A 576716-nucleotide genomic window follows, 5' to 3' on the forward strand; every position below is an offset into this window, starting at 1 on the left:
GAGAAGAGTGAAAGTGAGAGGCTGTTTTGCTCAGTGGCCTTGTCATAAGGAAGAAATAAAAAATGGTGACCAAAGGAAGCAGGTGCGGGAGAAAGAAGCAGATGATGGCCAGTTGCTAGCACATCTGATTGGAGGCGTTTGGGGACCAGATCAGTCCTGCAGGCTGGATGTTTGACACCCCTGCATTAAAGCATCTCAACAGGATGGTGTGGTCCACAGTATCAAAGGCTGCAGATAAATTCAAAATGAACGACAAAGAAGCACAGCCCTTGTCCACATCTAGAGGGAAATGATCACAACTGCATATGTTACTATTTGAACAAAGAATACATCCTTATTCTCCTAAAAAAATACATTTGTGCAGAGAATCTTGGACCTTGCTCTCAATGAATGTGTCGATCTCTTTTTGATCTGTAGCACTTCTGGTTGCAGGTGGGCTTATATGATCTAATATTTCAGTGTAGGATGGGAAAAGCTACCGCATGTGGTAAAAAAAACTGCTACGTGAAGGACAGTATTCAGTAATGTGAGGTTCCACTTGCAATTGAGATAAGCCTAGGCACAGATTTTTGCCACCTCATTAAACATTATACTATTGTGAGTGAACTGAACGCATATGTGGCTCTGATTTCAATAATTACTATGCCTGTAAAAAGTGATGCTAACAACATGGTAGATGCCTCCAAGCATTTATAGTTATATCTGTAGAGAGCTCTATTTATGCTACAGTTCTCCACAAACATGCATACCCAGCAACAATTGACATGCATGATGCCAATAAAGGTTGTATGATATGATGTGTGTGAGATGCATGGTGTGGAGCCCTTTCACAGTATACGGACAGTTCAAAAGAACATCTGAAACACAGAGACCATGTAGTACATTGCATCATAGTAGATGTGGGAGACTTTGAGTTACATTTTCCTTTCAGCCAAGGACTCATTTGATGGTCAAGTGTATTGGATCATGGTGAAAGCAGGAGACTTTGATTTAAATTTTCTGCTCATCCAAGGACTCTTTCGATAGTTGTAGAGAAGCTATGAACTCTCAGCCTTGATTTACAGCGGCAAAATAAATAAATAAATACAAGGCTCATAAAACACTTTTCACATTTTAAAAGTGCCATAGAATATTAGCTGGTGCCTGATTTTTTCACACTTCCCAATGCATGTGTATTTGATTCAAAGAGAAGCAAACCAATTTAACCATTTTGTGTTTTGATTGTAATTGAATAACCTGAATGTTCAGTTTTTACTGTGGATTGAAAGTTATTTTGGTCTGTCAAAATGGATTTGCGGGAGGTAAAAACTAAATCAGGTTCTACTTATTCAAAAAGTATCTGTTCCTAAATATAGACTATAGTATGAACTGGTACCAGTGCCTTTGACAAATATATTTGTGTGGAATTCTTAAGTAATTTCAGACTAGGAAAACTTGCTTTTTTAATGTTTTGTTTAGGAAAAAAAAGAATGAGGTATATTAATTTAGGCCATGAACTGAGAGTATCAGGATACCACAGTAAGGAAAAGAGATATTGAAAATAATTTTATAGTAGGGACAGCTTGCAATTCAATAAACCAAGTTTACATTGATTATATATCCTGTTATATGCATTTTTCAGATTGCTGTGTCCCCTAGATTTTTTTAAAGTTCAGTGTTCGTGCCAGAAAAGAGGGAAGCAACAGCAGCGGCAATGACAGTGGTGGGGGGGGGGGCAGAGTGCAGTGCTGGCTTCCAGTGCTGCAAAGGCAGGGGGAGGGCGGCAGCGGGGGGGGGGGGGGTAAGGTGATCATGGCGGGGGGATCCATCGCCTAGTTCACCGACTCCCATGCACCAACACTGACCCCCACCCTTACAAGTGAAACTAAACACTATTGGATGGGCATGGGACAATCCATGGCTGCCAACGTGATTTTGAATGAGAATTTAGTGGGTTAAACATTTCCATGAGCTCTCAACTGTGCTTGTGGCATAGCAGCAGCATGCAGTCTTGTCTCCCCACATCTTTTCAAGTACCAAAATAGCCTCCTGTGACAATTTTGGGACTTGAGGTGCAGTGTGGAGACAGGATCACATGATGCCACTCTGCCTTGGGGGATCGCAACCTCACAGCAATTTTTAAACATCTAAATTCTCATCTAAAATGCTGGCAGCAGTTATGGTTATTCTGTGTCATCTGTAATATGTAGTCTGGCTCTGAGTTTTACTGTTTTTTTGTAAATTTAATTGATTATTTAGCCAGTCATCAATACAGAATCCTTCTATTTATCCAGTCATCAGCCCAGAGTCCTTCTTCCTTTCATCCATTTGTTTGTTAACTGCTCTGACACTAACCATGAAATTAAATGTTGCCTTCTGTTTTGGGATAGATCGATCAAAATTAAACATGTAACATTTCTGATAAAATTGGAGCCATGAAAAATTAAGTTCTCTCCCTCTCAGAAAACTAATGCAAATGTAGGGAGAAACTGGATTTTAGTATTTAATTATTTAGCATGTATTTATCCCAATTTTTCCCCAACAGGAATCCAAAGCAGCTTACAAAGAATTCTAATACAATGTAAATATATTTAAACAAAACAGTACAGAAAAGCAAACAAACACACTGTCCGGATGTTGGACCTTTGGGCCCTCTCTGGAATTCAAGCACATCCCTCCAGCCTGGGAGAGTGGACCTCAACTACAACGATCCAGCCAATGAGTCAACCACTGATCCTTCCAGTGGTGCTGGGGAGATCTGCTGGGAGACGCTATACTGAGAAGGCACCCGCCTTGCACAACAACCTGGGACTCACCCTGCTACTCAGGGAGCCTAATAAAGTACCAGGGAGGTTGATGGGAGGGGTGGCGACTGCTCAGACGGGAATTTAAGGGATGAGAGCCAGCCACACCTGGAAGTAAGAGCTCGGTGCCTCCTGTGGTTGAGATACACGGAGAGAGGAACAATCAAGATGAGATAAGAGCCAGGGTCAGACGGAGACAAGGGTGCTTCCTACCCCAACCCTCACTAGTCTGGTCTGAGGTGCAGCTTCTCAATCCTTAACCACATCCTGGAGCCGTCTCCCAGCCCCTCCTATACCCTGCGACCCGAGGAACCAGACACACACATGGAGTGCAACCTTATAAAACCTGGTTTTTTCTGCTTGAACAACATGAAATATTTCATTTGTAACCTTGTTTAGCATGTACTATTTTACTGTTAACATATTTATGAAATTTAAAAGTGTTATGGTTCCACCTGAAGCAGAGCCAGCTTGACCGATTCCACACTTAACACTTGCCTCCCTTCTGTGCATGGCTCCTCACAGCAGCAATTTTTGTCCTGGATTCTGCGTGGGCATCTCTGGAGTGGGACTGCATGTTCCCTGCTTGCTCCTTGCCCCACACAACCTCAAGAGCTGAGAACAAGACTGGGACAAAGACTAATGCAGAGTTTTCCATCTCTGTCCATTGAAGTCAGTAGACTCCAAAGGATGTAACTCTGAACAGCAGAAATTTCTGCAAACTGCTTCACCCTGTGCTTCCTTGGTTACATGTATGGTTTTGCCATATGAGAGGTAAAAAGGTAAAGGTAGTCCCCTGTGCAAGCGCCAGTTGTTTTCACAGCAAACTTTTTACTGGGTGGTTTGCCATTGTCTTCCCCAGTCACCTGTACTTTCCCCCCAGCAAGCTGGGTACTCATTTTACTGACCTCAGAAGGATGGAAGGCTGAATCAATCTTGAGCCAGCTGCCTAAACCCAGTTTCCGCTGGGATCGAACTCAGGTCATGAGCAGAGAGCTTGGACTGCAGTACTGCAGCTTACAACTCTGCGCCACGGGACTCTTAAGATGAGAGGTAGGAAAAACCCAAAGTTGAAAACAGAAAATGCACATTTTTTTGTTATACAAGACATTTTTCTTGGGCAGAAACAGTCTTAAACAGTCACACTACCACCCACATAGATAGATTGGGTGTCTGTTGGCCTGTTGTAGCAGAACAAAGTTCGAGCCCAGCGGTGCCTTTAAGACGAACTAAGTTTTATATAAAACCAAGGTATAAGCCTCCATGTGCAAGCATACTTCTTCAACCTTGAATAAAACTTTGTTGGTCTTAAAGGTGCCACTAGACTCAGACTTTGTTCTACTAGCACCCTAAGCATATTTAGATCCCAGGCTGAACACTGTTCAATCGTATATTATGATACCTGTTAATTAAGGGGGGAAAGGTTACATTTAGACAGTCAAGATAGACTTGAAAATATTAACATAGTACTTGAAAATACTAGTATTGCCTCTGTTTCCCAGTTTATGGGGGGTCTCTCCTTTATGGAGAGAAGGGCAGAGGTTGACTAGGGGGTTCAGGTCAAGAGTACAGCAGATTTAGTGTCCTGCCACCTACCAGCTAGCTCAGAATCAACACAGGAGGGCAAACAGCAATCTGCACAAAAAGAAGCCCTTGAAGAGGCCTATGTCCCAGTCCCGCATCAGCTATGAAGTACATGCAATTCTGGATTCTGACCTGTGCAGTTTGAAAACCACTGTGTTAAACTCTACATGGCAAGTTGTTATGGTTGCCTTTAGGGAAGTCAGCCTCCATGTAGGACTGAAGGATCCCCCAGTTCTTCTCCAGAATACAGCAATCAGTTCCCTTGGAGAAAACAGATCTTCAGAGGATGGACTCTGTGGCATTATGCCCCACTGAAGTCCCAGTCCTCCCCAGGCTTCATCCCTAAATCTCCAGGAGTTTCCAACCTGGATTGGCAACCCTAGTTGGTTTTCACATGATGTTTGGTGATCCTAGTCCTATCACACATAAAAGCTCCCAGCAGCCCTGCATACAGACTGTACTGGGTTCAGTTTCTGCCATTGCCCACAAAAGGATCTGAAAACCATTATCTGCATAAGAATTGGGGGAGCCACTGCCATGTGGAGCAGATAATGCCATCAGCCATTGGTCTGATTAAAAATAAAGCAGCTTCCCATGTTCATATATAGAAATATCACTTTGGGAAATCTTGTATAGCTAGGGAAATCTAGTTATAGCTATGATAAGAAAAGGCATGCAAGCCTCTCAAATTGGGAAGATGTGTATTTAAAGGGAAATGAAGTGTCTGTTTTATAGAATGGCTATTAAATAAGGGTGAACTATAGTTTCACTAATATATTGCTTAGCAGGATTTAAGCCTTTAAACCAGTTTTAACTGCCTTTATTTCTTTCATTATGGGCATTTTCGCACAGAGCTTACCCCGGAGCGACGTCCCTCTTCACTGTGCAGCGTCTCCGTGGATTTCGCACCAACTGCTCCGCAGAACCAGGAAGAGCCGTGAAGTGCTGAGCCTTTTGCGTCGCAAATGTAAACCGCTAAAAACTAGTTTACGTTAGTGACGCAAAAGCCGCGGCTCTTCCTGGTTCGGCGGAGCAGTTGGTGCGAAATCCACGCAGACGCTGCGCGGTGAAGAGGGACGTCGCTCCGGGGTAAGCTCTGTGCGAAAACGCCCTATGTTTATTTTTTTCTTCAGATCTCCTTAAAAAAGACTCCAATTTTTGCATCCAATATATCATGTTTACTGGCATTTCTAGTGAAATCTGCCGTATATCTAGCTGCTTAATTTGCTCAAAAGATCTAGCCAATTGAAATGATTTGTTTTTCCTGAATCCCATACAGATCAAGTTTTAAAAGATGTGCTTGTCTTTCCGTTTTTCATGGAAATGTTGTTTATTTCCACCTCAACCCCCTTAACAAATCTTATTTCCCTTTGAGTACAATGAATATAAAGAGGGGTATGAAAGATCCAGTGAGGAGCTTTAACATCTTGACATGATAGTTTTGTTTGTGATGTAAATAAGTGCTGAAGACGACACTGTGCAAATGCATAGATAAGAAAAGTTGACTTCTGGAAGTAAAACGATAGCGATGACTCTAATGATTTCAGATTGAAGGCAGAACAGATTGTTTCGATGCTGAAGGCTGTTGAATTGGGATGTTGGAAGGAGAATCTGTTTGACTCAAAAAATGAAAGAAGGTATTCCTTGTGGTGCCATACTACCAAGATGAAATCACACAATGATGACAGTGAATTAAATCTGCAAGATTAAATAATTTTGTGTGTGTGTGTGTAATCCTTGTGTTGTTATAAGTAATATGTCCACTACATTATACTATGTCCCTTCATATTGTGTTTCGTCTTCGCCACCCCCATCCCTATTTTGTTGTTTCCATTTATTCTATTATGGGTCTTTAAAATACTTTCTAAAGCCAGATGCATTATCATTGGTGCAACCTGAACTTCCCTCCTTGGTTTTCTATACCTATATTTTTGAGTAGTGAATCAGTCCTGGAATTACGACAAGTTAAATACAAGGTGGTGCCATTACACACTATTTGACATTTGTATGTGGAATACTTTACATAGTTAAAGCTTTCCCCCTACAATGTCTGTCCTATCATCAGTGCCTTGTGTAGGCTGCTATTAGTAAAAATAGGAGTTTATGGCTAAGAGAACAGCACCTTGCCTAAATTTGTCACTGAAAGGAGAATAGATTGAAAAAAGGAAATTTTCAGATCTCAGTTGATATTCACAACCATTCTGGGTCAAAATATCTTTTTGCATGAGATCCATGATCAGATCTTCTGATTTCCAGTTCGGAATATCAAAATGTAAGGAGATCTGATTATGTGTGGTTATGGCTCAACAGCCACCAGCGAGCCTGCAGCAGACATGGACTACTGCACCCTTCTTAAATTTTCGTTCGCGAAGTCAAGCCAAGAGAGAGAGAAGAGTATAATACTGCTTTCCATGAAGAAAATTCCTTGTTCAATAACTGGATCTCTAGTTAAAGGGTGAGGTAATAAGTGATGTGAAAAATCTCCACCTGATAACTTCTGCCAGGTGATTTGCTGTTGCCTGCCTCTGTGTAGTGACTCTGTTATTATTTGGTGATCTCCCATCCAAATGCTAATCAGAACTAACTCTGCTTAGCTTCTGAGATCTGATGAGATCCAGTTATCCTGGGAAGTGATCTGTCTAGAGATGTAACATTTCTAGAAGTCTTAGGAGGGGGGAAACTTTTTTTAAAACAAATTATGTGGATGGAAATGTTGGTGGGAAGTGAAATATATGTCATAGTTACTTTCTTATGAAGTATCTTATAAATTATAAACTTAATTATTAGGCTGCTCTGTGAGTTTGGATTAGATGGCCACTGGTCTGATCCAGCAAGGCTCTTCTTATTTTTAAATATAAAATGCATTATTAGCATATAAAGTTGTACTGTTTAGTATGTTTAACAGTATAAATGCCTTTTGTTTTCTAAATTTACAATTGTAAATATGCCCAATACTAATGAGATAAAACACTGCAGAGTGCTGTACTCTGTACTACCTTAGCACATACATCTATGGTTCCCTTTTATACAGGCTCTTTGGTGTATGAAGGCAAATGGATTCATATTCATTAAGGTTTCACATACCTTAAAGGATAAAATGTCCCATCTCCTGATTAATGAAACTTTAATCCAGTTTTCCAAAACCTGTTTTGCTTCTGTGGGTTGCTTTGTTGTTATTGTTGCATTTTATCCTTAAGGTATGTGAAACTTCTTTTTAAAGTTTGTCTTAAAAAACCAAACTGGGTAAAGGGGCCTTATGAAAGGACCTTAAGTTTTGCTATCTGCAAAGTAGTTAAAAATTCAAGATTCAAGATGAAAAGAGAAAATATAATAATAAAAATGTATTATTTGGACATAAATAGTTTTGTACAGGATGTATCCACATGGAATTTTTTCTGTATTGGCTTCCAGTGCCGCATTGTGTGTGGGGTCATCCACATAATGTTGTTGTCTAATGAACATTCTTTCTCAACCCTGGTTTGGTGTGATATATCTGATCAGAACACAGTCCAAGTGCATTAACAAGCATCTGGAGGAGAAGGAGTGCATTTTAGAAGTCATGTCCACAACAGCACTGTACTCCTTATATTGTACAGCAGGTCCACATTCTAAGGAATGCCCAGGAAAGGAAAGTAATGTCAGATTATGGTCCTGCAAACACAATGGCTTGGGAGTGTGGGAGCCACTGTAGAGACCATTGATCAGAGTGTTGGACAACCTACCTTCTCATGGAAACTGTGCTGTTTCAGCTTTCAATTACATTTTATTGCTCATAGTCTGACCATAATTATCTGGTTTGATATAAGATAGATTTTCCATGTACCCATGGTGACAGAAAGTCCAAGGAGCTGGGGGAGCTCAAGGCTTCACACAGGGAGAGGGTCTTGAGGTGACTGTGCAGCCATAGTTGTTATAAGATGAATAGCATATTTAATGATCAAATTAGTTTTTGTAATGTATAAAAGACTGAACTTTTCCAATAATGTATTATGTTCCATTATGTTATATTAATTGTAAGCAGGATTTGTTCACTTTAAATGAAAAATATGGCCAAATATATGTTCTAAATGCTTGTAGTGTACACAGGAATTATCATTATCGAAAGTAGTTGTCTTACATAAAAATCTGTATGCTTCACAGCCTGGGGGGAGTAAAATCTTGTCTTAAGAAGCATTCCACTCATCCCTAATCAGAAAAAAAAAATTCAGTGGTCCCATAAGAAAAGCCATGTTGGATCAGGCCAATGGGCCAACACTCTGCCATACAGTGCCCCCCCCAAAAAAAAACCCCAGGTGCCATCAGATGGTCTATTAATGGGGCCAGGACACTAGAAACCCTTCCACTGTTGCCCCCCCCAGCACCAGAAATACAGAGCATCACTACCCCAGACAGAGAGTTCCATCTATACCCTGTGGCTAACAGCCACTGATGGACCTCTGCTCCATATGTTTGTCCATTCCCCTCTTGAATCCATCTATGTATGTAGCTGCCACCACCTCCTATGGCTGTGAACTCCATGTGTTAATCAATCTTTGGGTGAAGAAGTACTTCATCTTATCCATTCTAACCAGACTGCTCAGCAATTTCATTGCGTATCCATGAGTTCTTGTATTGTGAGAAAGGGAAAAAAGTACTTTTTTCCGCTGAAAAACTTGGGGGAAAGAGTCCTTGGGCAAAAACAAGGAGGGTGTTTCCCCTCTCACATCTCTGAGGATCAAACTAGATGAGATGCCATCCCTAGGCAGGCCAGTAGCCAGAATTTCTAAGGTTGGGAGGCATGAATAATTTTTGGGAAGCACTTAATATGAATCTGTAATGATGGTCATTAATCCCTTGCCCGAGGAAGGATTCTGGAAACAGGAGAAAAGTCAGCATTCCTGTTGCAATATTATTTCATGGAATTAAGAAACGAGGATTACACATCCTTCTATGACTGAATTTGGACATCAGGATTGGAGGCTTTCAATAGGAGCCATATGGACATTGAGTTCACTGATGTTTGTTAGCACAATATCCTGATTTGTTTGTTAAATGGGATTGAGTGTTTAGGATATTCTATGGACTGCTTGAGTTATAATTATTACAGTAAAGTTTGTTGTAATTTTCAATAATTATCCATAGTAATTGTCACAATAATTATTTGTTATAGTTCCCATTGGTAGCAGCAGGACTCTGGTGGGCTGGGTGGAAAGCCCATTGTTGACTCAGGGGTATGCAAGGATTTTTTGTTGCATTGTGTGTGAGTATGTGTATGCACACACACGGGCCTGTTCTGTGCCTGCCTGGAAGTAGCCAATGCTAAAAGGTAAAGGTAGTCCCCTGTGCAAGCACCAGTCGTTTCCGACTCTGGGGTGACATCATATCACAACGTTTTCATGGCAGACTTTTTGCAGCATGGTTTGCCATTGCCTTCCCCAGTCATTACGCTTCCCCCCCCCCAGCAAGCTGGGTACTCATTTTACCGACATTGGAAGGATGGAAAGCTGAGTCATCCTCAAGCCAACTACCTGAAAACCCTGCTTCCACTGGGGATCGAACTCTGGTCATGAGCAGAGAGCTCAGACTGCATTACTGCAGCTTTACCACTCTGCGCCCCGGGGCTGTCTATCCAATGCTACTTACGGCTATAACCAATAAAAGTTGTGGTCATTTTTATCCCTCATTTATTCCAAACATTATGTTTTTGTGTTTTATTGGGACTAGAAGGCTGGTAGGATCCCTAGCCGCATTGTACTTCACAGATAGGTAATGGGGTAATGGGGCTGCAAGTTTCTTGTTGGGAACTAATTCCTTAAAATTTCAATGCAACTCTGGGATGAACCTGTTTGCCTGCCTGCCTGGTCTAGTTTGGCCCAGAATCTAACTCTGTTTCATGTCCCCCTGTAGCTTATAGCTTGACCCTATGCCAATTCTGTGTCAGATATATTTCTTGTTTTCTTCTTAAATTTTCACCCTTCTGTCAAGCTGTCATTTATTTTAAAAAGAAAAAAAAATACTTTATGAGAAGACACATGATTGTGAGTTTAAACGAGCAATTAACTGTGTGATGCCAGTATGTTTTGTGTTGGAACTACACACCCTGGCCAAAGATAACATATACATTGTTTCTCTTTCTCTCTCATTCTCTTTCAGATCTGCCTTGACTGAAGCGTGACATAAAATGTTACAGCAGCTTTGTTTCTCAAAATGGTTAGCAATAGGGATTGCAATTTCTGTTGTCTTCATGGATTGTTTGGCCCAGAATGATGATGGTAAGTTTGTTTCTATGCTCTACCTAATTTTGTTAGAAGTCATGTAAGGGGAGGGGGAGGACTATCCAAACTGTTGCGAATGCACATAGTAGTATTCTTACTTTCTAGGACAATCTCTGGCCTAATTTCTTCCTTGCCTAGGATGCTGCACCAAAAGTACAGCCTGACAAATAGCTCTGGGAAGATGCTGGAAATTCTGACTTTTTAGACATATGAGAAGAATCCAGAGAATGACTACAGATCAGTTAACAAAAAATGTAGATCTCATAATACATTAGAACTCCTGTTTGAGGTTGTTATAGGAGCAGTCTGTTGCACCTCATAAATATAGTATATGCCAATGTAGACCAAAAACAGCAACAACAACTTTCACACATAAAATTTGTTCATCTGGGGAGGAATGAACTGAAGATATTCACAATGTCGGTATTGCTTTGTTGGCAAATCTAGATGTAACTTCTTTTTGGTTAGTAAATGTTAGTAAAAGTTTGGGCTATTCTGTAGAATCAGGAATAATGTCTGTATCTGTTTGGCTGGAGGTTTAGTTTCTCTTAAATTCACTGAGGCTTGTCCAGAGGTACAGAGTAGTACAGGGTAGATTCAGAACATATCCTTCTACTGATCACACACAAAAAAATGTCTAATATAACAAGAGAAATTACTATTTGGAACATATTCGTCTACAAATGACAGCATATATATCTATAGTGTTATTTAACTTGTAGTAATTCATTCAATATCTCATGAAGGAATTCTAATCTGAGAAGTCTGTTCACTTGCCCAAAACACAGGTCTGTCTTCTGATTTAAATAAGAAAAGGAAAAAAAACTCTCTAAAGAACACATTTGGCTCACCTATCTGTATCGTGGAATAGATATTGGGTTGGATCCAGTGAACAGCATGAGTGCACAGAATGGATTTCTGCCCAGCAGCCTTAAAAAAGTTACTTCTGATGCCTGGGGAGTTGCTAGGAATGTGGAATATGGCAAAAGCTTCTCCAGTAAGAAAGGATAATCAGCAGATCTCAGCTTGTTCCTGCACCATTTATGGAGAAGCTTATGTAAGAGTGCTTTCTGCTGGCTTGCCCTCAGAAAGCAGCCCACTGCATTGCATCACACTCAGTTGGGACTGCTGACTCTCAACTGCAGCTATTCAGAGGTGCTGGAGGGAAAGGGAGAAGTGATTCTTTATATAGTTCATTTGATCAACATACTGAGATGCACTACTTAGAATAATCATTGTACATGTCTAGATGTGTCCCTTTTTTCTCAGATGCTCTGATAAACGTTATTCTTTGTGGCATTTTCTGTGCTTTTGTTGATCATATAGACAGTGATTCTAGGAATGCTGTTTAAACACCCCCAAATGACCAAGTCAACAGATGCCATCAAGAGGGTTTTGCTCTTGATGGCACTGGTTTATGTATAGTTGCTTTAATGATCGGTGTGGTTTTGTAAAGGTGTACATGTTTTGTAAAGAAGCTGTCATTCACTAGGCTGGAGAATAGATGAAACAATAGGCAAATCACAACTTTGAAAAATTTTGATGTAACACTTCCTGAAACATCAAAGTTTGAATTTGTTGCTTATTATCATAAGTGTTAGAGTAAGCTATTGTACAGGTTGAGTGAATTCTTCAGGGGTTCCAGAGACTTGCTTTCTAATTCCATTGTGAAAGACTGGATCCAGATGGATGCAATTCTAACTGAGCAGATGACAGCAAATTAATAGCAAGAAAGTGTTCAGAATTTCAAATAAGGTGCAATTTAAAGACTGACTGTAGAATAATATGAATTACCATTTTGCTTAGTTTGCAAGCTTGCAGGATACAGAATTCGTAATCTCTACTTAATTACTTGTACTGTGAAATATGGTAGGAAATTTTGAATTTCTGTTTGTGAGAAAAGAAATCCTGATTGCATTAATAGAAATGCCAAGCCAATAGAAGTCAGATGGGATGTATTCCAGATTTTCAGTTCCTTCAACTTGCTTTCAGGACCCGAAAGACACTGGTCTAAGGGCCAAAAAGGGGGGTCTAAAATAGAGGACACAATTTGCTCCGCATATAAAGTCATCCTTAACCGCATATATCAGCTTTTAAGTTCCAGATAAATTGCTGAATGAATGTTTCCTTCCATGCTTATTCCATGATTCAGAACTTCCCTTTTAACTTGGACTTTGCTCTGGGCAAAGCAGTTTTGGGTGCCATTTTTAAATAAGAAATCTCATCTTTCACATCTTGTTGGGTTTGTCCAGGACTATACTAAGGGGCTCATGCATAAACTATTACATGTAGTTATAGGTCAACGATTCTATTCCTAAGAGCCAAGGGCAAGAACTGTAAGCTACCTGTTTGTTCAGGGCCATGTAAACACCAAGCGGTGCTTTAGAAGAAGACATTTTTTTCTTCTTCCATTTTGAATATCTGTTACCAGTGTCTTGACTTCAGTGTTTTATTATTTTTACAGTATCAGTGATATCACAGATACTAATCATGTACATAGCTTGTTTTTGAATGAGACCTGGGTTGTGAAATCTCTGATTAATACTACGTATGCCAGCAGACCCACAAAACCAGCCATACAGATTCATCTCGCCAGCTTTACAGTTTGAGGTGAACTGTTTTTACTGCTTGGTTTCACCTGTTGAGTGGGATAGTTGAAGGTATTGCTATGACATGTGTTCTTCAAGCATACTTGTTCCCAAGCCTGGCATCTCAAGTAGCCATCTGCTAATATGTTTGGCCCAGTAGTTGATATTGTTCATGCTTAAGTTTCTAGGCTAAGAAGAATAGTTTGGTTTTAGGATGCTTATCTTCACTCAGAAGTGCTGTAAATTCTTCAATAGTTCTACATCGGGGGTTTTAACCACTCTTTTTTCTTTATTTCCTCCTCTTGAGCTGTGACTTCAGCATAGAGCATCCTGAAGTCCTTTCTAAAACTGCAGCAAATAAGCAACACCGTGTTCCACTATAGCCATCCTATGTTCCTACTTGTAAAAGTTTTGTAAGCAGCTCCAGTTCTTGTCAAGCTCACTCCCAAAGACAGAGAGAATAATCCTAGCAGAAGACTGTTGAAGTGATACTGTTTGATAGGTTACAACTTGCTGTTTTGATAGGGGGGTTTTTAACTGCTGAAGAATGTGTTTATAATTTTAGCTAGTTGTTTTTATACTATAGATTTTTAAAAATTATATATGTAGAGAACTCTGTTGCCTGTAGCTGTGCACAATTGGGGGGGGGGGGAGTGTATCCAACCTTAAATGATTGCCTGATAGTGAAGAGCCAGTGTGGTATCAACTAAGATTGAATTCATGCACTTCCACAAAATCTTGCTGGGTAACCCTGTACTCATCATATGATCTCAGGGTCAAATGGCACTGTCAGTTTTTTAACAAGCTGATGGAAACAGCACGGTGGGGGAGTTATTTTCCCTTTTTTGCTATAAACAGAATATCCCATGTGGAATAGCAAAAACAGGAATCATGTTTCCCTGCAGGAAAATGGCTCAGGAGGGAACGCAGAAGGCCTTCTTCCCCTGCAGTAGTGTTCTAACTTCTAAGCCCATTTGGGCTCTTTCTTTTTTAAATGCCATTCTCCACAGCTGGTGCTGTGTGACTGTGGACAGCCCAAGTTGGGTCTGGGCCACCCAGGGAACCTGGATCCAGCATTAAAAATCCAAACAAGTAGTTTGTCCCTCAGCCTTACCTACCTTCTAGGGTTGCTATGTAGGGGGGGGGAGGGCGGGAAAGCAAGAAGGGAGAGCAATGTAAGTCATGTTGGGTCCCCATTGTGTATAAATAAATAAATAAATAAAAGAACAGGGACACTACACATGATATTTCCTCTTCCCATGAATTCATAGTATCATTGTTTTTCATCAATAACTTCTGAAAAGTTCCAAAATACTTCAACCAGTTCACATCAAAATGTCATCATTCACAATTATCCGGTCTCAGTTCTTAAGGTATTTAATATTACAGAAGTGATGCTACCTATTGATTAAGCTCTTCAGCAAAAGGTGCTCTAAATACCCCCATTTTTAGAGATGTGGTAGACCGTGAATAGTGACAGGGCCTCTTCTGTAATGTTGCCCTGCCTGTGGAATAAGACAGTGACTAAAGACATGACCTTTTCAGTCGAAACCATTCATATGGAATGTTCTGAAGGTTTAGACTCCAAGTGAAAACTCTGTCCTGCTACCCAAGTGCTGCTTCTTTTTATTCTCAGGTTGATAGCCAAGTGCTAATTTTATTATTTTGCTGTTTTCTTTTTTAAATCATGAGATTGTGTTATCTGCTGCTGTTTCATTTTTCATTTTTTATTTTAATATGCTCATCACTGATAGTTTTAATGACTTTAGGGACCTGGGCAAAAGTCAGAGATGAGAACTCCAGAATCACTGGGTACAGTGGGTGGCAAAACTGGTCATCCCTTTCTGTCTTGTCTTCACCTCTGCACTTGGACTTCTTGTCTGCACCTCTTGCACCACAGCAGTGGTGATAACTTCAGGGCAGTTGGCAATCAGTTCTAAAGTGGTTGGAGGTCTTCAACACCATCCTATTGCACTTCTTTTGTTTACTTATTTAAAGTATTTTTATGGCACCTTTCCACCCAATCATGGCCCAACAAGGTAGCAAGCATAAAAACATTTAAACATGTAAAACATCAAAACTCAATTAAAATGCATAAACAAACATTACTAGAAGTGTGGCCAGAAAACATTACTGGAGGCATGACAGACAAAACAAAAAAAAATTCTTTACCTGCTGGCAAAAGACTCCAGGGCCACCAGGGCCCTTCAGGACCTAATGCAATTCTGCAAGGCCTGCAAGGCAGAGATATTCCACCAGGCTTTTGGTTGAGGCCAGCAAATGTTTCATCATGACTGGAACCCTCCTCTCTTATTCCATCTCTCTCACTTCAGCTTCCACGTCTTCTTGCCCATGAGATGGCAAGATGGTCTGGTGCTGGTTTTAAGTGTAAATTAGGGACACCATCTAGAGACTATTTAGGTATAGGTAATACTGTTTTATTGATTTTAGCAATGTTACCTTAGCCTTTTTTGTACATCACCCAGAGCCCTGTGTATTTGGGGACTGGGCAATTCACAAACATAAACTATAAATTAATAAATATTAGCACCTTGAATTAAGATACTGTGACTCAGTAGTGGAGCACCCACTTGGCATGCAGATGGTCCTAGGTTCAAGCCCCAGCATCTCCAGTTAAAAGGATCAGATGATATGAAAGATACCTGCCTAAAACCCTGGAGAGCCACTGTCAGCCTGAGTATGCAGTACTGACCTTTATGGACCGACAGTCTAATTCAGTATAAGGCCACTTCATGGGTGAGCCCAGAAGCAAATTGGAAACCAGTGAAAGTGGAACAAGACTGGAGTGATATGGTCCCTATGAATCTATCCAATCAACACCCTGGCTGCAACATTCTGTACCAGCTGTAGCTTTCAGACAGTCTTCAAGAGCACCAACAGAATCCCAGTCTTGTCTCCCACTGAAACAGCTGACAGTCAGCTGTAGGAAGGATAGGGCCCTACTTCAGGTGCCCTAATGCTGATTATCTATCACTGATTACCTATCACTGCCTGACTAGTGCCCTTCACCATTTGTGCCTGCTGCAGTGGGAAAAAAACTGGTGACAGCTCAGTTTTCAGCCCGCCCTCACATTACAGTGGCCATTGCAGGTGTCCTGGTTGATGCCTGAGTAGTTTTTGTTTTACCAAGGTGTTCTTTTGCATTGTGTTGGGAATGCTGTGGGGGAGAAAACAGTGCTATGATTTCCACTCAAGCAAGGTGTTGAAATGAGCAATTGCAGATTCCTAGACAGACTTCTAACAGTTGCTGAATTATATGCATTATGCCAGGTAAGAGCAAAGTGGATCAGGGAGCTTGCCTGGTTTCTTCTTTCTGCAACAACCTGTGCCTCTGTTCCCCCTACCTGTGGCAGCCCTGGGTGTAACCTTACATACGCAAATCCACCTCAGACCCAAGAAGGGATATTTTGATGACAACAGGTATGGGTGTCTGATAAACCCAGCTTGAGTCTGAGCTGGTAAGGCAAGGTAGAAATAAATACATTTTAAAAAATAAAAAGGACAGATCATGTATGAAAAGGAATTGAACACAGTGTTCCCTCATTATGTGCTCAAATCCACCTTGGATTGCAGGAAGGGTGCGTATAAAGTAGCAGACAGTAAGGATTGTATCTAAGCCTGGAGAATGCAAGCTGTGTTTACTAGCATAATGTGTCCTGAAAGACGTGTGAGTCATATGTTATCTTTTATATGATAACTAATTGTTCCTGGCAATGTGTGAACAGCTTCCCTTTTTTCAGCCTGTGGGTGGGCTGACATCTGGGCAAGAGAAGAAATTTCATTTTGAGTTGTCTGTCCAGGGGACCATGAAAACAACTAATTATCACGGTGATGTTCTCTCTCTCTCTCTGCCTCTCTCTCTCTTGTGCAGGCCCTATCCAGCATAAGAGAAGGCTTCTTCAAATCTTTTTTTTTTCTCAGATCCACAACAATTTAAATTTTTTTGGTGTATCCAGATTTTGTTTCCAGGGCATTGTTCTGAAAACCTGAAGGCCAACCAGTTAAATGAGTTTCTCAGGAATGAAGCTGACATGCATCTATGTTAATATACCATTGGTATGGATCTTCAGGTGCAGAACTGAAAGTCTATGTTAGCGGAAAGTAATTTTGAAAGCTGCCTGAAGACAAAACAGCAGCAGGTTTTTTAATTGGCAGCTTGCACTCTGATCTGGATCATTGTGATGTGAGACATTAAATCTTTTCAGGTATTGCAGATAAAGGCCGTGAGGGATGGACTGTGAACATGCACATATTTGTACTGTCATCAGAGTTCATCTACCATTTTCTTGTGCAGCCTCACATTGGGACTGTGCTTGTGCAGGCTGGCCATGGAACATTTTCTCTCTAGCTCAAAAACTCCAAAGAGCGGCACCCCATCCTTTTTAAGAGCCAACACATGTGCAGGATTCCCACCTAACATGTCACATGCTTTGTTGGCAGGCACCCCCTTTCCTTAGTTCATTTTCACTGCTGCAAGGATAGGAAGTTTTCTAGTGTACTCTGTTGATTTTCTTCATCATCATTATGGATGAAAGAAGACTTCATTTAGTACATCAATGACGAATTTTTAGTCCTTCATGAGTCTGTTTTGCAGGATGCAAGCCCCATCATCCAGGCTCTTCTTGTTTGTTGTGCTTGTGGTCCCTCATCATTGCATCCAAGGCCCATAGAGTTGCTATGCAGAGTGGATTAAGAGTCATGCAGAGTCATATTTGCTCTTCAAGATAGAGTAAATCCAATTTTCAACTCAGGATCGCTTTAGAATTTTAAACATTACTAATTTAGGAGTAGATTCAAATGTTCAGTGAAAACACGTGGTATTTATAATATATAAAAGTCTTATGTGCTGGCACTTTCCGACTCTCCCATTGACCGTTGTGTGTACCACATCAGCCATTGGCCTGTGAGCTGCCGGTTAAGAGAACTTGTGTGCCATTAGCGGGTCTGCTCTTTTCCATCGCCCACCGGGACAGATGAGGATTGGCCACTGGGGAAACTGCTATGCAGTAGCTGTTGCTAGGCAACCAATTTTGCTTCTGTTAATAAAAAGCAACCAACCTTGGTTTTCCTAGGTAGAGGCTGCAGGGAGGGGGGAGGAGATGGAAAACTGCAGTCAGATCAGTTCCCCTACAGAAAATGACCACCTTGGGTGGGTAGGAAGACATCAAAGTTGGGTGAGTGGGTGGTAAGACAGCAAGGGTGGGAGGCATTCACCCAAAGCCTCTTTCTAGAGCCCGTTGTATTTTCCATCACAATGGACCTTATTTCTAGTACTTAATTATAACTTTCCTGAATGAAAAGCTAGTCTATCAGAGAACAGAATAAAGTTTGAGTCCAGTGGCACCTTTAAAACTAAGAAAGTTTTATTCTGGATATATATGCCACCAGGCATATGATTGAGGTAGTGAAGTTTTCATTTAATCTGGCCTCCCTCAGCCCCCCTCCTTTGCCGTTTATTAATTGTACCAGCTTCACAAACACACAGGAGGCACAACCTCACTGGTAAAAACTGCTATTAGTGCCTGTCACCATCTTATTTTATTTTTGACTATTTTTACTAATTGTTTTTTTTTTAACAGTGACAAACAAGTCTATTGCTGATTCCCACAAACATCACAAGATTGGGGTGAGAAAGTCCCAGTTGAGTTGCCATTTACAAGGTGTATAAATGAGAAAGGCTTCTAGGTGGTTGTTAACCCCTGTGATGTGAATGGTGACCTTGTTGCAGATTGCTCATTTCCAAATAAGTGAGTAAGAGGAAATACTGCAGTATTTGTTTATGTAGCCTGTGTTTGTGCAGTTGCCCATGGCTATTTGGATATGTTTTCCTGGCCAGAGCTTCTTTTTTTTTGTAGAAAAAGCCCAGCAGGAACTCATTTGCATATTAGGCTGCACCCCCTGCTGCCAAGCCAGCCGGAACTGCATTTCTGTGCATTCCTGCTCAAAATAAGCCCTGACAAATAATTATGCAATGCTAACAGTACACTGCTTTAAGTTCTAGCACACTGATTCAGAACCATTCGTCTCAGATGGCTCAAGTCCCACTGAATCGCATTTGTCCAATGTGGGTGCCCCAGCCCAAGGAGGAGGTGTCTGAAATGGGGGAGTTGGATGACAGGGGAGAGTAGATTGGTAGTGAGGCAAATTCTATTTCATATCCCTTTTTCATTAACTGATTGCTCATTGATTTTGTGAAATGTCTTGCCAAGTGTGGTGGTAAAGATGGTGGTTCTCTGTTGGTTGCTATAACAAGCATGGGCTGTAATTGTGAAAAGTCCTGTTTAATAGTTTGATAGGCTTTGGGTGACTGTGGTCTAGCTTTGCCCCTTGGAGTGGGGAACTTTCTCCTTTGTCAGGTGGGTTGTTGGCTGATAGGTATAAACAGTGGTCTACTTTGGTACAAAGGGTGACGCATGAGCTGGCCTCTTCCTCTCTAGAAGTAGAGTAATAAGGCCTGTAATAGGACATAGGCCTAATAATACAGAACACCCCCTAAAGTCTTAGCAGTAAAGGTTTTTTATTTTTGCATCTTGTTAAGGATTTCATCATTGTTGGTATTGAAAATGTCTGTGTCTTCAAAGGGTAGATATCTGATCATAGCATGAATTCTAGAGTAAGTGTCATGGATCTGAGCCAGGAGTGTCTGTGGACTGTGATTGCTGTGATGAGATTGCAAGCTGCACAGTTAGTCGAAAGCTTGGATGCAGAAATCTGCCACTTGGACAGCTTCAATGCTTCTAAGGCTAGGAGTTTTGCCAATTTGTGTTTGTCATCAGGCAGTATTTTCAAGTAGGGAGCCATGTCATCCCAAAGAAAAAGATGGTAATGGACCATGATGGATTGGTAGTTGATGATCTTGAAACTAAGAGCAGCATAGGCATAGATTTTTCTGCCTATCCTGTCTAATTTGTGCCCTTCTTTATCAGTAAGGGTGAAAGTTAAGTGCCCTTATTTTTTCCTTGAATGTGACCTGCTACCAGAGAGTTAGCTGTGGGGTGTTGAGGGACATCTGAATCATCTGTCAAATAGAGTCCTGCTTCTGCTCAGTTGGAACCAAAGTGACATACGGATTTCAGTCCTGGTTATGCTGCCATGCTGGAGGTCTCAGCACGATGATTGGAATAGTGTCAAATACAAATCAGTTGGAACCAGTTGGGGTAGTGCCTCTGAACAGTAAGATTAGGGAGGTTGACAACAAGAAGTAGGAGGTTCCAAGTCCTGTACTTCTCCTTTTGAGGCAGAACAGGATGAGAGCAGTGAGCAATGCAATGGAGAATGAATTCTTGGAACAGGTGCTGATTTGAATGGGGCTCGGTTCTTATGATGATGGTGGGAAGGGGTGGATGATGACTTGGGAGGCTTCTCCCAGGTCTTATGCTTGTTTGGCGCCTTCTTCATTGGTGGTTCCAAGGAGGAACAGAGATTGTGGTCTTCCTTGTATTTTTTTTTGTTTGGGGATGGAGTATTGTTTTATCGTTTGTTGTGAGCCGCCCTGAGCCATTTTATGGGAAGGGCGGGATATAAGTCATAGAATAAATAAATAAATAAATAAATAAATAAATAAATAACTGGATTGGTCTTGAAACCATTGAAGCCAAGCCAGCTCAGATCCAACTGTTAGTGATGAAAGGTAGCAGATTTTTTATTTCTCTCAAGCAGTACCAGATAGGGCTCCTTTCACCCCCGCCCCACAGAGTGCTGCTTTTTAAAGCAGGAAGCCCTGTCATCCTTTGTATTGGGAGTGAATTAGCAGCAAGCACAACAGTGTGTTACATTGTGCTGTTTGCTGAGGTGTAAAAAGCACTAGTCATGGTCATCTGAGTGGGGGATTTTTGATCAATAGGACCTGCACATATTATAGAGTGCTTTTTGTGCCATTTGAGGGCAAATGGTTTCTGCAGGATAGAGATTAAGGTAGAATTGTTGGCAATCAATTGATGATAATTTGATGGATGGAGCATCTTGTTTTCGAGCCTCTCTCAACAGCAGGAAAGGAGAGAACTGAGGGAAGAACACTCCACCCTCTCTTTATCATGCTGGAAAGGTGGGAAACTGCATGGGGGAGGGCAATAGAGTGCTTCTAAGCAGTTTTTAAAAATTGCTCAACAGCAGACCTGTGCATCCCCAATACCCATGTGAGACTGCACAGCTGCCACAACAATGAACCAACAAACCATTAAAAGAGTACAAAAGTTCCTCAATGTCCCATAAGGAATATGAAGGTTGTGCTGTGTTCTGCTGGGAGTGCAGGGGGGGGCAGTAAGCCATGCACCCTGTGTTGGGCTGCTGGAGCCTGTCAACTAGAGTTCTGGAGTTCTATGGGTGGGGTTTTGTGAGCAGAAGGACCTCAGTAAGGTATAATGCCTTAGAACCCACCTTCCAAAAGCACCCCATTTTCTCCAGGGCAGCTGATCTCTGTTATTTGGAGGTCAGTTGTAATTCCATGAGATCTTCAGGCTCCACCCAGAAGTTGGAAAGTCTACTGTAAACTGCACAACCATGCATATCTCATGATGCTAGGAACTCCCTGCTGGAAATAGGAAGATAATCCCATTTTCTTATGATAACAGATGGGTCAGAAATTGATGGCAGTGTATATGAAGAGTTAGCAGAGGCCTAGAGGGCTTTTTGATTTGCAATTTGTATTTCTTTTTAAAAGAAGGCCTGAGTTTAAATCTTGAGAGTAATTTACTTAGGACTTGTTCATGTGCTTATAATCAAGTCCCACGTCATTTTCATACACAGTATAACTGATAATCTCTGGTACTGTTTGTTTGTATAAATGTTGCTGATGCCAGATAGAAAGTGGAAGAGACATGTGATGCAGTGCACACTGTAGCCAGCACAGCTTTACAGAGAGAAGCAAGAAAACAGTGATTTTAGCATGTGTGATTTTTGTAAGAGCTTTGAATGACCCCAAAGAATGCTGTTATTATGACTGTCCTCATTATTGCTCTGTAGTCGCCATGTAGGCTAAAGATGATAAAAATGCATGTACTTCCTCAGCTTCCTGCCATATTTCTACTTATTAGAGATTTCGCCTCATTAGTTTTAAGAATGCAGGCAACCTTGTCCATAATGCAAGTCAGTGGTTTTGGTGTATATTAAATATACATGTTTAATTTAATTTAATTTAATGAGATTTCTAACTATATTTGATGTATTAAATATTACTGATTTTGTCTCTCTGTGTGTGGATTTGATAAGTTTTGCCTGGAATGTGTTTTATTCTGAAGTCTTCCTAGGTTGATAGAATCTAAACGTTTTAGATGGGGATTTTTATCAAACCGGCAGTGTTGGTAGACTAAAGTGGCGGCATTTTGCATTTGACCAAGCTCTGTGTTCTTTGACAATCAAAACTTGCTTCCAAACACTTACCTTCACAGCTGGCCTAATAAAATCTCTCATCTGAAATATTTTGGATCCCATCTGCCTTTTCATTGGGATTTCTGGACAGCCTCTTTTGTAAACTGTTCTCTCTGTACTGACAGAGAGATTAAACAAATGGTCAGATCTGCTGCTCAGATGATTATTTGCACAACATTTTTATGAATAAGTGAAGGCACTAGAGAGATCGAGGGAGAAACATGAAATTATGCATTTGCTAGCGGCATCAAGTTCGGGTGAGCTCCATATGAACCAGCAGATGGCCAAAGTTTTTATATCTGCCATATCCTATTGCCTTATGTTAGTTTTGTTTAATCACTGGTATTTAGGACCAGTATTGAAGCCACAGGAAAGCCTGGTGTGGAAGTGGAATAGTAATGCTATTTTGCTTGCTATCTCTCATTTGCAAGGTAATATTTTCCGCAAACCAGTATTACAATAAGCAAGTGCATTAGTCTTTGTATTAGTGAAATAAAACAAACAAACAAAATGCAGCCCCTTTAACTGATGCTAAAAACAGCCTAAGTGTCAGAGCCATCCAAACTGGAAAATACCAAATTATACATATTTGCTAGAGACAAATCTGCTAGTTATAGTAAAAGTGCAATTCAAAACATGTATAATCAATGGGAAGACAATGTTAAAGTAATATCTTTAAAGTCATAACTTCCCCCCCCCCCTTTAAATGCATGATCATCCAAAATGGATTGGTGAGTGTTCTAAGACATGTGTAGGTTATTCCTGATGCTTGAATGGGCTTTGGGCTTCTCAAACATTTGTCTTCCCTTTCATAGTATGGCGTTTTATTTTGCAAACTTTTCCCCCAAAGCAGTCTATTACAGGGGTGGCCAACGGTAGCTCTCCAGATGTTTTGCCTACAACATCAGCCCCAGCCATTGGCCATGCTGGCTGGGGCTGATGGGAGTTGTAGGCAAAAACATCTGGAGAGCTACCATTGGCCACCCCTGGTCTATTACATGGCATTGGAGCAATAGCATACTTCTCACTGGAACAGATTAGCAACTGCCCACTGGTGTCTGTATCCCAGACCTGCAGTGGCTCTTCCCCACTGAGGGTTTTGTGGCCAGCCCTGACTGCCTGCATGAGTAGAGGTGAGACATACAGCTGCTGGTAGATTTGGGGAGTTTTGTTCAGGCAGCTCCTAATCAAACAAAAGGCTGAGTGATTCACATACTGGGTGGATTGATTTCTTAAATAAATGTTAGTTTGGTGAAGGAATGTCTATCAGCATATATAGACCTTCATAAACTTCTCATCAATTTTTATTTGTTGATACTTCCAAGGTTTCAAGGCCAAGCTGAAATGAGCTGTGCTCAAGATAAATATATAACTCTACAAGTATAAATATTGAAGTGTTTAATGCCTTTATTAAAATCTACCATTTTTTTTAATCTTCAGATTAAATAGTTTAAACCAATGTTTGTGTATGAGTGGCTAGCTTACAACATCATATGAACAAGTGATTTATAGAACAGATGTAGCCATATATTCCTTACTACTTAATAGTTTTAAATTTATTTCAGTAGGAGGTATTAGTCAGAATGGGTTATTTTATGTTCTCTAATACCTTTGTTGAATGATTAAGACTTTGTTTACATATCCATTTATCGCTGAATGACCACTGTCCACAATCTGTGTGTGTTTTTAAGGAAGTCATTGAAAGTATAGTGACTGCTGTTTGCTGAATCTGGCTTGCCTTCCATTAGGGCCCATGCCCATGCTGCCTGAATAAATTACTGGGGAAAGTTGAGGAATTTTCCTTCTAGTCATCTTTCTAAGCCAGGGATGTTGAACTCATTTGTTATGAGGGCCGGATCTGACATAAATGAAATGTTGTCGGGCCAGGCCATGTGTGTCATAAAATGTATGGTGATTCCCCAGCAGCCTTGTCTCGATCGTGCATTCCTTTTTCCTACAGTGCTTCTGCCCAATTTTGCACACATTGCCACAGAACTGTGACTTGCCCTGCCCAGCTGTTGTGAGGATAGAATGGTAGAGGGGAGAACGTTGTAAGATGCTTTTTGTTCCTACTGCAGAGAAAAATGAGATAGAAATGGAGTAAATAACCTGTGAATAGTACATAGACTGTGTGTAATATTCACTCTTTGGTTTCTTCTGTTCCACATCTCTGAGATTTCCTTGTACCAGTGGTTTTTTTCAATCCAGTGTTCACTTTGTCCCACTTTTTAGCCATGCTATTAAACAACTTCTTTTTCTTCTCCTATAGAGTTCAGGACCTCCTGTGTGAAGGTTTCCTGATGTGAAGCCCTTAGTCTGACTTAGTTCAGTTCCTTTAGCCTTTCCCACTCTCTCAAGCCTGATTCTCCCTATCTTCTGGTTCTTCTTTCTCATTCAATTTCTTACCCTGTATCACTCTTTCAACTTCTGTATTTCTGGGCTCCCTGCTCTTAGGACATATTTGCAGTTCCATTTACTTTTCAGTAGCTAACACTGATACACCAGCTGTGCCCAGTACAGGAAAGGTGAAACCTGGCTGCCACCATTATTCACTGTGTCATTTGTACATGAATTCTAGCTGAGCATCTTCCACATGGAATACCCCTTTAAAATTCTTTTGTTGGAGTCAATGATATTCTACCACCAGTTTCTCTGGGTTTCAGTTTTTAATATCTGATTTGTGTTGACTAGTTGCATAGATGCCCAGTTTGGTCAGTGTAAGTGGTAGAAGAGCAATATCAGGACATTGAACATATTGAACATATGAAGCTGCCTTATACTGAATCAGACCCTTGGTCCATCAAAGTCAGTATTGTCTTCTCAGACTGGCAGCGGCTCTCCAGGGTCTCAAGCTGAGGTTTTTCACACCTATTTGCCTGGACCCTTTTTTGGAGATGCCAGGGATTGAACCTGGGATCTTCTGCTTACCAAGCAGATGCTCTACCACTGAACCACCGTCCCTCCCCTTGATATTGTATATTACACTAGAGAATGTACAAGTGAATGATTTCTTGACAGTAAGGCTGGTGCTTGTTGGATTTTACTATAGTGACTTTGGAGAAAATATATAGTAGGAATTGTTGCAGTGTCTAGTTTCTGTGTTTGTTTATCTAATGTGGGGAGTATTTTTGCTGCCAAGTATTGGGGGGTGGGTCATGCCTATGGTCCCCACTTCCATACTCCATGCATTCAGAGCCCCTTTTAAGATCTGAGCAGACAACCTGCATGGAGGTTAGGAATAGGGACAGACAGAATGATTCCATTCGATCACTGGATAGTCCTTGATTCTAAGTACGTAAATGGGGATTGTATTGCTACTCTGTGTAGAATCTGATGTTCATTTTATTTTCCCCATTACAGTAAAATATTTGTACATAATAGAAATATTTGATATAACCAATTGTGTAAAGTATACCATGGAACAGAGTAAATCTCCCCCCCCCCCCTTTATTCCTCTCTGTAAAGGAGGAGAAAAATGTACTTGTATAGCTTATTCCTTAGATATGTCACACACTCGGATTTCAACCCAGAAGAACGCATACAATTCATCTCTGCTTATTCCATTGAACTGGCAAATCAAATAAGTCATGCTCTGTTTAGAGATTTGAACGGGGGGAGGGGGGAGAAAAAAATGGATTTAAAACAATGGGATTTTTTTGTTCTTACAGAGAGAGAGGCCTTTTTCTGTCATTTCAATGGGGTGATAATGTGGGAAAACCTGAAAAAGCTCATATGAAATAGTTGTTTAGAATGAGTGAAATGCTTTTAAAGACACGGTAGGTATGCTGTACACATAGACAGATCTTAAATCCAAGGTGGATTTCTGTACCTAGAAGGATACCTGATCCCCAAGAGCAGGCCTTCCATTTCTTTTCAGCTGCTTCTTAACTTATGTTGTCCTTTTGACCAGACTTGTGGGTGACCTTGTAGTTGACCTTTTCGCCTCTGCCTCAAACCACAGCCACACATATAGCGGTAGACTGGATAACAAGTAGCTTATTGATCTACTTTGCTGGAAGGAGGGGAGAAAGATCAAGAGGAGGTAGGGTAGAAAAATGCACCAAAACTTCAGCTCTGAAAGTTCCATTTGGAACTGAGCTCTCTCTAACTAGATAACAAAAATTAAAGTACATGTGCTAAAACAGCATAAGATGAAACTTGCAGGTCCCCCCCGCAGTATTGAGTCTAATTGCTTATAGAAAACTGAGCCATGTATAACTTCTAAATTCTAGAAATATGTCAAATGTTGCAATTTTATGTTATAAACAGTGCATTATATGTTGTTAAAGCAGTAAAATGAGCATAGATGTGATAGGACAATAGGTACTACAAAAATTTTGATTCTTCTAAGATTTTTTATTTTTTCCGGGGGGCGGGGGGAGGGCAGTGTTTGTTTCCTCCAGTGTCTTAAAATGTTTTGGAATTTTTAAACATTTCTAGCTCTGTTACAATGTGAGTTACCCACATCCCAGTCTATTTAAACTCTATCAGAACACTTTCAGATTTATGGATATTTTCACTTTTAAGAAATCTTACTTATTCTAGAATTAGGCAGTAGGTAAATTTGAAGACTGGCAGTGAAATCCTAAAAAGGTCTACTCATAATCCAGCTGAAGTTTCCTCCATGGGGCTTACTCCCAGGAATGTGTGTTTAGGATTGCAGTGCGAATGTGGTGTTGAGTATTTGAAAAAAGTACAGAAAGATGTCTTGTAATGAGGCTGCCCATTGGACTATCAAGGCTAGTATTGTCTACTCTGACTGACAGTGGCTGTCTGGGGGCTCAAATACAAGTCTTCCACCTTATCTGTTACATGTGCCTTTTTAGCAGAGATGTCAAATTGTAAACCCGGCACTTTTGGCCTACACTCAGATGTTTTATTACTAAGCCATGTCTCTACTCCGATCTAAGTATCCTTGGAGCAGGATTGAACCAGCAACTTAAGGATTTTTTTATTTTGAAGCAGTACCCTTGTAGTTCTCTGCTCTACCCAGTAAACTACCAAAGAAACAGTAAGCAGTGGTTTGAAAAACTATATCATTTCTATGAATCCATATGAAGTTTGTGGAGTCTCAAGAACCACATACCTTCATGAACCTTCGCATTTAACAATTTGATTTGTGGTTCTTGTGGTTTATGGGGTGGTAGAACACTCTCTGTGGGCTAGAGATTATTATTATTATTATTATTATTATTTATTATTTATTACATTTTACTTATATCCCGCCCTCTCCACAAGCGGACTCAGGGCAGCTCACAGATTCCAAATTTACAGAGAGTTTCCAGCTGACTCTCCTCTATCTGTCCTCCAAGTTTGGTGAGGAGTGGATTTGGGGGGGGGGGCAAGTTACAGCCCCCCAAGCAGGTGCTCCGGGAAAATGCTTTCTTAATCATTAGTGTGTCAAATAGATCCCCTGTAAGCTAGAGGCATCAAACTCACAAAGGACCTCCCTGTGATACCCTTCTACCTGCCCACCAAGTTTAGTGAGGATTGGCTGGGGGATGGGCAAGGACCTCGCTGGCTGATCTCCTCTGCTTGGTTTTAGCAGAGGGACAGATGCCTCAGAGCCCTTAGTAACCACCAAAACTGTTAACAGTACTGAGTAATGACTTCCAGTTGCTTCCCTCTCTGCCTCTAACAGGTAACTCTCTCTGCCTGACTGCCAACTGCCAAGTAACAACAGCTGTGTGAGAAATGTGGGTATATATCAATTTTGCTCACATAGAGCAGAATGGAGAGCTCTCTTGTTGGCAGCTGAAGCTGCCTATCAAGCTTTGGAGGGCCACTATTAGTGTTTCCAGGGCTGCAGAAGTCCTACCCCCCCCCTTGCCTTGACAGTTAATCAGTGCCAGTCGGTCTGGCTCACGAACCAGCACCACAAGTCTCATGAACCTCTGTGAAAAATAGGACAGGTTGTTGAAGGTTATTCATGGAAGATGCGATCTCATGAACTGAGACTCATGAACCACAAGCTGGTCATTGTTCATGATAAAATTAGGTTTGTGCACATACCTATTAGCTACTAGAAGAGGCCATCACAGTTTGTGTCCTGACAAACTGAAGTTGCTTCTCAAGCCATGCCTGGTTGCTCAGCAGACTTATTTGGGTTTTGTTTTTAGCTTTTTTGGTTGCCTGCCTGGTACTGAAGGGACATGCTTGTTACGAAATCCCTTGCGGGTCACAGTTTATGATTTGTGAATTGCATTGAGCTTACATCACAAAACATACAACTCTGGACAAAAATTACTGTAGGTTCTTTTGAAATGAATGTGCAATTATGAAAATGTTTAAATTGTCCCTTTCCCCATATAACATGAATTACCAAACCTGGCCCATTATTTTTCTCTGCTACTAAAGGCAGGTATGGAAAACTGATTTTTTTTCCCCCCAGCAGTGTTTGAAAGGCAGTAATTGGAGTGACAGATGAAAACCAAATATGTTTTTCATTCAAGCTTCTGAAATCTAGGGGCATCTAAAAATGAACTGGACAGGAAAAGGATCAGTTAAAAGTTAAACTCTGCAAGACAGCTTTGCCAAAGGCATCCAGTTATGCCCTGTATTCCATAATCTGAGTTGTACTAGCTTTACTGGGGAGTATGAGCCAGTATTGGAAATTCTTTGTGAAGGTAGATAACTACTACCAGCAATACCAGTGAGTTCCCAAAGCATTGTGCATAATTTGACTCTGAGGTATTCTTGAGCTACTCTGCAATTTAAACTGGAAAAAAATTTACAAAATACAGTGGCTTATATACAAAGCAATTCCAGAAGGCTATTATGATAGAAATGAACTCATTCAGTTGAGATCACTGGTTCAGACTTAGTAGATTCATCTTTGTGAGATGGAATTTGCTTGTAGATGACAGAAATCCAAGGGGTATTTTGGTGAAGCCAGAAGCGTTCTCAAAGCTGTTTTGGAAACATAGCCCAAGAGTTAAACATTTTTATCTGAAGTGTATATCTGCTAGCTCTATAAAGTTTTCCCCTTAGGAAAATACTTATACTCCTATGGTCCAAGAAACCATAGAGCCATTATATCTGTACCTTAATAGTTTCTAACATTGCTCAGACTGTACTTGCAACTAAATGATATTCGCCCAGAAAGTTAAGGACCTACTGTTGTGATAGATCTGTTTTTTCTCGGATCATGGTGGTACTTGTTTTTTCTTCTTATAAAAAGTTGAATTTAGAAAGCTAGCAAAGCACTGAGCTGTGTTGGAAAGTCCCCATGTAAACTGCAAGACTGTGGGTGGCCTTAGGCAAAATGTACATTGTTTCTTAGCCCCTTTTCCTTGGCACTATTGTAATGGGATGAGAATATTGGCTCACCTTATGTTGTTGTGATATGGTTTGCTGAACCATGAAATGCGTTAAGCTATTAGGGGAGAAAGCATCAAACATCGTTTTTATTTTAATATTTCTAACTTGTTGCCATCTCTGGTGCCTGTTGATGGTGTACATGAGAAAATATGTACACTTTCATTCCTTACCAGGTTTTTAAATTTTTTTATTTGTTATTTGTCTTTTAAAATTGGACTCTGCACAGTGATGGCTCCAGTAAACTCTGTACTGTTCATTAAAACAGGTGAATATTTAGGTTGAGTGTGTATCTATGCTTCATAAATAGCCCCATTGGCTTATTAAGGTCAAGTGGGTATTTCCAGCAAAGTGGAATGCTGTGACCTGAAATAAATAACAGAGTTCAACATTTATTATATAATTTAAGCAATATAAGACTCCAAGTATGTACTTAAAACTATACTTGATATGCTTAAGGTGTTTTTCACTTTAAAGGATATAATAGTGTCTTTTCACCACTGGCTCATGATGCCACAAACAGTTTGGTATGATTCAAATGACAATCCTAGGATGTAACCAGAGGCCACAGAGCTCCTGTATCTTTAATAGATGGTAGAAGATATGGTTTTTATGCATGCAGTTATCAGACGAACTACACCTGTAAAATGCCATGTTCTAAGCAATTAATTAAATAACAGGAGCACTGTACTCTATTGCTACTGCTCCCTGAAGTGTTTCTCCCCCCCCCCCCCCCCCCCCAGTTTTCATGAAGGTTTTATTCGTCAAGGTTAAAATTTTACCCTGGAGGAAGATAACAAGGCCAGTACATAAAGTCCATGCATACGCTTGCTTCTTACCAGTAAACCTTTCATAAGCTTCAAAGTAAGTTCAGGGTTTGTGCAAGGTGAAGAGTGATGATTCAGTGAGGTATATATGTATTTATTTATACAATGAGCCACCTTGAAAATTCTGCTTAGTTCCCATAACACATAATCTGTCGTCTACGACTAGGGTCTGTAGACTACTGGATATCATCATGCACATATGCTGCTGCTGTGGGGGAGGATGTGGGTGGGCAGAAGAGCTGCCGCCGCTAATGCTGTAGGGGAAGGAAGTGGACAGTCAGTCAGGAGAGCCACCACTACTGCTGGAGGGGAATAAGCAGGTGGGTAGGTGGCTGGGAGAGTGATGGGGTCCAGAAAAAGAGAGTGATGGCATTGCAGGGGGGGGGGCCAAAATGAGGAAGAGAGGGAGGGGGGCAGAAAGTGAGAGAGAGATGGGAAGGGGCAAAAATAGATAGTGGTGATGACCAGCATGGGCAAGAAAGTAAATTAAGAAAAGTAAGACAGTTTTGCCCAGGCTGACAGATGTTTGCATAAGAATTATTGAGGGCTGACTGACATATTAGAGAGTTCATGTAACCACCACAAAGTCAGATGCATGCCTGAAGTTCTGTACTGGGAATTTAATTCCCAAGTGTGTGGTACCCAGTCTGCATCAGGACCATGACATCCAGAGAGAAGGAACAAGCCTGCACCCACCTACTCCACATCATTTTCCTTATTTGAGACAACCCCAGGGAGACCCCATTGGTCTCACTAGGGAAGCTTACTTTGATGCCCACGCTGAGTCTTCTCATCAAGTAGCAATTCCCCAGGATCATTTCAGTTTGAAAACTGGCATGGGGAGGAAGGCTGAAGACCCTGTGCGGTGGGGTCCCAATCCTTCTCAAGTCCTATGTGCCTTGGAACTTCTAGTGCAGACCTCCAGGCACATGTCTGTTGACAGTTTGACCGATTCCCCACTCACCTTGTTCCGGTCTCGTTGCTCTTTTCCCCATAGCGCTTCCCCTGAATTTTGCACAAGCTGCCCCGGGGCAGCGAGTTGCCCTGCATCTTTTCAAGTTCCCTCTGTGGCAGGCAGAACCAGTTTTCAAGGATCCTGCCTGCTGCAGAGGGAAAGAGAACTTGAGCCGGAGCAACTCGCTGCCCTATGGGGGTTTGTGCAAAATCTAGCAGAAGCAGCACAGGAAAAGGAGCAACGAGACCAGAACAAGGCAAGTGGGGAATTGTTCTCTTTGTGTCCACTACCAGACCTTTTAATGTAGGAAAGCAAAAGAAAAAAAATATTCTGAAGTTTCTTTTCATTATTGGGACATTTTTGAGGAGGGGAGTGGTTGTGGCAAGTCACTCTGCCGAAGCAGATTTTTGTCATTTGGATAATAGTAAGGCATAACAAATCAATGTACTTGTTCTGTTGAGCGTGTCCGATGCTGCTCAGTGGGGTAGCTTTGCATATTTACATGGCTTTGAGACCAAAGTGATGCCAGTCACCAGAATTAGTTCTAGCAGTGACCAGGAGGAAAAGAAGTAGTAGATGCTCATTCTTTTTCCTGCCAAGCTCAAGAACACAACTTGTAGAAAAGCTTGAACAATTAGGAAAACATAATTGAATGTAGCTAATCAGTGAGATATGGGAGCTTGCCTCGGGGATGCTGCAGAAATAAACTGCTTTGCTTTTCCTATCCACAATGTTATCTCTTAGGCTAATATCTCTGGTGTATATAGAGGCTCAGAACAGTAATTGTACACCTCCAGGAACCCAGTACTTTTGTTGTTGTTTTAAAGAATGTTTAAGACTTAAAATAAAGGGTGGGGCATTCTGTTTTGCTTGAGTTTAGTTTTGTCAACATCTGTGATATTGCCTGAGATTTTTTTTCAAACACAGAAAAGTAAAGAAACAGAATGCCATCTTTGAATCTCATGTTTTCAGTTTGTCAGGGGCAAGATATGGCAAAAGCTGGATTGGGGGAGAAGTACAAATTCAGCATGGAATTTAGGAACAGGACAAAAGAAAGCCAAAGACTCAGACAGCAGGTTCCAAGCATTCTAAGTGGGAGCCATTGATGACTAGCATTCCAGTAGTCACTTCTGTTTTCCTTTTAGAGAGATTTTTGGGAAGCCATTACAAAAGTAGAGATGCCAGCCTCCAGGGGGGACTTGTGGATCCCCTGGAATTACAGTTTATCACCAGACTACAGAGATCAGTTCCCCTGAAGAAAATGGAATGTTTTGGGGGGTGGTCTACCCCAAAGAGGTCCCTGTCATCCATAGGCTCAATCTCTAAATCTCCAGGAGTTTTCCAACCTGGATCTGGCAACCCTAACCCCCCCCATCCCCTGCCATTGGACAGGAGGGACTTGGGAACCCTATGACAAAGAAGCTCAGAGAGCTGAACTATGCAGGATACAACTGGAATCCTAGGGATAGTTTCCTGAGAGTAAACTCCATTGAGTAACATGGGACTAAAACCAGTTTAGGATTGTTCTCATAAACAGCTACTGATCACCACCGCACTTATGTTGGCGGCATTTCAGAACAGGAAATATTGTTCGGGAAAGTCTTGGGGGGTGTTTGTTTTTGGTTTGTTTTTAAGGCTATTTCTACCTGGGAGCTTATTCATGGAACTCCCATCATCACATCTGATTTGACCAGAGTCAGAGTGAAGCCAAAAACATCTAATCCCCTTTAAAGCTGTCTAGGCCTGTGGCCATAATTACATCCTCTGGCATCAAATTGTACACATTGCACACAGAATTCTGGTATATTGAGAGAGGAAGAAGAAGTTCTCATTAGGATAAGGCAGATGTTGCCAGATACCTTTAGAAATGGAGATACTTACCTGGTAGAACTTATTGATACAGACATTCCATTGCAGAATTGGGGGGGGGGAGAGATAAACTAACCTGGAGGATGCCTGTTGCATCCAGTTTGCAAGTTGTTCTGACCTTTAGCCCAAGCTAAGCCCACGTTTCATAGTAACAGATGTATTAAGAATTAACAGCCTAGCTCATAGGGGTGGGGGCGGGGAGCAGAGCTAGTGATTACAACTCCACCCTTGATGGAAATCTCTTCCCAGGCACTTCCTCCTTAGGCATCTTGCCCACCTTTGAGGTATCTTATGGCTCTTGGGAAATGCCTGTGAGCTGTGAACTTATGTCTGACTCATGTTCAAATGAAATAAATGGGGGACCCAGTTTCTGTAGAAGGTCATACACAGGACAGAGTATTTCAGTACTGAGAAAAGTCAGAGCACATTCACATTGTTTCCAGCTGTATACACCTGAAACATAATTTATTTTCAAAAGTCATGAATGAATAAAAGTGATAAATGGCTACAGCCATTATGTTGAAAAGTGGAAGACTGGTGTATGAAGAAAAAAAATCTGCTTGCACCCCCCCCCCCCCCACCATCTCATCATTCTTAGAACACAACACCTGGGGCTCTTTCACGGCAACACATGTTGGTTGATACAAAATTCATAAGCACCCTTTACTTATGCCAGATTGGATTGTGTGCTGTATCTGATGGATTATCATTGTGTCAGGTGTTCTGCCTGTAACTAGCTAGTGGAAAAAATTGAGAAGATCAGACAGTGTAGCAATGCAGCATTTGGCAGTAATGATAAGTAATTAACAAGATTTGCATGGTAAATGCAGAGCAGAAGAAATGCAGCAAATTGTTTTGTAAAGATCGTAGTCTACATGCTGCAAAGGATGGCAAAACAGTGAAGATTTTCAAGGAATAATAGTTGAATATTGGTTTTACTCACCTGAGATGCCCGCTTCTTTTATTGGTGTATCCCTACTGCTAATGTGCTCCATTGTCTTGCACTTCCCTTGTTCCAAGGAAACTTGGATAGGTAAGAAAGGTAAAAAAAAAAAAAAGGGGGGGGGGGAGGAGACCTCTGTGAGAAACCAAAGAAAGTATGTAGTACTAGAGACCACACAAAAGAAAAGGCTATATACTGGACTGTGTGCAAACCAAATATTAATATATACAGTGCAAGAAGTACAATGTGATGTGTGAAAACAGTTCCTATATACAGTACAAAATACAGTAAAGTGTGAGCATTCAGATGTTTATATTGAGAAGCCCACAAATTTAGATGAAACTCATATCTTTTAATACCTACAATCAGAAAACGAAACCTAGAAACAAATGTGGCCCAAATCTGAAATTCTTTACTTTAGTGATATGAAATAGTTATCAAATCTTGTGTTTTGTATCAGCATCAAAGCTAACCCAATAATGTCTCACTGAATCTCTCAATTCAGCAAAGGATAATATTCTTAAAATATCATTAATACAATAGTGCAATACTATACTTCTACAATAAAACCAGCAATATGCCATAATCTTACCAATTTTAAGAACAAAATCAACAATACAAATAGCCAGTGATCATTTGTCTGGAACAATGAGATGGAGAGGTTTTGTGATTCTTGACTCTTTCAGCAGAAACAGAGAAAGAGTGGAAAAAGCAAAGGAGAATGCACTCAAGCCCCCCCCCCCCGGGAGAATGCAGGGGAACAGAGTTCTGGAACTTCTTTGTTGAAACAAAATTATTTTTTAAGTGTTTAAAGTTAATGAGGGGCACCCATGTGTTTCCCCTTCACTTCTTTCTTGAGAAGTCCAGCACCTCTCTTTTCCAGAAAAAAAAGTCCTGAATAGAATTGAGAGAGAAAGTCTTTTTACCTCTGATCAGTGGTCCATCTAGCACAGTATCGTGTCTCACACAGTGGCCAACTAGTGCCCAGAGGGCCAATGACAGGACATAGAAGCCAAGGCCTTCCCCTGATTTAGGGCTAAGGCTACATCATCATAGGGCATATTGTCAGTTAAAATATGATAAATAATAAGTACTTAATAACAAATAAAATCTGGTTAAATAAGAAATCTTATATTATTGGAATGTGTTGCTGATGCCTTACAGAACATTCTAGAATTTCTGACCAAACTTGATATGATTCAGTTATTGGGTCAACCCACAGTGTTCTGCAGTTTTATTTTACTAGCTTGTTCACACCCTCACTACATCCTGAGTACATACATCATCAGCAATGATTCAATGATTACTTCAATGATTAGGAGGGGAAAACTTATATCCAGAAAGCACTTAATCTTATTACTCTGTATCTTATATGCTTCTTAATGTATTAGTTTTAAGCAGATTACTAAAATATAAAGAGCTAGACCATATTTGAATGGCTGTGAAAATCTATTACAAGTGCATAACATTCTGCAACTGAAATAGTAATAGGTCTACTATTATCTTGTCATAAAAGAGGTAATATATCCATATCATCTATATTTTGGAGCAAAGGAAGAATTAAAAGACTTCTAGCCTCAAAATAATAATTACATTCAAAGGTCATGTGATACAGAGGGTCTACACTACCTGCACCACAGATGTATACTCTATCAGAGTTTGGTATTTTAAGATACCTCCAATGGAAAACTCTAGATGGTAAGGCATTAACATACTCATTTGCATATTAGGCCACACACCCCTTATATCGCAATTGTTTTGTGCAAGGCTTTTTGTAGGATAAGCCCAGAAGGAACTCATTTGCATATTAGGCCACACCCCTGGCACAAAAAAACAGACGGAACTTCGTTCCTGTGCATTCCTGCTCAAAAAAAGCCCTAACGGTACAACGACATAAAGGCACACCTATTCCAAGGAACAGTCAAATATGAACAGTAGTTGGGAAGCTGGCAAGATGCAAGAATACCAGCATGTCATTCTCTACTCATTATTTAGAAGAATATTCCTGTCAATTATTGGCCAACCTATTCTGTTAGATAATTCACCATCAGGTTTTCAGTCAACTGGTGGCCCTCAAAAATTTTGGACTCATTTCCCACTGACATTCACCTAGCACAGTTAGGCACTTTCCAGCAATAGATGCAGGCCACATACTTGCTTCTGGGCGCCATTGTTCAAACTCCATTTGACAAACTTTCTAATATTTCTCCCCATAAAAAATAGGAAAATAACCAAAACATATAAAGCAGACAGATAGAAATGTTCAGCATGCCACTGTGGCCACATAAAAAGGTAAAAGGTAGTGCCCTGTGCAAGCACCAAGTCGTTACCGACCCATGGAGTGACCACATAGGAGACAGTAATTTAAAAAGTATGATGGGAGTATGATTTTATTATGACAATTATAATTCATGAAGCATTTTGAGGTAGATACTGAGCTGATATAATTTAGTACACCTTCCGGTGATGTCAGGGGTGTGTGGCATATGCAAATAAGTTGTGCTAATGAGCTCCAGCACCACTTTTTCTATTAAATGACCCCTGGATGTATTCACTGTAACTTGCATTGTGGAAATCCAGCTTCTGCTGTTATCAGATTGTCATTTCAGTATTGTGTACTATAACAGCAGAATCAAAACAAATACAATGCCATATTACAGTTTTGAAATATTAATCCACATGACTTTCGTAACACTTACTGCATAATGTCCAAAGTTTTCATCAATAACCTCCTCTGAGTGATGACTACAGTTTCTGCCCCATTTTTGAGATGCTCTCTCCCACCCACTGTAAACAGAACTCAGTGGTAACTTGTTTGACCACACTTAGCAAGGTCTCCAGAAAGACAGTAGCAAAATGAAAGGGCTAAAATTGTGTTGGGTGGATAAAAAGAAACAAGTTTTTGTGTTTCTCATATATCCAGTATGTGTTGTGGTTTTGAGGATAACAGTGAATGTCCTAAACTATGCCATGTCCCAGTAATGTTAGTGACATTCCAGGTCTTGACTCCTGAACGATTCATTTGCCTCACAAACTTAATGTAAATTGTGAAAAATTGGGTCCTGCAAGGAAGATATATTTCTGGAAATAGGCTTTATTCACAGCCCTTGTGTATATTAATGTGTATTTGACTGAACTTCCACATTGTGGATTCTCCTGTAAGTTTGATTAAATTGGTTGGGTGCAGTTTTTAATGCAGAAGCAGGCACACATCCTTATCATGGGCTGCTATTAAGACAACATTCCATGTTACTGAATAAACCCACAAAACTCTGAGTTACTAGTTGCTCCTTCATGTATAAAACTGCAAAGGGACATAGAAAATCCAAAACACAAAACTCCAAGAGGATTTTTGAACTTGAAACATTATTATAGAATGTACATTTGTGTTCACTCCCATTATCGCCACTCCTATTTCTATGGAGTAATCTCTGGATGCATGGGTGCTGTGAGTTCTTGGAGAAATAATTGCTGCACTAGTGAGGTCACATATATAACTTGGGATGGGCATGACCCAAATTTTTGTGGTTAGGTCAGTGGTTTGTAGATGAACCATGAACCAAGAGGCCAGTTTGTAAAATGAACCAGCTTGTACCATACCAAACCTTTAATGGCTTAACAGTTGCAAATAAAAATACACAGAATATAAAAATTTAAACATTGGAGATAAAATCAAAATGAAACCGAGCTTACAGATACATTCATACATGGTCAGATTTAAATTTAAGGATGTCAGCCAAAAATTTTGCCACAGCCTCACTAACCTCCCCCTCAGTATCGTTCAATAAATAATAACAGGGTGGCAGAATAGACAAATCTGGGGAGAAAGAAAGCTTGCAAAATAAATCTTTATGGAGATTATGATAAAAGGAACAATCAAGCAATATATGCTGAATTGAGTTGGGAATATTTGCTCCACAGGAACAGAGTCTGTCACCTAAAGGGACTCAATGATATCTCCCTTGTAAAATTTTGGAGGGAAACGCATTTAGTCTAGCCAACATAAATGCCCTGCAATGACTTGGAATGGTTAAGTCAGATAGATAATGGGGCATTTTGCCACAGAAAGCATAAAGACCTAAGGAAACTGGGGAGCAAATATAAGGATCTGTTGGACGTAGCTTCGTTTCCTCCAACTCCAACAGTCTCAATTTAATACATCTGAAGATATATGACTCATCAGAAGTAAAACAATCATCAACCTCTATCCCAACTGGTTAAGTTTGGACATAAGAACTGATGACCAGGATGAAATATATGGGTCTCTTTTCATACAATCAAGAAGGCTGTTAGGATCTGTTCTAAAGTGAATTTTGAGCCAGAATTTAAACACTGCAATCCAAGCTTTTGTCTCCACGAAAGACTGACCCACTTCAGAGCAGAGAGCAAAGTAGGATGCACATTTTGGTATACCAAGAATTTGTCTAAAGAATGAGGCTTGAATGCCCTCCACTTTCCTGGTAAATGCTGAGATCCATATAGGGATACCATAGAGAATTTGGGCTAGCGTTTTAGCTTTGAACACCTTAATTGCTGCTGGAACTAATTGGTTGCCCCTTGCAAAGAAAAACTGTTTAATTTGAGCAGCCGAACATTTAGCCAAGTTGACGGTGTTGTTACGATGTGAAGCCCAGCTTAATTTGTGATTAAAAGTGATCCCCAAGTATTTAAAAAATGTTGTTTGCTCAATTGTTGAGTTGCCAATAAACCATCTCTGTGGGTGCCAGCAGTTTGAAAAGACAACTACTTTAGATTTGATAGAGAGTGAATTATTAGATTGATAGAGAGTGAATTACAATTGCAGTAGTCATAGAAGGCATTCAGATACCTTTGCAGGCCCACACATGTGCAAGAGAGGATGGTAGTATCATCGGCATAAAGTAATAAGGGGACCGCTCGGCCTGCTAGTTTAGGCGGATGACCATTAATAGGGTTCAAAAATTGTACCAGGTCAGTTAAAAATAAATTAAAAAGATGCAGGGCCAGCACGCAACCTTGTTTAACCCCCTTTAACACTGGGATTTTGCTAGTCAAGTTACCACTAGAAGAAAATTTCACTTGGCAAAAAGTATTAGAATGAAGTTTCCTCAAGAGAAACAGCAGATGAGGGTCCATTCCCAGGTAACCTAGCTTAATCCATAGTTGGACTCTATCTATTGAATCAAATGCGCCCTTCAAGTCGATGAAGGCAGCATATAACTTTTTTGTCCTGGTATGCATATATTTTTTCAGCAAGGAAGGCCAGAGTGCAGCAATGGTCCATTGCAGATTTGCCTTTGGAGAAGCCAATTTGTTCAGGACCTATGATGTTGCCTAGGCGCATCCAGTCAGTTAATCGGAATTCTAAATGTTTGGCATACAATTTGCCCACTATAGATAATAAACTAATGGGGTGGAAATTTTCTGATAACTCCAACCCCCCCCCCCTTGTTGTAAATTGAGATAATTATAGAATCAAGCCAAGAGTCTGGGATGGAGCCATGCAGATCAATGAAGGAGAACAATTGTGCAAGGGGCAAGAGCCACCAATCGGCAAACTTTTTGAATACCTCAGCGGGAAGGCCATCAGGGCCTGGAGCTTTGCCCGCTTTTAAATCCTTAATAAATCACTGATTTTCTCTAGAGTTACTCTAGAGTTACTCTTCCACCCAGCTATGTTCCAGGAGACAATGTGGATATTCCTTGTGGCTTCCCTAGCTGGTAGTCAATCGATAATGGATATCCTTTCTAGCACCCTGGCATCATCAGTGAAAATACAGCCATTATGTTGGGGTGCCCTTGAGCCTGTTAGAGAGGCTTTCATAGTCAGATCAATTAAGTCAGCCAATGGGGGACAAGGGGACAGGGGGTTGCCTGCAGGATCCAGATTGACTGAAGGAACTGATTTCCCCGGCTCTAAAGACCTTTGCAGCTGTCACTTAGTACATTCAAGTCTTACGAGATCGCCTGTTGTTCTTTTGCTGGAAGGCTCCCAAATGACTTCAGAAGGTCATCTTCTATTGAAACATTAAGGGAACTATGCATCACATCCATAGAGGGCTGCGCTGATGACTCATTATTCAACTTGGGGTTTGATTGAGACTGACCAGAGCATGCTCTGGATACCTTAAAATGCATCTAAGTCTTATATTTTGCCGCTGAAGATGATGCCTTCTTCAAAAGATGAGAATTACTTCGTGTACTGTCCCTTGCGGACAGGTTAGGCAGAGCATTAATTTGAGAGTTAATAAAGGATCACACAGGGAAAACCCCCTTCGTGCCAGCTTGTATTGGTTTATGAGTCATGAAAAGTGGTGGGAAACAAAAAACGGGTTCAAATGGCTCAGAGCCATTTCACACGCTGTTCTTTTGCTTGCCATCAAAAGCCACAGTGAGCAGAAAACTGGTGGTTAATTGGCTGAGTCATTTCAACCCCTGCCTTTTGCTCCCTATGACTTTTCTCAGGGAACAGAAAGCAGTGGTTCAAATGACTCCGGGCCATTTAAACCAAGCAGCTGAGCAGCAGGGAGCTCCTCACCATTCAACTGTTTTTAGTGAACAAACTGCTACAAAAAGCATCAACATTCATGGAAGTTTGTGGTGACTCTTCATGCAAGTTTGTGAACATCACTCTGTGAACAATGAATTGGCCAAAATTTGTGAGGAACTTCAGTTTGTGAGCTGGTGCCCATCCCTATATATATAACACAATGCATTACTAAGTCCTCCAGCTGTAACTAGAGTGAAATTGTTCATAAGACTAGTGAAGGAGTTGCTGTCCATTAATATAAATGCTTTATCTTGAACCTGCTGGGTCCTCTGAATTATGACACTTGTGATTCTCTAACTAGTGTAACTAATGTTTGTGATTAAGGGTTTCTATAATTTAAAAAAAATATATCTTCTCCCAATTACACTGAACTAATTGGATAATATTGTAGCTTTTACTTGGGAATTAAGTTATTATGTTAAATTTTAGAATACCTGTTGAGATAAGATGTATACCAGTAAATGCACTCACAAATAAATTACTGGCAAAATTAATTTCTGCCATATATTTAGTTTGAACTCATTATTCAGTATTCCCTTCAGGGTGCATTATATAAATGCTGTTAAACATAATATTTGCAAACATGCTGCTCTTACAAGTTATTTGTATTCATAAACAAGTAACTGGCCTTCCTTTGGAAATAAGTGTTAGTTTTAGGGGCATAAAAAGTAGCACTGAGGCTTTTGAAAATAAATTATCTCTAGGTCCAAATAATTTCAACTATAGCAATCCAAATGAATTCCATTGCAGCTTTAATAGCTTTTCTGAAGTAAGCCTGCTGGATATTTGGGATTCTCTCATATCTAAAATTATCAAGGTAAAACATTAATTAGGGAGTGATAGAGATTATAATTATGGAAACTATGTTGCATCATCATTCTGAAGCTAGTAGGCTGGTCAGCACTACCTTCCTTCCCTTTAGGAAGTAGAACCAATGCATGTTTCAGATGAGTTTGCACTCTTCTTGAAAGTTCAGGTTCAGAGTATGAGTGTGATTATGGACTCATCATTGTTTCTAGAATTTCAGATCCTGTTATTATAGAATGCAACCAGACCTTGTTAGCCTAACATGTTTCGCTACCTTCATCAACTACCAAAACAAAGACATCGTCATCTGTGCCACTTTCAGAGTAGATGATTACAATGTGCCTGGGCTCTCTTTGACACATGAAACTACCTTATACCGAATCAGACCCTTGGTCCATCAAAGTCAGTATTGTCTACTAATAATAATAATAATAATAATAATAATAATAATAATAATAATAATAACTTTGTTGTTAGCCACCCTGAGCCGCCTAGGCGGGGAGGGCGGGATAGAAATAAAAGTTACTAAGACTGGTAGTGACTCTCCATAATCTCAGGCAGAAGTCTTTCATATTACCTACTGCCAGATCTTTTCAGTCGAGATGTGGGAAATTGAACCTGGGACCTTCTGCATTCCAAGTAGATGCTCTACCACTCAGCCACAGCCCTTCCCTTGAAGGACATTCAGAAATATCTACTGGTAATTTATATGCTGCTTTTTTGACTAATTGACATGCACATTTATAATGATAAAACAGAGTTACAACAGTTAAAATTGTCAGCTGCAGGATTGCCCACCTGTTCCCTTGTGGCAGCCAGGAGCTTCAATCAGCTGGAGGTAAACAGGGCTGGACTGGAAATGGCACAGAACCTCTGGCAGATGACTGGACCTTAGCCCTGCAACTTGCTGGCTCACAAGAGAGAGATGAGCGAGTGGGAGGAGGAAACAGAGCCCAGGTAGAGAGAGGGCTCAAGGCCTCCAGAAGGGAGACAAGTCTCAGCAGTGTTCAGACAAGGGGAGGAAAAGCCAATAGACTGAGCAGGCAGTGCTGCAAGCAGCAGCACAGAACTTACCTGGAGGCTAGGCAGCGGCAGGGTGTAAAGCACACTGGTGTGAAGGAAGAGGTCTAGTTGTTGATTTGGAAGAACAAGGCATCTTTAAAAGAAGGTAAAGGGAAAAACCAAGGATACATTATTGTTATGACTTTTCACAGTTGGATATTTGACTGGTAGATGTTCAACAATCTGAAGTCTAGCCAAGGTCCTGGGAATTGCAGATGGATCTTCACAGAATTCTTGCTCTTTCAAGCAGCACTGTCTTCTGAAACTGAGCTGGTGTTATTTGTTCAAGGTCTAGAATGCCCAGGTGTTTCTTGGGACTTTTAGGCACTGTTACAAGGGGCTCCAATGACAACTAGCAAAATTGTCACCTTCTTCCAGATTCACTCTGGCTCTGTTAATAAGTCTTGGTATTTGTGATCTTCTTCTGTTCTTTCCTTTCTCTTCTGATGTCCTTCGGGATTGCAATATCAATGGTCCAAAGCCTATTTCTCATTTCCCCTCTACCTACAATTTACAGTCAGAAGGCCCAAAGAACCTTTGTTTCCTCATTCACTGTTATGTTGTGCTCCCATGATTTCCAGCTGATGCTTTTTGCAAAGATTCCCGTGCAACATAGCTGCAACTCTATCATGACTCTCTTTATAGTCAGCTTGAACAATTTTACCACAGCCATTGACCTTGTGGCCAACTGTTTCATCTTTTGTCTTGCAGAGTCAACATTTGCTATCATCACTGGTCTTCTGAATCTTGGTTTTTGTACTTCTCATTTTGAGTGCTTGCTCTTGTGCAACAAGAACGAGTCCTTCAATTTCTTTCTTCAAATGTCTTTCAGATGTTGTCCATGCAAGTGCTTTGCTTCCATTTGGTGAAGCAAGTTTTAATTTAAATCTTTTTTTTGTAATCTTCTTTGGTTTCTGTATCCTCAAATAAGTCTGCTTTCCGCACTTCAACTAGAACTTCCCTTTGCTTTTCTTGGCATTTTTCTTCTTCAACAGCTTACTTAACTTTTAAGCTTTCTTAACTTTTAACTTCCAACTTCTCATTTTGTTGTTATATACCTTATCCGTGGACGAAAGCCTTCTACACCATTTATCAGACCTTCAAACCATGTCCAGAACAAGACTGCATTGTCAAACTCCACTTCTGGCAAAAGCCAAATAAGAAAATAATTTAACTTGAAGGACAAAGATTGTTGATACTCTCATTCACTGGCTGAATTGCCCAAACTGGAAGGTGATTCAGCCTTGAGACTGAGCCTTCAGATTGAGAGTATCAACAATCTTCCCCCAATTTTGGAGCCTCCAACCCGCCACCACAGAACTAACACAGCAGAACTAACCAGCAACCCTGCCCCCAAAGAGCACCAGTGTGCTGTGACATGTCTAGTTTGATGATGTCACCCAGAAGTGACATTATTGCACTGGGCATGTCATGGAGGGACACTCTGGGAAAATAATTATAGAGATTTCCACCCAAGTGCTAGAGGGCTCCCCACAATGACATTCTTGGCATGATAACATCACTTCTCAGTGATGTCATTGCGCCTGAGCACAAAGCATGCACAGGGAAGATCCCTCCACTGGGAGCCAGGTAAGACCTGGCAACCCAACCTAAGCGTGTGCATATCTGTGTGGGTTTTGGTCGTCTTCAACACCCTGGCCAATCCCATTACATTTATGCCATAGAACTCAGCAGGAGCTTCTGAGAACAGAAGCCACTGCAGTCTGCATACCCTGATTTTTATTAGTGTATCCACACTTTGTATTCTATTTCTTGATTGTGCTAAAACATGATATGAAAAACCTTTCCAGCTATTTTAATAATGGTTTTCGTATTACACTAAAACACCTATTTCAGAAAAATTGTGCTGCAATACCCAGCAATAAAATGCAATAACACTTAGGAAGAGATTTACTGACCTTTTCTTGCTCAAATGAACCGTATAGAAATTAAGAATAAATTTTGTCTTGGGTATTTTATTTGTTTAAACTACTTAACATGAATTATAAATCTTTACAACAGAACAGGATGTTGTTTTTTTATAAAGATAATTGTTTGAAAGTGCAGAATACTTTCCTTGAATGATTCTTCAGGCATAAGTTTCAATCTGCTAATGGTTTTGGAACAAGAGACTAAATTCCACTATTGTTTTTCTTTCTTGTCTTAGAATTGTTAAAAAGAAAAGCAAAACTATAGTCAGGGTCACCAATTTGCATTTGACCAACTTCCCCGCCCCCCGAAAGAATATTTTATTCAGTGCTTTCTCACCTTCTGGATCTTTGAACTACAGTTTTCTGAGAGCTGATTAATTGACCAGCTAATTTACAGTCTGAACCACAGCTAGAAACTGAGTGTAGTTTACAAATATACTACAAGTGTGCTTGATGAATACAGTCTAAGGTTCACTGTCATCCCTTCCAGAGACATCACAATTGGATCTCTCTGCAGGAAGGGCTAGAAATAGACTGAAAGCCCTTCTTATAGTATTCGCTATACAGGCGAATTGTACTGCAATTCAGCTAATGTAAAGGGCTATGGCAAGCTTCTCCTAATTTGCACAGCTGTAGAGCTGAATTCACTTACACAGGAAATGAACAGGGCAATTTCCCCTTAACACTGGGTTGCTTAGATACTCAAATGACTTATATGTGTGGCTCTTTGCAGCTCTTTATTAGGGACTTGTACTGCAGCTTGTCACATTTTTAAAGCCTTTTAAAAGGAAATTGGTGGGTTTAAAATCTCTTTTTTTTTATTTCAGGCATTTTGGAAATTGCATTCTATACTAAACAAGACCATTGCAAGACTCTCTTCTCTCCTTACAAGAGAAAATGCAGTTGTGGTTTTTTAAATTGCATGTACTCCAAAAAGCAAAGGTGTATAAACATATGCCGTTGATATTGCAGATGGATAAACCCCTTCCCCCAGGATTGTATTAGAACTGGCTCAGAAAACCGACATTGAAGAACTGTTGGGTACACCCCGCTCTCCTCCAAAAATGTTATTAAAATAGCTTGTAATGGTCAGGTTCTCATCACTTCAGTTCAGTTTATTATTACAGTCATTGACCAGAACATTTTAGTAATCTAGAACAACCTTTAAAGTACCTTATAAAAAGTCCCACAAAGAATCTGCATGTTATTCCTCTCCATCAAGTTTTAAACTACAGCGTGATAAAATTACTCTCAATGCCCCCAAAGCATTAATTCTCTCTTTGAGGTTGTTCAAAGTATAACACTAAAGATAGAGTCCAGGAGTCCAGAAGAGTTTGATTAGGACCTGGAAAAACCCAGTGGCTTGACAGGCAGAAGAGCAACATTTCAAAGGGTTTTTAAAGTAATAATAATAACAACAACAACAACAAGCCAAGTTCCAGACTAGACACTTTATAGGATGGAGTCTGGTTCTGTGTAAACAAGCTTTCCTATGTTGGTGGAGCTGAACCACTCCTTATAAATTTAGAAAACACATTTTGGGGTCCAGATTAGAATGTTTTAAAATCCCGATGCTGCAACTAGTTTCTTCAAGGATCCCTTGATATAATGCATGTTTCAATTCAATGAGTGGAAAGATTTGTGAGCTTCATCAGGGAACAAAACCCTTCCAACTAACCTGTTGCATTTGTGTGGTGTGCCTTGGCTCTTCCTGGATGCCCAAGTTCAAAATGTAGATTTAGGTTCTAGGGTTGGAGCTGGATCCAGTGGAAAATTTCCCTGTGTGCAAGCAGAAACTGGCAACTTGCGTTATGTTAAACATATTGTATCTCAACTTGAATTTCTTCTTGTACAAACCTAGTTTAAATATTAATTGGAACTGACAGAAATTGCACTGTTTTTGGCGCTATTGCTTGTGCAAGCACAACCATTATGTAGGTTGGCAATTCAAGTCATGCTTTGTTAGTTCCAGCCAATTGTTACTGCACAATTGCCAGTTGAAGTGAGTTTCTCAGAATTTCTTGTTAGGTGAGTGAAATTAATTTAGCAGTGTATCTATCCATTCTAAGGATTTCATTTTAATGTTTATTACAACAGCCAGAACAAAACGTAAAGAACGTCCACCAAAACATTGACCTAAGAAAAGATTCTTTTATTTGTAACCCAGGAGTTAGAAATAAGGGCAAGTTCAAGGTCCAGGGTGCTCCCACCTGTCTGGTCCCACAGCAGAACAATTGTATTTGTTGAACAGAGGGAAATGAAATTTGCATCACTGTATATGGTACTCCACACCTCCAAAATGCCTTCCCCTTCCCAAACCAAAGGTCCAGAGTCTGAAGATGAACAATGACCTATCACTGTTCATTAAGACTGCAGCGCTGCACAAATGCCCTGCATTTAAAAAGTACTGATCTCTGGCAAAATGTGGTTTGGCAGGAGGTAGCTCCTTTGGCCACGTAGCCAGCGACTGGGAAGCGCTGTTTTCTTGCACAGTCTGGACCAGCCACAGTTCCTTCAACCCAGGCCCAAAGGACAAAGTGAAGTGTTCAGGGCCACCCTCCTTCCCAGGAAGTGATTTCAGCCAATAGAGGCAAGGACAGAGGGCCCACACCAGAAGAAATCAATTAGAATACCAAGAGGTAATCTGGGGGCCAACCTCCCCAGGAAGTTATTTCAATAAAAGAGAGGATGGGCGGAAATGTCCACACCAGAATTAATCAGCTCGGCAACAAGGTCCTGGATAGAAATCCAATGGCTTTTTGATGGTTCCTGTCTACTGCTTTTTCCACTTAGGCAACAAAGAAGACACTTGAAACAAACACAAGGGCTTCTAACCTCCACCCCACCCCAATTCAAACTTGACCATCCTTCCCTCATGTTGCACAACCTACCAAAGTTTCAGTGACCATCTTAGCTACATCACTTCTCCCAGCATGCAAATTAAGTAGTCACATTGCTCTACCCAACAGTTTATATTTCCATAGCACTATATTTAATTCCTTGAAGGTAAAAAGATAGTGCCTTTAAAATGTAAATAAATAAGCAGTTGGTCATTGCTGCGTAGTGGCCTCGTGGTGCAGAGTGGTAAAGCAGCAGTACTGCAGCACTGTGGTCTGAACTCTCTGCTCACGACCTGAATTCGATTCCGGCAGAAGCTGAATTCAGGTAGCCGGCCCAAGGTTGACGCAGCCTTCCATCCTTCCGAGGTCGGTAAAATGAGTACCCACCTTGCTGGGGGGAAAGTGTAAAAGACTGGGGAAGGCAATGGCAAACCACCCCGTAAAAAGTCTGCCGTGAAAACATTGTGAAAACAACGTCACCCCAGAGTTAGAAACGACTGGTGCTTGCACAGGGGACCTTTCCTTAACTTTTCCATTGCTGTGTTCTATTTGAAAGCAGTACATTCTGGTTTCTGGTGATGCAAATTTCTTGCCAAAAAAAATCCAGTTCCTCATCTAGTTTGATGGAAACATAGGACAGGGATTTTATTTTTTATATGATTTTCAGTTGTCCCATATGAGGAAAAATCATGTTGGAGTTGGTCATGGTGCAGCTAATTTCAGTACTTGAATGTAATACAGCAAGAAAGAGTATTTGGCAACTTTAATAACAATAGAACAGAAATCTCAGTTGAATTTACTGCAGGAACATTTCTTTCCCTTCCAGTTATGAAAGAAAGAAATCACAGTGCTCTAGCAGAGAAGACTTGGCCCTTTGAGATCTGTAGTACATAATGGTTGGAATGAAAACCCCCCTGCTTCCACATTGCCTCTGGCTTTCCTACCTTACTTGGCTTCATTGCAGTGGGTATGGTTCCAAAAACTGCTGGTAGTGATATGTGTGAACATCCATCATTGCCAAATATAGAGGTGTTTTAGCTGCAGCTTCTTTTGCTCGCTTTCTCTGAACTTATATTGTTAAAAGGTATGTGTTACAGTGATTATGGGACACATAATGTTCTGTTCACTCATAACAGGAAAATTGGCATGAGATCATTGAGGGCCAATCAGTACTTTACTGTAGTTTTTCTGCATTTATGATTTTTGTCTCCTTATGAATGCTTAAAACCAGGGTCCCCATCCTTTTGAGGCTACAAGCACTTTTGCCATTCTGTGAATACCCTTGTGTTGCAGTGGCAGTTCCTGTCAAAGTAACATTTCTAAAAATCTGTACAACCAATTAAACCTCCAGTGGACAATCAGAAGCCTTACTGGGCAAAACCCCTCCTAGTCCATCCACTTTCTAAAAACACTTGGCAGACACTAGGAAAGGTATCAGTGAGTGTCATGGTTCCCACAGTCACCACATTGAGGTCCCCTGCTTAAGATCATTAATCTGAAGAGGGAAAGTGTCTCCTCTTTGTATAAAATGAAGGCCTAACATTTTTTTTATACTGGATGCAAGACTAATTTTTTTAAGCATTTTTCCCCAAACACAAGAGATTAATTTCTTCTTGTTTTGTTCCCAATTACTTGTGTCTTTATTACAAACAAATGATTAAGGGATGGATCCACCAATTCGTCTGCTGGTGAGAAGCAAAATAGGATTTTGTTTGATTATACCTGCATGGACAAAAACCTTTTTGGATGAAGGACATAGTGAATTACTAAGGAAATACCTGGGGATTTTGAGGATGGAGCCTGGAGTCTTTCCCATTCTTTAAAATAAATAATAATACAGCAGTGCAGTTCCCCTGAATGCAGTCTTCATTTCCTCGTCCTCTTTTTTGCCTGCACTTCCACCAAATGAAAATGAACACACAAACACACACAAAGCAGCCAAAATAAGCAGTTTGCAAGCCCACGCTTTTGTGATCTAACTGGGGAAATGGTATAAATCACTTTATTGATGGAGTTGCTGAATGTAACAATCTGCTGTATTTCAACAAACTGCTTCAGACTAACACAGGAAAACAAAAGGAAGAGAGATGTTGAGGGGGTAGAGTTTTCCTCCATTCCATAATCAGGTTCTAGGTAACTCTTTACTGTCCATTTTGCTATACAAATGACTTCTGAAATAAATGCAAGACAAACAGGGATTGTGCTCTCTTTTTCACACACTCACCAGGAAGTGCCACATGGCTCTGTCTGCTCGCCCCTCCACCCATGCAGCTTTCACATTCTGCTGAGATTTAAAGGCACACACACATTCCAAAACACAGTTTGCAAGCTTTTTTTAAACCTGCCTAGATCTAAAGGTGCATCACGTTGGGGCAAGGCTTCTCCTCCTGGCCAGCTGGCTGCTGGTGGGGGTAAAACCTGCAAAATTGAAGGATCCCCCTCTAGGACCTGGGGGCTGGCAAGCCTAGATTGAGTGGAAAATCTGACTGTCTCTGGCTGGAAAACCTACTGTCTCTCTATCATTATGCTTTAGCTGTGTAGCTGTGGTCACTTAATTATAGACATGGCAAATTTTACTTGTTCATCAAACAAGTTAATTGCTGGTTAATTTAAGCTGTAAAAATTAATTTTATATATGTCCATTGCATTTCAAAGGAAAAGTGGCATAAAAACTAGTTTGGGAGGTTTGGCGATGAATAGAAATAAAGTTGTTATATTCTACTATAAAATTGCAGCTTTACAATTTCATTTTTAGGGCAAAGAAACCACATGAATTAATTAGCTGAAACTTAAATTGATAACCATATGATAGTCTTACACTGGCTTTGTGGAAGATTTAATCTGAGGTGTTAAAATGTCTTTCAGTAAAGTCAGGGGCTATTTCTTCTAATTAATGCTGGAATTTTATTTTCTCCTTTTTTAAAGTTTAAGGCTGGAGCACAGTTTTTAGATGTGTTGGTAAACATATCCAAGTGCCTTCAGCAGCTAACTGAGGTCCCAATGCTAAGAACACATACTTGAGAGTAAGTCTGCATTAAGATTCTCCTCAACTACCAGGAGCCATGCAATATGTGTAAAAGAACTGCATATGGCTCCCAATATGCATTATTATCTGTTTAATCTGAGAACTGTCACTGCGTAAAGAGTCAGTTTTTCTGTTAATGTTTATATGTTGTTCATATCCCACCAAATAAATGAGGGACTTCGACTTGATCACCCCACGATAATCTTGAACACATAAGGCTGCCTTATATTCTGAATCTGACCACTGATCTCTCAAGGTCACTTTTGTCTCTTCTGACAGGCAGTAGCTACCCAGGGTCTCAGGAAGAAGTTTTTTATATCAATTACTATTTGATCCTTTTAAGTGAGAATTGAATCTGGGGCCTTCTACATATAAAATGGGTGTTCTACTACTGAGCCTCAGCCTCACATCACCTGCCAGCAACAGCACTCCTATAAAATATTCCCACACTACTTCAGAAGTCTTCATTATTCAATATTATTCCTGTTAACTAGCTGTATATGTTTAAATAGATACGCCTTTAGGACTGCTATGAGAAACTTATTACTTATAGTGTGTGGCACATTCAATCCACCTGTTGAATGAATTTCATAATCCATAGGATTCTTAGTGTGAAAGCAAGCTATGCCATTAATCAGATTGATCACACGAAAGCTTACATTCTGAATAAAACATTCTTTAATAAAACTTAAAGGTACAACTTGACTACTACTTTGTTCTACTGCTTCAGACCAACACAGCTGCCCACTTGGATCTATTGATCAGATATAGCTCACTTCTGGAGATTCAATATAGTTCCTCAAGGTCTTAAGGCTTGAATGAAATGTCATGAAATGAATTACCTTTGAACTAGCTCCTTAAAAACATTTAGAATTTAAGAGTAATGAAAATTCTAAATGTTAAGCTCAAAAGATATGACAAAAAGAAAATATAGGGTTGAATTCTACGAATCCATTCTGTTAATGGTGAATCTTACCTCTGGCACAAAGGGCTTCATTTCGCTGACTGTCTGCTGCAGAAAGGCTCTACAGAATGGATTCTTTTGATCCAGTCTATAGATTTTTCTAATGGTTTGAACTCTTCTTAGGATTGCACTGCTAGTGACTTTTGGCAACACTAAGTAAAAACTGGTGAATCTTTGGGATTTTTGCCTGAAAGTTTGCCACTCTTTACAGGTGCAAAGCAACCAGTCAAAACATTCTGTGGGTACAGTCAGAAGTAACAAATAGCTCACCACACATATAAGTTCTTCCCTTCTCCGTATTTTAAGTTGGCAGCAGGTCTTACCTTGAATTGAAATTTAAATCATAGTAGCATGCATTATTATCTGTTTAATCTGAGAACTGTCACTGAGTAAAGAGTCAGTTTTTCTGTTAATGTTTATATGTTGTTCATATCCCACCAAATAAATGAGGGACTTCGACTTGATGTCAGATAGTTTTAGACTGAATTCTATGTCCCATTCTTGAGCAGCAAGAGCTCTTTATTTTGATTTGTGATCTGCAAATAATGCATTTCTATTAATAATACTTCTGCTGAACTATAAACCGTATGTTGTGCATACTCTTGATGTTCAGATTAATGTATCTGCAAGAGAGATGACAGATGCTTTCAGGACTGAATTGCTGAATGCCTTGCATTTCAAATATTATGAAACAAACCAAAGCTTCCCTAGTGTAAAATAGATGAAGCTATATTAGATGAGGTCTGATAGAAAACTAAGCCATATGATCTGCCTTTCATCTCATATGCCTGTGTCATGTACACAAAAATGTATTGTTATTTTCTTGTGCAAGCTCATATGTAAGAAAGAGCTGGGTTGGACCATATATAGCTGACCAAGGATTTTATGAGTGTAACACCTAAGTTTGTGCACAGTCAGGTCAAGTATGAATGATGTAGGAACTACAGGGATGCCACAGGTATCATATGATGTATTTGTTCATTTGTAAGATTTACCACATGCATTTGGTATGTTGAATGGGTAGTTTGCTAACGTGAGAATCCGTGTCAACAATTTTATGATAGCTTTCGTGGACTCTGATCTTCTGACATCTGCATTATACTCCTGGGAAACGAGGCTTTCCTTATAAACTGGCCATAAAGCTCTAATTCCAAGCCATTTGAAAGAACAGGGACTATCTAGCCATCTGTGCCTATGGTTTTCCTTTCAAAGAACTGGATCGCCATACCCAAAAGGTTGGAAAAACTACTGGGTTAGTGTAATTTTAGCAAGAAAATGAGAGTTTATTGCTTGGTGTAATGATAGCCACAGAGTTTCTTGCCTAATGTTATGTTAGCCACTCCACTGACTGTGATCAGTTGTTGTTGTTGGAACGTGCTCTCAAGTTGCAGTCAACTTATAACAACTCTATAAAGTTTTCAAGGCAACAGATGTTCAGAAGTGGTTTGCCATTGCCTGTCTCTGAGCAGTGACCGTGAATTTCCTTTTTTTTTTTTTTGCGGGGGGGGGGGCCGTCTCTCACTGAAACACTAACCAGGGTTGACTCTGCTTAGATCTGATGAGAATGGGCTAGCCTGAGCCATCAGATCAGAAAAGTGTTTGGTTAGATTCTGACAAAGCAAAAATGGAAAACCACTTAACTTTAATCTGTGTGATATACAAAATGTGGACATCCTAGTTTAATTCTTTAATCTGTGTGATGTACAAAATGTGGACATCCTAGTTTAATTCTTTAATCTGTGTGATGTACAAAATGTGGACATCCTAGTTTAATTCTGGCTGGTCCCCCAGCACCAGTCTTCACTGTAACAGAATGGAAATAATGAAACAAGGATTTGAGTACTGGTTTCACAAAGTAATCATACTTAAAACCATATATACAGGCCTCAGATTCAGAGGGAGCTCACAGGAGCACAGCTCCTGAACCTTTCTGAGTGTTCCACCTCCTCCTTCCCACCTTGTCCATTGAATAGTAGGTGCAGCTGCATAACAATCCTTGGATGAGCTCCACCACCTATTTTTCTACAAAACGACCCCTGCATATATATATGGTTTGCATTCAGTTGTAACAGAGCATCAGTATAGACATAATGTGAAGCCATGGTTTATTTTAATTATCATTTTGTAAAATTCAAGTCAAAAATTATCATTTAAACTCTGGTTTGTTTGAAAAATAGTTTTGCCTTCATTCTTTCCCTTCCTTTATAGCTGTTATTGCTAGTGTGCACTGAGGCTGGGTGGTCCAGAGAAGAAGGCAAAATCATGTGAAGACATATTAAAAGCTAACAGACCATGGGTTTATATCTTAATTTGGTGGACACCAATGGATAGTTAGAATAATGTCTCACATACATTCATACTTTCAGAAACACATTCTCTGATGTTTGAACCAGATCTAAGAAAAGGGACAAACAGAAGAGAATTGTGTTTCATTTTCTTGTAGTCCTTGTTCCAGTAATATATAGTCCATGTCCATCAAAGTTTTTCAGGAAGCAAAAGTTGGTTCAGTAAGAAGTATGCTGAAAATTTCTCTTGTTTATTTACAGCTCAAGTTTTTGAAAGAAATTGTTGGTTTTCCACGTTCCTTAGAGTGATTTTTAATGAAAGCTTTGAGGTGTCATATAAATCAGGTTGGGTAGCGGTACTCCTTTGGGAAATTTTCTTTTTGGTTTTTCAGAGGACTGATAAAAATGTGACACTGGCAATGATAGGAAGGGAAAGAATAGCAATTTGAACCAGAAGGGAGAAATGGAGGGTATGGGTTGAGCTTTTTAAAGAGAAAGAAACTTTTTTTTTTTTGCATTGTGACTTAAAGGTAGCTAAAGCTATTGAAGTGGTAGAAGTGACCTTGAATTAATATTTAGACACCTGAGTCTCTTTGAAATATATGGAATTACTTTCTTGATAAAAGTGGTATTTTCATTGTGCAGTTCATGGAGAGAAAGTAAATATATATAAGCAGTATCATCTTTTAATATTTCCTCTACTGGACCCACCCCCATTGTCCTTTTCGCTCTATTTTGGGGTGTTAATTCCTCCTGATTTAAGAAACTTATGGATTTTTTCCCCTGCAATTTGCCTCCAGATGGGTGGGAAAATATCTCTTGTCTGTCCCTGTTCTCTGGGTCTTTCAATCTGCACTGGGACCAAATTCAGAATAAGATATATGATATGCAAATATCTCCCATTGTTCAGTTCTGTGATGCCTTTCTGTATGGGATCTGATTCATTTTAAATGATTGGGGGGATCTGCCTTTTTTGTGTATAACAATACACATACAGCAGATAAAACAGACTTCAGAACTGTGTTCTGTTCTATATATTGTTTTCAAAGAAAATGTCAGAAATTATCAGGAAAGTGAAAGTGGATTTCTGTTATGGAATTAACTATTACATCTTTTTGTCACATCTGGTGTGTAGTAGACTCCAGGTAGAGATACAAAGGTAGTCTACAAAACAGGAGAGTTATTCTTTGTAACCTTGTGATATGCTTTGGTCTGAACCATAGGTCTTCGAGTGGGGGAACATAATATTTGGTTGTGCTTTATAATTATTTAGGTTCCCTAGAAGTGTCTGTCTCTCTGTATTTGGCTGACCTTTTCCCTATTAGTTATCCAATTTGTTGTTCACTTCCAATTCAGTTTCAAGCAAAAAAAATGTATTTAAGTTTATTATTCCATTTTAGATAGATTCTGTAGCCACAAGTAAATATCCAGTAAATAGGTTTCTATTAGCAAAGGTGGTGTGTAGTTGCAGCAAAGGTGGCTCTCCATATCCATCTATGTCACTCCAAGCTTGTGATGTGTAATTGCAGGTTTGTGTGCTGATTTCCTCTGACTGTAGCATTTATGTCACTTAGTTTGACTAAAGAATCCAGTGGTAATGAATCTCATGATTGTCCTGGGGTGCCTCACCTTCTCCTCCCTCTCCATCACTTACTTAAAGATAGTGAGCAGCCAAGAGATCTCCATTGCTCGAGGTGTATGCTTATCAGGAATGCCAACACTTTTTAGAAAACGCCTTCCTCCCCAGTTCCCTTTCTTGATGTTGGGATCTCTGGGTAGAATCAAGGTATCCCTAATTCCCTGTATCTCAAATTTCTCCCAGTGCCTTAAGTCACCAGAGATGTATAAGTGTGTGTGAGTGTATCCAATCAGTTAGGCAGGTGAGCAAAACACAGCACCCCCTGCCACAAGGTCACCTTCCCCTCTTTTCTACCATTGTGCCCTCCAGATTGGAGCTTCTTAGGCTTCAGAACTGGGGAAGGTAGGACACCATGTGAGCACCACAGGCCATTCCTTTCCTCTGCCTCCCTTACCCACTTCCTCTCCTGTATACCAGGTCCAAGCGTCCCTCTTCAATCATATGCTGCCTGTCTCCTGTAGCTTCTCTTGTCTGCCTTAGGCAAACAGCCTGTCCCCTGACAACCTTACTTCTCTGATGGTCACAGACCAGGTAAGTATCCTGGCTCTGGGGTCTGGGGGGGGGGGCGGATTGAGTCCAGGCATGGAATCACATCCAGATACACATTGTAATAATAAAAATACTTTTTATTAACTAGCATACATCATACAGAAAAGGCAAACACAGATAAAATGAAAAAGCATCAGTTCACAAGGAGAGTTATTATGGAATCTGTGAAAAACCCTAAAAGAGAGAAGAGAGTAGATAAACGACTTGTTTTTAGTGCTATGTTATCTTGGCATTCTTCACCCAGAAACACGGCCATTAAACGGCAGGAACTTAGCAAAGTATGCTCTCTCTTATTCCCTCTTTCTTGGCATGCTTTGTCCAAATAGACTGTCCAGCTGGGAGGGTCTCTTTGGAATATTTAATTTGAGAGAGCTGCTCTCCAACTTCCATTAAACTGCATTACCCAATCTCACAATGTTTTTAGAGATTTAAGTTGAACATTTGAAAACCTTAGCTTCTTCTGTTAGCTAGTCTCCTCTGTTCTTGCACATTCTTATCCATCTATGTCACTCTTTCGCTGCCTGAGTGCAACTTAAGGCTTTCATGAGGGTACTCACATAGGCTTGTGTAATTTTGTGAGGCATTTGGCTTCTTGTGTGTGAGAATGATATGCTGATTCAGCAGTTGTGGCTTCCTATCCTAAAACGTCCCTACACATAACAAAACTAGTGTCCCAAGGGTGTGGTTTTTACCATGCTCTGGCAACCAAGATGTTACAGCTTTGGTGATCCAGAAACTAAATAAGTTTTCTTGAAGGATGCCACAGCATGTATGTTTTGTTCTAGCTTTATAAAACTGATGTCAGTAACTGGAAAAACTACACACAGAATGCCCAGAGTTCATTAACTAAGAGGGGAAGGTGGAACTAGGGTTAGATTTGAAAGCTTTTACTAACTGTCTGGGGTCAATGACTTCTCCAGCTTACCTGACTTCTTCAACAGTTAGTGGTGTTACTGTGGTAAGTTATAGATAGCAAGTGCTTCCTTCCTGTTACAGCACCTCAAGCAGTGTTCAGTAGTGATAAGGTACATTGAAAGAGGTGAAGGTGGGAGAGAAGTTTTTTCCACCTTCTGTTGCCCCTTGCTCACTGCTGTTGCCACTGCTGCTGTGGTATGAGCAGTATTGACGAAGACTCAGCATGAGTTCTGTAAGGGAAGATCTTGTCTCACTAACCTGCTAAGAGTTCTTTGAGAGGGTAAACAAACATGTGCACAAAGGGGACCCAATAGATGTTGTTTACCTTGACTTCAAGAAAGCTTTTGATAAAGTTCCTCATCAAGGGCTTCTAAGTAACCTCAAGAGTCATGGGGTAAAAGGACAAGTCCTCTTGTGGATCAAAAACTGGCTAAAAAGGGGCAATTTTTGCAGTAGAGGGTGGTAAGCAGTGGGATGCTGCAGGGTTCAGTACTGGATCCAATGCTTTTTAACTTGTTCATTAATGATTTGGAGTTGGGAGAAAGTAGTGAAGTGGCTAAGTTTGCAGATGACACTAAATTGTTCAGGGTAGTAAGAACCAGAGAGGATTGTGAGGCACTCCAAAGAGATCTGTTGAGGCTGGGCACTTGAGTGTCAACTTGGAAAATGAGGTTCAATGTGGCCAAGTTAAAAGTAATGCACATTGGGGCCTAAAATCCTAACTATAAATACAAGTTGATTGGATGTGAACTGGCGGACACTGACCGACAGAGAGATCTTGGGGTCATGGTAGATATCTCACTGAAAATGTCAAGAGTGTGTGACTGCAATAAAAAAGGCCAACACACTATGCTGGGAATTATTAGGAAGGAAATTGAAACAAATCAGCCAGTATCATAATGGTGCTGTACAATGGTACGACTTCATTTGGAGTACTGGGTACAATTCTGGTCACCACATCTTAAGAAAGATATTATAGCATTGGAAAAAATGCAGAAAAGGGCAACTAGAATGATTAAAGGGTTGGAACATTTTCTCTATGAAGAAAGGTTTAAACGCTTGGGACTCTTTAGCCTGGGGAAATGTGGACTGAGAGGTGACATGACAGAGGTTTACAACATTATGCATAGGATAAAGATGGGTTGCCAAGTCCAATTCAAGAAATATCTGGGGACTTCGGGGGTGGAGCCAGGAGACATCGGGGCGGAGCCAGGAACAAGGGTGTGACAAGCATAATTGAACTCCAAGGGAGTTCTGGCCATCACATTTAAAGGAACCGCACACCTTTTTAAATGTCTTCCTTCCATAAGAAATAATGAAGGATAGGGGCACCTTCTTTTGGGGATCATAGAATTGGACCCCCTGGTCCAATCGTTTTGAAAATTAGGGGATACTTTGGGGAGAGTCACTAGATACTATACTGAAAATTTGGTGCCTCTACCTCAAAAAACAGCTCCCCCAGAGCCCCTGAAACCTCCAGATCAATTCCCCATTATACCCTATGAGAATCAATCTCCACATAGAGAATAATGCTCAGCAGACGTGTGTCCCCCCCCCACCATTTCTGGCAACTCTGAAGGGGATGGGCCTTTCTACTCACGAGTTGCTGCCAACTTCTTCAAAGTAACACAGACACACCATCCCAAGAGGAAGCCTTTCAATCAGTGACTGAAGCCTCCGGAGGTAGAAACGCACATGGTCCTTCGGGGGCGGAGCTCCGTCCCCTGCTGGCCAGACTCCCCGAGGAGACGCCACCCGGCAGCCGGAGAGGATGCAAGGACTACAAGTCCCAGCATGCACCTCATGAAGGGAGGCCAGACTGGAGCGAATAGCAGGCCGGCGGTGGGCAGGACTTTGTGACCCGGAGGAAGGGAGAAGCCTGAAGCCAGGCAGGGAAAGAGACCCGGCGCCGTTCCACCCCCCCCCCCCCCACACCCACACCCCCGCTATCAGATTTTTAGAGAGCGGGGGATTAGGCTGCTTATTTAGGGGTCCCCCGGCAGGGGGGTGGGGGGCTGGGAAGCCTAGATAAAGAAGGTAGAGAAAGAAGTATTTTTCTCTCTTTCTCGCAATACTAGAACTCATGGACTCTCAATGAAATTGCTGAGCAGTAGGGTTAGAAAGGATAGAAGGAAGTACTTATTCACCCAAAGGGTGATTAACACATGGAATTCAATGCCACAGGAAGTGGTGGCAGCTACAAGCATAGCTTCAAGGGGGATTGGGTAAACATATGGAGCAGAGGTCCATCAGTGGCTATTAGCCACAGGGTATTGATGGAACTCTCTGTCTGGGGAAGTAATGTTATGTATTCTTGGTGCTTGGGGGGCAACAGTAGGAGGGCTTCTAGTGTCCTGCCCCCACAGATTGACCTCCTGATAGCACCTGGGGTTTTTTTAGCCACTGCTTGACACACAGTGTTGTACTGGATGGGCCATTGTCCTGATCCAACATGGCTTCTCTTATGTTTAGTGTCTACAGCCAGGTATATGGATTGTAGGGAAGGTGGAGGAGTTCTACAATTTTGCGTATTTAATCAAAACCAAAAGTGAAGTGATAGTTTCAAAGTTTTGTATTTCAAGTCTTAGAAACTGGTCCTTCAGTAGCATTGCTGTTATAATTTATAGTTGCTGAAAAAATGGAAATAGCTTTTCGGTTTCTTGAGTTGTCAATTCATTGAATGTCATGAGTATTGCCAACTAGCATTTACTGTTATTATGTTATCATTTTTCTAGTGACCATTTTAATTTTTATGGAACATAATTTAAAGAAAATCCATCTGTGCCCACAAAAGCTAATGATCTGTAAATAAAGTACAGCTGAATTTTCTTTATAATATTCATTAAAACAAAAGATACTACGTTTTATCTTGAAGGTTCCTGTAGGAATTAAAACTTCTGAAACAGTTGTAGATAAAGGATTAGTCTATTTTCATAGGAAGGACTATAGGGCAATAAACAGATACAACTGTGACTATATCGATGCTGAATTCCATGGAAATCTACGCAAGCTTTATGCATCCCCTAGATATTCCCTTTCTGTAGATGACAAAGTGCTCAGTAGCCTAGCAGAGTGGAAAGCCCAGACACTTGTCATCTTCTGGATCATTACAAATCTGTTCAGCAGCAAACTGTTCTGCTGAAGTCTTGACATCAGCAAGCAGTGAGGAAGATCTAATACGGTGTAGCTGAAGGGTGTTGATTTGGATGTGGATAACCCAGATCCTACTTCTTGCTTGACTGCAAAACTGAATTTAGGTTTGAGCAAGTCATCATTCACCTTGGGAATAAAATAATTCCATACTTCCATAACTCGTTGGAGGAAGGATAGGATGCAAATATGAAATATAAAATAAAATACCAAAGGACAGACATGATATTTCTTGTGAAAGAAAAAAATGAGAAGCAAATGAATATTTCCCACACTGATGCACCAGTAGCAGAAGGTGACAGCTGTGCTTTCAAAAATTTCTCTCTCATTCCTAAACCTCATTTCTATACAGGTGGTATGTTTCCCCCACTACTACTTACTGACTTGTAAAATCTAATTCAAAAAGCCTGGATTTTTTGAGTGTGCAGTGCCTCTTGTATGAAATGTAATCAATTCATGTCTAAAGGCTGTAACAGCAGTTATGCATGTATATATTTCTGAAGACTGTTCAAACAGATGCACTTAATTCTCCAAGGTATATGAGAAGTGAAGCTGTGAAATGCTGACTATATAGGTGTAATATGTACTGAATTCCTTTGCTAGTATAAACAGTATCCAGGAGACAGGTTTGTGAGGGTTGAAATTAAAGATTTTCTTCCTTTCACACTTATGATTTAATTAAGAGAATGACTGTCATCTACCTTTAGCCACATATAAAGATTTTAGGACTGTGACCCTGCCTCACAATAGCAGCCAGTATGAATTCAGGCATTTACCTTATGAGCCTTCCCTTCTCTCATGTCTGTCCCTAGGGTTGGCAACACTGGGTTGGGAAATTACTGGAGATTTGAAGGTGGAGCTCCGGGGGTTAGGGTTTGAGGGGAGGGACCTCTGTGGAATATAATACCATAGAGTCCACCCTCCAAAGCAGCCATTTTCTCCAGGAAAAGTTATCTGTGTAGTCTGAAGATAGGGTTGCAAGGTTCAATTCAAGAAATATCTGGGGATTTGGGGATGGAGCCAGGAGACATTGGGGGCAGAGCCAGGAACAAGGGTGTGACAAGCATAATTGAACTCTAAGGGAGTTCTGGCTATCACATGTAAAGGGACAGCACACCTTTTTAAATGTCTTCCTTCCATAGGAAATAATGAAGGATAAGGACACCTTCTTTTGGGGCTCATAGAATTGGACCCCCTGGTCCAATCATTTTGAAACTTGGAGGGGTACTTTGGTGAGAGGCACTAGATACTATACTGAAAATTTGGTGCCTCTACCTCAAAAAACAGCTCTCCCAGAGCCCCCGAAACCTCCAGATCAATTCCTCATTATACCCTATGAGAATTGAACTCCACATAGGAAATAATGAAGTGCTCAGCAGATGTTTCCCCCCTGCCCCCCCCCCATTTCTGGCGACTCTGAAGCAAGGGATTGGCCTCTCTACTCACGAGTTGCTGCCAACCTCTTCAAAGTAACACAGACACACCATCCCAAGAGGAAGCCTCTCAATCAGAGACTGAAGCCTCCGGAGGTGGAAAGGCACATGGTCCTCTGTGAGCAGGGCTTCCCTCCACCGGCCAGCTGACTGGGGGCGGGAAGGAACCTGGGAAAGCAGAGGACCCTCGCTGGGACCTGGGGATTGGCAAGCCTATCTGAAGATCAGTTGTAATTCTGGGAGATCTCCAAGTTCTCCCTAGAGGTTGGTAGCCTTATCTAAAACAACAGCATTATTAGACATTTGAGTTTTGAGATTTATCAGGCACACCGAAGCAATAACCTTTTAGGTAAATAAGTTTTTTTCTGGTGGTGATATTAATGGCCTAGTAGTCAAGCATGGGTGATAAATTCTCCTCTGTAGTGCATGTTGTGGTATTATAATCTCTGATGTGGACAAATCCAGGAGATGAATTATTACAATATCACAATTTCCAACAATTTATGAATCTACTTTATGATTAAATCTACACTGTAGGATACTGAGCTATCCTAATAATTCATCTCCTGGATATTCCTGTGTGAACAGTGAAATAAGTGAATAGTATGATAGCAGTGATGTGTGGAGCCAGCCTGGGTTGCATCCATGGGGATTATTAGAGCCTAAACACATCATTAGTGAGATATAACAGTAACCCAAAAGGCTGTGTGTGTGACTGATGTTTTTACCATAAGATGCTTTGATATAAACATTGGACCCCATAAGGTAGCCCACATGGGCTTAGGTCTGAGGTCTGACAGAATCTGGGGTTCAGTTTTTTGAAGGCAGCTAGACGGCCTGGTAAAACGGTGTGAAAATCCATAGCCTCCATTAATCTGTTTGATATTGATCACATCCTTTGAATGGGTTTAAAATTTTGCAGTGGATTTATCTCAGTATATACTTTTGAATGAGTTTAAAATTTTGCAGTGGGTTTATCTCAGTATTTACTTTCGTGCAGGAGCCAAATCCTTTAATACTTTTGCTGTTGGCTGTTCACAAGGCTTTTTCATGTGTATTCATAAATATCAGGCTACAAATAGTGCCCACATAGTCCCAGATCTCTGCAGGTATTGCAGTGCATATACGTAGACATTTAGAGAAGACTGCTGTCCTAAGAAGATTTACCTGGGAATAGAACCCATTTTTAATAATCATGTATTTTGAATATGTTTGGTTTACTGTGGTGCTGACATGGGGAGGGGAATTCTGTAGCAGTTGCTCCATCCACTGAAGTGAATGGAGAACTTAGTACTTGTGGGAACAACTGTGTTCACATGTCCAAAAACTACTGCATCTGAATGAATGATTGCATAATAATCTGTCATTGCCTCTGGAATGCTGCACATTCAATGTGCACAAAACTATTTCCAAGCATCTTCTCTTGCATTGCTGTGAATATCTAGATATATTCAAACATCTACTTTTATTATCGTGTGTCTTCGAAACTTTCGCTCTAAACCACAACAAAAATCTTACTTACTTTCTTTCATTATTCTGCTCTGCTTCCATTGATGACTCTTAACTTCCCTCCAGACTGGCAATATGAGGGTAAGACTGCAACTTCCTGAAAATTGCTTGTCTGTTTTTTTCCCCAGTTTTATTCTGTTTAGAACTTTATTAAAATTCTGTTCATTGTCTCTAATTAGACTTGTGTTGCAATTAAATTTCAATTATGTTTGTTTCTGTTGTGAAGCTTTAATTACGATTTATTCCTTTTAATCATTCTTTTATGTTGTTGTTTTGGGTTGAATTACCATCACATTATTCCTGTCCTGAAGGACTCTTGTTCCATAGTCATCTCTGTTTAGTGCAAGACATGATTAAAGAAGAGCACGTGAAGTGTATTGTGTTGTGATGTGGCAAAGGCTTGATGTTTGGGTAGTAGACCCTAGTAAAACAACACTCAGTCAGAGACTGGTAACTAACATGTGTTGTTGTTAAAACCAACTGCCAAGCCCCTTGCTGAGGAAAACACAGTATAACCTATTTCAGATGTTATGTTTGAGAGTATCCATCTGCACGTAATGGGAACAAACATGACCTAAGGTCTTTCTGGAATGTACAGTCTTCATTTCAGCTAGATGGGACATCAGCATGTGGCGCCCAATTCATATATAATGATGACCATAGGTATCAGGAGGATTTCAGGTAGCACTTGTTCCCACTGCATTGGACATTCACAAACATAATGTGTGAAAAGGTTTATTTGCTTAAGTAAGCACTAGGTAAGTACTTAAGAACTTGGTGATACCCATTGCAAATACAGTAGCTTTGTTTGCCTTTGTTTAAAAATACAAGAGCACAATTACTCTTACTGATAGCTAGGGCTTTTTTTTAGCAGGAATGCACAGGAATGCAATTTTGGCCAGTTTGGCATCAGGGGGTGTGACCTAATATGCAAATGAGTTCCTACAGGGCTTTTTCTACAAGAAAAACCCTGCTGAGGGCATATTTTCAGAACTAGTGCAGTTTGCAATACAAATTCCTAGCTCCTAGTCTTGTACTAAAACTCAGATTATAATCTGAGCTCAAATACTTTTTAAATTCAGACTTCATGCCTGTATTTCTTACACCATTGCAGCAAATTCTCCCTGATACCTTCCCCATCCCACCCAAGTGTTGTTATTTTGTAAAAGAAGAGAAGTAACCAGCAATGGAAAAGTCTCAGTGGAGTCATGTGAGACCTTATTTTTAACTGGCCTTAGCAATGGTCATAAACATTATTTCTTGTAGTTTCCTGTGTCTCACAATTTAGTGATTAAGACCAGGTGGCAAAGTATAGAAATCCTATGAACCTCAGCAGGAGAGTATATTTTAGTGTTCATGGTGTCATACTAGCATCTGGGATCCCTGGACTTGTATGCTAGTATGACACTATGAACACTAAAAATATAATCTCCTGCTGTGGTTCATAGGATTTCTAGTTTTCTCTGCCACCTGGTTTTCTAGTTTTCTGCCACCTGGTTTTCTAGTTTTCTCTGCCCTAAGTTGAGAGTCACAGGAAACTACAAAGGTCATTCTACCTTAGTGGGTTATAAATTAAAAATGGGAGGGGGTGTATCCTGAGTATGCCTAGGAGACTTTGGGTCCCTTAAAAATGAGAAGGCCCCAGTTGCCTCTAGGGAGCCTTCTTGTACCAACCATACTTGCCCTTCATCAGTTCAAAGGATGTTCTTTGTCTCTGAAGGGAGGAGGGTTGGGAAATAGGGCTGGAAGTACAACATCCACACAAAAAAATTTCTTAAACTTTTGGGAAGGTAGGGAGGACCAAGAAGTTTTCAATAATCCTTTAGAAAGCTCAGAAAAGCTGAATTCATTCTGAGACAAGGAAAGCTTGCCCATCACTAAGTATATTATGAAATGCTGTGGAATTTCAAGTAACTTGTATTTTCATGTTTGTAGACTGCAAGTTGGCCAGAGCAGGTCCTCCAGCAACCATAGTTCCAATTGATGAAGAAAGTCGAAATGGTGAGTGTGATGAACTGCTAATGAAATTATTTGCTTTGTTTCTTAGTCTACAGTGAACACTGCTAAAGATCAACATTATTGGGTTCAAACATTTTAGATCAATAATGCTTTATAATCTTGGTGCATTCAGTGGGTTGCTAAGTCTTAGGAGCTGACCAGAAATATCAAGTTTTTAGGCATTAGGTGAAGGAGAGAACTGGGGATGTGGAATAGTATAGTATAGCCCGATCTCGTCAGATCTCATAAGCTAAGCAAACTCAGTACTTGGATGGGAGACCACTAAGGAAGACTTTGTAGAACAAAGTAATGGCAAACCACCTCTGCTTAACAACTTGCCTTGATCACCGTAAATCAGCTGCAATGTTATGGCAGAACAACAGAGAAAATGGAGGGGCCGGATATTTTCTCCTTGTCATGTCATGTTTTGCCTTTGATCTGTGTCCTAGCCAACAGAAGCTTGTGGGATCCACACTGAAATATTAGTCACCTCTAGGTTAATAGGTATGACCAGTCAGGTGTCATTCCCTTCCCCAACCAAGTATCTGAAGGCTCCACTCCATTCTATCAGGCCCATCCCCTGATTTGTTAGGTACCCTTCACCTTCAGGACCTGTTCCCTGTGTCTGAGTGACATGGTAGCCTTGTGTTGGAAGCTCTGTATACAGACTTCCATTTTAGTCTGTCCTCTTATGTGTATTCATTGATTGGCTATCTGGCCTTTGTGGTGGCATGAGGAACTGATAAACTATGAAGCAGTACTCATTTTGTATCAAAGCAGACTTTGTGGATTAAAATGGTTCGGCCAAACTATGTGAGTCCTTACAGCTCGGAGAGCTGCAAATATAATCTCATTTTGCCTTAAGGATATTATGATCCAGTTCTGTGCAATGGCTTTAATCTTTACAATACGAGCTGCTGTTAAAACCTCTGCCAGGGTGGCCTTTAATATCATGCCTTTCTTCCTGTGTCAACCCCCCTTGTGCTGTTGTCCAATAAAGTCCTGAAAGGCTGGATTAGAAGGAGATGGAATTGCACTGATAGCTTTGCTCGATTCACAGCAGCAGCAGAAGCAAGCTGCTTTGGCAAGCCTAGCCTGAGGGCCTGACTTCCAGTTCTCATTCTCTCTGTCTCAGGCACACACACACTAGCACCGTTGTGCTGTGAAATTAGGCAAAGTAAGTAGCAGAACTATGTTGATAGCGCTTCACTAAACAGCATCATTATACTTGCAAACTGTAACTAATTCACTGTTGTCGTTTTCTTGAACCATGCTGACATGCAGTCAGTTTGATAATTTCATCTGCCATCTCCTGGAATGCTGTCTGCCAGGAGCATCTTCTGTTTGATAAACTCAGATACATTAAAACTGAGTAAAGTTGTTTGCATAGTTTGCCAGTGTTGTGCTTGACTTGGTACTGAAAAAGCAATCATTGTGTGCAATGCTTTCCTTTTTTTAACTTTAATATCTTGCTGATATGGTTTTTATGCAGGCAGGTAAAAAAAGTGCTGTGTCATCAATGGCGCTGCTTTTAACTGAAACCCACTTATTTCATTTAAAGAAAATATGATGAACACTGACACTTTCTTTTGAGCGTGCTGGAGGGGGGAAACTGGAAATGTGCTTGCTTTTCTCATTTGAGAGCCTTCTGTTTCAATACTTGTAAAGTACTGGGTTCGGAGATGTTCAACAGCAATCATACTGTATTAACATCCACACAACAAGGCAACATAGTGGGGCTGGGTCCCCACTTATATGCATGCACCCGGAACAACCCCCTTCCCAGTCCAGTCCAATCCTGAACAGTTGAAGTTCGCGCCACAGTTCTTAATAGGTGGTCAGTTAAGTCCTTCCCTAGTCAGGTGATCCACGGTCTCCTGCGGTTCACCTGTGCATGCTAGGTACACTGTGTTGGAAATTCAGGGACTAAAATGCAGTACACAACAATACTCATGTGGAACACAGTTTTAAAAGTTCTAAAGCTCCCCAGAAATAATCCATATCAACTCAGGTTGATTTACTCATAGAATCTTTCCTAGATTTTCAGATTGCAGATGGGAAATCCAGTGCTTTTTTTGAGCAGGAATGCAGTTCTGGCTGGCTTGGCCAGGGCTCTGGCTCAAAAAAAAAAGGTCTCCAGCAGAGAGAAGGCACAAGGCAGCCATGCACTCCCAGACTGTGCACTCTGTCCTCTCTGCTGCCTTCAGCCTCCAACAGGCTTGTGAAGAGAGCAAGAGATGTGGAGCTGCCCGTGATCGCCCCCTCCCAGGAGAAGCTGGGCCTGCCAGTGCCCACTCCACCACATGTGGCTCTCGCTCTCTCCAGCCATGTTTTTTTTGGGTGAAACAAGGTGTCTTATCGGGCTCCATAAAATGCAGCTGATGGCACTGTACTATTGTGTGTCAGTATGCAGAAAGCGACCTACTGAATGGGTGATGTTACTTCTGGTGACATCAGGGGTGTGGCCTAATGTGCAAATGAGTTCCTGCTGGACTTTTTCTACAAAAAAAGCCCGGGGGGTATCCCATTTTAAGGTTTTCTCATGCTATGTAGAAAATTAATGGATGAGTGACAGAGCAGACATTCGGTGACGTCTCAGAACTCTTTCCTTGGAGTAAGCCCAGTTTCGTAAGCCCAAATAGTGAAGGCTTGAAATGGCTATTCAGGAAGGTTAAAGCAGAAAGTGCAAAAACAGGATCACCGCTGAAGTTCAAGAAGACAAAAAATAATGACAATGAAGGAAGCTGACAGGAAGAAAGTTGTTTCAATTGAGATGTGGTGTTGGAGGAGTTGTTTTACAGATACCGTGGACTGCCAATAAAGACAAATAAGTAGGTTATAGATTAAAGCAAGTCTGAACTCTCCTTAGAATCTAAAATAACTATATGGGGAATATTGTACTCTTGGTCACAATATGAGAAGAAAGAGTCACCGGAAAAGACAATGCCAGAAAAAGCTGAAGGCAGCAGGAAAGAGACAGACCCAAAATGAGATGGATTGACTCAGTCTGCAAGACCTAGGCAAGGCTGTCAACAATTGATGCTAAACAATGCCGTTTCAATCCACTTCAGTGATGACTTGTGAGTGGATTTTGTCATTTCACACAGTAAAATCCAGTTGCAAACTGCACTGAAAGTGAATTGAAAGTATGTTATTTAGTGTGTATGAAAGCGGCCAATCCAGCAAATTCTGCGGGTGTTTATGTTACTGTAAAAAATTCTATAAAAAAGAGACAGCCATAGAATGCATACACACAGTGCAAACAGTTGTGCTACACGAAGTCATTTCAGCTGAAATAACTGTGGTCTATTTCTAGCATTCACTCGTAAGCTTGATTTTTGAACTATTATTTAACAAATTACAATGTCTAAATGTTGCGATATTTACATAACCATTGTTTATGTTATTGTAATTCCTGGGCTGTTATCTAGTGGCTGCTATCTTGGGATAACAATCCTTCCCTGAAATTAAAAACTGCCAAGGGATTGGATCCTAGGGACAGATGTGGCCCACGGAATGCATTGTATCCCTTTTGTTCTGCAGTCACCTGTGCCCCCACAAAGCAGTGTTCTTGAGGACCAGGGAACCCTGGGGAACTGAGTGGGATGTAGAAGAAAAGCTGAAGTTTGGCGTAAAAATGTCAGGCTCCATTCCCCTCCTTACCTCTTGAACAGCTTCTTCTGAAGAATGCATACTTAATTGTGTGTGTCAGGAAATGTTGTTGACCCCCCCCCCCTGCACATCCAGGGCTTTTTTAGAGCAGGAATGCACAAGAACACAGTTCCAGCTGACTTGGCATCAGGGAGTGTGGCCTAATATGCAAATGAGTCCTTGCTGGGCTTTTTCTACAAAAAGCCATGTGTGAAAGTGGTGCTGTCAGGGGTGTGGCCTAACATGCAAATGAGTTCATGCTGGGCTTTTTCTACCAAAAAAAAAAAGCCCTGTGCACAGCGATCCCCAAGTTGCACTCTGCTGTGCTCCCTGGGTCTCCCCAACACTCATGCACACTGGGATGAGCAGGCCATGTGGTATTGTCTCAACTAGACACAATCGCCATTTTGTCTGAATCAGGCAAAACATATATTCCAGCTTTATTGTGCTGAAATTCATCTGTACTTTTTATTTTTTATTTATTTATTTATTTAGAATTTATATCCCGCCCTTCCCACAAGTGGCTCAGGGCGGCTTCCAACAGTAAATCCAGCATAAAAAATTAAACAATATTTAAATATGAAAGAATTAAACATTTAAACAGATAAAACCTTAAAAATTAATAAATATTCTAAATATAAAAGAGGAAAACTGGCAAGTTGCATTAAATTCTCAAGCTAGGTATAAGCTAGCCGGAAGAGGGTCGTCTTACAGGCCCTGCGGAACTGAACAAGGTCCCGCAGGGCCCTCACCTCCTCCGGCAGCTGATTCCACCATGTAGGGGCCATAACAGAGAAGGCCCTTTCTCTGGTGGCTTTCAAGCAGGCTTCTTTTGGCCCAGGGATAGTAAGGAGATTTTGTGTTTCCGACCTCAGTACTCTCTGGGGAATGTGTGGGGAGAGACGGTCCTTTAGGTAGACAGATCCCAAGCCATATATACTGTATGTATTGAAGAAATTGATCTGCTTAGACTAAATGGTAACCATGTGTACTGAGACCATTGTGCATATAATGCCTTTAATGTCTTGATAGAGAACCAAAATTGGATATAACCCTAGAGTTCATACCCAGTCATGGAGTCTCTATCTCTCTAACACACACATATCAGCTGAGCTCTTATTATGCAGCTTCTGATTATATTTCATAATAAACTTGTCTCACAGTGACACAGAGTAGTGACTGATTGGGCTATTTATTCAGTGCATTAGTTAGTGCTTTGAAGTACCATGTCATACATTTCACACATACTATGAAAACAGACTTTGTGACAGATTTTAGATAGTCAGATTTGAAGAAAACTTCTTAAGGAATTAAAGGCCTCAAAGTCTTATTTGCTGTAGTCAAGTAAATATAAATAAATACAGCATATAAATAAGTACAGCATCTTCTTTCATCTTTGGTTTTGTTTTTCCCACTCCAAGCTGCAGTTCATCAAAATAGGCTGAAGATTCTCAGTGTTAAGATGTGGCTTCTGCTTCCCAGTATAGAGGCTTTCAAAAAAGTAGAAAAGTTAGTAGCAATGGCCATGTTAGTATTGTCGAACTGGATTGAAAGGTGCACACAGAAAAGGGGTTCAAGTTCATGTTAGCTGGTCCTATCCCCAACCCCTATGCACAGATCTTTTTTAAATTTTGTTTTTTCATATCTCATAATTTTGCAGGACCTAGACCATGCATCTAATGTTGGGTAGAATTCTAACCTTAGAACCAACATGTAGAGGTCAGGGGTGGATCTAGTAAGTAATCTTTGTCATTTCCTGGTGTCGTGACTCGAGCCTGGGGTAGGAAACGGCGGCTGCTAGCGTCCCGGCAGTCAGCCAGAACTTTTGCAGCCGGCTGAGGTTTTCAAGTAGCAGCACAGAAGTTATCTCAAACAGTCCAATTAGTCAAAACCATAAATCAGTCCGAGCCAAGGGATAAAGCAGGAAGCGTAAACACAGGAATGCTGAGGGTCTGGTAACCGGAGAGAATAGATACGAACGAAGCCGAAATACCAAAACGAGTCCACAGAGCAGAGTCACAGTCCAGAGTTCCGAAGTCCAAGGTCCAAGCCGGGTCAGAAATACGTGGGTTCTCACAGAAGTCATGAGGGTGCAGAGCGCGGTCACGTTCCAGGAGGATCGTTCGTTGCCAGCACAGTTTGCCAAAAGGCCAGGGTTGCAGATATACTGTGCTGGCTTGTTAACCCATTAGTATGCCGGGCTTAGATCTCTCCTCCCCCTCATGCGTGCTTCGCTTCTCCTGTTTCTTATCTCCTGCCGTCTCCTTTCACGGAGCCGGCTAACAGGTGGTGGAGATTCAGGAGGGGATGAGCTGGGGCCCGGCGTGGCCTGATCAATTCCAGGTGGCTCCTGCTGCCGACTTGCCTCCTCAGGACTTACGTCCAGAGCTGTTAAAGGCGCCTGCTCTGAGCTAGCAGGGGCTGGGTCAGGAGCGGGCATGACACCTGGAGCTGTAAGATGTTTTGAAGTACACCCTGGGGTCCCCAAAGCTCTGGGAACAATGCTCTTTCCCAAGGTGGAGGGTAATAAAATGCTCAGGTTACCAGCAAAGTTGAGATGAGTTTCCTACATCGAGATAACTATTTGCACAACTTCCAGGAAGGAGTAAGATGAATGGCTATTTGGATAGCATGAACTGGGCAATAAAGGAGACAGACATATGCTCCACATTGAATGAGGAAAGGAATGTCAGGGTCTGTAATGTACAGGGTCTGGAGATTTTCAACAGCAAACATACTTTATCGTATAGCACATGACAAAGACAACATGGTGGGGCCAGATCCCCACTTATATGCTTTCACCTGGAACAGCCCACTTCCTTGCCCGGTCCAATCCTGCCTACCACAGATCTTAATCGGCAGTCATCCATAGTCCCTTACAGTCAGGTGACCTGCAGTAGTCATGAGGTGTTGGAAATTCAGGGACCGAACTGCAAGACACAACTGGGTCCCATGAGAGTATCACTTCCCAATCTCAGGACTGAGTAAGGGATTCCCAACCAGCTTGAGCAGGATTGGTTAAAACCATGCTAACAGTATTCAAGCTGTACTGAGAACAAGGGAAGGAACAGAGGGCCATCAGCCTTTATTTCCCAAGTTCCAGTGGTTTGCACCATCCTTCTGAAAGGAGGCTGAAGTCACATCAGTGAGTCTGAAATTAGACTAGCTTAAGTGCTGCATTTTCTGTTCTTAGACTCTGCAGTAGTCTTTAGTGTTATGATATCCTTCCCCCCTATATCCTGTGTTCTAGATTGTAAAATGTGCTGTGGTGAATAAAGTCCTTTCTCTTTTCAAGAAGTCAGGTTGCATTCAAAGAGCCCCCCTACATTCCTAGCTGCTCATTCAGAGAAAGGGGAGTGGGAGTTAAGGACCTTTGCACTCTGTGCATGCAGCCATGCACATAAAGTCTTTGCTGAAGTCCCAAACTTCTTGTATATAAGGAAGGATTTTTTCCATTTGGGTGGTGGTAGTCCAAAGACCTGGTGGGCAAGGGGGAAGAAGTGGAAAAACGCCCTCGCTGACATTTGTTCACAAGCTTTTTTCTCCAGTTTGATTGCCTACATCATGTTATAGCAGGAATATCTGCTTAAGCTTAAGGCAGTAATCATTCTGAGAGCTGTTATGTGGTTTATGAGATCTCATGGGGACACTTGGGTTTATTTTACTTCTACACATTTAAAACAAAAAAAGCTAATCTGTTTGCTGTAAAACAGTTAAAATTTGAACAAGTTCCTAAAAATGTTGCTGTCCTGTTTAAGAGATTAGAGACAGGAGAAATCTTTGCAAATATTGTTGCTTTAACTAGATTACTTGATTAGAGAATTGACTGTGGTACCAGGTTGTCTTTAGAAAAGCAGCTATGAAAATATGTTTGTGGCAATATTTAAGTGAAACCAGTTGCTTTGTTTTAAACGCACATTCTGCTTTGTGAAGGAGAAGTTAGTAAGCAGTGAATGGCAAGCATTGATGACCAGATAGGTTTTCTCACCATGTGAGTACCTCATTTACTCAAGTTGATGAATAAAATTAAAATGATCTGAGGACTATATGCTGTTGGGAGCACTAGGCTTTTTTTTATTATTATTATGCATTATTCTGGGTTGGAGGAAGTGTTGGGAGCTGGAACAGAACTGCTGGCAAGATGAGTATTAATTTGCTTTTTCTAAACTACTGGGCAGCATTAACTGAGGTTGCTGTGTGAGATAACTGTGTGAGGGTTGCTGTGTGAGAAAACTGTGTGAGTGCTTGGAGCCTTTCAGGAGAGAGGTTTCTGATTGCTTCTGGGTGTCTTTTGTCTGGTTTGTTGCTGAGAGAGAAGGGCCAGTTTGCCTGGGGGTAGTTGCTAGCTCCACCCTCTACTGTTGCCCTTGCTGTTTAGTCAGAGGTACTGATGTTTTAAATTGCAAGGCTCTTCCTTGTCACAGCCTCTTGCCCTATGGCTGTTAGCCTGAAGGTCTGGTGCCCTGTAGGAAAATGAGTAGCTACTCAAAAGTAATCTAAAGAGGTAGTTTTCAGGGAAGTCAAGATTAAAAAAAACTAATTTTAAAATTGATTGTAGCAGCATGGCTGATGAGGGAGCTAAGGCAGTGATGTGTAAAGTCTGTGGGATGTTTGTATTCTTACCTGAGCATAACCGCGATTACACCTGCAGCAAGTATAAGTTGGTAGCCCTACTGGAGGAGAAGATGCAGGGACCTGAGGCACTCTTGTTGACACTATAGTGTATAAAGGAAAGTGAGGATTTCCTGGGCAGAACCCATGAAGTGCTCTTGAGAGGACAACAGGTGGAAGAGGAAAAGGTATCTCAGCAAATGAGGAGAACCCAACACAGGAGGAGGATGTATGGGAAAATGTAACCCACAGGAGCAGGAAAATAAGGAAACGTTCTGAGCCTCTGCTGCTAAACAATTGGTTCCAGGATCTCCCCATGGATACTGATTCTGAACCATCAGAACAAGGGCTACTTCCCCAGTCTCCATTAAGCTTGGTTTCCCAGGACCCCATGGATAAGAAGAACAGCTTCTGCTCCCCAGTATAAGAAGAGGCATGGGCTGGTAATAGGGGATTCCCTACTCAGAGGAGTAGAGCCCAAAGTGTGCCAACTAGACTTGTTGTCTCAAGAGGAATACTGTCTACAGGGTACACACATCCAGGATCTGAGAGAAAGAGTAGGAAGACCCTTCAAGGTAATGATTATCCTTTCTTGCTGATCCATGTGGGAACAAATGATACTGCCCAGCACAGCCTGGAACATATTAAAAGGGACTATGTGGTTCTGGGTCAGAAGATGAAGGAACTGGGAGTACAGGTTGTGTTTTTGCCCATTCTTCCTGTTGAAGGCTGTGATTTAGGATGGGAAAGAAGAATACTGCAAATAAATGACTGGCTACGTAGATGATGTCATCAGGAAAGGTTTGGATTTTTGGACTATGGCTTATGCTTTCAAGATTAAGCTCTTCTATTGGAGATGTTTTGCACCTCATGAAGGTAGGAAAAAAGGTGTTTGGTAAGAACCTTACTAAGCTAATGGAAAAAGGAAAGGTCCCCTGTGCAAGCACCAGTTGTTTCCGACTCTGGGGTGACGTTGCTTTCACAACATTTTTACGGCGGACTTTTTATGGGGTGGTTTGCCATTTCCTTCCCCAGTCATCTATGCTTTCCCCCCCTGCAAGCTGGGTACTCATTTTACCGACCTCAGAAGGATGGAAAGCTGAGTCAACCTCGAGGCAGCTACCTGAAAACCCAGTTTCCACTGGGGATCGAACTCAGGTCGTGAGCAGAGCTTAGGACTGCAGTGCTGCAGCTTTAACACTCTGCACCACAGGGCTCTTTACTAAACTAATAAGGAGGGCTTTAATGCATGGGAAAGCAAGACAATAATTCAAAGCCTAGTATGATGCCAATAGCTAGAAATAAGAATTCTAAAGTTTTGCAGGGAGTGGATACATTTGGTAACATTAACTCACAGGTATGTAAGGAAATGAAAACATCAGGTGCATAAAACATGAATTCCAATGTCTCTACACTAATGAGAAACAAGCAGGAGGAACTGGAAATCCTAATACAGGAAGGGGACTATGACTTAATACGCATTGCTGACACTTGGTGGAATGACACTCGGAATATTAAGATTGAGGGGTACAACTTATTTAAAAGGGACAGACAAATAAGGAAGGGTGGATGTATAGTATTATATGCAGGGCTTTTTGGTAGAAAAAGCCCAGCAGGAACTCATTTGCATATTAGACCACACCCCTGATGTCACCACTGTTTCACTAAAGACTTTTATGTAGAAAAATCCTATCAGGAACTTATTTGCACACCCCCTGATGCCAAGGCAGCCAGAACTATGTTCCTGTGCGTTCCTGCTCAAAAAAAGCCCTGATTTTATGTGAAGGAGATATATACTTGTGAGGAAATTTGTGAATCTGAGCATGGCAGTTCATTTGAGAATCTCTAGGTAAAAATAAGAGGAGTAAGAAATAACAGTGATATTATGGTGGGGATCTGCTATAGACCACCAAGCCAGGCAGAGGACTTGGTTGAGATACTCCTACAACAGATCACAAAGTTCTCAAAAAGAAAAGACACAATGGTCATGGAAGATTCAATTCCCTGGACATCTGCTGAAAGTCCAACTCTGCTAAAGATGAAAGGCCAAATAAATCTCTGACTTGTCTTTCTGACAACTTCATTTTCCATAAAGTGGAGAAGGAAACAAGGGGATTTGCTATCTTGGACTTGATTCTCACCAACAGGGAAGAATTGGTTAATGAGGTGGAAGCAGTGGGGACCCTGGGTAGTAGTGAACATGTGATTCTGAAATTTACAGACTTGGGGAATGTTTGACTTCAGGAAAGCAAATTTTGACAAAGTTAAGAGTGATGCTGGGTAAAATCTCATGGTCAGAAATGTGTAAGGAAAAGGGAGTTCAAGAAGGGTGGGAATTCCTTAAAAGCAAAATATTGAAAGCACAATCACAGATTATTCCTATGAGAAGGAAAAATGGGAGGAGTCTAAAGAAGCCAAGGTGGCTCCATAAACAGCTCTCTAAGTACATGAGAATTAAAAAAGACTCATAGGAAATGGAAGGAGGGTCTTATAACCAAAGATGAATATAAACAAATAACCAGTGCTTGTAGAGAAAGTTAGGAAAGCGTAAGCTTAGAATGAGCCTAGGCTAGTGAGAGATGCTAAAAACAACAAAAGGATTCTTTTCCTATGTTCAAAATAAGAAAAAGAGCAAGGACATGGTAGGCCCATTGTGAGGACAAGATGTCATTGGCTCCCTCAGTTGCTAGGCTGAAATTTCTGACATGGCATACAATGGTCAACCCATTGCTCTATATGAGCATTCATTTTAGGCCAATACATGATTTGATGAACCTATGCTCTTGATCTCTGCATACCTTGGTGGAGAGAGTGAAGCAGGACCAGCATGTGAAACCTTGAGGAATCAGTATTTTAGAGCCAATCATAAGTAAGTAATTTTTAATACCTGATTTGATCCCTAAGAGGCCAATAATATCTTAAGATCCAGTTTAATTTGCTTTTGCCAATGTGGCCATCCATGAGATGCAAGGCTCTGAGAGCCTGTAATTCATGGTCTGTCATTGTATGGTCTTGAAGCTGCTTTAGCAAGGAATCACCAAGTGTTCAGTATCTGCCAAACTGTAAATTACTTTGTCCTCATAAATGAGATTGGGTGTAGAGGACAGATGGAGTGTAATAGCTCTGGAAAGGGTGTCCGCCACCAGCATGTCCTTTCTTGTAGTGTAAGCAATCCGGATGTCCTATTTTTGGAGCTGTAACAGCATCCTTAGTAGTTGTGCTGGAGCCTTTCCAATAGGCTTAGCAAAAATTGCATCCAGAGGTTTATTTTCTGACAGGACTAACACTTGGGCACCAAGCACATACTAGTGGAATTTTGTCATGACAAAAAGAATTACTAGAAGTTCTTTCTTGATTTGTACATAGTTTCACTCAGCCTGCATCAGTGCTCTTGAAGCAAAAGCAGTAGGTTGCTTCTGTTGAAACAGGCATGCTCCCAAACCATCTTTAGACACATCTGCTTGTATTTCCAGATGTTCTCCTGGATCAAAATAGCAGTGTACTGAAGCAGTTGTGTTGGCTTGTTTGAGACTGTTTAAGGCTTCCTGTTGTTCAAGTCCTCATTGGCACAGTGCATCACTTCTCAACAAGGCTTGCAGAGGTGCAGTCAGACTTGATTCATTTGGTACATATTGAGCCAGGTATTGTATTTTACCTCAGAGTCTCTGAAGGCCTTTCTTGTCCACGGATGGGGACATTTTGTTGATAGCAACTACTTTGTCTTCATCTCGTCTCATGCCATCTTTGGAAAACTCATGGCCATATGCTTGACCTCTTTTACAAGGAACTGTATCTTATCCTTGTGGAATTTTGCATCCTTTTATTGTGCTTTCTGGAAAACATGCTTTAAAATGTTGTCATGTTACTCTGTCTGCTGCTGTGATGATCCTGTCATCTGCAATAATATGAACACCTGCGATGTCACCAAAGCATTCATAATTTTTCTGTTGAAATATTTAACTTGAGGAACAGATACCGAAAGGGAGTCTGTTAAAATGGTATCTTCCTCATGGGGTGTTAAAGGCACATGCTTCTGCTAATTCTTTGTCCCATTTTACCTGCCAATAGCCATCTTTTTCATCTAGGATGATAAACAGCTTCTTCCCAACATCTTCAGCAATGGAAATATAGAAATGTTGCCTCAGCACTGCCTTATTAAGATCATGTGGATCAAGACAAGTCCATAGTGAACTATTTTGCTTTTGTATGATCACTAGGCTAGGAGTGGGCTTTGTAATTCTTGTGATGATGCCTTGTGCCTCCAGTTGGTGAACTGTGTGCTTCAGTTTGTCCAAAATGGACTAGGGAATCTTTCTACACTCATGGACAACATGAGGGATTGTTCAGTCTAAAAAGATGTGGCAAGTGCCAGGAAAGTGACCCAAGCCTTCAAAACATCCAGGTAGTGCATAAGGAGGTCATCTCTTGGACCAAGTACTATATGGGGTACCGAATGGACTCACCTGAGAAGATTCAGACTGATGTAGGCATCTCTTCCAAGCAATGGAGGATTCTAATTATCAATCACATAAAAGGTTAGTTGGGCTTCACTTTGCAATGAGCCACAATTTATATAGGCATCTCCAAAAGCAACAAGTGTGACTGGCATTTGCATAATGTACATTTTTCCCATAGAGTTTTAGCCACTGTTGCAGGAGTGGTGTTTGTGTCAGCTCCAATGGGAGACTGGGAGACTTGCTATTGTTACTATGCTGTGCCATGCCTTAGAACAGGGGTGGGGAACAGTGACTCCCCAGATGTTTTTTTGCCTACAACTCCCATCAGCCCCAGCCAGCATAGCCAATGGCTGGGGCTGATGGGAGTTGTAGGCAAAAAACTTCTGGAGAGCCACTGTTCCCCACCCCTGCCTTAGAGTGATCCAAGAGCCGCCAGTGGGTGGGCCGGTCGTCCCGGTGATCCCGGCCCCGGTCGCCCCAGTCGGGGGAGACGGGGGGGGCACCGAGAGCTGAAGATCACCTTCGATGGGGACGGAGACGCGGTGGAGTACTTCACCATCCAGTGCAACACGTTTTTCACGCACTGGGGAGCGGGCTACCCCACCGAGGCCAGCCGGGTGGCCCACATCACCTCCAGATTGAAGGGGCCGGCTCAAAAATGGTACGTGGGGCTCTACACCGGTCGAAAACCCGAACTGGCCACCGTCGCAGATTTTCTACAGGCGATGCTCCGCCAGTACGGAGACCCACTGCGCGAGGAGAAAGCCGTGGCGGCCCTCCAAAGAATAGAACAGGGCAACCGCTCCACGCGTGAGTACGCCACCGAGTTCATGGGCCACTGCGCAGCGGCCCGAGGCTGGAACGAAGTGATGAAGTACACCGCGTTCAAAAATGGCCTGAACGCGAACATCTTGGATAGATGTTACCACCAGGGGAGACCAGATACCCTGGTGGGGTGGATTCAACTAGCCGGAGAAGCTGAGACCGACCTCCAGCATGTGGGGATGCGCCGCCAGCAACAGGGCAAGAAAGGAGTCAAGTCGAGCCCCTCTCCGAGCAAAGGAGAAGGCAAGCGCGGCCCCACCACGTCAGCACCTTCAACCACCGCACGGAAGTGCTTTAGATGCGGAGATCCAAATCACCTGGCGGCCAACTGCCCGGTGAAGCCGCCACCAACTCCGACGCCTTCCAAGACGGCGCCAACCGCACCGAAGAAGAAAGGCGGGCGTGCAAAAGAGCCCAGTCGGGGCACCGTCGCCACCTCCCTGGCGATTGACGAGGAAGTTACCACCGTGGAAGAGTCCAGCGAGGAGTCCTGAGACCAGGAGTCGGCGGGAAACGACAGCGACCTGCTTTAATCAGTGCCGCGAGGCAGGTTGACAAAACGCCGGCACTACTAACGGTGAGAGTTTCTGGGGGGCTTTTGTTCATGGCTGTCACCCTTTTAAACCCCAACTTAAAAAGATTCATGCACGCCCGAGCCCTGATTGACTCCGGGTGCACAAGAGACATTATCACCCCACGTTTGGTGGACGCGCTTGGGCTGGCCACGTCCCCTCTGCCCCACCCCATTCAATTCGAACAGATGGACGGGTCGACCATGAGGGGGGAACCCTGTACACTAGAGACTCAGGCAACCCCGGTGGGCACCGAAGAGCATTGGGGCATAGAAACTTTCGTCATAGCCCCCTCATGCTCTTTCGACGTGGTAGTAGGATCGGGGTGGTTAGCGAAACACCAGCCGGACATCCGCTGGGCTGAACAAATTGTGAGGTTCCCGGACTGGCAGTGTGAACACCACCACTGGAGGCCCGAGTGGGGCCCGAAAGCACCCCCCCAAAATGAGAGACTCTGCCTCACGCTTGAGGAGGTGGGATCGATCCCCAAGGAATACAGGGATTTGAAAAAAGCATTTAGTGAGCGGGAAGCGGATGAACTCCCCCCGCATCGCCCTACGGACTGTGCCATCGAACTAATTCCAGGGCAGACACTACCAAAGGCAAAATTATACTCGATGGGATGGGCAGAGAAAGCAGAGCTGAGAAAATTCATTGACAAAAATTTGAAACGAGGTTTCATCCGCCCCGCGACGGCCCCCCACGCCGCCCCGGTACTCTTTCGTAAGAAGAAGGATGGGGGGCTTAGACTTTGCACAGATTTTCGCGGGATAAACGGGATTTCTATGTCAAATGCTTATCCGATCCCGCTGATAAGGGACTTGTTGAACACGGTGGCAGAGGGCAAAATCTTCACTAAACTCGACCTCCGAGACGCGTACTTCCGCGTAAGGATTAAGGAGGGAGATGAGTGGAAGACGGCGTTCAATACCCCCATGGGACAATTTGAGTATCTAGTGATGCCATTTGGACTCCAGGGCGCGCCAGGGGTCTTTATGAACTTTATCAATGAAGTCTTAAGAGAGTTTTTGTTCAAAGGGGTGGTGGTGTACCTTGATGACATCATTATTTATTCAAAAGACCTTGAGTCGCATGTGCCATTGGTTAGAAAAGTACTAACTACGTTGTGTAAGAACAAATTGTATGCTAAACTGTCCAAGTGTGAGTTCCACAAAACGGAACTAGACTACCTGGGGTTCCGAGTGTCGGGGGAAGGGCTGGCGATGGACCCCGCCAAAATCCAAGCAGTTCTAGACTGGGAACCACCCCGAACCCGACGGCAGCTACAATCTTTCCTCGGGTTCGCAAATTTTTATCGCGGGTTCATCAAGGGGTTCGCCCAAGTGATGCTCCCCCTCACCGAACTGCTTAAGACGAAGGGGAGGGGGGAGGCAGCGAAAAAACCCGGAGCGCAGCTAGTCTGGACGCCGGAATGCCACCGAGCTTTCCAAGAGCTCAAACAGCTCTTCACCTCTGAACCAATATTGGCTCACCCCAATGAATTAAAACCGTTCGTGGTCCAATGCGACGCTTCCGACGTCGCCGTAGGAGCCATATTGATGCAGAGGAACGAAGAGGGGGAACTGCGTCCCTGCGCTTACATTTCTCACAAGTTCTCCAATGAACAAAGAAATTGGTCAGTGTGGGACAAAGAGGCGTTTGCTGTGATGTTTGCCCTGAAAACTTGGAGGTCTTGGTTAGAGGGAGCCCGCGTCCCGTTTGAGATCTGGACGGACCACAAAAACCTAGAGGCCCTCACGGGACGCCGCAAATTAACCGCCAAGCAAATCCGGTGGGCAGGGTTCTTTGCCAAATTTGACTTTGTGCTAAAGCACATCCCGGGCACCAAGAACTTTTTAGCCGACGCACTATCACGCATGCCCCAGCATGATAGTCAGCGAGAGGAAGTCATTGATTCCCTCGTTCCCCCCTCGGCCGTTGCAGGGGGGGTCACCACCCGCTCGGGGAAAAAGACAGAGGTCCCGATTCCCCTCCCCATTGAACGCTTAGCCTCTGAGACTGACTTAGAAGGAACAGAACGCCCCGATGGGCTGGAGCAAGGGGAGGGGGGACTGTGGCTTCACAAGGGAAAGATTTATGTACCTAAATCCATGAGGAAAGAAGTCTTAGAACAAAGCCACTCCAGCCGCCTGGCAGGGCACTTCGGGTACGTAAAAACCCTACATCTAGTTACCCGACAGTTCTGGTGGCCGAAACTAAAACGAGATGTCTCGGAGTTTGTGTTGGCGTGCCCCACGTGCATCATGTCCAAAAGAAGGGGGGGAAGCCTCCCGGCCACCTAGTCCCCCTCCCTACCGCGAGCTGCCCCTGGGCCGTGGTATCTATGGATTTCATAGTAGAGCTCCCCCCGTCACAAGGGAAAACGGTTATATTGGTGGTAGTGGACACCTTTTCTAAGCAAGCCCACTTCATCCCATGCAAGAAATTGCCCACAGCCCGGAAGCTAGCCCAGCTTTTCTTTAATCACGTGGTACGCCTACACTCGTTCCCTGAGAAGGTCATTAGTGACCGCGGGCCGCAGTTCGTTGCCAACTTCTGGCGGGAGTTTTGCAAGCTAGCTGGCACCGAACAAGGTCTTAGTTCTGCCTACCACCCGCAGACGGACGGACAGACTGAGAGAGTGAACGGGCTTCTGGAACAATATCTAAGATGTTACATTAACTACCAGCAAACAAACTGGGTAGACCTCTTGCCTTTCGCAGAATACGGCTATAACAACAGCTTTCACAGTTCCACCAAAACTTCCCCCTTTCAGATAGTGAACGGTTACGAGGGGAAGCCCTTCCCAAACCTCCCCCTCCCCGCAGGACCGGCCGAACCCACCTCGTGCCAGCAGTGGTGGGAGGGGATAAAAGCAAGTTGGAAAGTAATACAAGAAAACCTGGAGGAAGCAAAAAGGGAATATAAGAGGCACTTTGACAAAAAACACGCCCCCCAATGGGAGTTGAAGGAGGGTGAGACTGTGTTTCTATCCACCAAGAATCTGCCCCTGCCCCAAGGGTGTCGCAAACTTGCTTTAAAATACCTAGGGCCATTCAAAATCAAGAAGGTGATCAATAAGGTGACTGTGGAGTTGGAACTGCCCAAATCCTTGAGTAAGATCCACCCTGTTTTTCATTGCAGCCTTCTTCGCAAGGATCCTGGAGCTACGCAATTCCATCCTCGTCCCCCGGAGCCGCCTCCGACTATAGTGAAGGGTCAGAGTCACCATGAGGTGCTAGAAATTCTGGACTCTAAGGTCCAAAGGGGGACGCTATATTACCTGATAAGATGGAAACACTTTCCTCCTAGTTGTGATGAATGGGTGAAGGCTAGTGATGTATCTGCACCGCAATTACTCAAAAAATTTCACCTACTGTACCCACACAAGCCCAAGCCGAAGAGCTTAGGGGGGGGCAGTATGTCAGAACTTGTAACTTTATGTGCTTTGCTTGACTAAACTGACTCCATGTTGTAACTCTAAGTGCCTGACAGCGGTCATTGACCCAGGCCCCTTTGCTATGCAAAATATTTAGGGTGTTAAGACAGGCGGCAGAAAGTCTCTGCTCAATATCCACAGGTGCCCTTTGAAGCCGGGCCGTTTGGCCTTCGCAATAGGGGGGCATCCTCCTTCGCTGATAACGAAGGCTGGGAAGAAGAGACAAGCTCTGTGAGCCCATGTGAATTATCGTTTTATTATGCTTTGCTGTGGGCATAAAATGTAACCAAGTGCCCAGACTCGCCATTACTGTTATTTCGTTTCTATAGTACTGTTGTTCTTCAATAAAGATCCTAACTTGTAACAAGTATTGGACTCGCTTGAAGTTCCTCCAAGTTCTGACACACAGGACCTTTGGATGTGTACTTGTCACTACTGGTGGTGGTTTTCCTTCAGGCCTCATGTTCTGCACTGCGCAGAGAGTAAGAAACATATTTCCCTCTGGTAAAGGGTAAAGAACCATGAGAAGCACAGGGACAAGAAAAAGTAATGGTCAGCACCTATCAGAGACAACATTCTGCTAGCTTGGACACTCTGAGGCTGAATAAGTAACTGTTATCGTAAGCAGAGTGAAACATGGGAAATGTTTGCAGCAGTTTTCAAGACAAGAGATGTTCAGAAGTTGTTTGCCATTGCCTGCCTGTGTCATCACCTGGTATTCCTTGGAGGTCTCCCATCCAAATACTAGCCAGGGTTGACTCTGCTTAATTTCTAAGATCTGAGGAGATTGAACTATCATGCCTTTTTCATGTCTTATGTTTCATGTAGCATGTTTCATGTTCATAGAAGTCATTGTCATTTGGAAGAAAGAAATTCATCCTTTTTAACTGGTGTTTTATTTATTTGCTTGTTTGTTTTATTTACTACATTAATAGTCTGCCTTTCTCACCAAGATTCAAAGTGGATCGCACTATGTAAATTGATACTATCAATATGACAAAGCATCTAATAAGCAATGCACTAGGACTAATATTACAGAAATATGAATAAGCATGTATTTACACATGATACAGAGTGCTGATACAATGCAGGAAAACCCCGAAGAATATCCACTATAGTAACAGCTCCACATTTGCCATGGTGAATGCTAGTCTCTCTGATGATGATTCTTTCTTATGAACAGCCACCACAAATATTCTTTCACCAGAGTTTTCAATCCAGAGTACCACTGAAAACTTTGGGGAAAAGGGATCCTATTTTTCATACTGGGCATTTACAGAAGGGTGTTTGCAGAAGGTAGAGAAACAATGCAGGTCTTTCTTACTTTTTCTTCTTCTTAGGGACAGGAAAAAGAAGACTCAGTGGTGGTCACAAATAATGACTAGTTACTGTGCTGAGCCAGAATATGTGGACCCCTGTGTACAAAGTGCTTTGCTATTGCATTATACATTGATTTTTTTAATATGTGCCTCATTGCAGACAGGTAGCTATTGTTGTGGGTGGATTGATCTGTTTTAGTAGTTGTTGGGCATTCCTGGTAGGAGAGTTTGACTCAGAAAATCATTGTAAACTATGAGGACCATGTAAGGATTTTTTTTTAAACTCAGTTATTTGCTCTGTATGCTGTACTTCTACCACAGACCTTTTATCATTAGAAATATTACTTATCCAAGAGGCAGTGACATTGACTGCCTTTGCTTCAGTAGCATGACCTTATATTCTCTCAAAATCACTCCTTGTTCGTCTACATTTTGTCAGAGGTTGTGGATTTGTTTAAAAGGAAAGGTTCTGGGGGTGGTGCATTATGTTGTCATTTTGACACATGGAGCCAAAATAAGTCAGCAGCCATAGACCTTTCTGTACTCCTCACAATGCAGTGAACTAGATTAGCTTCAGTGGTGTGATATGTATGACTTTTTGAACTCATGATTTATATTTCATTGTTCTTTGCTAGGCTTAAATTACATTTCTAGTAAGTAAAATTCTATAATGGTGTCAGGAAAAGAATTGCCAGTGAGACTGGTAGCAAATCTTTAGAAACACTGTGAAGTTCCAGAAACATCTGCCTTCATGCATCTGTCTTAAAAGTAATCCAATGTTTTTAATGTATTTGATGGCTTTTTAAAAAAGATGGTTTATACGTGATTAATTTTTTAAAAAATGTGTTTATATAATATCAAATATCCTCAACATATTCATTTCCAGTGACTTCAGTGCACTTAGAAAAGTGTAGCTCCATTTAGTATGGCACTGAACATTTCTGAACATGGTTGAAAAAAATCCTCAGAAGATTAGAGAGAGTCCTCAAAGAAAAGACAAGTAATTACAGCCTTCCTCCAGAGAGTTTGCCCATCATTACTGCTGATTTTCTGCAGTATTCAGTCCCAAGAGACAATTATAAACAGCTGTGCTCTTTTCGCTTGGGGCAGCAGGTAGCTCCAACAATCTTGGCCATTCCCCTTATAATCTGAGCATACGTCCAAGAACATGACCCAGAACCCTCTTTGATGTGCAAAGATTTTTCAACAGAGAAATATTGAAAGAGCTCCCTAGAATAGAAAATTGGAAAACCACTGAGTTGCAGGCTCTCTCTGGAAAGCAAGACGTCAACAAATGGCCACGACTGTATCTTAGGAAGAGTATGAAGTCAGAAGCTGACTAATCAGCTTGACAGGTATTAGACAGCCTCTGCCCTTTGTGTCCTTCTTCTGGTGCAGCGAGGACAGTCAACAACAGATGTGTTCTGTCTTTAATGTCCCACTGCTTGATTTAAAGCTCCCAAATACCAGCTTTACCTTTGTTTTTGCAAAGATGTCAGTGCCTTACACAGTGTGCAAGTAAAACCACTGCCTGACTATCTAGGGTCATGTGATTGCCAGTCCTTTCATGCTGACTGATTTCTAGAGTTCTCCAATGCCTACTTAGAAGATCAATAGCCCGTAAAATGGGGGTGCTTCCCCCCCCACTTGAAACTTGGCAGGAATTATCTGTTGGATTGAGAGGTTCAGTGCCTGAGAATTCCATCACAATACAGTGGAAAGCAAGCATGTTTCAATGACCTGAAATGAATGGAAAGTAACTGGAAAGTTTTTAAAAATGCAATCCAAACAGAGGCAGTAATGAAAACAAATATGAACAGGATACTAAAAAAACCAAATTGAGCTTCTGCTTTTTTTTAGATGGGGGTGTTGGCTCAGTCTTTCCAATTGTTTCTCATTTTGTGAGTATATACATTGGAAAGTTGTCCTAGAAAGGCTGTGAATCATGCAGGAGGTAAACCTGCTTTTGATTCTGAAAATACTGCATGTTCAAATGGAATGAAGCTTCGCTTTTCTAGGTTGCAAGATGAAATGCATAGCTGGAATGATTGCTAATTTAATCTATAAAATCCTAGCCCCTTGTAAACTCTAATTAGTTTATTCATTTCTCTTAATCCCAGGAGCAGTATCGCAGCGAACAGAAGGTTACAATGGCAAGTTTCTGTTAAAGCAACATTTTCTTACAACTTGCAGAACAATTTTTTTTATTAAAATTAAAACTCCTATCAAGTTGTTTAAGATGTTTGGTGACATCTTCAGATCCCTGACTAAAAAGAACACATTCTTAAAGAATGTATAGGCAATTCATATTTCTTATATTATTCATATAGCCCTGCCATTGTATCTGGTCAAAGAGAGCACTGCCCCCATTATGGTCTAGGAGTTGAAAGGCATAACACTGCAATAGGCTTCAGATGCACCGTAAAGAGATATAGGAACAGCATCTAAACATCTTTAACATCTTCTTTCTAAATTCTTACAAGCTATTTCTTGGTTTGCATTAGAAAGCATTTATGAGCTTCAAAGGATGTTCCTCATTCTCAGATGAAAGCTATAGGCATCCATGCATTATTCATAAATCAGTTGGTAAAGACTTCAACTATTTATATGATAATTGATGATAGCGCTATGGGAATATAAATAGTCCTGAGCACAAATAAATATCCCTTTTTGAGGTGGACTATCAGGAGACTTCTTGTTTGTATCGGAGAACATTCAAAACTGGAATGTATCTAGGTTTTGTTGTTTTTTTTTTTAAACTGTCATGATATCTCTACTTCACTGTGTACTAGTCAATCAAACAGAATAAAAAAGAAAGTCCCTTTATATACCTAACTTTTGATGATGAGTATGTTTTTAAAACTTTTTTGTTAGGGTCATTATTTTCTTGAGCTTTGCCAGCTTTCTGGTTTTACAAAGGTTAAACATTTTAGGTAACATTTAGAAGATTTTCATTTTGTTCAGCTGTATTATTAGTATGAGTGCACAAAGTGGATTTAAATTGTTTTGTCTGCAGTAATGTTCCAGCTATCTGCACACAAGTCAATCTGTCCTCCTCCCATTGAATCATGGCAATATGGGGGAGGGGAGATCATCAGTATGCTGAAAAGGAGGAGTAGATAATTGGCTGTGATCTTGGTGAATCTGTTAGTTTTCTTTGGCACCCAAATTCTACCTGCCCTTAGAAAAACCTGTAAAAGAACGGCTACCTTCAGGTTACTGTGACATCAGCACACTATACATCAATCAGCTCCCTCATTCTGCTCACATATTTGCATTCTGAAAAATTCTGAGCTCTGCTTGGCAAGGAGAAACACAAGCAGATAAGAACGTAAGAGAAGCCATGTTGGATCAGGCCAATGGCCCATCCAGTCCAACACTCTGTATCACACAGTGCTCCATATTTTTATCTAACCCCCTCTTGAAGCTGGCTATGCTTGTAGCCGCCACCACCTCCTGTGGCAGTGAATTCCACATGTTAATCACCCTTTGGGTGAAGAAGTACCTCCTTTTATCCATTCTAACCCGACTGCTCAGCAATTTCATTGAATGCCCATGAGTTCTTGTATTGTGAGAAAGGGAGAAAAGTACTTCTTCCTCTACCTTCTCCATCCCATGCATAATCTTGTAAACCTCTATCATGTCACCCCGCAGTCGACGTTTCTCCAAACTAAAGAGCCTCAAGCGTTTTAACCTTTCTTCATAGGGAAAGTGTTCCAAACCTTTAATCATTCTAGTTGCCCTTTACTGCACTTTTTTTTCTGCACAGATATAGCTCTGGGTGTCAGAAAGCTAAAAATGAACATATCTGCCAGAGAGGGAAAAGTGACAAGCCTTGTGCAAGTGTGTGCAAAGGGAAAGAATGGTAGAGAATAAAGAAAGGGTATTTTGGCAGGGACTAATCCATTCAGAGGAAGGGAAGAGCCGCAACTTGGAGAAAGGCTGCTAAGGAGGGATATGATGCTGGGTGGCAATTTGTCAACACTGAGTGGCATGGTGTATTTCAAAGATTCTGAATCAATTTACCAGAAAAATAACCAGAAATATTGTTGTCATAGTTGTGCATTTAGAGTGGTTTATGGATTGGGTGGGGGAGATCAATATTATTAATAACACAATTTCTGTTTCCTGTGACTCCCACTTCCCTGTTGTACACCTGGTCTCCTGTATCCAGAAGCTCCCCAGTGAGGTGGTCTTTTTTTGACAAGTTGCAGCAAGAACAGCTGCCTTCAGAGCTTCTTGGCAACATGATGACAAGAAACGAGACAGCAAAAGAGTGCCAGCTTTGGGAAACGGGAAATGAAGATTGGATGGGAGAGCAATGCAGATACTCTATCTGTTACAAATATTTATTTTTTTTGCCCCACTAGTACGCTTTAGCCAGTGCAATACTTGACAAAAATCAACAACTTACATCTACTAGGAATAAGGAAATAAGTATTAGCAGCTTTGATGGTACAGTGTTTTGTAGTCATGAATGAAACTAATGTATATTAGAACAATATAAGGATTTACTAGATTTCTTCAGCTCTCTGATTGAGCAGGAGCTCACAGGAGCACAGCTCCTGAATCTTTCTGAAGGCTCCCCCTCCTTCCCACCTACCTACCTTGTCCATTGAATAGTAGGTGCAGCTGCATAACAATCTGTGGATTAGGAGCGTGGGCAGCCAGCCAGCTACCAGGAGCTTTGCCACATACCCAGCAGCCCTCATTAACCATTGGAGAAGCCCATGCCACCCTTTCTCCACTTCTTATGTGATTTTGGGTGGTGGGTGGTTTGCTAGCCTTTTGACTGGAGGGCGGGCAGCCTAGAAGAGCCCCAGGCAAGCAAGGCCTGATTGGGCTCGCTGGATCTCTAGCCAGCCCAAGCAGGCTTCATTCGTCTGGGGCTCTCCTTTCTTGCATTGGGTTGTTTTTGGCTGGGGAGCATATGCTAATTAATTATGCTAATGAGCTCCACCACCTATTTTTCTGCAAAACGACCCCTGGATTTCTTTAAACTTTCCAACAAGGTTGGTTCCTGCCTTGTAGGGCGACCAAACTCCAGGTGAGGACTGAAGTTCAGGAATTACAGCTGATCAACAGACTACAAAAATTAATTGCCTTGGGGGGAAATGGCAGCTTTGGAAGATGGATTGTGCTATCACAGACCTGCTGAGCTCTCTCTTCAAACTTTGCCCTCCTCCAAATCTCCAAGAATTTCTCAAACCACAGCTGGCAGCCCTAGGCTATAAGTGATCAGTTGGGAAAGACCTCAGTGGTTTCAGTGGGCTCTGGAGAGTTTGAGGAGGAAGTCAGGTCTGTATTATAGGACAACAGAGCATCTGCTTTGATGTCTCTGTGCAACACCTCCATGAAGATATAGTGCACCTGTGCCAATCCCAGTCAATAACTTCAACACCTATAGAGAAGGATTTTTGAACCCTTTCCAGTGTCATGCACAAGGGCTCCACTGCACATGCTTACTAGAAGGGGCACAAAGATTCCACCAGTTCCTTTCTGACCACCATGCTGATAGGATCTTCCTCCTCAACTTGGTCGATAATTTTGCCTTTTTTGTCATTTTTTTCCTGGCCCATTTAACACTGCCTGACAGAGGGCAAGAAATTGGATGCCCCGGGGTAACAAGTTTTATTTGGAAGGTGCACTTGACATCAAAACCTCCAACTATGCCACCTATGTGGGTCACTACCAATATGCCCTATGGGAACAGTTCCCCAGCATCATCGCCTCTCTCCCTGATGATAAGCATCAAGATGCCAGAAACATTTAGAAGGAGGGGATGCCCCTGGCGAAACTTCAGTTGAATGCTGCCAAATACTCCTTTGATGTATTCTCCAAGACTCTCACATCTGCCATCACCTTCTTGGCTATGATACACAGCTCTTCAGCAGGACACCAGAACACTGTTTGAGGGAGAGGGCCTATTCAGCTCTACTAAGGGCACAGTCCTTCAAGACCTAGACAAAAGTATTAAAAACATAAGAGAAGCCATGTTGGATCAGGCCAGTGGCCCATCTAGTCTGACACTCTGTCATACAGTGGCCAAAAAAACCCAGGCACCGTCAGGAGGTCCATCTGTGGGGCCAGGACAGTAGAAGTCCTCCTACTGTCCCCCCCCACACCAAGAATACAGAGCATCACTGCCTTAGACAGAGAGTTCCAACAATACTCTGTGGCTAATAGCCACTGATGGACCGCTGCTCCATATGTTTATCCAATCCCCTCTTGCAGCTGTCTATGCTTGCAGCTGCCACCACCTCCTGTGGCAGTGAATTCCATGTGTTGTTAACCCCTTGGGTGAAAAAGTATTAAAATGTCATGCAACTTAGTGGTCTCCACATCTTCAGGAACCTGAAAATCAAAGTCCTGGAACAAACCTTGGTCTCATAGACTTTTCAACAAGCAGTCACCAGACCACACCTGGCAGTCTAGATCTCACCAGGACCAACCCCACTCATCCTATGGATCTAAGCCCAAATTATTTCCTGCCTCATTTGCAGCTGGCAGATCCAAAGTGGGGGAAAACCCCAAACAGAGCATTTGACTCTCCTGGTCAGTCCCCACATTTAATCATCCAAACCCCCTCCAAACCCCACTCAGCTTCACCCTCACTTACCAACCTAGAGGTGAATCACATTGGACAAGTGGGTCCTCTCCATCATTTTGGAGGGGTAGGTACACAATTGAATTTGCTCAGACTCCTACCACTCCTGTCTTCAACACCACTCTGTCTTCTGCTGCACTCCTGGAAGGGGGAGGGACGGTGGCTCAGTGGTAGAGCATCTGCTTGGGAAGCAGAAGGTCCCAGGTTCAATCCCCGGCATCTCCAAAAAAGGGTCCAGGCAAATAGGTGTGAAAAACCTCAGCTTGAGACCCTGGAGAGCCGCTGCCAGTCTGAGAAGACAATACTGACTTTGATGGACCAAGGGTCTGATTCAGTATAAGGCAGCTTCACATGTTCAAGGAGTACAGAATCTTCTCACCAAATAAGCCATAGAGCCCATTCCTGGTACCCACCATCACCATGGCTTTTACTCTTGGTAGTATACCATCCCCTAAAAGAGGGTCTGCACCCAATCAGCGACCCAAGAGCCACCACAAAAAAAAATCCAGATGACTACTCTACACAATATTCTTCTACTTCTTTGGGAAGGGGCATGGATGGTGACTCTGGACTTGCAGGATGCTTATTTGCACCTGAAATTTATCCTCTCACCAATACCTCAGATTTGCTTTAGGGGAATTACATTTTCAATAAAAGGCCCTACCTTTTGGGATTTTGACTACCCCCAGGGTCTTTATAAAGACTATGTTGGTGATAGCTGCCCACCTTCAGCTACAGTGGATAAAGATGTTTCCCTACATAGGCAACTGGCTCATTGTAGCAGTGTCCCAGTAGATCCTCCTTCAACAGCTTAGGACTTCATAATATATAATATAATATAATATAATATAATATAATATAATATAATATAATATAATATAATATAATATAATATAATATAATATAATATAATATAATATAATATAATATAATATTATATATATATATATATATATATATATATATATATATATATATATATATATATATATATATATATATATATATATATATATATATATATAATTTTTTGGGCCACTGTGTGACACCGAGTGTTGGACTGGATGGGACATTGGCCTGATCCAACATGGCTTCTCTTATGTTCTTATGAATCACAAGAAGTCAAATCTACTACCATATACCAGAGTTCAGTTCCTTGGGGCTTGCAGAGTGTTTCTCCTGACCCAGAGAGCAGAAAACATCTAACTGATTCACAGCATTCTCTCTCAGGAAAATGCATTTTAACTACAGATTAAACTCCTCCTGGGTCTCATGGTACCCACAACCTCCGTCATCATGTTAGCAAAGTTACTCATAAGACCCCCTGCAGCTCTGGTTTGTATGGGTTCTCAAACAACAACTTAACCCACAGTTAGTGTTGCTCACCCTACCCTCCAAGATCCTGAACTCCCTGGGAGGACATACAGAACTTGATTGAGGGTACCCCTTTTCATGCCCCATTCCCCACATTGACAATCATGACAAATGCATCTCTTTGAGATGAGGAACCCACCTCAGTGGCCTGTGTGCGGGCTCACCATGGGAACCATGTCTACTGTCCCAGCACACCAGTTTCCTGAAGCTTTCAGCAATCAAGTACGCTCTGCTTTCAGCAATCAAGTACGCTCAATGAATGTGTTTGAAGTAGTTTCCCATCTCCCAGGAGTTCAGAATGTCATGGCAGATTACTGATTGGGGAGGGAGTGCATCCCTCCATGAGGAGAAATGAAATGGATATATTTTCATCTGGTTTTTGAAGCATGGAGTATCCCTCCATTAGTGTCTTTTCGACCAGGTTCAACAAGAAGTGCCCAGACTTTTGCTCCCAAACAAGGACAGACCTGCTTTCACTAGGGCACAGGCTCCTCTAGCCCTGAACTCATCAACACCTGTATCCCCCCCACACACACACACACCTCTCATCACCAGGGTCATGAACAAGATAATGACGGAATCCCTGACGGGCATTCTGGGAACCCCTTGGACAGCACTGGTTCCCCTCCATTCTTCAATTGTCCCAGGGAGTCCTTAATCACTTCCCGCAGGAAGTGGATCTCCTGTTGGCCCACAATGGTCACGTTTTCTACCACACTATCCACATCTGAAGCTCACAGTGTGGAGAATCTGATGACAAACCTACAAGACAGAATTGCTTTTCAGGTTCTCTTGAATAGTTGGAGGCCCTCCATGAGAAAGTCATATGGCTACAAGTGGGACAAATCTATTAGGTACCTGGACTCGACTGTCACTCCTCCATCTGCATTGAACCTTTCTGCACTGTTTGGTTTTCTTCTATCCCTCATAGATTCAGATGTCAACCATTCCTCCATATGAGTTTACCTAGCTGAGATTTCAGTGCATCATTTCCCCATTGATGGGTTTTGGTTTGAGGACATCTGTCAGGCTAATGGTTGTCCACCCCCCCCCCATCTAAAACAAAGAGGTATTTCTCTGTATCATGGAGCCAACAGGAAAGAATGTCTCCTCTCTGTTGCAAAACCCAACGCCTGGTTCCTCCCTTCTTGATCCAATCACCCTAATCAATGGACTATTCACATAACTGGGTAGCCTTTTTCTCCATTAATAAAGGATTGTCAGCAAACATTAGCATCCTTACCTTCTTGGTTCAATTGTGTCAAGACATGTTAGCAGTTCGGGTTTTCACCCAGAAACCCATCCCTGCATATAGATGCAGATATGTCAACATGTGTCTTTTCCTGGGAACCCTATTCAGTGTTTCCCAGCACATTGTTTTACTCCCAGCTAATCCCATCACTACATTGTTCCAAGGGGAAATCATGTCACACGTCCCAGGACACACACACCCCTATAAAAATAGTACCCAGAACTTAGTCTGCTTCCCACCCCCCGGCTCTAAACTGCACCCCCAAGATGCTGGATATCTTGCCCTTCTCCTGGATGGATAGCCATAATTTCCCCAAGCCCCTACTATATTCCCTCTAACCCCTGTATTTCTGCTAAACTTGTGTGTTTGTCTCCAGTGTGTGTGTGTTTTCTGTATGCTTGCATTATTTTTGTATTTCCTTTTCAATAAAAACAAGCTCTCTTGGTTAAACAACAGTCTAGTTAATTTCCCTAATTCTAGGGGAAAATCCTGGTATACAATTTGTGGAGAGATCTCACTGCTGCTAGCTCTCACTAGGCTTAACCTAGTGAGATATATCCTAGATAAATATATCTGTGTCATCCATTGATTGTTTTTGTTCCCTTTTGTGTGTGTATAAGGCTCACAATTTAAAGGGCAGGAGCTATATAGCTCAACAGTACAGTACTTGCTCTTCATATGTCTTCTATCCCTGGCACATCTAATTTAGTAAAAGGAGCATGTATAGCAAGAATGGGAGGACTCTTTTGTGAGAACTTGGTGATGTTGTCTATCAGAATAGACACTACATGGATGGACAAATAGCCTGTCAGTTCTTTTTATCATATGTGGTGGACATGTGAGATGGTCAAGGACTACTGGAAAATGGCTCACGAATTACTACAGAAGATTAGGACGACACAGATTCAATTCAAACCAGAACTATTTTTATTGAATATATTTTCTGAGGACTATCCCAAAGAAATGAGACATTTGTTGGCTCATTTCAATACAGCAGCCAGGATTCCCTTGGTGCAGAGATGGGAATCTCAGGAAACCCCCACAAGAATGGACTTGGTGGGAAAAATTCTGGAACAGCAGAGCTGGACTTTTTATTCCAGCTGTTGGCTGGGAAATCTAAGGAAGAAGCAAGAAAATATTGGTTGAAATTTTATGCCTGACTGGATACTCAAGACTCTTTTAAGATTCTCTGGTGTGAACTCATATCTCCTTTTTCCTGTATTCTGTATTACAAGATTGCTTTTACTGGAAATGTCAAATTTAATAGATACTTTAACAAAAAGATTTACAATACAAAATATCAAAATGTTGATGATAAACAGTTTAGAGACAACAATATGTGACAATTTATGTATTTTAAGAAAGTATTGCAGATGTAGACTTGTATTCTTTGAAAGTATTCTCTATGCAGATTAAGACGATTTGTAATCTTTATTTCTCATCCCTTCCTATTCCCTATTCCTAATAATTTGAAACTAATAAAACTTTTAAACTAGAGAAAGAATCAGACATTATTTTATAGGAGGTATCACTCTTTCCAGGCTTCTGCCATCAATAGTCCCTGCAAAACAGTATAAGCTCTCTGAATGCATCAATGACTTGTGTATCTTTCTGCAGGAGAAATGTGTAAGTTTCCACTTGGTTACACAGGAAGTATGAAAGGGAAATGCTAATTACTTGCACTTCCTCTGTTTCCACTTGTGTAATGTTCAAAGCAATTCCTAGAAGAAAGAGCAGGGATATGGAGACAAAACAATTCTTCCTCTTCCACAACTAGCAGGGATCCAGCCTAACAGCAGAATATGTACATGTATGGTATTCATTGTGACTGCAATCTCATATAAAATTGTTTGAGATTTTAGCCATATACTCATATCCCTTAATATAAATTTTCAGTCCCACACAACTATATGCACTGAGTTACCTTGTAGGTGGTCGTAAGTTTTAAAAATAGGGATGTGATTTTGGCATTGCTTGTGCTTGTTGCTTGTATGGGATTCGTATCCATTTAATGTAGCCTACTGATTGGGAGCAAAACACTTTTTTTTTTCATTATGAAAGGTTAATTAGATTTTCTTATAATAATCTTGATATGACTTAATGGAAGAACAGAGAAAAATCTAAGGATATTGTTTGCTGATACCAATCTTTCCTCCTTCTGTATACAAAACCACCTGCTAGTCATTTAGTTACAACTCATGTAAAGCTCTAGCTTTTGGCAGATGTCCTTGAGCTCTTTTAGTTATGATGAAGAAGTGAACTGTCTGTTAGCTGAAAACAACAACCCTTTTATTTCAGTAGGGACTTGGGGTAACTGACGCAGCTGCCATTGGTGTCTACAAACTGAATAGAAAATTGGCAAAGAATGCCAATGATCAGGTGGCATGTAACCCTTCTTTCCAATTTACAGCTTATAAAATAACAGGTTACATTCTTGATCAGCAGCAAACTTATCAATTCCTTTCTGCTACATATATCTTATTTTCCAACAGGTCCTTAAAAGCCCACATTATTTCCACTGCATGTATGTGTTCCCCTTTTGTAATTAGGTAATGAATTCATAATTGTTGAAATGATATACATAAGAAAAGGTGCCCTGTGTTTTTCAGTACCCCCTCAGTAAATCTGAATGGCCCTTATGCACTTCTGTCTCTTGCACTGATTTTATATGCACTGTATAAGTAAAAGTACAGACAGGGAAAAAAAATGAATTATCTGCTTATTAATTGCTGTGTATTTTTTTTTCTTTTTTCTCTCCTTTTACGAAGATACATCAAATTCAACAGCTCTTTGCACATGTATGGTGGAACAGGCCTGCAGGCCCTTTCCGCCCTGCCCTGCAAGGTTTTCACAACAGCTGGAGAGGCCCTTTTCACTCTCTGGTAACCTGCTGCCACCACCCGACCTTTGCAGGAATTACCTACTGGGAGGGTCAGAGCTCCCAGCTTTCCTCCCAAATTATGAGGTCTTGCCTCTGTGTTTCCCACTGCCTAGCACCTGGTCACCATGGGGACAGTTTATTTACCACCTTGTTTCTCTGTCATATCCCCCCTTTTTTTCCAAACTGAAAAGTTCCAGACTCTTCAGCCTTTCCTCATAGGAAAGGCGCTCCAACACTCTAATCATCTTAGTTACCCTCTGCCATTTCCTTTTTGAGATATGGAGACCAGAACTGTACACAGTATTCCAAATGAGGCCACAACATTGATCCAGGACCCAAGCCTAGATTTCCCTGGATCACCACTTTTATGCACATGAACAGCACCCAGCCCCATGAGTTCTCAAGGTTAAATGCACACAAACAAAGGAGACCTTTGTAAAAATATATAAAAGTTTATTGAATAGCTTTAAAGCAGAATATTACTATGCAGCACAGTCTCTACCACTTAGCAGCAACTATTTTTTTTTTTTAAAAAAACCCTTCTGCCTAATACATTTAATACCTGGTATTAGTTGGCACACCCTCTTAGAATATAAGAGTCCAAGCTACAGCTTCATTGTCCTCTATGTCCATCATGATGTAGCATAACGTAACAAGAGAAGCAGTGAGGTAAAATCACAAAGTTAACATGGCTTCCCTCTGGCCTATAGTCTCATTATAGTCTTGGACACCAAGTGGCCTCTCAAACCCAATCAGGGAACTCACTTGATGGAACTCTCCTGAAGTTGTTAACATCACTACTCCTGACTCCCCACTCCTGCCTAGCTACACAAGTGAACACAGGTACTCATGAGTATTCAATTACCATATTCTTGAATCTACAAAGGCTCCTAGCCCCTATTATCATCCCAAGGAGTCCAGCCAGCTTTCTTAATGAACAGAAACTTGCAGGGCGTGGAACATATCAAAAGCAAGAAGGTAAAGAAATGAACAGGAAGCTTAAATATTAAGGAGTGGTGTTTTTTTCCCCCCAGTCAGAGGCAAGAATGTACTATTTTTAACTTTCTTGACTATAGCTGTTTCGGGTTGAGATTTCTGCATAAGCTTTGTTCTGTTGGGATTGGGTATGATAGAGTCTTATCAGTGAGACTGATAAGAATTACAACCCATTTTGTATATTGAAAAGTACTATGTTAATGATACATTATAATAGCCTTATTTTAATTTAATCCTGTAAACATCATTGCATTGAAATATTTAATATTTCATACAATACAGATTTCTTTTAAAAAAAAATTAGTATTTCAGCAATTTATTATGACGCCCCAATAACCCTTCGTCTCATGAAAAATACCTTCTTTGCATTGGCAAAGGGGTGGAATGAGAATGTTTCACCTTTTCCATGCCAATCACATTTCTCCCCAAATTCTTTTCCCCTCCAAATGCTTTTACAGCAGCCCTCATTCCACCTGCAAACATGGATGTGGAAACTCACAATCCTTTATTATATGTGGATGCAGCAGACCATGCTGTCCGCACTTAGCCATCTCTGAGAATAGATAAGCTGGTGCACAGATACACATTTATATATGTCACATGCATAATGCATGAACAAGGAAGCGGAACAGTGTTATTTCTATTTGGCATGAAATACGTTGTATGCTAAAATATACTAGTCAGATCAAAGAGCTTTGCCATTCCCCGACTCCAAAGAGAAACTTAGGTTTATGGATAAAGCAGTGGTTCTGCCACAGAAAGTGAGGGAGGGGGCGGGATTCTAAAAGAAATTATCATTCCAAGTGAAAGAATTGGCTGCTGTGGAGTTCTTTTTAAACAAAGCAAACTTTGCCAGCCTCCCCCCCCCCCAAATGTTGCTAGTCTCCTCTTTTCTCCATATCAGGGGTGGCCAACGGTAGCTCTCCAGATGTTTTTGCCTACAACTCCCATCAGCCCCAGCCAGCATGTCCAATGGCTGGGGCTGATGGGAGTTGTGGGCAAAAAACATCTGGAGAGCTACCATTGGCCACCCCTGCTCCATATCCTTTCTACCACAGAGGGCTGGTGGATACTGAAATTACTGTTGTCTTGAATATAGGATGTATCATTGGCTGCTGGAGGAACTGTTTTAAGCCACCCTGAGCCGTATTTGCAAGGAAGCACAACTTAGCAAATAAAAACAAGCAAACAAACAAAATGGAAGCATTTAGTCCAATAAACGACCTCAAGATCATCTTATCAACTGATGAGTCTAAAATACAAAACAATATGTAACAGTTTGTTGTGGCATATGAATATCTTCTCATATTTATGAGGTCTCTTAGGACCTTAAATCTTTTCCATTTAGATTGAGGGCCTGTGAAATTATAGAAAGAATTTGTTTTGTTAGTCTTATGGAGTTTAAAGCTAAAGAGAGAGTTAGGGTTTGTAGAATCTTTCGGGATCAAGTGCCGTGTTCTACTGGAGAAAGTTTTCCTTCCAGACGTTTCGTTCTCAGCTGCGGAGAACATCCTCAGTGGCGTTGCAGCCGGAGCAGGCGCTCAGACCTTCTTGGCTGCTGTGCATTGAGTGGGGCCAGGGCTGCTGGAGAGCTGCTATTTCTAGGCTGGAGGGGGTGTGATGAAAGGGCAATTAGTTTGTGGATGTGCCCATTGTTTGGTGGGGCTTCCTGGAAGGGTAATGATAAGGAAACTGGCTGTTGAATGTGACCATTGTTCTGTGTTAATTGCTGGGAGGGTTGGAAGGGGTTTGAAGATAAGGAAGATGGCTGTTGACTGTGCTGATTGTTCTGTGGAATTTGCTGGTTGTTCTGAGACTTTCTGCAATTTATAGTCTGTAGGGTGTTTCATTTATAGTCTGTAGGGTGTTACAGACCCTATAGTCTGTAGGGTGTTTCATCACACCCCCTCCAGCCTAGAAATAGCAGCTCTCCAGCAGCCCTGGCCCCACTCAATGCACAGCAGTCAAGAAGGTCTGAGCGCCTGCTCTGGCTGCAACGCCACTGAGGATGTTCTCCGCAGCTGAGAACGAAACGTCTGGAAGGAAAACTTACTCCAGTAGAACATGGCACTTGATCCCGAAAGATTCTACAAACCCTAATGATGTTACCAGCCGTGAAAACCTGAATTCTTTGATAAAGAGAGAGTTTCTGCACCAAGGATACATTTGTACACACAAATGCTTGTAGGCTTTGTACATGTGAACTTCCTCTAGAAAAACTGAGGTACAAACAAATGCCATGGTCACATCTACAGGGGGCTATAATGTCTACTTAATGTTCTGTGTTTTTAAAGTTGAAAAAGAAAAAGAAGGCGAAGAAGTGGGGTCATTGTCAGGTATTTTACTGACAGATGGTGTTCTGCAATTCAAGACCTATTCAAGTTCTTGGGAACTGCAGATGTACCTTTGCAGGATTCTTGCTATTCCAAGCAACACCATCTTCTCAGCTGGTATAATGTGTTCAATGTCCAGAATGTCCTGGTGTTTCTTGAGACTTCTAGGCATTTCTCCAGACATTCCAATGACAACTGGCACAATGGTAACTTCCTTTTTTCCTAGAGATGCTCTAACTCTATTTGTAGGTCTTAGCAGGGGTGGATCTACTATGAAACAAATGAAGCTTAAGCTTCAAAACCATGAATCCTGAAGGGGCCCTGAAGCAACTTAAAAAAAAAAAATCAGTGATTTTTTCAACAAAATTATTGGAGGTTTCTTAAAAAGTATTTATTATTAAAATAAGGCTATTTTACTGACAGAATCTTGTGACTGCTTGAGAAGGTGCCCCCATAACAGTTCAAGCATCAGGGTCCCAAAAATGTAGGTCCACCCTGGGTCTTAGTATTTTATGATCTTCTGTTCTTTCTTTTCTTTTCTTTTCTTTTCTTTTCTTTTCTTTTCTTTTCTTTTCTTTTCTTTTCTTTTCTTTTCTTTTCTTTTCTTTTCTTTTCTTTTCTTTTCTTTTTGCTGGGATTCCAGTGTCAATTCCAGTCTTCTGGGATTACAGTTCTCTGGTATTACCGTGTCAATTATCCAAGCCCTATTACTCTTTCTTTCCCATGAATTTTTCGCTTGATGGTTAATCATACTTCTTGCAAAAATTCCAGTGCAACATAACTGCAAAACTATTGTGTCATTCTTTATAGTCAGTTATTATTATGGTTTGTCACAGTCAGATATTTGACTTCTAGATAGTGTTCTGCATCATCATCGTTATCATCATTCTTTTTATATCCTTCCTTTCCTCTTGATTCAAGACAGCTGAAAATAAGTTTTAAAATCAGCTAAAACCAAAGATGAAAATCAAGCCCCAAATCCCTCCTTCCCTTAAACGATGCCAGCCATTTAAGCCTTCTCAAAGCTCTTTCAAGCAGGGATGCCTTGCAGCACTTCATGGAAATTTCTAGGGAGGGACCCCCTTACCTCTCCTTGGAGGCCAATCCACAGAGCCAGAGCTGCAAAGGAAAAGATCAGAGCACTGGTTGATGACAGATAGGCCACTCTAAGTAGTGGGATAACTAGCAGATATATGCCTGATGGCCATAGATGGCACACAGGGACATATGAAAGGAGATGGTCCTTCGAATATTTCAATAGTTGATGTTCGCCATCTTGGAAACTGTATTAGGGTAGAAAGGTGGCATAAAATGTTTTAAATAAATAAAACAAATTTATGTAAAAATATTAAATTTCCGTCTATTTGTATTTTGAGGGGCAGACTGTAAAGTAAATACATGTTTTCCCTCCCTATCCTAACCATAGCAGTGACAATAGGGTTGCCATTCCCTAGATGATGATGATGATGATGATGATAATAATAATAATAATAATAATAATTATTATTATTATTATTATTATTATTATTATTATTATTATTATTATTATTATTATTATTATTATTATTATTATTATTATTTATTTCTATCCTGCCCTCCCCGCCGAGGCAGGCTCAGGGCGGCTCACAACATAAAATACATTATACATCAGTTATACTTATAAAATCATGGTTAAAACAATTACAGATTATTAAAATTAACATTAACAATATAGAATATTGTTCTATATTGTTCAGTAGAATTCAGTAACTAAAAGCATTTTCAGCGGCACTTCCTAGCTTGTCATTAGTTGAAGGCTATCTTGAAAAGGTGGGTCTTACAGGCCCTACGGAATTGATCTAAGCATCGTAGGGCCCGCACCTCCTCTGGGAGTTGATTCCACAGCAGTGGAGCTGCAACAGAGAAGGCCCGATCCCGGGTGGCCTTCAATCTGGCCTCCCTTGGCCCAGGGACATTCAGCTGGTTTTTTCCAGCTGACCTCAGCGCTCTCTGGGGCTCGTATGGGGAGAGACGGTCCCTCAGGTAGGTAGGGGTGGGGCATCCCCCAGTTTCTTCAGCTTCTTCCTGTTGCCAGCCAGTTGGCCAGCTGGGGGAAGCCCTGCCCCCAACAACCGTGACCCGACACAACTTTTCCAACATGATGATGTCATGTGGAAGTGACATCATCATTCCAGGGACTTTGCATGGTGACACTCTGGTATTTTGGACAAAACTCTGTGGCAAAAGTTCAAAATACCAGAGCATCACCATGTGTCATCTCTGGAATGATGATATCATTTCCATGTGACATCATCGCTTCAGGGACATCATGATTGCCGATGTCACCCCGCCCCCAACACACCCTCCTGGAAAGCTCCCTCCTACCGTCTGCTGCTGAGCAGGTAAGTCTTGACAACCCTAAGTGATGAAGCACACCACTTAACCTCCGTGGCACATGCTTCTGGGTAAAATGAAGAGTAGTAGAGTTCCTAAGCCAGTGACTATCAGTTCCATTAGAAGCTTTATTGCTGGAGAGTAAGGGCTGGGTACATTTTAGAGATTATGCAAGCCAGGATTTTGAAGCCTTGGATTTCATTTTGGAGGTGTGGGAGGATAGATGAACTAAGTCTAAATTATATTGATTTTGGCATAGTTCTTCATTTGCTGCTGTATAAAGGGATAAAGACTGAGGCTGTATAAAGTGATAGAGACCAAGAGAGAACTGGCAAGTGCTGTTAAAAATGTTATGTTGATATAAGTCATGCAAACCATGACTTCTCCATCAGCCAAAAAAATCAAGATGGAAAGAAATAATGGATGGATCACTCACATAATTTTACTCCAGTGCTTACAAGTAGCTCATAGTCAATATCTGTAAGAAGCAAGGCTTGTTTTGTAGAAAAAGCCCAGCAGGAACTCATTTGCATACTAGGCCACACTCCCTGACATTAAGCCAGTCAGAGCTGCATTCTTGTATGTTCCTGCCCCAAACAAGCCCTGGTAAGAAGTATCATGTGCCCAATCTTGAATTTAAATCCTAGCATATTTCTATGTGTATGGGAGCTGCATGTAGCAGAACTATAGCAGGCATGGTGGTGCTGGTGACCCTGATTATTTAACCCCTCCATCTGTGCAGTCCTCAGAACGTAGTGATAGATAGTAGCATCCCAGTTTGAATGATAATTATGACATGACTAGTAAATATGAATGCTGCCATTAGTACAGGTAGTAGCCATTTGTAAAACATTCATATGAAGCTGTCAGTGGAACAACTCTCATTTCTTAAAAAAAAAAAAATCTTAGCAATCACATTTCATGTTGAGAATTCAAGGTTATGAAACAATGCAGTATGGATATGTCAGTAAACATTAAATTAATTCCTAGGAAGAGAATAATACACTGATGAGTATTATGAGAATAATACACTGAAGGATTCAAAGGCAAATCAGTTCTTGGTTTTTAGGTTAAATTCATTAATTAATATTGTGTGTGAAAAAAAGTATAGTCCACATTAAAGCTGAAAAGGTAATGTATTAATGTGAGTTGAGTTGTTGATAATAAAAATCAGTATATTAATTTCCATGGTCTTAAAGCTTGCTGTGTAGTGTTTGATGCCCTGTGAACCATGATTAGATTTAGCTGTGAAATCCATTATATTTTTATTGGTTTATAATTTCTGTTTACAATTATCATATATTTAGTTGTTGCTGCTATCAACAGGGAGTCCAATTTTTGTGCCTACACACAGAGCCTATGCAAATATAATTGAAAGTGAGACTTATACTCTCACCTTTTTGTATCCCTTATTTTAACCTTCCTACTTACATTTGATTTTTCAAAGGAAAAGAGGTGCTCAAAAACTTGGGATGGGGGTCCTGAATCCTAAACACATTAATTTAGAATGTTCACAGATGGCTTTTTTTGAACAGGAACACACAGGAATGCAGTTCCGGCTGGCTTGGTGTCAGGGTGTGTGGCCGAATATGCTAATGAATTCCTGCTGAACTTTTTCTAGAAAAAGTCCTATGTGAAACAATTGTGACATCAGGGTGAGTGGCCTAATATACAAATGAGTTCCTGCTGGGCTTTTTCTACTAAAAAAGTATGTGTGTGTGTATATACACACTTGTATGTGTTTGTGTGTGCAGAATTTAATTATTTTAAGTGGTGGGTGCTGTACCCAGGACCAGCATGTGGGAGTAGGACAAGTAGGTGGCTGCCTAGGGTGGCACCTCGCCTAGGGTCACCAAGAGGCACCCCCCCCTCTTCACGCCCGCTGGCTTCCTGACTTCACCGAGGCTTGGGATGCCTCAGCGAAGTCTGGGGGGCTTGGCAGCAAATGCACTCAGAGCCCAGCTCTGAGCGTGCCTGCTGCCTTTCTGACTTCACTGAGGCTTCCCAAGGCTCAGGAAGCCTCGGTGAAGTCGGGGGAGGGGGGCATGACATCATCAGAACTTCTTTGGGAATAGAACACTTGGGGTGGGGTGGGGGCGGGGTTTGGCCTGGGGGCGCAAGAACTGCTATCACTGGGCCTGGCTTTACCTGTGCAACAACAATGTACAATGTAATTGTGTAAGTCACACAACAGAAGAGGAAAGGAAGCTCATAAATATCATACATTCCCAACAGGTGGCCAGTATTCTCAACTTGATTATTCTATCTAGGAATTCAAGGATAGGTTCACTATAAGGACAGGTTCACTATTTTGGCAACTTGGGTTGGGGTTTCCCAGACTCTAACTTGCTTTCCTTGCAGTCACATAGCACCTGTGGGGAAAAGACATTTAAAAAAAAAAAAAAAGTGCCCTGTGGAGTGAGAGGAAAGGCATTTCTCTCTTCAAATCACTTTGCTAAGCCAAGCCAGCCAGCAGTTTGGAGAATGCATTTAAAGTTGTCTTCTTTACAACTCTCCTTCTTGCCTCTCTCCCCCATCTACTTGCCTGCCTGCTTTCCTTCCTTCTCTCAAACATCTGACATTTATTCTATGTTGCTCTTAAGTTAAGCAGGTTTGGCCACCCCTGATCTATAAGATGATCTACAATAAAAGACATCACTTTAAAAATAATGGTTAGCCATCCTATTTAGGATAGTTTTGTCAATCTCTATAATTTCTCAGAATAGTGGTGGTGTTGAGTAGAAGTAATTTAAACCAGTGTTATTGGATTGCTATATTGTGACAGTTTTTGATGTCTGAGGATTGCTTGGAAAGGTTTAGAAACCAGCATGTTATATCAGTATGTATGACACATTAGTGTGTGATGGCCTGCTTTCATAAAAGCTATAAAACTGTGTGTGAATGTGAGTACAAATGGTTTATCCAGCTCCTTCCCTCCGTGGCAACACCACTAGAGGGTGAAGGCAGTTTTGCCACCCTGGAAGAATGGCATGGCAACACCATCTTAAGTGACAAGATTTGCTGTGGCTGGCTAGGGGGTGGAGCCATCAAGGCTCATGTCTATTTTCTGCCCTCCAACAGCTCAGTTGTCATTTGTACTCAGTCCACCCTCCCACCCTGTTTTCCAGTGTAGGCTGCGTCTGGTTGGCAGTTGAGGACCAAGTAGAAATTTTTCGCTTCCATTCTTGATTGGCAATTAGGATGGAGGTGTTTTTGCCTACCTTGCATTGAAACAGTGGATTTGGGGTAATTGGCTTGGGTGGTTGCTATTAAATAGGTTGGTCACTTGGCAGTGTAGGGCAGGTGTAAAATCGGAATCGGTGAGCATCTTTGGCATTGTAATTTTGATGTCAGGGGTTCATCATGAACAGCCTTCCAGTTTCCATGGCCCAGGGCTGGGATTGAGGACCATTGCTGGGAGGGAGCTGCTTGGTTAGTCTCATCTCTGCAAGTTATAAGGCTTTGGTGATGACTTTCCCTGGTGGTGTCAAGTTGGCTGATTCAATAACGAGGCCTTGTTGATACAAAGATTCTAGTTTATTGATATCATTGTTCTCGACTACAAGGAGATTGAAAGACTGAGGATCATACAGTAAAGTGTAATCATATAAGGTATACTTCAAAGGGATTCTTTAGGGAGGGGGTACTATGCAGGGCACATTCACACATTGATGTTACAAATTCGTTCTCAGGCCTGTTGTGGCCTTGGGCGTGTCCTCCCCCGGTGCCCAGCCTGAGAAGGCACTATAATCTCTTTCACATATTCCCATTTCAAAGCAAAGCTACATAACAAAGGAAGGGAGGGGGGAAAGGAGAGTTCGAGCTAGCAGCATTGGTATACAGTGTGGCTTTTACCCAGAATGCTCCCCCCTGAACCAAAGATGAAATACAGATTTGACCAGAGTTGAAGCAGACTTGACAGGTGGCAGCAAGTTGCCAGGCTGCTGGCCAGGAGCCAGAATTTGGCTTTGGGTCGGGGCTGAGTACTCGTCCAAGGTAGGCAAGGAGGTTGGTCAATAGGTGACACCTGTCTGGCCTTTGTTCCACACCTGCAAATACTTCCCCTTTGCTGCTTAGTTATAAAGTTTAATAATGTGGCCCTTGTTTGATTCCAAGATGGTGGCTGTCTCATCATTTCAACTGCGGGGAGGGCAAAAACATTTTTCCTGTATATTTTTATCTTGTAAAAGGCAGCTACAATAAGCCTTTTCAAGAGATAAGCTTTTTGACTTTAAAAAGTGCCTCATTTTAGTAAATCAGAGCCTGTGTTATTGCTGTAGTTTAAACCTCATCACAAATTAATCAGGCAGTACCATTTTGAAGATTATTAGCTAGCAGTTGAAAGCAAACCAAAATTTTTGTATCATAGTGAACTTGCAGTTCTCAAAGAAAAACAGATCTTTGTTTTAATTCTTATCTAGATAGCTAGTTATTATTTATTAAATTTTAAAGGCCAAATGCAAGTCTGTATCTGTCAGCAGAATAGTCCCTAACACAGAAGAATCAAAACTGTAACACTAAGAAACAAAAAAAAAAATATGTGAATTGAATACACCCTCCCCTACAGCAAGAGGTGTTTTGAATAAAGCATAGTGAATCAATTGTGTTGTGAGGAAAAGCCCCCTTATTGAACATTGTAGTTACCAGCTTGGTTGCCAGAGCACCTGGAGAAGTGACTCGCACACGTCTGGCCAGAGAGTGTGGGTAAACCTATCCAGGGGCAAAAGGGACTTATGCAGTACAAGAAGCCATAATGCTACTAAGGCACTCTAGACCGGTACAAGAGTGCCCACCAGGAGAACGGAAAGCTTCCCGCCATTCCGTATGACAGCCATCCCATTGGAGCGAAGGAAACTGTGCCGCCAGGAGCTACCCAGGCGAATGGTTATGAAGTTCTGACTATGGAATCCACTGTGGAGGGCTAACACCACGCAGTTATCTTCCTACCAGGCTCGACTCCATTCCAGCAAAGCGGATGGCTCACGCACACACCAGATGTCACCTTTGGCCTACAAGCAACCTACCCACCCCAGGAGTGTTAATAGTCCAACCGCCACTTTCTTTGTTTAACCGAACTCTAGACAAAGACTGGTGCCCAGAAGAAGACAGAAGAAGAGGAAGGCCATCTTCAGCCCGAGCTAGGGTGACCATAATGTCTGAAGGCCAGCCAGGGACACCTTTTTTGGGGGGGGAAGGTAGGGGTGTGCGTGCGCTCCGCGCGTGCGCCGCCGGAAACAGGAAGTGATGTCACTTCCGGTGACGTCACTTCCGGTGGTGTCATGCCACCGCCGGAAACAGGAAGTGACATCACTTCCTGTGACATCATTTCCCCCAAATGACATCATTTCCCCCAAATGCCACTGCCGGAAACAGGAAGTGACTTCACAGCACTTCCTGTGACGTCCCCAAAAATTCCCCAAATATCACCGCCGGAAACAATTTTGTTCTCAAATCCTGTATATACTTCAGTATATGGGATAAGGCACTTTCTCAACTGTGCTGCATAATGCAGCCTATTTATTTTGTCCTGTTTGCTCTGTTGGCTCTATCTGCGCCACCTTCATCACTTTCGGGGTGTGGATCCCCCAGTGGGGTGGTCTCCCGACTCCCTCCGCCAGCTATTTCTGATAGCCCTGCGCCCCCTCTTTCATTTGATATGTGTCCCGTGCGGGTGCCACCCTCCCGCCGGGAGATGCCGCAAAATGAGCCCCCTTGAGGCTTATGGCGGCAGGGCTCGGGGGAAGCGAGCTAGACTGCTGTTCTTTTGAGGGGTTATAGAGTGTTTCGAGCCCGTCCCTGTGGCATCGGTCCCATCGTTGTGGGGCCCAGGGGGCCGGAGCAGCGGCACGCCGAAGCAGCCTGTCACTAATAACACAGGTCGAGATGCAGGACAGGAACCCGGAAGTGACCGACAGGCTGCTTCAGCGTGCCGCTGCGCCGGCCCCCTGGGCCCCACAACGATGGGACCGATGCCACAGGGACGGGCTCGAAACACTCTATAACCCCTCAAAAGAACAGCAGTCTAGCTCGCTTCCCCCGAGCCCTGCCACCATAAGCCTCAAGGGGGCTCATTTTGCGGCATCTCCCGGCGGGAGGGTGGCACCCGCACGGGACACATATCAAATGAAAGAGGGGGTGCAGGGCTATCAGAAACAGCCGGCGGACGGAGTTGGGAGACCACCCCACTGGGGGATCCACACCCCGAAAGTGATGAAGGTGGCGCAGATAGAGCCAACAGAGCAAACGGGGGTGGAGCAGAGGGAGGATGACTTAGCCCACCCCCATCAACAAACGCAGTACGGCACGGGGACCTTAACGAGCACCAAAGCGCCGCTCGCGAATCTCCCAGAGGCGACGGGAGGCCCGGGAGCGATTGAAGGCCGATGCAAAGAATATAAAAGAAGCCATGTTGGATCAGGCCAATGGCCCATCCAGTCCAACACTCTGTGTCACACAGTGGCCAAAAAAACCAGGTGCCATCAGGAGATCCACCAGTGGGGCCAGGACACTAGAAGCGCTCCCACTGTGCCCCCCCAAGCACCAAAGTACAGAGCATCACAGGGTTGTTGTGAGGATAAAATAGAGGAGGGAAGAAAGCTGGAAGCTGGTCCCCACTGGGGGAAAAGGTAGGGTATTAAATAACTAAATGAACAAGGATCCACACGCTACAACACCACATTTCACAATAACAGCTCACTGATTTTTTTTGCTGTCTATATCAGTCCCAAAACTGTTGGTTATTAAAGCTTTTAAAAAAAATGACTGTGGTTCTAAATAAAGCATTTTCAAAGTTCTTGACCCATCAAAGACCCAACCTTATGGAATATCTTCCCATTTCTCTTAGATTTAGATTCTGGAAAGAGCCTTTATACCCAGAGAAATCACCTAATGCTGACTCTTAACTCCTGCTCCCTGAAAGTCACCCCTAAATAATGAACTTACAGGAAGATGCTAATGAAGGATTAGCCAGACACCAAGTAAAATGAATAACAGTTCAAACACTTTTGATACAGTGGGTCAGACCAGAAATCTGAAAGCACCAGAAGACACAAACACAAAGCTCTCTTACACTGAATCAGTGCTTGGGTCCACCAAGGTCAGTATTGTCTACTCCAGGGGTGGCCAGAGTTGCTTAACAAAAGAGCAACACAGAATAAAGGTCAGATGTTTGAGAGCCGCAAGACATGAACATCGGATATTTGAGAGCCACGGAAGGAAGGGAGGGAGGGAGGGAGGAAGGAAGGGGAGGGAGGGAGGAAAGGGGAGGAAGGAGGAAAAGTTGGATCTGTTGTTGAGGTTGCAAAATACTCTCTTGAGAACCTCGGTTGCACTCCAGTGACACAAGGCAAAAGAGGAAAGGGGACAAGGATACGGAAAAAATCCCATAGTGATAAGCTGCTCGTGGAGTCTGCCCTTCCCCCACCGCTCAGCCGCACTCACATTACACTGCCGACTGAAAAAGCAGTCTCGGCGCTCGGCGTGACTGGCTGGAGTCGGACGCTCAGTTCTCTCGGGGCTCGCAGCAGAAGTTCTGGCAGATATACACCCTTCGTAGCTGATTGATTCCCCCCCCCCCCCCGTCGGCTCTCTTGATTCTCTCGAATAGGAAAACGTTTGCATCTCCCTCAACGTCAACAGACTTTTGGCAGCCACTGATGCCAGCGGCGGCAAGCTCAGAAGCAAAGTTTTGCTAGCACGCTCTTGCCTTTGCAAACTAGAAAAACCTGATGCCCGTGGCCAGGGGAAGAAGCAGCGCTTTGCTTTTGCCTCGTGGGAAAGGAGGAGAGAGGGGTCACGGAAAGCCATTCAGCGTTTTAGGCTCTTGGTTGCGCTCCCCACCCGCTTTCCCTCAAGTCACAGTGGTGAGGAGCTCTTTATTGCTAACCCGTATAACTACAAAGGTGAAAGTAAAATAACAGGAGAGGAAGCCCCAGCCGGGCTCAAGCAGCTTCAACGAGCCAGGAAGGAGAGAGAACCGGCGCCACGGTTAAACCAGACCTTAGCTAAAGCCACCTACTCACGAGTAGTCCCTTTTACACAGTCTATACTTCAGGGCAGCCAGTGGCGACCGGTAAACTTCTGGAGGATAACTAAGCTACTTTAAATAGCAACCGTTTTATTTAACACTCTAGGGTGGGGCTGACAGGGGTGCTACAAAGCACCGGTATCTTCATAGCATGTCAGCCAGGCGAAGGAAGAAACTGCATGCTATCGGCTGCGCGGTTTGGGGAGAGGTGGGGGTGTTGACGTTTAGCCGAGACGTGTGACATTTCATTTCACCACCAAAGTGGGCACGACGTGTCTGCCAGGGTCTAAAAACCGATTTACACACATATTGGAGGTATGCAGAACGCTGCTGAAGTTAGGCAAGCGATGCACATGCAAAAAAGGTTCCAGTTGGGAATCTATTTTAAGGTGTGTTTTAAAAAACAACAACTTCCTCTTTCCTGCATGCATATAACTTCTCTCCCTCAAGTCTTCCTCACGGTCACGTGTCACAAGCCGGACTTTCCGCCAGTAAACAAGAGGCAGGGCAGGCATTTCGGCGGGGCCAGAGCCGCTGCCTCGGGCAGTGGCTGTTATCAAGCGAGAGCTGCCTGGCCTGAGATAGACGCAGATAAGACCCGGCGCTTTGGCGTGGGAGAAGAAGGGGGCGGGCTGCGGAGATCGCTGCCTGTCTCCAGCTCTTTCCCTGGCAACGCCGCTGCTGGGAGGAGGGAGGGAGGCTCATCCCTGAGCAATAGCAGGGAAGTGTTACAATAAGGCTGCGCGGGCGGCAGAGACAGAGAGGCAAAGATGGAAAGGATCCGCCGCCTCAGCCAACTTGCGTACAGCCACAGGAATGCGAAAGGCCCCTCCCTGCACCAGGGAAGGGGGTCCCCGCCGCCTGCTGCGGAGAATGAATGTACATAAAGCGGCCGGAAGAAAAGGCAAGCCGGGTGGCTGCAGGGGGAGGAGAGGCCAGCGGCGGCGCTTCAAGGCGTTCTCCACCCCACAAGCCGCTTCTTCCTTTAGTCTCTCCGCCGTAGGGCTGAGGGAAAGTAACTTGGAAGCCGCTCCGCCGCCGCTACCCTGTGGCCCTCGTCCCCGAGCCCTTCAACTACTAGACCTTGGTTGGCGTCGGTTGGACTGCCGACCGCCATTTGCACGCAAAACTTGCCAATAACTTGTGGGGGGAGAATGACAGGAGGCCATCAATAAAGAAAAGATCAAATGGCTGGCGAGCCTCCCTAAAGCCTAGCTAGCCGTCGCCCACCTCCCTCAACCAGTGCCTTTATTCGAGGGGGGAAGATAGCGCCATCCCCCACCTTCCCAACATACCCATACCTTCGATCGCAGCCCGAAGGCGAAACCAGGCGGGGGGCGGGGCGCGGAGACAGACCTTGAGCAGCTGCCAGAGGGAGGCCCGTGGAAACGGAGCGTCTGCATGGTCTGTCCTGCTGCCGCGGGGCGGTGAGCTCCCGCTGCCCCACGCTGAGCGCCCCGAAGTCCAGCGTCTTGCTATCAAAGGCGCCCTCCATGCTGCAGAACATCCCGCCATACTTCTGGCGGGGGACTTGGTCGGCCGTGCCTGGTACACAAGCAGCTCTTCGTCCGCCGCCTCAGGCGGCTCTCGCTCCGTCCTTTCCTCCCGCCGCTCGAGGCCATGGCGGTCACCAGCGAGGCGGCGCTCAAGCGGCTATGGGGTTGCCGCCGGTGGTAAGCCTGCTCCTTTCTACCGCCTGTAAGGGGAGAGGCTTCGAGCGCGCCACAGCCCCTCTCGCCCGCCGCCGCGCCTCAGCTCGAAGGCGACGAGAGAAATCCAAAGGGAAAGGCGGAGGGGAGGAGGAAGAGGAGGGAGAAAGCGGCATGTGCAGAGCCCGCCACACCGCCCTGCGCACGCGCAGGGACGCTGGCTCCCTCACTCGCCGCCTTCCCCCCCCACGCAGGCGGCCCGCTGGCTAAACCGGGACCTCTAATGGTCCCGGTATAGCGAGCCAGGGAGGCGGGAACTGGCGGCCAGAACCGGGACTTTCCCGGCTGACCGGGACGGTCTGGCCACCCTAGCCCGAGCCAAGTTCCTTTGTATATGCTGGGTGTTACCTAGGCCACAATTTGACTCTCTATTGTCACCCTTTCAGATAAGTTCCCTAATCTTGAGTGTTCCCCACCCAGTAGTCGTTTCTATTCTTCTTTCCAACTGTCACTTTGGAGACTCCCCCTGGTCCGTTTCAATCTGAAAGTTCTCTCAGGTTTCCAGGATCCAGGCAAGTCCATTGGAATTTGATTTTTTTTTTCTGGGATGGCTTTATATTTATGGCTATATATACTGTATATATATGGCAATATATTTCTGGACTTTTTCTAATGCTAGAATATCTTTTTTGAGATGTGGTGACCAGAATTGTACACAGTACTATTCTGGTTACCACACCTCAAAAAGATATTATAGCACTTTTGGTGATGTCAGAGGTGTGGCCTAGTATGCAAATGACGGTGATGTCAGAGGTGTGGCCTCGCATACTAATGAGTTCCTACTGGGCTTTTTCTACAAAAAAAAAAGCCCTGAATATACTTATGTAATTCTAATACAAGCACTCTGTGTGCACTTTGTCAGCATTTTAGCATTAGAGCTTTATTTGTTCTTGCTGTCCAAATTACCTTGTTTTTGTTTTGTTTTGTTTGTTAAATGTCCTCAATAGTTCTGCAGGGCAATGAAATATTACAAAATTCTCAACAGTCAGGTTCTACTGAGGTAACCATTTGTGAAAAAAATAAGTTTTTGTGTTACCTAGAATTATGTGGCATTATACTCACTGCTTTGCCTCAACTTTCATGAAAGATGGAGCATGGAAAAATGGAATTTAGAGAACAGCCTTAGCAGGTCTACTCAAAATCCTACTCATGTCTATTCAAAAAGGCTTACTTCCAAGAAAGTGACTTTAAGATTACACTGTTAAATTAGGAAATGCCATCTTGCCCCTGAGTAAGGCTGTCCATATCTTTAGACCACTGTGGCAGTGACAGAATTAGAGAATGGTGTCACTCAAATCAAGCTTAAATATCCTTTGATCTCAACACTCCTAAGGTTGATCAGTGCTCTGAAGGCTTCAATCAGCACGTTCTCAATCTAAAACCATCAATATTATAGGAGATTATTATGCCTATGCTCCCTCAGCTACCATATTGGAGTCATAGGCAAATTTCAGAGTACAAGCTAAGTGTGCTGTTGTGTTACAAACTGGGGTGGCAGAGAAATGATGGATACAGTTTGATTTAAGCCAAGGTGTGAGAGGTCTGAGGGTTTCAGGCAAATGGATCTGATGTTATAGAATTATCACCTGCTTTAAAAAAAAAACCATGTCTGTATATACCATTTTATTTTTCAAAGATAAAACTATCAATCTGTCCACTTCCCAACTGTTGTGTTAGAGATGGGTTCAAAAAATATTACTAGTGTTAGATTTTAGTATTTAGAAATTTTTGACATTTTAGCCTGAGCAGAAAATGCTACTAAGTTGAGGATTTGTCTCTCCACCTTCTGTTTGTCATACTGGAATTTAAGAGTACATTCATTTCAAGAAGAGATGGCGAAGATTTCATATTTTCTTCATCAAAGCCAGGGCGTTTTTTGTAGCAGGAACTCCTTTGCATATTAGGTTACACCCCCATAATGTAGCCAATCCCCCAAGAGCTTACAGGGTTCTTCTTACAGGGCCTTCTGTAAGCTCTTGGAGGATTGGCTACATCAGGGATTGGCTGCATCAGGGATGTGTGGCCTAATATGCAAATATGCTACAGAAAAAGCCCTGATCAAAGCAATTCAAGAAGAAAGATGTTTTATTCTTCTCTGGGCTTTTTTTGAGCAGGAACACAGTTCCAGCTATCTTGGCATCAGGGGGTGTGGCCTAATATGCAAATGAGTTCCTGCTGGGCTTTTTCTACTCAAACAGGGATATTAGCTGTTTATCCCATTACATATACTGAACCCATCTCTCACTAATTTTAATGTATTTTTCTCCTATGGCAAACTATATGTATGTTACATGTTAAAAGATAAATTACTTGGATGGGAAATCTTCTGAGATATAAATACCTTCCTTTTGACCCAGACTTTATACAATATAGTCATTAACAGACACTCTCACATTGTTTTATTTCTTTTGCATGCTCATGCTACTCAGATCAAAGGTTTGCTCAATTTGTTAACTTTACTATTCTGGCATTGAATCTTTTTTTTTTTTTTTTTTACCATTTTGCATTCTAAACCACTCCCTACCAGATAATTTTACTATACTGTCATTGGTTCTTAAATTTGTACCAGGTTGCATTCTGGGCCACTGACTACCAACTACATGTGGCTTTGCTCACGGTACCGGATTCCTCATCTGATGAAGTGTGCTTAGAGAGCACACGAAAGCTTACGTTCTGACTAAAGCTAAGTTGGTCTTAAAGGAGCAACTTGACTCCTATTTAAGAGCCATGTTCTTACTAAATCAGTATGAGTCATAGAGGCGCAGACAGGCTCCTGTTCAATCCATTATTAAACAGTCTATGCATTTTTGAGATATAAAGACTGTGTTTTCTAATCAGAAAGACAAGAACTACAGATATTCATTAGGTTTGCCAGCCTCCAAGTGCAGCCTGGAGATCTCCTGCTTTTACAACTGATCTCCAGCTGGCACATATCAGCTCCCCTGGAGCAAATGGCTGATTTGAAGGGTGGACTGTATGGCATTGTACCATGCTGAGACTCCTCCCCTTCTGAAACCCCACCCTTTCCAAACTCCACCCCCAAAAGTCTCCAGGAATTTTCCAACACAGACCTGGCAACCCTAATTCACTTGTATATACTCATATATGCATTATGAAAGAAATAACGATGCTCTCACAATTGTCTTAAGGAATATTTTTAAGTGCAGTTGCACTTGGAAAAACAAGATAGATAAGCTTGGTAATCTTTTTTGAAATCATCTATATCAACAGCTTCTAGTGGTAAAGTGGAATGAACGAGCAGCATTGGCCTTTTTTTTTAACAAGCCATATAAAATATAAAATGTCCACGTGGTCTGCTTTTCAGAACACTTGTTCAGATACTGATTGTTCCCTGTCTACTTTTTATTCTATCTACACTAAGCTGTTTTTCTGCCTTTTTATGATGGCAATGAATTCAACTTCAGACTAATTTCTCTTAAATTTCTGAAGACATTTGTTGAGCTAGAGATTGCGAGGTTTGTTTGTGTTTTGGTTATAGTGTTGTCTTGGGAGTGTATGTACAGATAATGCTTTGGGGGATGAAAAAATGTTGTTTCAGTGCCATAATACTTTTGTCAACAATATTCTGTTAAGAAATCCCTTTTAGTTCCATGACTTTTAAAAGAATTGTATTGGATTTTTTTTTAAAAAAGATGACATTTTGTATATTTTTATTTTACCAAATTTGGATAGTCTTTTTGCTTGATTCATACAAGTGGTTATTTTCCATAAATGAATGCAGCCACTAGAAAAAAAATGTAGAAAACTAGCAAAGGTGGGGGGGGGCAGGCAAAATGACTCAACATGGATTTTGGCTGGACTGGTTTATCATTCCCCTGAAGCTGGTTTGGTAAAATTTACACAGCAAACAGATTCATGAAGTGAAGAAATACCATGTGGACACAGAGAAGAACAGAGACACTTAAAATGCAACATAAAATTGAGAGATTAATAAAATGATTTCAGTAGAACCAGGCCACCATATCAGTCATCCTGTAAGAGTACTTTTTTTAAACCTGGGATTAAAAATAAGAATATGGAAGAAATAGAATCCAGAATTAATTTCTTTCCACCTTAAGAAAAAGGCATTTTGAGAAGAAAGGTAAATGTTAACAATATTTCCACACAGTGTTGTATAGTACCTTGTAGTTCAACTATTTTGATAACTGGGAGTTTGGACTGTGTGCATTTTTCAAAATCTGTCATTCTTGCTGATCGGAAGCGGAATATTTCTGGATTTGTATTTGTATGATATGGTCTCGACAAAGCAACAATACATTAACCAGTTGAGCAGAATCTAGAAAAGGGATGAAGGTTCTATGGTAACATAAAGGTGTAAATTGACATCAGAGCGTATTGCAAAAGATGAAGAAACATTTTATTCATAACACCCATCCTGCCTTGTTTTTCTGTACCTAGTCATCCTCTTTCAGTTGCATAATCTTTCAGTTGCATAATACAAAAGATGATTACAGTTGTATAATGAGCTAAAGATTCATCCCCTTAAATGGCTCATCTTTTTTTTTTTTTAATAAAGTTAAAATTCAAATGCAGGTAGCATTCTGAGAAAGTATCTATGCCAATATGAAGACGACCAGTTTATTCTACTGCCTCATTCTCCTGTGCATGTATAGATCAGATGTTAGGTTTGGAGTGCTGAGCTTGTACCACTGAAGAAGTAGAATCTGTCAACAAAGACCCAGGCTAGAGATTCCTGACTGTTGTTGTTGTTTTCCAAGAAGAGCATTGGGACAAGTGGGGGGAATGGAAAATGTGACAATGGGTGAAGGTTAAGGAAGACTAAAAAGGAATATGAACCCTGTGATCTGTCAGTGGAAAGTGCTGATGGTCGTGGTTCCAGTTTGGTGTAGTGGTTAAGTGTACGGACTCTTATCTGGGAGAGCCAGGTTTGATTCCCCACTCCTCCACTTGCACCTGCTGGAATGGCCTTGGGTCAGCCATAGCTCTGGCAGAGGTTGTCCTTGAAAGGGCAGCTGCTGTGAGAGCTCTCTCCAGCCCCACCCACCTCTCAGGGTGTCTGTTGTGGGGGAGGAAGGTAAAGGAGATTGTGAGCCGCTCTGAGACACTTTGGAGTGGAGGGTGGGATATAAATCCAATATCATCTTCTTCTTTCCCACATTCCCCTATTCCAACAATCTCTTCTGACATCAGGAAAGTTGATTCTTGGAGTTGAGAGTCCTGAATGGGCAGTATGAGTTAGGAACTGGAGTGAGGAGAGAGAAAGTGCCAATTTACCCTTCCTGCCACCTCTGATTCCACACCAAATATTTTCCACATTTTAGCCATGTAACTGATAAGGGTTTTTCATGTTTTCTGTTAGTGCTCAGACTGTTAACAAAACAACCAATTCTTTACACACAAAAATCAACTTTATTTTAAATCTGTTTAAAAAGGTATTTCCTGCGCTGCACGCTGTTAGCAGGAGCAGTTTCTTGTTTCTGAAAGTTAAATGACATGATTGCAGGACTTCAGTGAAGAGCTGTTAAATTACTCAGTGATTCTCTTCATTTGTTGATGACTGCAAAGAGCCAGGCCCTGGCAATAGCTAGCATAAGGGAAGGGAATCTCCTGCTTTTTAGACAGAGTGGAGGTGATCTTTGGAGGATCTGCAAGTTATGTGGAGGTGGAAACTGAGGGGGAAATCATTTGTGAGTTCTGTGTCATAGAATGTCATCAAATTATACTTTATGGATACAAAAAAAGTTTAGAAGCATGTATAATTGGCTATTTAAATATGCTATCAGTAAATGAAAGCTGGAATTGAACTAATGACCTCTGATTTGACTAGATATTATGGAAATGTTTCAAATTCAGTTAGCCTGGATTTTTACAATGTTGGAAGAAAGAGCATGCTTGCAGCTTCCTCCATTTGACTGAATTCTAGATGACAATCCAGTCTGGTTGGTAGAATTAGATTATGTGGAGAAAATATCATGCCAACTCATATAGCAATGTGGGGAGATGCAGTCAGTCACTGTGCTGGTGCTATTCTCAAAATGAAATTTTTGTACAAGCTCCCCATACCATGATATTGGCTGTTACACGAGTGACAGGAGGGCTGTGACATTTATAGCTGATCTCTACCTGTGAGTACAGGGACTCTGCACAAGTTTGGGTGTGGGAGATGGGAACGATAATCATACGAAACTTTTGACAGCTTTCATCACAACCTTTCTGCATCGAGGCATGATGTAGGTAGGGAATTCTGCTGTGGAGTATTTCAGGTGAGTTAGTATTTATGAAAAAGGAACAGTATATATAGGCAACCAGAATATAGATGAGGTGCAGCTGAAGATCAGCCAACAGAAATACTATTTCAATAGAATGTGTCTGTTTGATAAATTTTGCACACCTTTTAAACTGATATAATGACATATCTCATTGTTAGTCCTGTCATTTGCTACTGCTTTAATGTCTTGTGATGCAAAGACTAAAAGTAGCTAAAGAAAGTTGCCCAGCTACAGCTCCCTTTGATGTGATGGTACAACTCAGATGCAGACATAAAGTTACACCCAAACTGAAGAAGTGTTCAAAAGCTGGTGATAACCTCTAAGGCCACTTCTTTCTCACAAGTTTTTTCAGTGCACTGAAGAAATGGGCACAGTTTCCCTTTAGAAATGCAACATAATCTTATTGAAGTTCCTCAAGTATTTTGTCTAAGCACAAACCTACAAATCTACTCTAAAAATAGCATTGGATGAGAACGTGTCTGTGTAGAGGTCTGTGAAAATCCCCTGGGAAATATTGAAGTACTGCCTTTGTCATTGATCAGGACTTAAAAGTCAAATGTCCTGCTCATTGATACAAGTAGTATTTGCCTTAAACATAACTTGGCGAAATTCTGTGATGATCCTATGGTTTCATCACTCAGCTTTGCTCAAGCTGCAGTTCTAGTCATGGTGCTGTGCCACCAATAGTGACAGAGAAGGAGGGAAGTTTCAATAAGGAATAGATGAAGTTGGAGCATAACATGGGAATCCAAGAACCTTCTTGATATTTTACAACTGTATTATGGGGTCTGCTGCCTCTTACATTGACAGTGGGGGAAAGCCTCCAACCAGAACATTGCCAGAATGGTGGTTAGCTCCAGCTTCAGTAGGACCCATTTTGTGACTGCACCTACTATGCTGTGTCAGAATTCCAAAAGAACTCAAGGGCTCAAGTAGGTTGGGTACCTCTGCTATATTCTTAGAGGGCATCTAATTCCTGACAGTTGCTGTTCTTAATTAAAAATAGAGCATACACACTAGAGCTGTGCGCTCAATATAAACTGAACTGGAAAAATATCCAATAAATACCTTATAATATGGTGGGTTCTTAGGCATTGAAGAGGCGAGGTGGAAGTGATAACAAACTCTTTAATGAGTACAGCATGGTAGGTAGCTGCACTAACGAGACTTGCGAACGGGGCCCGCTGGGCCAACTATATACAACACTGGGTTCCCACACTAGCACATTATTGGGTCATTCAAACCAGCAGGGAGACTGTGATTGGAGCAGGGCAGTATGGACTTGGATCCTACTGCCCATTGTTCCTAAGTCCCCAAGCTCAGTCCTTCAGGCTCCAATGAGTCAGGCAGGAAAACCATTGGTAGCAACATAACATTGATTCTCATACATAACATACCTTACAAGTATTTATCGGGTATTTTCTCAACTGATCACTGAGGCAGCTAGTGATTCAGCTGTCCAAAAATGGCCACCCCAAAAAATCCCAAAAAATATTGGGGCTGCCGAGGACATTTAAAGGGCTCTCATTCTCTTTAAATTTCTTCAGAGTACACTTGCAATGCCATGGACTCACAGCATGGCTTGGAGAAGGTATTTAATAAATGGCTTTCTGCCCTCTCCATTGAAAACAATGGAGAATGGGGGCACCTTCTTCTGGGGCCACATAATTGGGGGATTGAGGAGATGCACCAACAGTTATTCAGCAATTTTTGTTCCTCTGCCTCAAAAAAACAGCCCCCCCCCTCCCAATCCCCAGATACCCCTGGATTGATTCTGCATTATAGACTCTGGGCACTATTGGCTATAATGGTCTCCATAGGGACCATTATATTCCCTGTATCCCAATATCATACTGAGATTCAGGATTATCAGGAAATACCAATATTGTTCAGGTTTACTATATATCAGGGGTGGCCAACAGCAGCTCTCCAGATGCTTTTTGCATACAATTCCCATCAGCCTCAGCCAACGACATGTACATTTATAACAAATGTTGGATTTTAATTATTTAATGAAATGTTAATTTTATAGTGTAATTTATTTTTATGTTAGTTTTACATATGTTGTAAGCCGCCCTGAGCCACTCGATGGGAAGGGCGGGATATAAATCCCAGATAAATAAATAAAAAAATAAATAAATAAATTGGCCATGCTGGCTGGGCCTGATGGAAGTTGTAGGCAAAAGAAATCTGGAGAGTTACCCCTGCTCTCCTGCCATCCCTGCTATATATCCAAACTCAAAAAATGCCAAATATTTTTGTGTACATCCCTAATACACTCCTGTCTTTCATGTTTATACCTATTTTTTTCCTGCTTCAGAGGTCTGACAGTTTGCTAGTATATTGCTAGTAAATTAGTTTGTTGCTTTTGTTGTTGTTGTTGTTCTTCTTCTTCTTCTTCTTCTCTGCTTTCTTGTTATAATTCAAACCAAAGTATGAAGACACTTCCCTGTTTTTGGTATTTATATATCAAAGTATGGGACGTTGGTTTCTATGTAAAACTTAGTGGTTAAGAACCAAAATGGTGCCTAGTGTGGCTTTCATTCCATAAGCATGTTAATCCTTATAAACAGATGAGTGTTATTGACATGGGTCTGACTGATTGTTTCCTGAACAATATTTGAGTCCAGAGGCACCTTTAAGAACAATCAGGGCTTTTTTTGTAGAAAAAGCCCAGCAAGGACTCATTTGCATATTAGGCCACACCCCCTGATGCCAAGCCTGCTGTCAGACCCAGAGCCAATGAAAAGACAAGTAGAGTTCAAGATCTTTATTTCAGCTTCATGGGCATACACACACGTTGTCAGAACTGACCAGCCTGCCAGTTCCCCCAACTTATAAACCTTTGCCCTGACAGTTATAATTCAAGCCAAAGTGCGCCAAGCTAAAGGGGGGGTTTGTGCAGGATTTCTATTAAGCTCTCATCACCACAGGTGTCGTTATCAGTCCTCAGGTCGCATCTCCTTCTGTTCATGGCCTTGGTTACCTAGCAACTAGCCAGCTCCAGACATACCATCCTCCCTTCAGATAAGCAACAAGCAGCAACTACCATCAAAGCAGCATAGCTAGCACAAGCACAGTATTGTATAGCTGGATACAGGAACAACATGGACTGACTCTTGACACCTGCTGGAACTATGTTTCTGTGCATTCCTGCTCAAAAGAAGCCCTGAGCAGAGCACAGTTTTATTTAAGGTATAAGTTTTTGTGTGCAAGCACACTTCTTCAGATACAGTGAAACAGAATTTCCTCACCCATTACATATAGAAAGAGAGAGGGTCAGGGGTTAGTTGCCAGGAAGAATCAGTTAAAGACAGAGACAGGGGGAAAATGGAAATTTTCAGTCTATGCATATAGGTTGAGGGTGTGCAGTAAATTATTATACAGCATAATAAAGATGTTTAACAGATTCGAGGATCAAACAAAAAAAAAATAAGCTCAATTCATATGGTAGCCATTTGTTTCGGTTCAGTTCTGGGGCAAAAAAACCCAGTGAAGGATGAAGTTTCCTGTTGCAGTCCCTTGCCCCCCCCCCTCCAAGCTGCTATTAAAACTGAGGGGACATTTCAGAACTGTGATACTCAGTAGTTCGGCAGCCACATGTGGCTCTTTGATATGCCACCTGTTGCTCTTTGGAGCATTGTTTCTGTCAAGTTCCCTGACAATTGTGTGACTGGTCAAACTTGCCATACTGTATTTACTGAACTTATTTTATTAAACAATGGTCTGATTCTTGTGTGCACTTGCCCTGGGAACTCATGCTTCCTTGGCATAGAGGATAGCTTGTGTATAAGGAATAAATCTCATAATGAATGTCACCTTCTCAACTGACATGCTTGTCCCAGGTCGAGAGTGAGGCAGGACATACCCAGATACAGAGGACCATCATATGAACAGTCATCCTGTAGAGCAGGGGTCCCCAACCCCCAGACCAGGGACCTGTACCAGGCCGCAACCTGTTTGAAATGGACTGTGCAGCCTCTCCGCCCCCCCCAGCCTTGCTGCCCCCCAGAGCCTCCTCTTCCCCCCGTTTTCACCATTTTAAGGTTGGGGAAGGGAAGGAGGCAAGGGCAGCATCTCTCACTGCTGCTGCGGTAGTGGTTTTCCTGCCCATCAGCTGATTGATGGGGGGTTGGCCTGGGAAGCACTTCACAGCCCCTTCCCCAGCCTTAAAATGGTGAAAACGGGAGGGGAGGAGATGGCAGGGCTGTGCAGGGGGGCAGTGAAGGAGGAAATGGGGGAGGAAAACAGGAGGAGGAGGTGGCAAGGCTGCGCATGGGGCAGCAAGGCTGCATGGGGGTGAAGGAGGGAGGAGGAAATGGTGCAGGGGGCGGGGGGAGGCCGAACTGGGTGCCCCCACCCTACCGGCCCTGGGGCCGTGGTCGGCAGGCCGGCCTTGGGGCCAGTCCCCAGGGCCAAAAAGGTTGGGGGCCACTGCTGTAGAGAAAGTTTTCAAAAATATTTAAGGCATGTGTAAGTTGATTTCAGGGATATATTGTCTGCTTCCCCCCCCCCCCCCCCATTTCTCTTTGGTTTCTCTTTGGTTTTTTAGACTTGCAAGAACAGAGAATTTACTTATAATATCTCAAGACATAACTAATCAGCATTAATTGATCTTGAGCACATACTCTTTTTTTGGTTGTTGTGACTTCTGATTGGTTTTTAAGATATAATATATTAAATGCAAGATAATGTTTATGCCATCTTCCTGCTTGTGTGACAACCTGTCTGTGAATGACTGTGACAGTGTCACCACTTCAGGATGACATGATTCTGCTCTATTTGATTCTTTAATAACAAGGGCAAAGAAACTTAAAGCATTTTTTCCTTCTCTGTTTAATTATGTTGCAGTTACTTTTTTCTTCATCACAAAGAATTCTGTTGTTTGGGGTGGGGACTTAAAAAAGTGGCTCAACAGTGGTGACTCAAGGTATTTTGCTTCAAGGGACAGAAACAGCTGCCACTGGCCCAAGCATCATTGCTCCTGCTGCCACCAGTATAATGGAGCTGGAGGAAATAATTCTTGTTTATCTGATTCACTGCTCCACCTCCCTGTAAAAATAGCATAGCAACTTACACATGCCCAATAGGATTTCCTGAACTCTCATGATGGTTCAGCCACCAAGTGGTTGTCCTGATGACAGGTAATCATCCACAGTAGCTAAACTGTTATAAGAAGGACTCTCTCAAGATTTTGGCAACCAATATGCATGGATTCCCATTTTTATATATAAAAAAAGACCTTTGGAAGCAAGGAGGTAAGGGAGGTTATATGTTCTTGCTCTCAAGTTGATGCAGCAGGTTGATAGTAAGACAGGAAGTTGTCTTCCCCAATTTGACATCTGAGGCAAATACCCAAGTCAGCTCATTACAGAGCCAGCCTTGGTGCATGGTAGCAGGAGGTGGTGTTGATACAAACCATATTTTGTGTCTAAATGGGAAAAAAGGATAAAACTCAAATGGGGGGGGGGGGTTCATTACTTCCCCCACCCCTTTTAAAGTTGCCAGTATCACTTATCATTAATCTAAGAAGGCATCAGCTGAAAACAAAGTATGTTATCTTGGTTTGAAATGAAGAAACAATTTATATTTATACTTCATAATCAAGTACAAATTCCATTGTATGGTAACTTGGTCTCCTTTTTTTTTTTACACTATATCAAATAAAAAAATATGTACAAAATATATTTTGACACATGCTTATGTTGAAGCTTGATTACATCCACCTTGATCCTATTAAATTTAGGGATGAGCACGAACTGGGAAAATGTGGTTTGGTTTGTGGTTCGAAGTGTGCCAATTTTCCGAACCATGAACCATCATGAACTTTTTAGGGGCTGGAGGAACCGCTTGTCGCTTCCCCAGAAAGCACTTTCCTGGAGGCACCTTCTATGGAGCATAATTCATACCCCATCACTTGAAAGGCAGGTAGAGGAGACTCAGCTGGAGATCCATGTGAGTTTGGTGCCTCTGCCTTACACAGGATCTGTTCTATACATTCCTAAATCTCCTGTAGGTGGTCATTTCGACAGGCACAAGTTCAGGAGGTTCAGGTATGTATAGAACAGATCCTGTGCAAGTTAGAGACATCAGAGTTGCATGGGACCTCCACGGATGCTCCTCTACATGACCTCTCAAGTTCTCACCTCCCCTTTTTGCTATGAAGTTTGGTAAACATTTTGATAGAGCAGAGACTGTCTGTCTGAAAACGAGATGTGTAAGAAAAAACTTTTACATTCCATTTCTGCGTATAGTGTTTTTACAAGAACAATTCTTAGGACTTGTTGGAAGATTACCACTTTTCCCATGATAAACAAGAGCAACTGTAGGTTTTTTGTTTGTTTTTAAAGGAAGGTTACCAGAATATTATGATCCTTGGTTTCAACTTCTGTGAGACTTGTCTCTGACAATTCAAGCAACATGTCTTTGCTTCCTTGAGTGCATTTTATTTCTGGAAACAAGAAGAAGGAAAAGAAAGGTCACACCTGTTGGAGTAAAGAGACAGACAAAAATAATGGTGCGGTGGGAAGGTGATTTTATTCCAATATAAAAATAACCCCATGTATTTTGCATTGAGCTTCCTCAAGGGGATCTTTTGAAATCTAAAAGCAGCAATGTTTCCACTAAACCAGCTGCTTTTATATTTCACAGATCCCTGTGACAAAACTCAATGTGAAATGCATAGGGGTTGTTTTAGTGGAACAAAACTGATTTCCTATTGCACCATTGTTTTTTCTGTGGCTCTGGCAATTCATAAAAATTAGAGAGAGGTTTTTGATTTTGTTTTTTTTTATTGGCACTATTTGTATGTTTTTGCTCACATCTTTATGTTTTGTATATTGATCTGGGTATCTCCCCCCCCCGCCCCCCCCAAAAAAAATCTCTATCTGAAAGGAAGCTTAGACCCTCAGAAATTAATGAATACTTAATTAGTGTTTCCATTTTTGCATAAGTGCCATTTTGAAACCTTCTTTTCATCCATTGGTGATCAGTCCGGGAGATAGATAGATAGATAGATAGATAGATAGATAGATAGATAGATAGATAGATAGATAGATAGATAGATAGATAGATAGATAGATAGATAGATAGATAGATAGATAGATAGATAGATAGATAGATAGATATTCTCCCCGTGCTGTCTGCTGGATTCTGTTAGGAGTTGTTGTTTGCCTACCAAATCATGGGAGAATGTAGTATAATCCCTGGGGCTCCAAGTAATACAGGATCTTTTTGTTCCTTTTCAAGATCTAAGGAACATAGAAGACAGGCTCACTGGAGGCCAACCTGGTTCTGCATCCTAATGTGAATCTTGCAAGACAGCTGAATTCTTCTCCAAACCCAAACAAATGTACATCCTCTGTGATCCACATTTTGTAAAGCTTCCTCATATGAGTGTGGTTAGCTTAATTATTAGTCATCCTTGCTGTGTAACTTTTTTTAGAAGTATACCTTGGGAAACTCTTAAGAGCAATTTTAGAAAGTAAACATTTTAAAGGGCAGTTGTGATAAAATTAATGTTTTTTTTTAAAAAAATGCTGCACTGATTGCCTTTGTGTTTGCTTGGTTTTAGAAATAAAATTCTTGTACAAAGGAATTATATATGCATAGTGTGTTGCTTTTTCAGAGGAGGGTTAGCATGGCACTTACCTGCTGAAATAACCTATCATCGAGTAACTACAGTTGTACAAATGATGTCCCACTTAGTGTAAAAGGTTGGCTGCCTTCTGTAGAGAACAAAGAACAAAGGTTGTGTATGTGGCTTGTTCTACACCTGGCTGAGTTATTCAGGATGGGCTGGCTGAAAAGCCACTGTTTGAGGGTGTGTGTGAGGTTTTTGTTGGTTGAAGCTGAAAGAGCCCTGCTGTTCAGTGCTTTCATTGTGACATGAAATGCCCACTTGTTCTTTTCTATGTTAAGCAAGAAAGACACAAACTGTCTAGACTGGCTGAACGAATACTTGACAGATTAGTATCTGAATATTTTTGGGTTGAAACTGATAACATTCTTGTGCAAAACATGGGTTTGCATTTAGTAAAGAGAGGGGGACTCCCATATTCTTTTTTTCCTACCGGGCCAGAGCTAACTGGGCTTTTTTTTTGTCAGAAAATATCTAATTTTTATATGGCTTGTTCAAAGCTCAATTTGGGCCCCACTGTACTCCCTGTGACTTTATTGGGAATATGAATCTAGGGATGTGAATTGGGGGGGTGGGATCTAGGGATGTGAAATAGAAAAAAAAATGCCCATCATTTTTCTGAATTAGTATGTTGGGGAAAGCATAAATGCCAGCATTTAATGGTAACTGTATACTCCAGTACCATTTTGTGATTCAAATTCATTTTTTCCAGGATTCCAGAATTGTTCTGTTTCCATTATTCCCTGTGGGGTGACTTTTTGGCGTGATGGGTTTCAGTGTTTGGTGACTGTTTTTCAACCAAATGACACCAGAATTACAGAAAGTCTGTATGTCTGCTAAAGACCCTCCAAGTGAATTGGACCAAGGAATCCTAATCTGCAGCCCCCTGAACAACATGCCCATAGCCATCATACCTGCAGAGTTTGAAACTGGGAGGGGGAAAAGCCCCCACAAAGGAGGGAGAAAAAGGAGAAAGGGCTAGCCAGAGTTGTAGCTCTGCCAAATCATGCACCTGGCTTCTACTAGCTGGGAGCCTCCCTCCCAGGCTTGAAGAAACTCTTGCCAGCTGGGATCTGCTTTCCCTAGGATGAGCAACACCGGGTTAGATGGGATTAGAGGGGAGAATTGCCACTGCCTGGAAAATTCAGAGAACAAAGGAAAACAAGACACCTGCTGATTATGATGGTAAGAACCCAAACACACACAGGTACACACACAAACACACAGATTTCTCATGGCAGTGTTTTTCATAATGCCTAAGAATACTGATTTTGTCTTTTGTCTTCTTGTGCGGCCCCACGTTGTAACTGCATTTGCACAGGCCAGCCATGGGACATTTTCTTTCTAGCTCAAAAACTCCAAAGAGAGGGCATCCCAACCTTTTTCAGAGCTGACACATGCACAGGATTCCCACCCAATGTGTCAAATTCTCCATCAGCAGACACCTCCTTCCCTCAGTTCCTTTTTCTCCACCACAAGGATATTTTCTTTGTTGTCATTCCATATGAAAGGCTCTTTTTTTTCTCTTTTTGCACTCCTTCAGGAGTCTGTTTCATGGGAGGCAAGCGCCATCGTCCAGGCTCTCACTGTTTGTTGTGTTTGTGGTCCATTGTCATGGCATCCAAGGCACTGTTTTAAAATGTGAGAAATATTGAATAAAGATGATACACAGTGACAAACATGATCTCTGCTTTTTGTGCTTAGGAACTGAGGCGGGCACGAATCTCCCCATGACCCTAAATTCCTCACAACAATTGCTGGGTCATGGTTTTCCAGAAGTTCACGGGGCTCATGGTGGAAAGTGGGGTGCAGAGCAAAAGGGATCACTGAAATGGTTTGCATCCATTTCTGCTTAACAGTGGGGTTGGTGCACCAGTCAGCTGTTAGGCAAAAAAAGATGCTAGCTGTTTCAGCAATCCTTTTTGCTCTCCCCCCCCCCCCACTTCCAAGGGATCACTGAAATGATTTGTTGGCTCTATTGGGCAGGGCCTTTTGAAACAGGCTGCCCAGCAGAGTCCTAGCTTAACCTGTGGGGTGAGTTCTTCCTGCAGGATTGGCCCCTTTGTGGGCTTTGTTGGACAGTCTGGTTTGAACCATACTACCCAGCCGAGACCCAGCCAACCCCGTAAGGACAGTTCACCTGCAGAATCAGCTCCATTGTGGGCTCTGTTGGGCAGGTCAGTTTGAACCACGCTGCATAGCAGGGCTCCAGCTGAGGCTGCAGCAGCACGCCTTGCAAAAGCCATTGAAAGAGAATGTCCCTTTAAATAATTCTTGAAAGACATGCTGTACACAACTTAAGTTCAAGCAGCAAAGTCAACCAGCCTTCAATCTCATGAAATGAATTGGCTTGGTAACCAGGGAGGCTCATAAAGGTTCATAGTTTGTGCAATCCCACCAACCATGAACCAAAATGAACCTCTATTTTCCCAGTTTGTGCCCATCTCTACTTAGGAGAGGCCCACAATGTTAGCATTTGTTTAATTTGCCAGCACTTTACTTCAAAGGCTCTGTCAGATAGGGCCTCTGAACTGAAAGCTGCACTGCACAAGAAGTTTCTTCCAAGGTGACTCCAAGCTCACGCTGTCTCAGGTCTGCTCTCCTTGGCTCTGACTACTGAACACCATTTCAGGCCCCCATCAGTCTGTTTGGTTCCTATAGGCCCAACAATCAGGATGGCTTTGATCCCTCCAAAAGAGCAACTTTGGTCACTCTGGAGGTAGAATCCAAATTCCCATGTTCACCTTCTCCAGAACTGTTGACCAAGGTCCAGTTGCATTTGGAACCTCCTGTGAAGAAGCATAAGAAATTGCAGCATAAGGAAAAGACTGAGCCTGTGCCCAAGTTGAGATGTGCCAAGTCTTCTAAAGGTATGGAAACTGATCAGGACTTCATCCTGGTTCCACCGTGCACCCCGTCACCACATCTTGCCAAACACAGAGAGAGAGAGAGATTTTACAACTGTGAGATGGAGGATATTGTGCTGGAGCCATCGAAATTAAAAAATTGATGGATTTTCCACAATTTTGATCACTTTAATCTATACTCTTCGATATATTAAATAACCAGGAGTCCCTTCCCTAGAATTGTGTCTGTTGCAGATGTTCTAGTGACTCTTGTCTTCTCATAATGTGACCATAGTAAGATAGCCTCAGGTCATTTTAGCTTCTAGGAGAGTTTAGGCTTGATTGAACCTATTTATTTGGGGTTTTGGCAGTCTACGGCATCCTTAAAACTCACCACCAACAGCACATTTCAGATGACTGACTTCCTCCCTGTTAACTTCATTGTCCAACTTTCCCATTGATACATCAACATCTTACTCATTCTGGACCAGCATTTTGACTCAGGCCTTGTTACATGGAAAACATGTAGTCAGTGTCAACTGTTATGTTGGATGAGGGAAGTGGCTTGTTTCAGAAGGGGGAGATAGACAAGATTGATTCTGTGAAGTTTGCTCCATTCACAGTTCATAGGACAGAAGCCCTTATATTTTTAGCAGGCGGAGGATTCTTTGATATCCTATTCTACAGGTAGAGTTTGCATCATGGCCTGTGTGGCCAGAAGTTCATCAGCGACACCTGTGTCAGCAGACCTTCATTTCTTGTTGAATTCAAAATACAGGCTTTTGCAGGGAGGGCTCCTCTCCTTAATATGCTCCTTAGCATACTTGTCCATGAGCTGCCAAGGTACAGCCAGAGGGCTTTCTAGTTTCCTCTCCATTGTAAGCTGCAATGGGCAATTTTAACTATATTTAATTGTTTGCTTATTCACTACCAACAGTTTTTACTTATGCACCCTAGCTGCTGACTCCTGTTTGTTTCTGACATACTCATGCATAGGAGTGAGGTGCATAACAAGTACTGGCCTCTGCTAAAACTTCTGTTGCTGTCTATGCAGGAAGAGACTGATGCTTGAGTCTTGGCCTATGTGGCCATGAGTCAGTAGGCGAAGCCAGTGTGGCTTGCCCTTTGTCTCTTGTTCAGTTTGAACTATGGGCATGGTGAAAAATTAAGATGATGTTTTGCAAGAAAGAATGTCCCCTGTGTATTTGGAGATAACGTGTGTTGTTGCAGTAGTACACAGGGTGAAGTTAGTTTAGAAAATGTCATTCTGTTCTGTATCCCAATCTTATCTGTTCTTTTCAGATGTATTGCCAGTAGGTTATCAAGCTGGCATTTTAGCCTAAGGATAAAAGCAGGCTCTGAGCACCAAAGAGCATCCAAAATATGAAAGAACAAAAAAGGATGTTCAGTAAAGGTATCATATGGACTTAAAGTTCATAAATACAATAAAAAAACTAATGTTATCAAGACAACTTTTAAAGTGTTGTCTCAAATATGTATCCTTCAGTGAGTGAAATGAGCATTGTCTGTACACAATGAGTAACTATGCACATAGTTGAAAACCTTGAATGAAATAATAAAACATACTGTATCAGAAGAGGCCACTGGTTTTAATCACACATATTGGCATCAAGAGTTAGTGGAATGGGAAAAGTTTTGTCCAAAATGCAATACGCTTATTTGAGATTTAGTAGATTAAATATGGAATCCTCTGGTCATATATAATAAGTGATCTTGATGCAAAGAAGCAAAGACCCTTGGTTTGAATAGGAAATTTGAAATCATCCAGGTTGAAATCATCCTGCTACAGTAGTTGCCACCTGCTTCAAAGTTGTTAAGAATAATAAGACCATGCAAGATCATAAAACAATGGGGGAAATGTGAGCCTGAAGATAAAATAGTTTGTGCTGTTGGTGATTTGGGACCTTTCAACCATTCAGCTAGATGATTATGTCTATATTTATAGAATAAACATTCCTTCCATTATTCTTGTTAGAAATTCTCTGATTAATCTAACACACATGTTTTTTTTCAGAATTTTATCTTTCTCTGAGAATCAGTTTGGTGTAGTGCTTAAGTGTGTGGACTCTTACTTGGGAGAACTGGGTTTGATTCCCCGCTCCTGCACTTGCACCTGCTGGAATGGGTCAGCCATAGTATTCATAGGAGATGTCCTTAAAAGGCAGGTGCTGTAAGAGCTCTCTTAACCCCACCTATCTCACAGGGTGTCTGTTGTGGTGTGGGGGGTGGGGAGGTAAAGGAGATTGTGACCGCTCTGAGATTCAGAGTATAGGCAGGATATAAATCCAGTATCTTCCAATATCATCATCTTCTTTGTTTTATAAATCCATAACCTTGGATAATAATCTCTGCTGTCATTGTTTCAAACAGCTCTGCTCATAATTAGTGAATGCTACACACACAATTTGTGAGAATGATGAGCAAACTCATAACAAGTTTTTGAAAAGCAGTATTGCATCCATATATCAGAAATCCTGTTTTAATTGCAGGTACTATCCTGGTGGACAACATGTTGATCAAAGGTACAGCAAAAGGACCTGATCCCACTATTGAACTCACATTAAAGGACAATGTAGACTACTGGGTTATCTTAGACCCTATCAACCAGAGGCTTTACCTAAACAGTACTGGAAGAATTCTGGACAGAGACGTAAGTTTGATTATCCCTCCCCCCCCCCCACATCTTGGATAAAAGTTGAGCTTATGCAAATGATCCGTAACTGCATAGCTAATAAATGAGTGGCAGAAAGGGTAAAGGTTTAGACCAAGGAAACAAAATGTATATATATTATTGCTATGTTTTATAGTATTCTGGCATATTTAATACATAATATTGGTAAAATATTGTTAACAAGAATTTCAGTGTCTTTTAAATTGAAGCACGGCATTTTCTGCTGGAGACCCATTTTCTCAGATCAGGAATTCATGAACACAACTGAGAGTTGAAAGCCTGTTCTGATAGCAGCCACAGAGAGTAAGCATACAGATCTACACAAGTTCCGGAAAAGTTTCCACATTACTGAATGCTGTTCCTGACCACTCGATGTATTGTCCTTCTACTGCAGCAGATCAGCATGCAGAGATTTTTTTAACATATGTGGGTGGCTATGAATTCATGAATGAATGTATTTAGGATGAATGTATTTAGAAATGTAGAAAGCATGTATTCTGTCATAATTAATCATATTGGTGCAAAACATGTATTCTACTTGGATATATCCATACTTGAATACAAAATATTGGGTGAGAAGCATGTTTTCTCTTTCCATAGAATAACAGCAAATAAAAATAAAGACCTTTTGCAGAAGTGTCATGTAAAGTCAGGAACTCGTATACCACACAATTACTTCATACAATAAACAGCATAGATATTGCTCTTCAGTGTTTCCAGACTTGGAACTCATTTTTAAAATTATTTTTGTATTTTGTGTGTCTGTGTGTTTGCACCTGGAAGTCATGTCGACCTCTGGTGACTGACTCCTATTTCGGGTCCAGAGGATATTCAAGAATAAGCCTGCCCCTGCCTTCTGACTGGGTATTTCAAGGACAGCCTCCCATCCAAATACTAACCATAATCAACCCTGCTTAGTTTCCAAGATCTGACGAGATAGGGCTTATCTGGGCTATCCAGTTCAGGGCAGACTTAGAACTAATTTTTAATCTCTGGTAGGCAACATAGGAACCATTAAGCTGCACACACATGACATGAATTTATGTGGTGTCACAGTCTCCAGATGAAAGAGATCTCAAGTTATAAACTCACCAGTTATAAACTCCAGGCCAAGCCTGAGGGCAACAAATTAAGAGAACCAGGTACAGGAAACATGCCAATGGCCAGAGCTGTAAAGAATCCTCTCTGTCACCTCCCTTCACTGTCCTCCAGCTCCTCTCATCATGTGTATAGAAAGAAAAGGGAGGTATGGAACACTTGTTCCTTATACATTAGAAGTAGGTATTAAGGATGCCAGCCTCCTGGTGGAACCTGCAGGTCTCCCACTATTACAATTGATTACAACAAGCAATAGAAATCAGTTCCCCTGGAGAAAATGGCTGCTTTGCAGAGTAAACTGTGATATTTATTATGCCTTGCCAAGATCCATCCCCTCCCCAAACCCTGCCCACACTCTGTCTTCCAGATCTCCAGAGCTGGAAAACCCTAAGGTCCTTCCAAAGAGCTGCAGGGAAGAAATGATAATCTTGTAAGGACTCATGATCCAGCAGATGAGATTTTGTCTAATCCATGGGTTGTAAACTACTGCTGTTGATTGTTGACAACCTAAATTATGTGATTCACATACTCAGAGCAAACCTATCATGAGCAGCAAGCTTTTGTAATAAAATTGATATTATCTAGCTATATTTTTTACACATGAAACAATATAAGGCAGGATTCTTAAAAGCATGTATTAATTCTTTTATCCCTCTTATAGCCCCTGCTCCATCTTTCTCCTCCCCCCCCACTCTCTTTTCTCCATCAGTATCAAGGGACCTAGTCTCCCCAGCAACTTATTACAGTCTCTCTAACAGGAGACACTTCTAAAGTTTAACAATGAAATAACAGCTATTAAAGTACAACACTATAAACAAAGCAGGAGTCAAGTTGCACCTTTAAGACCAACCAATTTTTATTTAGAACGTACGCTTTCGTGTGCTCTTAAGCACACTTCATCAGATGAGGAATCCAGCGCAGTGAGCAAAGCCATACATAGTTGAGCAGATCCATACATAGCTGGTAGTCAGTGTCCCAGAATGCAACATGGTACAGATTTAAGAACCAATGACAGTGAAGTAAAATTATCTGGTAGGCAGTGGTTTAGAATGTAAAATGGTACAATGACAGAATAGCAAAATTAACAAATTGAGCAAGCCTTTGATCTGAGTAGTACAACACTATTTTATTGTAATGCTTTCAGTTGTACCTGGAAAAAGTCCAAATTAATGCCTACGAATGTAGCAGTCCTTTTTATAGTAGGAATTTGGGATTAGCATGAACCAGGAAAATGTTGGTTTGTGGTGGTTTATGATTCATTTGATTGCTCAAACCAGTAGTTCGTATTGGTTTGTGGGTTGTTTGATTGCTCGAACTGGTTCATTGTTACTTTGGTTCATTTGGTTCAGGAAGTGAAGTTAGAGATTCCAAAGACTCCAGGAAGTGAGGTTAGAGACTTGTGAGTTAGACTCCAAACTCACAAGCAGGCTCTCCTCTAACAGTCCACTTACAATGGTTAAGATTGGATTTGGATGTCCAAGTTATAGCCCTCCAAAGCAGGTGCCCCAGGAAAATTCAGATCTAGCTTCAGATTCAGTCCCTGAAACCACAGCAAGGAACACCTTCCTAGCCAGGAGACGTGTTTAAAAAAATGTTCACTGTGCGAGGGATGGGGAGGAGTCCCTCAAAGCCTCCCCTAAATCAGCCATACAGGAAACAACAACTGAACTAAGACTGATTCCTCACCAGCATTTGCTCCACCCTCATGCTTCTCCTTGCATCAGCACAAGCCATAGATTCCCCACCAGTCACTCCACAGTGCCTCTTGCTTCAGGGCTCCTTCCCATTCCCGTTGCGGCAACTGGAACTCCAAAAACCAGCATCCTGTTGCTGTGATGGTAATAGGAAGTAGCCAAAATGTAAGAGGTGCCCACGGAGCAACTAGTGGGGAATCCATCCCTTGAGCTGGCGCAGGGAGAAGTGCAGGGGCGGAGCAAATGCCGGTGAGGAATCAGTCTAACTCTACTATCTTCATGCTACAAAGTGAAAGCAGCTGAGTCAGGGTATGGTATTATACTGATATATAATCAGTTTCCATAGAACAGAATGGGAGCCCCATGGTTGGCTCCCAGAGCTGCCAATCAAGCTATGGATAACTGCTTTGGTTATTTCTAGAGCTCTCTTCAAGTCCGCTCCCAGCATTACCTAGGAATTGATTGAATTGGTGCCAAGCTGTCTGGAGAATGAAGTGCAAATATGAATGAAACGAACCACCATGGAAAAAAATGCGGGGAGGGGGTTGTTTGTTTAGGAATGAACTAGTTCAAAATGAACCATGAACCAGCCTGGTTCATACTCGAACCACATTTTGTTTCTCAGTTTGTGACCATCCCAAGTAGGACAGATATAAGCATGACTGCTGCAGGCCTTGGATGGTACCTGGTGTGGGCTTCTATTGGATGATGCTTATAGCATCAGCAGCAGCGGCAAGTATCACAGTACACATACCTTGCTAGGTCCTAAGTTATTTTTCTTTTTAAAAGAATGACGTAATGAAGAGTATATGTATATTTATTTATATGTGTATATTCATCAATGCATAAATAATCTTTAAAGGGGAGTAGTAGTAGCAACAGCTATAGTCCATATTTAGAAGAACATTCTCTTACTGTTTTTAAACATTCTCTTAGTAGCTCAAAAGATAAGCTGCTGGCATTTTGGTCTACCCAATTTTACCCCCCTCTGTTGTCTTGAATTGGAAAGCTGGAGTGAGCAGACATTACCCCCACAGGCAGGCTGCTGCCTCTTCACCCCTTATGTTTCTACAGCTACTAAGTTAAGTGCTAAGACATTCTTATTTCTCTACAGAAATAATTGTCTGTATGCACAGCAATTAATTGTCTTCCTCGTTTAGCAAAATATCCCCATTCTTTTTCATGTCCTGTTTCCCTTCAAACTCACAAAATAAAAAGTCTTTCCAAATAATGCTATTGTGAGAATTAATGTATGACTGTTTCTGAACTGATTTTGATAGACAGACAGACGACAGATAGACAGACAGACAGACAGACAGACAGACAGACAGACAGATGAGAGCGAATATAGTGGCAAATTCAAATGTATATACATGTAATTTAGTTCACTGACAATGTAGCCCATATCATTTGATTATATGTGAAAACAGCTGTGACTTGAATGTACACTCCATAGGCAACATGCCTGCTAAATAAGTCAAGACGGCTTCTTCCCTCTGGCCAAGCCTGCAGCTTTTCCCCCAGTACTGCCACTCACTTTCTTCATTTTTTATGCTTTCTTCAGCTTTTGGGGCTTCGGGGCATAAAACACATTCTTGGGTGCATCTGATCTGATGAAGCCCTGAAGCATCAAAGTTTTGAAGTTAATAGCCAACTACCAAGTCCTTTCTTTTATTGACTTGTTTTTTTAAAATAACTTTATTGAAGGCTTTAAAAAGAGGTAGATTTATTTGATGTTCTAATAATAAGAGTTGGAAGGGACCTCCAGGGTCATCTAGTACAACCACCTGCACAATGTGGGAAACTCACAAATACTTTTCCACCACGCACTCCCAGTGACTCCTGTTCCACATGCAGAAGATGCCCCCCCCCAAAAAAAAAACCTCCAGGATCCCTGGCAAAACTGGCCTGGGATGTTTTCTGTTTTGATTTTAGAAATGAATAAGTGCATTTCCGTTGGATTTCAGTGATTTAAAATTCTTAGAGAAGAAGACACACACACACCAAGTTAAAAGAAGCCTTTCACCAGTAGAATTAGGCAATCATACCTCCCCCCAAAATCTTTGGTCATTGTGGTGTTATCCAGACTGCACAGGCCTTCCAAATTTGTGTGTGTGTGTTTGCACATTCACTGAAGCGTTTGAGCCTTTCAGCAGCCTCGTTCACCCTGCCTATCTTCTCTACATGAGGGTAGCCCATTTACTCTTGTGTAAATTGCAGTAGGCTCTCTAACTGCAACTCTGAAGCACAAATTTATCATTTATTAGCTCAATCACTCAGCCCCTGACATTTTTAAACTGAAAACATTAGAAGAAAGTAGAAGAAGAAGGATTTCCTCACTGGGGAGAAAGGTGCAAAGGGTCAAGAGATTATCTGGTGGATCTTACATGAGAGTTGCAGACTGTCGGCTACTTCACAGGCAGGGTAGGAGGGGACGAGTGAGCTGAACGAACAAACATATTATATTACATGTACGTCTGTGTACTTGTTTGTGTGCAGGGTTCATTTTGTAGCAGGAGCTCCTTTGCATATTAGGCCACACACCCCTGATGTAGCTAATCTTCCAAGAGCTTACACAGTTTTTAGTACTGTACTAAGATTTTGGAGGATTGGCTACATCAGGGGTGTGTGGCCTAATATGCAAAGAAGCTCCTGCTATAAAATGAGCCCTGTTTGTGTGTATATCGATATTATTCTCAACTAAACTCCAGAGTGGATCACATCAAAACTGAAATACAGGTGACCAGTTAGTTTCTAAATTTATATGGTGACTTAATGCACCAATGTGCTTAATACCCAGTTTTCAAATAGCATTCATTTTAAGCTTGCATTGTTGAAATGATTAGTCACAAAATCTTCCAGAAGCATACAGAAATGTTAGGATTTTTTTTTTTAAGATTTTACTTCATTCTTGAAACATGCACTATAATTCTATGATGGCTAATTGTGATCCTGTTGAAGAATATATATATATATATATATATTTACTTTTCTGTCAGAAGTGTTGCTGTTCTTGGTACCACTTTTCTTGTATTTGAGCTGTGTAGCAGATTATAAGTGTAATCATCAGTGTATTAAATGACCTTAAGTGAAAAAAAATATGCTCTGCACATCCAGATGCTGCTTTAAAGTAATTGTGTTTTTATCCTCCCGCAATTTTTTTTTACAGCCGCCAATGTCCATTCAGTCTATTGTTGTCCAAGTCCAGTGCATTAACAGAAAAGTAGGAACTATTATCTACCATGAAGTTCGGATTGTGGTGAGGGACAGAAATGATAACTCTCCTCAGTTCCAGCAGCAGCGGTACTATGTAGCAGTAAATGAGGTCAGCTTCTGATTTCCTTATTACTCTCTCTTTTCTTGCTTTTCCTGCTCATTTTGTATTGAAATGTCTTTTTTTTTTTTAAGGACTAATGTGCTGAAGGTTTATTTGCTTCTGTTTTGTACATTGAGCTTGAACTGTCTTTGTGCTTGGTATAACATCTTGTCTTGAGCTGAATCACTTGAGAAAAAAGTCATGCTTGTAATTAAATATACAATAGTACCCAGCCAGCATGGGTTTTGGGGAGGAAAAACACGAATAGATGACTGTGTGTGTATATATATGTGTGTTTAAGAGAGAGAGATGATGAGAAAGATGGAGGCAAATTGTTTTAGCATGCTGCCATGAGAATTTTTTTAAAAAAGAATTATCCGCTTCTAAAAAAACTCTAAGAGGGAACTAAGCATTATGTTTCCATTACATTAAAAAAAACCCAGAATAACAAAAATCAAATATGCTAGAGCAACCTTACTTTACAGATTAATAAGGGACTGTCTCCTTGGTAACAAACTTTTTAAAATTTTCTTTTTGATGACCATTTTTTTTTAAAGGAGTTTACTTTCTTGGTGACCTGTCTGTCTTTGACATTTAACAATAATTCCATTTTATGTTGTATCAGGAAGCTCAAGACGGAGCCTAGCAGCTTCTTTCGTTACATCAACAAAAAAGCCAATACAAGCAAGGTCTCCATGGCCAGTCACTTATGCAGCACTTGCACAGCCTCTACCTTCGTATTGTACTTTCACAGACTACCTTTCTGATAACGAGGGCAGTGTAGAAAATATAGATGCATGGAAATGCATTCTGAATTTTAGTTGAGTTTAAGGGTAAAACTACACATTACTTTGGGGATCTGTGATCAGATTTCCCAGGGTATAAGATACTTTTTAAAAGCACCTGTGGGTGGTTAAATTGGGGCTATAACATTAGATGGGGAGGCAGGGTGTGATAGACAGGAAACTGCCTTACCCCTGAAGGGAAAAACAGCCACTCAACTGAGCCTGCAGGAGTGCTGCTCCAACATCCAATCACCTTTTTTGGGGGGGGGAGCAGTTTGTAATGTTGAAGGCAAGCACAGCAAGAGTGCATATCTGCCTCAGGGAGAGTGCAAGGCTTTGGGTTTGCCTCAGCAAATTAGCAAAGTTAGAAGGGTTGCTTTGACTGGTAGGATGTCAGAGTGGTTAACTCTACCTCCAGAAGAGGATAGACTTCCCAGCTGTAGGCCTGTCTCTGGTAATGAGCATTTAGGGGCAGGGTGATGTAGGTGGTAACCTGTGTGAGAGAGGATCCAATCTAGTGGCTAGTCATTAAAAAGCCTGTTTGTACCTGAAAACGTTAAAGAAAATTCACTCTGAAGCCATAATTTGCTTAAATTTATTTGCCTCAGCCAGGTTTCTCCTTTGACTACCTGGAGACCTTTGCTGCTGATCTGTCCTTCGAAAGCAACCTGTAAATAAATAAATGTTATTTGTTATTTATATTTAACTGCTGCCTTAGTAATCTCCATGTAGGGTTGCCAGGTCTGTATTGGAAAATACTTGGAGACTGGGGGTGGATCCAGGAAAGGGTGGGGTTTGGGGAGGAGAGGAGAGGAGCCTCAGTGTGGTACAATGCCTTTTTGATCTCTGTCAGCTGGTTGTAAAAATGGGAGATCTCCACCTGGAGTCTGGCAACCCTGTTTGCTCACTACAAATCTTACCTCAAGGCAATGAACCCAAAGCATTTAAGAAATGAGGTGAAAATTTATCATTTAAATCAAACCTGATTTCCCAAAATTGTAAGAGGCTGTGTGATTCCCCTCAGTTAATAGAAAAGGCCTGTCACGGCATGCCATAACAGTTTTCTTCTGTACAGTTTTTCTCATACGAGTCAACCCTGTTCATAGAATTTACCTGGCATTTTTCGATACTGATGCTAAAAGAAAATATTTCACCCTTTTCTCTTATGAGTCAACCCTGTTCATAGAATTTACCTGGCATTTTTCTCTACTGATGCTAAAAGAAAATATTTCACCCTTTAACTAGATAAGTAATGCCTATTTTAATATGGTAATTAAATGGAATTTTCTACTACTTATTTATTTGTTTTAAATATTTCTATCATATAGGTCTCAGACAAACTGATTCTCCTGAGAGCTTAAGACAGAACTAGATACAATTAAAGTAATAAGCATTGTGATAAAAACAAACAATTATGAATGTCTGACAAGTCAGTACATTTTTATTTCCCTTATTATGTAATCATTTATTTAACGGTCATAGACCAGTTCATAGGAATCCAGATAATAACAAATAAAAGGCAATACAAATACATTAGAAAAGAAAAAAAGCCAACTAACATTGTACATAAACATTTATGATCCTGAACATCTACATTTAGTATAGCATACAAGTAGAGTAAAGAACTATTTGCTTAAATTTTAAGCAACTGAAGTGTTATTTTCCAACATTGCTGAGAATTCTCAGCCTTGGTTAGGGCCAGTACTGGGAGAGGGGGAGATAGACTGAAAGGTATAAGATGGGATGGGATAGGAAGAGTGAAACTGGAGGGGGAAGAGTAAATAAGGCAAGAAGAGCAAGGTAGAAAAGAGAGGGAAAGGTTGTACCATTGAAGGGGGAAAGGGCAGAGACCTCCGGGGGATGAAATGGGGAGGGGACAAGATGGTGGAAAGGAGGGGGAGATGGAGCTGCAGAAAGTGCTGGAGGAATGGGGATGGAGAAAGAAAAAGAAAGGGAAGGAGCAATAATGTCTTCTCTTGAAGTCCTCATAGGTATCCTACTATCTCAGTATTAGACAGGGACTAAACCTGTGGAAGCTACATATCATAGCAGCGGGTTTGGTTATGGGGGAAAAAAAACATTCTCACACAAGAGAACTATAATCAATACTACTTGTTGCAACAACAACAACAAAAATCCTACAAGGACAACACCCAAAACCATCAAACTATACAAGGACACAGATCAGGACAAATCTGAAAGCAACAGTACAAATTTAGAATCATTCCACAATGAAGAAGGATCACGAGAAAAACAGGACTTTGGTCATGACATTATCACAAGCTCTAGATGACTTGTATTTCTTGAAGTGGATAAGCACCATCTCCCCATGTTGTAGAGATGTCACTACCCGGTCTCATGGAAATGTCCAAGTTTTTAGTTGCTATTCTCCTTTCTCTAGAAATGCAGGGATCAGGATCAGGTGGGGTAGCTAGTCTTGAATTGACAAACCTTCTATCATTTACAGCAGTTGGTTCTAGTGGAGGTGGATTATTTTGAACTGGGCACTCTATTCGAGGATCAGGCAGACCAAGCTCATGGTCCTCTAAGTAATGATTAAAGAGTCCTGTTAAAGACTGATTAAAAAGTTGTCCTAATCACTTGAGAATCCTTGGGAAGTGCTGACCAGCTGCTCTGGTGTGGAAACCAGACTCTTCTGGTTTTAAATAATTTAAATAATTTAATATGCAATTATGTTTTATATGTTTTATTGGTTTTAATGGTAGTAATGTAATGTTGTGAGCCGCCCTGAGTCCGCTTGCAGAGAGGGCGGGATATAAGCTTAATGTAATAAATAATAAATACATAAATTCTCCTACAGCCTGTCAGTCAAGAGGCATGGGATCCGATGGAATTGCTAAGGGCAGAGAGATGGAAGAAAGAGAAGTTTCCATACAATTGAATGATGATTGGTTTGTTTGAGTTTTCCTTTATTTTTGAAGCTTTGCTCTTAGCAATTCTAATCTTGTTACGATTGCTGTCTGTTTATCATCTGGGAGGGTTGAGAAAGAATTGATTAGATCATCTTCGATAGAGTTTTCAAGATGAAAACATTTGTTTCCTCTTTGAAAATCTTTAAGTGTGCTAGACAAGCTACCTTTTGCCTGATTAGATGGTGTTGTTGAGATTTTCAAGAAGGAGCCTTTTGTGTTAACTAGAGTCTTTGCATGGTACATTCTTGGAAATAGAGACATTATTGTAAATACTCTAATAGGGAGGATTTCGCTGGTTCTCAGGAAAGCTTTCTGGTGTAATAAAGTAGATCACCTGGCGCTATTAAAATTTAGTAAAATCCTCTGCTATTGATTTGAGCTGTTTAGCATTTCTGTGGATGTTAAGTCTATTAAAATCTTATTCTTTGGGAAGAGCATCCTCAAATGAAAAACATTTTGTTTCTTGAGCTTCAAGGTAGGTATCTGTCTTTATAATGATACACAGTTAAGCAGATCTTATTTGATTGCAAGATCAAATTTGTGTGATTTATCTTTTTTTTATCTGCTTCCAGCCTGAACTTGGCTCATCTACCTGTAAGGCTGGAACTAAGAGGGGCCAGACATCATTTGACATATTGTCTCTTGCAAGTTTAATTACACTTACAACTCCAGTTACAGTTTTCCTAAGTTGTTCAAGGTTTGATCTAATTTCATTCAATGATACGAAAATATGTTCCACCATCTGAGCAATCAACGCAAGGAGCTTCTTCTGGGTGTTATCTGCTGCCTCTGTGCTCATTACTGATTGTGGTGAGCTGTCAGTGTTCACAATAAAACTTTCCCCTAAGTTAAGAGCACCAGTCAGCAGTGCATAGCAGTTTGCAGTGAAGATGTTATAGTTTGGAGTCTCCTTAACTGCGAAATAATCTTCTGTCTTCTTCTGTTTGCTAACAGGAGATGTAAATGACTCATCTGAATCACATGAGCGCTTGTTAACACCCACTGCTGAGTCTGTTATTCAAACAATTGACCCTCAGTCATACAAAACTGTATGTTCTCCAGACTAAATCAAAGAAAAATGTAATAATAGTTCCTGTGGGAAAAATGCTTATTATTTAGTGTTGAATATTTATGGATAAAGTTTGATATACAGTTATCCACAGTAAATAGCCTCTACCACTCTTCTGTAAGAAACCTCCTTTTCTTCAGCTCACCCATATGATTTTAATTGATTTTGGCTGTAACACTCATAAGATATAATGAAATGATTCTTTAAATTGTAACTGTCCCTATTCTTTGAAAATAAAAAGTTCTAGGTTAGTCTTGATGAAATGTTCCAGAGTTATCAGTGTAAATAATTTTGGTAGAATTTTAATCTACACTTCACGTTGCTTTTGTTAACCTCAAGTCATATAAAACCCTCTGTGTGCATGTGTGTGTGTTTTACTATTAAGAATGGGTAATATTTTTAACCCTTAACTGGAAACCTTTCAATCCTGTCAGATTAGTCATGCCAACCTCCATGTGGTAGCTGGAACCATACTACTGTTACAGCTGATCTACAGACAACAGAGCTCAGCTCATGTGGAGAAAATGGCCACTTTGGAAGATAGATTCTGTGGCATTGCACCCTACTGAAGTTCCTCCTCTCCCCAAATCCCACCCTCCTCAGGCTCCACCCCCAAAATCTCCAAGTATTTCCAAACCTGAAGCTGGCAAACTTTATCCTGGGCTATTGTTTTTAGGATGTCATTTATAGGAACCAGGATATTCTATACTTTATAAAAGTTTTCATTCCAAATAGGCTCAAGAATTTGGGCATGGCTGTTATGTCAAATTTTTTAGTTCTTCCTTTAATCACTTTTCAAAACTGAGGTGAGGCATTCCCTCTAGCTGCTCTATAAATTTTCCTTAAAACATACCACTGTCAAAGATATGTCACTTTTGATCTGGGGGTTTTATTTCCTTTTATCTACATACTCTACTTGGATACTGGTGTATAAGCAAGAGAGAGAATGATTAAAAAAATAAGTAAAATAATAAAGAAAACATAAGGAGAAGAAGCCATTGGTAGTTAATGGATATTAATACAAAGTAATTCAATGATATGCTGTTTCATATTGACATACCAAAGATGATTTTAGCATGTGTGAATGCACCCATAGTCATGCAGAAATCAAATCCAAGCTTGATACTGAAGCCTACATGTCAAACATTTTTGAATAATCGTTATCTAGCTCAACTCTAGATTACAGGGAGAAAAAAGGCTGTGTTGAGTGGTCAATTCTACCTCAGTAAGGTCCCTGTCATCCCTAGACTCCATCCCCAAATCTCCAGGAGTTTCCCAACCTGGATCTGGCACTGTTAACCTCCTTCCTTGCTGGCAGCCAGAAATGACCTGGCAACCCTGTGAGCTTTAGAGGAAGAGGTGTGTAATGTTGATGAGGAGTATGGTGTGTGTCAGGAGCTTAGACCATTCCCTATAGCATTTTACTGATTTGCAAAGGCATGGAGAAGCTACAGTTTCCCCTTTTGGGGAAATCTAAAATGTAGACCATCAGTACATGGAAAGCTCCCAAAGGGACAAACAGCATCTCCCCAAAGGCCTTCCTGTTTGTAAATCTTTGTGTTTATGTGAGGTTGTTTCTGATTTTTTGCCACCTGGGAAAATCTGTTGGTGGAAAGATGGATTAATGTGTTTTAAATAAATAAAAATTAAAATAAACTTAATTTGAGTCCAGACATTTTAACACATCTTCCAGTAGTCACTTCACAATAGAAAGTTTGAACTGATCTATGATACCCTTGATTCATACCCCGAAGCCAGTATGGGCCCAGATCCAAATATTGAAATTGAAAATAATAATAATAATATTGTCCCAGTGAGAATGCAACCCAGAATTTACTAATAGCAACTCAGTTTCCAAAGCTCTGAACCAATCCCACCAAAGACCCTAACTCTGCATCAAAATATGTCCAATCCAGATGCTCCCCCCGCCCTCCTATCTGGCCAAGTAAATCTAGATGTCTCTCGGCTTGGCTTCGCGAACAAAGATTTAAGAAGGGTGCAATAGTCCACGTCTGCTGCAGGCTCGCTGGTGGCTGACAAGACCAATGCGGGACAGGCAGGTCCGGCCACAGTGGCTGCAGGGAAAAGTCTGATTTGGGGTTGGTGCTGTAGCAGTGCGATTCTTCCTCAGTCTCCTTTTGTCCTCAAGACCAGCTATGTGTGCGTTCTCAAAGGAAGAGACAGCCTGGTGGATGGTGTGTCTCCATGCTTTGCGATCTGAGGCTAGGTCAGACCACTGGTGATGGTTGATGCGACAGGTGCCAAGGGATTTCTTCAAGGAGTCCTTGTACCTCTTCTTTGGTGCCCCTCTGTTTCGATGGCCGGTGGAGAGTTCGCCATACAGGGCAATCTTGGGAAGGCAGTGGTTTTCCATCCTAGAAATATGCCCTGCCCAGCGCAGCTGCGTCTTCAGCAGCAGTGCCTCGATACTGGTAACCTCCGCCCGCTTGAGGACTTCAGTGTTGGTCACAAAGTCACTCCAGTGGATGTTGAGGATGGTGCGAAGGCAGCGCTGATGAAAGCGCTCGAGGAGTCGCAGGTGATGACGGTATAAAACCCACGATTCGGAGCCATAGATGAGGGTTGTCATCACAACCGCTTTGTAAACATTGATCTTTGTGCCTTTTTTCAGATGCTTGTTGCTCCACACTCTTTTGTGCAGTCGGCCAAATGCACGGTTTGCCTTTGCCAGCCTGTTGTCAATCTCCTTGTCGATCTTGGCATCTGAGGAGATGATGCACCCCAGGTAGCTGAACTGCTGGACTGTCTTCAGAACTGATTCACCCACAGTGATGCAGGGAGGGTGATAATCTTCCTGGGGTGCAGGCTGGTGGAGAACTTCTGTCTTCTTCAGACTAACTTCTAGGCTGAATAGCTTGGCAGCCTCTGCAAAGCAGGAGACGAGTGCAGCATCATCAGCAAACAGTAGCTCTCGGATGAGTTTTTCCATTGTCTTGGAGTGGGCCTTTAGTCGCCTCAGGTTGAACAGGCTGCCATCGGTGCGATAGCGGATGTAGACACCATCGTCATCATCTAGATCTACTGTGGCTCTTTGAAGCATCATGCTAAAGAAGATCGTAAAGAGAGTTGGCGCGAGAACGCAGCCTTGCTTTACACCTGTGCCTATTGGGAAGGGCTCCGAGAGGTCGTTGCAGTGTCTGACTTGGCCTCGCTGGTCTTTGTGTAGCTGGATGATCATGCTGAGGAACCTTGGGGGACATCCTAAATGTTCCAAGATTTGCCACAGGCCTTTCCTGCTAACGGTATCGAAGGCTTTGGTAAGGTCGACAAAAGTCACATACAGAGCCTTGTTCTGTTCCCTGCATTTCTCTTGGAGCTGCCTGAGAACAAATACCATGTCGGTGGTGCTCCTGTTAGCTCTGAAGCCACACTGGCTCTCTGGGAGGAGTTCTTCTGCAATGGTGGGCACCAGTCTGTTCAGGAGTATTCTGGCAAGGATTTTGCCTGCGATGGAGAGCAGGGTTATCCCCCGGTAGTTGGAGCAGTCTGTCTTTTCCCCTTTGTTCTTGTATAGGGTGATGATGATTGCATCGCGAAAGTCCTGTGGTAATTTGCCTTGTTCCCAGCAGGTGACAAGTACTTTGTGAAGTGTGCTATGTAGTACTGTGCCCCCATGCTTCCAGATCTCTGGTGGGATTCCATCAACTCCCGCTGCCTTGCCACTTTTCAGTTGCTTGATGGCTTTAACAGTCTCTTCTAGGGTGGGGATCTCATCCCCACCCTAGAAGTAGGATACCCAGAGGGAGCCCCCCCCGCCCCCCCCAATCTAGGTGTATATATAGGGCAATCCAGGTCCTTCCCCCTTTGTAATAGGCTCTGCCTCCAAAACTCTTCCACATCTGGAAGCTCAGGAATTCTTCCCAATTGCTGTTTCTGTTCCCAGACGATTTTTCCAACATCTCCAATTTAAGAGCTTCAGACCCTTCTCTTCAGGACAGGCATATGGTTTCTTTTGTACCCCTAGTTCTCCAAATCTCCATTTCCTTTTTCCCAGATCAAAGCTTTTTGCTTTCGGTCAGCTGGTTTTTCCCCACAACCGTATCCAATTAGGCACTCCTTCATCTAAACACATCTGTTCTACTGAGACCGCATATTAACTGTTGTGATGTGTTCCAAAATTTTACCTTCTAGCTCTGGGTCTTGAACAGGGCAGTAAAGTCTACTTGTTCGTCAAACTTGTTCATCAAATGTCTGCCTATCTTCAGGCCCTTTGCATTTGAACAGGATTATCATGTCAAGTTGTGACTGATATAGACACAAGATTGGAAAATCCCTGTTTTTTTGCACAGAATACGGGTTGGGTTCTACACACATAAAGGATGTTCTCCAGTTGACAAACCTGGCATGAGGATGGATTTGGGTAACCAGGAGGCTATTTGGATCATACAACCCTCAATAGCAGCTTTTCAGGGAATGGGTACCTGCAGGGGAAAGAGAAAAGCAGTTAGAATCACTTCCACAGAATTTTTCTATTCAAGCAGGAGGGATCCAGTCTATTTGCATTTGTGGGACCAATTACCAATTCCATAGTTTTTAAAAAAAAAAATACTGATGAATGTTTCAGTTACTTTTACGACTAGATAATACTTCTGTGACACTGGAAAGTTAGAAGATCAGAGGAAATCTGTTTTATTTGTGCATAATTGATTTTTACACTGCAATTTCTATTTTGATATTTGCTTTATATTTTGATATTGCAGAGGCAGCTGACTCCTGAATAATGTCTAATATGATAGATAGTGCTGGTCAGTATATGGTAATGTAATGGTTGGGAGGAGAAGCAATTACTTACTAGACTCATAGTGACAATGGGTCTGTTAATCTCCACTTTGGTATCATTTTGTTACGATAAGTCTTGGTGTTAAGACAAGTCTTGGTGTATTAACTTAATTATGTTTTGGTTCTATCAGGTATCTTATATTCATTTAAAATGCAGATCTGCTTCCTAATGCACATAAAACTATTAACATATATTAGGAAATGCAACATCTATAGAGTTTATGAACCACTAAGAAAAATACAGCTGAGTCTTCCTGTATGGAAGATGTATGGCATCTCCCTTCTTAGAACAGGGGAGTTATCATGCATTGAACAGCTTATAGTTGATGTCTTTGATGTTTGCATTCATTTTAATGTCATAAATTATATGCAAATAGATTTTTTTTCCCCTAAGCATGGCCAATGAGTTAATTGCTAGGGCTTCTTAGCATGGGTTTGATTAACACTGACTTTGTTTGAAAAAATCAATATGTTCATCAAACATACATATAAAACAAAGCAAATCTATACACATTCTGGGAATACAAGTGGAGCCACACCTTGTCACGGTGGACAAGAGCTGAATGGAGAGAAGCAGAGATGATAAATTGTTCAGAAGCATGTCATCTGAGGACAAGCTAAAGGCACTTGGTTTGTTTAGCTTAAAGAATAGAAGACTAAGGTGAGGGTAGGAAGAAATCACTTATATTGATATGCTTTAAATAGTCCATTGGATCATTGGTTCTTCTGTAGTTGCAAGAATTTTATTATGATGAGGTAGCTCTGAAGGTCAATGAATCCATTACAGGTCTGTACAGCCATTAATCCTAGTATGCCTCAATGCCAACTTCAGCAGACCATGGTATGTTTTGGGTAATAACTGCTTGGGGAAATCTATTACAAAATCCACTTATCTTCCATTTTGAGAGAAAGTGTTTTGTTGATATAATGTTTAAATCTCCCTCTGTGCTCCAGAACTGAAGAATTTTATTTAAGGAAATCCAGATTCAGCCACTTTCAGTCCAGTCCTAAGTACAAAATTTAATATAATGTTTGCTGCCTTGGTTTTGTGCATTCAAATGTTGGTAGTAAAGAGGAAACTACCTAATTTTTTTGTTAATGATATACTCATGTTTTTGGAAGATTATTCTTCTGTTTCACTTGAACCCTTTTTGAGAACAGAGCCCTGAATTTAGTGCAATTTAAACTCTTATTGTCTAAAACTATTTGCTTCCATTCCACTGATAATTATACTTTAGAGTGAGTTTCCTTCACTTTCGAAGTAATTACTCTCCCCCCCCTTTTGGTACTGAAATAACTAATCTCAGTTGGGGTACAACATCAGATGAATATTAGTATGCAGTAATTACCTGTAAATCTTATTATGTTCTGCAACGTGGGTCCTCAATGGCAAATCACATTCATTTTTTTTAAAAAAATCTCTTTTAATAAGCCATAACTGAAGAATTCATTTTCAGAATAGGTCGTGAAAGTAATGAATGCATCCAATGGAAATTAGATTAATTTAATACATAAATTACTGAAGTGCATTTATAAAGCTTAAGAATTCCATATGTAGATAAGGTTCTTTTTAAAATGTATTTACAATGCATCAGCTTTCCTGTGAAAGGCAAGAAATCTTTGTCTTACAATTAATGGTAATAATAGACTTTTGTGGACTGCATTATAGAAATAATCACTCAGATTGCTTGCTTATATGATCCTGGCTGAATAGTCCTCTTGTTTTCCTTTGGATTCTTGTAGCTGATAGAGCTGAACAACTTATTTTTATTGCAGTGTGCTATTTTTAAAAGATATCTGAAAAATTATCTGCAGGTTTTCTTTATGCTGAGTGTTGGATCTGAAGCAATGCCAATGAAGTGAAAATGGCAGAGTGGGATTTCACTGCTTTCCCTCATCCTGTTGCAGCTCACTAAGCCCCCAAAGTCTATTCCAGAGAGGGTCCTCAGAAACAGGTGGGAGGGTAGTATGGTGGGAAAGGAGAAAAAATTAAAATTGTCCTCTCCAAATCTACCATTAGAAGTGTTGGTACATCAGCAGAATGGCATCTTTGAATTCAACCCAAAGCAATGTTATAATCAGTGTATTAAATCAGTCCACATTTTTCCCAAGGAGTTTTAACATAATATGGCATTCTTCTTGGATATTATAGTGAAAAGGCATTGAGGTCTTCAAAGCTGCAGCCTTTCTTCAGCATTTTGTATCTTAGCAAGCAGAGTAAAAACAAAATTCCTGTCACCCTTGAATACTTCAACGCTGCAGTGGAGACCAAAAATTAAAATGGATTTATATTCATAGAGAGTAATTTTCTCTCACCTGCTGCAAAATCCCATCCCTGAACTGCTGGTCCTTTTGGAAGGCCATTTGGAGCTGGAACAGGCACAGGGAGGCAAGAAAACGATGCTGCAAGGGCAGAAATTCTTCTGTTTGCAGAAATCTTCCAAGGATACCGCTGGAATGGGTTTAGCAGCGAGAAACACCAATGGCAGAGACTGGAAAACAAGTCATATTGGGAAAAATTGAAGGAACCAATGTATGTTTCTTGGAGACCCTTTGGACGCAATCCAACTGTAGTAATAAAGACTGACTGCGATCTTTGGCCATGGTTCCACACAACCCAATATTTTTATTTTATTTTATTTACTTTATATTTGTATCCCACCCTCTCCGCAAGTGGACCAATGTGTACTTGTGACCATTTGTGTTTCTGGAGGAATTATTTAATGAAATTAAAATGAATTCCCTTTTTATTAAGGGGGGGGGAAGCAAAATCAGCAAAATTTCATCAAGCATTTATTAACTTAAGGATTTGTTGTGGTGTTATCCTAAGCAAGTCTGTTCAGAGTCCTACTTGGTCTATTCAGGGGGCTAACTCTCAAGAAAATATTCTTAGGTTTGTGATGTCAAATATAAGATCAGTTTACTTAGCAGTAAAAAATTCATGTAATCTGGCAGCATATGGCACTGATGTCATCATAGCCAATCTGTACAGGTAGGAACTGGATTTAGGCATTTACTAACTTAGCTGCTATTATGTCACAGAGCAGCAAGTTTGCTATATCAGACTTTGAAGGGCCTTAGAATTTTATTGTATTTTATCAAATCAATCTACACACCATCGGGTCCAAATAATTTTGTGGATGGAAATCGGTTGAGTCATCTGATAGGAAAAGACGACACTTCCTGTCTGCTGTTTATGATGGTGAAAATGTCCTGATGGTGAAAATGTGACTTCCTCTAATTTAATTTAAGTTAATGCTCACCAGTTACAATTCATGCTGCTTTGCAGCTCACTTTTCAGATTGGCTGCTTGCTGAAGGTTCCCTGTGGCAGAAGCAACAACATCAACAACACTGGAGAGCAGGTGGGGCGGGGGAACTGCTGACAACATGCCCCCTCTTACTTCATATCTCTGTTTGCCATTCCACCACCAAAAGATGAGCCAAGAGCCCTGCTTCATATGGAAACTTCTTTCTAAATTGTTTTAATGTACAACACTTATAGGTTTGTTGAAATCAGTCTCGAAAGTTGATAGATCATGAACTTTAAAATGAAGCTTCATACTAAATATTATACATTCACACAGTTGTCAATTCTAAGAACATTACTTGACCCATTTTTAAGTGCTGATACGAGATGCCCAAGCTGTTTATTTAAATACAGGTGATAATTTCCATGCAATTTCACTGAACTGGTTTGTGTTTAGATAATCAGGGATCTTTTGTTGTTGGAAAATATCTGTCAGTGCTGTAATTTGGCTGATCGTTGGTTGAAGGCAAGATATAAACATTAAAAATAGTCCACTGGCTTGCAGAAGATCCCCCCTTTAGGTGGTGGTGGTGATGATGATGATGATAGACAGACAGAGACAAATAGATGAGAGAGAGGAGAGAGAGAGATGCACACACATTTCCAAACAGTAATAACTAGAAAGAGTCTCTGGCTGCTCCCCCCCCCCTATTTTTTTGGAACAGCTTTGCCTAATATTCTCTACCCTAGGAAAAGGGCAATAGTTCGCAAGCTATTTTGCAGAATACTGTCAGAAGGAAATTGGTAGGAAGGCAATTTTGTGTGACAAAGGATGTCATAAGACCGCTCCATATATCTATAGCACTATGTCAGTTTTGTCATCTCGGGACTGATTACTAAAATATAGTGGTTGCTTATTATAGTGTACAGTAAAGCATGAAATAATTGATGCAGCAATGCTATGTGCTGTAGAGTATCCATTATTTTTCATTAAACAATAGCTGCTACCACTGTGGATTTCGGTCAGCAGTAGTTTAACTTTGCTTCAAGTTCATAGCAGATGTTAGAAGAAACGTCCCAGAACCACTGTTACATCAACTGGCTTTCCCACTCCTTTTCCTGGAAAGCCTTTTTCTGTATTTTGTGGTGTATAATATGAAATATTTTCTGCTTTAATATTGTCACTTTAACCATGACACCAGGCTGAAAAAAGGCAACAATTATGTTATAGGAGCTCCATGTAGCGAATAATGTGAGCGACTTTAACTACATCCTTTCCCGCCTTTTAAGGAATTTATATAGGAAAGGGTTAGAATTACTTGCAAATATGAATTATCCAGTGGAGTTTCAAGTGCCCATACCAGTAGCTGCAAGTATGATTTCACCATAAAGTAGAGATGTACACAAGAAAAAAATGTATTTTTTTTAGATTTGGAATTCTGGAATAGTTTTAATACTGGTATTCCAAATTATTTGACTCTCCAGTACTGTTTTGAAATTCAAATTTGGTGGGGTTTTTTTTTCCAGAATTGCAAAAAAATGGGAAGCTATTTTTCAGAAAGGGAAAACTTCCTGGGAGACATCAAGTGAGCAAGTGACATCAAAATTTTAGGGAGCCTACAAAAGACAACCAAAATTTCAAGCAAACTGGATCAAGGGGTCAAATTCTACAAGTACCCCCAGTCATCCTACTTGTCTCCCTAGTCTCCTATGGGGGGGAATGTCATGCTTTCTCTAAGGAAAAGAAACCAATACCCAAGCACACAAGAGCATCAACTTGTTAAGAGTTTTGAAATGCAAATAGAACCAACAAGACCAAAAGAACTAACAGTGAACCGAGAATCTCAACAAGTGAGCCAATGCGGCAAGCCCAAAACAATCAATGTCAAACCACAGAAACCAAGACAAACAAAGTTAATCAAGGAATACTGTTGCAAGCCCAACAAAACCAATGTTAAACCACAGAAACCAAGCAGAACCTCAAGCCAACATGGCAAGCCCAAAGGAATCAGTGTCAAATCAGAGATTCCAGCTTGGAAACGCCAGCATTACCTTGACTCAATATGCAGTTGCCAGTAATTGAATAGGTATCATTTGGTGTAAGCCCCCAATCTGAAGTCCAACAAAGCAATCTGCGAAATGGCTGTTCCAGCTACCAGCCCCATAGCTGAGGACTGGGGGGCACAAAAGCATCTTTATCAAAGTGCTGAAAGAAGGAGTAGGTCTGCAGTTTAAACTGTGAACATTTTCTTTAAATGCTTTTGGATACATTTTATGGAATAACAAAATTGGTACTGTGACTTTAAGTGGTGTTTCACTCGACTGAGGAGCAGCAAGTCTTTTATTGTATTAGTGCATATGCCTATCTGTTAAATTGTGTGAATATGTCTGAAGAACTTCTTATGCATTTTCATCCATTTGATTATGACACTGGAAAGCTTTGATACTTTTCCATTTTATTTTTCCATTATATTTTTTCAATACAAAGGGTATTTTTTTTCATACTAATTTGGGCCATGGGTGTTTTGCTTCCATTACCAGTGTACTTTTTTCACGGCTTCCTCTGTTTGTTTTGATGCTCAAACAGCCATCATCATGATTGGGCAGACAGTGATCCTGCCAATCTCTGATCCTATTGCCTGGGAGACCTGTCTCCCTTCCCTCTTCTCTTCCCCATGGATGAAAAATGGGCCTGGGAACAATAAAGTATATTTTGGATATATATTTGGACTACATATTTACATGCACATTTCTAATGCAGGAATCATTACATCAATGTGCTCATAGCTATTTTCTTGATTTTACACTTGACTGCATCTTTCTGCATATGATTGTATAGTCCTCACACTAAAACTAGTGAAATAGCTTCAAAGTAAATGACTTGGCTCATGTCTTCAGGACTTTGGGGGGAAAAGTGGTTCTTCTAAGAATGAGGAACTTAAGGCCTGAACCACACCCCACACCCCAGTAAACCATGTCCCATAAATGCATGCTTAGAATGCATAAAGTCAGTGGAGAATATTTCATTCCTATAGTAGGAATGTGCATGTAAATATGTAGTCCAAATATATATCCAAAATATACTTTATTGGTCCCAGGCCCATTATTAGACTGACATTTCAAGAAGACTTGCTGGCATAAATGCTTACGGGCGGAAGGCATACATTTGATTTTACAGCATTGAAAAGAACAGTGCAGCCAACCCACTCTTGGAAGGCTCCACTGAATTTTGCCACCCTGAATGAAGGGGACATCACCTGGTAGGTAGCTTTTTCCAAAGATAAATCTGGTGTAATTTTTCCCCCTTCTTCTGATGATGTGATTTTCTAACATGCACTTAAAGAGAGTGCCTTTGTAGTTTGTCCACCTAGCAATTTTCTTTTTCTCTTGTAGGAAGCTTTGGCTTTTGATGCCTCCTCTGGTCCCTAAGAATATTATAGGGGGACTAGGAAATGGCTTACTTCCATCAGCCTTGATGATTCCCAAGTGAACATTTAACCTTCCCAATTCTGACATTTTGATGGTATTAAATTTGCAACTCTCCACTGCCAAGCCTTTTGTGTGTATTTATTTATCGTGTGTATTATCCCAGAGGCACAAATTGGGAGATGGAACATTTTCTTTTCCTAAAAGGCAGGGGTGGGGAGCAGAGGATAGCTACTTGATGCACACTAGGTAAACCTATTTTGCTTGGGAGAGGGGTACTATTCCTGTATTGCAGTCATCATTTAAGATGATGTGGTGAAAGCCAGAAGATTAGTTATGTGTCCCTTAATGCCTTAGGAGTCTGTTTCATAATCTGTCCAAATAAGACCTACATAACAGCTAGTTTAAAACAATGACCAAGAAATCAAATTGGTTAAATACAGGAGGCATACTTTAATTTTAACATTATTGTGGAAAAAAAGTATTCAGAGATTATGATGATGTGAGCAGTCCAGGAGCAATCAGGTGCCCAAAAATATGCCTAGTTTGATACCCAACCACTGTTTCTGGTTCCCAGCAAAGTTCAGTTTTTCTTGTCTCAAAGAGGCAAAGATGGGTCGTAATCTTTAAGTACATTTAGCACACCAATGACCAGAAAGAATTGCCTCTCTAAATATGGCTGAGTAATTTGCATGTATAAGTGCATTTAAATGGGATGGGGCAAACATGGAATGCTTACATGGGCAAACTCTTACCTGTGGCCCATACAACATGTGCTTTGGCTCCAAGAATATCTCTTTTGTACCCACAGGCCAGTGAGATAGCATTACAGGAGAGGAATGATAATCTCTCTCTCTCTCTCTCTCTCTGCGTGTTTGTGTGTTGGTAGTGGATATTACATAGACAATTCATCATAACATGCCTTGGTTTTATTTGAAGAGGCAAACTCTGTTTTCTGTGTTATTGATGGCTTTTTCATATATTGTTACTCATGAAGTATTCTGGAAGATAAGAACATAAGAGAAACCATGGTCCATGGCCCATCCAGTCCAAAAAAATCAGGTGTCATCACGAGGTCCACCAGTGGAGCTAGGACACTAGATGCCCTCTCACTGTTGATCCGCCCCCCCAAGCACTAAGAATACAGAGCATCACTTGCCCCAAACGCAGAGTTCCACCTATACCTTGTGACTAATAGCCACTGATGGATCTCTGCTCCATATGTTTACCCAATCCCTTCTTGAAGTCATCTATGCATGTAGCTGCCACCACCTTCCATGTGTTAATCATTATTTAAGTGAAGAAGTACTTCCTTTTATCCATTCTAACCTGACTGCTCTGCAATTTCATTGAGTCCCCACAAGTTCTTGTATTGTGAGAAAAGGAGAAAAGTACTTCTTTTTTTACCTTCTCTATCCCATGCATAATCTTGTAAACCTCTATCATGTCACCCCTCAGTCATCATTCCTCCGAGCTAAAGAGCCCCAAGCAATTTAACCTGTCTTCATAGGGAAAGTGATCATTCTAGTTTCTGCTTTTTGCACTTTTTCCAGTACTATAATATCTTTTTTGAGGTGTGGTGACTAGAACTGTGCACTTAGTATTCCAGATGAGGCCACGGCATTGATTTATACAGGGGCATTATGATACTGGCTGATTTGTTTTCAATTCCCTCCCTAATAATCCCCAGTATAGTGTTGGCCTTTTTTTATTGCAGTCACGCACTGTCTCAATATTTTCAGTGAGTTATCTACAATGACTCAAAAGATCTCTCTCTTGATCAGTTGCTACCAGTTTGGACCCCATCACCGTGTATTTATAGTTAGGATATTTGGTCTCAATATGCATTACTTTACACTTGTTGATGTTGAACCTCATTTGCCACACTGATGCCTACTCACCCATCCTTGACAGATCCCTTTGGAGGGCCTCACAATTCTCCCTGGTTCTCACCACCCTGAACAATTTAGTGTCATTTGCAAACTTAACCACTTCACTGCTTACTCCCAACTTCAAATCATTAATGAACAAGTCAAAAAGCATTGAAACCAGTACTGAGCCCTGCAGTACCCCACTGCTTACCACCCTCCACTGTGAAAATTGTCCATTTATACTCACTCTCTCTTTCCTATTAATTAGCCATTATTAGTTTCCTAATTAATTTTTTATGTATGAGAGGACTTGTTCTTTTACCCCGTGACTATTGAGATTACTTAGGAGCCTTTGATGAGGAATGACATCTATTGGGTTCCCCTTGTCCACATGTTTGTTCACTCCCTCAAAGTAGTAAGGAAGTAGTCTAACAAAGTCTAACAGGTAGTAAGACAAGATCTTCCCTTACAGAACTCATGCTGAGTCTTCCTCAAGATTTTCCTGCTGATCACTAGATTAAATTTCTGCCCATTACTTCTAACCTGGCAGCCATCATACTAAATTGGGAGGGGTCACAAGTACTGTAGAAGAAGGAGTCAAGATACAAGATGATCTTGACAGGCTGGCCTAAAACAAATAAAATGAATTTTAACAGGGATAAATGTACAGTTCTGCATTTAGGTAGGAAAAATCCAATGCATAATTATAGGATGGGGGAGATTTGTCTTGGGAGTAGTATGTGCAAAAAGTATCTAGGGGTCTTAGTGGACCATACCCTGAACAAGAGTCAGCAGTGTGATGTGGTTAAAGAGGCAAATGCAATTTTGGGCTGTATCAACAGAAGTATAGTGTCCAGATCATGTGAAGTGATGGTATCACTTTGTGCTGCTCTAGTTAGCTATAACCTAGAGCAGGGGTGGCCAACGGTAGTTCTCCAGATATTTTTTGCCTACAACTCCCATCAGCCCCAGCCAGCATGGCCAATGGCTACGGCTGATGGGAGTTGTAGGCAAAAAACATCTGGAGAGCTACCGTTGGCCACCCCTGACCTAGAGCTCTGTATTCAGTTTTGGGGACCACAATTTAAGAAGGATGATAGACAAGGCAGAATGTGTCCAGAGGAGGGCAACAAAGTTGGTGAGGGGTTTGGAGTCCCATAAGGAAAGGTTGAAGGAACTGGGTACTTTTAGCCTGGAGAGGTTGAAGGAACTGGGTACTTTTAGCCTTGAGAAGTTGAAGGAACTGGGTACTTTTAGCCTGGAGACAACTGAGAGGTGATATGGTCACCATCTTCAAGTACTTGAAGGGCTGACATATAGAGGATGGTGCAGAGTGGTTTTCTGTTGCCCCTAGAAGGTCAGATCAGAACCAGCAGGTTGAAATTAAATCAAGAGTTTCCAGATCAACATTTGGAAGAACTTCCTGACAGAGCAGTTCTTCAGTGGAACAGGCTACCTCAGGAGGTGGTGGGCTCTCCTTCCTTGGAGGTTTTTAAGCAGAGGCTAGATTGCCATCTGGCAGCAGTACTGATTACGTGAATTAGGCAGATCATGAGAAGGAGAGCAGGAAGGGTTGCATCAGTGCTTAGTTCTCATGGCCCTTATACGCCCAGAAAATGCTGATTGCCACTTTGGGGTCAGTCAGCAATTTTTCCCCAGGGCAGTTTTTCCCCCTCAATTGAAATCAATGGGGGATGGGAGCTCATAGAATTGGACCCCCTGGTCCAATATCCTCAGAGCCCCAGATACCCCCAGATTAATTCTCCATTATATCCTATGGGGACCATTGACTATTGGTTCCTATAGGGTATAATGGAGCCAGAAAAAATTGGGTATCCTGAATATTTCTCAAATCCATATACCTTACTAGCAGTGGGATTTGGGAATATTGGAAAATACCAATGTTTTTCAGGTTCAACCTCGCCCCCTTTTTTTGCACACCCCTAGTCCTTATATCAAGAGCCCTGTGGTGCAGAGTGGTAAAGCTACAGTACTGCAGTCTGAACTCTCTGCTCATGACCTGAGTTCAGTCCCAGCAGAAGCTGGGTTCTGGTAGCTGGCTCAAGGTTGACTCAGCCTTCCATCCTTCTGAGGTCGGTAAAATGAGTACCCAGCTTGCTGGGGGAAAAGTGTAGATGACTGAGGAAGGCAATGGCAAACCACCCCGTAAAAAGTCTGCCATGAAAACATTTTAAAAGCAACATCACCCCAGAGTCAGAAACGACTGGTGCTTGCACAGGGGACTACCTTTACCTTTTAGTCCATATATCTCAGTCTAAAAATGGGAGGGGCACTGCAAAGACAGGAGTTAGTAAACAAAGGTACAATGCAAAATGTAATTAGCTTGATTAGAATAGCAGAGAAATGCTTAGGGACAGGAAATTAGCATTGTGAGATTACTATTCTTATTTTAGTAGAAAACAGCTGTTGTCATCCATGCCAGTCCAAAAGAAAAATCCAAAACAACAGAACACAATACATTGAATACCTTTTATTAGGACCAAGCAAATAATGTATAATAGTGTTCAAGCTTCAGAGTTCTCCAAAAACTCATCCTCGCACTGGATCTATTAGAAACAGAAGAAACTTAAGGACATGGTGGTTTGCATGTTAGATGCAGAGCTGGTACTGAGTGACACCGAGTTGTTTATGAACAAGAGTCTATAAAATGGTTACATTTCTCAGAAAACACAAAAGACAGTAAATGCCCCTTATATTTTTTTTCTGGCTAGTGAGAACTGAATTCCATTTTGAGGGGAGAGTAAAAGAAACACTGGGCAGCCATCACAATAACTCTGGAGATAATTTTAAGTTGTTACTTGAGGTATAAAGTCAATGAAAGTCAAAGATTATGTAGTTTTACTTCATGTTGCAGTTCCACAGGTAGTGAATTGTATTATTTTAGGAGATGATAGGAGATTATTTTAGGAAAAGATAAAACTTCTAAGTTTGAGACGTTTTAAGATGTTGCATGTGGTATAAAATCAGTTGAGTCTAATTTATTGAATCTAGGTATTATAAATAGTAGAAAGAAGTTTTCAGCCTTCCTCTATTGGCAAGTTTCTTCCAGCCTTTTTTTCTGGCTAGTGAGAACTGAATTGCAAAAGAACTTTCAATTGCTGCTATCTTACTTTTGAATTCCCACCCCAAGCTCCAGTGTCAGTCAGATTCCATGGAGGTTCATTGCCTAAGCTGAAAAAAGGTCATTAGTAAAATGATTTAATTACTATACTGTAGCTTAAGCCAATACTTATGTCAGATATAAGTTTTTTTCATCTTTTTGGTATTCTCCTTTATCATACAACAGTGAGTCTTGCGCACACAGATGATACAATAATTATCTCCATAGGGACAGGTTTATGAAAGCAGTTAATTATTCTATGCATGTGTTTGAGTGAGAGAGAGAGGAGGGGAGGGAGTTTATCTCTCTCTTTCTACATTCAGTTTGCCTAAAATAGTTTTATTTTTTCTCATTGCCAAAGGCTAGTAACAAGCAAATAACATTCCCTAATAAAATATTCCACAAGTATAGGTAATGAAGACTGGCTTTTAGGAAAGTACACAGTGCACCCTATTCATCTCTCTCCAAAACGCTATCTGCAAACAAATTTAGTTCTGTTCTTCAGATATATCTTGTTTGTTCTGAAAATAGTGGTTAGGTGTTTAACTTTCTAAATGAAAAAAAAAAGGGCAGCATTCAATCAAAGCAGGGCAGCTCCTTCCTGAAAGGATTTCTCAGTAACTTCTCTGTTGTGTATTGTGTAGTCATAGTAGTGGTTTCCAAGTCAGAATGGAAGGAGAGAGTTCAGGAAAAGGTCACTATTATTTGCTTAATTGGATTTGTGATGCCTTCTGTGTAATAAGTGCATGGTATAAACAACCATGGTCTTAGTAAACATACAGATTTACTGATCTTATTGTAGTGAACTGAGGGCCTAGAGGCCATGTGTTCATGATCTTTTCCTCCACTTTGTTGGGTTTTCTGCTCCTGTGATCTCACTAGGCCCTCAGGGTAGCCTTTCTCTATATTTAAACATGGCTTTCCATTCCAGTTTTGTCTGATGAAGTCTGCTTAAAGAGTACGAAAGCTTACATTCTGAATAAAACTTAGTTGGTCTTCAAGGTGCAACTGGTCTACTGCTTTGTTCTATTGCTTCAGACCAACAGGGCTGCTCACTTGGATCTATATAAGTGCTTAATGGGTGATATTCCCCTATGAGGGGAAGGGACTAGTTCTTCTCTTCCTGCTAAGATTTCCAAGTTGAGAATTAGCCCTTCCTCTTGAGAAATGTTCAAAGCTCTGTGTATACCCCTAAGATTGAATAGCAGGATGGCTGCTGCCAGTGAGATGTGTATCCTTACACTATGGAAGCATCAGGCCTATAGCTACAAGAGGGCTCTCATCAGGCAACACCCCCACCCCAATTTGTCCAGCCCGGCCAGAAGATTGATTGTGCCCATGTCTGGTCTGGTAGAAGAGACTGATTTGGTAGGAGAGGCAGAGGGAGGGGGGGGGGAGAACCTCTTTTGTAAGTAAAAGCTGTTTTCATTTCCCTCCTAGCTGACAGTTTATGGCTGGAGGTGTAAAAACTGACACTTCCATTGGAGGTCATTAGCATTTCTAAAGTATTGTTAAGCTGAGGAGTAGTTGACTAGCTGAGTTGTGCTAATGAGCTCTGGCACCCCTTTTTCTATTAAATGACCCCCTGTTCAGGACTATTGTGCAATTAAAACTTCCTCTGAGTTTTTGAAGAGTAAAACAGTTGGGAATGGAAAAGTGCAATCTTGTTCAGCACTGTAATGTCATCAATAATTTCACAAACCACATTTGGACTTTAAAACATTACATAGCCTTTGTTTCCTAAGTTTGCATGTCAATTTTGTTGTTGCAGTTAACACCAGTTGGAACCACCATCTTTACAGGATTCTCTGGAAACAATGGTGCCACAGACATAGATGACGGTCCCAATGGCCAGATAGAGTATGTCATCCAATACAATCCCAACGACCCAGTATGTGAAATTCTTTTTATCAGTAAAAGTGTTTGTTGGAAGAATCAAAATAGTCAACGTAATGTACATGCCTGTGTTAGTTTTTGTTGCCTTTGGGGGGTTTTGTAGGTTCGTGAACTCTATTTGAAAGGGGCTTCAATCTCAGCCTTTTTTAGCATGGATGGTTTTAGACAGGGAAACAGGCCTTTAGAAGATAGTGATGAAGGTTATCTGAAGGGTGTATACACATGCACACCTACCACCACCACCACCACCACCACCACTTTTGTCTCAAATATACTCAGGTTGAGCAATAAATTAAAACACAGGCATCACACACTTATAAAATGTTACAGTAGCACAGCTTACCCATAGGGCAATTTGGAAATGTCACAAGCCCTTGCGAAATGCTCAGTGTTGTACAACATCAAAATTCTAGGAGGGAAGAGGCCTTCCTAATGATTACAAGTTCATTCCAAAGAATAGGCCCTGTGATAGAGAAATATCAGGGTCATACCACTGCTGTCTGCACCTGTTTTCAGGATGGGAATGACAGCAAAAGCTGGTATAAGATATGGAAATTTTACATGAGTTTATAAGAAAAGAGGCAGTCCTTTAAGTATGTGGATCAAAGCCATGAGGGGCTCTAAAAATAGGCTTTCTTGCCATGAATTGAACCTGGAAATAAGTGGGCAAACAGTGCAGTGATTTCAATATTGGCACTATGTGATCACAATGTTTAGTTCTAGATAATCTGGTCTTCAAGTTCTTCAAGGGCATTACAGTAATCAAGCCAACTGAAGCATAGAGTGGCTAATTCAAGGAAAGAAGAATGTTTATGAGCCAAATGCCTGGGGTGGATGGGCTAAACATAAGAATGATAAGACTAGTGGTCCATCTAGTCCAGCATACTGTTTCACACAGTGGCCAATCTGTTGCCTTGCAGGATCAAGCAAACTGGTCATAGAAGTCATGGCCCTCATCTTCTCTGCTGCCTTGGTGGGAATGGTGAATTGGGCCAACTTCCTTGTTCTGATGAGTGGATGTGCCTGAATAATGTCCCTGCCTTGGAGTTGTTTAAGAATTCTAAAACAAGGGGGACAGAATCCCAAGTCCTTCCTCTTCTCACACCTATGCCCCTTGTTGGCTTCTCATGCAATCCAATCTTGAGTAAAGAGTGGGATTGTGTGAGTGAGGTTTATTCATATTAAAGGTTCTCGTAGCTTTGGGAAGGATATCAAAAGTGTGCTGGATTATCGTTGTTCATAATGTGTTTCAAGTCATATCAGTATTATGCTAGAACACATTCCTCTGCTACTTTGTCTTTTGTACAATTTTAAAAACTGTGCTTATCATTCTATTCATTTTCATCTAGTGATGATAACAAGCAAATGAGATTATATATGTTCAACTTTTAGGTGATAAAATATTATAAAAGGTTTCCTGGGATGCCAGTTAAACAAGTGATGCTTTGGTCTATTTTTGGAAGATAATATTTCAAAGACTTAAATTATTTATGTACACCAGTTCAGTGTAGTGATTAAGTACATGGACTCTTATCTGGGAGAACTGGGTTGGTTCCCCACTCCTCCACATGCAACTGCCAGAGTGACCTTGGATCAGTCATAACTCTCTCAGAGCTGTTCTGCTAAGAGCAATTTCTGTCAGAGCTCTCTCAGCTTGACCTACTTCACAGGGTGTCTGTTGTGAGGAGGGGAAGGGAAAGGACATTGGAAGAGGAGGGGAAGGAGATTGAATTCATACTAATCCCTACATTACCTGAAGAAGTCTCAGAGTGGCTTACAATCTCCTTTCCCTTCTCTTCCCCATATACTGACCAATTTTGCACTCACCCTTACGCCGCTCTCACGTCCATCTTCTCAGCATGGCGTCCTCCCAATTTTCCACTATTTGCACCAGGGCTGTGGCAAACATCATGGTTTTCACACACCAAATGGAAACTGCTAAAAAAGTTTCCATTTGCTGCACTAAAACCGCAATGTTTGCTACAGCCCCGATGCAAATAGTGGGGAATTGGGAGGACACCATGCTGAGAAGACGGATGTGAGAGTAGCGTAAGGTGAGTGTGAAATCAGCCACTCTGTTAAGTAAGTTGGGCTGAAAGAAATTCCCAGAACTGCTCTTGAGCAGAACAGCTCTGAGAGTGACCCAAGGTCACTCCAGCAGATGCATATGGAGAAGTGGGCAATCAAACCCAGTTGTCCCAGATAAGAGTCCATGCACTTAACCACTACACCAAACTGGTGCTCTGAGACTCCTTCAGATTGTAAAGGGCAGGGCATAAATCCGATCTCCTCCTCCTCCTCCTCTTCTTCTTCTTCGTTCCAAAACAGTAAACAGGATTCAGGATCAAAACTGGTAGTATACCAGTTTGTCAGCTTTCTGAATAATTTATTTACATCTGAAAATACTTCATTATTTTAGACCACATGAACATTTTGGATGGTGGTTGGTATGTTCAAGCTCTGAATTATCAGTGGCAGCATAAAGGCAATAATAAAAGATGTAAAATTCAATGAAAGTTAATAGAACAAAATGAGGAATTAGTGCTATTATTTTAAGGTGCTTATGGTTGTAAAGTAATATTGGAGCCCCTGTTGTGATAGAGATTTTGCAAAACCAGAGAAACAAACATTTGGCAAAAGCTCAGCATTCATGGAAATGGATTGGGAGTCTGATTGTCTCTGTTATTAGGCAAAAGAATTTTTTGGCCTGTGGAAAACCAGCAATCTGTTGCTCTGGGAAACATTACCAATGATGTGTTGAGAGACAGAGAGCCAGGGGTTTTTTTGTAGCAGGAACTCCTTTGCATATTAGGCTACACTCCCCTGATGTAGCCAGTCCTCCAAAAGCTTACAGTAGCCCCTGTAAAGAGAGCCCTGAGTAAGCTCTTGGAGGATTGGCTACATCAGGGGGTGGGGGTGTTGCCTAATATGCAAAGGAGTTCCTGCTACAAAAAAAAAGCCCTACACAGAGCAATATATATATATATATATATATATATATATATATATATATATATATATATATATATATATATAAAAATATATATATATTTGTAGGATATAACTTTCAGCATGAGCTAGACATAGTTGTGAAAGAGAGCAGAGGAGTCTATTAACCCTTTTCTTGACTGTCTGACTTCAAAGTAGAGTTGGATGCCAGCATGATGGGAGGCTCTTGCACAAAAAGAGATTGCTATTCCTAGAAAGTTAGTGTGTCTAGTAATGAGGTTTTTTTCTTCATCGCTGACCCAGTTCAGATGCCTGCCAGCAGGAACAGTCTGCACATAATACAACGGGGGGGCCTTTCTCCTGCACCATCTCCATATGGATTCCTGAGAAGCTGCCACTCCAGTGAGAGACTCACTGAGGAGAAAACATTCACAGTGAGGGCAGCCATGCATTCCAGAATGTGTGGCCAGAGGCTACATGTACACAGATAGCGCACACCTAGATTCTACACTGATGAGGGGCTAAAAGCACATGGATAAGACTGCAGTGGATGTGTAGTTTATGCACTTACGTCCAACCTATGGGCCTCAAGTAGAGTGATAGTTCGATTTAGAAGGAGGGAAGGGGCATTCACACCTCTTCCCCACTATGCAAAGTCCGTCTAAACTACTGAAGTCTCAGTCAGTGCACAGCTGTCAAGCTGCTCTTGGGTACTGCTAACAGAAACAAACGTTTTCACTTTCCTATGAACAGGTGTAAGTCCTCATAGCTACTGTATATAAATAACACACTAGTGTTCTTGTGCTGATTTAGTGTTGCACAAATTGTATCCTGAAGTGCCATACTTCTGTCAAACACACTCATGTGAACAAAAGGAGCTGCCTTGTACAGCTGCCTTAGAATGAGTCAGTCTGTCAAGGCCAGTATCATCTATTCGGACTGGAGGTAGCTCTGTAGGATCTCAAGGAGATGACTGCAACCTGATTCTGGAGATTGAAGTTGGGACTTCCTGCTTGGAAAGCAACTGTTGTCCCACAGATACACAGATCCTCTCACAATGAATAATTCCAACTCCTCAGAGCTGGCTCTCTTAGAAGAAATCCTGAAATGATCAGTATTCCTTGTGAGCTCTTTAGGAATGGCCATGTGGTCATTCGATTTCTTCACAAAAAGCGAAGCAAGTTTGTGGTGCACACAGTGCACACAGAAATCTCATTGAAATGTGAAAAATCCTAAAGTTCTTCCCTAGTTACCTGTCCTTGTGAACACACCCTTTTCCTATGAATAGTAATAAAGCTAAAGCCATGGGGAAAAGATTGCTAATTCTTCATTGGGCCTAAAAAGTTCTGTTACTTCTTCAGCAAAGTTCCCCATTCTACTACACTTTATTTATTGTTTAAAATATTTATACACTTGCCTTTCTCCCAAGCATCTTACACCCAAGGCAGAAAACAGCAATATAAAAACAATTAGATAAAAAGTGTAACAAATAGAAAATACTTCAGTATTATATTACTATTGGCTCCTGTCCATTGAATTTTTCTGACCAAGCGAGAAAGGTACACAATTGAATAATTGCTATGGAAAGTTCACCTAGCCATGACAGTAAACTCTCAAGAATGAGGACTCTGAACAATCATTAAAAACACTTCATCTTTGTCAATTTAGAAGAAATGATTGTTGTATTGAAATGTCAGGAGCCATTCCTGTAATGTCATTTGTTTGACCACTGAGGAAGGCCACTGGGTTGAAACACATCTAGTCAGGATCAATAATGTTCATCATTTCTGGTTGCCATTATACATTATGGATCTTAATTGAGGCTATCACAAAAGCCAATATCTGTTTTCAATTTACTTTGAAATAAATTCATGTATAATTTGAATATCTGTTTATATTTATTAATTTTAAATTTGACTAATATAATCATTGGGCCCATATATTCATATCTTAACCTTTTGGTACTTAATTCTATTTAGTTTGGGTTAAGTTCCCCCCTTTTTTCTCATTGACATTTGAAGCATATACGTGGTCATGTGGACAATGGTAGCAGTGGTCAGGATATTTCCAGTCTGCCTACCAACCCCTGCCTACACCTATTCAGACTTCCATCTATTACACATATGACATAATTCAAATGTTTGCACAGACTTGGAACTTTATTTATCAGGGCAGTTGACCGCAGAAGTTTGGCAGTAGCTTCTCATCTTTGAATGAGTGTTCTCCATAAGTAAAATCACCCTGTATTCCCAAACCAGTATAAAAATGTATTTCTTTTTTAAAAAGTGAAAAAGTAGTGGGGGAAACTATTTTCTGTTCTCTGTGCGCAGCCTAATCCACACTGCTCAGGAGCATATGAACCCATTTGAGGCATGTAAATAGGCTCCAAAGTCTGCTCCAACCAGTCTTCCTTTATGTGGACATGCTGCACTGCACTTGTACCAGATTCTGTTCCAATCCAGTTTGGAATGCTTTTAGTAAGCTTTTCTTGCTGAAAGCTGTGCTGGGAATACAATTTTTTTCCTAGTCATATCTGGGAAACAGATTTCTTTCAAGTGAATAATGTAGCTCAACATAGTCATTATGCCAAGTTCTTCCTTTCTGAATAAATTCTACATCCTTGTTTCAGTCATCCTGTTTCTTGGAAACTCAGTGCATTCTTTTGGGGGAAGAGAGCCAGTTTGGTGTAGTGGTTAAGTTTGCGGACTCTTATCTGGGAGAACCAGGTTTGATTCTCCACTCTTCCACTTGCAGCTGCTAGAATGGCCTTGGGTCAGCCATAGCTCCCACAGAGTTATCCTAGAAAAGACAGATTCTGTGAGAGCTCTCTCAGCCCCATCTACCTCACAGAGTGTCTGTTGTGGGGGAGGAAGATAAAGGAGGTTGTAAGCTGCTCTGAGACTCTCACAGTGGATGGCAGAATATAAATCCAGTATCTTCTTCTTCTAAAGCATAAGTGAGAATCAAAAATACTGATACTAGTGAGTATCACAAAGAGTATTACAAGTAGTTTGAATATGTGGAATAATTGACCCTCTGAGTGATAGAGATAGTCAGCAAGACTGTTACCACTAAATTACTATTTTCTGGTCATATTAAATTCATTACATCATCATTTTGTGTGATCCTTTTCTCCTCTTCCTGTTTTCTTTTAAATTTTCAGACATCAAATGGGACTTTTGACATTCCTCTTACATTGTCTGGAGCTGTAGTTTTGCGTGAGAGGCTAAATTATGAAGAAAAGACCCGTTACTTTGTCATTGTCCAAGCAAATGTGAGTATAAGTTACATAAAATAATTATTGGTTTTGTTTGTTACTATATCTGTCACTCACATTCTTGAAGAGGAGCCACATTATTTATATTTTTCTTTTTTTTTGTATTTGATGAATAAGTTGCCAAGTCAGTATATTTTTTATTTCTTAAAATTGAATTTACACATATATCTTGATATGCAGCATTAAGAGATAGTTTGAATGTCTCATCGAACCATCACATGTCATCCATGGCGACACTAGGACTCTCTCAATATGTGACATTACCCACCCACCAGGCTGGGCATACGCTGGATTTGAACTTTGCGGTGGGAGTGGTAGTGGACTGGATTACTGCTGAGCCAGTGCCATGGTCGGACCACTATGCCCTGAAGGCTGGTATGGATGTGCCATTACACCCGTTTAGGCAATGAGCGTGTTTTGGCTCGCCCTCGAAACCTGATGGACCCAATGCGGCTTCAGATGGTCTTCAGATGGCCTGGCCCCCTGGCAGCTCATTAGATGAGCTTGCAGAGTCCTGGAATAGCCAGCTCACTGCAGCCATCAAAGAGATCACACCTAGGCATCCTCTTCACCCCCATTCATGACTTGCACCATGGTATACTCCAGAATTGTGGTCGATGAAGTGGCAGCTTAGACGACTAGAGAGACGGTGGTGGCGTACTCAGGACGAAGCAATGAGAACATCTTATAGGTCATTTATGTGGACCTATGAGGTGGCAGTCAAGACCACAAAGAAAGCTTACTTTGTGGCCCAGACTGTGTCTGTGACCTCACGCCCAGCCCAATTATTTAGTATAATTCGGTCCTTAACTGCCCTACCGCAAGGCAGATAAAATGTTAGGGAACTGGAAATTGGCTGCGAGGCTTTTGCGAATTTTTTTCACAGATAAGGTCTCATCACTCTGTCACGACCTCCCTGCCACAGTTGAAACAGTAAGTGAACTTGAGGCTCTGAGCACATCTTCAGGTCCATTTCTGGATCACCTTGACGCACTCAGCCTGGAGGAAGTTGACAGGATTCTCATTTCTGTGCACCCTACAACTTGTGTTTTGGATCTGTGCCCGTCCTGGCTGATAAAAGCTAGCCGGACAATGTTATGTGATCCACTTCATTCTATTGTCGACAGATCCCTCATAGAGAGGGTCTTCCCCACACCTCTTAAAGAGGCTGTGATCCACCCTCTCTTGAAGAAACCATCTTTAGACCTGAACAATTTGGCCAACTGTCAAACCTGCTCTTTTTGAGTAAGATTATAGAGAGGGCGGTGGCAACACAGTTACAAGGTTTCCTGGAGGACGTTTCCATACTGGACCCGTTCCAGTCCAGCTTCCGCCTAAGCCATGGGATGGAGACGGTGCTGGTTGCCCTAATGGATGACCTCCTGAGACATCTGGATCAGGGTGTCTCGGCAGTACTGCTCCTATTAGACCTGTCAGCTGCATTCGATGCAGCCGACCACCAGTTGCTGTCTAGCCTTCTTGCTGACGTGGGGATACAGGAGTCGCCCTTACAGTGGCTCTCCTCTTTCCTCCAAGGTCGGGGACAAAGGGTGGCGATTGGGGAAATGCTGACACCCCACTTATTTATGGGGTGCCCCAGGGGACAGTTCTTTCCCCAATGTTGTGTAATATCTATATGCACCTCAGAGAATTTGGACCTGGCGCTGCAAGCCGTGGTATCATGGCTCAGGCTTAGTCGGCTAAAGCTGAATCCAACAAAGACAGAAGTTCTCTATCGAAGTCGCAGCGGCCCGGGAAGGGTGATTCCTCTACTAGCCTTCGATGGGGCACCATTGACGCCAGCATCGAGGGTTAAGAGCTTGGGAGAGCTCCTGGAGTCCTCCTTAACTATGGAGGCCCAAGTAGCAGCCACTGCCAGAGCTGCTTTTTTTCTTCTTTGGTGAACATGGCAGTTGGTTCCCTGCCTTGAGCGCAGTGACTTAGCAATGGTGATCCATGCCTTGGTTACCTCAAGAATCGATTACTGTAATGCTCTCTACATGGGGCTGCCCTTGACTCGGACTCAGAAGCTGCAGCTGGTGCAGAATGCTGCAGCCAGAATCTGTGCACGTGAGAAAGAAAATATTATATGATCTGCCTGAAGTAGCACCATTGTTATTATGTGATTGTTTTCAATATTGTTTTGTTTACTGTCTATTCTATGCTGTTAGAAGTCTTGAGTCTTGAGAATGGGCAGGATATAGAGCTTATGTTTCATTGCACACTGAGATTCAGGTTGTTAGCAATGTCATCCAGTGACACAATGGGTTGTATTCTGCCAGCTTTTTTGTTGGTAAAAGAAGAAACATGAGATCAGAACAGGCAATCCTCCGGATTGAGAAACTCATGTGAACAAAAGCCATTTGACACTGGGGTTTCAGTAAGAGAAGGACTTAGGCAAGACTGAATAGAAAACTTGGTAGGGTACAACTCAGACAGCTCTTCATTGGTTTGCAAAGCAATTTTTCCCACAGTTGTTGATTTAAAAGAGGTATTTGTATTGGGGAGCACAGCAGTCTTGTGGCAGAAGGAAATCTAAATCTTGGAATTATGAAAGGCAGGCTACTTTATCATTATCACAAAGCAAATGTGAGTATAAACTACTTGAACAATCCTAGGTGTTATTTATTACTACTATAACTGTCACAAACATTTCAGAGGAAAAGCAGAATTGTTTTTATGGTGTCAGTGATTTTCCCACTCTGACACACCTAGTAATAGTACAATGAAAGATGTGTTATCTAGCATGTTGTTTTAACTAGCAAACCCAGTTAACCAACATGCCAGATTGCTGTCTGCTCCATTGCCACATACTTTTAAGATAGAGCCAACAGTGAAGGAGTGGGGTCTGGGACTTCACTATGGGTGCACCAGGTTGTGTTGCTGCCAAGTAAGCAACACTCATGGCCAAGTGACACCCAAGAAGTCCTTCCTGATTGTCCTCCCCTCGTTGTTGCATGACAGAAGGTGAAGGAATGGCAAGAAGCGCTTCTGACCCTGAATGCTTTCTTCTTGTGCTGCTGCAGTATGACCAAAGTCCCTGGCTGGAAGTCAGCTGGGATACCCTGACTGCCACTTGCTCTTGTGCAAGAGTAGGTGGCAGAGGAGCAGGGAGCACTTTTCAGCCATTGGCACCACCTGGTCCTGCTGCTGCTGAGCGAGCAACACCCATGGCTGTTGTATTCACCATGGATGCCGGTTAGCAAACCTTTTGCTATAAATTGTTGTGGAATTGATTTAATAACTGCAGTTTAACCAGTTTCTATAACTTTGAACGCAGCTTACTGAGTGAGGTGACTTTCTTCCAAATGTATGTTTAATTATTTTCATGTTGTAATACATAGAAAATATTGCAGACTGAGAACTAAAATGATGCATATATTGTATCTAATATATCTGTTGATTGGGAAAAATCTTCCATTTCCTTTGAAAGCAAAAAAAAAAAAAGTCTTCCCATTCCACTTCTTAATTTTACAGTACTTGTTCTTTGCAATCATAGCTAATAAACTTTTCATTCTGAACAGAATTCCGGATATTACTTGCTTTATAGACATTCCTTTCTTGTAAATCCTCTTTAAAAGAGTTAAAGATGATAAAACTTTCTGGTTTTTGTTGTTTTGAGTCAATAGCTCTAATTGTTAGTAATTATTGACCCACACAATCCCCTTATCCTTTCCAGGCCACTTCTTATGAATATATTTTGGAATAATATACCTGAGTACAGAGCGCATGAATATTATTTTAAAATGGCACACATATCTAGGTACTTCCAAGTGGGCAGCAGTGTTGGTTTGAAGTAGTTGAACAAAGCAGGAGCCAAGTGCACCTTTAAGACCAAGTTTTATTCGGAACGTAAACTTTCGTGTGCTTTCTAAGCAGACTTCATCAGACGACGGGATCAGGTATTGTGGCTGATACCTGATCCCCTTGACTGATGAAGTGTGCTTAGAGAGCACACGAAAGCGTACGTTCTGAATAAAACTTGGTTGGTCTTAAAGGTGCAACTTGGCTCCTGCTTTGTATATCCAGGTACTGAGCTTCTCATCTATTTCTAATCTACTGAGACACTTTCCTGTCCTAGGAGTGAACCTAACAACAACACCATTTGCATCCCCTTTTGGTTTGTGCTCAAGGCAGTTTGCACTATGCTTGTTAAGTTTAGCATTCAAGCCTGCAAGTTCAAAATTTTCCCCAGGCCTACATTTTTAACACTTGTCCTTAATTTTCAGAAAACTCTACATATTCAAATAGGTTGGAAGAGTTACTTATCTCACTGTTACTTGCCTCATTAATATGCCCCTTTAATAATAAAATTATTATTAATTTTAGCTGGAATTTCTCCAGCTAAGCAGATACTCCTGTCCCAAACACTTGATCGTTAACTCTTAGTCCCTCTGTCATGAGGCTAAAAAGCAGAAGAGGCATGCAAATACCACATTGTAAATCTTTGTAATGTGGTAATATTGCTGTGATTTTATATAAGCATGTTGTGTTGTTGTAACTGTCTGGTTTTTAAATTTTGTTTTAATGCTGAAGACTTTTATTCCCACTAGAACAGCCACAAAGAGAATTTATGAATTCCTCTGTCAGTAAGCAGAAAATATGGTGCATGTACTGGTGTGCTGTGCTGATAAGTGATTCTATTATTAAAGCTACACAACTTTTTTTTTTCTCTTTTGGAGATACAGAGGATTAAATTTTGCCCTTGTTATGTGTGGAAAACAAAGCTTATCAGCTCCAAATTTACAAGACAAAAGATTTTATCACAGAGCCTGTCTATATTTTTGTGCTCAAATATTGCAGGGTGGGGGGAAATTCTTCCATTTAATTTCAAACTAGCGTTTTTCACAAAGACTTGATATTTCCATTTTCCAATGGCTAATATCCTTTTCCTTTACTGTAACTCATTTTATTTCCAAGACAGGTTGCAGCCAATGGATCCCAATTACCCACTTTTCAGGTTTTGCTCTCTGTGCCATGTCAATTGATGTCACAATCTTATACCTAATGATGTCAGAAAGGTAATAATTTAGGGTCCAGGGAATAGATTGGAGAGAGGATTTCTGTAGAGGGGAAGAAAAATGCATCTTCAAGAAAGATATAAATGGAAGATTAAGGAAAGGAATGTTTGAAGAAGAAGGTAAATCAGTGAAGGGAAAAAAGATATCACAGAGAAGAAAAACTGTGAAAGTAAGGATATTTTAACAAGGTCAACTTCAGCCTTTCTTTCCACCCAAAGGCAAAAGGTAAAGCTTAGTGATTCCATTATGCCTGTAGAACCAGTACTCCCTCATCCCTTTCTGAACTTTGCAACATGTTATATCATATTCCTGGGATTGCACATTATAACTGTATTTTCTCATTTGTGCCAACGTGTCTTTGTGTGGTGAGCCCATGAGCAGTGACTGCTATTAAGAGTTTTTGTAAAGAAATTGCTGCAGCAGTCTATCTGTTTTCCCATCCACCTCCAACTCTTTTTACAGGACCGAGCTCAAAATCTGATTGAACGAAGAACAAGTACAACCACCCTCACTGTTGATGTTCTGGATGGGGATGACCTTGGACCTATGTTCCTTCCATGCATATTAGTCCACAATACTCGGGACTGTCGGCCACTCACTTACCAAGCAAGTTTGCCAGAGCTTACTTCTCCTGTAAGTACAGAGACATTGGTCTTTTCTTCTTCTTCTTCTTCTTCTTCTTCTTCTTCTTCTTCTTCTTCTTCTTCTTCTTCTTCTTCTTCTTCTTCTTCTTCTTCTTCTTCTTCTTCTTCTTCTTCTTCTTCTTCTTCTTCTTCTTCTTCTTCTTCTTCTTCTTCATCATCATTCCTTATCTACATTTTTGTCAAATGTTGTGGCACTATTTGTGTTCCACCAAGCTAAAGGCACATCAACAGGTTTCCATTGGGGTCAACTGGTGTCTGACAGCATTCTTGATTTTGTGGTCCTGAACAGAAAGCAACAACAATTGCATAATTTGTGGATCAGCCATATACATCTGTTGGGATATTTTAACCCCAGATGGGCATCTTAACTTGGGCACTCCTTGTGTAGTGTTTAGCTCTTGGTTGGCTATTTGTTACAATGATTCTGCCTGAAATGCCTAGGTTGGAACTTTTGACATATTCAAGAGAGTGAGCAGCTTGTTCTTGGTTACAGGGCTTTGGAAACTTCTTGTAGTTCTCTTCTTAAAAGACTGAGAAGTAATACTATAGAAAGTGCTTCCAGTTCCATTCAAAATACCAGATTCAGCATGTGATTTACCTCTGATAGATCAGCCTTAGTATATTGGTAGAACTTCATATTGTTAAATTTTCCACATCAAAGCAGGAACAACCTTGCAGGTATGGCAGCAGAATAATAAATATATCAAAAAGTTCCAGGAGAAATAGCATCCATTCCATATTGAATGATGGAAATTTTCCATTTGCGAAGGACATATACCTCAATACAAAAGCAGTTATGTCCCATCAAGTGTAATAAAAAATGTGATAAAATGGTACACTTGCATGTACCATTTTAAGAAGACAAAAACCTGAAGTGGTGGCCTAATCTTTTCCTAGATACCAGTTTAAGGAGATATACTCCTAAATCTTCATGTGAATATTCTTCAGACTTGTAGATTAGTATTTTGTGTTGTGTGTATAAGCAGAAGAGCAAACATAAAATAAGATTTACTTAGATGTACTCAATACCTTGTATCTTTCCAAAGTGCTGGATCAGCTTCACTCCCTTATTTAAACCCGATTTCAGGTCATTGCCGAGCTGATGTTGTTTGGGTCACCACTCACCCATTCAGACACAAGACTGATTGCCTCACTCTGAATGCAGGATAGCTGATTACTTATTTTTCATGGAGGCCTTGTGGTAAATGGCAATAGTAAAAGACTGAGCAGTATGTGTAGACTTCCATGAAGTTTCGTGAATGCATTGCTGACTACATTTTTGTAAGCCATATCTGTCACACAAAAACTCAAAATATGAGTTAGGTAACAACTAAAGAGTGTTTTTTTCTTTCAAACAAATGGAAGAGGGATCCATAATATAGGTGTCACTAGAGATGCACTGATGTTCCCTTTTTGCTTTTATATTTGTTCATATTTTCTCATGATTTTGCTTTTCTGCTTTTTTTCCTATTAGTTTTGTAGATTCAGCTGTATTGTGTTTTCATGTTGTACCATTTTTATGAACAATTTATGCAATATTTTCACAGTATGATGTGCAATAATTTCTACACACAATCATAAATCATAATTCTCTTGTGGGTGGCCAAATGGAGCTCTCCCATTAATTTAGGGGTGCATTCCATGCACCAGAAATCATTGACAGATCACAGGTCAGTCAGAGTCTCTTGCCTCCTATTGGCTTACTCCCCTGCCCCCACTTACTCTGGCTCAAGAATGTTGAACAAACAGCCAAAACTTCAGAGAGAGACACATCTCCCACTCTTCTCTGTGTCCTCTCTGTCAACTGACCTCAGAAAGGACTGCTGCTGTACTGCAGCCTCACAAAAGGTGTAGTGGCTGCCACCAGCAACAGATGTCTGCCGCCCTATCAAAGGCCTACACAGACAGCCTACCAATACAGGCAGCCTCTGAAGGCTGCCAAAATAAGCCACTTTCCCACATTTCCTGTCCTTCCTGCCTCTTTCCTGTCACTCCCTGTCTCTCTCCTCCCCTCATCCTCATCCCAGGATTGTTGGTTGAGAAGAAGATAGGACTGCCAATTCCAGGTTGGGAAATTCCTGGAGATTTGAGGGGCGGAACCTGGAAATGGTTGGGTGTGAGGAAGGGTGGGGCCTCAGACAGGTACAAGGCCACCCTCCAAACCAGCCATTTCTTCCTGGGGAAACACTGTTGCCAATATCCACGTGAGGGCTGGAGAGCATTCAGAATTACAACTGCTCTCCAGATGGCAGAGATCAGCTCCCCTTCAGGTGTGGAGGGAAATGAATGCCTTCACTTGGGTGGGTGGGAAGACAGCAAGGCTGGAGGGGCACTCACCCAGAGCCTTCTTCTAGAGCCTGTTGTATATTTCTTTACAATGGGCCTTATTCCTAGTATACATATAATACATAAGGCTACTTTGCTGATGCCCAAGTAATATTGAAAAATGTGTACAATTTCTAGTAAAAATTCAGTGTGTGACAACAAAATATAAGATGGCATGGCTTTCTGTTTGTCACTAAAGTGGTTAAGCATTTACGGATTTAATGGGATAGAACATTAAACCCTATTGGGCTTATCCATTAATAGAACAGGGCTTTCTTGCCTCACCATTCTCACTGCAGCCCGAAACGGTTCCTGAAATGGTGCTCCTGAGAGATGGAACACTAATAAACATCAAGAGCGGCAAACTGGGATATGCCACAGGACAAGGGAATTGGCACAAATCAGCCTCCCTTATAGCAATGTTTATGTTTGCTTAATTCGGCAACAGGACTTTACCACTAGATTCAGCACATTGTGTTCCTGTTGCCATTGTTGCTAAGGTTGTTTGGGGGGGGGGGGGGCGGGGTGTCTCTTTAGAGAGTGAGGGTGGCAGAACATATACTTTGAGTTCAGAAACAATGCTGGTAGCAGCACTGGGAAAGAACTGTCTGAACCTTGGAGAGCTGTTGCCAAAGCTCTCTAGCTACACCCTGCTTTTCCTCTGGCTCGCTAGCCAGATTCTGGCTAGGCAGTCAGACTCAGTCAAAGGCAGCTTCTTACATTCTACAATAGTGATTCTGGGTGCTTTCACACATCATCTGTTTGCAAGTGGATTTTGCTATTCTTCCAAAGTAAGAATCCAGTAGGCATGTTATTTAGTGTGTGTGAATGCACCCTGTTTACAGATGCTTAAGTGGTGGTTTTTAGCTGGATTGTTTCCTTTTTTGTTCTTGCTTTATTTTTATAGCAAAGGGGGGAAATGTCCAGTGCATCATCCCGGATAGTAAATATTTAAAGCTTAGATTACATAGGTGCATTTGATTGATTAATGTTTCTAGTTTTAAAGACAGTGACATCTTACTGAATGGAGCAGAATAAAGTGTCTCCAAGCTCAGTGGTTAAAGTGGCTTGTAAGAAGGTTTTTGGCCTGTTTTGTAACACCATTATCTTCAGCTGGTTTTTCATTATTACCATGTCTGGTGTAAGAAAAAACCCCCAAAATAATACAGATTACATCTGTAATGTAATTATTTCTTTTAGTAGCACTAAAGCAGCTTGATACATTGGCAGCAAGCAAAGAATCAACATGGGGTGTGTTTTTATTTATCCTTGACTGGAGAGATTAAGGGTCCCAACATAATTTAATGGACTCCTTTGAGAACAGCACAATTTGTTTAAAAATGTGTTTACTTCTATGCCTCCTAGGAATTAATTGCAAATAATATAACTATGAGAAATCATTATGTGTTCAAGCCTATGCAATCTTTTGTTGTTGGGGGTTTTTTATCTGTAATATCTGTGGAAACGACTTTTGGAACCTGACTGTTTGTACAGGATAAATTGCCCCCAGACTGCCAATCTTTTATAAAAAAGGCTTTCCGAGGGTATTGAAAGAGCTATGTTATTTACTCCTTGTCAAGAGTACAGATTTTTAACCCCATTGTTTATAATAACAAGATTGTTACCCTTTGTGTTCAAAATGGACAGTTAACAGCTGGTTTCGGGTAGTGCACGGGACTTAAGGTGAAATCAGCATTTGAGCAACTTGCAATGGATTTTGTGGTCTCTATCATGTCAGTCACATCAATTGTTTGCCTTCCTGTTCTATTATACTTGATTCTTTAATGCTATAATCTGAGTTCTTACATAGTAGATACATCAGTATTAATGGTAAGAGGGAGATGTTGTCATGTAGTTTTGTAAGGAAATAGAAATCAGGGTGCTGCTTACCATAACCAACAAGTGTGTAATTCTTCAAAATGAAAACTCTAAATAACTATACCAACATTTATTGCAAGGCTTTGTACATCAAAGTAACGAACAGTCACTAAACACATTGGTTTGAAATCAGAGGGACGACTGAAAATGCTGTGTCTCTAGAGAACTGCTAAGATTTTTAGTTAATCTCATCCCCATACCACCCACAAGATTTGTCTTTGTAGCCTTATTCCAGAAAGGTTGCTGAACCAAGTTCCCCCTTGATCCATCCATGTTGGTTCAATGCACTGCATGATGGATTTAAATTTCAGTGTCATTACACTTTCTAAGAGCACACTTAATAGCCCCATGTCCATCATCAGGGCTCCAAAATAGGGTCTTATACCAGTGAAGCAGGGATTCCTACATTTTTGTCCATGTTGAAAATATTACTCTGCAAATTTCAGAAACAATACCCTTGTTAACAACTGGACATAGTAATTGTCTTTCAGAAGGCATGTAACATTGAGTGTCAGTTAAAGAAAAAAAGGGCAACAGAGAAGGAGGGGAAGTGGCCAGATTAATTCCTAAACACTTTTAGGTCTTAAGAGAGAAAGAACTTGGGGTTCTTTCCTGCCAGTATGTCTTCCTTTTCACATTATTCTACATGGCTTCCCTGACCCTGGAAATAAACTTTCCTGGGACTGGAATAGGGTTGCCAGGTCCCATCTTTTCCGCGGTGGGGGAATTGGGGGGGGCATTCTGGGAGGGGGAGGTCCATCCCTGATGTGATGATATCATGTAGAGTGACATCATCAAGTTGTGGATGCAGCACTGCACACACACCCTGCTTTTCCCCAATCGTTTAAAGGGTGGAAGGAGTGAGCACTGTGAGCACCTGCCCTCCAAGTTGTGAATTCACAGCTTGAAGGGCAGGAGTCAACAGCCCCTACTTAGAAAGAGTGGTCACCTGCCCTGCAAGCCATGAATTTGTGGCTTATGGTGCAGGTGTGCATGACGTCCATGGAGGACTGTTGGGTGCAGGGGCCAGATGGCCAATGTCTGGGGAGGGCCCAAAATTGGCAGAACCCCAGCCCCCACCTGGGACTGACATCTCCAGACTGGAAATGACTACTGGGGAAAATGAAAAGCTGAAACAATCAGGGATCCTTGTGATGGACCATGTAAGGTTCTTGCAATGGATCCAACCCCATGTTGTTTTTACCACTCCATCATCTATATTTCTGTTGCTGCATGTTTATTTAGAAACCATATATGGCATCTCTCCAGGGCCTCCTGGAGGCAAATCACAAAACAAAACTATACAATAGAATAATAAAAACAGAGGATGGTTTCAGTGTCATCCTATCATAATGCCTGCATGTATGAAATATAAAAAGGTAAAGGTAGTTCCCTGTGCAAGCACCAGTCGTTTTTGACTCTGGGGTAATGTTGATTTCACAACGTTTTCACAACAGACTTTTTTACCTTGTATAAATTAATAGTGAGGTTGACTGGTTCCCTTGTGGAGCTGTAAACTGGACATTTAAAAAGAAAACAAAACAAGTTCACAGTAAAAGCTTATCCTGGGATTGTCTACTGCTCTCTTTGGGATCATTGTATTCAAGGACTTATTGTCATAGTCAGGTTAATTGATTCAGCCCTGATGTTGTTTTTCCACTACCATTCTTCCTAATAACAGGTTATCTTGTGCTCAAATTATGTCTATCAGAGATGACCCATGATAAGAAATCTCAGCAAATTTTTAAAATGCATTTTAGAACAATCTGTGACATCTATATTTGTTGGCACAAATATATTTTCTGTTGGAGCTGTGCATATTATGACTTCCCCTCCTCAGCTCTTTCAACTGAAGGTCACTGAGCCTTCTTGTGCATGAGGGTTTGCCAGCAATTCATTGTTTGCTGTGGCACTCAGTATGATGCAAGGTCTTTCCAAATGATTTCCATGAATATTCTCTTAGAGAAAATATAATTCATCAAAGTTCTGCATGAACAAAGGAAGCTCTTCTCTTGAAATTCTGATGTCCTTCATATGGCAAGTTTGATAAACTTGTGGATTAACACACAGTTTTGCATTTTCTATCTAGAAAATGAGAGGAATGCCAGCTGAATCATCAATGCCACCAAATGTAGGAAAAGTCTGATGTAAGGGGGGTTTTTTTTTGGGGGGGGGAATCATTCAAGGTTTTGGGTCTGCCAACTTAAGTACATTTTCTTGCAGAGATAATAATAGAATTTCTGCATGCCAAAAACTGTGCAGTCTGCTTTGAATAATAAATGTCTCTTGACTAATATTCTACAGGCAAATTGAAGAACCAGTTTCTTTCACCTTCTTGTCTTGTATAGTTATGTGTCTTCAAGCTTGGAGGTACACAAAAGAGATAACAAAAATGCAGCAGCAGTTTGATTAGTATTCCATTGCTCCTTGCACTTATGAGCAATATTGTCACAGTCCTGTAGCCATTTGCAGAGCTAGTCCTCCTAGTATTTATGCATGTACTCAAGGCTGAGTGTGAAAACCAACATTTTGAACCAAGATGCCTAAATCTGGCCTCATGCAAGCTTTTTTCAAATAGCCCCTGGAGATACTTTATGCATCCCAGAAAGGTTGTATCTGTGTATAGACCAAAATCCATGTCATCTTCTTAAGATACTAGTTTTTGGCTTGTTGGTTGTGATGGCAGATGCCTTCCACCACAATGGTAGTTCTAATGTAGCAATCAGCATGCAATTGTATAGTATCAATTCAATTGTATAGTATCAATTCACTCTCACCAATCCCTCAGAAGGGCCATTTTATTTTATCTATTTGGAATAATGATTAAAATAGCATTGTAATGTAACATAAAGAATAGTAGAAATTGGAATGTATTTATCTGATCTGGGGACAAGGGAGATAAATCTGCACAGCCAATCACCCCACTTCAAAAAAGAAGATGCTGCAAAGTTGCCTCCATGCTTGGAAGACAGATGTCAAGATCTCAGTTACTTAATCCCAGCATTCCACAATTAGGGATGCATCAGTCTCCAATTCTGACATATTTATTTCCTTCACTGTTTCCCTCCCCAGATCTGAATGGAAACAAATGGTAACCATATATTATTATTCCTCTTTGACTCTTGAATCTGTTAAACATCTTCATTGTGCTGTATGATAATTTAGTTCTCACCCTACCTATATGAATGGATTGATAATTTCCATTTTTGTTTCTGTCTAATTGGCCCTTTCTGGCAACTCCTCCATATATAATGGCTGAGGGAGTTCCATTTCACTGTATTTGCCGAAGTGTGCATGCACACAAAAGCTTCTACCTTGAATAAAGCTTTGTTGGTCTTAAAAATTCCACAGGACTCAAATACCCATTTGTGATTAATACACATTCTACATTAAAAAAAAAAAAAATGATTGGCAGCGCATAGCCTTAGAAGCTGAAACTTTACTTAGGATTGCACTGTAAACATATTGATTTGTGTCTTAATAGAATCTTCATCTACTTAAGAAGGTGTGCTGTAAGCCAAAATGCCCTCAAAACAAGGTTGGGGAATTGTCAGGTTGGCACTTGGCTTAATCAGGATCTTTTACCTGTGTATACAGGATTCCACGTCCAGAAATTAATGCTTAAAAATATTAGGGACTCTAAGTAAAACAATTAAAATTTATTCCAGAAAAATATAGGCTTCCATACAAGATAAAATACTCATAAAATCACACATACAGTCCTAAGGAAAAATAGAGAGAAATATAGAGACAACCCATGGGTAGACAAACAGGGTGATAATTACCGATCGTAGTCTTCAAGAAGGCTCCAATGGCGTCGATAGAGGACAGGGGAAATGGGACCCTCAACTGGCCAAGAATCGGTGATGGATCTAGACAGCGGAGATAGGGTACTGCTAGATTCACACCTGATTGGGTTGGGTCAGAGGTTAAATAGACTACCTTAGACCCTCAGGGGCTGGGAGGTACGAGGGAAGAGAAAGGGGAGGCTCTGCAGTGACCATAAGGGCTGGACTTCTGCAGTAGCCAATAGCAAGTTAATTGGTGGCACCTAATTGGGTGCCCATGACTAACTAATGAACAAGCTTGGTCCAGGGGTACCTGGTTGGACTTTCAGGTTGCAATGGACCAGGGTGAGGCTCCAAAATGACAGTTGGGGAGAAGAATGGGGGAGATTACTGGGTGGGGAGATGCTTAAGACTATTAAACTTATCTAAAAGGGTGACAATAGAGAGCCAAATCATTGCCTAGGTAACACCCGGTTTACACAAAGGAACTTGGCTCTGGCTGAAGATGGTCTTCCTCTTCTTCAGTCTTCTCCTTGCTACCAGTCTTTGTCCTGGGTTTCATTGAACAAAGGCTTGGGTGGTCTGGCAGGATCTATGCCTAGATAAGCTTGATGGTTCCATGGGTGCCCACATCTGTTGCGTACGTGTGCCTCCCGCTGTCCTGAAATGGAGTCTTGGTACTGCTGGAAAATAGCTGGTGTTAGCCTCCCAAAGTGGATTCTATGGTCAAGGCTGAAAAACGCTCTGTCTGGATAGCTCCTAATGGCGCACTTTTCTTCCACTCCAAGATAGAGATGGCGTTCGCCCGAAGCGACTGGAAACCATCTGCTTTCCTTGCTGGCGCTCTTGCAGGAACACAGAGTGCTGCTTTAGCGTTGTGGCTGTTAGTAGTCTGGTAGGCAAACCCACGTCCTTCTGTCAGATGTGTGAGAGCTCTTTCTCCAGGCAGTCTGGCACCCAGACGGGTGACTACGATGTTCTGGAAATTAGGGACATTTCCTTACAGTGCTTCATCAGCAGTCCAATAATTTTCCCTTTATGTTACAGTTAGCTGTTTTTAGATGCAAGGTAATAAAGAAATGAATGGCTTTCTGGTCCCACCCCACCCCTTCTTTGGACACATCAAAGACACTGATTAACACTTTTTTTTTTTTTTTGCAAAACATGCTCTCAGGATTTCCAGAACCAAAGACTGATAGTTAACAGGCACATTATTGTCAGTGATAACACTTTTCAAACTTCAGCAGCCCAAGAGTCCCCATTTTTATTTTTCCAGAGACACCCCCCTGGTTTTCTCCTTCCTCACTGGCACACACCACCCATCCCCTTCCAAAGCATATGGTGCAAGCCATGTATGCTCCTTGGTGGTTTCCATCCTCTTGTGTTCTCAAAACAGTACAGTAAGATTCTTATCAGCTAAAAGCAGGATGAGGAGAAAATATTTTTGTTTTTTGTTATCTGTATATGATCTACAAGGTCAGACAGTAGCTGATTTTCTAGGGCTGTAAGTTAAAATGCTATGAACCATGTCCTCACCAATCTGACCCCTTGATTGGAAGGGACATTGCACTAAAGACAGCAAGTAATTTTGGTTAATATGTTCTAGACTGAGGGCAACTGTACATGGGTGGCAAGAATTCTGGGAAAACTCAGGGCTCGTGATAAAGTTAGAAAAAGACCATCATTGCCCATTCAAGTGAAAACCACTGCTAGCAATTTCCTGTGGTGGCAAAATGCCTCTTTTTCAGTCTCTGTGCTAAAATTCTTTACATTGGAAAGTAACATGAACATCAGCTCCATTGTTCGTTGAATGTCTTATATTGTATGATTTCATTGTTGTCACAGTATCATTCAATTTTGTATTCCTAGTCCTATTGCAGTGTTCACTGGATGATTACATTCCCCCCACCTTCCTTCTCAGAGAAAGGCTGGTTATAAAGAAATAATTTTTATATTGAAACTATGATGACAACATTATGACTGTACCTCATTGGTAGCACTCAACCGATCATAGTCCCTGGGGCTGAGGTACTGACTCTTATGATCAATCAGCATATTTTTTGGCTAGTCTTCTGTGGTAATCAGGAAGCCAGGCAGATGTGAACAGCAGTGGCTTTTTGAGCTCTCCCACTTCAAAAGAGGAATATGCCGTGTCCCTTTCCTCTGTGACTCCCTGCCCCATTTCTAGAATACATCAATTTTCGTATTGGTTACACAGCACAAGGCTGGTTCATCCTGCGTTCTTACAAAGGATTCATCAACACACACACACCCCCACCGGAGTGGACCCCTCAGGGGTCATTGAACCCTGTTGTGCAAAATATTGTTCTGTGGAATGAAAAGCAAATGCCTATGTTGTTTGGTAGGTAGAATAATAATATTCATAATTTAAAAATTGGCAGGTTACTGAGATATAATTTTATGAGATCATAAAGGTGAAGTCAAAGACTGGATTCCTATGTCTATGATTACTTGCTGGTTCCTAGTCCCCATAAGAATAAGCCTGTGACAGTAGTTGAGATTTAGGAAGTATGAAGTTTTTTTCTCAACAATTCTGTAGTGTCATAATAAAAGTGGCCTCAGAAATTCATAATTAAATACCAAAAATACAGGTTTCAAAGCAAGCTCTGTATTGCCACAATGCAGGCAAAATATATGTCTCGAGCTGGTAAGATTTAAAAATTAGCTTCAAAAACAATAATTTTATAATGGCTTTCTTGCAGCTTTTGTCCAGAATAGTTTTGGATACCCTTTAAAATGGTTTTAAATTTTATTCCTGTCTGACAAATTCCATTCTTTCTGCAGTTACTTCCTAAAGTGTTTTTTCCACATGGTTGTTGCTTTCATCTTGGAAATAAAACACATTATCACTTTGAAAAATATAAACTTTTCTAAAACAGCAAGCTTTACTGAAAGCAAAATAAATCCCTGGAAAATAGCTTCTCCCCAGTGAAATCTCAGTAGTGACACTAACCATTTTAAGAGCACAAGGTCAAATAAAACCTTTGTTTTTTGACAGTGCTGGTCCAATTGAGGTATTTGTTTTTGTGGTACTACTGCTTGGTTATATGGCTGGAGTTAAGGTCTTCCCTTAACTTTATAGAAAATCCTCTATGTCTTGCAAAATATAAAATGAAAAAAAAAAACCCAAAACTAAGAAAGAAACTTTAAAGAAAGCTTCAAAGGCATGTCTATTCTCTATAATTTTCAGTCTAGTCTATGTAGTCCATTCCATTTTATAAAGGCCTTTACAGTTACTTTGAAAATGCAGTTCAAACTTCCTGCAGTGGTTCCCAATTTATAATGGTCTCTATGGCTCCTGTTTGATAAGAGACCTGGGCTTTAATCTTGGCTTGATTTCAGTGCCTTAAGGACAAACTATTTACAAGTCTACCCTGGTTTCTCTGAGTCACATACCCAGGTCTGCTGCCTTTTGTGTATGATTGTAGTAATAAGACCAGTCCTGTTTGCTAAAGGAAGTGCTTTCAGATAGATCTTCCCATCTTTTCGGTCAGATGTGTAGGCATTCTTCTTCCTCTTATTTACTGTCTGGTTCCATTAACTTCAAAACTTGCTTTACTTGAGACCTGCCTGGTCTGATCTTGTCAGATCTCAGGAAGGGCTAACCCTGGCAAATACTTGGAAAGGAATACCAGGACTGGGATGTAGAGGCAGGCAATATAAGTCACCTCTCTGAAAAAGTTCCAAGTCCCCTAGCCAGAAATTACCATGATATCCAGGCATGCAAGCACACACATACACACACAAAATACTTTAAAAAAATTTGCTTTCCTTGGAGTGCAGTCTGACTTGAACATCCACCTTGCTGATCCTGGTTTCTATCTGGTGTGGTTTTGTTAACAACCATTTTTACTTATTGCTTTCTTATTGATATGTTACATGTCAGTGTTTTATCCTGTCACATATTGCGTATTGTAGACCTTCTAATTTGGAATTTGTTTGAATTGGAGTTTTTAAAGGGGTTTTCAAAAGTAAGCACCTTTGAAGATTTTCATCTGAGTGCAATGAAATAAACACTACTATATCCCCAAGATAAACTAAGACCCCTGATGGGCAGCTGCTAAAACATAAGGGAGCATCTGGTATAGAGATGTAAGAATATGCTGAGAAATTTCACTCATCAATATTCTTTCAACTTAGTCCAAGAATACATCAGATATTTTCATTGGAGCATGGCTGTCAAAATTTACTCTAACAGAATTTACAGATGCACCACCCCCACAAAATAATTTGCTCATGTTATCCCAATTCCTACAGGAGTTTCACCTGAGCACAATGCATTTCTAACTTTGCTCCTCAGCTTATCTAATGTAAATTTCCATACTTAATGGATAGCTTTGAGGCTTGAAGTGTGTTTCATGGAGATATTTTCTATGTCGTGGGCCATGGCTATTCTTACGACTTTGTGTGGCCCAGCTGAAAGTAGTTATGTGGAGCTTTATTTCTGAATGCAAACCAGACTGCCTGGAGTCCGGCTCACGTTAAGAAAGAAAGCTACACACAGCTGGAGTGCTGTGCTTGGAGTGCCGTAGAGCTGGCACATCGCTCAGCATGATATTGTGTGTCTGTCTGTCTGTATCACAATTAAATCTGAATAAATCCTGTCAGACTCAGTGTCCATAGGATAGAAAGGGTCCATGGGATATAAACTTTTATTCAAGGTATGAGCTTTTGGGTGTGTGCACATTTCCTCAGATCCAATGAAATTGAATTTACCAGTCCATAAATATAAGGCAGAGGTTGAACAGCAAATTAGCATACAACATAATGATGCTTTAACATTATGTCATATGCTAATTTTCTGTTAAACTTCTGCCTTATATTTATGGACTGGTAAATTCAGTTTCATTGGATCTGAGGAAGTGTACGGGCACACAAATGTTCCTACCTTGGATAAAACTTTGTAGGTCTTAGAAGTAGCACTGGACTCAAACTTTGTTCTGCTGCTTCAGAGGTATCCCACCTGAGATACAAACTGTAAATTTATATCCAGTTTCTCAAAAACATTGTACTTACTGGAGAAGGAAATCTGTGGCCTAGTTAAGGGACTTTTTGTATATGTTTCTTTAAAACATCTTGGTGAATATTTGTAGCACAGAAAGATTTTCAAACTAAATTCTAAACAGATACTTTTACCCAAATCAATCCTCATGTCAAACAGCCCTACATATGAAGAACCAGAACACTAGTTGACAGGAAGCACTTAACCAACAAGTAATTTTGTTAACATATCCAAGATACAGAATGAAAGGTGGATAATCAAGACAAAAGCCTAGAACAGTGAAACTGAACTATTGTAAGATGGCAATTTATATATGACAATTCATTAAAAACATTTACATTGAAAAAATCCTACTGTGTAGTTGTGTTATTTCTTGCCAAATGTCCAGTTTTTCCAAATTATTTATTTTTATTATGTTATTTATAGTCCACCTGTCTCACTGAAAGGTGGGTTACATAATGTAAGTCAAATACAATCAACAGGATGGTACATTCAATAGACTGAAATGTGGTTGGGATGGCAGAAATCTGAAAAAGCAGAACTCTGGAAATAAACTTGGAACAAAGCATGAGCATTTAAACGATGCATAAACCTGAAGCAAAGTATAACCACTTAAACATGACATGATAAACCATGCAAAAATTACATAGTAGAAACATACTTATAGCAACAGTGCATAGTAGTATAGTTTGCAGTCACTGTCCCTTTACCAGTGCATCTTTACAAACAATTCCATTACCGTACAGCCCTAGTACATATAAAACAAAGCCTTCCCGAATATTCTCTTTTGCAAAGTTTGTTGAAAACCAGAGAATGGAAGGTTATTCTGTACAGCTGGAGCCACAACAGCTGGGGCAGCTGTTGATCTTGCACATTGGCAGGATAGCACTTGCAGAAGAAGGTCCTGTTCAGATAAGCAAAGCTGATATGCAAAAGTGAGCCACTATAAAGACTTCTGTTTATCGAGTGTGTTTGTGTCTATAGAGACACAGAGAGAAACTGTCCCAATATATGTCATAAAAAAGGAATACACTATTGTGTTCTCTCAAGCCTCATTGACATTTGGATGGTCCTTGAATTGATGGTGTTAATTAGATTAGAATTTCTCATTCAAAAACAATTGGTTGTCAGATAATACATTTTAATCTGAGTGGAATCGATGCATGTATGCTTTTACTGTCTCCAAAAGACAGTTTGTAGGTGGTGAAATATCAGCTTCAAATTGCCTCAGTTACTTCATTGAAACTAGAGGCAGACGTTTCTAAATAAAATTATACTCCTTAATATCATCCTTCATATTTGCCCATGTATAGCTATTTGGAAAAGATCAGTCTAACTACTCTGTTGTCATTGGGTTAAAAAAGAACAATTTGGCTCGTTATTTAGGGATTAATTTTTCATTATAATGTTTGCAATGTTACAGGATTTTTGGGCAAGACCTGGGATCATTAGATTGAAAAAGAGAGAGTGAGGGAAAGAGAAATGAAGATTGATTACAGTTCCAAGCACTTAACGCTAAGCATGGTTTTTAAAAAAATTGTAAATGGCAATTTATTTGCTATAGCTAAGTGGTTTGCTATGTGGTTGGCCCAGATTGCCATTCCCACAGACATATGATGAAGTGTTCTTCATTTTGTGGGGTGTTCTCTGAAACTGAAAACTAGTTTCAAAGTTAAAGGGATACATTTCAGTGAAGATTAGAGGGGCTTTTTGTAATGGAGATCAAATTACTTTTTGTTGACTTAAAGTGCAATCCTAAATCAGAATTATACCCCCTTCTGAACCGATTTACTTTGTTGGGCTGCAAAAAGTGTAACTCTGTTTTGGATTTCACTTGTTACCTTCCGGTATTATTGACAAGGTTTTGGTTCTTCACAACAGGAACACAGAGAGTCATCAGCATGATTATATAAATACAAAATAGGAGGGAGTGCTAAGCCTTTCCACAGATTTACAGCAGGACTTGGCCAGGTAGTAGACATTACAACTTAATGAAAACAGCCATTTCACATTAACTGCATTTTAATGTGGCACCTTTTTCAGCAGTGTCAAACAGAATGGTTTGATAAGGATTTGATTATGTGGTAGTTTGGGATTAAGGTTTTATGTACTGCATCTGTTTTGTCTCATCTTTTTTTTCTACTTTTGATAAATTGTCTGTCCTCCATGTGCAATCTCCTGATAAGTGTTTTTTTTAAGTAAATGTCACTGAAAACAAGTGAAGCGAAGGTTAAAAATTATGAAGATGTGAATTTACAGATAATTAATTTTTATATGCATAGGGCTGCACAAAGAATGACAAGGCTAATTAAAAGAAATTGGCACTAATTTTAATATGGAAATCGATGAAGCCTAGGAAGAGGGAGGGGGTGATTTCTAAAAAACATTTTCTTCTTGCCAGATGGACAAGGAGGTCCATTACTTGAAAAGATTACTATGTGTGGAATAGTCTTTTCTGTTTTCTATGAGTGGACTCACATTTTGAATTTACATTTCAATGGCTGTATTTTTATGATACAGCATAACCTTAGTATGTCTTCTAACATTTAAAATGTAATGACTGAATAACATGAGATCTACTTACTCTTTCAAAATCATAGTGTGTTTTTTTCTTAATCTTTGTACCTAAAGTTTTAAAAATAGCAAGTATTTGTCTCGGTCCTTGTTTCCCTCTCTCTCTAGTATATGTATTTATACACCAACAGATACAACAATAGCATAAAGAGAGGCAAAAGTCCCATGGATCTGAGACAGTGATGAAGTTCAAAACTAAAATCAGTGGAAAGTGCTTTACTTTGGCAGGATCCAAATACAAGCCCCCAATACTCATTCCTCACAAGGCAATTGCAGTTCCTAGAACTTTCTACCATCTGGAAAGGTGACAACCATAGAAGATTTCTGTTACAAAGGAGCAAGCAACGCAATTGTGAATGACTCCTGCTACCTCTCTCTCTCCTCTTTTCTTCTAATGTGTGAAGTGAAAAATAAAGGCCTCACTTGCCACAAGATCCCTGATCCCAATTTCAGACATGAAAAGAGAACTGGAATAAAGAAGAACTGTAAGAAACTTGGGGTTTCTTTGCAGCATCAGAAGTCACTTTTACTAAGGGCCAGACATCATGGGGGAAGCCTTACTATATGGAGTCCTTCATTATGTATGGAGCAGCCTTCTTAACAAAGAATAAAAGGGAAGGAACAGTGGCTAATTTCTGAAGCTCTTATAGATCTATGCTATGAACGATACCAGAAGGATGGCGCTGAAGGACATTCTGATTGAGAACAGTCAACAAAGTAGTATATGGCAGGCATGGCCAAACTTGCTTAATGTAAAAGCTACATAGAATAAACGTCAGATGTTTAAGAGCCGCAAGACATGGACATCAGATATTTGAGAGCAGGAAGGAAGGAAGGAAAATAGAGGGGGGAGGCAGAGGTGGAAAGAAAGCTGGAAAGAGGTGGAAAGAAATGTTTCAGTTTCAGTGTGATATTATTATGGCCTATGGCCAACACAGATAAAAACAAACTAATTTACATAAAATACAGAAAGTGCACAGTCAATGTTAGTATTATAGAAGAACTGTAAGAAACTTTAAATGCATTCTCCAAGCCACTGGCTTGGAGAATTTAAAGACACAAATGCCTTCTCTAAGCTGGCCACCCCTGGTATATGGAATAGTGAGAATGTGTAACAGCGATTACCTAGGCATCTGGAAAATGGGTGTTAAAATGGAGTGAGAATCTGCCTTGGCAGCCAGAGTGACTACCAGTGCCTTACAAGACAGAAGACTTCTTGAGAGCACTTGCCGTGCTTGTTCTTAAGGTCCTGGGAGGATACTTTCAGCCACCAATTCTAGGCAATGCAAGACAGGGGTCAACAGAAGGAGGCGATAGGGGTTCTCCCCATGCTATCAGTGGTCACAAAGTAGAGCTGTGGTGGTGGGGAGAGGGAATAATGGGTGAAGAGACTTGGGATTGCCTATAACAATTTAAAAATCTACTTTTAATTCAGTTATATAATTGAAATTACTACCTGTGCATCTCATTTTCTTATGATTTGGCATTCTTTCTTTCGCCTCTCTGCCTGTTTCTGATTTGGATGGATGTTATAGCTCGCCTAAACTACTAAACCAGCTACCTTTTTTAGGCTTACAAGGTATCTGTGACATCATAGGACTATGATGCAAACCATGTATGCCATGGTTGTCTGATAACCATTGGCCGTTTTCGCACTAGCGTTTGCTCCAGCGTAGCGCCCCATTTACCTCCGGATCTTCTCTTGGATTTCGCACATCTTGCTCCGGCGCTGCGGTTTGCTCTGGCGCTTCAGGGATTTTACGCCGGAGTATGTTTTTCAGCATTCTGCCGGAGTTTCCGAAAACCTCCGGATCCACTCCGGATCCACTCAGCGGAGTTTGCTGTGGGAAATCCATCCACGCCGGATCGACGCTTTGTGGGCGGCACCCTCTCCTTTTCCGTCCTCCCACCTCATCCACCCCCTTGGCCAATCATCAGCCTTTCGCGGCGCTTCCCCGAAGTGCCGGCGCGGCCATTTTTTTTTTTTAAACTTTCACAGTTTTGCGTAATAGCGATATTTCGAAATTAACAAAGGGAAAAAAACCCCTCCTGGAATAGTTGCGTTATTTCGCTGTTGCGTTATCCCCCGCCTCTTCTCCCTTTAGGGGCCCCGGTGGGGGGACCGCGGCAGCCCCCCCAGCGGCGCTTCTCCATTGTTGGGGGGGGGAATCTAGTGCCGGTGCGGGCCAAAGCGTTCATGTGTGTGTGTTAAAAACGGAATGCCTCCCTCAGCTGTGCCACCAGGATTTCTGGACCTGCACAAAATCGCCATGTATAAAATGGGAAGTTGGAGTCCTGCATTCTTCTCCCTGGCTACATTCTGCTCGGTTAGAAAATAGACGGAGCTCGCTCTTCATACCCGCCACAGAAGGGGAAGGAGAGAATGGGGCGGGGGGGGGGAGCTCTGGCAGCAGGAATCAGTCAGGTCCCCCGTTGCAAGAGCCAGCCGGAGAGGGGAAAGAGAGCGGAGGAAATCCCAGCTTCGCCACCCGGGAGGGAGCGAAGGGAAGAAGCTGCCACACACACACACACACACAAACCCCTCGATTTCTCTCTCTTCGTTATTGCGATATTTCGCAACTTCAGAATTTGGGGGGGGGGGGAATATAGCGCTAGGAATGCTTCTGTTAATACATAAAGGACTGTGGAGGATTCTACAGCTGCAGCCAATCCATGAGCAGCAGCAGCACACGTGATGCGGTTTGTCCACGAAATGAAGGGGAGGGAGCAGCTCGATGTTACGTTAGTACGTTAGTACGTCATTACGCAACCAGACTTGCGCTTAAAAAAAAAATGATTGACAGGGCATCGAACTCAAGTCGATGCCAGTGGGAAAACGATTTGAGCCGGGGCTTCAGGGAAGGCGACTCCGCAAAGAGTCACTAGTGGGAAAACGAAAAAAATGATCCGGAGATAATTGCGCCGGGGAATAAGGGGAGCAAACGCTAAGTGGGAAAACGGCCATTGACTCACATGCTCTAGCTTCATAGAGAGCCTTATAAGAGGTAAACCCTCAAGGACAATATCAGTGCAATCCTTTGCAGAGTTGGGGTGTAAAGGGAATGTCAAGTCACGGCTGACTCATGGTAATTCCATATGATTTTCAAGGCAAGAGACTACCAAAAGTAATTTGCCATTGCCATCCTCTGCATAGTGATGCTGGAATTCCTTAATGGTCTCCCATCCACAAAGTGCCCAGATCCAACCCTGCTTAGCTTCTGAGAGCTGATGAGAACAGGCTCACCTGGGCCACCCAAGTTAAGGTATTAGTGTGTATATGGTTGTAGTTAGGGGTCATTTTGTAGAAAAATTGGTGGTGGAGTTCATCCAGGAATTGTTATACAGCTGCACCTACTATTCAATAGGCAAGGTAGGTAGGTGGGGAGGAAAAGGGGAGCCCTCAGAGAGGTTCAGGAATTACGCTCCTGTGAGCTCCTACTGAATTCAAGACCTGGTTGTAGTATACGAAGCATTCTGGTTTAGAATTTTGAGATCCAAAAGCAACTTTAAACTAATTGAAACTATGGTTTATCTACATATAGTCAATGAGCTTCCCAGTGATATTTTAAGGACTGCAGTGGTGTTAATTAATTTTGAATGCAACCTTTAGAGATTTCAACAGGCCCCATGATTTCAACCCACTATTTGTATATTACATGTTTTACAATCAAAGCTGAGATTTGTAGTTAGCCAAATATATGGTATGGAATACATCCTTCTTGTATGATAAAACAAAGGACAAATCACACAATTATTTTAATGTGTGCTAGGTGACCTTGTGCAATCACACACTCACTCAACCTGTCTCACCAGGTTGCTCTGAAAAGAAAAGGCAGACTTATGTAAACCACTTTTTGAGTCCCAACTAAGTAGAACTATAAGGCTTAAATGAAGTAAATAAATAATGACATGTGTTGTTTTCAATTTGGGGTGTTATGAATGCTTTCACACAAGTCCAGATTGCAACATGCTGTGTTCCAATACATCTTCAAGAAGTTCAATGAACTAGGGTGTAGCAACTTGCAAGTCAGATGTTGACAAAAGTGGTATCATCTGTGGTGTTCACAGATGTCAAGAAAATGCTTATGTGCAGGATTTATTTTATGGTGGTACTCACCAATACAGACTTTTGGCAGGTGTGGGGTGAGAAAGTCCTGAAAAGGAACTGGTAGAAATGAGTGTACTTTTATAAGTATCAACTTTCTTTTACAAAAAAACCCCTGCTTATGTGAATAGTTTCCTGGCCTTGCAGCCATTGTGGTTCATGAAGACAGCATCTTCAGTTAAAAGGTCTTGGCTAGTTGAGGTTAAGAAATGTTTGAGACACATAGTTGTTGCCAGACTCCATGGACCATTTTTAAGATATGTGGCCCAATGATCTGACTTGGTATACGGTTATTCCCAGGGCTTTTTTTTTGAGCAGGAATGCACAGGCACACAGTTTTGGCTGGCCTGGTGTCAGGGGGTGTGACCTAATATGCAAATGAGTTCCTTCTGGGCTTTCTCTACAAAAAAAGTCCCAAGTAAAACAATGGTGATGTCAGGAGGTATGACCTAATATGCAAATGAGTTCCTGCTGGGCTTTCTCTTAAAAAAGTCCCATGCAAAACAATAGTGATGTCAGGAGGTATGACCTAATATGCAAATGAGTTCCTTCTGGGCTTTCTCTACAAAAAACCCTGGTTATTCCTAAACTCTGTGTATGTGTGTGTGCATGCACATGTGCATCTGTGTGCATGCTTATGCTGCCTCCTGATTTGAAAACTTGTCTTTCCAGTATTAAACAATAATGTTGTTAGCCGCCCTGAGCCTGCCAAGGTGGGGGAGGGCGGGATATAAATGAAATTAATAAATAAATAAATTGTATTTCCTTTTTTGTTGTTGTTGAATGAAAATGAGCTTTATTGAAAAATTTGTCATAGTACAAATTTAGCAAAATAGCAATGCATACATATATGATGTTATAATATAAGTTATACAATAGCAGTAAACTTGTGCTATCTCTATCAGTAGTCAATTAACCCTAAACTAAATACAGACAGTATTTCCATTGCCCGGTATTCCCAATGATGACCAGTCCCCTGTGGATACAGTCAGTGTTTACTATAATTCAGTTGTTCTCAGTTCTTTTTTTCCTATGACAAACTAGGCTTTGCACAAAGTTATCTCAGATTTTTGACTGGTAAAAATCAAACAAATAAGAACCTGAGAGGAGAGGAAGATAAAAGGAAATTAATGTGTTCAATTAGTTTGATCTTATGATGTGCACTCATATATTTTCATCCTTAAATGTCATTCCCCCCAGTTAGAGGTTTTGAAATGATGGCATTTAGATAAGACACTTTCACAGTGATGCCTTATCAGTATATTCACTTCCAAAAGAGTTCTCATCTTTGTTGCAGTGCCACTTCTCATAGAGATAATTATAATTTCCGTTACCAAGCTCTCCTGCTAGACTGCAAACTGATTGTTCATTAAAGATTGTGAAAAGAACCCTGACACTTTCCACATTATTGTCACAATGTTTTAAAACTTGGAATATGTTAGGAGCACAATTAATCTTTCTAGTTGAGATTTTGCCTGCAGTAAGCACTGTGGGGTTAGTTGGGAGGAACTATGGATAACACTAAAGGACAATGTTTGTTTGGGAATATAATCTATTCACTACAGAGAAGTGTGAAAGCATAAATGTGGATTTCCATTCCATTACTGATGGATAGATAAATGGAGCCAAGTGCATTTAATAATATGGTTCCTTCAGTTTGATCCTATATTTGTTCCAGTCTGATATCATGCATGCTAGCTAGATCTCATCAGATCTCACAAGCTAAGCAGGGTTGACCCTGGCTAGTATGTGGATAGGAAACCTCCAAGGAATACCAGGGTCATGATGCAAAGGCAGGCAATAGCAAAGCACCTCTGAATATCTCTTGCCTTGAAAATACTATGGGGTCGCCATGAGTCAGCTGTGACTTGATGGCAAAAAAAAAAAAAAATCTACCATGAACTAAACCAATCTGATGGGGAAGCCTATTGATTTTCTGGAGCTTTTTTGTCTTGGGCAGGGTAGAACTGTGGGCAGCTGTTCACAAATCAGCAGATGGTGGATCCTCCATGAGTGTTCCCTGAAATAAATAGGTTAGGGGAAAGTTGGAAGACAGTGGATGTAGGACAGGAAACAGAAAGCACTGATCTGTTAACTGGCCACCCATCTTGTATGTTTATCAGGCAAGGCACATCCAGAAGCTCTGTAATGTCTTCCAATTTTGGGGGCTGATATTTCACATGGTTATCCTGTACATGTCTTTGAGGGCTGGGCACATTTTGGATTGGATTAATGAATCAGTTCTAGTTTTGCATCCAATTATTTTCCTTATCTCAATTGGAGGGAGTCCGTCTTTGTCACTGGAAGGTTAAGAGAACAATCCTAAACAGAGATTTCAGGTTTTCACGGCTGGTAACATCATTAGGGTTTGTAGAATCTTTCGGGATCAAGTGCCGTGTTCTACTGGAGAAAGTTTTCCTTCCAGACGTTTCGTTCTCAGCTGCGGAGAACATCCTCAGTGGTGTTGCAGCCGGAGCAGGCGCCGGCTGCAACACCACTGAGGATGTTCTCCGCAGCTGAGAACGAAACGTCTGGAAGGAAAACTTTCTCCAGTAGAACATGGCACTTGATCCCGAAAGATTCTACAAACCCTAATGATGTTACCAGCCGTGAAAACCTGAAATCTTTGATATATAGACATTGGTTGCCTGCTGAAGAAGTGAATTCTTTATTTGTTTAGATACTTTTCCCTCAAAGTGGTTTACAATGTAGTTCTCCCCTCCGTTTTAGACAAGGCAGGCAAGGCCAAGAGAGAACAACTGTTCCAAGGTCACCTAGAGACCTTCCCCATATGTTTAATACTAAAAAAAATGCATATGAATGGTATGGCAGTGCCATGCCAAGTCCTTGTGGATGGCAGGAAGGATTATGGAAGATTATCATCCTGCTGGGTCTCAAGGTCACAGCGGTAGAGAGCAGTGTTGCCCACCCAGCACCTTACACTGTCACACCCAGGGCTGGCCCTGCCACTAGGCAAACTATGCAATTGCCTGGGCTTTAGCCTTCTGGGGGCATTGAATTGGGTGCCCTCATGTGACTCAGTGATGGCACACGACATCACGTGTTGTGCTGCCACTGGCCTGCTTTTGTCCAAGGCTCCCCCCTAAGGTGGCTGCATAGAGCCTGCCCTCTCAACTTTGTTATTCCAAGGAGGTCTCCCATCCAAATACTTGCCAGGGTTGTCCCGCTCAGCTTCTGATATCTGACAAGATCAGGCTTGCCTGGGCTATCCAGGCCAGGGAGCATTTTCAAATTTTGTGCTTTTTATTTTTCCCACAATTCATCTGTTTTTTGAAAATTGGTTGTCAGTGCAGGAGGGGGGATGTCAGAAGTTAGCCTTGCCTAGGGTGCCAGATAATCTAGGGCTGGTCCTGGTCACACCAGCAATACATTATAAAAATTGGCATAATGGTAGGGACACCAGCCTCCGGGTGAGACCTGGGGATTCCCTGGAATTACAATTTATCTCCAGATTAAAGATATCAGTTTCTCTGATGCTTTGGAGGGCATCATACCCAACTGAGTTTCCTGTCCTTCCCAGACCATCCCAAAATCTCCAGGAGTTTCCCAGCCTAGATCTGTTATCTCTATGTACCCCCCCATCCCCCACCAGTGGATGGGGGAGACATGGAAACCCTCTGGAACAGTTATTGGAAGAGCTGCATGGCAGTACTTTCTTATCTTTAATAGGCTTTGAATGTCTTTAAGTGCTAAAACCTGAAGATGTGGAGTGGGGAATGATTGAAAAGATCAATTTTCTCATCTATTTATAGGCTTGTATGTGAGCATTTGAACTTCTCATCATTTACATAAATAATGAAAGTAAATCAGTTTCTTATAACCTGCTTTATAATGTCAGTGGTACTTCATGAGAGGAATGCTGAAGGTAGAATGTGACCGCAAGTCTGCATTATTTATTGTTAGCTGAGGAATTAGCATTCTGTCAGTGGAAGTGACAAGGGCACCACTAGGTACTGAAATTCCTTTTGAATTCACAATTGCTCTGCATGCCAACAGATACTGAGCATGCAAAGAGCACAGGGGGGAGGGGTAGCTTTTGCACTACCAAAGAGATCATATTACTTTTGGCAGCTAGATCTCTGCAAATTTCTGAGGTAATTTTTCTTGTCTGAACAGTAATGATGGATGTTGAGAACGTAGGTCAAGATGAATGCTCCTTTCTGAACAGCAGTAAGTATTGTGTAACAGCAGTATTATTATTGCCTTTGAAGCAGAGCCACAGGTGATTGTTTATTGGCACAGAATCCTTTGGTGTTAATTAAGAGACATTCATACATTCAAAAGGTTTTTTTTGAAAAAGAATTACTGAAACTTTTTGGATACAATCCAGTCAAAAGCAAACTTTTAAAAATGCCCTTAATTTCAATGGGAGATTTAACATGCAGTCCTTTGCCGAGCAATTCCTAGCTAACAGTGCAAACCTACGGAGAGTTCACAAATATCTCAGCTTGTTTTCAGCAGAGTAAGGGTGTAACTTTGTTTACAAATATACTCTAAGCCAACTGAAGTTACTCTGTCATTAGGTTGAACTATCAAATGCTTACTTATGTCTCTTCTTTGGAAACTGGTGGCACTTCCAAAGGATGAACTTTGGCTGCCTTGGCCCATCTAAACGCATATACCAAGGAGCCTGTCACTTGTGCTCAAAAATGCAATATCTCAGTGGTCACAATATGGACGGACCAAGGAAAACATTTATCTGAATAGTTTTTTTGCTAAACGAAATGGAATGTCAGTCAGGAAATGTCAATGGTTCATTAGTCAGCAGCATCAGCAGGATATAATAAATGGAATCTGCTATTTGAATACTTCCAAGTGTACTTAAATTGATTCACAACTATTACTGGGCATATTTCATCCCAGAATGCAATACAATATATTTCTTTTTTAAAAATCGCCAAAATAGCCTGGAGTTGTTGTGTATGAATCCTGTGAGACAGATTAACAGAACTGAGGAAACACTTCTAATACTAACATAATTTCATACTTACACTAAATGGAAGGCTCTGAAGGACACATCATTTGTTCATGTAGTAGTTTTTTCATGACCTGGATCTGTTTAATGATGCAAAATTATGACTCTGTTTTACAAATTTGGTTAGGATACGATTTAATATATGGTTGCATAACTTTTATTAAATAATGAAAACTTGTGCTTTAAAAACACTGTAAAATATTCGAATCTGACAAATTTTGGACAATACACCACTGTTACTCATTTGTGAACTCATCCATAAATGATTGACATGTGTTCTTCCAAAGCACAACTTTTCTGATGGCATAGGATGTGTTACTGTTTAAGGTAACTTCTGTGTTACTGTTTAAGGTAACTATTTAAGGTGCCATGAGACTTGCATTAATGTTATGATACTCTATCTGCTACGGTCTGCTAAGCTACCACATATATCCCAGTGAGATGACTGTAAATAACTGTTTATATCCCAGCCATATTGTATGACAAGTAGATAATGCCGAATTCTGGAGAAACCTGCTACTTGAAAAGACTCAGTTTCTCTATGTTTCATTTGTGAAATTTATTATTCATTTATATTTCCACTTGCCATAACACCAAGCTATTATTGAAAGGGGAGGGAAAGTGACGCAATATAGCCAGTCTTATCAGATATCAGAAGCTAAGCAGGGTTGGTACTTGGATGTCAGACAGCCAAGGAAGGCTCTGCAGAGAAGGCAATAGCAAGAAAACCTCCACTTCTCACTTGCCTTGAAAGCCCCTTGCTGGGATTGCCATGTCGGTTGTGACTTGACAGCACACATGTATTATTGCAAGATTTTTGTGTATTAAAATGATGAGTTTTAAATCTTATTTAAAGCAATTCCTTTTTGTGATTACACTGATACATTTTGTCAGCAGGATATATGTATCACAACCAGTAGGATTATTGTTGAAATAACTGTAGATGTAGAGCCTGTAGCTTTTAAAAATATCTCATAGGTATGACCTGGTAGGACAGAAAAAGGGCAGGATAACCATCAGTTAATCATGTAGGTAAACAAAAGGTCCATCTAATGGATGGCTTTGTCCCATATTTGAGATGAGATTGATGTTTTTTCTTAAATTATCCTTTACCATTGCTGATAGTGACAGCATAAGGAACAAAGCTGATTGTGGTGGTGTGAATTGTGGTGGTGTGAATAGTTGTTGGAGAATGTAGCTGCAACCTAACTTTGAAATTAAGTTGGCCGGTTAAATTTCAAAATTGCTTGAAAACTAGGATGGGGAAGGAGGCAGTATTTTGAGAAAATTAGAAGGATCTTCTCAGGTTTAACCAATAGGCATTCATGGGCATTAAGGCCAGGGATGATACAGACTATCTCTTTTGAGTTTGAATAAGGCTCTGGACGGCCTAAAAATGGGACGGCAGCTATGGAAGCCTTTATAAGACTTTGTATTTATAAGACTTTATGACATAGTCTTTGCTTTGCCTGTGCCACACTGCCAGATGTTGTTGACCTGTCCACTCTCTCATGAGGCAACTTGGGATCAGCCAGTTGCCTCAGGGCAAAGGAGAATGTTGGCGCCTCTATACATGGCCCATTAAGGAATCATTACATTTCCTGCTTCATATTACTTCCAGGGAATGATATAAGTAGACCTCAGCTATGAACTGGTTAGACTGTAATTAGTAATTGCAATAATATGGTGGATTACTCATTATATGTAGGGTGAATTGGTGAACACCTGAGACATTATATCTTGAAGAACCATTGTATGGCCAGGTGGGTTGAGAAGAAATACTCTTGGTACTGAGTGCCTGTACTGTGGTATGTCTGTGTTTTTAATATTTGGGTTCAAATGTTCTGTATTGCAAGATGATATATGTTGGGAAATGATATTTCTTCTGTCTGCACAATGGACATTAATTTCTTAAGGCATTCAATATGCACAATGCTGTGACTTAATATTAAATTTAATCCACGTTGTAAGATTTCCATTTTAACATGCCCAATTTTCATTCTAGGCACGTGTAAACCCAATCAGTGTCATGCCACCAATACAAGCTATAGATCAGGACCGAAACATCCAGCCTCCTTCTGATCGGCCAGGAATTCTCTATTTCATCCTAGTAGGTTGGTATTTGACAATCATGCTATCTTTCACATTCGCATTGTATAAGCAGCAGGCAGTCAAAGTGGAAAAGTAGGAACCTAATAACCAATTCATGTGGAATAGCTGGTATTGTTCCAGTCAAGTATTTTATTGTGCAATTGCTTATTGGGGCTGTTTATTCCAAATTGGATTGCTCTTGTTTGAAGATTTAGCTTTCTTTTCAGAGTGTTTGTCTGAGATAATGAAGCTGGAACATGAGATGAATTTACAGAAACCCTTATCCACGTACATAGATTTTTATGGCGTTCTGCACTGAACTAATGCAAAAGAAGAAGTTTGCCTTAGCAACTAAATGCTAACATACTGAGTGCTGATATGAGTCGTCGTCTTCACACAACATGCTTTTGAACCCCTGATGACATGCACAAAAATATGCACACTATTCTTTGAAGGATCTGTTCCTGCCTTTTTCTGTGATATGAATCAACCTTCACCTACACTTTCCCATTATTGTTATTTGCTTTGAATATAGAAAAGAAAGTAGGACTGAAGGATTCATAAGTTTTTCTATTTCTGTCTTGTGGCCATCATGTACTCTGTTAAATTCCTAGTTCCCATATGATGTCCCCAGCATGATGACATCACTTCCGGGTGGCATCATCATGCCGGGGGACACTGCACACTGATGGGGCTTTTTAGGGGCGGGGATCCCCCCAGCAGCATGCTCCCTGCTGGCATGTTGGGGCCCTCCTGGGTGAGGGATTCCCCGACCTTGGTGGGAGCTTCGCAACCCTACTACCTGAACCTATTGCCCATCAACATCATTGCACCTGAGTTCCATTACTATAGGAGAGGGGGAGAAAGTTATTTCTATCTACTATTGGTACTCCATGCATAACTTCAGAAACCTCTATCATGCCCCCCTCAGTAGTCTTTTTCTAAGATGAAAAGTTATTATTTGCTTATAGGACAGGTGTCTATGCAGACAACACACTTATTTTGCTTCTTTGGCGCCTGGAAGCCAGAGCAGATGCCTGGGGCCTGGTCACTGTGATGGACAGCAGGAGCTGCTCAGGGCCTGGCCTATGGCCACGGTGGACACAGGGAGCTGCTTAGGGCTTTGCTACCACTGCAGCACACACAAGAAGCCTCACGTGGCATGGCCTCAACAGCAGTGGACACAAGAGCCACTTGGGACCCTGCTGCAGCAGTGGTGGATGCAGGGAACTGCTCAGAACCTGACCGCAGCACATACTGGAAGCTGCTCAGGGCCTGAAGAAGTTCCCAGACGTCACCCAGCAAGATCTCAAGGTGAGCAGTTGGGCCTGGACATGCTGGCTCAGCAGTGGAGGTGAGATGAGATTCTCCCCACAAGTATCACAGGTCCCCCTTGCATATTTTATTTATATATATTCAGGGTTTATTTTATAGCAGGAGCTCCTTTGCATATTAGGCCATGTAGCCAATTCTCCAAGACCTTACAAGGCTCTTCTTACAGGGCCTACTGTAAGCTCTTGGAGGATTGGCTGCATTAGGGGGTGTGGCCTAATATGCAAAAGAGTTCCTGCTGCAAAATGAGCCATATATATATATACACACACAGACACAACAATTTGTGTTTGAAACCCCAGCTATGCTAGAGTTTCACTACTGATCTTTGAATAAGTATGTTAATCCACAGCATGAATAATAATAGTTAATGCAAGATTATGAGAAGCTAGTAACCTCAGTCTGCTGCAGTTTTGCGAGAACTGGGACAATTTAGGATGCATTGCTACCCTGAATTGCACCAACTCTAGGCATCAAACAGGGCTTTTATTGTAGCAGGAATTCCTTTGTATTTTAGGACACACACCCCTGATGCAACCAATCCTTCAGGAGTTTACAGTAGGCCTTGTAATAAGAGCCCTGTAAGCTCTTGGAGGATTGGCTACATCAGGGGTGTGTGGCCTAATATGCAAAGGAGTACCTGCTACAAAAAAAGCCCTGGCATCAATATATATCCAACAGACTCCCAGATAAATCTGTGATCAAACACTGTGTCAGCAACCAAATGTTCTAGCCCAGGGCCAAGCACATGTTCTACCTCAGGAATGGTGGGTGGGGGTGGGAACCGTTCTGGGGTGCCCCTAATCCTTCATTGTTTGCTAAGTGCTAGCTCCATCCAAACAACTGGTTAGAGAAAGTTCTGGTTTTATCAGTTGAGACAGAGTTTCACAGCACTTCTTTCCATCAGGACAGCCCAATAATTCTTTCCTGAGCTAGGAGATGATTATTGTAGGGAGGAGAGTGTCACGGCTGGGGCCGGGTCAGGCAAAGTCCAGAGGCAGTCCGAGGTCTGTAGCCAGTAAGCAGGAGGGTCTGAGGCGCCAAATCCAAATCAGTGTACAAGTATCGCAGGTCCGAGGTCCAGAAGCCGAGGTCAGGGAGTCCAGAAGTCAAAAGCCAAAGTCAGGGAGTCAGGAACCAAAGTCAAGCCGGAGTGGATGCTAGGATGTCAGGGAGATGACTAGTTGCTTCCACAAAGCCTCCTCCCAAAGCCCACAGCTATATAGCCCTCTGCTGGCTGTTGCCCGTTTGGGCTAATTGCTGGCTCAGGGAGGCAGCCAGGATCCTGTCATAACTCAAGCATCCTTGCTCTTAGGAGGGCCAGAATCCTCTCAGAACTCAGGGCTCAGGGAGCGTCTTGCTTGTGAGCGTGCCGCCCTCCTCCGATCCCTGAGGTCCTGCCGGAGGCGGTCACGCACACGAGCCACCCGAGAGGGCGAGGCAGGGGGGCTGGGATCTTCTCCAGCAGGAGGCAGGGGCACTGGTGCAGGTGGCAGGGGCACAGTTTCCTCGTCAGACTCAACTTCCTCTGCAGGGTCCCCAGCACCCATGACACTATCCCCCCCCCCAGGGCCCCCCTCCGTCGAGGGACCTGGAAGGTCGGGGTGGTCGTTGTGGAACCGGTGCACCAAGTCCGGGGCATGAAGATTGTCCTCGGGCTCCCAAGACCGGTCTTCTGGGCCATATCCCTCCCAGTCCACCAGGTATTGGAGGCCTCCACGATGGTACCGGGAGTCCAGGATCTGGCGCACCTCATATTCTTCCTCATCATCCACCAACACCGGTGGTGGCGGCGGCGGGCAAGGAGGCCGAGCTGGGTCAGGGGGTGCAGCTGGAACAAGGAGGGAGCGATGGAACACAGGGTGAATGCGGAGGTGGGGTGGCAACTGGAGCCTGAAGGCGACGGGGTTTATTTGGTCCGTGACGGGGTAGGGTCCAATGAACCGCGCATCCAGCTTGTGAGACCGACCAGGCCGGCGCAGGTAGCGAGCTGAGAGCCACACCTGATCCCCTGGCTGGATTGGGGGGCCTTCCTGCCTCTTCCGGTCCGCAGCCAGTTTATAGGCTTCCTTGGCCCGCTGTAGCTGCTCCCGGAGCAAGTCTTGGCTGGCGCGGAGTTCTTGCAGGTAGGCCTCGACGGCGGGGACATTCGTGGGTGGCAGGATCGCCGGGAAGAACCGAGGGTGGTACCCGTAGGTTGCAGCAAACGGGGTCATTTGGGTGGACGAGTGGACCGCGTTGTTGTATGCAAACTCCGCTAGAGGCAACAGACTGGTCCAGTCGTCCTGCTGGTAGCAGGTGTAACAGCGGAGATATTGCTCTAGTGTGGCATTGGTGCACTCTGTCTGACCATCAGTCTGTGGGTGGTAGGCTGTGGACAGGTGCACTCGAGTACCCAGGCTGGAATGGAGGGCTTGCCAGAACCGAGAGGAGAACTGGGGGCCCCGGTCTGAGATCAGGTGGGCTGGGAGTCCGTGCAGACGAAAGATGTGTTGCAGGTATAGCTGGGCTGTCTCCTGAGCTGTGGGAAGTTTCGGACACGGAATGAAGTGGGCCATCTTGGTAAATAGGTCGACGACCACCAAGATGCAAGTCTGACCTTTGGATCGTGGGAGTTCTGTAATGAAGTCCATCGAGATGGTGTCCCAGGGTCCTGAGGGTGCGGGCAAGGGCTGTAACAACCCCGAGGGTTTGGCCGGGACGTCTTTGGCCCGCCGACAGACATCACAGGAGCTGACATAGCGGGCAACATCGGAGCGCACTCGTGGCCACCAGAATTCTCGCGTCAGCAAGTGGGTGGTCTTATGCTGTCCAAAGTGCCCGGCGGGTAACGAGTCATGAGTCAGGCGTAGCACTTCTGCCCGCAAGGGCCCGGGCGGCACATAGAGGCGTTCGCGGTGTAGCAAGAGACCGCCTCGAGTCGTGAACTCGCCTGCTGAGTCGTCTTGGAGTGCCTGGAGGTGTTGCTGGACCCAGGGATCGTTGGCCTGGCTAGCACGAATGTCCTCCACGAGTGTGGGTGAAGTGGAGGTGGCTGCAAATACTGAGGGCGGCAGGATGGGAGCAGCGGGCGCGGCCTCAGTTGAAGCAGGGGCGTATTCCGGTTTCCGGGACAGCGCGTCTGCTTTCCGGTTCTGGGTATGGGGGATGTAGGAGATCCGGAAGTCAAAGCGAGAGAAGAATAGGGACCACCGGATCTGGCGCTGGTTGAGACGGCGGGTGGTCTGGAGGTGCTCTAGGTTCCGGTGGTCAGTGAGCACTTGAACAGGGTGGCGAGCCCCTTCGAGGTAGTGCCTCCAAACCTCAAAAGCCGCCTTGATCGCGAGCAACTCCCTCTCCCAGATGGTATAGTTCCTTTCCGCAGCTGTGAGCTGGCGCGAGTAATAGGCGCAGGGCTGGAGTGGCTGAGACGGCTCCTCGCGCTGGGACAGCACTGCTCCCAGGGCCACGTTGGAGGCATCAGTTTCCACCGTAAAGGGAAGCTGGGGGTCAGGGTATCTCAGGAGTGGCCCGGTGGCAAAACGGGTCTTCAGGGTGGAGAAGGCGTTATCGGCCTCTGGGGACCAGCAGAAGGGTTCTTTGGGGCGGAGTAGTTGAGTCAGGGGTGTTGTCAGGGAGGCATAGGCCGGGATGAATTGCCGATAGTAGTTGGCAAAACCAAGGAATCGCTGCAGGTCTTTGCGATTCTGAGGAGCCTGCCAGGTCAGGACCGCTTCTACTTTTTTCGGGTCCATGAGGATCCCTTGCGGGGACACAATGTGACCGAGGAACTCGACAGAGCGCAGGTCGAAGTCGCACTTCTCCAGCTTGGCGTAGAGGCCATGGGTTCGTAGGCGCTGCAGGACCTGGCGGACGTGCTCGGCGTGCTGGGCAGGATTGCGGGAGTAAATTAGGATGTCATCTAGATATATGATTGCGAAGCGGTCGAGCAGGCCCCGGAATATGTCGTTCATGAACCTCTGGAAGACAGCGGGGGCGTTGATCAATCCGAAGGGCATCACCAGGTGCTCGTACTGCCCGTACCGGGTCCCAAATGCGGTCTTCCATTCGTCTCCAGGTCGTATGCGCACCAAATTGTACGCTCCACGGAGGTCCAGCTTGGTATAGATTTGGGCCCCCTTTAAGCGATCCAAGAGTTCAGGGATCAGTGGTAGAGGGTACCGGTCGCGGATGGTGATCTTGTTCAGGGCCCGGTAATCATTGCACAGCCGGAGCTCCCCACTTTTCTTCTTCACGAAGAGGACTGGAGCAGACAGGGGAGAGGTTGAGGGTCGGATGAAGCCGCGTTTCAGGTTCTTATCTAGGAAGTCTCGCAGAGCGGCCAACTCAGGCTCCGACATTGGGTACAGACGCCCCACCGGGAGTGGTGCCCCAGGTACCAAGTCAATGGCACAGTCATAGGGCCGGTGAGGGGGAAGCTGATCCGCTCCCGTCTCTTCGAAGACATCGGCGAAATCCGCATACTTCTGAGGGAGCTGAGGACCACCACTCGGGATGCCAGCTGCCAGAGTGGTGGGAGGAGTCAGATGGGGGCATGGGTCTTGGAAACGTAGTTCCTGCTGGGCCCAGTCCACGATGGGGTTGTGCAGCTTCAGCCAGGAAAGGCCCAGAATCAGTGGGAAGCGAGGCATGCGGGCGACATTAAACTGCAGCTGTTCTTGGTGCTGCTGGACGTGGAAGGTGATGGGACAGGTCTCCTGGGTGACAGGCCCAGAACGGAGGAGGCGCCCGTCAATAGCCTCCACCAGCGACGGAGTCTCTTTTGTCTGCACCGGGATCTGGTGCTGTTTTACAAAGGCGGCATCTATAAAACAGTGGGCTGCTCCCGAGTCCAGCATGGCATACACGAACAGCCAGCGTTCGTCAGGCAGACGGAGTTTGACTGGTAGCAGGAACGGGCCCGGGGTATCAGCCCGCTGTTCGGAGGACCCAGCTAGTCGCCCCAGGCTGGGGGGTCCACTTACGCCTGGGGCTGCCCTTTTGGCGGCGGTGGCGGTGAAGGCCCGGGTATCTGATGCTTAGCAGGGCAGCCAGAGGCATAGTGGCCTGCCGTGCCGCAGTAGAGGCACAGATTCTGTGTGCAGTGTCTGGCCTTTTCCTCTGGGGTCAGGCAGGGTCGAGCAGCTCCAAGCCGCATAGGCTCGTCCTCGGCGCTGGTACGAGCTGAGGATGGGCGAGGAGCCAAGTGGCACGGCGCAGGGAGCTGGCGCCCTCTGGTCTTGGCTTGGCGGCGACTTTCCAGGCGGCCATCGATGCGGAGGCAGAGGGTGATAAGTTGTTGAAGCGTGGGTGGTGGTTCCACCCTGGCTAGTTCATCCAGGACCTCCTCTGCCAACCCCTCGGTAAACTGGTCCATCTGGGCAGCCTCATTCCACGCCAAGTCTTGGGCCAGGAGCTTGAATTCGGTGGCATACTGAGCCACCGAGGATTTGCCTTGTTTCAGTGCCCTGATCTTCCGGTTGGCTGTGGCTGCTTGGACTGGGCTAGAGAAAGCAGCAGACAGGTGGGCCTCAAACCCTTGGTAATTAGTTAGTAGGGGAGAGGATGCGACCAGCAAGGGTGTGGCCCATTTGGCCGCCTGCCCCTTTAACAGACTGATGATGAAACACACCTTTGTCTTGTCATTGAGGAAGTCCCGTGCTCTCAGTTCAAAGTACAGCCGACACTGTGCTAGGAAGGCAGGAAATTCTTCCACGGCACCCCCAAATCTGTCAGGTGGGGAAACTGGGCACTTGGCTGGAGCACTGGCCGCAGGTTGTTGCTGCAAGTGCACTACTGCCTGTGTTAGCTGCTGTACCTGGGCTTGGAGCGCAGCCAGTAGTTCTGTGGTTTCACTTGCTTCAGCATCCATCCTGTGGAGTGGGTGTTTGTCTGGTGGAAGCAATCTGTCACGGCTGGGGCCGGGTCAGGCAAAGTCCAGAGGCAGTCTGAGGTCTGTAGCCAGTAAGCAGGAGGGTCTGAGGCGCCAAATCCAAATCAGTGTACAAGTATCGCAGGTCCGAGGTCCAGAAGCCGAGGTCAGGGAGTCCAGAAGTCAAAAGCCAAAGTCAGGGAGTCAGGAACCAAAGTCAAGCCGGAGTGGATGCTAGGATGTCAGGGAGATGACTAGTTGCTTCCACAAAGCCTCCTCCCAAAGCCCACAGCTATATAGCCCTCTGCTGGCTGTTGCCCGTTTGGGCTAATTGCTGGCTCAGGGAGGCAGCCAGGATCTTGTCATAACTCAAGCATCCTTGCTCTTAGGAGGGCCAGAATCCTCTCAGAACTCAGGGCTCAGGGAGCGTCTTGCTTGTGAGCGTGCCGCCCTCCTCCGATCCCTGAGGTCCTGCCGGAGGCGGTCACGCACACGAGCCACCCGAGAGGGCGAGGCAGGGGGGCTGGGATCTTCTCCAGCAGGAGGCAGGGGCACTGGTGCAGGTGGCAGGGGCACAGTTTCCTCGTCAGACTCAACTTCCTCTGCAGGGTCCCCAGCACCCATGACAGAGAGTCAACCCCTCTTACCTTTAATGAGCATTTAGCCTAATTAGCCACCAAAGCCATTCTAACATAATTTTGTGACCTATTTCAACCCTTGTGCCCTGTAAAAACCCTACTGCTTCTCTCTGCTTGTTCTTTATTTCAATTTATAAGTTACAACCACTTTGCTATTCCAATCATCTCCAATTTTGATTGCTGTAATCTCCTTGCCTGTCATATCTGTACTAAGAATAACTGATAGGAAAACAGAGGCTAAATAGATAGTTGATTATATTATAGCTGTATTTATAGAACTGCAGCATTTTTTACTTCTCAGTCCATTTGATGTTCTAATTATGCTTGGTTTGGGTTGGCATTCATATTTCATGTAACATATGGCTAATTTAGACACTGGAAAAATCTTCTACACAGAGCAGTCCTGTGGATGATACAATACAAAATCCATTCAGCTGGGTCCATTGCTACAAATGCCACTGTTTAGGAGTATAGAAAAATGGCCCCCCGTGTGTGCCTCTGTTCTACCACAGAAGATGTGGAATTTATCCAGCTGAGTAAGATTCCAAGTCATTAAACCTCAATGACCATCACAAGATTGCTCTCTGAGTAAATCTGATATTTTATTGTAACTGTAATGTTTTAACCTATATAATCTGTTGACTATTTATTGTTGCATACCACCCTGAGCCCTGTTTACAGGGAAGCTAGTATAAAAATCAAATTTAAGAAATAAATAATAATTGCCAATCTAAAAAAAGAAACTTATTGCTTGCCATCACCAGAGGCTTTTAGGGATTCTGGATGGGCTCTTTAAAGACTCTTCTTCAATTAATAATCTCAGTTTTTTTCTGGACTCCTGTTCAAAATTATCCTGCAGATACAGGAGTTCTTGGAAATATCTCATGTTGTATTAATTCTTACCTAAGCTGAAGTCTCCTCACTACGGTTTTGTATCTATGTATATGAGGGACAAGGTAGGCTCTTATGTGGATGTAGAAGGGCCGCAATAATACCAGATTAATAAAGTCGTTAAGAAAATCAGTGTGGTGTGGTTAAGAGCTGTGGACTCTAATCTAGAGATCTGGGTTCGATTCTGATTGTTTGGGAAAATGCTGAAAAAAATACTGGACACATAAATATCCAGGGTTTTTTTCATGGACGGGCAATGAAAATGCCAGGCTGTTCAGATCAGTATCAGACACCAGGCACCACCAATGCTTCCTCTGCTTCATGAGCTAGGGGCATTAAAGTTGTGGGCCCATTTTTCCCAAGCTAAAACAAAAATGTTTGAGCCAGAAGCTAAAGAACTGTGAGCTAGCTCACACTAACTCACCTTAGTGGGAACACTCCTGATCATTTTGGTTGCTCGGTGTTGTTCATCTTATGCAACCCTTATGAATTTCGACAAATTCATACTTCATGCCAAATAATTACAGATACATCATTAATTCAAATTCAAAGAGCTGTAATTAATTACAGAAGCAACAGGAGATATTGGTTGAGCTATTTTGTTGGTATATTCTAAACAGCAAGTAAAGGGTCAATAATACCATTAACCTTTTAAATAAAAAAACTAACTCATTGGTTCCTAAATGAGCATGGGCCCACCTGATCTTGAAAGCTAAGCTGGCTCAAACACAGCCAGCCTGGGAACTGGTGCCACTAACAGTGAATTTGTTGTCATGGTTTCTTCTTGTGGATGTATCCATGGGCTGTTCTGCATAATAAATTTTCTAGCATGACAATTGGCAATATAAAATACAGGAAACATCCTTTTTCTCATCTGTATTAGATACCAGTCATATAGAACAATTGGATTTCTGTCTTGGCCTGTGTGTAGTAAAATATAGCTTGTCTACTCACTTTTTCCTTTTTTAAATAATAGCATGACAGTTCATATCTAGTGAATAGTGATGCTTTCATGTCATGATATTACAAAGACAATCAGCACTCATTTTAGCACACAGTGAATGTATCTGCATTCTTTTCAGGGTTAGTCATCTCCAATCGCTGCAGTGCAACAAAAAATTATAGATGAGCTCTAAGCCTCTTACAGGGCCAAATTTTCATAATGTAGTTTATGCTCTTGCAAATTTATGGCAGTTTTTGTGGCTAAAGCATACTTTTTAACAATAATCCAGCTTTGCAAATATATATTCCTCATTAAAGACGTATTCATTATTTTATTAATTATAAGAGGTGGCTTTGTAAGAAGAGTAAATAGCATTCCACCCCTCATGGACCCTTGCTACCCCTTCTTTGTTTGGTTCCCTTTTAGGGTTGCCAAGTCCAATTAAAGAAAAATCTGGGGACTTTGGGGGTGGAGCCAGGAGACTTTGGGGGTGGAGCCAGGAGACATTGGGGGTGGAGCCAAGAACAAGGATGTGACAAGCATAATTGAACTCCAAGGGAGTTCTGGCCATCACATTTAAAGGGACAGCACACCTTTTAAAATTCCTTTCTTCCATAGGAAATAATGAAGTATAGGGGCACCATCTTTTGGGGCTCATAGAATTGGACCCTCTGGTCCAATCGTTTTGAAACTTGGGGGGTATTTTGGGGAGAGGTACTAGATGTTATACTAAAAATTTGGTGCCTCTACCTCAAAAAATAGCCCCCCCAGAGCCCCCAATACCAACGGATGAATTCCCTATTATTCCCGATGGGAATCGTTCTCCATAGGGAATAATAGAATGCCCAGTAGACATTTCCCTCCCCCCCCACGCTTTCTAAAAGGGGGGAGGGCCTCCAAACCAGGGAATCCCCTGCCCCCTCCCTCCCTCACACACACACACACACTTACCAGATCTTCTTCCGGAGAACTCTTGCTGTGAAAGTGAAAGCAAAAGAAAGGGCGGGGCTGTTCTCCCAAGCCCTTCCTGCTCCCTGCCCAGCCTTAAAGCGGCAGACATTTTACAAACGGCTCAGGAGCTCTATAATGAAGCCTACAGGTATGTTCTCCCCCCCCTTCACCCCCCACCCCCCGCTTCTCACTTCTTGAAGACCGGGAGATGAGGCTGCAAACCCAGGGGACTCCCGCCAGAGCGGGAGGGTTGGGAAGCCTATTCCCTTTGCTCCCCTACACACTTGCTTTCTCCCATTTGCTTTTTCTCCCACTCAGTGTTTTCTTCCTAGCCTCTCCCACCTGGTTCAGCTTCCTTCTTGCCCCTTCCTGTGCAGTGCCCAGCCCCCACCCCTGCTTTGTGGCTCTCATTTTGCTCCATCCTCATCATATTTTCCTTTTCCTCCTCCTTACACACATCTTCTCTGTCTTTCCTGTCACAAATATTGCTAGTACACTTCTCTCTTCTTACAGGGGGCATTGGCAATGTTGTTTTTGATTGTCTAGGGAACCTACAGTGGTGACCAGGCTCTCATAATGTAGTCTTCCAGGATCTCCAGATTTTAAACTTTTCTGGGTTTTTTTTAATTTAATAGCACCTACCTTTAAAAAAAACCTTGGAAACCTGGTGATACAAAATTATAAAATAGCCCCTGTCCCCCTCTTCTGCGCACGGTGTGGGTCACTCATGAATATTAAAGATATTATATAATGTAGCATATGTTACATAGTAAGCACTTCCATAATGTCCCCTCATGAAGGAAGGAACTGAAGAGGAATCAGCCAGAGCAGGGAAGGAAGTCCCCTTACAGCAATACGCCAGCTGACATTCCTTAACACATATAACAGCTTGTACATCAGGGTTGCTGTTCTAAGCAAGTAAGAGACCTACTCTTCTTTGCTTTCACCCTTGCAAGACCCCAGTCTGACACTGTAGCAGCATCAGGTTAGAAGTATGTCCTTCTTAAAAGACATGCAAGTTGTGTATGTATCAAGAGCCCCTGCATCTTTCTGACTAGGGAAATCAGATGGGTGTATTTACATTACAGTTATCGTGGAGGAATAAGAGATTCCCGTTTAACTAAATCAAGTTGGATTTGGGGCATGCCCAAAACTACTTACATGAATGGTACTTCACCTAGGTATGATTCTGCTATACAAAATATGTGATGCAGCTCAGAATCTGTTCCATCACCTATCAAATCTCACCAATTTGTAGTACCATTTTGCAACCTGTAAAGAATATCCTTTTGATGTAATGGCACCACTTTGTATGGAGGATCCCTACTTTCAAAATATAGCTGTGAAGATAGCTAACATTTTTCTTGCCCGCAGTAAGAGGAGGGATTCATCTCTTCTGTGCATGGGTGCTTGCTATACACAGGCACAGCATGCGGTATAATTGTTAAAGCTCAGAGGAGATGTGTATACAGTGGGGAAAGTAATGCTTGTAAGAAAATAGTTCTAGAAAATTGTTTACTGAAGAAACTGGTTAGATTTTTTTTCCTTGTTACAATATAGATAGGCGTCATCTTCATTCTTATTTCCCATCCAGAGTTGTTATCCTTTATTTTATATAAGATGAAATGTGTATGCACAACTCAGTAAGGGTTTTTTTCTGCACTTTTTTTACATGCTGTCTTCCAGATTCTGCTGGAAATGCCATGCATAGTTTTTGTTGCAAGGGACAAACCTTGAATATATAGCCATGAGGGTAAGAATAATGCAGCAAAATGGAAGCTGTTGATCTGGTCTTAAACACTACACACTGACATTTCCACTCATCTCTCTATTATGGAAAAAATGAAACTTTCCAAAACCAACCAAATTAATTAAAAGTGATGACAAAGGAAGAAAGGAAGGAAAGTGATCTAAATGATAGATGGTTTGCTTGTGTGCATGTCCAAGTAGGCATTTCATTTTTTGACTGGAATTCATTATATTCTTTTATTTATGAGTGAAGAAGATACAATTTTTAAGTAAACTTGTGATTTTTTTCCCCCTATATCCTTTGTCTCAGTTATCCTGTTCAAACTTTGCTGTTTTCTTGCAGGAACTCCTGAGGATTATGCGCAGTATTTCAGTATGAATGTTACAACAGCTGAACTCAGCCTCCTCAAGCCAATAAACAGGGATTTTCACCAGAAATTTGATTTGGTTGTTAAGGTAATTCCATATCCCAGCATTTGTACCTTGCTGAGTAGCAGCGAATGCATGGATTATTGAAGGTCACATAAAGAATTCTTCCAGGAAAATATGTGATTAACGCAGAGTGGTAAAGCTGCAGTACTGCAGTCCTAAACTGTGCTCATGACCGGCTCAAGGTTGACTCAGTCTTCCATCCGTCTGAGGTTGGTAAAATGAGTACCCAGCTTGCTGGGGGGGAAGTGTAGATGACTGGGGGAGGTGATGGCAAACCACCCCATAAAAAGTCTGCCATGAAAACGTGAAAGCAACGTCACCCCAGAGTCAGAAACAACTAATGCTTGCACAGGGGACTACCTTTACCTTTTTATAAGGAACTAGTCTATATCCCTGTAGTGGGTGCTTTGACAAGTAGAATGCATGAAAAAGATTAAATACTTGGCACATAAAAGGCACAATCCAGTAAAAGTTAGTTGCAACTTAGTTCCACTAAATTCCAAATCTGTCCATATTTACTCACAAGTTAACGCTTCAAAGTCCAATGCAATGCATTTTACTGCTGGTTTGCTGTGTAAAAGTTCATGTAATTACAAATGTGTCTAATAAGTGTTTGCTACAAAATTAAATGTTCAGACTATTACAGGTTACTGACCATGATTCAAGAGAGTTAGGTACTTTTATGCCAGTTTTGTGGGTTTGGGTAACCATCTGTGTTAAATTGTGACTATTGTTTATTTTGCTTTTCTATGTGCATTTCTTTTTTAAAAGGCTTTTCGGCTTGGGATGCCTATCTAAGTATTTATTTTTCTAAAATCAATATATTAAATTTTGTGAGGAAGAAGTTATGGGCTTGAAAGACTGCAATATTTTAAACACCTATATGGCAAGTAAAACTAGCCATTTATCTATAGCAAGACAGAGAGAATAGCAATTTTACTTGATCATCTTAAACACTGCAGACGGTCAAATCTATACGTTCTAGAAGAGTCATAGAATCACAGAGTTGGAAGGGGTGATACAGGCAGGATTGACATGTCCCAGTAGGCCAGGTAGGTGACCATCCGGTGCTCCTTTCCCACCGCAGTGGCACTCGCCCTTGCTGCCCACAAAATGTTATTATTATTATTAATTATTATTATTATTATTATTATTATTATTATTATTATTATTATTATTATTATTATTATTATTATTACTTATGTTCAAATTACTTGATAGAATGTTATATATAGGATTTTCTGTTAAGTATATGTTTTTGCATTGTTTTGCGTGTATATGATGAGGAATGTGATAATATCTTAATTCACTGTCACTCTGTCGAATAGAAGAGTTTTACTCTGATTAGAGTGCTTAAATGTACATAGATTTTTGGCCACACAGGCTACTGGTTTGAGCACAGATTGGTAAAGCTGTGTTAACTTTCTGTTTCTCTTTTTGACAGTCACTGGTGCTGGGTTAACCAAGCACAATAACTCTACACCAACTTTTTAAAAAATCAATTACAGTTGTCCATGGCCACATTCTAGTGCCTTAATAACTGGCTGTATTATTAATGAAAATTTTTACAGGCATTATTAGATTTGAATTACTGTAGTTTGTGTGCAGTTGTGTGGATAATAAGCAAGGACATCAATCTGTAAGACTAATAATATTCTGAATGCTTGAATAATACCATTTAGTGCAACAACGTTGAAAGATCCATTACACAGGCAAGATATGGTAAACTTGTTGTTTGAATTTTTGTTTTGCAGTGTAAAACTCAACCAAATGGCTGTAGTTGTATCTTTTCAGGAAAATTCCCCTATGTGAGAAATCCAAAATTAATTCTCTCCTTATGGAGGAAGAGATTGGATTTATACCCCACCTTTCACTTGGAGACTCAGCGCAGTTAACAATCTCCTTTATCTTTCCCTCCGACTCTCTATCCCCTGTGAGGCAGGTGGGGCTGAGAGAGCTCCATGAGAATTGATCTTGAGAGAACAGCTCTGACAGAAGAAGATGATATTGGATTTATATCCCGCCCTCCACTCCGAATCTCAGAGTGGCTCACAATCCCCTTTATCTTCCTTCCCCACAACAGACACACTGTAAGGTGGGTGGGACTGAGAGGGCTCTCACAGCAGCTGCCCTTTCAAGGACAACCTCTGCCAGAGCTATGGCTGACCCAAGGCCATTCCAGCAGGTGAAAGTGGAGGAGTGGGGAATCCCGGTTCTCCCAGATAAGAGTCCTCACACTTAACCACTACACCAAACTGGGTCTCAAGAACTTGTGACTGACCCAAAGTCACACTATCAGCTGCATGTAGAGGAGGGCGGAATCAAACCCGGCTCTCCCAGATTAGGAACCATGCTTTTAACCACCACATGAAACTGGCTCTCATAAACTTTTTCTTCCCTACTTCTTTGATCTCCTCACCAGCTGTTTCCTTGCATTTCTACAGTTGTACAAAATATTGGGAGAAGACAAAATATAAAAGGAGCCTATCTTGAGGGTGGAATGAAGTAGATTAGAAGTTCTGAGTGTCAGTAGGTTGAATCTGGTTCAAGTCATTCCTTCAAATACATGGGAAATTTGCTGTAAAGTCTCGTGTGAATGATTAAAATAATTTGTATACACTATATCCCTGAAATAAGGTGATATTTTACCACAGCCTGAACTGAAGCACTACTTTGCTCATGACAAATTCATTCTGCTTCTGACAAGAAGAATAAAACTATTTTGTGGTTCTTTTTAACCTTGCCTCAGGAGTCCCTGCATATAGATATCTTACTTAGTTGCCCCAGCTAGGTATGAATGTCTGACGCATTCAACACTTTGGAAGCTCCAATGTAGGCACACTGTTAGATTTCCTAGGCCAGATTTAGGATTTCCATATAGAAAGGAACTCAAAACAGGTATCTTTTCATATGAAGACTTGCCTAGACTGTAAAACATGCTTGCTTTGTACGTTTCAGTTTTATTAAAGGGAAAAGACGAAGAGTGACCTGTGACAGTATATTATTTTTTTGTCTGTTCCCACTACCTTATACCTAGTATATCCTTTAGCCAGCATGGTGTAGTAGTGGCTAAGACTGGAGAACTGGGTTTGATTCCCCAGTCCTCTAAGTGAAGCCTGCTGGGTGACCTTAAGCCCGTCACAGTTCTCTCCAAACTCTCTCAGCCTTACCAACCTCCAGTGCTGGATTAAACCCTGTGGAGGCCCCTAGGCAGTTGAAATCTCAGGGGGGGCCCTCACAAATGATCTCATACTCAGTAGGCATGTACACTTACCTGCAAATAACTCCCACTGAACATAGCAGGATTTACTTTAACAGAAATATATGCAAGCCTCAATTTGGGCAGGAGCTCACAGGAGCAGAGCTCCGGAACCTCTAAATTTTATTGTGTTCTTTCTTTCTTAAACCTCCCCCCCTCCAAAAAAACCCACCCTTGCTTCTGGGCTCCATTGTTCAACCCCGTTTGAGAATTTTGCTGAACACTTAAGACTGAACAAACTTTCTAATATTTTCCCCCACAAAAAATGGGAAAATAGCCAAAACATATCAAGCAGACAGATGGAAATCTTCATCATGCCACTGTGGCCACATAGGAGAAAGTAATTTAAAAAGGATGATGGGAGTAAGGTTTTATTATGACAACTGTAATTCAAGAAGCATTTTAAGGTAGATGCTGAGCTGATATAATTCAGTACACCTTCCAGTGTTGTCAGCGACATGTAGCATATGCAAATGAGGTGCTAATGAGATCTGGCACCTTTTTTCTATGAATGACCCCCGAATATATACAAAATCGGTCTGTGAATATGACAAGGATGAGAGAAACAGCCTAAATAATAAAAACCCACTTCATTTAAATATGAAGAAAAACAATTATATTTTAATTGAAAAATTCACCATAATAATAGTTTACAAACAAGCTGGAGGAAAATACGTACTACTCTTAAGAATCTCTCTCTCTCTCTCTCGGCTTGGCTTCGCGAACAAAGATTCAAGAAGGGTGCAATAGTCCACGTTTGCTGCCACAACTATATTTGATTATTCTGTCCATGAAAAGCATGGCATATCTGATTTATGGTGACCCCAGAGAGGAACTTTAAGGACAAGTGAGAAACACAGGTGGTTTGCCATTGCCTTCCTCTGCAGAGCCTTCCTTGGTGGTCTCCCATCCAAGTACTCACCCTGCTTACCTTCAGAGAGGAGATCAGGCTATTCAGTGCCTCTTTCTCACTCATGCATGTAATGATTATAAAAGCAATACATTGTAAAAGGAAGCTAGGCAATTCAACCTGCACAAAATGAAAAACAGCCCGTATTGCCTGGAGAATTTCAAAGCCAGAATTCAACCATCTCAGCAAGTGAAGTGCTGGATTAACCAAGCAAACACTGCAATAATGCACAATTCTTGTAGTCCACTTTAACTTTATACATTTACAAATGTTATGTTACATTTTTCTCACTGCATAATCAGTCATTTGTCTTGCTTACAGCTTCTAAGTAACTCATAGTCAATATCTAGGAAGCTTTAACACATATCAGAAAACAACTTTTAAGCCTCAAAGTGTTGTTTAGAAGTAGTGGTGATAAGTGAAACGGCAGAGGCTAGAACAGTTTTGTATCAACATGGATTGTCCCACTTTCACAACAACTAACAAATCAACTGCTTGCGCTACTAGAGACAATGAACGAGGCACTAGCCATGCACTGAGTGCAGCACAACCACAGCTTGGAAGGGGACTGAAATGATGCTGATCAGAGCAAGGGCTATTAAGGGAACTAGGTGAGCATGGTGGGGAGCTCAATCAAGCCTTGACAGGAAAGGTGCTCTGAACTCTGCACAACAGACCAAAGAGAAAGACAGTGCTGCTTCTTGTCACTCAGCCCAATCCCACCTCACATCCAGAAAAGCAAAGGCACTGTGCTCTGTTAAAAAATCAATACAACTTGCCCTAGGGGAGCAGGAGAGAAGCGGCACTCCACCATGTTCATTGAGTCTAGTCTTTCCTTGCCCCTCTGCCAGGCTCTTAACAGACTCAGGTGGGGAGGGAGGATGGGGAAAAAGCAAATCAGGAGAATGGGAAGGCTGAAGCTGAAGTAGAAGGAGGCAATGACCAAAGAGGGAAAGCAGCAAATTGAGAAGGGGGGGGGGGGCGGGGAGAGAGCAAATTGGGAGGGTGGGAAGGCTGGAACTGGAGTGGAAGGAGGCAGGGAGAGGGAAAGCAGTGAATTGAGAAGGGGGGGGGAGAAAGCATGGGAAGAGAGTGAATTGGTCTCCAGGCCCAGATTGAGTAGAGAGGATAAGAATTTAATATCTAGACAGAATAAACTGGGGGGGGAGGGAGCTGACCCAGAGCCCCTAAAGGCGTGGAGGCCCCTAGGTTGGTGCCTACTTAGCCTGTTGAGTTAATCCAGCTCTGCCAACCTCACAAGGTGACTGTTGTGGGAAAGGGAAGGGAAGGTGCTTTGAGACTCATTAGGGTAGAGAAAAATGGGGTATAAAAACCAACTCTTCTTTTCAAAGATTTCAGGTTTTCACGGCTGGTAACATCATTAGGGTTTGTAGAATCTTTCGGGATCAAGTGCTGTGTTCTACTGGAGAAAGTTTTCCTTCCAGACGTTTTGTTCTCAGCTGCGGAGAACATCCTCAGTGGCGTTGCAGCCGGAGCAGGCGCTCAGACCTTCTTGGCTGCTGTGCATTGAGTGGGGCCAGGGCTGCTGGAGACTCTTCTTTATTATATCTTCTTTATTATATTACAACTCTTCTTTATTATATCTACTGTAGGTTTCTGAACTTGGTCAGGGCCAAGTTATTGCATAACAGGCATTTGCTAAGTGAACACAGATCAATGCATGGAGTGAACATGATGATCTCAAGATCAATCCGGCAATGAAAAAATAAGAGAGATGGTTTCTTTAGGCGGGAGTGCTGTGTGCTATGAAGGAAATAAAGGAAAAATCACAAGACTGGAAATGATACTTTGCTTTAAATTGTCTTTACTGTCTGGATCTTACAGACTTAAGCATGTAAATTAAAATGATTACAGCACATTGTAGATTTACGAATTTGTGCTGTTCTTTTTTATTTCATATTTGTCTCTTTGAATGCACTGAACTTTTAGCTCCTATTCTGCTCCATTGGCTTGGTTCAGAATTTACACTAAACCATGGATTAGCATGACATGAATGAACATGGAATTGCTTAGCATTTAGTCCTACTCTGACCTCCCCTTTCATGCTGCAAGCAAATTTGTTACATCCTCTTCTGTGGCAAGTGATAGCTTGCCAGAGCATCTATGATTTGTGCTAACTTTCTAGACTTGGATTTGTTCCTAGTTTGCAGTATTCTTGGTGTATCAATTTGTGTGTGGGAGGGGGCAGTTTGAAGGTTAGATTTAGGATTATGTCAATTGCAGTGGTAATGATGGTGGTAATTAGCAACACTACTTTGATGCCAAATGGATGAGAAGGCCAGCATACCAGGTACCTAGTTTTCTTTAAAAGAGAAACACAGAACCCTTGTCACTGACCCATTTCTGAAATTACCATTATTTTTAGATAGTTTTGCGTGGAAGTTGGTCTGCAGTAGAAGTAGGCTTGCCAAGTCCAATTCAAGAAATATCTGGGGACTTTGGGGGTGGAGCCAGGAGACTTTGGGGGTGGAGCCAGGAGACATTAGGGGTGGAGCCAAGATCAAGGCTGTGATGACCCTGAAGGGGGGGGAGGGCCTCCAAACCGGGGGATCCCCTGCCCCCACCTGGGAATTGGCAACCCTACTGGCCAGCAGGGAAGGCGAAGAGGGCCTCTCCCTCTGGCTACCAGTGCAGCGCAGCTCCCCTCCCGCCTTCCGCCAGCCTTCCGCATCACCCCTGGCCTTACCCAGTCCTTGGCTAGGAAGGCCAACGCGCCTCTGCCGCAGCCATGCCGCCTCCTCCTCCCGCTACAGCTCAGTTCAGCGCCGCTGCCGCCTCCTTCTCCTCCGAGGCCGGCCCAGCATGCCCCTTGCCGCCCGGCACCCACGCAGCCATAGGCCCAGCAGAGGGGCCGGGTGGAGAAGTGAAGCGCGCCCCCCCTTGCCCACACAGGCCACCTTCGCCCCCCGAAGGGAGTGGAGGGGCAGGTCGCAAGTCTGGCCTGCTCTTGCTCCTCCAGTGTTGCTGCTCAGGGTCCTAGAAGGACCCAGATTCGGGGCTCGCCATGCTTCTCCGTAGCTGCTCCTCCGAGATGGGCTCAGGGTGAGCCCATCTCGGAGGAGCAGCTACGGAGAAGAGGCGGCAGCAGCGCAGCCTCCCCGTGCTTCCGTTTTTTGGGGGAGCGGGGGAAGAGGCTGGAAAAACTGGGGTCCCCCGCCAGGGCAGGAGGGTTGGGAAGCCTAAGTAGAAGGTCCAAAAATACAACAATACAAACTATTGTGCACAAACAAACACTCTTAACTGGTGTATATAAAGTTCTATTATAATCAAATGAACAGCCTACAACAGTGGGCATACATTCATACAGTATAAATAGAAAACAACAGTCTCAAAACAATATACCAAGGAGGACCCCACACAGTCACTGAGTTTTCCAAAATGAGTACACAGACTCAAAAATAATGTTCCACAGGAGTCCCTCCGTTGTTTGTTGACTTCTGAAGGACAAATTCTAGCCTTCACGCAAACCCCGGATTTGATTGCGTTCCGCTGCTCCTGCAGCTTCCTCGTAAGTCAACTGAAAACTCCAGCCAAGTTCTTTCTCAAACGCCCATTTTGATATCTTAATTTGCGGCTGTTAGCAATTTGAGTGGTCCATTTTGCTTCCCCTAGGGGAAACAAAAAGGGCCACTCAAATGGCTGCAAGATTTCAGTGATCTTGATTGCTGAGAAGGCTTGCAGCTAGTTTAACTAGCAACCTAAATTGGCTGCAAGCCTTTTCAGGGATCACTTTTGCTCATCTCCCCCTGATTAAAAGGGGAAAGGAGCAAAACTGGCCATGAAATGGCTGGCAGCCATTTGAGTGGTCCATTTTTCATCCCCCTAGATAACTCTCAAATGGCTGTCAGCCATTTCCTGTTTTGAGCTACTTCCATTTTTACTAGAAGTGGTCCAAAACATCACTTACATCCTCACGCACCTCCCAGAACACCCCCAAAGGCCTCCACCAGAAAGAGAAGGGAATTTGGCAACCCTAAGTAGAAGAGCTAGATTCGAGTCCAGTAGCAACTTAGAGACCAACAAGATTTCGGGGGCTTTCAAGAGTAAACAACCCTGTTGTCAGAAGCATTTAGATATAATTCTGTTTTATTTTTTTAAATTATGTTGCTTCCCACTTACAAGTATTTTAGATAAATAAATTACATTTTTAACCAAAATATATGCCAAGTGCCTTTTGAACAAATTAACAAAAAGAATTTATAACATAAATGAGAAACAGGCAGGCCTTAGAGATGAAAGTTTGCTATAGACACTTGAGATACTTTGGCATGGTTTAGCTGGTTATTAAAAAGTTTATATCCCGCTCTTGTTGACCTTCTCTCGCTATTTCATTTGATTAGTATAGGCGGGCTTTTGCATTACTTTAGTCAGATGATATATTGATTGAAGACTTCTGTTTCTCATCAAAGCATTCTAAAATAGAACTTCCTTCAAGGTCACCCTCAAGAGGCATTTGGCAAGATTCCCTTTTGGTCTCATTGTTATTCAGTTTTGTTATAAATAATATAATTCTGATTTGTAGAGCAATCAGTACTTTCCTTTCACAACATTTTACTTGTTGTTATATCCTGATGAAGGCACAATTCTTGTGTTTCATCATCCATTTGTGAGCAGATGCCTTCTGTAACACCAAGCAGTTATCAGAAATTAGGCAACTGGATATTGGGTGGCAATATTGTTGAAGAAATTAAATCTTTTAAATAACTCTTTATTAGTCAACTGATCCAGGTAGAAGTGCATTTACTGCAATTAATGTGCTGCCGTGTTTCATGTGGGAGGCACGCATCATATTTGTCATTCCTTTCTTTGAGAAATCAGTTATTTGCATTGAGATCAGATCAAGTGGTTCTAAGTATGTTTCATTGGACCCTAGTTATGTTTTTCATAGAAATAGAATGTTAAAACCTTGCTCATCCTCCCCAGCACCACCACAAGTGCGTGTGAAGAGGTACTAGGGGGGAGTTGAAAAATACCATGTCAGAACATTGTATCTATTTCTTACACAGCTGGGGTTTAATTGGAATAAGCCTTGCTATTTAGAATTAATGGTCATCCTTTAAAATGAACAAGGATTTTTTATTACATAATTCAGAATGTGCTGTGGTGATGTTGCAGTCAGTAATTTTTCCCCAACTCTCCAAGGACGTTTTGAGTGGTGGGCAGAAATACATAAGATTGCAGTCTTAGAAAAGAAAAAAATGAGCATGCTGTCTTGATAAAACAGTTAACACAGCTGAACCAAAGTTAAACACTTTTTGTATCATTGATTTAAATGGGAGAGTTAAGTGCCTAACTCTCTCCAGTTCCAGTAAACATGATCTAAAAGCATATACCTTTGGCTGGATTACACCCATGTTTACTCAGTCATGATAAGAGATGGAGTCTGTGTGTAAAGATAAGACTTCTATACAGCAAACACCCATGTGCATGTGCACATACATCCACCCTGGATTGCTACCTAAGGCTTTAGCCCTATTGGAATATCCTTCCCAAATGTTGTGCATTGTCTCAATGGAAGCAAACAGGATCCATTTAAAACCACAAAGAAAAGAGACACAGACCAGGCTGGGAATAAAAGTGTTCCCTGATTGCATTAAAACTCATCCATTGAGTTTCAAGCCTATTCCTATCTGTATAGTTCCAATCTTGGCTGGGAAGGGGTGTGTGTGTGGTTGTTCTTGGTCATGATTGAATGTGATAGAGCAGTGGTCCCCAACCTTTTTGGCACCAGGGACTGGTTTTTGTGGAAGACAATTTTTCTACAGACTGGGGGTGGTAGGGGAGTGGTGGTTTTGGGATGATATAATTGTGCACTTTATTTCTTTTCGTTTGGTGTGGTGGTTAAGTGTGCAGACTCTTATTTGGGAGAACCAGGTTTGATTCCCCACTCCTCCACTTGCAGCTGCTGGAATGGCCTTGAAAAGGCAGCTTCTGGGGAGATCTCTTTCAGCCCCACCTGCCTACCTCACAGGGTGTCTGTTGTGGGAGAGGAAGGTAAAGGAGATTGCGAGCTGCTCTGAGACTTTGAAATTCGAAGTGGAGGGCAGGATATAAATTCAATGTTGTCATATTATTATTATTACTTTGTAATATATAATGAAATAATTATACAACTCAAGGCCCGGTTGCTAACAGGCCGCGGACCGGGACCGGTCCACAGACCGGGGGTTGGGGACCCCTGTGATAGAATATCAGAAACCGGCTTTTTTAAAGAGAGAGAGATATGAATGGAACTGCAAGCAGAAGCAAGCTCAAGGGCATAGATATACTGCAGGACAACAACAGTATATTCCAGCAGTCCTACCAGTTTCCAATTTGACCAGGAATGGGAATCCATTAAAAATTGCTTTTTGCTTTTGTAGGCAGAACAAGATAATGGCCATCCTCTTCCTGCTTTTGCCAACCTACACATTGAAGTTTTGGATGAAAACAATCAGTACCCTTACTTCACAGAATCTATGTATGAGGGCTATATTCTCGAGTCCTCCCCTGTGGGCACAACTATCGCCGATAATCAGAATTTGACATCTGCACTGCAAATCATAGCTTTGGATAATGACATAGAAGAGGTTGGTGCTGCTTTTAACTAAAATACTCATGTTCATTCACTAATGCTGGATGTGTCACATTATAAATAGATAAAAGAGCTGATAACATCATGATATTGCAAAAGTCTTAATTACCATGTGACAAAAACACTTCAGAATTTTATCAATGAGTCCTAAAAAAAGCTTGTGCTTCCAGTACAAAATCACAATACAGAGAGTGTTCCGGCTCAAACTATTGCTTCTAGGATCCATTCCAAGAGCCATGAAATATTTTCTCTAGTGGCGTTTGCAATTAAAGTGATTCAAGTTCAGGCTAGAATTGATATATGGCAAGTGACTGGGGTACAGGCTTCTTCTGATTAGTTCAGGGCTCGAAACAAATTTGGACAGAAGCAAGGAACAAAGGTTAATTGCAAGGGTGGGACGGAAATCTAAGGAAGTTTCAGAAACCTGTGTCAGTTTGGAAAACTTCCAAGACATGTTTTTGCCCTTTAGGAAGAAATGAAATATTATAGAGAAGCCTTGGTGATTCCATTGTACTTCACTATAAAATCTGAGGCAGGTAATACCATGAATGAACTCAGGCAGTTCATGGTAAAATGTATACATATATAGCATATGGTGTGGGCAGGATGGAGTGACTGTATGCCAAAGAGGATATAATTATTAAACAGAAGACAAGGCCTTATTATGCAAAGATAAGAAAAAGTGACCTGGTTTTTTTCTCTTTTCCTGTTTTACTTGTAGCCACTTTTTTCTTTGGCTTGAGTAAGCCAGATAGATTAGCATATGTCTCCTTCATTTTCCCTTTTAAAATTTGCTTCATGCAGCTGTTCTTGCTTGCTTTCCATCTAATATCTCGCTATATCTTGAACTAGTCTCCCCATGTCTTAGAATGTCTCCAGTCATGCTTGATTGTCTCATCTTAGTAGTGAAAAAGAGATAAGTTACTTCTGCTGAAATCTCTCCTATCCTTCTTTGCATCTGGCTACACTATAGCATGAACTAGTGCACAAAAATTGGTCAGTTTTCGAATGGTCAGGGCTATACATGATGGCAAATGGCTTCTTGTGTAGCCTATGAACACTGGAAACTCATACATTTTAGAAGAGTTGAAATAATACTGCTGAAAAGTTATGTTTAGGATCTGAATTCTGGTGGCATTTGTTTCAGAAGCATAGGATTGTATTGCTGGGTTCAAATCCCCATTTATCCAGGAAGGGTTACCTTAGGCAAATCACTCTCTTTTAGTCTGTCTTAGGGACTTACAGTACACTCTCACCATTCATATGCATAGGGGTTCTGTTCTTTAGATTACCACAAATGGCAAAATCTCTGAATACTGAGAGATGGGGGTTTGTCGTCCAGGGATGGTCCCACTCTCCCCCTTTACCACATGGAGGAGGATAGCTTGACTTGAGTGAGTTATGTTTGGTGTCCAGTTTGGCTGCGGAATTGCTGAATGAGTCATGCTACAGTGGTCAGCTCACCTGCCTAGACTGGGCAAGTTGCATGGCAATGCTGCAGCTGGAAACTGCCTTGTGAGTTCCCCAGCTAGGTAGGCACAGTAGCACAGGTAGTTCACAGCTCACCTGATGTGAACACTTTCTCCACACATAAACAAAATGCTAAAACATGTAATCGTGCAGAGGTAGGTGCTAAACATACCCCCAATTTCAGTGTGCAGAGGGAGCACGTGGGCAGGCCGTGAACAGGAGGTATGTGCAGGTGTGAGCTACAAATCTATAAATGGTAAGTATTGTGACAGTAATATAAACAGAACTATATATACTGCCTTGAGCTCCTTGGAGGAAAAGCAGAATAACAATAATTTTATTTTTGTTTAAAACCGTTATATACCACCATTCCATACAAATAGAGTCCTCAAGGTGGAAAAGATCAAATATTAAAATATTTCTATACTAATATACAATAGTATTTTAATATACAATAATATTTCGATATTAATATATGATAATTCACTAAAACATATAAATGTACACAGTACCAAAAATCTGGGGGGAAACCAATAACCCTTATTAAGGCATGTGGAACAGATGTGGTAGTATAATCTAAACTGAGGCATTTTAGACTGTGGGTTTTGGATGTCTTCCCAGTTGCCTTATTCCCTTTGGTTTACACAAACTCAGGTTTGTTGTTGCACACCTGGTGTCTGAACAACAAATTCTCCATAGATTTTCAGGTGCTGCAAAATTGCATGGGCTAGCAGAAACCCAAATTTATCAAACTGACTTTGATCTAAAACCTACAAACTAGGTACAAACACAATTAGCTAACAATCTATATGATAATTAGATTTGTTATATCATGCATGCAGTATGCACAGATTTACAGTCTTAATATCCATCCCGGTATTTGGAACCCATGTTGAACCCACTATAAAATGATTTTGCATGGTAGTACATTGTATGAGAACGATTTCCTTGTTCACATACAAATTCTCCACGTCATTGGGAGTATCCTCAAAGTGTACCATTTTGAAGAATCCTAAAAACACCCAATCTTGAGAATGCTGAAGTGAAACCAGAATGGGTCTGAAGTAGCTACCGTATTTTTCACACCATAAGGCACTCCGGAGGATAGGACACACCTTCCTCCTGGGGGGCAATCCGCTGCCTCTTCCTCCGATCCGGCGCTTCCCCGCGCCTGCTTGCCTGGCTCCATCTTCTTCAGGCAAGCACTGGGATTGCTCCACATGGCCCCAGCGCTTTGCAAGCACCGGCTGCAGAGGGGGAAGCGTGCTTCCTACTTCCCTGTGTGCCTGCCTTCAGCTGTGATGTTTAAAGCAAGCGCTGGGATCGGAGGGGGGAGGGAGCAATCCCAGCGCTTGCTTTAAACATCACAGCTGAAGGCAGGCACACAGGGAAGTAGGAAGCACCCGCCCCCTCCGCAAACGCAGCGCTTTGCGAGCGCCGGCTGTGGCGAGGGCAGCGTGCTTCCTACTTCCCTGTGTGCCTGCCTTCAGCTGTGATGTTTAAAGCAAGCGCTGGGATCGCTCCCCCAGCGCTTGCTTTAAACATCACAGCTGAAGGCAGGCACACAGGGAAGTAGGAAGCACGCTGCCCTCGCCACAGCCGGCGCTCGCAAAGCGCTGCGTTTGCGGAGGGGGTGGGTGCTTCCTACTTGCCTGTGTTCCTGCCTTCAGCTGTGATGTTTAAAGCAAGCGCTGGGATCGGAGGGGGGAGGGAGTGATCCCAGTGCTTGCTTTAAACATCACAGCTGAAGGCAGGGACACAGGCAAGTAGGAAGCACGCTGCCCCCTCCGCAGCCGGCGCTTGCAAAGCGCTGGGGCCACGTGGAGCGATCCCAGCGCTTGCCTGAAGAAGATGGAGCCAGGCAGGCAGGCGCGGGGAAGTTGGATAAGAGAAGGCACTAAGTACCAGGTCCTACAAAAAACAACCCACCATTTGGGAAGAGGAGAAACTTGCATCTTATAGCAGCCCAAATACCAGTTGGCTTCCCCATGTGCTGCTAGCTACAAAGCTAACTGGAGATGTGTTCCTTAAGCAGTTGGCTTCCAGAAATAATGCACTGTGTCTGACCTGGCATTTAGTAGATATGAATAAACCAGAGCTGGGTAACTTTAACTTGCAATATTTTAGTTAGTGGTTGTTATTGTTTTTGTGCATACCAAAGTTTTTCAATAGCATATATAGTAGGTAAATATATCAATATGCCAGTAGGTAGGGTAGGTATATCAGTTAATATATAGACTTACATGTCTGCAAAAAAGAGAGAGAGAGAGGCAGAAATAGAATTAGCCACGTTATTTTTATGGTATATTTTTAATCTAAAATACTTTCAGGCTTTTTGTCAACTTTATTAGTTCACATCTGAGCTATGCATTTGCAAAATATATGTTTAATTCAAGGTTACAATATATTTTATTACCTACATTAGGGTTGCCAAGTCCAATTTAAGAAATATCTGGGGACTTTGGGAGTGGAGCCAGGAGACTTTGGGGGTGAAGCCAGGAGACATTAGGGGTGGAGCCAGGAACAAGGGTGTGACAAGCATAATTGAACTCCAAGGGAGTTCTGGCCATCACATTTAAAGAGACAGAACACTTTTTCAATGCCTTCCTTCCATAGGAAATAATGAAGGATAGGGGCACCTTCTTTTGGGGCTCATAGAATTGGACCCCCTGGTCCAATCGTTTTGAAATTTGGAGGGTATTTTGGGGAGAGGTACTAAATGCTGTACTGAAAATTTGGTGCCTCTACCAAAAAAAACAGCCTCCCCAGAGCCCCAGATCAATTCTCCATTATTTTCTATGGGAATAAATTTCCATAGGGAATAACAGAGTTCCCAGCAGACATTTCCCTCCCCTCCCCCCGCTTTCTGATGAAGCGGGGGGAGGGCCTCCAAACTGGGGGATCTCCTGCCCCCACCTGGGGATTGGCAACCCTAACCTACATTAAATCAAAAGAGAAAAAGTGAAGATTCATTACAAAGGTAATTCCCTTTGCGAGTTAACTCCCTGAGGTAATTGGACTAGACAACTCCTTGGGTGCTGCAGTTTATTTCGTGCATGTGAGAATACAAGCAATAGGCTTGAAAAATTAATGAAAATATGTATTCCCTCCTGAATAGAAAGATAAAAGTTAGTCTTAATAATGCCATGAAGTTCACAAGGTAAAACATAGGATTAGATAGCACATTAAGTATTAATTACAGGATGAGCCCTTCACATCATCTTGAAACTCCGTATTTATTCTGTAGCAGAATTACTAGATCAGGCTCACGTAACTTGGTGACCCTCCAAATTGAACGCAGTTTATGAAACAAATCTGGAAAGTGATATAGATCCTGTTATTTTAATAACCCAGGAATTCATTATAAAAGGTGGCATCACAAATTCACATACCTAGCAACTTACCTGTTTCTGCTTTATCTGTTTCTGCTTTCCACCCTATTATCTCCTTAACTCTCGTGAGAGCTGGTAACCAACTTTTAAGCTGCCAGCCCAATAACTGATCTACAACTAATTTATCTTCCATGAATAATGTAAAGGCTGAAATTTTAATCTGTGTAACATCATGTGACTCCTCTTCTACAAACAGAGAAATGGATTGAATTTGAAGGAAAAGAGGCTGCCAGAGATATATCAAGTGGTATAAGTGTTTAAGTCCACATTTCTAATCCTTTTGAGAACATTTTAGAAGATTCTGACAGTGAATGCTTTTTTGCCTTTTTCCCTTTTATACGTCTTGTTATATTTATTTTTATACAAGTTTCCAAGTGTCATGAGTTTTTCTTCCCATGCTTACTTTTCTTTCTCTGTGTTTTTTTATTGTTGTTGTTTTGCTTTGTAGGTTCTCCCAGGTGCCATTCCTGTAGGTATTTTAGATGCTCATATTGGTGAATTAACCCTTCCTTGCTTGAGTTTTGTTCCCCCTCATCTGTCTTCCTGAGTGAAGGTCTTTGAAAATGAAAAACAAAAATTTACCTTTTTAGATAATTCTTGTTTTCTTTTCAAAAATCTAATTTTGAATTAAGCCATTGTCTACTCTCAAAAGCATTGCATTTTTTTACCAATTTTAAACACATGCTTAATAGAATTTGGAAATTGCTTGTTCAAATGATTGTATAATTTTATAGCGGTTCCTCCCCGCATTGAAGTGTGTTTTCTGCCCTCAACAACTAATATTTATCTTTTCTACAGAGTAATTACCAAAATTACTACACCTGATTCTCTCACAGAATAATTTTGATTGTTGTGCAATCATGTCCTTGGAATCATTCTCTCTCTTCCTGCTTCCCTTCCTCCTTCCCTTCCTCCTCTTCGGTGGCTTGATAATGGAAGACTTCCACTTTCATAGCAAACTGTGTTTTATATCCTACCACTCATTTCCACAATGGAAGAGCACTGCCATTGTTTAAAGTGCAGGCGATTTCTTCCAGCCCCCTCCCCCCCACTAATTTGCTTCCTATACTGTTCTTGAGAGAACCCCCAGGAACTGCCTTTCAAGGAGGTTCAGTGGGCTAAAGCAGGAGAGGGAAAAAATAAGATTAAATGTATCTCATTGAATACAAGCCAGTTGTTTGTCACTGCATTTGAATTATAAACTATGGCTTCTTGTCTTCTCTCTCATAATCAAAACCCTAGTATATTCCTAAATTTGGAATCCTTTTTAGGCAAGAGTACAAGAGCCATAGTTTATATTTCATACATAACAACAAACTGGTTTCCTGTAAAAGTGGAAGTATTTTAATTAACAAGCTATGCGTAAGAGAAGGAGCTGGGGAGAAGGGAGCATGGGAACCTGAGGGAATGTGCAAGCTCATTCAGATAACCACAAGCCATGGTTTGTGAATATATCTGTATCTTGCCACAGAGTGGAAAAGCAAGTGAGTGATTTCTTCTTTCTTTGCACCCATGCTTCTTCTAAAGCCCAGAAATGTGTGTCACCTGGACTGTGGAAAAGATGCAGAGGTGTTCTTGCTCTTCATCAGTTCCCAAACCACCCAGTCCCTTTTAGGCTGTTTTGACACATGCTACAGAAGCAACTTCGAGCATTTCTTTCTTTTTTGTGTGAATGTTGAAAGTTAATGTGGGATTGAATGTTGAAAACAACCATTAATAGATCAATTTAAGCACCATGTCTGAAAACAGCCTACATTTCCCCCCTTGTTTACTGCATCTCTTCCAGGCTGTTGCAGTGGTGGTGTAATACCAATTGGAGCATGGGAGGTGGGGAGGGAGGGAGAGAGAGAGAGGTATTAGATGAACTTGTCTTTCCAAGATTTTGATGATACATATTGCAAAAATGTTTAGAAAATAATTGCTATTACTTGCAATAAAATAGTATTAACAATTGGAATGGGAAATACTTGATGGTGTGACTTGGGAGCTGAAAACTGGTTATGAGAAATAGCATTTCAGAAATGCTGTTTTGGAAGTCTTGACCATGGCAGCACAATCTGTAGTGCTACAGCTATGGTTCAAGGTGTTGTTTTATTTATTCAGAAATATAAACTTCTGTCAGATCTTAAACCTGTAACAAACTACGGGGAGAAAATCTGCCCTCTCTCAGGGCCCTGTCTATTTTGGAAATTTTGTTTTATAATCCATGGTCATTGTCTTAAAAAAAATGTATTGTCAGGTCATACTACTATGGAGGGAGACACACCAGGCTGAAGGCCTTTGCAGTGATTTGGAGCGCTTCTATTGCTATGGTTCAAATATTACAAATCTTGCAAGAGTTACAGTGCAATCCTAAGAAACGTTACTCCAGTCTAAGGCCACTGATTTCAATGGGCTTAGACTGGAGTAACTTTGTTTTGGATTTCACGGTTAAAGTGCAGGACTCCATCCTATTCAAACTTGGTTAATTTAAGGCTGAATACAGCCAACCAACACAGGAACTCCCCACAGGTGGATTGTGTGTTCACACCCGCACATCTGGGTCCTGCTTTGCTCCCACCCTTATGTCATCCTCTAGCACCTCTCTGCCGCCTTAAAAAGCTACCACTTACTAAGTGGTTTCAAATCTCCAAAGTGCTTCTCTGTCACCTTTCCTGGCCATCTGAACAGCCGGGGAGTGCCAGGGAGGGAAGCACCTCCTAAAAGCTTGAGTGGTCTGTCCACTTATACGGGTGCATACAGCCCATCCCTCTTCTGGCAGTGGGGTGCATGCTGTCTGACCATCCCAGTGCACCTTAGACTGTGCCAGCTTTTTTTTTTTCTAAGCTGGGAGGCTGCTGCCACAAGCTGCCCATCTGTACCCAGCCATAGTGAGTTTTGCCTTGCTAAACACAGTTAAGATTTACTTCTAAGTAAACATACATAGGATTGCACTACATTTTTTTTGCTTCATTTCTTTTAAAAAAAATCAAAGTAACTGTCCATTACCAGGTGATGTAAGCCCCTTTTCTTCTGATGTAAAAGAAGATCCTTTGTTTTGCCTTTTTTGTGAATTATCCAAGTAGTCAGCCGTGTTGGTCTGAAGTAGTAGAACAAAATAGGAGTCAAGTTGCATCTTTAAGACCAACTTAGTTTTATTCAGAACGTAAACTTTCGTGTACTCTCTAAGAACACTTCATCAGATGAGGAATCTGGTACATAATCTGTACCGGATTCCTCGTCTGATGAAGTGTGCTTAGAGAGTACATGAAAGCTTACATTCTGAATAAAACTAAGTTGGCCTTAAAGGTGCAACTTGACTCCTATTTTTTTTGTGAATTGTTTGCTTTATGGCCCAGAAAGGGAATGCCTCCATCCCTTGATTATAGAATGTGAGGAATAGCTTCATACTGACTGCCAACAAGTCAAAGCTATTGTGCACAAAACCTACCGCATTAAGCCTACTGGCAGGATTCTCCAGACCTTCAATAAACAGATGCTTTGAATCCTAAATTGTGATCTTTCCATTGGTTTGTTTCAAAAAAGAAATAGAAAAAGAACTACCTTTGTAGCAAATATGTGGTCAACTGATGGTGAAGTTCTGTTGCCATGATCTAGGACTTTGTTTGGGTTGCAGGTGGGAATAGTTTCCTCCCTCCTTCCCCATTGCCACCTTTTAAAGTTTGTTATTGTAGTAAAAGCTTCAAATATTTTCTTGCCAAAATAGCATTATGATCAGATCTTGAATTATTTTGAAAGAATGTAGGCTTTTTCTCTAGCACTGCTGGTTAAAAGGGGAAATGGTAAGATGGGGAATAGGGCCTCCCTTCCTCCCTCCAATTCAAGCAGAGGGTGTAATTGCTGTAATTTCAGTATATTGTATTTCCCCCCTGCCCCCAATTCATTTTGTCAGTTCAGATATTTAGCACTATTATTAAAACAGCTCCACTGTATTCTACTACCCTACCTTTGCAAGTAATAACCCTTCCCTTTGTTTCTTTTTGAAGACAAAGGATCCTGAGCTCCATCTTTTTCTAAATGACTACAATACATTCTTCACTGTGACTCAGACTGGCATAACACGCTACCTCACCTTACTTCAACCCGTTGACAGGGAGCTCCAACAGCTGTACACCTTCTCGGTAAGCAATCTGGGTTTCGTTTTTGGCCCAGCACAACGGGCATTCTTTCAAGCACTGGAGTTCACTAAATGGCAAACAATGCATATTATTATGTGAGATGGGCTTCCCACAGCCTATTGTCACCCTGACTGTTTTTACCCACATTTAAATAAGTGGACATAATCAAGTGAATGCTAGCTGGAATTATGGCGAAAGCACAGGGTATCTCAACCTGTAAGTAATAATTTGGAGCGTGCATGCATTAATCAATGACAGCTTTTTGTCTCCATTATCCATATTTCCCCAATGGCAATTTCATAGGCATTATGCTAAGCCAAGCCCAGGTTTGGCATGTAGGTGGGATTTAACTGCAGTAGAGAAAAAGATGGATGGAGACATCTGTATTTTCCCATGCAGTGTTTCTATCAGCTGTATGGCGCACTTTTCATAGGGAAATAGCAAAAGAAGAATTGATTAACCTGGCCTCACAGCACAGTGACCTTTATTAAATTTAGACCCACTTTCCCACTGCTGCTTTTCAACTAGAAGATCTACAAAAGGGAGCTGGACTTTTATAGGCCCATTGACTTCAAAGGGCATAGAAGGGTTTAAATCCACTTACACTGCTAAAAAGTTGGGTGTGAAGAGGTCCTCTGAGAATCAAAAAGAAAATAGATGCCTGATTGGAGTTTTCAAAAATTATTTCCTGTGATACATTTCACATGCAAAATTCAGTGAGAGAAAACTTCAAAGTAATAGCTTTCTTATTTCTTCTCAGCACTGAAGTTGATATGTAGTTGACTGCATGTGTGGATTTTGCAATAAAACCAAAAGTATAAATAAAATAAACATCAACTTGAGTTTTAATGGAATTAGAACGTTCACTTGTATTTCTGAACAATTTCCTCCTGTTGTCTGCTTCTTTGGAAGATGACAGCTTCTGATGGTGTGCAAGAAAGCCCACCAGTCACAGTCAATATCATTGTGATTGATGCAAATGATAACACTCCAACCTTCTCCAACATATCATACAATGTCAAGATTTACACAGACATGAGGCCTGGAGAAAGTGTCATCAAGGTAACTGAATTGCTTCTTGCATTTGTTTGCTTATGTGTGTGTGTGTGACACATTCTTATGTAAAACTTATAACAGGGCATGCTGAAATTTTTTTAAACACCCCTTCAGATAAATGGAACAGGGTTTAATGACCAGCCCTTCACATATTCTCTATAGTACTTGTAGGGAGTGGGAAGATTGATGGGTTATTAGAAAGTCTGGTTGGCTGACAAGCTTGCCAACTGTGACAGGATTCTTCCTTAAATTCCTCCCAGGGCAAGTTCCAAGTCCTCCCCCAACTCATATGGCACATCTCAGGCAATTTTAAGTCAGAATTGTTGAATCCCAGTAAGGTAGTTAAGGCTCTTCATGATTATATGGTAATGCCTCTTGCACTGTCTCTGAAAAGAACAGATGCTCATTCCTCCTTTGTTGTTCAAGCATTCACTGGCTCTGTTTTCTTGTCACTGATTGGGAGCATCCATATAAGCACACTGGACTAGTCAAGATTTGATGAATATGTGTTTCTTGCAATAGAAAATGTGAAATGGCTCAAGCATCAGTGTATACCTCTTTAGAGAGGAAGAAAAGTTATCCCTGAGAACATCCATGGACTGTAAACTGAGGGTTGTTTCACATTATATCTTGATGTAAGCGCATAAGATATTTGAAGAATTCACTTTAAAAAAACATACAGTGTGAACTGTTTACAAAGACATGTGTTGGTTTGGATCCCAGCTGAGAAATCTAAGAATGGCTAAGACTCTCTGGCCGTTTTCGCACTCACGTTTTACTGGCGCCACGACCATCCTGACGCCGGCGAATCTGCATGGATTTCGCACCAGAAGCTCCGGCGCTCCCAGAAGCGCCGGCTACTTCCATCGCTAAGCCAGCGCAAACGGAAATCGCAAAGATGCAGGAAAACGTTTGCGCTGGCTTAGCGACGGAAAGCGCCGGCGCTTCTGGGAGCGCCGGCGCTTCTGTTGCGAAATCCATGCAGATTCGCCGGCGTCAGGAGGGTCGTGGCGCCAGTAAAACGTGAGTGCGAAAACACCCTCTGAAATGTGCTCACAGTAGCAAATCTAGGGTTTGCTCCTGCATAATGCTTGAAACAGTCATAAAGTGCTGGTAGACCTGATAGGAAAAGTAGATTGAGGACAGAGAGATAAGCAAAATAAAATGAATAGATCTGAGAGAGCATTATAATTTCCAGTTTCAACACTTGATCCAAAAGCAGTTTCAGAGAAATCCAGGAAGAAGAATGACTGGTTTACCAACAGCAGTTTCCCTTTCCACTGTTCTTGCAGCAAATCTACCAGCTGTTAGTGGTGACACCTACTGAAAGTATCACCCCTCCCCCCCAAAAAAATTGTAGGGTATATATGCCCACACCCTTGGACTGCAGCTGTAGGCTAAACATCTACTAAACTGGAGAGCCAGTTTGGTGTAGTGATATGGAGTACAGGCTCTAATCTGGGATAACCAAGTTTGATTCCCCACTTCTCTGCATAAAATCAGTTGAATGGCCTTGAGCCAGCCACAGTTCTCTCAAAGCTCTCTTAGCCCCACCTGGGTTTCTGTTATGGGAAAAGGAAGGGGAGATGCCACTCTGAGACTCTAAGTGAAGGGTGGGGCATAAATCCAATCGATAATGATGATGATGATGATGATGATGATGACGACGACGACGACGACGACGACGACTAAAATGACCACCACCACCATCACAACCCTGTGTCTGAGCACAATGTTCATGAAGTGTTCAGGTTTTTAAACTATTTTTTTGTAATCCAGGCATTAGTCAGAAAACAGACACTTTTTAATTCTAATCTTGATACAGTCTCTTGCTTTGTGAAAGTCAGGCATAATCTAATGTCTGGCATTTCTCTGACAGTCTAGGAATCATTCAGAGTATCTTACGGAAATATCTCCAGGAAATTCAAACTTACTAATATTATAATGTTTTATAAAGCATTCTTACCATGTACTATGCACCAGAAAAATGGTAATGTATAATGGAAAATGGGAAGGGACAGGAATGTAAAGAACTCTCATATTTTCAGTGCAGACGTCAGTTTTAGCCATTTTCAACAAGAAAAGTAAAATCTGCAATGAGAGGAACTACTGTTCTTGCTATTGTTTTGGACATAGTTGACTGTCTTCAGGATGGGGGGGGGGGGGAAGCATTGCATAAGCACCAGATATATGAACTTGTACTAAATATCACTGAGTTTAAATGAGGATTTACTTTAGCTTTTGCATTGGGAGGGCTGAGCTTTGAATACACTATTAGAGTATTCCTCCAACTGAGTTTTATAGTAAATCTCTAATACACTCTCCACCCAATCCAGAGCCATCCTTTAATCACTGCTTACTAGAATTATATATTTATGTGAATACAGAAATTCAGACCAGTAATTTTGTTTATATTGTAGTTGGACAGCTAATTCTTTTAGGCTACTTTGAAGATAATTGTTCCCGTTTCTTCATCTATGAATGCCATTATCTTTACTTACCACAGACTATTTATCTAATTCTGTTGATTATCTTCTTGTTACTACAAAGACAGAAGGCATTCAGATAAACGAGAACTTAGCCATTGATTCCAAATGAATCAAAGCCATATGCTTTCACATGCAATTAAAGATGACAAGAAGATGAACTAATGGGCACTCAAGAACTGAGAGATGCAAATCCCAAAAAGATTGGGACAAGGTTAGAATGGGTCACAGCAGCAGGGAGCTCAGAAAAGCCACTTAGCATCCCAGTGGCTGTTTCAGATCAGCAACCACTGAGTTGTGTCAGCCTCTTCAGCTTTCTTCCTCTTAACCCACAAGTTTATAAGCACCAGTAGGGCATTCCATCATAAGAGCCTAAACCCCCCTACAAATTGCCATCTTCAAAGCAGGAAAAGAAAAGCCAGCTGATTCTTTTTTAACTTGATGGTGGTCCAACATGCATTGTGTTCTTTTTAAGCATTTAGTACGAGCAACAGAGAACACACTTGAATTTGTGCGACAGGCCAGCTGTATGGGCCCAGCCAGGACAAGCACCACGGGGGTGCCTACCAGAGTGTCTGACTAACCATCAGCCATGGCAACTAGATTTTGGGGTACCCATCATGGAACTGCCAGTGGAAAGAGGGTGGCCCGACATGCACTCTGTGGAGAGGGCATACCCTTGAATGGGTTGATGCATGGGCCTGACTGGGCTGATGGGGAATGGGGAATGAGGCTCCAGAGGAAGAATTAATGGTTGGGCAGGGCCTTAAAGGTGGTAGTATAGCACACCTGGTGGTTGTCAGCAAAGGAAGAGGAGATTGACAACTTGTAGCCAGGTTGGTGAGTGTAACTAGAGCTCGCTGGCAACTACAACCTACCGGCATCTGGAGTGTTGATTCCACTCCAGGGAAGGTCAACCCCTATGGAGTCTATTGCGACCAGCTATCGTACATGTGGCAAGGAGATGCCCATCCCACGTTTGTTCATCTTCTGTTTCTAGCTAGTGTAGTAAAATTTGCAAGTTTTGTTAGGTTTGTTGAAATTGCTTATTTTGTTAATTTGAAAAAGATACATTTTATAAATTGTTTTAAATATTCTTGTTATTTAACTGTTGTTTTGTATAAGAAAATAAGAAAATTTTAAGTGGAAAAAATCTTAAATATCCATCATAGTAAATGCTGTTTTTGTTTTATAATCAGCTGCTCAAATTCAGTTGCATCTCTTAGAACTCTACCTTCAATACTCATGATCTTGTTTAGTCTTAATTGATAATCAGCCAGTAAATGTTTACACCTTCATCTTTAATATCTTGCCAAGACTTGATTTTCTCCTGAGATGCCATATGTCAAAAAATCATTTTTATTTCTCGAATTTATATCATAATGTGCCTCTGCTGGGAACATACGCAAAGAGTTTGAGGGGCTCAAGAAATTCTGGCATGTAAACTAGATTCTCAAAAGTCATTCTCTGATCAGGTGAATTCTTCCTTGTGTTATGATCTTTTTAGTGGATTTCTTAATTCATAAATAATTGTAAAAGCCATCAAGATCTGCTGGTTCTTGTTTTACTATTCCATGTCTTGGGTTTTTAATCCAGTCCACAGTCCAGACCAGACCTTCTGCTTGATAATATAATTTTATATCTGGGACTGCTAAAACTCTTCTCTTTTTCTCATCGGGCGTTTTCCCACAGAGCTTACCATGGAGCGACGTCTCTCTTCACCGCGCAGCGTCTGCGCGGATTTCCCACCAACTGCTCCACATAACCAGGAAGAGCCGCGGCTTTTGCGTTACTAACGTAAACTGGTTTTTAGCGGTTTACATCTGCGACGCAAAAGGTCCAGCACTTCCTGGTTCTGCGGAGCAGTTGGTGGTAAATCCTTGCAGACGCTGCGTGGTGAAGAGGGACGTCGCTCCGCGGTAAGCTCTGTGGGAAAACACCCACCTTGTAATATTTCAAAGCTTATTCTTGGTTTTTCGTTATTCCCTATAAATTTATTAATCTGTTTTTGCCACTTTTTCAATATTCTTTTTTCTATATACATAGGCAGTATTTAAAATAAATGGTTTCGTTTTGGAAGCACATTCATTTTGATTGCAGAGATTCTTCCTAGCCATGAGATTTTTAGGGTTTTTCTTCTCATCTTAATAAATCTGCTTGTATCAGTTTCTAAATCTTCTGGTAGTTATTTTTTTAAAAGATTACAGTTTTACCTAGTCAAATATTTAATAGGATCAGTGACTGTTGCGCGCACTTTGCATTCTTTATAATCTCTTATTTTTGTTGTGTTAAAAATTTCATTATCATTTTTAGGGTTTTTTCCTGTTAATTTTATAACCTGATAGGAATCCAAATTCTTCAATACATTCAGTTACATAATGTAATGGTTTCTGGGGATTCAAGACTGCATAACTTTTTCATTTTGAACTCTACATTATCCACTTTTATCCCCTTAATTCTGTCATCTTGTTTAACCTTTATAGCTAAAATCTCTATTACTAGTATAAATAATAAATTAAATAAAGGAAATCCCCAACGTGTTTTTTTTTTCAGTTGCTTCTGCTAGTCTCCCATTAATTAAAATAATTGCTTGTTGGTTCAAACATATCCCATGCATCCAGAATGCAAGACCACAGCCCATATTTTGTAAAACGTTCAATAGGAAAGGTCATGATAAATTATCAAATGCTTTCTCTGCATCTAGAAATACAAACACTGTTTTCTTTCTCTTCTTATTCACAAATTCAGTTGCATCTATTATAAATTATATATCATCGTTCATCAGGGCTTTTTTGAGCAGGAACACACAGGAACGCAGTTTTGGCTGGCTTGGGGGTGTGGCCTAATATGCTAATGATTCCTGCTGGGTTTTTTCTACCAAAACCCCCCTATTGTTCATGTATAGCTTTTTTAGCTATAAAGGTTAATCATTCATTAAGGCAAGAAATTTGTAGTCTAGAGCCACTGAAACTGCTCCTTATCAGATTGTCATGTTCCCCGGAAGTCTAAGATGCTCATCCCACATACAGGTTGTCTAGCAACTACCTTCTTGATTCTTTATTAGTCCCTCTCCCCTATTCATGATTTATATAATATCAGGTTTTACAGACCTAAGCATGAAGCTAGTTATGAAGCAAAGACAGTATCTCCTAAATAATGTTTGCAGGTATGGCATGGCAGTAGCTCCTCTTCCATGATATTATTGGGTGAGCAAACTTAAAGCACCAGTAGCCATTATAGGAAGTAGCTAGTGAAGGCCTCAGGACACTATCTATGATAGCAATTGGCTACATATTCAGCAATAAAAATTAGGTGGGGCATTCAGAGCAGTGGCAGAGCATCTATTTTGTATATGTTCAATTCCCACCATTGTCAGTTAAAAGTAATAGGTAGTAGGAGATGTGAAAGACCTCTGTCTCAGTCCCTTGGAAGGCCATTCTCAGTCAGAGTGGACAATACTGACTTTTGTAGACCAGTGGTCTGATTCAGCTTAATGCAGCTACATTTTGTGTTCAACTACCTTTTTGAATTAAAGGAGAATCCACAGAAGCACACCTACAGTTTATACATGTCTAAAAATATGACCATCAACTTGTTAAGTACCAGGCTAAAAAAGAATGAAAACAGTGAAATAACTTTGGATACCCACAGTAGTCTTCTATCATGCTTGAATGCCTTCATTTTGTTCAAGATATTTTAGTTTTCAAAACAAGGAGACACAAAGAGTTATTAATAAGGATGCGTCACCTTTTGGACAGTTAATAGTTTATTTTTCTTGTTAGTGACTGATCTCTAGAGAACCATGAGCATATCTGAAATTTTTAAAAACTAGTGTATCTATTTAGTAGCCTTCCTAAACAGCCAAGACATATGACTTGTGATTCATCAGACGGAGAACTTCTTCACCTAAAATATTTTTTCCTACTTGCCAAGGCTGTCAAGAGCTGTCAAGAGGTCATAAGTGTTGTTGGATATTTAGCATGCTGACCGATAGGAGGGAATGGGATGCTTTTCTAGCCAGGCAGAAAGAAACAGAATATTGAGCAAGGGGGATTCACTATCTGGGCGGACTGCCTGTGGATGAAAAATGAAGGCTTTCATATAAATGCTAATAGAGCTGTACTGCCAACACCAGCAGTAATCTGAAGAAAAGACATACGCTCGTAACTGTAGCCGAAAGAAAAGAATGGTTCTGATTTTGTCACGGAATTTTGATAGTGAGCCTTTTCAAATAATAACTATACCAGCAATACATTTTATATACCCTTTTTCAAGTGTTCCACATACATTATTTCAGTAATCACTATGCATTCTCTAAGAAGCTGACTAGTATAAATGTCCATGTGCTATGAATGGGGGCATGCAGAGCTGAAACACAGTGAGTTACCTAAGGCCAGTCAACATGCACAAGTCTAAGATAAGACTTGTATCTGGTATTTCCACTTCGGCTGATTCTGCACTCACCTTGCTCCAGGACAGGCTTCCATTTCTGCGCGAAGCAAGCTGGCGATTTCGCACCAGTTCCTCCATGCTATTTTGCATGCGGCAAACCATGATTTGCCGTGCTGCAGTGTGAACATGTGGGGTTTTTCAGGTTTACACTGTGGCGCAGCAAATTGCAGGTTTGCCCTGCAAAAAATGGCAGCATGGAACAACTGGTGCGAAATTGCCAGCTTGCTCTGGGCAGAAACGGAAGTCTGCCCTGGAGCAAGGTGAGCGTGGAATCAGCCTTCACCTACCAAAAAGGATAGGAAACCTCTGATTAACAGAAAAAAGGGCAGTACTGAGTACCAGAGGTCTCATATAGATAGTATAGGATATTATATTATAATGACCACATTATAAATATCAAAAATGCAAAAATATAAAAGATTATTCTAATTACAAAATTATGAAAACGTCAAAATGTGCCACAATAGCAATGGTTAAGATCACAATAATGGATTTGGTTTTTTTACCTACGGTATCCTATTCAAAAATTCTTGTAATCTTTTCCTTAATGAGCTATTCCTCATAGTTTTGTTAATTGGTGTCAGCTGTTCACCTCCCCTTTTTAGTCTCTCTGAAGCAATATTTTTCTTCATGTGCCTCCTACATTTACAGCAGCTGTTTTATGTGCCTATTGTAATTTGTTATGGTTTTGCTATCTTTTTGTTGTTATATAATGAATTCATTGAACTGATAGACTGTTTAAAAATCTTTTTACAGGCTTCTCCTTGAAACTACACAGTGCTACTATGTATTATGGATTCTTTTTTGAGTCTCTGGTATATTAATTTACTTTACATATTGTTTGAAAATTATGGTTTGCCTTAATTCTATTGGAATTTGTTATTCAATAGCCAGTTTGGAGTAATAGTTAGGAGCACAGACTCTAATCTGGAAGAACTGGGTTCGATTCTCTACTCCTCCAACTGCACCTGCTAGTGTGACCTTGAGCCAGTCACAAATTCTCTCAGCTGTTCTCTCAAGAGCAGTTCTTGAATTAGCTCTCTCAGCTCCACCTGTCTCACAGAGTGTCTGCTGTAGGGAGGGGAAGGGAAAGGAGATTATAAGCCACTCTGAGACTTCAAGTGAAGGGCAGGGTATAAATCCAATCTCCTCCTCCTTTTCTTCTTCTTGCCTTCAAACTTACCAGCTAAAGGTCAAGTCTGACCATTGAAGATGTGTGTGTGTGTACACACACCTGCAAGTCATGGCAACCTCTGGTGATTGACCCCTACTGGGGGGGCCTGGAGGATATTCAGAGAGGTGGCTGAATAAAGCCTTCCCTTATCCTCCTGACTGCTGGTACTTCAAGAATGTATCTTTTGACTGGCATTTTGACTGAGGGTGGGCAGCCCAGGAGAGCCCCTGGCAAGCAAGGTCTGCTTGGACTGGCTGGATCTCTAGATAGCCCAAGCAGGCCTCACTTGCCTGGGGCTCTCTTTTCTTGCATTGGGTTGCTTTTGGCTGGGGGGGGGCATATGCTAATGAGTTATGCTGATGAGCTCTGCAACCCATTTTTCTACAAAACAACTCCTATACTCTCTATATCAGACCTCTGGCACTCAGTACTTCCACTTCATTGCCACACTCTTACCCTGCCTGTCTTATCTTCTTCTAAACATCAACATAAGAGGGCTCATGGTACTTGTGTTATATTTATATTTTAAAATTTTCTGTATACAGGTATGCTAACTCTCCCACTTTGCATGGGGTGATTGCTTAAACTGATGGTGTATCAGAAAACTCTGCCACCTTGCAGAAACAAAACCCAAATTGCAGTGCATTAAGAGAAAGGTGACAGTGTCTATGACTATCAGGTTGGCTACTACCTGTGACAGATAGTCTGAGAGTGTTCATGGTGGGGTTTGGATGCAGAGTGTGGGAGTAAGACACTAGCTCAGGCAGTAGAGGTGACACATACATTTTCCAAGTAAATAAATCATATACATTTTTGAGTAATGCTAAACTGTTCAGTGTTTTTTCACTTCCAGTCCACAAACCAAAGATCATAGATTTTAGAACAGAAGCAAAATACCCAGTCACATAGACTCAGCCTTTCCAAAACCACACTTTGCAATTGATAAGAATTTTGCCACTGATAATATAATCTTTCATTTGTAACAGAAAGGAAATATGAAAACACAAATTCAGTTGATCTACTAAAAAGCTGAGAAATAAAAAATATCAGCAAATTAAAGCAAAGTCCAGAATAAAGGCAGCAAGATAGTGGTACTTTTAAAACATACTCTACAATATACGCCCTCAAAGATACCCTTCAGATTGAAGAATTTGCTTAAACCTGCTATCCAACAGAACTGATCTTGCTGGAGTAAAAACCTGTCAATATAATTATATAAAGTAATATATTTAGCTTGACAGTTTATTTGGTATGGAGTTAATCCATTGGACCATAGAGAGCTGCTGACTCTGAATTTTGGTGATCAGTACCATTAATTATCTGCAGTTCTGCACTATATTGCTTTTGGATATCCAAGTGATACAGGCTGCTGGAGAAAATAACACAAAGTGAGATTTTTATTGTCTATTGCAGATGTGACTTCTATTTAATTCAAAGAGAGATATCAAATATTTTTTCAATTAAAAATGGAAGGAGTTCACGTGTGATCCCACTTTGTGATACTTACATTATAAAAACAACACTAAACAAACTCCAAATTTCCTCTTACCTTTTTCATAAGTTTGGCTGCTAACCTCCAGGTGGGTGATAGAGATCTCCCACTACAACTTATCTCCAGGTGACAGAGATCAGTTCACCTGGAGAAAATGGCCACTCTGGATGGTGGACTGCAGGGCTTATTTTAGGCAAGAGCTCACAGGAACGGAGCTCTGGAACCTCTAAATTTCATTGTGCTCTTTCTTTCTTACCCCCCTCCCCCCGAAATAATTGCTTCTGGGCTCCATTGTTCAAACCCCCTGTGTGAATTTTGCTGAACTCTAAGATTTAACAAAGTAACAAGGTGGCTGCACAGTAATGGAACACCATAAACAAACAACTGTGCACAAAGAGATATAAACAATCGCTATTTCATTGAACAAAATACAAAGATACCCTGTGAACAATAGAATTCATAATTCTATGCCAATATAATTCATAAATAGTCCATAAATTAATGTGGCAACCAATTTTCTTCTGAGTAGTAGAAGAACCAAATCCCCATAAAGAAGGCTCCAAAGGTTGATATGTCAATGTGTCTGTTGACTTCCTGGTACACGTTTCACATCACAGTGCTTTCTCATAGAGGCAATACTGATTTAAATTTTAAACAAGAATACTTTTCCACTGACGTCAAGCTAAAACAACACACTTCTTACACCTCTTACAATAGGCACATGCTCATGACTCTAAAAACTCTAAGATTTGACAAACTTTCTAATATCCCCCCACACATACACACAAAAAAGGGAAAAGTAACCAAAACATAAAGCAGACAGACGGAAATATTCATCATGCCTCTTTGGCCACATATGAGAAAGTAATTTTAAAAGTATGTTGGGAGTAAGCATGGTCCCACTCCTTTTCATGACACTTGGTTTTCAATTTGATTAATGAAATATCATGTTGGCAAGAATGGATACCAATTCATAGAGCCATTCTCTTTGTCTTCTCTTCCAGATTTTAATCTTCCTATTTACTTTGCCAGTGTCATTTAGGTTTAACCTAAGTAAGTTTGTTCATACTTGACAATGATGTTAAAAGCATTAGGGCCACCAAAGTGATCTGATAAGTCGGTTATGCCATGTAGACTGGAATTTCAAAGGAAAGCCTGCCCTCGACAGTAAGAGTATAAATTTAGTTGGACCCTTTGAAATGCTACTAATAATAGAGTCAGTTGATAAACTGCACAAATGCACTGAAAGAAGCCTCTCAGCTGGCATTAATGTGAAATGTACTTGTTTGGGCAAGCATCCGTTCTTCTCAAATTACAACATTCTACAAGGGAAAATGGCCTTTTAAGATTGCAGTGGTTGTATCCTTCTTGATAAGTCCTTGGAATCATTTAACCTACTATTTAAAATTCTGATTTTCCAAATGAAATTAATTTTCTTTGCAGAAATGTTAGGCTCAGGAGCATAAGAGGCTTCTTAAATTATTGAGGAAGGACATTGTGTCAGATGTGAAGTATCACACAAGGAGAGTGTAGACTTTTATTGTATATTGAATATATATATAATAGAAAGCTTCAGGAACTCTTTTATGGAAGAAATTGTTTAAGGTTTTTGGGGGAGGATCATGGTGGGAGAAGAGTCTGTATCTGTGCAGCAATAATGATCTAGATCTCTGTATGCATCCTTGACAAATCGTGCTGTTCGACTGTATTGCTTTGCTCCCTAATTGCTTTAGAGTCCTTTAAGGATACTTGCCTCCTTTGAGATGATAATCAGCTATGATAACTTCAAAAGGGAAATGGTCCAGGTCAGTCATGATTAGATTGTGAAACCAAATATTCCAATCAAAAGAAGTAGGTTAGAAAAAGAGCTCTGACCTCCGTGCATTTGTGCAGTTAGATAATAATTCACCATGAAAGGCTGCTTCTGCTCACTAATTGAGTTGCACTGCAGAGATAATAAGACGTTTCATTTGGAACGTTTAGTTGTCTTGCAAAAATGACAGTTCCTAGCCCAGTCCATTATATCCTATGGGCATCATTTTGCAAATGGGTTGATCTTAAAACTTTGTATAAGACTAATGTTTGGGCTTAGAGTCAGGTGGGTAGCTGTGTTGGTCTGAAGCAGTAGAACCAGGGGTGAAATTCTAACAGGAGCGCCTTTGCATATTAGGCCACACACCCCTAATGTAGCCAATCCTCCAAGAGCTTACAAAAAAGAGTCTTGTTCTGTATGCTAAAGCTGATCCTTTGGATCCTTTTACTTTCTACCACAAATTATCTGTCTTCTTCATCCTTCTGCCTTGTCCCTTTGTTTCATGCCACTTCCTCATGTCTTTCTGTTCTCTTTTTGGAAGGCAAAAAGGCACTTGTTATCCAATGATCATTTTCTATTAACAGTAGTACTCTTCTATTTTTGCCAGTTCTGTTCTGCTACTGCAGATCCCTGCTTTGCCCCATATATTTTTGTGAGGGTCTTCTGAACTCCAGCTTTGGAGTGGAAGCAGGGGGCCTGATGAGCTGGAAGGGGGAGGGAAGCAAAAAAGTATTATTCTGTTAAGCTTTGAATACTTGTGGTTCATTGGATTCAGACCACTAATTCTAGGTTTGAAATGACCAGCTGCTAAATGCCACAATTAAATTTGTACAGTGGTTTAGCAAGGTTTGCTCACATTAAATGTCAGGATATGTCAGCATTGAGCTCTGAGGAGAGGCTAGATGTGCTTTCTGCAGATTTGTCATTTTCTTAAAAGCCCCTTCATTTGTTCCAGAGTCCTCAAGTATAAAAGGAGAATCAGTAGCTCCTTTGAATGCTGTTCTGGATGGAATAGTTGTTGGTCGCAATGTGTTGCTCACAACGCATTGGGATTGTTGGTCACAACAAATTTTGGGCTTTATCCTTGCTTTAGGTATTGACCACACTCAGGAAAAGGTATGGACGTAGTCTCATATGAGCTTGTGTTGAAAATTCAAATTAATGAAGGAGCTCATAATTTGAAGGTAAACCTTGCATTTTAAAATCCCCACAACTCACATCCCTCACCCGTGTTCATACCAGAAAAGCATAACAGCGCAGCCAAACTAAGCCAGCCAAGAGGTTGCAGAGGATCATGGATGCTATTGGAGGGTTGCTAGATTCAGCACCATGACATTTCAACATGGCTAAAGGTCCTGCTTTGCTCAGAGGCAGCTCATTTGCTATATGGATATCTGGCTACACAGAATTGAGGATTCCCTATGCCCTTGGCTACAGCTGTAGGAGCATTGGCAGGAGCCGGCTGAGGCTCGGCTCTTGTGACGGTATCAGCATGGGGCTGGATCCATTCTCTGGAAAATCGGCCTGCGTGCCCACTTCCAGAGTATGGGGATCCTCTTAAGGGATCTTGGGATAAGGGGCGACAGAGTTGCCCAGCCCAGGGCATGTAAACCGGGGGATTACCCTCACGCTCAGGTGGCAGGGAAGACCACCCCTGGGCTTCCGCCCTAGTGGAATCCCTAATCTGCCATCCCATGGTGACCAGCAGAGCATTGACTGGCAGGTGGGTCAGTCGATGAGTGGGATCCTTACCCCATGCTGTGCCAAGGCTTACTACAGCTGTAAGCAATAAACGTTGTGGCCAATTTTATTCCACTTTTTCTGAAAATGGTGTGGTTGTGTGTTATTTCAGTTGAAACTGTAAACTAAACTAGAATGTGTTAGTAGGGAGGGATTTTGCCTGGGGTGCCTGCCTTGGCCCCTCCCCTTGACGCTGGAGCCACAAAAGGTATGGACATAGTCTCATAAGAGCTTGTGTTGAAAATTCAAATTAATGAGGGTGCTCATAATTTGAAGGCAAACCTTGCATTTTAAAATCCCCTCACCTCACATCCCTTTCTTACCAGAAAAGGATGACAGCACAACCAAACTGGAGTATGCTATATTAATAAAACACAAGGTGTAAGGCAGACACAGGGTTCTCATTTGCCATATATTCTCATCTCTTCTGAGGATTTTCCCCACACTAAGTGGCATTCAAGCAGTGAAGTGGAAATAGAAAAAAATCCCCATATGCATAAAGTAACTGTGAGGTGAATTAAACACCCTTAAAGTTAGAATTTTACATTATATCTGTATTTTTAAGTGAGCATTATAAAGTGAAGGGGAAAAATGGAGAACCCATGTGCACAAGCTGCCTGAACTGGTTATGGTAGATCCTAATATCACATTGATCCAAAAGTATCAGCTGCATGGTGACATGACAGTTTTCAGCAGGCTATCTGAATAGCTAAAATAAATGTATGCTAATGGTGTATGACTTTGGGGAAGTAGACTTGTTTTTGTTGTAATAGTTATTCTAAGTGTGGCTCTTGGAAGGCAACACCATTTGGCACACAACAACTGCAGGTTTCAATTTAGATCAGCAAGAAGTAATCACGTTAGGCATTTGGGAATCAGACCAATTTACCTGAACTTTTAGTTCATGACAGATGTGGAACTACTGGAGTCAGGGTGTCTTATTAGTTTTTCCACACATTGGTTAAAAAAAAAAATCACAGTGGAAAGTGAGTTCTGTCTGGCCAGCCTAACCTTTGTTAAAGTGATGGGAAAAAATTGAAATTGGCACACCAGTAAACTATATGGCATTGTGAAAATTGGATGCTCTAAGATTTCTTATAGCCTCTCATTTGCAAAATGCAAATTTTGGCTTTGCCTGAGCAACAGCCAAACATATTTATCATTGTCATGGAGTGAGTATTCCACATTTTTAATGAACAAAATTACTGCAACTGCATGAAGAAGATATACAGGGAAAGCAGAATGGATCCTTTTGCAGCTTGTCTTAGACTTTAAAATGTTTCTAGAATCATGTAAACTATGGAACCATATCAGCTTAAGACACCTGTAGTTTGAAATTTCAAAATCACAGAATGTTTTGACAGTTCTTTGACTTTAATTCCGCCTTTCAGCCATCATTTTGCCCCCCAAATGTTATTCTGATAACTTAGCATTTCAAAGCTTTTTCATTTTTAAATTTAATTAACCTTATTAATTTATGTATTTGTGTATTCCACTAGTTTTCATTTGTCATGTTGTCACTGTAAAACCTGGCCTCATTCCAAGTATATAATGAAATACTTTGGGGTTGTATTTTCCACCCCCCCCCCCCCCCCACATACACACACAGACTGCTGATTTAGAAGAGATTGTTATAACACTTTTAAAGTGTTATCAGTCTTTGTTAGTAAAATTCATTTATGAAGGCAACAGCAATGCACAGGAAATTTGCTGGGAAATTCTAAAATAACTGAAGAATACATGGTTTCAAAAATGTTTGAATCATAAGAATGTGGAGCGGATTGTTGAGTTCAAAGTTTTGATGCAGAAGCCCCGTTTCCATATTCTACAATTCGGCACAGATAGCTTTTTAACAATACTTGTTTGCATAATACACTGTTGTAGTATAGGAGTTAAACTAAAGTGTGCAAACTTAAGGCCAAACTAGATCTGATGATGTCTGATGATGCCACCATCATTTTAAAGCCTAAAATGGAGATTTAAAAATGCTGCAAGGCCCAATCCTGATTGGGAAAAGATGCTCTTGTTTCCCCCCTCAAGTGCTTTTCAAATGCTGAAACATTGTAATTGTCTTGTCTAATTTGGCCCTTTGATTCAAATCTCCATTCAGTTATGGAAGTCAGTAGGTTAGAAGCACACTCTCAGTTTACCCAAATTCACTAGGTTTATTCTGAGGATAAAAGTACAATGTATGCCATCCTGGGCAAAGGCTGTGATAGAAAGGCAATTGACAGTAGCCTCAGTTTGCCTGTGAATGCTCAGCTGGCCTTTACAAGCACTGGCTGTAGAAACACCTCCTTCTATTGCTATTTCCCTTTCCTCCCCTTTGTTGCCACTGTTGTTCCAGCACTGTGCAGCCCTCTAAGGTCTGTAGGTCTGACCAACACGGTGCAATTACAGGAGAACCAGAGAACCAGAAAAAGATGGTTGTAAAACAGTTTAAATAAACTGGATATTGCAGGGTATTTTTATTTTAAAAGATATTAATAGAACAGTAGGCTTTTGGGTATCACATATCTGGATAAAATCAGATCAAAAATCTGACTCAGGATAAGACCGCCTGCTGCATTTTAGCTGTATTGTTCAATGGCCTGTGAAAAGTGCAGAGTTGAGGCAAAAACCGTTTCTTCTCCACATGGCCAGGAGATAAAATCTTAAACTCTGCATGGTAACAATTAAAGGAATGGATTGCCTTTCTAGTCAGGGGCATTACGAGACAATATTTTAAGTTTCACAAATTATAATTCCACCCTCTTTCCAGTTTGACTAAATAAAATAGTATTTTCTCAGTACTTGTTTTTCAATCACCACTGTTTAAAAAAAAAAAAAAAAACATGTACAGAGTTTGATCATGAATCACAAAGAGGGAGCACTCACAGAGAGGGATCATCTCTGCCTTTCACTTCTGGCATCTCAGTCTCAAGCCCTCCGTGGTCCCTGAAAAGCTGGTTCTGGGGGAGCCTTGTGGACAAAATGCTACATAGCATAAGATGCTGCAGTGGAAAGAGGAAATCAAGCAAAATTGTCTCTCTTTCTCTTTCATGAATGATACATCTGAATATAAAGTTGACAGATTTCCCCCTCTTCATTGCAGTGCCTGCCCTGTTAAGGTTGCCTAGACACCCTGGTGGAGGCAGGGATTCCCCACTGCCAGGCCCCATGACCTCATTGCCAGTGTGTGTGTGTGTGGGGGGGGGCTTACCCTGAAAAAGAGGGCAATCCATCCAACGATTAGCGATGCATCTGCATCACTGACCATGTGACCTGGAAGTGATACCATCACACCTGGGTCATTGGAGTAACACTCTGGTATTTGGGCAACTCTATGGAAGAAGCTAAAATTACTATAGTTTTTGCCCAAATTCCAGAGAGCCACTCCAACATCTCAGAAATGATGTCACTTCTGGATCACGTGGGCAGTGGGATCGCATGGGCAGTGGGATGTGTCAGTGATGGAATCTATCTTAACACAGTTTGACAGCTCTGTTATGACAGCAGGTGATCTAGCTGGCATGCTAGGTCACAGTGACCTTATCTACAGGCCGGTTTGAGCCGGCTGAAGACAAGTGGAAAGGACCTGCTGAGTCAGCATGACTGTGGACTGCTAGGATTGGCTGACAGAACTATAAATGGACTGTGCTTGCAATGCACAGGTCTCTCTTCGAGAGTACACTTGTACTGCTGCCAGGTACTGATAACAATGCTGGAGTCCTGCCAAGGGTAATTAAGCAGGAACAACAATCTCCCGGCCGAGAGCTGGCAAGCAGACAGGCAGAAGGAGGTGAGCCCAAAGTTGGCACAGAGCCTCAGGTGCAAAGTCAGGAAGTGGAACTTCCAAGTCAGGAGGTGCAACCTCTGAGTCAGGAGGAGGAACCAGCCCAGGAGGTGGCATGCAGTGAGCTTGAAGGAGTCGAGCCCGGTGCGAGTGCAGGACCCCGGGTATCTGCTAGAGCCACAAAGGGTATCCCTCCTGCTAGGTACAAGGTGCCTTATGTTACACTGGTAGTTAAACCAGACCCACCAGGGTTCCAAGAAACGCTCAGGAAAAAGGCTGAGGCGTGGAAGGTCTGGGTGGCAGAGTGTGAGGCACGCAACAGGGAGGCTGAAGCCAAATGCCAGAAGGAACTGGCTGACCAGGATGATGATGAGTTCCTGGATTGGAAACTGTAAACCTGTGAATGTGATAAGTATGTAATACTGCTGTCAAGGAAACAATGTGAAAGCATGTGAGTGTAACATGGCATAACATTGTGTGTGATATACAGTTATCAAATATGTATGTAAACTGTGTCCAATGTTGAGATTCACTGTGTTTAGGTTTACTGTGTATGATAGATTAGGAGGTGTGTCAGTGATGGAATCTATCTTAACACAGTTTGACAGCTCTGTTATGACAGCAGGTGATCTAGCTGGCATGCTAGGTCACAGTGACCTTATCTACAGGCCGGTTTGAGCCGGCTGAAGACAGGTGGAAAGGACCTGCTGAGTCAGCATGACTGTGGACTGCCAGGATTGGCTGACAGAACTATAAATGGACTGTGCTTGCAATGCACAGGTCTCTCTTCGAGAGTACACTTGCTGGCGGAGCACTTTGGTCCTGTGTTTAATGTATTTGACTGCACTAGTGAGCACGAGTTGTATATATTGTAAATACACTATTTTAGCACTAGCTGCAGGTGTCTGGCTCACTTCTTTCCTGGGGTTCACCGTTGAGCACATCACACAGCTCTCTCTGCTAACACCCGCATCGACAGGATGATGTGGGCAGTTGCATATCAGATGGGTTTCTCTGCTGCTTCCATAAGTCCGCCCATCCCCCATTGGTTGCCAGGAGGGACCTGGTAGCCCTATGCCCTGTGCTTCATGGCATTTTGTTTACAAGCTTCAGGGTCATAGGGGGCTTCTGTGAGAAGGGACTGAGATGTTGGATTCACATCTACAAGGACCTTCTCCTCATGGTTTATAAAATTCAGCCCTATTTTTATGTTTCTTTGGCTCAACTCAGACCTCTCATGAAATCATGGTTTAATTAAACTAATTATGGTTAATTTGATTGATTTAATGCAGCCTAACTCTGGTTAGTTAGGATACGTTAAGGCAGTTTGAAGTTGGTTTGTTATCCACTGTCATTTATTTATTGTTTTGCATGACATACAAACACAGAGCTCTGGTTTAATCCTGATATATACCCTGATACCACTCTAGCCACAATGCAACGTAGGATACCTATCAGGCCACTGCAGACGAGACAAGATAAAAACTTAAATTTATTCAGACAGGAAAGAATTCGGAAGTTCATCCATGTGTCACTCTAATAATCATTATTCAAATAAAACATGGTTTTGTTCTATGTCTAGAGTGCATTTAATGGATGCTAGGCATGAGTCCTCCATTGTGCAGAGGCCTCAAACATGATACTAAAATGCACATGATGTGCAGTGTATAATAGACTTGAAACGACAAAGTTGAATTAAAAGAAATTATTTTGTTTCTCTTGCTGTTAGGCCTATCTTCAATGTAGATATTTGCCTTTCAGACAGGCTTGTGTGCTTCTATAGTGGGATAATTCCCACCCTAGCCCCCACTGCTACTGCTGCTGCTTGGTGGAGCTGCAAGAGCAAAATGGAGGGGGAAGGATTGGCAATGTGTTAACACCATAACATTACTTCTGGCATGAAGCCAGAAGGTAACATCACTGCTTTGGCATGATGCTCTAGAATTCACCCCAAACTCTTCTTACGTAGAATTTTGAGTGTATCCCAGAACATCACTCTGACATGGCAATGCCAGCTTAGTACCAGAAGTGATGTCACAGCTTGGTGTGATGCCGTTCGTCGCAATTCTGTCTCCCCACTCCCATGGATTACCAGCACTAGTGCTGTCAACCCTCCCCAAGCACCCCCTCCCAAATCACTACAATTCTGTCCTGTTTCACGCTGATTCTTCCTTGTTTTATTATTTACCTCCTTTATTGCATTTTTGTTTATCTTTACTGCCCAGGAGAGAAGCTAAAACCTCTCTCATCATCCCTTCTGTATAATAATCTTAAGTCATTCAAGTCTCTGACATTGAGAATCATACCTGATTTTTAATACTCCATTTGCCTTTTTCTCCTTCCCCTGTTTTCCGGATAAATAGGAGGGAAATTATTTTCTTTATTTCCATTGCATCTGAAGAAGTGAGCTCTGAATCACAAAAGCTCATGCTGAAATTAATGTTTGAACAAAGTTTAAGTCCAGTGGCACCTTTAAGACCAACAAAGTTTAATTCTGGGTATAAGCTTTTGTGTGCCTACACACTTCCTCAGATATAGAGAAACAGATTCCCTTAAGCCTTACATATGTTAGGGGTGGGGTTAGTTGCCAGGCAGGGCTAGTTAGTCAAGATGCATAAGTAAATGTTGTCAGTCTTTGAACTGTCATTGGACTTTGGTTTTGTTTTGCCTCAGTCATGACAGACTTCACAGCACCTACGAGGAGCCTTTACGTTAGTAGTGCTGTAACCTGGGTACGTGCTCTGACACTATCCTCATATGAAAAATTTGTCATTTGATTTTCTATCGCAGCTCACTGCCATGGATGCGGATGAAGGACCAAATGGGCAAATCATATATGAAATCCTGGCTGGGGATCAGGGCGACTTCATAATCAATGAACGGACAGGCCTTATCACCATTGCGTCCGGAGTTGTGTTGTCAGTAGGACATTCTTATGCCCTCACTGTCAAAGCATCTGACAATACTCCACTTGCACAGAGAAGGTAATAAACATAATTAATTTTATTTTACCTTGCTTGTAGCTGATAAAGTAACCTTTCCGCAGCATAATTCATAAAAGGTGTAAAGGAACATAATTATCATCAAAAGAACCTGACTCCACTGGTTTGGTTTCCTTAGAAAGAGGCACATGAACTGTTCCTTTGCTAAATGTATAATCCTTTTAAGGACATTGACTGCAAGTTTCCCATTCAAAATCATGCATAGTAGTGGTGCTACTGTGGCTTGCTAATGCAAATAAAAACATAGCTGAGCATGTAGTTATTTGTATATATTCAGCTCAGAATAGTTTTGTTTATTTTCTGAAGTAAATAGTTATGCTAAACTTCCTATGTCCATATTTATAAATTTATTTAAAAGTGAAAGGAAAACTAAGCAATGAGCACAAAATTGTTTGTTTTGTAAATTGACTACCAACATGCAATGCTAATATCTCCAAATATCCTGGAATTGAAAGGATTGCTGAACTGGAGATAACCTTTTATCCTGAAGATACAATCTTGTAGTGTGCCTTAGCTCAATTTGGAGCACAAATTACAAGCTGTGCAAACACAGGACAAGCGATGAAATGCACTCCATGGAAACTTACATTTTCACTAGCAAAGTCATTCAGTTTCTCATCTCAACTCGTTATATCTGGGTGCTGCAGAATAGGAAGAGATGAACTATTTTCTCATGGCTCTTTGACAGAAATGCAAACAAATGAATTGTTTCCTAGCATACTTTTAACATGACAGGTTAGCATGGATTATTTAGATGTGATTTACATGTTTTATTCCAAATATAAGAGTTGCATAAAAGTGGGTTAGGCATAACACGTGTAATCATAAAATGCAGATTTAAGATCCAATTTATCCCAGAACTGACTCGAATGCACAAATACAAGTGTCTGTAAGATTATTAAGCACATGACACTTTTATGCATATGTAAAATGTACAAGTGACTTCTTTCTGTAAATAGATAATATAATAATTTATGTTTACACAACAAAGATGCAGAAAAGTCAAACTGGAGAAATGTGTAAGTATGTAGAGCCTAACCTAAAAGCATTTACACTTTCAAAGTAAAAATTCGGAGTTGAATATTCCTGGTAAGTGTAAAGCAACATATATCAAGGAAACAACAAAGTTGTGCAGATCCAGCTTGGAGCTATTTGGTGATAATTCTCACACTTCACTTCTGTATGTTTTGTCCTGGATTGGTGGAGACAGGCAAGTCTAAATCTACCCCCAGACAAGAGAGTTGGAAAGTTATTATCCAAACAGCCCACACCTCAAAATCCTAACCTTTGTCTCTGTGGAACACTTCTAGAGTACTTGTATTTTATAAGCATAAAAGATATTTATGTTCAAGAATTATAATCATTGTATAGGAAAGAGAGAGGCAGCTCTTGGCTAGGGTTGCCAATCCCCAGGTGGGGGCAGGGGATCCCCTGGTTTGGAGACCCTCCCCCCGTTTCAGGGTCATCAGAAAGCGGGGGGAGGGGAGGGAAATGTCTTCTGGGAACTCTATTATTCCCTATGGAGATTTATTCCCATAGAAAATCATGGAAAATTGATCCGCGGGTATCTGGGGCTCTGGAGGGGCTGTTTTTTGGGGTAGGGGCACCAAATTTTCAGCATAGCGTCTAGTTCCTCTCCCCAAAATACCCTCCAAGTTTCAAGAAGATTGGACCAGGGGGTCCAATTCTATGAGCCCCAAAACAGGTGCCCCTATCCTTCATTATTTCCTGTGGAAGGAAGGAATTGAAAAGGTGTGCTGTTCCTTTAAATGTGTTGGCCAGAACTCCTTTTGGAGTTCAATGATGCTTGCCACAGCCTTGATCTTGGCTCCACCCCAATGCCTCCTGGCTCCACCCCCCAAAGTCTCCTGGCTCCACCCCCAAAGTCCCCAGATATTTCTTGAATTGGACTTGGCAACCCTACTCTTGGCACGTGTGAACAGTGGCATGCCAGACCATTTGCTTTGCATACAGCACTGATTCTCTGCCAAGCAACTGAAACAAGCCGCTGTGGCATGGGCAGCAGGGAGATGTTGACAGGCATGGCTTATGCCCTTCATCACTTCATCCCAGAGCTGTTAGCCAGGACAGAGACAAGCCTTTGAGGTGCTGGCTGGGCCTCAAGGGCTCAGCTTCCCCAGTGTTGTCTGGCTAAGTATTCCAGCAGCTTCAGATAGACATTGCATTTTTTTTTTCAGCACTAGTAGGGTTGACCAGGTCTGGGTTAGGAAATACATGGGTATTTGGGCGGTGGAGCCTCAGGAGGGTGGGATTTGGGGAGGCGGGACTTCTAAGGGGTATAATAATGTAAAGTCTACCTTCCCAAGTGGCCATTTTCTCCAGGCGAACTGATCTCTGTTACCTGGAAATCAGTTGTAATAAGATTTTGCTGATATTGTTTAAGAGGCAAATATCAATATCCAGCACCCTCACTTAAAGCATTCTTCTTGCGCATTCGTCTTGCTTTATTTTTGTGACCTAAGAAATGCACCTGAATTTGAAAACAGGTTTATAATTACATCTCCACTATTTTAGTATAATAAGAAATATTTTCTAATCATTACTTCTCAGTTTGTGCAACAAAATTGAACAGCAACTCACTTTCTGAACCGGGGTTAATTTTAGAAATTGCACGGGGTCATTAACAGGCTGCACTTGGATCAACACTGATTCTGTTGAGTGTATACCATATACATGTCTCATCCTTGCTTACCTTCTAGTAGAATACACTTTTGCTACTGTTATTTTTATTGACTTATATATTTTAGTAATACCGATGCCACTGACAATGGTTATTAAACCAATGGTTTAATTATGAATAGTTTTTAATTTCTTGTCAGTGTTTCTCCAATAATCCATGTGGATTAATTGCAAAACTGCAATGCAAGAGATATACCTTTTACCATTCAAAAATTAATGTAAATAAAATGTAACTGTGACACACTTAGGAGACCTTTCATAAGAACATAAGAGAAGCCATGTTGGATCAGGCCAATGGCCCATCCAGTCCAACACTCTATCACACAGTGGCCAAAAAAACCCAGCTGCAATCAGGAGGTCCATCAGTGGGGCCAGGACACTAGAAGCCCTCCCACAAGCACCAATGTTTTTCCCTTTCCTTACCATGGCACTTCAGGAATCACTGGTAAATTGGATGGCTGTCTGTCTACTCCAGGTTTAGTTCTGAGGCTAAATCACACTGTAACACACTGAGGCTAAAACACACTGTAACACACTGAGGCTAAAACACACTGTAAACCATTAGCATCCTTTAGTGATCAACAGAAACTTATAATACCAATAGTGAGTGTTTTTATCACTTTACAGAGTGCTCTGTCTTAATTATAATACTGTGGCAGCCCAAAATCATGTGTAAAACCTGCCAGAGGTCAGAAGAAGGATCTGGTGGTGGATACAACAAGTGGCCAGAAACAAACTAGACTTTCCAGATTCCACCGTGTTAATTATAACTCCACCAGCAATCAGTCTTTAGGCAGTATACTGTTCCCTCCCCATTATGGGGGTTAGCATGCATGGACACTGCCCAAACCATACTGCTACAATTCCGGCTGTGTTTTGGGTTGCTGTGGCAGGCCAAAATGGTGCGCAAAATCTGACAGAGGCCAGGAGGTGGATCTGGTGGTGGAGGCAGCAAATGGCCAAAAGCAAACTTGAGATGGTGATGTGGTAGTACAAGTTTGTGTGTTCTCTCTCTCTCCCTCCCCCTCTCTTTCTTTGAATGGACAGAGGACATGAGGTCCAACAATTAGAAATTAGTATTATTAGCACAAGCAAAGCTCAATGAAAGTCATTAAAAACTAGTTATTGTTTGATGACATAATATACCGTACTTTACTTTTGATGACATAATATGCTAGAAATTCAGATTTCTGCATGTCATAGAGGTGCAGCAGTTGCTAGTTCCGTGATTCAAGCACCTTTGCTCTATTCTTAAAATAATGCTGAACCAAGAAATTTGCTCCAGGGCACAGTGTGATACAAGATAATATGAGAAAATAAGACAACATGCTAGAAAAACTGAGATGGTTTCCCCATATGGTAGGGCAAGGAGGCTTATTCTAGCAGTTGAATAAATAACAATTGTCTTGGATTAAGGGGAGGGGGGAGAGAAAAACTGTTTTATTACTGTTTGTGATGTTAGAAACTTGACAGTAACCTACTTTCCTTAAAACAGAAATAACACTGACCTACAAGCATAGATTTAACAAAAACTATTTTATTTGGAATTGATTGCATTTGACTTACTTTGTGTAATTCACTTTGAGTCTCACTGGCTATGGTGGACTATAAGTAACATAAATTTTAAAATTAAAGTAAAAAAAAATAATCCTAGTAATATAGAACTGGGGACATGTGAAATACTTTTCCAGTAGGGTGAAATTTAAATAATACCTATAAAATATTACTTAATACATGAAATACTTTATTTATTTAGTACATATTTTATCCCCTTTTCCTTAAGGAGCTCAGGTTTCTGTACGTTGTTCTCTGTTCACAGTTGTCCTTTGAGGTAGGCTGGACTGAGAGAATGGCCCAAAGTTTCCCAGCAAACTTTTAAGACAGAGAGGGGGATTTGAACCCATGTCTCCCAGATCCTAGTGCAAAACGAACCATGGCACAACATATTGAACCATGCAGTAGACTTTGTGAAATCAGCATGAACAAGGGATTTCTGTTCCCTTCAATGTCAGTTCACACAGAGTGGTTTGCACCATTAGAGTGAATAGATAAGAGTCAGTGGAGGAGGACCGTTATTGTTGCTGAACTAAAATTCTTGCTTATCACAAGGTCAGAATGGTTATTTGATTGAAGAATGGGTAATGTGGCATAGTTTAGTGAGCAAAAGTCATGTCTTAAATGGTGTTTGACTGGGTTTTGTTCTTTCGTGTCATTGCAGGAGCTCCATCACTACTGTTTACATTGAGGTCCTTCCTCCAAACAATCAAAGCCCACCTCGCTTCCCCCAGCAGATGTACAGTCTTGAAATCAGTGAGGCTATGAGAATTGGTGCCATTTTGCTAAATTTGCAGGTACAGAATGCTTCAATGTAAGCATTTACAGAACTCTTTCTGCTTATGGATGCTTAAGACCCCTTCCATATTCCTTTGTCTGTAGAACTCCTTGCATGTTGCCACCAAACCTGTGCATCACAGAGGATTGTGAGGAGCCTTATAGGGTATACTTTAAGTACACATCAAATGTCAACTGGGTTTCTGGAACCTCATCATTGAGACAGCCAATCAAACACTGCACCTTAGAATACTGCCAACATTATCTGGTTACATGTTGCAGAGGACAGTAGTGATGGACGAGCTGTCTTTCAGGGAAGTTCACCCACCATTATATATCTTCTCACTTAGGCCCCACAATAAGCTTCTGATGAAACACAGAGTTCTGCATGCAATACAGTGTGAAAACCATTGCCACGCCAATCTTTTTCAGTCATTAGGTTTTTGATGTTACTACCTTGTGTAGCAATAAAACATACTAGCTGTGATCCTCGCATTACGCACAATCCACATTTTGTATGAATAGGGCAACCTTTAAATTGTCAAGCTTTGACATGGACGAGTGTGTGCTCACAACAAATCTAGAAAATAGTCCATTTCACTGTTCACACTGAGAAGATGGCATACAGGATGCTTTGCCAGTAAACAATGTGAGAGCATCAAAAATGTAATGACTGAATATGGCTACAGTGTTTTATGTGAAATATGTTTATTCGTTAAGCATAGCAGATTAAGCATAGCAGATTTTCAATCAAGATGTTTTAGATCATCATGCGCAGCTGTGTTAAAGCAGCGAGAAAGGAATTTAGAATAATAGATGGTCTTGGGCATTTCTGCGTGGAGGCCTATAGATTTGAGATAAGAGTACAGTTATTATGCTGTTAAAGTATCTATCACATTGTTTTATCTCACCCTCTAAGAAGTTCTGGGTAGTGTACATGTTTCTCCCTTCTACTATAATTTTATTTGCTTAAACCATTTTTATTCCACCTTTCCACTCAGCTGAAGTTCCCAATGCCATGGACAGTCAAAACATTACAATAACTTTAAATGTATTATTTATTATTAAATTGCATAGTCTTCACCTGCTGGTGGAATACCATGATAGAAGGAGACAAACAGTTCCCCCTGGGAAGCAAAGTCTATGATTTTGGTACCACAAATGAGAAGGCCTGTTCTTGGCCTAAGCTCAGATGATAGGGGCACCCAAATCAGGGCCTCTGATTACTGAATAGGTCCATACAGGTATAAATTATTTTTAGAATGTTTATAAAGGTTTGAATTGAGCATTGGAAGGCAGTGTTAAGCAGAACAGGACTGGAGTGATATAGTCTGTGTAACCCTAACCTTAACCCACCCTAGGCAGTATTCTGGCTGCAGCATTTTGTACCAGTTGTATCTTCTGAACACTCTGGTGACAGCCCCATGTAAAGTGCATTACAATAGTTTATTCTAGATGTTGCATCTAGGGCATGCATCCAGGGCATGTTGCGTCCAGGGCATGCATCACTGAGGCAAGATTTTTTTTTTTTTTTTGCTAGGAAAGCCTGAGGCTGGCTCACCAAAACTGATAAGTTCTTCTGGCCACCATCTGCTTATCTAATAGAAGCCCTAGGTCCAGCAGCACCCCCAAACTAAGGACCTTGTCCTTTTGTGGAAGTATAACCCCATTCAGAACAGGAGCCACCTCAGTTCCTGAGCCATCCTTACCCCCATCAGTAGCAACTCCATTTTATCCAATTAAGTTCACTTGTTAGACCATATGCATCTCCAGATTTCCTGTGGACACTGGTTCATAGTTTCCACAGCCTCTCAGGGACTCCCAGGAACAGAGCTGAACATTATTTGCATATTGGTGACAACCTAGCCCATATCTCCAGTTATTCTCTGGTTATTCTCACAACTGTGTGAGGCTGGCTTGAGAGAGTGATAAGCCAAAGGTCACCAACTAGCTTCATAGCAAAATGGATTTACATCTTGGTCTCTTCAGTCCTGGTATGACAGTCTAGCCCACTACATCATGCTGGCTTTAACTTTCAATACCAACACTATATTACATATGCATAGCATACATTGAGTTGCTAGTCTCACTATTAGAGAAACCAGGATTTCTTTAAGAGATAAGTCTTTTGTTCTACTTCTTAGCTGTAACTTTCAAAAGGGATTCCCATATAATAGTTATTACAGTGTTGCTCTTGCCAGTTTGGTATAGTGGTAAAGTGTGCAGGCTCTAATCTGGTAGAAACCAGGTTTGATTTCCCACTTTTCCACATGCACCTCCTGAGTGACCTGGGGTCAATCACAGTTCCTGAAAGAGCTGCTCTCTTGAGCAGTTCTGGAAAGAGTTCTCTCAGCCCCACCTACCTCACAGGATGTCTGTTGTGGGGAGAAGAAGGGAAAGGAGATTGCAAGCTGCTCTGGGACTCTGAGTGAAAGGCAGAGTATAAATCCAATCTCCTCCTCCTCCTCTTCTTGTTTCAGGACTTAGAAGAACATAAGAGAAGCCATGTTAGATCAGGCCAATGGCCCATCCAGTCCAACACTCTGTGTCACACAGTGGCAAAAAATTTTTATATATATATACACACACACACACTGTGGCTAATAGCCACTGATGGACCTCTGCTCCATATTTTTATCTAAACCCTTCTTGAAGGTGGCTATGCTTGTGGCCGCCACCACCTCCTGTGGCAGTGAATTCCACATGTTAATCACCCTTTGGGTGAAGAAGTACTTCCTTTTATCCATTTTAACCTGACTGCTCAGCAATTTCATTGAATGCCCACGAGTTCTTGTATTGTGAGAAAGGGAGAAAAGTACTTCTTTCTCCACTTGCTTCTTCAGTTGTACTTAGAATTGCAGAGCAAATGTATAGGATGCTTTTAGGTCTACTAGTCACTATCACTGACTGGGATCAGCACAGAGATTAAAGATGCCAGAAGTGTCTCAGCAAACCAGTTTGGCAGACAAATTTACTTTGTTCAACTGTGAGCTGGTGAGGGATATTTTTGGATTGCATTGAGCAACTTGACCAGTTGCTGAACACTAAGTTTACAGCTGTCTGTTGATACAAAATTGACTCCAAGCTGATAGAGGATCCCATCTTACCCAGCAAAATAGATGGACAGTTCTGTGGCAAAAATGAACTCTGCCATCCCCTCCACACTAAGTGCTGAACTAGCAGGTGTTGACACATTGCAAAAGGGGTATAAAGAGCTTGTTGCTATTCCCCTGCCCCAACATGGGTGGAGACAGATGCAGTGTTTATAATCTCTGCATTAGGAAGAGGTAAAACAGCTTGTTTCTCAATTTTCATTGCAGCCTAAGCTGACTGCTTGGGATGTGAAGAAGAGGAGGGAAATCAGCTGAGCTTCTCATCACACACTCACTTGCCCTAAATTCATTGCAACTCAGGAAATATAGGAAGCAGAAAAGGTCCCAGTGTGAAATCAAAAGAACCTGACATGACCAATTGGAAATTGGCTCCTGATAGCCCCCTAAAAAAAAAAAAAATCTTTACTGTGTACAGACCAAAATTTTCCCATCAGGAGATGGGAAGCCAGCTCCCATTCCTTGCAAGTCAGCTTCTGATGGCCATAAGTTGCCTGTTCCTGCAATGCACACAAACAGGTGGAGAACAGCTGAGCAGTCCATCATTTAGTTGATTGCCTAATGAGTTGAACTGGCAGGTGTTCAGTCATCCCAGTTAGGGTCACTACCCACTTCTCGGCAGGCAAATGTTAAAAGAGTGGTGGTTATCCCTATCATGGTGGCGCCAGGATATGTTGAACTTGTTGACTTTTTGTATTTAAAAGACACTGAATCTCAGCCTCAGTGGCAACTCCAGCCAGCATGAGACTATCAATGACGGTACAGTTCACATAAGTGACACAGAGTGTTCAAGATACTCCAAGAAAAATGGTATTTGTGGCACTTGGGGACAGGAAAACTTATTCACTGACCTATAATTACACCTTGTTAAAAACAGAAGCTAGTAATCTTGTCCAGTAATAGAATATCTAAAGATGCCATGGAAAGCAGATTATTTGCAGCCAATGCATTTTGGCCCACTTTTCTTTCTCAAAGATGCTAAAAGGATAATCTTGATATCACATTATAACCTTATCCATTACTGTATCTCTGAATTCACCACATGGGAAGTCGCTGCTTGGACAAGCCTTAGATTATTAGACTGATCCAAATGGCTTGCTGTTTCACCATACCTGTATTGAATGTTCTCTGATATTTGTAGACTGTCCCACCCAAGCAGTGATTTATAGTCCACATAATCCATATTATCTATATCAGGAAGAAAAAGTAGAAGTAAGATGCAAAATTAGCTAGCAAGCAGCAAACATGAATGGTAGTGTTCAGTTCTAGCGCAGGTGTGCAGTTCTGAGTTACAGACAGGATGCGCTAAGTTCCAATACCATAGATAGAAGTCAGCATGTCTTGTTGTCTGGTTACTGCAACCTGTCGGTCACATTAACGTACTTAAACCCCTGAGTCTGATACATTCATAATTTTGTAAAATAATCTGATACCTGTCAATGTAGAAGTTTTAGGAAGGCAGTAACCTTATTTAATGATTTATTAATGGTTGAATTGAGATCATCATGTTTGAACCACACTGAAAACTACCAGGAACACAAAGTTAAGCATTTTCATTTTTTGTTATTCCAGTGGGAAAGTTATAAGCACATGTTTAATGCTCCCATCAAAATCAGTGGGACTTAAACATACTTAAATTTGACTGGATTGTTCCCTATGTTTTAAAAGCATATAATTTTTTCCCCCAAATGTTTCCAGGTAGTACATCCCATTTAATCAATTACGTTTTCCTGTAACCTCTTCATGCTTTTTAGGATTATTATTATTATTATCCAATATTATTTTTTTACACATATGCAGGGTACAGCAACCAATATGAGTTCAAGATTTAAACACTGTTATAGTGCTTATTTTAAGATAGACCATTATAAATAATGTCTACTGATCGAGTTTGAAAATAAGCTGGAGAATTAATTGCTTGCCAAAAGACTCTTTATTACCTCATGTTCTGTCAGTCAGTGTTAATTAAAGCTTAAGTATGCAAATATTCTAATTTCCCGAAATTCCGATAAGCAATTATCATGCTCATGAGAGCACGCTCTCCATTGCAGCCAAAATACAGCCATTCTCTGGAGGGGACAAAACATATACTATCAACTGATCTAGAGTCAAAGCTGTCACATCCTTAATTGTTATGAATGAGCTGATTAGCATTTAAAATGTGCTGTCCATCACAATTGATCCCCCCCCCCCACACACACACACACCATCCTGATAATAAAAAGAGAGGCTGTAACAGTCTAGAGCATGACACCGGTTTGTATTATTCTTCTGAAGGCAACTGATCGAGAGGGTGACCCTATAACGTATGTCATCCAGAATGGAGATCCCCAGCAAGTATTTAACCTTTCCCAAACGTAAGTAGTACAATGCATATGACTGTATTTCTGACTTTCAATTGAATATGCAGATTGTGTGCAAATAAGGCAGCTTCTAATCAGAGGTGTTCCGCTGTTTGTAGTGGAGCTTTCAGACACTAATGGGACCACTGCGGATGGTACTGAACTTTGAAATTGCACACCTAAGACCATTTATTTATTTTAAATGTTTGACTAGGTAAAGCCCACTGAGATGGAAACATCCATTATAAGAGTGACCTGGGATTAATTAGAAGCCTTTAGGCTCTCCAGCTTCCTGCTAATGACAGTAACATTTTCAAACTTACAATTCCTTGTCCTGAAAATAAAATGTGTTTTCCTTTTCATTAAAGGGGGATCTTTTAGGGTCATTGTTTGAATTCACCACCAGACATTCCAGACATTACTGACCATGAAAGCTTTTAGCTGTTTCCTAAATTGATACCACGTTAATTAATATAAAGAAAAGTCACAGAACATTGAAAGCACATGTCCCAGAAATAGTGGAAACCTTCTTTCTTTTAAGAAGCTGACATTTGCAAAGCTATTATTTGCCTGAATATTAATTATAGTAAAGAGGAAAGTAAGGATAAGTCGAGGACTTTTCTTTTTAAAGGAATTGGGGAAAGTACAGCAAGGCTTATCATTATGTTCTCATACCTCAAGAGCAGTTAAGCAAAAATTTGCATTTATTTGTCACTGTGAAAACTGGTATAAGAGACCAGATATTATAAACCAAGAATGACAGAGTAATCTATCATGTTTAATTTTCAAAACAGACGTTATAGTTCTCCCAGTTCAGACAATTATTCTCAATTCACTTTCTGTCCCATTCTATCCCATTTCCTAGTTTCTAGTTTCTATTGGAAAGGGAAAATGTTAGCAGCTGACTCTTGCACAAGTCAGTTCAGGAGTTCCTGAAGCATACACACAGCTACCCAATGGGACAAATAACTCCCTCTGGGCAGTTTTATGCCAGGAAACAGTATAGGGCAGGAGACTGAAACTTCTCCTGTTGTACTATGGTCCATGTTCTAATTGGGGCTATGGTAGAATGGTCCTGCTCCAGCCTGCAGGCCCTGTTGCATCCTACCCTCCAAGGTTTTCTGAACATCTGAAGACTCTTTTCCCTCACTCTAGTAACCAGCCACCACCACCTGCCCCCTGTAGGAATTGCCCACTGGGAGGGTGAGGACTCTCAGCTTCCTTTCCAAGGACTGAGGCCTTGCTTCTGTGTCTCCTGCTGCCATGTGTCTGGTTACCATGGGAACAGTTTACTGCCTTGTGTGCCCCTGGAGGAATAGCTGCTTGCCAACTGACTACCTTCCCTCTGGCACTCCTTTTAAAATAGCATGTCCAAGACAGTGGAGGTCTGTGTGGTACAGAGAACCACTACCAGCCTCAAAAGTTCTAAAGTATTTTTTAAAAAATGTTCACAAGCATACTTTTAGCACAGCACCTGAGTGAGTGAGGGGTTTAAAAAGAAATGGGTAAAATGCAATGTCTCTGTCCCACTCTCTATACATGCCCTATGAGATGTTTAATATAAGACAGGGTCCTTAGCTTAGAAAGTTATAGATTTCTACATAGATCCTTTTCCTTGCAGCTTCCTTCAGCTGTCTACATGGCAATGGCTGCCTTCTCCATTCCTCAGTTAAGATTTCTGCCTGCTCTGATGGACTCAGCACAAAAGAGAGCTTGCTCCTTGCTTCCAAGAGTTTATCTTCCACTTTTTCCTTTCACTGATCTGGTCAGGCCAAGTCAAGGAAGCTTTTCCTGAAGTCTGCTGAACTGGGGAGGAGGCCTTCAAACCAGGGGATCCCCTGCCCCGAACTAGAGATTGGCAAACCTAATTTATTAGCCATCCTTCTACCTTGGGGGACTCAAGAAGGTTAACAATGTAAATAAAACAATTATTAAAAATATATAAAAGAACACTGTTTAAAATCACAATTAGAATTGCCAATAAATGAAAAACTAAAATAAAAAGGTAGTCCCCTGTGCAAGCACCAGTCGTTTCCAACTCTGGGGTGACATTGCTTTCACAATGTTTTCACGGCAGACTTTTTTACGGGGTGGTTTGCCATTGCCTTCCCCAGTCATCTACACTTTCCCCCCAGCAAGGTGGGTACTCATTTTACTGACCTTGGAAGGACGGAAGGCTGAGTCAACCTAAGCTGGCTACCGCTGGGATCGAACTCAGGTCATGAACAGAGAGTTCAGACTGCAGTACTGCAGCTTTACCACTCTGCACCACGGAGCTCTTTAACCTAAAAACTAAAATAGATACATCCAAATGTACATCTCTAGTTTATATTAATAACGAGCTATAGTACAATGTTCTGCAATTTGGCATGGCTTCTTGTAGAGACAACCTTCCACTAGTAAAAGGTATGTGGAGTCTTGGTGGTATCTCAGAAGCTGAATGGGAGCAGTGATCATTAAAAGGGCTGATCTCCCATATCCTTGATTACCTGCTGCTTCAGCTCATATTTTTTCCACCAATAGCTATCAGACAGCCAATAAATCAAAGGCTGTTTGCATTCTGCTTATGTCTATTCACATTAATTGCAGCCAACTCCTAGCTGATGAAGGATCATTTGGGATCTGGCTTCTGATCTCCTGCTGGGGAAATGTTGCTGTGTACCCAACAAAGTACTGTAGGGGGCAGAACTGGGAGTTTAATGCAGTAATCAGCGTAAAGTTAGGTTCTTCTGGTTTCCCAGTCTGGAAAGTCTGCTGCATCCCAGCCATGTTGAGATGCATCAAATGGAAGGTGTGTGTGTGTGTGTGTGGGGGGGGGGGATCAGTGGTTGATCCCTCTTCTCTTCTTTTCACCCCTAATTGTTAGCTAAAGCTGTAGGATTCATATAGGGAGAAATGAAGGATCGTTCCTTTCTCTGCGCCTGAAACTGACTGCTTGTCTAAGGAAAATAGCAGGGATGTGTTCCTATCATCTGCAACCCAGATCCACAGCTTTGGCAGTGGGGATAGAAGCAACCCACTTCTACCTCAGCTATGGAGAGTCTGGGCTGAGAATAGACGGGATCCCCATCTTCCAACCTGACAGCTTGCATTGCAGAACAGGGGAAATCTGCTTCCATGCAGCTCAAGTTATCGATTTATGGGGTAGGGAGAAGATCAGTTCTCGGTTTGGGATGAGGGTGGGAGAAACAGACTGCTTCTTCACCCCACCAACTTCAAGCTGTTATCTTGGACTGCAGAGAATAGAACAGATTGTGCTTGTTCTGTTTTAGCCCAATTGCTAAACCCATTTTATTTATTTCTTGATTTGTTTGCAAAATTTACATTACTGCTTCCTAACTTCACATTGGCTTTCTGACTTCACATTTAAACAATTTAAAACATACATGATAAAATCACATTTTAAAACCATTAAAATCACACATGCCTCAAAAGCACGCATAATTAAAAAAAAAATATACATAGAAAATGGATTCAATGGACTGCAAAGAATAGGAGCAATCAACACCTAATCTTTGAAGCCGAAAGGACCAGTTCGGGGAAAAATAAACCGTTTGGTTGCAGAGAACAAGAGCAGACCATTCCTTTTCTTATGAAACCATAACTGACAGTTCTGGGGGGAGAGAAGCTGATCATTCCTGTTCTCTTCTTCCCAACCTTCTCCCCATGTTTCAGCCTGGCTAGAAATGAGAGAAGCTGGGTGGTGGGGATGAAGAATTGACAGAAAGTTCACTTGATATTGGATTTTGATCTCTCCCTCTAAGCTTCCTATTAGGTCCCTGCCAGGGGGAGGGACTCAGCAAAAAGTTTATGAGGATGTTTCTATAAATTGTTAATTGGGAGATGAACAATTAGGTAATAAACTCACCTCTGTTCATGGCAGGAAAACACAGTGTGTTGAACTATCAAAACACATTCCCCATGAAATTCACAACATCCCTAATCATGTTGTGGGGAGGTGAAAAGTACCCAGCTTCTGAATCTAAGGCCAATTCTGGCACAATCCTCCAATTTCAGATTAGTTATTTAGGAAGCTGATATGCCCCGTCTCCTGAGTCCTGTATAAAAACATATAAAAATGAAATTATGGCCATTTTTAATGTTAAATAAAAAAGCAGACATTAAAACAATATTCAGCAGCCTAAAATAGTATTCATCAAGCAGCTCTCTGGTGATCTGGACAGTAGAAGTCAAATGCGTCCTTCCTGTATGCCAGCCCCAAGCCCCTTAGGACCTTAAAGGTAAGAATCAACATTTTGAGTTGTGCTCAGAAACAAATAGGCACCCATTACAGGTCTTTCTGCACAAATGGATCTAGAAGAACCAGTTACAGTTTCTCACTTTATTCCACAACTTCCCATAACTTCAGCAGACAGGTCTGAGTGTGAAAATTGATGTATTAGAATAGGAAAATAGTACACACAGCTCCTCAGGGAAATGTCTGCTAGTCAGCCATACAATTGCTGACTATTTAATATACCAAAAAAGGAAATCTTTCATTTAGTGTGTGTATTCAGCCCATTTCCTGAATATTTTGTCATGAATTTTGATTGCCGGTGTGCCTGTTCTGTGCAAATTGGTATCCTCCTTACATTACTTACAGAGCCAAATTAGGAAAGCTGTAAAGAAAGTGCAGTTTCCTCACAGTGGTATAATAAAGATGTCCCTGCATTGACAATTCTAAGCTTCCTCATCAGCAGAAGTTAATGAAGAAATCACACTTGCCTTGTAATTCTTTTTCTGTGGAAGTTGGTTATTCTTAGTACTAAGTACTATTTTAAAAAAAAAAAACACGCAAACCTAAAAGCTACAAACAAAATACGAAGTACTTGTCCAGATTTCCAACACAATAAAAGCTGGCATGCTTCTTTTGGGATTTTTTTTTTAATCTATCACCTTTTGCTTTACTCTCCTCTTTGGTAATACAACTGTTAGCCTATTTATGAATTTTTGAATGGACTTTATCTAATGAGGCACAAGAGGGTGGTGTCAATGCTGTCAATGGTGGTCATTCATTCGTAAGGGAAGTCTCAGGTTGGTTGCAAAGCAGCTCTTTAATAGGGCACTCCCACTTGCACAAGGGGGAGATTGCAGTTACTGCAGATTTCCCCTTGAGTTTCAGTTCCAACCCATACTGCATTTCACACCAATGTTAAGGTAATGCATGGGGGAACTGTAGGTGACATGGGGAGACAAACAAGGTCTGTTCCATTATTCTTTTGATCCACCCAATAGTGTATAATATACTTATGAGTGAAAAAAAAATCTCTTGAAGTATACATCATGCCTAAATATATCAGACACAATATAAAAATGTTAGGTCTAAGGGACAATTCACATGTTTGCCTCAGTTAAAACATTTGACCAGATGTGTACTGGAAGTTAACTGCTGGCATTTAATTCCCAGACACAGTCATGCCTAATCCAGATTAGGACCATGGAATTTGGGGAGGTGAGTCTTAAATTTACTCCTTGTGCTGTTTTCTGAACCTGAAAAGGCCCTTAGGAGCTTCTGTTTGCCCTGTGGGAGATATGTACATATAACTACCGTACAGTTAAGTTTTCCCTAAGAGTCAAAAAGCAGACACCTGGGAAGTCAGGAAAATGGCAAGGCAAAGGCTGAAGTCCTTTCTTCTTGTGCACAGGTAGGAACCAGGTCCACACATGTCTGGAACAAGTTTCCAGTGGGAAACTCCCAGAACACATCTGTTGAAAGTCCCCAAGGAGGACACACACAGATTATGTAATGTGTGAATCAGTTATAACTCATGCTGGGATCAATAGGTAGAAGTCTATGGCTGAACATCTAAGTGTTTTCTATATAATTACTACATCTACACGTACACAACCCAGTTTATAAAACTCCATCACATCCTAATGTGACAGGGCTATGCATATAGGGGCTGACCTGGCATGCTTCTCAATAGCTCCCACTTGAACTTCTTGGAAAAAAAGGGAACAGGCTGCTTTATGGACCATAATTTATACAGCGAAAAGTTGTTCCTGTCAGCTGATCCTGGGATCACTCGAGGCAAGCATAGTCCCCCTCCCAACTGTGTCTCTGAGTGACTTGTCATTCATCCCTGAGGGGAATACTGAAGTGCTGCATTTGGTGGAATGGTTATGGTGGGAGAGTGAGAAAAGGAAGGAACTTCCTACTGGTCAAACTAGATGGTTGCAAGGAGGTAGTCATGTTGGCCTGTTGTAGCAACAGAAAACAAAAGTCCAGTGGCACCTTAAATGTTAACAGTGTTTGTTTCAATATGAGCTTTCATGAGAAAGTTTGTTTGACCCCACAGACAGAAGGAAGAGATGGACACGAGGGTTTGAGTAAACTAAGGGCCACTTTTTTTATTTGGTGATACAATAACAAGGGCTATAAACATAACAGGCAGCATGGTAGGGCCAGGGGCGAACACGCCCCTTCCCTGCCACATGACGAGCGAGCCACGCTTCCACTAGGTATAGTCAAATGAATGGTTTGTACCCGGCCGGCATAGCAAAGGTTCCGCCGCACGGCAAAAGGGAGGATCAATCCAGGCAAACCCAAGGCAGTCCGCTTCACCACTTAACTGGTCCGCACGGCCCAGGAATGATTTAGCTAGACCCCATGCCCCAAAACTGGGGTGCTAATGCATGAAGTTTGCTGTAAGGAATCCAGTTCCACCCCCAGGAACATCAATTGTTGGGTAGGGCTCTCTGTCTTTTTATGGGCTAGGGAAACGCCCAGCTCCTCAGACTGCTCTGCAAAGGCCGTCATCAAGTGGGCACACTGGCTGGAGCCAAAGGGGCCCACAAACAGAAAGTCATCAAGGTAATGCACCACATTGCCCAAATGAGCCCTGCGGCACACCGCCCATTCTAAAAAAGAGCTAAAACGCTCAAAGGCAGCATAAGAAACGGAGCACCCCATGGACAGAGCCCTGTCCATATAAAACTGTCCCTCAAATTGGAAACCCAGCAAATTAAAATCCGAAGGGTGAACTGGGAGAAGGTGAAAGGCTGAGATTATGTCTGCACCTACCCCGCAACGCTTTACCATCTGCACCGTTTGGTCAAAAGATGTCTATCACATGGTACACCGATTTTCTGGTATGGCGTTGTTTACCAGTTCACCATGAGGGTAAGATAAATGATGGATGAACCTGAATTCCCCCGGGGCCTTTTTAGGCACAATGCCCAAAGAAGAGACCCGCAAAGTACTCACGGTGGGTGCGGGAAATGGACCAATCATCCTACCCTCAGCTAATCCCTTCCCAATCTTTTGATGAACTATGTGCTCCATCCCGATAACTGACTTCAGGTTACTGGCCATAAATGGCTTTCTGGGGCCTGGAAAAGAATTCTGAAACCAAACGTAAAACCATTTAACAAATAAAACCTATCTTCCTCCTTGGGATAATTATGGAGCCATGCCTCAAGTACTATCACCCTTTTTGGGTTGGGGCCCTTTTCCAAATGGTTTATCTGCGCCGCCCAGGCCCTGCTTGCGCAGTCCCCTCCTGGGTTTACCACTGGAGCAATTCGTGAAGGAATGAGACACCCCACAGAGAGGGCACTCATGCTTGTATGGGCAGTTCTTCTTACCACACACCCCCGGGACCCGAACTCCCAGCAGAGCAGGCAGGGTTGAACCGCCTGCCCTGCACTGCTGCAGGTACTGGAAGCAGTGGCTGTGCACTGTACCACATGGCCACTATCCGACCTGTCCCCCAGATTAGGTCATGCAGGAGACATGACCTGTAGCCACAGCTGTGGCTGAATCTGATCCCATTGAAGGGCAGGGTTCAAAGCTGCCTTCATCCTAAACTCCTCATCATACTGAAGTCAGGCGGGGTTGGTAAAGCTGGTGTAGCTTTTGTATATAATGTCAAAATACTGAAAAAGGGAAGTGGCCCTCCATGGTTGTGTCCTGGAAATAATTTCGGCATAAATAATGAACCCGGGCACCCAATTTGCCCACGTCCTATCAACTTTCCACAAATTGATTTTCTCCTTTTTTCCTACCATCCAAGTCATCTTTATCCTTTTTCTCCAGCTCCCTGTAGAGCAGAGAAAATAGGTCCACAAATTCCCCTTTCAGTATTTTATCCTTGGTGGCCAGCAACCAATGATCCCCAAGGCCAGGTCACCAAAAGTAAGGCCAGGTCACCAAAAGGTAAAGTCTTAGCTGGCATGGCAGAGTATGACAGGCCCCAAGGATAAGAAAAACCCCAGCCACCATAGGGAGCCGAGGACGCTCCTGGGAACTGGCCGGGCAGGCCTCCCCAAGGTCCCATAGGGCTAGCCAGGTTAAATCCCCAAGCCCAAAGCTGAGGATTATTGAAGGTTGCAGACTGGCTATTGGCAACCGGCCTGAATACTGTTGGCTGCCCCCATGGCTCCCTTGGCCATGCTGTGGAAGTGTTCTGTGCAAGCTCACACTTACCCAACTGCAAGCCTTGTGAAGCGTCCACATTGGGAACCTCTGCTGGAAGAGGCGATACTCCAGCCATCTCATCAGCAGAAGACCTGCTTTCGAGGGAAGGTAAGCGATTAAGGATCTTTTCCTGGAACCGCTTCTTGGCAGCATGCTTGTCTGCCTTGGAAGCCATCCCCTTTTTTTCTCTCCCAGAGATGAGACAGGATGCCTGCTACCAGAACCCCCCCAAAGCGGCTAATCTAGCAAAAACAGATTGCTCAAAAGTGCCGTCCTCAGATGATGAAGGCTGGGGCCCCGGGCGCTTAGGTACAGGCCGCTGGGCTTTAGGTGCAGGGCCCTTGCCCTTTGATTTACCCTGTCCTTTAGGCATGGCTTGCCTTTGGCAATCACCCAAATGACTGCCACCGACTCAGTGAACAAATGAATGAGCATCAAATGCCTCCCTCAAAATGAGCCCCCTGGGCAATAGCCACAAAATGGCTGCTGACCTTGCCCGGCAACAAGGAGATAAGAAGTCCTGTAAAATGGTTGCAACACCAAAATGGCCACTAGCTTGCCTCAAGAAGGGAGTCCACAGACCCACTAAATCATCTCACCCACCACTAAGATGGCTGAGAGACAACGCTGCGGCCTGAAAAGGAGGAATATAAAAATTCCCCAGGCAAAGGAAGGTCTAAACCTAATAAGGCTGGGCCTTAACGCTAGGAGTTGGGGGGGGGGGGGTCACACACGCAGGCTGTGTGAAGCAATGCAGCTAACAGCCACCCTCCCCGACCAAATCAGCCCAGCAAGGCAGGAGGAGAAGGTGGGGGAAGGAATATGCTTCAAACGCTGGCCATGCGATAGCACAGCAGCTGGCAACAAACCCCCGCATCCCAAGACGCAACCGCTGGACCTCCAGTGCTCCACTGAAAATGCCTCACCAGCAGCCTCCAAATGAGATGCGAAGGCCAATGGGGGGGGGTGCCAAATGCTGGCTGCTCTACAAGCCACGGCTGGCTGCAAACCGCTGTGTCAGGAGATGCACTGACGCTCCCTCGCCGCTCTTCCGACCACTGCTTCTGCAGACACTCGCCCCCCCCCCCGCCACTACACACCACTGTCAAGCGCTGGTCGTGCAAAAGCGCCACGGCCAGGAGGGAACCACTATGTCAAACGATGCCTCACCACGCTCCTCCGGCCCGACGAGGCCTATCTTTTGCCCACATACTGTCACAGGACCTTATAACATGGGCTATATCATCCTGGGCTCACTCACTTGCATATCATCCAATTTAATATATGTCATCATGAGCTGACAATGTCCTTCTGCTGCCTACATTGGACAAATATATCAGTCTCTCTGTAGAATAATCAATTAACACAAAACAGACAAAAAATAACACAGAGAAACCAGTGGGAGATGTTTTAATCTCCCTGGGTGTACTGTAACAGACCTGGTAGTTACTGTTCTACAAAAAGGACTTTAAAGACTGTATATAACATTAAAGTGCTAAATTAGAACTCATAAAGGAATTAAATACTATATGTCATCCTGCATTAAACAGAGACTTTGATTCTACATACTATAATCTCTAATAGCTCTACAGAACCCACTTATTAGAAATTTTAATTGGCCATTCTTAACAGGTTTTATCAGAATATAACCTTGTATCAGTTAATTTTCACTTAAACTATTCTTCTTCATAAATTTGTTAATCTGCTTGGGTTTCTGACTTCTCTCACCATCTGTGATGTGTAACTGTCAATTCTCTTGATTTTTGACAGTATTCACATCTAACCCTTTTACCTCAGCTCCCCCTTTCCCCTCTTACATTAAGAATGTACATTTGAAAGATTCATAGAATTCATACTAAGCCTCAGCTTCTCTCTCCCTCTCCTCCCTCCCTGGAAATCCCCACAAGAAGAATGTCAAGCAGTGTTCCCTCTAAGCTTGATAATATGAACTAACTCAGAGGTTTTTTACTCTCTGGCTCACACATTTTTGTCTTAGCTCAGGAAAAATTACCCCAGAGCAAACTAAGTTATGCAGTAACTATGCCAGTTGCTCACAAAGTAGAATTTTTGCTCACAAGACTCTACAGATTTGAGGGAGCAATGATCTCAACTATTATTTTCCCTTCACATATCTGAAAATGTGACTCAAAAAAGCATGTATAAAACAAATTAGGTGGGCCTTTGAGTAGCTATCAATAACTATCAGAATATTATATACATAAAGGGCAACTTTAAATATAAAACTTTTTTTCTCTATAATTATTGAGTCTCCTGGTTTATTGTAGCCATTGAAACCACTCCATTCAGGGAGATGCATTCAGTGATCTTGGTGTGATTTAAGGCAGCTTCATTTTCTGTTTAAGTGAATGACAGACTTATGTCATGCTGGGACCACATGTCACATGATCCTGCAATATGAAAATCTCCCAAATATTCCCTATACTTAAGCATATGAACATATGAAGCTGCCTTCTACTGAATCAGACCCTTGGTCCATCAAAGTCATTACTGTCTACTCAGACTGGCAGCGGCTCTCCAGGGTCTCAAGCAGAGGTTTTTCATGCCTACTTGCCTGGACCCTTTTTCGTTGGAGATGCCAGGGATTGAACCTGGGACCTTCTGCTTCCGAAGCAGATGCTGTACCACTGAGCAATGGTCCCTCCCCTCTGAAGCACAGACTGTAAAAAAAAATTACACATATTTTCTCAATTGAAAAAGAAAAATTGGAGGTAAATTTTAAACACAAAAAAAGACGTGTGTTAAAAAGAGAAATGTGTTAGAATTTGTAGAAATGAAATTCTACAAACAGCAATAAGTGGCACAAATGCCCTGTTGATTTTTAGTAGCTATGTTTTGATGTAACATACTTTTTTTGTTTTATTGCTAGATCGGGGCTGCTAGCCTTAGGAAAGCCTTTAGACAGAGAAAGCACTGATCGCTACATTTTGATTGTTACAGCCTCAGATGGCCGACCAGATGGGGTAAGTTTCTTGTGAAAATGTAAGAACGTGTTCGGGGAGGGGGTTAGGCCCAACTAATCGGGAGCTTAAGAGCAGTGCAGCCATCTCACATTTGATGTTAGACTTTTGTTAACACTTATGTAACTTACATCAGTTCCCCTTTATGTCAGAAAACCTTCGTGCCGATGGTCCCACTGTGCTACTTTGGAAGTACAGGACATATGCTCCAAGTGAAATGATTTGTGTCACATCCCCTGACCTCTCATTGTTTTATTATGGATAGAACACACACGGCACACTGTGAGTGGTTTCCCATGGGGTGTATCTTATGACCGTTCCAACTCATTGAGATGAGCTCTTTGCTTAGTATCTCACACATCGTTTTTGAACATTCTACTCACACTGTGTGAAGCCATCTCCTGAAATGTTTCTTTGCCCTGGGAAATCATTTTGTTGTTGTTTTCTTTTGTTTACTGAATCTCTTTTGAGAAACTTCACATGGCCAGACATGATGCTGGTTCAATTTCGGGGGGGGGGGGGGGGGGGACAACAGCAGGGAAATCATTTTTTTAAAAAAATATTTGGTGACCTATCACAAGGAAATTTAGATGAAATATTTCCTTCCACTTGCATGAAAAACATAAATTGGGTTAGTTCCAAGAATCTTAGGAGATTTTGTTTTGTTGATACAATATGTTTATAAAATACTCTGGTAGTGACAGGAAAGTGATCTTGGCTAGTATTTTCTAGTAATCTTTCATTTATTGCCTAATGTTATGTTCCCCATAAAAGTCATTAGCTTGTTCTGTGTCTTCTTGCCTATGACACTTTTTTGGATCATGGTCTATCATTTCTGACCCAGTCTAAAATAATTCAAATATTGATGAGATGTTGCTTATTATATCAGGTTTGAGTAGCCTTTATTCTGCTAAAATTAAATGACCAGAACAAAAGCAATTGAGAACAGTGAGTTGCAAATGTTGCTGCTGTCACACGTCCAAACAAGTACAAAGCTCAGGATGACTAATAGTAGATTCTTTTTACTAAAGCTTTTGGTGATCTTTTTGAAATGTTCTGTTCTCCATTGACTTCATGCTACAGAGTGAGGACCTAAACCCACTTCCATTGATGTTCTGCACTCTTCTGTTACATAGCTCATATGTGATTCTGAAATAACATTTTTACTTTATGGAAGAATGCTCAGGAGGAGGGGTTATCAGTTATAAATAAAAGCCCAATCATGGTGGCAATTCTGAGGATTTTCATTCATTGGTTGTAACCTGCACAGGATTGGCTCACACTGTCTCTGTCATGCCATTGGCTTATTCTGCTCTCCCCCACCCACTGCTGGCCCCATCAGGCAAAAAATCCAGCAGAAGGCCACTGACCTTCGAGGGAGACAGTTCTCTGCTGACAGGGAGCTTACTGATCAGTACTGTTTCTCCTGTTGTAGAAAGTCCGGGGTGGGGGCGGGGGGAGTGAATGCCTTCACTTGAGTGGGTGAGATGACAGCAAGGCTGGGGGGCACTCACCCAGAGACCTTTAGTTATATCTTTCCATGTTGATTGGAAATTCCTAAGGTATCACTACAGGCCTCTGAGGGAGGCCTTTCCTCCTGGGGAACCACTGTTGCCAATCTCCAGGTGAGGGCTGTAGAAGCTGACTGGATGATTTCAGACCAGCCTAACCTGCATCATGGGGTTGTTCTTGTTCAGATCAAAGGGTGGAAAGGAGAGTAGAATGATGTAAGCTGATGTAATGACTGACAACTCCTCCCTATTAAACAGTCTGTCAGAGATAGACTGTTGGTCTGAAAGGTCTCACTACAGGCCTCTGAGGCAGAACTGGTGTGAGAGCCAGTTTGGTGTAGTGGTTCAGTGCTTGGACTCTTATCTGGGAGAACCGGGTTTGATTCCCCCACTCCTCCACATGCAGGTGCTGGAATGGCCTTGGATCAACCATAACTATCAAAGAGGTTGTCCTTGAAAGGGAAGCTTCGGGAGAGCTCTCTCAGCCCCTCACAGGGTGTTTGTTGTTGGGGAGAAAGATAAAGAAGATTGTGAGCCACTCTGAGTGGAGGGCAGACTATAAATCCAATGTCGTCTTCTTCTTCTTCGCCACTCCTGACTACAGCTGCCAGTTCCAGGTTGGGGAGAAATTCCTGGAGATTCTATGGAGTTTGAGGAGGGCACAGGAGTTAGGGCTTCAGAGTGGGGTCTGTCGGACCCAGGTCCTTGCTGTGGAACCTGACTGAGTGATTTTGGACCTGTCACAGACTTTCAGCCTAACCCACCTCACAGGGTTGTGAGAGGAGAATGATGCAAGCTGCTTTGGTCCCCCCCGTTCCCCACTGTGGAGAAAGACAGCCTATGAAGAAGGAGGGGGAAGGAGATGGAAAGCTGAAGTCAGAGGGGCAGATAAAGGGAAGGAGATAGGGTTGCCAACTCCCAGTTAGAAAATTTCTGGATATTTAAGGGGTGGGACCTCAGACAGGTAAAATGCAATTTCCTCCTAGGGAACCAATGGAGATCACTCAGATTTACAACTGCTCTCTAGATATCAAAGATAAACTCCCCTTGAGGTGGGGGGAAGTTAATTCCTTCACTTGGGTGGGTGGGAAGACAGCAAGGTTGGTGGGCACTTGCCCAGAGCCTCTTTCTAGAACCCATTGTATTTTTTCTTTACAACAGGCCTTCCTCCTAGTAGTCTATAAAAGTACTGTGGGAAACATACTTCATTTAGAAAACCATAAAGATTAAACTAGATCACATACTGCTTTGCAAAGTTTGTGCAGACTTTGCATCTTGATTCTTCTGTAAAGAAAAAGAAGAATCAGTCTGAAGATTGACATATATAATACATGTTTATTCTATTTAGAGCTTTTCCGTGCCTTTCCTGTCTGGTTCGCAATGAGTCTTTCTCTAACAGACATTATTTGCTCAGGAAGAAAAATCTGCCTAATATGCAACCTTCCATATATTTATCCCTTAAGTCCCTTATCTTTATTACCTATTACAACAGAATGTTTGGTGAATAGAAAAGTAACATGATAATATATGACAACCAGATGCACTTATAGGTGCCTCAGCAAGATTGTAATGAGCTGCAGAATAGGAACTCCTGCTTCACTTGCTTCCAACTGGCTAGTTAACTCTCACTGTGGGTGCACCTCTTCACTGGAAAGGTCACATTTGCATCTTAGTTTCTAATTACCACACTCTATTTTCAGCATCCTCATCCAGTAACTAGGTAAAAAAAAAGAGTTTAGTTTTCCATTAGTAAGGTACCAGATCAGAGTGTGTTATTGCACAAGCCATCTTCCAATCCTAAGATACCACCATTTTAGGCATCTAATGCAGGGGTGTCAAACTCATTTGTTATGAGGGCTGGATCTGATATAAATGAGCTCTTGTTGGGCTGGGCCATGTGTGCACCTATTTAAGATAAGGTAGCAGAGATATAAACTTTTTAAAGGACACAGACAAACACAATTAAAGATTTTTAAAAAAAATCTTAAAACATTGTTGATCTTAAAGGTGCTTTCTTTGTCTTTCTCCCATGGAATCCAGGGAACTGGGCAAAGGAAGCTCTGGCTCTTTCCATCCCTCCCGAGGGGACCAGGAGGCTGAGGAGTCTCAACCAATGGAGAAAATAGAGGTTTTGCTCTGTGGCTCCTGTGTGGTTGAGCTAGCCTTGCAAAGCAAGTTGAGATGCAGAAGGAAGCAAGAGAGAGGGAGAAGGAAGCAGACAAGAACCAGTTGCTCTGGGGCCTGGTAGAAGCCCTCTGGGGGCCTGATCTGGCCTCCGGGCTGCATGTTTGACACCCCTGATCTAATGTATGCCTTGTCATCTCCATTAACTTGCTGAATGGTGTGGGTATGATTGGGCAATAGTTAAGAGGGCTGTTTTTAAAGTACAGTGGAACTGCTGTAGCTCTGGTCATGGGACTAATAGCTCTGGAAGGAAATGTGCATCGCCAGTAGGGATGATGATGATGATGATGATGATGATGATGATGATGATGATGATGATGATGATGATGATGATGATAATAATAATATTTTTATTTATATCCCGCCCTCCCCGCCGAAGCGGGCTCAGGGCGGCTAACAACATATTCATATAGTTATACAAAGGTTTAAAATCACATTAGTTTTAAAACATTCCAATTTAACCAAATACAATACAAAAAATTTCAGGTGCTAATTCTATTCATAAGTTAATGGTGACAAAAGTCACCCAACATCAGTTGCTCAGCCGGCAAAGGCCATCCTGAAAAGGGTGGTCTTGCAGGCCCTGCGGAACTGGTCAAGGCTCCACAGGGCTCGCACTTCTTCCGGGAGCTGGTTCCATAGGTGTGGAGCTGCGATGGAGAAGGCCCGTGTATGAGTATTTTGTAGTTTGGCCTCCTTTGGTCCGGGGATAGTCAGCTGGTTCTTCCCTGATGACCTCAGTGCTCTCTGGGGTTCATATGGGGAAAGACGGTCCCTCAGGTAGGCAGGTCCTCAGCAATATAGGGCTTTAAAGGTAATAACCAGCACTTTATAACGAACCCGGTAAGTAACTGGCAACCAGTGCAGTCCGCGTAGCCCCGGCTGTATGTGCTCCCACTTCGGGAGCCCCAATAACAGCCTAGCCGCCACGTTCTGCACCAGCTGCAACCTCCGGGTTCGGCACAGAGGCAGCCCCATGTAGAGGGCATTACAGTAATCCAATCCTGAGGTGACCGTTGCATGGATCACTGTTGCTAGGTCCCGGTGCTCCAGGAAGGGAGCCAACTGCCTTGCCCGCCTCAGGTGGAAGAACGCTGACTTGGCAGTGGCTGCTATCTGGGCCTCCATTGATAATGAAGGCTCCAGTAAGACTCCCAAGCTCTTGACCCGGTGTGCCGCTTTCAGTGGCACACCGTCAAAAACTGATGCCACGAATTACATTGTTTGGCAAACAAACTTACCTTGGCAAACAAACTTACCTTGTGCAGCACTCACAATCAGACTTTGAGCCAATCAAAGATATGTTTGGATTGTATCAAGCAACTTGAATAGTAACAAGTTTTACAACTGCCTGTTGGTCAAAAGCCAACTCACGGCAGATTGAAGAATCAGCTGGGAGTTGGTTCTTATCCAACCCACTCCTCGGCAGCATAGCTACACCATTGCATTGCATACGGGAGCTCTTCCCATATGTGGAAAAGGAAGCAATGTTTTGATCTCCCCTTTGCAAATGGGAAAATAATAATAATAATAGATTTTATTTGTATCCCGCCTTCCCCGCCTAGGCAGCTCAGGGCGGCTAACGATATTTTATACATTTACATAGATAAATAAAAACTTTAAATTTAACAGTTAAAAATTAAACATAAAAACCAGTTAACAGAATTAAAATACATAATTCAAGTTAAGTTAAATGTATCTGGCAGCAATAAAGATATTCTGGCGCTGGTTCTGCCAGTTTAATGGATCCATGATAATATAGATGGCGGTTCCTTTATTCCCAGCAACTCAGCAGTCGAAATCAGTATAAGCTTGTCTAAAAAGGACGGTCTTACAGGCTCTGCGGAACTGGTCAAGGTTCCGCAGGGCCCGCACTTCCTCCGGAAGCTGGTTCCACAGTGCAGGAGCCGCAGCTGAAAAGGCCCGTGCTCTGGTGTTTTGGAGCTTGACCTCTCTCGGCCCAGGGATGGTCATTTTATTTTTTCCAGTTGATCTCAGTGCCCTCTGGGGTTCATATGGGGAGAGACGGTCCCTTAGGTAGGCTGGTCCTCGGCCATATAGGGCTTTAAAGGTGATAACCAACACTTTGTACTGGACTCGGTATGTAATTGGCAGCCAGTGCAGTCCGCGCAGCCCCGGCCGTATGTACTCCCATTTCAAGAGCCCCAATAATAGCCTGGCCGACACGTTCTGCACCAGCTGCAGCTTTCGAGTCCGGCACAGAGGTAGCCCCAAGTAGAGGGCATTACAGTATTCCAATTTCCCCTCCCAGGGCGCTGCGACCCCACACAAAGGACCTCTGTCTTCGCTGGGTTCAACTTCAGCCCACTCAATCTGAGCCACGTCGCTACAGCCTGTAAGGCCCGATCTAGGTTCCCCGGGGCGGAGCCGGGCTGGCTGTCCATTAGTAGATAGAGCTGGGTATCATCTGCATATCGATGGCAACCCAGCCCAAACCTCCGGACAATCTGGGTAAGGGGGCGCATATAAATGTTAAACAGCATTGGGGAGAGAACTGCTCCCTGAGGCACCCCACAATCTAGTGTGTGCCTCTGGGATCGCTCACCCCCAATAGCCATCCTTTGTCCCCGACTGGAGAGGAAGGAGGAAAGCCATTGCAAGGCCGACCCCCCAACCCCTATGTTGGCAAGGCGGCTCATTAGCAACTGATGGTCGACTGTGTCAAATGCCGCCGACAGGTCTAGTAACATCAGTACCGCAGCGCCGCCTCGATCCAGTTGCCGCTGAAGGTCATCCACAGAAGAGAAACAGCTCCCTTTTCTCTGCTGCCCCAGCAGGCAGTTTGGTAGGGAGAACAGAAAACTGCTGGGCTTCTGATCACACTTTATACACACATGCACACAAATTTGCTGCATCTTGACAAGTTTTAGAAGCAGCACTGTTTCCAGGATGGGAGATAAGAACCAGACTTCCAGCTGATCCGCTAGGAGTGGGCTCTACCCCCTAAAAATGTTGCTCGGTACAGAGCAAAATTTCCCCATCAAGAAATGCCAATTCCCAGCTGATCTCTTATGCACATAGCCTGTTCCTCTGGGTACATGTGAACAGATTGTCAACAGCTGAACATCCAGTCACTTAATTGGCTGCCTGATTACCAATGTGGAATGGGAAGTGAGCCCAACTGGCAGCTGTTCAAGCATCAGGAATCCCCAGCCATACCAAAAATTGTAACAAATTAGTTTCCTTGTTGGGATATGAAAACCTCACTTTTTCCCCCAAAGCAGCTTACAGAGTTCTTCTGTCCTCATCCTTTTTATCCTCACAACAATCCTATGAACAAAGTCAGACTGAGAAAGAGTTAATGGTCCATGGTCATCCGATGAAATTTAGTGGCTGAGTGGGGATTCAAACCTGGGTCTCCTTGATCCTAATCCAGCACTTGAACCACTACACCACAGCAGCCCACATGATCATTGTGATACAGATGCAGATGTGCATCCAGATGTGTATTTATACCCACATCAGCTTATATGCAGAAACTGACTCCTGGATAAGAGCACATTTATGTATGGCTACCAGTATACAGAGATGCTGGTGCTATATATTCACAGTTGTGTTTATACTTGTATAAACTTTGCCTGAGCTTTGCCTACAATTTTTCTCTTCAGTTTCAAGGTAATTTCTTATCTCTGTCTCAGACTACATTTAAATCAATACATTGATTTAACATCAAAGCTAAGACCATTTTCTTTGTGAATTTTCTCTTTTAATTTCAGTAGGAGTTTATAATAGCAAGATATATGTTACAAAAGCCTTCAACTTGTTCAGTTGCTCCATTATTGGAAAGTACAGAAATACCTGTGGGAAGGGGAAAGGAGTGAGTGAGCTGAGTGGGTAACAAAGGCAGATACAAAGAAAGAACTGTGATGATACACAAAGAAGTGAGCACTGTAGGATCAGAAGACCTGTGGAGAGTGGGGACCGCAAAACTGAAGTAACACAGAGATGCAGAAAGGCTTGTGGTGATGCTCACAGAGTACCAGCTGTTGTAGGGTGCAGAGACACTAAGCAGGTTTGCAGAGATGTCATGACAAGAGACCTCTTAATATGGAAAAAAAAGAAAAAGGGGAGGGCAATTTAAGGACTGAATACATACCTATAATGATGCAGGGTCATGAAGAAGAGAAATTGTATGTTATGGGGTGTTGAGTGTGGAGAGGAGAGAAAGGGATAAAGAGAGATCTGTTCTAAAAGTGAGTACTGTGTAAGACAGAGAAAAATTGAGTTGAAGTATGAGAAAGGAACATACTGAATTAAAATTGTTTCAACAGTTATTTTTTGTTGGTGTGTTTTCATTTGGCTTTTCAATATAGACATTTTAAAGGATCTTCAAAGATGTGCAATGTAAATGCTGTAAGATTTAAATTTTAAATATTGTTCCCACACAAAATCATGCAGTTGGTTGCCAAGGAGCTTAATTAAGTTAATAAAGTAGTTATTTCTCTATTGACTGTTATTTCCATAGCCAACAGAAACTACAGTTGAGTGGTAGTTGAATTTTGAAAAACACAACTAGCCTATTTATATGAGCAGTGCTAATGTTAGCGAAGTGAGCAGTTGGGAAACTATCCTTTGTAGTAGCTCTCTGTTTTCCTTCATTCTTACTGCCTAGTCTGCCTAGCATTGGATAATAAAGGACAAGTGGAAAATTAGGGTTCTTGGCCTATTCTCTCTCTTGTCCTCTTACAGGTTGCATGGCATTAAAATTCCAGCAATTTATGCAATGCCAAAGTAGCTATACACATTGAATGCCTGACTGACAAGCATCCTAGCAAGCATACAGACCTTGGCAAAAAAAGGCAGTTTTAGGAGAAGGAACCCTGGGTTTTACTTTTTTAAAAGACTAGATTACACAGACTGTGGTCTGCTTACAAGGAAGGACTACAGCCAGCCATGTGAAGCTGCAGGCTAGAACTCCCCCGCCCCTTACCAGGCATGGGTTGTGATTATACACTGCTTGATCCAAAGCAGTTCCTGTATTTCTGTTTACAGACTTTGGTTTATAACAGGCAAAGTATAATAAATTGGCCAGGGTTGACACACCTTAGTCTCTGACGTACTTTTGGATTTCCCCCCCCCCCCTCAACTTTTAGATTGGAAAACTCTTGCTAAAGAGATCATTATGCATATTTATAAGTACGTTAAAGTATCATCATAAATCAGTCAATTCTGGCTTCAATTATAGGGCCGGATACTTGAGTTTAAAACAAAAGAAAATGCTGTCACTTCTAGTTTGACCCTTGGTTACCTCGCTGAATTGAAGTTGAATCAAGAGATGGCTGAATCTGCACAGATAATCTATAAGTGGGCAATGCTGATGTGGACATAGTTCTTTCAGAGGCTTGAATGCTGGATGATTCGTTATGCTAACTTGTGCTGTTCCAATAAATTGCAAGGATATCTTGAAGAATGATCAGAGATTTAGTTGTAAGCAAGGGTGCAATCTTGCCTTTTCTTTCTGTCTTGTCCTTTTTTAGGTTTCAGTGCTCCAAAAAATCAGTTTCTTGGCCCTTCACAACTAGCAGACAGAAACTACTCTAATGTTATAAGACAGAATGGGAAAGAAAAGGCTCAACAAAGATGAAAGCTTACTAGTAAAACATGCTGGGCTTAATTTCCATTATCTCAGGTAGCGCATCTGGAAAAGTCTCTGTATGAAAACTTGTAAAACTACTCCTAGGAAACAACATCAGTTTAGGGGAGAATGCTCATTGTAAGACTTATTCCTATATTTTAATGCAAAATCTGTTTGAAACAGAATGTGTCAAGAAACCAAAACCTCTGAGCAACTGCCTCCGCAGACCACTGCCACCAGTTTATGAATCCCTGAGGTTAGGTGCACCCAAGAAGACCAAAACCTTTTAAAAATTCACAGATTTTTATTAAGCGAACAAAATTAAGAATACTATTAGGCAACACAGTCTGTAGAATCAATTAGTAAAAAAACCCAGAATACTTTCTGACACCTGGCAATAACTTGTGCGCCATTCAAAATAGCAGAGTCCAAGCTAGAAGCTTTATACATCTGTGCCATGGGATCAAAACTTAGCGTAGTGTCTCCCTTTTCTAAGGGCCAATTATAGTTTCCTGCTCTCTGACATCAGGTGGTCTCCAGAATCCAATCAAAGTGCTTGTTTGCTGGAGCCTTTCAACATAATAATAATAAATAATAATAAACTCACTCTAGGCTCCCCACTCCCATCTAGTTACTGAACTAAGCACCGATTTCTTCATTTAGTCAATTGCCATCTTCTGGTATCAGACCTTGAAAGAGATATGGATACTATCTATAAGATGACTAATTACAAACACCTGCAAGCTGAAGCAGACCCACTATTATTCATGTTAACGCTTGGTGAAACTGAGGTGCTTTGCCTCACAATGGAATGGTTTGATAAAGCCTGCAGCTTCTTATTCACTATGGTCTATGATTTCTCAGTCACATTTTTTTTCCTGGTTACTAAATCTACACATTTTTATTGCAGTTCAACTTTTAAATGGGCTATAAAATCAATTTGAATTTACTATGCCTCATGTGCTTCATGCACGTTTTGCTTTTTTGCATTGATAGCAAAACTGGAGGTATATTTCTTCAAATGAAGACCTGATTCTCAGAAACAGCTGATGCAGTAAACCTGTATCTGGACTATACCACTTCAGAGTGTGGGTGCTCACATGCACAAAAAAATGCCCTAGACATAGAGACACAGAGTGTTGAGGAGAATGACATGCTACATTTCTATGTGCAGGTGTTTTTTTTTACATGGAAAACCAATCCATATGAACTCCTACCTGAAGTAGTACAGCCTAGTTGTAAATTTTCCATGTCATTTTCTGTGATGGCTGAACTATTAGATATGGTGGCAGCAGTTCTGTGCATTTAAATGTAGACCTGCACTGATAATAGTACTCCCAGCACTGAGTTGGGAAATTCATGGAGATTTGGGAGCAGAGCCGGGGGAGGGTGGCATTTGGGAGGATGGAGAATTGAATAGGAATATGATGTTATAGTCCACTCTCCAAAGCTGTCATTTCCCTCAAGAGAACTGTCCTCTGCAGTCTGGACAGCAGTTGTGATTCTAACATACCCCAATGTGGGGGGAGCGCATGTAGGTAGCCTTGCCTAGGGTGCCAAAAAGCCTGGCACCAGCCCTGATAGTCACCAATCCAGAAAACTCAAGTCTAGAGAGAAAAGCAAGATGTCCAACTTCTTGGATGCGCTGTGTGGTCCAGAAACAAACACATACTCCATTTGACACAGCATGTCCAGTTATAGGGCAAAATGCTAACTTAGGGCGTGATGACATGATTGCCCCTTAGAACAATATTCTGATGAGATTAGCTTGAAGTAAACAGTGTGTTGGGAAACATTGAATGAGATTCCTAGGAACTGACAACAATCTAGAGGAACTTGTGATGTTATGCATAAATATAGCGAATGGTTGCTTGACAGCCCTCTCTTGTTGGAAGAGGAAGCTACCAGGGATGGCTGATAGGTGTTAAGTGGTTTCATGATTATGTTAAACAAGTCAGGGAAGGTCAGGCCAGGTGGGTTTGCTGGAGACCCATTATTGCCATTGTGTATGGTCTTAAGGTGGGGACAGGGTCATTAGTGGACAAACCCATAACTTTACAGCTTACACAATCTCTTCCCAGACATGTCTCTGGCCTGTGTTTGCTGACATCCATTTTGTGTGACACTAGAACCATTTTGCAGGCCAAGCAGTGCCCAGAATGTGTGATTTTGGAGTGTATTTAAGATGAAAGGTGCCGAGTTCTTCCTTCAGCAGGAGGAGGGGTCTGGGGTTAAGATGGTCAGTTTGGATGTGGTAGAAGAGGGCTAGGTGGTATAACAACAGTGAAATTACTTGTGACCTCTGACAAATTTAAGAAATAACACTCTTGCCTTTGTCCATATTTTCTGTTTTATGTCAACCTCCCTGCACTTGGAAAATGCAAGAGATTTTTAATAAATGTGATCAGAAAGTGTTGTTTTCTTAAACTACCCTGATGTCACATAGATTTTAATATTATTATTATATTGCATTGTTGACTATGCTAAATACTAGTCTGTTGGTTTTTAACACATAGAAGAATATTCAGATCATAACTGTATCCTTTTCCTTTCAGACATCAACCGCTACTGTGAATGTAGTCGTAACGGATGTAAATGATAATGGGCCAGTCTTTGATCTTTTTCTTCCTAAGAACCTTACTGTTCAAGAAGAGGAAGCCAATGCATTTGTTGGTCAAGTGAGGGTAAATATAGCATAATGATTTGCAAGATTATATAGTTTGGTTTAAACATCATTCAGAGCCAGAGCTTAATTAAACTAGCTGTGATCATGAGACATTAATATCTGATTGAAAAACCTTTGTTTAGGATTGCCAATCTTCAATTGGGGGGCAGGGGACCCCCCTAGTTTGGAGGCTTGCCCCACACTTTAGGGTTATCAGAAAGCAGGGGGGCAGGGAATGGCTCCTGGACACTCCAGTATATCCAATGGTGACCAATTCCCATAGAGGTATAATGGAGAATTGATGTGTCGGCGTCTTAGGGTTGCCAATCCCCAGTTGGGGGCAGGGGATCACCCAGTTTGGAAGCCCTCCCCCACTTCAGTGGTATCAGAAAGCGGGGGGGGGGAGGTAAATGTCTGCTGGGCACTCCAAGTTTCAAAAAGATTTAAATGGACTGCAGCCAAATCACTTCAGCTTTGTCACATCTACACTGACTTCCAGTTTGCTTCTGGGCTCAATTCAAGGTGCTGGTGTTGACCTTTAAAACACCATGAAGCTTGGGACCAGCATATCTTCTCAGTCATAGCACCAAAACTTTGAAAATCTTTCACCTTGAAGATTATCATTGTTATCCAGCGGTGGGTAACACTTCTTTGTTTGGTTTTGTGTATCCCCAAGCTGGCCTTCCTCTCTGGTTGTGTTATTTGTACTGTGACATTACATGTTTTTATTGGATTGTTGAAATATACGCCCAGAGAGAGAGAGAGACTGAATTTTAAATGTCTAAAAGTTTTAATTTTGAAAAATAATTATGCTAACCACCATGGAGAACCTATCTAGATTGAAAGGCAGCATAGAAGTGTATAATCAAGTAAGTCCTTGCAGGGTGAGGTCCCAGAAATAGCACTTGGACAAGACTGCTTCCTTCTAGGACTACTACAACTTCAGTTTTAGCTGAGAGCCTTGCTGCTTCAACTGCTTCACACTGACAACATCATGACTACCTAGTAGTTGCTCATTTGCTGATAGGAAACCTGAGCCAGATCCAAGTAAGTGTCCTAGAGGGCATTCCTGTTGCTAAAACCCAATTATCCAGTTGCCCACCTATTCATTGCTTGTTCTTTAGGAACTCTTCTCCTGCAACTGACAGAAGACAGAACATGGTGGGCTGTTCAATCTGTACAATGCAGCCAGAGTTTTTTTGTTTGGGTTTTAACTGATATCATTAATTTTAACTGTTTCAACTGCCCTGAGGATTTTTATATAATTGAAAGACAGCATATAAATATTTTAATAATGTAGAAAGTGAAATGTGTGGATGATTTATAGAACTCACAGATCCAACTCTGTGTGTCACATATAACTTGGGGGGGAAAGTGGTACGACTTCATCTTGGTGCTGCTTTTCCCACTTCAGCTTCACAGAGAGATTGGCTTTAAGGGCACGACATAAATCAAACTGAAGCTTTCAGCCAGTCTCTAGTAAAGCAACCAGTCATGATCTCCCAAAATGTTCCCTAGTGTTCTGGAATTACAGCAGTTCTTCCAAAAACACAAGTAGCAATCCAAACATAATAGATCAAGATCAAGAAAGGATTGCTATAGTTTCACAATACATGAAGAAACGTGGATTAATCAGAGAGGTGATTGTGTATGTACAATTTATGTATTTATTTAGGAAACACGTAGGTTTCCTCTTCAGCTCAGGGTGTCTAGTATAGTAAAAACAAACAAAGCATAAAGCATAAAATCATAAAACCATTAATAAAAGCCAGCAATAAAGTTATTGATTGGTTCCCATAACAAGCCACAATACAACAGGTTATTCCAGAAATTATCAAAATATTCATCATAATGCTGCAGAAATAATAAGTGATTGCATTCCAGCAGGATACAGGCCATAATAAAACAGCCAGCTAAAAGCATTTGCCGCTGAATTTACCTGGGGTCCCTATTTGTGCCCAGCAGGGTGGTGTGGCAAGCTGGGGCAGGACTCCATTTTCCCAAGACACTCCAGCACTTGCACATGGCTTCACACATCTTTGCGTGTCCCCAGTGGCTCTGTTCATTGGTCAGCCAGGTTATGGATGGGTAAGTCAGGACAGGTGGATCTTAGAGGACAGATCAGAGAGGGCTTCGTTCACCTTTGGGAGCTTTCCCATCCTCCTACTCCTTGTTTGGGGTTTTTTGCACTTGATTGTCAGTTTTGAATTTGGGTTCTTTCACTTTGTCCTACTGTCTTGTCACAACTTGCTAGGAATTTTTGGCATTTGAGATGGATCCATTTGGGGGAAACTGGGCCTGTGTGCCCATCATCCCAGTTTGGCCTTAAGGGATCTTGGGGGTGGAGGCTTAGGAAGGCATGCCCAGCTTGAGGATTGCAGGGCTCTCATCACTCCCCCCGCATGGCAGGGAAACATAAAGTGGCCTGTGTCCAGGTGTTCCCATTTTGCTGCCATCCCAGGGTCTCCTTTTTGCAGGTGGAGTAAGGGTTGGGGTTTTCCATCAGGCAGCAGATTACCGTATATACTCGAGTATAAGCCGAGTTTTTCTGCCCAAATTTTGGGCAGAAAACCCCCCTCCTTGGCTTATACTCGAGTCAGTGGTGTAGGGAGGGGGGGCGGGGAGGGCGGGTCGCCCCAGGTCTGGGGTGTCTGGGGGGCCCCCGCACATCGTCTCGCTGCAGAAGAGGGCCCCATGGCCGAGCTCGCTTCTCCGGCCCTCTGGTCACCGCCTCCTCGTCGCCCGGCTCCTCTGGCGCCACCCGCGGGGGCTGGCGGGGTCCTCCCTGCCGGGGACCATTGGCGGAACCGGCTGCCGACCCTTCCCAGCCGCAGCCGCTCCTGGCTGGACCCCTGTTCGCAGTGGCTCCTCAGGTGCTGGAGGCGGCAGATCTGGCTCGGGCTGGCCGGGCGCCGTCGTCGTTTCTTCCTCGTCTTCCTTCTGCCTCGACGGCAGCCTCCTCGCTCCCTCGCTGCAACTGCTCCTGCAGCGGCTTCGGCGAGCGGAGGATCATGTGCAGCCCAGTGGAGCGGCGCCTGGCCAGGTTGCGGGAGTTGCTGTCGGCGCGGCCGGGCGAGGGGACCGCGGGCGACCCGGGGCTGGAGGCGCTCCTCGACCTGCTGCTGTGCGTCCACCAGGAATGCAGTGGCGCCCCCCTACGGCGGGAGCGGAATGTGCAGCAGTTCCTGGCCTGGGGTGAGTGAAGCGGCGACCAAGCGCCACCCTGCAGGGCGGGCGAGCAAGAGGGCTTCTGCACATGTCTAGAGTGCTTGCTTTCAGTTCCGAAAAGTCTCTGCTGCGGGCGTTGGAGCTGGCAGGCAAGTCTGGGGAAAGGCGGGGAGCACGCTGAACATGTATAAAAAGAACAGGAAATCTACCTATCTATCCCGAACCGGATTCAGAACTTAAAGTTAGGGAGGAGAGTTTCAGCCTAAAAATTTAGTTTCAATTATAAGGAACTGAGATGGGAGATTCCTGGAGTTTGGGGAGGGGACCCCAGTGGGTTATAATAATGCCATAGAGTCCAGCCTCTAAAGCAGCTGTTTTATTCAGGAAAACATCTCTTGGGTTTGGTGCATAGGCGGGAGCCGCGGGAGCACCAGCCACGAAGTAAAACAATTCACTGTATAGGGTATATGAAAGGTACCATAGGTTTACCAGTAACTGCTGCGTTTCCCACCCTCGGCTTATACTCGAGTCAATAAGTTTTCCCAGATTTTTGGGGTAAAATTAGAAGCCTCGGCTTATATTCGGGTCGGCTTATACTCGAGTATATATGGTACTCAACTCCTGGATCCACCATCCAGTGCTAAACCAAACCTCTACAGCCTGTAATCAATAAAATTGTGACCTGTTTTACTCCTCTGACCAAGTTTTCAGCCACTTTTTTACTTCTGGGTCCACTAAAGATGGCATGAACTTCAGTCAAAAGTCTGGGTAAAGAGAAAATTCTTGACCTAATACCTGAGTGTCAGAGTAGTTACCAGATAGTCCCCAAGGGGGTATTATTCCAAAGTTGATGCACCATCACTGAGAAATCTCTTTCTCTGGTCACCTTATATCTGTAGGTATGGGCACAGAGAAACAGGACTTGGGAAGATTATCTTAAATGTAAAGAGTGATGTGAAATTTGAGTGTGCTTTTTTTTCCTGACAGCCCCACTGTAAGTTATTTATATAATTGAAATACAGTTGTATGCATTGGATCTAGTATCTCAGAAATACTTGTGGCATTTTACTATCCTAGGCCAGCAAATACACTTTTAAAAACTATATTCCTTGTTCAGGCCATGAGAGTCCAGGTAGCACATGACAAGACACCTTTTCTAACAAAGTATAGCCTAGGGGTGTCAAACATGCAGCCTGAGGGCCAGATCAACTCACTGTCATCTACTTCTTTCTCTTGTTCTTGCTTCCATCTGCATCACAGCTTGCTTTGCCAAGCTTGCTCAATTTCACAGGAGCTACAGAGCAAAGCCTGTTTTCTCCATTGACTGACCAGCACATGAAGCAACTTATGTACAAAAGTTCACAATGTCCAGCCATTTCATGTTTTCCCTGGGTCTTAGGCTCAAAGCAGTTAGCCGTGAGATTTCTGTAATGAATATAAATAAATCAAAAGTAGGTTTGCCTGAACAACTCCTGAACTACATACTTAAGATTGCTACAGTATATGCATTGTCTACAGATTTTGATGCAATAATTCAGAGCAAGAAGTGTCAGTTATCAGAAATAAAAAAAACCAAAATATTTCACAAGTGCTAATATTTTAAGCATGTTTTAAGTTTTTAAAAAATCTTTAATTGTGTTTGTGTCCTTTATAAAGTTTATATCTCTGCTACCTGACATTATGTTTTATGACACACACGGCCTGGCCCAGCCCTCATAACAAATGAGTTTGACACCCCTTTCTGTCTTGAATTCTTCCTTTCTTCCTTTTATTCTTAGGTAGAATAGATTGATACTACTCAAGACCTGTGGGAGGGAGAGAGGGAAGGAAGGAAGGAAGATTTTACTGGCATTGGAACTCATCACAAACCAGTCCGGATTAGTTTCTTTCATGGGCTGCTAGTGGTTGCTCTAGGATTCAGCCTTGAAATACAAACAGCAGTGTCCATCTTCAGCAGTGGTAGAAAGGAAGTGTGGAGCCAAAGGTAGCTTGACTGTCTCTTCTCCTAGAACCCAAAAAGATGAGAGATACTTAGGGAAGCAAATGTATTCCTAAGCACAACATACATAAATAAATGGCTAGACAGGTAGTTTTCCTTGTTAGAGGGCAATCTGAATGGTTATGTCTCACTTGCTATGATTAGGTTTCTTTAGTTAGTACTAAAAAGAAAAGTAGTCCAGATATAAGGTTCTACTTACAGGCCAAAATTGTTTTTTCTGGCTATTTCACTAGTGGGTGCATTCATATGCTTTCTATGGCCCTCATCATTGATCCAAAATAAATTATTGGGAAAATGTTAAACAGATCTCTTCCAATTGAATGTAATGATGCCTTTATTTGAATGTGCTCTTGTACACAGTAGTGGAAAGCAAGCAAGAATGTTTCATAGGGTTCACCCTAACTACTTAATGCCTATGGAGTACCAGGCTGTAGCAATAGAGCTCATTGTGTATTAGGAACTAGTAGCAAGTGATAATATCCTATAAAGCAAAAGAGCTCTCAGCTGGAGTCCTTGAAGGCAGTGCCATTGGAAAATCTCCTGCTGGGCATGGGAGAATGCAAAGAAGATTAAAAGTCCAAAACTAAAAAGGACAAGTCTCAAAGTATTGTGGATGCATGTCGAATCCTTTTAACTCCACAAAGTACTGACTCAACTGTGACAATTGGAGTTGTACCAGATTCCCTACTGTTCTTTTAATTTTATTATTGGGATCCCCCAAAGTCAATTTTGAGTGCAATATCTTTATTTTTAAAAAGAAGAACTACTGTGAAGCAGAAAGATTCAAGAGTTCAAATGCATGCAACTGACAGCGAAATTCAACCACTTCAAACTACTTTTCTTCCAGCTATTCTAGTATGTAGAACATTCAACCATTTGATCAAAAAGTTGTATCTGAATTGGCTTGCAAGATCAGGTATAATATTTACAACTAGCATGTTTAGGGAGGCGTGTGAATCACTCAGTTCCTAAGTCTCACAACGGAGTTGTAGTGCTGGTGGAAAAGGAGACATATTGATATAGAACACATGAACACAAATGAAGCTGCCTCAATCAGACCATTGGTCCATCAAGGTCAGCGCTGTCAACTCAGACTGGCAGTGGCTCTGTGGGGTCTCAGGTGGAGGTCCTTCACATCACCTACTGCCTAGTTCTTCTAATTGCAGAAGCTAGGGGTTGAACCTGAGTCCTTCCCCATGCAAAGCAGAGGCTCCTCTATTGAACCACAGCTGTTCCCCTAAAAGAAGTTATTGCTTGTTGTTTCTTTTCCAAATGAATGCCTTGAAGCTTCTCTGTACCCATCGATTTGATTCCTTCTCCTCTTCCTGTGTCAATAACGTATTCCTTTCTCATCACTCTGGTTAATGCTTCTATTCTGATAATGCATAGTATCATGGAGTCATCTTTGACGCTTCTCTTTTTCTTCCTTTTGTTGAATTTCTGCACAAACTTGATGCTCCCGTCTTTTGAATGTTGTTATGATTCTTTTTCTGTGCGCAGGTTTATTCTTTCATTATTCCTAGTCTAGCTTCATTTAAAAAAAAAATCTGGGTCATCACTATATCTACATGCTTAACTCTTCTATCTGCTTGTATCTTTGTTTTTAACCATGGCCTATTATGCACTCACATCGTACTGCAGATTTTCAGAGCAGGGATATGTCTCAAATATTCGTGGGGGTATTTTCTAATTAGGATTATTTGAGAGTCAGTATAGTGGTGCTGGACTGGGATCTGAGAGACTGAGGGCTAAATCCCCAATCAACCATGGGAGCTTGCTTGGTGACCTTGGGCCACTCATATACTCTCAGCCTAACTAACATCACAGGGCAGTAGCAAAAATAATATGCAGAAGATAAGAATGATGTACACTTCTGTGAATCCCCTTTGGAGAAAAAGGCAGGATATAAATGAAGTAAAGGGAAAAGATCTAGTTACAGGCAAGAAAAGATTGTCAGTGATTTGTTCATAGAAGGTTACAAGGCAATCTGGAGTTCAGGTCCTTTTCCTTTGGCTCCATGATACAAATTTTGCAAAGTCCTCCTTCTCCATTCTTTTGTATAGAGTTCCTAGAAATCTACTAAGGCTATCCCATTACCCCCATGTTCTTCATCTAACCTTAAAGAGCCCATCATATTATGAAAACTGAACTTTTATTTTTGGCTAGGAAAAGAGAGAGCTGGGACACCTTGTTCAGGGGCTTGTAGAATTTGTCCATTTGGCCCAATTTGCTTGAAGCTTGGGAGTTTTGGGGAACACAGGCAGTAGTCAATCTGCTGCAATTTTGGTGTCATTTGGTTGAAAAACAGCCACTCCAGCTCTCCCCAAAATTTCCCCATTGGGATTAATGAAAGAGCAATTACAATGGCTATTTTTGTTTGGTTTTTTAACATGGCTGGCTGGAGCTCTCCTTCTAGGCTGCTGCTTGACTGCCATTTTAGCAATCAATGGAGAGATGTGAGGCTGCACAGAAAGTAACCAACTTTGGATGTTGGTAAAATCAAACATCGTTGTTCAATTTGCTTGAAAAGCAGGACTATGTTCTGTGCAGATTTGGTGCAATTATCTTTATAAACACATACCCTAGACCCTCATGTGCATTCTTCTTTGAAAATAATGGTCCCAAGCTCTGGAACCATATGGATATGAAGCCTGAAGTGGTAATGTCCTATCCTAAAATAAGCAATCCCAGTAAGCCCCCACCCCAGAAACCTGTACCCAAATTATAATGAAACGTTCTCAGCACAACCCTCTAATTTCGCCAAATCAGTGACACACCAGTTTATGCTATATGCAATACCTATTGGCAAATTATGATGATGATGACGACCACAATACATATTAACAATTTATAGAGAGCAAAATCTTAATTTCTGGACTGAGCATCAATCTCACTGAAAGATTAATGTAACATGGAATATAATATAAACTGAAAGCCAGTTTGGTGTAGTGGTTAAGTGTGTGGACTCTTATTTGGGAGAACGGGGTTTCATTCCCCACTCTTCCACTTACAACTGCTGGAATGGCCTTGGGTTAGCCATAGCTATCACAGAAGTTGTCCTTGAAAGGGCAGCTGCTGGCAGAGTCCTCTCAGTCCTCTCAGGGTGTCTGTTGTGGGGGGAGAAGATATAGGAGATTGTAAGCCGCTCCGAGTCTCTGATTCAGAGAGACGGGTGGGGTATAAATCCGCAGTCGTCATCTTCTTCTTCTTCTAATTACACAGGTAAGAATTCCACAGAATCTTACTGTGGTCTACCTAATGAAATGGTAGAAAAACTGATGCCAACACTTTATGATCAGTTCTCTTTTTTAACCTATTGAAAGAGCGCTATAATGGACAGACTACTCCCAATTTGAAATGTTAGCTGAATAAACTGAATGTGTAAGGAAATTATGACATATTTCCTAACATTCTAATTACTACCTCCTAGTCAAGGATCATCCTGTTCTTTAGTTATTTATCTTTAAAGTCACAGTGGGAGTCCTTTCGGGAGGAAAAAAAGCACATAGATTATGCTGGAATTAACTTCCCTGCATTATTCATAATTACAAAGTGCAAACTATTTCCCATTTTGAAAAAGCTGCTCCACACAATATGGCACTGCAGGTTACATTTCAAACACTGACATGTAGGATCTAAGCTGCCTACATCTCTATGGTGAGTCTAACTATTATTGATTCTTCAGGAAATAAGTTGACTTCATTAAGAGTTAAGCACACTTCTGTAGGTGTGTGAATTATAATATTTGTAATCCCTCCTTATCTTTTCCCACAATTTCCTTGCATGAATGTCATGAGATTCTGCTGGGAGGTAAGCCTGCTGGGATTCAACATTGAATGGGCTTTGTCTACAAAGTCAAAACTGGGCTAACTTCTCCAAACAGAGGCAGCGACACTTTCAGTTCACTGGGACCTGTTGCTGGAACCAAGAAGTATGCTTAATGGATTTAAGTCAAGTCAATCTTTATTGCATTAGCAACAAAATGCCATAGTAACCGACAACCAGACCTTAATGGATTTAAAGACATTAAAGGCTGATCACTTCATTTGTTTGTTTAGAAAATGTTTGTGCTGCCTCTCCAGAGGAACCTGCTTGATGCAGCTTACAAAACAAAACCTAATAAAAACATAAGGCATTGAAAGTTAGTATTAATAAAAAGCCGGGATAAAAAGAAACACTTTGGCCTGATACCTAAATAGGTGCCAGGCAAACCTGAAGGGAAAGGGCACCTCACTAATGAAAAAAAAATGCCCTTCTGTGGTAATCATTGGCCTCGCCCCCGATGATGGGAGCACAGAGAGCAGGTCTAAAAAGGAAGATTTTGAATATGTAAAGCTGCCTTACAGTGAATTAGACCACTGGGTTCATCAAGGGTCAGTATACTCTACTCTGACCGACAGCGGTTCTTTGGGGTCTCAGGTCTTTAATATCACCAACCACCAAATCCTTTCAGCAGGAGATGGCAGGAATTGAACCTAGGACTGTCTGCGTGCCAAACAGATGCACTACCAGCAATGTTAGCATCTTGAAAACTTTTATCTAGTAGGATTAGGGAGATTTTTCTGTGCTATTTTGGGTGGTATAATTTATCATGCGACACCTTTTTTAAAAAATCAGATTGTGGTGTTCTTTTCTCACTAATTTTATCAAAGTGGATTAAGGTTTACCACCTCTGCATATTCTCCCTAGAAAAATACATTTCTCTCTCATGGAAGACCTATGTCTTACACACACACACACTAAAAGCTTTCTTTCTAAAAGTCTGCTGACCACTGCAGTTTGTTATTATGCATCCCAAGGTTAAATGATGATCTAATTCCAGTGTGTTTTCCCACCAGTTGGATGGCCTCATTAAATATTTAATTTTACATTACCAAAGGGTAAAAATCTACAACACTGAATGAACGGCTCTAAAACAAAGGTTAATTGAGAAAGATTCTGGATAAATGCTAGATTCATGGGGTGTTCCTGATGACAAAATAATTTTTTTTAATGAAAGGCCACAATTTAGGAAACGGCCTCTATACACTAGAGAAGATAATACTCTACACTCCAGAGAAGATACTATACACATATTTGCCCAGCAACCCTACCCTCTCTGTGTCTGATACTTTTTACAATACCACACCCTGTTGCCATTTTTGGGCTCTTTTAGGTTAGCATGGTAAAAAATGTTGGGTACTTCCCTCATAAGTGGCACTGTGAAAGCACAACATTCTTCTTCATGAGGCTTTCTGGATCCTACAGTAATGGAATCTGAGGGCAATATATTTAAATCTTAATCTTTACTGTTAGTTCTTAATGTGTCAGTGCCTGCAAATATATTTGCACTGTGCATTTTAAATTTTTAAGTGTCATAGCAGAATGTTGTTCCATTGGCTTCCCAGTCAAAACACATATATTCAGAATGGAGTCCCTGACTCCAGGCTTAAAAAAAAGAAAGATGTAGATTATAAGGTAGAGGAATGACCTAAGGTTATTACTGGTGATCAGCAGAATGAATTGGAATAGTTCCTATACCAAGATTCATTGGATTATGTCACACATTTATAGGCCACAGGCTATTTAGAGAGAAAGTTGTATCCATGATTAAAACTTTGTGCCACATGTTAAGCTTGGATTCCAGAACTCAAGCAAGGGATGTAAAGATCAAATCCTTAGAGCTGTAAATCACTCTTTTTAACACAAGGAAACACAAAGGAATATTTTTGTGTGTTATGTTGTCATTTGCTTTTCATACTCTGATCACTTCATAAGTCTAGCCTTCATGTCCAAGGTATTACACCGTCTGTTGTGTTACTGGATTTGCTGGGGTCTCCTCTTTTGGGGGGAATTAGCAGAAGCAGACCAGAAGTAGAGCTATTTTGGAGCGGAGCTCTCTCACTGATAATATTCAGAAAGAATACTCCAGATTTAAAATAGTTTAAAATGTTTATTTCAAAAAATATGCAGGAATACAATCACACATAAGCAACCAATCAAGAGGCTAGGAAAATAGGAGTGAGGAATAGAGACATTCAGGTGATATTTCCTGTCCAGATGTGTAGAAGTCCATGTAGAAATTGAAGATGGGGACGTGCACAGCCAGCATGACACGTCAAAGAGGCCCATTACTTAGAGTAACAGGGATACAACCTTTCCCAGCACACATAAAGCTGTGATTTGCTCTCAGGTTATATAGTATTCTGACAGGCAGGACCCCCCCCCCTCCCGAAATATGAGCGAGTTAACTATCTTTGATGGGCTTTCCTGATAATTCTGAATAGATTCCTAGTTTAAAACAAAAGGTGAGAATGTATTCCTGATGGCTGCCAGGAAGGGCCATAATGGTTTAATGTTTGAGATTAATTTTACCTCAGCACTCTGATGGAGGAGACAGGAAAGAAAGGGGGGTTGTGCAAAGGATTTGCACATTAGCATAGGGCAACACAATAAGTACCAGGAAGGGGTATTGGAGACAAGGGAGGATTAGGCAGCAGTTGTCAGTTAGGTTTTAAGATACCTAGATAGAACCCATAGTCTTTTTACACTCCATTGTACGGTGGGGGAGAGGCAGGAGAGTGGAATTAGCCTTGAGGATCCAACCTTATTTAGCCAAGCCTGGGCAAGTTTTCTGGCCTAAGCAGAATGTTTTCACTTGCCCTGTTTTGTAGGATCTCTAGTTCAGGTACAAGTATGGGACCCCATTAGGTATTGGGGTGCTTCCACAATCAGGCAGTTCCTCTCAGCAACGACTACACAATGCACAGATGCGACCAGACTATAACAAATCTTATAGACGCTTTCAAAGAACTTGTTTGTTTTTATGTTGACTGAGTTTAAGAAATGTATCCATCCATTCATAGAAGGAAAGTGTCACTTATCAAAGGAGACATTCCATGAGTGGTCTAACTCAGTGAGAGTACTGTCCCCAAACATGCACCGTCTCACCATTCCTTTGTGACAGTCACTGGCAAAATGTAGCTATTGAGCTACAGATTATTCATAGGATTTTTCGAAAGAACCCTAATTTATATTCAGGCAAAGCTTCACTTTAATGCAGTGCATTGATTTGGTGCTGAATATCAACAAAATCGCTTCAAGATAAGTCTGAGACAAATATAGCAGTATTTATCCCACTCTTCCATGTGATAATTCCATACACAGATATTAGCTTAACAGTATTGATCTGTGACCATAATGTACACAAACATTTCTGTATTCAAAGCAAAGCAATGGATGACTATTTGTCAATCTACATTATCTATACAGACAGCAGCACTTGGCTTTTCTTGTGCAAGAATTTGGAATATGTTGGCACAGAATATTTGGGGGGGGGGGGCAGAATACTGCAAACATTGTTAATAGTCCACATGGGTTAATTGATGCTTTTCATTTTCAATTATACAAGATATACATGGCCCAGCCCATCAAATGTAAGGATGTATGTGCAGAATTAGGTACATTTAAAAATCAGATGCAATAGCCAGGGGAGAATTAGGGTAATAGGTAAAAAGGTAGTCCCCTGTGCAGGCACCAGTCGTTTTTGACTCCGGGGTGACGTTGCTTTCACAACGTTTTCACAGCAGACTTTTTACGGGGTGGTTTGCCATTGCCTTCCCCAGTCATCTACACTTTCCCCCTAGCAAGCTGGGTACTCATTTTACCAACCACCTTCAAACTGTTGTTTTTTAAAGCAATACTCATGTATCCATATCTCCATATGCCTATTTGGCCCAGATTTATTGATCACTTAGGTATGCACTGTAGTCCTAACTTCTGGTTTCACTAATGTTTGTGGCACAGAATAGTTTAACTTTTTAAAAAGCAGGAGTAGTCACAGGCTGCAGTCCTAATAACATTTTCTTGGGAGTAAGCCCATTGATTAGTGTCATGAGTCCTGATGAGGAGGAGCTGGAAGAGTTAACAGACCTGAAAGAATTGCCAACCAGCTCCTCAGCTGAACAACCAGCAACTGGCCCATCAATCACTCTCCCCACATTCCAGGCACCAGTGCCATTTGTTGACAATCAACCTCCTCCAGGCTCTCCCCCTCTCATCTCAAGAGTTCAAAGCAGGCTCTGAAAAGAACTTTCAGAGCAAAGACCATGAGGCATGTGGATGCTTCAGATCTCTTAGCCCTGAGTTCTAGCAGAGTCGCTGCCACCCAGGGAGCAGGCTGATTGAGGCTCCCATATAACTCCCACCCAGGCCCTGGTAACCTTGTGGAAGCAACAAGTCGATTCTCCGGCTTGCATCCATGTTCCTTCCTGATTCCAGACCCTGGCCTGCTTGAATTCCTTGGCATCCTGATCCTTTGGCTTTTGGACACTGACTTCTGATTCCAGTTTGCAATTTTGCTTTGGTGACTTGGCCCCTGCTTGACTTCCTGGACTTTTACCTTGGACTGGCTTTGGACTCCCGCCTGCCTGCACCCTGAGAACGTGGCAATTAGCCTAGGACTTACAACTGAACAGACCTGATGTAGGATTGCTTTCATAATTGTGTAAGAATGGTCCATTGATTGCTGTTAACCACTGCTGTTAAAATGAGGTTCCATGTTCAAAAGAAACATATTTCTGACAGATGTGAGGACAACTAAGAAAAGATTATTGTCTTCATCATGCTAGTGCCTTCCTAGATGACCATTGTCGGAGACAGATTGTGGAATGGATTTTCTCTTCCTATATATTAAAGTGCATAAACTAAAGTCACAGTTGGACCTAGAGTTACCAGCTCTGAGTTGGGAAATACCTGGAGATTTGGGGGTGGAGCCTGAGGACAGCGGGGAGAGACCTCTGCAGAGCATAATGCCATAGAGTCCACCAAAGTGGCCATTTTCTCCAGGTGAACTGATCTCTGTCACCTGGAGATCGGTTGTAATAGCTGGCGATCTCCACCCACCCTCTGGAGGTTGGCAACCCTAGTTTGACCTCTTTGGAAGGGTAAACAATGATCAAAGACTGACCACAGCTCCCTGCTGCCCTTCTTTTAAGGAGAGGGAAATAGCTAGGCATTTTCTTTCTCTTAGTTGATCGTTTTTAAAATGTTTAATCCTGTTATTAACTGTATGTATGTATGCATGTTTTGTAATTGATTGTAGCAATTTTACCTTTGTTCTCTCAGCACAATTTATATCAGTTGCTGTAACCAGCATTGGTTTTATCTGTATTGTTTTTTTGCTGTGAATAAACTAACTATGAGAGGAGAGGAAAATGTTTCACAACTACTCTACGGAGGAACATGTGAAGAAAGTTTTGTATCCTTGTGGAACTCTCTGCCATTAAAACCTGGCCCATTTAAATTGTCATTGTGCAGGAAACAGAAGAGTTTTTATATTAAGTCTTTTAAAAACGTTTTTACCCTTTTCTCACCCTCTCCTTTGAAGATACATCCTTGATTCTTTCAACCTCTTAGTTAATTCAGTTAATTCAGATTATGTAACATAGCTTTGATGAATTCTGACATGCAGAAGGTTTTTAAAAGCCTTTATTTTCTGTACAGACATTTTTGTGTAAACCTTTGGGGATCCAGATTTCTAATATGTCTTTAATACATTTTTTATTATCTCTGTCAACAGTTAGGAGACATTTCTGCCTCTACGATAAATTGCAAAATACATGTTTACACAAGTTAATTTGGCAGTTTAATTTTAGACAGTGATAAATCTTTTTAAATTTACTATTGGCTTAATGGGGTTGGTTGTAATCCTGTTAGCAGCTGTTTAATTGCTTTCATGTCGCCCTTGTTCGAAGCAGAACTCTCTGAGAATGTGCATTGGTTTTACTTGCACACATCTGGCATGGATTAAGTCTATGAATATATGGTATGCTGCTGCCACCTGAACTAAGGCCATCCCTCAATAAAGTCAGATCCTTTTGAACACTGTCTTTTCTAGGGATGCCAGGCCCAATTCAATAAATAGCTGGGGACTTTGAGGTTGAAGCCAGGAGACTTTGGGGGTGGAGCCAGGAGCAAGGTTGTGACAAGCATAATTGAGCTCCAAAGAGAGTTCTGGCCATCACGTTTAAAGGGACCGTGTGCTTTTTAAATGCCTTCCCTCCATTGGAAATAATGAAGGACAGGAACTTCCTGTTTGGCTGGAAGACAGTCTGCAGCTCCCTAACAGAGGGGGATTTTATTGTCACTGTTCAGGGTATTAAAGACCCCTGATAAGGTCTATGCTCATTAACCCTAGGCAAGGGTTAACCCAAGACGACTTATCTTCCTTTAATGCTGTTGATATCGAACTGGAGCAGTCAGGGAGCTGACTCCTTCATTTCTTGATGTCCGGCAATGGAATGTCAACCATCGTCTGCAGTGACTCTAAAGTGACTTCGGTCACTTAAGGCTGTCGGAATCCAAGCACTCTAGAAGGACTGATTTTAATTGCAAGAAAATAGCAGCCGGGGGAGTTGAGAACATCTAAAAGGTAGACTCATCATTCTTATCTTCACTCTGAGAGACTTTGAATATAGTTTAAACACTGAGTGGATTAATAACAGACGAAGGCAAAGCATAATTGAATGGGAAAAAAAAAACTTTTACCTTGTTAAGCTGAGCTCTGTGGCTTTGGATGTGAACAACAGCAAAAAAAAAAAAAAACCCTTCAAGATAAGAGTGAAAGTTGGCAATGGGAGGCTGGTGACGCAGAAGAAAGAAAAGAGAGTTGCCGTGTATATATGCCCATAAACTGCAGAACCTAGAATGAACTGAGCTGAGTGGGGGCATAGCAGGAAAAGAATTCAGCTTGTGAAAACTGAACGCCGTAAAAACAATTGCCTTCAAAGATATTTTGGAGAAAAGACATATTGTTGTGAATTTTTGTGGTTGCGGTTTCTTCATGCAGCTCAAAAAACTGCGAGACTAGACACGAGATCAGTCTAAGCTGTGACAGGAAGTGAAACTAAAAGGGGCTGGACAATAAATCAGAGCCTATAAGGACAACAAGAGCTGTGACATCCGACCTTTGAACTAGGAAGGAATTGAGTCCAAGACTCAGATCAAGAAAGACGAAGAGAGACCTCTCTAGGCTGGAACTGTACCATAGAGAAATAACGATTGCCATTTTAAAAGGGAGAAAAACTGTCAAAATTGTTAAAATTCAATATCTTTGCTCAGGAAGAAGGGAGAAAAACGAAACTAGTCTCATCTGAAAGAACTGGCTCTAAGCTATTGGATTGGATGCTAAATTTTATGTGGGGATTTTTTTAAGGTTTGGTGATTTTTTATATGTCAGTAGAAAGAACAACACGTGCAAGAGCCCAATCATTTGACAAGATGCAGTCTCAATTTGACGCTCTGGAGGCAAAAATGTTAAAAGCTATGGACAAATTGCATTTGGCAATAAAAAAAGATATTAAAAAAGAAGTTGGAGACCTTAAGAAGGAGATAGAGAATTTTAAGGAAGAGACTCAAAATAAAGTGAAAGAGGTAGAGATGAAAGTGGATACACAGGCCTCTGCCTTGCTAAAAATTCAAGAAAAGGTCATAATACACGACTGTAAGTTGCTGGAGTCACAAGTGCGTCTAAGAGGGGTACCTGAAAAAGAAGATACAGACTTAAAAGGCTATATGGTGGATATCATCACTGAGTACATAGAAGAAGACCCTGACAGATTTAAGAGTATGTTGGAGGGTGCCTACAGAGTCAACTCAGTTTATGCGAAAAATAAAGGTCTGCCAAGAGACATCGTCATAAGATTAAGATCAAAAGAGGTGGCAGAGAAAATTTTGAGGAAAGGGTACCAAAAAGCCTGGGCAATAGAAGGGAGCAGAGTTAAAATAATGAAAGAGCTACCAAGAGAAGTGATCAGCGATAGGAAAAAGTACAAGAAGCTAACCGATCAGTTGCGTGCAGAGGGCACAAGATATAGATGGATAATACCAGAGGGTCTTGGATTTGAACAAAATGGCAAAAGGATTACAATAAGAAGCGAACAAGAGATGCATAGCTTTTTTGAAGAAAATAAAGAACCAACATCATAATGGAGTACAAATTACTATCTTGGAATATAAATGGACTAAATTCACCACAGAAAAGAAGGAGAACATTTCATTGGATTAAAAAGCAAAAATGTAATATAATTTGTTTACAGGAAGTTCATATACAACGCAAGGACAGTAAATTTTTGTGGAATAGAAATTTGGGGTTGGAATTTTTTTCACTAGCAGAGCAAAAGAAAAGAGGGGTGGTTTTTTACATTAAAGAACAACTTGACCCAAAATTAATCTTTAAAGACAAAGAAGGAAGATACATTGCTGTTGAGGTGACGATAGAGGCGAAAAAAACGTTACTACTAGGACTCTATGCACCCAATGGAGCGAAAGACAAATTCTTTAAAGACATAAATAGACAAATGGACGAAGAGACTTATGACCAGGTATTGATGATGGGCGATTTTAATGGGACAATACAAAACAACCTTGACAGATCAAGTCCAAAGAAGAATGATAAAGAAGGGAAGCTGCCCAATTCTTTCTTTGAGTTGATTAAACAGGAAAATCTAGAAGACATTTGGAGAAAGTTCAACCCTGAGGTAAGAGACTATACATTTTTCTCAGCAAGGCATAATTCTTTTTCCAGAATTGACATGTTGTGGGGTTCCCAAGGCTTGGGCCTCATAACAAAAAAAATTGAGATTCTTCCAAAGGTTTGGGCGGACCATAATCCAATATGCTGGTCAACAAAATTGCAAAGAAAATCAAGAAGATGGAGAATTAATGAGGATTTACTACAAAATAAAGACACTGTATCATTCTTAGAAAAGGAGACTGCAGCATTCTTCCAAATAAATGAAACGGATGTTATGGAATATCCAACAGTATGGGACACTTATAAAGCAGTAATGAGGGGTATATTAATTACATTGAATAATAAAGACAAAAGAGCAAGAGAAGAAAGGCTGTCAGCACTGCAAAATGAAATAGATAAAAAAGAAAAGGACTTAAAAAAAAGACCAAGGAAATAATGAAGGACAGGGGCACCTTTTTGGAGGGCTCATAGAATTGGACCCCCTGGTCCAATCTTTTTGAAACTTGGTGGGTGTTTTGAGGAGAGTCATCAGATGCTATGTTGCAAATTTGGTGACTCTACCTCAAAAAACAGCAGCCCCCAGAACCCCAGATACCCATCAATCAATTCTCCATTATACCCTATGGGAATCAGTCTCCATAGAGAATAATGGAGTGCCAGCAGATGTCCCCCCCCCCATTTTCTGGTGACCCAGAAGTGGGGGGAGGACCTCCAAACCAGTGAATTCCCTGCTCCCACATGGGGATTGGCAAATATAGTCTTTTCTGAAACAAAAATATATTTGTTTGTTATTTATTTTATATCCCGCCCTACCCCGCAAGCAGGTTCAGGACTGCTCACAACACATAAATGCACAGTTTAAAGGATTAAAACACAATACTGTAGAAGTTAAAATTAAAAAAAAAATGGTTATGAGCAAATGGCCAAATTCCCACCAGTTAATACATAAAAATACTTCTACCTTATACAATGTAATAGATGGATAGGGCAGGTGGGTCAATCTAATATTGTGTCTGCTGTCTCAACCAAAGATCTTGCAGAAGAGCACTGTTTTACTGCAGAATGATTGTAAGTCCTGGAGAATGGTTGTAGTGGTGTAGTTTTGTGTAATGCAGTTTGGTGTAGTAGTTAAGTGTGCAGACTCTTATCTGGGAGAACCGGATTTGATTCCCCACTCCTCCACTTGCACCTGCTAGCATGGCCATGGGTCAGCCATAGCTCTGGCAGAGGTTGTCCTTGAAAGGGCAGCTTCTGTGAGAGCCCTCTCCAGCCCCACCCACCTCACAGGGTGTCTGTTGTGGGGGGGGGAAGGTAAAGGAGATGGTGAGCTGCTCTGAGCTCTTCGGAGTGGAGGGTGGGATATAAATCCAATATCTTCTTCATCTTCTTCATCTTAAGTCCCACAGGACCATAATCTCAATTGGGACACTGTTCCACCAGGCTGGAGCCAGAGCTAAAAAGGCTCTGGCTCTGGTTGAGGCTAAGTGAACATCCTTTAGACCAGGGATCACCAGCAGATGTTGATTTCTCTGAGGAACATAGCAGGAAAGATGGTCCTGTAGATATGGTGGTCCCAGACCACGCAAGGCTTTAAAGGTCAATACCAAGACTTTGAATTTGATCTGGTACACCACTGGAAGCCAGTGAAGCTGGCAGAACACAAGCTGTATATGTGCTTATACTGAAGTCGCCATAAGGACATGTGCAGCTGCATTTTGAACCAGCTGTAGTTTCTGGTTCAGTCTCAAGGCTAGCCCTGCATAAAGTGAGCTACAGTAGCCCAGCCTGGAGGGGACCATGGAATCACTGTAGCTAAGTCATAGAAAGAGAGATAGGGGGCCAATTACGTGACCTGCCAAAAGATGGAAAAAGGCTGATCTGGCAATAGTCATGACCTGAGCCTCTAGTGAAAGGGAGGCATCCAGAGTCACATCCAGACTCCTCACTGTTGACACTGCTGCTAACACCCCACTGCTGCTAACAGCACCCCGTTGAGAGCCCGATCCCTGATTCCACCCCCTTGCAGCTCAGGCAAAGGACCTCTTTCTTAGATGAATTTGATTTCAATAAATTCTGCTTCAACCAGTTGGCCTCCAGTGCGCTGGCCAGAACTCCTAGGGTGGTATCTGGTTGGCTGTCCATTAATAGATATAGCATCAGCCCAAACCCGCAGACCGGCTGGGCAAGAGGGCACATATAGATATTAAATAACGTAGAGGAGAAAATTGCCTACTTGGGATGCTGCATACCAGAGGTTAATGTAGTAAAATCCTCTCCCCAAGTACCACTCTGTCCTCAAACTGCTTGTATTTTGGATTATGTGTGTGCCTTTAAATGTCAGCTGGAGAATAGCTGCATGGGCAGGGTGAGCAGACAGAGTCATGTGGGTCTTCCCAGTGAGTGTATGAACCATGTGAGAAAGGAATTTAAATTGGAATTGGAACCATATGAGAAAGGAAGAGAAACCAGTGCAGTCCCTCTGTTTAATTTGCATTGGTTCCAGAAGTTGTGTATAGTAAAATTGAGTTTACTTGAACCTCATTATGGAATGGAAGAAAACTTCACCCCCTGGGCTTCTCTCCTTTCATTTCCCTGTTAGTCTGAAAAAGTTAGTTGAAATATAGCAGATGGTTACATTCAGCAAATCCTATGAATAAATTGCCCCAGTGAGATCACAAAAGTGTGTAGTTGCAAACTCTTTATTTTGGCTGCTTTGTTAGTGTGTGGGGGTGTGTTCACTTTCATTTTGTGGAAATGCAGCTGCTGGGGGATTGGGAAATGAAGACTGTATTTATTTTAGGGGATGAGAAAGTCTCCTGGCTTCACCCCCAAAGTCTCCAGGCTCCATCCCCAAAGTTCCCAGATATTTTCTGAGTTGGACTTGGCAACTCTATGTCATTTAGTGCTTTCCCTGACCCAGCCATACCTTGACTTTAAATACCTTTAAATACAGGAGAGGGAGAAACAGTCTGGAACTTACAAGGTTGTGAAGTACTTTGCAGAGACACCTCCCCAACACACACACCTCCTGTTGTTCTATACACAGCAGTAGTAAATGTTAACAAAAGATGACTTTCTGCCTATAGTTCTGCTGGAGGAAGCACAGAGTTTTTATCTAGGAGTGCAATGGAAGCAGCCACACAGAGATATCCCCAGTAAGATGTTGTTTGTGAGGTTGTGTTAATAGTCAGACAGAAATAAAGCTAAAGGCATTAATGCTTATTGTGTTGATGTAGTACAAAAGGAGAACATGAGTGTGATTTTTATTAACAATTTTAATTAACTTTTAATTGATTTCCATGAAGATAAATGGTTTTATTATACTGCCGCACACTGAACACTGGAACTGGATATTAAACATCTCCAGAAACTTCCTGACACTGCTGTTGATAACTGGAGACCTTAGTGTTATGGTATCTTCTGGGATCACTAACAGGCTCTTTTGTAAGTGTATGCAAATGAAGCTGTCTGATTCAAAAGTGCACTTCATTTCACTTACATGACCTAAATTTACTAGGCCTTCGTGTAATTAATGTGAGGAAAAGAGTCCAAATTAAACGATGTCAGTCTAGTATGTGATATTCTGTGGCCTTTTCTTGGCTTCAGGAAAATAGTCAATGTGCCTTACTAAGTGGGACTTCCAGATTTGCTTTCACAGAAGTGATTAAAAATCAAACATTGACATCTGACTGCATAGAACAAAATAGGAGTCGATTGCACCTGAGATTGCACCAACTTAGTTTTATTCAGAACGTAAGCTTTCGTTCTTATTTTATGTATTTTCGTGTCTATTGTTACTATAAGAAGTATATATGATGAACAAGAACACTGTTAAACATGGGGGGGAAATTACCTGATTATAAAAAACACATTCAATCTTGCACTTTGGCTGACAGCCAGCTCTGTGACCAAAGCTTAGTATATATTTGTTTTGTAGCAGTTAGGGTTGCCAGCCAGCCAGCCTGCAGGTGGAGCCTGGGGATCTTTCGCTTTTACAACTGATCTCCAGTTGGCAGAGATCAGCTCTCCTGGAGAAAATGGCTGTTTTTAAGGGTGGACTCCCTGGCACTGTGTCATGCTGAGGCCCCTCCCATCCCTAGACCACACCCTCTCCCAAATCCACCCCCAAACTTTCCGAGTATTTTCCAATGCAAACCTGGCAACCCTTGTCTTGCTTGTTTATACTATAGTGTTCAATCTGGTTTGTTTGGAAAATTTCTGTAAATTGCTTTGAGTCCCTTTAAGGAAAAAAAAGCAGCATAAAATGCCCAAAGTAATAAATACTGCCCTTAAATTACTCCTTTAAGTATCCTCCCATACTGAGGCATTGTAGTTAGATAGCCTTTTTAAAGGATCACATAAGTATGATCACTGCTTTTTTTGTAGGAAAAGCCCAGCAGGAGCTCATTTGCATATTAGGCCGCACCATCTGCCCTGGGAGCACATGGCTGGTGCATGGTGGATCAGACCAGCTGGAGCCCTGGCCAGCCCAGTTGGAACTCCACTCCTGTGGGCTCCTCCACACAAAAAAGCCCTGAGTTCATAATGCATTTGAAAAACCATCTGACGCCCAGGGAGTATTCTGAATGACTAAGCAAAGATGGGTTTTGTAGGTTAAGTTTAGAATATTAGTGATGGGGTGAAGGGCAAAATCTGTCATTAACTTTAAAGGCAAAAAATAACAAAAGTTTCCTGCTTAAAGCCTAGCTTTTAAACTGAAGCTGCTCCCTAATAAATTAAATAGCCTGTTTCCTTGGAGAGGGGGGGAGGAATCCTATGTGGATCCAATCTGTCCTTCAAGAAGGGTAGTGCAACCAGTAGTTTTCCCCCCTCCCTATGGCTACAGCCTTCCTTGTCTAGTTAGGGCTCACGTTGTGTCCATGGGTAAGGGTTCATGGAGTGGTGTTGGATCAGGAGGATATGGTAGCTTGTGATTGAAGGAACAGGACAGAAGAGCTTGCCAGCAGGTAAAGCAAAACTTCAGATTACACAGCTAGTTCTGGAGTGTCAGAAGAAAGCATTGAACTTCAGGAAGTAGCTAACATGGACCATTCCACCAGCACCTACTGGCTTAATACTGAAGTACTGTCTGTGCAGGTGGATCTGCTACCCTCACCTTCAGTCCCTAATGTATATTGACCTGGATTCTGCCTGAACATGCAATCACTGCTTCACTTTTACGCTCTTAGACATTAATGTCCAAGGGACCATTCTAAGCAGGTCTAATCAGAAGTAAGTATTGTGTTATTCAATAGGTTTTTTCCCCCAGGAAAGTATCTGTAAGATTACAGCCCAAACTGCTTAAGTAGGAATTTCTCTGCTATGTTGCATCTGCCCAGGAATCTTAGTGACAACTGGGAGAATTCATGAGTCCTGGAGGCTTCTTTCTATTATTGTATTTTTTTTCTTCCTTTTTAGGCTACTGACCCTGATGCCGGAACCAATGGACAAGTCCGCTATAGTTTGGCAAACTTTAACCATCTTTTTCGCATCACATCTAATGGCAGTATCTATACATCGGTGAAGCTAAACAGAGAGAAAAGGGACTATTATGAACTCATTGTTGAAGCAACTGATGGAGCTGTAGATGCCCGACGTACAACATTAACTCTGGGAATCAAAGTCCTGGATATAGATGACAACAGCCCTGTGTTCACTAACGCCTCCTATACAGTGTCTATTCCTGAAAACATGGCCCTGGGCACAGTCTTCCTACGTTTAGAGGTAAGAGAGGCATAAGCTCCATGGATATTATCAGTTCAGTTGATTCTTTCATAACCCTGTAGTGCCAAAAGACCCATCTAGTTGACAATCAATTAAAACAAAAAATTAATATTACTTATTATGGGAGAATACATTAAAACTCCTGAATGTGCTATAACACATATTAGCTGTAGCTTATATAAAGCAGAAATAAATTATGGTAGTATTTGTAATAAATTAATTAAAAGAACGTTCATCAATATTTGAAAAATTGATTAATATTAAAACATCTTGATGCTACTACAGTTTTTAAATTGCATTTTAAAATTAACTTGCTAAACTATTACTCCTTATTAATTTTAACATCTGTTTGAACCTAATGAATTCCACTTTCTTTCTTACATTATTCGTAAAATGGTTTACAGTGCAATCCTAACAAGAGTTACACTTTTCTGAACCTATTAATTTTAGTGGATTTGGAAAGGTTAGGTTTGCACTGTTACACTGCAATTACACTGCAATGAATAATGCACTTTCAATCCACTTTCAGTTCACTTCCCAACTGGATTTTACTCTATGAACTGGCAAAATCCAGTTGGGAAGGGCACTGAAAGTGGATTGAAAGTGCATTTAGGGTGTGTGATTGCAACCTTAGTGTGCTACAAAGAGAGAAATCCTAAGCAAGTCTATGCCCAATCCTACTCAAGTCTCTTTGATGATGCTTACTCCCAGGAAAGTTTGCCTTCCTTCTTCCCCAGGGGGAAGCAAAACATAATTTCTCTGAGCCCTGTGCCCTCACAACCCCATTCCATCCACAAACTCTTATGAGTCCTGAGACCATTTCATTTAAGGAATGCCATAAATAGGCCATATACTAGTAATGAACTTGCTGCCTGAATCAGGTCTCTCTGGACCTCATGACCTGATACAGTGTATTGTTTAGGCTTGCCAATCCCCAGGTCCCAGTGAGGGTTCTCCCGCTTTCCCAGGCTCCCTCCCACTCTCAGTCAGCTGGCCGGCAGGGAGAAGCCCCGACCCCACAGCCACCATGTGCCTTTCCACCTCCAGAGGCTTCAGACTCCACTTGGAAAGGCTTCCTCTTGGGATGGTGTATCTGTGTCTTTAAGGCTGAATGGGGGCAGAGGGAGCAGGCAGAACAAGATGGCTGCTCCCAGTGGTTGTGAAAGTAGCCCAGACTCTCTGTTGGTTGCACAATCTTTTCAGAGGTCATTTGCATAGGAAAGGTAAACTTGAACCTTTGGTTGCTCTGTGTTACTTTGAAGAAGTTGGAAGTTGAGCAACTTGTGAGTAGAGGTGCCAATCCCCAGGTGGGAGCAGGCCCTCCCTCTCTTCAGAGTTGTCAGAAACGGGGGGGGGGGGGGAGGGAGGGAAATGTCTGCTGGGCACTTCATTATTCCTTATGGAGATCAATTCCTATAGGGTATAATGAAGAATTGATCTGGGGGTATCTGGGGCTCTGGAGGGGCTGTTTTTTTGAGGTAGAGACGCCAAATTTTCAGCATAGCATCTGATGACTCCTCAAAATGCTCTCCAAGTTTCAAAAAGATTTGGACCGGGGGGTCCAGTTCTATGAGCCCCAAAAGAAGGTGCCCCTATTCTTCATTAAAAGATGTTCATTTCCTTTAAATGTGATGACCAGAACTCGCTTTGGAGTTCAATTGCACTTGTCACAACTTTACTTATGGCTCCACCCCCAATGTCTCCTGGCTCCACCCCCAAAGTCCCCAGATATTTCTTGAATTGGACTTGGCAATACTAGTATTGTTCCCCATCATGCCTGGACCCTGTCCTGATACAGGAATAATTTAAGAATTGGGAATGAGAATGGTAAATAGGTGAGCAAGAAGCTTGTTAGCTTAGTACATACCCAGAAGGATGGAGGAAGAGAGGCCCCAGTGGCCCTAGTGATAATCTCTTCATATATTTGGTGCTGTCTTTGTATTGGGCTGATTGCTTCCACATTTCGCAACTCGTTAGAGGGAATAGAGGATATTTGTGTTATGATTTATAGCTCATGACCATCTTTTCAAAATCCACTTTGAAAAATGTTATTCGGATAAGTTAGAAAAATAATAATTTGGAGTATGCGGTATTTTTGTCTTCTAAAATGCATAAGCCAGCCTCTGTTCTTAATTACTTCTAGGCTAAAGATGTTGACCTTGGGTCAAATATTACTTATGGAATAAGAACCCAAGAAGCACGAAAGTTTTTTTCCTTGAACAAGTTTACTGGGGAACTCTCACTTTTAAAGCCCCTGGATTTTGAATCATTTGCTGACACAGATGCAACGTTCACATTTTTAGTGGAAGCCTTTGATATCGGTGGAACAATGCCTCCGGGTCTTGCTACAGTGACAGTGAGAATACGGGTAAGAGTCATTATTTTCCCCCAGCTTCTGACAATCCACTGTGTACTGCTATTAAAAAAGAGGTCCAAATGTGTTTTAGAAAAGACAGAGAATCCCATGAGAATTGTTTTTATTTCCCCGTTTTTCAACAATTCCTTCATTCTGTATTTGCATAAATTTGTAGACTTCTTATAGTAATAACTTGTTCACATTTTGAATGTACAGTGCTAGCAAATATAATTGTTTTGCAAGTGTGTATAATTACACAGTTATGCCTTGGCACATAGTGTGTAACAAAATTAGATTGGTGAATCCTTTAAAATCCTTTGAAATAAATGTTTAACTGAATTTTTTGCCAAAGTAGCAGCATCTGCATTTCAGTTTAAGTTTAGATAAACTAATTGTTTTGGAGCCTCACTTATGATTCAACTGTTAGTGCAGATTACAGTGGAATTTCAGTTTTTACTATTATGAAGCTTGAGCTTCATCAAAGAAATGCTTCCGCTATATAGATGTTATTGCATCTGTAGTTTATTGTGCAATGTGCTTGCCTTATTTTGTATGCCTTCAAGGGCCATGGCCATTTTGAACTGTGAGTGGATGCCTCATGCATTACAAGGATAGGCTGCAAAGTGAAGTCTGATGTGACAATTGAGTATGGAAAAGCATGCATGGTTGCCAGGTCTTACCTGGCTGCTGCTGGGGGGACTGTCCTTACGCACACCAAGTGTGCACAGCACGATGATATCACCTGGAAGTAATGTAATCATGCCAAGTTGTTCTGGCATTTTGGTAAAAAAACTCTATGGAGCCATAGAGTTTTTAACACAACTGCTAGAGCATCCCCACGTGACACACCTGGCTTAATTACATCACTTCTGGGTGACATCATCATGCCAGGCACATTGAGCGTCGATCAAGCTCATCAGGAGCAAGACTCCTCCCACCAGGCAATCCTGTGCTGATGGGTTGGAGGCCTCCAAATTGGGGGGGGGGGACCCACCCCCAATGGGCATATGGGAACCCTAAAAGCATGTCTCATGTTGATGTGCTGTTTGAGTGGAACTGTAAGTGGCTACAGCTTCATTATTTATTGTATGATGCTTTGGTGATTAAGGTTTGCATAATATGTGATGTGTCCTTAATGGGATCTGAATATGGTTTTCTCCAGGCCAGTGTTTTCTTTTCTGCTTTTTAAGGGTATCAGATTAAGGCTTTATGGAGTCTTGATCAGTTGGTGTACCTTTTATATATTATAAGGTAGTTTCTCCTATTTCCTGACCCTGTACCTCTGAAGCCATCTCCTGCTCTTACAGCACAGTTTTCATTTTTGTTTAGAAAATCCCTTCTTTTTACATTTCCCTGATCACATTTCTTTTTTTTAAAAAAAATCCCTACATTTCTAATGCATGACATTACATTCAAACATAATCCCAGTACCAAATTTAAAGGGACAAGCCAACACAAAACAGACTTAGTTGTCTTTATTATATTTTCTTTTTAAAACAACTTGCTTATGGTTTTGATTGAACTTTTTCCTTTGGCAAACTTACACATTCCTCTGTCAGAATATTAACCTAGATGCATTTAGTCTACCCTTATTAAATAAAAGCTGAACCCTCACTTCCATGCATAGACCATGTCCTGAGGCTGGATTAATTTAAGAATTGGATGCATGAGAAGGTGAGAGGTGAGTGGGTGGGTTAGTAGATAGGCAAGCAAGAAGCATGGCTATTGATGATGATGTTGCTCAGTTGAGCTTTTCATTCATGTTGATTGGTTACTGTCCTTCATACGTTTTTTGTGCACCACCTCAACTACCTGGCTGACCTGCTTCCCCAAATAAATAAATAAATAAAGTTTAGGGAAGGTGGCCAATGCAAAACTAGTTCATTCAGAAATGACCAATGTTTACCTTTTTAAGAAACAATAATAAATGTTAGGATCTTAACCAATATGCATTGTTTTATTTTACATAAATTGCACAGTTGGTTTCCAGTTGGACAGATGTTCCCTTTACTACCCTGATTTTAGCTGAATTAGTTTTTTCCTCTATAGATTTTTAGTGTTAAAACAGGGTTTTTTTTAAAAAAAAAATGTCATGCTAGAATCACTCTTGCTTGGATAGCCCAGGATAGCCTAATCTTGTCAGAACTTGGCAACTAAGCAGGATTGGCCTTGGTTACTGTTTGGATAGGAGACCACCAAGGAAGTCCAGCATTGCTGTACAGAGGCAAGCAATGGCAAACCACTTCTGTTAGGCTCTTGCCTTGAAAACCCTACAGTCAGCTGAGACGATGGCAAAAAACCAAAAAAGTTAGAACCAGAGAATGAAGGCAACAGGTTGGATCGTATGGATTCATTCTACCAGCAGTGGTGCTTTCCTTTAATTTAAGAAGCCTTCCCCAACAGAAGATGATCTTTGCTGCTAAAGGGCTTTTTGTAACAGGGAAAAATTATTTGTGACAGGGGAAATTCCCACTGCTGCCAAAACAGACTAGTGAGATCCAACCTAAAGATGACTTAATTTTTAACATTTTTTTTTTTAAAAATAGGGTTATTTGTTGGACTTGTCATAAAGAGATCTGCTGTAGTCTCCCAAGCAGCTCAACATTGTCTAGTGAGTTCCTTTTCTACTATTGCTACTGATTACCCTTCAGACAGTACTGTCTTTTATTAAGAGACAATGTAAAGATTATAACAAACAAGCCCCAGGATGCTTTGTACATTTCTTTATGTGGCAGCTGTTATTGCGTGGAGACTCCTTATCATGGCAACTCATATTAAAATGCTCTCCCTGCAGTAAGAGCTGCCACAAAATGTAATTTAAAACAGACTCCATTTGGCAGTCACAGCACAGTCACCAACCCGAACCTTTTTTTTTTGTTGTTGTGCTTTAATCACACAAGAGCAATTGCCTGTCTACCCATGCTTTTCATTTTGGACATTTCTGTATTTCACATCATTCAGTGCTTATCACCACTGCCATTCAGGATGATAATACCAATGGCTGTCATCATCATCTGGTCAATTTCTGATGTGACCTGTAATATGTAGCGGTTTGGTAACTCTCATCTCTCAGGTGTGATTCCCTGGATTGGGCCAAAGAAATGAAGGCATCTGGACACAGCTATCAACAATTTTCCATGAAAAAATATGTCATTGGAAGGAAGAAATACCCTACTTAAAGGAATACTTATTCCTTTACTGACAGGAGATTTATTTTTGGACAATTGCCAGAGGAACTTTCAGAATGAAACTTCTAGGGACAGATATGGTAGCTGCCACTATTTAGCTAAAAGCATATCTCCACTGTCATCACCTGGGATTTTATTCATGTCCAAGACACATATCTGGCAGCTCTAGCTGCTGTTCCCATTGTATCAGATTTGGTTTCTGGGTGTGTGTGTGTGTGTGTGTGTGTTTTTTAAGTGTGTTATTTGAGAGAGTGAGAGAGGTCAGGGCTTTTTTTGTAGCAGGAACTACTTTGCATATTAGGCCACACACTCCTGATGTAGCCAATCCTCCAAGAGCGTACAGGGCTCTTATTACAGGGCCTACTGTAAGCTCTTGGAGGCTTGGCTACATCAGGGGTGTGTGGCCTAATACGCAAAGGAGTTCCTGCTACAAAAAAAGCCCTGGAGAAGGTGCTTAACTTCTATGTGCTGAACAACTCTAACAATATACTCTCTGCACTGAAATTTTTCCCTTGTCTTTCAGGCTGAAATAGAGTTTGAGGGGGAATTTTCAATCAGAAATTTAATAGATGCTACTTTCTCACACACTTAATGAATTTCTGGCTTAGGCACAGTGCTCCACACCACAGTGCCAACTGTAGTCTACTCTAAGTCCAGGCAGAAATTCTACAGATGGAGGTTTCTTTCTCACTTAGTAATATATGCCTAATGAATTTCTGCATAATGCATCAAAAGAATGATCTTTTTCAGTGTGTCTTAAGTAATTGAGCTGCACTTTAAGCTCGATTAATTGAGCATCTTTACAATAATTTAATTTATTTATATATTTATACCCTGCATTTTTCCCCAATGGGAGCCCAGAGTGGCTTACAACATCACTCTCCCTTTTTCCATTTTATCCTCACAGCAACAACCCTGTAAGGGAGGTTAGGGAGTGAGAGAGAGACTGGCTCAACATCACCCAGTGACCTGCCATGGTAGAGTAGGGAGTCGAACTTGGTTTTCCCAGAACCTAGTCCGACACTAACCACTATACTGCACTTAGAAGTCAAACTGTTATCGCTGGCACGCTAATATGTATTATGGGAAGAAAGAGATGGATAGTTTTTTCTCTCACCATTATATAAGAAATAATTTGTTGAATAACTGGATGAAATATAAGAAATATGGTAATGAAAGAAAACCATTATGGACAGTGCAAGCAGAAGTGATAAAAATAACAGCTGAGACAGGTGAGGAAAAATGGTTGTCATACAATCAACTATTAAAAATACCAAGTGGCAAAATAGAATTGAAAACTGCTGTGGAGTTGAATAACAAATACGATTGGTTTCAAATGCAACAAATAAAGAGTTTGGTGGAAAATGGTATTAAAACTGAAGGAATAAGACGAGAGCAAATAGAAATGGAAAAAGTTCTGCTTGAAGATAATGAAAAATTAATTTCAAAAACTATAAGTTACTTTTAAAATGGACTACAGAAGATGAAGTAGTGAAATCTCAAATGATTAAATGGGCAATAAATGTAAATAAAGAAATACAGATGGATACATGGGAATATTTATGGAAGAACTATGAAACTTTCAACATGTCAGAGTATTAAAGAGAACTGTTTTAAAATGATGTATAGATGGTATATGACTTCTAAAAAATTGGCAAAGATGAATAACAAGATGCCAGACAGATGTTGGAAATGCAAAAAAACATGAAGGTTCTTTCTACCATATGTGGTGGACTTGTGAAAGAGCGAAAAAGTATTGGCAGATGATCCAACAAGAAATTTCTAGTATCTTGGGATATGAATTCAAGAAAGCTGCAGAGACTTTTCTGTTGGGATTACAAATGGAAAAAATTCCAAAAGAAGATAGAACTATAATTTGCTACTTGCTTTCAGCTGCTAGGACACTATATGCACAGTTATGGAAGCAAGAAAAAATACCAGAAAAACGGGATTGGATTGTAAAAGTTATGACATGGAATGAGATGGACAAATTAATAAGAACTTTAAGAGACAATGATTTAGAAGATTTTAAAAGAGAGTGGAAAATTTTAGAAGTTATGTAGAAGATGAGTGGAAAGTAAAAGGACTTTGGACAATTTTTGATAATGATTAAACTTTAGAAGAAATAAGAATATTAATTTTAGTTTTTAGTAATTAATGGTACCTTTTAATGTTAGTATTTTAAGTAAATAACACTGGCGGGGGTCAAGTAACAGGGGGAGGGTGATTAGAAAGAAGCATATGGGATAGATGAAAAGAAGTTATTAACGGAAATTGTTACCATATGTTATCAATAAAATTGTTTAAAGCAAAGAAGTCAAACTGTTATTGTCATCTTGAACTAAGGCCTAGTGCATACACAAAGGCTGCCACATGGATGCCATCTTTGGTTGTTGCTATGCAACTGAAAAACTGCTAATCAAACACTGACAGCATCAATATTGGGTTTCTTTTCTTTATGCCATTGCAAATCCAAGGTAGATCAAATCATTGACAAATCCATGTGTGTAGCCACTATGCACAATAAATCATCAATCACCACAGGGTTACAGTAGTTTATGAAGTACTCCTAAATAGCCTCTATGTGGCAGTCATTGACGTTGTTAGCCCTAAGTATTGTGAGTCGAAGTAGGGGTTGCAAGCTTGAGGTGGTACTGAACTAGTTATCCGATTCTTCCTCCATTACATTTAAAAATATGCATTAAAAAACCACACATACATTTTCATACACATTCAAAGCTACTAGAATCAAAAGTTTCTCCTTCCTAAATTACAAGTCTGTTCCTAATTTATGTCGTAACTGAATGCAGTTAAGTATATAATTTCCCCACAATCCCTCCTGTGTATTAATTCATTTTATTGATTGAAAACCAGTAAATGTTTTTTTACCATGTTTCAAAGCTACAGCTAGAACATTAATAACAGTATTATATTCGTTCCAGCTCAGTTAGATTCCTCCCAGGTAGGCTTCTTCCAAGAAAATACTATTACCTCCCTGCACAGGTAGCCAGATTCTATTTCCCTTACATCAGGGTTAATTTAATCAGCCTAATATAATGTAATGAATCTACAGGGATCCATTAGCATTCACTGAAGGTTTTTGCCACAAATGAATGTTACTCTGCCTCAGGGAGGTTAAACTGTGTCTAACAGTGATGATATTTTGCCAGAATGAAATCATACTCATATTACAGCAATAGCTTTGTATAAATGGATATCCCAGTTTTTTTACCACCTAACGTATCACACGGAAAAAACAGTAGTGTGATAAAATAGTGGATCTTTGTCACTGAAGAAGCTAAAATAGATTTCCTGGGTATTGCAGACTACATGGAAATCACTTTGGAATCTTGGCCTCCACAATTCAAATGTATAATGAATTAGATCATAGAGTAGTCAGGCTAGAAGGCATCTTCATGGTAATTTGGTCCAGCCACCTGTACTGAATTAAGACTAACAGTGCACAAAACTGTATGTGACCGAGTTAAAATAAATCACTGCCAGAGCATGGTAGAAGAAAGCCCACAATAACTACAATGATTTAGGGTTTAGTGACTATTTCCCCACACCATGTTTTCTTGTTCTGGAATTTTCTCAGCTTCCATTCCAGCCACAGGACAGATATGGCATTGCTTGCCCCCATGAACAAGCTTTCCAGGCAGCTGGATTGAGGTGGGTAGGCACTGCTGCTTCTGTTAGATTTCATGGCAGTATTCAGTGTAATTGATCACAATCTCCTAACCCACCACCTCGCCGATGCAGGAGTCTGTGGGGTAGCCTCAGAATCAATACCAGGCTTTTGGCACCTTAGGTGAGGCTACCTACTTGTGTCCCCCCAGCAGAGCTGCCAAGCACTCCTCAGTGCACCTGCTCCCTCTCCCCACCGGCCCCAAGTTCAAGTCCTGCAAATTAAAATAACCTTTTTTCAGCAGCACCAACCACCACAGTGTTTATTCTCTTGCTCTTATTTCCCAGTGTATTTCTTAAATTACTCTCTTCTCCCTTGCACATGGGCTTCATCTGCGTGTGTGCCTTCAGCTCCTGTGACAGCCATTTTGTAGTTGCACTCACCCCTGTGTCAGAATTCCAAAGGTACACATAGGCTCTAAAAGGTTGGGAGCCCCTGCTTCAAATGGTACTGTGACTTCTTACATCTAGAGACACTGGTTGCACCATGGTACTTCTGAGGTGGGCACCAGATAAACTCACCCACTGCCAACCTAGATTATATGCTGCTGTAATACCCACTGGAAATGACCAATTAAACCCTAAAAGCATGCTGAATCCTTGCAAGAAGACAGCAAAGCAAAGTTCTTACCAGTCATAGATGGCATAAAAAAGGTTGGGGGGGGGGGGGAGAGAAGAAGTAAAAAAAAAAACCCCAAACCTGAATGGGCAAAATCACTCTGATGCCTAAAAATATACCATGGCCCAAGAAACCCTCTGACCTTTATCCCAAATGGTTCCCTAGTGAGCTGGTAGGGCGGTATGCTCATGCAAGCCGGCTTCCATGCACATGCAGATAGAACTGCATACGTAGATAGGGTGCTATAGATACACTTATCCAGCCCAGTCCATCAATTGGTGCTATGTGCTGATAGACACGTAAGATACCCAAATGACACTCATAGGTATAGGGAGCTGGATTTAGGGAGCTCCTCCACCTAGGAGTTATACCCTTCTAAGACCATTGAAGTCAGTGAGGTTGTAACTCTGTTTAAGATTACACGGTTAGTGTCTGTTAACCAGAGCAATTGTGCCTGTCTGAAGTGCATGCAGCCCTAGCTATAAACATTTTGTGTGGAAATAGATTGGCACCATGGGCTCAGCTTTTCCTCCTCTATTAAGACCTTTTTAAAAATCAATAATATGCTTCCTCAGACTTCCTTTTTTGTTAAACTGCCAGCCTACTCTTTCAGTTGTACAGAAATCCTCTTTCTAGTTTTCGTTTCCTTTCTCCCTCCCCCCCCCCCCGCCCCATTTTGATCTCTCCTCCTCCTCTCTCATAAAGATTCACTCTGGTTCTTATGACCTTGCGCTTATGGCATCGAGAATCAGTCCTTTTCTTGTACCCAAACTATCCCATTATCCAAGTCTTCCTACATACGTTTATGACCCGCCATTTACATTGATCTCACTTCTATCCAATTTATTGCCTAGAAACAGGAATATAAAGTATATAGTTCAAGCTGGCAATAAAATACTCTCTAGTCCTGAGTAGGCACTATTCCCACTTCGTTCATTCTTTCTCTTTCATGGGTTCTATAATACATCCACTCAACACATCCTTTTAATGACAGTGCTGACTGATTTCTTTTTCTTTCTTTCTTCTATTTTCCTTTGAGGAGAGGGGGGAGAACCAGAACACTGGACTGGACTTGCTAGAAGAAGCATGAGTAGTTTTCAGACTCCTCAACTTCACTTTGGTGTTTAATTGTCTGCATAAGCCTTTCATTGCCTTGTACACTTGACTATGAACATTAGTCCTTAATTTAAATAATTAGCTTCTTTAGGGCTTGCAGAACATTAAATATGAAAAAGAGGCCATTGTGCCATGTTAACAACATGACTGCAATTAGTTTAAGACTGCTTAGTTTAAAAGGAGAAAATAACAGTATTTCAGAGTATTGATAAGAAAAATGGCCAGGATGGAGGGTGGGGCTCCTGAAAAGTTTTTGCGACAAAGCAAGGACTTTTGTTGAGCAAAGTGTACCTTCCTTGGCAATACTGAGTCAGTAACTTGGATTTTGTTTCCTAAATTTACATGTTACATTGTTGAATATACAATGCTATATGAAGCAGAGTTACACCCTTCTGAGGGTGTAATCCATGATTTTAGAAAGGCATAGCTATCTGAGGCAATGTTCCCTCTAAGCCACAGAGTCTTGTGAGCAAAAATTGTACTTTGTGAGCTACTGGTATTAAATTTGTGAGCTACTGTCATTGAAAGTTGTGAGCTACTGCATAAATTATTATGCTCTGGGGTCATCCTTCTGAGCTAAGACAAAAATGTGTGAGCTGGAGGCTAACTCATGCTAACTCAGTTTAGAAGGAACACTGGTCTGAGGGTATATAGTCTGAGGGTATAGTCCATGGTTTTAGAAGGGTATAGCTGTTCTTAGGACTTCATTTATAGCCTCAGTCCCAGACCAATCTGGAATTTATTGTATAGTATATGGAAACTATCCAGAAAGTATTCTGTTGCAGTGGGGATGAAAGTGTTACAGGAAGATGAAAGTGAACATCTTCCCCCTCCTCCATCTGAACAGATGGGATGGGGAGTTCCTTAGGCTATAAGCACAAGAGAAGAGGGGATACTTTTGGACACCAGCCATGAAATATCATTGCAAACAGTTGTGAAGGAGGGGATAGTGGCAGTGAGTAAGGGTTGATAATATTTCATGGAATTATATGGCTCTTTTAATCATCAATCACCACTTTAAAACAAATAAAAATTGAGCTGAGTTACAAAAAAAAAAATGCGTATATTATTTTCCTAGAGCTGCTGGAGAATTATTATTCCAGTCTATCTTAGTAGGGGCTTGTTACTTTATGTGATGCAATGCTTGTGGCAGTGTTAATTTTGCACTATATTAGTGAATGCTACTTGGCTGAATTTGATTGCTTTAAGTAGAGTTACTTTTTTCAAACACTCTGAACCTCCTTGCTGCTGAATATTCTTGCCTCAGATCATACAAATAAGTAAGAATTAATTTAATCAGTGGGGGCAGAAGAAACTGAGGATCATTATCCTAAAAAGATCTTGCATTCTAGTGTGACAGCCACACAGTTTCACAGAAGACAGAGTTAAGGGCTGGACCCAGAATAATTTTCCAGCACCAAAACAGAACTTTCCTGTTTCCCCCCTCCCACGGCAGCCCACTATTCTCCGTGAAATGCTACTCCTGGGTTATAGCGGACCCAGAGGAGCAACATGAGGGAGACTGCAATGGGAAGGGGGAAATCAGTGGACATTGTTAATCTGACCTAGACCCAATCCTTATAAGAGTGTTACAAGAGCAATGAAATGAAATCATTCAGCAGTAAAGGGCCACTATTGAAATTATTATTTGGTCCATATATTCCCCTATCCAGGGCTTTTTTGAGCAGGAATGCACAGGAACACAGTTCCGCTGACTTGGCATCAGGAGGTATGGCCTAATATGCAAATAAGTTCCTGCTGGACTTTTTCTACAAAAAACCCCCTGTGTGAAACAATGGTGATATCAGGGGTGTGGCCTAATATGCAAATGAGTTCCTGCTGGGATTTTTCTACAAAAAAGCCCTGCTCCCATCCAAGTGAACATAGTATGTTAGAAGTATGCTGTTGTGCAAATCACTGCCACATTATTTCCTCCTTGCATCAGTAACCAGTCCTATGTTTCTCTCCTCAATTTTTTTGAAAACGTGCAAGGGAAGGTATAAAAGTATGGTGTATGGCTTTTAAGTAACAAATTCTTGTTTGATATTACGTTTGAGAAGTTCTAGAGAACTTTCCAAATAATAGACATCATGAGAACCCTTACAGGTAGTTCCTTAAGAAGAACTTACATTATTGAGAAAACTCTTAAAAGTAGAGCCCTAATACCTAACTAGAGACATTACTGTAATGAGAAAAGCCAGCTGCTCTCAGGACCAGTGTTCCCTCTAAGCTGAGTAAGCGTAAGCTAGCTCACAGATTTTTAGCCTCCAACTCACACATTTTTGTCTTAGCTCAGGAAGGATGACCCTAGAGCACACTGTTTTATGCAGTAGCTCACAATTTTAATGCCAGTAGCTAACAACTTTAGTGCCAGTAGCTCACAAAGTAGAATTAATGCCCATAAGACTTTTCAATTCAGGACATATCTTCAGGGGAAACAGCAGCTGTTGATCCACTCCTACTTAGTGCATGTAAATATCACATTAATAGTAGTGGTTGCTGGAGAGGATGCTAACTATTTAGAGTAGTCAATTAAGGAGTATTTCTGATGTGTAAGTTAGCAATTGTCATGGTCTGTTTCATAGTGGAGTGTCTTTACACTCTACTGATCTTTTTTTTTTTTTAAATGGGCATTTCTATTGTTTTGCCAGCGGCAAAAGGAGTTTTAAAAAGTTTTTTAAAAACAAAACCAGTGGTTCTCTTTCTGAGTCGCAGTGGGTGAGGCCTGTGCCATGGCTGCGTCAGAGTGCACAGCCAGCTGGGCACACAAGGAGCATGGAGCCGGAGGAAGAGCAGCTGGTGCCAGGGAAGCAGAAGGCAGCACAGGGTGGTTGTGGTGTTTCAGTTGGTCCTCTCATAAAAGTTGTTAACTTATTACAACTTTGGACTCCCCCCACCCATGGACCCCTGTGGCTATTTGCAGTTTCTGTTTGCTACTCCTATTTTTGCGGCAGGACCTGCCCTTGGCCCCGTGCAGCTGTCTCTGGGGGCAGCAGGAGGACCCGCGTTGGGCTTGACGGAGGCGGCAGAAGTGATGACATCATTATGATGTCATCGGTGTGCACAAAAATATCATACTGGGGGGTGGAGATCGAGGATCAGCCTAGGGGTGCAGGCACCCCCAGCCCTGGGACTGGGAACAAACAAGGTAAATGCAGTTTGTGGCAGTTCGTGGTGTGCCCAGTTTGCATACCATAAACAATCATTAGTTTTTAAAAGCCAAATGAACTTGTTCAATTCATGAGGTTCATCATGGCACAATAGTACAGTAACACCCCCCTCCCCGTGTGCTACACACTGATGGGGTGTGAGATTTATGGAGTCTGTGTTACAGTCCTCCAAAGAAAGTGCCCCATCCTCCACTGTTTCCAATGATTTAAGGTGAAACCAGAGAATCTCTCAGAAACTGAAGGGGGGCATTTTTGGAAGCCTATCAGAACCAGTGCAATGTGTCCAACAGAACCAATGCCATTGTGGCAGTGCAAACCCAACAGGACTAAGGTCATGCCAGAGAATCTCTGCAGCATTTTAGCAAGACCAGCAGAACCAGTGTGATGTACACAGCAGTACCAGTGCAATCAAAGAGTGCTCAGCAGAATCCAGTGCCATTGTGAATATGCCAGCTCAACAGAACTGATGTCTAGCACAGAATCACATCAAAGCAAAGCAGTGAAGGTGTAAGCCCAGCAGAACCATTGCAACATACTAGTGCTCAGAGCAGCTTCCAGGCATAGTTTCTTCCAGCTAAAAGGCCTTGAACCAATATGGGGGGAGACGAGATTCATCGTGCCCCCCAAGCCTTAAGGGGAATCATCAGAGATGAGGGGATGAACTCTCTCCTGTGAGTATCATAGGTCCCCACTTATATTATAATTGGACCTGTAAATAAGCTTTTTGTAAATACGATTTTGTAAATAACAAAATCAATTAAAGTTCATCATAAATAAAAAAACACCAGTATCACAAGAAATACAATAATATTTCAGAACCACTGAAATAAAGACTGCTAAATAGGATTGCTCTGATTTGTTAACCCAGTCCCATGAGATCTCACAGGCTAAGCAGGGTCAGCCCCGGTTAGTATTTGGATTGGAGACCACCAAGGAAATGCAAAGTTGTTACACAGAGGCAAGCAATGGCAAGCCACCTCTGTGCATCTCTTGCCTTGAAAGCCCTACAAGGTCATCATAAGTCAAATGTAACTTTATGGCACTTTCCAATACCACCACCACGAGAAGAGAGAATAAGAAGAAATTGGATCTATACCCCGCCATTCACTTGGAGTCTCAGAGCAGTTTACAATCTCTTTTCCCTTCCTCTCCCCACAACAGACGCCCTGTGAGATAGGTAGGGCTGAGAGAACTCAGAGAATTGCTCTTGAGAGAACAGCTCTGAGAGAACTGTGACTGACCTAAGGTCACCCAGCAGCTACATATGGAAGAGTGGGGAATTAAACCTGGTTCTCACTGATTAGAGTCTATGCTGTTAGCCCCTACACGCAATGGGCTTGATCAGGATTTTCTGAAGCCATTTTGCAGCTATCCCATCTGCCTTCTTGATTGTAGCAAGTTCAGCCGACACTCTTCTGTCAAAGTCTTGGCAAAATCAGTAGTAAAAATCAGTCAAAAAGTAACAAGAGCTCTTTAAAATGTGAGATCAAATGTTACCTTAACATAAAAATTCACTTTTAAAATATAGTTTTAAGCAAAGGAACATGAACCTAGCCTCTCCAGGTAGCCTCAGTGTGCAAGTAAGCTCATGTGAAAGAAGACAGTCCTGGAGGTATTCTAGTTCCAAACCATTTGAGCTTTTGAAAGGGAAAGTCAGCATTTTGAATTAGCAGCCTGGAAACAAACTGAGAACCAGTGAAGATATATCATAATAGATGTAATGTGTTCTCACCAGCTCGCTCCTTTATACATGAGTCAGACCATTGATGTGTCAAAGTCTGTGTTGTCTGTACTGACTAGCAGTGGGTTTCCAAGGTCTCAGGTGAAAGTCTTTCACGTTGGCTGCTGCTGCCGCTTCATCTTATATAGCCAGCCAGCAGCTATTGGAAAGCATCTTAATTGCCATGATTGGTTAGTGACTTCATTGCCTCTGTGAACAACATCAAACACCGACCTCCTGCAGGACTTGTTGAAATTAGTGGATGATACAGAAGACTGAACTGATTAGTTTTTGGCTTGGCTTTCTTTCTCCTTGTTTCTACACTGTGTCCTATTGTATCCTTCACTAACCTTGCTTATGTTCCCACATTCGTGATGTCAGTTTCTTATAGGATAGTCTTCCTTAAATATTGTAAAGAGTATTTGTCCTATCAAGGCTTTGACAGAAGGGTGTTGGCAGCTCTTGCTAGAACCAAAATGACAGCTGGGGTAGCAAAAGAAATGGCTTCGGGAAATCCTGTCTAGCAGTCTTTATTTTAATTGTGGCATAATTCCAAGGCTAGCAAGACAGAGTTCATTCTGTTCTGTCAGAATTCATGGACATTCCTCCAGTATGGCAGTCTTCATGTAAGCTTAGGCATTCAGTTTGATAGAAAGACATGCCTTTGCCTACTGTTTTTAGATTCCACCTAATGCAACCTGAAGCAAGAACTAAGGAACGCAACATCCCCCCCCCCAATCCTCCTCCTCATTATATGAAAAACAACAATGTCCAGCTTTGAATTTGAGCCAACTACAAGGAAGGATATTTAGAAAAGTTATAAAGATACTAACACTCTGTGCTACACAGCGGCCAAAACCCAAGTGCCATCAGGGGATCCATCAGCAGGGTCAGAACTTCAGAAGCCCTCCTACTGTTGCCCCCAAGCACCAAGAATTTAAAGCATCACTGCCCCAGATATACTGTTCCACTTATATCTTGTGGCTAACAGCCACTAACTTTGCATTAGTGGCATAAAGCCTATATTGCTTTTCTTTCTTTTAGGGATTATCTATATTCAAATGGTTCAAATTCTTCTGCCTGAATCCTGTTTTTTTTTTTTTTTTTAAATAGATTGCCCTTTGGGGACCTCTGAGTGAGCTTCAAAGCACCTCCCAACTCCCAATGATGACAGAGTTGTCTAGATCTCAGATGTTTTCCCCTTACACCCAGGCCATCGGCTCCAGGAGTGGACCACGTAGCTTGGAGCCCAGAGAAAATGAGGCACACTTTTTTCCCCATGTTCCCTGCACACTCTTTTCCACAATCCTCTAGCCATTGAGAAGGTGCCACCAAAGAAGAACAGAAACAGAGAAGCAGTAGCTATCTGTGGATGGGGGTGGGCAAGAGGGAAGGAAGTGAAGGCAGGGAGGTGGGATTTCACTTTCCTGTGAGGTTTTGCAGGTCACCGTCTTGTAATGCCTAATGTCTATTGGATGTTTCTTACTTCTTGTGCTTAGAGTTTCAGATGAAGAAGCAGCAATAAACAACAGCTGTAGTACAAGTAGAAAAGTCTCAAGACAAGTCCACGTGTATACATTAGATTCCATGTGTCACAAACTGGGCTTCTGGGAGTCCATAAGTACTTTGTAATACACTGATGGTTGTTGGGGTCTACTTGTTTTACTCTAGGAACCCTACTTGTCTGAGAGCACCAAGGAGCTCATTGTTACTTAAGTTATAAAACTGAACTTGTTATAAAACTGAATGGGTTTGGTGTAGAGAGAGCCAGTTTGGTGTAGTGGTTAAGTGTGCGGACTGTTATCTGGGAGAACTGGGTTTGATTCCCCACTCCTTCACTTGCAGCTGCTGGAATGGCTTTGGGTCAGCCATAGCAGAGCTTGTCCTTGAAAGGGCAGCTTCTGTGAGAGCTCTTTCAGTTCCACATACCTCACAGGGCATTTGTTGTGGGGGAGGAAGGTAAAAAAGATTATAAACCGCTCTAAGACTTTGAGATTCAGAATAGAGGATGGAATATAAATCCAATATCATCATCATCTTCTTCAGTGCAAAGGTTTCATCATAGAGGTGGAGAGACAGACAGCAGTAGTCAATGGGAGTTTTCAAATGAATATGGAAAACGTAGGTTCTCTATGATTCTTGTTCTATGATGCTCTATGACTATTGTATAAGAAAATTCTGTGAGTAGCACTGAAAGGTTTTTGAGGTCCCTCCTCAACTCTTGCTCAGCATGCCTGAGGCTAAAAGCTGTTAACCAATAACTACATCTTGCTACCATGGCACAAAATCTCTTTCCAGCAAGAGGTAACATTAGTTTGAACTTGGATCCGCACCTTTTGAATTGTGGTCATATAGAATCCTATACCTTCTGACACTTGACCTTGTAGACTGTGCTCAGATTATCAAACATATTACTTAAAACTTGCTTTTGAAGTGAGCTCCGTATTGGTCTGAGGACACTAAAAGACAGATGTCTCCAAAGGGCATGTGCATCTTACCACAGATTTTGAAAGAGGACTGTCTGGTATAAGGCAGGTGCCAGTGAAAAAAAGAGGGGGGGGCATTCCCTGGAAATCATTTCAGCAAAATGTCTTTGGGTTGCTAAGGATTCTTTGGTTGCTGAAGTTTGAAAACTACTGTTAGATTCTACTTGAATGTATGCTGTAAGGGCTCATGTGGTCAAAAGAAAGTTTATTTTACAGCTGCCCTTTCGGCTGTTCAAAGCCAATAAGCAGAACTTTTTTAGGTGCTGAGTGACCTGTTACATTTCGGTCTCTGATTTGAGAAGGATGGAGTCCTCCCTGTTTACTCACTTTGGGTATAATTTCTGCCAGAATGCAGCTGTGCCATTTGCTATGCCCTGGGCTTTAACATTGGAAGACATGAAAAAAGAGCAAATGAAAGTGCTTAGAGAGCATTTCCTTAACAATGGGTCAGCAGAGAGAGCATATGCATTGCCAGTATGCACAAATACGGATTTGTTTATACTCAAACCAAGATTTCTTTTAAAAAAGTTAACTAATCACAACATGTAGAGCTAACATTTTCATTCTTTAACAGAAGAACAGGGCACTTGCTATGGCTGGATCATTAACCATGGAATATTACAAAACTGTGATTGTCTTTTAAGAAATGAGCAAACTTCCTCCCATTTCTCATACTACAGGCTAGTTGTCTGTATTTAACAAGTGAGACTTCCAGATCAGAGAGTGCAGATTTTGAGCCTGGTATCTCTTTTTCTGGAAATTTAGCATGGTTTTGATTTATTTCCAGGGCACTTTACAGATGAAATTGCTAGCATCTGGTCTAACTTGGGTCCACACTGTAGATGCAAGCAAGGCTCTTTCCATGACTTTGTCCTTTTATGAGACATTTAAAGTTAGGCAGGACAGAATGCCCAAATAAAATGTACACAAGACTATGTGAGTAAAATATATATTCTAATCTGATATATGCCAATAAAGGCTTGTGTTTGTTGAGTAAAATATATATATTCATGCACACACATTTGGCTGCATTAAAATTAAAAACCACTTCCTTTTTAAAAATCTTAGATATATAATCATGCTGTCACTTGTGCAAATGTTTGTGCATAATTTGCACACACACAAGATGATTTTCATCAGGGTTCATGTGAGCACAGTATCCAAATAGCAAGTATGTAATAGTTCATTGAGAGACTAGTTAGGCAAGACTAAAGAATGGAGAATGCTGTTATCTCTGTATCTCTGCAGTTGTTCATGATTCACATTTAATTTACTTCATGCAACAAGTTCAAGGGCTTAATCACAAGCTGAGTAGACTTCAATCAATTTAGAAGGTTTTTACTCTATTTAGGATTGCAAAGCAAATATATTTATCATTATACAGTACATATATATCACCACTGTCTATGGTCTAATAATAGAATTGCCAGTTATGGCTTGGGAAGCTCCTGGAAGTTTAGAGGCACCGTGTGGGGAGGGTGGAGTTTGGGAGCAGGAAGGAGCTCAGTGAGGAAATGATGCAGTTTCCACCCTCCAAAGTTGCCATTTTCCCCAAGGGAATTGATCATTGTAGCCTGGCGTTCAGTTGTTTATTTATTTAATTCGATATATATCCCGCCCTAACCCACCGAAGGGGGGGTCAGAGCGGTTGTAATTTAAGGAGAAGCCCAGGACCTACCTTAAGGTTGATAGTTCTGTTCAAAGACCATTTACTGAACTGCCACTGCCAGATTCAGCAAATGCATACTGCAGCTGCACTTCCTAGGGATACCAAGTCTCAACTAGGGGCAGGAATCCCCTCACTCATCTGCTATTCCCCACCGTGGATCAGCTGGCCAGGGGAAAAACTTACTAGCAATAGGGGGGGGGGGTGTCTAGCCTGGCTTGGCAGTGATGTCACCAGCTACATAATGATACCACTTCTGGCATGCACTGGAAGTGACATCATCTTGTCACTGGTGCTAGGTACTCTTATATTTGGGCAAAAACTCTATGTACTACAGAGGTTTTTTGTCAAAATACCAGATCACCTCACATCCCCAGCGGTGCAATGATGTAACTTCTGGTGCATGCCAAAAGTGACATTCCCGTGTTGCCAGCAATATCACTGCAACATCAAACTGTCTGTAAACACCCCCTCCCCTCAGCAACCCTAATCCCACCGTGGAATCCTTTCTAAGCCCAGCTCTATGTTCCATTTAAAAGACTGACTACAATCCTCTTTTAATTCTTTAAGATGTGTTTATATTTCTTGCGCATCTTACATATGTTCTATATAACAAACTTTCATCTTTTCTTCCTCTTCTAGAATTAGTAAAGCCTTTCTTTTCAATAAAATTATAGGCTAAACACCCATAACTTTTCATTTTATGATGGTATAATTTTGCCTAATTTTTACTGTTCATGTATAAATTTACAGCGACTGTGTCCTTTCCGTAAATTGCTTTTATAGCCAGTCCTTCCAGCCTTTTTTTAATTTCTCAAAAGATTGCTCCCATAACTTTTTTTCAAGTAGTAAACTCACTAAATTACAAAGCGACTGAGAATCAAACCACATCACCAGTAAAACTCTAGAGTAGAGTTGTGTGGGACTGTATCACTTAGAAGTAGATATTGAATATTCACAATATTGTAAATGTTCTTTTTTCCCATAGTTTCATTAATTTATTAGTATTCAACATGCTGTTGGGATTTTAAAAAAAACATGTGAGGGGGATGATTCATGTAATGTTCAGCCAGAAATCTGTGACAAATATCTCTGATTGTGGTGACTGATCAGTCCTTAAGTGCTTATATTTCTACTGCTGTGATCTGGCAAGCAACCTCCATGCACTTGGATGAGTAGAATTAGTTGACAAGCCATTGTGCCCAGGGCTTTTTTTTTTTTTTTTTTAGAAGAGCCCAGCAGGAACTTATTTGGATACTAAGCCACACCCCCTGACATCACCATTGTTTCACACAGGGCTGTTCTGTAGGAAAAGCCTAGCAGGAACTCATTTGTATATTAGGCCACACCCCCTGGTGCCACGCTACCCAGAACTGTGATCCTGTACGTTTCTGCTTTTTTTAAAAAAAGCCCTGATTGGGCAATATTAGAAATAAACAGCAATAAGAAGGGAATAGAGCCTTAGGAATGAATCCTTGGAAGTTCAGTTATACAGCTGGCAGAAAAGTTAGTGAAATTCCAAGGAAGTAAAACCCACTGTCTTTTTAATTCAGTCGTCATAAACAGTAATTTTGTGGCAATTTAAGGTCTATTAAGTTTTTTATTCTAATGGAAGCTTACGTATATTGCTTCCACGCAGGGATTTTTGCCCAGGCAAAACACAGCAAGCCCCAACTTTATTGAGGAGCGTACACATGATGCCATGTCCTTTCCAAGCACAACTTGTGGGGCTCCAAGGCTTTTGGAGCCAGAGCAAAGAGAAACCTCTTTTGCTCCAACTTAAAAGGGAAATGGCATACCAGCTGTATGCGCCATGTGAAAGCTCTGCCTGCAACCAGACCATGGAGGGAACAGTGTAGGATTGCCAGGCACTGCTGTGAGGCTATTGCAGTGCCAGTAAATGGAAAATATAAACTTTCAACAAATCTGAAGTAATCCTGGGTGTGAACTAATTGACTGAGCTTGACGGCAGGGTATGCTGTGGTATTATCAGGGTTACTATTCTGGGGCTGCAGTCACACATGCTAAATAATGCAGTTTCAATCCACTTTCAATGCAGTTTTAAACTAAATTTTGCCAGTTCACACAAGTAAAATCCAGTTGGAAAGTGCATTGAAAGTGGATTGAAACTGCATTATTTAGGATGTGTGATCACAGCCTGGGTGCCTTTTAGTCCATGTTTTTTAGAGCTGTTCATATAGGATCTCAGCATCTGTAGTGACCAGGGTGGTATTCTCCAAAAGACTTTCAGTGGTTCCTTAGAAAGCAGTGCCTTGGAAATAATTGGGGGTACAGGTGACATAGGGACTGACGAGAGAGTCGATGTAGCCTGAAACTCCACTGTGATTCTGTCAATGCAAATTGTTAAGAGTTTGGCTAAAAGAGAAATAATATATCAGTAGGTTGTTTGCACACTTTTCATACAATCTTAGAAAAACATTGGGCTGTTGCTAATGGATGGCTTATACAAAGGGAATAAAAATGATATCCTCATAATACACAGTAATGGTGTGAGTAGTTCCCATAACTGTCAAAAGCTTACTCACAAAAGCAACCTCATTTGAACTTATGTAGGCATAACTAATTGTTAGATTTAGTTAACCTAAAGTTCAGAAGGGCTTTCTGTGAGCCACCATAACTATAAAATCTTCCAAGGGGAGAACGGACCATTACTCTAGTTCATCTGAAACATTATCTGCATGAAAGCATCCCAGGATACACTCAAGGACCACCATGAAAAGAAAGAAAAATAAATGTAATAACTTTTCTTTGCTCGCAGTGAGGTTTTCTTCCAAGTAAATGTATTTAGAATTGCAGCTTCAGTTTATTCTCCAAGGAAGTAGAGCTTTTTTTTAAAGGAAGTATCATAATTCTAAAGCCTCAGGACAGTATGGGATACATCCAAGTAGGCAGCCATGTTGGTCTGAAGTAGTAGAACAAAATAGGAGTCGATTAAGACCAACTTAGTTTTATTGAGAACGTAAGCGTTCGTGTGCATGCACACTTCTTCAGACGAGGAATGAGGTACAGTAAGTAGAGCCACATATAGCTGGTGGGGTTTGGAATAGTGGTACAAAGTTAAAATCCAATAGAATAGTAAAATTAACAAATTCAGAAAACCTTTGATCTGGGTTGTATTAGCGTGGGAAACCATAAAACAGTAACATGTTAGAATGTGAGAATGCCTGTTAATTATTCTATTGCTAATAAACCTGGGTCAAAAAGAGGGCATTTCTTTCCCAGAAGTATTTCCTGTCCAACTAATTTATCTTTTAACATGTAACATAAATATATACATCATTCTAGTTTGCCATTAGGAAAAAATACATTATAGTGGAAGATGGGTTTAGTATACGTAATGAGATAAACAGCCAATATCCCTTGCCCCCCTAGTAGAAATAAGAGACAGACACAAGTATTGGGTTTAAACCGGGCCGCTTTATTAAACTCAATTAATCTGTGAACTCGGCAGGGGTAAGACCTATCCAGACAGGCCCCTGGGGTCACCCACGGACCCCGCCCTGTCAAAGGGCGAGCAACCCTGCCCCCAGCACAAACCCGCCATATTCGGGTTGTAACTGAGCGGCCAGGCCTCCAGCCTTTCTCCACCTGGGCTAGCATCGATCCCCCATGGAAAGATCCGCCGCAGGTGAGGCTCCCCGTGATCTGCATTCCCCGCACTGAGCCGTGTAGCCCATCTGCGGTTCATACAGACCACACGCACCAAAGGTGCTAGGCCATAGGTGCTCCCCTGAAACACTGTGGCCAACACCTCCCCGGCCAGCGACCACTTATAATCCACCCCCAAAACCTAACACTCTAAGGCAGTACAAAGTAGGCGAAAAACAACTCCACATGGGCCAATTATGTGGAGATGAAAAAATTCCTACTTGGCCCCCAACAAGGCGACCGGTTGAAACCTGTACTGCAAAGGGAGGGTGGGAGGGCAGAGAGCCAAGAAGACAGCCACACTGAGTCGGGCGGGGCCAGGGCTTATATACCCCTGGCGCCACGCCCCGCTCAATCCCCGGATGGGCTGGGGCTGTCAAAGCCTGCTCTCCTTCTTCCAGGAGGGCAAATGCGGCCCCCAGCCTGAACGCCGGCGATGCCGGCTTGGCTGGGAAGGGCCGAGCCTTGCCCCCCTAGTCGAAATAAGAGACAGACACAAGTATTGGGTTTAAACCGGGCCGCTTTATTAAACTCAATTAATCTGTGAACTCGGCAGGGGTAAGACCTATCCAGACAGGCCCCTGGGGTCACCCACGGACCCCGCCCTGTCAAAGGGCGAGCAACCCTGCCCCCAGCACAAACCCGCCATATTCGGGTTGTAACTGAGCGGCCAGGCCTCCAGCCTTTCTCCACCTGGGCTAGCATCGATCCCCCATGGAAAGATCCGCCGCAGGTGAGGCTCCCCGTGATCTGCATTCCCCGCACTGAGCCGTGTAGCCCATCTGCGGTTCATACAGACCACACGCACCAAAGGTGCTAGGCCATAGGTGCTCCCCTGAAACACTGTAGCCAACACCTCCCCGGCCACCGCCAATGCCAAGCCTCTGCTTAGGCATTAGCGCCCCAACGGGCGGCCCAGAGCCGACCGCCAACCCTGCCGAATCTCCTCCAAAAAGGCCCGGTTACCCAACTCTGACAGATGGACCCCATCCGACCGATACCGGTCAGCATCATTGACCTGTATGGCCGGATGAGGGAGGAAAATTCCCAAGCCATCTTCATGGCTTTTGTAGCGCCCTATTAGCCTTGCCTAGCGTGCTCAAACCCGCCAGGGGAAATGTAAGGGCGCCTCCAACTCCAGCCTGGTGATCTAGCTGACCACATCCGGACCAGCCAAAAGGACAAGCCCTGGGGTCACCCCCGGACCCCGCCTTGTCCTGTAGGGCGAGCCACCCTGCCCCCAGCACAAACCCAACGTATTGGACTGTTGCTGAGCGGCCCGGCCCCAGCCATTAACCACCTGGGCGTGCATCAATCCCCCATGGAAAGATCCGCTAGGTTAAGGCTGTCCCGTGATCTGCGGTCCCCGCATTGAGCCGTGTAGCCCATCTATGGTTCCAGCAGACCACCTGCACACTTGGTGCTGGGCCATGGGTGCTCCCCTGAGACCGACCAGGTGGATGACCAAGATGTGCGGAGGAGGTGCCCTCCTCCCTCCGCACGGCAACGGCCCATCGCAGCCCCGACGACGACCCAGCCATTCCTCCAAATGGCCCATCACGGGCACCCAGCTGGGAGCCTGTTTAGAGAGCATCTAGCATGATGGACCGCCCGGAACACCTTGCTGCGTCCGCAGATGAGACCTCTCACTACGAGCCACAGCACCTGAAAAACAGAAAATTGTCAAAACAAATAATGACCGACCGGCACCTCCAACGCTGCCTTCTAGGTGACCAACGGGTGCACCCTTTTTTTTTTTTTTTTTTTTTTAAAGCTACCAACCGCCACAGGCCAACCAATTTTTTCCTCCCGGGCCTGGGGCACCTGCCCTGCGGTATCACTCGTAAACTACATACCAACTCGCTAAACATAGCGCCGAAAAAATTGGAGGGCCATCAACAAGGCCGCATGAAGCAGAGCGGCCCCGAAAGGGTACTGCATAACCTGTGTCACGGAACCGGCCCACTATCCAGCGGTCCCCTCAACTGCCAGAATTGGGAAGCCGCTCCTTCATATGCCCCTCCACTAGTGGGTATTCTCCGCAGACCCATGAGCTATACTACCAAAGGCCAACCCCGCCAGTCGGCCCTCAATAATACTCGACTCCAGACCTCTCTTTTTCCAAAACAGGCAGATGCCTAATATGAGCTGGCAAGATGGGCCGGCCAGCCTGCAGCGTGGCGGTTCAGTCCAAGCCGCTCTATCCTAAGCCCTCCTCGTACCAGGCATTAAAGCCAATCGAATGGGCCAACCAGCTTCAGCCTCACAAGCTACCAGGGGTCTAGGGGCAATTGACTCATAGCGTCACCCAGACGCCTCAAAGAAAAGGCCATAAAGGGGGGGGGGCCACCGTCCATGAAAAGCTAAGGTGACCCACCACCAACTGCAATTCAAGCAGCGAGACCTTAGGGCAGCCAACCGGGCTTTAAGATCCGTTATTCCTGCCTCCGTCGGCCACAGCCGTTTGTGGGTATCCCAACCGATGCCCAAAAGGTAAACACCGAACTGGGCCTTATAGGCTTCACATGCGTACCCCCAGCTTAATGGCTAAGTCCCGAAAGGAATGTAACCATCTGGCGCATTACCTTGTGCTGGCAGGACCGACAAAGGTAGTCGCCCAGGTAAAGCACCGTGTCATTAAGCCCGGTTCTATCCCGCAGCGCCCACTCAACAAAGGAACTGAAGCGCTGAAATGCAACCCATCAGGAGGGTGTGATCCATGTGGCAGGGCGCTATCCTGGAATTCTCCCTCTAAGCAAAAACCCCAGGAGTTCGAAAGCATTGTGATGCACTGGCAAGATGCGACATGCAGACTTATTGTCGCCTATGGCACTTTTAGCCCAACACTGACCAGCCCTCCGTGAGGCGGGCCCCTGCAGAAAGCTGCTGGTGTTGCCTCTGTACCACGTGCCCGCTATCGGACCGATCCCTAATATTAGGCTTTGCCGGGGACATCAACCACAGCCAAAACTGCTGGCTGACGTGGTCGCAAGGTAACCCCGGGCTAACAGTGGCCGTCATGCGGAATGCCTCACCGTAGTGCAGCCATGCCGCACCGCCGAAATTCCGTATATGCACCAGCGATGGCGCCCGCCAAAATTAAAACGCTGGGCAACCAGATTGCCCCTGACCTATCCACCCATAAGCGCTTTAATTTTCTTCTTCCTTCCTGTCGAGCTCGTCTATGAAGTAGGCTGAACCTGTCTACGACTCTCCCTGAGGGATTTAGACACGTATAACAGCCATTAAATGATCACCCCGCGGCCTCGAAGTATCGCCATATGGTAGTATGTGGAAAGGTATGCTGGCGATAGGGTTCAGAAGGTGAAACCACCCACCGCCTTGCCCGCTCGGCCACGTCCCTTCCGATTTGAGTATACTGCTGCCTGTCACAAGGCAGGACCCCTTGGGGAGGGACGGCAACGTGGGAACCGCGGGCGCCAGCGCCGGGACCACCTGTGGACCGAGCGCCTGGGATCCAGAGCTACCCAAGCCATACCCTTGTGGGGCGGAGCTCTGCAGGCCCCACACCCCAAGGCAACCCAGAAACCACTGCACAGCGGGTGCTCCCAGCCTTTCTGCATCCCAAGGCCCGCTCCCCGTACCCGGTGGGGGTACTGGAACAGGACCCCAGGGCCACCCAGGTGTCTGCAGCAACACAATCTTACCACCTACGTCCAATGACGTTCAAGACCCGCCTGGAGTCCGCTGCCACAAGATCTTACCACCAACCTCCAGTGGCCTTCGAGCCCGGCATGGAGACAGTTGTACGTCGCCGGCTGTTCACCTAACGGACCCACGCCCGGGTCGTCGTCTCGTTCCAGCTCCGGCAGTGGCCCGTCCCCGCTGCGCTACCCTGTAAGGCAGACAAACGAGCCAGCATCTCCACCGCAAACAGTAGACACGCCGCCGCCCTGAAGCGCTGTGACGCCCTTCCCCTATGGGAGCCCCATGGCGACCCTCTACTGCTCTAGTGCCACCCGTGTCAATGATGGCTAGCCGGGCCCACTCCCTTTGGCCTGTCTCTTCCTCAAAACAAGGCTGCCGACCCCCCCTAATCCTGGCCACACACCACAGTGGCCCTAAGAATATGCCAATTTGAAACCCCACCGACCACTAAGCCAGAGAAGGAGGGGTGAAGCGACATAAAGCCAAGCCAGACCCTATGTATGCCTGACAGCACAATAACCGGGGGTATGGACCATCTCAATTATGGTTCCTGGACAGCTGTAAAACAAATAACGTCAGCACAATTAACCGGGTATATGGACCATCATAATTATGGTTCCTGGACAACTGTAAAAACAAATACAGTCAGCACAATTAACCGGGGGTATGGCCCATCTTAACTATGGTTCCTGGACAACTGTAAAATAATTACCGTCCTCACCCCATGGAATATGGGGGGGAGGGGTGTGTTCTACCGCCCCGAAGCGCGGCGCCACACATCCCATATGGGGGCCCCAACGGCAACCCTCTACAGTTCTAATGCCTCCACTTGCCTCCTGATGGCCAACTGGACTCGCCCCCCTCGTCCCCGCTTTTCAGCTGGACCTGGCTGCAGACCCCGTCCACGAGGCGGGTAGGCCGGCATCTTACCCATGGACCCTCCTTAGCCCGTCTTGAGTGCCATAGAGTCATCCTTACACCAAGCGGTACACACAACGGTGACCAAGATAGCCCACAAAGCAACCAAGTAGTCCCTGAGTTATGCTAATGTGATCCACCCACCCATGAGAGGAAGGGTGGAGGCAAAATAAAGCAAAGCCAGTCCCAAACTGCCCAAAGTCAGTACTATCTCCGACTGGCAACGGCTCTCCGGTGTCTCAAGCTGATGTTTTCCACACCTATTTACCTAGACCCTTTGGAAGATGCCGGGGAATGAACATGGGACCTTCTGCTTGCCAAGCAGATGCTCTACCACTGAGCCACCGTCCCTCTCCTGATCGCCTCCACTGTCCCGACTTGTAACTGGAAATGCCGGGGATTGAACTTGAGCTCCACTGCCCCGCTAACCCACGGCATCTCCCACATAAAGATGAAATACTATTAACCTCTAGCCCCAAGGGGGCGGAAACCCAGTCCAGGCCTGAGCAACAGCCCAGCCCCCCAGGGGCTCAATAAACTTGGGGGGGGTGCCTGGCGGCATAAAAGTGCAGGAAAACCAAGCCCCAAGCACTGCCCTGTATTCCCTTTGCCAAGGCGAGCTCCTACCCACCCTGGCCGAAAGGGTAGGGGGGGGGTGGGGAAGATGTCAAATGCCCACCAAGGACCCCCCCTGTGCCACTTATAGCCACCAAAATTAGCCACACAAGCGGCCTCGTGCGGCAGACAAAATGGCCGCCGCGCGCGCTTTTACGACCCCCTCAAGGCTTAAAATGGCCGCCACATGCGAACCCCGCCGCCGCGCATATCACCCAGACCTGAGCGACGAACATCAGCTGGCCAGTGCTTGCAAGCCCCGTCCTGCTTGTGCTGCGCCCGCCGCTCGCGCTCCGCTGCCGCCCTCAGTCCTGAGTAAGGAAGCTCAGCTGGCCAGCGCTGGCAAGCCCCGTCCTGAGGGATGACGATCAGCTGGCCAGCGCTTGCGCTGCCCCCGCCGCTCGCGCTCCGCTGCCGCCGCCCGGACCTGAGGAACGAAGCTCACCTGGCCAGCGCTTACAACCCAGTCCTGAGGGACGAAGATCAGCTGGCCAGCGCTTGCGCAGCACCCGCCGCTCGCGCTCCGACCGCACGTTCCTCGGCCAGTCGAGGCTCGCAAGGCCCGTTCTCCTTGCGATCTACTCGTGGCTCTCCAGACAGAGAGCCAAGAAGACAGCCGCACTGAGTCGGGCGGGGCCAGGGCTTATATACCCCTGGCGCCACGCCCCGCTCAATCCCCGGATGGGCTGGGGCTGTCAAAGCCTGCTCTCCTTCTTCCAGGAGGGCAAATGCGGCCCCCAGCCTGAACGCCGGCGATGCCGGCTTGGCTGGGAAGGGCCGAGCCTTGTTTGAGTATGTCAGTACAAAAGTTTCAAATAAATGAAAGTTTAGTGTATATCGAAGGCCGTTTTAAAGCCAAATTCTTATGTAACTATTTTATCAGTTAAGAAGGTTGTTCTGGGACAAAAACGCTTTGACTTTCAGTTTTCTAAATAACTTTTTATTCCTACTTTTTTTGCTACTTTTACCTTAGAAATATAAACCAAGCCTTCCAGTGGTTTCCCACAGACAAGGATGTTCTGAATCATTCTTATCAGGGGATGTTCTGTATCATTTCTCTTTTTGGCATTTCTATTTATAGGCTCTGATTTTTCACCACTAAGAGCATGAGGATGTATAGGAGGCAAACACAAATGCATAGGCATTCTGAATATGTCAAGAAACAATAGTGACATCATAAAGGGGCAGAGTTGTCTGGACGCAAGAACCCAGCCCCTGTAACATTGGGAAATGAAACAGAACATTGGGGCAATCTGGAAAATGCCTAGGTCAATGGACGTATTTTCCAGGTTAGATACATGTATTTTCTTTAGGGCTTCTGATTGCTGTACTGAAGTTTGTGGGGTGTCTCATTCACACAAAATGATGGGTGCACATATCTATAGGACTGTGGTCCACTCGCTCACCCAGAACATGGGTTTGGAGTAAAACAGAATGCTTAGAGTGCAACAGGAATGTCTTTGAGTTTTTGGATGGAAATGGGGAGAATGGCTGCAAATTTATTTTGTTTCAAAATGAAAAAGTGAAATTCAGTGAATCCTCTCAATACAAAAGAAGAATGGGGGACTTAGCCCACAGTGAGAAAGAGTAGGCTTGGTTTGCTCTGGTCTCTCTCTCCACCCCCACCCTCCATTCCCATCCCATGTGTTGCAGCCCAGCTTATCAGTAGCAAACAATCTGTGTCTGTAGGAAGGCTTTGCTGGCAACCTGACAGTACTAGGCAATGTGGGATATCAGGTTGCATATCTGCACTTGGGTTTTGGATTCTCTCAGAATTACAAGAGCTCAAGACTACAGAGGTCAGTTCCCCTGAAGAAAATGGCAGCTTCAGAGAATGGACTCTCTGGTTCCACACTCCTACTGCACCCTCCCCAAACTTCACCCTGCTCAAGCTCCACTCCCAAATCTCCAGGAATTTCTGAAAAGAGTTGGCAACCCTAATGGGGTAGCATCCAGGGAATTCTGCTTGGAGGTGTGAAAGTAGGCAACTAGAAAATGGACTGGGATCTATATATTTAATAAGCCATGGATGTATCAAGGGGAGACCAAGATGAAGTAAAGCCCCCCCCCCCCAAAAAAAACCCTTCATATTTACTGAATGATTTAAGTGTATGGAATGCATCTAGTACACTCTCTAGTCATTAGGTGGCCTAGAGAGATCTAATAGTCCGTTCCAAGAAAAAGAACAGTAGCAGTCCCCCCAAGGCTACTAGTACTATGCCTGTACTCTCTGTATTATTTTAGGGAAGGGAAGAGGCCACAGGCTCACTGTTCTGCTATATACTGCTTGCTTTGCTCTAAGAATACTTCTGATTAGTTTTGGCAGATTGTACAATATCTGGATACCTATGTGTTAAACAAAGAAAATATATAAATATGTTTCCAGGAGCATTTTTTCAAGTATGTACTACTTTTTCTTTTTTTTATTGCAAATGGACTATGCTATTGCAAGGATGCTCAAACCAGATTTTAGCCCTTTTTCTGATCAAATGTATATCCTTTTCTCCTTCCCTTAGTTTAGGTCCAGCCAAAAGCCTTCCAGAGGCTCTAGAGACCACCTTTCCCCTCTTCTGGCAGAGCCTGAGAGGCAGATAAAAATTGTAGTCACCTATCCATTTAAGTTCCACTAGAAAATCCAGCATGGGCACCAGGTATGAGTTGGAAGATGGTTGCCAACTCTAGCTTGGGAAATTTCTGGAGATCTGGGGATGGTACCTGGTTTGAATTCCCACCCAGACTTGCTGGATGACTGTGACAGGCCCTTTCTTCAATTGAGGGGACCCATATAGCCTCTTATAATTTGGGGGGACCAGATTTGTTTAGAACTGTAAACTTTCCTCAAAGTTCCAAGATATTCTTATGGTAGCAAGAGTAAAGACTTTGGTTCACTGCTGTAAGGCAACTTTTGTCTTGACTTGCAATGTTCCCTCTAAGCTGAGCTCGTGCGAGCTAGTGAAGTTTTTTAGCCTCCAACTCACACATTTTTGTCTTAGCTCAGAAAGGATGGCGTCAGAGCAAACTAATTTATGTAGTAGTCAAATTGCTCGCTCACAATTTTAATGCCAGTAGCTCACAAAGTAGAATTTTTGCTCACAAGACTCCACAGATTAGAGGGAGTATTGGTGGTGAGTAATAACATGGAGATCACTGAGGCAGAAGTTGTACGGAAATATCAAAGAAGATTTGTTCATGTACAGCTTGGTTTTAAAGCACAGATCAACAGCACAGGTCTCCAGATAGTAAAAGGAGAATCCTGGCCACGGCACATAAATTTAAGCTAGCTGTGGCTTCAGTGTGTAGTTTGAATTCTCTTTAATGCCATTAGAGAGGGAACGCCTTACATTTAGGGTCTTTTTCCTTTCAAGTGAAGAGCCCCGTGGCGCAGAGCGTTAAAGCTGCAGCACTGCAGTCCTAAGCTCTGCTCACGACCTGAGTTCAATCCCCGGTGGAAGCTGGGTTTTCAGGTAGCCGGCTCAAGGTTGACTCAGCCTTCCATCCTTCCGAGGTCAGTAAAATGAGTGCCCAGCTTGCTGGGGGGAAAGTGTAGGTGACTGGGGAAGGCAATGGCAAACCACCCCGTAAAAAGTCTGCTGTGAAAATGTTGTGAAAGCAACATCACCCCAGAGTCAGAAATGACTGGTGCTTGCACAGGGGACCTTTCCTTTGCTTTTACTTTTCTCCTTTCAAGTAAATACAGTACTGTATAATTTACTACTCATAGAATCCCTTATAACTGTTTGTTTCTTCAGCATTATGTGTTTTATTTATTTGTAACATCATTAGCCATTTGTCCACCTTATTTAACTCACTACTGTTGTCTGGGGATCAGTTGTAAAAATAGTGCAGAGAGACAGGCTTATAAATTGTAGTCACATTTAATAGACCCCCTTGCCAAATTTTTTTTTCTGGGTGTGCTCTTGGAACCAGCAGCGATGTGCTATCTACGTTTGGTACACTAATCAGATTTGTACAACAAACTGGGGATTATACAAACCACAAATGGTTGTCTGAATATAGCTTCTATAAGGGCTTTTTTTGGAGGGGGGAGGTAGAAAAAGCCCAGCAGGAACTCATTTGCATATTAGTCCAGACCCTCTGATGCCAAGCCAGCCAGAATTGTGTTCCTGCTCAGAAAAAAAAAGCCCTGGCTTGTATGTTATACCAGAACTTCTTTCAAAACAAGAAGACAGTCTTTTCATGCTGCTGGGTTTGATTGGTCACAATTGCCACAAAATACTTTATGCCTTCTAGACCTATTTTGTTACCCCACAGACCTTAAACTAATTGTGTGTGAGTTCCAAAGATGAAAGTTATCTGTCACATTTTTGAAAAGGGTAATATGTCTGCCTCTAGAGTCCACACAATTTTATTCCAACTAATTAAAAAGAATGATATAAAATAGGCTTTTAATATAGTTATCTTCATTTCATGAAGCAGGAATCTCCATTAATTTAGATAATTTTTTTGCTTGCATTTTCTAATGATTTGCATTTGAATCTTCTAGTTGCATGCAATGAGATATGATCTCTCTAACTACTACAAGGTTATTCATTTGTTTTGCTTCCATAGAGTACAATTTATATTGCTATGTCATGGGATAAAAAGGTTTACTGGTATCTGAAATTATCTGAACCTGAAAATATTGATCTCAGTTCAGTGAGTTTGGTTATTTATGTACATAGGATCGCTCATACATAGTAGGGATTTGTTTATGGGTTTTTTGATGGCAGCTCTCCTTCACTACATCAGTCTTTTCCATGCACAAACACATTAAAAGCAGAACAGGGAAGCTGCTATTTTATCAATACAACTTGTCCCCATCTTGAGATTCAAGTTATTACCAGTAAATGTATGTCAGAAGTATTAGCATTAATATGTTTTTCTCCCTTTAAATGACACCTGGGGATGGCAGGTGAGGCCTGGCAGCTGGTAGGGGTGACGAGGGAGTATTACTGACATTGCTGCGTTACTTCCAGGTAAAATCCAGAAGTGGCAAAGGGTAGCTCTAGGAGTTTTCAGGAACACTATGGTTTTACCATAGAGTTTTCAGCAATTTCTAGAGCTACCTTATGTCACTTCCCATTTTTAACAGGACATTACAAATCATTGATGGCAATGTTTATTTTTTTTAATATCATTTTTCTCTCATCAACACTCAGAGCAGCGGTGGTCAATGGGGGGGGGGGCAGTTGGGAGGTCTCCTATCATAGTGGGAGTTCAGGCAAGCCTAATGCCATACTATATAAACATATCTTTGTTTTATATGCTTTGGTATGAAAAACGTAATAGCTAAGTATCCAGGAAATCAGTTTGCAATGAGACAATGCCATATTCAGTTTTTTTGCAATTTATGTAACACTCCTTATGAAGACTTGAAGAGGCTCATCTGACTTAACCAATTGAAAAGCCAAAATATGGGATACTGAGGGGGAAGATCCGCGGCAATCTATGCAGTCTTGAGAAACTCACTCATTGCATTGAAGCAGATTTACGTTCTGTCATCCTTATATGTTAACAGATAGTAGACTGAAACGTTGGCATTTAATTCTTGAGTGACAGTCTTCTGTCTTGATAATATCTAAACTGAGAATCTAGAAGAACTTGCAGTAGTAAATGGATCTTCTAATGGGAAGAGACTGAACAGGGCCTACTTTGATAGAACAATTGTTGATATATCCATAATTGCATTTCTGCTTTGGGGGTAAATTCTTAATTGTGTTTTGCAGGATATGAATGATTACTCCCCAGTATTTAGCAAACCCCTGTACAGGGGAATGGTCGCTCCTGATGCAATCAAGGGCACTGTTGTCACAGTAGTTTCAGCTGAGGATCAGGACCCTCCGGTAAGTAGTTTTTTCCTTCTTAATTCACTGTACGCAAGAGGGGATTTTTTAAAAAGAAACACACAAAAGTGGTCTTAATCTTCTGAATAACCAAAGTGATTACTATGATTTTTAAACAGCAGCGCCTCTCATGCATTTTTCTGCCAGCTGGTTGTCTGTCATCATGAGCACAAACTGCATTTCAAATTATTATCCCAAAAGCTGACAAAGCTATAATGCAGAATTTAATTCTTCTTTAATAGCAGGATTTCTATAAGCAGGAATGAGAAGGAAGAAAAGCTATGATGGCTTGCATTTGGAATAGCTCAGAGGCTTGAACAGAAAACAAAGGGAAACCTTTGAAGGAATGTCATTTTCTTGAATTGTCATCATTGTGAATCGCACAGCCTGAGACACAAGAAATACTTGTATGTGTATAAGAGATGGACAATCTTGTCAGAAGTCCTCCCCCCATCCCCCCCCTTTTAAAAAACAAACAAACCCAAGATTGGAACTCACAAAGCTGATTTGCTTCAAGGTACCCTTCCATCAACATCTATTTTCCGATCAATGCATTTCATTTGTTTATTTAAAATATGCACACCCTGGCCTGCTAACTATAGCTCTTGGGGCAGCTCTGAAGCTAATCATTTGGTCAAAAAAGCTGTAGTATAAAGTTTTGATTTTTGAACCATTTTGATGACTAGTTTCTGGTTTCCTTAGCAAACCCCTGATGAGCATAAATAGCCAAAAGCTACATTTTGAGGGATTCTAAAAGGGAAAGGTTTCTGCCAGATAAGATGAATCTTAACTGGTATTATGCACTTTATTTTTGTAGTCTTAACTGATAAGAGTCCCACTCCTGTGCATTATTCGTGCTGGTTGTTATATGATGCACACTACAGAATTAAATGAAAGCTTGATGCTTTGACTTGAGGGCAAGATTAACTTCAATCATGGAACAGTTTTATAGGATGCCAGAAGTCACATGTTGAGTGTTTTGTGGTTTGATAGGGATTGGCTTTTGGAAACTAAGTTTTTCCAGAAGTCATATTCATCCCATTATGTGTGTGGGAGAACTCTGAATTTGACCATTCTGAGGAGCTTAATGCATGCTGAGACAAAGCAATGATTTATATAGATTAGTATTTCTATGTCAGTGCAGTGGCCATTAATACTACTTCCAAATTAATACTACCGACGGAACCACAAAACAGTACTGAAAAGTCTAATTTACCCTCTTCCATTAAATTGCAGCTTTTGACAGAGGTTTATGGACATCCTCAGTATCCACTGACAACTAAATCAAGAATTGTCTCTCCCTATATGAGTGTTAGAACTAGCTGTTGGTAGAAGCAATCACTTATCTTGTCTTGTAATTTCTCTCCAGTGGAGCTCCTTGAGTTGACATTTGCCCATCAGTTTGAGGCAGAATGAATTTCCCCATTATTATTGCCTTTGTGCCTCTTGTATCTTCTGTATCTCCCTTCACATTAGACTCCATTCTACTCATATTGGTGTCTTTGATTGTCTTTGGAGGAAAACAGATTTCTGGTGCTTATTTACCGCAGACAGCTCATGTTTATTGAAGTAGTGTAATGCAACTGAAGGACACCAGGTAATTGTAGCCAATCTTATGAAAATGCGTATGTTTCCAAATGGTCATTCAATAGCAGTCTATTAGCAGGGGGTGAAACTGAGCCATTAGGACAATCAACTAATGCATGCATAATTTTCTTGTTTTATTTATAAGTAAATAAGCCTGGCAATGAGGTGTTAAGGGACTGTCATAGCCATTTGATTCCTGCCTTCCTGATGCTGCATCTGCAAGGATAGTTTCCCTTTGTCTTTTTAAAAATACTGACTCCAGAGAGATCAGGGAAAAACCATTTGTGAAGCTCAGATTGCTCATAGGTGCAGAATATATAACAGATGGATTGATTCAGTGGAGCCAAGGTCTGGTTCTTGTTTAGGTCTTGTCTTGGCCATGAGTTCTGGCCTCCTTCCTTGCTCTCTGCTTTAAACATTTTTTTGAGAGAGAGAGAGAGAGAGAGAGAGAAGGCTTTCCTCAGATGAGCTACATGACCTTCTGTTACCTTAACTTTGGCTTCCCAATCAAGTGCTGTCTCTTCCTCTCGCTACTCCTTTTCTGCTTGCTATAGTTCTTGCAACCTAACTCCTGCCCTAGTGTTGGATTCTCAGGAGAGATATTTCTGGCATTCTGAGGGCTGGTTCACCATCCAAGGAATTCAAGTGTTTGTTATGGACACCAAATTGTCAGGGACCACAACATGGGAGAGGAGGTATGTGCATGTTGTATATGCCTGACAGGCTATAGAGGAACTGTGTTGGAGGTGTGTACAATCCCTTTCCATTTGTCAGAGCAATATGGAGGGTGTTTTTGTAGCAGGAACTCCTTTGCATATTAGGCCACACACCCTTATGTAGCCAATTATCCAATAGCTTACAGGGCTCTTAGTACAGGGCCTACTGTAAGCTCCAGGAGGATTGGCTACATCAGGGGTGCGTGGCCTAATATGCAAAGCAGTTCCTGCTACAAAAAAGTCCTGGCAATATGATATTTTAGAAGCTTGGAAGACTGAAGTTGGTAGTAACCTTTATATGCTAAAATATACCCAGTAGTTGCAGAGAGTCAATGTGTTGTAGTGGTTAAGTATGCAGACTCTTATCTGGAAGAACCAGGTTTGATTCCGCACTCCTCCACTGCACCTGCTGGAATGGCCTTGGGTCAGCCATAGCTCTCTCAGAGTTGTGTTTGAAAGGACAGTGTCTGTGAGAGCTCTCTCGGACCCACCCACCTCACAGGGTGTCTATTGTGGGGGAGGAAGATAAAGGAGATGGTGAGCTGCTCTGAGATTTGGAGTGGAGGGCGGAATATAAATCCAATGTCATAATCTTCTATCCTGCTAGCTGACTTAAGCCAAAAGGAAAAGCAGGACATAAATACCTCAAATGAATAAGTTTGGCTGACCAGTGTCCTATATGAATGCATAACTCTAGCCAGCCTTCATTAATCAGTGGGGGGCTGCCATACTTCCTGGAGGGTCTTCTGCAGTACCACCCGTTAAGATCAGTCTCCCAAATTAGACTGCCTGTATATGTGAGGCTGGTGATGGTAAGAGGCGGAGCAGTCTCAGCAATGGCACCTCATCTTTGAAATGTCCTGCTCCTTGAGGCTTACCTTCACCTATCGTACTGACTCTTTGACACCAATCAAAATGTTTGTTTTTACCTCCCAGGCTTTTAACTAAGAGATTTTATCTTTTTTATGGCCTGCTTCTAGCATGAGTTTTCTTTTATGCATTTTTGTTACAGGATGCTGTTTTATGATGTTTTCAGGCCTGTGGCTTGATTTTCATAGCTTGTTGATAATTGATAATTCATGCTATTTTACGGCTTTTCCCCCCCTTCTAAACCACCTCAAGCAGATCTCTGGACAGATGGCATATAAATTCTCTAAATAAATAAATAATAATAAACAACAGACACTTCTATAACCCTTTGGCCAATGCTAAACGTATGTCTGTGAAATTGTAGCCTCAGAATGTATACACTGAATCAGAAATGGGTTTTTTAATTTGAAAGATTTTACTTATTAAAGTAAATATCTTTCTTACAGTAAATATCTTTCTTCTTTATTGTAGCACCATTTAAGTACCTCACCATGCTTGCAATCATAGCTGAAGAAGCTTCTTCTTGGTGATTTAAATATAATAGTGCTTGTGATCTTGAACACCCACCCTGTGCCAAGATGGCAGAGATGGGCTGGTCTGTTACCCAAACACTTGCCCATCCTGGGGCATCAACAGGCATAGCATCCTTTACACACAATTAACTTTAGGATCTTCTCCCTGTGTCTGCCAGAAAAAGCTTGCCCCAGAATCTGGGATAGCCTTCCAAAAGAATGAAGAAGAAAATAGCTTTTAAATAAGAAAAAAAAATTATTCTGCTAACAATGTACAGAACGGAAAAATGGAACAGACAATGACAACAAAACAAGGCAGTACTATAAACAGTTGCAAAACATTTACATAAGCCTTAGCTGCCTATGAGCTGCTGTTTATTTGGGGGAAAACCTGGGAAAGGGGGGATTGGCTAGCAGTTAGGCAAGCCAGTATTTCTTTGGGAAATAAAGGGAAGGGAGAGAAAACATGAATGTGATTTTGAAGAAAATTACGGGTGACAGTCCAGTCCAGGTGAGGGTGATGACTCTGCTGAGATGGGAGTGGATTCAGGCTGGAAATTCTGATTCTTATTTGAAGGTCTGGATTTTATGGGAGCAGATATGTGAAGAGATGCATTTTTTTCTTTGAAGGTTTCAATTGAACAAAACCTTCACTCTGAATTTTAAAAGTTTTTCTCTCTAGGCAAAAAAACAGTCAGGAGGAAGGAAGCCAGTTCAATTGCTTTCCAGTCTCACCTCAATCACCTCTTATGAAATACTTTTGGGTCTAGCTAGAGGCAATGAGATGGTCAAGGCCCACCCAAGCAGGGAACAGAGATTTGGAGGTATTAAATACTAGAAGTACTTGAGGAAGAAACTCTTGGAGACTTCAGGAAAAGCTTTTTTTTGACCCAGCCTGACCTGGTCAGTGGTTGGAGAAAGGATCATGGGAGCAAACAGGAAGTGATCTTTGGTGCTGATTCCATCGAAGCAGACAGAGCTTTTAACTGAGGTCTGGAGGTGATAGCCATTGCCATGTGCCAGCCTGCACACCTGAAGGAGATTTGAAGGTAATGGTACTCTTGTAAAAATCTGTAACTTTCTAAGCTAGGGAGCCTGCCTTATATTTAACAACATATAGGGCACGTATAGAGAGAGGGATGGACAAATTGTGTTTTACCATTTGCTTTTGAATCCCTTACTCAATCTGGTGCTGTGTTTAAAGTATGCTTGTGAACATTTTCTTTTTAACAAATACTTTGTAACTTTTGATCCTTGTAGTGGTTTTGCCACATAGACCTCCATTGTCCTAGACATGCTATTTTAAAAGAAGTGCTAGGAGGAAGGGGATGGCAGTCAGTTGGCAAGTAGCTACTTCACCAGTGGTGAACAAGGCAGTAAGCTGTCCCTGTGGTAACCAAGTGCTGCGTAGCGGGAAACACAGAGGCAAGGCCCCACAACTAGGAAGTGAAGCTGAGAGCCCTAACACTCCCAGTGGACAGTTCCTACAAAGGTTGTCAGGTGGTGGTGGTTGAATGCAGAGACAGAAAAGCCCCTCCATGTGTTGAGAAAACCCAGGATGGAACAGGGCCTGCAGGTTACAACAGGACTATTCCACCACAGGAAGGTACATACTTGGAGCTTGACTTCTCAGGCTCAGAGGATGGAGCAAACGTTTCTATGCTGTCCCACCCCTCCTTCTTGGTTCTGTACACACACCCAGGAAGGAGAAAACAGCGATGGCATGGCAGCGTGTTCTCCATCCTCAGCTCCAAGGACAGAGCAAATATTGCCATACTTTCCCCTGCCCCTTTCTCCTTCCTGGGTTTGTGCACAGACTCGGGAAGGAGAAAAGGGGCAGGTGTCTTGGGGGGGGGAGACTTTGCTGGTGGGGGTGCTTTGCCTGAGGTGGCAGGTATGCCCCCACACAATTTTTTTTTTTAGTGGGGGCACCATTTTTTAGTTTTGCCACACTCAAAAGGTAGTTAGACCTGGCCCTGAGCAAAGGCTAGGAGATCGCTGATGATCTGTCCTCACTTGTGATTTTGTGTCTAGGGAACTCTGCATTGTAAATTCCTGGATGGTCCAAAAGGTAAATTATTACCCAGCAAAACTAGATATTTAAACATGATCTGAATTTTGATGAGCTTTCAGGCAGTCAAAGAACTTGTCAAGAGAGTGTATACTTAGAATCATAGAATCATAAGAGTTGGAAAGGATTTCCAGAGTCATCTAGTCCAACCCCCTGCATATTGCAGGAAACTAACAAATACCTCCCCCACATCCCCAATGACACCTGCTCCACACCCAGAAGATGGCAAAAAAAACCCCAAAAAACCCTCCAGGATCCCTGGCCAAACTGACCTGGAGAAAAATCGCTGCCTGACCCCAAAGTGGTGAACAGAATTCTTTTGTGTATAAGAAAGGGCCACAAAAACGAAACACTGATTTTATCTGTCCTGCTCGTCTCCTGATGATCAGGCCAAAATCCATATCACATTTCTGACTCATGTTCGGTGAATGGTCCACTAGGACCCCTAGAACCTTTTCACACATACTACTGCCAAGAAAAGTCTTCCCCATCCCATAACTATGCATTTGATTTTTCCTACCTAAAAACAAAACTTTATTTTTATCCCCATTAAAATTCATTTTATTTGTTTTAGCCCAGTTTACCAGCCTGTCAAGATCATCCTGTATCCTGACTCTGTCTTCTACCATATCTGCTACTCCTCCCAATTTTGTATCATCTGCATATTTAATAAGCATTCCCTCTATTTCTTCATCCAAATCATTTATAAATTTCCTTCCCTGTGAGTGTGTCAGGTTTTCTTTTGCCAGCAACCTGATTTCAATTTCTCATTTTTAATATCAAACATGTGTTCCTTCCCACAATTTCAGATAGTATTTGGCCCAAAAAGTCATGTAAGTGATCAAAAACATAGCTTCTGACTCAGGGCTGCTTGCAGGGCTACAAGTCAGATAGGTGGAGTTAAGATGAAGGGGGCAGGCATCTTGAAAACACACACACTTAGACAGATTTTCCTGTCTTAAAAAGAAGTTCACATTCTTTAAATAAAATTGCCCAAAATGGCAAAGGCTTGCTTTCAAAAGTTCAAATCTTTACATGTGGTGATTCACTACACTAGATAGACCACTGCACCCACTGGCCCCATCGTGGCTGTGGCCCTCAGTGAAAACCACAATGTATGAAAGTTAGCTTAAGCCTCTAAAATGTTTGATTTTCACAACAGAAGCAAACTGGCATCTGGGGTCATTTAAAACAATGCCAAAGGATAATGCATGTGATGAATAATGAAAGCTAATGCTAAGCCATCCTTGAATAATATTTGTCAATCAATTTCAATGTTGCCAATAGGTATAATATTGTAGTGTTATTTTCAGAAATCGCAGACTATGAGTAGTTTCATCATAATGCTCTCATAGTAGTTTTATGAATTTAACTGTACTGTACCTAATGTGCAGATGTTTAATGATAATTGTAGGCTTTAGTCATTGGGACAGAATGCGATTATCATTATTCTGAAACAAATTATGTGGATTTGAGTAATTTCTTGCTAATCATATTTTGAGGAAACATTATTAAATCAAATTTCCTCCTGACATTAAGCATGTAATCATCTTTGTGAATTCAGATCTCATTGGGATTCCTTATGCTTGCAAGAATCTGAAGATCTTAAAAATTACATTCTTCAGCAATTGATGGTGTTCTGACTTTGGGTAGATTACAGCATTAGATTTGGCACCCCAGATGAGAGAAGGCTGTAACATGCAACGTGCACTGAGGAATAGTATGGCTCCTAGTATGTCCCAGTAGGCAGTCAGAATGTTCCTGCTGGTGAAACCTTACACTGGCCTGTGCCATACCACTCTACTGAGTAAAGTCTGGATCCTTTTTCCAGTCTCAGAAGCCTTCCTTCAATTTAAATGGTTCTTCAGGAGGAGGAAGAGGCACTTATGTTGGAAGGATGTTCTTTATGCTGGAGAGAAGAATTCAGACTCTGCTGAGAGGGATGCCATTACTATGTCCCATCTGTCTGTTTAAAATAAATATCCAATGTGGTTTACAAATATTTTAGAAGACAAAAAAAAAAATCAATCTAAAACAAATAACCAGCAACCATTAAAGTCATTTAAAAGTACAAAAATATAATTTTTAAAGCTGTCCTTTAAAAAAAAAAATTCACCTGCACAGGGAGGCCTCTATGGAACCATATGTAAGGGAATGGGGAGTGAGTTGCACAAAGTAGAGACAGTCACTAAGAATATATTAATTGGATTCCCAATGATTTAATTTTTTTTACTGGGAATTACCATAGGAAAACTTCCTCGGTTGACCTTAGAGCATGGATCAGTATAAATGGATGGAGACAATTCACCAGGTACTCTGGACGTATGCAGTTTAGAGTCTTAAAGGTACCCACCAGCATTTTTGGGGTACCCAATTTATTTGACCCTGGCAGCCAATGTAAATTTCACTTGACACTATTAATGTTCACTGTGAGAGAGGGAGAACAGACCCATACTGTTCTGACTGGATACGTGTTCCTGGATCTGTTTTGTGCCCAGTGAATAGCACCTCTGTTTTGTCTGGATTTACCTTCATCTAGTCCCTCACACCCCATTCAGACATTCAATAATCTTGTTCACAGTTCCCTGGATTTTGATGGAAATGAGAAATAGACCAGGTGTCATTAAAACAAACAGAATATTCAGAATTTCTCTAGATAGCTCAATAGCTAAGGGCCAAACTAGGTGTGATTGAATCTCTGGGACCAACCTGGGAATGCTATTGCTATCTTAAAACCTAATGCTGGGCATTAAAAATACTATGAGGGCCCAGTTAAGACATGACCTGCAGTGCAGCAAGACAATGCATTCTTGTTCTCCTCAGCTTTTCAAGTTTTGAAACAGACATGAGGGGAAGCACTGCCATTTTAGACCTTGAAAAGGGCCAGGGAGAGAAACAAGAGCACCCCATCCTGTTGTGGGTCCATTCAATCCTGATTAAGCCCTCATGGTGTTTGTAAAGGGACAGCATTATAAGCTTTAAAACGGCAGCAATGTCCTTAGGTCAGAACCAAAGACACTGTCACTTTTAGTTCAGTCCTAAGTCATATCACACGTGAGTGATTTCATCAATAGAATGCTTTAAAAAATCACAGCAAGTTTTAGAGTGATGCTACCTGGACACCTGACAGATCTTAACATTTATTAAATTCACAAAAGAAGAAAGGTTATTGTACCTGCCTCCATCCTTATCTCTTTTATCTTTCACATGTGCAATAGAATTTGCTTCTGTAACTCTTCAAGTTGCCTTTCTGCAGTTAAACTCACAGGGAATAGAATATTTTATGTATTTTGTCAAGTTAAGTAGCCATTTTAGTGTGTCTGTTACAGTAGAAAAGATCAAGAGTCCAGTAGCACCTTAAAGGCTAACAAAGTTTGTGGCAGGGTAGGAGCTTATGTGGGTCACTGCTGACTTCTTCAGAATGCAGGTGTTTGTGATGCATTATACTTATCAGTCAATGAGGTGGCATTTTACTAGATTTGTTACAGTGAGATCTAACAATCATGTATAACAGGAATAAAGTCATGGGGCTGGAACCTAGAGCTTTTTGCTAAGCAAGGAGCCTCATACCACTATGGCAAGATCTCTTCCTCACCAGAAGGACTCCCCACTTTGCAAAACAGACCCCTTTGTAGGGTGAGTTTTCCCTGTTTATCATGTAAATAACTTGTGACTCACCCATGTGCCGAGATGCTAGGGTTGCCAATCCCCAATTGGGGGAAGGGGATCCACCAGTCTGGAGGCACTTCCCCCACTTCAGGGTTATCGGAAAGTGGAGAGGGAGGGAGGGAAATGTCTGCTGGGCACTCCATTATACCCTATGGAAACTGGTCCCCATGGGGTATAATTGAATTGATTTGTGGGTATCTGGGGCTCTGGGAGGAGCAGTTTTTTGAGGAAGAGGCACAAAAGTTTCAGCATAGCATCTAATGCCTCTCCGCCAAACCCTCCCCCTCAAAAAAAAGTTTCAAAAAGATTGGACTAGGGAGTCCAATTCTATGAGCCCCAAAAGAAGATGCCCCATCTGCCATTATTTCCAGTGGAGGGAAGGCATTTAAAAGGTGCATGGTCCCTTTAACTATGATGGCCAGAACTCCCTTTGGAGTTCAATCATGCTTGTCATGACCTTGATCCTGGCTCCACCCTCAATATCCCCAGATACTTCCTGAGTTGGACCTGGCAACCTTATCAGATGCCTTACAGAAGCCAAGTCAAGGGAGTGTACTCTGCAGAAGTTCAAGAGATCTTTACAGAAAGGGTTAATTGCTCTATGATCTTGTGATAGGGAGGAGTGATGCTCGTCTCAAACCTTCATCAAACCTTCAATGTGACATTGGAGCTGAGGAAACTTCTGAAAGCCCTCTCATAAGAATTCCACACCAGATGTTGGAGTTCTAAACCACATTGTCTTACTTCAGAAGTGGAATTGATACACTAGGCATCTTCCATTTTGTTTTTACATCATTTTTTTCTACAGGGAATTGAATGTGTGCATACCACTGCAGCTTTTAATCCCATCAGCTCATCAGTGTCTTTCCCCTCCCCTATGCATTAGTAATGCACATAAGAGCATTGATAAAATGCAGAGAAGAATAATTGTCTCAAAATGCTGTGGGTACAGTATTTTTCTGCTACTGCGTAAAAAGAGATTTAATGTAAACATTGACTGCTTTCTTGCAAATTAATTAATCAGTATGGACATGCACATATGTCACAATGAGAGGAAAGAGGCAAATAAGCTCCAAGTTGCTATAAACTGAACATGCTTCAATAGCAGCATTTTAAAAAAATTCTCCAAATTAATCCAGCATTTTGGAGAGAGTGACATACAGGGCAGAGTAAAACTGTGGAACAGGATGGGGGGGGGGTAGAATCAGCTCAACTCTAAATGGGACTGTTATTTGAAGGTCTCTTTGCTTGTTTGATATATAAATAAATGAGATGGCTGTGGAGTAATGATTTGCTAGGTGAATATCTTACTGTATTTCTTTCTTGATGTGAACTTTCTTTGCATCTCTGTTACACCTCCAAGTGCAATAAAAACTGTAACACTTCCTAGAAGCAAAAACATCTCAAGCTGTAGTTAGCTATAGACGCATTTACAACAAAGCTTCCCCATGGGGAAATAAGCAGTTGAAATGAGAGCCACTGAACAGGGAATGACTAGGGGGAAAAACACCTGTGGTATTGCTTGAGTTATTATTTCACTTCAGTAGTTCCCATTTCTAGGATGTATTGTGGTAATTCATCTGCTAAAAATGTGCCCTGTGATCAGCTTTGGTTTATAATCCCTAGCAATAGCTTGGATTGGGTTTTCAAAATGGCACAGAGCGTGAAGCTTTTTTTTTAGGGAGAAAAAGAAAAAGAAGAAATCTCTGTCACTAACTTACCTTTCCCCCCCTAATTGCCACCTATTACTTACCTATCATATCTTTAATGTAGAGTCATCAGTGTGTACACTAGTGATCCTGTGCCAATACTTTACAAATCTATTAGAGCAGCAATTCTAGCTGCATTCTTTGCTGCATTCTTGTTGGGATATCTTGATAATAGCCAGACATCCTCTTATTGCTTCTGTTGCTGACTGACCCTTGATCAACTGGAGTCTCATTTGGTGACACAAGAGGCATGTGACTTCAGGCAGGGCACATTCTGCTTCAGTAGGGATGACAGGATGTGACAATGACGAAGCAACACAAATTACAGTACTTATTCCTGAGAGGACTCTTTAAGACAGAAGTGACAGGAGAAAATGCTTCGTTATCTTATTGAGGCTAATTTTCTCTACTAGTTTTTTTTACAAGCAACTTTTTTATATCTATTCACAAGGGCTTCTAAATAAATAACAGTTAAAGATGAAGTTCCAATGTAGATCTGCATTTTATTTCTTCGCTTAATTTAGATCTTCACCTTTCTTCCCAATGCTGACCCATGGCAGCTTACATTGCTATTATATTGTTCCTTTGAGGTACAACGATGAACATAAATCAACTTTGATTGGATCTGGGAGTTTTAACCTCCCCAGTTATAATTTATATGACCAGACTTTGAATTTTTCAAACTGTCATACCCACTGATGACATTGTCTCCATGTTACTATTAACAACAGACACTCAGCCTTCCCTAGTAAATTGTAGTAAGATTTTTCTTTGTTAGGCTGTGGAATTTGTGGTTTTTTGTAGCAGTATCTTGCTTGCTTGTGTTTTGATTTTTCTTTCTTAAGATCTCACAATCTTGGTTAAGAAATGTTTGACTTCGGTGATCCTGACTTATGTTGAGTTCTATAGGGCATGTTTAAAAATACACAGAATAGCATGTAGCATTTAATGATGCTAGTGTAGCATCTTTTTTGGAACACACTGAAACAAAGGTTCCAGGATTTTCAGTACTGTCAGAAAGGGGAACACATCTCAGATTTCTCACTGCAAAGTGTCATGAGTTGGCCCCATTCCGCTCTGCCTCCATCATCTCATGTGCCTCCTTTCACATAGAAATTCCTTTCAAGGAAATATTGGCATATCTGCTAATGGATTTGTGTCATCATACAAATGTCTATTATTATAATGAGCTGTGACTTTTGGTGAGGGCAAGTAGTTCCTTTTCTTGTTTAAACCTACCTTTCTCATTCAAGTACAAATTATACACTAAATGGTAACCATGATGGCCATTATGGCTTTTCAGTTCTGTCTTATTTGCTATCCTATCTTATGAAGAAGAAGACTGCAGATTTATACCCTGCCCTTCTCTCTGAATCAGAAACTCAAGAGTGGCTTACAATCTTCTATAACTTCTCCCCCCACAACAGACACCCTGTGAGGTGGGTGGGGCTGAGAGGGCTCTCAGAGCAGCTGCCCTTTCAAGGACAACTCCTGCAAGCCAAGGCCATTCCAGAAGCTGGAAGTGGAAGAGTGGGAAATCAAACTCGGTTCTCCCATATAAGAGTCCAGACACTTAATCACTACACCAAACTGGCTCTCCATTAAAAAATATATGGGTGTTTAAATTAATTCTTGTGTTGGTCAAAGAGCATACTTCATTGCATAACCAATCATAAGATGATGCGCACACTTTTACTTTATAGGTATTAATATTAGGTATTAATATCTGTGTTGGTAGGCAGAGGGAAAGTTATATCCTTATAGACTATGATCTATACATCCTTACAATATAGTCAGAGTGAATGTATGTTCATACTCCATATAATTTTATTCCAAAATGCATGATCAGTTTTGCAAAAGAAACAAAATGCTGACAATATTTAAACGCAACCAGCTTCCATTTAAATGCCTACATTAATTTTAATAAGACAGAACATCAAATACCAATCTTCATTGACATTTTCATTAAAATGATTGGTAACTTCAAACCATATTTACTAATATGATTCTAAAATAGCATGGATGTTATTGATCACATATCCAGATAAGCTTGTCATCTAATAACTATCAATAAGTACAACAATGAGTTTGCTCCCCAGGAAAGCAGTGAACAGAGAAAGATGAAAACACCATTGTGCTACCCACACAGAAGCAGGAATTATAAATCCCTCCCTAGGGACTTTTCCACACATTCCTGTCCAAAGAGAAGATACTGCACAATATCTTGTTAGCAGAATCCTCAACAGGACAAGACAGACATTTTAGTGATGCATATGTGCCTAAAGGATCACGTTCTCCCTTATATATCTGCTCATCCGTGGAGGTCATCATTAGAGACCTTATTCTGAATACTCTCAATTTGAAAGGTGAGTTGGATGAGCACCACAAAGGACTTTTATAGTAGCCTTGGCCAGGCTCTGAATATCTCCCTACAGTCCTGCATGGTGCTGAATGTACAGTTTTTTAGATGCTGGGCAAATACATGTTTATTTTATATATGCTTTCTGTCGCCATATGCATTCTGTACAGCTGCATCAACATGCAGCTGGTGTTAACTTTCAACTTGCTTTATAGATGATATCAGGGCTTTTTTGTAGAAAAAGCCCAGCAGGAACTCATTAATATGCGAGGCCACACTTCTGACATCACCATCATTTGTATACTAGGCCACACCTCTTACATCACCAAAAGTGTATAATGTCTTTTTTGGGGTGTGGTAACAATTGTGGTCATCACACCTCAAAAAAAGATATTCCAGCATTGAAAAAAGTCCAGAAATATATAGTCACATATATACACAAAGCCATAAATATATAGCAATCCCAGGGGAAAAAATCAAATTCCAACACACTACTACAGAGCCAGCATGGTGTAGTGCTTAAAGAAAGAAAGAGAAATAAAGCAAACAGACAGGAGAAAAGACTGACTGAATGAATGAAAGGGGGGAGAGAGTTCGAAAGAGAGAAGGCGAGAGAGAAAGAGGGAGGGGATAGTGGGAAATAAGGCACACAGGGAAAAAGAAATATTGACAGAAAAAGTGAAGGAGTGAAAAATAAAGCAAATAGAGAGAGAGAGAAAGAAAGAAAAAGAAAGAGAGAAAGAAAGAAAGAAAGAAAGAAAGAAAGAAAGAAAGAAAGAAAGAAAGAAAGAAAGAAAGAACACTGCCAAAAATAAAAAAAAATAATGAATGAATGAGAGGGAGGGGAAGACAGCTGGAAACAAATAGAGAAAAAAAGAAAGAAAGAGAAATAAAATAGGAAGAAAGGAAAAAGGAGGGAAGGAGTGAAAGAAAGGAGGGAAAAAAGAAAGGAGAAAAGAAAGGAAAAAAATAAAGAAACAAAGAAAGAGGATGCAAGCAACTCACCTGTAAAAGTGCTGACTTCCACAAAGCCCCGGCTCTGCAGTTTGACCCCCCAAACCCTGCCGGCCAACTGGACGTTGGGAGGCCCTGCCCCAGCATGACTGACCTCCTTGAGCCCTGCCGGGCAGTGCAACATCGGGAGGCCCCCGCGCAAGCGCGGCAGGCCTCCCTGAGCCCTACCAGGCACCCAGACGTCAGGAGGCCCCTGCGCAAGTGCGGCTGGCCTCCCTGAGCCCCACCAGGCAACAGGGGAAGTTGATGAGGCCGAGCCGGAACACTGCCTGGACCAGCCGAAACAGCGTTCCGGTGCGTTCTGGCTCAAAAAAAGCCTTGGATGGTATGTTGAAAGTGTAGCAAAATGGACCAAAACTTGCCCTGTCAGTGTCTCCCCTGTCTTCTATAATAATAATAATAATAATAATAATAATAATAATAATAATAATTTTTTATTTCTATCCCGCCCTCCCCGCCGAAGCAGGCTCAGGGCGGCTCACAGCATAAAATACACATTACATCAGTTTACATTATAAAAACATGGTTAAAACAGTTATAAATTATTAAAATTAACATAACAATATGGCGTTATAAACATTAGATTTCGTAAACATCAGATAATAAAAACATTTCCAGCAGCATATCTAGCTTTGTTACTAATTCTATCGCTAGTTGAAGGCCACCTTAAAAAGGTGGGTCTTACAGGCCCTACGGAATTGATCTAAACATCTTAGGGCCCTCACCTCCTCGGGGAGTTGGTTCCACAATAATGGAGCGACGACAGAGAAGGCCCGATCCCGGGTGGCCTTCAGTCTGGCCTCCCTTGGCCCAGGGATATTCAACTGGTTTTTCCCAGATGACCTCAGTGCCCTCTGGGGCTCATATGGGGAGAGACGGTCCCTCAGGTAGGTAGGTCCTCGGCCATATAGGGCTTTAAAGGTGATAACCAGCACTTTGTAGCGAACTCGGTATACCACTGGCAGCCAGTGCAGCCCGCGCAGCCCCGGCTGTATGTGCTCCCACCTTGGGAGCCCCAGCAACAGCCTAGCCGCTGCGTTCTGCACCAGCTGCAGCCGCTGAGTTTGACACAAGGGCAGCCCCATGTAGAGGGCGTTGCAGTAGTCCAGTCTCGAGGTGACCGTAGCATGGATCACCATTGCTAGGTCACGGCGCTCCAGGAAGGGGGCCAACTGCTTTTCCCGTCGAAGATGAAAAAACGCGGACTTGGCAGCGGCCGCTATCTGTGCCTCCATTGATAATGAATATTAAAAAGTGAAAACCAATGCAAATAGTTTTAAAGAGTTGGGTAAAAAAGAAATTGGGGGGTTTATATTAAGGCTTTGTGAAAATATTACAGGATAATAAGAAATCATTCTCAATTATTTAATATTAATTGAGCTTCATAGAGGATCAGTTTAAAAGAATATGGGTCAATGATCAGAAATTTAGAACAGGCAATTAATTTATCTGTGCGGATTTTTTTTTAAAGTACATTTTTTCTATTTGCTTAACAGTACATGAAAATTCAATAAATATGGCTAATCAATGGCATTTATCCCTTAATAAATTAGCAAATTTTAGATAGGAAGTGTTGCCACAGTGGAGCTAAAAATACTTTGTCTGTATGTGGTGTTGTCCAGGCAGGACAATTTTGGTAAATGGCAGTAGGACTGATTTTGGTGGCTCTAGGACTTCTGATTTCTTTGTCACCAAATCTCTATTTAACTTGATTATGTTGAATAAATACTTAACAAGTTTACAGCTTTAATTACTGTTATATATTTAGCTGATACTGTTGCATGTTAAATTTTTGCTGACTATTGTAAGAAATAAGTTGCATCTAACATATAGGAGTGAATAGTTCACCTTTTTTTTATTATAATGATATATCATAAGGATAACAAAGAATGCATTTTGTAATTTTCTAACAAATGTACATTTTAAAAAAGAAAAATAGTACAAATAATATGTTTCTGGAAGTAAAAGCAACATTTATGCGTATTTCAAAAAATCAGAATCCCGCAGAGACTGGTGTATCCCCCACACTGTAGAATGAACTGCCGTGTAAGGGTAGAATTGGCAAATACTACCTTTGTTTCAGCTGCTGGAAGTGGCTTCCACCAGCAGAAAATATAGTTAGGACTGAGGCCAATATAATAATTTTAAAAATCAGTGTAAAACTGTTACTTTTGTTGCTTTTACATTGAACTGGTGATAACACTGTTTTAACCCAATGTCAGAATTTTTTAGCTATTTTTAGCTATTTAGCTATTAGCTATTTTAGCTGATAGACTGTGAAACAGAGAGTCTTGATACCTTGGAAAGGAAAGGTCCCCTGTGCAAGCACCAGTCATTTCTGACTCTGGGGTGACGTTGCTTTCACAACGTTTTCACGGCAGACTTTTTTACAGGGTGGTTTGCCATTGCCTTCACCAGTCATCTACGCTTTCCCCCCAGCAATCTGGGTACTCATTTTACTGACCTCAGAAGGATGGAAGGCTGAGTCAACCTCGAGCTGGCTACCTGAACCAGCTTTTGCTGGGATCGAACTTAGATCATGAGCAGAGCTTAGGACTGCAGTACTGCAGCTTTAACACTCTACACCACCTTACCTCATTGTTTATTGGATTGTCCAAAATTTCAGAGATATAGAATGTTTACTTCTTCCTCTTTTAAAGGATCTGGCTAGTTTTCCAGCCCATTGTAAGCTACAGACTCTTTGGTTGGAAGTGACAAAGATACTGCCCTGGCCATTGCTAAGCTTTCTCGTATGTAATCAAACCTAAGAGATAATTCGATCTGGATAACTTGCTGTTTTAGCTGTTATAGGTGTATCTGCTGTGTTTATTGTCATTTAAGGTATATTTATTGTATTGACTGCTATTACTGTTACTATCATTTTTTTGCTATTATTATTATCCCTCTTATTGCTGCTTTGTTGTTGAACTGCTGAAGACTGTAGTAATAGCAATAAATGAAATGAGAAATGAAATGATGCATTGCAATAATTATCAGCTTAATTTTATGCTTATAAGCTGTGTTTCTTGAGGCACAGTACTTCAAATGCATGCAGGTTGACTATGGAAAGTTTAGTTCTGTGAAACTTCATAAGCCTGTATGTGATGGTTTTTGACAAGGTCACTTTCCCTCATGATTCTTCTTTTGTGAAAATGACTTACAAGTACATCTCTGCATGGCAAGATCAATAATCAACATGTTCTGGAAAATGTTTATCATATTAACTTTCCAAGACATTCCTGTCAATCTCACCGCTCAGAAGTACTTTCAGAAGCATCCTTAAAAGAAAATTAGGGGTAAAGTCACCTTACATACTAGTTCAGAGGAAAATATTTTTGTTCTGTGAATCCATTTTAAGTGGAAACGTATTGACTATTAATACAATTTCTGTGGTTGTTATAAAGCAGCACCTGCTGTTAAAATCCTCCCCAAAATCCCTAAAGTGGATCTAAATTCACATTAATTAGTTACATCCTGTGAAAGATTTTAAGGCCAATTCACATATTATAGGCTGCAGTCAGTCAGTTAAACCCTTTATTGGCATATATTAAATCACAGGTTTAATATTAAATTAAAAAAAAAACATAAATCACAGGTTTTCTGATATACAGAAAACAATCAACCCACCAGAACTTTAACCTTACATTCTCTAACCCTCATAGCAATTGAGAGGTACCTCACTACTGAGAAAGTAGTATGAGGGTACTGAGCTGACAGAAGGAAAGACTCAAGTCTCTCTTCTGAGTAGCTGTGTCTGTTATACAAAAGAGGGCTAATTAAAACATCCCATATATAATCATAAAATTTACAACTGAGCAAGATGTGGGCAATTGACTGGTTTCTTGCTATACAAGACCTTTCAGAATAAGGGGCATTTGCAAACCTGCAATGGACGGCTGATGGCAAAGCATCAAAGTATGTGGGCATGAAAGCTTGTTGTAATGATGGTACTGTAGGCTGTGAAAGATACAGGGCCAGTCCTAGGGCTCGTAGTGCCCCAGGCAGGCCTTGCCATCCTCCTCCACAGAAAAAGGAAGGATTGAACACCTCAGAACTGTTAGAAGAGGACACAGTTTTTGTCATTTCTGCCTTCCTGCTGCAGACCTCTAACTCACCTCTTGCTGTTCTTGGGAGTTCTCAAACTGTCAGCAGAGATTTACTGTGGGTTCCAAGCCAATATGTCAACACAATAGTTGTTGAAGTGTATTCAAACACTTTAGTCTCCTCCCCCCCACCTCCAGTACATATCATAGACTATAGAAATATGTGTTTTTCTTGCAGGGGACGCCAGCAAGTCTAGTGAGATATAAAGTCGATGTTTTCCAGTTTCCTTACAGTGCAAGTATCTTTGATGTTGAAGAAGATTCTGGGCGTGTAGTAACTCGTGTGAACCTTAATGAAGAGCCCAGCACGTTATTTAAGGTAATGGGGCATGCATTCCTACAACACCAAACTAAACAAAAACGTCTTCACCTGCTGGCAGAAGATGAAAATGCAAACAGACAGATTAATGTCCCTGAGTAGATTTATTGAGTTGGAAGGGACCTCCAGGGTCTTCTAGTCCAAACCCCTGGACAATTCACTGATACCTCCCCCCCACAAACACACATCCCTAGTGACCCCCGCTCCATCCCAAAAGATGTCAAAAAACCTCCAGGATCCCTGGCCAAACTGGTGTGGAGAAAATTGCTTTCTGACCCCAAAGTGGTGAAGAACATTCCCTGAGTGTGTAAGAAGTGGCCATGAAAACTAAGCACTAATGCAACCCTTCCTGCCCTTCCTCTCATGATCTGCCTAATTTATAGAATGAGCATTGCTGTCAGATGGCCATCTAGCCTCTGTTTAAAAATCTTCAGAGAGCCCACCACCTTCCAAGGGAGCCTGTTCCACTGAGGAACCACTCTGTCAGGAAGCTCTTCCTGATGTTTAACCAAAAACTGATTTAATTTCAACCCATTGGTTCTGGTCCAACCTTCTGGGGCAGCAGAAAACAATTCTGCACCATCCTCTAGTTGACAGCCCTTCAAGTACTTGAAGATGGTGATCATATCACCTCTCAAGCGTCTCCTCTTCAGGCTGAACATACCCAGCTCCTTCAGTCTTTTCTCAGGACTTGGTCTCCAGACCCCTCACAATCTTCATTCCCCTTTTCTGGACATGTTCCAGCTTGTCTTTATCCTTCTTAAATTGTGCCCAAAACTGAACACAGTACCCTAAGTGAAGTCTAACCAGAGCAAAGTGATACCATCACTTTGTGTGATCTGGACAGTATATTTCTGTTGATACAACCCAAAACTGAATTTGCCTTTTTTTATCCACCACTTCACACTGCTGATTCATATTCAATGTATAGTCTTACTAAGACCCCTAGATACTTTCCATACATACCACTCTCAAGACAAGTCTTTCCCCCCCATCCTATAATTATGCATTTGATTTTTCCTGCCTAAATGCAGAACTATACATTTATCCCTGTTAAAATTCATTTTATTTGTTTTAGCCCAATTTTTCAACCTGTCAAGATTATCCTGACTGTCTTCTGCTGTATTTGCTACCCTTCCCCATTTAGTATCGTCTGCAAATTTAATAAGCATCCCCTCTATTCCTTCATCCAAAATCATTTATAAAAATGGTAAACAAAACAGGCCCCAGGACAGATCCTTGAGACGCTCCATTTATCACTCCTCTCCAAGAGGATGAGGAACCATTCACAAGCACTCTTTGGGTGTGATCTGTCAGCTAGTTACAGATCCACCTAACAGTAACAGGGTCCAAACCACATTTTACCAACTTGTCAACAAGGATAGTATGTGGAACCTTATCAAAAGCCTTGCTGAAATCGATAAACTATGACTACAGCATTTCCCTGATTGAGCAAGGTAGTCACTTTCTCAAAAAAAGAGATAAGGTTAGTCTGACATGACTTGTTCTTGAGAAACCCATGCTGGTTCTTAATGATCACAGCCATTCTTTCTAATTGCTCAAAGGCTGATGGTTTGATGATTTGTTCTAAACCTTTTCTAGGTATAGATGTCAAGCTAACTAGTCAGTAGTTGCCCAGGTTCTCCTTTTCCCCCTTCTTGAAGATGGGGACAGCATTTGCCCAACTCCAATCTTCTGGCACCTCAGAGAGTTCCAAGTTTTGTTGCAACAGTGATGAAGGCTCTCTCAGGATGCCATCTAGCTAATTTCAAAAGGTGGGGTCAAAGCAGGGCCTCTGAAAATTACTGTGGTAGTTGGGAGGCATCATAAGAGAGTAGGAAATATTTCATGTATGCTCACCTCAAAGCATATAGGAGGTCAAGACCTTTAATTGGACTCAGAAGCAAATTGGAAGCCAGTGTAGATGGACCAAGACTGGAGTATATGATCTTTGCAACCCACTGAAGTCAACATCCTTTTATCAGTGAACATAATTATATACTTCTGAGGGCCAAACATACAGTACACCCAAGACATATCCAGTCATGGGTGTGCAACTCATCTCGTAGTCAGATGTTAGTTGGGAGAGCTCACCTTTAACAGTGCTTGTTTGCTTGGTGCTGCAAGGGAGTACAACGAGGGAGGAGAAGGAGCTTCTCTGCCATGTTTTTGCCAGCAGCAGTAGGGGCTTCACATGTCTTTTCTAGGGTAGAAGGAAAGGTTAAAGGCCAGCCACTGCTGTTTCCACTGGAGAAAACAGAGCAGGAGGAAAACAGGAAGCTCTTTCTTCCTCTGAGCAAACAAGCATTGCTTATGGTTCTTCCAATATACATCTGACTACAAGTCTGGTCACACACCTGTGAACCAACACACATTATGCATATTGTTTATTTGAGCCCTAAGTCCATTTCAGTCAAAAGGCTTAGGAGGGTATAACTCTATTTAGCACTTGAAATGATGCTGCAGGTTTGAGACCTTAGATTGCTGTAAACAATTAATAAAAATAATATTTAACTTTATCTGGTGGGTGGGTGCAGGTGCCTTATCTTTTTTTTACTGAACAAGTTCAGGTTAGGATAATGTTTCATATCTGCTATATTATATGTTTTGTTGATGATCTTGACTTCTGATCTTGGATTGTAATAAACCATTGATTGATTTATTGATGTTTCCTGTCTGCTTTGTTGGGTTATGTTTCACTTTAATCATGTTTTCTCCTAATTGTAATAATTTTTTTTTTCAGACCAAAAATGTATTTTTAACAATTCTGATCACTTTAAACGTATTTTTAACATGTCATCTGTTTAATTGGAAAACACCATCTGTTTACATAACCTTAAGCCATTCTTTTTGTTTGTTTATAAAATGGCTTGAAACTATGAAAGAAAAGAAGGCCCTTTTATTTTAATAATGGGAAGAAACATGGCCCTGTAGCTCCCTGCTAGGGAAAAAGTGTTGTCATGAATAATTCGTAAAATAAAGTATTATTCTGAGATTGTTAAAAATTGCAGGTTTACATTCCTTCCAGTAATTTACATTCCTTCCGGAAGAGGTGAGGGCCCTGCGGGACCTTGGCCAGTTCTGCAGGGCCTGTAAGACAGCCCTCTTCTGGCTGGCCTATAACTAACTGGCATTGGACACTTTATAGAAGGTTGTAGTGTAGTATTCTGACAGATCGCTGTTTTATTTGTTTTATTATTTTACTGTTTTAATTGTTAAAAATTGATGTATTTTTAAAACCAAAATCTATGTTAGATCTTATGTTGTGAGCCGCCCTGAGCCGCTTCGGTGGGAAGGGCAGGATATAAACTGAAATAAACTGAAACTGAATTCAGTCAGTATTAAGATAATATCTAGAGAAGGTAGAATTTCTGTATGTTGATATTAATATTAATCCATTAGGCTATTTGCATCTGCATTAAAATATTGGAAATAAAAATCTAAGACACTTATGTCAGCATGGTTACACATTCTTTCCTTATCCTGATACTTGTAGTAATTCAAAGGATTGTCCTCAGATTGAGCAGATTAAAAGAACATTCCTAGAAAAATGTAAAAATCTTCAACAAATTTTGCATTAGACAAACTCCCCGATATTGGAATTTCTTTCCTTCCCCTCTACTGTCCTAGAGTTGTTCTGTTCATTTCATCGGAGAGCCACTTGCAGGTCTAGTGCCTCCATTCAAATGTATGTGATTTCTCCACTAGAAAGGCACAGTATCCATTTCAATGTGCCTAATTATGGTCAAAGCACATATGATTTTGGAGATCCAAGCAGTCATTGTAGCATGGCGGTCAGAGTGTTAGACTGCAGGGGGAAGACCCAGTTCCTTAGAAGTTATGATTTAAAAATATACCAGGGAGATAAATCTTTAGTGTATATTTCAGCTGTAAACAGCAGTCCCAGGGAAAGCATGAATATAAACTGGGGCAGCAACCTGGGAAATGGGGATTAACTATTTTCCTTTTGACCCATTTCATTTGTCAGAAATGTCCACCCTACCCTCATTTTCCTAGGCAAGGGAAGTAGTGCCCTTATATGGATACCTGACTTTTTCTTTCCTGAGATTTAAAACAAGGGATGCCAGCCTCCAGATGGGGATCCCCCAGAATTACAGCTCATCTCCAGTCTGCAGAGATCAGCTCCCCTTGGAGAAAATGGATGTTTTGGAGGGTCTCTGGCATTATGTCCCACTGACGTCCCTGTCCTCCTCAGGCTCCATTCCCAGATCTCCAGGAGTTCCCCAACCTGCATCTGGCAAGCTGACCCCCTTCCCAGGTTTAGCAGTGGCCAGGGGGAACCTGGCAACCCTACTTAAAACATTCCAGTCACAGGTTTCTCTTGTCACATGTGCTTTGGTCCTTAGTCAGGTGCTGGAATGGAAGCTGTAATCAGATTCATATTCATAAGAAACGACCAAGAAATGTTGAGAGGAAGAAAAAAAATTCAATCAAACTAATGAGACTTCTCAGGGACTCCCATGCATAACTAATTGAGGCTGTTTCAATTGAATTTTTACATAATCAACACTGATCTGCTGCTGTAGTTGGGAATACTTATAGGCTTGAATTTTGTATTTAGGACTGCATTAAAGATTTCAGATTCTTAAAAAAAAAATGCTTTGCTTTTGTTAGAGAGTTAGTGTCCATGCTTTGTTTCATTGTTATGTTGGACTTTAAATAAGAACAAATCATCAAGATGGTTCAATAACTTTCAAATGCAGTGTATAAAGTTGCAGTTGCTACAAAGGTCACATTCGTTTGTTTCCTGTGTTTATTCTTTATAGCTTGTAGTCATTGCCTATGATGATGGCGACCCTGTGAAGTTCAATACCACCATGGTGGAAATTTCTGTATTGCAGCCCTCAGTAATTCCACGGTTTACCCAGGATGAATACAGGTATGATGTTGTTCCATTTCTATCAGTAGTACTTCTTTTGAAAAACATCTGCTCTTGTATTATGTGAGCTATGAACAATATCATGTGCAACTAATGCCAGTTTTCATGAAGCATAGTTAGCAACTAAAGATTAATGGTGATTTTTTTAATGTTTGTTTAATAAAATATTATACCCTATGACAGTTTCCTGAACCAGGGAATCAAATGAATAAAAACTGTGCAAAGAGTACTATGTTGTGTTGGCTAGTTTTATTTAACTGCTGCAGAAGAATAGGTCACATAATTCTTCATGTTATGGTCATGCAATTTCATACATATGAAAAGTCCTAGGAATTGCACTGTGGAGTTGTTAGTAATTTGACAAGAGTATTATATATACTTCTAGCTAGAGACATTGCTTGGTGTTGATGTGGGTTGCAAAAAACAATACCTGGGTAAGCTGGAAGGATGACTAGTGTTGTGATATCGCTGCAGGATCCCTGATAGGTTGGAATTACATCGAAAAGTACTAAGAAGCCCTAAGAGTGAATGACACATTAGTATGTGAATCAGAGCCACCAACCATTTTTTGCAATTTTCTGTAAACATTCTAAACCAGTTTTCCCCCCAGTATTTGATAGTTGATGTACAATGGGGGCAGGATAGCTGGATATTCTTTTTTTTTTCTTGTACAAAACTGCTATTTTCTGTATCTCAAAAATACTGTCCAGAATAAAGAAACAACAACAAAATTTTATTTATATCCCGCCCTCCCCGCCGGAGCAGGCTCAGGGCGGCTAACAACACAATTCAAGTTTAGCTATACAGATAGATAAAATTACAGTTAAACAACATGAACATTTAATTAAAAATCTGCTTAAGTTTTAAAATTAAGTTAAATTAAATTAAATTAATAAAAGTGCTAATGCTATGTTTACTTTATGTTTGCTTTTATGATGGCGGTTTCCTTAGCAATTTCCATTTTCATCAGTGAAAGCCAGTCGGAAGAGGAAGGTCTTGCAGGCCCTGCGGAACTGTTCAAGGTCCCGCAGGGCCCGCATTTCCTCTGGAAGTTGGTTCCATAGGCTCGGAGCTATAGAGGAGAAGGCCCGATTGCAGGTACATTGCAACTTCACCTCTCTCGGTCCGGGAATAGTCAACAGGTTTTTCCCGGCTGACCTCAGTGCTCTCTGGGGTTCATATGGGGAGAGACAGTCCCTAAGGTAGACAGGTCCTCGACCATATAGGGCTTTAAAGGTAATGACCAGCACTTTGTAACGGACCCGGTATATAACTGGCAGCCAGTGCAGTTCGCGCAGCCCAGGCTGTATGTGTTCCCATTTAGGAAGCCCTAACAACAGTCTGGCCGCTGCATTCTGTACCAGCTGCAGCTTCCGGGTTCGGTACAGAGGCAGCCCCATGTAGAGGGCATTACAGTAATCCAGTCTCGAGGTGACCGTTGCATGAAGCACCTACAACATAACAGTCGCTCAATCTTTTAAGCTTTTCCCACTCATGATTCATTCAGTCTGTTACTTCCTTGCCCTGGTACTTCCTAGTGATTGGCAAATTTCTCTTGGCTCGAGTTGGAAAGGGAGTAGCAGTTTAGGAACAAATCCTCTGAAGCTGATCAATGTCTCTGCCCTGAGAACACTTGAATGATACAACCAGACATGTTAATTTCCCCTAGCTCAATTTGGAAAGGTATTTATATCCTTCTTTTGTTCTGAGGACCTCCAGGTGAGATATCCGGATTGAGTTATTTCACTTCTTCCTTATAACAACCTAGTGAAGTGGGCTAGTTGTATAATATTGTTGTATAATAAAATATTATACCCTATGAGAGGTTTTTTGACTAATGGTTATCAAGTTTCATGGCCAAAACTGGGTTTCAAGAATTCTCTGGTCCTGATTCAACACCATATTGACAGAGATTCAGCAGAATTGCCTGCCCAAATAGAGACAGGTTGGATGGAAGCAAAGCCAGAGCCCTAAATCAGGTAGAAATACAGTGGGCAACCTTCAGTTGTTTAATTTATTTCCCATAACACAATACTATGTACCAGTACACTATGGTACTGCTATCCTAGAGAATTAGCAATGTTGTGTTATCATCACAAGCAAGAGACTTCTGTATTCTTTTCAGTATCAAGGAATTCCTTGCATTGCTGCTTATATTGGAGCATCAGGTCCACATCTAACTTCATAACTAAGATGACTGAATTAGGCAGATATTTATAGGCTACAAATCCTGGTGTTACAGTATTATTGGAAAAGACAGACTTCTAGGTATCTTAGTAGGATATTAGTATGAATGCAAGAATTAATGAAGAAATAAAATGGGTACTGTTGTTATACTGGTTTCCATGAACCTTGTATGAAAATTTCCTATGGTAGGTTTATTGCTTATCCCAATCATACAAGTTCATTTACTTACATGTCAGATAACTCATCAGGAATTTTCAGGTAATATATAGAACAGCTAAACAGGAAGACAATTTGCGTGGCATTCAGTGGGATATTCAGGAGGGAAAGTGAATAACTGGAAGATTGAACAACATGGTTTTGTTCATTAATTGATGGCCTGTGTTACATTTGAATTTATCAAAAATTTGGCACCAACATATTTTTAACCATGTCCATAATGTGAATCTGTCAGCTAAAAAAAAAAAAAGGAATATTTTTAAGATAATGGACAAACTCTGATCTCTTGCTAGCTTCACATTTTGAAGGCCAGATGTGAAGTTAAACTTGAAACAGAATTTGTTCAGTAATATGTTTTGGATTCTTTTTTTTTTTTAAGAAACAGCATCCTCTTGTGTTTAATTATCCTATCTGAAAAGAAAAAGTTCAAACATAACCTTGGATTTTTGTTAATTAATGCATATCTTGTTCTCTCCTGAAACTAGAATTGTTCTCTCCTGCAACTAGTTAATAGCCATGGACTGCTATTGTAGGCAATAAATTGCTAGCTAAAGAGTGTAATCAATAGCTATTAAGTGTTGCCTGTGGGCATATTTAGCAGGTGTTCAGTAAATAGTAGTGTCTTTCAAATGCTTTGGAATACCAAAGAAACTAAGCCCGAGACTCCATTTTCAAAGCTGGATCTGTTGTTGAACAATTCCAACTTTTTCTTGGGATTCTTTTTCTCCCAGAAATGTGAGATTCTGATATGGTTCATCAGATATTATTGTTACATTCATTTCATTTCTTTAAACATTCTTCATGTTACAGATTTCTAGTTCACAAAAAAGATACTGGCTGACAATATCAATAAATACTCTCCTCCCATTTCCAGGCAGGTTTTATTGTGCAGAGAAACAATGTTGTTGTTGCTTAGAATAAGTAAAAGGGAAACTTTGGGTGAAGACAAATACAACACTTTCAAAATGGCAGAGGTTTCAAACTGAATGGAGAAAACAGATTCTATGGTGGATGTCTATTTGCTAGCAGCCATATCATCACCTAGATTTTTTCTATAGCACTTAGAGAACTTTTTGAACTCATTTTCTTTTGGAATGTTTTTCGATTGTCTTTTCTTTAGTGAAGGAATGAATTTATATATGTATAAAAAGAATTGTACAAAGAATTGACAATTCACTTGATACATAAGAAGAGAATGAGAATGGGGGTTGACATTTTTATTTTATCCGGGGCAACAACTCACAGATCCAAAATTTGACTTTTTAGTATGAAAATGGGCTGCCACCGGACATCCTACAGAAGCTGGTGGTCATAGTCAGAGCCCAATACCGCCAGACTGGATTGAGATAGCGTAATAGTTTTAAACTGATAAATGTATTATGGTTTTATATGTTTTATGGAATTGATTGTTTTTATGATACTGTAAGCCGCCCTGAGTCCGCTTGCGGAGAGGGCGGGATATAAATGTAAAGTAATAAATAAATAAATAAATAAATAAATAAATAAATCTGTAATATAAATTGTGAAACTGTTCATATAATAGTCAAAAGACATACTGCTTTGAAAATGTCCTCACCCTTTTTCCTTAGAAGCCAAATAACGCATGACTCTACATTCATTGGAATCCCATGATACAGGCTTGGCCTATGTATAAATTATCCATATGTATGCCACAGATTTTATCAAATTCTCTACTACCAAATTTCTTCACAAGATCTGATCTGTTCACTTGCCTACACAACACATTAAAATGGAACCTGCTTTTTTTCTTTACTTGTCTCATTTCATTGTCTAATAGCTGCTCACTGCCATCCTATTGGTGCCTTAAACTAATGATAGCTTCAATCTCCCTTTTGGCTTGCAGTAGTCATATCCACTAATACAAGAGGCAGGCAACTTTTGCCAATACTGCAGTTCCCCACTTGGATGTTCTTAGAGGTCCACTGATGCACGGGGAATAATTTCAGGGAATATAGACATTCAGGGGAGGGGGAGTTATTTTTTTCACAGCACTGTGCTATTTATGGAGCATGGAATCCAAACCTATGACATTGCTTTTGGTAATATGGATCATTTCAATAAAACATGTTGATACCACTTGGGATCACATCTTCAGAGAACAGTGTATGGCTTCAGTGTTAATTCAGCCAAAGAGATGGAATGTCATTATTAACGTAGAAAATATAAGTATTTAAGTCTGTATTGAAATTGATGAAATGCTGGGCCAAGGAGCAACTCCAAAGAGAGGCAGAAAAAAACAGACTACTTACATACAGTTGATCAGAGAAATTTTGATGAAATGAAACCAGTGGACTTCATTCATCCTTAATCTAGAGACCCTCGGTAGCTCTATTGCTCTTTCTCCAGAAAACTCGACCCTCCTGGCCTCTTGTTGCTCACTGTTCCTCTCAAGTATATAGCTGGCTCAAGAAAAGCCATATCTTTCTATTTATGCTGTCCATTTTCTTCCATCTTCTTTTTCACTGAGGAAGTATATCTCTGCTTAGACCCTGTTCTGAAGAAGAAAATGAAGATGATATTGGATTTATACCCCATCCTTCACTCTGAATCTTAGAGTCTCAGAGCAGCTTACAGTCTCCTTTGCCTTCCTCCCCCACAACAGACACCCTGTGAGATAGGTGGGGCTGAAAGAGCTCTCACAGAAGCTGCCCTTTCAAGGACAGCTCTGCAAGAGCTATGACTGACCCAAGGCCATTCCAGCAGCTGGAAGTGAAGAAGTGGGGAATCAAGCCCGGTTCTCCCAGACAAGAGTCCATGCATTTAGCCATTACATCAAACTGGCAGCCAGTGAAGTGGAGTGTAGTGGGTAGACTATTGGTCTAAGACTTGGGTTCCTGAATCAAATCCTAATTTGCCAAGAAATTTACTGGATGGCCTTGGGCCAGTCTCTTAGCATAGCCTACCTTACAGAACTGTTGTATGGATTAAATGAAGGTGAGGAGAACCTTGTATGCCCTCCTTTGAGGAAACATCGGGTAAAAATATACTAAGATAAATAAGAATTCCTTTTTGTTCTCAATTTTTACAAAGAAAAATAATAGCTCTTCCTCTTCTGAAATGTTCAAGAAAGGCACAACAAATCAAAGCATTCTTCCTTAGAGGATTCCAGATGAATTCCCCCCCTCCTTTTTCAAAGTTAAATAACTGAATCTCAGGACACCTCCCTAAGGGAATTTAATACAGAAGACATCAGGCATGTAATCATAGCAAGATTCTGCATCAACTACTACAGTAAAGAAAGACTTTCTTTTGACCTTCACACACACAAAAAGTTTCTCTAGCTCTTGCAAAAAGAAAGGATTCATGAATAAAGTTCTTAATCGCAAAATGTCCCCTAGCAAAATAATTTCAAACCATTGAAGCATTATATATTACATAGATGTGGTAATACTTAATCAATTGAATTTTATTTAGGGATATGTCCTATTTTTCCCTATGGTTCAGTGTTCCATATTTGATTCCTCGTTACAGTTATTAAGCAGCATTGAAGAATTGTTTAATGAAGGCACTGTATATATTTCCATTCTTTGAATTCACTCAGAATAGATACAACTTTTAACTTTCATTCAGAATCATTGCAAGGTTTAAGCAGGTGCCATGCACCTGATGACATTAAGTCTATCCGAGTGAAGTTTGACATTTATCTTTAAGGATAATAGGCCATGTCAGTGGTTCATTGTAATAATTCCTAAACTCCCCTGTCATCTTCTTTAGAGGTAAATACCACTGAAAAGGTCAAAACTTTCTGAACCAATATAAGAAGTGTGAGGTGGGGGCATAGCAAAAGACACAAAATCCCACTGAGCATACTTTGCAAATAACATTGCATGAGAAGAAAAACAATTTAAATTTGGATTATAAATAAGATGTGGAATTTTTTTAAAAAAATGTTTATGTTGGGCTTCTGAAAATAGCACATCTTAGTAGGTCAATATTTTATAGTTCCAGGTGTTTTCCAGAAATTGTACAGTGCACGCAAGCACACAGAGGTGCAAAGGTAAAGTACAATTCATGAAAAGATTTCTACTGAAATGGTAACAACTCTAACAGAGAAACAATCATAGAAGTTGTGGAAGACATCAGTGATGCATATCCTGGCTTCTTGCCTGTGAGCAGTGTGCCATGTATAATGCTGCAACTGCATCCAGGATCCAGATCTTACAAAGTGAAGCTAAGCAGAGTCCAACCCTTCTAAATCCACTGAAATCAATGGGTGCAGAAGGATGTGACCCTGCTTATGATTGCACTGTTAGTCTATGTTGGAAAAATTGGAGGGGGCGGGGAATGACTTTTGTGGTGTCCAGCCAAAACCTCAATTATTTGTGGTAATGCAAGCAAAGATTTTGGACTCTTTTTTCAGATTGAAAATGGCATAGGGAGGAGGATAGGAGCTTCTCTTCCCCTTACGTTATGGTTCCAAGCCAGATGGAACTGCTGTGGCATTTGTACAGTGAGGGAACTCCAGTGGTAAAATGTTGTCAGGATCCATAGGTTATCCCCAGAAAAGCATAGTTTGGCCCTTGGTTGCTATGTGAAGTTTACAGGAAAAATAGAATCTTGAGGAAGAAGATTTTCTTCTCCCGCCAGCTCAGTTTACAGGGACTCCTGGAAAATATGAATTACAATTCTATTTAATTATTATTTTACTAGTATTTAAAAATTATGCACAATGAAGCCACTGGGGCTAGCATGAGAAGAGAGGTGCTATTTAATGCTTCTTTCATGCCCCGTTTTTCCTTTGAAAGACTGGCCCACATCCTACTACTTTTAGGTGTGCTAAAGAAAAACTGTGGATATAAGTCAGTGGTGGTGAACCTATGGCACGGGTGCCAGAGGTGGCACTTGGAGCCCTTTCTGTGGGCACACGCACCCCCCCCCCCGCACGAGACTCTGGAGTCAAATCTCCAGGTATTTCCCAACCAAACCTGGCAATCCTAACTGGGCCTCCTTCAGAGAGATAACAGGGCACTCCCGCCTTTTTGAGCTTGTGGGCACCTTTGGAATTCTGACATGAGTGGAAACACACAGAGGAAAATTCCTTGCAGACATTCCTTGCAGGCGTTTTAGGAAGGGGGTTAGATGGGACCCACTAGAGCAGGGGTAGCCAAACTTGCTTAACTTAAGAGCCACATAGAATAAATGTCAGATGTGTGAGACACAAATGTCAGATGTCTGAGAGAAGGAGGGAAGGAAAATAGGTGGGGAGGGAGAGAGAGAGAGGTGGAAAGAAAGTAACTTGAACTTTAAATGCATTCTCCAAGCCACTGTCTGGCTTGGCTTGAAGAAGTGGTTTAGAGAGACAAATGCCTTCTCTGGTGGGGGCTTCAAGAGCCACACAATGTGTGTGAAAGAACCACATGTGGCTCCCGAGCCGAGCCACACTTTGGCCACCCCTGCACTAGAGAGATGGGTATAAGGCAGCCTCACGTTTTCATGTGGCCAAGATCTGGTTGCATTTCGTATTTCAAAACTGTTGTGGCACAGTCCCAGCCGAAGGGAAGAAGAGAGCATGGGTGTGTGGGGATGGATTGTGGGGAAGGAGAGATCAGGACCTTGAATCAAGTACGTTTTTTTTTTTTTAAGGGATGTGGGTTTTTTACAGGAAATGTTGGATCCCACTAATCTGGCAGAAACAGTGGCTGGGATCGCCTCTGGTTTAGGAGTGGAAAGGGAGGAACTGCAAACTTCCTTGCTTTCAAATATGATGCTTCTGATAGCGGTATCTGAGCAGAGCTCATTCACTCTACAGGAACCATAAGGCAAATTGTTGATAAGCTGACTTTGAACTGTTGCACTGCTGTTCTGGTTTTTCAGAGCATCCCTGACAGGTGTTTGTCCAGCCACTGCTTAAAGATTGCCAGTGAGGGGGTCGATTGCACTGTTGAACAACTCTTACTGTTAAAAAGTTTTTCCTATGCCAGTCCTCTCCTCTGTTGCCAGCAAGAACAGCTCCCTGCCCTTCTCTAAGTGGCAGCCCTTCTAATACTTCAAAAGAACAATCATGTCCCCCCCCCCCCTTCAACCTCCTCTTTTTCAGACTGAATATCCTCAAGTCCCTTGGCTTTCCTCATTGGGCTTGCTCTCCATGGTTACTCGGAAGTAATCTACAGTGAGCACTGTAGCACCTACTCTCTACACATGCACAGGATTGCAGTTTTAGTTTAAAGAAAGAAGAAGATATTGGATTTATATCCTGCCCTTCACTCTGAATCTCAGGGTTTCAGAGCAGCTCACAATCTCCTTTATCTTCCTCCCCCACAACAAACACCCTGTGAGGTAGGTGGGGCTGACAGAAGCTCTCCCAGAAGCTGCCCTTTCAAGAACAGCTGTATGATTGCTATGGCTGACCCAAGGCCATTTAGTAGCTTAAAGTGGAGGAGTGGGGAATCAAACCCAATTCTCCCAGCACTTAACCTCTACACCAAACTGGCCCTCCTTTCTCACATCAGACTTTCTAGTTAATACAATTCAGACTATCCCTGAAGTTTCCAAGGGTAGCTGTGCTGATCCATAGTAGAACAACTAGATTCGAGCCCAGGAGCACCTTAGAGACCAACAAGATTTGGGGGAGGGGGCACAAGCTTTCCAGCATTAGAGCTCCCTCAATAGATAAAAGGAGCTTTGACTCTCAAAAGTCTTGTTCTCCAAGGTGCTACTGGACTCAGATTTAGCCATGTAAATCAGTGGACTCCTTTCATCAACTTAATTTATTAACTAACATAATGTATCCCCTGTCTTCCTTCCCCAAAAGGGCACTGAAGTGGTTTGACACACTCTCCCCATCTCTTTTATCCTCACAATGAACCTATGAGGTGGGTTAACAGAGTATATTACTGGTCCAAGGTTTCCCAGTAAGCTGTCAGGACCTCCCAGATCTGATTTGGACTCCCTAACCACCAGCTCCTACTAAACACACTATAATTTAATGTATTCTTTTTTCCTAATGGCAAACTAGAATTATGTTTATAATGAATGTACATGTCCAAAAGTAAATTAGGTGGACAGGAACACCTCTGGGAAAGGCATGTTCTCATTTTAAAACCAGACCTGCAAGCAACAGAGCAATGAACAGTCTCCATTTATTGCTTTATGACACTCTCATCATCATTCTCCCATTCTGACATATTACTATTTTGTTGGTTTCCTAAGCAAATGCTATCCAGACCAAATGTTCTTTCAGTTTGTTAATTTCACTATGAGTTTTTTTTTTCTAAACTAAAACATCAGTATTCAGGTTAAATTGCCATGTTGGCACTTTGCGATAAATAAGTGGGTTTTGGGGTGCAGTTTGGGCACTTGGTCTCTTAAAGGTTCGTCATCACTGATATAAGTAATAAAAGAAACTTAGGTTGCAGGAAGCTTGAATAATGATAATGAGTTAAATAAACCTTCACTGGTCTTCCTCTTTAAATTTCCGAGTTGGTGGGTGCTTTACATACATTTTTAAAGATTGGTTTAAAAAAATGATAGAACATATCAATAGTCAGTTTATTGAAAAGGGAATCCCCAGCAAGTGCTGCTGCTTAGTTCTACTGATATACCCGTGTGTGGCAAGAGGAAAGGTTCAGTAATGTGATATAACACTGTTCTAATTCCAGTTTTGCATTAATATCCCCTTTCACAGATCACATTCACTAACAGGCTATGTGCAAGTGTGCACAAGAATCTCAATACATGTTGAGAAGATTGCTGCTGTTAGAGCAGACAACAAGGTTGATACATGGGGAAGGAACAAGTTTCAGACATTTGAGAAACTGTCCGAAAGAGAACTATTTGCTTTCAGGAAAAGGAAAGGTGCTTGAGCCTTTTATAGAGGACAGAACACAATTAGCTGTTGCCTTTTATCTCTTTTACCAATTTACAAATGTGTATTTCGACAAAAAGTTTCTTAAGGGACCCAGCCATATGTTTCCAATGGATTCATGCATTGTTCTTTGAATCTGATTGCATTACTTAACTTAAGGAAATGAAATCAATAAGGCACAATTACTAGAAGGTTAGAAAGAGCATGAATTTGGGTGTTTCTATAACCACTTCCTTCAAATTCTTCCATATTGACCGCAAAAGCAGCTTCCTAATTGATATTGATTTCTTAATCCATAGAATCCAGCAATGTCTGAATGGAAGGTACAGGGATGTTTCTAAAAAAAAGAAAATGCCAATTGCAGGCTAGAATCAAAAGAAAAGAGTTTTATTTAACTAAGATTTTTGCATTTTTTAAAGACCTTGCTTTGTTTTTGAATGGCAGACATGAAGAGTCTTCTCTGTAGTTCATCAAAAAAAGCAAGGTGCAATTTGTACCTTCCTTCTTTTTAAAAGCATTCTGTGTGTATCATGTACAATTACACAAATGTCTAATTCTAAACAGAATATGGATCAATAAACCCACATAGTGGAGAGCTAGTTTGGTGTAGTGGTTAAGTGCGCAGACTCTTATCTAGGAGAACCGGGTTTGATTCCTCACTCTTCCACTTGCATCTGCTGGAATGGCCATAGCTCTCAGAAGAGTTGTCCTTGAAAGGGCAGCTTCTGAGAGAGCCTTCTCAGCCCCACTCACCTCACAGGGTGTCTGTTGTGGGGGGAGAAGATACAGGAGATTGTAAGACGCTCTGAGTCTCTCATTCAGAAAGAAGGGTGGGTTATAAATCTTCAATTCTTCTTCATGTACAGAGAAGAACATGTTTCTGCAGATGATAATATGAAGTATTTTTAAAAGCTTTGAGTTATAATCAATTTAATTTGTAGAGTTCAGTGAAACTGATTCTCAGTTATTATTTCAATACCAGAATGTTTGATATCAGCCTTAGCTCTTGATTCTGATTTTTCAGTCCTCACTACCCATGTCCCAATGATAGCAATGGGATCTCTGACTAACAGAATGTACTGTGGATCACAGCAGTGGCAGTGGCTGCTTACAGTGATGTGAGAAATAGTGACAGAAGTACTATAGCTAGAGCTGAACATAAGGCTGATTTTGCATTTTGTATTCAGCTGTGGCACATACATATTTGGGCATTAACTACATGTTCCCTTGTATGATGTATGAGGCACATGCATGGAGAAATAGAGGGGGGGGTGTTTAAAGACAGTGAGTTGTTCTAAAGTTACCGATTTGCTGAAGTGATGGCACACACAAATGGACTGGTACTTCCATTGGAGAAGGAGGCAGCAGTTGCTTCCAATTACTCTTTCTGGCTTCACCCCAAGCTGTTGATGAGGGCACCCTGGGCCCCAAGAATGTTATCTCAGGGGAGGAAGTAGTGGGAGGAGGTTGGAAAGTCCCATTCTGTGAGGTTTGTTTTGCTTGACATCCTTTGGATTCTACCCATAGCATTTCCCAGATACTGTTTCTGAGGTTTTAAAGGAACTGATTCTTGGGTGTCAAATACTCGGCCTGTGGGCCACATCCAGATCTCCCAAGGCTTTGATCAGGCCTGCAAAGTTCTTTCCTCCCCCCTCCCCCCCTCCTGTCCTTACCCTTTGAAGCTCCCAGGCTCTTACAGCTCCCAAGGTCTTTGAAGCTTGGAGGCTGAGACTCTCAGTTTCAGCCTGGGAGCTTCAAAGGCTCTTTGAAGCACTGTTTGAGGCTCTTCCTGCCTTTCTTTGCTGGCTGCTGCGAGGAAAACGTGGGGTGGATTTTAAGATCCATTCCACATTTTCCTTGCAGCTTTGTCTGTACTCTGCAATGGTTTCAAATGGAGTGGAGATGGTTACATTTTCAGCTTTCCTATAGCTAGCTGAAACTCATGCTTCCTGGAGTTGTGTCCTTGCAAACAAGGGTTGATGCTTTCAGCCAGCTTATCTCTCCTGAATGGACCCAACCTAGTGAGTACTCTAATGTGGGAACCCACAGCCAAAGGCTTTGCCAGTCTGAGTAGACTGGTGAGGATAAGTTTACAATGCCATTTCATTGTTTCCACAGAGTCAGAGCCTTGTGCTTTTTCTAGATGTTTTATTTTAAAAACTGCATTGCCAAATTCCACTAGTCCCCTACCTTTTCCAACTTAAACCATTGAAAGAGTTTTATGCATGTTTGTATTTTAAGTTTAAAAAAAATATCTTTAATTGGGTTTGTCTGTGTCCATTATAAACTTTATATCTCAATTACCTGGCATATTTTATGATGGCCCGGTCCCCGCACTGTGTCAGATTCGGTCCTCCTAACAAATGAGTTTGACACCCCTGAACTAATTAAAAACCTACACACACACACCACTCTCTTATCTTAAGCAGATCATGCATGACTTTTGGACTCATTATATGTGAGCAGAGTACAAATTTGCCCTAAAAGAGGTCTAATGGGATCAGTGGAATAAATCTTGCATGCAGCAATCACTAACAGAATGATCAGGATTTTAGTTTGACCTGACTGGGAAACACTGATAAAACTTTGTGCTCCTCAACATGGTGGAGGAAGGTAAATTGATGAGAGTCAGGTGGGTAGAGGTGTTGGCTTGAAGCAGCAGAACACACTTTGAGTCCAGTGGCACCTTTAAGACCAGCAAAGTTTTATTTAAGGTATAAACATTCAGAGACCTGAAGAAATGTGTGTGCATGTGAAAGCTTAAATCGTGAATAAAATTTTGTTGTTCTTAAAGGTGCCAACTTCATTCTGAAGGTAGACTGAGTTAAACATTTTGGCTTTTGAAGCTAACACAATGGACTGAGGCATCTGCATTTAAAATTCAGGAAAGCACATTTCCCTGTATAACTAAATCCATATTTAATACCAAGTGTAATTCTTTGTTTCTGCTTCTTCATTACAGGACTATTTGTAGAGATTCTTCTGGTATTGTCTATATTCCTGTTGCTTTAAGGACAGCTCCCAGAAGTCCAAAATTTTCTTAAAAAAAAAAATCTCATGACTGAGAACTGGGATGCATCCTGAACTTGCTTGAGAGTGTATCTCTGACAATAAATATCATTGTTTAACAATAATCTCTACTCCAAGAGGAATTTTACATCTAGGAACTTCAGTAACATGCTTTTCTAGTGGACAGTCAGTAACTGAATTTTTATTGTTTGCAGTGGCAATGCTGAGATTAGGGATTATATTTCCCAGCAGTCTTTGAGTTTGACTGACCTAAGAAGCAGTTGCCTTTTTCTGAGGGGAGAGAAGAAAGGCAAAATAAAACAGCAGCAACAGAGATCAGAAAGAACTTTAGTCTAGGTAGGCTTCCCAACCCTCCCGTTCTGGCGGGAGTCCCCTGGGTTTGCAGCCTCATCTCCCGGTCTTCAAGAAGTGGGAAGCGGGGGGTGGGGGGTGGAGGGGGGGGAGAACATACCTGTAGGCTTCATTATAGAGCTCCTGAGCCGTTTGTAAAATGTCTGCCGCTTTAAGGCTGGGCCGGGAGCAGGAAGGGCTTGGGAGAACAGCCCCGCCCTTTCTTTTGCTTTCACTTTCACAGCAAGAGTTCTCCGGAAGAAGATCTGGTAAGTGTGTGTGTGTGTGTGTGTGTGTGTGTGAGGGAGGGGGCAGGGGATTCCCTGGTTTGGAGGCCCTCCTCCCTTTTAGAAAGCATGGGGGGAGAACGATTCCCATAGGAAATAATAGGGAATTCATCCGTTGGTATTGGGGGCTCTGGGGGGGCTATTTTTTGAGGTAGAGGCACCAAATTTTTCGTATAACATCTAGTGCCTCTCCCCAAAATACCCCCCAAGTTTCAAAACGATTGGACCAGAGGGTCCAATTCTATGAGCCCCAAAAGATGGTGCCCCTATACTTCATTATTTCCTATGGAAGAAAGGAATTTTAAAAGGTGTGCTGTCCCTTTAAATGTGATGGCCAGAACTCCCTTGGAGTTCAATTATGCTTGTCACATCCTTGTTCTTGGCTCCACCCCCAATGTCTCCTGGCTCCACCCCCAAAGTCTCCTGGCTCCACCCCCAAAGTCCCCAGATTTTTCTTTAATTGGACTTGGCAACCCTAAGTCTAGGTCTAGTCCCCAGCTTTGGGGAGGGACGGTGGAGGGGAGAGGTGGTGGCTCAGTGGTAGAGCATCTGCTTGGGAAGCAGAAGGTCCCAGGTTCAATCCCTGGCATCTCCAAAAAAGGGTCCAGGCAAATAGGTGTGAAAAACCTCAGCTTGAGACCCTGGAGAGCCGCTGCCAGTCTGAAAAGACAATACTGACTTTGATGGACCAAAGGTCTGATTCAGTATAAGGCAGCTTCATATGTTCTAGGAGAAACTCTTTAAGAACCGAAAGTCATATGTGGGAATTGTGCAAGTCTGAGTAAGGGAGTTCTGTGATCATACTAAAGCTAAAGGTAAAGATTTTGATTTAAAAGTTAGAGATTTTTAACCCAGGTATACCTGCTACTAAACTGGCAACCGCTGAAAGTTTTTGAGAACCCAGCTATTATTTATCAGCCCCACTTAGCTGAAATTTCCATGTTTCTTTGTACCATTAAAGTGCTCTCTATTGTTAGCCATGAGTCACTGCAGTTGGTGGAACCAAGAATTTGCTAGCCATGAAGAGCCTTCAGCACTTGCTTCAAGTCCTGTCACAACTCATTTCTATGCGCATTACATTTGTTTTACACATACTCTCTAGCTCAACATCTAGCACAATACATACTCTCTAACACAATCATCCTCTCTAGCCTATCCTGCTCTGATTCCATCAGCAAGTGACCATTCTATAGATGAAGAAGGAAGCAAAACAAGAGACCTTTTATTGAGTAGCAGCTGGAGGGTTGCCAAGTGCAATTCAAGAAATATCTGGGGAGTTTGGGGGTGGAGCCAGGAGACTTTGGGGGTGGAGCCAGGAGACATTGGGGGCGGAGCCAGGAGCAAGGGTGTGACAAGCATAATTGAACTTAATTGAAGGGAATTCTGGCCATCGCATTTAAAGGGACCACACATCTTTTAAATCCCTTCCCTCCATAGGAAATAATGAAGGATAGGGGCACCTTCTTTGGGGGCTCATAGAATTGGACCCCCTGGTCCAATCATTTTGAAACTTGGGGGGTATTTTGGGGAGAGGTACTGGATGCTATGCTACAAATCTGGTGCCTCAACCTCAAAAAACAGCCCCCCCCCCAGAGCCCCAGATACCCGTGGATCAATTCTCCATTATTTCCTATGAGAATAAGTCTCCATAGGGAATAATAGAGTTCCCTCCCCTCCCCCCGTTTTCTCTCTCACACTCACACACATGCTTAACTGTCTCTGGTGCAAGTGGGCAGCTGTGTTGGTCTGAAGCAGTAGAACAAAGCAGGAGTCTCTGGTGCCTCCACAACGAGGTCTGCAAAGTACAGGGGTTACACTGCTCTTTTACACACACACTCACTTGTCCGAAAGGAAAGCAAAACAAACAGAGGGGCTGCACTCTCACGAGGTCTGCGGTTGCTAACCCTTCCCCATGAAGTACTTCCTGCTCCAATTTAAAGGCACACACACATTTTAAAACTGGCCCTGTTTGCAGGTCCTGCCCAAGATCTAGAGGTAGAGGGTGGCTGTGGGGGAGGAGCTTCCCCCACCAGCCAGCTGGCTGTGGCGGGGAAGCCTGTAAAACCAGGGAATCCCCCACTGGGACCTGGAGATTGGGAAGCCTAAGCAGCTTTAACTACATGAGGACTTGGTTTATAAATTTAAATCTTTGTAACATGTACTCTGCATTACCTGCTATAACGATTCCCCACTTCCCAAATTCCCTTTTTCAATTTCATTGGTTGGGCAGCCTGATTTCTTTTTTTTCCACTATCTGTACCACCCAAAGTTGTTAAAACGTTTACAGACATATGCTGACCCAGTCTAAGTAACTAAAATCCTTCTATCTATAGTGGCATGCGAGAGGCTGATGGTAGTTCAAAACTGACAAACTGATTTATTTCATTTTTGAGGGGAAGTGGTCAGCTGGATATTAATGTAAACAGCTAACAGGAATGAGGTAACTTTGTATAAATATAAACAATAGATAGTTGTCACAACCAAATAGCCATTCTCTTATACAGATAGGTCTTTAAAACTGTGAAGAGAGATCTCTTGGCAATTACTGCTTAAATAAACAAGCATAAGTTTCTTCATTTTAAAAATAAGTTTGTGATGGCAGAAGCTGATTTGTCTGTTTTCCTGCTCCATAGCTAGAAAGTTATGCAATTGTGAAAATGTTTGAATTCTTTCCACATACAATCAGACCAGACCTAGTGGGAAGGGATTCAAATGTTTTCATACCTATGCACAGCCCTTCACTTTTCTGTAGCAAATTTGGGCAGTAATTGGGCAAAAAGGTCTGAGTGGGAGCATCTTTATTTTGGAGCTCTAATTTTTTTTTCTTGCTAGCTAAGCACTGGAATTACACGACCCTTAAGTGTAATTACATTTAGATAATATAGGGATTACTCAGAAAGTAGCTAGGTTCTGTTCCCAAGTGGTGAAACTTTGTATTATCCAGATTTCTCAGGGTATTGAAGAAGATGGTTGAGGGGGATACTTGATTAAACTTTAGCTTAATGGTGAAAATTCCTATGTATATCTGCCTGGTTGGAATTTAGATATTGTATCAACATTATTATTATTAATATCATCCTGAGGTGTCTTTGTTGATTTATATCAATTACATGTTAGCTTTCTTTCTTCTTCAGCAACATAGATAAGAAGAAACTCCTGCATATATATTGAGTAAATCAGCGGAGTACAGAAAACGTGACTCTAAGAAAGAGCAATGTGTTTTGTCCAATTTTGCAGGCCCCCTCCTGTGAGCGAAGGTGCACCCAAAGGAACTCAGGTGGTTGTTATAACTGCTGCTGCCTTGAATCAAACAATCATCTATTCCATTGTTTCAGGAAATGAAGATGGTAAGTAATCCTGTCCCAGATGATCCTGTATATGAGTAAAATGTACTTTTTTGAGGGGACAGTGGGAGACAGATGTTTCTGATGGAAGAAAGTACATTTGACACCTGTATCTCCAAGGGACTGAACCTATGCTATCTCTTTTATGATGGTTTTTAAAGTGTTATTGTGTTTTCTGCTGCAAAATCTGACAAGCATCTGTCTTTGTTTCTGCCCTAGTATTTAGGATTGTTTGTGACTTCCTTAGGGAGTATGGGAAGCTAGAGCAGTGTAAGTGGGTCTAGGATTGTGTTGTGTTACACAGGATTTTCTCCATCCTCACGGAAATACAATTAACGGGGTTTTTTATAAGCCATGACAGAAATCTTGTATAAAGCCAATCTAGGCTGAGTCCAGACCGGCACTTTAAGCTGACACAGGGATGGCCCCTGTGAGGCTAAAAAAACACAGACTGCACACGTACATCTGCCCAGCGGCTCGCTCCTGTACTCACCTCATCCCTCTCCAGCCATAGAGTGCCTTAGAAAGCTTTTACTTACTAAGTGATAGCAAATTGTGAGGCATTTTAGAGGCGCCTTTCCTGGCCATCTGGATGGCTGGAAAGCACTTGGGAAGCAGCAGTAAGGTGCATGAGAGCTGTGGATGCTCATCTGAGGTGCCCATGGCCCATCCCTGTTCCTGCGGTGGGCCACACAGCATCTGTACACTCCAGGGCATTTCTGTTTGTGCTGGCGTACTTCTGGGTTGTCACACTGCTGCCCCTAGCCAGCAGTCTGGACCCTGCCCTAGTTTTGCAGTGGGGAAGGCAATGGCAAACCACCCTGTAAAAAGTCTGCCATGAAAACATTGTTAAAGCAACATCACCCCAGAGTCAAAAACGACTGGTGCTTGCACAGCGGACTACCTTTACCTTTAAAAGAGCCCCGTGGTGCAGAGTGTTAAAGCTGCAGTACTGCAGTCCTAATCTCTGCTCATGACCTGAGTTCAATCCCCGGTGGAAGCTGGGTTTTTAGATAGCCGGCTCAAGGTTGACTCAGCCTTCCATCCTTCTGAGGTCAGTAAAATGAGTCCCCAGCTTGCTGGGGGGAAAGTGTAGATGACTGGGGAAGGTAATGGCAAACCACCCCATAAAAAGTCTGCCGTGAAAACGCTTTGAGAGTAACGTCGCCCCAGAGTCGGAAATGACTGGTGCTTGCACAGGGGACCTTTCCTTTGCTTTCCATACCCAGAAGGTTTCCAACACTATTTTGGAATATACAGGTTCAAGATGAGGCTCAAAAATAAGGGAAAAGAAAATGTAGAGACTATGAATGGACACAAACCTAAACATTCTGATTCAGTTCAAAGTTCGGGGTGGCCTCTAAACCAAACACTGAACCAAGCCAAAATGTCCTGAACCAGCCAGTTTGAATCCCCCTTTTCCCAACCACAGCTTGTCATTTAAACCTAACAGCTGACAAGCAGGTCTGCCCTGCTGCTAGGTTAAAATGGCTTCAAAGCAGGGGGAAGTGAAACCCACCAGTGAAATGGCTCACAGCCATTTCAACGTAATGGGGGATGGGTGCAGCCATTTCACTGGCCCATTTCACTTTCCCCCACTTTGAAGGGGGTGGAGGGGAACTGACAGTGAAATGGCACACTCAGCTGTTAGGTTTAAATGGCCAGAACAGCCAAAACAGGCAAAAATCCAGTAAATATTCAGGTAAGGCACCTCCCCCGAACATTGGTTCAGGGGCTCATGCCAAATTTTGGCTTGTGAGCTGGTTTGTGTCCATCCTTAGTAGAGATTCACATTAACCAATGACTGGTGGGTTTGCCCCCTTACCATGAAGGCCCAGCTTAACTTAGAAACCTTCTTAAAAGTTTTTCTGGCGATTCCGAGGTAATTGCTTAGGACAGGAATAAGTTATTTATGTTTTCAATTGCCCAACATTCTGGAACTGACAGCTTTTTTCAAGTTCTGGAACTGACAACTTTTCCCAATGGTACACTTTGAAAGGTTGCTGCTGGAGGCTGGGGAGAAAAAACAGCAGTCACACTATATGCTTGTAGTTTCACACATATTTTGTGTAGACTATGACATGCAACCTCCATTCTAAACATTTTCAGAAGGTTAATAATGTGTATTGGGGGGGGGGATTGTATTTTCCAGGTATATTTGCCATTAATAACAGGACAGGTGTCATTTTCATAAATAAATCTCTGGACTATGAAACTGTGAAAAACTACTTGCTTCGTGTGCAAGCAGACTCACTACAAGTGGTTCGAACCAATTTACCTGTGCCATCTAAAAGTAAGTAATTTTCATCACGTGAGAAAGGGACATGGCACAGTGGTAGAGCATCTGCTTTGCTTGCAGAGGGGGCCATGTTTCATACCCTGCATCTTCAGTGAAAAGGATCAAGTAGTAAGTGATGTGAAAGGCCTCAGTCTTGAGACTGGAGATGCTGCCAGTCAGAGTAAACAAGACTGATCTTAATAGACCAGATTCAAAATCATGCCTATGTAAGACAACTTCAAGACTACAGGTTTGATTTCTACCCCAGAAAGGCCATTTTTTTTTTATTTTTTTTCTGGTTTAGCTATTTTAAGAGTTACTCTGCCATTTTGTTCCTTTTTTCATTTTGTTATTTTTGTCATTTTGATGCTTATTGCATACTAGTTAGGGCAATGTGGTGTTACAAAGACAGACCATTACAGCTAAAACTGTAATATAAGGTGGTGGCAGCTCTAACTCGCTTATTATTACTACTGAACTGTCTCCTACATGCCACTTACTTTTTTAAATTGCTGTTGGATACCACCTTCTTTGTACTGGAGGCCACTTTCCTTGTCTGCAGTAGAACAGCTAGATCCAAGTCTAGTAGCACTTTATAGACCAACAAGTTTTTCAAGATATAAGCTTCTGAGAATCAAAGCTCCCTTCATCAGATATCTATTGGACTCAAATCTGGCCACCTTTTGACATGATGGTTGTAGAACTTGAGGTAGGAGCTGCATTGCTAAATAGTCCAAGCCTGTACCAACTTTCTTAGTGGTGTGGAAGTATCTTAGGGACTGTGGTGATTCTGCAATATTTTGTCAGGCTTCCCTACTGCCTCTATCACCCTGGAAGGACAAAGACCCTAAGATGAGCATCCTGCATGGTTTTAAACTAGTTACCTTTGTATCCAAGCTAATGCTTGTAAGGGCTGAATCATGCTTACAAGGTTGTTCTTTTTTTAAAGAAAGTTATCCTCTTTCTAGGCTCTGTTGTACTACCCAAAAGTAAATTATCTATTCTATTTTCAAGCATTGATTTTGTTGTTCATTAAAGGCACAAATGTCTCATCCATTGTGCAGTACTGCTTTATGCCTTATACTCAACTTTGGTGACCAAGGCTTTTTTTTTTTTTAGCAGGAACGCACAGGAACTCAGTTTCGGCTGACTTGGCATCAGAAGGTGTGACCTAATATGCAAATAAGTTCCCGCTGGGCTTTTTCTACAAAAAAGCCCTGTTGGCAACACAGAATACAATTTTAGAATTAAGCTTTTTGAAAAGATTCCTTAACACCAGAAAAGTGTAACTTGCTACTAAATTCAGAAGCCTTATGGCAATATTTTAGTAGTATATTCTATTTAAATACTTAATGAAATATCTTCTGGCATGCCATCAGTGAGGAATGATTGGAGGTTTTTTTTAACTTTTCAGTCATCATAATTAAATGATCATGAAACTAAATGAATTAGATGTCATATATTAATTGGTCACCTTAACTGAGTAAAATTTATGGTAATTTAATTTATTAAGATGTTTGCTTCATCCCAATTAACTAAACTTAATGGGGTAAGGAAATAGAATAAGGGACTGGTGTTCTGATTTAATTTGATTAGATGGGTTTACTCTATTGTTACTGAAGAATCGAAGGAGAGAATTCATGTTTTTATTTCCTAGGATATTATTTACTCCATCAAAGATAAACTCCTCCCCCCCTTTTCTTTTCCTTTCAGCTATTTTATACACAAGTCAAAGTTGTTATCTGAAATAATTCTCAAAATTATTTTTGTGTTTTATGCAAAATTTAATGGTAATAGAATCTAGGGATTGTTGTATATTTATTATTGAAGAAGGTAATAGTTTCCAATATGGATCATCATTTCCTTCTAGAGGCGTTGTACCAACATAACAAAAAAAAAAGATCTTTCTGTCCCAGAACAGTGCCATCATAAGATATCGCACAAGTTGAGTACACATAGAGAAGGAAACTCAAAGAAATAATGAGGCATAGTATATATCATAAGCAATTGCTTGAATTAAACCATATTTTCCATTTGTCTCTAAATCATTATAACCATGAACCAAAACATTAGGAGTCACAGCAACCCATCTTATGAGAACATCAAAACACTTGGCTAGCCAGCCTTCTAAGTAATAATGAATTGCTTGGCAATTAAAATAAATTTTGCAATGAAGACAACTTGAATTTTATTGATTTCACTTTATGTTTTTGCTTCTGGGCATATCCTTGTAATGTTTTTCATTTCCATAGGCAGTATGCCAGCAACGATCCCTAAGATTGATGCTAGTCAGTGCATTTTTATTATAATTAGCATTCACAGAACATATCACTCATTATATAGTTGCTAATCTTTTCCAAGGCATTGGTTCCATTTCTTTGAGTGTCCCTGAAAGATCATAGTGGTTAAACAGCTATCATGCTTCTATGCAACAGGTGGTAGTGGGTTTTTTTTTGTTTTGTTTTAACGTTAAGACAAGGGATGTAAGTTCCAAAATGTACCTTTAATTGTTTTACAGTATTGCTTGCTTAGCTAATTTTATAAATTCCATTGATATAACTATCTTTTTTGTAAATCATCGTCTGTCACAGTAGCCCAAGCTGTGGACTTTGGATAAACTCTCTTAACCTCAGTGTCTTGTTCATTGCAACACCTGTAGTTTAACTATATTAGCTTCATCATTCTCATTGTTCTCTTACTTATTGTTTCATTTTAATAGTGAGTGAGGATAGTTAATCAGGATGGCAGACTAGATAGCTGCCTAGGCAGCTAACTTAAAGGGGGTCCAACCATTGCAGTCTGGACCAACACACTTCTTCCATGTTGAGACACCTGTATTCACTCCAATTATGTGTTTAAACAATAAATAAATTTTAACTCTTGTTTAACCCTGTGAGCTGGATGTGTACAGTCTCAGGAAAAGAAAAACACAAACTAAGATCTCAGTCTATCTATGAAAGTATTAGGATATGAATAAATGGTGGCAGGATGTAAATGAAACAGTGTTTGAGTGCTAAAACCAATAGTTCTGTAAAATGTCTGAGCAATGAATGCTTATTAAAGAGGACTGGGCTACTTTGTTCTGGTGGTGTCTTGGTGAGAGAGAGAGAGGAGCTGGTGTTTGAAAGAGTCAGGGTTCTCTACATATTTTAGAAGAGGCAAGACAGGTGGTGAATTGTGAGTACCTAACTTACCTGTATCCCTGAATTATATAACCCCTTTACATACCACTTATGTGAAGAACCTATGTGACAGAAGGTGTTAAGGGTAGTGGAAGTTAATTGGAATAATAAAACACTAAGAGTCGGAAACGACTGGTGCTTGCATAGGGTACTACCTTTATCTCTTTTTTAAATACAGAACCAGAATTTTTTTTAAAAAAAAAATACCCCAAAACTCCTAACGTACAGCATTAAAATATTTTAAAAGAAAAATAATCAGCAGCAGTAAAAGCCACAGTCATCTCCTACTCCAGAGAGGCAAGAATTCAGGGAAATGGCTGCTACCAACCTAGCCTTAATCTTAGAGAAGACTTATTTTCTCAGACTTCTCTAAGGCTCTGAGGATTGGTAAGGGAATGCTGTTCTGACAGGCTTGATGCTTTCTTGAGGAGGAGGGTTGCTCTGTTCTGTGGGAGCAATCTATGTGTTTGCAAGTGGAACATTGGGAGTTTTTCTCTGTTTGACATTTCCTTGGAGGAAGCATGGCATTTCCCCCCATACAAAACTATGGAAACCAGGAAAGCTGAAGAATACCTTGTTTCAGGGACCTTAAAAGAAAGAGGGGGGATTTGGTATCCTGCCATTTTCATGCTGTTTGCTCTACAAACACAGCTCCAGACCATTGGAAAGATCTTCTATCTCCCAGAATCCTGAATTGCTGGGGGCACCTTGTTCAGGCATCTGTAAAGTTGGAGCACTTTGTCCAATCTCCTTCAAACTTGGGGGTGGTCTTTATGGGAGATAGGGGCCTTGGTTTGCAAATTTGAAGTCATTTGTTTTTTTAAAAAACTTGCCCCAGACCCCTAGAAATATCCTCTGTTCCTTCTTAGGACAATGGACCCATTCATCCAAAAGAAAATAAATGCAAACTGGCATAGGAATGCCCCAAAATTTGGAATTATGATATTGGTGCCACCCCCCAAATTCTCAAAGCCAAATTTTACTGATTTTTTTTCCAAAGTGCACACTTCATGCTATGTGTCAGGGAATCCTAAGTCCTTGCTAATAGGTATCCATAAAAACGTCCATGATGACTGTTTAGTTGTGTGGTAATTATTGTCTTTCAATTCCTTCTCTGTCCTTCCTTTTTTCACACCACTTTTCCAAATGTGTATATTGTGTGTGCACAGGTTGTCATGAAAGGACCCACAGTCTATTCCTAACATATCTTATGAGAACCATCAAAAATGTGTGACAAACGTGGATTTTCCTTATCATCTTATCTAATATAAATAGCTGCTTCTTATTTATATATGATGTATGTGCCTACATTTTAAGAAGCTTACAGACAAGATAGGAAGACTAATATTGGCACAGTTGTGATTCATCTACAGGTTGTGATGGGGAAAAGACTCTTAAAATCTATCACTCCCTTGGTAGTTGTCCACAAACTTCTTACCCTGCTGAACTTCTGAATTAGTGAATGAAAAGTATGAGGCAGAAAACACAAATCAAAATAATTACATTGAAGAAGAGGGATCAAAAGTTCACTTTCAAATAATGATGGCAATTGGCCCTTTAAATCTGTTTGCTTTGGAATTGCAGACTTTAATATTCTCCCCAACACACCCCTCAGCTTAATATGATGAGATGACAGAAGAGGAGAGTCATACATCAGACCTATAATAAGGTATGCTGTAGACTATATAGGTGTCAATTTGAGAAAAGCTCTCACTCGCTTATGAGTAGCAGTAATCTTTTGATGGGCAAAGAGGAACTGTGCAGTAGTGTGGAAAAGTTTAGAAAGTCAAAGCATGGTTGAAACAAAAATACAGAAATCCAAATATGAATAAAGAGACACAGGAGGAAAAAGTGTTTTGTCCGAAAACCTTTTTTCCATGAACTTACTTTTTGTCATGAACCTTTCTGTTATGGATTTACAGCACATGGGAAATAGTGATACAGTTCCAATTTTCAGGATTTTTCATTGAGGTAAGGCCTGCCACAGAACCTAGCACATTATTTGTTTAAATGCTGGCTCAAGACACCTTCACTACAAAAAAAAGTGCAATGTGCCTAGAGACTGGAACCCACTTGATTAAGACCAGGGCATGGTTACTAACCATAAAGTTTTGGCTACGGCTACACTTTAGGGCAGACCCTGCTAGTTATATCCATATGATGCTAGTGGATTCCTTCGTTTCCACTTGGTATAGTCAGATCCGGAAAAAAATACATGCCATAGGTGTACCCCTGGACAACCTCTGTATGCTAAGTGAAATCCTGGCATTCAGAATCCTGAAACAGAGGATCTTAGATATTGAGAAACAGTCCCTTTGTTCTTCTGGATATAAAACTTGTTCCCCTTTAGCATTTGGTATCTTTCCAGATAATGGGATGCCTGCTGCCTGCCTTTCCCAGATTACTTCACTCCAGTTATGCTGCTCTTTTATGTTAGCAAGACTCAGTGTTCTACCCTCAGCGGTGCTGTCTGGGAGGTTTGCCAAGATTCCTTATCAGGATAGAGTCTGCCCATGTAATAGAAGGCACCTTGAAATGGTTGCCCATGTCTTACTTCCTTGTGATTTTTATAGGGAAGTGCGGGACTGAATAATCAAACCTATTCTAATTTTTATGGATTACCTGAAGCGAAATTAGGTTTTTTTTCTACTATCTGACCAATGTTCCCATATCACAAGCCAAGGAGCAAAAGACATCCCCTTCTTGCTGTTTGACTGGTTTTTATAGCTGAAACTCCATGTAAATTTGCTATATTGTACTTTTTATTTCTATGCCAATAATTTGGAATTTGAAAAATTCACAAAAAAGTCCACAAGCTAGAAGCACAGTAAGAAAAAAATAAACAGATCCAGGGAGGAGGGGTTGTTTTTTTAAACACCTATTTTCCTGAAGAGAAGATCAATTGGGGGGGAGGTGGTCAGGGAGAGGTATATGTGCTGTCAAAAGAGAGTCTTCTTCAATTCACATGCAAGTTACAATAATTTAAAAATTATAACCTATTTGGGGGTGGCACCTTTCTTTCAGTGAGAATGAAAGCCAGAAGATTAAAACAAGATAACACACTGAAAACTGCTGAAAATTGAGGAACGGAACAGGTCCAAATAATTATTTGTAACTGTTGCCAATGGGAATAATAAAACCAATAAAGTGATACAGTCTACCGACTCTAAAAAGGTAGATGGATTCAGTAACAGCTAAGAAAAGGAGTAAAGAAAGAGAAATCCACTGGTGCCTAAGCAATCCTGGTGCTGGACAAACAGAGGAGCAGGAAGAGAATTGAATTTCTAGCTCTCATGCAGATCCTCCTCTCAGTGGGAATACACATAACAGAGCCTCACTACAGATCTCAGCTGATGTGCAGGCCTGAATGGAGGAAACTAATCTTTTAAATGACTTCTAGTGTGATCATAGACAGAGGTATGCCCTTCTAAGCCCATTGACTTCAATGGATTTAAGAAAATTATAACTCTGCTTAAGATGACACTATTAGCAAGCCATTTTTTTAAAAAATCCTGGTTTAATCTCTTTTGCACTAATACAGTCTCTCTCCACCACCACCACCCCTTTTTTTTTGTACTGTTAACAAACTCCAGTGGAGTACAGTGTTCTCCTGCACTCTGCTGTATAGGATCTGTTTTGTTGTGTGCTTTCCCTATGTTGAAGCTACAAGAATAAAAGTAGCTGTTTATTTTCCAACTCATTTCTCTTTGTCCCCCTCAGGTATTACACTTAACGGTTGCTTAGTGTACGACTGCTGACAGTAGTTGTCACATTTTGTTATCTTATCTTGAATTATCACTCTTGTTACATATGACACCCAACTTTAGCAGTCGCCGGCACTCATTCAACAGAAGGAGCCTCCAGGCTGTTCTAGTGTCAATCTAAAAATGGTCATGGATACAAATAGATGGTTGAAAAATAAACCCCCAAAGACAAAGGTGTTGCCAGTTGGCAGATGATGTCTCGTGGAAGCTTCATCTGCAGTTAATGTTACTTTTGATTATCTTCTTTTTTTCCCCTCTTTTGTCAGCTGTTGACTAGAAGGTTGTTTATAGCTATAGGTTGTTCACAGAGAGGTTATATCTGAACTTCTGTTTTATTACCTCAGATACCAATTGTCATGCCCAAGAACACATCGGCAAAAGTGATAAGTTTTTCTCAGGCAGATAATCAGTTTGCAATTCTCACCCCTTTAAGGTGAAATTAGGCAGTTTTCTTTATTGCCCTTTAGATGCTTTGTGCTGTTGTAATGCTTCAATTTAATTCATTTTTATTTATTCACGTACGGTACAATGGGCTCACTGGTAGTTCTCCTTAAGGTGTCTCAAAGATGATGTGGCAAACAGCATTTTTTTTTTCAGCTAGAAAACTGACAATTAGAAACATGAGACCTGTGTGTTTTCTCCATTAAGCAACAGAAGTACTCAGTAGGATTATTACAAGCATGTCAATTTATGCCCCCTACCTATTAATTTATCCAGTAAAATGCCCGACCTTTCTGTCCTTCAGTAGGCATGCACACAGAGCAGTGGGTCTTTCTTCTCATAGCTCCATGTAGCCAGCAGGCACTTAGAATTGGCTGGAAAGGGAAGAGCCAAAGGAAGGAAGGTGTTTCATCACTTCTTTTTGGCCCCTCTAACCACTGCTTTCCATGGGCACAGAAAAACTAGCGGTTGGATAAAAATGGGTACACAAATATGAAAGTGTTGGGGGTGTTTTCTATGTAGGCTGCTTTCTGGCTTGGGGACCTGCTGTCATCAAAGAAGACACTGTAGTCTAGTTGTAGAAGTTTGCTGTGGAGAGGTTCATTGAAGTCAGTGGGATTAGAAGAAAGTAACTAGGACTGCACTGCTGATCTCTTAACCTGGGTGTACTTCATGTCTTTAATATGCTTTCACTCCATAGCATTCTGCACAAATTCCCTCTGCCTTTCTGTCATCTGTACCAATCTTAGCCGTGATTGACAATATCCAGGTTTTCTAGTTTAATTGGGATTTGATGCCATGGTTCAAAACTGGTTTCTGGCACTGTTTAAGAGGGAAACTGCTTGGTGTGGATGTAACTTTTTCCCCATAGTTGAGGTTATCAGGGGACAGATGGGAGATCTGTGTAGGAGCTGGAAGAAAGTCACTCATGGCCCACTCCCACTCTTAAGTTAGAATTTATATATGCACCCACAATGAGAGATTTGAGGACCATATATTTCCACCTTCATTTAGTCCAAAAGATGGCTCCCTACACTGACCCGGCTGATCTGACCACATGAATGCAGGCCATTGTAATCTCAAGGCTAGACTGTTGTAATGTACTCTGTGAGGGTCTGCCATTTAAGTCAACTCTGGAATTCCAGTTGGTACAGAATGCATCAACTCAGTTAGTATCTGGAGCTTGGTGTAGCATTCATATCACACCCATCTTGCAATAACTCCACTGGTTACCTCTCAGTTAATTGTTTCAATTCAAGGTATTGGTTATCACCTACAAAAGCCCTTAATGGCCTTTGTTGCACATACCTTCAAAACCACCTCTCCTGCTGTGCGACACCATGACAGCTTCTTTCATTTGAACAAGGACTTCTGAGGGTGCCCCCTAATATACTGCTAACAAGAGCAACTTCCTGTTCATATGCATTCTTTTTGGTCACGCCTGCCTTGTACCTGCCTGAAGAGATCAGGAAGGCTGTTCTGTTTGCTTCTCATATATCACTGAGCCAAACTCAGGCGGCAGGTGCTTGCAGGGTGAGGCAATAAAATATTTACAGTGCCATCCCACACAGATTTACACAGTCAAGTGGACTTCAAAAGTTAGCTTAGGATGGCACTGTTAATGCAGTAACTTCACAGATCATATCTCCTCTTTAATTAAATATTACCAGGAGATGCAGGGAGGAGACGCCGGTCAGTAGTTTAGCTCACTACATCATCAGTGGAAAATAAAATATTAAAGATGCCTTGTCTAACAAGTTATAGCTTTTCTTTATTAAATTGTAATTATCTTCCGCATCCTTCAATATGTCAGAAAGGAACTTACAGTCAAGTTTGGTGATTTATTAGATTGAACACAATTAATTGGCTAAAAGACAGACTATTACTCAGCTAAAACGTCTTTAATTCATTGACAGCCTTAATTAAAATTGTCATTAAAGAGTTGTAATCATAGTGGGTCAAGCCAGATTTTTTTAACAGCAAAAATTGAGCTAACTGGTAGAGAAGTTTATTTCACCTGCCACTGCATAAAGTCATCCTGGCAGATCATTAAGGACAGAGCTAAATAAATTATTACTGATGCTCGTCCAATTATCCTGCTTGCCCATAGTTTGATTAAAGTGCCCTTTGTAATAGAGACAACCGTCTGCTCTTAACTCAGTTTGGAACAGAACAGCTGCTCTTTTGTTTTTGCTGCATATCCCACAGTGGGAGGGTCAGGTGCCCCAAAGGTAGTTGAGAGTGTCCTGCGAATGTCATGCAACTTAGTAAACATTTCAGCAGCACTTCAGGTCAAGTACAGATTCTTGTGCTATCAAGAAAATGTTAATGACTCAGACAAAAATGCCTGGTAGTATTCTCATGTGCATAAGCAGGGAAAATTAGAGTTTATTGAGAACATGTTTGCCTCAGAAGACAAAGAATTAGTATAGAAATGTCGAAAGATTTTACACAGCAAAATACTCTAGGCTTTTCCACAAATTACATTGGAGATAATAATGGAATTTTGGCACCTGGAGAAAATGGCCACTTTGGAAGGTGGGCCCTATGACATTGTACCCCAATGAAGTCCCTCCCCTCCCCAAACCCCTCCATCTTCTGATTCCTCCCCCAAAATCTCCAGGTATTTCCCAACAAAGAGCTGGCAATCCTATGTCTTAATAAGTGATGTGTATTTTAATAATTCTGCAGCTGGTTCCTGAAATCTGGTGATAGCAGGATCACAATTCTAATGTGTGTCCAAGTAGTATACACCTATACAATACAAGAGCAGTTATATTTATTTATTTATAATTTAGATTTGTATATCACCCTTCTCTGAATTCATAGAGCTCAAGGCAATTAACAACATAAACTGTACGATTTAAAATCCATTTAAAATTACTAAAAATAACATCAGAAAGGCACCAGAGCAGTCATACAATATTCATTGTCATCTTGTTATATTCAGAAGAAACAGAGGAAGGGAGCACCAGTAAGATGGTATCCATTGCTGTCCTCAACCCAAATCCTGGTGGAACATCTCTGCCTTACATGTCCTGTGGAACTGCATAAAGTCCCAAAAGGCAGATATGCTGTTTGGCAGAGAGTTGCACCATGTAGGAGCTAGGGATGAGAAAGTCCTGGCTCTGGTCAAGGACAGCCAAATATCTTTAGGGCTAGGGAGCACTAGTAGATTATTCTCAGCAGAATGTAAGGCTCTTTGGGGGACATGCCAGAGGAGGCAGTTCCACAGATGCTTGATTAAATGGAACCTGGAGTTGCCAGGTCTCCTCCCACCCCCCCACGACAACCAGAAAGGGAGCTTTTGTATGTCTCGGGTGGTGATGCTCTGTATTGTTGATGCGCAGGAGTGGGGGGGTTAACAACAAGAAGGCATCTGTAGTTCTGGCCCCTGGGTTTTGGCCACTGTTTGATACAGAGCGTTGGACAGGATGGGCCATTGGCCTGATCAAACATGGTTTCTCTTATGGAGTCCCAGACCACACATGGACTTAAAGATCAGCACCAAAACCTTGAACTTGACCCAGTATTCCACTGGGAGCTAGTGCAGCTGGTGCAGTACAAGTTGAATATGTGCACTTCATGGCATTCCTGTCAGGACCTGCCCCACCACATTCTGGACCAGCTGGAGTTTCTGGATCAGTTTCAGGGGTAGGCCAGTGTAGAGCGAGTTACAGCAATTCAATCTGCAGGTGACCATAGCATGGATTACTGTAGTTAGGTCAGGATTAGACAGTAAAGGGGCCAGTTGCCTTGCCTGGTTGGTAAAACACTAGCTTGGCAATATGTGTGATCTGGGCCGCCGTAGGTAAGGGGTATCCAAGACCACGTCCAATCTCTTGACAGTTCTGCTATTAAAGGTGAGCTGCCAAGAGTGGGAAGTTGGGACCCCAATCCTGAATCCCACCCAGCCAGCCACAGAATGTCCATCAATTAGATTAAATTTCAGACAACTCTTCCTCAACCATCCCATAATGGCCACCAGCCCCTTGGCCAGGTTTTACGGGGTTAGGGTTAGCAGATTCCCACCAACAGATACAACTGGGTGTCATCAGCATACTGGTGACATGAAGGTGGGAATTATGTTACTCAAGTATACCATGCCAACTGGCTGAGGGGGCGCATATTGATGTTAAAAAACAACAGGGAGAGGACTGCACCTTGAGGAACACCATATGTTAATGGAAGCCTGGAGGACACCCTCCTCCTAGTGCCAACCTAGCACTTCACCCTTAGCATCACTTATGTGACAATTGGGAGAGAGATCTTAAGCACCTCAACAACTTTGAATTTTACATAATACTAAATATTTATTACTATGTTTATTATTGTGCTCATGTGAAAGACACAGAATATATATATTCACACACACACACATATATATATATTTCATTCACACACACACACACACACACACACACACACATATATATATATATATATATATGAATGAAAAAAAAATACTCTAGCAGAGTTTTTATGTTGAGAATCATGATATATGTGTTATTGCAAGTTTTGTTCCTCCTCAGCCTTCTTGGATTCTTTGTGCAGCCAAGCCTCCCCACTTTTCTCTGTCCCCCCTTCCTTCTCTTTGGAGTGCCACCACTAGCCTTCAAAGAGTATCTCCTGCTTTGCCATTAAAAGACTCAGCACTGGGTTTGCACTACCTCCCCAGCTTGACCCTCAAGCTGCTATGAGTTTAACAGATGCATTTAATTTGGGGGTAGTGGGGGGCTGGGGCAATCTCAAGCTCCCTTGCTTCTCTTGGGTACATGTGTCCAAATGGGCATGGAATGGTCACAGGAAATCAGACCAGCATTATCCAAATTAATGCCAAACTAATAAATGCACATGTGCTTACTTTACATAGCAAATTGAAGCAAGATCAAATGTAAACCAATAAAATGACATATCCTCTCTCCTTAAACTCTGTACATACCCCAAAGCATGTTAACTTAAGCTGCAAACTTTTTGAAATGATTCATACCTCTGATTTCTGGATGGAGTATCCTTCCTTTTTAGCTGCATGTGGTCAGCTCTGCCACTGTCTGAAACAACCCCATGTTTGAGCAGTTGGCTAAGAAAGATGGTGGAAGATGCTGTTTTATCTTGTGGTCTAGCATTTTTATACCCCTTTCATTATTTCCCCATCCATAATGGGGAATTCCCTGCTTTTCCAGTTTTCCAGGAAAAGTAACATTTTATCCATTTATCTTTCTGGAGAAAGTGACAGAAGACCATCTGCCTTTCAAGCTTAGATACCTTGAACTGTGACTTTGCTCATTTATATTCCTTTAAAAAGCTTTTTTTAGGTAGAGTTGCTGGAGAGATTAGTTCCCCCTCCTTTCAAGCTCTGTGTATGGAGAAAATGCAGACCCACTTATAATAAAGTTCAACACCCCACTTATAATAAAGTTCTGGGGTGCAGGGCTGTTCTTCACAATAAAGAAAGGAAATGTTAAAGGCAAAGGGTTGGATTGTACCCTAATTTCCTTGTCCCTTAGAACTCAGTGGCAGCATTAAGAATATATCCTGCTCCTGTATGCATGCCCTGCTGCCATCATCCACCCCTATTAGAGTATGACACTAAAACGCATCAGAAACTGGCTTATATTGAACAATAGCAGCAGTGTAGATTTTGCACACTTTTTCAGCCTACAAAGTAGGATACATAACGAATCTGGAATGTACATACTAAGTCTCTCAGTTCTTGTTTGTACCCAGAATTGAACTTGTGTCACCGGACTCAAACCTCATTCCCACATCTGTTTGTTAGCTCTTGTATTTGTATGGTAATTTAAAGCCATTTGTGGATCTTTCTTGCATCCAATCTCAGCTGTAATCACCAAGCACTTATAGTGGCCCTTCCTTATTGCAACCCCCCACCCCACATCCTATGAGCAATGCTCTCTCTAAGCTGTGGAGTCTTGTGAGCAAAAATTCTACTTAGTGAGCCACTGGTATTAAAGTTGTGAACTACTGCATACATTAGTTTGCTCTGAAGGCATTTTTCCTGAGCTAAGACAAAAAATTGTGAGCCGGAGGCTAAAAAACTGTGAGCTACCTCACACTAACTTTGCTTAGAGGGAACACTGTCTATAAGTAAGGCTTGAGGAAACTGTTTCATCTATATCTGACAAAGTGTGCCTGCACACAAAAGTTTATACTGTGAATAAAACTTTGTTGGTCTTAATAATGCCACTGGACTCAAACTTTGTTCAACATTTGTATGTGTTCCTGGTAGAATTGGTTGATACAGAGTTTTGGCATCTGTTCTTCCAGATTGGAGGACAAAGCTGAACATGTTAGTTTAATGTGCAGTCTTTGCTGTAATCCGCTACCCACTGGAACATTGTTAAAAGGACAGGGTTAAATAATAAGTGACTCACAGATGCTGTGTTCTCAATCTGCCAGAACCAATGAAATATATGCCACATATAAAAATGAAGTGATGAGCTGAAATAAAGGTGTTAATGAAATTAAATGTCAGTGAAGTTTAAACTGGAAGAGAGATTAATGTATGTATTTTAATAACTGTAAGGAATAAAGGTTATAAGGGTTTTAATGTCAGAAATTAAAAGACACAGAAATAACACACTTTTCATCTACGTGGAGGGGATTACTTGACATTTTAAAGAATGTTTTGGACCATGTCTCATCAGTACAGCTGACATGCAGCATCTCAGCATGGTCACCTATTTATGAGTTCTGGCTTGCCATGGAGATTCAGCCCCTGTTGTTTGGGCTGGTGGCAGGCATGGCTGGTGGCAGCTTTTGTTAGCATGGAGGTAAATGAGTACCAGCTTGCTGGGGGGAATAGTGTAAATGACTGGGGAAGGCAATGGCAAACTACCCCGTAAAAAGTCTGCCATGAAAACGTCATGATGTGATGTCACCCCAGAGTCGGAAATGACTCGTGCTTGCACAGGGGACTACCTTTACCTTTTTACACTCCAGAGTGGGGAGTCAATTTATGTGGTAAGCCTCTCTGTTGAGATTGGCTTGTGGCATGGAGGCACCGCTGCATAGTGCTAAACTGAGAGAAGCAAACTTATTCAGCTGAAATTCCTCATATTGCTCTGACTTGGGATTTCGAGATATGACATGGAACTAAGTACTGAAAGCAAAGTTGAAGTCCACAGAGTAAAATCTTTATTTATTTTCTACCAAAGCACAGATAGCCCAAGAAAAGCAGAGACCATGTGCAAATTTCACCTAACATCAACCACCACCAGTTTCCTGTTGTAAAATATAACTCATTTATTTAACATTAAAAGTGGTTTCAGTTAGATTGACTTATTTCTAGAAAATGCCACCCAGAAATGCAATACTTTTTAAGGAAATCTCTACTTCAGCCTACTCTAGCTAAGTAGATGAAATTTATTATTTATTTATTTATTTATTACTTTACATTTATATCCCGCCCTCTCCGCAAGCGGACTCAGGGCGGCTTACAGTATCATAAAAACAATCAATTCCATAAAACATATAAAACCATAATACATTTATCAGTTTAAAACTATTACGCTATCTCAATCCAGTCTGGCGGTATTGGGTTCTGACTATGACCACCAGCTTCTGTAGGATGTCCGGTGGCAGCCCATTTTCAGTCAACCAGAAAAGCCTGTCTAAACAGTTCGGTCTTACAGGCCCTGCGGAACGCCGACAAATCCCGCAGGGCCCTTATAGCTTCTGGGAGGGTGTTCCAGAGTTCTGGTGCTGCCACCGAGAAGGCCCTAGATCTTGTTGCGCATAGCCTGGCTTCTTTTGGGCCAGGGGCAGACAGCAGATTTTTTGTCCCTGATCGCAGTGCTCTCTGGGGGATATATGGGGAAAGGCGGTCCCGTAGATAGGCAGGTCCCTGACCATAAAGGGCTTTAAAGGTTAATACCAACACCTTGAAGCGAACTCGGAACACAACAGGCAACCAGTGCAGCTCTCTCAGCACTGGCCGAATGTGCTCCCGTCGTGGTAGCCCCATTAACAGCCGTGCTGCAGCGTTCTGCACTAGTTGTAGTCTCCGGGTTAGCGTCAGGGGTAGCCCCATGTAGAGAGCATTACAGTGATCTATTCTTGAGGTGACCGTAGCATGGATTACCGTCGCTAGGTCGCTGCGGTCCAGGTAAGGGGCCAGCTGCTGTGCTTGCCGAAGATGGAAAAAGGCTGATCTAACAGTGGCTGCCACCTGAGCCTCCATTGTAAGGGAGGACTCAAGGAGCACGCCTAAGCTCTTGACCTTGGGGACCGGTATTAGTGGCACCCTGTCAAGAGCCGGCAGCTGGATCTCTCTCCCCGGACTGCCCCGACCCAGGTAGAGAACCTCCGTCTTCGTCGGATTCAATTTCAGCCGACTCAGTCTGAGCCAGGAGGCCACGGCTTGTAATGCCAGGTCTAGATTTTCCAGGGTACAGTCAGACTGGCCACCCATCATTAGGTAGAGCTGGGTGTCATCCGCATATTGATGGCAACCCAGTCCATACCTCCTGACTATCTGGGCAAGGGGGCGCATATAGATATTAAATAACATCGGGGTTAGGACCGCTCCCTGCGGCACCCCGCAACTAAGGGAGTGCCTCTGGGATGCTTCCTCCCCTATCACCACCCTTTGTCCCCGATCTTGGAGAAAGGAAGTCAGCCACTGCAAGGCAGATCCCTGTATCCCCACATCGGTGAGGCGGTCAGTCAGTAGCTGGTGGTCAACCGTGTCAAAAGCGGCTGACAGATCTAATAACAGCAGCACTGCAGAGCCGCCCTGATCCAGATGTCGCATAAGATCATCCATGAGGGCGACCAGAACTGTCTCCGTCCCGTGACCTGGCCGAAAGCCGGACTGGAATGGATCCAGTGCGGAAGTGTCCTCCAGGAATCCCTGCAGCTGTCGCCACCGCCCGCTCTATGACCTTACCCAGGAAGGGAAGGTTTGACACCGGCCGATAGTTCGCCAATGTGGCCGGGTCTGCTGATGGTTTTTTTAAGAGGGGACGGACCACTGCCTCTTTAAGAGGTGTGGGAAAGATCCCTTCAATCAAGTTAAGGTACTGACTCTCAGCCTTGTCCCCATCTACGATATGGGGGTAATAATGCTAACTTTCCTTATAGAATTATTGTAAATATTGATTGAAATTACATAGGTGACATATTTTTTGTTAATGGTAATGAAGCAGTCAACATAATGTTGGGTTTGGCAAGCCATATTTTAAAACTAGGATTAGTTTGGTGAATATCCACACAATACTGAGGGAACCTGGCAACTGGAATGCCGTTAATGGTGCCACAGCTTCCCACTTGGTTTTCTGACACTGGTATTGCTAATCCACGTTTGTTTGTGTTGTTAAAAACCAAAACCAGAAGCGTTATTGAAAGAACACTTAATTTACATTTTGGATATCTTATGCAAATTATCGCTTTCCTGCAAATACCGAACTTGAATTAATCTTTCTCCTGCAGCAGTTTGCCAATATTAGCAATTTATGAGCTTTGAAAGTTCAGAATACTTGTATAAATTATAATTGTTCTAAATATTCTTTCACTCAGGAGTAAAAGGAAGTAATAAAATGACAAGGAATATCTTACTGCTACAGTGCCTAAGGAAGGTGCTGAGATTAGAGCTTAAAACTCATATATGTTATTACCATGTGTGGACGGGGATATGTGTGTTCCAGTCACTTATCCATATATACAGAGCCTGTGGTGGTGTGGCCCTGCTTACCTGTAAGTGCCACTCTGTTGGGCCATCTGAGGCATTTATTCACCCAGCAACTGTCCCTAGTGCCCGTCCAGTGATGCTGTGCTCCCTTAGCTTGTCTGACCCTCAGAAGGATTTCCCTCTTTCACTTCTCCATTTGTACCCTGCCATCAACTGGGCATTCTAAGATTTACACCAAGAAGGCCAACACTCACAGCTTCCCTTCTCACACTGGCATTCCAGGGCTTTGCCAGTGGCATATGTCTGCTCCCACCCAGAGACTGATTACTTCCTGCATTTGTGCATTCCCAGGGAAATAATTTAGCACTGGCTGCCTCTCTTCTTTAGGTGCCTGTTTTAAATAGTGTATTTGAACAGTGGAATTCTGTGTGGTATGAAGAACTCCCAATGTTTAAAGTAGAAAATAATTTAAAGGAAAAAAGTTTACGCACATACTGTCTGAACAGCAATTGGTTGAACAAGGATACAAAAGAAAAGTATAAACACAGAAATGTCCTGTCCCTGACTCAGTACCTGCTCTAGCTGTACTTATTCTAAGATAGGCTCTTGAGAGCCAGTTTGGTGTAGTGGTTAAGAGCAGCAAACTCTAATCTGGGGAACCAGGTTTGATTCCCCACTGCTCCACATGCAGCCAACTGAGTGACTTTAGGTTAGTCACAGTTCTCTTAGAGCTGTTTTCTCAAGAGCAGTTCTCGTAAGAGCTTCCTCATCCCCACCTACCTTACAGGGTGTCTGTTGTGGGAAGAGGAAGGGAAGGAGATTGTAAACCACTCTGAGACTCCAAGTGAAGGGTTGGGATATAAATCTGTTCTCTTTTTCTTCTTTTTCTTGAACTTAGAAATTGCAGTTTTGAGAAAACTTCCCATTACCTTGGAGTCTTTGTCCAGGCTGCTAGCCTTTCATCTGCCCCATATAGCAATGATGGCCATGAAAATGGAGCTCAAGTGTGAGAGCTGCTTCTTCCAGACATATTCAGCCAGAACAGACTCACCAAAAAGGACTGCAAAATGCACCCTCTCCCTCCATGCCAAACAACTTTTCTCCTCTGTTACCTTCTTGTGGGTCAAAAAACCTTTTCCTGAAAGTTCAGGAAGTCTGCCAACTCTATATCCATCCTAAGTGTCAGTTTCCAATAAGGGTGTGAGCTGATCGTTTTGTAGTCTCTGGCCAGGATGTCCATTAGCCTTTCCAAAGCTTTGATGACTGGTACTTGGTGATACTTTGATGGAATTGACATCCCCCTTCCTGCCTGACTTCTGCCAAGAGAGTGAAAAATTTAAACCTGAATGTGAAGAAGAAGACTGTAGATTTATACCCCGCCCTTCTCTCTGAATCAGAGTCTCAGAGCGGCTTACAATCTCCTATATCTTCTCCCCCCACAACAGAAACCCTGTGAGGTGGGTGGAGCTGAGAGGGCTCTCCCAGCAGCTGCCCTTTCAAGGACAACCTCTGCCAGAGCTATGGCTGACCCAAGGCCATTCCAGCAGCTGCAAGTGGAGGAGTGAAGAATCAAACCCGGTTCTCCCAGAGTCTGCACACTTCACCACTACACCAAACTGGCTCTCATGTGTGGAGTTTTTGACAAGCCTAAATCCCAAAATAAAATAACATAGTTCCAATTAAGCCAGTTTGAATGAAGCATCTTTCCACTGAGAATGGTAATGTAGACTTTCAGATCGTTCTGATGCAGCACTAAGGTGGCCTTAAGCTTTATTTCAATATCTTGATTAGTGGTTTGAGGACTAGGGAGAAACTTGTTTCTCTCTGAGATGACCTTTGTTTCCAGAAAGCATGATGTGTCCAATTCTCCCTCATCTTTGCTGCCTCTGACCCTTTTTATTGTAGATTGTCTGATACATTTCTGGATGTCATGTAAATTTGGGAATAATAACTGGTCTCGTTCATTAAGATGGAGTAAGGGTGTGTGTATGTGTGTGTGTGTGGTTAATATTCATGGAGTATTTATGGGACTGCCTCAAGAGTAAGTGTTCCATACTGGTGATCCCTGGTCCGAAAAACATCCAGCTGTCCTCAACCAGAACCTGGTCTTTTAGCCTTGGCCTCAACCTGGTGGAACTCTGTGCCATGTGACATCCATGCTCTGTGGGACCTAATTCAGTTCTGCAGGGCCTGTAAGGCAGAGATATTCCACCAGGTCTATGGTTGAGGACAGCAATGTTGTTTATTTAGTCTGGCTCCTCCTTCATTTCTCCCCCCACAAGGCAGGATATAAATTAGATTATTGTAAATGCATTTGAAATTGTGTTGCATTGTTTATTGTTTAAATTATTTAAATTGATTTATGAATGCATTTATTGGAATTATTGTTCACACCCTGAGCTCTGTGCACAGGGGAAGGCAGTCTACAAATCAAATTTATAAAGTTTAAGAGGACTGATACTTGTTTGTAATGTTTTTATTTACTACTGCTTCCCCTCTTTCTGGGGACTAAGCACCCCACCTTTTCCAGTGCTTCCAGATTATTTGAAATTCTTAACTATTTCAGCCTTTCAAATATTTTTTTTTCTTGGCCAGACATAATGTCATACCTCTTATTTGGCTGATTCTCAGACACACCAATTGAACAGAGCCTGTGTAAATGTGGAGATGGAAACATCTGTTTTTTATCTAGTTGTAAGTTATATCCTTCCATAAGAGCCTTTATTTCTCCACTGATTTCACACTTTCCAGTATGTACACACGATTACCACTTATTATATTTGCTATCTGGCAATGATAAGACTGTTACACTATTCATAGCTCATTATTTAACTGCCTCCTTGAAGATTCATCCAAAGGTATAATTAATTTATGCCTAAATGCTTATTTTGCACTGGATGTTGGCATTTAAATTCTCAGCATTTAAACCTATTGTCTCCATTTTGTATTTGCCCCCCCAAGTCGGAATAAGGAGACGGACACAAATAGATTGGTGAAACTATGGGCCACTTTATTAAATAATACAGCAATGGCAAGGGAAACCGAACTGCGGCCAGGTCAGGGCCAGTGGTCTCCTCAGACCGCTCCCCTGCCTTTTCAAGCGGGCGAGAGACCCGGCCCCCCAGCCGGAGCTGTGAGCCCACAGCTCCTGTTAGGCAGGCCCAGCAGGGAGGCTCGCACCGGAGGGCCCAAACACCAGACGCAAGTCTCAGCGAAAGGCACCCATCCAATCGAGTCTCCAGGACAGTCTGCATTCACACACCTCGGGCCACACCAAAGGTTGATCCTGCCAGACGCCTAACTCCCCAAAAGGGGGAGGCTAACCGGTCCTCCCCACGCCGCATGGTGCCATAAACCCCGTAAAACCTGCCCTAAAAAGTGACCAAACTCTACCAAGGCACCAACCCAAAGCCAATTCCCCAATCCACTGATATGCTATGCAGGGTAGGCAAAAAACACCCCCCAGTCACCAGCCAAATAGCTGGGGAGTAAAAAATTCCTACCCGGCCCCTCTAAAAAAGAGGCGACCAGCAATTGCCTACCTAACAAACAGGGCAGGCGGGCCAAAAACGCCGAGAGGATTGACAGCAAGGTGAATGGGGCTTCAATAGCAGCGTTGAAGCCCCGCCCCCTCCAGCCGCACTAAAAAACGCGCCGAAGAGTCCGCTCTCCCTCCGGGTGGGCAAAATCTCCCCTGCAGCCACGTCGCGATGCGACGGGCTGCAGGAGACTCCGTTCTGTATGCCGCAACCCAGTTCAAGTAAAGAAAGGAAACTCGTGGAGATCTACCACACCAGTAAGAAAGCCAATAGCTACAGTGGGTCAGGTGAAACTCCCTATTCTCCCATAAAGACATCTTAAAGATCCTAACAATATTACCCTTCTCAGATCATTGAATTCAATAGATTCAGATTTTGAAATAGATTTAGAAAACTGTATTTCAATTTAGGATTGCACTATATGGGAGCTTGAATATTGGCCTTGTCTCACTCTAAACTCAATTTAATAGAAGTCAGAATGCCCAGTTCTGGTATTACATCAGAGGTGGCTTTGAGACCATTTCATTATATTTTCCTGGTTCCTATGAAGTCTGATTAACAGTGGCAATTTTTACATGCTTGTTTTCTACGATACCACAATTTCACTTTTCATTTATTTCAGAATGTATTGTGGTTAGCAACATATCTGGCATGCGTTGGTGTGTTTGCAAAAGATCTCTAAAGAATTATCTTATGGTGATGACTTTACAGGTTATTCTCATATTAACAAGGGTTATATGTCTTGAATGGTTAACAGGGCAGTCCTATGCCAAGCTACTCCAGTCTTTCCATTAAATCAGTGGATTTAAGATTGATATAATAATACATAGGTTTGCACCATCAGTCTTTTACATAGCAATGCAAAGAGTGGATGGGAGCTTTATTACATATGAAAACTATAACTATATACAATTTTCTAAGCAAAATAATAGAATAATTGCATATTCTGCAGTAGGATTTCATTTCCTTGCTTTCTTATACATATTAAGCATGAGAATGTTTTTCTTGTAAAGTTATGTCAGAAGACATATTTTTGCTGATCCTTTTACCCACAGAGGAAGTATAACATTTCTATTCTGGTTGCACATACAGAACTCTTTTTATAGGTATTCTCTGTAAGAAGTAAGACCAAAATAATGAGAATGGTGGTTATGAAGAAAACATACCGCATATACAGCAGTATAAATAGCCGTGACTAGCTGTTGTGGAAAAGAATAAACTTCGAAAGGAAATCATTTCTCACTGGCAAATGGGATTTCTTTCAGGAAACTGACTTTTCATTGTTTTCAACAGTGTGTCAAGTTCTTTGATTATTGACCCCAAAAGCGATGTTTTGCCGAGATTGCTGTGTGCTTTTCATGTTTAGGCTCTGTGCACTTGTAGCCCAAAGTTGTTGGGAAGGAAGTCCTTTCAAATCTAAGATATCTATTCTGTGAGCTATGATGAATTCACTATCAGTTTTGCTGGTACAGTTGCTCATATACAGCTTGTGCCAGGATCCATTTTATAGCTAACACCTACAAAGCCAGATTTCTTTTTAGGGATACCTTATGCTTAACTGAAAATTATTTCAAGATTTGGGACATCTGCTTCAAATGATTGTCCGGTATCTCATAACAGAGGGGTCTAAAATTCCTAATCCTAGAAGAAGCCTACAAAAACCTGTATATGTGAAAAATTAGTAACCTTCATATGCTGCAATTGTTTTCTCAGCAGCTTCTCCCATCAGCTTCTTTGCTTTGTATCCTATGAAACAAATACTGCGGATGATCCTCAACCTCTCTACAACAGCTATACCTCTACCATGCCTTTATTACTCTTGTCCACCTTAATGAGGAAATTACATTGTCCATTGTGTGTTTAATAACCCAGTTTTATGAAACTTCATACTGCTGCTAAAGCAGTGCTCACAGTGAATCAGTCTCTGCTACAATTCCTGTATTACAACATGAGCTGGGTCAGTAAAAAAGCACTGACCCAAGAATTATCACCATGATCATATTCAGGTACAACACACTGATACCACACAAAGCCATTAAGTGGCTAAGAAAATAATAGATGAGGAGGGATGGAGAAGATGCAGCAAAAGAAACACATACTGTTAAATGCCATTTTATGGATATGTCAGCCTCCAGCAAGTCAGCTGTATCAGATGAATCCTACACCCTCTCATTTGAATATAATGGCATTGCAAATTACAAGCAATGCAACAGGACAAATCTTATAGTAGCGACATCAGCAACCTATGTACAGCTTTAGGAACGTGGTCCTAATTTTGTAAACCAGTTTTCCTTCCATTTATATGCCCACCATCAAAAGCATATGGCGTACCAAAATTGTACTAAATTGTTGTTTTTATTTTAGGTAATACTGCCAAGGTGATCATTGAAGTACAGGATGAAAATGACCATGCTCCTGTCTTCACGAAAAAACTCTACATAGGAGGCGTGTCTGAAGATAATAGAATGTTTGCTTCTGTGATGAAAGTGAAGGTGGGAATTATGTTACTCAAGTGTATCACTGATGTATAAAAGCCCTTTATTTTCACCAGATTACATTTTGAGGTTTCAGAAAGTATAGCAACCAAATTATCACAGCACTTCTTTCTAATGCTTTATTGGTGTAAGCAATCGAATCTACTTGGATGCTGAAAGACCTGCTTTGTATGCGTAGACACTTGGCCTCTCCAGGAGTGGCACTTTGGCTTACAAAAAAACAGTTGTCAGATTTTTTTTTTGAGAGAGAGAGTTCTTTATCACTCATTACTAGTGTCAATAGTGACAGGTATTTTAAGGGCATGCTTTGCAGGTGAGTCCTAATGTAGTCATTGTACAGACATAGTAGTCAGGAGCCAGGGCCCTGTGATATTATAACAGCATCAGTTATCAGCACTTCAACATTTGGGTTTTGTTCTCCAGACCTTCAGAGCACTTGTTTCCTGCTTTTTGGCAGGTGGAGATGACTGGGTACAGGAGGGGGAAGACAAATTCATAACAGAGAGAGGGAGCAATGATAGTGTCCTTGAATGTGCCGTGTTGTAAACTATTTGAGTGTGTCAGACTCATGGAGATCAGAGAATGGTGTCCTTTAGTGCCAGGCAAGTAAGCAATGGAAGTTTTCCTGGGAAGAAGAGGCAAAGACAACTGCATTGCTGCAGCTGCAACAGTGGGACTAGACAATCAGTAGCCTTTGAGAACTCTTTGTCTCTTAGATTTCCTTTAACATTTTTCCACAGCAGTACATTAAGTTTAGCTACATGATGTTCAAGTTGTGCTTTTCTATGAATTATGTAACCTAATACTTCAAAGGAAAAGCATTTAAGTAAAAACAATCATACAGACTAATGTATTAAAAAGTTTATTCAAATAAAAATGATTTTTAAAAGGTTTCTACAAAACTGCACTATGCAATACTCAACAGAATTCAGTACACTTGAGTCTGTACTTCTTCACTGCCACCTTCATTTTGTACAGTTAAAATGCTGACTAGCTATTGAAAAGTGATCATGGAGATCTGACCTGCTGCAAAATGTCTCTTGTTTTATATTTTAAAAGCTAGAACTCTAATAAAGAATAGTGTATTAAAGATATAGATCATTTTTTCCTCAGGGTAAGTCCATCATAATATTAGCTCATAGATATTGCAGTTAGTTTAAGATTAGATGTAGGAAATAAATAAGTTCTGATAATTTATATGTTCTTATCATACTTTCACTGGTAGCACAAAGATGAATGTCTAGTTGGAGGGAAGAACTGCAAAGATACCAGGCAAACAAACCTAAAATATGGCTAAGAAATAATCATAGCTTAAAAGCAGTTATTTGGAATATATTATATACAGTTCCAGAGTGGTAGCCTTGTTATTCCATCACAGGAGAAAAAATAAACAGGAGTCTATTGGCTGGCAAGGTTTTATTATATCATAATGTTATGTGTGTCACGGGCTGGGGCCAGGCCAGGCGAAGTCCAGGGGCAGTCCAAGGTCTGTAGCTGGGTAGCAAGGAGGGTCCAAAGCACCAAAATTTGTCCTTACTGGGCAGGATAGCTGCAATTAAAATGAATATTTTGCCAAGGATAATGTATTTGTTTCAAACCATCCTGATTGTAAAAGATGCAAAACAATTTAACAAATGGCAAAGGAAAATTTCTGACTTTATTTGGGCCGGAAAGAAACCAAGGATAAAGATGAAGATCTTAACGGATGCCAAAGAGAGAGGAGGTTTTCAACTTCCTGATCTAAGATTGTATCATGATGCAGTTTGTTTGACATGGATAAAAGATTGGATAATGCTGTTAGATGAAAAACCTTTATGGCTAGAAGCTCACGGAAATAAATTCGGCTGGCACGCGTACTTGTACTATGGGAAGAATAAAATGGACGGTTTTTTCTCTCACCATTATGTTAGAAATATCTTACTAAATACTTGGATTAAATACAAGAAATATGGAGACAAGAGAAAACCGCTGTGGATAGTGCCAGCAGAAGTAATAAAAATAACAGCTGAATCCGATGAAGAAAGGAAAATGTCATATAACCAACTGCTCAAGATTCAAGGAGACAAAATTGAATTAAAATCCTCGGAAGAGCTAAATAATAAGTATGACTGGTTTCAAATGCAACAAATTAAAAGCTTGATGGAAAATGATATTAAATCGGAGGGAATTAGACGAGAACAAACAGAATTGGAAAGGGTTCTGCTTGGTGATAATGAAAAACTGATATCAAAAGTATATAAGTTATTATTGAAATGGTCTACAGAAGAAGAAGTAGTAAAGTCCCAAATGGTCAAATGGGCAATTAATGTGAACAGAGAAATACAAATGGATGCATGGGAATATCTTTGGAAGAACTCAATGAAGATATCAACTTGTCAGAGTATAAAAGAGAACGTTTTAAGATGATGTATAGATGGTATATGACTCCGAAAAAACTGGCTAAGATGAGCAAGAAAATGTCGGATAGATGTTGGAAATGTAAAAAACATGAAGGTTCTTTCTTCCATATGTGGTGGACATGTGAAAAAGCGAAAGAATACTGGAAGATGATACAACAAGAAGTCTCCAAAATTTTGGGTTATGATTTTAAGAAAATTGCAGAGACGTTTTTGCTTGGATTACAATTAGAAAAATTTCCAAAGGAAGATAGGACTCTAATTTGGTACCTGCTATCAGCTGCTAGGACACTATACGCGCAGCTTTGGAAGCAAGAAAAGATACCGGAGAAATGGGACTGGACCATGAAAGTTTTATCGTGGTGTGAAATGGACAAACTAACTAGAACACTAAGAGACTATGATTTAGAGATATTCAAAAGGGAGTGGAGGAAATTTAAAGGATATATGGAGGAAGAGTGGAAAGTAAAAAGATATTGGACAATTTTTTAGTAGTACTAATATATATATTGAATTTTGATCAGTTAGTAGTACCTTTAGTATTGAACTTGAATTTTTAACCTCGGGGAAGTCATCATTGGAGGGAGGGGGGATAGAAATGTCATATGGGTTAATACTGAAATAGTGAAGAAATAATTAAGTTGTGTAACCATATGCTATCAATAAATTGTTAAAACACAAAACGCCAAAACCGAATCACCGTCCAGGTATCGCAGGTCAGAGGTTCAGAAGCCGAAGTCAGGGGGTCCAGAAGTCAATGCCAGAGTCAGGGGGTCCAGAAGCCGAAGTCAAAAGCCAAAGTGGATGCTAGAACGTCAGGTAAGTGACTAGTTGCTTCCACAAAACCTCCTCCCAAAGCCCACAGCTATATAGCCCTCTGCTGTCTGTTGCCCATTTGGGCTAATTGCTGGCTCAGAGAGGCAGCCAGGATCCTGCTGAGACTCAAGCATCCTCACTCCTAGAAGGGCCAGAATCCTTTTAAAACTCAGGGCTCAGGGAGCATCTTGCTCGTGAGCGTGCCGCCCTCCTTCGATCCCTGAGGTCCTGACGAAGGTGGTCACGCACACGAGCCACCCGAGAGGGCAAGGCAGGGGGGCTTGACTCTTCTTCAGCAGGAGGCAGGGGCAGTGGTGCAGGTGGCAGGGGCACAGTTTCTTCCACAGGCTCGGCTTCTTCCGCAGGGTCCCCAGCACCCATGACAATGTGGGGGTAGAGTCTACTTCTGATGCATTGCAGTTGGCCCATACTAAACATCTTTTTTTAGAGGTCACTAGTGCCTAAAGAAGGGGTGGGGGGGTTAAAACCTTTTCCTTCTAATCTTCAGATTTCGTTTTACAAGAATAGGACTAGTAAACACTCATGGGGGAAAGGAAATTCCAATGATAACTTGAAGCTTCTTAGCCAGTCATTTACATAAGACTAGCAATGTTGAGAATTTATTCCAACGACTTTGAGGGAAGTTAAGTGTGGGTTACTTAAATATATCTGTGCCTTTTTAAAAAAAGGCATAAAGAAAGAACAGATCGATTAAATGCACAAATTACACATATTTTTTCAATGAATGATAATGTTGCATTTTCAGTTTGCAGCTATCTCTGCTTATTTCTCCTTTGCTACCAGGTGACACTGAATGACAGTATATGACCCAAATGAGTGACTGTTCATAAAACACCATGTAACATTTCTGTGGCCAGACTATGGTTAAACTTTATGTAAGTAGACTAGGACATATTGTAATAAGAAATTAAAAGGGTAGTCTCTTTGAAAAAAAAATCTGTTCTTAAACTATATTCCATGCTGTAATTTAGGTCGCCAAATGCCACAATTGTCCTCATTATATAGGACTAATCATAAAATCAGGGTAACCTCTTTCAGCTAATGTAGCTTTGGCTCTGAAGTTTCAAATGTACATTAATATATGTATCAAAGAAAGTAAGTACAGCATACTTCTGTGTTTTGAAGATACTGACATTTGAATATAAAAGAGAATTATGCCATTGCAATATAACGGAGGAAAATCATTAGATGTTCACACTTCAAAATAAGATGTAAGGAAAGAGGCATTTGATTTTTTTATACTAAAAAAAAAGTGTGCTCTAAAACTGTGCTGAGGTGTGGATGTTTTTCCTTATTACTATTCCTATGAGTTCCTGTGCAGTAAAACAGCAGGTCATTGACAATGATAAATCTAAGCTTAAAATCTAAAAACAGTCAATTAGGAAAGACTCTATCACAGCATTTCTAAAAGTGGCAGTTTCCAAATTCAAACACTCACAAATACTTCAGTCTAAGTGGAACTTTTAACCCTGAATGTGACCCCCCCCCCCACTTCGCATGCAATGGTAAAATATTAAAAAAGGAATAAGGCCCACCGTGAAGAAAAATACAATGGGCTCTAGAAAGAGGCTCTGGGAAAGTTCCCCCTACCCCTGCTGTCTTCCCACTGGCTCACCCAAGTGAAGGCATTCACTTTCCCCATGCGTGGTGTCTTCCCACTCCTCCATTCCCCAACTTCCCACCCCACCGCCTCCAAATACCACCCACTCCCTCCCCCTCCATTTTTTCTTACCCTTCCCTGAAAGTCCACTTAGCCTCTCTTCTCTTCCTGTTGCCTTCTCTTCTTCCCACAGAGCAGCCAGTCTACCTTTGTCTGTCCCCCATGTCTTCAGCTTTCACTCTTTCCCTTTCTTTGGAAGCCCTTCCCCAGGAAAACTGTGCCATCTGGCTGAGGGCCTGGATAAGGCCCAGTTGCTTAGTGCTCAGCCTCTGTACTATGCATAGCTGCATAATAGCTGCTGTCCCCAATTGCAGGGTGCTGGCTGCTGCCACTTGGGCCCAGGTTTGTTGTGGCTGTAGCCAACTGGCCAGGCCCAGTTGCATGATGCAGGCAAGGCCTAGATACATGTTTCCAGCCAGAGCCATATCTGCTGGATCTAGTTGCATGCTTGGGCACCTGCAAGGAGTTGCAGGTGGCACTTCACTTTCACCTGTATTTCTCTCCCCACACTATTTCCACTTTCCTTCCTCCTGGCAACCATCGTATTCTCATATCCTGCCTACTTCTCTTCCCACCCACCAACTAAACTTTTATCTGTATCCCATCTTTATCTGTATTTATTATTTATTTACTTCATTTTCCCCCTACTTTCCTCCCAAAGCAGAGCCAAGAAAAGCTTACATCATTCTCCTCTCCTTTCCTCTGTGTTATTAGGTTGAGAGTGAATGTCCCAAGGTCACCAGGTGAGCGTCCACAGCAGAGTAAGGATTAAATCTTGGACCTCCCAAATCCTCTAGCCATTATACCTCATTAGCTTATGTGCGGTGGCTGCAATCAAAATAGTTGTGAGCAGGGGTTGTTTTGTAGAAAAATAGGTGGTGGAGCTCATTGAAGCTGCAATACTATTCAGTGGACAAGGAGGTGGAACTCTCAGAAGGAGGAGGTGGAATTCTCAGAAAGGTTCAGGAGCTGCACTCCTGTGAGCTCCCCCTGAATCTGAAGCCTGGTTGTGAGCAGCCAGGTCTGTCAGTGGTTGCTGCCATGTTTGGCTATGGTAAGTCCTCTCTGAGGGCCAAAACAGGCTTCAAATGACCACTGCAGAGGGCATTTATTTATTAAATGTACCGGTGCTGGTTGTATTATTTTGAGGAAGGTTTAACCCCTCTATGGTTTATTTTTTTATTTGTTTTTGTTTTCTAGATTTCAAATTTTTCTACAAACCTGGGGCTTTTTTCAGTTTTGTAGATACGTTTTGTGTGTTTATGTCTCCAGGCTCCATATCTAAGTATCCACAGGTGGGGCCATGTTGAGAATTAGCTATATTGATTTGCAATATAACAGTTTATATACCTCATATTTAGATACATCTTTAGCAAAGATATGGCTGTTCAGTGTTTGTACATTGATTTCCAGTTGCTGCAGATATGTATATCTTTGTTTAGTACACAATTTGGATAGAAATCTGGATAGAAATTTGGATAGAAATCTGCCTCCGTTCCTGAGGACTGGAAGGTAGCAAATGTCACCCCCATCTTTAAAAAGGGTTCCAGAGGAGATCCGGGAAATTACAGGCCAGTCAGTCTGACTTCAATACCGGGAAAGTTGGTAGAAACCATTATCAAGGACAGAATGAGTAGGCACATTGATGAACACGGGTTATTGAGGAAGACTCAGCATGGGTTCTGCAAGGGAAGATCTTGCCTCACTAACCTGTTACATTTCTTTGAGGGGGTGAACAAACATGTGGACAAAGGAGACCCGATAGATGTTTTTTACCTTGACTTCCAGAAAGCTTTTGATAAAGTTCCTCATCAAAAGCTCCTTAGAAAGCTTGAGAGTCATGGAGTAAAAGGACAGGTCCTCTTGTGGATCAAAAACTGGCTGAGTAATAGGAAGCAGAGAGTGAGTATAAATGGGCAGTCTTCGCAGTGGAGGACGGTAAGCAGTGGGGTGCCGCAGGGCTCGGTACTGGGTCCCATGCTCTTTAACTTATTCATAAATGATTTAGAGTTGGGAGTGAGCAGTGAAGTGGCCAAGTTTGCAGATGACACTAAATTGTTCAGGGTGGTGAGAACCAGAGAGGATTGTGAGGAACTCCAAAGGGATCTGTTGAGGCTGGGTGAGTGGGCGTCAACGTGGCAGATGCGGTTCAATGTGGCCAAGTGCAAAGTAATGCACATTGGGGCCAAGAATCCCAGCTACAAATACAAGTTGATGGGGTGTGAACTGGCAGAGACTAACCAAGAGAGAGATCTTGGGGTCTTGGTAGATAACTCACTGAAAATGTCAAGACAGTGTGCGTTTGCAATAAAAAAGGCCAACGCTATGCTGGGAATTATTAGGAAGGGAATTGAAAACAAATCAGCCAGTATCATAATGCCCCTGTATAAATCGATGGTGCGGTCTCATTTGGAGTACTGTGTGCAGTTCTGGTCGCCGCACCTCAAAAAGGATATTATAGCATTGGAGAAAGTCCAGAAAAGGGCAACTAGAATGATTAACGGGCTGGAGCACTTTCCCTATGAAGAAAGGTTGAAACGCTTAGGGCTCTTTAGCTTGGAGAAACATCGACTGCGGGGTGACATGATAGAGGTTTACAAGATAATGCATGGGATGGAGAAAGTAGAGAAAGAAGTACTTTTCTCCCTTTCTCACAATACAAGAACTCGTGGGCATTCGATGAAATTGCTGAGCAGACAGGTTAAAATGAATAAAAGGAAGTACTTCTTCACCCAAAGGGTGGTTAACATGTGGAATTCACTGCCACAGGAGATGGTGGCGGCCACAAGTATAGCCACCTTCAAGAGGGGTTTAGATAGAAATATGGAGCACAGGTCCATCAGTGTGTGTGTATATATAAATTTTTTTGCCACTGTGTGACACAGAGTGTTGGACTGGATGGGCCGTTGGCCTGATCCAACATGGCTTCTCTTATGTTCTTATGTAAATTAATTCCTGATTATTAAATTTTTTTGGCTGTGAACATTTCTAGTTTCTTGAAATATATAAATAATTTTGAAATACATTTTGGCATATTAACATAATGATTTAAATCAATAATGCATGAGATTAAAATCAAAAGTTAGGTCTCTTTATAATTTCTCTTATTTAACATTGGTAGGTTTGTGGCCTCCTGGCTATTAGTGAAACATGCACGGTGATATAGAAACAATCTAGAACTCACTAAGGAGGCTGTGGGGTCCAACTCTGTGACCCTGTTCTTTAAATCTTTGTCTGCAAGACATAGTAGAAGGGAATCTTAGGCTCCAAGCCTGCCTGATTATTTTGTGTGTCCAAAGAAATTTTCAGTCTGCCAGAAGCAATATAATAGCTACCATATGCAATACCAGAAAAGGCACTTTCCACATGGCAGCCTCTCAACCAAGGCCACTTATTTTTAACTGGTGCTCATTGTGTGGATTGTCTCATGTGAGAGTCCCTGTGCTAATGCTAACAATCAAGAATCTATACTGCTTCTGTTGATACTTTCTATGCAGTTGTGCTGTTCTATAGGGTTTTGAGGTGTTCAGCTTTCACATACCTGGCCCATGCAACTGGAACTCATGGTACATACAATCCTTCCAATATGCCTGATCACCATTTTTTTGTGTGAATGGGAAGATACACATATTTTCTCTTCCTGTCCAGTTTAAGAATGTGCAAATGGAAGTCCAGATATTTGAGGGAATGCAAACATGCATATCAAAGCTCCAGCCTCTATGCTGTTTTTTAGATCTACCCCAAATATATCCATGATTTTGTCAGGACTTTCCCCCTGGTTTTCCCAAAAAATCCCAGATTTCTTTGGGATGCCAAAATATTTTCCAGCTGGAATAGATCCAAATCCACACCAATAGTTATGATGCAGTGGCAAAACTGTTAGGACATCAGTCTAGGTGATTTCTTTAACTATAATTATTTTTGTATGTGTGTGCACATGCCATAAAATTTCACAATTAGACATAATGAGTTGCTGCATGGAATTATAGAAGTATATCCATCTTCTCTTGACACCCTTTGTTATAATCCTGTTTCTTTAGAAATTCTAAATAGAACAGCTGTTCATTCTTTACTGGCATTCCAAGGCCAATGTAACCTCTTTTTTCTTTCTTTTGCTTTTTTGCTGCCGTTAAACAAATTAAAATCCAACATGCAGTAATCACAGCTATTAATCTGTGGAATTGAAACCCAAGATTTATTTAGCATTAGCTGCTTTTAGATTTTGCATATCAAAATTGTGTTTTCATACACCTTGTGGTTTTTTCACATTGTGTAGACTCCCCTTTAGTCTTTACAATACATTCAATCTGCTTTATGAAGAATAATTAACACACATTATTAGGGAGAGGGGAATTAATTAAAGAATGGAGCTTTTCAATTTAACACGTGTTGCCCTGTTCCTTCACTGCTTTTCTGATCATTAACACCTGATTATGAAGTTGCATTGCTAATTTTCTCTATCAAAGAAAGCTTGTCAAAACTTTTTTACAGGCTTAAGGTTAAGAAGAGGAGGAGAGATTGGATTTATACCCTGCACTTCACTCCGGAGTCTCAGAGTAGTTTACAATCTCCTGCCCTTCTTCTCCCCACAACAGACACCCTGTGAGTTAGGTGGATCTGAGTGAGTTCTGAGAGAATAGCTCTGAGAGAACTGTGACTGACCCTAGGTCATCCAGCTAGCTGCATGTGGAAGCGTGGGGAATCAAACCCAGTCCTCTAGATTAGAATCTGCTGCTCTTTACCACTATACCAAACTGGCTCGCAAAGGGATCCACAAAAAGGGATCCCTTCCCCTCCCTACAACAGACACCCTGTGAGGTAGGTGGTGTTGATAGAGCTCTCCCAGAACCACTTTTGAGCAGAACAGCCTTGAGAGAACTTGTGGTTGATCCCAGGTCACATCAGCAGGCATATGTGGAGGAGTGCGGAATCAAATTTGGTTCTCCCAGATATGAGTCCGCGCACTTAACCACTACACCAAACGAACTTTCATGTTTTAGAGGAGATAACAGCATTTTTAACCTTCGGCTAGGCAACTTTGCCAGAGCTCTGGCTTCATGAAGTGGTTTGTGCTTTTGCAACAAAAATACTATAAATATAAAGTTATGAATTGACACGATTGGTCTGTGATGTTTCATTAATATATTATGCAGTCTTCCTTTATTGGGTTTTTGAGTAATGCTTTATACTGATCTTGGTCTCTACATTTTTTCTTTAACTCAACAAAATGTAACTTGGAGTCTGAAGACTGTAGAAAAAATATCATTTGTGTGTGTGTGTATTGAGTCCTTTGTGCTTCCCAGGCTTCTTGGTAGGGTCAGTCTTAATTTGGGTTGTAATATACTAAAGGGGCTCATAAAATGAATGCGCTTTTCGTTTTCAACATTAGCACCACCAAAGCAGATGGCAAATTCAGATGTTTCCAATCACAGTTTCCGGCAAAATATAATAGCTTTTAAAACAAGATCACTTTTCTCCCCGCAGGAATTGACAGTTTGATGTATATTTTCAGCTTTAAAAGCTACATCTGGTATCCTAGTATTTTTTTTACACTTTTGATGTTAATTTCTTGTCTCACACATAGTTTTCACATTTAAATATTCTTTAGATTTGTGTGTGTGTGTCTTGTTTTAACATCAGTACGATGCTGCTTGTTTTCATCATTTTCTTCAGAGCAGCCATACCTTATATTTGCTGTCCCAATATGCTGTCTGATAGACTGTTATGTATTCCCAAGGTCTTTTTCTTGTCATGAGTAATTGCATGCATCAGTAAGAAAGACGTATTCTACACATACAGCAAATGTTCAATTAGTTGCAGTCATAATGACAGGAAAAAATAAAACACAAATCTTGTAAGCTTCCATGTCAATTAAATATATGTATTTATATATTTATTCAGGGAACATCAAGTCATTCATTCTAGATTTTTCTTTCCAGAAAGCATATATCCACCTGTTGACCATCACTCCACCCTAGATATTTGTTTCCTTCATCCAGTTTATCTAGATTTAGCCATCTGAAGTTTTATGTTTAAGTTCTGGTCAGGCAGTACTATGTTAAAATCTGCCATTTCCACAAAAGCATTACCGTTAGATTTGAATTAATCAAGTTTGCTTCATTGAGGCCTGATTTGTGCAGCCATTGGATGTGCTCTTCACATGCGGAAGATATGTCCAAGTGTTTGGAGAATTTATGTCCAAGTGTTTGGAGAATTTTTAATCACAATATAGGAAACTTTCTTTGGCAAAGCCATTGCACTGCAGACTAGCTCTCCCAGGGGGAAAAAAAAGATTATATGACTTTGGTATCAGAGTCAAAGAAGCCCAGTATTATAGCAAAAAGTAATTGAAACCTGATCACTCTCTCAATCATGGCATTAAACACATAACGGAGAGCCAGTTCGGTGTAGTGGTTAAGTGCGCGGACTCTTATCTGGGAGAACTGGGTTTCATTCTCCACTCCTCCACTTGCACCTGCTAGCGTGGCCTTGGGTCAGCCATAGCTCTGGCAGAGGTTGTCCTTGAAAGGGCAGCTGCTGGGAAAGCCCTCTCCAGCCCCACCCACCTTACAGGGTGTCTGTTGTGGGGGAGGAAGGTAAAGGAGATTGTGAGCCGCTCTGAGACTCTTTGGAGTGGAGGGCGGGATATAAATCCAATATCTTCTTCTTCTAAAGGTAGTCCCTGCGCAAGCACTAGTCGTTACTGACTCCGGGGTGAAGTGCATCACATCATGACATTTTCACAGCAGACTTTTAGCTACTAAGAAAAAAAATCAAGCCTCAAGAATAACTTTCTTCAGAAGTACTGGACAAAAAGTAAAATTTGGAATTGGGGTAAAAAATTAACCTTAATTGAAAACATCAAACCCCACAGAAATGTAAATAGGGTCAAATTGAGCCCACCAATTTTTAAAACATAAGACACTGTTGGGAATCTGTAAAACAGTTTATTTGAAGAAAGCAATAATTTTAACTGTTAATATGGAAACTTATGGTAATAGTGCATTGTGGAAACACAGGAAATGAAAGAGTAGATTGTCTTGCAATGGGGTATAGAATGACCCCATTTCCAGAATTGCAATACCGTTCACTTTGAGCTTTGATTTAGCACAGCAAAGGGAAACAATCAGATGGCTAGAGATCATCTGAAGTTCCAGGCTGAATGGCTCCTTCAGGTTTGAAAAATGTGAGGTATGAAAGCCTGCAGACATTTCTTGGCTTATCTTGCAATGGAGCATAGAATACCCCATTTCCAAAATTGCAATAGTTCAATATGAGTTTTTCTTTGTGGCAAAAAGACATAAAGGAAACTTTGACATAGCACAAAGACCTGCTCCTATTATATACTCCTACTATATACTCTTACCTGCTCCTACTATATACTCAACAATGCAGGTTGCAAACACTGGTTTCCATTGGGGTCATTTCAACCACCAATTCAAAAGTTGTGTAAAACCTCAAAGTCAACAAATTTCAATAGATTTAAATTATAAGAGAAAATCTAGTTTTCACTGCTTGCTCTACCTTCCTATAAAATTGAGATAATGTGATGGTCCATCTATTTATACATGGGAACAGTGCTAAAATCATCCCCCCCCCCAATATTTATTGGGGTAACACAGCCCCAATTAAGATTGTACATAGTACTTTCACTTTCAAGCCAATCTATTGGGAGTTAGAATGACCACATTTTTCCTTTTGATAAAATTCAAACTTAAAAAAAGAAAAGCAGTGGAGAGAGAAGAGAGGGACTTGGGAGCATTGCAGATTTTATTATTATGCAGGCTTTGAAACTAGCAATAATTTACAAAGAAAATACTTGAAAATTAAACTTACCTTATTCACAAAAACTGTTTTCTCATTAGGAGTCAAAAAAGGTCACATTTACAATTTGTTTGCAATTTAAAGCACTTAGTATTTCAAGAATATTGTTATCTGTACAATTGGTGACATTCAGCATGGTCACTAGCCAGAGCTGCTGTTGACATAAGCTCACAATTTGGGATATGTCCCATAGTCATTGTGAACATCTATCTTTTGAAATCTGTATAGATACCACTTTTGTCCCTGGCCCAGTCAGTCAATAGAATTCAACAGAATTCATCATTTTGGCACATGCTCACAGTTTACAGGGTTGAACCATAGTTGGCAAAAGTGTATGGCAAAAGTAGGTGGCAAAAGCCTGCCTGTATTTTGCAATCTGACCAAGGACATAGTTTTCACAGTACTGTTTGAAATCAATATATTAAGAGATTGAGACTATTATATCAACACCAGCTATTGTTCAGGTGCTTGCTGACATCTGCTTGTGTTTCAGTTGGCGAAAATACTACACAGCTGGTTGAACATATGGATTGGGCCTCAGTCTCAAAACTATTAGTAGGGTTTTGGATACACTGCTAGAAGAAAAAATATGCAAACACATTTTCCCCCTTCTCTGATAGAATCCTAAACCATTTCTGGTTTCCCAGGTCATCAGCCCAATGATTAGTTACTGATTGATTGCATGTTTACACAAACTGGGGCTAATATATTGGTTTTTTATTCTTTGGAACACTTCATTTAGCAATGCCTATCTTCAGTGAATTTCGTTAACCTAACAGCAATAGCCATAATCTCAGATTCCACTTTAAGGGCAATTTTCATCAGTTCAGTATATATAGTAGTAGATGATCTCATATTTTCCTGGACTTTAATGGACCTAGAAAGGTATAACTCTGTTTAAGTTTGAACTGCAGCTCTAAGAAAAGACAGTACTTTGGGCCTAGGTAGCTCTAAGAAAAGATCGTACTTTCAGCTCTGGGTACAATTCAGAGAACCATGTGCAGAGGATCTTCCATTTGATATCTATGAAGACTGAGGTCTCCATGTTGTGTAACAAATGGGAGCTGCAAGTTCTCCTCAATTCCTGCATTTGTCATGCTCAGTTTGGATCAGGACCAATGGCAGCCATAGAGAAAGGGTTTCAGTCTTCCATTTATTTTGTTTTGATGAACTGAAACAGTTCCCAATTAACATGCATGTTTCCCCAACAGGTCAAACAGAAAGCACCGTTGGGCCATTTCAGGATAGAAAAATGATGTGGATGAGAAGGCTGAAGCCCCTTCTACATGTGTGCTGTTGTCCCAGTCTAAACAGAGCATAGAGCATGCAGAATTGGGGTGAACCCACAGCTTATGTCTGATGGTTACACATCAGCATTAGGGATGGGCACTAACTGAAAATTCCCATTCAGGTTCACAGTTCAGGCAGATCTCAAATGGAACTGGGGGAGGGGCGGTTCCCAAATAGTTTGGGTCCCTGAAAGGGAAGAGTTAACACATCTTTCCTCCACTTTGAAGCAGGAGGAAGCAAAATGAACAGGTTTAATGGCTTGCAGCAATTAGATGGGAAGCACCCCATTGTTAGATTTAAATGGCTGTAAGGCATTAAACTCATCTGCTTCACTCCTTCCTGCTTGGAAATGGGAGGAGCAAAATGGAGCACCTGACCACTGTTATGCTAAAGTGCCTGGAAGCCATTTAAACCTAACAGCTGATGGGTGGACCCACCCTACTGTTAGGCTAAAATGACTGGCAGCCGTTTCAGTGCTCCATTTTGCTCCCCCCTTCCAAGTTGGGGTGGGGGAAAATGGTGAGTCTAATGGCTCACGGCCATTTAAACCTAACAGTGAGGTGGGTTTGCCTGTCCACTGTTAGGCTGAAATGGCAGCCATTTCAGCACTGTTTCACTCCCCCTACTTTCAAGAGAGGGAAGCAAAACTGACAGGTTTGATGGCTTACTGCCATTTAAACCTAATAGCTGCTGGGCAGACCTGACCTGCGGTTAGGCTGAAATGGCTACTAACCATTTCAGTGCTCTGTTCCACTCCTGGCTGCTTGCAAGCAGGGGGGAAGCGTAACAGGTGGGTTTAATGGCTCACAGCCATTTCATCCTAACTGTGGGGTGGGTCTGAACAACTGAACCAGACAAAAGTCCAGGAAATGTTTGAGAAAGGTGCTTTCCATGAACATCAGTTTGGGAACTCTGAACTGAGGTAAGTTCATAACAAATGTTGGCTTGTTAACTGGTTCATACCCATCCCTGTGAGCCATTAAACCCACCTTTTACGCTCCCCCCCCCCGCTTGGAAGCAGCCAGGAGTGGACATAGTCCACATATGGTGGACATAGGAGGGGAGGAGGCCAAGCAGTGTCTACCCTGAAGCCCATCAAAACCTGAAACTGGCCCTGCCCCAGACTCAGTGTGTATCCTTCATAATGTGTATCAGCTAGTGAGATTCAGTACCCAATATAGACAAAGAATATCCCTTTTGTGGAACAAGAAAGTAATTCTGGACTCTAGCTCATGTTTTATGAGATTATCTGATCTCCATTCTACATTTATAAACAAATTTCAAACGTGCCTCAGACTGAGTATAAATTTACACCCACAGAGATTAAATTGTGCCTAATTATGATGGGATTGAGTTTTGTTTGAGTACTAAGGATATAAATATTGCTCGCCATTCATTCATACCAGAATTGTGCAAACATCTGCACAGTTGTATCAGCCATATAAAAGAAAATATATATTGCTATTAGGATTAACTCTGACTCTGGCTTTTCTCCGACAGGCATATCACAACCCTTGAGGTCTCATATATCTTCCTTTAATGAAGTGACAAAAAATATTTGCCTTCATGACAAATCTCAGGGATAATAAGCATCCTCCCTTTGTGTTAAAAGAGACCTTTAGATGCTGCCTCATTTGCAGAGCGCTGGCCCTCTCTGGTGGTCTTGAGACAGTAGAGCATGATGTTATTTATTGAAGCTTGACAGACTTTGAATACATGAGAACAACAAATTAATAAAAAAAATTGAAATGGTTGATGGTTCTCTTGACAGCTGTCTTTGGGGGACGGGGGAGGGATTAGGTGCCTGGTCCTTAATTAAGTGCCAGCCTGTTTTCCAAACATTCCACGATCAATATATAATGTACACATACAAACACATCCAATATTACAGGCAGAAAGTAGTAAAGGCCTAAAATGACTACTGTTGAAGGTTAAAGCAGAAAGTGCCAAAGCAGGATTGCAGCTGAACATCAAGAAGACAAAAGCAATGACTACTGAAGAATTACACAACTTTAAGGCTGATACATTGAACTTGGCTCCATCATCAACCCAAAAAGAGGAAGACCCGACATGAGATGGATTGTCTCAATATAGGAAGCCACAGCCTTCAGTTTGCAAGACCATAGCAAGGCTGTTAACAATAGAGCATTTTAGAGGTCATTAATGCATAGGGTTGCCATAAGTCAGAAGTGACTTGACAGCACTTAACACACATAATGTGTAATATAAGCTATTAAAATAATGTTTATGTAATCTATAGGAGACAAAAACATTTCTAATATTTTTTTTTGGGGGGGGAGGATTCTTCATAATAGTCTGTCCATGATCTAGCCACTTTGATGCCCCATTAATTTCAATGGGAGGGATTTAGACATACATTTAACTCCTAAATTGAAATCAATGAAACTTAACAAAACTTAACTGGCTGGGTCATGCTCCAAAGAAAGCTTGCTGTGAATGTGCCCAGTATTTCTGTCGCTTCTCCATTTTAAACCATGTGCTTTTAAGGTAGCTTTTAATCAAAATTGGCATTGTATACCTACACAGTGTTTTCCACTTGATGCTGTCTTTGAAGTTCTATTTTCCTTTGGAAAATGTTCCACCACTAAAATTAATTTCAGAAGTTACAAATGCAGTCTTCAGGGGAATTTGCTGAAGGTGAATTCTTCTTGGTATAAATTTTTCCTTTCATGTTTTTGTTTTGTTTCACCCAATAGGCTACTGATAAAGACACTGGAAACTATAGCGCTATGCAGTATAGACTCATCATCCCACCAATCAAGGATGGCAAGGAAGGCTTTGTGATTGAGCCTTACACAGGGATCATCAAGACAGCCATGCTCTTCAAAAACATGAGACGGTCTTATTTCAAGTTTCAGGTCATTGCAACTGACAACTATGGGAAAGGGCTGAGCAACAAATCAGATGTGCTGGTAAGTACAAATGAAGAAGTACATTTTGAACCTGCCTCATTGCAAGGATGTGAGGGTGAGGGTTGTTTCTTTTTTTGTTTATGTTTCGGAAACTAGTATTTCACATGGTGCTTCTTGCAGTAATGTGTTAATGCATTAGATTGATTTTTTGATGCAGTTATTCTAGACTAGACCTATATATACATGAAATGGGAGAGGCAATGATCATACAGGAGAAAGGTACCAGCTGATCTTCCCTGGGAGCTTTCAAAGACAATTCTGCAGGCAGAGTAAGAACAGAAAGCCCAGCCGGAGTGTAGGGGCTATCACTTCAGTAGAAGTGCTTCTGTGTGCAATAGAACTGGTTGACTCAACCTCAGCAAACCTCACTTGCGTAATCTCCATTTCACTGACAAATGGGATCCAGTCTTGGAGTAAAGTGCTCTCACTTTCTCTTCCTTGGAATTGCACAGTGCATAAAGAGTATGTAAAAACATACATTAGCATCTATCCAGAGTAGAATTCCTATGTCCAGATCAACTTGAGGAAGGAACAAGTGCACCGCCTTCCATGAAGTGTGATTTATTTTTATTTATTTATTTATTTTATCAAATTTATATCCTGCTCTCCCCTAATGGGCTCTCATATAATCTCCAATCATTATGAGCTTTGCAGAAGACAGAAACGGCGAATATCTCTTGTGCTCTTTGTTCAAGGGGGCATTGCTTCACATTCTTGCCACTCTGCCAAGTTTTCTGCAGCCACTGGAGGAGTCAGAGAAAGAAAAGATTTTGTAGCCGTTATACATAATGACTAGTGAGTGCAGCCAACATTTGTAGATCCCTGGGCATTCAGCATTGTGGGTCAGAAGTTGTGCTGGCCTGCCGTAGGCACTTTGGGCTGAGAAGAATGTTTTCTGCAAGCAGCCTGATTAGGGATCAGTGTGGGACAATCACCAGGCTGGTGTTTTGGATGTGAAAGACCCACATTCAAATCCCAGCTCAGCCAAAAGTCCTTCATAGGTTTGAGGTCAATGACTATAAAAACTTTTGTGAAAGTTGGCAGCAATATAGTAATTAATAATTGGCATTGGTATTGTGCTGGTTTTCATTTCATTTTATTCATTTTATTCCGTAGGTTGGTAGTTTTTGATTGAGGCTTTGTAGAAACACGGAGCTGCTTGATTCCCAGCACCTCCATCTTGCACTCAGTGTTGTTTACGACGTAGGTCACAATCCAGTGCTTTACTGGACTCTGATACATACACACAGAGTCTGTCACTTTCACTTCTGTGAAGTCCGTAGAGGTTCAGTCATAGGCACTGTGGGTGTACAGAATATTTGCTAGAGAAAATACAAGAGAATGGGAAACTGCTGACGTGGGCATTGGAAACTGCATTTAAATTAAAGCCAGTGTATCATAACAGAAGTCTAACTACATTTTTTTTCTCTGGTATCAAATAATTATGGTTAGAAAATTTCTTGTGAATAATTTGGTTATGGTTTATCAGGAACAAAGGTCTAATAATAATAATAATATTTTATTTTTATCCCGCCCTCCCCACCTCAGCAGGCTCAGGGCGGCTGACAACATTTCATAAAAATATACAATAATAATCAAAACAGTTAAATTTAACAATATAAAACATTATAAAACATTGAACTTAACAATTTTAAAAAACAGTCAATACAATTGATACAGTTAATAACTTCATCTGCCAGTACTGATGGAAATTGACGCTAGTTCTGCTAGTACCAGCCGTGCGGTATAGATCTTTAAACTGCATTTGGCGGATCCTTGATTTACGGTCCTCTCTAGCAGTCCGAATGTGCAAGTCCTAAAAGGGAGGTCTTGCAGGCCCTGCAGAACTGGTCAAGGTTCCGCAGGGCCCGCACCTCCTCAGGGAGTTGGTTCCAAAGGGCGGCGGCCGCTATTGAGAAGGCCCGTGCTCTGGTCTTTTGATATCTAATCTCTCTCGGCCCAGGGATAGTCATTAGATTTTTCCCGGTTGACCTCAGTGCTCTCTGGGGTTCATATGGGGAAAGACGGTCCCTCAGGTAGGCGGGTCCTCGGCCATATAAGGCTTTAAAGGTAATGACCAACACTCTGTACTGGACCCGGTATATGATCGGCAGCCAATGCAGTTCACGCAGCCCCGGCTGTATATGTTCCCATTTCGGGAGTCCCAACAACAGCCTGGCCGCTGCGTTCTGCACTAGCTGCAGTTTCCGAGTCCGGCACAGAGGTAGCCCCAAGTAGAGGGCGTTACAATAGTCCAATCTTGAGGTGACCGTTGCATGGATCACTGTTGCGAGGTCCCGGCGCTCAAGGAAAGGGGCCAGCTGCCTCGGCCGCTTCTGATGGAAGAATGCTGACTTGGCAGTGGCTGCTATCTGGGCCTCCATCGATAATGAAGGCTCCAGTAAAACACCCAGTCTGAGATAGTCGGCAGATTCCTAAGATTTCTAAATACTACATGCTGCATCTATATGGATGCATTTCAACCTTCTATCTACCTTCTACCTTCTCCTGTGACTACACAGCATCTGTCCCTTACTCCAAGGGTGTTAAACATGCAGCCTGAATGGCGAATTAGACCCCTGGAAGACTCCTATCAGGCCTGCAAGCAATTCACTGTCATCTGCTTCCTTCTCCCTCTTGCTTCCTTCTGTATCACAACTTGCTTTGCCAGGCTTGCTCAATCACACAGAAGCTACAGAGAGAGGAAGTGGGGAAAGGAGCGCTAGCTTTGCCAGGTTCTCTCAATTGCACAGCAGAGCTACTGAGCCAAGCCTCTCTTCCTTCTGTTGGTTGATGAGGTGGATTAGGCTGAGTCTGTGTGTTTTTCTGTGTCCTTTATAAAGTTTATATCTCCCCTACCTGGCATTACATTTTATAACACACATGGCCCAGCCCGACATGGTGAAGATCCGTCCCTCATAACAAATGAGTTTGACTTCCCTGCCTTACTCTGTACTTGATGTAAATAGCATTCAAATATGATTTAAATCAAATTAAAACATATTGTTTTAATTGAACTCAGAAATAGGGATTAAGAAACTCCTGTAGTGAAATAAATGGATATAAAAAAAGGTTTACTTTTGGCTGAATCATGCCCGCTGAATCATTATTTCCAAATGCAGGGAAGACATTTAAAAGGTGTGTAGTTCCTTCAAATGTGATTGCCAGAACTCCCTTCAGAGTTCATTTGTGTGTCACACCCTTGCTCCTGGCTCCACCCCCTCCCCAAAGTCTCCTGGCTCTGCCCCAGAGTCCCCAGATATTTCTTGAGTTGGACCTGGCAACCCTATGTACATGCATGGTGAGCAGATCCAGTCCTAATGCATTCAATAGCAACTGCCACTAGGGATTTGAGAACTTCATAAGAGATCAAAGTACTGTAGTTCTTATTCTTGAATAATATGTGTTTTGAAAGCTGAAGCAAATTTTGCTTTTCTGTTTCCAGGTCTCTGTCGTCAACCAGTTGGATATGCAGGTCATTGTCTCAAATGTTCCTCCTACGCTGGTGGAACAAAGCAAGGATCAACTGATAGGGTAATGAATGTATTCATTGTGTAAACCTCTCCTGTGCACATTCAAATCTAACAAATGTGGCTAGTTGTCAGAAGATATTTTCAGTTTAAGAATTTATTATTTTGTCTTGCTTTGAAATATTGATATGTATAATATTGATGTATTTGTCTATTTATTGATTGGTTGAAATATTTTGAGCCTACTTTTTGGATACCAAGTCCTCTATAATGGCTTCCAAAAACCATAAAATGAATTAAAATATCAAATAACCAAAATTCAATTTAAAAATCCATTTAAATTAATTGTTTCAATTTTTAAAAATGAGATAACAAAGTACTCTGAAATAAAGAGCAACATCAGTGTACAGATCAAAAGCCTTCTGGAACAACAAGACGTTAGCCATCTTTTTGAACCTTAATAGGAATCATAACATGTGAGCTTCATGAGTAAAGGAGTTCCACAGCCTCACTGCCATCTCCTATAAAGTGCCCATCACAGGAAGTGTAAGGAGATATATATATATATATTTAAGAATAGAAGAGACTGGCTGCTCTTGTTTGTGGATTTGGAATGTCAGGTGCTTGAGGTAACACTAGAGCCCCATCTTTTCCAATACAACAGCAATTAAAACATCTGTACAAAATAAGATCCAATCACTCATTAAAAAAAAACAACCCAATCCTGAAATAGTATGTTGTCTGAAAGGGCACCCCACCCTTGTGACTGATAGCATAGCTGTTCCAACCCTGGGAGGGGGCAGGGTTTATAGGGCATACAGCACATAATACGACGGTCTGAGCTTTAGCTCAAAGAGTTGATCATCTTCAAGAGATGTTTCCAGAATTGTGTCTGAGCTATGCCTATCACCCAGAATTTGGAAGAGAACCAAGTGAACCTTTATTTGAAGTAGACTCTCCCCAGCTTCACAAGATAAGCCACACTTTCCTGTCTTTCAAGCAAATAATCAATTTCATTTAAATAATAGTGCATATTACCTCAATGTTGTTGACTTTTTTGATGCTAGAGGTAGCATAAAAGGAATTACAATGTAGTACCCAATAATCATCATGAATTGTTAAAAGGGAAAGGATTCCTTTAATATTTTTCTTCCTTCATTTCCTATTACGGTATCACATCAGCAATAAAAGAGCATTTACAAAACTAAGCAACTTGCACACCCCATATTAAAATTGATCCCCAACGATTAATTAACTAAAGCTTTAGTTGATTAATTTACTGATTAAACAAATGGAAATTTGCAGTCCTGTTAAAAAAAGGACTAGGATTTCATGATTTATTTCTATGTCAGGAAGTGTTTTGCTCATTCTTCAGCAAAGCAACAAGAAATTAGAGGGAAATTACTTCAAGTTAATGTCTCTGATGAGATTAAGGAGACATATTGTTTAGCTTGTTTGCTATAGGAATATTGAAAGAGGAGATCGTTCCCCTTTTCATATTGATCTTTTAGGCAGACTGTATCCAGTTTTAGATGGCAACTAATTTGGATACCTTTCTGCTAGTATAATGGGATATGAGGATCATTTCGCGATAGAAATGGAAGTACATCCTCGCCCAAGAACCTCTTTTCACCACATAAATGCAAAAACAAATTTTGAGAAACACGCAAATACATTTCCTTTCCATTGTAATTTTGGACCTGGTTGACAGACCATACCAGGAGTAAGTGAATATCAAGGTAATCAGCAACTGGAAGCCGCAGCTTCTGATTCTCTGAAAAGGAGTATCAGTTGCCCCTGTTGCCATCCAAGAGGCAACAAAGAGATTTATTTTATTTTTAGTTTATATAGGCTGCAATTAGGCATAGTTTGATCCAGTCAGACCTGCCTTATGGCTTGGATGCGCAACAGAGGGATCAGAGAACAGGAAATCTAGTTTGAAGCCAGCTCAGCCCAAAAGGTCTGGACTTTCACAGGTATCAAAGATACACACAGTAAGAGGGACAGGATGCTGATGACTGGGGCATGACAGACAGATGTTGCTGTCTGTGCATTTTAAATCCAGAAGGGAGCAAACTGTATGTCTGATTGCACCCTATACTCCTACCTTTCTCCTCAATGGAGAGCCAAAGTAGCTTACATCATTCTCCTGTGTTCCATCACAACAACACTGTGAGGTTGGTTAGGCTGAGACAGTATGATTTGCCCAACGTCACTCAGTGAGCTTCTATGACTAACAGGATGCCAGTCTCTTTTGAGCTCACCTGTGACAGGCTATCCCAGAGTTAGGCAGAACCCTGCACACAACCTGTTTGCTCAGAATGCAGGGACCAAGCATCTGAGGTGAGCCAGTGAGCATTGTCAGCAATGGCAGGAGTGGTAGCATGGAAGCAGATGAGCATGATCTATGTCTGTCATCATTTTCCAGACCTGTAAAGTTGCCAGATAAGTCCAAAGTATGCCCCTGACGCTCTGACATCAGTTCTAGGACTCAGCCGTCTTTCAGTTCTTCTGGCTAAGTATATGTCATGTCTCCTTGCTCCTCCCCACTTTCCAGCAGCGGCATATTCATAGGTTGGCATTTGGGGGTGGGGTGCAGTACTTAGGCAAAAATGTTACCTGCCTCTTCCTTGGAATTGGCCTTCAATTAAGTAGATACATTGTTTTTCAAATGTGATATGTTTACATTATCTATCACATATCCCTTGAGTAGCTTAGCAATTGATTCCAAGGAGCTAAATATATAGCTATACACAGGGCTTTTGTGGCAGGAAAAAAAACCCAGTAGGAACTCATTTGCATATTAGGCCACATCCCTTGTCGCCAAGCCGGACAAAACTGCATTCCTATGAATTCCTGCTCCAAAAAAATCCCTACCTATACAAAAGTTAAGGTTACTAAATAAGAAGGGTTGTCTGGAGATTCAGAGCATTTCTGTGTGCTGTCCCAGTCCTAACACAACAAGTACAATATTAGTATGGGTAGCTGTGTCCACTTAATTGGTTTCTGGAAAAGGACTTTGAGGTGCCCGAGACAAAGTCTTAAAACTCCGTTGTCAATAAATAACACGAAACGTGCCCCAGTCAGTCTATGTATGTTGTGACTAGACTCTGCTGTGTGCACATAGTCCTGCCTGCTTCTTTTCAGTAACAGTAATATAACGTCCCTACCTGCTATTTATGAAACAATAATGTGGTAGCCCAGTTGTGAAGTGGGAAGGAAAGAAATACCCATGCTATTATGTGGATCTTTTAAAAATGTGAATCTAAACTTGACTTAACAAGGGCTGCAGTACAAGAGAGGGAGAGTCCGTTACCTCAAAAGATTTGTGTATGGGGTGAGTACTGCTCTGACAATTTATCAGTGCTGCTATCCTCCTCCATGTTTATTGCTCTTTTTTTGCTTGTGATGTAGAGTGGGAGGCTGGCATCTTCCAAAGACATAAAATAAAGGGGGGGGGGGGACTGAACATGTCGTAAATCTTTGTTAACAGTCAGAGAGGTCAGTAGTTGTTTGTGACTATCCCTTAGCCTGTCAGAAATCGAAATGCAGTGGCATTGAATGCATTTCCCCAGGGCAATGGTGATATCACATTATCCAAGGTATAAAGTATGGAGTTTTGGGTGCTCAAGATTTACAGCATCCTTTAACACCAGAAAACTTGAGCGATGATGTGTGGGTTATGGGCACAACAAATGAGCCATAGAAAGAGCCGTAGTCTCCAGAATGGCCCTTTTGAGAAAGATCCAAACTTGTATGCATACAGCAGTCTTTGCAGCATATTCTTAACTCTATTTAAGAACTTAGAACAGGACTGTTTATTGGGAAGGGGAATGTAAGGAGGAAGAGTTAAATCCAGTTCTCTGTACTGTTTTGAGTATCTTACCAAGACCACATGTGTACAGCCCCAGCTGCTAGATAGAGTTGGAGAAATATTGCTCGATTGTTTGAATTTGAAGTTCCTCACTCTGGCCAATTCTGTCCTGTACCAGGACAAGAGCCAAAAATGAGCTCTTTCAAATTCTCTCCACTCATATACAATGTGGCAAAGAAAGCTTAGCTCAGTTGGAGAGAAAAGTAAGCAGTGCAACATGTCCATCTTTTCTGACTGTTGAGTGTAGCTGGCAGAATTAAATTTCTGGTTACCACTGATGGCTTGGTGATCATGTTTGTGAAGTCGTCGATATGTTAGGGTCTTCATCTTGGCTATTTGGGCTTAATAAAATGAACCATGTTACACCAAAAACTTAACCATAGCTTTGACCTGCTGCATGTTTGCGCAGTGTGTAGATCTGTTATTCATTCATGTGTTCATGTCTGGGCATTCACAAACAAGACACGTTTGCCAGTTCTGGAATGGCCTTTTTTTTCCGCCATTGTGTCCCTAATATAAATTTGTTGGCAAAAATTGTGGATATATACCATTCTAACATTAGGAAATTAGATTTTGCTGTGACGTCTGTTGTTAGCTATGTTGCTGTATCCTACAATATTTCTCAGGGATTTACAATATCTATTTTCAAATAAAGAATTAATATCTTCAAATCCTTTCCTGCCAAATATATGCTCAGTCCTGATCCTCCCCTGGGATTCCAGCATCCTAGGCAGCATGGTGAAGATCTTGAGGCAAATCTCAATATACAGCATTAGGGCTTTGTTAGATCTATTACAGTAATCTCTCTGTAAATTTCAGTTTTCAGTGCTTAAAAAAAATTCTCTCTGTAATGAAACATTAATACTCACATTGGGTTTTGTGATTTCCTTTGAATGAATAAATTAATGGTAGTGGCTTTGTTGTAATGAGGGTCAGAACTGCCATGTAGATTGGTATCCCTCTGCCAGATTTCACACATTCACACTCCCAATATATAGTGAAACTTAATTCATAGAATGAGCTGGAAACATCTAGTTAACTTCCAGTCTGCTAAAACTAAGGACAGTGATTGTTTTAGTAGCCACACACACACACACACACACGTTTTCTTGACCTCCAGCTCTGCTTGCTTACACACTTGCCTGCCCTCTTTTCTCCTTTTTACCTATCACAGTTTCCCGAGAGCTGTTTCTCTTGTTATCTGCAGCTGCACAGACAATTCCTATGTTTTAAATTTTTTACCCGCTGTACTCATATTTCCCAATTTAGGATTTTTCTACAAGCCTGAGGTGTTCTCCAAGTTTGCCGGAAAATCTTATTGTAGTGTAAATTGCCCCAATCCACAGATTTAGGTATCCACCTCTAGGGGCATAGTTGGCTATTAGACATATAGATAAGATATGGGCTCAGGGAAAAAATCGACTGTTTTCAAAGCAATACTAGGGTTCATGTCTGATTCATATAGCAGTTGTGAAGTGGAAAACAGTACTTCTAAGCATGTACATAGTGTAAACCTTAACCTCACTTGTTATAGTCGTCAAAAATCAAGCAGGTCTCTAAAACATAACACCAAAATTAGCATAGAAGGAGACACACACACACACACACCCCAATTACAGTAGTAATGAAAGCTAACCACAACAGAGTCTGCAACGTTTTTTTTGTGAGCCCCATTTGTCATATCTATTTCCCAGTGGGCTCTATCTGTGGATACTTAAATCTGGAGATTAGGGCCATGAACAGACAAGGCACATTTTTGTATAAACCTGAGGGTAAAACCCAGGTTTGCAGAAAAGTATGAATTTTTAAAGGGTGCTTTAAAAAAACCTTTAAAATAATAGAAACAGCAACTGTAGCTTTGGGAAATAAATTCTCTCAATGGCTGTTGCTAGGCAACTAACAACTATCCTGTTAGCCTTCAGTCCTTTGTTTCTGCAGGGAAAGGTGTGGGGGAGGGACAGCAGGACCTTTTACGAGGCTGTTTTAGCCTCGGAGGGAGGTCTCATGAGGGCCAGGCTTGGCAGCAACCACTGAGCAACTTGCAACCAAGTGACTTCCATAACTCAACCAAGCCTGGCTACTTGCTTCTGTTCAACAGCAGCCATGACATGGAAACCAGTGTGGTGTAGACTAGAGTTGCAGACTAGGATCTGGGAGACCCACCTTAAAACTTCCACTCTGCCATGGAAGCTAACTGGGTGACCTTGGGCCAGTTACATATTCTCAGCCTAATCCACAGGGTCATTGTAAGGATCAAATGGAGAACATTATGTAAGCTACTTTGTGTCCTATTGTGGAGAAAGGTGAGGGGCAAATGAAACAAATAATAAATATATCTAAAAAGGGAGAGCAGATAAAAGATTGGTTGCTTGGTGGATGGGAAGGACAGAAGGAAGAAAGGAAAGGTGAGTTGTGGTTAACCTGGAAGAGGGAAAAAGGAAATAGCTTGGAAGGGAAATAAAAGCAAAAGTGAGGTAACCGCTGTGATTTCTTGCAAATTTCCTATTGCACAACTGGGCCTCACCCTGTGGCCAGCACCATGTAGAGTTTTCCCAAGATAAGGCTGACAAGGGGATGAAAGGGGGGGGATGAAGATGGAGTGGCAGGTAAAGGTAGCCTGGTTGATGGGTTGATGGGTGAGAAAGACTGAAAGAAGAAGGAAAATTAGAGAAGCTATAGGGACTTTCATAGAAACAAAAGAGGAAATAGTGGGGAAGGAGAAAATGACCCTGCTTTTAGATCCTCTACTTGTATGCCCCTAATTTTCTTTGACCACCCTACCCTAGTGCATTGCTTGCTCAAATACATGAATAAAATATATGAATATACCCTTAAAACTGAGCTGTCTTATATGACAATTCTGGGAATCAAAAACTGATAACCAAAACTTGTCTTGTCAAACCCTATTGCCCTGGAATATTCTCCATAAGGTGACCCTTACTTTAAATATTGTGTTTCATCCCTGAGAGTTGGAGTGGTTCTCTGAAAGGGTGGGCAAAATACCTGTGTCTCTATAGTGACCCCCCATGTTTGTTGTGTTAAGTGTAAAGGAGGAAGCTCAGGAAGAAGATAAACAACGTGTGACTTGCAAGCACAGTGGTTTTACTTCTGAAAGCTTCGTTTCTGACTTCAGAATGAGGGATTTTGATATAAAAACATAAGCAAAAGCAGCATGTGGAAAATGATCTCCTGGGAAGCACTGCCATGCAAAAGCAGTGCAAAACAAGTGGCAAAGTCTTCAGGGCAATTCAAGGGCAGCCAGTTGCTTAAGTTTATTCTAGTTCTCTGCTGGTGAATAAGGTGCCCTAGTCTGAAGGTTTATATTCTTAGCGATGATAGAAAATAGCTAAACACTGTTTGGTTAATCTGCCAAGTAAGTTAGCTCAACAACATGTTGTCTTCAGAGACAACTTTTGAAATATATATGTTTTAAAAAAAACAACTATGATGCTTAAATTCAAAAACAGATGCCTTCTTTGTCAGGTATGTTGCAAATAGTGTATCTGGTTGGCAGAATACTCAGGGCTTTTTTGATAGAAAAAGCCCAGCAGGGACTCATTTGCATTTTAGGCCACACCCCCTGATGTCACCAGTGTTTCATATAGGGCTTTTTTGTAGAAAAAGCCCAGAAGGAAATCATTTGCATATTAGGCCACACCCCCTGATGCCAAGTTAGCCGGAACTGTGTTCCTGTGCGTTCCTGCTCAGAAAAAGCCCTGACAATACTTAACATTTATTAACATTTAGAGTGTTCAGAGTGCTCTGTGTGCAATATTTTAATGATCCTACAGCTTTTAAAATCTTTTTTCAGTTTCTTCCCTCATCTCTACTCCTTCTTGCTGTCTTTATTTTTTGTACTTCTACTCCAGTCTTTTTCTGTCTTGCAACTCATGGTAATGTTTGTAGCATTCCACTGCAGGAATTGACTACTAGACCCAAATCTGTTTCAGCGAGTTCTCCAAACATACCATAAACTCTTCAATGGAATGGAAACAGCAAACAAGACTTTCACTCTACAAGCCGTTCAGTATCATTACCCTCATATTACAGAGAATGGCGTGGGTAGTTCAGATTGAGACTGAGAAGCAGTGGTTAGACTAAGGCTACTCAAGGGGTTTGTTCATTGCTGATGAGAAATTTACCAGCAGGCTTAGTCATTATGCAACAGCAGCTCTCAGCAACTATATCAACAACATTGCTGTAATACATTCTAGACTATTTTGTAGAGCAAAGATTGTACTGTGACCCCCAAATACTGAATGGTTGGGTTTTAAACGAAATGCCCTTTCAACCCCTGATTATTGGTATCTTCATTCTTAAGGGTGATCACTTTATGCCATTTCAGGTACTTCAGTTTATAGAATGACAGAACTGGAATGATTCTTCCTCTTCCCTTAGTGCACTGGGGCAATTAGAGGACAGGTGCATTTTGTCTGAGTTCCTTGGAGAAAGGGCAGGTTATAAAAGAGACAGACAGATGGAGTTAATTTTAATTTTTAAAAGTAAATATCATTAATGTTCAATGGGATATTATTTTTCATTCATTTTTGCATTTTGCGGCTGTCCTAAATAGCTGATCAAACTGTTTGCTCCATTATAGCAGCATTTGAGATTCATGCTGCCAGGACTATGACTGCTGTAAATCCCTTTTTCGTTAAGTGCAGCATGCAGCAGACACCCACAGGGATGCTGGTCTGCTGTCTAGAATGGATTTGTATATGTTTTTGCTACCAGCTTATGCTAGTCACCGCTTGCACAGGGGACCTTTCCTTTCCTGTGCTAGTCAAATTTTAGAGAAAATGGAATAGAAGCATGCCATTTATTCAGTCAGTTTAGACACTAATTGATTTGTTTATGGACATTTTTCTTTATTGAAACTTTTATTCTTAGAGTAATAAGTATCTGTGAATTTCTTTAAAACTATCCAATTAAATCTGGAGAGTAATGTCATATCAGCTAGATGATATCCAGTCAATTTAGTAGCAGACAGATAAATAATGGATTGGATCCAGCCATATGTCTCAGTCTTACCTTGTTCCTTTCCCATTCCATGTGGTTTTTATCAAGTGATTTTTTGTTAGTTTTTTGTCGCTGTTAGTCAGTAGGTACCCTCTCTCTTTTTGAATAAAACTTGTTGGATGGAACAATATACACAGTTACAATATACACACAAATCCAGATATCCATAGGTGGATTTCTGATATTTGAATCAACACAAATTATGAACTGTGTTTTGTATCCCCTGATACATTGTGTGCTATTGAAGTTATGTTGCTTAAGTGATCTTTAAACAATTTATCAGCTTCTGTATAATTCATATGGTTTAATCTTGTTTATTAGCCTATGGTAAGCCCACCAGTTTCGCACGTCATTTTTTCTCTACTAGTGCAAACCTTACTTTTATTCCTTCAGCAGCCTAAATGTTCCCCCACCTATTATATTATATCACGCTGTATGTACACATGAAATACTTATCTGCAACTCATTATGGGCGTATTTTGTTTAAGACAGAATTTACTGCCTTTCTAAGAAATGGTATAAGTGAAGAGAGATCATTCCTATACATTGCTAGCAGTTTTATTTTTAAAATACCAGCTACTTAAAACTCAAATGCTATCATGAATTTACCAAAAGCTGTTTAAAATTCAAATGTTGTCATGAAGATCAAGTAGTAAAGTTAAGAACATTGAGCGTAAGAATTACTTTTGTGTTGTTACATCTCTAGGAGCTGAACAGTCTAAAATATGAGGTTAAATTATTGCGTTTTGTGGCTTGTGTGTTTTTGCCTATCTTGTTGTAGCTTGTCAATCTCAAATTACACAAAAAAGAAAAAAAGAACATGCTGATAATTTGTGAAAGATGTTTCTATTATATTCCTTATCAGGATTTTGGAGCGCTATATTCAAGACCAGATTCCTGGTGCAAAAGTTGTTGTAGAATCCATTGGTGCTCGTAGATATGGAGATGGCTATTCAGAAGAAGATTATTCAAAATCTGATCTTATGGTCTATGCCATTGACCCACAAACCAACCGTGCTATAATGAGGAATGAGCTTTTCAAGTATGTATTTTTAATGTCATTGGTCTTTATGGCAGCACCTTGAAAATCTGTTTTGCATCATAGTTGTCTTTGACTGTTCCTTGATCAGATCAATCCCCAAAATATTTATTTTTCCCTTATGCATTGTACTGGGGGGCATACAGAATGTGAGTATTTATAGACTCAAGATACTCCCCTAATATTTATAGTCACAGGTCATTCCACATATTTATTTATTTATTTTAGTATATTTCTATTCCGCCCATTCCCTGTAGGGCTCTGGGCAGCATATGATAAAACAATAACATACAATAAAAACATTTAAAAAAACAGACAGCTCAACAGCACTCAGAGAAGTTTGCCATATCACATATTGCCCAGCCTGTCCGTTTCAACATCATGTTATCTCACAGGTGACAGTTCCGATAGGGGAGGCCAACCAGATCAAGAATAGACGCCCACAGCCTCAACTAAAAGTCTGGCGGAACAGCTCTGTTTTACTGGCCCTATGGAAGGCTAATAAGGCAGGTAGGGCCCAGATCATTGTAGGGAGCTGATTCTACCAGGTTGGGGCCAGGACCAAAAAGACCTGGCCCTAGTTGAGGCAACAGATGTTGGGAGGCCAAACGTAACGACCTCCTGGGTATATATGGAAGGAGACGGTCCAGCAGGTGTGTTGGCCCCAAGCCACGTAAGGCTTTAAACGTTAGAACCAAAACTTTGAAGTGGGTCCGGTACTCAATGGGCAGCCAGTGCAGACTGCAGAGCACCAGCTGAATGCCCACCCATAAAGGTGGTGCAGTCAGCAGGTGAGCCGCTGCATTCTGCACCCACTACAGTTTCCGGATCAATCTCAAGGGTAAGTCAGCATAGAGCGAGTTACAGTAGTCTAGTCTGGAAGTGACCATTGCATGGATCACTGTAGCCAGGCCCTGAGGGGATAGATATGGTGCTAGCTGCCTGATCTGCCGAAGATAACAAAAGGCAGACCTGGCAACCGTTGTGATTTGGGCCTCCATGGAAAGGGAGGCATCCAAGGTCACTCCCAAGCTCTTCACCTGTTGGGCTGGCACCAATGTGGCACCGTCCAAAGCTGGGAGCTGGATGCCCATACCCACCCCACCCTGACTCGGATACAGGACCTCTGTCTTAGCTGGGTTCAGCTTCAGCTGGCTCTGTTGTAACCACCCAGTCACAGCTCCCAATGCCTCGGACAACTGGTCAGGGGTGGTGAAAGGCCAGCCACTCATCAACAGATAGAGCTAGATGTCATCAGCATACTGGTGGCAACCCAGCCCCAAACCTCAATCTGAGCAAGGGGGCACATATAGATGTTAAATAATATTGGTGAGAGAATGGCTTTCTGCGGCACTCCACATATAAGTGGATGCCGCGAGGAAGTCTGCTCACCAAGCACCACCCTTTGTCCCCGGAGAAAGGAGGAAAACCATTGTAAGGCCACCCCTCAAACTCCGGCGACGGCAGGGTGGTGGGTCATAAGGTCATAATCGACCATGTCAAATGCTGCTGACAGATCAAGAAGTATTAGCAGCCCTGACCTGCCTTGATCCAGGTGCCGTCTTAGGACATCTGGGAGAGCAACTAGGACAGTCTCTGTCCCATGGCCCAGGCAAAATCCAGACTGGAATGGGTCCAAGGCAGATGTCTCATCCAGGAAAACCTGTAACTGCTCCACCACCACTTTCTCAACTACCTTACCCAGAAACAGTAAATTCAAACTGGGTGGTAGTTGGCCAAGACCCCAGGGTCTAATGATGGTTTCTTCAAAAGCGGACGAACCACTGCCTCTTTCAGTTTCTCTGTTGAAAGGGACAAGTTTACAATATCACCCAGAGAGTCCCTGATACCATCCCGGCAGGCTTTCACCAGCCAGAATGGGCAGGGATCCAGGGGGCAAGTGGTAGGCTTCCCTTCAGCCAGGATCCTGTCCACATATGGATAACATTGAAGTTTTAACACTGAGTCTGACAAAGAAGATTTATACTTTACCCTTCTCTCTGAATCAGAGACTCAGAATGGCTTACAATCTCCCATATCTTCTCCCCCCACAACAGACACCCTGTGAGGTGAGTGGGGCTGAGAGGGCTCTCACAGCAACTGCCCTTTCAAGGACAACTCCTGCAATAGCTATGGCTAACCCAAGGCCATTCCAGCAGGTTCAAGTGGAGGAGCGGGAAATCAAACTCGATTCTCCCAGATAAGAGTCCACACACTTAACCACTACACCAAACTGGCTCTTAACAAAGCCCTCATTGGGATTCAAAGGTAGCCTTTTTTGGATGAATCTCTTTCTGAAGTCTGCTTCTACTGAAAGAAAGGGATTCTTTAGTCGGATGTCAGCACTTTCCACGCACTACTTACTGGCTGAAAGCCATATCTCTGGTTTCCCCAAATAGAAATAGAGAAGTTGCTCTGACTACACAGAAGGCAGTGGTTTTTTTCAGGTGGATTGGGCCCCAGGGCTTGGGACAACGAGAAACATTGGCTTAGTTCTCACAAATAGCAGATATTAGCAAAGGAATGTCAACATTTGCTAAATTTTGCATAGTCACTATATACAAATATACATATGTAATTGCTTTTACAAATTATAGGTGAATCCAAAGCCTATGCCTGGACTTGTGCCCATTGAGACGAAGGCTTTAATGATTGCATTCTTCTTTATACGCACACCCATTCCCTGTTATTCTCGCTAGAAAGGGTATAACCTTCTTCATGATGTGCTTATTTTCTATGCGTGTGGGTTATTTGTATGTGGAGATGCATTGAGTCATGTGATTCCTCGACCAGCATCTGAAGTGGCTCAATCAGAATTCTGTCATGCCATTCACAGTTTGCCTTAGGATCATCAGCAGTGACACATGAATATTGACAGTCTGCAAATTTCAAACACTCACTGCTGGGTATGTTCTCATCTCTTTAAACTGTTATTTTTCACCCCAGACCTATTTCATCTGCTGCCCTGTGTCTACAGGGAGAGATAGACAATTATTCTTCCACCAAATGCACCAATGTCTGCTGCTTTGCATGCAACTTCCTGTGCTACTTCTCCCCAAAGGGGAACTGCACCATAGTGCTCAATGATTGAAGAAGACAAGTCTGTCAGTCACATCCTCAAAAGCAAATACCTGTGGGCCATCTCACACATTCTAATTCATTAGAGGGGCATTGTTCCCCAGAGTTCCAGAACTATGCATGGATGAATTACCACATAATCAAGGTAGAACGCCATATGGGTGTTGAATAGAAGAGAAAGTAAGCTTATGATGGATGGAGAGAGAGAGTTTACAAATAGTAAACAGACAAGGGAGTGAAAAAAATGATTTGCAATCTAATATTATATGGACAGGTAACAAATGCACAGACCGACAGAGACAAATGCCTGAACATACAGAACAAAACAAGAAAATATTAGCTTTCCTTTACTGTTTCTAACCTCTTGATGATATTGGTTCACCCCTCACCTCAGAAGGAATGAGGGAAGAGCAGACCATATCAATCTAGGGAATCTACTCCTGATGGTTTCATCATCAATACGCACACAGCTGTCATTTAAGATGGGACAATTATTTGTGGGATGTTTGAATCTACGTGATGCCATTACCATGTCTGTATTCAGAATGACATTCACCATGAAGGGTTTACCCAGCAAGGTTGCATTATATCATGCTCCTTTCTTTTTAAAGCCCTATATATATACTGTTTGTTGTCTCCATTCCAGCTTGTGTCACAGTGTCATAATTCCTTCTTACCTTCACAGTGCAGAGCCAGGATAAGACACTATGTCTTCTTGAGCATGTTAATTTCATATTCAGCCTCTGTGAAGTCTTAATATATGCACTTTGGCAATGATTCAAAACATCACAAGCACTACAAATAATTTAGAGGGTGAGACTGTGAAGCTTCAGAAGTAAAAGAGAGCCAGTTTGGTGTTGTGGTTAAGTGCGTAAATTCTTATCTTGGAGAACTGGGTTTGATTCTCCACTCCTCCACTTGCACCTGCTAGAATGGCCTTGGGTTAGCCATAGCTATCGCAGGAGTTGTCCTTGAAAGGGCAGTTGCTGTGAGAGCCCTCTCAGCTCCACTCACCTCACAGGGTGTCTGTTGTGAGGGGGAGAAGATATAAGAGATTGTAAGCCGCTCTGAGTCTCTGATTCAGAGAGATGGGCGGGATATAAATCTGCAGTTAAAAAAAACAACTCAACCATGTGCTTTCCAAACTTACCGGTGGGACTACCCTCATGTGTAGCCAGTTGCACTTTGCAGGATTGTGGACCTAGATTTCATAAACATAATAATATCAATTAATCCCTAATAATACAACATCACCATCTTTCTTAGCATCTCTAGCCACATGCAAGTAGCTGCATTTGCCTTTTAAATTATTTCTATCTCATCTGCCATCATCCGCTCTTCTGCAATTTCCTTACTGCATCTGTAAAACTGAAATGGAGTCAGTTACCTAACACAGTGCCCCATAGGCCATCTGTCCAGATATTAAGGTTACTATTGAATGAACTACCCAAAGAGATGTAGCACTCTGCTCACTGCCCTAGTATTCATCATGTTTATTCTTATCCCACTTACTTCTTAGTTGGTGTGTCTAGGATTTCAACCAGAATGGTTCATTGTAGCTTGAGCTTTTGTATAGAGCACCCTACTTCATCTGTGCATGAAGTGATGTTCTCTTAGTTCAGTAAATGTATCCCAGTGATATCACCAGTAGAACTCTCTACAGGACCATTAGCTTAAAACTATATACATTAACTCAGGCATACTGCCAAGTAAGTGTGAGAGGATGTGAAGGCAGACTAGCTGCTGGAAAGGTAACATAGCCAAAGTTCACCTGTTTATTAAAACAAAAATCCAAATAGGTTGTCAAAAGACCAAAGTGTACAGTTCAGTGGAGAAATGCACAGAAAACATAAACTAAGATTGCTTATAAAACTAAAATTGCTAACTACTTACAATTGCCCTACTCAGTTTCATTGTTGAGGCTTGCAGTCCTTGGAGTGTAACTCAAGTAGAATCACTGGCAGCGCGGAGGGAGGCAAGAGTAGTAGAGAGCTAAGTTCACATCTGTATAGGCAGGGCTTTTTTTGTAGAAAAAAACCAGCAGGAACTCATTTACATATTCAACCATGCCTCCTAAAATCACCATTGTTTCATTGAATCATTTGCATATTAGGTCACGCACCCTGACGCCAAGCCAGCTGAAACTGCGTTCCTGTGTGTTCCTACTCAAAAAAAGCTCTGTGATGGGTATTATAATGGAGAACACCGGCCATAACTGATTAACCTCCCTCAGCCAGTCACCAGGCCACCTCTATGGAACCTTTCCAAAATATGAGCAACTGACCCCACACAACCAAGTTTCTCAGCTGTAATGTGTTAGCTAATCAGGCTGACCTGGAAGAATGACCTTGAAGAGAAACTGGTCTGTGGGGAGTGACAGCACCTGTGAAAATGAAAAATTAATTTACAGCAAGAAAACTCTGTCCAAGATGAATAGTTTCTTGACAAAGGAATGCATCATTAAAATAAAAAAAGATAACTTCTTTACTGCCTCCACAATTTTGTCCTATGCATAGAAAACTAGGTTGAAGTTGTTTTCAGAGTACATTCGGGGAAACTGGAAATGTTGTTCCCTTGCTGTAGGGCTAAGGAATCACCTTGTATAATTATATCTTAATTGTAATGTACAGTCTTTATGCTCAGGAAGGTTAACATGAAAAAAATGGAAACTTGTGAAGCAAACGTACAGTTTTTTTGTTTTGAACAGCCACCGATTAACATCGGCTTAGAAGCAGCCTAATTAGATTTTTGTGTGTGTGCCTGCACAGTCAGCTTATTTTTCTCCTCTTCAAAAAGCTTTTAAAAATGTAAATCAGCAAAATCCTTGGGGATATTTTCTTGGCTTTGGGGTAGAGGTGAACAAGTGTCAGCTTAGCTAAGTAAAGGAGATAAATGAAGTGAGAGTTTCAGTCTGAAGCATTAACGTGCTTTAGCTGATGGCAGGCAACCTCCAGAGGCCTGGTTCCGATAAACTCAGATGCTTATCCTAATCTCAAAAGCAACTCCAACTGGTACTTTCCTTCACCTAATGCTGCAGCAAGAAGATTTGAAGGGGCTCTGTGACCTTCTTGCTCCACTCTAGGATGATTTCAGAGTTTGCTTTCATGATTGCTCTTCTTGTTGGAAGAGAGAGTGGGGTCACTCAGTCTACTGTTTTCTCTCTCCTTTGCATGCCTCATGACCTTATCATGCCTTGCAGAACAGTGGGAAGAGAATGTGGGTGCAATAAAAGGCATAGAGAATACTCCCATTTATCTAGAATCAAAATCAATGGGGAAATCATATTTTCAAATGGGAGATCTGGTCAGTTTTTAAATAATGTGTAAAATAATGCAAAAAAAAAATGTTTTCCGATGTGTTAAAATGGCCCCCAATAGCACATATCTAGCAAAATGTCAGTGAAGCTCACATCCAACCATGTGGTATTCCATTAACACAGGGATCATTGTGGATGTAGATGTGCTGGATATGGCACTGCCTTGCACAATTGTGAGTGTGTATCATTTTCCACATTGAAGTACCATTCTTCAACTTAATTATTAAAATTAAAAATTTAGACCAATGGTCTAGGGCTGCCATTATGCCTTTCACAAGCAGATTTAGGTCTTTGAATACAATGGGATTTTTGTTGTGCAACATTGCAGATGTAAAGCGTGACTGTAGTTAACCCGAGGGAAGACTGATGTCACTCATGCATTGTTATCTTTTTTGTTATTTGATATGGATGGTGTATACCTCTGTTTTAAATGTATAAAGCAAGAAGCTCTTGCAGCTGTCAAAGCATAACTAAATTGTGTAATGTCATCCTGAGAATCTATTCCTCTAGAAGAACGTAAAAACATAATTAGACCAAGGTTTCATCTAAACTAGCACCCACTGCAAGATTCCTAGCATCCAGCAAATGTAAGGTAGTTGATCAGAAATTGGCAAATGGCTTCCTTTCTGTGCAGCCTTAGTCCAAACGTTAATTCCTAAAGCTAGTTGCCTCTTTCATTACGGCAGCAGTCTAAACTGCCTAGACATGACAAGAGGAAATTTTTTGCACATCCTATTCAGTTAAGTACTCACACAGGATTAAGACTGCACAATTTTATCTCATGTCCTTGGCTGCAACCCAATACACACTTTTTTCAGAAGCCTGTCCCATTGATTTCAGTGGGACTTTACTTCAAGTAACTGTGTATAATGTTTTATCCCTTGTGATCAATAATGAAGCATACAATCTGGATTTGAAGTGAGTGTTGTTCTGGGAATGTTTAGAAACCACAAGTAAAATTATTTTGCAAATTTGTGTGCTGCAAAGCGATTCCAACACAAGTACCACCAAAAGGCTATGCTGCCAAATGGGTGATATTAAATATTAAAGATACTTGCACTGCCCTTGATGAAACAAAATGAGAGAGAGAATTACCTGAATATACAATCTCCTGTAGAATGTTTGACTTTTTAAAAAGTCCTTTGTCTGATTTTTTACAGCAAGCCTGGTTTCATCTGGCATGGAATATGCATGGATGAGATATAAAAACCTTTAAAATAAGAGTCTGTAGAGATATTGCTTATAGGATTTTTAACTGAGATAGTGTTTGACACCTCCCAGAAGTATGCTGCTGGCAAAGCAAAATGCCTGCATATTCTTCATCAGTACAAAAGACATCTGGTATACATGAGCATCATCTAGTGCACAGAAAGATTTTTGGTTTAAGTGACACTGGAATTTTTCTATTTTAGGCTGAACAATATAGTACAAGAACAGTGCAGTAACTTTGTCTGCAGTTCTAAGCACATGTTCCTGGGATCAAGTTCAATTGAATAATATAGGTTTTACTTCTGAGTAAACCTTTTGAATCTCATAATGCACACACCATTTGCAGAACTGAGTCTGCTTTATAACTTTTGTTGCATCACTTTTTCTTTTAATGTGTTCTTTGGATAGCGGAGTGGCAAACCTGGCATGACATAAGAGAGTCATGGCCATAACTCCCAACATTTTATTCAGGGCTTTTTTTGTAGCAGGAACTCTTTTGCATATTAGGCCACACACCTCTGATGTAGCCAATCTTCCTGGAGCTTATAGTAGGCCCTGTATTAAGAACCCTATAAGCTCTTAGAGGATTAGCTTCATCAGGGGTGTGTGGCCTAATATGCAAAAGAGTTCCTGCTATCAAAAAAGCCCTGATTTTAAGTATAATCTAAAAGAAGCCACAGGCAGCTGCATTGTATTATGGATGTGTTGCTGGGGAGTGTGTGCTCAATCTGTTCTTGGGTGCTGTTCTCCCACTTTAACCCTCCTCCTATCCCCAAGGGATGAAGCATCCACTTAAATATCTGTAATGATTACTTAAGAGAGGCTGCGTTAATTGGAGGGGGGACTTGCAGCCAGAGATAGTACAGGCCTTCCTTCTTCCACTGCCCTGATCCGATATGAGATCATCTGCAGCTGGTTTTAAGTTAAAACTTAGGGAAATCACACTATGGGTGCGGTCACACTCACCATTAAATCCATCTGCAATGCGCCTGTATTATAATCCGCACAACCAATTTTCCGATCAGACAACAGCCAGGCTCCTGTTCTATCCCATGTGGGTCCCGTCGCTGGTCGATCAGATTGCTCTACCAGACCTCGTTTCATGAGACGTCAATCTGCATTAGCGCAGGCGCAGTGATGCCCGCTATCTGCAGCACGTTGCTTTTAAATAGGTCAGATCACTAAAGTTTTGCTAGTCCGTTGGCACTACTTTTCTGCACGAGCACTAGTTCACATCTACTTTCAAAAGTGATTTTTGTTTCCGGACATAAGGGCGGGTAAATGATTTATCGAGCCAACATTCGCTCACTCATTCACTGGCGCAGTGATATCACTTGCAGGGGCTTTGGGAGGGAAGCGGTGGTGCGCTTCCGACAAGTCGCCAACGATGGAGTGTTCAAACAGAGAAACTCTGCTCAGGAACCGTCAGAAAGATTTTGTTCCTGATTTAAAGCAGTATCAAATTAGTCCGCGCCCCAGTCGTCGCAACGCGGGACTCGAACGAGCTAACCACCATTCGCAGATGCTGACATTTGGACAACCGCTTAAAATCCGACATGCTTCCGGACTCCACTCATGCTCATGGCGGGATTTTATGAACGTCTGACCTCACCCCAGGTGTCACATTCTCAGGGTGCAGGCAGGCAGGAGTCCAAAGCCAGTCCAAGGTCAAAGTTCAGGAAGTCAAGCAGGAGCCAAGTCACCAATGCAGAATCACAAACTGGAATCAGAAGTCAGTGTCCAAAAGCCAAAATGTCAGGGTGCCAAGGAAATCAAGCAGGTCAGGATCAGAAATCAAGAAGGAGCGTGGATGCAAACCGGAGAATAGACTCATTGCTTCCACAAGGTTACCAAGTCCTGGGGGGGGAGCTATATGGGAGTCTCAATCAGCCTGCTTCCTGGGTGGCAGTGACTCTGCTAGAACTCAGGGCTGAGAGATCTAAAGCATCAGCATGCCTCATGTCTTCACTCTGAAAGTTCTTTCTGGAGCCTGCTTCAAACTCTTGAGATAGGAGGAGGAGAGCTTGGAGGAGATTGATTGTCAACAGCTGACACTGGTGCCTGGAGAGTGACTGATGGGCCAGCTGCTGTTTGTTCAGCTGAGAAACTGACTGGCAACTCTTCCAGGTCTGTTAACCCTTCCAGCTCCTCCTCATCAGGGCTCATGACACTATGAATCTCCTGTGTTATCTAGTTTGCACCCAAGTGAATAGGAATAGATTGTACCTTTTGTCTTGTTCTTTAAAGTATGCATATGTTCATCTTTTGAGTCTATTTAGCATTTCTCTGTTTTCCTGGCTGCTCTTGTTGTTTGACATTATGTTTCTTTAACTACTTTGCCCTCAATGCCATTGAGTCTGATGGGCTGTGGTAACCTATGGAACTTAGCTGATGATATGTTGCAGCACAACATCCAATGTGATGGTGTCACGGATGTCACACCCTTAAACACGCTTTGCGAGGATACCATAGCTCAGAAGACAGAGCAAATAAGGCCATGGAGTGAGGATGAAAAAGAAGGGAGGAAATTACAGCTGAACAGAAGCAGTAGCTAGTGATATAAAGGGGCACCAAACATTAAAACAGCATGAATGTTCATTAGGGCACGTATTTTTTTCATTAAGTCATTTGGCTGTGTCAAATATGCTAATTTTGAAGCAAATGTCTCACCTAGGGAGGATCCTGAAGCAGAAACAGAGAAGCATTTGTTTTTTGCTGCTTACATTTGTTATCCTTTATTTTATTCTTGAATACTGAAGATTTCTAGATGGCAAACTTCTGGATATCAACAAAGAGTTTCAACCATACCTTGGGCAAGGAGGACGCATTTTGGAAATCCGCACTCCAGATGTGGTGGCCAATGTCAAGAAGCAGGCACAAGCTGTAGGCTACACGGAAGGGGCATTGCTGGCTTTGGCTGTCATCATCATCCTTTGTTGCATGCCTGCTATTTTAATAGTTATGGTCAGCTACAGACAGTGAGTATGACACCTTCCTTTATTGTTGATTATGTAGCATCCCTCATATGTTGGGGATGAAGGACTGTGCACTGGGAGGCTTGTCTGGGGCATGTTTTCTGTTGTGTTTTCTGGCATACCCACATGAGGATGCTTATTGTCTTGCAATTATGGGAGTCTTTTAACAGTCTAATGAGTTTCTCTTTATATTTATGTAAAAAACTCACCCAGGATATGAAAAGTAACTTGCATTGAAATATAGAGGGGTAGCAAAGCTGATTTGGGATTGGGGGAGGGGTTGCCTTTGAATTATTCCAAGGTGCTACAGTAATTGCAGTCCTGTGTATGAGGCCAATTGCTTGAATGCTTACTATGAAAACATCAGCTGGCCAGGATGGTAAACATTGAATAGCTGAGTCTCTACAGCTGTAGCAGCTGGAAGCGCTTAAAAGATGGAACCCAACTCAAGCTTGCCTCTTGGATTATTATTGCTTCCTCTGGCCAAATGGGGAATTCACTCCAATGCAGGCAGTTGTGATACCTCAGTTGGAAATCAGCAGGCCATAATAGAGCTGCAAATGAATAGAATCCATTTCTAACCATCTGTAGCCTTCTTGACCTAAGAGAAGGCCAGCTCTGGGATATGCTTAAAGAGACATGGTGTATTTCATGTACTACTGTAATGGTCCAGTAAGTTCCTTGTCCACTGAGAGCCTTTGAAGGAGGCACAAGGTTTAAATTCATACCCCTCAAAAAGCAAAGGCCTTTGGTGCCACCAGGCTTTTGGTGCCACTACCACCACACTGTTTTATGGAAAAGCTGTGACTTAGAGCAGGGGTGGCCAATGGTAGCTCTCCAGATGTTTTTTGCCTACAACTCCCATCAGCCCCAGCCATTGGCCATGCTGGCTGGGGTTGATGGGAGCTGTAGGCAAAAAACATCTGGAGAGCTACTGTTGGCCATCCCTGGCTTAGAAGAATAGAATTTTTTTGTAAAAATAATATTCTAGCTTTATCTGCTGAGGCAGATTGATGTCAGTTATAGCTGGCAATATTGGTCCAGATAAGGCATGGATATCTATTCCGTGTATCCTCTCTTCCAGTGATCCTGCCTTCACTTTTCTCTCTCTGTATAATTTTGATTTCCACCAATTCATAGAAAGTCTCTTAAAATGCTCTCTGATTGATGTGCTGCAAGGGATGCCCAGCACTGAGATCCACTTTTCACAGTGCTTCCACAAAGAGGAGTTGCCTCTACCATTGTGCACTTCCTATACTTTTCCTTCATGGTGCGTCATCCTAATCAGAGTTACACCCCTTGAAGTCCACTGAAGTAAGTGGCCTTAGATGGGGTAACTCTGTTTAGGATTGCACCATCAGGCTGCCACTTCACTTCTGTTAAGTTCCTCACGTAGAGCCTTTTTAGAGATAGTTATCTTTTTTCCAGTGGAAGCCAGATTTCTCCAAAAAAATTACTCAGCACATGCAGCCTATGGGCTAGGATAAATAATACAGGAAGTTGGGGTTGGATCCAGCCAGCTGTTCTGCTAGTTCAAAAGGAAAGAGGTTGCTTTAGCCACCAAGAAGGGTAATACTGGGGATCATGGGGCTTGGATTTACAAAGGCCTTAAGGGGTAGTGACTATAATAAAAGGAAGACTTGGATCAGACTGAGCAAAAAGTCTGGCTGGAACCAACCCATGTCAATTTTCTACTTATTGTTATGGCTTTCCTTCCACTAGCTATCAGAGTTCAAGGGGGAGAGGGAACTGCTTCTTAGTGCAAAGATTATAGCTGAATGAACATAACTGTCATCATCAGTGCACATATAATGGAAACATTAAAATTTGCTTTATATTAAAACTTTTTGTCTGTAGCAGCAACATTTTTCAGTGTTTTCCAGCCCACTGATCAGCTTAATATTCAATGAATTAATTTTTTTGCATGTAGTAAAAAGGACAGTAAAATTAAATGAATTTTACATTGCTTATTTTCCAGTCTGAAATTAGCATTGTTGTAGCACTGCTCTGAATCCACTTCTAAATAAGCCAAGAAGTGAGCATTATTCTTTCCTGTTAAGGAGTACCTTTGAAATTTCAGCATTCTGCACAAATCAAGAGTGCAATTACAACTGAAGGGCTATAAATTAGAGGAGTCAGGTTGGCTGACAACTGTCAGGAGTTAAGAAGAGCAGAGACATCAGGGGCACCATTGGTATGACGGCAGTATGTCACTTCTGTGGGAAACTAGTAAGTGAAATCATGCCTCTCTAGGAATTGCGAGAACCTAGTGATTCATAGAGAGACATGACATCACTTTCAAGTTTTCCCTGGACATGAAGTAATGCTGTTGTAATTATTGGTGGGGGAGGATTACTTTATTTTTTCTCTTACCAACCATCTGACCAACAGTGGCAATGGGAGCTTGGACTGGGATATCTCCTACCCTCAGTGGGTGCCTGGCAAACCTGCAGGGGTGGAACATCCCTACTTAGACCCCACCCCCAATGCATAGGAGCCCTATTGTTTAAAAAATCCTTAATATCCTGTATGTAAATTAAAATGAGGGAAGTATAAAGCTTCCTTTCCATTTGCACTACTAACTTTAAAATCCTTATCCTTTGATAGCTGGGTTTTTAACTGATTTCACAAAGGTGTTATCCAATACTTTTTTCCCCTCCCTGTCAAATCATTTTATGGCTGATTGTGCATTGATTATTTGTCTATTCATTCATTTAAAATGTTTCCAGACTGCCTTTCCTGGGTCCCCAAGGCAGCAAACATCAGAAGTGTGTATTGGGAGTGGGGGGGAGGCTTCCATAGTGTCCTTCAAATGTCATTTGAATCATTTATATGTATAAAATGAGATGGTTACAAAAATGTATTAGATTTCATGATTTTGAATTAGTTTTCTAAGTGAAACTCATAACCTGTTCTTTTTCTTATTTTATTATTCTGCTTTACAAAACAGATTTAAAGAGTAAGTATGTATTCCAATATCTCAACAAAGGTGACAATTAGCATTGTTTTGCTTTGAACCTCATAATGTTCCAGCAGAGCAATCTGAGGCTGGAATTGCTTTCAAGGCAGGCACTGGGACGTTAGAAGGGGTCCTTCCACCATCCTCCCCCGGCCATCCTGTGCTGAGTTGGAAAGTGGCTGCCTTTCCAAATCTAACATCCATCTAGCAAAATGCATGTGTTTTATGACTCAGCTATGACATTGAGAGAGATGACAGGAGTTATTTTGTACAAATGCAAGCCTCCGTGCTCAGATTTAATGTCTCCTGCAGAAGTACTTCAGCCAGCAGTAAAGTCAAACTATAAAACTGACGTACCTCAGGATATGCCTGGGTTTTAAAAGCAACAAAATAACTGATAGCTGTTTAATATGTTTTGAATTTATAGTGTAAGGTAGATATTATCAAATTAAATATGTTATGTTTAGTTGTATGCCGTGCATGTGAGTGTGTGTGTATACAGAAAAGGATGCTTTTGTCTGACAGGCCACAGATAACATGGTCAGAATTGGCCTGATAGTGTAATCGGATTAAGAGTAAATCCTGGAGTGCTTTCCTAACCCAGACTAATCAATACATAGATTTTAAGGTCACGAGTACACACAGAGATAATCTAGTCTTATCTACTCTATAAGACAAATGTAGGCTCTTTTCTTAAAACACAGTTACTTAGAAATAAGTTCCAGTGAAGTCAGTGGGACACACTCCACATTCATGTTCAAGCATCAAAGGTGTCAATTTCAGAGCTAGAGCTGGTGATTCAAATCTTCCAGAACTTTTAGTCAAGCATGAAAAAGGATATTTCTTTGTAACAGAGTTGAATAATTTTGAAGCAAATAGAACCAGTTAAGATGTCAGATTTTCCCCACTGCTTCATTTTCTTAGTGCCGTATCCTGTTACAAGATGAAAAGCTGTGAAAAATATGCTTTCCGTGGTTGCTGCTGTTGATGTGATCCTGGTTAGAGACTGTGTTTGTGATGCACTTTTTTCTTTTCCCATGCGATTCACCAAAGGAGACAAGCTGAATGCGCCAAGACAGCTCGAATCCAGATGGCCTTACCAGCTGGCAAGCCAGCAAGTGCTCCTGCCACTAATTTGTATGAAGAACTCGGCGACAGTACCATGTAAGTCCTCGAAACTTGTAGTATCTAGGTATAGCAATTCAAGCTGTAATTCAGAGGCTAAATGGATTTCAGCTTGGGTGAGGATGGGCTTCCTTCACACATTGTTCATGGAACTCTTCTGACTTACGCACTCAGTTGTCCCAGGAGCCAGGGGAAGAGAAGAGGGCTGAAAAACATTATGATCCTCATCTTAAGACCATCTCAGGGCACTTTCTTCCCCTTCTAGGCACAACTAGGAGAACTGACTGTTTCCTGCTCCTCTTCCCACTTTCTTTACTCATGATTAGGCCAGTCACTGTATCTAGCAGGAGTCATGCTTTGGGCCCCAGTGCTGGTCGCTGCATGCTCCACTCTTCCCAGGTCATCTAATGGAAAAACATGGCTGTTCACTACCTCCACACTTGGGATTATTGCTCCCCTGCAGTTCACCTGAGCTGACTCTCAACTCTTTTGCTCTCTTCTCTCAGTGTGGCTCCATTTCTGTTGCCTCAGTGCACTCCCTCACTAGAGAGCCAGTTTGGTGTAGTGGTTAAGTGCGTGGACTCTTATCTGGGAGAACCGGGTTTGATTCCCCACTCCTCCACTTGCACCTGCTAGCATGGCCTTGGGTCAGCCATAGCTCTGGCAGAGGTTGTCCTTGAAAGGGCAGCTGTTGTGAGAGTCCTCTCCAGCCCCACCCACTTCACAGGGTGTTTGTTGTGGGGGAGGAAGGTAAAGGAGATTGTGAGCCACTCTGAGACTCTTCAGAGTGGAGGGCAGGATATAAATATCTTTATCCAATATCTTTATCTTCTTCTATTTAAAATAAAGATATCCAATATCTTTATCTTCTTCTATTTAAAACATTAATTCTTCTTGAGACTGTATCTTGTTTTCTAAACATGAGGGCATGACCCTTTCCCTCATGTATGCAGTATGGTCTTGTTGCCCCCAAAAGGAGGCGGAAAGCATTGCTTATGCAGCTGGCAAATGGACAAAAGGACATTTATAAGTACACAATTAGAGCATCCATCTGTAAAACACAAACCAAGTTAGCAGCCCACTAGTAGTTTCAGGTGTTCACCAGAAAATGTCTCAGTTTATGCTGGAAACAATGATATTCAGTCATGTAATATGCAATGCAATGCAACTAGAATTGTCTTCACATCTAACAGCAATTATTCTGGTAAGTACATTTGTAAGAACAATAACAAGTACTGAAATATCGTTGTTAATAGGGTAAGATTATAAGCCTGTATTATGACAGCATATTGCAAGGCCTCTGCACATGGCACAGGTGGACTCTCAGGGTTGGTATGCACCACCCAGCTTCTTCAGGAGTCCTGCACACGTGTGTCTTCTCTGCTGCATCATGGCTGAGCTAATTGTGTACTTGGGCAGCAAGCTGTGCCCATGCAACTTCACTATTCTTATTACCCCTCCACACCTTTCAGCTGGGTGTGCAGCTCTTCTGGTCTGGCTGGTTGTTCAGTATACAGTGCAACCAGAGCCAGGTTGGGATGGGATGAGGGCGCATGTCCGCAGGCATCCTCCAATGGGAAGAAGATCACATGCTAGGGCAGAGGGCCTTGCAGCACTTACTAACTTTGAACAAAACACCAGGCCGTGAGCTGGAAGAGAGTGAAAAGGACAGTACAAAAGTTTCCTAGGTGCTGCTATTGTTCACTGAATCCAGGGCAGCTGCTGTCCACCAATCTACCTGACTACCACCAAGTCCTTAGAGTGTGATCTGATATGTCTGCAGCCTTAGAACAGCTGTGATGCTTCTCCAGTTCAGGATGCCCCTCCATCGTGGGCTGCAATTGCAGCTGTAATGTACGCTTCTCATTCAGAAGAATGCCCAACAGAACTAAATGTGTATATGAATAGCAACAGAAAGAGTCTTGTGTATATGTATATTTATGAAGATGTCTGCATGAGTTAGCAAAGATCAGTTTTCTGTAGTTTGGATGTGATCGTTTCTCTTTCTTTTTTAAATCTTCCTTTCACCCCTGCAGACAAGTGGCAGTTGTGACAGGGTGTCATCACTTGATCAAAGGAAGCCAAACATTCCTTTCCAAGGGTTGGGGGGGGGGGAGTTAACTCCTGGAAAGATCTTGAGTGCAAATTGCCAGTCATGTGTGGGAGATGGAATTAAGAGGGGAGAAGCAGTTGTCAGGAAAGACAGGGAATATCTGTTCAAGTATATATAATACATGTACAAGGATTTTCAAAGTCTGGGTACAGAGGGTATCATATATAGCTTAATTAAAGATCTTGTTATGATAGACGCTGAAGTTCAAAGAGTCCTCTAGATGAATCCAAACATTTTTTGAATGCACATCAAACCCATCCCTGGACTTCATGCAGCTTTGGAGGCTATTGCTGACATTATCGTAAGCTCTATGCAGTAGAGTTGGACTCCTTTGATAATGAAGCTTCAGAAGCTTCAATGTGTACACTGAGCTCACTTCAGATCAAGGACATAGTGGTTTCTTGGTCATGACATATGTAAACCTTTCTGAGAGAAAATGGTTTTTGAAAAAAATCGAATCTCATATTTTAATAAGTTATTTGACATACCAGTCAATCCATTTTCAAGTAATGGTTGGTCTTTTATATAATTAAAACATGGCTAAAAATTGTAAGTATGTTTGTGTCCTTTCCCTTATTCTCTCTCTCTCTGTCTCTCTCTCTCTGTTTCGATACATAGGCATCAGTAAGTAAACTTGCATCATGGGGATAGTATTGTAGAAGATAGAAAAGTAGCTGAATTATTTTTTTTAGTTTTTAGTCTGCAGTACATGGTAGAAATTTACTTCTTAAGTCATTTGGTTTACAAGTTTTCCTTTCTCCTTCCAAAGGGGAGTGGGGATTAGACATTGAAATCACTGTTGTTCTGTGTGCCTTTGGGTCCAGTAACTTTCTAGCTGTTCTATTCTGTTTCACTAGTTTCTTCCAGTAGCACTTTTCAGACTTCTGAAACTTTTCATTCACTAGAAGATTCAATAATATCAATGAGACTGGACACAATTAAGCAATCTAATGTTTGCAGACATGGACTGCAAATTATCAAAGTGTAACCCTGTTCATTTCATCATACCTGCAACAGCAGCAGGCAAATCTCTTTTAGCTTTATTTGAAATCATATTGGTATATACAATCTTTCTCAGAGAATTCTTGTGAAAATGCTCTCTTTCTGAGAGTTCTGCCCTGTGACTTGCGTAACTGTTTGGTGAAAGATACTTCTTCACTTAATGTTGCTTTGCAGCTATCTACTAAGCAGGCTGCACATTGTTTTCTAGGTATATAATATACAGAATCTCATTTTACATCACAAACTGCAGAGAACTTCATGGGGAAAATAACACTTGATTCGGAATACATCCAAGCATCACAAGCTGGACAAATTCATATTCCAAATCAGATCATTAAGAACTTTGGCAGCATTGCTAATATGCAGTTTGACTCTGGGAAAACAAATGGTTTGAAGACAGCAAGAGATCTCAAACTAACTGTTACTAAATACAACTGTAATGAGCAGGGATTGCATGGGAAAATGATTTGGTGGAATGAATTAGATAAATGCAGTTTTCAATTAAAAAAGGCTTTTTCTTCGTAGCAGATCACATAGTGTAGTTGTTATTCAGATGCCACTGAAAATGGCCTCTATGTAGTGAGTCATCACACTCGAAACTATACCCTTAGCTATCCATGTTAGGTGTAGAAACCTTCATCTTCACTCCCAGGGTGGCACCAGTCCACTAAGGACTTGTACATATTTCAGCCAGAAGAGTAAAATTCAATGTGCAGTGATTGTGATGTATACCTACGTTTCTTGGTCACCAAGTCAAGAACCATTCATGTACATCGGAATGGTTGAACATGGAGCTTTTTCAATTTAGGAGACATCATTGCCCATGCAAAAGATGCCAAAATGGAGCTATTCCCTCTACTAAAATGAATAACAAAGCTGTTGCTCTGGGTGGTTCCAGGTGGTTCCAGGTGTGCATCATATCCTGTACACTCATAGGCCATCATGGATTGGGGTGGTTAGTTACAGAACAATCCTAAGGAGGTCTATTCTGAATTCTGCTAAGGTCTATTCAGGACTTACTTCCAGAAAGTGTCCTTAGGTTTGCACTGTTAGTCTGTTACAGAATGCGAATACTTCTTTTGTCACTTAGCACAATCCAGGCTCTATTAGGCAGATGTCTTTGACCTCATTTCTCCTTATTTCTAATCACAGCCCTTGAATTATACTTGTATACCAAGTGCACTTGTAGAGATAGAGCTTATGCAAAATTCCTTTTAATGGTGATATTTTAATTCGGGAAAGCGGGAGAACCTAGATGTCTAGCGAGTGATAACTTTTGTTGAGAAATTTGTTTAAATTTAGGACATTATTTATTCTCTCTATCCTGAAGAAGTAAATCACTTCCCATAGTTAAATAAAGACTACATCTTGCCTTAGTAGCTAAATTACTTATAGTTTAGTTACATATAAATCTAGATTTGTAGATAACCTTAGAAGACTTTAGATGCCTTTGCTTTTGTTCACTTCATTCACATTATATTTTGTCATGTGAATCAGTGTCCATGCATGTTTCCTTACCTTTGATTATCTTCTTTTCTTTCGAGTCTTTTTCTTCTCTACCATTTTCAACAAAGCAGGAGGAAAAAGTCAGTGTTTGAAGAAGGAGACCATCAGAGAGCTATTAGCAGCTTTGCTTCTCGTGCTATTGAAGCACACAAGCAGTCTAATATCAATGGAACACTGAACAATAACTTACCCAAATCTGAAAGTAATGTTACATTTATATCTGATGAGAATCCATTAATAACTCAAAACCCTCTGTATATGGAGGGCACAGGAGTTCTCCAAGAAAGGGAAGATTTTCTATCTCCACTTTCTCCTAGAAGGCTACCATTGAAAGATGTTCTGATGGGGTGCCCTTTGGGAGATATTCATCGAGCATGGACTTTACCCACTCATGCCTCTAGAAAACATGTTTCTGATGCTTTGAGCAGGGCCGTCATCATGGACCCTGTTCAGTGGGAGCAGGAGAAAAAAAGAGCAGAGAGGGAAAGAGCAGAAGTCCAGCACAGCAGTCCAATCTTCAGAAAGATCATTGGGACCAAAGTGTCTGTCAAAGAGAAGGCAAGGCAGTTTGAGCAGCAGGCTCTGCAGGAAATGAAACAAGTGAAACCCCAAGAGGTTAGAAGTTTGCATTCACCAGCACACAGCAGCAGCACCCAAGAGGGAGAGAGCACACTGGAGATGTCGTCTGAGAGTGTCCTTGCCTCTCCAGACCACCATTCACCTTCTTTCTCATCTCTCATGCCTTGCTCTGAGCTTGCTGAACTGGAAATACCATCTGTAATCATCATCCATCATGACACTTCTGAACAGTTGTCTCCTCCGCCAAGTCACAAGCCGCCTACTCCTTCATTGAGGACCAAAATACCCACTCACCAAAACCTCTTGAATCTTCAGCTGAAACAAGAAGTTATAGAAAACATTCCAGACCCTCCCCAAACCCCTCCTCCCCCTCCTCCACCACCAACTCCACCCCCCTTGCCACCGCAACTTCCTTCGCCTCCAGCCAGTTTTTTGTCCTCTTCATCATTCACCTTTGGCCCCCGGCTCCTGTCCCCTCCAAAACACACCAAGTCCCTTTCCAAGCAGGACGTGTGCTCACAAGCTCATGTGCCTGACCCTCCTCCCCTTCCCCGGAAGGAACTGAAGGGGATTCTTAAAAATATCCAGAACTTGGCAGATATTGAAAAATCAGTGGCCAACATGTACAGTCAAATAGACAAAAACAACATGCTACCAAAACACATAGCCAAGCTGAAACCAGTTGCGACGCCAGATCCACCTAGTACTGAGACTGTTTCTGAGCCCAGCCATCAGAACGGCAACTTGAGCCGTGTAGTGGAGGAGCTTGAAAGACGGTTCCCATCTCAGTCCACTGCATTATGACTATGACTGTTGACATACGTATACACACACAGATAACACATACTATGATGAGTGTCCCGGTTCTATTGGAAAACATATTCCAAACCCAACATGATTAATCAGCATGGAGAGCTATCTCTTTTCTTTGTTTCCCACCCCAAAACACCTTTCCCCCCCCATTTCCCTTCCTCATTTTGATACCTGCAGGTTGTTGATAATAAAAGAACACACTTCTTCTATTTGATTTTGTAATGTCTAGGTCTCTTTTCTCAAAAGGAGTTCTGCTGTTTTGTTTTGTTTTAAACCCTGCTTTTAATACTCGATACACTGTGAAATACTTTATGATGGAAGGGGTGGATATTCTGGAACTAAGAGCCACTGCTTGGATGAGCACATTAGCACAGCTGGAATGCTAAATATGTACAGGAGGGAAGTGTTGGGGGGATTTGCATTGCTTGACAAAAGAGTTTGTATCAACATGCAGATCAAGTACCCTGCTGTGCATGAAGGGGGGGAGGACTTGGCACTTTATTGCTTCCACAGAAAATGTTCACTAGGGGAGAGAACTTATGTTTTCACTGTAAAATCTTGGATGTCACCAGGAAAGCAAGTGACAGCAAAAAAGCAGACCCAGCACAAAAAAAAAAGGCTGAAGTTATTACAATAATGTATCATCTTGTTCTGTAGATCGGAGAGCGTTGTGCCATGGAGGCAAGCTTGCAGCTTTGATAAAGGTTCTCATATTTGACGCTCAACCTTCTCTTCCTTCTCTCTGTTGCCCACAGTATGCCTTTTATAACTTTTTGTATACTGACACTGCATTTTAAAGACTGTGCTTTTCTGATCTATTCTGTGCTAAAATACATGCACTCAATTGAAGGATGATATTTTGCCATAGTGCAGGATACTTTGCTTAGCATATTGTTTTTGAAGCTGTTGAAGAAAATTTTAATCCTGAGAATGGAAAAGAAAGATTTAATAAGTGTTCATGGCTTTTTTTTTTTTTTTGCAACTTAGATTTAGCAAGAATGTATCTTGCAGTACTGTAAATAAAACTTATTAGCTAAGTCTTGATTTTGTTAATTTAGCTAGTTTGCCCTTTGTACCTGTAAGTAAACAAAAGCATTAGGCTAAAAGTAGAAGTCATCTAAGCTCATTATTTGTTTTAGGGTTTTTTTGAGTGCTAAAATGATATTCTGTATTCTGAATGAACACTGCCAAAACCAGGCATAGGGAATGAATTTTAAAAGCCTAAAACTAGTTCGTTGCACTAATGTTATCAGCCACGCACAGACAAGTAATTACAACCATGTTTTAGTCAAAGGTCTAGAAATCTGCTGTTTTTCTTTGATGGCTGACTTTTTTCTCCAACATACTTGGGACAAGTATGGATGGTTCAATCAAAAACTGCTGAAGGTAGATTCTGTTTTGTCCCAGAGCCAAGCCCTGCAAAATAAAGTCCCCCATTCAAGCTGGAGTTGATTTCTGGTCCAGTGCATGCCGTGATTCACAATGATAGCCAAATGCGTAGGGGAGGACAATGATGATCCATTTTCTTTTCTTGCTCTAATTGAGGTTGAATATTTAAAATGCTCACAGAATAAAGCACATTTACACTAGTGGCAGCAGCTCTACAGACAAGAGGTTAATACATCTGTACTTTTTAAAAAAAATGCGCTATTTTTGTAGCTGACTGCCTTTGTAAGCCTTTATGGCCAGGCTATCAAGCACTGTTTAACATTGTTTTGCATTCCCCCTATCTTGACAATGAAAGGTTTAGGACAGACTCCTTTGAAGCAGAGTAGGCTTACTGTGTTTCTGTAATAATCTTGTTTCTTTCCAAGCAAGAGCTGTCATAACAAAGGTCCGGCAGCAAGCACACAGGTAGTGCTAGTTCTGTAACCTCATCAGTTCAGATCTCTGAAATTCTCTCGGAGCATTAAAAAAATTCAAATCGTGTTTGCGAAAGACTTGTTCTTATTTCCCATTTTTTTGCCAGGAACGCATTTTCAGACCCCACTGTTTGTAGCTTCCAGATACATTCCAGCATGAGATGAAGAATTTAAGAGATAACTTGAATTAAATTCCTCTTAATTATTGCCATGTATTGGCAGGATCAGATCTACATATTTTTTTGGGGGGGGGGATTTAAAAATGGTGCCCCCTTATGGGCCCATTCTACCTTATGGGCCCATAGAATAGAATGGACTCCATATCTAATTTGGAGCCCCCCCCCCCCGCCGGTAGTGCCTGGGGCAAGCACCCCCCTCTGCCCCCCCCCTAGATCCGTCCCTGTGTATTGGAGGGTTCAACTAAAGAGAGCACACAGCAAAACATTAGGGGGTATTACAGCAAACAGAGATCCTGAGACATTCCCATAGCTTGAGTGGATCCAATGGCATGTTTGCACAGGTGCAAGTCATGCCCACAGATCGTGACTTCCACAGTTTCTCCCTTCTGTGGTAGCCAGAAATGCCCCCCCCCCCAAAAAAAATCTGTTTCTGAGGATTAGGGAACATCCAAGAGCAGGAATGGGGAATATTTTGAACTCCTATAGGCAGGGGAAGCTGCAAAAATTATGGATGGAAGTGTTTGTGTCTGCAGAGATGGGTCTTGGATCCACCCCCAATATGCATACTTCTCAAATAATGTTGATAGGCAATAGATTCAGGAAGAGGTTGTATTTATACCCTGCCCTTCGCTTGGAGTCTCAGTGGCTTACAATCTCCTTTCCATTCCTAACCCTACAACAGACACCCTGTGAGGTAGGTGAGGCTGATAGAGCTCTCCCAGAACTGCTCTTGAAAGGAACAGCTCTGAGAGAGTTATGAGTGACCCAGGGTCACTCCAATAGTTGCATGTGGAGGATTGGGAAATCAAACCTGGTTCTCTCAGATTAGAGTCCACACACTTAACCACTACTAGGCCTCAGATTCAGTGGGAGCACAGCTCCTGAACCTTTCTGAGAGTTCCACTTCCTTGTCCATTTAATAGTATGTGCAGCTGCATAACAATCCCTGGATGAGCTCCACCACCTATTTTTCTACAAAGCGACCCCTGACTACTACACTAAACTTGCTGTCTGACATTAAGGCTAAGGGAGGGACAAAAGCAAATATTTCTTTATTCAGTGAGTAATTAAACTGTGACATTCATCTCCAGTGGACATACTGATGGCTTTAAAAGGCGGTTAAGCAGAGACATGAAGGATAGATCCATCAGTGGCTGCTAGCCATAGTGAGTAAAGGGGGCCTCTATATACACAGGCAACAGACCTTTGAATACCAGTGCTGGCAGGAAATATCAAGTAAGACCTTGGCCTCTGTGCTTAGCTCTCCAAGGCAACTTGTTGACTTTTGTGTGAAACAGGATCCTGTACTAGATGGACCCCTGGTCTGATCCAGCAGGGCTCTTATGTTCATTGACTGTGACAGAACAACTGGCTGTGAGTCGAGTTAAGTATATGTGTTTAAAGGGCTGATACAGACAGTAGGAAGATGTGAACTTTCATGCAAAAGAACACATATTGTCAAATTATTAAATTATTCAGAACCAAATGACCATTACCTTTCAAAATTAGTTTCTAGTGAATCTCATCAAGAGAATAATGAATCTCTAATCATGTATGACCTTTGATATGCAAGAGGGACAGCCAATACACAATAAGTCTGTTTACAAAGGTTTCTTTAGTTCAGTCAGGAGCAGCTCAAAATAATCTGCTAGTTGAAATGAGCACCCAGTCATTCTATGAATGCTCCTTAGGAATTTTAAACTTTTTAACATAAATTATCATTTTATATAGAGTAAATAATAAGAGGTTTTTTAAAAAAGAAAATCAAAATTACAGTTGGTATTTCCTTGTACAGAATTACAATGGAAATACATAGTTCTTCTGTGCATTCCCACAAGCATAGAAACAAGAAGTGCAATTTAATGGACTTGCTTTTTAGTGCTTCTTGCTACATCCTGAAACAGAGCTCAGACACATGTGCTATCTCCATGTCAGGAGGTAAATGGTAATTATTTGAACGTTGTATAGGATATGTTACATGTGGTAACAGGAATTATGGCATCACTCTTGCTTCCAGTTTTAACCATCTCCAAGGGTGCATTCATGAATTTTTGTGCATCCAATGTCCGTTACACACAAAATATATAACACTAGAGGGTAATTATCCCAGCATGGGATAATGGTATCCTTCTCAAGGGTGAGTTTGAAACATAATCCATTTTAGAACTTTTTTGGTGGTTGCTCTGAAGCTCTGAATTGGGCTGCCCTTGGGTGGGGGATAAAAGCTGCCCCCTTCCCTTCCCTTTTCCACAGGGTGTGTAAGTGGGTTTTGTTTTAAAAAGGTTTTAAATAAACTGATTAATCGGTGTGCTGGTTTATATACTGTTGATTTTGAAATCTAGCATTGGTTGTTTTGGCTATCAAAAATTAGTTTGGAATACTTGTATGTTTTGGTTTTCCTCTCATGTTTTGATTAACTGTTTTACGTAAGCTGCCTTGAGCTCACCTTTAGTGGAGAAGAGCAGTGCAAAATTATTTTAATAAATTACTAAATAAACATAACAGTGGGCTTCTGAGGCCAGTTAAGAGAGTAGGGTCAATGACATGTTTCTAGCAGATGGCCACAACTCAGGAACAATTCACACATGAAATTAGCAGTTTGGTAACAACTTTCATATGCAGCCCTACAGAGGTGATTCCACATCTCAAGCCCTTTTGACTGAAGACTAAGAACATAAGAGAAGCCATGTTGGATCAGGCCAAAGGCCCATCAAGTCCAACACTCTGTGCGCTCTGTGGACTAAGAGGAACAAAAATGGCTAGGGGAGATATGTGTTGCTAATAACTATTGCTTTATAAAAACCATCTTTGCATTTCCAAAATGGTATACTTTGAACACTATACCAATAGAGTGGAGCCACTTAAAAACAAGCAAATGATCCTTCCTTGAGTTGTTTGAAAAGAGCGTGATTATTTATCGAAATAATAGCATCTTTCATGCTTTAAAGCATCTTTCATGCTTTAAACCTTTATACTTGAGAGCCAAAAGGTAAAGATAACATGTTCTAATTTCAACTTTGGTTTACTGTGTTTGATTTTGATCTCTCTGGTTTTTAACAAGATGATCACCGTAAACTATTTAAAAGTAAAGCAAGGAAAATATAACTGGGATTTAGCCAGTTAGATAATAGTTAGATAATTGTTAGGCTGATAAACTGGGGAGCCTTTAACTACAATAAAAAGAACAACATGCAAAGTATTGTACAAACAATGTTTATTTGTATCTTTAAATTCCAAATATGTAAAACAAATGTTTTCCTATGGGTTCTATGTTTTGGCATATCATACACTGTCGTTTTCAAGTGGAGAGAGGTTTTTACAAGATTGACATTAAGGCTAAAGGTCTATTATTCATCCTCCAGCTACTAAAAGTTCTTTCTAGTTTGCACATTATGAAGAGAGTATTCACAATGCCTCGAAACCTGGTTTTAAAAAATGGGAAACTTCTTAAGAGCTAAAATTATGAATAAGAGTCTAGATTCTTAACTGCAGAATCTGAGCACAAATTAAGAGAACTAAAGTTCACTAGGAAAGTATGCACCTTTTCTAAGTATGACCACATGTACAGATTTATAACCCACTTTGTCCCAGAAAAAAAGACCCAGAAAAATATATATGGCAATCATTTCCAAAACTTATTAATTAAAACAAATGCATTACTTTGTAAGGACAGCTTACATTTTCAACAATACATTCTATGGTCTGGCGATATGTACTGTCATACTTGTGCTATGTATGGTTTTAGCTGACAGTTTATCATTTCTTCAACATTAAAGCAGTAGGCTTGCTTGCTGCTGAAAACTTCTCCTGAGATTCTCCACATAGCTTTCCCTTCCCAGAAATAGTTCCCCAAAAGCCAAGTCAGCACCCATGGAACACCAGAGACTACTACTATTAGTAGTAAAAATTAGCCACTCTCTGAATTGGATCCAGACTAAATTGACAAGTTTTGCTGATTCCCTTTTCCTGCTGCAGACTACCCTTGTGGCGTTCCTCAAGTTCTCCTGTCCCCCAGGTGCAGCATTTCATGGAGATTATTGAGTTGCAGTGAGAGGAGGAAGACAGGAAAGTTTTGCCATTGGAAGTTTAGACTGGCTCCAACCCACTGGCTCCAACCCACTGTGTGCATTTGGAAGCGTTTCTGTGTATTAAGTTTTCTCTCGATCATAGCATTACTATTTGGGGAGACTATGCAAGACCACACATTCTTACATTACATTGTGCCTTGAAATCCAAAGGCCACTTCTCCTTTGCAAAATGTCATTAGAAAGGGGCAACCTGCCATAGAGAAAATGTAGGAGAAAGTGGGGTGTGTTAAACATTCTTCATCCCATTTCCTCAGCTGCTTTCCCCAAACTGGAGATCCATTGTAAATCTGGACCTGGATCTCCAGCTGAAGAAAAAGTGGCCAGAGAGATGTTATAACATAAGTGGGGAGAAAGTTAATTTCCCTTCTCTTGCCCATTCCTTTTCACCTACAAATTGCTGTTTTCTGATGTAGCAGCTAGGATTGCAAGGCATGAGGCGACCCACCACAGAATACATAGTTCAGGCAATAAAGATATGAGATTTTGTGCAGCTTCAGTAGACTTCAAAAAGTCACTAATCACTTTCGATGATAAATATTCATTTCAGTTGTTCATTATTCTCCTATCATATGGGCAGCAGCAATAATTTTCCTCTGATAACCAGCTACATACATTGAATGTTAATAGTAAAACCTTGCAGATGGTAGTATTAAATATTAAATATGACCATTATCTTCCACAGTGTTTTGTTACTTTCTCTTCTACCATTCCCCTCAACGGTTGTCTTATGCCTAGTTCAGTTTTGTTTATTTACTCTCTCTCAAGCCTTCCTTATGTCTGTCAGGATATAAATAGAAGTTCTGAAGAAGATAGAAAACATGAAAGGTACAGTCCTGAGAGAGTTAGGCACTCTTAAAATCTGACTAAAATCAATGGTACATAATGAACTGCTCATGCTGACAATCCCAGGTATCCTTTTTGGGGACTCATCCTATTGACATCAATGGCCCACATCTGAGTTTAAGACTGCTAGTAGTCTTAAAAATTAGCCACTCTCTGATTTGGATGCCACAAGCTGATGGACTGTCTGTGTTTGAAATCCAAGATGTTGAATTAGTAGAATTAACAGCAGTCTTCTTCAGTCACCTTTTTCTGCTCCCGCACTTGTTGTGCACTGCAATTCAAATTCCACTTGCTGGTAAGGGCATGGAGCAGACGAGGTCTTGGTGGGGGGGGGGGAGCAGATGGGAGGAAACAGTACTACATGGCACTCTTTCCCGCTCTGGAGTAAGTGCCATTGGGTTCTTCCAGGTAACTGTGGAAAGAATTGCAGGCTTATAGTACTGTCCTAAGACCATATTCTTGGAGTGAGCCCCATTGAATAGAGTAGGATTCTGAGTAGATCTGCTTAGGATTGCTCTCTTAGTTTCTCATTCATTTGGTGAATTTAAAGTTTGTGTCTCCAGGCCAAATTTGGGCAACTCTACTAATCATATATGCATTTCTACTGCAAATTCTGTCTGTTTTGCAAGTTTGTGACCCACTCAATATCTCCACCAACTTCCCTCCCAATAAATGTTGAAATATCCTCCTCCCCCCCCTTTTTTTTTAAAAAAAAATATAACTTTGGGGGGGAATTTGGAACAAGAACTGTTTATAGGGAAGGAGTGTGTGATGTACATTTTCCTTTTCTCAGGGAATAATCTTCAAAACATGTTAATATGTTATGTGTGAAGTAGTAGAATCTTATAATCAAAATATGACATGGTAGACTGAAGGTGAAATAATGAGAGTTTGTCTGTAAGTTGTAGGTGGACTTAAAACTGCTGCAAATGTTTTAGCAAGAAAAGTTACTCTTCACTGAGCTGTGGAGGTGGCCACAGACCTTGATAGCATAGGTCCGCTGATATCTACACACTTGCTCTCAGGGGTCATTTTGTAGAAAAATAAGTGGTGGAGCTCATCCAGGGATTGTTATGCAGCTGCACATACTATTCAATGGACAAGGAGGTGGAACTGTCAGAAGGAGGAGGGAGAACTCTCAGAAAGGTTCAGGAGCTGTGGTGCTGTGAGCTCCCACTAAATCCGAGGCCTGCTTGCTACACACCTCCCACTAAAACAATTCCATTCCTATTCCAACTTCCTTCAATGGCTTTTTTGGGAAGAGCATGACAAACAATTCCATGCACAGTTGGGCATGCCATATGAGCTGTACTGAATCCCAGTGGAGGATGCAGTAGATGGGAAAAGAATATGCTGAAGGGGCCCGTGGCTCAGGATGTGAATAGACATCCCATGCTAGATGATATACATATTCACAACACTCATGCGCTAGTTTCCCCAGTCAGAATCTGTCATGAAGAGATATTAATAGCCTATTCGCATATTGTTTCCATAACAACTATTCTTTCTGTGTTGATAATTGTTTTCAATGGAGGCACCCAAGAGCCAACCACACATTAAAGCTTTTTAATCCCCTTTTATACCCCTCATACTTCCTAGGTGATGTGGAAATTAAATAAAGAAATATGGATATATTCTATGCTGGGAAACATAGTGGGTGACAAGTGTCCTCAGAAGCACGTGGCTTTTGACTGAGAAAGCAAAGAGATGGAAAAGTCTTCCCATGAATTTGTAACATGAATTGTATCCCTCATCCCTCATCATAGAGTTTAGTAGTATGTGCCATAGTACCTTTAACTTTTATGTTGTACCGTGAAGTCTTCTACCTTTTGTTAAGACGCTAGCACTGGTGGAGATAGATAGATAGATAGATAGATAGATAGATAGATAGATAGATAGATAGATAGATAGATAGATAGATAGATAGATAGATTCATAACTTAAATAATTGTATTAATTTTCTTTTTTTCTGAATTTCAGGCGGGGCTATGCACAGCAAGAGGTAAGCCACTCCCTTCGTTCATTTTTTTGACAGCAAGTTCTAATTTGTGAGACTTCTCTTTGGAATATCTTTTGTAATATTGTCTAGATCATCAGACAGATAGATAAAAGTTCTTGTTGAATATAAAATTAACCCATGTTATCAATGAAAACTGTAGATCAGAGCTGCATCTGACAAGGGTCCCCTCTGGACTTTCAAGTAGCATTTGTGGCTTCATTAATCTGCTTGCTGTCTCTTAGAAGTGTTTTCCCACTTGTATCATTATATATTTGTCAATTATTATACTTTCTAGGTACACTTTATTTTCAAAAATAATTATCATGTAAATATAATCTAGGCTAAGCTTTCAATGAGAAACCTTTTGGTGCTCACAAGAGCCATCACAGTAGACACAGTTTCCCACACACATCTGGTTTCCATCTGGGAGAAATCTCATTGAATGTTATGACATCAGTTGGTGACTGTTTTCCAGGCCCATAGTTGACCAGGGACCTACAGGGCCTGGCCCCTGACATTTTTTTTTTTTGGGGGGGGGGCTCACCCATCATCTCAAGGCTGCCCCTCTCCTTCCCCTATGTATGATTTCAATTGTGAAGGAGGGGGTACCTAGGAGCAGCCACTGCCCCTCTCATGCCATTTAAAAGGCCCGAAAATCAGCTGATCTGTGGGCTCTAATTCATGCAGGAGGGGCATCAGGAGTAGTCACCAGCCTCCTGCACAATTTAAAGGCCCCCTCCCTTTATGGCCCCCCCACAGCCCCCTCTCCCTGTGGCCTCTAGCTACAGGACTGCTTTTTCTCTGTCTTGTGTGATGGCCAGCCACATGGAGCACTCAGTGGATCAGGTCAGAATTGCATCATAAGAGAGATTTTGTATTTGGAATAGATCCTTAAGTGCAAAATGCACAGGTCACAATTTCTAATCCTCTCCTGATCAGCACCAACACATATTTTGAAAGGGAAAACTGTATATTATACACATGGCACCTTTTAAAAGTGACATATAGTACCTGAGTGCTCTGTGGCTGAGAATTTATTCAGAATGAATTCTTATAAGGAGCTGTCCTGGCTAACGTTGGGAAGCAACCATCTTCTGATAGCCTGTAGTGGGAATTTTGGTCCCCAGAGACCTGGAATCACAGTGCAGCACAGATCACAAAACAGGAGACAGGGACCCTAAAGTTTTAGTGGCTTTGGCCTTTGTCTTAAGAGAAGCCAGAGGCTTGGATCCACACAAAATCTCCACTACCTTAAATAATTTCTGTCAGCAGAGGGGAATTTTCCTTGCTCCTCTCTAACCGCTGCAGCCCAAAATTCCCATACCACCACATGCTGCTCATGGGAACCGGAAACAGCATGAGAGGAGAGTTGGAGGAGGGAATTGACTAAAATCACACTCCTTTCTACCAGCAGAAATTTTCCACAGAGACCAAATCACAACTTCAGTAGAACTAGGCGAGCTCTGAAGAATCACTGAAGTATATTTCGTATGATATAGTCCTAAACTGAAGTACTGTTGTTACAGTGGCTTAAAGGTTACCTTTTAACCTTTTTATCTCCAAGTAAATTACTTGCATTTTCTATTAAATCTTTCTCATAACCTTTTTCTTCTGTTTCCAATTTTCTTTATCAGCAACAGCAACTGCTAAGGCCTGCTCTTCTTCGACCAGAGGTACCATTTTTGTTTCCTTTTTTAGCTATTCTAGAACTTTCATAGTAGTCATGTGGAATATATTCTGATACCCATTTTGGCTTTCAGCACCTATCTGTGTTCATCAGTGAAGGAAATCAGAAGCATATTTCATTCTTTTATTAAAACTGTAGTTATTCACTGTAGTTTAATTGGCAATATTGTAGACAGCTTTATGCATTTCAGCATACTTACTCAATTGTGTGATTGTTGCAGTTGATATAATTCTATCAAATTTTAATCCAGCTTCTATACTGTCATTGAAACTGTCCAAAACTTGTTTTAGCCCAAAATAATGTAATTAGCTGTGGTGTTATAAGCCATACTCAAGGATCAGAATGATAACTAGTAACGTTTTTTTTTTTCCTGCTCTAATAATCTTTTCATTAAGGAAAGATGGACAATATCCTTGGTCACTGTAGAGTTAGTTGAAATTTGATACTCTTTCACCTATGGGAAAGCAAGACATGGTTTAGACATCCAGACATACAACAATATCTTCAGCTGGGAAGCGACAAAACTAATCATAGGAGCTTATAGATTCAGTACTACACAAATGATTATTTATATGAACTGAATGAATTGTACATTCACCCAGTATGGTCCATCCTCCTCTCTCCCTGTGATGCACTTAATTAATTTTACTCTCTAAACTGAATGAGAAAGTAGAAAAGATTTATTGTATGTGGCCATTGGCCATCACAATATAAGATTAAACACGATATCATAAAAAGTAATCAGACAGAAATAAAAATGGTCCAATAAACAGACCAATGGGGTACATGGGGTACTGAATATACTTCCCCACACTTGGCTTAGTGCTGGATCCAGCTAGTATTTGACTAATATATTAATGCCATCATGGCTATGTAATACTTGAGCATCAGTACTTGTGGAGTTTATGCTGGCAATGTTTGGAAACTGTAGACATTAGAAGATTCTAATTCATGCAATGAGAAATAAATTTATTTGTAAATGTAAACAATGGGTGAGGTCAGATGTTCATAAAATCCCGCTACGAGCATGAGTGGAGTCCGAAAGCATGTCGGATTTTAAGCGGTTGTCCAAACGTCAGCATCTGCGAATGGTGGTTAGATCGTTCGAGTCCCGCCTTGAGACGACTGGGGCGCGGACTAATTTGATACTGCTTTAAATCAGGAACAAAATCCTTCTGACGGTTCCTGAGCGGAGTTTCTCTGTTTGAACGCTCCATCGTTGGCGACTCGTCGGAAGCGCACCACCACTTCCCTCCCAAAGCCCCTGCAAGTGATATCACTGTGCCAGTGAATGAGCAAGCGAATGTTGGCTCGATAAATCGTTACCCGCCCTTATGTCTGGAAACAAAAATCACTTTTGAAAGTAGATGTGAACTAGATGTGAACTGATTTGAATTCCTGGGTTCTTTTCTGCACGCGTAGTGCTCGTGCTGGAAAAGTTGTGCCAACGGACTAGCAAAACTTTAGTGATCTGACGCATTTAAAAGCGACGCGCTGCAGATAGCGGGCATCACTGCGCCTGCGCTAATGCAGATTGACGTCTCATGAAACGAGGTCCGATAGAGCAATCTGATCGACCAGCGACGGGACCCACATGGGATAGAACGGGAGCCTGGCTGTTGTCTGATCGGAAAATTGGTTGTGCGGATTATAATACAGGCATGTTGCAGATGGATTTAACAGTGAGTGTGACCGCACCCAATAGGTGGTCTTTAGAGAACAGGCAACACATATAGTTAAGATGTCTGTAATTTAAAATTTCATTTCCATGTGTTTCTTCCTTTACTGAGTAATCACCACTGTATGGCATTGGGGAAAGGGACCCAACCCATGACAATGTGACCTCAGTGCAGACAAAGGTTCACTTGTTCAGCATTTAATTCACTTCAGAAAATTGCAGCCTCAGAATGAAGTAACAGCCACTATGCTGAATTGATTTCAAGAAAGGATTAGGCAAATTCACAGGGGATGGGTCTATCAGTGTCTATTAGACATAACAGCTAAATGGATCTTCCTGTTCAGCAAAAATATATGTCCCAGTACCAGATGCTGAGGAAGAGCAAGAATGGGGATGATACAGAAGCCAAACATAGTAACCAGTGGGGGGCAGTGGGAGCAGAGGCAATAAGCAGGGAGGGGGGAAGCTTTAGCCAATGCATTCGGAAAGCTTGGTTTCTAATAAGGAAGAGGAAGTCCAAATATCTATTTAAATAGTATAAAGAGGCAATTCTGCAGGTAGGAAAGAAATAAAGAAGCGTTTCTATCTTTAAAAAAACAACAACAACCTAGAAGTAAAGCACTATCCTAAAGATATTTGTACCCTTCTATAGCCATTTAAGTTTTTAAAATTATAGTTAGTCTCTTACAGTTATTTTCTAATAAGATATGTCACACAGACACAAAAAAGTAAAGCTGAACACATGCCTTCTCCCCACACACACACCAAACAAAAAGCCTGATCACAAAACATAACGCCTCAAAGATTGCCACAAGAAAAAACAATTATTTATCTGAATGTCTACCCCACCCTTCCCGCATGCAGAATCAGGGCAGTTACAACATGTAAAAATACATTTAGGAATAAAGAGTAAAACCAATTCTAATACTCTAAAACCATTAACCCTTAAAACAAGATGACATTCTGAAACAGTCATTTCACAACATGACAACAAAAGAAGAGGCCAGGCCTATAAAGTTTTCAGCTGGTACAATTCATTACTCTCAGATGGATCTAGAGCAGGCATTGTAGTCCAGTGACCCATCAGAAATATATTAAAAGATCTGGGGAAGTTGCAAGTACAAAGACAGTAAAATCCACAGTTTCTGTACTGTCCTTTCTTGGCATTAAAAAATAAAAGTCAAGGTCTTCTCCTTCCTAAATTTATTTGGAGAGATTGTCCTCAGGAAAAGGGAGGGGGAAATTGAAAGAAATATCACTACCCAGCTTTTTTTTAAAGATCAGCTGACTTGAGAGATTTTTTTAAAAAAATAAAATAAAATCTGCTTATTAAGAGTTCAGAGAAATTGAGGATGGAGAGACGTGATTAAAACAAATTGGGGAATAAATCCTGTTACCAAGAAAAGAGCTTTCAGGTTCTTCTTTCCACTTGATGGGATATTCTGATTATTTAGGTTGGTTATTGCTGGATACTTCAGGGATGTTTGTGTGAATCCAGTGTGTCCCCCTAGATATAGCTTGCTTTCTATCTTTGTCTCCATACATTGCAATCTTCTAATTGTCTATTTGGAAATAAGTTCAATTTTGTCAGTGAATGTTAGGGCTGTCAAGTCTGGGTGGGGTTCCCCCGGCCAGGAGGTTCCCAACCTACCAGCTCACATTGGGCCAGTGGGGGGAACCTCCCCTCCACCCGTCGCCAGTTCAGTGACATCACCTGAAAGTGATGTAATGAAGTTGGTGATATCACGCGGCAGCCACTCTAGGTGTTTCCAGGAAAACTCTATGGTTTTCCTAGATGCTCTAGCCATTTGGGAGGGAAAATGCTATGGTACAATTAGAAGAGAGTCCCTCGCCAGAGGCTGTGAGGAACTTGGCAACCCTAGTGGGGGTTACTTCTAAGTAAATGTGCATGGTGTAAACTGTTACTTAGCTCCTCACTCTTTTTGTCACCATGCACTTTTTTTGCTCATGTTTCTTACTCTTGCACTTGCCAATGATCTATTGTTTTCTACTGCTGGTTTTTAAAATTCAAACTATCCTAAGGCTCACCATTTATATATAAGCTAACTCAAGGCAGGTTGTGCACATTTGCATTTTGGAGTCCCTGCTGAGCCACTGGATTCTGGACTTGCCCTCCTGACATCTCTGTGTCTCCTTTTCGGAGTGGGAAGGATCATACAACTGGGACAAATCGCACTTTATGTCTCATACTTGCTGCCCCTGGCCGCAGCTCACACCAAGTATAATTCATCGGGGTCAGATAGGTACACACTCAAAGCCTGATTCCATGTGAAAGATATTCCCATGAGCCCACATCTTTTACCTCCCTAACATTCCAGTTAAATTTCTTTTTACTGTGACTTACAGGAGCTGTCTATGGAATCTGGTATAGATCCTGGCCAAGAGTACTATGGACAAGATTACTACAGCTATGAACATGGGTATTATTTTTTCTGTATTTCCTACACACATCTGATATTTGGGCATCTGTATTACTATAACTTAGTATAAATATGTGTAATGTGATAATACACAACTTTTTGCTAAGAGCTTGGGTATGACTGGTGGAATTTTTGACTTGATTTATTTAAATAATAAATCCCCATGACGCATAGAATTTTTAACAAGTTTACTGTGCCGGGGTGGGAAGTTATTTTCATGAAAAGGTCCAGATTCCATCAGTTCTTAAGAAACAAGCTGTTGAATATTGTTGTGAGCACCCAAGTGTTAATTTGGTACCTCTAGAGGCAATAAAATTTCAAGAAAGATAAAACTCAAATTTTACAAATTGTACATGTAACTTAACATATTACATTAATATTGTCTTCTCCTTCAATCTACTAGTTGTTGTGTATTCAAATAATTCTGTTAATGTAACAAGCAGGGCAGGAGACACAGGCACAAATTAGAAGTCTCAATGTGTGGATGAGGGCCCAAAAGGAAATTTAACTATGGGAGTTTGTTATTGCCCACCAAATCAAAAGATAGAGGACGATTATAATATGATGGAAGGATTAAAGATAGCGGCTAAACGTAAAAACTGTGTCGTAATAGGTGATTTTAACTACCCGCAGATTGATTTGGTCAATATGTGTTCTGGTCGAGAGAAAGAGATTGAGTTTCTTGATGCTCTCAATGACTGTGCTATGGAGCAGATGGTCTCAGAACCTACCAGGGGTGGGGCAGTCCTGGATTTGGTCCTAAGTAATGCCCAAGACTTGGTGAGAGATGTAAAAGTGATCGCACCGCTTGGCAGCAGTGACCATAACGTTATTGATTTCACCATTTGTATAAATAGGGAGTTGCCCCAAAAGACCAGCACAACCACGTTTAACTTTAAAAGGGGTAAATTCTCTGAGATGAGGAGGCATGTGAAGAGGAAACTGAAAGGAAAGGTAAATACGGTCAAAACCCTTGGGGAAGCTTGGAGGCTATTTCAAATGACAATCCTAGAAGCTCAGATAAAATATATACCACAAGTTAGGAAAGGCACAAACAGGTATAAGAAAAGGCCTGCATGGTTAACAAACAAAGTAATTGAAGCTGTAAAAGGTAAGAAGGATTCCTTTAAGCGGTGGAAAACCAGTCCAAGTGAGATTAATAAAAGGGAACACAGGCTGTGGCAAATCGAATGCAAGACTGTGATCAGGCAGGCAAAAAAGGACTATGAGGAGCATATTGCAAAAAACATAAAGACCAACAATAAAAATTTCTTCAAATATATTAGAAGCAGGAAACCAGCCAGGGAGGCAGTGGGGCCCTTGGATGACCAAGGAGTCAAAGGATTACTGAAGGAGGATAGAAAAATGGTTGAGAAGATGGATGCATTTTATGCCTCCGTCTTCACTGTGGAAGTTGAGAAGTGTTTGCCCACTCCAGAACCACTAATTTTGGAAGGGGTGTTGAAAGACCTGAGTCAGATTGAGGTGACAAAAGAGGAGGTCCTACAACTGATAGATGAATTAAAAACTAATAAGTCACCAGGTCCGGGTGGCATACATCCAAGAGTTCTGAAACTTGTGGATCTTCTGACAAAAATATGTAATCTTTCATTAAAATCTGCCTCCGTCCCTGAGGACTGGAAGGTAGCAAATGTCACCCCATTTTTAAAAAGGGTTCCAAAGGAGATCCGGGAAATTACAGGCCAGTCAGTCTGATTTCAATACCAGGAAAGTTGGTAGAAACCATTATCAAGGACAGAATGAGTAGGCACATTGATGAACACGGGTTATTGAGGAAGACTCAGCATGGGTTTTGTAAGGGAAGATCTTGCCTACATTTCTTTGAGGGGGTGAACAAACATGTGGACAAAGGGGACCCAACAGAAGCTGTTTACCTTGACTTCCAGAAACCTTTTGATAAAGTTCCTCATCAAAGGCCCCTTAGAAAGCTCGAGAGTCATAGAGTAAAAGGACAGGTCCTCTTGTGGATCAAAAACTGGCTGAGTAATAGGAAGCAGAGAGTGAGTATAAATGGGCAGTCTTCACAGTGGAGGACGGTAAGCAGTGGGGTGCCGCACGGCTCAATACTGGTTCCCATGCTCTTTAACTTGTTCATAAATGATTTGGAGTTGGGAGTGAGCAGTGAAGTGGCCAAGTTTGCAGATGACACTAAATTGTTCAGGGTGGTGAGAACCAGAGAGGATTGTGAGGCACTCCAAAAGGATCTGTTGAGGCTGGGTGAGTGGGCATCAACGTGGCAGATGAGGTTCAATGTGGCCAAGTGCAAAGTAATGCACATTGTGGCCAAGAATCCCAGCTACAAATACAAGTTGATGGGGTGTGAACTGGCAGAGACTGACCAAGAGAGAGATCTTGGGGTCGTGGTAGATAACTCACTGAAAATGTCAAGACAGTGTGCGATTGCAATAAAGAAGACCAACACCATGCTGGGAATTATTAGGAAGGGAATTGATAACAAATCAGCCAGTATCATAATGCCCCTATATAAATAGATGGTGCGGTCTCATTTGGAGTACTGTGTGCAGTTCTGGTCGCCGCACCTCAAAAAGGATATTATAGCATTGGAAAAAGTCCAGAAAAGGGCAACTAGAATGATTAAAGGGTTGGAACACTTTCCCTTTGAAGAAAGGTTTAAACGCTTGGGGCTCTTTAGCTTGGAGAAATGTTGCCTGCGGGGTGTCATGATAGAGGTTTACAAGATAATGCATGGGATGGAGAAAGTAGAGAAAGAAGTACTTTTCTCCCTTTCTCACAATACAAGAACTCGTGTGTGTGTATATATTTGCCACTCTGTGACACAGAGTGTTGGACTGGATGGGCCATTGGCCTGTTCCAACATGGCTTCTCTTATGTTCAAGCACAGAATCTATTTTTAAAAAGGTTAGCAGAACAGCAATCTGTAATTGACAAGAACACAGGAATTTATAATGTGTGTTAAGTGAAAGTCCAGATGTTAAGGGTTTGAATTATCAAACCTTTGTGCCATAATACTAAAAATGTGGCTTTGAATTTAATGGAACTTCAGTAAAAGGAAAGGACTGTTTATCTGGATTCCTCTTTAGTACTTGTATGTTTGTCCCAAGAAGGCAAACAGAATTTCCATGGGTCCATTTCAGGTTGACAAAATAGCCCAAGAAGACACCCTTCATGTACCCGACCCCACATATCCCATGTCCTTCAAGTACCTGACCCAATCTGAATAATGAATGACAATAATTTATAAGGCAAACAAAAAAAAAAAGCTTGGAAGCTCATACACAGGGCTCGCAGCATCTCATTTGGTTTAGCTGTTGGGAGAGAAATGAGCTGTGGTAAAAATACTGTAACAAAACCAGGATACATATTGTACCAAGAATTCATGTGAATTTTAAACCATTGAAGGGCAAATCCATGTGGTGAACAAACTCAGGAGGCATAGAATTTGCAGAATAAGGACACCATCATAAGAGGCCTGTATGAGAGGAATATTGTTGTGTGCTTATAAACACCGTCAATCTACATGTATACAAACATAGAGAATGTCTGTACCTGGCTTTTTTCCCAGGTACGAATTGCCTCAATATGGAAGTCGTCGACGATTGTTGTCTCCTTCTGGAATGTATGATGAATATGGTGAAGTGGTTGTGGAAGGCGATGGCGGCTTCTATTACAGTCCACAAGGACCAGAAGCTGAGGTAAATTTATTTTTCTTTCTGTCAATTCTTTCACATTTTTAAAATACTGTGTTCATCGTTATAATTTGTAATATTACATTTGTAAAATCACTACAAATTTTTCTTTGTATTATAAAACCATTTCAGATCCAGCACCTGGATTTTTGAAAAGCCTCAGCTCCCCCCCCCCGCCCCAATTAAGCAATGGTAAAAGTATTTTTAAATGAAGGAGACAACATGTCCTGTAAATAAAGGCAACATTAAACCACAATACTGTTGTAAAGAAGGTATACGTTTTTGATTATTTGGCACCTAAAATATTGCCAAGGAGTCTATGGATAAACAAGAATCTAGGACATGGATCTCATAATTTCACACTCTATCAGGTGGATAGTACAGAACTGGTGGGCAGACACAGATGATGTTGATGGGTTGCATACCCCAGCAGTAATTTATGCACAGCTGTCATATGGGTACATCTCAAATCAGTAGCACATCTGCATGAGGTGGTGTTGCTATGATAAAGGTACTCCTGGCAATTCACATGACTTCATGCATCACATTTATGTGCAAACAGCAACCTCAGAGAAGCAGATTTGGGGGGTTTTTTTGTGGCAGCCACACATTGCTTGTAACATCACCTCTTAAGGAAAGAATGGTAAGGTTTTACTTCCTATTCATTTTCAGTTCTGTACCACACTCTAGTGGTCAGAGTGTTAATTTAAAAGCTGTTTTGTTGTACGAAAGGACAGTTTATCATTGTAACTAGTCCATATCTTAAAAGCAGCCTCTCCTAGGGTATAAACCACCACGATGACACGATGTACATATTACGATGAAGACCCAGATTACAGTGTCATAAAGATGTTTCCTGCCACCACTCCAACCTTTATAGAGATGGCTCTTTTGTGGGGTTGGGGATGCAACTGTGCTGTACATAGATCACAGGTTGCATTTTGTAACTAGACTAGTTGATGAGTGAACCAGCACTTGCTCAAATAGCTGCATGATGGAGTGAGACTGATAAGTTAATGTTCAATACATTCAGGGGTGCATGCAGCAGATAGCTCTTTCTTTCTTTCTTTCTTTCTTTCTTTCTTTCTTTCTTTCTTTCTTTCTTTCTTTCTTTCTTTCTTTCTTTCTTTCTTTCTTTCTTTCCCACTTCCAGTTTTGTGAAATAGGTGATAGCAAGAAGCTTCTTGAATGATTCCAGATAAATCCTGCATACAAATGCTAACTCTTCTTTTCTTCCCGCCTCAAGTATTCCAGGATGCCATGATTTCATTCCCAAAATTGCACTGAAGTTCCATTTTTATAATTTGCAGAGGAGGAGACCAGGTCCGCTTGTTGCAGGCAGAGGTATAAGCCACAGACCAGTGCCTCGTGTAGCTGTTAGTGCTGTAGGTGAAAGGAAGGCTGTATCAGAAGGCCCTGCCCAGAAGAGGAGGAAACTAAAAGCAGTGATGCAGCTGAGCCGAGTAGCAGTTAGCACCCACAAACCTGTAGCAGCAGTTGAGGTTGCACCTTCTCCCTGGAAGAAAGCAAAGATATTCCCCATGCTACACAAAGTAAGAGGCAAAGATGCAGATTATGACAAGCTGACGGCAGCACGCCAAGCAGATGGAGAAGACAGCATGGTTATTAAAGGAAGTTATTTTCAGAAATCGGCAGAGGACAAACCTTTGCCCAAGAAACCTAGCCGTGCTCTGAAGCGCCCTAGCGTTTCCAAGAAACCGCGGGACCGTATGTCAGAGGAACTGAGCGAATCAGAATCCAAGTCAGGGATTTCTATTAGTGTCACTGCAGAAAGTGAATCTGAAGAGAGTGACTATGGAAAGAAGAGGAAAAGGAGAAGAAAATCATCATCCAGTGAAGAGTCATCATCATCCGCAAGCAGTGAATCCCAGTCAGATAAGGACTATTTGAAAGTGACACTGGACCAAGATGAAACCAATGAGAGTACCGTGGATTCTGATGAAGAAAGCGAAGAATCAGAGTCATCGGGATCCTCTTCAGGCAGTGAATCTGATGAAATGTCTGACCGCTCTGAAGAGTCTGGTTCACAGAGCAGAGTGTCTGATACCGAAGAAGATTCCAAGTCAAAGATGTCATCAGTGCTAAGTTCCAAGAGCAGTGAAGTTAGCTCTGTGCCACCAGTTCAAGACAAGAGCTCCAAGACCAGTTCCAAGAAGCAGTCGTCCACAACAGAAAGCGAGTTAGATGACACAATACAGGAAGTAGCAGAAGAAGAAGAATCGACATCAGTTATGGACAAAGAGGAGACAGATGAAACAGAAACATCCTCCACTGTTGGCAAAAGTAGATCAGATCGTGGTACTACTACTACTACTGCTGCTGCTACTACTACTACAGCATCAGAGTCAGAAGTTCCTACTGACTCCACATCTTTTTAGAAAATGAAACCAAAAAATAGCAACAGTAGGTAGGCTGTTTGCAGTGAAGTGTGCTCTGGTTTGCTGTGCTCTCTGTGTGCCTTTTTTGAGACATGAGAGGACATTATACAAGTGTGGGCACCAACAAGTTAGTGAATGCAACTGGAGATGATTCAGTACTTCCACCTATGTTTTTTAAAAAAACTTTTGAGAGGGAAGAATGGTAGACTCACATCTGAACAGCTTGACAAACTTCAGGCATTTGTATAAATGCAGATAGGTTAGAACTAGGAAGGAATGCCATGTTCAGATATCAAGTGCTTTCTTCTTTTAGATTGCCAGATTTGGATAATTTAATTTTATTCTTAGAGATACTCCTAGATTTTAAGAACTTTTCTACAGAGCTTTTTTACAGGGCTGATTCACACTATGTATTTGCATATGATTTCTTGGATATTGTCACTTGCAGATTTTATAGGTGTGAATGGTCTCCAGTGGGAAAAGATTTTGTTTGAAGGGGCTTCAGCTGATGGTGGGCCTTCTGCCTGCGAAGTTTGATCTGTGAATGTGTGCTTACACATACACATTAAGATCTACCAGGCATCAGAAAGTACACATGAATTCTGAGTTGTAAAACCAGAAAATGTCCATTTCCAGGGCTTTTTTTTAGCAGGAACACAGTTCTGGCTGGCTTGGTGCTGGGGGTGTGGCTTAATATGTGAATGAGTTCCTACTGGAATTTTCTACACACAAAAAAACCCTATTTCTATACTGCATGGTTTGCGTTTTCTAAAGACATCTGTCCATCTGTGCCTTAGAAAGCAATGCTTATATAACTTTGCATTGTAGGACTTTTTGCATAAAACAATTGTGTCTTCCAGGCATTTCCAAAGCTAAATTGAGTGTTTCTCATAGAATCTAATGTTTAACCTTACTGTTAAATTTTCCTTTGAATTTGCATCCTTAGTGTTCAGATTTAGAAACTTTTGTTTTAGATAGATAACATTGTTTTAGATAGAATACATTCCATATAGTTGGAATATGGAATGACTATATGGAATAGTCTTCAACTATTTATTCCAAACTTTAGGTTTATAGAATTCTATTAATCTAAATCAGCGGTGGCCAAACTTGCTTAACTTAAGAGCCACATAAAATAATCTTCAGATGTTTGAGAGCCGCAAGACATGAACGTCAGATGCTGGAGGGAGGGAAGGGAGGAAAAATAGATGGGGTGAGAGGAGGGAGGGAGAGGTAGAAAGAAAGCAACTTTAACTTTTAAATACAGTCTCCAAGCCACCAGCTGGCTTGGCTTGGCGAAGTGATTTAAAGAAACAAATATCTTCTCCAAGCTGACTAATAAGGTGGTGGGGGCTTCAGGAGCCACACAATATGTGTGAAAGAGCCTCATGTGGCTCCTGAGCTGCAGTTTGGCCACTCCTGATCTAAATGGTGAAGTACTTGTACAAGCTGGAGTTTCATGGTGTGAGATATTCTGAATGTACAATCCTCAATTTATCTCTTTTCACCCCTTACCACCACTATTGAAATCTCTGCATTTTTCTGCAGAAATAAAGATTGTTGAGCTCCAAAATGCCACTGCTCTTGACATAATGTACACTGTGAAGCAAAAATGCCAAGGGCTTTTCATCTGATATTACAGCACAGTGCTTGAAATAATTAATTCTGGATGGAAGTGATAATGGTTTTGCAAATATTTACTCTATTAGCACACGTACAGCCCCAGATATTGCTATCTAAGGACCGATTCTTTTGCCTGTGCCTACTGTGTGATACCTTTGATACTTTGGTTGTGCTCTCATGCATCATTGATACAGCTTTCTTGTATAAGTTCAGTGTCTGATAATAGGGGTAAGTACATAAGATATCATTTAAATGAATTTCTGAAAGAACTGAGTCACAAACGGTAAGAGGGCAGCCCCCCCCCCAAAAAAAATCATTACCACTTATTGCCACTCTGTGGCTTTGAATTAGCATCTGCTATCCCACGGCTTTATGGAACTCAGTTCTCCTCCTCTAATGACTCCAGTTTTCTAGAGATTCCCTGCCATTCTCATCCTGCCACCTTCTGGTGAAATGCCTTGGCGTGGTTACTTTTCCCATCCCCATCTATTTCATATTCTTCCCAGACTGAAATTCACCAATATTATGGGAATGCTGACTGATACAAAATTGAAACGAAGCACAAATATTTGAACATAGAACCATTTTCAGTGCATTATGCAAATAATGCCATGGCATGGAGATTCTAAAGGAATACAATCCAGAGGGGCTCTTAACTTCATCTTCCCGAAACCAGGTCTTGATTACTTGTTCGCTCCCATGCGCTCAAGAATAAGGAACCCATGCAGCAAGAGGGGAGGGATATTTACAGAAAATTAAGATGGTTCTCTGAGGGCTCAAGCTATTTGATCCACAAATGAACGAGGCTAAATTGATTATCTAACATGTCGGCTACCAAACTTGTATAGTATAATTATCCAGCAGCATAAAAGGAACTAGAAATGCTATATTTTAAAAATGCACTGGGAAGTAACTAAATATTTTTTTCTTTTTGTTGTCTCACAGTGGGCCAAAAAGAAAAGAATAAAGTTAGTAGTTGATCCAGAGTATGAGACCAGCTCCACTGGGGAGGACAGCGCTCCAGAAAGTCAGAAGAACCGTCTCAGCAACCCCAACATTCAAACCAATATCAATGGCAATATCTACATAGCCCAAAATGGATCAGTTATCAGAACCCGGCGAAGTTGCCTCTCAAACAGTTTAAAGGTCACATCCCCAGTGAGGCTGGGGAAACATTTCAAGAAACTGGATAAGCTAGCGGTGACACATGAAGAGAATGTCCCATTGAACACATTTTCAACAGGGGTGTCAGCTACTGACAAACTAAACACAAGACCATGTAGTGTTTCCTTTGCCTCCTCTGCTATAGACCCTGACAACATAGCAGCAAAGACAGGGGGCAACCAATTGAAAAGCACAGAAGAGCAAGAATCTGTTGTTGATAATGAGGATATCAAGGAGCCTTTGGAATTACCCAGCGATCACACACAGTCTGATGATGAGGAACTCTGGATGGGTCCTTGGAATAACCTTCACATACCAATGACAAAACTGTGACCTCTCTTTTCCATTTTAATTTTTACTTCCATTTATAATAAAGTACGCTTTTTATCGTCACTGAGGAAAACCGTATGAACTTTGTACCGTGCACATAAGTTAATATACTTTGAACAAAATGCTTTAAAAGTAAAACAAAACAAAACAAAAAAAAAATAACCCAGAGAATTTGCACTCACATTTGTACCAATTAACTGTTCTTCCCAACAACTCTTTTTGACAGATTCAGAATTCACTAAATAAGTATTCATTAAAATGGACTAGTTTTGTTGGCTCTGGAGTTATTGTTTAATAATCATCGAACCACTACTTAAAATGCAATTGAATTGCTTCTTCAGTGTTTGCCACAGAAAAGGCAACATTGAATTCATTGGTTTACTAATTTGTAAAGCATTGGATCTTTAGCCAGTGCTATTTCAACCCATAGACATTAAACCAGTTATCCTTGCCGATAAAACCTACTGCTTGATGTTTCTGATCTAAGTTCTTTTCAGGCTCTAGTCCAGCCTGCTACCCACTGTTGAGAAATCCGGTGGCTGCTCTTGCACAAACCCAACCTATCTTAGGTGGACCCAAGGTTAGTTTTGGCCTTGTGAATGTTTAATCTTCGTTAGAAGATTATACATTATGGTGGGGAGTCACCAACTGCCTTGGAAATCAGTTCAAGTTTTTAAATTGTGCCTTAGAAATGAGAATTTATCAAATTTCAAATCTCATGGGCATTGGCTCTTGCTATGCCTTCATCTCTAAACTTAAAAGAGCCATCTGTTTCATTACTAATCCTCCCTCCACCAAGTGGCTTAATCAAACATTGTGTTTGAAACATTCATATTAACTTCCTTTACTGGGCTTCGATAAATGTTTATAGCTCATCTTTGTATTCCCTTCAGTTTGTAACCACTTGTAAACACTTTGTTGCTGCTAATCATTCTATTATTAAGGTTCACACCTGAAACTCCTAAAATGACCACTAACAGTTTCTAGTGCACTTCTCATGATCCATTTGATAGGATGAGTGATATTCTTCATCATACTTCTGGCTCATAACAATGCCTTGTATTTACTGCACTTCTAAAAGTGGGGTGATTGGTGCAATTGCCAACTAGCCAGTATTTTATGAGTCTTAACTAATAAAGCTGGTTGTCTACCAAATAACCAGAGTTGGGGGTCTGTAAAGCTAGTAAATTCTAGATCCTTCCAGATTCCACCCACAATACACCAGAATTTTCCCTCAAGTGAAAGATTCCTTTAGGTTCTGCCTCAATGTCTTAGCCCCAACCAAGGAGCCAGTATTTCTTTTAACTGGACATCCTAAATGTGGTTTGAATTGTGAACTAGTTATGTGCTTGAGAAATCATGTGAGGGTAGTAATCCATGCCAGACACGGCAGCCCTGGTTGTGACGTGGCCATTCAGAAGGAAGTGCTTCCTTAAGGTTCAATTGCTTTATCCTTCACACATGGACTAACTTCTTTGTTCCTAGACAATACAGCCTTCCTATTGGCTCTATGGGAATATCACAGTATGGAACTGAGCCCAGGTTGTCAAATGGCTCAATCTGCACATCTTACTATTTAACCGCTTCAGATTCTATACATTTACGTGCTGCACAATATGCCTGTTGTACATTTTTTATAAAAAATCTCCCATTCATAACGGCTGTTTAGTACACAAAGGGAACAAGTCAGATCTCGCAGCACTATAAATTAGAAATCTCTCCCAAGGATGAGATGCTCAGCTGGGGTAAATCAGCATAATTTTACAGAAGCCAATGGAGCCTTGCAAATTTACAGCTGCTGGGGAGCTTCCATAATGGAATTTTTAAAGCTATAAAACTGGTCTAAGTGAAACATGAATCAGGCCCCTGGTATCAGCAATATACTCATTATATAATGCAATAACCTCTATGTAGATGCATAGAATGGAAGATTAAAGAGGATGCAAAATCATTTATATCAGGGATGTTTGTAATAATTAATCTCGCTTTTTATTTCTGTCGTCTTCTCTGCTAAAGCCCTTTTCCCTTTGCACATCAATTTTGTTTGTTTCTTTATATAATAGCCTTGTCAACAGCTTTTATGATTAATCAGGTTTTTTTAACCTTATGGCAACAGCAGCCAGAATTAAAAATGGGAATGATGCAGGCATTTGAATGATATCAAATGACACAAAAGGTAATCGGGCAATGAATGCAGATTCATGTTTTTTCAGCCACAGCTTGCCTTGGGGGTTAAAGAATGTGAGATGGATTCTAGGCCAAAAGGACTCTGCATCAAACTGCAAAGACCAAGGAATTCTGAAAATGATCTTAGTTTGTGTAAAAAAGGGTTGTTGAGATGAGAAAGGGCACTGGGAAAATCAAAGAAATGTTTTATTGCATAAAGTGATGTCACATGTGTTAACCAGAACAAAAATTACATGAGATTTTCACATTTCCCTTACAATGTCATCTGGTTGGGGGGGGGGGCTATAATGCTGTATACATTTTTATTCTGGACCAGCCAAGGTTAGTCTTAGGATCTGAATATTTGAGGTAACAAAATAATCAAAGTGCCTTTAAACGTATCTTGAGTGCCTTGCTTTCATTATTTTGCAACTCCTATCAAACGCTGAGAACTGAGGGAAGAGCTTCCAGGTAAGAGAACATTTAATCCAGGAAATGTTGAGCACCAAGGTCTGTCAATCAGAGACAATGAAGCACTGCTTAAGTCCCACTGAAACCAATAACACTTGAGTCCTTTTTCAATAAAATGGACCTGTACAATTTATGAGCTAGCAGGTCAAATATAGTCCCCAGGCATGGAATGTGGCCTGCTAAGGGTTTCCTGGTTTTGTATCCTAAGCAGCCAAGGTTATATCATGCTTCTGGTGAGTGACCAGGTACAGTTTGGTGAATGGTTTTTGATATGGTGGATTAAAAATTGTGTAAGCCTACAAAAACGATCTCTTCTCTACAGGGCCACAGTTTATTGGCACTCTCTCCCACTCCAGTCACTGCTGGTCTCTCGAATTGTGATGTTTGCTTTCTTTTAAATCTTAATCCTGTTGCCTTATTCTTTGGTCTTGTATGTTCAGATTCCATTTCATCAACCATCAGTCTCCCTTAGTCTCCATCTTCACCACCAACTTACAGCTCTGGTGTCATGTACTTGTTCTTCTCTCTGCTGTTTGCTCTCTGTCAATGAATTCCTTTTTCTATCCATGACATATTGTCACTCTGACTCCATGTTGTCTTTCTTCTGTCTCCAAGGCATGTACTTCTCTTCAGGTGGGAAGGTGCATGCTAACCTGTCACCAACACAAAATTTCCCCTCCACCCGATTTATCCTAATTTTATTAATTGCCTCAGCAAGTGTAAATGTTAACTTTCCACAATACCCGTTCTTGTAGTCTGTTTTATAAATGCACATTTATCACTTCATTAATGCAGCATCCAGTGGCAGCTTGCATGGGTGAAAGGACCATCGCAGACATAGCACCACAGACTGAACTTACAAATCTTTCTCCCTTCCTCTAAGTGGAAGATCCTTATTGAGACCCAGTGCCATGTAGTGGCTGGAGCAGAGGTCTTCAACAAGGTGCCTATGAGCACTGGAGTGCTATCAACTTTTCTGCTGCCTGTCAAGGGTTTTTAGAAAGTGGATGGGGCTTTTGCCTTTTGGCAGGGCTTTTTTGTTGTAGGATCTCTCTTGCATATTAGGCTACATTCCCTGTTGTATCCAATCCTCTAAGGGCTAACAGAGTTCTTACAGGGCTTACCGTAAGTTCTTGGAGGATTGGCTACATCAGAGGTGTGTGACCTAATATGCAAAGGAATTCCTGCTACAAAAAAGCTCTGCCTTTTAGCCAGTGGAGATCTGATTGTACAGATTTTTAAAAAACTGGTCTTGGCAGTGGCAAAAAACTGGTCTTGGCAGTGGCACACAAATCATCATTGCACAATTGGAGGTAAGCTGCATATATGCAAAAAAAAAAAAAAAGATGACATCCTGTTAAACAGCTTCTGCCTGAAATGTTGAAGAGATACTACAAGAGTTAAGCCTGACTTCACTCCCCCTCCTGTGGCAGCCATCTTTGTGATTTACTCTGTTTTCTATAGCAACTGTTTTTGTGATTGCGTCCACCACTCTGAGTCAGAATTCCAAAGGGGGTCACAGGGTAAAAAAGGTCAGGGGCCCTTGGGTTAATGTTGGACTAGGCGTGGGGAGCCTCAGTTTCAAGTTCTCACTTGCCATGAATTCACAAGATGATCTTGAGCCAGTCATTTTTGTTAAGTCTACTTCAAGGAGTTGTGGTGAGCATAAAACAAAGGAAAGAAGAACCATGTATACTGCCCTGAGGTCTTTGGATGAGAGGTGAGATAAATAACAAATATATCATTTTCCTCAGTTAGTGGAACCCAACTCATGGCATTCATTTAACTTCCAGTCACTGAGTGTACGGTAATCAAGTGAAAGTGTTGCATATGCATGTGTGTATCACCCCAAAGGCTTTCTACATGTACAACACAGCCTCTAACTTGCTTTTGGCACCAATTTACTTTTAAATAGTTTGACGATACAAATGCATGTAAATGGTTGCATAATGTTTTAGACAATAGTCACAGTTTAGAGAGCCACAGGACTAACTCTGCCTCTGGGACTTCTGATTTTGTTCTACAAACATGCCCAGTACTTCCTCTGTTATACCTCTTGCCAAACATCAGATTTTTAGAGCAACACAGCTTGGAGGGATGCTATTCCAAGGAAGGGGGGGAGGAGAAAGCTGTGTCTGGACTCATGGACACATTCACGGATTGTCTCTGGATTGTCACAGATATTCAGAAATGATGCTGTTTAACTGGGAGCAAAAGTATGCTGTGGTATTGCAATATGAGATTTTTTTTATAAAAAAAAAAAACCTTGCAAGAATCTTTAATACTATGGCCCTGTTCACATGGCATGTTGAGTCTGTGTTAAACTGACCCAGTTCTGTTCCGAATATCTTTGTTCTGGATATTATCAATCAGACTGCCATACTGCAATTCGAATCACTCCGCAGTGAAACTGCTTTCTGCTGTCCACAGGACGGCACCAGGCAGTTCTCTTTTTTTGGTTCCCCCCCTGCTATGCACATAAGCACATTGCTCTCCCCCCCCCCAAAGTCGGAATAAAGAGGCGGACACAAATAAATTGGTAAAACTATGGGCCACTTTATTAAATAATACAGCAATGGCAAGGGCAACCAAACTGCGGCCAGGTCAGGGCCAGGGGTCTCCTCAGACTGCTCCCCTGCCTTTTTCAGCTCCTGTCACAGCTCCTGTCAGGCAGGCCCAGCAGGGAGGCTCGCACCGGAGGGCCCAGACACCAGACGTGCGTCTCAGCGAAAGGCACCCATCTGATCGAGTCTCCAGGACAGTCTGCATTCACACACCTCGGGTCACCAATACCCAAAGGTTGATCCTGCCAGACCCTAACTCCCCAAAAGGGGGAGGCTAACTGGTCTTCCCCAGGTTGCATGGTGCCATAAACCCAGTAAAACCTGCCACAACTAAGGCCAAGTCTCTACTTAGGGCTTAGCACCCACCGAAAGGCCCAAGGCCAACACAAGCCCTTGCCAAAGATCCCTCAGGAAAAGTATATTACCCTTTTCCAAGAGATGCACCCCATCCCCTCTGTAGAGGTCAGGATATTATGAAGAAATATCTGGAAGGGGCAAATAGTGGCCCAAGCCACCCTCCAATGCCTTGTGAATCTCCTTATTCGCTCTGTAACAAGCCCTCTCTATCCCAGCTGGATTCCAAGCACTGTGCCACACCAAGTGTGGAATCATGGCTGACCAAACTATAATGGTACCGGGCCATCTCTTCCTAATGTACTTGAAATCATCTCAAGCTTGCAAGATCAAAGCCTTGCCTTTAATCAGCCTGAGATCATTCCCCCCAGGTGAATAATTAAAACCTGAGGAGGAGGGCCCACACACCCATGAAATAAAAGCTATAGCAAGACGGGCCACTGAAGACCCTGGCGCCCCCGCCATTCAACCGTAACATATTTGCTGAGCCCCAGCTGAGAGCCAACGGCAGTTCTCTGAGCTTGATGTGCCGCCCAAAACACATAACTGTGCCCGCAGATGAGAACTCGGCTCCTCTGGCCAGGAACAACAGCATCTAAAAAGAGAAACAGACAAGTTATAAAACCCAAACCTTAAACTACCCCAGCTCCAATAACAAAGCTAAGAGTGGAGCAAAGGGCAAATATAACCTTTATAAGCCTGAGACTGCCAATGACCAAGGCGCTGGATGGACGAAGAAGAATAACCCAAGGCCGCAGCCGTACAGGCCGCCCCAATTCTAAAGGAGTGAGTACCAAACCTCACTCCAGACAACCCCAACAAAGCTAAAGCCCTAGACATCACTGCCCAAAACTGAGGGCTGCCTCCAAAATGACAAAACAACAACCCTTCGCAGCCTCCCCGCACAGCCAAATAATCGGCCAATGCGGAAACTGGGCAAAGCTCCACCTCTGAACGGACCCAACTCCAGCACAGTCCCATTGCCCTGTTGATCCGTCTTAGATTGGTGGATGGTAAGAGCCGCCTTACCCCCCATTAACCTAATATCCCTTACTGACAAAGCCCTGCCAGAAATATCATTCCTGGAGCTTGCCACCAATTCACTAATCCTCAGCACCCCCAAGAAAGCCACCAAAGAGGCTGCATGAAACAAAACAGCCTCAAAATGAGATGCACAAACTGCTCTCCACACCCCATTCAAACCCCTAAGAATCTCAGGAGACATAGGGTTCCTGGTATCAGGCTTAGGCCCAACCTCTCTGGACCACCCTTCCAGAATCTTTCAAATATGAAAATCTGCTGTTTCCTCCTTATACCCCAACGCCTTGCTAGCAAAGGCCAGCGCAGACATGTGTCCTCTAATTGATTGCACGGCCAATCCCTTACCTTTTAAGGAAACACAATAATGGAGCAACTGCTCCACCAGGAGGGGCCAAACAATGTGATACCCTACCTCAGCCCTAAAGTCTTCAAACTGCCACACAGTACATTCGTAAGACTTCCTGGTGCTAGGCGCAATGGCTAGGCCTATCATTCTGCAGGCCTCGGCTCTCCAATCAGCCATAGCTCCTGGGGCATTGGCGCCGCCTCCAGATCGGCGTCCAGGCCAGCTGACGAAACCTCTCCATCTGTTTATGAGAGAGAGCGTCAGCCACCCCGTTATTCACCCCAGGAACATGCTTGGCCAAAAACAAAATGTTAAGCCGCAGGCAACGCAGAGTGAAGGCCCTCACCAACCTCATAACCCGTTGCGATTTGGATGAAAGGGAATTAATAACATGAACAACAGCCATGTTGTAGCACCAAAAATGAACAGTGCGATTAACCATATCGCTCCCCCACAACCAAACCGCAACCAAAATGGGAAAAAATTCCAAAAACGTGAGATCCCGGCTCAAACTGGCCTGCACCCATGAATCCGGCCACACCTCCATGCACCAGTGTCCCACGGAAGTAGACCACAAAACCTAATGACCCAGCAGCATTGGACATGACCTGAAGCTCTGCCTCAAGCCTCATGTCCTCTCTCCAAAAAGAAATCCCATTAAAGGATTCCAGAAACTCCTGCAACACCCGCAAATCCTCCCTCATGCTCCCTCATGCTGCTAGTAACCCTGGCCCTGTGCTGGGGCAATTGAAGGCCTGCCATAGCATCACAGAACCTGCGAAGAAAAGCCCTACCCGGGGCAACCACTTTGCAAGCAAAGTTAAGGTACCCAACTAACTGCTGAAGCTCAAGAAGCGTAACCTTCTTTTTGAGGAGGAAAGTATTAATCCTTTCCCTCAAATCCTCTAGCTTCTGGCAAGGAATCCTGGATGATTGCGCTAAAGCGTCCACCTCAGTCCCCAAAATCACAAGACAATGGGCCAGGCCCTCTGTTTTTTTCTCAGCCAATGGCACACCCAACTCAGCGGCCAGCTCAATAAAGCCAGACAACAACTAAGTGCAGCGTCCAGAACCCGCAGGGCCCACAAACAGGTAGTCATCCAAATAATGAACAACATCCTGCAAACCCACTTTCTCGCGCGCAGCCCATTTGAGAAATGTGCTGAAACACTCGAAAGCAGCACACGATACAGAGCAGCCCATAAGCAACGCCCTGTCCATGTAAAATTTGCCCTGCAAAAGAGAAACCCAAAAGCTCAAAATCGTCCTGATGGACAGGGAGAAGGCGAAATGCAGATTTGATATCGCATTTAGCCAACTCAGCCCCCTGACCACAGCGTCGAACGACACCCACGGCCTGATCAAAGGTAGTATACCTAACTGAGTGTAGTTCCTCAGGTATCCCATCATTAACGGAAGAACCCTTGGGGTAAGAAAGGTGGTGAATCAAACAAAATTCACCAGGCGCCTTCTTTGGCACCACCCCTAAAGGGGAAATCCTAAGGTTAACCACTGGAGGACTAGCAAATGGACCTAAAATCCTTCCCTCCGCCAGCTCCTTGGCAATCTTAGCCTCCACCATGTGCTCCAAACCCTTAACTGAACTGAGGTTCCGAGACCAAGTTGGTACCCGAGAACCCTGAAATGGAATTCTAAAACCTAACGTAAAACCGTTCAACAAATATAAACTGTCAGCCCTGCGTGGGTATCTGTGAAGCCATTGCTCAAGGGGCCCCACCTTTATTGGACTGGGGACCTTTTCCAGTTTGGAAAGGACCCCCACCCTGTCTTTTCTGACCCTTATGTGGCCGAACTCTTGGGCAGTTGTTAAACAAGTGTGGGCCAGCACTCAGGGGCATTCATGCTTGAACTGGCAAGCTTTCCGACTGCATGTCCCCTGCGACCCAAACTCCCAGCAAAGCAAGCGGGATTGAACTGCCTGCCCTGCAGAGCTGCGGGAAGATGATGATGAAATGGAAGGAGAAGAGGAACCCTTAGAAACTAAGTGACCGCTGTCAGAGCGGTCCCCCAGATTGGGCTGTGCCGGTGACATCACCTGCAGCCACAACTGTTGGTGAATCTGATCCCAAGGGAGGGAAGGGTACAAAGCGGCCCTCATCCTGAATTCCCGGTTGTATTGAATCTAGGCCAGGCCGCTGAACATCGTATACCCTTTGTATATGATGTCCATGCACTAAATCAGCGCTGCTGCCCGCCAGGGCTGAGCACGCGCTATCACTCCCGCATATATAAAAAACCCTGGAAGCCAATTGGCCCAGGTCTGATCAACCTTCCTCTTCTTAAGCTTCTCCTTCTCTTTATCATCAAGCTCTTCCTTATCCTTTTTTTCTAATTCCCCAGATAAAAGGGAGAATATGTCAACATATTCCCCCTTAAGGATTTTGTCTCTTGTGGCAGGCAGCAGGTGATCGCCCAAAGGTAAGGCAACCCCACCAAAAGGCATAGCACCAAAAGGGACAACCCCATAAGGACATGGGAAACCCCATCCACCAGTTAAAGCTGCAGCTGCCCCCTGCTGCCCGGCCACAGGCCAATTACCGAATGGACCAAACTGACCATGTGGCCACATCCAGTTATTCTGCTGTCCCACGTCCAAAGTTGAAGGAGTCCCGGATCCACCTGAAGCCGCACCAGCCCCATCAGGTGCGGCAGATCCCCAAGACCCCCAGGGCCACACAGACCCGGTATAGGGCAAAGAACCATCCCCCAACTTACCAGGAGGTACAGCAGGCATCAATGCCGTTCCCTTACCAACCGCACTGGACGTCGGGCCAGACTCAGCATCCAAGCCAACCAGCCCAACAGCTCCTCCATTAGCAATCGCAGCAGACCTGCCCTCCAAAATAGACAAACGGGTCAGTATATCCGCCTGCAAAGCCAGCTTGGGAACCTGCCCTTTCCTTGGCATCTGAGAAGGTGGAAGTCCAGATGCCCATTCCAGGGCCTGCAGTCTTTGAAAAATGACTGTGTTCACCTCGTCCTCTCCCTCCTCATCTGAAGACGAGGGGGGCGGAGGACACTTCTGGGGCGGCTTAGGAGCCTTATGAGCAGGCTGCTACCCTTAGATTTTCCACCGCCTTTCTGCCCTGACATGTTTGCCACCCAAAGGGATTACGGCACCAGACAAAAATTAAAGAGAGTTTAAACTGCAGTACTGCAGCTTTACCACTCTGCCCCAGGGGCTAAGTCTTGCAACCCCCCAAAAAACTCACTCAATTTCCTCACCCCAAAAAAGGCCAAAGGCCACCCCTAAAATGACTGCTGCCTCAATAGCACCTAAAATGGCCACCAAGAACAAGAGGCGAGGTGAAAAGCAAGCATAAAATGCCCGCTAGGGACAAGATGCAAGGAGGAAGAAAGCAACTCCAGTGCCTCACAAAATGGCCAAAGCTCACCCACCCACTGGCTGCTGCCTCAGGCCCACTTAAAATGGCCACCAAGGCCACAAGGCCCTAAGAGAGAGGCTCGCTGAGTAACAAGGGGCTTGAAAGAATGAGGCCTTCAAAATGATGTGTCTGAACAGGCCTTATATGTAACTAAAGTAAGCTGTATTAATTCAAGAGGCAGCAGAGAGATAATACTAAAAGCTATCAATAGCAAGAGCATCAGTTCCACTTGTGGAACATGCTTTTGAGGTGAATGACAGGAAGAACCACCATAGTTTTGTTGCAAAGTGTTGCTGTTAAAATTAATAAGATTTCAGGTTTACCACAAGTTCTGCTAATAGAGAAACAGCTGCCTGCATTGCTCTAGTCTCTCTCACAAATATACACACACATAAACTGTACTATTTAATACATGTTATTTTAACGTGAAGTCAACCTGAACTAGGGTTGCCAAGTCCAATTAAAGAAAAATCTGGGGAATTTGGGGGTGGAGCCAGGAGACATTGGGGGTGGAGCCAGAAACAAGGATGTGACAAGCATAATTGAACTCCAAGGGAGTTCTGGCCATCACATTTAAAGGGACAGCATGCCTTTTTAAATGCCTTTCTTCCAGAGGAAATAATTAAGGATAAGGGCACCATCTTTTGGGGCTCATAGAATTGGACCCTCTGGTCCAATATTTTTGAAACTTGGGGGGTATTTTGGGGAGAGGCACTAGCTGCTATACTAAAAATCTGGTGCCTCTACCTCAAAAAATAGCCCCCCAGAGCCCCCAATACCCATGGATCAATTCCCTATTATTCTCTATGGGAATCGTTCTCCATAGGGAATAATAGAGTGCCTAGTAGACATTTCCTTCCCCCCCCACACACACGCTTTCTAAAAGGGGGGGGGCTCCATACCAGGGAATTCCCCCCTCCCTGCCCCCTCCCTCTCTCTCACACACACACACAAACACTTACCTTACTTGGTCTTCTTCCAGCAGAATTTGCTGGCTGTGAAAAAGAAAGTAAGACTGCACAGGAAAAGAAAGGGAGGGGCCATTTCTGTTTCCTGTGAAGCCTTAAAGGGCCATTCCTGTTTCCTGTGCAGCCTTAAAAACGGATCCCAAGCTGTAAAACATGATTCCTGCAGGTATGTTCTCTCTCCCCCGCCCCCAGACTTTTTAAGAGCGGGGGAGGAGGCTGAAAATTCGGGAGTCCCCAGCCAGGGCGGGAGGGTTGGGAAGCCTAACCTGAACCTGGATCCAAATGAGAAGGACTCCTCCCCCCCACCTGTGAACCAGAATTGAATGTAAACAAAATATTTCATTTCCCTTGAACATGAAGTGGAGTTTACCCTTAAATACAAAAACTGGTAATTGGTTTCTAAACATGTTCAATAATCAGAAGCTTGTGAGGTCCTGATTTCATTTTTCCAGTTCTACAGATGAAGGTCAAAGAGGTATCTTGTCCCCCAGCACAAACTGCTTCTCACAGAAAAAGCATTTCCAAAATAACTACTAGTGCAATCCTAAACCAGAGCTACACCCTTCTAAACCAATTGAGAAGGGTGTAATTATTTAGGATTATACTGTAAACAAGTTCTTTTGGATCTTTCACATTGCAAATCATGAAGCATATAAGAAGGGTGCTTTTTCCCAATTTTTTAAAATTGGTTTGTTGTATGACCTTGTGCTTCTTTTCACTGTGAAAATTATAAGAAGCAGAAATCACAGAAAAACTGGGTTGTTGCCAACCAGGAAATCGTTGATATCCCAGACACACAACAGCAAGAGGAAAGACCAAGAAATTACAAAATTGATGGTGCTATCTTTAGCAAAGTTACATCAATGTAAATCCATTGAAGTAAATAGGTTTAGATAGGTTAACTCTGCTTTGCATTGCACTTGAATCATCGTGACTATAGCCTTAGTCAAAGCAATGCCTGCAATCCTGTCAGGGTTGATCTAACCAGCTTCCAAGGAACTTTCCTTCAGCTTAAGAATTGACTCTTCCTCCAAGAGAAAGGGCCCTTAGGTTGGATGAAGGCTTTAAACTTTGCTTAGTAGAATGGCAGAATAAGGGAATGATCCACACCACTTGGATTATTTTAGCAATAAACCACATTGCAGTAATCACCTTGCTGAATTAGACCCAATTTCATCAGATCTAGCATTTTGTTTTTAGGAGATGTCCATCAGATGCTTCTACTCATGAGCAAGACATTAAGGTAATAACTATCCTCTGTTGTTTATTACTGTAATTCAGGCCTTGAATTCAGCAGGAGCTCACAGGAGCACAGCTCCTGAACCTTTTTGATGGTTCCCCCTCTTCCTCCCCACCTACCTTGTCCATTGAATAGTAGTGCAACTGCAAAACAATTCCTGGTTTAGGAGAGCAGGCAGCCAGCCAGCCACCAGGAGCTTTGCCACACCCCCAGCAGCCCTCATTAACCACTAGAGAAGCCTGCATCACCCTTTCTCCACTTATGTGATTTGGGGTGGAGGGTGGCTTGCTGGCCTTTTGATTGCGGGGGTGGTGGCCAAGGAGAGCCCCAGGTGAGCAAGACCTGCTTGGGCTGACTGGATCTCTAGCCAGCCCAAAAAGGCCTCACTTGCCCGGGGTTCTCCTTTCTTGCATCAGGTTGCTTTTGGCTGGGGGGTGGGTAGGTGGCATATGCTAATGAGTTATGCTAATGAGTTCCACCTCCTATTCTTCTACAAAATGACTCCTGCTGTTATTAGATGTACCACCTCTGAATATGGAGGCTCCATTTTTATTATCATGGCTAATGATATTTGTTAAACTCACCTTTCCATTCATGTGTTTAATTCTCAACTAAAGCTGGTGGTTATTATCATAGATTGTGGTACCATACCTTAATTATGAAACATGTGAATACTTCCATTTTACAGCTAATTAAAATTGGTGGGAATCCATACATGTGGGGATCCATACATGTAAAAGGGGGGCAATTACCCCAGGAACAGCATGTTGGGGTGCACTGGGGGTTGCTTCAGGAGGTACGAAGCAGGGCAGTTGAACTTCCATGCACTGAATTTAAATGGGATTCATGCCCCGCCCTGAGCTCAGCCTGTACAGTGGAAGTAAAATGTCTAGTTGCTTTTCTACATTGGTATTTCCCTCCTAAATGAAAAAGTCTCAAAAATTAATCTTTCTTTGTACAAAGAGCTCAAAGGCTTTCAACATTTTAGTTGGTTTTTTTCCTCCTTAGCCTGCCTGTTTATTTTTAAGATAAAAGTAATAAGAAGTGTTTGCAGTATTCTCTATATGGCCGCATAATAGATTTATATAGCGGCATTGTGCTTCACTCTTCACTGCTGAGAGAGACACACAACAAAAGAGATATGAGCTAAAGTTGTTTACTGTTCCCGCTATGCAAATCAATGTGGAAAATAACTGGGGACTGGAATTTACTGGTAGGTCTCTAGTTACTTGTGGAATTCACAGAGAAAAACTTCCTATCCCACCATCCTTGCTGCCAGAGCCAGATTAACAATTAGGCCAAGTAGACACTAGCTTATGGGCCCCGATGCCTTTAGGGGCCTGGGCCAGCTTTCTCCCCTCCCCCGGTTTCCCCCCTGCTTGCAGCCCTCCCAGCCTGCACACGCAGTCTGCAACTGAGCTGCTCTTTGCCCAACTTGCCTGGTGCAGTTGCCGTTGGAGTTGTTGCCAAGTTTGCCTCTCTCTGCCTCTCCCCTGCAGCTTAGCAAAAGGGGGTTTGGAGAAGGGGCCTGCAGGCTGCAGTGGGGTCGTGGCCAGTAGGGCAGGTGCTCGGATTCTTGAAATAATTTGCAAGGGGGCCCCCAAGATTTTGACTACCTAGGAGCCTCCACAGGGTTTAATCTGGCACTGCTTGCTGCTGCCCACTGAACCCCCCACCCCACACACACACACTGCTTTGTTTGTTCCTGGGGGTAAGTCGCATAGGAAGCAAAGTGGGAGACTGCAGTGGGAGAGTGGAAATTGGTAAAAATCACCACCTGCTTCTTGAATGGCTTAAGTGTCCTCTGATCTTTGGAACTGCATGGCTGCATGCATGGCAGGGGTGGGGGTGATATTGACAGAGTTCTTAAGGATGTAGAATTTTGCATACACACATGCATTGGGAGGGAAACCTACGTTAATATCTTTCTATTCGATGTATAGAAGTTGCATTGCAACTGCATTATATGTAGCGATCTATGAGAAATACAATTGAACTGGTTCACAACTGGTTCCTAATGGGTGGACAGATTAGCATATCATTGTTAAAACTATATCTCTAAAGGAGCTAAATCAAAACATTTAAATAAATGCTGAAGATTCTGATAGGGAATGGAATCCTCATTTTTATGGACTCTTCACTCTGTTTTTTAAGAAGCTATTAATAACATACAAAAATCCAGTAGTACTATGCTTACTGCAGCAATGAAGAAAAGGTGGCAGGTTTCTGTTTTGACATCCTTTTTGAAATAAAATAGTGCTAATGAAAAATATGTGCAGACTTACAGTGGACTTAGAAGCATGCAGCCCTGTTTAGAAGATGACCCCGCTACTAAAATCCTGAATGCAGAGTCCATAATTGGTGTCTAGGCAACAGAATGGAATAGAAGATGCAACTAATAATATTGCACAGTAATTTGCAGTTGGATAAATAACAGTCAGTCTACTATATGAAATTGGGAGTAGCAACTGAAGTATTCATTTGGGACTTCTGAACATGTTTCAATTGTGACACAAGAATTTCATCTGTCCTGGAAACTATGACAAGGTTGCTTAGGCAGAAGCCGCTGCATAGGGTCTTCCTACATTGCTTCTGATCTTACCCTGTCCTCACAGTCTGGAAGGAACAGTGCTGTAGCAACTCCTACACTGCACAGCTAATATGAGAAGAAGCAGATCAGCTCTAGTCTTACATGGACAAACAGTGTAAGAGTGTGCGTTGCTAGCAGCAGCCATTATTTTATGCAGGAGAATCTCATTCATGGAAGAAACATTCAATTGTTTGTGAATTGTTTAACTGTTCAGTTGTTTGTGATACTTTGATATAAGGGTTATGTGAGAACTCAGTAGCATTTCCCCTGAATCCTATTTCCCTCTGTCACGTACATGTATCCATTGCTAAGGCAGGTGTATGCCCTTCAAAATGAGCCTGTTAAATATCTGATTTCCACCAAAATATTTGATTGTGCTTTTTATCATTCGCACACTAGATCTCTCTATTCCGAGGCAATTAAAGTGGACCATTTACACTTTGGCCATTACAGATAATAGATATATAAATGTATTACACTTTTTATTCCAGCTCCTGTCTCTATGGCATACTCAGACACATATTTAACATATCAGGCAAGATAAACTATCCCATTGTGCTGTTTTCACAATACCCACACTACCACTTTCTCTGCTTTTTTTATTCTCTCAAGGTATCCAGTGAGCTACATGGCTAAATGAGAGCTGAACTCAGTTCTACCCAGATGTGCAATGCTCAATCCACTACAATACCGCTATACCTTCTTGAGAGATTAATATTAAGGGTGGCCAAATTTACTTAACGTTAAAAGCCACACTGAATAAACAGCAGATGTTTGAGAGCCAAAAAACATGAACAGATATTACACATCTTTCTTAAAACTCTTAAATACTTTCTTTGCACAGAAAGATAAAACACATATGTATGCAGTTGGCAACATGACCATGCTAGGAGACTTCTTTAAAAAAATGCTGGGAATAACAGTCCCTGTAAGACTAGCATAGGGAAAGGTTAAGGAATTTTTTGGCACCAGTGGGAGTAAAAACACACACATGTACCACATAAATAATTGACCACCATTTGCATCATCATTCATATCTCTTTGCCTTGGCACCAATGTTATTAAATACAGCTCCTACAAGAGCCATGAAACTAAGGGGAAAACCCACAGTGCCCTCTTTAATTCCGCCTCTCTTTCCAGTGGCTCTCTTGGCTTTTGCACTCTCTTTCCCTACCTCTGCGGTAGAGAAGAGTTTGCAAGCCTACCTATTTCCCCATCCTCCTCCACTTCAGACACAGTAGAAATATTTGCCTACATATGGGTCAGACCTAGAAGGCTGACTCAGGTCCCAAAGCCAAGCATGCTTACTTGAGTGTAAGACTGCATTAAGTTCCTCCTTGGCCTCTGGGAGCCACACGATATGTGTGAAAGAGCTGCATATGGCTCCCAAGCCACGATTTGGCTAGCCCTACAGTGGGTGATATAATAATGCCCATTGTTTGCATCACTGAACTGTGTGGCCCTATCATGCTGACTTATAGCATAGTGAAGGTTGCTCAACTTGTCATCCAGTTTACAGCCGCCCTGAGCCCGACTGGGGAGGGCAGGGTATAAATGCAAATAATAAATGCAAATAATAAATGCAAATAATAAATAAATAAATAAATACTGAAGGATGCAGTTGGACTAGTCCAACCTCCTGCTCAATGCAGGATTAGCCTACAGTAGGAGTGGCCTATTTCCCTCTCCTTCTCCAATTCACACATTGTGGAAATACTCACCTATGTATGAGTCAATGCTCAGAGGCTGAGTGTGGTCCTAATGCTAAGCAAGGGGCTGAGTGTGGTTCTAAAGCTTACTTTTGAAAGTAAGCCTGCATTAAGATCCTCGCACAGTATGTGTGAAAGAGCTGCATGTGGCTCCTGAGCCACAGTTTGCTCTAGTGCTCTAGTTAGTACCTGTTCTAGTTAGTACCTTGCTCTAGTTAGTACCTGTTCATCTTATACTTTTCCATACAACAAAATACTGGTTTTCACTTGCTAACTGGAAACTATGTAGAACTGCTCATATACTGATGAGCATAACCTGATTTCTTGGCACGGAATGAGTAGTAGCTAATAGGGCTTTTTTTGTAGCAGGAACGCCTTTGCATATTAAGCCACACCTCCCTGATGTAGTCAGTCCTCCTGGAGTTTACAGTAGGCCCTGTACTAAGAGCCCTGTAAGCTCTTTGAGGATTGGCTCCATCGGGGGTGTATGGCCTAATATGCTACAAAAAAGCCCCTGGTAGCTAACGTCATGAAGCGCCTGCATTGAAAAGTGGTGCATTGGAACCAAGGAGGCTGGTCCATTAAAACAAACATCTCAGACTGCCCCAACCTCCTCCTGCTTGTTTCCATCCTTACAGTTCTTGCCAGGCAACCCAAGGGGGTGGGCAAGCCATCTATGTCTTGTCTATATTTAATTTAAAACCAAACAAACAAACAGCACCCTCCCAGCAGAAGGCTTCATTCATTGGTCAGGGAACCTTTTCCCCCAAGTCCTTGATTGGCCAATAAATCTATAAGAATCCATTGACCAGGACTGTGAGTCTTTCTTATTTCCCAGGGAGGTGGAAAGGATGGAAAACTAACCAATGAGTGACTATCTCTGATGAAGGGAATTGGATGGCTACAAAATTCCCAATGTTCTTGTGACTGTCTCTTAAAACCTACACAACTCTCTCTCTCTCTCTCCTCCCCCCATTAAGAATTAGGTTTCCCTTGGAGATAGGGGTTGTGAGGTCTATGTTGGAGACCCTCCCCAGGTTCCACTCCAAATCTCCAGGAATTTACAAACTCAGAGTTGTCAGTCCTAGAAGAGCCAGAGAAAATGTAACAATCCTAAATAAGTTTACTTACTGAGTTCTGAGAAACTTGCAAATACATGTGCAGATGATTGCAGATCTTGGGGATGGGGTGGGTTTACTTGTTGAGTTTTCCAGCTTTCATGTCTGCAAGTTAAATTGCAGCAGAACATCTTTCCAGGTTCTGTATATTTGGTTAAAATCGGGGGTGGAATTCTAGCAGGAGCTCCTTTGCATATTAGGCCACACACCCCTGATGTAGCCAATCCTCCTGAAGCTTACAAAAAAGAGCCTTGTAAGCTCTTGGAGGATTGGCTGCATCAGGGGTGTGGCCTAATATGCAAAGGAGCTCCTGATAAAATTCCACCCCTGGTTAAAATTATTTGGAATGTATTAAAAAAAATGTCTCTATGAAGTTTCTATTCCCTAATGTGTCTGAGATGAAGTTTGTATTCCCTGATGCAAAGATAATATTCCACCTCTAATATCTGCTAAAAGCTCAGAATACAAAAGGTGCTCAGTGTTCATTTTCAATGTTTGCAAGGAGAATGCATATCTCCCTGGTATTAATCTTCAGACCACCTGACCTGACAGTCCATTTTCATTCTGCTCTATTTACAACACTACTTAAACAACAAAACAAAAACCCAGTACTGCAATAAGAATCAAAGGTACAACACAAATGGATAGTAATTGTATATCTCCATTTGGAACAAAAAAAAGAGTATGGAATCTGGTTTGTGCGGTGCAGAATGTTGTGTGCAGAATAATGCAATAGAAGGTCATGGAGAACACCAGCAAGGATATATGAGGGTTGCTTTCTCACAAAACAACTGTCTCTAGATTATTGATCAGCATGATAAAGTATATTTGCGTAATGTCTGGCATTGAGCACTGTGTCCTTGTGTGTGAATCAGAGCTAATCATTACATTCTTTTGGCTGAGGGTTATAATTCATTGAAATGTACATGTCTATGAAAGCCATCATCAGTGTGAGTGAATTAAAGGCACTGTCGCACCAGAACTGTGGAAGTGTTATTAGAATTTCTAAAAGAACATGTAAGTTTTCATTTGCAACTTCTGGTAGCATGCTCAGAATAACAGATCCCAGTGCACAATAAAGGAAATGGCTATTTGTTTGTTGCAAGTTGTTGCAAGAGAGCTGATCTGAAAGGTGAGTGTCATATTTCATGGAAAATTCACAAACATGCACATATCACACAAACTGTACTCACTACTTCAGCAGTTTTTCAAGGTCCTGTGGGAAACAAAGTGAAAATACTTGCCCATATGCTGTGAAGGCCAAAAGGACTGCACCCACTTTTATTTGGCTTTATGACATCATCACATGGCCAAATCTAACTGGCTAGGGTACATCACTTGCAAACAGTGGGGAACAGGCAACAAATAACATGCAAATGATTAGGAGGAGGGCCATGGTTGAAATTTGGCACAGCCATATTTTGTAAATTGTTCCAGCCTTTTATGATTAAGTATAATGGAATCGATGACTGGGAAAGGCAAGAAAACATCATGATGTGGCGTCACCTCATGGGTCAGTAATGACTCGGTGCTTGCACAAGAGATTTACCTTTACCTTTTTTATAATGGAATCAAGTAGTGAAAGCTATGTGGGGAGGGTTTCCACCATTCAGAGCCTCAGCTCATATGGTGTTGTTCACACCAGTGTACTTGGAGATGTTGAAGTTCAAGGTGTAACTTCGATGTGCAACCATCATCCCTCTCAGAAAACAGGTCAGTAACCAGTTTGGTGTGGTGGTTAAGTGTGCGGACTCTTATCTGGGAGAACCGGGTTTGATTCCCCACTCCTCCACTTGCACCTGCTGGAATGGCCTTGGGTCAGCCATAGCTCTGGCAGAGGTTGTCCTTGAAAGGGCAGCTGCTGTGACAGCTTTCTTCAGCCCCACCCACCTCACAGGGTGTCTGTTGTGGGGGAGGAAGGTAAAGGAGATTGTGAGCCGCTCTGAGACTCTTCCGAGTGGAGGGCGGGATATAAATCCAATATCTTCATCTTCTTAGCATGTGTAGTGAGATAAGACTCTGATACCTCTGTTAATCCCTGGCGATTCCATCATCCTGAGTGTTGTAATAACTTGTAATTCTGAAGTCTCCCATTCCAGTCTGTTTCTGACATCCCTTTGCAATAAAACAGCTACTTTGTGGTCCCCCATTGAGTTTCCTGGGAGGTTGAAATGTTCTACAGGTTTTTCAATTCTATTTATTATTATTTATTTATCAGATTTTTAGACTGCTATCCCCCCTACTTGGGGTTCAGGGTGGCATACAACATTCAAAATTACAAACATGCGCAACTTTAAAATGGTTAAAACCAGTAACAATTTAAGTGACAATTTCAGGTGGTGTCTGAGTCAATTTGCTTACCCCAAGGGAAAGTGAATGGAACAAGAAGCCAGGCTAATTTTAAAACTTTGCTGTCCTCAAATATAGGCCCGCCGGAGCCTCTCTGCCTTACAAGCCCTGTGGAACTGAACTAGGTCTTGTTATTTAGTAACATTTATCCTTTGTACAGGGCACTTCTGAAGAAGTGTGCATGCACACGAAAGCTGAAATCCAGAATTAAACTTTATTGGCCTTAGACGTTCCACTGGACTCAAACTTTGTTCTGTTGCTTTTGACCAACACAGGTACCCACCTGAATCTTTCTTAATGGACAATGATGTAAAAGTTCTTTATTTTCTATAGATGGTTTCATTAATACCAAACTGTATTTTCCCCATGTCATCAGAAATGGCAAAAGGCTTTTATTGGCATGTCCTCCTGTTCCTACAATACTGTACATCGTTTGTTGCCGAAACCAATTAAGTCCTTTTAGCTACATATGTTTCCCAAGAATAGTGCATTCAAGACACCTGAACTCTTTTCTTACCTGTTATCGTAGCATTGTATCCTCCAGTGGAATTCTTGTGATTTGTCATACTGGTTCTTGGCAGAGCTTTGTGTCATGGGGTTTCTTAATGCATAAATACATTGGTCCCTTCATAACTGAGAGCTACTATGCCATTGAGATAGACTCCTGTTCATTGTATCATTTTTTAAAAAAAATTCTGGTCTTCTCTCCAGAACCTTTATTGCCTTTTAGATTTTAATAATCAAACATACTGTCTACTTGTGTTGTAGATAGCAAATCTCCTAGGAGCATTAGAACGTAATGCAGCATAAAAGCCCAAGCAATAATGTGTACCAGTATAATGGCATTCTATCCATAGCAGTCAGCCATAGCAAAGAGTTTAAATGCTAAGCAACTGTTGAATATGTGGTAATATATAGAACTTTGCCTTTAGTTACTTCCTTTTTTCTGATTTCCTACTATGTCCATTCCTGGGGCTCTTCTTTGACTCTACTACTTGTGTTCCAGACCCTAAATTGCTGTTCCTTTCAACTTGTAGACCTCTCAGCTTGATATAGAACCCCCCTCCCCCTGGCACATCTAGGGATTACATAAGGCAGCCTGAATTCTGAGGGCTGAAAATGACTGTACTGAAGGAGATTGCAGTACTTCTACCCATAATGAACTACCAAGTAGCAAGCAAGAACATACTTAAATGGAGCCATTTAAATTCTGTATGGCATAAAGTATCTTTATTTTTTATTGCAATAGCCCTGAAAATAAATTCTGAATTGCAACTAAATTTAAAAGCCCACATTTTGGGGATAGTGTAGGAAAGAGCCAATCTCTGTTTTTTTTTTTTTTTTTAATAAGCCATTTATTTTACAGTACCTGTTAAGGAGGCTTTTATCAGAGCATTTGTTCACAAAGGATGATCCTATCATATCAGTCATCATTATCTTTTAAAGGTTTTTTTTTTTTTAAAGAGGCATGGTTATAGGAGAAAAACTGTCATTTTATATGTTGGACATTTTGCATTAGTTTTGTTGAAGGATAAAAGTATTGTGCAAAATGGTTTTTAAAGAGAAAGAATGCCTTGTCATTAGGGTTTGTAGAATCTTTCGGGATCAAGTGCCGTGTTCTACTGGAGAAAGTTTTCCTTCCAGACGTTTCGTTCTCAGCTGTGGAGAATGAAACGTCTGGAAGGAAAACTTTATCCAGTAGAACATGGCACTTGATCCCGAAAGATTCTACAAACCCTAATGATGTTACCAGCCGTGAAAACCTGAAATCTTTGATAATGCCTTGTCAGTTCAGTACAAGGAATGATCTTTCCAGGGTCAGTACAAACCCTCAAGGAGGAATCTGTGCAGGCATCTTTAACTGAATGGGTAATTGTGTGTATAAACTGTTGCCAAGGCAGCAAGCATGTTGCCCTGATCAGAGGTTCTGAATAAAATCAATAAGCTATTCTGGAAAATGAAACATTGCCTGAATGTAGCCCCACCTCCACCCAAGGTGCACATTTGACACTTTCATTCAATGTGTGAACAAAACAAACCTTCCTTTTGAAACATACATCTTATATAGTGTGTACTCTCTCTCTCGGCTTGGCTTCGCGAACGAAGATATAAGAAGGGTGCAATAGTCCACGTCTGCTGCAGGCTCGCTGGTGGCTGACAAGACCAATGCGGGACAGGCAGGTCCGGCCACAGTGGCTGCAGGGAAAAGTCTGATTTGGGGTTGGTGCTGTAGCAGTGTGATTCTTCCTCAATCTCCTTTTGTCCTCAAGACCAGCTATGCGTGCGTTCTCAAAGGAAGAGACGGCCTGGTGGATGGTGTGCCTCCATGCTTTGCGATCTGAGGCTAGGTCAGACCACTGGTGATGGTTGATGCGACAGGTGCCAAGGGATTTCTTCAAGGAGTCCTTGTACCTCTTCTTTGGTGCCCCTCTATTTCGATGGCCGGTGGAGAGTTCGCCATACAGAGCAATCTTGGGAAGGCGGTGGTTTTCCATCCTTGAAATATGCCCTGCCCAGCGCAGCTGCGTCTTCAGCAGCAGTGCCTCGATGCTGGTAACCTCCGCCCGCTTGAGGACTTCAGTGTTGGTCACAAAGTCACTCCAGTGGATGTTGAGGATGGTGCGAAGGCAGCGCTGATGAAAGCACTCGAGGAGTCGCAGGTGATGACGGTATAAAACCCACGATTCGGAGCCGTAGATGAGGGTTGTCATCACAACCGCTTTGTAAACATTGATCTTTGTGCCTTTTTTTCAGATGCTTGTTGCTCCACACTCTTCTGTGCAGTCGGCCAAATGCACGGTTTGCCTTTGCCAGCCTGTTGTCAATCTCCTTGTCGATCTTGGCATCTGAGGAGATGATGCACCCCAGGTAGCTGAACTGCTGGACTGTCTTCAGCACTGATTCACCCACAGTGATGCAGGGAGGGTGAGATGCTTCAAAGAGCCGCAGTAGATGTAGATGATGACGATGGTGTCTACATCCGCTACCGCACCGATGGCAGCCTGTTCAACCTGAGGCGACTAAAGGCCCACTCCAAGACAATGGAAAAACTCATCCGAGAGCTACTGTTTGCTGATGATGCTGCACTCGTCTCCCACTCGGTATCAGCTCTGCAGCATATGACGTCCTGCTTTGCAGAGGCTGCCAAGCTATTCGGCCTAGAAGTTAGTCTGAAGAAGACAGAAGTTCTCCACCAGCCTGCACCCCAGTAACTGATTATACAGGTATGACACTCTTTCCCCCTCTCTGTCGGAGCCCCTACCACTCTGCACAACTTCTGTCCCACAGGTTAAGGGTTACAAATAGGTCAGGCAGTCACAAGTCTCCTCTTTTAAAATATCGAGACAGCCATGGGCATCTCACATCCCCATTCCTCTCTCTCACTCACAGAGCGTAGATACAGGAAAATCCCCATCGAAGCTCGTATATGCCCTTGCTGTAATGATGGCATAGAGTCATTAGTTCATGTCTTTTATGATTGCAAAGTGTACAGTAAACATAGAGAATCCCTCCTGTCTTCCATGATTACTCCCCCTAGCATTCAAAAAATATGCCTATTTAAAGAACTCCTGGAGGGCAAATATCCTGCAGTTAATCTTAAAATGGCTTAATTTGGTTGGTTCACCTTTAGGACAAGAAAATTACTAGTAGCCTAAAATGCCAGAGTATGTCTGTTTTAATGGCCATTTCTGTATATTTTTCAATTTTAATAATGTTATAATACTTTTATCATGTTTTACAGATCGTTCTTATGGATATGTATAGTTATCCCTTTTGTTTAAGATGTTGGCTTTTGCCATAAATGATGGTGATGTCTCTCTCACTCACAGAGACATCACCAGACAGGTGACCCAGTCCCCTCTACATGGAGCTATCGGGGTTGTGGACTCAAACATTGCTTCAGTTACACTCTGCTGCCATTTCTTTCCCAGAAATCATAAATATCCAGCCCATGAACAAGGAGTTAACTTTATTTTTGGTTTCTTTCAACATAACTTTGGAGAAAATCATGTTGAAGTTACAAAGCTTCTTTTCAGTTGAACTTTTGGACTATTTCCCTATTCAGTCATTTGGGTTTCTTTGTTACTTCAACATACATAAAAATAGGTACTTTCAATTGACCAAGGGAAGCTGGAATGAACTAGGAGACCTGGATGTGTGGAGAACTCCCCTCCACTTTTGACAGCAGGAAGTATAGCTTTGTTGTTCCAGAGGGGAGGAGTTCCCAATCTTCCCTTCAGTCTTCACAGAGGAGTATCTGACTTGTGCCAGAAATATCCCCACACAGACAGACTCACTAGCATACTGTGTTTGTCTGTGTGCCTGATTCCCTATTGTCTGCATGACCTGGGAAGAAGATACTGACTGCTGTCAATCAAGGTCTAGAAGCCTTGTTTGATCTGTTTGGTCAGTTAGTCAGATGACTTCCTTTGTTCAGGCAGAGAGGTCAAGAAGGAAGAGGAAGTAGCCTCCATTAAGCACATGATCTTCTAGTGTAAGCATGTAGTTCTATAGTGTTTGTTATTTTCACCTCCCAGTACCCTTTCCCTGTAGTAATAAATATGTTTTTGCTTTCATGTTAAATGCCTCTCAATGATTATTTGATCCAGTGATCCATCACACTGTCTGAGATAAAGAAATAGAATTTCAAACAGAATTCCCTAAAACACGTGAAGTGATGGCATCACTTTATTCTGCTCTGGTAAGACCTCCCCTGGAGTACTGTATTCAGTTTTGGGCACCACATTTTAAGAAGGATATAGACAAGCTAGAACAGGTCCAGAGGAGGGCAACAAAGATGGTGAGGGGTCTGGAAATCAAGTTCTATGAAGAAAGGTTGAAGGAGCTGGGCGTGTTTAGCCTGGAGAGGAGGCGGCTAAGAGGTGATATGAGCACCATCTTCAAGTACTTGAAGGGCTGTCATATAGAGGATGGTGTGGAATTGTTTTCTGTGGCCCCAGTAGGTAGGACCAGAACTAGTGGGTTGAAATTAAATCAAAAGAGTTTCGGCTCAACATTAGGAAGAACTTCCTAACTGTTAGAGCGGTTCCTCAGTGGAACAGTCTTCCTCAAGAGGTGGTGGGCTCTCCTTCCTTGGAGGTTTTTAAACAGAGGCTAGATGGCCATCTGACAGCAATGAAGATCCTGTGAATTTAGGGGGAGGTATTTGTGAGTTTTTTTGCATTGTGCAGAGGTTGAACTAGATGACCCTGGAGGTCCCTTCCAACTCTATAATTCTATATAACTTTTTAATTATATTGAGTCTGTCATTACACGTTAATAATTTAGCCTTCCAGGGATACAATAGATGTTTTATTTCTGAGTGAAGTTTTTGGAAATTATGAGTGTAGATGTCCTTTATTTTTTCTGGTATGTAGATTCCTAGATAATGCCATGGCCCACTCCTGATCCAGGTGCTGTGATATTAGCTGGGTGTGCCTCAATTTGAGGGACCAAAACAGAAAGCCAATTAGAAGTGGGCACATTAAACTCAGAGGGATTAATACATACAAAGAAATCCTCAGTTCTGCTCTGTTTGGGGACTGGGGGTGTGAGTGTTAGATCTAACCACCCCCTGGAATGTTTGAGCATCCCCATGCCTCTTCCCATTCACAAAGCACATACAGAGGCAAACAAAAGCTTGGCATAGGTAGCTTCAATTGAAAAACTCCTGTGTTGCAATGATAGCTTTTGTAAGTGCTCCCCCACAGGAGGTAGGTGGCTTGGCAGCCAGGTACAGCAAATAGACTGGGAAATCTTCTGAGCTTGGCAATAGACTAAATTACTGTTACACTGCTAAATTAACCCTCTAGCCAGCTGGATCATATTTCTGACCTTGCTCCAGTTCTTCCAACACTTCTCAGGTAAATCATAGTGAGACCTCTAGGGAGCAGACCATGGGCAGATTACTCAGCATATTCCTCTACAGGCATGCCACAACAAAATACTATCTTGGGGGGCTCACTAGTCATTGGTACAATGCCATAGGGCAGAACAAACACTTCCCAGAGTCCAAAGTCCTGCTGCTGGCTGCAAGACAATATAAAAGTCAGCAGAAGCTCAGGAAAAAAGCAGAGCGGTCTGATGATCTTGACAGGACCTTGTGGCTACTGATTGGCTGAGCTTGTCCAAGCTTGTCCAGGCTCAGACAATATAGATAAGATAAGCAGCTTGAAGAGAGGCAGCAGGCACAAGCTCCACTCAGTCCAGAAGATACACTGCAGTTGAAATAAATGCAGAGGTGAAGGCTTCAAGCAACAGTGAGGTGGGTGCTCAGTCCAGCAGAAGTTCAGTACATAAACAGTGCTACTCCAACAAATTCAACCCCAGGTGCAGAGGACAGAAAGAAACAACCTCAAGCAGCTCTTAAGCAGCTATATCTGCCAGAATTTGCCTGTGGGCTTTACAGAAAAGATAGTAGGAGGGAGCATAGTTTCAAGGTGACTACTCTGGTTGCCATCTTGGATTCAGGACCAAATCTACATGTTTTTTGAGGGGGGGGATTTAAAAATGACTCCCTCTTATGGGCCATTCTGTCATGCCTGCACCAGACCCAGCCCTTGCTAACCCAGAGCAGGAGCCACCTGAAACTGATCAGGCCACACCAGGCCCTAGCTCATCCCCTCCTGAAACTGATCAGGCCACACCGGGCCCTAGTGCATCACCTCCTGAATCCCCGCCACCTGTGAGCCGGCTCCATGAAAGGAGACGGCAGGAGTTCAAAGACAGACGGAAAGAAGCACGCATGCGTGGGAGGAGAGATCTAAGCCCGGAGTACTAACGAGTTAACAAGCCAGCACAGTATATCTGTAGTCCTGGCCTTAGGGCAAACTGTGCTGGCAACGAATGATCCTCCTCGGACGTGACCACGCCCTGCACCCTCTTGCCTGCTGAGAGAACCCGTTTGCTCCTGACCCGGCTTGAATCTTGGACTTGGAACTGGACTCTGCTTTTGCTCTGTGGACTGGCTTAGGTACTTTGAATATATTCGGCTTGCTTCCTCTGGCTTTTGACCCACTGCATTCCTGTGACGACGCACCCTGCTTCTCCCTTCGGCTGGACTGATTTATGGTAGGGACTAATTAGGACTGCCAGATAACGCTTGTGCTGCTCCTTGAAAGCACCGTAGCCGGCTGCCAGCGTCCTGGCCGATTGCCAGGGCAACAGCAGCCGCCCGTCTCTACCTGCAGGTCCGGGTCGTGACACATTCTATCTTATGGTCCCATAGAATGCAATGGACTTCATACCCAATTTGGCGCCCTCCCCCCTCCATCGGTGCCCGGGGCAAGTACCCCCCTCTGCCCCCCCTAGATTCAGCCCTGCTTGGAACTTTTGAACTATGTCCCTGTTCAGGCATTTGGGTTTCTTTTTTTTTTTACAATTTGACCTTTTCCAGTCAGCCTGAAGCTGCCCTTCTGCTACAGCTTCCCTCAGCCAGCCTCTCAAGTCAACTAAAGGCTAACTGTCCCTCTCACCAACAACCCATCAGCTCCCATAGGTCACTCTTAGGGAGAGGCAGAACCTCACGTGTCCATCACAAGAGGTTTCTACCCACTTTTCCTCTAAACCAGTGTTTCCCAAAGTGGACGATATTGCCCCCTGGTGGGCGCTGGAATGATCCAGGGGGGGCAGTAATAGCCTTGGGTGCAATTGGGGAACAGTGAATAAAAATAAGGGGGCAGTGGAAGCATAAAGGAAGGAGAGGAGAGGAGAGGAGAGAAGAGAAGAGAAGAGAAGAGAAGAGAAGAGAAGAGAAGAGAAGAGAAGAGAAGAGAAGAGAAGAGAAGAGAAGAGAAGAGAAGAGGAGAGGAGAGGAGAGGAGAGGAGAGGAGAGGAGAGGAGAGGAGAGGAGAGGAGAGGAGAGGGTGGGAGGTGTCAAAACATCATGTTTCTGGGAGGGGTCCAGAATTTAAATTTAGAAAAAAATTCCAATTAACAAAAATAGAGGGTTCCTTTTTGTCTGCTACTTAGTGCAAATTCACCCAATTAGACTAGTAATGAGGACCAGAATGCCTTCCATTTAAAATATAAGAAGAATGCAGTTCATTTACAAGACAGAGTAAAAAAAAAATAGAGGTGTACAGACAAACAAGAAAGACAGAAACAAAAAAACCTTACTAGTCTATCCTAGCCAATACTTGCTATAGCTAGCAGCTTCTCAAGGTTGCTTGCAGTTTCTCTCTCAGCAATACAGTTCAAGTCAGGACAGTGGAAGCACTGAGGCAATTGCACAAACTTCTCTGAAGGGTTTCAACCTGTAGCTTGCTCCTCACAAGGTTTTCTGCAGAGCGTCAAGCTTCTTACAGTCCTCTAGCAGTTAGCCGCTTTCTCGCACCACAAACAGAAACTGGGTTTTAGAGGTTTCTGTTTGCAGCACAAAAAAGCCGAAGCTAGCTGCAGCCTCAGGGCAGATAGTGTGAAATTGGAGGGAAGCCCCGCGGAGAAGAGGAACTTGAGAGCAGCATAAGATGAGTAGGAAATCGGTCAGAGTGTCTTCTGCAAGGCCAGCGCATGGGAGTAGGTGGGTAGGCATCCACCTAGGGTGCCACCCTGCCAAGGGGCACTGCTGGGCACCCCCTTACTCCCCCTTCCCTTGTGGCACAATTGTGTCAGCCAACAGGCAAGCCAAGAGCCCCAGGTGGTGCTGCCATGCCGCTGCTTTTCTTTGCAGGGCAAACATTGCCTGCGCTTATTGGAGGCTTCCAAGGAAGCCTCTGAAGAGCACCCCATTTTTACCACTGCCCGCTGCTTTCAGGTTGAAAGCGGCTGGGCAGCGGCACCTTTCCATTGCGTTAGCTGGAGCTGACAAGGGAAGGGTAGATAATTATAAAGAAATTTCAAAAATTCTCTGTGTATGGGAATGTTACTATGGTTGATTTTATAAAATAATTTTAGAATTTCAAGCTTCAAAGTGACTTCTTTACAAAATCTTTGTTTACTCTGTGTGCAAATATGTCTCTGCATCTTTTAGTCCACTTCTTAAAGGTAGATTTCCAGGGGGATGCTGCGTAACTTTTTTTCTGAAAGGGGGGGGGGGGTTAAGTCAAATAAATTTGGGAACCTCTGTTCTAAACAGTACATGTCAGGAGGCATGGTTCTTCTCCCTTTCTGTCTTTTACCCTCACTACAACTCTCACCCAAGATCACTCAGTGAGCTTCCTGGCTGAGTACGGATTTGAAGCCAGGAATTGGATCCCACAAGCTGCCAGCAGAAGGCATTGTCAATCTGGTATCTTTTTGTTTTCCTTCAGAGCCTTTTCCAACTTTAGACAAATTTATTCCAGTGGTCTAGGAGTCACATAAGTCAGTTAGCAGCAGTGGAGAGGGGAGAGAGTGCGGCTGTCCTTTCTGCTTCTTGTGATTACAGAGCACATGGACATCCATATGAAAACTCCAGTATTGCAGTAAAATTAAGATGGGGCTCCACTAGAATTCCACTCAGTCTGAAGGCACTCCTTAGCATGACAAAAGGGAAGCAGTCACCACCTTTTGGCTCAACATCAGTCCTGGGTTTGGAGCCCTCTGGTTGCTCATCTTCCAACATTTTCATGGTATAAATATCCCTGTCCTAAATACCAGAGCTTTGCTGCAGCAACAGCCATTATTCCTCGCTCCTGCCCCTGTGTAGGTTGGATACAGGACCCGTGAGGATGTCTGCCCTGCTTCATCCTTCTTCACTCTTCTTCCATCCCAGATCCTCAGGAACCCCCTCATTTTGTCTGACAGAACTATATATTTGTTTGGCCCCCTTTATTGTGTGCTTCACAATGAGCCTGCTTGTGGCGGAGAGCAGGATATAAATTCTTGTAAAGTTAAATAAATAAATTTATTGCTTGGGTGTTTTAGTTAATTTTGTTTTAACCCCAGTGCTTAACTCTAGTGTGTATGTGTGTACATGCATGCATAACCTGCAGATCTCTGAATGCCTCCTGCTTTTCTTGAAGTATTTTTTTCTAAATAAAAATTTAGACTCCAGTTTTATTTTCCATCTGCTTTATTTCTGGGAACCTCCTCATTCCCATTGTGAGATAATACTACCAAATTCTAGACCTTGATATGTCCCAGCAGTGGTCCCCAGTTTGATTTACTTAGATACACGTCTACTTCCTCTTAACACATAAGGGGGACTTTCCAAATGTTGGAGGGGGTCACACATATGTAGGCCATTTGGGTAACTCTTGCATGAGCAGAAACCACACCAGTAATACATTTCTCTTACCTTTGTCTTATGGGCAGGCATACTGATAAATGAGCTGACAAGGGATTGGTGGGTGTTCTTCAATGAAAAACAAAGTGCAGGAGAAGGCAGTTGTCACTATGAGACTTTTACTTCCTGGCAACTATCACTGCAGTAAAGAATTAAAAGGCTTCCTTAGACTTTGGTCAATCCTTCTTGTGTCTTCTGTTCCCCCCCTTCCACTTTCCCCACCGAGCTGCGTTTGTCACAGCCAGATATGGCAATGCTGAAGTGCCATAGAAAGAATATTCCAGGCCAGCTCCGTTTTACACTAGAAAACAAAAGTAATGATTCAGCAAAATGGAAATGTTTTGCTGAACTTTCCATTTGCTTGCCGATGAATGATTCACAACCCATTTCTCTTTCCTGTCTTTGCAGCAGACAGTCCTTTAAGGAGACGTTCCATTCCACAACCTCTGCAAAAACTTCTCAGGTTATGCTGATACAAAACTAAAATTAAGAGTGAAGCCTGACTGTTGATTGCTTGAGGGCTCTGAAAAACAAATTTCAGGCATTGGGACAATTGCACAGCAATCAAAGTGCCACCATAAAGAGAGTTTGGGCTTTTTCAGGGACTGAATCTATCTATATCATACAGGCTGATGCTCATGTTGTTGCAAAGCTTGACCTCTGATTAGTCAGGAATACTCACCTAAGCATTTTCTTGCATAAAAGCAGCCCCATATTGAGGGCAATATAAATGTAATTTTATTTCTCTTTCTAAAGCTTTAAAACAAGAGTCACTTCATCTTGTTCCTCTTGTCATGTGTATTCAATTGTACAATGCTGTGCTGTGCTTCAATGCTATGCTGCGCTTGCTATGCCTTTGATATAACTGTAACTTGTTGCTTATCTGGAGGGAGGATGGCATGTCTGGGAATTGGCTAGTTGCTAGGTAACCAAGGGCAAAAGCTGGAGGAGATGCGAACCTGCGGTGATGAGAGCTTAGCAAAAACCCTGCGCAAAATCCCCGCTTTTGCTTGGCATGCTTTGGCTTGAATTATAACAGTCAGGGCAAAGGAGAGCCAGTTTGGTGTAGTGGTTAAGTGTGCGGACTCTTATCTGGGAGAACCGGGTTTGATTCCCCACTCCTCCACTTGCACCTGCTGGAATGGCCTTGGGTCAGCCATAGCTCTGGCAAAGGTTGTCCTTGAAAGGGCAGCTGCTGTGAGAGCCCTCTCCAGCCCCACCCACATCACAGGGTGTCTGTTGTGGGGGAGGAAGGTAAAGGAGATTGTGAGCTGCTCTGAGACTCTTCGGAGTGGAGGGCGGGATATAAATCCAATATCTTCTTCTTCTTCTTCTTCTTCTTATAAATTGGGGGAACTGACAGAGAGGTCAGTTCCAACAACGCGTGTGTATGCCCATGAAGCTGGAATAAAGATCTTGAACTTCAACTGTCTTTTCCTTGACTCTGGATCTGACAGTTATCTCCATTCTGCTGATTTTTTTTTTTACTCCATGTTTAAAGATGCACACTTTAGCACTCTACCAGAAATGCATCCATAAGACAGTATGTTTCATGGCAGTGCTCCTGGGGATTTGCATATTTTTTGCAGTATGGATTATATCATCCATGATATTTCCATTGCGGTGGACTCGTAAAGAATCTACATTGTGTGCATTGAAGTGAACTGGTCATTGGTGCTGGCTTTACCAGCGATGGGAAGGGAGGGGATGATTACCGATATCCTTCTCTCATCCTCATCACTTTCGTATCACCTCTCATCAAGTTATCAGCATCTTTAGAACTTGCCAGTGCTTTCCAACAGAGGCAATCATCAGGTACAGACTTTGTTGCTGATTCTTGCTCACAGATTCTAGATTTGTATTAAATTTAGATTTAAATTAGCCTCTTTTAGCTGTGTGCATTTAATTGCATCAACATTTTAAAAAGCCAACTTAAATTTTAAAAAGGGTATCTTTAAATTTGGGGCCAAAATTCAGTTTGGAATACCAAGTCTGTTAATATTAACTGTAGAATATATTAATAATGTCAAATATACCATCCTATGTATTTTCATTGGAGTGCTAGCAAGACATTCTCATGCATTGAGATGTTAACCAAGATGTACACTCAGCAGTTGGTATTTGTTCCTCTGTAATATGGAAGCTGCCAAAATGAATAATGAAGACACACGGTTATAAATTATAGTATTGATTTCACACCAAACATCTTTTTATGATTACATTTAACTGATTTGGTGCTTCAACATGTTGAGGAAGACAGAGGCTTGACTTTTTTAAAAAAGTAAAAGAATATCTGGATGTAATTTCATATTTTGGTGGATATTTTTAGGCCAGACAGGAAAATTTCCAAATTATCCCTAATGCCAATACATATATTTGATCACACATCTGTTCAGAGACATGTGGTAAGATTCTTAACCCATTAACAAGATCATTCAGTTGACCAAAGGCATGAGTATTGGATTATCTTGGTAACATGAAAACAGAAAAGGACAGCTCCATGAATCATCTCACAGAATAATTACAGTCCCCAGGGAGGGAGTTCAATAAAGAAGTTTCACTTCGTTATCATAATTGACTCAATGTCTTAAAAGGTTTACCAGAATAGTAAATGGGGTGGGATGACACCATACTGTAGTAAAGAGTAATAAGAACCTACCCTGTTCTCCTCTCCTTTTTTTCTTCTTTTAAACTAATCCACTATAATGGAGGAACAAGTGATAATAAGTTTGGTTCTGTGAGAAATGCGGAGTACAATATTGAGAGATACGTGTACTTGGGGGGGGGGGATTGAATACATATGTTTCTAGGTCTACAAGTGTTACAAATCAGAGGTGGGGAAAATCAATTCATGACAAATCAATAAAATTTTGTACATGCATGTTGCATCATAGTCATACATTGGTATTTTGTCATTAGGCATAGTTTGTATGTATACTTATAGTTGTGAGAGTGTTATATATGTGCATGATAGTACTTTGAGCACATGGTGATTGGGTGGAGACAAGAGTGGGGGATTTTTACATTTTGTCATGGGTGCATGAAAATATATCACTGAAAAATTCTGGGTGAATAACCAGGCCCAGGGCTTTTTTGGTAGAAAAAAACCAGCAGGAACTCATTTGCATATTAGGCCACATCCCCTGACATCACCATTGTTTTGTACAGGGCTTTTTTGTAGAAAAGGTCCAGTAAGAACTCATCTGCATATTAGACCACACCCCCTGACACCAAGCCAGTCAGAACTGCATCCCTGTGCTTTCCTGCTCAAAAAAGCCCTGACCAGGCCTATTACTGGATCTATTTGCACATAGGAGATAATAGATATCCAAATTTCTACACTCCATATCTTTTAAACAGATCTTAAGTCTAAAAATGAGACCTCAGTTATTGTTGTAGGTAGAGTACGACTCACTCTGTGGCAACAAGAACAACCATGTAGTTTAAGAGAAATGTGTCCTTGAACAGAATTTCGGAAGGATTTGAGCCACAGTTGTGCCCACAATATTTTTTTCAAAACTATTTTAGCTGTAAATGTATTTCATCATGTATAAAAACTGCAACATTTCAACAAAATCTGTAACTCTGATTTTGTTAAACCTTTTATTAGCGTTCTTACAGGTTAAAACTGTGATAGTGGCTCTGGAGTCACCTGTGACTCTTTGATCTCCCACCTATGGCTCTTCTGAGCACCATCTCCCACTATGGGACACACCCTATGTCTCAGGAAAGTGAGCAAGACCTTTGCCTGGTGGGAGGTATGGTTGGCAGTTCAATCCTACCTGGAAACAGCAGCTGCCAGAAGAAGGAATAACCTGCAAGCCTACCTGAGGAAATATATGAGGCTTTTTTGGTCGATGGTACTTGTGAATGTAGGGAGTGAAGGCAGCATGGTACAGTCCAAGATCATCAGATCTTGGAAGCTAAGCAGGGTCAGTACTTGAATGGGATGGGAGACCACCAAGGAAGACTCTGCAGAGGAAGGCAATGGCAGACCACCTTTGCTATCCACTTGCCTTGAAAGCCCCTTGCTTTGGTCACTAGAAGTCCACTTCAATTTGATGGCACTTTACAACACACACTTGTGAATGTGGCCCTTTGCAACCTGCCAAGCGAGGACCACTGGGTTTCAAGGACCTTAAGGATGCTATGAATGATGGCTCCTGAGCAATGTCTTTATTGTCCATCTTGCAGGATTGGTCCAAGAGTTCCCATGGGCTAATGCAAAGCCAGTCAGGGGAGCAGAAGAAAGCAGTACTGAAACTCTTTCCATTTTGGATCTGCAGCTTGATTGGCTGAGGCTGCTTACTGCCTTACCGTAAGTGGTCCTGAGTTCTCTATGGCCAGCCATGTGGTCTGGAAGGACGGGGCTTGTTAGTAATAGCTAAAAGTTCTCTCTTTTTTTATATGTGGGGGAAGGATAATGTTAGAATAATGGCTTTTAATAATTTCTGGCTTATAGACAATTTACCATTTTAAAGCACCAGCATAGTCACACATTCTTTTTGGGGGGCATGTGGTGGGGTGGGGACCCACAAGCTCTGTGCTTTATTTTCTGCACTCTTCTCTGAAGAAGTTTAATTTAGGAAGGGGTGGATTTCTAGCAGGAGCTCCTTTGCATATTAGGCTACACCCCCTGATGTAGCCAATCCTCCAAGAGCTTACAAAAAAGAAACTTGTAAGCTCTTGGAGGATTGGCTACATCAGGGGTGTGGCCTAATATGCAAAGCAGCTCCTGCTAGAATTCCACCCCTGGATTTAGGCTGTTGTTCCAGTGATAACTGAGGTAGTGGTAGAAAGTTGTGTCAACTCACAGCTGATTTATAGCGACCCTGAGGGGCAAGTGAGGGTCGGAGGCAGTTTGCTATTGTCCGCCTTCATGTCATGACCTTGGTATTCCTTGGAGGTCTTCCATCCAAATAATAGCCAGGGCTGACCCTGCTTGCTTCCGAGATCTGAGATCTTCTAAAATATTTTTTCTAAGCAGCTGGCTGCAGTATTCTTAGTTTCCAGAAGAGGACAGTATAGGACAAAGAAATAGCAATAATCCAGGGAAATTCATATGACATGAAGGCTGCGTTCATACAAGAGCCAAGAGGTTTCTAATTTTAGATGTGTATTTAATAGGGAATCTATTTTACTATTAGCATACCATTCAAACCATTGTGCTTGCAGTTTGAAAACTTACCACAATAATACAGAGTGGCAGCAGTTGGATTTGATTTCATAGGCCATTTTATAATAACAAATCGGCTCCAAACAGTTTTGTAATTGCATGTCGAAACAAAACCGAAGAACAGGCGGTTTTGGGTGCAGCAGAGAATGCTGTAATGAGAAAAGCATCATTTTTGGCCATAAAAGGCCCTGGCAGCTGATCATCTGTGTGGACTTTATTTTTATTTTTTTTTAAAAAGCAATTTCCTAATCTTTTTTTGGCCTTGTGAGAAATGTTCCTCCCTCCCCCCACTTCCTCCACTCCAGATTAAATTTAACCAGTGGTTCACATTTACTAAAAGGTTAACAGTTGCTTTCTTATTTACAAAAGCTATTCCCATTCTCAAATTACTTTCCCAGGATAATGTGACAATTCATTATAACAGCGCTTTGAGTGGGTAGAATTCCTTGAGGAATGATTTAATCATGTGAATCATTTTAATAATGTTTTCTATGTAAAATCAGTGATATTAAAATATGACATTAAGGAATTAAAACAAAGATTTCTGTGATCAGAATAAGATATTTTATGGATGTGCTCATATATATGTATAAAAGTACTTCAGTACAATATCTGCTTTTTGAACAATCTCTGAAGCTAAGGATGCCAGGCCAAAGCCAGCAACTTCCAAGAGGAACTGGGGGACGGACTGATCAGCTGACATCACACCAGTGCTCTTGCATCACTTCCAGTTTCACCGTGATACTGCTATGCTTTCTTCTCATCTCCTAAGTCTATCCTCCACTGCTGCATCCCTATCTGCAGTACATACCCTATTGCAAAATTTTAACCCATCATTTGTGATAACTAGTCCTTTATCTCTGGATTTGAACGCAGTGCCTGGCTATGCAAACTTCTCCATTGGTTTCAAAGAGACAGAAAAATGTTTTCAACCAAACTTGACTTGAATCTCAGCCCAAGTGCATGAAGAGACCCTGACAGCTGGGATGCGCTCTTGATCTCCACACTGTTCTGTGGTACACTTCATTAGCATCACTGCAGTGGCAAGGATGCACTGTCTTTGCAAAGTTGTATAGCACTGTCTTTGCAAAGTTGTATAGCATTATGGAGGCTGGTGCAGCACATGTTAGGCCTCAATAGGGAAGAAGAAGAAGAATAATAATTGCAGAATTATACCCTGCCCTTCTCTCTGAATCAGAGACTCAGGGAGGCTTACAATCTCCTTTATCTTCTTCCCCCACAACAGACACCCTGTGAAATGGGTGGGTCTGAGAGAGCTTTCACAGAAGCTGCCCTTTCAAGGACAACTCCTATGAGAGCTATGGCTGACCCAAGGCCATTCCAGCAGGTGCAAGTGGAGGAGTGGGGAATCAAACCCGATTCTCCCAGATAATAATCCACATACTTAACCACTACACCAAACTGGCTCTCAAGAAAAGACTTGTGAGGGCCCTGACCTGGATAGCCCAGGCTACTCCAAACACACCAGATCTTGGAAGTTAAGCAGGGTCGACTGTGGCAAGTACTTGGATGGGAGACGTCCTTGAAATATCAGTTGTCAGGAGGAAAGAATGGGCTTTATTCAGCCACCTGTCTGAATATCCTCCAGGCCCCCAGTAGGGGTCAGTCATAGAGGGGTCATAGAGACCATGATGACTTCCAGGTGCAGGCACACACAAAAAATAACCAAAAAAAAGGCCTGTGAGGGAGGCCTGCTCTTCTGAAACATGTGGTGTGAAACCCTGTACAACAATCTGTAATTTCCAAAAGCTTGGATGACTTTTCTTAATTCTCTTTTAGGTAACTACATCTGATTTCTATAAATCTATTGTCTATTACACTGTTTATCCCAGACTTCATCTAAAGGGCTCAAGGTCACATACTTTTTTTTCTCCCCCTCCCCTCAGTTTTCTGAAGAACTTGTGAGGTAAATGAGGATGAAGGGAAGTGACTGTCCAAAGGTCACCCATTGAGCTTCATGGCTCATGAGAATCCATGGCCCCTGAATCCAGGTCTCCCCAGTCTTGGTCAGGTGTTCTAACCATTGCACCTCACCATCTTTTGTAGTTCTACTGACTTGATATCCAAAGCTCTGCACTTTTGTATTCTTGTTTGAATGATTTCCATAAACATGTTGTAGTAACTAGCTCCATAGAGAAAATCAACTGGAATTTATGTCCCTCCAAGAATGGCATGAAAATAGAGGGGCTAGGTTGTATCTTCGGCTTGTGAGAGAACAACTTGTTCATTGGATCCCATAGGTATGGGTTGACCTCATACTTGTAATGAAGACTTAGGGCCCTCCGCAAGGTGACAAGTCAAATGAATCACTGGGAGATCCATTAATAGACTTTCCAAGCATTTCTCATTCACTTCTTTGGTTGCCTGCCACATGCTGCTCCCTTTCTTGCCAACTCCATGTCTCTCTCCTTTGCTTGCTTGCTTGTCTGATGCTGTCTCCTTCCTCCATTGCCACCTCCCCCTTGCTCACTCAGCTGCTTTTTCTGTTTCTTCCATGTACAACTTGCCCCCCTCAGCTGCCACTTTCCTCCACTGCCTGTCCTTTGTTCCAACCCCATTCTGCCTGCGCTGCCCCCACATTCCTGCTTGTGAACTGGCTTGCTGCCACAGCTCTCACCCTCATTCCGTTTCATCCAGTGGTGTCTGCAGCTGCTTTCAATTCTTCAGGGCCTCTGAGCAACCCTCAGACTGGTGGTGGAGATCTTGCAGTGCAGCATCATAAGGTTTCATTGCTCCCCCCCCCACCCCAAACCCCGTACAGTATTTTTTAAATAAAAAATCTCATCAACTTGTTTTTCATTTGGGGGTGTTTTCTGCAAATGTGGGGGTTCTTCCAAGTTTGTAGAAAAAAAAATCTTCCATAGCTGTTCATGGTCCTACTGCATAGGTTAATTTTTTTGATCCATGCTCAGGGGCCACGTTCAGAATCACATAGATACAAGCAGGAACTCATGATATTCATGGGGGTGGACTTGCATTGTTTCCCCCCACCTTTGCTTGTTCATCCAGCCACTGACTGGCCAGCTTTTCCACCTGCAGGGTTGCCATCTCCATGTACTTAATAAGGAAAATCAAAAAGGATCACAGTGCATAACAATGATTTTTTTTTTTAAACCCACTGTGAATAAAGGCTGCTCAACTTATGTTGAATAGTGTATGGTTTTTCCAAATAAAGCACAATAGAACTGTATTAAAACCACTAAGGCCATTTTTAAAGCATGAATCAATCTCAAAGTTTCAGTTTATATCAAACAGCAAATTTCAGTTAGTACAGTAATAAGAGAGTTTCAACTTGAGACAAGTTCACAGTAACAATAACAGTGTTGCAACAATTACAACTGCGACAATGTTATTGTGAGCTTGTCTCAGGTAGGAACATTGCAGTTTTAATAAGGTCTACAATATTTTATTTGGATAAATCATATGTAAAGTTGAGCAGTCTTTCATAGAATCATATAGTTGGATGGGACCTCCAGGGTCATCTAGCCCAACCTCTGCAAAATGCAGGAAATTTGCCAGTACTCCCCCCCCCACACACACACACGTATCCCCAGTGACCCTTGCTCCACACCCAGAAGATGGTGAAAAACCTCCAGAATCCCTGGTCAAACTGGCCTTGAGAAAAATTGCTTGCTGATCCCAAAGTGTGGTGATCAACATTTCCCTGGGCATGTAAAAAAGGGCCATGAGAACTAAGCACTAATGCAACCCTTTCTGCCCTCATGATCTGCCTAATTCACAGAATCGGCATTGCTGTCAGATGGCCTCTGATTAGAAACCTTTTCTGTCTCTAGCCTCTGTTTAGAAACCTCCAAAGAAGGAGAGCCCACCACCTCCTAGAGAAGCCTATTCCATTGAGGAACCACTTTAGCTGTCAGGAAGTTCTTCCTGATGCTTAGCCGGAAACACTTTTGATTTAATTTCAACCCATTGGTTCTGGTTCATTCTTCTGGGGCAACAGAAAACATCTCCACACTTTATTCACAGTGGGTTTTATGTACTTGGCTCACAGGGGGGGGCTGCTGCTGCTGCTCTTGCAGCCAGGGCCAGATGTAACTATTTTTGAGGGGGGGCAAAGTTTAAAAATGGCACCTCCACTACCCTCCCACCATGAAGATCTACCTATTTTTGGAGGGGAAAGGGGTGCTGGTGGTGCCCCCTTGCGCTGGTGCCCAGGGCAGCTGCCCCCTCTGCCCCTCACCCCTAAATCCGGCCCTGCTGGCAGCAGCTCTCTATCCCTACCTATCCACTGGTTGTGCCTCAGCCTCCTCCTGCCTAGCTTACACAGGGGGGGGGGCAGCAGCAGCTCCTGCCCCCTACCCTCCTGCTTGTAGAGCAGGCAGCAAGAGATCCCACTCCCCACACAGCTGCTCAGCAGGCTGATCTGGCAGTGACTCCCGCTTCTCCACTTGGCTCCAGCTCCCCCATCCTGCCCCTCTGCCTATGCGGCTGCTCACTCACTTCTGGCCCAAAGAGCACTCCTGTATATTGTTGCTCAGACAACACACCTTTCTTGGGAGAGCATTTAACAGGTGGGTTCAACCCAAACATAAAGCTGGGGGGGTCCCCACATCCGCAGAAGAACACCCCCTTTTTGAACTTGGCCCCATCCTTTGGTTCTGTCGATTCACATGACAGTCAAAATAAAGATACCCCACCCTGCAACCAGAAAACTGGTTTCTGGGGTGAGTTAAAACATTGGTACCCAAATCGATAACTATTAAAAGAATATTAAAATTCCTCTCCTTGCACCACAGATCTGATCTGAGCTGTTACTTACTTTTATTTAGGCCTGCTTGGAAGACCTATTCTTATATCTCCCAAGCATCTTGTCTTGTTTAGCCATAAAACACAGAAGTATATATGGCTTTTAGGGTGAATAATACAACCTGGGTGGTGGTGTTTCTATAAATACTTTCCTTTTCTTTATTATGTCATTGAGATGAAACTGAAAATGAAATTAAGGGTCTGCTTGTAGTTAGCAGATTGTGGTTCTGCTTGTGGCAATTACACACAGTGATGCTGTCTCACCATCAGCTGAACTGCATGAAGAATCTACACACTGTAAAAGCATCCTTCTTTGCATTGCAAGTGTATAGTTCTAGGTATTGTACATTAAACAGTGTGGGAATGATATTTGCCTGTATGCATGTAAGTAAAGCACTCTGAATGTCTCAAGCTTTGAAATTAATAAGACACAGATATTGACTCCTGGAACTTATTTTTTCACCCGTGGAAACTAGTTATTTACTTGCCTATCTCCAATCTAGCTATTGTGGTTTCTACGGGATCAACCAGTGAGACTGAAAGTCCCAGGCAGCTTCCTTCAACTATGCTGTGTCACTGGAACATATTTTATTGAGTTAGATAAGGGGAAATGAGGAACTTATTTTTAAATTTATTTTTATTATTTGGTATGCCTAGAACAAAATGAATTTTACAGTCAATATATATGTTTTCTAATTTTTCCAGGAGGTGGGAGGTGGCATGATATAAGCTGATCTGGTCAAATCTTGGAAGCTAAGCAGGTATGGGATGGAAGACCACCAAGGAAGATTCTGCAGAGGAAGGCAATGGTAGACCACCTCTGCTTCTCACTTGCCTTGAAAGCCCTGTACTGGGTTTGCAGTAAGCTGGTTATGACTTGGTGGCATATATAATTTTGCCAGAGTAAAGTTGGTTAAATTTTATATAGGGTGGTTTGAAAACAACAGAGAATAGGTTTTGCCCAAGTTCTGCTGCCATGTCTTCTTTGTTAGGCAACAGCACAGTGCCAGCTGTGATCTCACAAGAGCCAGTTTGGTATAATGGTTATAGCAGCATACTCTAATCTGGAAAACTGGATTTGATTCCCCACTCCTTCACATGCAGCTGCTGACCTTGGGTCAGTCATAACTATGTCAGAGCTGTTCTCTCAAGAGTTGTTTCTGTCAGAGCTCTCTTAGCCGCACCTACCTCACAGGGTGTTCTCCTCTTCTTCCTCCTCCTCCTTCTTCGCAAGCTCTCAGTTGGCACTCTTAATTTAGGGTGGCTAACCTCCCAGTTTAAAAATTAAATGTGAGCAAATTAAATGGGATTTTCTGTAAACCTGGGGGTTCCCCTAGGTTTGCAGGAAAATCCTCCCAACTGTACACGTCCTAGTTGTACAGATTTTTAAATCCACATTCTGTGGCTCTTTTCAGAATTACCGTACTTCTATTGATGAGCCTCATAAATTCAGTTTCTGTTAAGAGGTCTGCTTGAAATCCAAAGCCTAGGAAGCAAAGTCAGCAAATTATGCAAAATTATTAGCATCGAGGCCTATATGGGCGCAGATGCATTCAGTGCTGCGTGAACTGCACTGGCTACCCCTCGAGTAATGGATCCATTTCAAGGTGTTTTTCCTTACCTTTAAGGTCCTTTACAGCCTGAGGCCTGCATCTTCGGGACCGCCTCTCCCCATATGAGCCTCCCTGGTCTCTGAGATCAGCTATACAACATCTTCGCATGATCCCTGGTCCTAAGGACGCCTGACTGGCCTCAACAAGGGCCAGGGCTTTTTCAGTTCGGTCCCCTACCTAGTGGAATGAGCTCCCACTGGAGATCCAGGCCCTGCGGGACTTATCTAAGTTTTGCAGGGTCTGCAAGACAGAGCTCTTCCACCAGGCTTTTAATTAATCCAGCGGGCGTCCTCTGAAGTCTTCGCTTCCCCCAGCACCCTACTACCTAAGTGCTTAAGTTGTGCCAATTGTCTGAATTATGGTCTTTTGATTTAATTTATGTGTACTATATTTATGATATTGCTTAATTATGATGTGCTTATTTAATGGTGTTGTAATGTTTTAATGTTGCAAACAGCTCTGATCCCACTTGTGGCATAGGGCAGGACATAAACAGCAAAATTAAATTAAAATTAAATTAAATTTAAAATTTTTTACAAAGGTCTGCTTAAGAAGTAATATTCTGAGAGGCTCGCAATCCAAGAACAGCTTGCAATCCAAGGACAGTATCATTTGCAGCCACACAAATGACATAGAGGTGCAGTTCCTGGAGGCATGGTTACAGCTGCTTGGAGCAGTCAGATCCCTTGGATTCCTTTTGCTGGAAAAGTTCTTAGGTTGCCTTGACTTTGGATCAACGTTATTGTTTATATCAGCAATGAATTTGTTATTAAATAATATGACAGGGGAGGGGGGGGGAAAGAACATGAATAACGCATGCACATAATGGCGTCTCATACGTGCCCTTTCTTCTCAGTGCTTTTGCAGCCTTATGGTAATGTTAGGGTGTTGCTTATGAATGCTGTCCACCCCGTTTCGGCATCATCATTCTGTTTAGAGGAAGTATGCTAAGTGCATGATTTATGAGGGGCTACTTGTGTGTCTGGCAAAATAATAGCCTGTTATGGCAGAAACTGATGGAGCAGAACATAATGTGGGTTATGGGAAATCGCAAGGGTATCAGCTGTGCCACGTTTCTCCCACAAGGGACCTCTGTGACAGCAATTTGGTAATTACTATGGTTTACTTGTATCGCTGCCGATCTCAATATTCCAGCGGCGGTGCAACTTCACAAAAAGCAACCAATTATTTAACAAAAACCGAAGCAGAAATTTTAATGGCAACGAAAACAAAGAGGCAAGGATGACATGCAAGTGATAATAAATATGATATATTAGCTGTTGTTTCAAACTCATTGGACTAGAACCCATTCAACCAAACCAAATTTGCTTGGGAGGCAGAGGACATAACTATTCTGATGATGCAAATAGCATTTATTTAGCACAAAACAGAAAAAGCAAAGCCCATGCTCCCATTCCATCTTGTACAGAGATGAAATGACAATATTGATTAGTTAATTTAAAGCAGCTACTAACGACGTGCCCCCAATTATTAGCTGCTGCTTTCTGTAAATATTTGCACTACCCGCCTGCTCGATTCCCAACCATTAGCCTGCAAGGTTCCACTGCCTTCCATTTTTAATAGGATCTTGACACACTGAACTAGGGTTGCCAGGTCTGTGTTGGAAAATGCCTGGAGATTTTGGGGGTAGACCCAGGAGAGGGTGGGGTCAGGGCCAGCCCTGCCACTAGGCAAACTAGGTGGTTGCCTAGGGGGCTGGTGGACTGGGGGCATTGAATTTGGCGCTCCCCACATGACTCAGTGAAGCAGCTACCCAGTGGCTGCCTCTCCAAGTCCCCCAGCACCTCTTGGGAGTCTCTGAAGAGGCGCAGGTGGTGGGGGATTTTCCCCTGTCTTTGCCTCCCTGGGGTGCAAAAGCAGGGAGAGGATCTCTCCCACCTGTGCCTCTTAGAGTACCTCAAGAGGCACGGGTGGTAGGGGCTTTCTCCCTGCCTTTGCACCCTGAGGCACAAAAGTAGGGAAGAGGATCTTTCCTCCAACCCCCAACCCTGTACCTCTCAGGAGTTGTCTGAGAGGCATGGAGGCAGGGACTGCATTCTTTCCTATGGGCCTTAAGGATAGAATGGAGGGATCAGGCCACTGCTGCTGCAGGACTCTAGAGAAGGGGATTTAAACTTTAAACTCCTTCTCTGGTGTGGCGCTGCTGAGGGGTGGGCAAAATTTTGCCTAGGGTGCAAGATGCTCTAGGGCCAGTCCTGGATGGGGTTTGGTACAATGCTATAGAGTCCACCCTTCAAAGCAGTCATTGTCTCCAGGGAAGCTGCTCTCTGCCAGCTGGAGATCAGTTGTAAAAACAGGAGATCTCCAGGCCCCACCTGGTGGCTGGCAACCCTAACAAAGTTTTACAATAATCTTGGTTATCAGTTCTACATTCCTTAACCAGCTAGGCCAGGCTTGCTCAATCCTGTCAGATCTTGGAAGCTAAACAGGGTTGGCCCTCGCTACAATATTCCCTCTTAGCTGTGGAGTCTTGTGAGCAAAAATTATACTTTGTGAGCTACTGACATTAAACTTGTGAGCTACTGCATAAATTAGTTTGCTCTGGGGCTGTTTTTCCTGAGCTACGACAAAAACGGGTGAGCTGGAGGCAAAAAACCCCCCTGAACTAGCTCTTACTAACTCAACTTAGGCAGGGCTCATTTTGTAGCAGGAGCTCCTTTGTGCATTAGGCCACACACCCCTGATGTAGCCAATCACCCAGGAGCTTACAGGGCTCTTAGTACAGGGCCTACTGTAAGCTCTTGGAGGATTGGCTACATCAGGGGTGTGTGGCCTAATATGCAAAGGAGCTCTTGCTACAAAATGAGCCCTGCTTAGAAGGAACACTGCCTGGCTAGTATTTGGATGGGCAACCTCCAAGGAACACCAGGGTTATGATCCAGAGGAAGTCTCTTGCCTTGAAAACCCTGCTGGCTATGACTTGACAGCACTTTCTACCACCATCAGTTCCATACTTAAAAAAAATAATAATTCTACAGATCTTGGAAATGGTTCTTTTTTATGCCTGTAGTACTTGTTTCTTTGAATTACTTCTAGAGAACAAAAACAGATGAAAAGGAGAAAGCCCTGTTTTCTCCAGCCCACTGGCTTCCATTGCTCCTAACTAAGGGGGGGGGGGGGGAACCAATGGCAAAAGAAAGAAAAATACAACTTCAAAACTCCTCAAACACTTTTTGCTCTTCAGAAGGAGAGAACTCAAAGCACAAACAGGGTTATTCAACAAAGAGGGAGCGAAAATCGAAGTAGGATATACAGGGAAGGAAAGGTCCCCTGTGCAAGTACCAGTCATTTCCGACTCTGGGGTGACGTCACATCACGACGTTTTCACGGCAGACTTTTTACGGGGTGGTTTGCCATTGCCTTCCCCAGTCATCTACACTTTCCCCCCCAGCAAGCTGAGTACTCATTTTACCAACCTCGGAAGGACAGAAGGCTGAGTCAACCTTGAGCCGGCTACCTGAAAACCCAGCTTCCACTGGGGATCGAACTCAGGTTGTGAGCACAGCTTAGGATTGCAGTACTGCAGCTTTAACACTCTGCACCATGGGGTTCTTAACCAGGATATACAGGGAGGGGGCTATAAAAAAGTTCTCATATATAAAGTTATGCTGATTTCCACCAATTCCCCACTCCCTCTGCAGATCCCCACTGGGCTGTTCCTGAGGGTCCATGCTCTCTTCTACTGGTTGAGGAAGGCAGCTTGGCACACAGGATGTACGAGAGCACTGAAAAAGAGGTGTCAGTACTCAGTACTAGTGAATACTGTTAACCTTGGATATCCATATCTAAATACTCAATGGTTGGCGACCCAGTTTAAAGGTCTCTCAGGCCATCTGAAAGTCTCCATGAACACGTGCAGTTGCCTTATACTGAATCTGGTCCCTCAAGATCAGCATTTCCACTCTCAAGTCTTTTTTTGTGTGTGGTGGGGGAGGTTCTGTCTGGGGGTTCTACTGCTTCTGCTCTTGGGACTACTAGAGCTCTCCAGAGGCTGCAGCTCTCTTGAGGTTCCTCATCAGCTTATGCTGTTCTCTGCACACACAATGCTCCTTCTCCTCAGAGATCTGTTCCTCTTTCATGTTTTCTCAGACAGCCTCCTACAGTTTACCCTCAAGGGAAAAGACAGGGGTGGAATACTAGCAAGAGCTCCTTTGCATATTAGGCCACACCCACCTGATGTAGCCAATTCTCCAAGAGCTTGCAAAAAAGAGCCTTGTAAGCTTTTGGAGGATTGGCTACATCAGGGGATGTGGCCTAATATGCAAATAAGCTCCTGCTAGAATTTCACCCCTGGGTAAAGGACTGTGTTTCCCTCACAAATGCCACCAGAGGGACAAATTCATGGGGATCACACATATAACAGGATGCACTTCAAGAGATTCTTTTTGTAATGGAGATGTAGCGCTTCTGATTGTTAGCTTGAAAGCTAGCTTTCCTTCTACCTTAGCTGAAATAAGTTCGCTTAAAACATGAAAATTTATCAGAATCCTTTTGTCCTTGGAAGAGTTCTGGTAGATCCAAGTAATCAATCAGTGTCACTTGTTTGTCCAGAGTAAAAAGTACCTTTCAGGAACTGGGGCTGCGCAGCCCAAAGAGTGTCTGGTGTTGAACAGGTTACATGGATGCACAATATCATTCCCAACTGTAGGCACTAGAGGGTGCCCTATGCATTTTTGATATTGTCTGGGTTAGTGCTGAAAATTTCAGCACAGGCTGAAGGGAGGGAACCTTTAAATGCCATGTTTAATTGTTTATTGTCCTATTCCTTTATCCACAGTTTTTTGTACTCCTGGAAGTTTGACTAGTGAGGGAAATTCCTGGAGAATCTGGGAGCAAAACCTAGGAATGACAGAGTTTAGGGAGGGCAGAGAGTCTGGCTGCCTGATTTTGCTCTCAGGTATCAGAAAGAAAGTGGCAGGCAGGATGTCATTAGATCTGAGCTGATAGTTCAAATCCCAGGGCTTAAGCAATAGCCAGAAACTGCTCCAGAAATCAAAAATCATTTTCTTTAAACCTTCACTTGAGCTGAAATCAAAGCAAGTGCTCTTATGCTACTGCTGTTTTGTTTTTGTTTTTTCCAGTTAAGCAAAGAATTAAAGAAAAAGCATTCGGATTCCTAGAAAGGTATTTGCATCCTCTGCGCTCTTAAGCTTTGGTGAACTCCTTTCTTCATTTTCCCAGTGTGTGGGTCTTGCTGTCTCTGGTTTGCCAGGGTGAGAGGGGACAACGAATGAGAAGTAAATCCCAGTAAATGAAGTGCAGCTTATTTTACTTTTCTCTCTGTTTGCACACCCCCTCCCACCCTCATTTGCTCCTTAATTTTGTGTGCCTTTATTTATTCATCTAGCAAATTTAAATCCCGCCTCTCCAGAGATCGGCTCCTTTCCACTACTGAGCAAATATTACATAAATAATAAAAATTAAACAATGAATCAATAAAGCAATTAAGAAGCATTCAATAAAATTAATTCCCCTGCTGTAAAACCATCCATGCATTGAACCCATCACGCAATAAAAATCAGCAGCATAGAATGGTCTTGAACATAACAGCTGGCCATAAATACATTGACTGGTAAGGAAAAGAGGTTACAATTGATAAATGTTCTTTCAATGTATAAGCAGATGCTTTCTGCATCTCTGGCTAAAATAATGCACATTTATTAAATATATTTTTTTTAAATGTTATTTACCTCATTAACAACTTGCCATTCTCCCCAATGGGGACCCAAGGTGGCTGACATAATTCTTTCATCCATTTTATCCTCACAAAAACTCTGTGAGGTAGGTTAGGCTGAGAGTGTGTGACTGGCCCATGGTCACCTGGCAACTTCCACGGCAGAGTGGGGATTCAAACCTGCTTATAGCAGATCCTAGTCCAACATTTTCATACTTTCTGATTCTACTCTCAAAGCACCCCTTCTCCAGTTTTTTCTTTCTTTCTTTCTTTCTTTCTTTCTTTCTTTCTTTCTTTCTTTCTTTCTTTCTTTCTTTCTTTCTTTCTTTCTTGGTACGCTGCAAAACATAATTGTGAGATGAACTTCCCATTCTCAACCCCCACCGCCCACCCCCGATTACATGTTAGGAAACCTTTTAATTTGACTGCCTTGGTAATTTTTGTTGAAGATTGTCTGAAGCAGTTTGCACCCAGGCAATAGCTCTTTGGCAACCAGTCCAAGAACTGAATGATCTCCATTGATGATTGAGATGCATTACTTCCTGCCCTCCTAGTCGTTGTGAGTAAGATGATCTATTTGAGCTGAAAAGCAAGGATCCCTTGTAGTTCATCCTCCTCTGTGCTCTGATCAATGAACCAAATTGGCTAGATTTTATTGGCTGCTTTTTGTACCTGCTCAGGCAGTGGCATCTATTTGAGAATGATCCCCCCCAAAATTTAAAATGAGTGGAGTTTGGATCATGGGCAGACACTGAGGGTACACAGAAACGTTGGAAGTTTGTCTCAGTTTTAAAAAGTTAAGCTCCTCCGCCTCAAAACTATGTGCATTTTAAAACTGAAAATGATGGCAGAGTGGAGCAGCTGCTACAGCAATTGTGTAAGAAACCCGCTTAATCATGTGATCAGACACATATGAATTCACTTGGATAAATCTAATATCTCACCAAACTATTGGCTCCCTGCTCATAACTGGCAAGCACAATGAGTACTGACAGGGCTGACCCTGGACTGTCTGGCACCCTTGAGAAGACTAACTTCTGGCACCCCCCTGTACTGATAACATCACCAAGTCATATTAGGGGGACCCAATTTGGCACACCCAGAAGACCAGCGCCCTAGGCAATCACCTAGCTTGCATAGTGTCAGAGCCAGTCCTGAGTACTGATCTGGCAAGTGCTTGAGAATGCCTACTCTCTCTGCCCCCCCCTCCACTAGGCTTGCTTAATGGTTTTTAACCCAGCAAAGGGGGAAAAATTAAAATGGCAGGGGAGGGGGTACATTTTCATGGTAAGAATTATGGAATGCACCTTTTTCCTGCAAGTTCTTCCTTGCTTATTTCCTCCGATTTTCTCATACTGTTATGAAGTAAAATTAGGCGAGAAACTTTGTTTGCCTTTTAGCTGTCTATGCCTGTCCACAAATAAGAAGCACTCTTTCTTTGGGTCAGCTATAAAAGGCAAAGCTGCTCTGCAGAACTGAGAATTGCAAAAGAAGAAAGGTTACCTAACGGAGCTTTCCCTAATTTGGTAACATAGTTCATATTGAATGTCTTGAGGCTGTGTGAATCATTCACTAGTGCACAGGATGACACAACAAGGAAGTATACAAGCTTTCCCTTCTTTCTTTACTTTGAAGGACATTTGCCATGTTGATTTTGCCTCACATGACCATGCTGTATTTTAATATTTCCTGTGTAGATGCCACAAACTTAAATGCTTTTATGGTTCACTTTTTGTTTGTTGCATAGTAAGAAACTACATTCTTCCAATGCATTCTTCCAATTCTTCTGTCACAAAGCCATATTGGTCCTCCTGTGTAAACCATCTATCAATACTGTATTATTTTCATGTGGGTTTTAAAAAATGTAGCATGGAATCCTCTGTTATGGCTTTCTAATATAGAAGTTTAGTAGTCTTGCTCCCTGAGTGGTGGGAAGTTTCAGGATAGTTGTACAAGGCCAGGTGCCTTAGGTAAAAGAAACAGAGAATGCACTATTTCTCTAATGGCTGTCTACCAATATACAAGCAGGTAGGTATATAGGCAGGCATTAATAGTATTAAAACAGCAATGCACTGCAGCAGGTCCCCTAGAAATCATGTTACATCTGGTCAAGCCTCTGTGTGTGTGTGTGTGTGTTAGGCCCATGTCTATCTGAATACGATTCTTTTCTACAAATAGAGGCATATTCACAAAATGATATTGGAGGACCAAATGTAGGCAAACTGCATGCCACAGGTTCCACAAACCTGCTGACTCTATTTTTCATCATAGAACCTCTATCTGGACCAGATTTTAACACTGGTCCATGGCCTAGCAAAATCTCCTTTAAGCATTTCCCAAGCACTAATATAGCTCTAAAAGCAACAATTCAGCTCCATAAGCCAGTACCTTTGACTGGATGGTATGGGGCTACCACAGAGTTTGTGTGCTTAAGAGCATAGATACACAGAGAAAGATATCTTGTAGAGTCAGGTCACACTAAACACAGAGCATGTGCGTATGTGCACTTCAAACAGAAGAGGGAATGTGAAAGAGAGAAAGATAAGGTAGATAAGTAACCAGTCCTGAGATCCGGGGAATAATCCAGAGCCTGAGAAAAAGATCCAGGCAATTAAATAGCTAGTCAATCCCGAGGAGGCAAATGAGGCAGTGTTTGATGTGTCAAATAAAGGTTTGAGCAACTATCAAGAAATGGGTGGCATAAGAGCACTATAGCAAAGTACTCTGATAGCCAGACTAGACATGCCAGCGTCATCCAGGTGCCACTTTAAAGAGACTTAAAAGGATGTGAGAGCCTGCTCCTGGCTGAACCCAAAGTGCAATGGACTGAGGCATTCCTCTTGTTCCTCACTCATTGGGCCGGCCCTGCCACTAGGGGGGCAGAAGTTAGCCTTGCCTAGGGTGCTAACTTGCTCCCTCGTGCCTTTTCAAGTGCTTATAACAGCCACATACCCTGGCTGCAGTTTTGACACTTGGAAAAGTGCATGTGAGGGGGGAAGGGGAGGAGAATAAGCACCTCAGCCCACTGTACTGCAGGGCCAATCAGAATCAGTCAACAGTCATGTCTGGTTTGTTCTTAAACCAGTTCTATGACCAGCAAACAGATCATACACACTCAAAAAAAAAATCCTGTCCTTTGTGTGAGAAGCTCTGAATCTAGGCTCAGCTGGCCCTAGAAATTACTATTATTTCTGTATGATAGCAAAGGACATGCTAGCTGTGACAGGGCAGATATTCTGTGGCCAAAGGCACATTCATGTATTTTCTAGAGGCCCTTAGTTATGATCTAATCAGTGCTGAGTGCTGGCTTCTGGCCAAGGCATTGCCTCATACATTCCTCAGGCTCTTGCTAAACGTAGTGTCTTGCCTTCTGGGCATTGTGATTGAATACAGAGTGTGCCTTTCCTCTATCTTTATCCTTTTCAGGGTCGAAAATACCTTGCATCATCTTGACCCACATTTGATGCGCATATAAGAAAGGCCTCAACACCTGAACTGCAGTTTGGGATAACAAGAATTTAGAATTGCTTTCTTGTTCTCTGACTAAAGTCAACTGCCATGAAGTAGTTTGCTGATGGGTATATTCTGAAGCTGCTGCAGGAGAATCACATTTTCCCATCGACTGTAGGAAACTATTTGTGGAAATGAGAGCTGGTTCATGAACGAACCAGATTTTATCTTTTAAATATTCAGGGCATAGAGCTCCATGACTACTATGTGGGAGAGGGGCTCTAGGCTTCCCACAGAAAGTTTTTCTGGCCTGAAATGTTACTTTAGGGTGCAGTATACTGTAATACAGGACTCCAATACAGGACTCTTCCTGCTCTGCAGTTTCACTCTGAATCAGAACCCATGCTTCGGCTACTTAAAAGACAAAAATGCTTGGCTCTCCATACACCAAACTCCCAACATCTATTCTAGTTTAGCCCTCAGTCAGCACTGTGGGAGTCTGTGGCTGATGACTTTCTCGCTGCACCTTATGAAGTCGGCAAGAACTGCTAGTCACTCAGCAGTTGCCCAGTTTCCACAGGACACACGAAGCTGCTCTCCATTTGAATTGCCTTCTCCAGAAAATTGCATGCCTTTCTTCATTTAATTTGTAGTTTAATAATTAAATTTGTACCTAGTATTTTTCATGAATGCTCCATTTACATTATTAGTTGTTCATAATGATTTCTTTAGCTGTAACATATCCATTTAATACTGTTGAGTTATATCTGATTTTATTTTATATGCTAATGCATGTATTCATGCTCTTTGGAATCTTTTGATGTTGATGTTCTGTTTACTCTTGCCTACTTTAATAAAAAATATTTTTTGTTAAAAAAAAAGATTGCACGCCCTTCCCAGGCAACTGGTCGCACCCACCAGATCACCCTCTGTTGCAGAAACACCCAAGTTCAGACAGGGCACTCCAGTTTTAATGCATTCCAATGACTGAACAGATCAGCCACCTTGATCTCACATTAAATTAGCAGTCTCTGTTTGTGGCCAAATCAAATGCAAACAAACTTTCAGGTACAGAATAGCATGGCTTAACAATAGCAAAGGTACAACAACTTTACAGTGATGAAACCTTTACACATTTTTCAGTAATTGTATAGCATAACTTTAAAATATGTTCCTCAGCAAAATATGTCACATGTGGGCAATAGTCTCCCTGACACTCTGGGAAAAGAGCAAGTGCCTGTTTCAAATATACATCCTGTCATGTATTTCTTTCATACTTAGCTTCTCTGTGGAAAGCTTTTGGCAACAATAAAAAAAACCACACCTTAAGAATTAATTCTTTGTGCACAGCACAAAATATTATTGCTGTATGCCAGTATCTCATGTCTACTAATATTTAGAGGTTTACCAGCAAAAATGTGGGTATTCTACTGAAACAAATATGAAAACCAGAAAAGGTTGTGGTTATAAATTACTGGCAACGTATTCAAACTATTAAGGTGTATAATTCAAAAAGTCTTAAAAATACATTTAGCACAAAACTGATAACATCAATTTACACAAGTGAATTCCTATGACATCAAATTGACTCGGCAAAAACCCGGTAAACCGGGAAAATTCAAATCATCAGTCCAAGATATATAAAATTCAACCACAATCATAATGCCATTTTTCAGAGATTGTCAGTGGTGCAAGAGCTAAACCCCAATTCCATGAGTTGATCACAGGGCCGCATGCTGGAGCCGGCTGTTTCACACTAAATGACTGTGTCAGACGGGGTCTTGCAATATTTCATATCTAAACATAAACATTACAAACCATATGATTTGGGGCTTACATACAAATAGTGAATTCTTAAAAAAATACTTAATAAGACTTACATTCATTAATCAATACATTCAGCATTCCGAGACAAGATTGCTGGCTCCTCTCAGGAAGTCCAGAAAGAACGCCTGGGAGTCTCACATTCTAAAACATCTTAATTGCGCACAGCTGCAACCAAGCTGCTGCAGGTTTAAATGTACAGTAACACAGTACATATAAACAACAATTTATTACCATTACAAGAAGAGCAATTAGTTGGAAAACATCAATATCATAAATTCTAAATAACAAGAAAAATCCAAACTGACATTAAGACCATTGGGAGCCAGGATGCCTAATTTAAAGGACCAAAAGTCTCCTCTTTAAGCAACACCTTGCATACATCCTGTTCGAGACCAACCCTCCCCTCATATCTATACAAAATGAAAAACCAAAAATCCTCCGCCCCGTGGCCCATCTCGGTGAAATGGCCCACAAGAGGAGCATCAGGCACGAATAAACGAACACGAGATTTGTGCTCAAGGACCCTAATTCTCACTTGGTGTGTGGTACTTCCCACGTACCATTTTGGACACGAGCAGGACATGCAGTACACCACCCGTTGAGTGCGGCAATTGCTAAAATAGTTCAGGGTGACTTTCACCCATTGGGACTCCAAAATTCCTTCCCCTGCCAAGATTGATGGCAAACCGAGCAGCCAGAGCATTTAAAGTGCCCAATAGCACTGCTAGCTCTGGTCTCCTCCATTTTCACTCTAGCCTTAACTAAATGATCCCACAGGCTCCTTGTTCATCTAAAGCCCACAAGGGGCTTATTCTGACATCCTGGCACATTGGATAATAAATGCCAATATTTATATATGGCCCTCCAAATGGATTCAGATAACGGAGTATAATCAAAAGCACATGTGAGCCGACTCTGGTTGTTGTCCCTGTTGTGTTTGGATCTGAGTAATGTGGCCCTATCAGCAATCTCTGTCTTCTGACAGCCCCCTTGATAGTATCTATAGGATACCCTCTCTTCACCAAATCCTGTGAGAGTCGATCACTTCCTTTCTTGAACTCCTTAACCTCGGCCATATTGCGTTTTAACTGAAGTAACTGCCCGTACGGTAAATTTTGTCTCAAGTGTTTGGGGTGGAAAGAAGAATATTTCAAATAAGAATTCTTATCTATTGGTTTGCGGAATGGTTTCACTGCTAACAGTCATGGCTGTCCCGATAAACTGTGACGTCCAAAAAATTAACACTGCCACAATCTCCATGCCTGGAGTACTGAATATTGACATGAATGCTATTTAACCAATTAATAAAGGGATCCAGAATCTCACCATCCCTCAAAACTGCAAAGATATCATCAATGTATCTAAAATACAAGTTGATATCCTTATGAAAAGGGTTGTTGGTCCCACCATAAATAGATTTATCTTCCAGGGAGGCCATGAAACAACCTGCTAGCAAAAGCTCCTCATTCATGAGTCATTCAAATAGATTTACATTATGCTAAAAGAATTAAGTTCTGTGGGCTTTTCATAGTATCTTGTAAAATTGCAAATGCAATTTAAAGGAGAATTTAAAGAAGTCTTTACGTACTGGTTATAACCAGGCCCACAATTTGTCTTTCACTTTTTTTGTTAAGAGAGTATAGTAAAAGGAATCATCCTATGGTAGATATGCCTAACTTCTACTTCAGTTCTGGTGGGTGTTCTGCTTTAATTGTCTTCAAAACTGGAGTCTTTCTCTCAAAAAATTTAATCCAATTGAATGGACACCAACGAAGTTCTAGTCCATTTGTGATTCCCATTAAAACAAGCAACAAAAACAGGCGTAAAATGAAATTTTGGAAAATATTTTTTTTAAAAAACACCCATAAAGGCCTGAGGAAAATTGCATGTACTCAGCTGGATAGTATTGGGTGTTATAAGTTTTCTTTGTTTATGCCTCACTTGGTGTGGGAGTGAATCAGTGGGTGGAGTCACTGAAGATTGCCCTGTTAAAATTAATTGCCATCCAAGAGGTTAAAATCATGATAAAATGTCTGTGATGGCTTAATATGATTTAGAGTTATGGCTGTCCATGGTTCCGTAAATTTGTTTAGAATAATGCCATACAATAGCTATATGTTTGTGTGCATGCCTGTGTGTGCAAAAGGCCTAGGTTTGCTGAAAAATCTCCAAAGGTGGGGATTTAAAAACCCAAATGTAATAGAAGCAGCTTCTATACTTTCAAAATATGGAGGCCTTCTGAGATCTCACTGGCCATTGTGAGGGTTGCTAGGCAAGCACAATAGGTTTACCAAGTACTCCCTAGCAACAGATGGGGGTTGGGGGAGCTACTGGGAGCAAAGAGAGGCTTACATTGGTATTGCTGGTGATACAGCAACATCATTTCCAGCATGCACTAGAACTGATGTTATTATGTTGCTAGCAACCCTGGGCTGCTCTGATACTTGGACAAAACCTTTATGGAAGGAGTCATTTTTACCACAGTGTTTTTGTCCAAGTAACAGAGAGTCCCTGCATCACTGCTAATGTGGTGACATCACTTCCAGTGCACACTGGAAACGATATCACTATGTTATTGGAGATGCAGGCCGAGGCCTCTTTTACTGCAGATAAGTACCTTACAGCCAGATGTTCAGTGCTGGGGGAGGGACCCCAGAGCAGGGGATACACACACACACCCGCTGAGGGCATAGCAACCCTAAAGCACAATAATATTGCCAGTTTCAAAATTTGGTTTCTGTCAGTAAAGGACAGGGGAGGCATTTTTTTCCCCAGGTCTCTTTTGGCCTGCCCATCAGCCCTGCTCCCCTCCCTCTTGCTCTGGAGGAAAAACTAATTGGTGCCAGGATCAGCAGGAAACACTGGATGACTTGCTATCATGTGATCTGTGCAATTAATCACCCAGGTGCAGCAGTAGATACCAGAAAATCTGATATCACACAACTCATCTGAACCTAGTGGCAATCTCCACATAAGTTGTATGACTAGTCTGCACCTGACAGCGGCCACCACAGATCTCCAGCTGAATAACTTGCAACCACATGACTTTGTACATTGGCCAAACACATGACTTTTTTGTAGCAGGAACTCCTTTGCATATTAGACCACATACCCTGATGTAGCCAATCCTCCAAGAGCTTACAAAGCTCTTAGCACAGGACCTACTGTAAATTCCAGGAGATTGGCTACATATGTAAAGGAGTTCCAGCTACAAAAAAAAAAGCCCTGGCCAAACCTTTCTCAGCAAGTGGCTGCCAGGGTGAGATAAAGAGGGGGAAATGAGAGCCAATGTGATATAGTATTTAATGTCAGGCTAGAATTTGGCAGACTGATGTTCAAATCCCTACTCTGCCATGGAAACTTGCTGGGTAACCTTGGGACAGTCATGCTGTCTGCCTAATCTGCCTTGCAGATTGTAGTAAGGATAAAACGGAAAAGAAGGAATGATGTAATGATGGTGAAATGCAAGATATAAATGAGGTAAATAAATAATCAGTCTGAAGATTGGGAGGCAGATAAGGTTGGTAAGTGGGAAGGAGAGAAGGAAGCAGGGCAGGGGGCAACGATAAGGGGACTGCCAGGAAGAGAGAAGGAAAAGTATGGTGAAGGGATTTCAGGGGGAAATAAAGTTACTTCTCTCATGTCCTTGTGGCTTCCCTTCTTGTGTAAGATTTATTCTCCTTATTCTGGGTATGATTCATATAAGAGCAGGAATAATTGCTTTAAGAACCATAAAAGTTCTATTTAATACCAGTTATACTTTGAAAACTATTTTGATGCTGTTTTTCCTTGACATCATTCTTCAAAGACTTTACATTTACAAAAAGGGCCCTTAAGCTGAATACATATGCAACCTAAACTGATTGATTAAGAGATGAAAAGGGTCCATCTAATGGCATTCTACAAAAACCCTCACTCATAATACCTTTGTAGTCCACACACTGCTAACATTCTCTGAAAGCTTTCCTTATCATCATCATTCTTTGCCAATTATTCACATGCATAAATGCATCTGGTTTTTTTAAAAAATGCTTCTGGTTGGTTGAAAGATTCTGTAGTTGAGCTGAAACTGCTATCTGTTTTCTCTGAAGTTCAGAACTGTAGAATTTGGGTGTGGAATTCAACATAACAAAAAGAGAAAGTGCATCCGGAGTGATCCTGAGGAATCAGTAATGCAGAGATTACTCTTACACAATGTAAATGGTTCAGACACCAATGTCCCATCAATGGATATGTGAGACCAGGTAGCAGAAGAAAGCTTCTAAAGATAGAAGTATTTTGAAATCAGTATCTGTAATATCCAAAATGAAATATCTGTCATTTACAACAGACTCTCTTGCAAGGAAGGAAAAGGAAAGGTCCCCTGTGCAAGCACCAGTGGTTTCTGACTGTGAGGTGACCCAACAACTATATCAGGTGAGCTGCAAATGAATTTAGGGGGAATCCTGGGGCAGCAGTGGAGGAGGAGAAGGGGAGGGAGAATGCAAGGTTGGAACATGGGATCAAAAGACGTGGGGGCAGGCAGTCTGTCTAAGAAGCATTCAGAGATAAGGTTGGATTCACATGCATCCCCAGGTTGTTGACTGAGAACTACAGCAAGGAAGAAATCCCCATCCTGAATTGATTCCTGACAAACACCAGATCTTCTCTTTTCTAGATTCAGCAGCATCAGTTGCTTAGCTCTCATCCAGCTCTTTACTGTCCCCCCCACATACCTCTGAAAACACCCATGGTTTCATCTGACTCTGAAAGGGAGAAATGGAGCTGAGTGTAGCTGAGTGGTGACTCCTCATTTCAAGCCACAAAGTGGTCTCAGCTGGTGTACTATATGGATGACAGGAGGAATGCCCATTGGAAACAATAGGAACTGCTGAATGCTTGATGGGATTAATGTGAGCCACAAATTCTTATTGATTTGAATGGGCTCCACTGAAAGTACAAAAGATGTGGAACACATGGAGAGAAACAAAGCAGAGTTGCTGAGCTGGCAAAGCTGGTGGTGGGGTTGGGGGAGAGCAGAAAGAGGAATGGCAGTAGGTTGAAAGAAAGTAAGAGGGAAGTGAGGGAGTGAAAGAGGGAGACACAGACAAGATAGGAGAGAAGTGAAGAATCAAACATGGGGGGAATGGCATGGCCACTTCCACAAGTTTTTGGCAGGTCCCCCACTTGTTAGAACAATTTATGAACACAACAGAACTGTTATTTTTTGCACAATATGCAGTGCATGGCTGCCAAAATCTGAAGCCTTGAAAATGCCATCTGCATCATAATTACGCTTCTCAGTTAATGCTGTAGTCATATTTACATATTGGTATCCAAGAACTATTGACATCATTTGTAATAACAAAGATCAGCATTTTGGTGGACTGGAATGTTTGTAGGTAAACAGAAGTTTTCTTAACATGAACACTTATAAGTAACTCCAGATAACTCTACAAGGACTGAAAATTAGACAAAGTGTTCAAGAATTGCTCACATATTTAGTCCTGACCTGGGTTGCCCAGGCAAGCCTGATTTGTCAGATCTCAAAAGCTAAGCAGGGTTGACTCTGGCCAAGTACTTGGATGGGAGACCTCCTTGGAATACCAGGAGACAGGGACAGGCTTTTTTTCCCAGCCACCTGCTTGAATATCCTCCAGCCCCCCAGTAGGGGGTCAGTCATCAGAGGTTGTCATGACTTCCAGGTACACACACATGCACATATAAATACAAAAAAAGCCCTCCCCCAATTGTCCACATATTTCTTTTAGTAGAAGAAAAAGTTATATTCAATGGTGCAAGTATATTTCATTGCACACAACTCAAAAGTTTGGAATGAGAAACTCTTATCTGGAAACCAACCCTTTTTGAAACTATGAATTTTTCAAAAACAACAACAGACTATTGACATGAAAAAGGAGTTTTCATTGGTAAAGGAATGTACAAACTGGCCTGTAGGTTTTAGGATGGAAATAATAAAGGATCAAGAAATTTGAAGTAGTACTTGCTATGGAATGATAAAAGAATTCCAGAAGACACTACACAGGGAATAGTTTTGTCAGTATATCATCAAAAGAAAGGCAGGATACATAAATTTGATTGAAATCTCAGAATTAGGAGTGACTCAGTGTCCTAATACATTTAGGCCAAGCACTAAAACAACTGTGTAGTGTGCTCCTAAGTATATTTGTTACTTCTTGTGAGACTTCACATATTCCACTTTCTAATAAAGAATCACAACTACCAGTGTTTGGGTTGTAGAAGCTTTATGCATGATTAATCCACATGTCAATTATCAGTAATGTTAATGACAATATTTTCATTTATTGCTTTTGGCTGGCTGTTTGGTTTCTTGCTCTGAATGTTGTCCTTGTTTGGCGCTTTAACTATAAAGAGGTTGCTAATCTGGATTCTTAGCTTTTCTGCCCCATTGCAGATCCTGCTGTAAATGAAAGGTTTCATGAATGGAGACTTGCTAATCACATTATTCATTCAAATCAAATAAAGAGGACAGTCAGACTATCTCAACCAGCTGTCTCAACAACCAGAACACCCATTTCTGTAATCTCCCTTTTCTTTTATAATCCTGACCATACTCTTGCTTTACACATTCATTGAGATTAACTCAGCGATGACTATACGATACATGCAAATACATGTTAACAACTTGCAAACACCATTGTTTAAAGAATAGTTTTAAAGAACAGTATATGCTATTGCCCTGAAAAATAACTGTGGCCTAACCTCTTCCCACATGACATTGCCAGAGTATTATGGGAAGGATACATGCAGCAGAGGCCCCAATATCTGAAGGGCCCTTGGGGTATACCTTGCCAGGCAAGGCTTGCCTCTATCAGGGAAACTTTTTTCTGAAATAATTGTAACAACATATAAAAGTGTTTAGAACTCTGCATACATTCTCCTTATAATCTTTATAAACACTGTGTAAAACAGGATTAGTGTTGTTACCATCAGGCTTCAGATGAGGTAGAAGTAGATTTTGATGCTGAGTGACGGTGGCTTGCCATCTAGTAGAATTTGTAGTAGACAGGATTTGAAGCATGGACTTCTAATTCATAGCTTACACAATATGCCATACAAACTCTGTAGAAGGATACATACAAATACCAGCATGTTTCCTATATGGGTTGTGGGGAGCAAACTTTAAGCACTATAGCGGTTTTCCTGGAGGCTTTTACTCCTTGGATAATTCTACAAAACTCCATGTTAAGAGAATTCCATGTAACTATCTGTTTCTGATATTACTCCCCCCCTCTTCCTGTTTCCATTTCTATCTCTTTCTCTTTGTGCGTGTACGTGCACACACACACATACACAAGATGCCTTCACTGGAATCTCTCCAAAGCATTCCTGTGGCAGGCAAATGTTACATCAGTAGAGGCCTCTCTATTAATCAGAAAAGGTGATGACAGAAATGAACTCTTTTATTAGCATGGAGGAACAATGTACTAGTTCTTAAAACCTTCCTAGAAAAGCAGAGCATTTGGAGAGCCGAGTCTTACAACTTGGTGGCAGCGGGTAAAACATTTGGAACATACAACATGGCCTGTCATAAATATTCCCTTCATAACCTCTTAGAATAGATTTGATATTGTCGTTCTTAGAGCTCGGGACCACACATCACTGCTCAAAGCCTGGTTTTGATCTCCAAACCACCTCTACATAAGCGACTATGCTGGCTCCATGCTCAGGATGAAAAAAAAGAGAGAGCATGAGAGTGAGATGGTGCCTCCTTCAAATACTATTAACCCAAGAAAAGAAACAAATCTTGGGGTGACAGATGTGGTTTGTGACATAAGCAGGCTGTTGTCTCCATGGGTATTAGCGTAGACAAACAGCCTGGAGCAGGGCAGAGACACTCAGCTCTTGTGTGGCTCAGCACATAGAAGGAAGCAGAGAGCAGTCAGCTGAGTGTTTTCCATTAACATGGGAGATGCTTGGCGACAATTTCATCCTGGTTAAATGACAGACAGCCATTCACTACCTCAGGAGCTGTCAGCCTGACTGCTCATTTCTGCGACAATAAAGAGGCTAGCTCATGGGTAACTTCCTAGCATGTAAATTGCCATTCTGTGTTATTCTTTACATTTCTTTTAATTTATTTACGAAAGTTCTATATGAGGGCTCACTGAACTAGTAATTTTAAGTTATTATTTTAAAAGGACAAAGCACTTATGAAGTTGGCTCTTCTGTTACAGCAAAGCACAATGAAGGTCTCTTGCTCTTCTTCTGTTTTAAGAGTATTTCAAGTACAGATTGAATCAATGCTTTTGTCACCAATACAAGGACAATTTCCCTTCTGATTTCCCTTCTTGCTGCAGGCCCTGGATAGCCCCAAAATTCTGTTTCTGGGGTAAAAGTGGACCTTCAGAATCCATGTGAGCAGGGCCTTTTTTGTAGCAGGAAATCTTTTGCATATTAGGCTACACTCCCCTGATGTAGCCACTAGCCAATCCTCCAAGAGCTTACATGGCTCTTCTTACAGGGTCTACTGTAAGCTCTTGGAGAATTGACTACATCAGGGGGGTATAGCCCAATATGCAAAGGAGTTCCCACTACAAAAAAAGCCCTGTGTGTGAGGATTTGCATTGGGTGAAAGGGAAGAGCATAAATAAACCCCTTCTTGCTCATGGAATCTTTGAACAGCCACATTTGTTACTATTGTCAAACTTTCAGATGACTATACTGTAGGAATGTTCATATCCTTATAGGAGAATAGATTCTAAAACAGTTCCCACTGATATAAGGATTTCTGTCAGAAACAGAATTTCTGGTCTCTCCCTTCCTCTGCAGGCCAAAATGCTCCCTTAGATGATGTTCCTGGGAGAAAAGGGACCCAAGGAACAACAAGAGCAAAAAAGACAAATTGGAGACCCATAGCTGTAGGGGGGTTCCTTACTTTGTTCTGCTTTCTGTTTCTTTCTGCATCTTGCCTTGACTAAGGGCTGCTTACATCCTCAGCTTTTTCACTGATCATGCTATGCTACTCCTGTTCTGGTTTTACCTGACAAAAATACTGTAGATAGAAATGGGAAGTAAAGTTATTGATGTTGAAAAGGGAAAAAAACTGGAACAGAATGTGATGTTATTCTTACACAGTATTATGAATAACAGAAAAATAATGCCCCAGAGATCATGATGATCCGGCACACAACATCTGCTGACCATCCTTGGCTTGGAGGACATTCATCTTGCTTCAACTAGGGCCAGGGCCTTTTCAGCCTTGGCCCCAGCCTGGTGGAATCAGCTCCCCTTGGAGATCCAGGCCCTCACTGAACTGTTAGCTTTTTGTAGGACCTGTAAAATGGAGCAATTCCACCAGGCCTTTAAGTTGAGGCAGCGAGCGTCCTACTCTATTGGGCATTCCTTTCCATCGGCTGGCTCTATGCTGCAGTACCATCTCTGCCATAATATTAAATTAACCTTTTTACTGTACTAGATTCTCAGGATATTCAACATGTGCCCAGCTGAGCCGCCACCTATAACTGTTTATGATTAAATTGCATTGTTTTACTGATATGTTTAATTGCTATTATACTGTTTTTATAATGTTGTTATCTGCTCTCAGCACTTTTTGGGATAGGGCAGAATATAAATGGTCTAAATAAATAAACAAATTGTCCTAAAGGCATATATATATATATATATATATATATATATATATATATATATATATATATATATATAAACATATGTGTGTACATTCTTATCTATGCTTTTCTCCAGTATTTGTTATTGAAAATGGAGGTTCCCTTTAACTAACTGATAGACCCATATTACATGGATTTGTCTAATCCTGTTGTAAAGCCATAAGAACATAAGAGAAGCTATGTTGGATCAGGCCATTGGCCCATCAGTTCAACCCTCTGTATCACACAGTGGCCGTGACTTTATAGTAGTGGAAAAGGAAAGGTCCCCTGTGCAAGCACCAGTCGTTTCTGACTCTGGGGTGACGTTGCTTTCACAATGTTTTCACGGCAGACATTTTACAGGGTGGTTTGCCATTGCCTTTCCCAGTCAACTACACTTTCCCCCCAGCAAGCTGGGTACTCATTTTACTGACCTCGGAAGGATGGAAGGCTGAGTCAACCTCGAGCTGACTACCTGAAAATCCAGCTTCCACCGGGGATCGAACTCAGGTCGTGAGCAGAGCTTAGGACTGCAGTACTGCAGCTTTAACACTCTGCGCCACTGGGCTCTTAATGTAGTATAGTAGTGACCATGACCTTATAGTGCTTATAGTACATTGTAGTGCACTGTAGTACAGCAGTCAGCATGTTTGGAAGACTCAGGTCTTTATCTCCACTCTTCCATGGACACTTGAGCCAGTCTCTCACTCTCTCTGGGCATTTTCGCACTCACCTTCAGCCAGCGCGACCCCCCTCTTCACCGCGCAGGATCTGTGCGGATTTCGCACTAAATGCCACAGAGCAGCCGGAAGAGCCGGAAACTCCCAGCGCAAAAGCCGCTCAAACGTAAACCGCCAAAAAGCAGTTTCCGTTTGCGCGGCTTTTGCGACGGGAGTTTCCGGCTCTTCCGGCTGCTCCGCGGCATTTAGTGCGAAATCCGCGCAGATCCTGCGCGGTGAAGAGGGGGGTCGCGCCGGCTGAAGGTGAGTGCGAAAACGCCCTCTCTCTCTCAGCCACAACTACTTCACAGGATGTGATGCTTCAAGGGGAAGGGGAGAGTGATTTGTAAGCCATTTTGGATCCTTACTGGTGGGGATAGTGATATATAAATATATAAATAAATAAATATCATGTGGCAATAAATTATGTGAGTTGATTGTAATGAACATTCAAGAAATCTACCTCTCCATACCAGATGTTTAGGACAAACAGAAGGCTTTTGCTCACATCCCAGGCTCATGAGCTATGCAGAGGCCACTGGTTGGCCACTGCTAGAAACCAAAAGCTGAAGTTAGTAAATTGTGCTTTGAGGTAACCTAGTTGGACTTTCATATTCTTATGATTACTTCAGAGAGTTCCCAGTAAAATTCTTCTATCCCTCTGTCGCTGCCTACGACACACTTTAAAGCTGGTGAAAAGGCAAAGTATTTGTATTTAATCGTGGCAGCAGACAGAAGTGGCTTATTGCAAAACCACTTATTTGCAGACAAAATCTTTACAGAGCTAGTCAGAAATCTCTAGTCTTTAGAATTGTCAATCTGGCACCTTTCTGAAGTGCTACTTTAATTAAAAGTCAAACACAAATCTCCCCTTTTGAACGTAAGTGCATAATCAAGCTCTTCAGGGGGAAAAAAAACCCCTATCCTAATGCAGGGTCATCCGCGAAGGAGACACAACAGTCTTTATCTGAACTCCCTGGCAAAGGAAAATGAAGGATTTTTTGTTGTTTTGCGTTTCCTAAGTTTGTCTCCACTAATTAAGTAGCAGTTTAACTACTTGTGTGCACTTTGAAGTTTCATTCAATACCTGTCCTGTGTTAAGTCAACAAAAGGCTAGCTCTAAGGCAGTGAGGGGTTAGCGATTCCCGTTTTGACTGCCTAATTAAATGTAATTACTTTATTCTGTACCAGGGTTCATACTTGTAACATTGCCTTGTAATAATTTAAATTGCATGCGTGCTTCAGGGGGACTGTTTGACGCCAACAAGGAGACATTCCTGGTGTCCCTCCCCTAGTGGTAGCATCAAAGTCAAAAGTACAGGGATGTCATTCCCCTATCTGCTTATTAACCTCATTACAAGAGAAACTTACCAGAGGTGTTGTCGCTGCTTAAATGGACAGGATGTATATTGACCCGCTTGTGTTGCTGAAGTGGGGAGGGGGGCTGTTGTTTCTGGATGTACCAAATCTTGGAAGTTTGTAAGCACATTTCAAGCAATTAAGTATTGTGAATTGGCTTGCTTTTCAGCCATGGATGGATTGATTTTATATTAGCACTAGTCATACAATATAGGCAGTATTTTGAAGATAGCTTGTGGTTTGTCCTAACAACTTATACACTTGTAAAAAGTTTTTTTAATGGTGCTGTTGTCACTAACCTCTGTTTCAAAGGTGGTCCAATTTAAACCAGTTTTTTTTTTTTAAAAAAAGCATGAAGCAGATTGTGCTGTTTAATCGACTAACTTTGCCAATCCACTAATATTTTTAATCCTACCTGCAGCACTGAAGTTTTAAAAGGAGCACAGATTTGCAATATGTGGCTTCCAAGTTCCTGTAATTTTTCTAATGCAAATAACATTCTACCCGCAAAGATGAAAAGAATACTGCTTAGCTATCATTATCTTTGCTTAAAGATTCTTGAAAAGGGTCTGCTGTTGGAAATTCCAACAAGCTCTCCCATTCACTTTCACCTCCTGAGATGTTAGCAAGAAATATTAAATCAGGAAAAGTTTGCTAATGTCATAGAAAGGGGAAATTACAAGCCTTTCTAAGAAAGGCTTAACGAGCTTTGGAAAAGCTCTCAGTAGCCAGCCAGAATTTTGATTCTGGCTTTAGTGATTAATCATACAGTAAATCTGGGACTCACTAGCACTAATAATAGGGCTTGCCCCTGAATCCTTGTGGGCTAGTGAAATAATAGTATCTTTTCTGAGTGTCAGAGCCCTCCTCTTTTGTTAACGGTGCCAGCGGGTCTACAGGGCTAGCAGTTAAAGCTAATATGAGACTTAAGTCTCTCAAATTGCATCCAAGTTTAAAGAGCAAAGGGGAGCAAGGGGTGGAGAGGACCGCGCCACACTTCTTCACTTGAGAGAGACAGCTAATTTGTGTAGTGCCAGGGCAGCATTACAAGGAATGGAGGTAAAAGAACCAATTCACTCAACAATCAGAGGTGGTCCTTTTTACAAAGTCAGATTAACAGCATACAGTACTGGAGGAGCAAACCTGAAACAAAATTTTATCACGTAATTTGAAACTTAGAATTCCTAAATCAAATAAAACACAGAAGGTCAAATACATAGGCTTTGAATTTTTTAAAATTTCATGTTAAACTCTCCATCATTGGCATTTTTTCACATATAAATGCCTTTGGGGATACAACAGCTAAGCCATACAGAATTGTGCCTAGTCCATTTATATTTCTGCTTGCACACTGCTTGATCCAAGTTTATATCCTTGTTTTGAGTTATTTGCTTTTTGCTGCTGTTTCTGACAAGGTGGTTTGTGTGTGTGTGTGTGTGTGTGTGTGTGTGTATCTGGGCTGCCAACTCTGCCTTAGGAAATTCCAGGAAATATGATGAGAGGGTGAAGCTTGGGTAGCAATGCTATAGAATTGTTTCTTCCAGGGGAACTGATTTCTGTAGCCTACAGATAGGATTGCCAGGTACCAGATAGGGTTGCCAGGAGCCGGGACTTAGCAGCAAACTGAGGACTAGGAATGTGGCAATGTCACTTTCAGCATGCACCAAAAATGACATCATCACAGTGCCAGCCATGTGTGGATGCTCTAGTATTTGGGCAAGAAATCTGTAGTAGAAGCTGTTTTTACCATACACCAAACACCAGAGCATCCTCATGCCCAAACGCCAGGGCGATGCATCACATCACTTACCGTGTGCCAGAAATGATGTCACCACATCACCAGTAAGAGAGGCCTAGTCCTCAGTTTGTAGCTGGTAGGTCCCCCGCCAGCCAGCTGATCGGTGCCAGGCAGTCAGGAGGAGGGGCCCTACAGCAATGGATCCCCACCCCAGCAGGCATCTGAAGATTTCCTTTTCCGTTCCTTTTGTATCCTTAAAAGCTCATTGATTCATAAATCTTGAGCAGCAGAAGAAACATCTCTTTTTTAAAAAAAAAATGCAAGGGCTAAAAGGACTGAGAAAAATTTCACTAGCATCTGGGAACCGTATCTGGAGATAACGTGTAATTCTGGGGGAACTCTGGACCTCACTTCAAGGTTGCTAACCGTATGTGTGTATTATACACAATGTATATGTTCAGTGTATATTGTTCAATATACACTGAACATATACATTGTATGTATTATTCATACATACCCTATAGGATTGAATGCAACGATCTATGAGTGGTGCTCTGTTCATGGAACTCCTTCTCCCAGCTGTTTACTGCATTTAAATTAAATTTGTAGACTCTTTTTCAGATGAAATATATGAGGAAATTTGGGAAAAGACAAAAAAGCCTAATGAAATATCTCTGGAAGGCTGTGTTGCTTGAAATGAATTGTGCACAAAAAGTGATGTAGTCCTCCTTAGGTGAATAAGGCCCTGTTGTGAGAATAAATACAACAGGCTCTAGAAAGAGGCTGAGGGTGAGTGGCCTGGCCTTGGGCATTCAACATCATTTTGCTGTGGTGTCATACCAAACTTAGACACTCAGGGCATTTTTTTGTAGCAGGAACTCATTTCCACATTAAGCCACACACCCCTGATGTAGCCAATCCTCCTGGAGTTTACAGTAGGTCCTGTACTAAGAGCCCTGTAAGCTCTTGGAGGATTGGCTACATCAGGGGTGTGTGGCCTAATATGCAAAGGAGTTCCTGCTACAAAAAAGCCCTGCAATGCTATTCAGCATTCCTTTCAGTTGCAGCGTGTTGTTGCCACCTTTTCCTGTCATATTCAGCCTTTCAGCTTTTACCATCAGTGTGTGCTTGTGGTGTGTCTTTTTTGGCCTGTACAGTCTTTCTCGGCAGTGAGGACCAAAGCACCTTATATCACTGTCCTCTCCCCCTTTTGATCTGCAGAACAATTGTATGAGGTAAGTTAGGCTGAAAGTCTGTGACTGGTCCAAAATCACCCAGTCAGCTTCCACAGCAAGAACCTGGATCTGGAAGACCCTGCTCTGAAACTCTAACTGCTATGTCGCTCTGGCTCTCATGGGAGGAGGGGTTGCTGCTGAATAGTAGAAAGCAGCCAGGTCTAGTTAAGTCATACCAGTCAGGTGGCATCAAGTCACCCAGAGGGTACTGCCAGGCCTAGGGTAGGAAACCTCAGATGGAACCTGAAGATCTCCTGGTATCACAACTAAGATCCAGACAACATATATCTCTCCCTCTGGGTAAAATAACTGCTTTGGAGGGTGGACTCTATGTCATTATATTCTGCTGAGGCCTCTCCCTTCCCCAAACTCTGACTTCCATAGACTCCACCACAAAATCTCCAGGAATTTCCCACCAACCTGGAGATGGCAATCCTAATCAGGACTGGCCCCAATGAGTTCTCTACCAAAAGCCTCTTCCCTTTTTGCTGACAGAACCAAGCTTGGAATGCTATGGTTGCCTTGCTACAGTCACTATGGGAAAATAGAGGTCCCAGCAGGATGGGTCAAAAGGTCATGAAGGCAGCTTCCCCAGTGCCCCAATCCTCATCTGCCTTGGGGCTGGAGGTATTGAGTGGCATGTGGCTCAGCCAAAGGGAAAGCAGGTGAGCTATCATCAGTACAGCTTGGCTTTTATAGCTATATTTCTGTTAGTGTATTTGGTATGTAAATTATAGAAACGGGGGGAAATACAAAGATTCATAATTCTCATTCCAAATATCCTTTCTTTACTATTTCAGTGATGTTGCTTTTCTTTGTCTCTATCATGTATTCTGCTTAGAGCTGTGGCCCCTCTGGAATTTCATAACATTGTTTCAGTGGCATTCATAATACAAGTGAAGGCTCCAGAGTAAATAAGTGATTTTCAGATTCAATGCGCAAAAGACAGATTTGTTACATTTACACCTTGTTCCTTCTCCAGATAGCTTAAAGATGCTTACATACAGTTCCCAGGTGGCCTCCTATCCAGACAATTATTTTGCTTCAGCAGTAGAAATTCATCATCTGCCTTCAGACCTTTCTCTGGTTCAGATGAAAAGCTAGATTCTCACAGATGACATACGTACATTGAAATCAATGTGCAGACAGGAGAGACAGGAACAAGTGAACAGGCCTTGTCCACCACCTGCACAGTGGCCAGAATATGACCATGTCACCTTTGTACATAGAAAATTGTGCATGCATAGGCTCTGTCTCTGTAATCAGAAGCAATAAAAGCAGCATTGCTGATTATGGATACAGAGTCAAGGCACATCTTCGTTTTTCTTGCTGTCAAGTTGCAAATGATGTATGGCAACCCCACACAGCAGGGGTGTAAAACTCCTTTGATATGAGGGCTGGATCTGACCTAAATGAGACCTTGTCAGGCCAGGCCACGTGTGTCATAAAATGTAATGCCGGATAGCAGCGATATAAACTTTATAAAAGACACAGACAAACACAAACATTTTTAAAAACGTAAAATAAAATATGCATAAAGGATTAACACTCTTGCAATATTTTTAACAGTTTCTGATAACTGACATCTCTTGCTCTGAATTATTGCATCAAAATCTGGAGACAATGACTGTTCAGGTGTTGTTCAGGTATGTGGGTAAATTGCAAACTTACTTTTGATTACAGAAATCTTGAGGTCAAGGCTTTGAGCCTAAGACTCAGGGGAAAGCATGAGATGGGTGGGCATTGCGAGCTTTTGTACATAAGTTGCTTCATGTGCTGGTCAGCCAAGGGGGGAAATAGAGATTTTGCTCTGTAGCTTCTGTGTGATTGAGCAAGCCTGGCAAAGCAAGCTGTGATGCAGAAGGAAGGAAGAGACAGAGAAGGAAGCAGATGACAGTGAGATGTTCACAGGCCTTATAGGATCCCTCCAGGGGTCTAATCCAGCCCTCAGGGAGCATGTTGATACCCTTGCTATAGAGTTTTCAAGGCAAGAGACATTTAGAGGTAGTTTGCCATTGCCCACCTCTGGATTTCCTTGGTAGTCTTCCATCCAAGTACTAACTATCCAAGTACTAACTAAGCAATCCGGCTTAGCTTCCAAAATCTGATGAGACTGGGCTAGCTTAGGTTACCCAGGTCACGGCTATATATAGGTTCCTGTAATCATTTTTAAAAGCAGCACCGGTGATCATTAGTACAGATGTTATGCATATGCAATTTGTAAATAAGTAGCAACTGAGCTTGTGTTCTGGAGATCTCATGTAGGCAAGGCTCAAGGCCAGCACAACTATTCCTGCTTCCTCCTCATGCAGGACTTTTTTTTTGTAGAAAAAGCCCGACATGAACTCATTTGCATATTAGGCCACATACCCCTGGTGTCAAGCCAGCCAGAACTGCATTCCTGTGAGTTCTTGCCCAGAAAAAAAAAAAGCCCTGCCCTTATGTCTGTTGGATTCAAGACATGTGTAATGGCTGATGAGGGCATAGGGCATATGAAGACTTGTTTGAATCCAAGAACCATCTGCCCCGACTGCATTTTCACTCTAAATCCAGCATTTATATTTATTTATACTTCTGATTTCTAGCCCACCCTTTCCTGCACAGCAGGGTTCAGGGCAGGTTACATCATAATAAATAGTTAAAATTTTAACTTTACAATACTAAAATAAACAATAAATCCATCAATATCAGTGCACTGTAAAAACCAGTGCATTACAGGTGATAACAGTCAGGAAGGAGCACATGAAAGGAGAATGGAAACTGCAGGGATCGGGTTTGATGATCTTCAAACTTTTGCTATTCCTGACCATATGCCTGGTGGAATGTCTCCATTTTGCAGGCCTTGCAAAATTGTTTCAGGTCCTGCAGGGCCCAGGTCTCACTGGACAGAGTTCTACCAGGTTGGGGCCAGGGCCAAAAAGGGTCTGTCCCTGGTCAAGGTTAGACAAATGGTTTTGGGGCTGGGAATCACTTGCTGGTTTTCATTGGCTGAGCAAAATGCTCTTTGAAGGACATACTAGGAGAGGCAGTAGCACTGATACACTGGTCCCAGACCATTAGGTCTTTAAAGGCCAACACCAAACCCTTAAGCTTGATCTGGTACTCAATTCTGAGTGCAGCCGGCAGAACACTGGTTAAATATGCGCTCTCAGTGGTGTACTTACCTATATTAATAGGTATTACCTATTCACTGATGCTGAAAATTATTCAGCTAAATGATCAAGTCGCCCATACTGATGCATGGTGGTGGCTTCATGACTGCTGGCCTGAGAGGTGATTTAACAGTTGCCCTTTATGGTTTTGATTTTGCAACTGCTTTCTGTTAGTATCAATGATGAAGCCTCATTCTGATTGAGTAAGCCTTCTTTTGACCAAGAAAGGCTCTCATTTAGTGAAAAGGAGTCACACAGGCTCCAACCTTTTGTATTTACATCTAAAAGAAAAGCACTGCTCAAAAATCACTGACAGTCCCTATTAAGAACAGCTCAGTGGTAGTTCTACAACTGCAAGTGACTAATATCCTCACAACTAAGTGATGTAACACTTGCAAATAGGTGACAACGGCTAATTTTGTGTTTTAGTAATAAATCTGAGGTGTTTTTGTATGAAAAATTAAACATCCACCTCCAATGGGAAATAATTTTCATTCTACATTGTATCTGGGCAATACTAGCATTGCAATCAAGTCATGAAATCAATGGATTTAGAAAGGTGTATCTGTGCTTAGGTGTATTAGGGATTTAGAAAGGTGTATCTCTGTAAATGAGTCTACTTGAATTATCAATTTAATGGTGAATGCTAGCAGATCAATAATTCCTCATCCAGATTGTCACAGAGGCGTATATTTCATGTTAAATATATATAAAACACACATTCTTTTGCTTCAGTAAGATAACAGTGCTGAGTTACTATTCTTCTTACCAGAACAAAGTTTGAGTCCAAAGGCACCTTTAAGACCAACAAAGTTTAATTCTGGGTATAAGCCTTTGTGTGCATGCACAGTTCTTCAGCTCATTTACAGTTCTTACAAAACATGTAAGCCAAGTTTTCTTGAATACTTTCTCACTTAAGAATGAATAAAATTTAGATTTATAGTCAGGAGTGTAAATCCCAGAAGTTTTGATGCTGAAGGCACAGCCTCATTTCACATTTAACTTAATACCCTTTTACATTTTCTCTGCTATCTCTTTCCATTCCACAAGTGTGACTGACTGGAATTCAGTAACTTCCTATTCACATGCAGGCTTCATACTTCTTTCCACCATCTTCAATATAAAACATTTTCAAGTGAACCATGATGGATGGAAACCCGTTATTTATACCATTCAATGCCCATGCAGAAACAGGCATTGCTTCTGCAAATGAATCCTTTGCTATTTGGTTTGCTTATCTTAGCTAGTTATCATATCAACTTATTCATTTCTACATACAGTTTCCATATTGTTATTGTATTAATTCTGATGGTAGGATTTTATTACCATTTATGAACAGCATTTTTTTTTTATTTTTTCCCTAAAACTAACATATTTTGCATTTTGGTACTTGAAGGTGCTAATCTTAGTACGAAGCTTACCTCCTGTTGTTTGCATCTTGGATCATTTGTGGGTTTCCAGACATACAGTCTCCTACTTTCACAATAATCTTCTCTGTTTAGTTACTACTTCCTCCTATTCCTCCCTTTCATTTATGACACTGTTTAATGCAGCCAAAACTGTTTCAGAATGTCAGTGTGGATCACAGAGTCCATTCAGTTAAATATGAAAATGGAGGAAAGAAGCAGACATAAAACCCCTGTTTAAACCACTTTCTTCCTCTATATACTCAAAGACTTAGAATGTCTATTGAGTGTGTCTGTATTAATATTTATTAATTTAATATCTTCAATATTTATGTTTCCAGAATCCTGTGAAAGATATAAGGGCTCTTCTTGTTCATAAGAAGTATAGTACATTTTCTTCCTTTTGTTTTGGCCAAATCAATGCCTTTGTTCACAACAAGGTGAATGCCCATTAAACAACAATCAGTTATGAGTCTAATGGACTTTCCTGTTTCTACAGTAATTAAGTAACAAATCAGCTAAAGGTTGCAATGGGAAAGAAGGCTGGTAGACTGTGGTCACGACACAGATTTATGGATTTTTCCCTTAAGCTGCTTTCTTGAGGAAGCTCTGATAGAGAACACATGATCTCAATTATCATCAGCTCTGTGTGGTTTTCTGTGTTGGGTTCTTTCAGACTTTAGAAGGCAGAGACATTGCACTACTAAAATCTTTAATGTATATTACTGAGAGCCTTGTGGCAGAAAATTGGAATATAGATTTAACACAAATGTATAATACTTAAAATATAAATACAAACAAATACTTCATCATTCTACCACAAGCATATTCTTGATTTGTCACATGAAACTGGCCCCTCAGAACTGTTACTTTTTAATTCATTTGTACTCAGAGAGGCCTAGTTCTCACTGAGGTAGTGAACCTTCTGTTGAGGGCCTAACTAAACATTACTATTTTTAAAGAGTTGGGTCTGGGTTCTGCTCAGCAACTGTGGGGGAAATGGCTTTAAAAAAAAAAAAAAAGGAGAGCCCAAATGGGCTTCAAATGACTCCTCTCACCTCCTCTTCAAATTGTTTTCCCATGTGAAAACTGCTGGAGGAAGTTATTTCCTTGATTTCTGTTCTGTTTATAAATTTTCCAGAAGCACTCTGGGAACACCTAAAAACTACCATCCTGTCGATCTCTGAAGAAGTCCTCGGGTTCTCCACAAGGAAGAACAAGGACTGGTTTGACGAGAACAATCAAGAGATCCAAGAATTACTAGCAAAAAAGAGATCTGCCTACCAAGCACATCTTGCTCAGCCCTCCTGTCCCGAGAAAAAAGCAATCTTTCGCGCTGCATGTAGCAACCTCCAGCGCAAGCTTCGAGACATTCAGAATGAGTGGTGGACCAAGCTTGCAGAGAGAACCCAGCTGTGTGCAGACACTGGTGATTTAAGAGGGTTCTACGAAGCCCTGAAGGCAGTATATGTCCCATCATATCAGGCTCAGAGTCCCTTGCGTAGTGCAGACGGCCAAGTGCTCCTCACAGACAAGGCATCCATACTGAACCGGTGGTCGGAGTATTTTCAGGTTCTCTTCAGTGCCAACCGCGTAGTTCAAGATTCAGCAATCCACCTCACCCCACTTCAACCAGTGAAAACAGAGTTGGATGAGATCCCCACCCTAGAAGAGACTGTTAAAGCCATCAAGCAACTGAGAAGTGGCAAGGCAGCGGGAGTTGATGGAATCCCACCAGAGATCTGGAAGAATGGGGGCACAGTACTACATAGCACACTTCACAAAGTACTTGTCACCTGTTGGGAACAAGGCAAACTACCACAGGACTTTCACGATGCAATCATCATCACTCTACACAAGAACAAAGGGGAAAAGTCAGACTGCTCCAACTATCGGGGGATAACCCTGCTCTCCATCGCAGGCAAAATCCTTGCCAGAATACTCCTGAACAGACTGGTGCCCACCATTGCAGAAGAACTCCTCCCAGAGAGCCAGTGCGGCTTCAGAGCTAACAGGAGCACCACCGACATGGTATTTGTTCTCAGGCAGCTCCAAGAGAAATGCAGGGAACAGAACAAGGGTCTATATGTGACTTTTGTCGACCTTACCAAAGCTTTCGATACCGTTAGCAGGAAAGGCCTGTGGCAAATCTTGGAACGTTTAGGATGTCCCCCAAGGTTCCTCAGCATGATCATCCAGCTACATGAAGACCAGCGAGGCCAAGTCAGACACTGCAACGACCTCTCGGAGCCCTTCCCAATAGGCACAGGTGTAAAGCAAGGCTGTGTTTTCGCGCCAACTCTCTTTACGATCTTCTTTAGCATGATGCTTCAAAGAGCCGCAGTAGATCTAGATGATGACGATGGTGTCTACATCCGCTATCGCACCGATGGCAGCCTGTTCAACCTGAGGCGACTAAAGGCTCACTCCAAGACAATGGAAAAACTTATCCGAGAGCTACTGTTTGCTGATGATGCTGCACTCGTCTCCCACTCGGTATCAGCTCTGCAGCATATGATGTCCTGCTTTGCAGAGGCTGCCAAGCTATTCGGCCTAGAAGTTAGTCTGAAGAAGACAGAAGTTCTCCACCAGCCTGCACCCCAGGAAGATTATCACCCTCCCTGCATCACTGTGGGTGAATCAGTTCTGAAGACATTCCAGCAGTTCAGCTACCTGGGGTGCATCATCTCCTCAGATGCCAAGATCGACAAGGAGATTGACAACAGGCTGGCAAAGGCAAACCGTGCATTTGGCCGACTGCACAAAAGAGTGTGGAGCAACAAGCATCTGAAAAAAGGCACAAAGATCAATGTTTCAAAGCGGTTGTGATGACAACCCTCATCTACGGCTCCGAATCGTGGGTTTTATACCGTCATCACCTGCGACTCCTTGAGCACTTTCATCAGCGCTGCCTTCGCACCATCCTCAACATCCACTGGAGTGACTTTGTGACCAACACTGAAGTCCTCAAGAGGGCAGAGGTTACAAGCATCAAGGCACTGCTGTTGAAGACACAACTGCGCTGGGCAGGGCATATTTCTAGGATGGAAAACCACCGCCTTCCCAAGATTGCTCTGTATGGCGAACTTTCTACCGGCCATCGAAATAGAGGGGCACCAAAGAAGAGGTACAAGGACTCCTTGAAGAAATCCCTTAGCACCTGTCGCATCAACCATCACCAGTGGTCTGACCTAGCCTCACATCGCAAAGCATGGAGGCACACCATCCACCAGGCTGTCTCTTCCTTTGAGAACGCACGCATAGCTGGTCTTGAGGACAAAAGGAGATTGAGGAAGAATCGCACTGCTACAGCACCAACCCCAAATCAGACTTTTCCCTGCAGCCACTGTGGCTGGATCTGCCTGTCCCACATTGGTCTTGTCAGCCACCAGCGAGCCTGCAGCAGATGTGGACTACTGCACCCTTCTTAAATCTTCGTTCGCGAAGTCAAGCCGAGAGAGAGAGAGATAAATATACTCCACACCAGGGGTGGCAAACTGTGGCTCAGAAGTCACATGTGGCTCTTTCACACATATTGTGTAGCTCTCAAAACCCACACCACCCTGTCAGCCAGCTAGGAGAAGGTATTTCTCTCTCTCCAAGCCAAGTCAGCAGGTGGCTTGGAGAATACATTTAAAGTTAAAGTTGCTTTATTTCCCTCTCTTCCTCCCTCCCTTCCTTCCGCCTTCCCTTCCTTCCATCCTTCCTTCCTTCTCTCAAACATCTGATGTTTATTCTGTGTGGCTCTTATGTTAAACATGTTTGGCCACCCCTGCTCCGCACTGACAAGCAAAATCCCACCCATCCCTGTACAGTTTTTATGTGGGAAAATGGCTAGGGGGACAGGAGCACTTCCTTTGTCCATGACGCTCTCTCTCTCTCTCTTTAGAAGCCATTCCTCAGAGCTGCTGTGTGGCTGTGGGGAACCCAACCCCAATTCTTTAAAAATAGTAATGTTTAGTTTGGCCCTGAGCTGTACCACTTTGGAGTCCAAGTAGTGGCTTCTGTGACTTGATGTGTAAATGTGGGTGAAGTCTGTATCTGCATCAGCTGAAGATGTGGAAGCTTGTTTCTGCACATAGCTCATCTTAGCTGATTTATGGTACCCACATTTATGTATACATGAATCTGACAATGTGACAACACAGAACACAACAAAACATTTTAAAAACAACCCTGCATTATTAAATGTATTTATTTATTAAATTCAGTTTCTAAACCGCCCTTCCCTGTGAGACTGGGCTCAGAGCAGTGTACAACAGTGGAGCAAAATCCATACATAATGTCATTATTAAAAACAATAAATACATTGGTTAAAAGAAGTAGAGACATTAGTTAAACTAACTGGATGGCATTAAACTTCAGTTGAACCGCCGCCTCATGGGGGAGGCAAAGAAAAGAGTGCCAGTCAGGCAAGGACAGGTGAAAGACAGGTGAAACATGGGCGTGCCAGCCAGCTGGAAACTGTCATTGTCCTTAACCAAAAGCCTGGCAGAACATGTTACTTTACAGGCCTTGTGGAACTGCATTAAGTCCCACAGGGCATGGATGTTATTTATCAGAGAGTTCCACCAGGTTGCAGCCAGGGTGGAAAAAGACCAGGCTCTGGTTGAGGACAGCCAGATGTCTCATGGGCTGGGGGACCACCAGTAAGTTCTTACCTGTTGAGTGCAGGGCTCTTTGGGGTGTATACCAGGAGAGGTCGTTCCAAAGATACATGGGTCCCAGATAATTTATGGCCTTAAAGGTTAACACCAGAACCTTTTACCTGATCCAGTACTCCATCAAAAGCCAGTATAGCTCATGCAGCACAGGTTGAATGTGCCATGCCACCACATTCCGGACCAGTTGGAGTTTCCAGGCCAGTCTCAAGTGTAGCCCTACATAAAGTGAGTTAGAGTTGCCCAACCTGGAGGTGACTGTTACATGGATTACTGTGGTTAGGAAAGGACGATAGGTAGGAAGCCTGTTGCCTGGCCTGTCACAGCTGGAAAAAACACCAGTCTGGCAACATTTGTGATCTGGGCCTCCACTTATAAGGAGGCATCCAAGAACACACTGAAGCTCTTGACCATTGCTGCCCGTAACAAGAGCACACCATCAAGAGCCAGCAAAACCTGGACACATGCCCCTGCCCAGCCACAAAACCTCAGTCTTAGTGAGATTCAGTCTCAGTTGACTCTTTTTCAACCATCCCACCACAGTCTCCAGTCCCTCAGTCAAATTTTCTGGGGCAGTATCTGGCCAGTTGCCCATCAACAGATATAGTATAAATTCACAGACTCAGTCTCAATCTCAAAATTGTAAATACAAAATTGCCATTCACATGAAACAACAAGAGGCTTTTGAAACGAATGTTTAGGCTGGAGGGGAACCTTGTATATATTCCTCTTGTTGTTTCATGTGAATACTGACTTTGATTAATCAAGGCTCTGATGCAGTATAAGGCAACTTTATGTGTTGTTCATGTGTTCAACCCTGAAACTGGGTTTGGAGATGAATATAACCCACCAGCTATGTATGGTGTCCTTCTCAATTTTTGACAGTTCCTTTAGATGGCCCTTAGCTACACCAAAGTGGCTCTCATCATTGTAGTACCTTAAAGAGTTCTCAATCATTTCTTGTTATCCGGGCCTTTTCCTTAGCTTGTCAACCCATGATGCTGTAAGTACATGGTAGACCAATCCAGTGATCATGTCAGATCAGTTTCTTAGGAGCTGGTTAACAATGGTTAACAATGTAGCACAGAAAAGTTGTGCCAGATGACCTCTTGGTTGCAGTTTCCATATTGCAGCCGTGTGAGGTAGACCCACATGGCAAAGGACAGTGTGGTTTTAGCCTGCCTATTACAATAGTCTGAAAAATAGAGAATTTATAGGGTATCTTTGTTCATAATTTACCAGTCATTAATCGTTTTTACTGGAAAAGAAAAGAAAACTATAATTCTCTCAACTGTAGCAAGTACTTATGAATAGTTTCTGAACTACCTAATTTTAATTTTTTTAAAGTTAACCATAACAATGGCAAAATCCTATGCTATCTCCATCCATCATGTTTCACTGCATGAGTCCCATCATCCAATTTGCAAAATGATTGTAATAATCTTTGGATGTCCAAAGCAAACTGTTCAGTTTGAGCCTGAGATGAGTAAGCATGCACAGTCGAGTGCCTTGACTTAAAATTTATGCATATTGACTTCCAAAATTTTATTCTTTAAATCTCAATTGCAGTGGAAATGCACTTCATTTAGCTTGGATCCAGCTATGAAAGACCACAGGTTTTTACAGTAGTCTGGCATTGCTATCTAGAAGTAATTTTCAGCACCACTAAATAACAGTTTGGAGTCCTCTCTGCAGAAAATAAAATGGTTTCTCATTTTCTCTGTTCTCAATGCATTTATTAATCAATTTGCCATACTAAAATAGAGGAAGTTTCAATTACTATCTGGAAGCTTATAAAATGCTCGTTTTAAAAATTAAACAGGGAGTTCTGCCAAACCAAATATTGCATGTGCACCTCAATCCCTTTGAGGCAGTGGATTTCAGGAACCAAGTTCAAATGCTCCCTACGCTGTTATACTCCCACCCCACTCTATCCCATTTGGACAGATGTTGAGTCACCTAATTATAGCCCACTAGATGTCCTCTTTGTGTGTAAACTAAATATACTTGAGGTGGCAAATGGAATCAAAGCGGAAGACTCCACTTCCAACTGAATCTCATTAAGTTGAAGATCGAAACACATAAAAATTATATGCTTTTGTTGGTGTACATACAATCCAAAACAAGACAACTGTATTATGAGCCTGCACATCTACAGTTTGTATGTGCACAGAGTCAGTTCTGTGTAAATGCATATAGGATAAGACAGCTCTCATAATCCCTTTTCACCACTACTGCAACTACATACATGCAAATGAACAGTGTAAAGGGATACTAATTGTCAGCATTCAGTAATACATGTCTGAAAACTGGCGAAACAGACACTATTAGACAATATGGGGCAACTCAATGGTGCCACTATAGCACTGAAGTGCTATACTGGTTTAGTATCATTACGTTCAACTTAGAACATTAACCCCCCCCCCCCCCAAAAAAAAAAACTCTGAGGAAGATTGTGCAGTGAAAAAGGATTGGGGTGGGGAGCAGCACTGTTTGAAATGTCCATAGCGAAATGTCTCATCAACGAAAATCGCTTTATGAGACCCCCATCCCTGTATTGCTTTACTTGAAATCAGGTCAGCAACAAATGAATTCTGGTTAAGAACGGTAATGTGAAAATCTTCATAGTCATGACAATTGTTGCATTTTGTAGCCCTTGCCAGTATTTAGCTTCTAAAATGAGAACTGTTCTGCTTATGGCCTGCTTAGAAGTTATTGCCTCTGACAATACAGAAGCCCTTCTTACAATATTTGATAAATAGTAAATTTCCTGCAGTTATACTATAGTGTGAAAGGGGTGTCAGATGTGTTTCAGTGAAACTGAGAACAGGAAGCAAAAAAAGATGATGTTGTGAGGGGGAAGGGGGAAGCCAGAGGATGAGAAAGACAAAAAGAAAAGACAGTAGCAGGTGAGGTAATAAAAATCTTTATGGGGTCAGGGAATATCACTTGATCCACTATCACTGTTTTCAGGGCTCCTTGATGTTGCAGTTGGCATCCTTGCAGTTCCCTCTGTTAGTCAGAGAGTAGGATGCTGGATGACAGGCTTCACACAGGCCTTGACAACCCTCAAGGCCCATGTCTAGGGCCTACTAAAGGCACTCTGGACATTTTATATGATCCCACAAACAGAAAACAGAGAGCAGTTCTAAGATGCAAGTCACAGGCTGCCTACTGAGCAAAACAGAATTTGAGATTTATTTATTCACAAGTGTAGGCCTGCAATTTGTAGGGGGGATTCCCCCCCCCCCTCTACTTTCTTGCCAGGCCCAGGTGCTGCCCCAGACTCAGGGGATGTGATGCTACTGGCAGCAGGCCCAGCACAATTCTTGTGTTGTGCCATTCTAGTGCGATTCAGAGACTGCACCTCTGCCTGTGGGGGCCCCAGCATCACTCCAGGGTTGCCTGCTGCGAGCTGCATACCGTGCATGGCTCCCAGGCTATGTGGCAGCTGCCACTGGGCCTAGCTGGGTTCCCAGCTTGGACTACTGCCAAGGGGGCTCCCAGGCTGCACAGCTGCCAGTGGCATGCCCTAAACAGGTCCTGGGATGAGCCACCAGCTGGACCCAGCAGGTCTCCTATGCTGTGCAATCACTGCCACCAGCCCCAGTATAGCTGAGGACTGCAGCAGCCACTGAATGTAAGAACATTCTCTGCACATGTGCAGAGAATGTGACTTTATTTTGGGGGGATTTAAACCCCCTGTGGTTGTTTTTTTTTTTTAAAAAAACAAAACTTTATTTGCAGGTTTTTCAGCAGACCTGGGGAATGCACCAAGTTTGCTGAAAAAATCTGTTTAGAACTCTGTGTGACCCCAATCTGTGATTTGGCTATCCACTGATGGGAGCTGTCAAGAGTCGCTCCATCTTGTTTCTCTTGTCATGTGTATTCAATTGTACAATGCTATGCTGTGCTTCAATGCTATGCTGCGCTTGCTATGCCTTTGATATAACTGTAACTTGTTGCTTATCTGGAGGGAACCATGAACTGATAGTGGGCACCTGCGGTGATGAGAGCTTAGCAAAAACCCCATGCAAAACCCCCGCTTTTACTTGGTGCACTTTGGCTTGAATTATAATGGTCAGGGCAAAGGTTTATAAACTGGGGGAACTGACAGAGGTCAGTTCCGACAACGTGTGTGTATGCCCATGAAGCTGGAATAAAAGATCTTGAACTTCAACTGTCTTTTCCTTGACTCTGGGTCTGACATCAGCCACATGTGGCTAATAGTATATAGATTTATATGCCACTTTCTCCCCACCAGGAACCCAGAGTGGAGTATAATATAAAAGGTAAATAAAAAAAAAAGACTACCAAGCACAGGGCAGGCCTCTCTCTCTCTCTCTGGTCAGTATAGTGGTTAAGTGTGCAGACTCTTATCTGGGAGAATCGGGTTTGATTACCCATTCCTCCACTTGCAGCTGCTGGAATGGCCTTGGGTCAGCCATAGCTATTGTAGGGGTTGTCCTTGAAAGGGCAGCTGCTGTAAGAGCTCTCTTAGCCCCACCCACCTCACAGGGTGTCTGTTGGGGGGAGGGAAGCTAAAGGAGATTGTGACCGTTCTGAGACTCTGAGATTCAGAGTATAGGGTGGGATATAAATCCAATATCATCATCTTCTTCCTCCTCCTCCTCCTCCTCTTTCTCTTCCTCTCTCTCTCTCTGACAGGAGATATTTTTCACAGCTTTAGGCTACAGCCCTCAGGCTAGGAGCAGAAGATCCCTTTGGTTCTTGCCTTTCAGCTTATACAACTGGCTTATGCCTCTGTGCCAGCCAAGGCTTAAAAGGGGGTGAGGCAGAGACTATAGATCAGATCAAGATGACCCAGTTGTTTTTGTTATTTTTAAGGCTGCTTCTGTTGTGTCTTTCTGCATTTTTCATCTGTATGCTGTCGGGCAGCTTCACAAACAATTTGCTAGACCATGAATAGCATTAGATTCTGTTTCTCAACCTGCTTCCAATTATTGTTTCATCTCAAGAACTCTGGGCCCTGAAATAACACTAGAACTAGATGTTCAGTCACTTCTTTGCAACACTTTTCCAGAGAGACAGAGAACTCATTCCCAGTTCAGCTCAGAAGTGTCTGTTTTCCTGTGCTGCTCTCACAGTAAAGTAGATCTTATTATCATGTGACCATTTACAGTCCAACATTTAGGGCAAGATTGGGGAACACATTTGTCTAGGTTTCTTATTGTTTGGGGAATAAGACTGTGCTATTTGCTCCCCACAGAGTTTTCATCCTGGGTTGACTGGGAGGGGGAGCTGTGCAAGAGCAGTTCCAGATAGGATTCCCATTCCCCCACCCCCTGCAGGGGTCCCCCCAATTTTGGGAACTCCAACCCACCGGCACAGAGATGGCCAGCAGGGAGAGCCCTGCCCCCAAAGAGCTCCATCAGCACCTGACATGCCTGATGCAATAATGTCACCCGGAAATGATGTCATCATGCCAGGCACTTTGCGTGGAGGACTCAGTAGCAGTTGAGTAAAAAACTTGATGGTATCATAGAGTTTTTACCCAAATGCTAGAGCATCCCTCACACAATGACATCTCTTCTGGGTAAAAGTCCCCCTCTGGCAGCCCGGTAAAACTTGGCAACGCTAGTTCCAGATGACAGACTTCTTATTCAGGAGAGTGCAGTTCTAGGAGATCAAAATGCTTTCCTTTGGTCTAGCACAACCAGTGCAGTGGAAAAACTGCACTTTATCAGCACAGGGTTTTATTGCTGGGAGCATGTGATATGGCTGCCAATGACCACCACCAGTAAAAGGAGTATGCAAGCTGTGGCGGTATGTGGGCATCACTAGGAATATGTCTCAGAACATGAGCCCTAAACTTGAGACATACAAATTATCAGGCAAAAATGCAGTCTGATCCCTGTTGTCAAACTCTGGCCATAGAGAAGACTAGAGGAAAACAAGTCATTCAAAGCAACAAAGCGTTTCTACAACAATAGGCCAGAGAGAAGTGCTGAGGTAGTCTGACTCCTGGACATCTTCCAGGTCAGGCTTGTGCAAAAGTCATAGTTCTTGGTGCTAGACCTGCTTCATTGTTGTTTTATTCTGACTGAAACCTGGATTAGCACGTGCTATAAATTGGACTTCTGAATGCTTTGCCCTGCATGCACACAACGTTCATGTTAACTTTTGTGAATTCCAGAAAATAATTACCACCATACTATATCTTAACCAGTTCCGTAGGGCCTGCAAAACTGCCCTCTTCCAGCAAGCTTTTTAAGAGAACTCCTGATAAAATCAGTAGTACTGAGCCATCTTATACGCCATTCGACTGTATTTTAATGTCATACTGTTTTATTGGTTTTATTGTTTAAATTATTAATTATATTATCTATTGTTTATCTGTATCATGGTTTTACCATGTCTTGTTAGCCGCCCTGAGCCTGCCTAGGCAGGGAGGGGGGGTATAAATAAAAGATTATTATTATTATTATTATTTGAAATCTTTTATGAAATCCTTGAACTGAACATTCATATTTTCCTTGTCTCACCACTGAATGGGCTAGATGGACTTTTGTTCTAGTCAGATCCTCTGATTCTATAAAATCCAACCTCTGCTCTAGATTCTATGTGAATTTTCAAATTCAGTGCAGGATAGGCTTCCTGTCCCATTGTTTGTAGTGCAGTAAGGCTATGATAGTCTCTTGGCAAAACACTGTAGAATAGCACAAAATACTTTGTACAAATTCATTCAGAAGCAGTTTTCCTTTCCCCAAATGGATTATAATAGTAGCCTACCTCTAGGGCATGGTAGTGAGATTCACAGTCCAATTCTATGCAGAGTCCTCCAGCCTAATCCCCCCCCCTGCTGCCCAGATTTTAGTGAGTGTCTTCTAAAGCATAGGAATGCACTGTTGATGTGATAATTAAGTGTAACTTACTTCCTAAGGACCTGAGAGAGTGTTAACACTGAAACAAAAAAATAAAATAAAACAGTTATTATGCGTGTAGTGAAATTCTAGCAATTCAATGGTTTTTAATGTGCACACAAATGGACGCTATGAATGATGCATTAATACAAATCACAATAGGCAGTGCTCTGGCTTCCATAACCAGATTGGTGGCATGAGTATCTTTAACCTTAATTTTAAAAGAAAAACTCTCTCTAAAATTCAGTTCCATTTAAGAAGTATGAAAGCCGTTTCTCCACTGACATATTGTTTTTGTTTTTTGTATTTTTAATGCACATGTGTGTGTGAGAGAGAGAGTGTGTGTACCTGGATGTCATGGTGACCTCTGGTGACTGACCCCTACTGGGACATGGAGAATTTTCACAGAAGTGGCTGTATAAAACCTGCCCCTGCCTCCCAGCTCCTGTATTTCAAGGAGGCCTCCCATCCAAGTACTTGCCAGAGTCGATGCTGCTAAGCTTCCACAATCTGACAAGATCCAGCTTGCCTGGGCTATCCAGATCAGGACTCTCTACTGACATCTTGGCATATGCATTTAACTCAAAGCAGGAATGAAACTGTATGTTAGATTTTCACAAGTACTGGCAGAGAAGGAGATGTTGTAAGATTTGGTGAGATTAAATGGTTTGATACAAAGGATTCACTAGGATGCTGTTTCGGTGAAAATGTGTACTGCTCAATTGGACAGTGAAAACTTGTTTAAGAGTAGAAATATATTATAATGGATGCAATGAAAGCATTGTGGAGGCAGGTAAAGTTGATAAGAATTTTTGGTGCAGAATTTGAAATTACCCAACCCACAACATCCCACCTAAATTATGCTTTTTTATGTCAGCTTTAGTAGTTTTAGTTCTCTGTCAGTACTTGTGAAAATTAAAATAGTTGTTGGTCTTTTGATATACCTGCGTAAAATTCAAATTGTAGCATTTGGCTATTGCAGAGACTGTGAAAAGCCAGGAGCAACACAGAAATGCAGAAGCGATGTCATGTTCTTTCAAAATTATATTCTGGATTTGCTAATGTATTAACTACTGTGTTTTGTATTAGCAGTCATTTCTTCCACCTTCTAGGAGTGATGAAACATCAAATATATATTTAAGATATAATTTATGATATGGCACTTCACATCTAATGACATAGACATCAATTTGCTATTCTGACTTTTATTGTTCCCTTGTTGATGCAGCCCAGTTAACATAAACTAACAATCACCAGACCCCAAATTGTGATTCTTTCAATCTGCTAACAAACATTTCCATGATTTTGCATACTAATTCACTACCCACTTTCTCTATATTTAGGACTGTTTGCCATTCCATCCTATTGTCTGATGAAGTGTGCTTCTAGAAAACAAAAGCTTACATGCTGAATAAAACTTTCTTGGTCTTAAAGCTGCAACTTGACTCCTCCTTTGTTCCACGAATTTTAGTTCCATGTTTAGTCTGTGAGTAATTTAAATTTTCTCAGAAAAGCTAAGTATTGCCAGACAGAGGAGTTTTCTACTCAACTGTTCCTTGAACAATAAATGTGCAATAAATGTGGTATAACCCGACAGTTTGCTTGATAATATTATTGCTTTCTGACTTAGGTTTAACTGGGTTAAGATTTGGCTACCCAGAATAGGAATGGTTGGATTTACTATAAAATACTACTTTGAATCATAATAAGGAACCTTTTGTATTCCACACTAATCTTTTAATTCTACATGGTAATAATTAAAATATCCCTTTATATAAGAATTGCCTGATATGGTTTGTATTAGAATGCAAAGAGCTTCCTCATGCTAAATATTCTTTGGTGAGCTTGAGTTAAGACCAACTTTAACTTGATTTTCATGAATTCATTGAGTGCTAAAGTTCCCTCTTAATTGCTTCTCACAGCCAGGCAAACCAAACAGTAAGGCTGACTGCTGTAATTTGATTCAGAAAAAAAATACATTACAAGGAAAGTGTTTAATTGGGAGTATATCGGATGGATCCTTATGTACTGATTTGATAGACAATAAGATTATATTAATAAAAATGGAAAACATTTAAAATTATCTTTTGGTGGTGTGGGGGGGGGACAACTTATGAATGTCATAGCTATGCCTCTCAAACTGAAAGTTTAATAGAAGACATTGCTCACATTCCAGAGTCCCAGATTCAAGGCAACAGAGGGGTTAGCATATTGTGGGTAATACTGACTGCTTGGTCACTGTTTAATAAGAATAACTTGTTTTGCAGCCTTGTCCCAGGAATGGTCTATTCCTGCCCAGTAGTTGTGTGAGCTAATGTTGTGATTGTCTATAGCTGTCTACAGAACAGGGCAGTCATCTTCTACCACATCTTCAAAGTATCTAACAAGCTTCCAGTCAAAGTGAATCAATTAAAGTTTCTGTATGCCACAGGAGACATACATTGGAATCCTAAGAACTCTTTTTCAGGAAAAAGCCCCATCAAGTAAAATAGAAGAAGAAGAAGAAGACAACAACAATGACAATGACAACAACAATGATGATATTGGATTTATATCCCACACTCCACTCCGAATCTCATAGTCTCAGAGTGGCTCACAATCTCCTTTATCTTCCTCCCTCACAACAGACACCCTGTGAGGTGGGTGGGGCTGAGAGGGCTCTCACAGCAGCTGCCCTTTCAAGGACAACCTCTGCCAGAGCTATGGCTGACCCAAATCCATTCCAGCAGGTACAAGTGGAGGAGTGGGGAATCAAACCCGGTTCTCCCAGATAAGAGCCTGCACACCAGACTGGCACCAAAACAGGACATTTCTAAGTAGACACTGCCTGCAAGGGGATCCTGGACATTTAGGAGGAGAATTGAATAATATGAGAGCCAGGATTCAGAATAGCAGTGATAATGACAAAACAAAGATTCTTTGGGACTTCTGACTGCAAACAGTTAAACACCTGGAGCATAACACTATGACATGTACTCAATGTGTTTGGTTTTCTTTGGAAAAACATAAGAACATAAGAGAAGCCATGTTGGATCAGGCCAATGACCCATTCAATCCAACACTCTGTGTCACAGCAGCAAAAAAGAAAGCAGGTGCCATCAGGAGGTCCATCAGTGGGGCCAGGACACTAGAAACCATCCTACTGTTTTCCCCCCAAGCACCAAGAATACAGAGCATCACTGCCCCAGACAGAGAGTTCCATCAATACGCTGTAGCTAATAGCCACTGATGGACCTCTGCTCCATATGTTTATCCAATCTCCTCTTGAATCCATCTATGAAAAGTTAAATTGTACATTTTTTTGACCCTGCCATACTCCTCTTTCAGTGTATTCTTCCTCCTCTCGGCATATGTGTTGCTTTCATGTTAATCTTGGCTGGTCCCTTTGATCTAGTTTAATAATAAGAGTGAGAACCTAGTGACGTAAGAAAATCTAGACTTTTCATATTGTCTCTCCTTTAGCTCGGAGTCAATGGGAACGGTTTATCTCCTTGGTGTTCTGAAGCCATAAACACGTGGTTTTCTTTTTGTGGTTACAACCCAGATAAAAACCATGTGCTTGTAGTGGGAAATGTCATGAAGACCAGTTTTCTCATGGCATTCTATCAAAGAAGAGAAATCTAAGGATTAGCAACAAACAAGGGGGTCACAGAGAAACTCTCATTTTAACTCATTAAAACTTTTGTTTTCGTTATTTTGTTTTAATGGGAAATATTGCCATACTTTTTGCATACTGGTGCATGATCCACCATTCTTGTGCATTAAGGATGTTACCAACGCTTCTGCTATACCTTACTGAAATGCTAGATTAGCACAGAAAAACTGGACTATTTAACATGTTTGGAACACATTGATTTACCACTGGCTAACTCCTTCTATAGAGAGCCCTGTGGCACAGAGTGGTAAAGCTGCAGTCTGAGCTCCCTGCTCACAACCTAAGTTCGATCCCGGCTGAAGCTTGGTTCAGGTAGCCAGCTCCAGGTTGACTTAGCCTTCCATCCTTCCAAGGTTGGTAAACTGAGTACCCAGCTTGCTGGGGGGAAAGTGCAGATGACTGGGGAAAGCAATGGCAAACCACCCTGTAAAAAAGCCTACCTTGAAAATGTAGTGAAAGCAGTGTCACCCCAGAGTTGAAAATGACTGGTGCTTACATAGGCAACTACCATAACTCCCCCTTTTTTTTTTAGTCATTCTATGCCCAGAAACTCACAGAACGATTTAATCCAATGAGTCACATATACAACAATAACTTTTTGAATTGAGGACAGGAAACACCTTTGTGTTCAGGGGTCGTTTTGTAGAAAAATAGGTGTCAGAGCTCATTACCAAAACTTGTTTGCATAACTCATTTGCATATGCTACACATCCCTGACATCACTAGATGGTGTACTAAATTATAGTATCTACCTTAAAACGCTTCTTGAATTTTAAATGTCCAAATAAAATCTTACTTCCGTTATACTTTTAAAATTACTTCCTCCTTATGTAGCCACAGGGGCATGATGAAGATTTCCATCTGCCTGCTTTATATGTTTTGGTTATTTTCCCATTTTTTTGTGGGAGAAAATATTAGAAAGTTTGTCAAATCTTAGAGTTCAACCAAATTCTCACAGGGGGGTTGAACAATAGAGCCCAAAAGCAAGTATTGTTGTGGAGGAGGTAAGAAAGAAAGAAAGAAAGAAAGAAAGAAAGAAAGAAAGAAAGAAAGAAAGAAAGAAAGAAAGAAAGAAAGAAAGAAAGAAAGAAAGAAAACAATAAAATTTAGAGGTTCTGGAGCTCCAGTCCTGTGAGCTCCTGCCCAAAATGATGCTTGCTTGATCTTGCTGTAATGCCTATCAAAATGGCTTTATTGTATGGTACTACTACATCTTTCAGACTCCAGTTTAAGTACACAGATATAACTGGAGGTGTTATCACAGCATGAGGCTTTTTGGACACCAGATACTAAATCTCAGGGCTTTTTTTGAGCAGAAATGCACAAGAACACAGTTCTGGATAGCTTGGTGTCAGGGGGTATGGCCTAATATGCAAATGAGTTCCTCCTGGGCTTTTTCTACAAAAAAACCCATGTGTGAAACAATGGTGACATCAGGAGGTGTGACATAGTATACAAATGTGTTCCTTCTGGGCTTTTTCTACCAAAAAAGCCCTTCTAAACCTCATTTACCTTTGTGTCTTGAGCAAAAGTTTAAAATTATGAGACTTTTCTATATCTTCTGTGAAATATGATACTGAAGAGAAGTGGAAACGAAAAACCATTTTACACACATGTAATGAATTCTTCTTATGTAGTGACAATCTCCTTATTGCTTGACAAAGTGAGTGAAATCCCTGATACTCCCAATAGTTATATACCTCATGGTAAATTATCACTTGGCAGTAATCTGTAATATCCATGGATATTTATAGGAATATGACATTTATAGGATCAGGCCACTGATTAATGTTGTACATAAAAAGTGTCAGTCGCTAACAGTGCTAGTCTAAACAGGTCTACTCAGAATTCTGTTCAATGAGGCTTACTCTCACTAAGTGTCTTTAGGATTACGTTATTAATCTGCATTCAGACCACAAAAATGTGTGGTTTTAATGAATGCCCTTTTCATTTGCTTTGTAAATTTTATAAACATGCACAGAGAGAGAGAGAGAAATTTAACACTCATAAATGTGTTTGTAAAGAGGTAGTCACTGATCTGATTTAATTATGCATTATCCTTTGAGTTATTTTATTGTGTTTCTGTGTAAATTAGTGCTTTATTTTTCTACTGATATAATACCATTTTCAGCCTTGTCTAATAATGTACTACTATTTTTTCTGCATTGTCTCTGCATTCTGATTTATGTCTACCATTCTATGCTTGCTTCAGATTTCTGTAGACTCCTAATACATTGCTTATTAGATATCTTACTGATCAAACTGAGTTATAATGAATTTCAGTGAGAAAGACAGACTATAAACAAAGTAAACCTGGTTCAAAGGACTGACTACCCATGAAGCATTAAAGTGAATTACAGTGATCTTAACTTTCCAAACAAATTCAATGCTTACTATAGCTGTGATCACCTGTTCATTTATGGCTATGGATTTAGGTTTATCAGTCAGCATGCTTCCTCCAAATAGTTTGGGTTTCACACTGTCACATAATGATTTATTGTGCAGTGTTAGTCTGAGCCATCTTATGTCAATGCGTGTACTGAAATTCACCTCTTTGCCAGTTCACAGTTCACTTTGCCAGTTCTCCTACGGTTCACATATTGTTTCTTCTCATTACTCAGAGCAGCAGAAAGTTCTGAGGTAAAGCTTTTTGCAGGGTTCATTTCCTTCTATATCAAATGTTGGATCCAGATCAGTGCTTCCATAAAAGCAAGGCCTTGCATCTAGGGCTGCCATCCTCTAGGTGGGTACCAACGAAAACAAAGGAAACCACGGTCTAAATTAAGCATAACGCAATAAGGACCATGAAATAAATATGTCACTCACTCCTTACTGCTGCTATAATATTTACGTTTCTCAGCACTGAGGCAACTTAGCCAATAATACAAAATATTCACGATATTAATAATTGCATCACAGTCACCTTCAGTTTAAAGAATCCATATCACTCCACTGTGTAGAATGGTGAATAAATATCCACAGACTGGGTCAATGAAATTGCACACAGGTGGTGCCTGGAGATCTCCTGCTTTTACAACTGATCTCCAGCTGGCAGAGATCAGCTCCTTTGGAGAAAAGGGCTGATTTGAAGGGTGGACTCTATGGCATTGGATCATACTGGGGTCCCTCCCCCAAACCCCGCCCTCTCCTGGGTCCACCCCCAAGTCTTGAGGTATTTTCCAACACAGACCTGGCAACCCTACTTGCATCCGAGGAGCACAATTCTTCTGGTTCCCCTTTTCCCATAGGAACCTGAAATGCATCCGGAATTCTTCCTCTTGTGGGAATATTTCAAGTGTTAAAGTAGCACTGGTCCCCAAAAGTAGCTACCAAGTCTGCTCCTTGCCAGCCTAATTAAAAAAAACAAACCAACTGAGATATTCTTCTCATCCTCT

General features: G+C 41.8%; 1 protein-coding gene across 3 annotated transcripts; it reads left to right on the forward strand.

Moving 5' to 3' along the window:
- Positions 1 to 10499: 10499 nt before the first annotated feature.
- On the forward strand, positions 10500 to 486081 carry PCDH15 (protocadherin related 15). 3 transcript variants are annotated; one of them, XM_060241241.1, is made up of 36 exons: positions 10500 to 10618; positions 63212 to 63226; positions 65081 to 65146; positions 130815 to 130975; positions 136958 to 137113; positions 160130 to 160249; positions 166367 to 166477; positions 171964 to 172134; positions 198840 to 198948; positions 211624 to 211736; positions 222265 to 222471; positions 231325 to 231459; positions 232369 to 232518; positions 252235 to 252428; positions 257365 to 257497; positions 262865 to 262944; positions 274236 to 274329; positions 286173 to 286301; positions 309382 to 309687; positions 311831 to 312055; positions 344293 to 344409; positions 363198 to 363338; positions 368126 to 368238; positions 385351 to 385460; positions 387610 to 387750; positions 410675 to 410802; positions 427530 to 427745; positions 431191 to 431279; positions 440974 to 441150; positions 451510 to 451728; positions 455738 to 455848; positions 470775 to 470796; positions 472428 to 472466; positions 476526 to 476599; positions 480165 to 480294; positions 485256 to 486081. In XM_060241241.1, the coding sequence occupies exons 1-36, from the start codon at positions 10528 to 10530 to the stop codon at positions 485805 to 485807; spliced, it is 5145 nt and encodes a 1714-aa protein (XP_060097224.1). In that variant the 5' UTR covers positions 10500 to 10527; the 3' UTR covers positions 485808 to 486081. The 3 variants fall into 3 exon arrangements, with proteins under 3 accessions (XP_060097224.1, XP_060097225.1, XP_060097226.1); XM_060241242.1 differs by having other exon boundaries at positions 480189 to 480294; XM_060241243.1 differs by lacking the exon at positions 485256 to 486081 and adding an exon at positions 481599 to 482791.
- Positions 486082 to 576716: the final 90635 nt, after the last annotated feature.

The sequence above is a fragment of the Heteronotia binoei genome, chromosome 6 (genome assembly GCF_032191835.1).
Source record: "Heteronotia binoei isolate CCM8104 ecotype False Entrance Well chromosome 6, APGP_CSIRO_Hbin_v1, whole genome shotgun sequence".
Lineage (NCBI taxonomy): Eukaryota > Metazoa > Chordata > Lepidosauria > Squamata > Gekkonidae > Heteronotia > Heteronotia binoei.

Coding starts and splice junctions, on each gene's coding strand:
- PCDH15 (XM_060241243.1), top strand. CDS start 10,528: ATGTTACAGCAGCTTTGTTTCTCAAAATGGTTAGCAATAGGGATTGCA. Junction 198,949..211,623: donor TCTCTATTTCATCCTAGTAG/GTTGGTATTTGA, acceptor GTTTTCTTGCAG/GAACTCCTGAGGATTATGCG. Junction 232,519..252,234: donor CTGGAGAAAGTGTCATCAAG/GTAACTGAATTG, acceptor TTTCTATCGCAG/CTCACTGCCATGGATGCGGA.